The following is a 502,355-nucleotide window of genomic DNA, read 5'->3' as shown; positions in this document are numbered from 1 at the left end:
AGGATCTCTCCAAACTGGGAGAATGGGCATCTAAATGGCAAATGTGGTTCAGTGTAAGCAAGTGTAAAGTGAAGTGATGCACACTGGGGCAAAAAATCCCAACTTCAAGTATAGCCTGATTAGGGATGTGTGAACTCACCCCCATCCAGTTCTCTGGACACCCGCCCAGACCCTGCCCCCGCTAGCTAGTCCCTGGACTGTGTTTGAGCCCCTCCCATGCTTGGTGAGCAGCCCACACTCAAGCCAGTGGCCTCGACAAGCTCCACGGTTGCCATTTTATTGAAAAATAAAATGGCGATTGCAAAAATGCGCATGTTGTCATATGCACAAAATGCACATTTTGCAAAAGCACTTATTCATGTGTGTGAAATGTGCATTTTTTCAAAAATGAGCATTTTTGCGCATACTCAAATATGCACATTTGCGAAATGTGCATTTTCACATATGTGAATATGTGCATTCACGAAAATGTGCATTTTTGCATGTGTGCAAATATTTTTGTGATCACCATTTTATTTCTCAAAGAACAACGACTGTGAAGCTTGATGAGGCTGCCAGGGTGAGTGCAGGACATTTGCTGAGCACGGGCAGGGGGTGAGTAGGGGCAGGGGCTCAGCAAGTGGGGGTTGGGGGTGTGGGCAGGGTTGGTTCCACCCAGATTCCCGGACTGAATCGGGCACCCGCACCATCCCTAAGCCTGATGGAATCTGAGCTAGCGGTGACCAACCAGGAAAGAGATCTGGGGGATGTGGCAGAGAACTCGATGAAAATGTCAACCCAGTGTGCGGCCACTGTAAAAAAGGCAAACTCCATGTTAGGCATAATTAGAAAAAGAATTGAGAATAAAACTGCCAATATCATACTGCCCCTATACAAAAAAAACCTGGAATGTTAACATGCTAAAAATCCCTGGGAAAATAAAAAGGTCTTCACATGGCACTGGAAAGAGTACAATGTAGGCACCAGGTGAACCTCTAGGGATTTCATTCCACAACCAGGGTGCCACAGCAGAAAATGCCCTTTTTCTGAGAGCCACCTGCCTGAACTCTTTTGGCAAGGGCTCCTGGAGAAGGACTCCGGAAGATAATCTTAGGGTCTGGGCAAGTACATGGAACAACAAAGATGGAGTTAGCCTGGTCTCCCTTGACAAGGAGTTCCAGAACTATGGACATCAGTGCTCTCCTGGATGTGCCTGCTTTTTATGTCATCACCAACTGGTCAGTAGAGGTGTGCACCGACCACAAGATTTGACTCAGAGCCCAATTCATCACTTTGGAAAATGCCCAGTTCTGCTTCAACTGATTTGGAGGCTGTCTGCTTTTCCAGGTACTGAAAGTGGATGACCTTTGGAGGCATAGTAACCCCTTAGGAGGGGAATACACCTGCCAAATTTCACAAAAATAGGTGCAGAGATTTTTGTGCTGCACACTTTTATATTTTGATTTTTTAAAGGCAACTGTTGATAACTTTAAAAAAAATGTCTTGGCAGAGTTAGATTACATTTGCAGGGATAATTGCCCCTTCATCAGTTTCAGATGAATAGGTAGAGGGAGTTTTGTGCAAAAGCTGCCTTTACATTTTGAGGGTATCTCAAAAAGACACTCTTATCCCCCTATATTCCTTGTATACCATTCTTCTAAAAATGATGGAGAGCATAAAGGTGGTCCTATGTAAGAAAGCTGCAAAGTTTCATAACAATAGTTGGAGTGGTTTATGTGGAAGGGGAGTCCTCAAATTAAGGTGTGTGTGTGTGATTTGTTTCCCTTCTCCCTTGCAGTTTATTGAGCAGTTGGTATGAAAATGGCACACATCATAGTGGTGTTCCTAGGCAAAAAACCTAGCATTTCAGAAGAATTGTGCAGGGCTAGAGAGTTATGATGACTGAAAGCCATTTTAAGGCTTTTCTCATAGTAAAACCTGGTGGCCTTGGAAGAATGGGCATCTCATGATCCCATCCTTGCCCTCCCCCAAAACACAGTGATTGAAGAGCCCCTGGTAAAATGTGTCCTTTGGTTAGAAGGTGGCCCTTTCAGTCACTCAACCAAGTCCCTCCCTCCCTCCCTCCCTCCCTCGCCACACCCCCATCAGCATGTAGAAGGAAAACAAAATATGCTATTTTTGGAGACTCACAATCTGCCTTCCTGAAGCCAAATTGGGAATGAAGCCACAGGCAGAGTCCAGCTTCAGTTCTGGTCACTTTGGAGAGAAGCTTACCTCATCTTGGGAAGCACCAGAAATGGTCTGAAGGAACCTGAGTTGGTTCAGGCTTTGGCTTCCGATGCACATCCTTACTGAGAAGTCTTCAAACCTTTATTCTGTGAAAGTGAATTCAAACCAACTTTAATAAACTCTCATAAGACACTGAGGGTGCAGTCCTTTGCATGTTTAGACAGAAAAAGCCTTACAACACCCAGCATTTCCCAGCCAGCCATAGCTGGGAGTTGTAGTTGTTGTTCTTTCTGTCTAAACATGCTGGCTGGGGAATGCTGGGAATCATAGGACTTTTTTTCTGTCTAAACATGCATAGGATGGCGCCTTTAACTGCCTTTTTGTTAGAACCACTTAAAAAGTCAAAATCCTCCCCCCAAGAAGCCATCAGATGTTATATTTCTTGCTTTGAGTCTTTGAAGCACTGTGAAGTATATTAGATGTGTTCCTTTGTAAATAATAAAAAAAAGCTCTTCACTTTTAAATCACAGAAACGTGCATCAACAACCCCCTGGAGTCATGTCAGCAGTAAAGTGTGCCATGGAACATGGCCAAATGTTTTGCTGGGTTTTTGTTCAGTTACAAATTCAGTTCTCTGACCTTTAGCTTAATATGTTTCCTTGCCTCTGGCATCTGAGATGTGCAACATTCCAGAAGGGAGAAATAAAATATAAAATGCAATTAACAAGAAAAAGCCAACCTTCCTGAATCTGTTTTCTAAATGCCTGATTCAACAAGGTGTTGAGGCATAAATGAAGTCACCAAGCTGCTGTTAAAGAGCATTTGAGAAAGATCAGGAACTCAGTGAGGACAAAATAATACTTTTTGTGACAATGGCACAACTGCCCTGTGTTTCTAGAGGAAATGTAATCAATGGCACATGCAAATGGATAATTCACATAATTCCTATTGTATTAGGAACAACCCTGCTTGAAGATGGTCTGTTTTGAATCTAAGCTCAAAATTGTGCTCTTTGAGAAGAAATTCACCGGTCATGTGAGTGAAATGTTGCATGTCATTGCATTGCTCAGTCCATTTTAGGTAGGATTTGTGTGAGCGCTCACACAGCTGTGGTACTTGGCTGGAATGACACAGCTGTATTATGAGCACAAGGATGAAGTGACCAGCCCTTCCAATGCTTCAAACAGTGGAGGCTGGTGTCTCCGATTTCTGTGGGGCTGTGAATCCATTCTGGGTTTTAGTCAGAGTCATCCAAAACTCTAAAGGAGAAATCCAAGGTGCTGAACCCTATCCCCCAAATAGGTCCAGGACCTTGGATAGCTCCTGTAAAGTCCTGGCTAGTTCTGACTAAAATCCAGAGTGGAATTACTTAAAATTGGAGCCACCAGTCTCCACTGGCTTCAAATGCAGTGTGTACATTTTAAACGTGCTGATGGGGAAAGCATCACCTGTTGCTTGATCTTCTTCAGTTGCACATTGTATTGTAGATTGTGCATTGAGCAGGGGACTGGACAAGTTGACCTTCAAGATGTTGTCCAACTCTAAAATTCTGTGACTCTACACACTGCCTTGACTCCTATTGATTTAGTTACAAACTCTGTGAGACTCAATATCTTCCTTCAGTACACTTTTGCCAAGAAACATTCCCTGCACCAAAGTTATTGCTTCACTTGCACTAGACTACCAAGGCAATACCTTTTGGGGTGTGGGGGTGAGGGTGTGGGGGGGTGATATTTCTTGGCAAGGGTGCACTGAGGGAAGCTCTTGAGCCTCACAGAGCTCTTCTTCAGTTTTTGACTGAATCAGTCTGTTTACAACCATACTGTGTACAGTTCTCGTCACTGCCCTTCAAGGAAAAGGTGAAGAAAAGGGTAATTGAAATTATCAAGGGGCAGGAGCAACTGCCTAATGAGGAAAGGTTACAACAACACTTGGCATTCTTTACCTTAGAAAAAAAGCTGAATACAGGAACATGATAGAGGTGTAGTATAACATTATGTACAGGCTGGAGAAAGTTTCTGTCCTTCTATTATAATATTAGAATCCAGGGTCATCCAACGAAGCTGAGTGGTTTGCGATTCAGGACAGATAAAAGTACTTCTTCACAGAGTGCATAGTTAAACTATGGAATTCACTACCACAGGATGTAGTGAAGGCCACCAACTTGGACAGATTTAAAAGGGGATTAGACAAAATCATGGAGGGCAATGGTATCAATGGCTATTAGTCATGATGGCTATACTACCTCCAGTATCAGAGGCAGCATGCCTCTGGATACCAGCTTGCTAGAGAACACAAGTAGGAAGGTGCTATTGCATTCATGTCCTGGGGGCTGTTTTCCTGGGGGATTTCCTGCACATTGGGAGCAAGACGTCATTCACGGCACATGATGCCATGGTCAGTGCACTGCCAACCAACAGCTTCTGTCTTGAAAAGCTGCATTATCTGAAAGTCCTTTTACACTGTTTTAAAGTTAAAGCAGCTCCCACATGGTTCCACCGCAGTGTGCCACGTTCTTCTGCATTCAATCTTGGGCATGGCTTTGTGATGTGGCTGTGACCTGGCAGTGATGTGGTCAAAGGGTGGGTCAGCCCCTTCCCCCCTCTATTCGCTCATTTTCCCTACTGGCACTACTATTCCCCGGGAGAGTAATTAGAGTAACTACAGTAACTAGCCTGCCTCTCCGACTCACCAAAGCTATTGTGCTCTGTTGAGCCTTCAGAATCGCTCTCTACTTCCTTTTCACCAGTGGGAGTAACTAGCCTCCCTTTCCCCATTGAGAGCCATCATTATGTGCTTTTCTGATGTTTGCCTGATGTTGGGTTAATTCGCCTCTCCGATGTTGTGTTACTTTGTTTCTCTGGGTGCTTGTCTGATCCTTGTGTTACTCAGATGCTTCTCTGATGTTTTCTTTGATGTTTGCCTTACTTCGGGGCTTGTTTGTTCCTTGCACTTTTCTTCGCTTCCCTGCTTCTCTTTGCATTGCTTCGCTTCCTTGCTTCTCTTTGCATTGTTTCACTTCCTGATGCTTGCAGTAAAAACGGCTTGGAAACTACAACTCTGTGACAGTTTGCTGGAATGGGGTGAAATCAGGGGTAGGTGGGCTGCTCTCTGGGGGAGCCTTCAGATGCTGCACTGGATAATCTGGGATTTTGGCTTCTTCTTGGAAAAGTGAGGGAACAGTGAGCTTATACTCTTCCTTTGGCATTAAACAAATGCACATTAGGGCTTTATCCCAGTAGTGGGATCATGGGGGCGGAGAAGCCTTTCATTGCGAGGAGGGAGAAAGTGCCCAGAGAAGAAGAAAAGGAGTTTGGAAGCTATAACTCTGGGAGTGGGAAGTGGGAGTGGGAAGCTATAACCCACTCAAGAATTGGGGATTTTGGCATCTTTAGGCAAAAGTGCACACATTGGGGAAAAAGGGGGGAGCTCTAACTCTGTGACAGTTTGCTGGAATGGAATTGTGAATTCGTTACTCTCCATTCATAACAATGTCGTGGGGGGGGGGAGCCTGGACAGGGGCAAGAAACAAGCCTCTCTTATTGGTTGAGCAGCCCCTGCCAGTTTGATGACATTCAGTTCTACCCCCCCCTACCAAACACAGACGTATGTTCCTTTGAAGTGCTGCGTGACCCATGAAAACCAGATTTTAAAGGTACGGTACCCTCAGTTTATCTTGCTTCGTGTGTCCCTGATGGACCAAAGACAATTCCATGAAAATCCGGATAATACTCCAACGTGCTTCTCATTCCATTGTCAATTTCTGCCAGCTTGTGAGCTTCCCATATGCATCTGTTTGGCCATTGTGGGAACAGAAAGCTGGACTAGATAGATCTCTGGTCTAATCCAGTATGACTCTTCTTATCTTCTTAATTGGAGTCCAGGCAAGACATCAAGAGTATTCATGGAGAACCTTCTCTATGATAATGATAACAAACTACAAGAAATTCATGTCTACAATTTATCTGAAACATCAACTATTAGGTACCAGCAACGCCACGTCCAAGTATCATGCTGGGACATAGATGCATTTGATGCATAGCATAGAATGCCACTTACTGAATTATAATGCTATGGAATGAGCTCCATAATTTTGCTAAACCAATGGGAGATTCACTATCCTTTGTACATGCCTATTCAGGACCCTCATAGTTTACAATGGATTTATAAACCCTCCCACCACTTCTCACACATTCTAATAGTGTTATATCTACCAGTTTTTCCTCTTTCTTTCTTTCTTTCTTTCTTTCTTTCTTTCTTTCTTTCTTTATCTTATTATACCTTTACATTTGCTATGATTTAATCCAGGGCTGATAAGGTTGGCTTGAATTCACTTTTACAGAATAAATAAGGAAAGTAAAAAGGTGTTAGAATCAAAGCAACTGGGATCAAAGTCTAGAAATCCCCAGTCATTGCTTGACAGAGCTGATCTAGAGATAATAAATCCTTGCCAATTAAAGGAAGGAGAAAGGTATTAAGCGGGTATAGCAGGAGTCCTTTCTATCTTAGATTATCTGAATTGATTCATACACACACACACACACACACACACACACTTACTACATCATGTTTACCAGCTTTTTTCTATGGCTGAAAAGTCAAAGAAGGGTCCAGCTGGAGGATGCATCAAAGATTATAGCAATCTGACCCATGTACTTCTGACTCCATTCTGTGAAGCCAATTCACACGATCACTTTAGTATAGGGAGCGTATGGGTAATATGGATCTGTGCAGAGTTCAACACATGGGGCTGGATCCAGACTTAAGTCATGACTAACGTATAAGTTGTAGAATCATAGAATCATAGGGTTGGAAGGGGCCTACAAGGCCATCGAGTCCAACCCCCTGATCAATGCAGGAATCCAAGTCAGAGCATCCCTGACAGATGGCTGTCCAGCCTCATCTTGAATGCCTCCAGTGTGGGAGAGCCCACCACCTCCCTGGGTAATTGGTTCCATTGTCGTATTGCTGTAACAGTCAGGAAATTTCTCTTGATGTTCAGCCAGAATCTGGCTTCCTGTAACTTGAGCCCATTATTCTGTGTCCTGCACTCTGGGGTGATCGAGAAGAGATCCTGGCCTTCCTCTCTGTGACAACCTTTCAAGTACTTGAAGAGCGCTATCATATCTCTCCTCAGTCTTCTCTTCTCAAGGCTAAACATGCCCAGTTCTTTCAGTCTCTTGTCATAGGGCTTTGTTTCCAGTTCCCTGATCACCTTTGTTGCCCTCCTCTGAACCCCCTCCAGCTTGTCTGCATCCTTCTTAAAGTGTGGTGCCCAGTTAAAGCTTCTATTAATGAAGCCCAAAATAGCATTTGCCTTTTTTGCAGTCACATCATATTGTTGGCTCATATTCAGCTTGTGATCGACAACAATTCCAAGATCCTTCTCGCTTGTATTGTTGTTGAGCCACATATCCCCCATCTTGCAACCGTGCATTTGGTTTCTTTTTCCTAGGTGCAGAATTTGGCATTTATCCTATTAAATGTCATTCTGTTGTTTTCTGCCCAATGCTCCAGTCTATCAAGGTCACTTTAAATTTTGTTTCTGTCTTCCAAAGTATTAGCTATCCCACCCAATTTTGTGTCATCTGCAAATTTGATCAGCATTCCCTGCACCTCCTCCTCCAAGTCATTAATAAAAATGTTGAAGAGCGTTGGGCCCAGGACTGAGCCCTGAGGTACCCTGCTTGTTACTTCTCCCCATTTTGAGAAGATACCATTGATAAGCATTCTTTGAGTGTGATCCTATAGCCAACTGTGGGTCCACCTGATTGTTGTGTCCACCCACTTTGAGCTAGTTTGCTCATCAGGATATCATGGGGCACTTTGTTGAAAGCTTTGCTGAAGTCGAGGTATATTATGTCTGCAGCATTCCCACAGTCCACAAGGGAGGTTACTTGATCAAAAAATGAGATCAGATTCGTCTGGCAGGATTTGTTCTTGACAAATCCATGTTGGCTTCGAGTAATCACGGCATTGTTTTCAAGGTGCTTACAGATGGATTGCTTTATAATCTGCTCCAGAATTTTCCCAGGGATGATGTCAGACTGACTGGTTTGTAGTTCCCAGGTTCTTCCTTTTTACTCTTTTTGAAGATAGGGACCATATTAGCCCTCCTCCAGTCATCTGGCACTTCACCCGTCCTCCATGATTTCTCAAAGATAATAGACAGTGGTTCTGAGAGTTCTTCTGCCAGTTCCTTTATTACTCTAGGGTGCAGTTCATCTGGCCCTGGAGATTTGAACTCATTCAAAGTAATTAGGTGTTCCTTGACCATATGCCTATTGATCTCAAGCTGCAATCCTGCCCCTTCAGCCTGTACTTTGCCTTTGCCAGGGGGGTCATAGACCCTCTTTTGGGAGAAGACTGAGTGGAAGTAGGAATTGAGCACTTCTGCCTTTTCTTTGTCATCTGTTATCATTTTGCCATCCTTATTTAATATCTGAACCACCATTTCTTTCCTCTGTCTTTTACTATGCATGTAGCTGAAGAAAGCTTTTTTGTTGCTTTTAGCATCCCTCACTAACCTCAGCTCGTCCTCACCTTTAGCCTGCCTGATGCCACCCCTACAATTCTGTGTTACCTGCCCGTGCTCTTCCTTTGTTGCTTGGCCTTTTCTCCACTTCCTATATGTGTACTTTTTTGTTTTCAGGTCATCTCTAAGCTTTTTGTGAAGCGACATTGGCTTCTTCTGTTGTCTTCCACCTTTTTTTCTTGTTGGAATTGTTTGTAATTGTGCCTTGAGAATTTCCTTTTTTAAAAACTCCCACCCACCTTGGACTCCTTTTCTCATTAGAGTTGCTTGCCATGGGACCTTACTTATCATTGTTCTGAGTTCATTAAAATCAGCTTTTCTAAAATCCAGGGTACACGTTTGGCTACACTCAGCTTTTGCTTCCCTTAGAACCAAGAACTCAAGTATAACATGGTTGCTTTCCCGCAGAGTTCCTGTAACGGCTACTTTACCCACTAAATCATCTCTGTTGGTTAGAATCAAGTCAAGGATAGCCAATCCTCTAGTTCCTTCCTCTACTTTCTGTAGGAGGAAATTTTCCGCCACACAAGTCAGGAATTTCCTGGAAGGGCCATGTTTTGCGGAACAAGTCCTATTGATTTCAATGGGTCTGCTCTGAGTATGACTAAGTCTGGATCCAGCCTATGGTGTAATGATTGGTGATGATTTTACTCTGTGATCCACTTGCAACAATCTATATTTGGCTATGCCGCTTCTGGGTGAGATCCTCTGGAGCTGTACGCTAAGGAAAAGCAGTTCTGTGCTTCACTATCCAGCAATCTGGGAGTAGCAGTAGCAGTCTTAAGGTAGCATTTGGGAGCAGTAGTCGAATGAGTGAAAGTGAACAGACCAAAGGGGAATCCAGAGAAGAAGACAGAGATAATGTCAGTGTGGGTCCAAGTGTGCTCAGACAGTATCTTGTCTTGGATGATGCTGTGTTTCCAATTATGTTCAGTCTTAATGTCCAGGAGTCTTCTGGACCTGGACTTGCTCCTAGAAATGTGTGCTTTTACTATGTTTTTATGTTTTCCAGTGACTGTTTAACTGTATAAGAGCGCATGGGATATACATGTCTTAAATAATTAAGTACATCTACCAGATATGGGGAAATGTTGTACTTCCTTGTTATTATTATTTATTTTTACTTGCTTGCTCTTTGAAGTACCTCAGAAATCTGATTCTTCAGATATTTCCCTGAGCCAGGCCTTAATTAGGCATCGGCAACTGGATGCCCCGGGGTGATTTCTGGGCTTTCAAGGGGGTATCACTTGCCCCCTGAGTTATGCACATTTACTTGGAAATAAGTCTGACTGTTTCCAATGGGACCTACTCCTTAGTAAGTGTGGATAGGACTGCAACCCCAGAGGGGGAAAAGGGGCAGAAGGAATAGTGTCTGTGGCAACAGGACTTGACAGCTTGCCTTTTAGAAAGTGAAAATGGGAGACTAGGGCCATGGCCCTCAACCTCTAAGCCCGAAGAAGGGCAGACTCATCTGGCTGGGTAGCCATCAACCTGGACATACCACAAAATCTATTTTTATTTCATTTTTATTCTGAGTACCTCTTTTCATTATTTACAGTCAGGGCCAGAAATATTGGAACAAGGATAACTGTTTTGGCAATTGGCCTCTGTACACCACCACATTGAAGTTGAAAGGAAACACACCTGGATGGGAGCGAAGTCAGGACTTTCAGCTGTAATTCAGGGGGTTTGACAAAAGTGGGGCACTAACCATTCAGGAAGTACAGCCAGTGGCATACACACACACCCATCGTTGGTGGCTCATAAGTAATGGAACAAACCAACATCATTTCAAACTTAAGGATCTCCTTTAATACCTGGAGGAAAATCCTTTGCAGTCAATGACTGCTTGAAGTCTGGAACCAATGGACATGACCAAATGCTGAGTTTCCTCCCTCGAGATGCTTTGCCAGGCCTTTACTGCAGCTGGCCTCAGCTGCTGCTTGTTTGTGGGTCTTTCTGCTTTCAGTCTTGTCTTCAGTAAGTGAAAAGCATGCTCTTTTGTTGAGATCAGGTGACGGACTTGGCCATTGAAGGACATCCCACTTCTTTGCCTGGAGAAACTCTTGGGTAGCTTTTGCTGTATGTTTTGGGTCATGATCCATCTGCAATATGAAGCAGCGTCCTATCAGTTTGGCAGCATTTGGCTGAATCTGAACAGAAAGTATAGCCCTATACACTTCAGAATTCATCCTGCTGCTTTTATCAGCAGTCAGGCCATCAATAAACACCAGTGACCCGGTTCCATTGGCAGCCATACATGCCCATGCCATAACACTGCCTCCACCATGTTTGACAGATGATGTGGTATGCTTTGGATCATGAGCTGTTCCTTTCCTTCTCCATACTTTTCTCTTCCCATCATTCTGGTACAAGTTAATCTTGGTCTCATCAGTCCAAAGAATCTTATTCCAGAACTGGGCAGGCTTTATTTAGGTGTTTGCTGGCAAAGGCTAATCTGGCCTTTCGGTTCTTGAGCATTACCAGTGGTTTGCACCTTGTTGTGAAGCCTCTGTATTTACATTCATAAAGCCGTCTCTTGACTGTAGATGTTGACAATTACATGCCTACCTCCTCAAGAGCATTCTTGACCTGGCTAGATGTTGTGAAAGGGTTCTTCTTCACCATGAGCAGCATTCTGTGGTCATCCACTTTAGTTGTCTTCCGTGGTCTTCCAGGCCTTTTGCTGTTGCTGAGCTTGCTAGTTAATTCCTTCTTTTTCAGGATGTTCCAAACTTGTATTGACCACTCCCAATGTTTTTGCTATCTCTCTGATGGGTTTAGTTTGTTTCCTCAGCCTAATGATGGCCTCCTTCACTCGCATGGACACCTCTTTGGACCACATGTTGGGAGTTCCAGTGAACAGCTACCAAATGCAAATGTAACACTCAGAACCACCTCCAGGCCTTTTATCTGCTTGATTGGTCATGGGGTACCCAGGAAACAGGCCACACCTGGCCATGCAGCTGCTTGTCAGCCATTCGTTCCATTACTTATAAGCCACCAATGATAGGGGTTTGTGTATGCCACTGGCTGTCCTTCCTGAATGGTTAGTGCCCCACTTTTGTCAACCCCCCTGAATTACAGCTGAAAGTCCTGGCTTCGCTCCCATATGGATGTGTTTCCTTTCAACTTCAGTGTGGTGGTGTATAGAGGCCAACTGCCGAAACAGCTATCCTTGTTCCAATATTTCTGGCCCTGACTATATAGCACTATCAATGTACATGGTATTTTCCATCTTTTTGATAAAGAAGCTGTAGCTCAAAGCTTCCAGCATTTTAAATTGCCGTCTGGCTCAATAAAATGCATCATTTCATCAATTCCGTGCATCTCATATAAACTGAATTGGATCTAACAGGCTTACATATGCACAAGCAACTGAATTAAATCTTCCTCTTAGTGGTTTTAATCTTGCCTAATAAATCAACCCTCGTGCTCTGAATTTCCTGTAAAGCATACTGATACCTTGCATTGTTGTGTGCAGGATTCTCGGAAAGCCCTGAGCACCAGTGGCAAGCAAGTTCCCTGTTAGTTCAGAGAGAAAAACAACACCCACCCAGTCACCCACCCATGGCCTCCATCCCCCGCTGTCTTCCACTCCTTCCTACACTCAGCACTAGGAAGCAGACAAATGAGCAAACAGGAGTTCCCAGTTAGAACATGACAGGCCCTGTTTATCCTGTCAGCAGCTTATTCTTCTGGAACAGGAAAGTCTTAAATTGTGCCATGGATCAATTGACCTTCCGTTTCACTTAATCTTCCTGTGGACACGACTGACAACATTAGATGGAAAGGAGGAAAAGAGTGAGGAGTGTGTTGCTTTGGTAAATAGCAAGGCTTGGCTTTCACTGTTGAAAACAAAGTGAGTTGAGAGGTCACAGGGAATGTCACAGGGGATGCTCTCTGCTCTCTGAGTCCACAAGGTCTGGCTCATCAGGGAAGGGCCCAGCCAATCAGCATTTGCTTTTCCACTACCAGCCATCTGCCTCTGTCCTACAGCATTGGGCCCTTCTGTCCCATAGTTCATTGACTGTGCAGATTGCTTGCTTTCAGAATATGCTGGCCAAGTCGACTAAGAGCAAGTGTGGTGCTGTGGCTAGTGTTGGACTAGGACTGGGGAGACAGAGGTTCAAATTCCCACTCAGCCATGAAGCTCACTGGATGACACTTTCTCTTAGTTTAATCTACCTCACAGGGTTGTTGTGAAGATAAAATGGGGAGGGAGAAAACCATTTATGCTGACTTGGACTAAAGCAGACACAGAGTGGGGGCTGGTCAGGATCCTGGCAGAGAACAGGTTTTTTTTAACCCTTTGTACCCTGCTGTGGTCCTGGTCCAGATTGCTCCCCCACACACACACACATCTGCTATTTGCATTGGAGGAAAAGCTTCTATAGATGAGAATGGGTGTTTCTTCGCATGAAAGCAGTAAGTGTGCTCCTGATCTGGATCAAGACCACCATGGAAGGCAAAGGGTTAAAGACTCTTGCTTCACCTTGGGGGTCCCCATCCAGATCACCCCCCCCCCCCATGCTTGCTGTTTACTTTTTAAAAGTTATAGATCCATCTAAAGGTATTTCTGGGCCACACTGTTTCTGGGCCAAGTATTTCTGGGCCATGCAGTAATTGTATATTTAAAGGTGGAGCCCTTAAACATACAATTACTAATGGTGTTGATGGCATAGTGCCTAGTTTGGCCCTGAACCTCACCAACAAGGGCCTTGTGAAACCCCATCTATGAGCAGCCATTTGGGAATCCTTGCTCTTGATCAAAGAAGACAAAGCTGGTTTTGTAGGACTTGTGCAGACTTCTGATGTGATGATTAAAATGGGAAGTGCAAAATGTCTCAGTAGTTGTGCTTTGAGGCTATAAAATAAAAGTAGCCTGATAAGGCCATCCTACAGGTGCCTAAAAGTAAAATGAGTTCAATGGAGCTTACTCCCAGGTAAGTGTGTTCAGGATTGTAACTTGAGAAGCAGTGATCCTGTAGGGTGGTCATATGTCCTTTAATTTAATTTTTATTTTTTACAGAGGACAGTCCTCTGTTTGAAGGGCTGCCAGAGGACTGCCCCCTACTTTGAAGGTGTCCTCTGTTTGAAGGGCTGTCCAGTTCAACTCTGACTGAAAAAACCATCAGAAGGAAAAATTGGGCCTTGAGGGTGCCAATTGAAAACACCTGGACAGCAGACAGAGCAAGGCAAACAGATCACCTGGTCACAGTCTTCTGCACTATGCTGAGGTGTACCGCATTTCTATTTAAATGTAAACATTATTTCTACATTTGCATCTATACATATGTATTAGCATATGTAAAGGTTATGCAAATTGGTACCCTCTTTTGTCCTCTTTTTTGGTGAAGCATTTCATCTTTTTGGATGATTCATAAGTGACCACCCTACTTTTAGATTAACTTCCTGTTAAAATTAGATAAGCCCACCTATATCTCCTTCCCTCAGCAGCCAGTTGGCGAGAGAGAGGGAGGGGGAGGGGGAGGGGGAGGGGTGGTAGTCCACTTTTGGTTCAGGCCCTGCCCACCAACATGCAGGCCCTGAAAGAATGAAGCTTCCTCACACCTGAGATAGTTAGACAGAAAGCTAGATAATGGAAGGGGGCAGAGGGAAAACCACGCTTCCCAAAATGTGGGCAAGGGACCCAGAACTGCACACTTCATTCACCCCTCTTTCTTTTTTAAAATAGTATATAAAACTCAAGATTCCAGGCCTGAAGAGGGCCCAGCTGCCCAATCCATGCCTGGGAAATTGTAGTGGACTATGCCAATGTCCTGGTATGTTTAGAAAAGGGAAGGGTGGGTTTCAGGAAGGTAGCACGGTTCTCCCCATAGCTTGGGGGCGGCGGCGGGGTGGGTCGGTGGGTTGGTATACACTTTACATGACAGTACTACCTCGGCAATGGCTTCCAGTCATTGTCCCTCCACTAGCATTATTATGTCTCTTATTTAGACTGAAGCTCTGTGTAAGCTGCTTCCTATCCATGCCCTGGGTTTTGAGGAAGAGTCGTAGCTCAGTGACACAGCACATGCTTAATATCCAAAAGGTCCCAGGTTTGATCCCCAGTATCTCCAGATAGGGCAGGGAAAACAACGGCCTGAACAACCTGGAGAGCCACTTCTAGTCATTGTCAACAATACTAGGCTAGATGGACCAATCGTCTGACTCAGTATAAGGGAGCTTCCTATATTCCCATATATGTTCCTAAGGAGGAGAATAAATAAGTTCTGCTTTCAGCAAAAGAACCAGCTCTTCTATTGTTTTAAAGTTTAAATTAAAAACATAAAAATCAGATTATTTTAGGCATATTTGTTTCTATATATTTGTGTAACTCATACTAACTACAACAAAACAGCAAAGGACAAAGAGACAACTTTTGAAGCAAAGCAAATTGTGCCTCCATGATGCAGATACCATAGCAAAGAAGTTAGGCTTCTAACTGAGAACACTGTTTAGAAATCTGCAGTCAAAGAATTAGCTGGTTAGTTCCCCAGCATCTCCAGGTAGGGCTGGAAAAACTCCTGCCTGAAACACTGGAGAGCTGCTGCCAGTCAATGAAGACAATGGTACGGGATGTGTGACTTGAGTCAAGACTGGTTATTCTAAGCTGGGGACAAAAATCCAGGTGCCCACAAGGGCACACATTCATATAAATAATGGGTGAATTGCAGACATAAAGCTCAGCTAGTCCCCACCTACATAACAATGCAAAATTTAATTGACAGCAGAGGCCCCAGGTAGGCACATTCCCTCTTGCCTTGCTGTTTTAAATTGTCCATTAGGGGTCGCTAGGACCTAATCACAGAACACCCAGAGCTTTTCCTGGAAACAGATAATTTCTTTCTTTCTTTCTTTCTTTCTTTCTTTCTTTCTTTCTTTCTTTCTTATGAGATCTTATTTAGAAATGAAAACTTTTCCCCAAATGCTCAAACATGTATAGGGGTTATTCATAATTCTGACCCTGCTTTTAGGTATGGAAAAAGAAAAGCACAGAACACTTTTCAATAACATTCGCTCCTCGTGTTCTTGGAAATAAGGAAAGATGACAAGGCTTGAGTGCAGGTTTCTCTGGAGGAAATGCATGTATAGTTTGGGTTTTTAATTTTTTTTTACAATGATTGGTGTGAGCTCATTGGGCATTCTGGATCTAGCATGTATACACGCACATACATGCACATGCACACACAAGCTGTTAGGCGGATGAAAGCAATATCTTAAGTAGGCAAGTAATGTCCAATTAAAAAACCCTAATCAGCCCAGCACATTATGAATCTCAAATGTCAGGAAGCAAACAGTTTAACTGATCATCAGTCACGAATATAGAATTAAAATGAAAAAGCACATGGAAAGAGGCAGTTCCAGGACAATGGGAATGATGGGATGTAGACAGCGGAAGCTGGTGGCTCCGATTTCAGTGGGGCTGTGATTCCACATCTGGGTTTTAGTCAGAACCAGCCAGAACTCCAAAGGAGCTATCCAAGGTGCTGAACTCACACCCCAGAATAGGTTCAGCAGCTTGGATATCTCCTTTAGAGTTCTGGCTGGTTCTGATTGAAACCCAGAATTGAAATACAGCCCCAACGAAATCGGAGCCACCGGCCTTCACTGGATATGCAACTGGAGCCTGTTACTGCTACCCACAGATCTAGACATCCAAGCCACATTGTGATGCAGTCTTAAACTGACTTAGGGCGCAATCCTATGCAGATAGGTGGCCACCTCCGAACTTGGAGGCGACCGCCTATCCAGTGCAGGGCAGGAGAAGCATGGCGGGGATCGTTTCCTCCGTGCTCCTCCTGCCCAGCATTTTTGGCTAGACAGCCGATTGCGGCTGTGTAGCCGTGGGAGGGCAGAGCGGGGGAGGAAGCTGCCATATGACACATTGGATGTGTTGTACAGGCATTTCCACCCTCCCCGTCATGCCCCCCAGCACGCCCCATTTTGGCTGCTCTGTGCTGCTCTTGTGAGCACGGAGCATTGGGCTTTTCTGCACTGCCTGCAAGGCAGCGTGGAAGTGGGGGGAAGTCGGTACTCCAAGAACCAACCTCAGAGCGCGAGCTCTGAGGTCGGTTCCCAGAAAACCATATATCCTATGGCCATCTAGCCACTGACTAGCTGGCCATAGGATTGCTCCCTCCAGGTGCCTATGAACAGTTTACAATGTCTACATTGCATTCCTCCAAAGGTCCCATCCAGATTGCTCTAATTTGGGCAACTGGGGTGGTGGTGGTATATCAGTGGTTCCATCCAATCCCCCACAGTCCCAGTGTGTGGAGTGTTCCAACCTATGTTGACTAGCCATTGGCCATGCATGGGGCCAATACAGGTGGTGCAGTCTGCAAGGCTGGCTGGCTGCAATGTGTGTGTATGGGGGAGTTCAATGGACAAAGGTGCCTGCTTTCTGCAAGCTATGGGACCCATAGAAAGCTGCTGCCTAGATATGTCCCCTATAATATCTATGTTTGTTCTCACTATGTACAAAATGTTGCTGGAGTGTGCTGGATTTTTAGGAAGGCAACAGTAGAGTATACTCTCCAAATGAAATCAAGCCAAATCACCAGCTGAAGACACTGTTCTGTCTATCTATCTATCTATCTATCTATCTATCTATCTATCTATCTATCATCTATCTATCTATCTATCTATCTATCATCTGTCATCTATCTATCTATCTATCTATCTATCTATCTATCTATCTATCTATCTATCTATCTCAGGGTAGAACTGCTAGAAATCAATCAGTCAGCTAGCCAACCAATCAATTAATCATTAAATTCTGCCCCAAATGGTTGGATTGTACAGTTTGTGCTCGATTTGGGAGTTGTGTGCCCACATCATCCTCTGAAGCACTGCAAGCCAGACGGTAGTGTAACCCTTGGACTACACATTACTTTATTACTGCCCATAAAAATATTGGCACTTGATCTGACCTCTTAGGTTCCTTGTGCAGTTGGGCAAACCCTGACTAAAGTTATTTGGCCTGTAGAATACCAGCTTTCTTGCTTTAGACTCAGATCTAACAAGTTTACTGGGATTTGCATGTTTTTGTGAGCTGGCATTTTAGATCTAAATTTCTATGGCAATGAGAAGCATATTTATTTATTTATTTTTTTATAACATTCATATACCACCTTACCTGCTGAAAAGACATCAGTACAACTAAAACAATTAAATCTTGCAACACTAAAAACAAGAACATTAAAAACAGTAAAAACATTTTTAAAAACTACACATTTTAAAAGGTTAAATTGAAAAGATGTGTCTTTACACTCTTTCTAAAGGCCAAGACAATGGTGGCCAATTATTGTTCTTGAGGGAGCGCATTCCATAGTTTGGGGGGCAACACAGGAGAAAGTCTTTGTTCAATCAAAACTGTATATGTTTTCCAAAGGTGGTAGAGAAATGTAGTACCCATTTTAACAAATTCTGAATAAGCTGAATAAGTCCAATGTGATTTATTATTAGTTTTGCAAAATTAAGTTATGAGTCATAGTTGAGAATATGAGAAACATGGATTTACGCTTTATTACTTCTTGTGTTGTTATTTTGGTGGGACTAGGGGAAGGTTTGGTTTTTTCCTTTTCTTTCTTTTTTTTGGTTGGTTATATTTACAGGAAAGTTTCACTTCATGTAGAAGATATGTGGACTTGGTTTTGACTCTTTGTAAAGTTCTTTGTTCACATAAGATCACACTTCTATCTGCTTAAGGAAAATAAGTGAAAATTATGTTTTAAAAAGAAGGTTCCCAAATTCAATAAAATGGCATGCTTCAGCCACTGGATGCGATTTAGAGGGCCTCTATTTGTCTCTGTCTGGCATTTCTTCTGCAGAATACCTATGCTGTTACGTAGCTGCATGATTCATTTTGAATGTGATCACAGTCACAGATTCCTGCTATTCCATTTCAAGAGCTTCAACCTGATTTTTAAAAATTCCTTGCTTGCTCTGTATAGTGCTAAGGACTGAATCCTTTAAAAAAATATCTGGAAAGGCCTCTTGGGATCCATGTTAATAGGAGCATACCATGTGTTACTAAGCAGACATAGGGCAGAAAAGAGGTATAATTGCATGTACAGACCACAAACAAAAAATGACTAACTTGAATTCACAGTCTGCACATCTGTGTGACCTTTGCTCCCAATACAAACCCACAACAGCAAGAACAACAACGAATGATACTATGCTCCTTCCTCACAGTATATTCCTTCCTTGCTAGTTCCAGGGCTGGAGTTGCCCCCATGGCAACTGACATCCTTTCATTGCAAAGGGGAGCAACATATTGAGTTTCCACCTCCGCAGTACATCTCAACAGCCACCATCAGGAGGGCTGAAAGCACGGTTCACTTGGGAAACCTGAACTCTTGCTATATCTCCTGTGATAAAGGATGAGTTTTGCCAAGGGCATGTTTTCTTCACAATCTAGCAAGACATCTATTGTGAGAGAAGTCATTTGTGATAATACAATTTCAAGATATCCCCCCTGCCCCCGATGGTCAGAGTCAAACTAGACATGACAGGAACAGCCAGATTTGTCGTTCGTGTTGATGATTAAAGATGAGGTGGGGGTCTCATTTTTACAGCAAAAGGTGTGTGGGGTGAGGGAAGAGCAACCCTCAGCCTCTTCTCCTTCCTCTCAGCTTGTTGCTGCAGGCACTTTTTTCCCAGCCCAGCCCAGCTCCAATAGCAACACTAGAAGTAAGACAGACTGGGGAGAAAAGTGCATGAAGTGACGGAGCGTGATGAGATAAGACTGAGAGAGGAGAGTTCCTTTCCCTTCACATACGTTTTGTTGTAAAAAAAATAGACTTTGTTTATTCATGAGTTTGCCACATTCATATATAAACTCTGTCATACAGCGGATTCACCTTTTTGGTGAATTTTATATGGCTAGATTTTATCATTATTGGAATGTAAGCTGTCTTGAGTATTACTTTTAATAGAAAGGCCAGCTATGCCTTATTGACTGATTGATTGATTGATTGATTTTATTATATTTCTATACTGCCCCATAGCTGAAGCTTTCTGGGTGGTTTACAAAGGTTAAAAACATTAAAAATACAATATGCAAAATTTAAAAATGTAAAAAACATATACACAGACAGTATACACAGAGACAACATATATCTAAAAACAACTTTGAGTAATCAACTGAACCATAAAAAAAATCCAGGATCAATTTAGTATAAATAAGCATGTGGTTGTGATTTGGTTTCCTCCTACATCCTTTTCTACCTTTTTAAAAAACCCTCTATAAGAACTGCATGATTGCACACTCTAGAATCTAGCATATGTGCTCCTACAAGGAAACGTATTTCTTTTGCTGTTTCTTTATTAATTCCCATCCCTGAGACTGTTGAGAGATGCTGCTAACAAATGTGCAGAGGTGGACAACTGCACAAAGTACAAACGAAATAAAACAAGCGCAAGCACTCCCCCTGAAGGAGCAGATGCATAGTTTGGGGGTACTGCTGGACTCATCTTTGCTGTTTGAGGCTCAGGAGGCTTCAGTGGCTAGGAGTGCCATTTACCAGCTTTGGCTGGTACACCAACTATGGCTGTTCCTGGACTGTGATAACTTAGCCACAGTGGTACACAGGTAACCTCAAGATTGGACTATTGTAATGCGCACTATGAGGGGCTACCTTTGGGCTTGGTCCGGAAGCTGCGGCTGGTGCAGAATGCAGCGATGAGGCTGCTAACTGAGGCCTCTTTCCGACAGCAAGCTACACCCTTGCTAAAAGAACTGCCAATAAGCTACTGGGCCAGGTTCAAGGTGTTGTTGTTAACATATAAAGCCCTAAACAACTTGGGATCAGATTACCTTAGGGAGCGCCTCACCCCTTATGTCTCTGCCCAATCTCTGTGGTCACTTCTGAGGATGCCTATTTGCAGTAGAGCATTTAGTATTGTAGCACCCATTCTCTGGAACACTTTACCAATTAGCATTCGACATGCCCCCACAGTTCAGTTATTCAGTCATCTTCTTAAAACTCATCTCTGTATATAGGCTGTCTGTGAAATGTGACCCACCCAGCTATGGTTTGTAGCACACAGTAGTGTGTGGTTTTATTGCTGATAAATTGGTATCTTGTTGTTTTTATTGTTATATTTATTGTTGTTTTTATGCCATTGTATGTGGAAAGCTCTATATACACGTGAATAATAAATAAATAAATAAATAAATAAATAAAATAAGTTGTGAAACCAAGTTTTTGAATGGGGAAGAGTGCACCAAGAAGGTGGAGGCAGAGATATACAAACTGCCCTGATCCATACCGCTTGGACTAATGTGTTGATTGAAACGTAATTATCCATCAGTTTTTGCACTACCCAGATGTTCTGATGCATTTCTTGGATCAAACATATATCAAAATAAATTGAGGAATGTGTATGTTTGAAAGAAAATATATTTAAAATGCATATTTTAAAAATATGTATGTTTGAAAGAAAATATATTTAAAATGCATATTTTGAGAGAAAATGTGTTATAGATGTGTATTTATTTATTTAATAGATTTATATACTGCTAAACATATTTTAAAAAATCTCTGAGCAGTAAATATGTAAATATGTAGTTAAATGCAATTTTTGTATGGATTAAAAAAGTACAGATTAATGCAAAAGGGGAATGGGATGGACTTATGGGAAAGTGATATGTAGTGGAAATAGACTGATTCTTCCATCCCTAGTTGTATCTTCCTCAAATCATCAATGACCTACAATTAAAGGCGTAATAGAGTGTAAGAGTATCTTAAAAGTAGCTAATAGGAACTCTGTAATTGAACAATGAGTCCACATCATTCCATGCCTTAATGGGATGCATCTACAGTGAGAGCCACTGTGGTGTAGTGGCTAGAGTTTCAGACTATGAATTGTGAGATCCAGGTTCAAATTCTTTCTCAGATATTAAGCTTGCTAACATAAGAACATGAGAAAAGCTGTGCTGGATCAGATGGAATACTATCAAGTCCAGCATTCTGTTCTCACAGTGGCCAACCACATACCTCTGGGAAGCCCACAAGCAGGATATGAGCGCAATAGCACCTTCCTGTTCAGTCTTCCCAGTAACAGGTGCTTCGAAGTACACTGCCCCAACATTGGAGATGATATAATATAGCCTTATGATCACATGTAGCCATTGACAGGCTTATCCTCCATGGATTTGACAAAATCCTCTTTTAAAGCCATCCAAATTGGTGGCCATCACTGCATCCTGTGGAAGCGAATTCCATAGCTTAACTATGTGCGGTGTGAATAAATACTTCCTTTTATCTGTCCCAATCTCCCACCATTTAGCTTCATGGATGACCCTGGGTTCTAGCATCAGGAGGGAGAAGAATTAAGTCACCTTGGGCCAACTCAGTAGATGCCCTTGGGCCATCTACTCATATCTACTTCATGGGCTAGTTGTGAAGATTAAAATAAAGGGAGCAGAGACCATATGCCTGAGCTATTTGAAGCAATGATGGGAGACAAATGAATTGACAGCCATGGATCCAATTTGTGCAAATCTGTTTTAAGGGAAGATAATAATGAACACATCCTATAGTCAGACATCTGTCTTTCTGTCTCCCCGTCTCCATTGAAGTTAGTAAGATTCAATCATAAGCCCATTGCTTTTGATAGACAAAGGCACACCCATCCTTTGGGGCCAGAATTCAGGGACTCACTACTGTTAAATGTCCATGTGTGAAACTGAGTTCCCCAATCTGTTTTTAAAAAACAAAAACAAAAATGAAAAGCAGCTTTGGGAGAGGGGGATTTAAAGTAGAGAAGCTGCAGGCTGTGTGTACTTAATCTGTTCCTTGCCTGCCATTTCTCTGCCCTGCCTCTAGCAGCTTTCCCCCCTTGTGGGGTTCTAGAAGCATGCTCATGGCATGTTTAAAATGCATTCCTAAAAATGAAAAGTGTGAATACAACGAACATGGGCTTGCAAACACACTTACCATCTTGCTGTATGCTTGGCAGGGTGACAGGACTGACTGTCGAGGGTGTTTGCAGGCAAATGTGGATTTGGTGCCACATAATGTGTGAAATGGCCCACTTCCTGCAAACAGCGGGTGCATTCTGCTCCTCATCCCATGTCTTGCTCTGACTAGCACTCCACCTTTCTTATTTTACATGGTATTTTCTCATTAAATAGCAGCGTGGGCTTTCTCACATTCGCTTGGAGAAGCAGTTTGTAAAGTCCAATGGTTTGGCCTTTGCCCTGCCATTTCCCTTTGACTTTTGTCAAAGTCTTTTAAAGAACAGTCCTGTGTATTTCACTCATAAATAAGTCCTTCTGATTCCAATGGGACTTAGTATGCCTGCGATTGCAGCCTTAAAGTCCTCTAATTCTTAAAAAAAAATCCAACTGAGTGAAATTCTACTTATGCAACAGCAGATATCTCAAGGAATGTGTGTGGGGTTTTTTTTACCTTGAGTGTCAGCTGTTAAAGGTATATCAAACAGTGGTGCATTTAGATCATTTTTAGACTCTGGACTTAATGGTATCATAACCTTCCTTTAGATGGTAATGGGGCTGTTCACACAACATGCTAACCCACACTCAGTGGTTGATTGTGAGTTGTTGAACCGTGGGTTAGCATGTTGTCTAAACCCAGGACACTTTCCACAAGGTGGCTTGTTAACCACTCCGAACAACCCAATAACAAACCATGGGTTCTCAAGGTAGCTTGTTTGAGAAAAATAAGCCACACTGCATGGCTAACAAGCCACCCTGCAGAAAATGTCCTGGGTTCAGACAACATGCTAACCCACAGTTCAACAAACACCCCGCACTCAACCACTGAGTGTGGGTTGGCGTGTTGCGCAAAACCCATCAATGAGTATTACCTCACTTATTTCAACATGTGGTAAGCCAGCCCTGTATCAGGGTGGAGACTGAGCCGATAGAGCCCCAGAGCAGTTCTGATTCTGAGGAGGATCAGCAATCCGTGGGAGAGGAGCCAGCTCATCCCTCACAGACACAGCAGCTGGCAGAGATTCCTCCTGCCGGCATTCCTGAGATAGATAGTGATCCTAGCAGTGAGAAAGTATGGGAGGGGGGCTTGCTGGATGCTCGACACAGACGCAAAGAGCGACGAGTGATGGAGGGCGTGGAAAGGAGGCGTAGTGCCCGTTTGGCGCGCAAGCAACGGCCATGTCCCATGGACCCAAGGGAAAGAGGGAGGATCTCTCCCTAGCCCATAAGTTCAGGGTCTTCATGTGACTCTCCTTCAAATGGGGATCAACTGCCTACTCAGTGCATAGGCCACTCTGCTGTTCCTTGCTTAGTCGCTGGTGATTAGCATCTGAAAGAGTCATTAAGTTGTAAAAGGATTAAAGCCTTGAAAAGAATCCTTTTGTCTGTGTCTTGAGTTGGCTATTGGGGTCTACTGAAAGAGGCTGCTAGGGCGCTCCTGACACCCTGCTGCATTTGGGGGCCCTCCTGCTCATTCTGCTCAGTGAACTGTTGCCCCAAAGTTCTTCCCTGAGGGTGCCACAGATCTCAAGATGCCCATACCTTGTAAGACGTTTTTACCCTTCCCCACTGCAGTGCATACAGCACATATTGATTGATTTTAAAAATAAGCAGTTCTAACAGCCTACATCAAGCAAACAAACTACCTTGAAATATCTAGGGCAGGGGTGGGCAATATGTGGCCCATGGGGCCACATGTGGCCCACCAAGGCCATTTGTGCACCCCCAATTGCTACCACTACCATGCCATCAAAAAACACCACCACCAAAAATTGCTGCCACTGTGCCATACTGATTCTGTTGGGAAACAAGCAGCATGGGGAGGGTGAACCTCGTTTCCCAGTAGAATTGGGCTCCCCACAGCCAATGAAACAGCTGCTTGGTAGGCTGTCAGAAAGGTGATTCTGCTGGGAAACAACACATGGTCCCCACGTGCCTTGATTCCCAGCAGAATTGCTGGGATTCTGGCACTGCTGTCACTTCTGGTGGCGGCACAGCCGCCACCAGTGATCATAGGGTGGGGCATCCAGAGGGCTCGGGGGGGGGATCAATGAGGCCCTCCAATCCTCTGAAGTTGCTTACCCCGGATCCAAAACATAAAGCACTGAGAGGAACCATGTACACCACCCTGAGCTACTTGGAGGAAGGGTGGGATAAAAATGTAACCAATTAAATCAATAAAATTAAGATGAATACCTGTATTGGATTGTGGCCATAGGGCAAGAATGGGGAACATGTGGCCCTCCAGATGTTGCTGGACTGTAGTTCCCATCATCCCTTAGTAGAACATAGGAACTTCCTTTATACTGAGGTAGACCTTTGGTCCATCTAGCCCAGTAGTATACACTGACTGGCAGGGGCTCTCCAGGATTTCTGGCAGGAGTTTTTTCCTGCCCTACCTGGAGATGCTGGGCATTGAACTAGGGACCTTCTGCATGCAAGGCAGGTGCTCTACCACTGAGCTACAGCCCTTCACTGGCTATGCTGGCAAAGGTTGATGGGAGCTGCAGTACAACATCTGCATGTTGTTGTACTGCATGTTCCCCACCCTGGCCTTGGGGAAAGAGCCCATACTGCAATGATCTTGATGGCATTCCTGCCCAGTTTCCCGTTATCTGTATGCAATCAAAAACCAAGTCAAAGCAGTTGCAAAGATGGGGCATCATACTTCACCAGAACCAAAAGAACTTTGCGGCATCGTGGAAAAACCTGAAATAGTAAGCACTAAATATTTTTTTCTAAACAAACAAACAAACGCAAGAGGAAGAAACATCCTTTGGGATGTAGTGGGCAAAAGGGAGGTGTGAGCAAAATTAATCAAAGAGAAAACGTGGCTGGAGAGATCAGGTAGCATTTGCTAATGCAACAGAATAGTCCTCAAGGGGAATTATGGAAATCCATATAGCTTGAGTTCTGTAGAACTGGAGAATATAATTGGGGAAATGATACTGTAGCGACTGGAGGGTTGGGGTGGATGGGAGGATCAAAGTGGGCTTCTATATGTTTAACCATTCTATTATATTCATGATCTATAAAGAAAAGGTGGAATAGTTATTGGATGAGCAGGTGGCCATAGGTACTTTGATATCCAGGCCCTGGCCTCTGGCCTTATGGAGAATTATCTCCCAGACCTATTTTTTCCAATTAGGCTGTGGCAACAGCTTTGTGAGAGTTGTTTGAGAAGGCATGTAGGCTTCTGGAGTAATCCCCCTACTCTGCCTTTTCAAAACAATTTCACAACTAGTTTTTAACCCCAGCCCAGCTTACTGTGCAATCCCAAACTACTATAACTACCACTAGTTTGTTAGTTCTCCTGGATCAACGATCATGCAGAGAGCATCCATTTGTGATGCATAGAAATGGTCCCCTTTTAAGGGTCAGTGGTTTGTTTATGGATGGTTTTTCAGAAAGAAATCCCAATAGAACTGTATGAAGCTGGCATTTATCTTTGCCAGCTGCCAGCTCAGTCATTTGTATTCAATCTCCCTGTCTTTCTTTCTTTCTTTCTTTCTTTCTTTCTTTCTTTCTTTCTTTCTTTCTCTCTCTCTCTCTCTCTCTCTCTCTCACACACACACACATTTTCTGTCCACTTTCATTAGAATAGTTTCTTAGTGTTGATGAGGTATATGAAGGCAAAGATAAATCTCAGAAAATCACATACAAGTACAGCAGGAAGATGACAGAAACAGACACAGCCACACAGGCGCTTCTTTCAAAATGTAGTTATGTTTATTCAGTGACATAGATATATGTAATAAAACTCTCCCATGGAAAATGTATACAGATCACCAAATATGTTGAAGAAAAAGGTTATAGATTGGATTCAATTTCCAGAGGGGTAGCGATGGTAGTCTGCTGCAGGAAAAACAACACGGGGCTTGTGATTCAAGCCATCTTCAGGTGTTCTGAAAGTGGTAAAAGTTAATGCCTGAGGAGGAGAGGGAGCACCCAACCACCTCCTCGTGTATTTCTGTTGCCCTCTACTTGTGGAGATTGGCTTTCTAAAAGGTAGAGCCTCCTGTATCTGCAGAGGCTCTACATGCGATTGAGAACCCTGATTTTCCAGCATTCTCAGTCATGTGAAGAGCTTCCGTGGATATAGGAGCTCTCCTCTTCAGAAAGCCACCCTCCATGCGTGGAGGGCGACAGAAACACAGAAGGATGGGGTTGGGGCAAGAGCGCTCCTTCTCCTCAGGGCTTTAGTTTTTACCTCTTCTGTGGCACTATGGCCTGAATGGTGGAGCCTGGTGGCTCCAATGTCAATGGGGCAGTGAATCCATTCTGGGTTTCAGCCAGAACCAGTCAGAACTCTAAAGGAGCTATCCAAGGTGCGAAGTTCTGACTGAAACCCAGAGCGGATTCACTGCCCCACTGACATCAGAGCCACCAGCCTCCACTGGGCCTGAAACCAGAATGGGGCCATTGGCTGCCAGTTATCTAATGTAGGGCCTAGTTCTCCAGCTCAAATGACAAATGTCAATCACCAATACCTCAACCATTACCTTTTTACCTCAAGCAGATGCGTTTTTGATGGTGTCTTTTTGGCATCTCTTACCAGCATTGTTTAAATTACATAGGAAATAAAGAAGCTGGTGGTCAGTGTGTATTATTTCAGTCATGCGAAGTGGAGGTTCATATTGTATGTTAATAGGCAGAAAGTACCCCACTAGGAAATCATGACAGGCAGCCAACACCTACCCACTTCCTTTGATACACATACACACTCATACTTACCTTTAGCTCCTTCCTGCTTAACAGTCTTATCACTATAGCAACAGAAATCTTAGGTCATGAGTCTTTTTAAAAAATGCCATCACCGATTATAGCAGTGGCAATGGAATCTAATTTTCATCAGAGGCATTACAGTGGTTTTGCATAATTGTATATAAATACTCAACATGACAATATTTGGTTAAAATTCATGAGTTCTGCTGTTCTAAAATAAGGGATGGCCAGGGGCGTATTTCTTTCCCTTAAAAAAACAACATTGCAAGGCTTGAATTCACATTTGAGCAAGCTCCTTTTAATAGTCTCATTATTAATGAGAAGAGGATGCAAGTAACACACATGCAACAGTGTGAACTTTCTAATGCCACCAAAAAGGGCAAGTTTCATTCGATCTAAGCACTTGAGTAATGCACAAATGTCATAAGGAAGGAAGATGCACAGGAAATTTGAGATCTAATCCTGTGCAGATCATGGAGAGTCTGGCCTCAGTTCTTCATCCATCAACATTCTGTGCCCTCAGCTGAGCTCATACTGATTCCCTGCCCTTCTACAGGACAGAAGGGAACCATAGGAGGCCCGGTGTAGGCAGTGACATACACACAAATGATAGCCCTGGGGCATACCAGTGTGGAGTTCTCCTGTATCACATCAAACCTAGGGGTGCTTTTTTAATGTTGAGCAATGAGTGCTTTTAGCTAAAGGGAGAACTTTTTATTCTAAACTAATGAACGGACCTGGCTTTGCATGACTTGGAATAGCCCTTAAGAACATAAGAATATAAGAAGAGCACTACGGGATCAGACCAAGGGTCCATCCAGTCCAGCAATCCGTTCACACAGTGACCAACCAGCTGTTGACTAGGAATCCAGAAGCAGGACACATGTTCAACAACAGCAAATTGGTGACCATCACTACATCCTATGGTAGCCAATTCCATAGTTTAACTATGTGCTGTGTGAAAAAGTATTTCCTTTTATCTGTCCTGAATCGGGATGACCCCAAATTCTAGTATTTTGAGAAAGGGAGAAAAATGTCTCCCTATCCACATTCTCCACACCATGCATAATTTTGTAGACCTCCATCATGTCTCCCCTTACCCTCCTTTTTTCCTAGCTAAACAATCCCAGCTGTTGTAACCTAGGGCAGATGCTCCAGCCCCTTAATCATTTTAGTTGCCATTTTCTGTACTTTTTCCAGCTCCACAATATCTTTTTTTAGGTATGGTGGTGACTAGAACTGTACACAGTATTCTAAGTGTGGTCACAGCACAGACCTGTATAAAGGCAGTATGATATTGGCAGTTTATTCTCAATTCCTTTTCTAATTATGCCTCACATAGAGTTTGCCTCTTTTTTTTTTTTATAGCAGCTGCAAACTGGGTTGACATTTTCACTGAGCTGTCCACCACAGCCCCAAGATCTCTTTCTTGGTTGGTCACCGCTTGCTCAGATCCTATCAGGTTAGACTTGAAGTTGGGATTTTTTACCCCAATGTGCATCACTTTACATTTGCTTACATTGAACTGCATTTGCCATTTAGATGCCCATTCTCTCAGTTTGGAGAGATCCTTTTGGAGCTCTTCACAATCCCTTTTTGTTTTAACCACCCTAAATAATTTGGTGTTGTTAGCAAACTTGGCCATTTCACAGTTTGCTCCTAATTCCAGATCATTTATGAAAAGGTTGAAAAGCATTGGTCCTAATACAGATCCCTGTGGGACCCCACTATTTACTTCCCTCCATTGGGAGAATTTACCAGTTATTCCTACTCTCTACTTTCTGTTCTTTAACCAGTTACTGATCCATAAGAGGACTTGTCCTCTTATCCCGTGACTGCAAAGTTTGCTTAGGGGTCTTTGGTGAGGGACTTTGTCAAAAGCCTTTTGGAAGTCCAAGTAAACAGTGTCTACCTGATTACCCCTGTCTACATGTTTATTGACACTCTCAAAGAACTCTAAATGATTAGTGAGACAGGACTTACTTTGCGGAAGCCATGTTGATTCTTTTTCAGCAGGGCTTGTCATTCTATATGTTCACTAATTTTATCTTTAATCATGACTTCAACCAATTTACCCAGAACAGTGTTAAGCTAATCAGCCTGTAAATTCTGGGATCCCCCTTGATCTCTTTTTGAAAATTGGTGTTTCATTGGCCCTCTTCCAGTCCTCTGGTATAGAGGCTGATCTTAGGGACATGTTGCATATTTTGGTTAGAAGATCAGCAATGTCATATTTGGATATTTTGAGAACTCTAGGATGGATACCATCTGGGCCCACTGATTTATTTCCTTTCAGCAAGGTTGAGAACTTTGTCTTTTGTCACCACTATTTGCCTCAGTTCCTCAGACTCCCTTCCTGAAAACATCTGTTCAGGCACAGGTATCTGTCCTATGTCTTCTGCAGTGAAGACAGATGAAAATAATTAATTCAGCTTCTCTGCAATCTCCTTGTGCTTGTTCAGTATTCCTTTAACTCCATTGTCATCCAATGGTCCAACCGCCTCCCTAGCTGGTTTTCTGCTTCTGATATATTTAAAGAATTCTTTATTGTCAGCCTTGATGTTGCTAGCTATATGCTCTTCAAAATGCTTTTTTGCATTTATTATTTCCTGCTTGCTTTGCCTTTGTGCAAGCTTGTGCTCCCTTTTGTTTTCCTCACCTGGGCAAGGCTTCCATTTTCTGAAGGAAGCCCTCTTTTCTCTAACAGCTCCCTTAACGCTGCTCGTTAACCATGCCTGCGCCCTCTTGGACTTGGTGCTACCTTTCCTAACCTGTGGTATACATTTTAGCTGGGCTTCTATTACTGTGGTTTTGAATAATCTCCAAGCATTTTGAAGGGATTTAGTCCTCTTGACTCCCCCTTTTAACTTCCTTTTCACCAGTTCCCTCATTTTAGAGAAGTTTCCTCTTTTGAAGTCAAATGTGACTGTGTTGGACTTCCTGGGCAATACGGCAAAGCCTTATTGAAAACTTACACAGAGGTCAGAGTTGGACACATCCGGATGCCTGTCTTTGTGAAGCCAGGCCTGCTGGCACCCCTAGGCATGGCTCTTGTCATGGCATGCCCCTATAGCTCCTGAGGGAAGGGTCTAATCACCCAATTCATCAGAGGGGTGTCTGCTCCATGGTGTGGGTGAGGGGAGCAGGTATGTTTCCCGGCCTACTAATCTCCCCTGGCTTCAAACTGGATGGACTGCAAAGCTATGTCCTAGTTAGGGAAGTCTGCCCCTAACTCTGAAGATGTTACTGTAAGCTTCAATCACATGGACACATATAAATGAATTAAAATTAATTAATGTTATAAAAACCAAATTACCTCCAAATGTATACCCCTAGGGTCCCCTTAGTATGCATGTCTAGTTTCATGTGTCTAGGTCTTTATGGTCTTGAGGCTATGGTGCTAACAGATGGACAGAGACACATCCTCTTTTATTATTATAGATATCTGGGTTAGGCCTAAAATGTAACTAACTGCACTGGTCTAAGAAGATCTGCCTGTGCTGGTTGCCATTTTTGGTGAACGTTAACCTGATGTTATGAGTGTGTTCAAAAGGTGAATGGGGCATGTGTTAAGAGCCGGGCATGTTCACTTCTGAAAGGTTCAGAAAGAAGAGGAAATCTGAAACAGATGGTATTTAAGAACCACACACAGGTCAGGAGAGCCTGAAATAAATAATACAGAAATAAACAAATAAATGCATTTGAGAAGCACCTTGTTTCTGGGAGACGAAAGGATAGAAGATCTTGCTGGAGAGAGCTAAAGAAGTTAAAAATAAATCTCAGAGAACAGTAACTGATGAAGTAGGATGACTTACTGCTCCTGATGTACATCCTATTGCCTTTGTTTCCAAAAGTGTTGTGAATAGAAATCTGCTGACTTGACCCTTTACCTGTCAGGTGTGTCACTTGTTTCCAGCAGGAGGCTTCTTCAGGTATTGTAGCAGAAAATAGAGACAAGAGCTATTGCTCCTCCTCCTCCTGCATCTCATCTTTTTTGCTTTAGGGCATGTCTGATTAGTCTTCCCTGCCAGTGCAGTGGACCGTCATTACAAGCCCTGGAGTCCCTTAAGGGAGTGACAAGCAGGATGAGTTATAGCTCTGTTAGGAGGGAGAGAATGCTCCAAACAGACCCTGCCATGCAAATGGAGGCATTGAATCACTCAGAGATAAATCATAGCACTGAGAATTTGAGTGATTGGTTTCCTCATGTTCCCATTTAGGAAGGGCATTTAAGCTTGCTGGAGACTCATATGGGATCAGGGGGCTGTATCCTGCAGAGCAAGTTGCTGTGCCATTACGTCTGATGATATAACTGGACTTCGGTCATACATAGGGATGTGAAAATCTCTAAAAAAACTTGGGACTTGTCAAAGTTCTCTGATTTCCACCTCAGAGTCATTCTGACTCATAACCATATCGGATTTATTTTCCTCATGAATATTTGTGCATATTTTTGTGTGCATTTCCCCAATTGTGCACATTTTTGAAATGTATGCATTTTTCCTCATTAAAGCATGTTTGTGTACAGTTCCCAAATATATTCATTTTTTAAATGAACACATTTTTTTTGTGTGAATTGCATTGCAAACATGGAAATGTACAGACTTCAAATCACAGACTGTGTTTTGGTCCTGGGGCTAAATTATGGTAAAAAACAAACTGAAATGAATTTCTCACCCATCTCTAGTAAGACATAGCATTGAACCATATTCTGGGCCCTCAAATCATTGCCCACATATGTAAACCTTGAACATATGACTCCACCTGCATTGTGCTGATCACATAAGCCAGAGCAACCTTTGGCCTGCCACTCTTATCATCCCTCACTGTTGGCTATGCTGGTAAAGGCTGATGGGAGTTGTAGGCTAAAACATCTGGAGGACCACAAGTTGCCCACCTCTGATATAGGCTCACAGAACCAGTTATTCTTCCCCTCTCCTCATACTCAATGCCAGAAGAGAGAGACACCCCCCCAAAATAGCTCACCCTCTAGCTCACCAGTGCCTCTCCTGCTCAATCTTACACCCTGCCACACTAAATAAAGAATCGTCATTCTATCCTCTATTCTCGGAAGCCTACCAATATTTTAAATGTATTCCCCAATTCAAGCTGCTTCATATGTTATAAAGAAGAAACTTCCATGCAGGTTTTTCACTGTGAGTAAACATGTTATTTTGTAATGTGCAGAGCACTCCTTAACAGATGAGTGGGGCAAACTGGATTGGGCAGTGCTGCTGCAGAGGTGTTTCACCTTTAGTCCCATGCCATTTTCCCAACTGGATTCCACCTCCCCACCCCTTGAGGTTGCCATTAACAGGGCTGCCCAGAGAGGAGGGGGTACTGGGCAAGTTGCCCCAAGCCCCTGCAAAGCAAGGGACTTCCTACCCTAGCTGACCCTCCCAAATTGCTCAGCAGAGCCCCACACATGCATAGTTCCTTGTAAGAGGGAGGCAGCAGACTGCCCTGTCCCCAACATCACATCTGCCCCAAGCCCCATAAACCCTCTGGTGTCCCTGGCTATTAGCCCCATTGGGAAAAGAGATGGGGAAGAACATAATATGAGCCCTGCTGGATTAGACCAAAGTTCTGTCAAGTCTTTGTGCCTCTCACAGTGGCCAAACAGATATTTCTGGGAAGCCCCAAACCAGGGTCACCTGTTGTTCCACCGCTACCAGTATTCAGATTCAGAGGCATATGGCCTCTGAACATGGAGGCTGCATGTAGCCATCATGACTAGTAACCATTGATTAGTTTATTCTCTATGAATTTATTTAATCCCGGTTCAAAGATGTTAAACTGATGGCCCTCTGAGGCAGGTACCTACCTGTGTTGTAAATGTAGGTTGTGACATGTAGGCTAGGGTGTAACATACTAAGCTACAACATATGGATGGCTGTTAACACATCTTACTACCAACTGCTGTTGCTGAGGCCATCACAGGGAGAGGAAGCAGCAGCTAGACAGCCCTCCATCGTACCTAGATACAGCTTCAACTTAGACCCCCCCCTTTCCCTCCCGCTTCCAACTGCCACTTTTTACCCTACTGGGGAGGGGAAAAAAAGGAGAGGGGAATGCGCCATTGTCACCAGTGAAGGTTTTCTTCTTTTCTTTAGCCCCTCCTCCCATGTGTGGCATTTTGGGGAAAAGCAGTGGTGGGGGAAAGGTTTAATCCTCCTCTCCCAGTGCGCGTCAGTCCTGATGCAAATCGGGGCCATATGCACTTACTCTAGAGTAAAATAAAAGATTAGCCTCACCTATATGCTACACAATTAATTAAATGTGTGGTATGTAGGGATGGCGGAGAAATCCACCACCGATTCCAACAAGACTGGATTCTTTAGAATCCGACCCCCTGGAGTCCATGGTGGAATGGACTACTCCCCCCAGCCCCCCTGTGAAATTCTTCCTGGACGGACCCTACCTGCCACCGGCCAGTCCGGGTCCGTCCGCTGCTGTCCGCTGCCCCGGTCTGCAGACGCAAATGGCATCCGGCGTAGTGGACGCCATTTGCGTCCCTGCTTTAGCCGTGATAGGCTACGAAAATATTTATGTAGCCTACCATGGCAAAGAGCAGGGTCGCAAATGGCATCCCTGCTTTAGCCGTGATAGGTTACATAAATATTTATGTAGCCTAGCACGGCTAAAGCAGGGACGCAAATGGCGTAGCGGATGCCATTTGCGTCCCTGCTCTTTGCCGTGATAGGCTACGTAAATATTTACGTAACCTCACGGCTAAAGCAGGGACGCAAATGGCGTCCACTATGCCAGATGCCATTTGCATCCGCAGCCCGGCAGCAGACGGAAGTCCAACTGCGGACAGACCTGGCTTGTGGCTCTGCGGGCTTGCCACGGAGCGAAGCCAGCCAGGGAGGATTCCGGAGGGAGGAACGGATCGCCTCCCCCCCCCACGGATGCCCCGAACTGGAACAGTGAGTGGGGTTCGTACACCCCTAGTGGTGTGGCCCTAAGAATCAAATGCCTGAGTTTGCTTTTCCCTGTCCCCGCCCCTCTCATTCCCTTTTCCTTTTGTGTTGTGTCTTTAAGGGCACAATCCTATGCAGGTTTAGACATAGAAAAGCCTACAACTCCCAGCATTCCCCTGTTAGCATGGCTGGGGAATCAGAGTTCTCTGAGTCTGTGACTGGCCTAAAGTCACCCAGTGAGCTTCCATGGCTGAGCGGGGACTAGAACCCTGTCCTCCCGACTCTCAGTCCAACACTACACCACACTAGATATAAAATCTATCACACATGCACAAAAACATTATGATAACCCAGTTTCACAGACATTCCCATCTCCACTGCACTCATGCAAATGACTGCACAGGCTTGAAGTATGTCACAGCACGGAGGGAAATGAGGCTGAGATAACATAGGATAGGATGGAAGGGCTGGATGATAAAACAAGTTGTTTCCAGATATAATGCTATGCTGAACATCTATAGCCCAAATCAATAATTAATCAGTGGGGGAAGAGCTGAAGTTCAGTGGTAGAGCCTATGCTTTGCATGCAGAAGGTCCGCAGGTTCAATCCCTGGCATCTCCAGGTAGAGCTGGAAAAGTCTTCTGCCTGAAACCCCGGAGAACTGCTGCCAGTCAGTGTAGACAATACTGAGCTAGATGGACTAATCATCTAAGGGCACAATCCTATGCATGTTTAGACAGAGTCTGTCTAAACATGCATAGGATTGAGCCCTAAGAGTGTAAGCCTGCAGGCAAGGACTGTCTTATTTCTTATCTTTGTAAGCCACTCTGGGAGCAGGGTAAAAATACTTAAAATAACAAATTCATTGCTTCTATCTTTCAAAATTCTAAACATTAAGCAGCTCTCGTGGCAATAGTTATGGCCAGATTTTAGGACATCTTAGGTGCCAAACCCCTTAGGATTTCATCATTCTACAACACAATTGGCCTATGAAGTATTTATAATTTTGAGCTGTGAGTGGACTGTGGGTTGAGCATTTAACTGCTTATCTGTTGCCCAGCCAACATCTTTCTGAAGGGTTACTGACTGCCCAGATGTATAAGTAAGGGCACCCTAGAAAAGGTGGTCCAAGATCCTACTACAAACCCTGATCTGTGTTTGAAATAGAAACCTGGTGTTAGAGCGTGAAATTCTGAGCTAGAACAAGATGCAAGTAGGTGCCCCTGTTTATTGCTCTGGTGTGAAGAAAGGCAGCTTAAAGGCAAGTACATTTCTTAATATCTCCGCCAGCACCTGCGTTTATTTCCACATAATCATTACCCATTATTGCTGAGACTGATCGGCAAACACGCATTCATTCCCTCTCTCGCTGACTTGCACGTACAGAGGCTGATACATGTTGCAGCTGCACGTGCTTCGACACAGACCCTTTAATGCAGAAGGCTAGCCCTTTAAATACCAAGATGAGCATTATAAATGAAAGATCCTCGGAAGTCAGCAAAGCATAAAATTAGCATTAGTGTGAAAATGACACCGTTGCATCATCTTGAATGCAAAACATACAGAGAGCAAGAGACAGCAGCACCCAATCCCCCCCCTTTCTCTCCCAAATATGTGAGCTGTAATTATTTACAATGGCCAGCGAGGTACAGCAGGAACCTACAGTTACCCTGAAATAAGGACTGATTCCACTTTTCCTTCCATAGGTGTGTTTGGGAATTAACCCTGTGAAGGAATACATATGGACCTCATCACATCATAATAGAAAACTGATTTCCTGAAATGTTCAGGAAAGGTCTATTAGCAGGAACCAGTAGAAATTTAGCATCCTGCTCACAGATACTGTCCTGGTGTTGCCTGAAAAATGCAAAAGTATTTTCCATTCTGACATACCAATATTCACATGTAATCCTGTAATAAATATTCCAATAGCGCTTAACTTGTAAAAAGAAAGCTACCAGGGCTCAGGATTGGATGTATGGTGACTGACATGGGAGCTCTACCCTATGTTCTAAACATGTGGGGACTGGCTGTGATTATTGTGGTGAGAGTGGCATTTTCTGCATGCTCAGGAACACCCTCCTCTTCAACTAGCCTACAAGAACAGAGGAAAAAAGGTCCAACTAATACAGTTAACAATATAATATATAATATAATATATATGTTCTAGCGCTGAAAACAATTATACTCCCTTGGGCAAATTAAGCCCTACATTTCAGAGCACTGCTCTTACTAAAGGAAACTGGTGACTGTCATCTTCAATGGTGTTTGATGGCAGGATTTGAAAGAAATGGAGATAACACTGTACGTCTACTTCTATCTTATATTTCTTTGGCTTTTGCTGAAGCAGTTTGCCAACAGAATTAGCCTATTTCTTCCACATAGCAGATACACCATGCAGTTAGATCTAGTGCTGAATTCACCCAGCAGTTTTATAGCAAATGAATGGTGCACCAATTTGAGCTAAGCTGACAGAAGGCAATGAAAGTGTCCATGAGAACTCTTGAGATCGGCATGGCTGAGGGCATTTTTACATGAGGCTTTTATTGTGCACTTCTGATTGCTCACTCATGGTAGTTTGTGGGCCCTTTAGACGACGTCGTCAACCTCCAAAGCATCTCCTGCTCTTTGCAACCATTATTGCAGGGTGTTTTTTCATAACAAAGGAAGTCTGTAACAGGGCTTCTCCACACCAGGCTTTTTATCCCACAGCTTACCAGGGCTTCTGCTTCCAGATTCTTTGCAGGATTAAGATCGGCTCCTTACACAGGCTGACATGTGCTTTTTCCCCAGGACTTACTTTGTCTGCAAGTTCTATATGTTTCATTATATAGCCACTAGATGGTGCTGTGTTATAGTGGAACTGCATAATTTCACAGGCTATTAAAGCGGATTAACATTTATTACTGCATTATCCCCAATCTTTTAAAAACCAGGATAAAGGTCAGAAAACGCAGGAGATACTCTGGAGGTTGATGAAGTAGTGTAACAGACCCTCAAACTTCCATGAGCGACCAATCACGAGCATGCAATAAAAGCCTCATGTAGAAATGCCCTGACATTCCCTTCTGAAGCACCCATTTGGGGCAGCAATTATTTTAGGACACCACTGCAGTGGGGTGCAATCTGAGAGATAGGGCCCAGGACCCCTAGAAAGGGGGTGGATAAAAATGGATGATTTAAAAAAGATAACAAGTTTGTTTTTAAAAATCTAATTGGGAGTTTTAAAATGCATAGTGTCTTTTCAAACTAATGGTGCTTCCAGATTGACAGCTCCTAATGCTACCAATCAAAAGGCTTTGTGCAGTTATTCCCTCCTTAACTGATTTTTGTGATAAGAAAAAAGATGGAAGAAATGATCAGAAAAATGGGAGGGTAACAAATGGAAGACGTCATCATCTGACATCTGGACCATTCCTTACAGCTATCATGTCATTCAATGCAAAAAAGAAAAATAAATAAAACATAACCAGTCACATTTTGACCATGGGTCTTCTTCAGTGGTCTAAGGTGTGTGTGTGTGCGTGTGCATGTATACATATATACATACATACATATATATATATACACACACACACACACACATACAAAAACATATATATGCGCACACATCTATCCAAGCTTTTCGCACAAATCCACAAAAGTTGCTATTTATTCAAAAACATGCTCATGTTCCATTTGATTTTTTTGTAAGTTATATTAGGTACAAGGTATTTAAGTTTGAAGATTCAAATATCCCAGTTGATCAGTTGCTTCTTTATTCTTGGGTTGGGATACATTTCCTTCTTGATTTGGTTGTCATCTGGATCCCTTGTAAAATTCCATGTTTGAGGCAAGATGATTGCACAATAAAACAGACCGGGTAGTTAGAGGGCATAACACAGGTAGTACACAAAGGCATCGAAATGGGCTTAGTGGGTGATCCTAAATGACAGGAGCGAGCAACCTTTTGCCCCGAAGAGCCACATGTAGACGTGGACACACCATAAAACTTAGGCCTGGTTCGCACGTAATGAGAAGCCACTGTGGGTGAATTTCTCAGTGTGGCTTCTCATTGCAGTGGCAGCTGCCATTTTGAATATCTGGGGCATAGCGAGAGCATGGTGTAGCTTCTTGTTACCTGTGAACCTGTCAAGGATAGGTTGTTGGGAGTGGTAGACAAGCCAAATGCAAACCTAAAACAGTCTATGGTTTCTGGATGGCTTGCCAACAACCCAACAACCCACTCTCACCAGGTTCACAAGTATCAATGTGTAGATTCAGCCGTAGATCTTCCCCAATCTCATATAGGAGTGGGGCAGTGGTAAAAAGCCCAATTTAAACAGGAGGTGCTGGTAAGGAGTGCAAACCCCACCCCTTCCAGTTTCCTGCCTCCACTTTGTTCCCCATGTTGATTTCTCCCCAGCCCAACCCACTTCAGGTATTGGAGCCTGGCTCTCTCCACCCACACACACTCCTTTTGCTGTATAAAGTGGACTCCCACCCCCTCTTTCTACACCCTTGGGCTAGATCCAGATTGAAACACACAGGTCTGCCACCATCACATCTAGCTATGCCCTGTGTGGTTATTTATCTAGCATAGAGAAAAAAGTCATATGCACATGGATGTGTGAACCAGCCTAAGGCTCAAACCCCATGTATATACTGCATAGCAATCTGTCTAAAAGTCACTGGAGTGTACACTGTTTGATAAAATATGGTGGAGGAGGCATGCATTGACTGAAGTTTGGCTAAGCAGCTCGTACAAAGTATACTATGATACATCAGGAAGCAGTTTGCAAATTTGCGCAATATGAGATTTCCTGGAGGCCACCTTCATGCTAAGGAGTTGGTTCCAGGATCTGCCTTCTGTGAGAGGAAGGGAACTGCTCATGGAAGGTCCCTCCACCTTATTTTTGGTGATCACCCTCCAGTTTATCCCATTCAGCAGGGTCTCCTACAAGGGAGGGATGGGACACCCAGGCTCAGGAACCAAATTTGGCCCTCCTGGGGTCTCAATCCAGCCCTCTGAGATTTCCCAGAGGGCCACGTTCCTTTCCCCAACCACCAATTGTTTAGTTGTTTCCTGGCTTTTGTGCAGTTTCCTCCCCATTCTAAAAGGCTGAAACGCCAGCTGAGTTATTACCAGTAAGAGCTCTAAACTACAATATGCTGGTATGTTTTGTATTTTTGGCCTCACCCACCCCTGGAAGGCGAGCTCCAAGAGCTTCTCTGAAATGAAATTCAGCACTCAGGCTGAAAGAAAGTCCCCACCCCTGGTTTCCTGAGTCTCTGTATAGCATTTTCAGGGAGCTGGTGGGACTGCTGTGGGAAGGAGGGGGTGGAGAAGTCCACTTCTGCCAGCTCAGCTGATCCAGCTTAAATCTGAATCCAACCCAATGGCCAAGGTTCGGATGATCACAGGAGGAAAAGAAGCCACCGTGACTTCTTTTCCCCACACCATGTATGCTGCTCACACAACTGCCATTTCCCTAATTACCCTTGACCTGGCACAGGTTAGCATATCACCTGAACCTGGTGAGGTACACAGTGGAGGTGGCTTCTAAACCATCCCACAACTGCTACAACAACAAGCCATGTATTGTGGGGTGGTTTAGAAGCCATCCCTGCTGTGCGCATCACCAGGGCTGGATGACAAGTTACCCCATGCTGTGTCTTGGATAGTTAGGGAAATAGCGGTCGGGGAAAAGAAACCAAGGTGGCTTCTTTCCCCCCTGTGATAGTCTGAACCAGGTCAATCAATGTGTAAAAACTGTGAATGGATGGATGTGCAAGTTACTTTTAATTTTTCTGAACCAAACATCAACACTTGTCCATCCTCTGACTGCAGTGAATAGGTGGCCAATTATGAACAAACTTTTTATTGGAACTAATATACAAACCAGAGTAAAACACAAAAGCTTACCATCCTCGGCCTTGGTGGTCTTTACTTTGAAGTAAGTCCTCTGTGGTTTCTGCTCTTCATCTGTTTCACTCCTAAATTGGATGATCCCAGCAGACCTATAGGAAGTGAATCACTCTGAATAGGTTCCAGGAATTTACTCAGTGGTACACCTTCTCTGTCCTGCCCCCTCCTCCCTGGAAACAATAAACTACACATCAGCCCAATACAAGTTTCAGACAAAATACAAGTTTTTGGACGGAATAGGGGCCCTGAGCAACCCCAAATGAAATGCCATAAGAAGTTATACAAGCAATGTGCAAATGAGAATGCAAAGGATTAGGGCACAAGGATTATGATGGCGAGAGAACCGTTTCTTTACCCCGGTCTACCCAAATCACATATAAACTGGGAGCGAAGATCTGATATTTAGAGGCAAAGAGGTGTGTGTTGAGGGGGGGGGGGTGCCAAATCATACCTGTGTCTGCTGCCCTGTAGCCTCTTCCTGTTCTGCCCCAATTGGGCATTATGTTATTTGTTAGGTTGCCCCCTAGGCTTTGCATTTCCACCCTCCATGGGCCTATTAGCAACTGGTCAGGCCTTGATACCATGCACTGATTATGTGAATTTCTATGTGATTTGTACAGGCTTTTCCTCAGTTTGGAAGAAACCTCGTTCAGGCCTGCTTCTCTGGTGCTTCTCTGGATTGCAGCCTGAAGGCCTGGCCTTGCAGTTTTTTTTTTTCACCTTGCATTTCTTTGCATCTTGTCCATCCATTTCAGCTCATCTGTCTCATCCATCCATCTGATCTTATCCAGCCACTTTATCCATCCCTCATCCTTCTATTACTATTGATCCTGTATTTATTAGTTATTTACTGTCTATGTTATGTTAAATGGTGAAGATTTGAGTTGTACAGAAGTGGACTGGATATGAGTTTAACTGCGTGGATAGACATACAGCTCAACGTGTGTTGAGGCCAGAACATCTCCCTCCTTTCCCCACCCCACCCGCCAGGAATTTGCTTCTCAGTCAAGCTCCAATAAATGAGTTCAGCTAAGAGAAGAACACTTGAGAGAGAGCCTAAAGGGGAGGGAAGCAGGAAGCATGGGGAAGGTTCAGATCTCCTAATCTTATTTGTTCTGAAAATATGAACACCCATTCCCCTATTTTATACATGATCAGGGCAAAGCAATGGACAGTATCCAGTGCTGCTACTGCGCTAGGGGGAATGACTGCTCGAGTGATGGGAATCTAGTGCTAGCTAGCACGAACAGAAACTACCTAAAACTACTGCTTCTGTAATGGGACAAGTCCACGGTGCATGTGGAAGGGAGCTCCGCTCACCTGTCCTGTTCCAGAAGTGGTAGTTCCAGCTTGTTTCCTGGGTTGTACTACCAAGCGCTAGCTTTCTGTTGCGCCAGTGGTCATTCCTGGTGAATTGCCAGCATTGGGTACTGTCCATAGTTTTTAAACAAATAGACCTGACACCATTCAGTCTACTTTGGCCCTCACAGTGCAATCCTATGTATGTTTTCCCACTTTTTTCAGTGGGGCTTACTCCCAGATATGGAGGTATAGAATTGCAGCTGTAGAGTGCTTGAACTGGGCAGGACTTGTTCCTCAGTGTCTCTCTCTGCTATCCTGCTGAGAAAGTCCTGAGGTGGATCTCAGTAAGATTACAAGAAATGAGCCCATATTTGGTTGGGAGTAGCCTCCCCATCTTGTTGACCACCTTTTGGCTGGTAACTGTGTTCTGAAGCTACACATGGTGCTGAAAGTGACATTCTGCATATATTTTCCTTATGTACAGACCATAAAACAGGCAGAATCTCTCTTGGTTCAGAGAAATTGGGGGAATGACCTCAAGGCAGGCAGGTCAGCACGCAGATGCCACCCCCCACTTTCTGCTGATCTTTGGAGCACAAACGTGGCACATGCAGAGTATAATCTATGCTATATTAAACATTTAGTGTGAATAAAACCTAAAGTTTTCAGTTTGAAGATATAGACAGGAGCCTGTGCCTTTTCATGAGTGAGAAGTGAGAACTGAAGAGATCTGGCATTGCGAGGTGCTAAGTGTTTCTTGCCACAATGCACAAAATGTCCAATACTATTTGACCTAAATGGGACGTGAGGGCACATAGCACCTCAAAGCATTAGACAGAAAACAGTTTGAACATCCAGACTTCTAGTTTGTTTTGAGGCCCAATAAGCATTCCTGCCCCCACTTCCTATCTCTGAACCGGGCTGCTTGTCAAAATCCTGGCCCTGCTGAAGTCAGTAGCAGGCGACCTCTTGCCCAGAAAACATACTCCTAGTGCTTATCCCAAATATACCGGCATCCTGCTTAATATATCAGTTTGGTGTTTGGTATGTTTGCATCTGTATTATTCAATTCTAAACTTTCCACAGCTTGTTTATTTCCTTTGTCAGTTCTAGGGCTGTTAACTAGCCTAAAAAAAGTAGCATAGTTTTTCTTCTTTTCGCTTTTGTACCAATTCCCAGAAAAGTTTTTGTACTAGGCTCCACCTCCATCAAAAACTACTAGCCCCTGACCGCTGGCTCTACCCTGACCCAGAAGGCTTCACCTCGAAGCACCTCTAGAGATTAGTTCCTACCTTTGATAATCAGCTCAAAAAATAGGTCGCCCCTACTTCACTTGGCAGTGAAGCAGAGTAGTCATTTATTTGTACTAGCTACCCCACCACAGTGGAGTAACAGCAATAAGCTCTTGTATGAAGTGCAGGAGAAACAACACCACACCACAGAAATTCTTGTCAAAAGGCAATACTTTAATGTCCAAAATGTCCTACACAAAGTGCATTTGTCGCCTGTGTTTTGTTTTGTTTAACTCACATGACCAGGGAAGATGTTCCAATGAGACATTCTTTCCTCCCTGTGAAGCTTCTGAGATGGAAAAAATTCCCACATGAGCACAGAAACAAGAGGGCCTGTATCTTCCTGTGACTACCCACTAAAGGGACTGGACAAGATTGCCCCTGGGAAAGCAAAATCAACCAGGCATAAACAGATCCCTTCAACTATGGAGTAGAAACCTCACTCTAAGCTAATATGCACAAATAACCAACAACTCACTGTCTGGGAAGAATAGATGTTCCCTCCTCTTCTTCAAAGCCATTAGTAAATAATTAAAAGGGAGAGGCAAAATATTCTCTAAAGATAACCTAGTCCTCAGTTGTCATGGTAACCCTTTTCCTAGGCCAGAAGCCTTTTCACTTGTATAAAGAAATGGATCCATTTTTTTTTTTAAAGGAAGGATGGGATTTGGTTGACAACGTGCAGATGTCTGTGCTGTTATAAATTCAAGTTAAACATCAGAGCATTACATAACAGAAGCTGGCTGGGATCTCTATAGTTACGAATCAGCAGTAGCACCTTCAAAAAAGAGAGACTCCTCTTTATCTCCTGCAAGGAAGGCAAGCACAAAGATTGCAGATTCACAGCTGAGATAACAGATTAGCTTTTCCAACAGCACAGTTCTTGTCACCTCCTGTACCAGCTTTGCTGTATTGATCAGTTGCCAGGTAGCTGCACATTGAGGAGGCAATCCTGTGCACATTTACTTCAGAGTAAGGGAAATTTGGTTTTAGCTGTGAATTTTTCAGAAGGTGGGGCAGTCTTCACATTTGGGAAAGCATTTCCCCTAGGTCACAGGCAGGATCACTTTGCCAAAGGGAGGGGCTTGCATCAGAACTTCCAGATGCAGCCAAAATGCCTCCTTCTATGGTACTGTTCTGAAACACTTGCAAACGAAAACTGAGCTCTGGAAACTTAAGGGCTAACCAGATAAAAACCATTATCAAAAGTGAAATGTGGGAATGAGAAAAAGCACAAAGAGGACAGGTCAGAAAGCCGTTCTCAGGACTCACTCAAACTGACTAGTCTACAACCAGAAAACTAACTTCATGTGTATCTGGTATTACAATGTTTGTCACTGATGACTGCTGAAGCCTTATTGTTGTGTGATGCCACTAAGAAAGGATTTGCCCCATATTGTGGCTTGGAATGCTGGAAATGGCCACCACCTGCCTTTTCACAGTACTAGTGCTGACACCCTTGGTGAGAAGCGCAGGGAGTCTAACATTATGTGGAGTTTTTGCCTTCCTAGGATCAATATAGCTAAAATAACACTATGAATTGAACATCTGTCAAGCAGTATTATAGATCTTTTTCATAGAAATGTTGTGGGCCACCAAAATTATAGACACACCCCATGTAACCTAGCTCATCAGCCTCTATATGGTTAAGGGGGAATCTGTGTGGTTTAGGTTGTGACACTGGGCTCTGGATCAGAAGACCTAGTTAGTATGACAGTTGCCAAGGATGTTTCATGGACATTCTGAGTATGTCTGTAAATCATGACCTTCTGAATCATTGAGGGACTAACAGAGCCACTCCCATCTGTTTTTCCTAGAACATTTGGATGATTCTGGACATCAACAGAGGAAAGGCTTATAATAAGCCAGGTCCTGGCCAGTCTCATACTAACATGCATCTCAAGAAGCATTTTCTCCCTTATGATTTCCTCCCCTAATAGTTAAGATCAGCTAGTGAAACACTGCTCCAGGTACCATCTTTTTTGGATGCATGATTGTCATCAAGTAGGAGCAAAGCTTTCTTTTGGTAGCCCTGGAGTTGTTTATTCATTATTTTGCTGCATGCATGAAGTGTAATGTTCTTGCCCTCAATGAGATCTAGAAATAATAGAAGAGCCAATCTGAACACCTTCTGCCCCATCAAGTTGATGTTGATCCTGACTTCCAACTTGGACCATGTCCATTGAGTTTCTTGATTCTGAAGGAAAGCTCACTACCCCGCGAGGCTGGCATTTGTTATGACCAAGATATGAGCTGGGTTTCTGAGCAGTGTCCCTGAAGGCTAACCGAAGCACTAGTTTAATTTCTGATGTGAACATGACTAGAAGATGAAGTCGCTGGATGATCTGGTCTTGAAAAAGAGCTTCTGAGCAATCTTGTATTGAACCTTGCTCAAGAAATTATATCCTGATAGGATACCAGCACGTCCAGTTCATTGACTAATTTCATCAGGTCCACATGAATCTCTGGTAAGATTTGACTGATTCAATTACTGGATTTCCCCCATCTTTTCACTTATAGGTATATATGCCAGATGGGTGGCTAATCAATCAATCAGTCAATCAATCAAATACATAACTATAAATATTCTGCACATTTGTGTATTGATGATCACCCTCAGATGTTCCATCTTCTGATTCAGAGTGAGGATGCTCTTGTTTTAATTCACCACAAATCTATGGTTCTGGAGGCAATGGATAGTAGCCCGGAATGGATGAAGATGTCAACCAAATAAGGAAACACTACTACCCTTTACATGTACAAGGGAGCAACCTGAGCTACCAAGGCCTTTGTGAATAGTCTTGGCGCAGCTGAGATGCTGAATGGCAACTCCCAATGCTGGGATAGCTTTATCAGGATAGATGAAGTGCTGGAACTTCGTGTGAGCGGGATGTGTTGGAAATTCGAGGTATGTCTCCAAAAGGTCTATTGAGGCCAGGAAATCATTAGATCCAAACTTAACGAAAAATCTCAAGTAATATGAAAATTCTCTCAGCCCAGTCCTTGACCGGAAAAAAGGAAAGAAAGAGAGAAAGTACACTTAAAAAAAAACATGTGGATTGCTGAGCCATGAACCAAACATCTGCTGTGCTTGACAAGTCTGTGAGTTCCAGAGGAAGCCCCTGCATTTGGTATCTTTAAAGACAACCCTGTGACCATGAGATGGTGCCTTCTCAAACATGAAGACAGGACCCACCAGAGCACCACTGGAGAGGGAGACTTACTTCTGATTAAACATGCATAGGATTGGGCTCAAAACACTGCAGGTTTGAACCCTATCCTGCTCTTTGATTTTAGGTCTTTTTCAGGGCAGAACTACACATTACAATACAACTCCAGAATTCCCAACACAGTCACAAATGCAGGTCAAACTGGTGGGCCTGAGAAGGGTAAGCACCTCCTCTCTTCTCCTCAATTCCTCAAACTTCGTGGCCAGGTCCACACAGGTTCCCAGCTCCATTTCATCCCACCTTCTTACCATGTGAGGCTACATTTGAAGTAACTGGGAACAAAGTTACAAACTGTGCAAATGTTGTCTTTTCATGGGAATGGGCTTGTTTGTTTTTGGTCTCTCCACTTTTCAACCACAACTAAGTACAATTTCAATATTAAATGTTAGGTTCACACCATGACATTTTGATCCGGTGTGCACATATATGTGCAAATGTTATATATTGGCTTGAATTATCCATGGGCTTTCCCCAAGGATGTGCATAGGCAGGATCCAACAGGAATGTTAGGTCCCTACCTAGGGAATAGTCACACAGCTCTTTTGGCAGGCAATGTGTGGGCTATGGCATTTGTGTTGTTTTTTTTGCTTTGGAGCTGAATATGTCATCTGATTGCTTTGCCATAGAGTCCATGATGTACAGAATGAATTGGGCCCAGCTGCCAGCATGGCATAAATTTGGGATGGTGATGACAAAGTTGATTTGATCAATTTCCATCTTTCATTATAATGTTTTGATAAGGATTGCTTCCTTGTCCCTGTCAGATGAGAGCATGGGTTTTAGGGAGGCTGCCTTTTCTCTGCCTGCCACACTCTCTTGCTTCAGAGAAAATAGGCAGGAAGCATGCCACAAATTAGCACACAAAAAATAGACATTTAAAATTAAGACCGCTATTATTGCTTTATTAACGCAGACCAGTGACTTCTCTGAAGCAGTAGGGACTCCTGCTTTCATGCCTCCCAGAGTGCTAGAACCTGCTCAGTTCAGCTTTTGTACTCTTAAGAAACACATATTACTTTTCAAGGGATGAATGCAGCACAACTCCATCTCCTGTCCATTGGTATTTACTGCTTTGTTATATATAGGACAAAGCAGCTATTTTAACATACAAATCAGCACTGCCCTGTGTTTCTACATTCTCTGGGCTGCAGTCAGGGCTGTTAAAAAGGCCTTGACCTTGGGCCCAAATATGCAGAAGGTGTTCACAGAGGCAGGTGAGGCCCACTCCATCTAGCAGGGGAAAGGAGAGTTCAGTTGTACAGATAAGCACTCCTCCTTCTCCCTCCCTGCCTGCCCTGGGACGATGCCTCTCACCAAAGAGGAGCATGTTGTAAGGAAAGGGGTTTATTTTCTTCTGTCGATTATCCCCACCCCACCCCCAAAGCCCTTTGAGTTGATTGCCAACTTTTCAACCAGCCCCTGTAGATATGCCTTTAGCAATATTTTGATCTGCTGCAATGAGCAGGTGAACGTGTCCATCTCCATGCTGTGAAAAGCTTCACTTACTGATTTCTGTGGATTATGCTTCTGTCAAAGGCATATGAGCCTGCCAGGTTGCTTTGTTCTGATCAGTTGGCAACCCTTCCTTCAAGTTATATCTCTGAATGCCCTATCCCAGCCTTAAAACTAAAAATGATCATATAGACTTTCCAGAAACCAGTCTTCTGGGTAGAGGGCTTGGCTAGTGGTAGAAAAAGTAAGACTGGATAAACGGCACCCTGAAAGAGGGACTGTCACTAGGGATGTGTTACAACAGGGAGAGAGAAGCTGACTGTTCTGTTTTTGATCCCTATATATGACTCAGCAAATCTCATCTAACCAGTCATTAAATCCCCTGAGCCTCCCTGGTGATCAATGCGCCCTCCATTTGCAAAGTATTGAGAAGGTGAGCAGCAATCCTTCCAAATATTCACTAGTAAATAAATAACTCAGGTATTGCATATACACATACATGTACATACACACATTCACACATTCACTTAGGGCCAAACTACATGTAAAACTAAACATGTAATTTGGTGTCACTGCATGTATCTTTTAAAAATTGTAAATAGCAGCCATGGTGGGGCCCAATCATATTTGGTAGGGCAGCTCTTAGGGAGGCAGTTTGACTCTTTCCTCCTTCAGATGAAAACCACCCCTCAAAGATGCTATTTGGTATTGGAGGAAGGCTGCCATTGGGGCCTTCCTTCCTGTGTCTAAGAGCAGCTTCCAAGGGTGGGTGGGGGTGAGGAGGGGATTTTGTCAGGACTGTGGTGCAGGAGGAAAAGGTTAAACCCTCTCCCTATCTGCCATGGTCCAAATCCTGCTCCCCCGCCCCCAGCTATTTATAGTTTTAAAAAGATACATGCCATGCCAAACCATTTGTAGTTTGGCCCTCACTGTCAACTTCTGCTGTCAGGACCAAAAAAGTGCTAATTGCTTTGAATTCTTAGAATGTCTGGAGGAGTCTCATTAGACGTAATCCAAGAGCCACCACATGGACTTAAATTACAAGGCCATAAAAATCTTTAGGGTAGAACAAGGCTCACAGTCTTCTCTTAGGATTACTCAGAAATAAATTAGTGTATGTCAAAATATGAGCCCTGGCATGGACACAGAGAATTAGTTATGCTTTACTTTCCAGATTCACTCTGTTCCTCTTGCTCATTATTGTTTTATTTTTTTCCTTTCAATATATTTGTAAAAAATAGCATACCTTTCTATAGAGATGGTTTTTGCACCTCTGGGCTTCTAAAATAGGTCCTTCACAAGTACTGAATGGTAAGGAAAATAAACTATAAACCCCAAACCCTTAGCAATACAGAGTGGTTTCCCCCAAGCAGTTTTCTTTCTCTGCCAAAATAATGGGTGAAATCGGTGAGAATCAGACCACTCAGTAATTGCCATTTGGCTTCTTTTTCTTCTTCTTGTCACATTTCAGCTTTTTTTTTTTTTTTAACCAACCCTATATAGCTTTCAGTGCTCCATGACCCACCTAGTCTTTTCAGTTGGATGAGCACAATCCTCAAGAGTCAACAGTTACGGAATGAAATTTCACTGACCCTACCTGAAGAGCTCAACTACATGGAGACAACAAACCTCAGCTGCACATCTTGTGGTATCCCATCCAAGTATGGGATAACACATGGACCATCTCCATGGAGCATCTCCACGCATCTAGCTCCCCCGACCCTCCTATCTAGCCAATAGATTTTTTCTTAATTTTCCATACAGAAGCATGAATGATATGATTTTCCTTGACAGAAATACCCAAGCTCTAAAACTCAGCTTGGTTCTTCATTTCATTTTGAAATTCATTTTCCCCAAGACCCTGCCCTTTTCACACTCAGCACTTTCTGGAAGTCCTAAGCTCTCTGTAAAAAAAATAAATAAATCATTCTATATATCTGTACATATATATCTGTATACGTAGAGGAGTAAACGGCTGCGTCCAGCCAGGTATTTGGCTGGAGGTGCATCACCCTCTTAACCCAGCACTGTCATCGTTCGATTCCCTTGTCCCACTGTTGTCTTTGCAGAGGCGGTGGTCCCATGCATGGGTGGGGTGTTCTCGTATTGCTTTCACTCTCTCGTGTCTCTGAGGTATGGTACAAATGTCTTTGTTTTCCACACATACACGCACGCACACATACACACGCAAGCACACACAGGGACGTACATATTTATATTTTGCTTGGTTGCTTTTCCTTTTCCACAGTCCTCCCATTTGGAACTGCCATTAGGAAATGGTGGCCAAAGCACGCTTCCTTGTTCACATTTCACTCTTCCTCCCTGCCCCAGGGAGACTCATCTATTCCTCTTGCTGACACCACTGCCCAGCTGCAACTCAGAAGGAATTGGGGAGCTGTGGCCTGCAGTCCCAATTCTGCCCGAGCCCTCTCGTACACCACCCTCCCTTGGAGAAGTACTGTTTTTGCAGATGTCCGTCACCCAGGAGGGCATGGATAAAAAACCCCTTGGGTCAACCGAGTAGAACTGCTTGGCTTCAGTTGCTGCAGAGCCCTGCGAAGAAGGGTTGGCATGGAGGCTGCTGGTGCTGTTGCACTTCTTCACGAGCGCCAGACCTTGGGGTGGAGGGGGTGGCGAGAAGAGAGAAGTCAGAGAGAGGCTACTGAGGGTCTCCGACTGCTCACTGTTGTTGCCTCCACCCCTTAGGCTGCTTCCTGCACCCTCCTCATCAGAAGGGTCCATGGAGTCGTGGTAAGTGCAGCCTGGGCTAGTGCTCCCTCCGCTGCTGTGGCTCCGTTGGTGCCGCCTGATGTTCCGAAGAGTGAAGATCCCACGGCCACGCAAGCTCTGCCTCCGAGAGGCGGGGGAAGGTGATGCCACCAAAGCTCTTTGGGTGGCTGCTGCTGGCACTGGGCGCAGTGCTACCGGGAGGTCCAGCGCACACTGGGGTGAGTCACTGAGGTTTAAACTGTCCTCCAGCGTGGTCTGCAAGCTGCCTTCTGAGCTGTTGCTCCTGCTGTCATCTAGGGAGGTGTCACTCTCCGTGGTCTGCAGGGTGAAGAGGCAACAAGAGAAGCAAAGTAGCCGATGTAGTCTCAGCTGTTATCACACTGGGTGAGGGGAATGGAGTATCAGCTATAACCCAGTGGGAAGGCTCAAATTAAAGCACCCCCTGTAGCCTCCCCCAGCTTCCCACTTGCCACCTGACCATGTCATCCTGTACGGACACTCTCCCAATCCTTCATGGCCAATCAGCAGTGTCAGCTGAGAATAGCAGTGTGCACCACCATCACATGGGTCGGTGTTGGCCAAAACATTCCTTCACCATTTTAAAACATAAGGACTGCCTTGCTGGATCAAAACTAAATGCCATTAATTCTAGCACTCTGTCTCCACCCATGGATAGCCAAGTGATGGACATCCCCTCAGTTAGTCCCCAGGACCTAACAAAGGTACACTGCATCTGACCATGGAGGTTTCTTTCTTATCCCTCATGCCCGATAACTTCTCCCTTTAAAAAGGTATCAGAGATAGTGGCTATTATCACATCTTGTGGTAATTAATTACTTAAATTCATAATGAAGAAAGGTTTCATTTTGACTCTCCTTAATCTCGTGCCAATCGATGTCATTGGATGCCTTGCTGTTCTAGTTTATATATATATATATATATATATATATATGTATGTATATATATATATATATATATATATATGTATATGTATATATATATATATATATGTATATGTATATGTATATGTATATGTATATGTATATGTATATGTATATGTATATATATATATATATATGAGAGAGAGAGAGAGAAATGTCTTTCTATGCTTGAGCGTCTCCACATTGTTAACCTCTTTCAGGCCATCCCCTAAATGATGACGATTATTTTTTAAACCAGCCTGTCAGAGCTACATAATAGTGGATGAGGGGTACTCAAACATGCTCCAGGTGCATGTGTTCTGCATGCACATAAGGCAGGTGTGGGCAACCTGTGGCCCTCAGACAGGTAGAGATCAGTTCAGATCTCTACCTGTCCCTTCCCTGGAAGCCCACTGGAGGTGAAGGAAGAGGGAGAAAAGGGGGTGGCAGAGAAAGAAATAGGGTGACCCACCCACTTTTGGCTCTGGGCCTGCCTATCACTGGCTTTGGCCTCACCCACCGCCAACATGTGGTCCCCAACAGATTGCTCATGAAGGAATTCATCCCATGACAGAGAAAAGGATGCCCAACCCTGGCTTAAGATCAGAACTACACATCTGGCAACAGATTCCTGTCTTAAAATGTTTCATAGTTGTAAAATAGCAAGACCTGGGAAGGAGGAATGGTGGCAAGAAGCAGGTTGCTGAATCCTTTCGCTACGCAACTTTCTTCCTGCAACTACTAATTTCATAATGCATGAAGTGTCTCTTACATATACATTAATTTTCCATCAAATTAGAATAATAAATGGGCAATTAAGGGTTTGGTAGCAAATGCAGGGGAAACTCAGGCAATCTCAGGTAACGATTTATGTCACACAAGTACCCTGATAGGAGGAGCCCATGTGGAACATCAACAGGGTCTATCAACAGGGTCCATCAACAGATTACATCAATGTGCCCAGCCACTACAGATCAAGGGAGACCATTCCACACCTCAAAGGTAACCAGAAACCCACTGCTCTCCAGGCTTCTGGCACACAAGCAGTTCATGCTCGTTGTTCGAGTAGCCTGTCTCTGAAGGTCTGGAGAGGAATATGCTACTAGATAAATCTATGTGAGCTGTGGAAGATCCTCCCTTGATTGGTAATGAGCATGCATGTTGCTGTGCCCCCAATAGGAACCCAGGGTATTGGTCCACAGGGAAGAAGAGGAAGGACTCAGTGGAATCCCTATGAGGATCCCTTCCCATGCATGCATGTGGGAAGGCTTGGATTTTCACATAAACAAATAAAAAACAGGGAAGAGGGTAGATTGGGACATGAAAGGCCTACACTTGGGCTTCAAAGTAAGGGTGGAATTACACATTCTGCCTCAACCTTGTGTCTTTCAATCCAAAGCCAGAAGCACAATTTGCAATGGAAAAGCTTAGGGCCTTGAGAGCAGACTTGAGGACCTGTGCCAAGAATTGGATCATCCTTCCCCTTTGCAATCAACACCACAAAGAGACAAAGATTCAGGCTAATACGACTTTATTTTGTTTTGGAATTAGCCTTTCTACAAATGCAGATTCAAGGAAGCTCTCAGACACCCTCAGGCCCTAAACAACTTATCTGCAATCTCTAATCAGGGAAGATGAACCAGAGGGTAGTGAATTGGCTGGCAGTTTTCCTTGAACCGCATGGCCAAACTTGCTTCGCAGTGATGCCCCTCCCTTAGGGTGGCTCCTTCCTACATTTGCTTCTAAGTGTGGCTATCATGGCGGAGCATCTAAGCCCTGTCCCTAACTTTTCCCACTTAGCTTTGCGACTCACCCTACCATCTCTCAAATCCTGCCCCTCTTCCTCCTCCTTGAAAACATGAGTTCTCATGGTGGAGGGAGGGGGCAGTGACTCAGCCTGGGCCATCTGTTTGTCAAGGTCTTTGGAGGAATCTCTCCCAGCATCTTGCGGCTGTAGGGAAGGTCCCTCCCGCAGGCTCTGGACTAGCTGTTCCAACTCTGATTCAGAATCTGAGCTGTCAGACAACTCATCCCTGACAACCAGATTCTTGGTCAGAAGGCAAGGTATTCTTTAAGTAAATAAATAACCCTCATCCAATTGTTTTCCTCATAATTCCTCCCTACCAGACTTGTGTTTCCTTCACAACCCTTCAATCATGGGAGCCAAATCAAAGAAGTATGAAAAAAGCACCCTAAATGTCGTGTGGGCAAGAAAGAGAAATGCATTTATTATAGGTTTATCTAATATCCAACCCTTGGAGTGTAAATCTAGTTCCATGGATATTGCTGTTGCTTGAATACATCCAGTTATGGAGCTCCCTTCTGAGATGAGGCGAATTCTGATATAACCTGGTATACATATGGATTTTTTTTTTTACAGGAGAGAATGCAAAATGTGTGCATATTTCTCCTTCACACTTCAGCATTTTCCCATGTCCATTTTATTAATTAATTAATTTAAAACACTTGTATCCCACCCTATTAAGACCTCAAGGTGGCATACAGATAAAATCAATGTAAACAGTATAAAAAATAATTTAAAAACCTAAAAACATATTAAGCCATTATACAAGCGAATACCAATTAAAATCTAAAACAATAAACAGTTACTCAAATATCGAGGTACCAAGCCACTTAGGGCTTTAAATGTCATCACCAAAACCTTGAATTCCAACCGCAAGCGTATTGGCAGCTACTGCAATTCTTTTAAAACTGGTGTTATATTATTTTTATGAGATGTTCCGGTCAGCAGTCTAGCTGCTGCATTTTGCACTAGCTGCAACTTCTGAGTCATCTTCAAGGGCAGCCCCACATAAAGTGCATTGCAGTGGTCTAATTGGGAAGTTACCAGTAGTAGTACATTGCATGTACTACTGTGGCTAGGTTATCCCTGTCCAGGAAAGGCCATAGCTGACAGATCAGCCAAAGCTGTCCCCAAGTACTCCAGGCCACAGAGTCCACCTGGGGCTCCAGTGACAGGGTTGGATCTAGGAGTACTCCCTAGCTATGCACCTGTTCTTTCAGGGGGAGTGCAACCCCATCCAGGACAGGTCACTTACCCAATTCCCGGACTCGGGAACCACCAATCCACAGAGCTTCCATCTTGTCAGGATTTAGCTTCTGTGTTCCGTTTATTCGCCCTCATCCAGCCCATTATAGCTTCCAGGCACTGGTCCAGCACCTTAACCACCTCAGCTGACTCCAACGACAAGGATAAACAGGGCTGAGTATCATCAGCGTACTGGTGACCCCAAACTCCTAATGACCTCACCCAACGGCTACATATAGATGTTGAACAGCATGGGGGGGGGTAGAATAGAACCCTGTGGCACCCCACAGCTTAATAGCCATGGGGTAGAACAGGAACCCCCCAATACCACTCTTTGGAATCAGCCCCGCAGGTACAGCACAGTGCCCCCAACTCCCATCCTGCAGAGCTGATCCAGTAAGACACCATGACCAATGGTGTCAAAAGCTGCTGAGGGATCCAGGAAGATCAACAGGATAGCACTCCCCCTGTCTTTCACCCAGAGTAGGTTGTCAGTCAGAGCAACCAAGGCTGTTTCAGTGCCGTACCCTGGCCTGAAACCAGACTGAAATGGGTCCAGATAATCAGTTTCTTCCAAGAACATCTGAAGCTGCCCAGCCATCATATGCTCAAGCACCTTGCCCCAAAAGGGGATATTAGCAATGGGGCGATAGCTCTCACATACCTCTGGGTCCAGGGAGGTCCTCTTCAGGAGAGGGTGCACTACAGCTTAGGGGTGGACAAAAGTCCCTTACCTTTCACCGAAGCTTGTTCGCGGTGGGGGGGAGGCGCTTCGCTGCTCCCCCCGTGAAGTTCAGGCTGGGGGGGGAAGGCTTCCCGCCTCGCCCCGGCTGAAATTCAGGCCGGGGGGGAGGCTTCCTGCCTCGCCCCGGCCGAAATTCAGGCCGGGGAGGAGGCTTCCCGCCTCGCCCGGCCGCGAACTCGAAAGTTTAAAAACAAACAAACAAACGCCCCCGTGATAGGCTACGTGACGATTAACGTAGCCTATCACGGCTAGATCTGCAAAGTCAGCCGTGATAGGCTACGTTAATCGTCACGTAGCCTATCACGGGTGACTTAAAAAAAAAAAAAAGCGCGTACGCTAATGGCGGCCCCCATAGGGAGCCGCCATTCCCGTTCCTTATTTGGTCGCCGTAGTCTACGTAAAGATTTACGTAGACTACAGCGACCAAATAAGGAACGGGAATGGCAGCTCCCTATGGGGGCCGCCATTATCCGTACGCGCTTTTTTTTTTTTTTAAAGTCACCCGTGATTTTAAAAACACGAACGCCATTCGCGTTCCTTATTTGGTCGCTGTAGTCTACGTAAATAAAGTAGTCTGACTTTGCAAATCTAGCCGTGATAGGCTACGTTAATCGTCACGTAGCCTATCAGGGGGCGTTTTTTTTTTCTTTTCTTTTCTTGGAATGGCGGCGGCGGCAGCCGGTCGAAAGACCGGCTGCCGCTCCCGCCCCGCATGAACAGCCGCCGAACCGCCGGCCGGACCCACCGCCGGGAGGGACATTCTGTCCCGTCCCGGGGTAAGTCCCGTCCTGGGGGGGGGGTGCGGGGTGCGGGGGGGGGGTGCGGAGGATTTCTCCCCGAAACTTGTTCGGGGGGCAGAACACGTTGGCGCTCGGCCCCCCGAAGTTTCGGGGAGAAATTCTTCGCCATCCCTACTACAGCCTCTTTCAAGGCGGTAGGCACCCCCCCCCTGACAGAGTGAAGCATTTACCACCCCCTGGACCCACCCAATCAATCCACCCCTGTTAGATTGTATTAGCCAAGATGGGCAAGGGTCAAGCCTACATGTGGTGGGATGGACTGATTCAAACTTCTTGTCCACATCATCAGGCTGCAACAACTGAAACTGATCCCAGGAAACACAACCAGATGGAACACTGGACACCTCCCCAGACTCTGTGATAACTGTGGCATCAAGTTCTGAGCGAATATGAGGGACTTTCTCCATGAAGTGCCTAGCAAATTTATTACAGCAAATGACCAAGGGTTCCAATACCAATTTCTCTGAGCCTGAGCAAGATCCCAACAGGCTCTTCACCACTCAGAACCATTCTGCTAGGCAACATTTCGAGGATGAGATAATAGATATGCAATAAGATTTGTTTTGCCGTCCTCACTGCCGTATAATAGGCACAGTGAAGAGTCTTTGCTAATCTTCAATCGTACTCGCTCTGAGATCTGCGCCACCTGTTGTCTAGCATGTTTCATTGCCCGTAGATCTTCTGTAAACCAAGGTGAATTACGGGAAATTCCAGCACTGGAATGGGCGCTTGGGAGTGATTGTATTGATGGCCTTTCCCATCTCACCATTCCATAGTGAGACCAAGGCCTTGACCGAATTGCCAGCCTTGTCAGCCAGAAAATCCCACAGAACATTCAGAAATCCATTGGATTCCATAAGACTCTGGGGGCGGACCATCTTAATCGGTCCCCCACCCCTGCAGGGAGGATCTGCTACCGCCAAACCAAACTTCACAAGGAAATTATCTGACTATGACAAGGGAGTTGTTGGACCCCCCTCCCCCACACACAACCAGATCATCCCTCATCTGCCCAACAGCAAAAACCAGGTCCAAGGTATGTCCTGCCATATGTGTTGGGCCAGTGATGTACTGAGACAGCTCCATGTTTGTCATGGTTGCCATGAAGTCCCAAGCAGGCCCTGTCAGGATAGCCTCGGTGTGGCTGTTGAAGTCCCCCAGAACCATTACCCTAAGGTTCTACAGCACCACCTCCAAGACCATCTCAGCCAGCTCAGGCAGGGAGACTGCTGGGCAGTGGAGTGGGTGGTACACCAGCAGCATACCTATTCTGGCTCTTTGGCCCAACACAATGTCCATGCAAGGCTATATCCTCTGGCTATGGACAGATAAAAGCTTGGTAGGCATGGGAGCCCTTACCTGGTGGATAAGTGAGCAGTTTATACTTGGAGATTGCAGTGATGCCCAGGAAGGCTGCAAAGAGATTTTAGGGAGACTCTCTGGGCAGGAAGGTTTCTCCTGTTTTGGCTTATCAGCAGAAACAGCTGGAAGTAAAAACTCTCTTCGTACTGGCAACATAGGGTTGGATGTATCTGGAGAGAAGGGGGTGGGAGGGCCTGGCAGAGTCAGGGAGGAAGAAATCAACATAGAAACAGAAAGGGTCAAGATCCCACCATTCAAATCTTTTTCTACCAAGATCAGAAATCCACAGGGCCAATTCACATGTTACCCAAGAAATCAAGCTCCATTCTGCTTCTAATCATGCTTACTCCACCCCCCCATCCCCCACACATTCCCTTTCCCATCCCCAGATAGCCAATACAGGAAGCACTCATTCACGTCAGCTGGCACTTAGGGATGGACAAAGCTGTTTCATTTTCTATAATGTTCATATTTTCCATTCACAAGCGTATTCTGCCCCATTTCTGTATGAGTTTGTGAATTTTTTAAAAAATGGTGCATGAAAATTCATACACATTTTTGTGTGCATGGAAAATCATATGCATTTTCCCTAATATATGCAGTTTTTGCAGACAACTTCTCCTAATATCTGCATTTTTGTACACATTTTTTAAATCAGAGAACTGCATTGCAAAATTTAGAGAAGTGCAAATACCAAAGGAGAATTGCACTCCAGTTAGCATATTAGTTTGGGAATCAGGTTGGTTTGTATTAAAAGGTGAACCAAATGAATTTCTCCCAGATTTCTACAGGCAGTGGCTTGCTACTCCAGCTGTGTTTCTTCTCTGATGACTAATCTTCCCTCAGTAGTCTGGAGGAGGGAAAATTCATCCAGGGATGATCAACACCTGAGAAAGCACAGCTAGCAATTTGAACATGCACTTGAGTATCCACAAATCCAGCATCCACCAGTATGTCAGAATGGGGGACTGTGGCAAGAGTCCAGGGTTTATCTTCACTTAACATGGCATTACTTTGAAAACCTTTCAGTTTTAGAAGAGAGAGAAAGCCAAAGGTAATTCTATGATGACTGTAATCCCTGTTGTGACATGAGGCTCGCTGGCTGACCTTGTGCCAGTCACTATATTTCACACTAACCCATTCACAGGGTTGTTGTAAAGATGCAGAGGGAATAGAAACCACATATGCTACCCTAAGGACAGAGTGGGAGGAAGAGTGGGATATTGAAATGAAATAAGAAATGAAAGAATAAATAATATTGCATTGGCCAGGAGGCTGCATTCACACTGAGTTAACAGGAACTGCAGCCCACAGATTTACAAAGATTTGTGAAGCTAAGCTCGGCTCTCAGGGCCACTTCTTACAATACTCTTTGTCCTTGATTACAGATAAAGTACAAAACATGCACTGTATCTGTTTTGAATGGTGCACACATGCGTACACTTAGATTTCCCCCTTTGAAATAGATGGAAGAGGTGAGTGGGAAAGGGTTGGGAAAACCCAGTAAATGTTTACAAGTACGCCATTTCGAATTGAGGCAATGTGCACGGATAGGTAATCAGTTTTCTATACCTGAGTACAAACTGTATGATAAGAAATGGCCCTCCGATCTCTGCATTTCACCAGTCAAACCAGTACCCAGTTGAACAGTAGGGTGCTGCGTACCTTGGTTGCTCTCATTCTTAAGCCAAGACTGGACTGGACTGAAAGGGATTTTGTCCATTTCACATAGGTAGCTTTCTGGAGCTGGAGAAGCTTCTGAGTTTGTTAAAGGGAAGATACCTTCCTCCAGACCTTCCTCCATGGAGTTAGGGCTGTCCTCACCATCCTAGTTAGAATACAGATATTTGTCTTATGAAATTTCACATATATCAACAAAAATGAGAAGGAAAGGGAAGAAAACCCAGGCTCAATCCATTATCTGAATAATAGGCAATTTTGCAGGATTCAAGAGCTGTATTCAAATACATATAGGTTACACCTGTCAGAGGGCACATGATGTCACCATCTAGCTGAAGCTAAGCAGGTTTAGGTCTAGTCATTATTTGGATGGAAGACTGCCTGGGAAGCCCATATATTCCACTTTGAGTGTCGTGATGTAAGACAGACTGGATATGAATGTACTAAATAAAACAACAAAGCCCAGTTGCCAGATGCCTCTGCACAGTGACGCAGTATTTGCAACTGAGGATGGGACCAGAAGGTAGCAAAAGAGATGATAATAATTTCCTGCTCGTGTTTCCAACCAACATATTATCTTGCCACTTTACCTGCTCTTAGGGCTTTGCCTCCCCTTAACATCTCTAGTGCTGTGTCACTCACCCTACAATGACCAGTAATAACTGGTTAAAAAACAAATCACACCCAAAAACAAATCACAACCAATGAGGCATTCAGAGGCGTTCAGAGCACCGTCTGGTCCAGTTTTATTGGATGAGTTTCAGTTACTGAGGCCTGAGGATGTGGACAAGGTGCTTGGCCAAGTCAGATCGAGCACTTGTGTGCTTGACCCTTGCCCTTCATGGCTTATTAAATCAAACAAGGAGGGGTTGTCCGGCTGGGTCCAGGAGGTTGTAAATTCCTCCTTGAGAGAGGGAGTGGTGCCTGCTGCTTTAAAAGAGGCAGTAATTAGACCACTCCTGAAAAAGCCTAACCTGGACCCAGAGGATGTTAACAATTATAGGCCAGTGGCCAACATCCCCTTCCTGGGCAAGGTGCTTGAGCGGGTGGTTGTAGGACAGCTCCAGGCACTCTTGAATGAAACGGATTATCTAGATCCATTTCAATCGGGCTTCAGGCCTGGTTTTGGAACGGAAACTGCCTTGGTCGCCCTGTGGGATGACCTCTGCCGGGAGAGGGACAGGGGGAGTGCGACCCTGTTGATTCTCCTGGATCTCTGAGCGGCTTTCGATACCATCGACCATGGTATCCTTCTGGATAGGTTGTCTGGGTTGGGAGTTGGAGGCACTGCACTACAGTGGTTCCGCTCCTACTTGGATGGCCGATTCCAGAAGGTGGTGCTGGGGGATTATTGCTCTGTGCCATGGCAATTGTGCCATGGGGTTCCACAGGGCTCTATTCTATCCCCCATGCTGTTTAACATCTACATGAAACCGCTGGGGGAGGTTATCCAGAGGTGTGGGCTGAGGTGTCATCAATATGCGGATGACACCCAGCTCTACCTCTCTTTCTCATCAAAACCAGGTGAGGCAGTGGCTGTTCTGAACCAGTGCCTGGGCACGGTAATGGACTGGATGAGGGCTAATAAACTGAAACTCAATCCAGACAAGACGGAGGTACTGTTAGTGGGTGGTTCGTCTGCCCGGCTAGGTGGTATTCAACCTGTTCTGGAGGGGGTTGCACTCCCCCTAAAGGATCAGGTTCGTAGTTTGGGGGTGCTCTTGGATCCAGAACTGTCACTTGAGGCACAGGTGAACTCAGTGGCATGGAGCACTTTTTATCAGCTTAGGCTGGTATACCAACTACGCCCTTATCTGGACAGAGATAGCCTAGCTACAGTTATCCATGCTCTGATAACTTCTCGTCTGGATTACTGCAATGCGTTATATGTGGGGCTGCCTTTGAAAACGGTCCGGAAACTTCAGCTGGTCCAAAATAGGGCAGCAAGATTGTTAACAGGGACTGGCCTGTGAGCTCATATTACGCCAGTACTTTTCCAGCTGCACTGGCTGCCAGTCCATTTCCGGGCCCGATTCAAAGTGCTGGTGTTAACATTCAAAGCACTTAACGGCTTGGGGCCAGGTTACCTGAAGGATCGCCTCCTCCCATATGTGCCTGCCCGGACCTTAAGATCATCATCAGCGGCCCTTCTCCGTGAGCCCCTGCCAAAGGAAGTGAGGCGGGTGGCTACTAGGAGGAGGGCTTTTTCTGCTGTGGCACCCCGGCTCTGGAATGAGCTCCCTAGTGAGGTTCGCCTGGCGCCTACATTGTACTCCTTTCGGCGCCAGGTGAAGACCTTTTTATTTTCCCAGGCATTTTAGCTTTCTAAATTTTTATCTTTGCTGTTTTAAATCTGTATTTTAAACTCCTGTACTGCTGCTAGGTTTTATTGTGGTTGTATTGTTATATTGTGGTTTTAATGTTCTATATATTTTAAATTGTTTTATTGTGTGTTGTTTGGTTTTAGTTTTTGTGAACTGCCCAGAGAGCTTCGGCTATTGGGCGGTATAGAAATGAAATAAATAAACAAACAAATAAACAAACAAACAAATAAATAAATAAATCCCATGAGAAAATGCATCTTCTGCACCGATATACCAGCCTCAGTGCCCTACTGACCCCACTTTCTCTACCTACACATGTATCACTCACTTCTGTTGTTATGGGTGCTAATGCTGCATCCATCCACAGGAAGAGAGGGAGAGATAATGCTTTCTGTTTAAGGAAGATTTTGGATAGGTCCCTTTAGAACTTAGTGCATTGAGAAGGTGGTTGGGATGGAGACTTCCCATCACAGACTCTCTCAGCTCCCAGACTGCAATGCTAAGGCTCCAGATAACTGACGAAGTGCCTTTTAGGTGGAAGAGGTTCAATGGCTTCTGCTTTCCAGTAAGAGAAGGTGGGGAGAAGAATTTTTAGCCTAATGGGGTGCTATGATGGTGTCCATTAGTTGTTAGTAGAGGTGCACAGCGACCACAAGATCTCACTTGAACCCCAATTTGGAGCTTCAGAAAATGGTCTAGTTCTGCTTGGACCAATTTGGAGGCTGTCTGTTTTGACTCAGATACTAAACCCAAGGTGAGATTCAGAAATCTGAGGCTTCATGCCTCCCATTGACTATCATGGAAAATTTAAAAAATGGCTATAACTTTGTTCCTGTTTGTTAGAGGTGGAAGGCATTTGGAGACATAGTAGCCCCCTAGGATGGGATCATGCCTGTGAATTTTCAGGAAAATAGGTGCAGTGGTTTTTGTGCTATGGTCCTTTATATTTTGATTTTTAAAAAGGGAAATGCTGATAACTTTTTAATTTCTTGTCAAAATTGGATGAAATTTTCAGGGATAGTTGCCCCTTCTGAGGGCATCGAGACTAGTAAGTTTAAGATGAATTAGGGAGTTTCATGCAATAGGAGTCTTTACAATTTGAGGATATCCAAAAAAGGAAAGCTTATCTCCCTGTTTCTTGTGGACCATTCTTTTGAAAATGACAGGGAGAATAGAGGTAGCCGTACATAATAAAAACACAACGTTTCAAAAGGATCGGTGCAGTGGTTTATGTAAAAGGAGAATCCTCAAATTGTGTGTGTGTGATTTGCTCCCCCTCCCCATGGTTTTTTGGACAATTTGTATGAAAACAGCACACATCCAGGCAAGAAATCTGCAAGTTTTTGAAGAATACATGCAGGGCCCAGACAGTTATGATTTAAAACCAGTTTAAGGCTTTTTTCATAGTGAAGTCTGGTAGCATTGGAAGGAGGGCTGTCTCATGGCCCCATCCTTGCCCTCCCCCAAAGCACAATGATTAGAAAACACCTTGTAAAATGTGCCATATGATTAGAAGATGGACCTGTCAGTCACTCAACCTACTCCCTCCTTCCCTTCTTCATCAGCATTTAGAGAAACTAAAGCGAAAGTCATTATTTTTGGAGAAACACACCATCTGCCTTTCTGAAGCCAAATCACAAACAGAGCCTCAGTTCTCGTCATTCAGAGGGAAGCCCACTTCACCTTGGGAAGCACCAGAAATGGCCCAAAGGCGTCTGATTCAGTTCAAGATTCAGCCAAACGTGATGCATACCTAGTTGTTAGGTTTGTGGTTGAGAGTAAGGCAAAGTGGTAGCGCTATGTGTGCATCACAGCACCAGCAGAGCTCTGGTTCTGGGCAGTTTGTTTTGCGCGTTGCCATGTGCTTGTATTGGAATTCTTTCACTGGAGCAAGCGTGTCAGAAAGATAAAAGAAAACGTCATTCACGCAAGCATGGGCCTTGTGTTCCATGACGGAAGCTGTATCAGACAGCATGATAAAGGATGGGGATACTCAGCACACGCTCCCAACAAAGCAATCACAGCAAAAAACTGCACTCCCTCCCTGCCACCACCTACAGAATTTCCCTTCCAGGGGAAAAGTTTAATCTATCTCTGTTCCTGGGAAGGCTGTTGACTCTTGTGAATGTATTTGCACACAAGCCTCAGAATGCGTTACCTTAGTTTCCTTAGGGCTTGTCTGATCAACACTGTGGTTATCTCCATCATCCCCTAGCAGGATAGAAGACTTATCAGAGCTGAGTGATAAGGCTTCCATTTCAGCCAGCTGAACCTATAATAAGGGGGGAAAAATAAGTTGTCACACAACACAGCTTGCTCCCACCACTCAATCAGTCACACTGATTTAAGAAAGGGTTTGAAGACAAGGAGGAAGACCACACATGAGGTTTACAGAGTCCTAACCCAATTCTGCATACAATGAAATATTTTTTGAGGCAGGGGAGCAAGAACGAGACCCTAGCATTTCTCATGGACTGTTGCAGTTGAAGCATTCACTATCAACATCTTCTTTAGTAGGAAGGTAGAGAGAAGGTCTTTCATTCCCCCTAAAGATTTTGGCACCATGAATCTGGGTGTAACTGAGCTTGCACTGGCAGTAGAGAGACAGAGGAATTCTCCAAGCCGAGGATAATGAAGTCTTCCTTGGAGACCGGTGAGGAAAGGACACACTTGTCTGTGGATAGCAGAGCCTGTCCCGATCAAACAGCATGATGATGATGCCTTCATTCCAGCAGCAGTAACCATGCTTTATGCAATCCACATGAAAATCATGCAACTGAACACCTTTCACCTTGGACTTTTCTGTTTCCTTCTGGGCTCCCTGCTTCTTTTTTATTCTAATTGCAGCATACTACGACAGGAAAAAAAGATATCCTGAACTTCACTGTCATTCTGTGTCTCTTTCCTTCCCCCCCTTTTCTTCTTCTTCTTCTTCTTCTCTTCATTCCACTTAACAAGGTAATGCTGCTACATCTTTAGACCTTGTTTCCCTTCTCACCATAAATTTACACCCTGACACTCTACCTCCATCTTCTCCCACTTCATTCCTTGAATTAGTTTTTCCTCTTCATTCCTTGGATTAGTTTTTCCTCTTTTTTTTTTTTCTGAGATCCATCCTACCTATCCTCCCCTTCAAAAGGTACTACTTTCAAAGTGCTATTCTCTAGAAGAGTTCTATTAATCTATTCTGGCATTTGATCTTTTCTGGTTGTACTTTATCTGCATTATCTTGTCCTAGTTTGCAGGGCTCTGTGGGCAAGGTCTTTCCTTTCTTGTGTTTGTGCAGAACTGAGTATGCACGTGGTGCATGTAAAGAGTGATGGAAGATGACATGGAGAGCTGATGGCTTTGGACAGGAAGTATAACAGAATCAGTGGCAGTGCCATATGTTAGGACTCCTTCAGACCGATAGTTCATTTGGAATGAATGGAAGATATGCCTGAAGTATATTTCCAAAAGGGTAATCCACAGTCATGATGTAATCCAGCACAAGGACACAATAACTGCATTTTTCATAGCACTAACACCACAGTACTTCCATGGAAGCTATCTACTGAACTACTCTGGTTGGAGTATTGTGGGCACAATCCAGTGCATAGTTATGTGTTGCTTAAATCCCTTTGAGATCAGTGGGATTTATGCATGCTCACTGGTGTGCTGGACTGTGTCCAATGTTATATAAAATGTAGATTCAAGCCAAGTACAACCACCACCAATGATCTAAACATTTAAAAAAAAGAAAAGAAAGGAAAGGAAAACCACAGTTACACCACATCAGCACACAACACAACTATCAGTCACAATATCTACACACATAAAGAAAACACAATCTTTATATGAACCACTCATCTAATGAGTTTCATCAGCTATCACACTCATAACCGAAGTTCATATGAAAACACCCTTAACTCTGCACCTCTAGGAATGTAGATAGTATGGGTTGGATCCAGATTTAGTTGTATGCAACTGGGCTGGCAGAAGAAGACTTCCCTGCCCCCTTCTCGTTATGGCAGCTCCTCCAGCCCCCTGAAAATGCTTTATAGAGAGTCAGGGGACCCTGGTGAATGGGGTAAGTTGTGGTACGAGGGAGGGTTGCCCAAAACCTGGGCAGAGGCACCTTCTGCGAGTGGAGCCCTTCCATCAATGGAAGGCGGATCTTGGATCCAACCCTATATCTGCAAAAAAAAAGTAAGACAATGCTTCCTGGTCTGTAGCTTTTTAAAGTCCCCTGGGATTACAAATGCTAGAACAGTTAAGCTTTGTTTTACTGTTGCTTTGCATGAAGTGGCAACCTTTTCAATTGAAATCCAGCACAAAAGAAGCACCTAACACATTATAAGAGAAAAACATTGTGCTCCAAGCTCCACTATGCACTGACAGACCGTATGATGTCAATTAACCACTCCATGTGCCACCAATACAAATTGCTAGCATATATGCAAAACTCACGAAGACAGATAATGAAATTAGAGTAATGCCATGGAAAGAGCAAAGAGGTTAGTATGGTGAGAAAATGTATTCCATTTCAACACTCTAGCTTGCCTAGGCTATAGAATACTCAAATATTTTATGATTGAAGCATTCCAAATGTGTCCACCAGCCCAAAGGGTTGGGAAACTTTGAACTACACTTTGTAGCTGAGATAAAAAGATTACTTAAGAACTCTGCTGGGTCTGCAGCACTGCTTAACTAACTGCATGAGTGAATCATGGGTAGGAGAGAACTAATGACCAAGGACTATGGGCATCTCTACACCAGCCTAAAATCCTGCATTTAAAATGGGGCTTTCTGCTTCCGTTTTAAATGTAGGATCACAATGACTCCCTTTTTCACCAGCTTCCTTTCCCCGCTTCTCCGCTTCCCTGCTCCTTCTCCCCGTATCTGAGTCTTCCATATCTTTCATTGATCTTGCTCCTCTTCTTGCCACTTGGGAACTCAAGTGGAACACAACAGGGTAATTTGATAGCTCATTATCTGCAATCTATTTAAAAATGGAACAAAAGGCATTTAGTGCAGGAGACACCTTGAATGATCACGGTGTCATGTAAAGAGCCCACAAACTTCTGTGAGGGAGCCATCTCAATCGCAGGATAAAAGCTCCATGTGAAGAAAGCCTATGGCTTAGCATAGATAAGAGCACTTAATTATGCTTACTGAGATGCTTTATCAGAATGATGGGCAACGTTTACATGACTGATGTTAAATAAAGATTATGATACATTAGTTAATTCAGTACAGTATAATGAATTGGATGTCTTAGGAGGCTCACTGGTTCTTGGATGTTACATTGCTTTAAAAATACTGCCACCCCAAGCGACTGAGTGGGTTGTTGTACAACTCAGGCCAGCCCTCAGTTTCAAACATGTAGTTAATATTTGGGTGCAAACCAGATAATGTTAGGCATAAATAAGGGATCCTCCCTATGTTACATTTTTATTACATGGAGGTTATCTCTTCATTGGAAAAATGGATGTAAATCACATGATTTTTTTGGCCACAAGTATTATGAGCCCTCCTCAGTGCAACGCTAAAATTCATGTGCGTGAATGATTCCCCCTCCACACACATTTTTGCTACAGCATCACTGCATTGACCATCCAATACAGTGTGATTACTGTAGCTAAGATAATAAAATAATGTAATATGCCTATTAACAACCTCTAGCACACATACTAATGGCTTGTTGAATCTAGACTTATGGCAGTGAACTCTATGATTCTCTGTAAACTTAATTATTTACTTTAAAATATATATTATTACAACTTTTATAAATTTCCATTGTCCAAATTTATAAATTTCCATTTTCATTTTTTTAAATGAAAAACAAAATGTTTCAGCTGCCAGTTATCATGGGTACAAGTACAGTTATGAACTAAGAGAACTGTGGTTATAGATTCTATTATAGAATATAGTACCCTCACTCAGGAACATGGGGCAAATCTAGTCTTCTGCCTGGATAGACTTGTCAGCAATCTACCAATGAGGATCTTGACTTGTGAACATTATACTGGACTTCTCTGACTCTTTGAGGCCCATACAACTAAAACATTCAAATTAATTGTATAGAGATGACAATGAATGGTTGTGTTACCTGTGACATGCAAGAATGACATGAGATCGTGACATCTCCCTGGCCTGCAATTACGTACAACAGTCACTAACACCTGGGTTAGAACTCCAATTTCTCCCACTGCAGCCACTTCCTATGCCTTCCATTAGCAGTTTCCATCATACATAATACCTGAAGCAGTCATAGCTAGACAGACAGACAGAGTGAGATGGTACCCAACATCTTTAAAACTCAAGGTTAAAATTGATTTTAACTCAAATTAACTTATTTTAGAAACTTTGCTTCATAAAGACCAGCAAACACTTAAGCACATGCTGAACAAAATGCCTCAGTCCAATCAACTGTAATAGGAATTAAGAAGAAGAGCTGTGCTTAAAACTAAGCATGTGATTCCAGTGCCTTGCTAAACTAATAGTTGAACCTTGAAAACTGGGACAATACACTGTATTCCTCCCACAAACCTCTCTCCTCAGAGTGCAAAACAGAGCACTGCCTTCCCTTAAGCTAGCACTGTGTCTCCGTAACGATGATTCCCCCTTCCTCCACGTAACTCCATATTCGTTACTGCCATCCTTGTTGGTCCAGCTGTCTTTCCATTCAAACTTCTGGCCAGAACAAATATGCCTGTCCTACTGCCAAAGATATCACTTCAGGAATGCACTTTGGTAACAGAACTCAAGGCTTCTGTCTACGTCAGCCAGGAGACCATCCCAGGGAGATCTCAAGTGTCTAAGGCAGGTGTGCGGGTGTGTTCTCACACGTGTGGGGGGTCCCCCTCCCATATCCTCGCACGCAGGTTACCTCTTGCTTGTCATGGTTACACTTCTCGCACATGGCCGGCGAGGAGTAATGATGGAAGACGGAGCCCGATAGGTTATCGATGATCATTAACTCCCCGTCGAAGGAGTCCTTAATAATTAAAGACACACTGTCCAGCCATAAGTTCTCCTAGGGGACAAGAAAGGGGGGAGGATGGGAGAAATTATTTTGAGAACTCCATGTTTTTGTTTGTTTCAGCGTTCTTCTGTGTGAATTTAGGTTTCATCTTCTGCCACCTGCACTCATACAGTTCACTTTGCATATAGCAAAAAGCCACATTAAGATCCAGAAGGCTCTTAGAGGTGTATGGATTTAAAGAATGTGAGTAAAGGAGGCAGAATGTGGCCCTGCATGAGGATGTAAAATGGAAGGGCTAATATGACTAATTGACAATGTGCAGAAAGGCACCACAGAAGCTTCCTATCCAACTTTGCAAATGTTCCTCAACTTTGCCCTGCAGAACCCCCTGTGCTTTTCTAACATACCTCCACTAAGGCATCTTAACCCTGCCTCACAGCACCCCTTTTCATTCTACTCTTGAACTCCTCACAGAGCCCTGACCTCATGCCTGTAGAGCACCCCTTGCTGTTCCAAGTTCTGGTTCCATGGGACTCTGCCAATGTACCACAACATCCAGCCAGTGTAGAATGCAATCTAGTCCCATGGTATTAAAATAGGCAGTTTTCCATCATCAGGTCCTACAGTCACCTAAGCTGCCCTTGTTCTCCCTACGTCAATCTGCCAAAGTCTTGCTTGCGAGCAAAATAGCTCCACCTACCTGTGCAGGAGAGTAACATGCCATGCATAGATGTCCTTCAGGGTCCATTCTCCCACTTCCTCCATCTTGTCCAGGATTCAGTGCGTTGGAACTACGGGAGCACAGCCCATGTGCCATCTCAAGCTCAATCTCAGCATCCATTTCTGCATCCTCTTGTGCTTCCTTGTTGCTGTCATCTAGGTGTTTCATGAGTACAGCTACTACTACGTTAATGAGGACAAACTGGGCTGTGAGCACAAAGCTGACAAAGTAGAGTGGCGAGATGAACTGCAGGTTGCTGAGGCAGCTCCGGTCATCATGGGTGCAGTCACGTAGTGTGTCCTTGAGGAATAAGTTAGGCCAAAAAAAGGACACAAACAAAACAAAAGAAAACAGAATCCCAACCCCAACACACACACACAGAGAAAGAGGAAGATAGAAAAAGCTGAAGTAATGACCGCAAATATGGCTGCTCCCTCAGACAAAATACAGAGGTGTTAGGTAGGATTTAGACCTCTTAATGCATAACGTTTCTCAACACAGAACTCTCCTCCTTCCCTAATTCCAGTGTTTCCTGGAAGCACAGGAAGTCTTTCAAGTTGTTTGGGATTTTCCAGCGTACCATCAGTCTCAGTTAACCCTTAAAAGGACCACCTCTTTATTCCAGCATATGTGAATGGGAAGCATTGCTGATAAAATATTTTTTTTCTGTCCCAATACACTATTGAAGAATTCCCATTTCCTCTTTTGAGAAATATATTTCATAGGGCTGGGGATTTAGCTTGGAATCCTACCCATTTAACTGACTGGAGTCTATGACACTCTTTCCTGACCCAGGATTCCCAGTTGTTATTGTTGGACTATAATTCCTCTCAACCCAAACCAGCAGAGCCAATGCTCAGGGATGATGGGAGTTGTAGTCCACAAACATCTGGGGACACCAGGTTGGGAAAGGCTGGGCTATGCGAAGGTCAGGTCATGGATCAAAACTAGGACAGGCACTGGGTGGGGATCTTCAGTAGGGAAGACAATTATGTGAATGGCTGAACATCTGTGAAAAGAGCTAAAGTTCATGAGTGTTGTCCATACAAAGCTCCAAAGTTCCTTTCAAAGGGCCTGTTCCAATTTCATATTTGTACACTATTCTAAATCCACTTTCTTCCAAAGTGGTGCATTTTTTAAAGCTTTAATGTAGTCATGGAACAACCCCATTTCACTTGGGAAGAATTTGCATTGCCACAGATAATTTTTATGATCCTACAAAATGGCAATATGCTTAATGTAGTAAGAAGGATAATCACATTGGCCTGTGCCAAATTTTTCCCAACTCTCTTTCCTTTCTTCTTGCCAACTTCTGCTTCAGGAATTCAGATCCCCCACAAGATCTGATAATACTCTGAGATTTCACCACCAGTCCCAAGATGAACTATATGCATCAAGTCAAGAGCTGCTCAACTTCTGCCATCACCCGATAAAAGTACCAACACTTCTTGCCAAAACCACGTATTGATAACCACAGACTGGATGCCTGCAATGTTCCTCAACCCTACCCCTTTCTTCCATTTTTCTTCCACATAGGAAACAGTATTAAATGAACTATTGCAGGATTCCGCAGTATAAATATGGTCTTCTCTCATTGTCTCTCATGACTTGAAGCTCATGAGCTCTTCCTGACAATATTCCTTCCTCTCCCTCCCTCTCCCCACCCCCCACTGCCTCTCTCACACACAATTGTAAGATGCGTAGATCTATTTCCATTTCAGGATACTGTTTCTTGGGACACAGGACATGTTCCCATTAATGGCCCAAGTTACCTTCATAATTCCATTCCAGTTGTCACCAGTCGAGACCTGGAAAAGTGTCAGGAAAGCCATCCCAAAATTCTCAAAGGTGGCATGACGGCTCATACCTTCACAGGGGTTATCATCATTGCATACTGGAAAGAAGGGATTTATTGGTGAGAAAGTAAATGAGTGGCTGTATTCCAGCAAAGGGCAAAAGCTGAAAAGGCAGCACTTTGTAATACTAATTCTTGCTTTATATCTAAACCTACATAGACATAGCTTTTGCATACTGTTATTGGCCAACGAGCTGGAATGGCTGAAATGACCAATATCTGATTAGCTCCCCAAACCATCATATTCCTGCAATACTTAATATCAGCTACTTTCCAAACGTCTGTCTGCCATTATTTGGAAGGGCCAAACTATTTCTCAATTGCCTTTGGATCCTACACTTCAAAAATTTTGCATTAACCATTAAAATTAATGGACTATTAGCATGTACAGGCTACAGTCAGCAAATGCACTGGAGCCAGATGTTAGAGTCAGCAAGTGTGACAAAGTAAATGATTAAACTTCTAATCCATTTAAGAACAACAGATTCCCAGCTACAACTTCATATAATGCTTGTTTAAGTGGTACACTGAGGTGTACATAACACTGCCATGTTATTAAAATATGATGAACTCTATGCTTCAACCTAATAATTCCAAAATGGATGGTCATGACTATATTATTAAGCTGGCATCCATCCATCCATCCATCCATCCATCCATCCATCCATCCATATCTTCTTATAGGGATGTCAGAGAATTCTGCGACGGAACTCGGTGAGGCCGAATGCAAGTGCATTCGGCCCCCCGAAATCCATCATGGAACGAAGCCCCCACCTCCCCCAACCCACGAAAGTTGGGCGGGAAGAAGCCCCTGCCCCACCCCACCCCACGAAAATCACGCGAAACAGAGCACTTACCTGCTCCCATCGGCACTGACTTGTGAATGGCGGCCGCCCTGCGGCCGCCATTCACTTCTTCTTTCATGCCGTGATAGGCTACATAAATACATACGTAGCCTATCATGGCTAACGCAGGGATGCCTTTTGCATCCCTGCGGAGGCTGTGATAGGCTACATAAGTATTTACGTAGCCTATCACGGCAGGCTAAAAAAACAAACAAAACGCGTACGCAAATGGCGGTGGCTACGGCCGCCGCCATTTGTGTTCCTTATTTTTGGCCATCTTAGTCTACGTAAATATTTATGTAGACTATTATGGCGAAAATAAAGGGGAACGCAAATAGCATAGCGGGCGCTATTTGCGTTCCCCTTTATTTTCGCTGTTATAGTCCACGTAAATATTTAAGATGGTCAAAAATAAGGAACGCAAATGGCGGTGGCCATAGCTGCCGCCATTTGCGTACACAGTTTTTTGTTTTTTTTTTACCCTGAGCCCTCTGCGGCTGGAAATCCGGCTGCGGACAGCTCTGGCCTGGGCCTGGCCAGCTGCTCCATGGAGCCGTCGCGGAGCACAGCCGGCCGGTCAAGGATTCCGGGGGGGAGGAATGGAGCGCCTCCCCCGCGTCAAGGATTCCGGGGGGAGGGACAGAACGCCTCCCCCCCCACCATAAACATAATCCGCGGAAAGGTAAGTGACTTTTCGTACAGCCCTAATCTTCTATACTCCATCCATCCTTTCTGGAATCAGAAGTTGAGATTCTAAGATAAAACAATTTTCTGTACAAAAATCACCTGTAATTTTTAAAACATGTATAAAAGCTGTAACCAAGAATATACTGTGGTGCAGTGTGTGGGATACCCAGTTTCAAATCCTCCTTATTTATGAAGTTTACTGCATTGTTTTAGACATGTCAGTAATCTACTTCACTGGGCTTTTGTGTGACTTGAATGACCACTCTGAGTTCCTTGGGCAATGGATGAGATAGAAATTTAAATAAATAATAAATTTGCCTAAACACTCTTGGCCTTGAGAAGACCTTGTGGAATTAGGAGCTCTGAGGGAATGTCCTTCCTGGGAGTCAGAAGTTAATTAGAGCTGGGTTGAAACTTCAGTCTTAGATTTGCAGTCTCATTAGAGGGCTGCAAAGCCTGACCCTCTTTTGTTAATACTCTGAGTAGAAGCTTTGAAGATGGGTGAAGTTTGCCTATGGTGCTGAGGCAGGGAGAGGGAAGCATATCCACTTGCTGCTTAGGCAACAAGGGGACATTTCTCTCCATTCTCATGCTGTCATAGCACAGCACAAGAGGAGTTGCTCATTGTCAGCAATTGGGTGACTGTGCTCCATAATACGATATGGGAAGAGTCACCCAGTTGCCTAGGCAACCAGGCAACTGTCTTTCCTTTCTTGTGTTGTGCTGCAGTTGCTGTAGCACAGAGAGGGAAGAAACTGTTGCCCAATTGCCTAGACCACGGGGTGTCTTCACGGTCGATTTGCTGTGAGCTGGCTCTGTTTCGAGGTTGTTCGGGGCACATTACATCATTGCCATCCTGCAGCCACCCTGGAGCTTTTCGCGGAAAAATCGGATTTCCTGAGACTACTGTACATCTGATTCTTTTCCTTAAGTCGGGTTGTCCCCGGTATAGTTGTTGTGTGCCCCAACCCCCGCATTTACCTCAGGTATGCTAGCCCGGTCTAGGGGTGTGCCTTTCACTGTGACCCTGGTCAAGGGGTGTTTCTTGTCCCTGTGTTTCCTGTCCCTATGTTTCCCAGCACAAACCAACTAGTGTCTACTCAGAAGTAACTCCCATTGTGGTCAATGAGGCTTGTCCCCTCTGGGCAAAATGGTGGCTGTCAACACAGTTGCTGCTGTTGACATTTGCAGTGGCAGCAAAAAGAAAGAAAAAAAGGAGGCGGGGGAGGAAGCAGCTTAGGAAAAAATAGAAAGATCGCCAGCCACTGCTAATGATGAACCACACCCCAAAGAAACAGGTGGAGAATTTTGGTGAAATGGTACCCAATTTCTTTCTCCACAAATAGGATGGAGAATTTCATGAGGCCATTTGCACAGAGCTCTACTTCTTTCTGCAGTATTACCATTTAACAATTTGAAACTACTACAGACTACTCCAGAGTATGAAGGGGGGCATCAAAGTATTTTCATACTGAACCCCTTAATATACCAGTATAGCACATGACTGGCAAGAGTGTGGCAGACAGGAATAGGAGGCTACTAGGGGTCCCTCCTGATGCTGAAAAAATCCTGGCAAAATAAATTCTGCATTTTCTGCAATAGTAGAAATGGTTTGAATGCTGGGAAATACAGTACCTGTGCAATTGCTGTAGCAGGAAGAAGAAAGACATGTGGATTGCCTGCAGCAACTGAGAAATTATTGTCTACTCACTGCACAATACAATAGCACTAACTGTGGGCAATAAGACATGCAAGATAAATCCCGTGTCACGCTAGATTCTTGGCTAAGATGAAGATAATCAGAAATTCATTTCTGTTATTCAGTCAGTGTAAAATCTGATGCATTATAGGAATCCTCCACTCTTGCAATTCTATGACTCACCTCTGTGCTAGAAAACTTACCAAGTTTCCCAAAAAGCTCCACTCCTAGAGCGGCATAGATGAAAAAAAGGAGCATGAAGAGTAATCCAAGATTCCCCACCTAGAAGTAAATCAAATGTACAAGCTAAATTCAGGCTAAACTAAGGCACCTGAGACAAGAGTCACCTGAAACAAAAAGTACTAGACTCTTTAGAGACTTATGAATATACACAGCAGGCTAAATGAATGGCTCACCATTGACTGCAATTTTGTACAACCACCACTCAATCCATATTTGAGACGCACTGGAGAAAACTACAACATCCCTGCAGTTTGTGCTCCTTATATATGATTCAGACAAACTATTTACTATGATGAAATTGGGGGTGGCGGTGTATTGCCCCTGCAGTATGCCTCTTAATTTAGAGGTGCCAAGGTAGTGATAAGCCAGATCCAGGTTTGCTTACAAGGAGACTTTATTGAGTACTTACAGCACACAGGTGTACCCAATGGTTGGATCAGACAGCTTCTCTGAACACAGAGCCATGGGGTAAAATGGGTTTTATACCATACATGTTAGCAGTGAGGCAGCATGACAGCAGCAAGCTTAATTAGCGTTCATCTGCAACTTTCCCAGCCTAGGCTAACAGTGCTTGTTCAGAAGGAAAACAATCAGAACTTTCCCAGCACAGACCTGTAAACACAGCCTAAACAGAGCCTCACTTCTCAGGCACATCCTAGGCCCTGATAAGATAAACGGTAGCTTGTTAGCATGGAATGTGCTGAGGTGGCAATATTGACCTTTGACTGATCTCACAAGCTCAGAGGCCCACTAGCAAGGAAATTGCACTTATAATGAACCTAAAGAGAGCACTATGGATCTCTAGGCCCCTCTAAAACTACAGGTGACTTGGTTACAGGTCTGGAGCCATTACAGGTGGTAACAGCAGCAAGATCTTTAGTTAGTATTTGTACTGTTATCAAAGTGCAGTCATAACTGTTGGGGCACTTGATGCAAACTGTATACCAGTTTTGTAGCGTTATTTCTCTCATTTTATACTGTTAAATACCCTATGCGAGTTGTTGGTAATGTTTTGTTTTTACCGCTGTGTTAATGCAGCATTTGCTGTAATGTGTTTCTTGTTATCGCTCTTGTCACCTCTCCGGGGTGTGTTTCCACACTTCCTTGAATTCTGACAGCCAGCAGTAGTCCAGTGGGTGCATTTTGTTCTTTTGGCGGGTTCAGTTTGTTTGGGAGGTTCTCGTGTGCCCCATGACATTAAAATGCACACTAGGAATTTAGCACCATGATGTTGAGTTACTAACGTTACAAGAGCTGGTGTAGATTCAGCCGGAATGGTTGGGTGAATGAGCCCTGAGCCACTTACTAAAAAACTAAGGATGGAGGAGTCTGGATCCATACAATTTCAACTCACAGGCCTAATGTGCCAGCCTCACACTTCTGAATTTTCTTTAATGGTATCCTTCTGGATAGGTTGTCTGGGTTGGGAGTTGGAGGCACTGCACTACAGTGGTTCCGCTCATACTTGGATGGCCGATTCCAGAAGGTGGTGCTGGGGGATTATTGCTCTGTGCCATGGCAATTGTGCCATGGGGTTCCACAGGGCTCTATTTTATCCCCTATGCTGTTTAACTTCTACATGAAACTGCTGGGGGAGGTTATCCGGAGGTGTGGGCTGAGGTGTCATCAATATGCGGATGACACCCAGCTCTACCTCTCTTTCTCATCAAAACCAGGTGAGGCAGTGGCTGTTCTGAATCAGTGCCTGGGCACAGTAATGGGCTGGATGAGGGCCAATAAACTGAAACTCAATCCAGACAAGATGGAGGTACTGTTAGTAGGTGGGTCATCTGCCTGGCTAGGTGATATTCAACCTGTTCTGGAGGGGGTTGCACTCCCCCTAAAGGATCACATTCGTAGTTTGGGGGTGCTCTTGGATCCAGAACTGTCACTTGAGGTTCAGGTGAACAGAGCACTTTTTATCAGCTTTAGGGATGTACGAAAGTCACTTACCTTTTCAAAGGGTGACATTCGTGGTGGTGGGGAGGCGCTCCGTCCCTCCCCCCGAAATTCTGGCTGGGGGGGAGGCGCTCCATCCCTCCCCCCTGAAATTCTCGCCGGCCGGCTCCGCTCCGCAGGGATTCTGCGGAGCTGCCGGCCGGCTCCGCAAGCGGCCGGACATCTGGCCGCTGGCTAGGAGGGACGCAAATGGCGGCGGCCATAGCCGCCGCCGTTTGCGTCCCTGCAGTCAGCCATGATAGGCTACATAAATGTTTACGTAGCCTATCATGGCTGATTTTTTTAAAAAAACGTGTGTATGCAAATGGCCATTTGTGTTCCTTATTTTGGCATGTCTTAGTCTATGTAAACATTTACGTAGACTAAGATGGCGAAAATAAGGGGAACACAAATAGCATAGCGTCTACAAATTCCCCTTATTTTCACCGTCTTAGTCTACGTAAATGTTTACGTAGACTAAGACATACCAAAATAAGGAACGCAAATGGCGGCCCCCATGGGTGCCGCCATTTGCGTACGCACTTTTTTTTCTTTTTAATCAGCCGTGATAGGCTACGTAAACATTTACATAGCCTATCACGGTATTTTTTAAAAATCTAGCCGTGATAGGCTACGTAAATCTTTACGTAGCCTATCACATTTTTTTGTTTTTGTTTTTTTTTAACTGGAAATGGCGGCGGCCAGTTGGAAGACTGGCCGCCGCAGCCGCCGTGCCGCCGCCAGAGCCGCCGCCACCAGGAAGATCCGCCCAAGGTGAGTCCCGTCCCGGGGGGGTGGCATTCGGCCTCCCCGAGATTCGTGGCGAAATTCTCTGACATCCCTAATTCAGCTTAGGCTGGTATACATTACCTGGACAGAGATAGCCTAGCTACAGTTATCCATGCTCTGATAACTTCTCGTCTGGATTACTGCAATGCGTTATACATGGGGCTGCCTTTGAAAATGGTCTGGAAACTTCAGCTGGTCCAAAATAGTTAACAGGGACTGGTCTGCGAGCTCATATTATGCCAATACTTTTTCAGCTGCACTGGCTGCCAGTCCATTTCCAGGCCCGATTCAAAGTGCTGGTATTAACATTTAAAGCCCTTAACAGCTCGGGGCCAGGTTATCTAAGGGATTGCCTCCTCCCATATGTGCCTGCCTGGACCTTAAGATCATTGTCAGTGGCCCTTCTCCGTGAGCCCCTGCCAAAGGAAGTGAGGTGGGTGGCTACTAGGAGGAGGGCTTTTTCTGCTGTGGCACCCCGGCTGTGGAATCAGCTCCCTGGTGAGGTTCTCCTGGCACCTACATTGTATTCCTTTCGGCGCCAGGTGAAGACCTTTTTATTTTCCCAGGCATTTTAGCATTTTAGCTTTTTAAACTTTTAGCTTTGCTGTTTTAAATTTGTATTTTAAACTCCTGCACTGCTGCTAGGTTTTACTGTGGTTGTATTGTTATATTGTGGTTTTAATGTTCTATATATTTTAAATGGTTTTATTGTGTGCTGTTTGGTTTTAATTTTTGTGAGCCACCCAGAGAGCTTCGGCTATTGGGCGGTATAGAAATGAAATAAATAAATAAATAAATAAATAAATATTAATCCCAAAGGGTGGTAAATGGTGGGTAGGGGAAATTTCAGAGCTTTGAACACACCTAAACCTTTGCAACCTGCCCTAGTGAAAATAAGCCTTACTGAACAACTTTCAAAAACACGTTCTGAGAGATTAGAATGAATGAATTGAAGGATTTCATTAGTCATTGAAAGATTTCATTGGTTAACACACTGGGAGGAGTAGCATTGAGTCTGTGGGGAATGTCTTTGGCAGGGAGAGGAGAAATGGGAATGCTTGATTCATGTCTAGTGTTCCAGAAGAGTCTGCACTACTCAGTTTATTTTTCACATTGTTATCGGCCACTTTTTACATCAACTAACATAACAGAAGTTTTGCCTGAAATATTTTAAACTGTTCCTTTGGGACTTTTAAAGGTTTTGGAAATTTTAAATGTTCTTTTGGAACTGCACATTTCATGTCCGGTTGCACACAATCCTTACACATTTTTAAAAAATTGCTACCCAGAGCCTGAATAAGATATCCCACAATGAATGTAGGCTTGCAGAAAGAGCGCCCTGAAGCACCCCTTTGTTACACAGAGCTTGGATAAGAATTTCCAGTACATTCTCTTAATCTATGGTGTACAGCAACTGCACGTGTTTAGAATTCCTCTGCAATTCTGAACGACACCATCCGCTCCTGGGATCAGGCTCCATAAATCAACATAGCTGTGCTACAGTCAGAAGGCAGCAAATCAACCTCATGCAGAGCAGAAGCCTCAAGAGAAAGCGAGCCAAGCCACAGATTACAGGTCATCTCACACAAGATAAGTCATCTTAAATTAACTTATTTCCCCAAATTAATATACAGTAACCTAGATAATCCTTTCAGGTCTATCTCACCCATATCTCACCCTCAATTCTTTCAGGTCTATCTCACCCATATCTCACCCTCATTTCTTTCAGGTCTATCTCACCCATATCTCACCCTCAATTCTTTCAGGTCTATCTCACCCATATCTCACCCTCAATTCTTTCAGGTCTATCTCACCCATATCTCACACTCAATTCTTTCAGGTCTATCTCACCCATATCTCACCCTCAATTCTTTCAGGTCTATCTCACCCATATCTCACCCTCAATCCTTTCAGGTCTATCTCACCCATATCTCACCCTCAATCCTTTCAGGTCTATCTCACCCATATCTCACCCTCAATCCTTTCAGGTCTATCTCACCCATATCTCACCCTCAATTCTTTCAGGTCTATCTCACCCATATCTCACCCTCAATTCTTTCAGGTCTATCTCACCCATATCTCACCCTCAATTCTTTCAGGTCTATCTCACCCATATCTCACCCTCAATTCTTTCAGGTCTATCTCACCCATATCTCACCCTCAATTCTTTCAGGTCTATCTCACCCATATCTCACCCTCAATCCTTTCAGGTCTATCTCACCCATATCTCACCCTCAATCCTTTCAGGTCTATCTCACCCATATCTCACCCTCAATCCTTTCAGGTCTATCTCACCCATATCTCACCCTCAATCCTTTCAGGTCTATCTCACCCATATCTCACCCTCAATTCTTTCAGGTCTATCTCACCCATATCTCACCCTCAATTCTTTCAGGTCTATCTCACCCATATCTCACCCTCAATTCTTTCAGGTCTATCTCACCCATATCTCACCCTCAATTCTTTCAGGTCTATCTCACCCATATCTCACCCTCAATTCTTTCAGGTCTATCTCACCCATATCTCACCCTCAATCCTTTCAGGTCTATCTCACCCATATCTCACCCTCAATCCTTTCAGGTCTATCTCACCCATATCTCACCCTCAATCCTTTCAGGTCTATCTCACCCATATCTCACCCTCAATCCTTTCAGGTCTATCTCACCCATATCTCACCCTCAATCCTTTCAGGTCTATCTCACCCATATCTCACCCTCAATCCTTTCAGGTCTATCTCACCCATATCTCACCCTCAATTCTTTCAGGTCTATCTCACCCATATCTCACCCTCAATTCTTTCAGGTCTATCTCACCCATATCTCACCCTCAATTCTTTCAGGTCTATCTCACCCATATCTCACCCATATCTCACCCTCAATCCTTTCAGGTCTATCTCACCCATATCTCACCCTCAATCCTTTCAGGTCTATCTCACCCATATCTCACCCTCAATTCTTTCAGGTCTATCTCACCCATATCTCACCCTCAATTCTTTCAGGTCTATCTCACCCATATCTCACCCTCAATTCTTTCAGGTCTATCTCACCCATATCTCACCCTCAATTCTTTCAGGTCTATCTCACCCATATCTCACCCTCAATTCTTTCAGGTCTATCTCACCCATATCTCACCCTCAATCCTTTCAGGTCTATCTCACCCATATCTCACCCTCAATCCTTTCAGGTCTATCTCACCCATATCTCACCCTCAATTCTTCTCCTCAGCCATGCTTTTCTCTGTGGTGCCAGCTCCAAATGAGGGCAAAAAAAGTAATAATCTAAGGCCGTGCAAACATCTCCCCACATGTGCAGAAGAATCTAAAAAAAGTTTTTTAGATACAACTTCCATGAGAACAAAGGCCTAATCTCCATGGTTTTGCCCAGAATAATAGCCAAACAGGGAATGATCATGGACGTTCTCAGAACAGATGCTTTTGCACACTACAGAATTTGCCTGACCTAAATACTAGGGATGGCGGAGAATTTCTCCCTGAAACTTCGGGGGGCCGAGCACCAACGTGTTCGGCCCCCCGAAGAAGTTTCGGGGAGAAATTCTCCGCCCCCCCGGGACGGGACTTACCTTTCCCGAATGTCCCTCCCGGCGGCGGGTCCCGGCGGCGGTTCGTCGGGTCTTCGTCAGGGGCAGGAGCGGCAGCCGGTCTTTCGACCGGCTGCCACCGCCGCCATTCCAATAAAAGAAAAGAAAAAAAAAACGCCCCCTGATAGGCTACGTGACGATTAACGTAGCCTATCACGGCTAGATTTGCAAAGTCAGCCATGATAGGCTACGTAAATCGTCACGTAGCCTATCACGGGTGACTTTAAAAAAAAAAAGCACGTACGGATAATGGCGGCCCCCATAGGGAGCCGCCATTCACGTTCCTTATTTGGTCGCTGTAGTCTACGTAAAGATTATGTAGACTACGGCGAAAATAAGGGCAACGCTATTTGCTATTCGCGTTGCCCTTATTTTCGCCGTAGTCTACGTAAAGATTTACATAGACTACAGCGACCAAATAAGGAACGCGAATGGTGGCTCCCTATGGGGGCCGCCATTTGCGTACGCGCTTTTTTTTTTTAAAGTCACCCGTGATAGGCTACATGATGATTTATGTAGCCTATCACGGCTGACTTTGCAGATCTAGCCGTGATAGGCTACGTTAATCGTCACGTAGCCTGTCACGGGGGTGTTTTTTTAAAAAAACTTTTTATTTCGCGGCCGGGCGAGGTGAGGCGCCTCCTCCCGGGCCTGAATTTTGGCCGGGGCGAGGCGGGAAGCCTCCCCCCCGGCCTGAATTTCGGCCGGGCGAGGCGGGAAACCTCCCCCCCCTCCTGAACTTCGCGGGGAGAGCAGCGAAGCACCTCCCCCCCACTGCGAAAAGCTGCGAGACCAGGTAAGTGGCTTTTGTGCACTCCTACTAAATACTATCTGACAAATACATTTCATGGGGTCTGAAAGAATTTCATTCCATGAAGGTGTGGCGTCCCAGAGCACTGCAGACACTTCTCTTTTAAGAAGGCCCTCTAAGGCATTGTCCACCAATATAATAACCCTCCTAAGAAACCAATGCACTCCTGAAAACAAAATGGGTTTTAGATTCCTACTCCCTGCAGTTTGCATTTGCAGACCATTTGCAGATTGCAGATTTAAAGCCAACCTCAATCATTATCCTTGTAACAAACCTTGACACAGAAAACACATATGCACGCGCACACACACACACACACACACACACTGCTTTCAGATGAGGGTTTTATGGTGCCATCACCCTGCCCCGTTCATGGAACTTAATGGGGGGTCCAGGCGATGTTTTCTACTCAGAAATCTCCTGTTTTTCCTCTGCTTCTTCTGTCTTTTCTCTTACTACAGATTATCTGTTAAGTAAGAAAAAATGGAATAGCTGCACAATGCCTTTTCATTGCTAGCACTAGGAGCTCTCCATTTGGAAGCACCTTTTATTCTAGGTGTCCCAAACTCAGATGGCCCTGGAAAATCAGGAGCCGGAGCCAGTATGCCAAAATCTAATCGGTAAATGATGAAAAATTCTTTCTCTCTCTCTCTCTCTCTCTCATACACACCTTTCTTTCTTTCTTTCTTTCTGTCTGTCTGTCTGTCTGTCTGTCCATCCAGCTGGGGAGAATTCCGTACCCCAAATATAAGGCTTCTGCAAGGTCCTCTCTCTAAAGCAAGCAAGCAAGCAAGCAAGCAAGCAAGCACCTTCCCTTATTGTATTCCCAGTTCTTCCCATCTGGCAAAGGCTTGGGCTGGTTCTAGGGATGTTTGAGAATTTTGCTTGCACTCGCAATACAGTTGAGCATGCCCCATTCACAACCTTGAATGTGAGCATAAGCAGGAGAACGTGTTTGCCAAAAATGTTCACAAATTCTAAAACATGCCTCTGAAAATTGTGCACATTTCAGAAAAAAAGCAGTTTGAAATTGGGCAATTTTTTAAAAATGTGAAATTTCACGCTTTGGTCTATGGGGGAAAGCTGTGCCATTTTGAAAGATATTCAGATTTTTGCACAATTTTCCCATTTGATCATGTTCGATTTGCACAATTTTCCCATTCACATGAATTGAACAGCACTCCCAAGTGCATGCAGAAATCAAAGGAGAGATGAGCATCGAGTCGATGCTTGGAGAACCTGGGTGAATGCAAACATCGCTTGTTCAGCCATGCCTAGCTGGTTTGCACTTGCACACAAACAACTCCCTATCTCTCCAGAAACTTAGGAAGCTGGAAATATGAGTAAGGGGTTGGGGGAAGCAGTAAGTGCCTTCTGCCCAACTCTCTAGGGTGTCTCCACAAGCAACTTACTGTGAAGTTACTGCATACCAAGGTTGTTTGGGGCACATGATGTTGTGGCCATCCTGCAGCCACTGCAGAGTTTCGTGCTGAAAAACCACTTCTTCTGAGACTACTTTTAGTCCAATTGTTTTCCTTAATTCAGCTTGTCTGTGCTTCTGTTGTGGTGTGCACCAACCCTCCGCATTTACTATGGCATGATAGCCCTGCCCAGGGGTGTGTCTTTCACCTGGCTGTGACCTCACTGACCCAGTCAAGGGGTTTTTCCCCAGTGTTTTCCCCGCCTGTGTTTCCCTGAAGTTTCCACCATTTTGTGGCTGGCCACCAGAGTTCTGAGCTACCTCATGGCATTTACTTCACCTTGCCAACCACTAAACTCTAGTGGCCATCCCCGAAAAGTATAGGTGTGCTCTGGCCAGCCTCTATTTTTTTTTTTTAAATAAATGATTAAAGCAAAATAGCACTTTACTGGGCCAGATCGCAGTTCCAGAGGTAGTTACTGCAGAATCCGTAGCTGTGCATTTAAAAGCTATCCCTATTGTGCGGTAGCGAAATAGGGCATTTGTCCTATATCCCCTATCCCACTATAGCATTATCACACATTTGTCCAGCAGTACCTATACCTCCTATCCCCCCGTCTCCTCCTCCCAGAGCAGAGACTGAAAAAACCTTCTGGCCAGACCCCAGTGGTCGGGCCACTCTTGCAGTAGGATAAGCCACCTGTAGCCGGGCTATACATGGCCTTAGGCTATATATGGAATTAATCCTAAGCAAGTCATTCAGAAATGGAGGAATCTGTATGCACACACCCTTAACAAACATGCCTAACATGCAAACCTCAAACTGCTAAATTTTCCTTAGTTCAAGGGAATGCTGAAATAGCTTAACGTTTCAAAGAAGAAGAAGTAAACAAGCCTCAACAGCCTAGCTATGTGGTTTACAAGGATTAGATATATTGAGAGATCACATCTGAAAAACACCTGGTGCAGGCATGTCTGAGAAGGTGAAAGAAAGGGCATAAAGTAAAATATTTGGAGCAGAGAATGACAGGGAAAAAAGGATCTAATTTCAAAGTACTTTTTCTGCCAGAGTTAATAAATCGGTGAGAAGAATAGCGTCATGGATAATTTGGTGTTGTCCCCTGAAGAGTCAGTGTGCAAAATATGGAAACACGATGCAATCACTTAAGTACAGAACATTTTATTACTGCCTGGAGTGAAACTCACAATGAAGACTTAACTATGGCTTAATCTTTGCTGCTGCCGTAACGCAACTTTATTCAATTAAGTTGCCCTTTGCCTTCTAAAGAAACAAGAAGGCGCTGTGCTTTCTAGACCCCGAATCTCTCCGTTTCTAGAATTGCAAACAGATGAGATAGTAACAGTAGCTGAGAGCCAGACCAGACATGTCACAACAAAACCATGTCCAGAATTGCATTTTTGGGGTGGGGGGCATTTTGGGTCAGGACTGCAGTACTGGGGAATGTAAGCCTTTCCTCCATGTCCCCTTCCCCTATGCCATTTCCCCAGGGGAAATTGCACCTCCCCAAAACCATTATTGATCACTGACGGTAAAACATATAGGTACAATATGGGTAGTTAACCACGTGTCTTCTCTTGTCTTCTCCTCCATGACTAATAGCAGCTTTAGCAAGGGGGTAGTAAGTGATCTCTAACAGGAAAGAGCATGTAGGAAAGGGAGTAAACCCATCTTCCTGCGTTGTGTGCCCCCCCCCCCGGCTACTATTAGGAAAATAAAAAGATGTCAGGAGATCTGATCACAATTTCCCATATAACGTTTAGCTTAGCTCTCTGGCAATGCAATCCTATATGTGTCTACTCAGAAATAAGCTCCACTGAGGTAAAAGATTGCAGCCTGAATGCCCTTTATTTTGGCTTCTAGACATGTCTCTTAGACTTCTTCTAGTTATACAACCATTAGCAACACAACTACTTTTAAAGTTGGTTCTGCAACAGGAAGGGCTAGTTCAGCCTTCCCCAATCTGGTGTCATCAAACATGGGGCTGGGAATTATGGGGGTTGCAGTTCAATGCCCCTGGAGGGCATTAGGTTGGGGAAGGATGGGGTATATATATATATATATATAGAGAGAGAGAGAGAGAGAGAGAGAGAGAAAGAGATTTTAAAGATGGGAGATGAGCTTCTCTGGTATGTCACAGAATTAATCAAAACTGCACTGGAAACAAAGTTCTGTGATTCGCAGATACTATGATTGTAAGGTAGCCAACCACGAGTAACGTTCTTGACCTTAACCTATGCTATGACTATGGACTGTGACTGTGGACTGATTCACATGGTCATTTCGGATGCAGTGAGTCCTTATACACTGACTTTTACCATCTCAGTGTCAGGTGGAGGGTCATTTTTCTGAAATGGCCCCAAAGTGAAAAACCATGGAAGTTTCTGCATAAAGGAAAACCTGATTTTGAAAGGTTTCCTCTGATGTGGTAACTTTTGCAATTTTTACACGTGGCAAATTTCACATAAAAGGCAGTCCTCACATAACACTGAGGTAGTCACATGAGGATTTTACCATCTCAGGATTCACCTCATGTGAATCCTCCCTCTCTGAACATTCATAATTCAGGAGCAGGAGCCACTCTGCACAATAATTCCCTCATTTGTAAGCTGGGGATAAAAATAATGTATTGTGGTGCCTGTTTTCATTGTGGGAAGGGGTGGCCCCTTTATCTGTTTGTGTATACATACAGAGCAGCAACGCACAGGGTTCAGTCTACATTGTGAAGCAGAATGAGATCATGCAAGTCAGTGTGTAACTATTCAAGATAAAGTCTTGGCTTCATTCACACACAGAGATAAGTCGTCTAATCAGTCAACTGACAAATCCCTTTTCATTTTTAGACAAGAATAGATGGAAGATAAGCTGCCTCTTTGGAGCTTCCTTTAGGAATGATCTGATGATCTATGATCAATGGACCTCTTTGGTGCCATTATTCCACCCTTAACAATTCTCTCCAAAGAAGCAAAGGGCAGTGGGGAGGGAAAAATCCAGTTTCCCAGGATGCTCGTCCATCAGGGGGAAATCTGTCAGCCTGCTCTCAGCATGATACCCATGGGAGAGAGGGAGAACATCAACAGCTAATATTTCTCTTGAGCAGCTGCCTTTTGCAAGTCATGCAAATCCCCCTACCCAGCTGCTGGCTTAGTTTCAGGTGACATTTTGCTGCATGCAAAGCAAGGCCCAGACGGAGCAGGAGGCATTGCTTCTCACGGGGCAGAAGTCTTTATAACTGATGAGGCCTTAGACAGGGGAAACTGAGAATGGAAAAAGGAGGAAGATCTAGCAGCAGAGTCAGTCGGGCCTGTTCTTATTTTTTCTTTAAAAACAAAAACGTCTAAAACTGTAAGGTTGGAGCACCAAATAGTTACATAGAAATAAAGAAAAGGGAAATGAGGAAACCTACTCTAGTCTACACTAGGGATGCTTAAGGATTTCATTTGGTCTGCATTTTGAAGCAATCCAACCTGATTTGCAATCCAACCCAGGCTAATATGTGGATCAGAATGCAATTATCCTTTGGTTTTTGCACTTCTCTGAATTTTGAAATTCTGTTCTTGGCTCAAAAAACATACCAAACTACAAATAAATGCACACAAATAAGTATTTTAGGATAAAATGCATACAAAAACACATATTTTTGTGTTCAAAAATAATGCAAATTTTCGTGCTTTTCAAAATCTGCAAATTGATGCAGAAATCGGAATGAACAGCCTAATTAATGAATGTATACATTCATCCATATTCCACACTCCCCATGAAGAGCAGTAGAAGCTTGGTCTGCGGAATCCCTTTATGCACCGTCCCTGCTCACTTCATATATGAGCTAAAGCAAAAGAGACTGAAGAACTGAAGTACATCTGGGATAGAGATGTGAAGGTCTGGAAAAACCCCAGAAACATTTGGGAAAAAAACTCCCCCCCCCCGTTTTTTTCAAAGGACCATTTTTGTTCCCCCCCCCAAAAAACTGGAAAAATTGAACAGCTTTGGAAATATTTTCTTTTAGAATTTAAGATAAAGTATTTATATATTGCTACCCAGCTTTTACTCCCCCCAAAATGATTTCTAAAAACTATGTAATAAGAACACTTTTATAGAAAGACTAGAGATGTAAAATGTCTGGAAATAATGAAGCCATGAGGAAAAATGTTTAAATTATGGATCTAAAGTATATTTTACTGATAGACATATATGCTCAGTTTCCTGAGACGAGTACAGTCACCACTGTGCATTCTTGACAGTAAATGTGTATTCTTGACAGTCTGAGTTTTGTTCTATAGAGCCTTTTGTTTCTGTAGCAGTCATTCAGGGCACCATCCTATGGGGATAGTCATCTGCCTTGGAACTTGGAGGCGACTGTCTATCCAATGCAGGGCGAGAGGAGCACAGAGGGGTCTTTGCCTCTACGCTCCAGCTGCCCTGCATTTGCAGCTAGACAGCTGATTTCGGCTGTCTAGCTGCAGTGCTTCGGAGTGTGTGTGTGTGTGGGGGGGGGACGACAGCTGGATGATGCATAGGAAGCATCTTACCAGCCCTTCCAAGGTCCCCTCCCCTCCCAGCCCCGGGAATGCCCCCTTTCCTTACGCTTCATGCTGCTCTTACGAGTGCAGAGCCCAGGATGATCTGCACCTCCTATGAAGGGGCGGGGGTGGGGGCAGGGGCAGGGAGGTGGTTTTCTGGGAACTGAATAATCCCATGGCTGTCCAGCTGCTGTCTAGCGGCCATAGGATTGCCCCCTTAATGTAGTGCTAATCTATTTAACCAATAATTACAATTTTACTAACTGAGTTTGCTTTTAAAATATGATAATTTCATGAGCAAACTAAGTCATACATAAAATAACTTTAGGAATAGAAAGGCCGCTTTATGTTCCTAAAGCAGCCCCCCCCCCAACCTGGTGACCCCCAGATGTTTTGGAGTACAGTGCCCAGAATTCCTGGCCATGGGCCATGCTGCCTGAGGCTGATGGGAGCTGAAGTCCACAATATCTGGAGGGCACCAGGTAGGGCATGGCTGTCCTAAAGCAACAAAGTGACTTTACACCTGTAAAGATTGCATAAAGAAAAAAAAAAAAGCATTACTTATTTTTCAGTTTTTCCCCAAATTTCCCCCCCCCCCAAACACCCCCCGGAAAACCCCTGTTTTTTTCCTTCAAAATTTCCAGAAACTTTAAATCTCTAATCAGGGAAGGGGCCATAGTTCAGTGGTGGAGCACATGCTTGCACAAAGAAGGTCCTAGGTTCAATCCCTGGCATCTCTAGGTAGCACTATGAAAGAATCCTGCCTGAAGCTGCTGCTACCAGTCAGCGTCAACAACAATACTGGTCTAGATGGATCAAGGGTCTGACTCAATAGAAGGCAGCTTCCTATGTTCCTATCATTAGTAGTCAGTGAAATCTGAAATCCTTGCAGAACTTCAGCTGGCAGATGGCTAAAATAGATGTTATACACAGATGTGTATAAAATTACCCTGCCATATCCCTGCCATGGAACTGTGTAAAATCACCGTGACATGGGGGTAAATAACGCCACATTTTACAGGATGTGTACAATCACCCTGGCATGGGATTGGAGGAATGATCTGTGGGGATGCTGAACCCTTTCTTTACATACTTTTCCCCCACTCCAAATTGCCCCCCCCTCCCATAGTAGCTTTTCTTCCTGCAGGGATTTAGGGTATGTTTTTCTACATTTAAGTTGCAATCTTATGCATACTTACCTGGGAGTAAATCCCATTGAACTTAATAGGACTTACTTCTGAGGAGACATGCATAGGATTGCGCTGTTGAACTCCCATGGGATGGGGGGAACAGCTACTTAGGGGGCTCTCTGGGATGGAGAAACCATCTCTCTTCCTCTGCTGTTGTCCAATCCTGATTGCCCCCCTGGGAGTGGTGTTCATAGTTTCAAAGGGGGCATCAGGGTGATGCTACATAAAGGGTCTAGTTTGGCCCTGGGAATCTCATTTTTGAAAATAATATGCTTGCTAGCCCTCATCATTGAAGAGAAAAGGCAGACATGGTGGAGGCAGACATTACCAAAATCTCTGGGGGAAAAAAAGATGGCCTTGGACAGACTTTCCTTGTCCTCTGCCATGCCAGTCCCAGCCAAAATATGTCAGACTCTGAGAATCCTGAAACCAGAACATATGATGCAAAAGTAAGTACTATTCTGCATTGTTACATTATTTACTTTGAGCACCAAATGTATGCATTCTTAGAGCAGAGAACATCCATCTCAGTGAGATAAAGCAAAATAAGAAAAGTAGCAGTAGAATAATTTAACACTGTGTGAAAACAGTGTGTTAAATGAGGCTCAAATGGATCAAAGAAGCTAAGGGATAAAGAGCTAATTACCTGAATAGTGTTTCTCTTCCTGAACTGTGAAATGAAAGTGAGTGGAGCTAATGGACTTGAGTAACTGTAGTGTTTTTGCAAGTGGCAGGTGTGCTGAATCAGCATGACTGACTCTTGTAATCCACATAGGGTTGGAACCAATCATGGGTAATCCAGAGCTCCACTGTTGTTATGGGTTCACAGAATGGGACAGGGCCTTGAAGGTCATCTAAGCAATCCTCTGCTTGATGCGAGACACCAGAGTCAGAGCATCTCCAACACAGGAGTTACCATCACTGGGTTGGTTCCTTGACCCTTTGAAATCAATGAGACAAGTTAGCCATGATTAACTTAGGTCCCATTGATTTCAGTGGGCCTCCTGGAAGCATGACCTATGTCTGGATCCAACTCATTGTTTCTGCATCATGGTTGCCTTTGGTACTGATCCTGCTAGTATGTTTGGACTAGCAGGGACGAGCATGGTTAGTATGGGCTGCACAAGTGCCCATTATGTTGGCATGTCAATTTCCCTCAAAAGCACTATGATTGTTGGAGAACCTGAGTGGTGAAAATGCAGTATGAGGTCCCAAAACGAAAATATGATGACCTCAGACATGCTCTGCTAATGAATAGTTCTATGAGAGTTGCAAACTTGCCATTTCACATGTTTTATTTATTAGGGAACATGAATCTTAATTCTTAGTATTTTTAATTAGTAAACTAGAAATGTGCAAACTTGCATATTCATACACACCAACATAGCTGGCCCAGTAAAAGATGTTACTTTATCGGTTTTGTACTTTTAAATTCTCTTTGTAAAATAAGAATGGGACTTCATGTTTGCAGGGACCAGTTGGGTGGGGTGGGGAAAAATTGTGGTATGTATTTTTAAAAAGGTCAGAAGATCAAAGTTTGTCTTGTTTTTAATATTTTAGAATGTTTAACATGTGCAATGCAGTCCTATGTGTGTTTACTCAGAAACAATTCCTACTGTGTTCAATGGGGCCTACTCCCTAGTTAGTGTGCTTAGGACTGCAGCCATAGGCTACAATCCTGCATTCACATATTTGGGAGAAAGTCCTCTTGAACCCAGTTGGTCTTCCTTATGAATACATAAGCACAGGGTTAGGCTGTTAGGGCTGGAAGCAGTCCAGGCCTACTTTCCTTCCCCCTCAGGTAGAGATGGATGAATCAGTCTATTTCTGGACTATATCAGTTCTGCGTGTATTTTATCGTAAGTCTGCTCTGTTCAATTTCTGCATCAAACTGCAGTTAAAACACACAGACAGGAAAAATCTGCATTTATTTTTGTACACAACATTCCCTAATATACATATTTTGTATGCAATGTTTCCTAATATATGCATTCTTATAAGCAATTTTTGAGCCAAGAACTGCAGAGAAGTGCACAGTCCGGAGGATAACTGTGTTCCGAGCTGCATATTAGCCCGGAAAGGGCCAAATAGGTCTGTTCACTTAAAAATACAGACCAAACAAAATCCCATCCCCCCTATCCCTACCCTCAGGTATGGCAGCCTCAGCCCAACTCCTGATTAAACATTTTGCACTCTCGAACTAAAGGATTAGTGCAGAATTATACATAAAAAGAAATGGCCTTTCTTACCTGTGGAAGTGCTTGCACAACTGTGTCCAATAAAGCTCGCATCCCCGTTGCCATCTTCAGGAGTTTCAAAACTGTCATGAGAAAGAGAACCGAGGGGTGATTCAATGCTAGGGCAGTGCATGGTGCTTTGCTGTTCACATAGGAGCAGCATACCAAATAGTCATGCTGTTGCTAGTCTGTCTCCCAGCATCTCACCTTGTTCTCTCCACTATTCACTTCCTTTCAATTTGTACCCATCAACCCAGCTACTCTCTGTTTGACCCCCTTCTATTTCTCTCTGTGCTCTTGAGGGCTTTGCATCTCTTGTTTGACTTTCACTCCAGTTTGCCCTTTCTGTACATCTACAGTACCACACACTTTTTGCAAGCACAGTTTTGAGAAGTGTTAAGTCATGTCAGTTTTGGGTGATGAGGCATCAGCATTGCAAGCAAGGCTGGAAAGTACCAGGCAAACAAAAGCTGCATGGTAAGGACTTATGAATGGGTGACCTTTCCTGAGCTCAGTTTGGAACTGGCGTGTCTAAAATGAGCTCATTTGGGCTCGATTTGAACAAGGCTGAAATTGGCTCATTTACACTCCAGCCCATTCTGAGCTCCAGGCTTTGTTGCACTTGTAATATCTTTGGAAAGCTGATATCATTGGAAACATGGAGACCACCCTTTTCCCACACTGAGAAATGATACTTCTCAGCAGTCACGGTGTCCAGGATGCACATACACATGCTGTTGGGTACCTTTAGGAACTTTAGTTTCCCAGGTTTCCTGGATCTTTACTAAGGACTGAAATCATAGTACTACAGACCTTGACATCCACAATGCTGCTACAGGGCCTAATGAAAGTTGCAAGAACAGCCCTTCTTATTGCTGCTACCATCACTACGTAAGTGTTAGTGGGAAAGGATTCATTACTATAGGTGCCTAAATTTTGGAGGCTTGGCTTGGCTCTTAATTAGCCCACGAGTTCCTAACTGGGAAGGTTCATACTCTGAACATCCAAATTGTCAACGTTGGCTGCATTACTTGCAAAGTTACATGGGAATCCAGGCTAAGTATGTCAGGCAAAGCTCCAAACTGGCTATAGCACAAATTAGTTGGATGTGCCTCTCTATGGAGGCTGTTCAGTCATCATCACATAACAAAGGAAGAGTGCCCCAGTCTCACCTTTGGGGAAAATCTAGAACACAGAGAACCTGCATACAGTTAAAAATAGAATAACTACACATACTGGACAACCATGTTGGATAAACATGGTACAGGTGCCTGCACGACTGTGTATGTGCGCTTCTTGCATGCACACAGAAGATGACCAATGATATAAGCATCAGACACACGTGAGACCCCCAATTTGGTTTAGCATAGGGGCCCCATGATTCTTTATCTTCCCCTGCCTACACTCCTACTAATGCATTCTTCTCCATAACATAGCTATATGTCAGCCTGTGCTTTGTAGCCCCCTTTCTCACCTCGGGCAATGCGCAGCACTCTCATGATGCGGATGATAGTGGGGTTGATGGGAAGGGCAGCATTGATTTCAATCTCCTCAAGTGTGATGCCCATGACTGAGAGCAGAACAATGGCCAGGTCCAGTTGGTTCCACCTTTAAGAAATTGGGAAGAAAAAATAGAGCTTTCCCTGCTTCACTGAAAGATGGAAATCAATTTATTCCTACATTAAAAATAAAATAAAACAACAAACTAAGTACAGCTTATGATCAGGGTATTTGGAATTTTGTACTAATCAAGTGTTCAATTTTTTTAGTTGGAATAAACATGCAAATCTGTATTCATTTACTTCATTGGTGTCAGGGTGGACACTGAGCCCATAGAATCCCAGAGTAGTTCTGATTCTGAGGAAGAGCAGTCGCTCCTGGGAGAGGAGTGCGCTCCACTTTCCCAGGACCAACAGCTGATGGAGATTCCTCCCACCAGCATTCCTAGTTTAGGTAGCAGTCCAGGGAGTGACCAAGCACAGATAGCAGACTTGGTGGATGTGCGACGCAGAGAGCGGCGCCAGATGGAGGGCGCGGAAAGGAGGCGAAGTGCCAGGTTGGCGTGCAAACAACGGCTGCGCCCAGAGGCTCCAAGGGAAAAGGGGAGGGACTCTCCCTAGTCCTTAAGTTCAGGGGTCTGCCAGTAATTCCCTTTCAAACGGGGACCAACTGTTCCAACTTAGGGCATAGGTACTGTGCTGCTCAGATCTAGTTGCAACCGGTATAGTTGTTAAGTTGTAAAAGAAGAATAAAGCTTTGAAAGGAATTCCTTTGTCTGTGTCTGGACTTGGCTACTGGTTTAGACTGAGAGAGACCTCCAAGGAGCCCTCGACAATTGGCATCATTTATTCTGGCTGCTCAGTTTGTTTTGATGAGGTTTTATCTTTTGTCAAATTTGATTTTCTGGTTTTTTTAAAAAGTTACATGGAGATTCCTGAGCCAGACCAATGGTCCCTCTCACCCAGTATTGTCTACTTTGAGTGGCAGTAGCTCTCCCAGGCCTGCTATCTCAGATTCTTTAGCTGGAGATGCCAGGGATTGAACCCGGGACGTTGTGGTGTACCCTTGAGCTATGCTGATTGGTGAAGGAGCTAAGCGATGCATAACACACTGGGGGACAACCATTTTATAAAGGTGAAAAGATGAATAACATAATGGGAAATGATAGTGGCATCCTATTGAGTGAGGAAATATTTAACGTTGACAAAGAGTAACCCATCTATTCTTCCTTTATCTTCTAAACTTTATTTTTGTAAACACTTTGGTGATCATAGGTTTTCTGAGTTTTTCATAACAAAATCAAGAGTTGCAAACCTCTTTTTTCCCCCACATTCAGGATTCTACAATCAGACCAGTTTCCAACACATCGTACAATTTAGGATACACAGTGTACTTTGCTTTGTCATCTAATCACTCATTTTTGACAACACTGATCCACAGCTCTACATGGTCATTGGCAAAGGATATTAGGAATGAGTCCCTTAGGGCGCAATCTCATGGGGATAGGCGGCCATCTCCAAACTCGGAGGTGACCACCTATCCAATACAGGGCAGGAAGCACAGAGAATCATGGAGGGGATGTCTGATCTTCTGTGCCGCACAGAATATGACTCACATTCCTTCCTGCTCACCTGTCTTTGAAGAAACGTCTCAGCCCAAAGGCCACAAGCTTCAGAACCGCCTCCAGCACAAAGACCGTAGTGAACATGTAGTTGCAGTACTTAAGGGCAGTCTCCAGAGACTATGGAGAGAAGGAAGAGGGTACATTAATAATATCAAGCCCCTTGGCTGGCCTGTGATTGGTTAAGAATTGTTTAAGAATCAAGAGGGTGACGCTATGGAAGTCAGCTTACTCCTTTTTTTGAGCACACATACATACAATCTTCTTCCCTGGACTGAGTTCAGGAGAAACCCATTTTTTCCAGGTTACGCAGATGACAAATGTACATAGCTCTGATTGGCCCACCCTTGGGTTGGTCAGAATGCCCCCTCTCCCGCGTGCTGGAGCAGAGTTGTGCACAGTGCTGATTGGCTGCTCTTTGTGTCAATGATACCTCTCCCCATCTCGGAGCAGTTTTCCAAGGGTAATTTCTCTCACTTTGGAATACAAAACAAAATGCTGAAAAATGTTTCATCAGATAGATATGCAAGGCGCTTGAGAAACATGGCAATTCAGACCCATTAGCTGTACAAACAAACTGCTCCTGGTGGAGATGAAAACTGCTAGAACTGGCTTGTTGATACAGATCAACACAGCTGACTGTATTTTTTTGACTTTCCTTGGGGGCTGTCATGATGAGTGCCTGCACTTCAAAATTTACCATGACACCACTGTGTATCAGTTTGCAAAGAGTAGTGTGAATAGGTGCACATGTATATACTCAGATTATAATGATTTGTTATGCAATCCTGTATATGTCTACTCAGAAGTAAGTCCCACTGAGTTCAGTGGGGATTACTCCCAGTTAAGTGGGTAGAGGATTGCAGCTTTAATTAAATAAACTACTAAATACGAAAGAGGAGTGGGGCATGATTATGACTGATACCGAAGGAGATGTGAAATATTTGTCCAAATGGCAACTGGCAATCCAAATGGCAATCTAAGGGATATTGTGGTAAGAAGTGCATTTCTGGGGTATTTATTTTAGTGCAACGCAAAGTAAAACCCTGACATAGAGTGTAAACCAGAACTGGACATGGTATTAGATGCAGATGGCGTATGTTACTATAGCACATTATGCAAAATTTGATTGATGAAGATTCATCCTATCTAGATGGAAATGAGTCATATTTCATTCCATGCCATGAGGCTATCAGGTCATTCTTCTGCTCTGAACATTCATTGTTCATCTGACTGAGCGTGGGTGGTATGAAAAAGATCAAAACATCATGTCACAGCAACTCTTGTCATCAGAATTGTAGGGCAGTTTTTTACGATATTAACTGATGAGTAAATAAATCAGAATTTTCCAAGAGAACACTCTGTTGGGGGCAGCTCCCCACCTTTGTTGAAGAAGCTGAGAATTAACTTTTCCACAGCATTTAGTGGACTTTTTCAAAATCAGTGAACTTGTATGAGTTCCTGCAACTCACCAAAAGGATTATGTTTGCCATATCTGGTTGAAGATTTGTTGGGGATAACAAGGAGGGAGGTGGCTTAAGGAGCCTTGCAGCATAAACCAAAGAAGATTGGGATGCAGGAGTACAGCATGCTCAGGTTAGTTCCTCTGCTTCAATACAAGGTATAAACCATGGGGGTCCGGCAGGGCAAATTTGCTTTTCAAGTCCAACAGGAAGAGAAAGTGTGTTAATGGCTGCAGTCTCAGCCACTTGAGATTTTAGAACTTAAAGACTTTGTCTCAAATACCCCCTTCAACATGGCAGGTTCTGGAGGCAGGGGTTTCCTGACACAGAAATAAATGGGATATTCCTTGGCAGAGAAAGAAAACCCTTTCATTTCACATTATATACATTTACCCGCGGGGAGCCAAAAATTCAGTTTCTGAACTAAGCTTCTCCAATGCATTTATGTGTGTTTCGGTAACAGCATCCTTCTGGCTTAGGAGAATTAGATGAATTCTGTCTGTAAGATCTCTTGTGGCATTTCCCCCTAATGGGTGATGAACTCCCTTGAGCCTAAGCTAAATGGAGCACCAGGCGTAGCAAATATGTTGGATCATGCTATATAAATCTCATCCATCTTGTGGCAAGCTGCAAACTGTTCCAGCACTACATGCACTGTGCTAGCATTCCCTGTATTTCTAAAGAGGAGAAAATAGAGAGGGACTTTAAGAAGTGGGCTTGTCAACTAGTTTGTGCTGATCTGCTACAGCCATCCCGTTGGTCAGCTCAATTTAGGAAAAATATGGCACAGCATTATTCTTCATCTTTCAACAGACACAGTAAAAGGTAGTGTAGGTGGCTCTGAGAAACTATATAATGATCAGACTAAGGTTAGAGGAAGCTGTCCATTTTGGTTCCACTTAGTTTCTAATTTTTCCAACCTTAAGTTTGTTTCCTCCTGGTTTTGCATTAGCCTGCATTAAAAAAAAAGAAAAAGACTGGAGGATTTTCATGCCCATCTCTCCTAATATATGCATTTTTATTTGAACTTTTTCTTAATATACACATTTTCCATAATATAATGCATTTTTATGTTATTTTCACGAATATACACATTTTTGTGCACACTTTCCCTCAATATATGCATTTTGTATGCATTTTTAATTGGAGAACTGCATTGCAAAATTCAGGAAAGTGCAAATATTGAAGTATAGCTGCATTTTGGTTCATGTATTGGTTCAGGAAAGACCCATTAGGTTGCATGGCTGGCTGGGGCATGCTGGGAGTTGTAGGACTTTTTTCTGTCTAAACATGCATAGGATTGCACCCTTAGGGAAGTTTATAGTAAACATGACCACAATGAATTTCTTCCCCATCCCTAGTTCAGACCAGACATGTGTCCTAGTCAAGCAAGTTTATCTAGTAAATGTATTAAAGAGGAGAAAATAAGATGGTAGGTATGAAGGAATGGCAAAAGGAAAAGTTGTCTTTTACTTTGTGACTAGCTCTTCTCAGCAACTCATGCTGGATATGTTTTATGTTCCCAGCTCATTTTCTAATGGCTGCAAAGTTTTCCTTCTAAATGCTAGACACCTATTAATATATATATATCTATATCTATCTATATCTATCTATCTATCTATCTATCTATCTATCTATCTATCTATACATGCATATACACACACACACACACACATATATATATATATACACACACATACATACACACAGTATATGTATATATTTGGCAAGAAGGAGCTCTTTTAATGAAAAAGGTGGAAGGAGTGCAAGGGAGAGGAAAGAAGGCACAGAGGCAGGATTTAGTCCCTTGAATTCACTCACCATTGGTTGGTTGTAGTGCTCCAGGGACATGGTGACGACGTTGAGGCAAATGATGAAGGTGATGAAGATGTCCAAGTAGTGGCTAGTGCAGACCGAATGGATGAGGAGGCGGATAGAGCAGTAGGTGGCATAATACGGCAAGCGCTGTGCTTCTTCAGTAGCAGTGGGGTAACAGTCCAGGAAAGGATAGAGAAGAGAGGGGGAGCAGGTGGGGAAGGAGAGAGAGAGAGAGAAGAGAGGGAGAGATGGAGGGAGGGAGGGAAGAGGTGAAGAAACAATGGGAAAGAAGTGAAAGAAAAGAAATGGATCAAGACAATATGAAAAAGAAACAGAAAGGAAAACACAGACAACATGGAAGAAGATATAATAAAAAGAAGCAGAAGGGGGTGGGGAATGAGGTGAATGAGTACAGGGAAGGTGGGGAGAGGACAGGAGAGGGTGAGAGTGAGAGTGACAGAAAGAATCTGTTAGTCCTGTGTTTGTGGAAATGATACTGAACTAGCATTACATGCACCAAAAAATTAAGTTTACAAATGATAAAGGGAAAAAAGCAACCTTAGAAGAGGAAAAACTGAAGGAAGGAAAAGATAAGGAAGCTCCATGGTATTGGGAACAAGGCACATTCAAATAGGGTTTTAAGAAGAAGATGAGGGGAGAGAGCAGGGGAGGGAAAGGAGAATAATTACTGTCACTAGTGCATTTTTTGTGTTTCTTTCATCACGTTACAAAAAAGATAACACAGCACACCGGAACAGGGATTCTCTCCATTCCAAGGCTACCTTCAAATATGATGGCTGAAATAATTACAAGAGCTCCAAGGCTTGGTAGAAGACTCAAATATCCTCTTCTTCCTTTGGTGGACCTTCACTTAATCTGTCAGACAGTGGCTAATGCCACAGATCCCATTTACCCAAGGGGCTGCTGATGTTATAATTATTTAGAAAGGTTCTCTAAAGGTACAGAAAGGGAGTGGCATCCTTGTACAAAACATCCAGCACATGCCTAGGGCTTTGGGATGAAGAAGGGCCGAACTGAATGAAGCATTTGGCAGCACCTCAAAGACATTCCACCAAGAGGCAAGCATCTCTGAGAGTTTTAACACCCACATATGCCTTGTATCGGTCAGGTTTTAAAAAAAGAAGAAGAGGAAAAGAGTTTTCTGAGAAAACCTCAGTCTACGAACCAACAAAACACTTAAGTTGTCCCTTACTCCTGCGCTTCTTCTCTAGGCGCCTCAGGCGCTTCTCCTCCCGCCGCCGGGCCTCCTCTGCCTCTTGGTGTTGCCGGCATTTGTGGAAGTTCTCTACCACCACCCCTACAAACATGTTGAGCACGAAGAAGCTGACGATGAGCAAGAAAGAAATGAAGTAAAGGAGCATCCAAGGGTTGTTGTTGGTCACTGGCTGGATTTTTTTTAAAAAAGCAAAAAAAAAACAAAAACAAAAAGGGCTGTGGTTAGCATGTTGGTTATTATAAAAAGGGTTATGATGAGGGAAAGACCAAGATGATGGTTTTATTGGTGGAAATCAGAGATTTTGGAAAATAAGGAAGACAGCTAGAATCTGTGATTGTTATGACAAATAGAGACCAGTGAAATTTCACAGAAATATGGGGTAGGGCACATTCTTTCTCCTCTCAAGCACCAGAGAGTCATGTTAGACATTTGCTAGAGTCTTTAGAGGTGGTCCTTTCTTCACTACATTCTCTTCTGTCCAGCTGTTGGGGAAGCCATGGCTTATATGTGCAAACAAAAGTACTGTCAGCAGTAACGTGCATGTATGCCTTGTATCACAAACAGCTCTTTTGTTAATATGGGAGCAACTCAAGAGCTAGAGCAGTGTAATGATTAAGAATGACCACTGAGCTGGGCACTTTCTGGTTCACTGGGTAGCCTTAGGCAAGTCACTGTACTCATCCTCAGTCCTCCCCCGAATCTGTAATATAATAATAGTGGCATTCCCCACATGAATGTTATATGAATTGTGAAGCAGATCTCCCTGCTTACTGGGGAACTCGAATTTGTAGGGACGCATAGGGAGGAAGTGGGAAGGGCTGAAAGAAGCGGCTGTGGCACCAGAGCCTTCCAGAGTGGTTGAGAGGCCCGCTGAGCTAATTGCACTGCAGGGAGGACCAGAGGGAGAACTTTCTCCCTCTGGGCCGCCAAAAGCCTATATGTAAATGGGCCACCACTGCAGCTTCAGCATTACTGGCTCCAACTTCCCCAGCCACCCACACCTGGTAGCAATAGGTCTTGCAATGAACAGACATTAGTCGCTGGTTAATGGGGCTGGAAAGGAATTTTACCTGCATCTCAACTGGCAATACAGAGCAAGGTTTTTGCCTTCCCCATTGCAAGATTACATCATGTAAATAAGACCATGTTGTAAATAAGTGGACTTGTGCTATAGATAAACTCTTTGGGGACACTTCAGTTGATAATGTTTCATGTCACAACTATGTAGGCATGCAAGGCTGGATCTATTTGTGAGGAGGAGTGGGATTGGGCTTCCCACTCCCCTATAGTGGGGTCCCCATAAGGGATCTTGGGAATGTGGCACCAAGACCAGCCCAGAGTGAGGGCTGTAAGCTTGCCACATCCAGGGTGGTGGAAAGGGGTTCACATGAGCGGTATGTGCCATGGTGAACCCCTGCCTGCCCCCCCACTGCCGCTTTTGGTAAGTGGGCCAGGATGGGGGAATGGACTGCCTGATGACAGGATCTATGCCCCATGCCTCCACTAACCCCATTCAAGCAAGAACCAATAAAAGTTGTGGCCTATTTTTTTAACCCATCCAAGTCTGTGTGTCTACATTTTCTCTTCTCCTTTCACCACCTGGTCGCAGCTAGACACTGCCCCAGATAATAATTTATATGAAATGCTTAGGGAAAATCAAAATAATCAATCCATCTGTTTTTTTTTACTTCCCCTCATCCAATTAAAAAGGCTTTCAGAGTTATTGGATTCTTTCACATGATAATGTTGCAGAAACTTTAAAATGGCATGATTCCCCTGTCCCTCCACCCCTGCAAATCTGTGAACTCAACTTTTAAAAAACATAGGAATCCAATATCAGAGCTTACTAAACTCCTTAACATGTTGTCCCATTAGGGTGTGGAGCATGTGCCTGCGCGTGTGGGGGTATGTGGGGGTGGCATTAATATTTAGTTAGCTAGGAATACTAATTTTGGTAGGTGGAATACAGGCATCATAATTACAGTATCAGAGAAGTGAATGATAATTATAATAATTGTCGAAAGAACTCATTTAGCAATGTATACACAAAGAATTAATATTCAATCACCATTATCAAGCATAAGCACCATTAAATAACTGGAAGTTAGTACTGGCATAGCAGCATCTTAGCGACAAAGACCTTTGGGCTGTGTGTGTGTGTGGGGGTAAATTTTCCACCTGTGATGCCAAAGAGAGCTTCCATGTGGTAAATAAAGTGAGAGAGGTCTAAGGATCTTCTACATGATTTTTAAAAACAGCAACAATAAAAAACACTGCCCTAAAATGTTCTCTTTGTGATATATCCATAGCAGAATGGATTCCGCACCACTAGTATGGAATCCTGTTCCATGTACTGGAAAGGGGAGATGTCTTGCTGAAGAGTAGGGGAGAGAAGCTGTACTTCTCTCTGGAACTTTTAACTAGCATCAGGCGAGATGTGTATCCCAGCTGCAGAGGGAGAATGCAGGGCCCACAACTGAGTTGAAACAACAGTGACACAAAGAAAGCTAATGAAATTGTGGGGGGTTGCTGCAGAGTGACAGAGTAAAAGAACTACATGAGCATTTCTGTACTAAAATAGTTAGGGGAACTTGTCCCTAACGAAGTGAACTGTACTAAAATGCAACTTATTAAAAGCTCACAAAATGGCACAGGTGGTGGGGAAAAGGGCATCATGGGTAACTAATGATGTCAGAGGCACTATCCAATAAGTGTTCACGACATTCCTACAACCACAGTCCACATAGCAATTCCAGTTACAGATGACATGAGTATTCGGACAGAGGTGCTTGGGAAAGCTTGACCTTTTCAGGTTGAACTTTGGGATGCTCATGCATTCCTAGCAGGTGGATGTGTTGGGCAGGGATTGGGGATGGTGGAATTACATTTATCCCAGGTACAAAATACTGCAGATTGCTTGCTGGAGAAAAACAATAGAAGCAGTGCCCTGAGGAATGATGTCTAAACAGCCCCACCGCCACAAGAACTGCGTAAACAATTGCACATTTACTGCACAGCATAAAGCAGGATAGTCTGAAAGGTCCTCAGAATAGGAAGTCTTGAGTACACCCAGAAATCCCTCTTTAGCCAAATGACTAGTTTTCCAAATTCACTGTATGCCTTCATGTAGCCCATTGTCCATATATTCCTCCTATGTCAATAAAACATTGGTTTGTCATGTGTTTTGGATGTCATTAGAGTTGTTGTGAGGTTAGTCTAGGAATGTTTCTTCCCAAAGGACTGACGAGACCAGATGAAACCGTTCTGCTTTATTGAGGGAACAAGTAGAGATCACAGCGTGGGTGCAATATATCATCAACGCTGTTTGGTCCTGTGCGACTGCCATCTGCATTAGGGAAGTGATCTTGCATTATTAAAGTGAATAGGAACAGCAGCAGATTTTAGCTGCCAGAAACCCTGCTTATGGGGGAAATTGCAGTAAGTGATTATAAATCTGAAAAGCAAGTCATTGTGCCCCGAAGGACACACACTGTGACTGCAAAACCATTATGGGATAACTAAGAAGACAATGATCAGCACACCTTTTTGCAAAAGGAACAAGCACGGGAGTGCTACAGACATGTTGTCCCTGCAAGTTACCTGAAATGTATTCCACTTCTGCATTAAAAAAAGATGACAGTTGCACACACAGCAAATGAGAAAGTTGACAACAAAATACAGGGAGATGGGAAGGCCCACCATAAAAATATTTTTAACATTTGTAACTGCTGTTAAGTCACCAATTTTGTATATTCAGATTGCTTGCTACTTGTCAGTGAAGATGACCAGGTGTTTCCTCAGTGGAGCTTGATAGCTGGAAAATGTTTCTTCAAGTGGCTCCTATCAGCTTGAATCCACCCATCAGCCACAGTAGGTCTGAGGGTGAAATTACACGTGACACTAAATATGTCACTTGCAGCTGCTGGTATATTTGTTTTAAACACTAAATAGCAGCCATGTGTGTGTGAACTTGTATGTGTGTGAGGGATCAGGACTGTGGTGTGTCAGAGTTTATCCCTTTCCCCTCCACCACTCTCCCAATAAGAAGGGATTCCCACTAGTGCCAATCAAACCTTCCCTCCAGGCCTAATAAGAACATACACACATAAGAAGAGCCCTGCTGGATCAGACCTAGGGTCCATCTAGTCCAGCATTCCGTTCACAGAGTGGCCAACCAGCTGCCCACGGGAAACCCACAAGCAAGATATAAGTAGAACAGCACCCTCCCATGCATTTGGTGGTGGTATTGGAGTTCATCAGTGGCTGGGGGGAAAGATTAAACTCCCCTTCCCTCTCCCACTGTGGTCCTAATCTCAATCAAGCCCCCATGTGGCTGCTATTTAAAGTTTCAAAATCAATACACATAGCTATTTCTTTAGCATCACACTGGGGACTGTTCCCACCATGGGTTAACTGCTGGGTTGTTTAGACCCCAAACAACCCAGCAGTCTGGGTTGGCATGTCATGCTGCATGACCTATGAAGGAGCTGATAGTGGGTTGTGCTGTAAAGTGGAAGAGGACATTTTTAAATTGACGGGTTGTTGTTATGGGCAAATCAGGTTGTAGTTTGGTCAGTGCTCAGCAATGCTTGTGTGTATGGCAGAAGGAAAACAGTTTGCAGGGATGCAGTGTAAGGGGCGGTGGGGGGGAACGGTCTAAGTTATGCAGCTGGCTAAAAGAAGAAGTCTTAGGAGGCCCAAGTTGATTCTGCTTGCTTTGGGCTGGAACTGATCCTGCTGCTGCTGCTGCTGCTGCTGCTGCTGCTGCTGTTGTTGTTATTATTGATACTAATTATATATAATAATAATAATAATAAGAATAAGAATAAGAATAAGAATAAAACATCAGTTTACATGGTGCCTTATAGAGTAAAGTAGGCAACAGAGAGAAGTCTCTGCTCTGTTTTACTTTACAGTCTAAAACTGATGGTAGGGAAACAAGAGTGAGAGGGAAGGATAGGCAAAGGTAGGAGAGAAGAATGTGGACAAATGCCTTTACACCAAAATGGGCAACTTGTGGCCTTTGGGATGTTTTGAATTAGCTCTACCTCTCATTCAAATCTTCACCAAGGTTGGCCGTAGAATCCCTGTCCAAATGTCTGGAGATGGTGAGTGGCTGGATGGGGAGGAACAAGCTGAAGCTGAACCCTGACAAGACCGAGGTACTTTTGGTGGGAGACAAGAGGAGGTTGGGGGATGTTGACCTGGTGCTGAATGGGGTGCGGTTACCTTTGAAAGACCAGGTCTGCAGCTTGGGGGTCATCTTAGACTTCCAGTTGTCCATGGAGGCTCAGGTGTCAGCTGTGAGCCGGATAGCTCTGTACCAACTCCATCTGATACGGCGGCTGTGCCCCTACCTTCCAGACCATCTGCTCCTATCGGTAGTACATGTCCTGGTCTCCTCTCGTTTAGACTACTGTACCCCTTCATGGATCACTGCCTTGTTGTGGCGAAGGGGCTTGCGTAACTCAGTGAAGCCATAAGCTATGCCGTGCAGGGCCACCCAAGACGGACTGGTCATGGCAGAGAGTTCTGACAAAATGTGGTCCACTGGAGAAGGAAATGGCAACCCACTCCAGTATTCTTGCCAAGAAAACCCCATGGAACGTATCACAAGGCTAAAAGAGATGACGCCGGAAGATGAGCCCCTCAGGTCGGAAGGTGTCCAATATGCTACTGGGGAAGAGCAGAGGGTATTTCCAAGTAGCGCCAGAACGAGTGAAGCGGCTGGGCCAAACCCGAAAGGACACTCAGCTGTGGATGTGTCTGGTGGTGAAAAGAAAATCCGATGCTGTAAAGAACAATATTGTTTAGGAACCTGGAATGTCAGATCAATGAATCAAGGTAAGCTGGAGGTGGTCAAACATGAGATGGCAAGATTGAACATCGACATCTTGGGAATCAGCGAACTCAAATGGACAGGCATGGGCGAATTTAATTCAGGTGACCATCATATCTACTATTGTGGGCAAGAATCCCTGAGAAGAAATGGAGTAGCACTCATAGTCAACAAAAGGGTGGGAAAAGCAGTACGGGGGTACAATCTTAAAAATGATAGAATGATCTCAGTACGAATCCAAGGCAAACCATTCAACATCACAGTAATTCAAGTCTATGCCCCAACCACTGAGGCCGAAGAAGCTGAGGTTGATCGGTTCTATGAAGACCTACAACACCTTCTAGAACTAACACCAAAAAAAGATGTCCTCTTCATCATAGGGGATTGGAATGCTAAAGTAGGAAGTCAAGAAATCACTGGGATAACAGGCAGGCATGGCCTTGGTGTACAAAATGAAGCAGGACAAAAGCTAATAGAGTTTTGCCAAGAGAACACGCTGATCATAGCAAACACTCTTTTCCAACAGCACAAGAGGCGACTCTACACATGGACGTCACCAGATGGTCAATATCGAAATCAGATTGATTATGTCCTTTGCAGCCAAAGATGGAGAAGCTCCATACAGTCAGTAAAAACAAGACCTGGAGCTGACTGTGGCTCAGATCATGAGCTGCTTCTTGCAAAATTTCGGCTTAAATTGAAGAACGTCGGGAAAACCACTAAACCGTTCAGGTATGACCTAAATCATATCCCTGATGAATATACAGTGAAGGTGAGGAATAGATTTCAGGGATTAGACCTGATAGACAGAGTGCCTGAGGAACTATGGACGGAGGTCCGTAACATTGTTCAGGAGGCAGCAACTCAATCCATCCCAAAGAAAAAGAAATGCAAGAAAGCCAAGTGGCTGTCTGAGGAGGCTTTACAAGTAGCTGAGGAAAGAAGGGAAGCGAAAAGCAAGGGAGAAAGGGGAAGACATACCCAACTGAATGCAGAGTTCCAGAGAATAGCAAGGAGAGACAAGAAGGCCTTCTTAAATGAACAATGCAAAGAAATCGAGGAAAACAACAGAATGGGAAAGACTAGAGATCTCTTCAAGAAAATTGGAGATCTCAAGGGAACGTTTTGTGCAAAGACGGGCATGATAAAGGACAAAGAAGGCAGGGACCTAACAGAAGCAGATGAGATTAAGAAGAGGTGGCAAGAATACACAGAAGAACTATACAGGAAAGATCTGAATGTCCCTGATAGCCATGATAGTGCGGTCACTGAACTTGAGCCGGACATCCTCGACAGTGAAGTCAAGTGGGCCTTAGGAAGCATTAGTAACAACAAAGCTAGTGGAGATGACAGTATTCCAGCTGAGCTATTTAAAATCCTAAAAGATGATGCTGTTAAAGTGCTGCATTCAATATGCCAACAAATCTGGAACACTCAACAGTGGCCACAAGACTGGAAAAGGTCAGTTTACATTCCAATTCCAAAGAAGGGCAACGCCAAAGAGTGTTCAAACTACCGCACAATTGCACTCATTTCACATGCCAGCAAGGTGATGCTCAAAATCCTACAAGCTAGGCTTCAGCAGTATGCGAACCGAGAACTACCGGAAGTACAAGCTGGGTTTAGAAGAGGCAGAGGAACTAGAGATCAAATCGCCAACATTTGCTGGATCATGGAGAAAGCAAGAGAATTCCAGAAAAACGTCTATTTCTGCTTCATTGACTACGCTAAAGCCTTTGATTGTGTGGATCACAACAAATTGTGGCAAATTCTTAAAGTGATGGGAGTACCAGACCACCTTACCTGTCTCCTGAGAAACCTGTACGAGGGTCAAGAAGCAACAGTAAGAACCAGACATGGAACAACCGATTGGTTCAAAATTGGGAAAGGAGTACGACAAGGCTGCATATTGTCACCCTGCTTATTTAACTTATATGCAGAGTACATCATGAGAAATGCCGGGTTGGATGAATCAGAGGTCGGAATTAAGATTGCTGGGAGAATTATCAACAACCTCCGATATGCAGACGATACCACCCTAATGGCAGAAAGCGAAGAGGATCTCAAGAGCCTCTTGTTGAGGGTGAAAGAGGAGAGTGCAAAAGCTGGTTTGAAACTCAACATTAAAAAAACGAAGATCATGGCATCTGGCCCCATCACTTCCTGGCATATAGAAGGGGAAGAAATGGAAGCAGTGACAGATTTTACTTTCTTGGGCTCCAAGATCACCGCAGACGGTGACTGTAGCCATGAAATTAAAAGACGCTTGCTCCTTGGGAGGAAAGCTATGGCCAACCTAGACAGCATAGTAAGAAGCAGAGACATCACCTTGCCGACAAAGGTCTGTCTAATCAAAGCTATGGTTTTCCCAGTAGTAATGTATGGCTGTGAGAGCTGGACTATAAGGAAGGCTGAGCACTGAAGAATTGATGCTTTCGAACTGTGGTGCTGGAGAAGACTCTTACGAGTCCCCTGGACTGCAAGGAGGTCAAATCAGTCCATCCTAAAGGAAATCAACCCTGAGTGCTCATTGGAAGGACAGATAATGAAGCTGAAGCTCCAATATTTTGGCCACCTAATGCGAAGAGAAAACTCCCTGGAAAAGACCCTGATGCTGGGAAAGACTGAAGGCAAAAGGAGAAGGGGACGGCAGAGGATGAGATGGCTAGATAGCATCACGGATGCAATGAATATGAACTTGAGCACGCTCCGGGAGAGAGCGCAGGACAGGAAGGCCTGGCGTGCTATGGTCCATGGGGTCACGAAGAGTCGGACACGACTGAACGACTGAACAACAACAATGTGCTGTACGTGGGGTTACCCTTGAAGACGGTTCGGAAGCTGCAGCTGGTACAGAAAGCGGTGGCTCGCCTGATTAAAGGCAGCCGCCAGCAAGATCACATCACTCCAGTGCTGAAGGAGCTGCACTGGTTACCAGTTGTTTTCTGGGCCAAATTCAAGGTGTTGGTTTTGACCTTTAAAACCCTACATGGTTCTGGCCCAGCCTATCTCAAGGAGTGCCTCCAGCAACACCAGATAGGCCGCTCAACAAGATCAGCCTCGGATGGCCTTCTCTCTGTCCCATCAGCCAGGACAGCTAGGCTGGTGAGGACGAGGGAGAGGGCCTTTTCTGTGGTGGCCCCCACTCTGTGGAACTCCCTCCTAGGGAACTCCGCCATGCCCCCTCTTTAATGAGCTTCCACCACGCATTAAAAACATGGTTGTTCAGGCAGGCATTTGTGGTGGGCTAGGGTAATTTTAGAAATGTGATGTTTTTAATGTTGAATTTTATTGTATGAACTGTTTTTATTGTTGTACATCGCCCAGAGTGGCTGGGTGACCAGCCAGATGGGCGATCAATAAAATACATACATACATACATACATAAATAGAACTCCCATCAGCTGTAGCCAGTGTAGTCAATGATGAGGGCTGATGGGAGTTGTAGGCAAAAGCATCTGAGGGCCACACGTTGCCTACCCTCTTTTATATGTATTTAAAATTTGGTTGCACCTGGAAACCAGGATAAAGAGTATAAGACAAAGGCCATGGGAAAGGGCAGGTTTTGAGGAGGAATCTGAACGAAGGGAGAGATGTTGCGCTGGGTACGTGTTCAAGGAGGCAACTGAATTTGTACAGGCAGCAAGCGGGCAGATTAGCATTGTCTGTCTGGACACTTGTCTTCCCTCTGTCTGTCATAAATAAACAAAAATCAGAAAAAAATATTCTGCAGCACTGTGTCATCCAGAAGTAAACCAAACCATATAACACTTCTCCTGGAAGTTCTCACAACAAAACAATCGGGAGCTATAAAAGGTGGCTCACCCAGCCCTAGGGATGTCAGAGAATTTCGCCACGAATCTCGGGGAGGCCGAATGCCAGTGCATTCGGCCCCCCAAAATCGGTGGCAAAACGGTCTGTCCCCCTGCCCCCCCCCGGGACGGGACTTACCTTGGGCGAATCTTCCTGGCGGTGGCGGCTCCGGCGGCGGTTCGGCAGTGGCGGCAGCTGCGGCAGCCAGTCTTCTGACTGGCTGCCGCTGCCGCCATTTCCAGTAAAAAAAACCAAAAACCAAAAAAACGTGATAGGCTACGTAAAGATTTACGTAGCCTTTCACGGCTAGATTTTTAAAATATACCGTGATAGGCTACGTAAATGTTTACGTAGCCTATCACGGCTGAGTAAAACAACAACAACAACAACGCGCATATGGAAATGGCGGCGCCCATGGGCGCCGCCATTTGCGTTCCTTATTTTGGCACGTCTAGTCTACGTAAACATTTACGTAGACTACGGCGAAAATAAGGGGAACGCAAATAGCGTAGCGTCTACGTAGAATAGACGTAAATGTTTACGTAGACTAGACGTGCCAAAATAAGGAACGCAAATGGCGGAGCCCATGGGTGCTGCCTTTTGCGTACGCGTGTTTTTTTTTTACTCAGCCGTGATAGGCTACGTAAACATTTACGTAGCCTATCACGGCTGACTGCAGGGATGCAAATGGCGGCGGCTACGACTGACTGCAGGGACGCAAATGGCGACGGAGCGCCTCCCCCCGGCCAGAATTCCAGGGGGGAGGGACGGAGCGCCTCCCCCCCTGGCCAGAATTTCGGGGGGGAGGGACGGAGCACCTCCCCCCACCTCGAATCAAATTTCGTGAAAAGGTAAGTGACTTTCGTACATCCCTACCCAGCCCACCTGACAATCCAGATCAAAGCAACACAAACCATCAGTTTGTAAAGTAGTTTCTATACCTGTTGGTCAACAGCCACAGCATCCAGTCCATTGTACATAATGTTGACCCAGCCATCTTTGGAAGCCAACACAAAGAGCGACATCAAAGCCTGCAATATATGAAAGTGCTTCAGACCATTTTAGGTAGGTTTTTGACTGGTTCAAGGTTTAACATTTGAGGTGCACAAATGAATAACAAAAACAGAAAAGATATTTCCTTCCTCTTCCATCACCCTGCTCAAGCTGACCAGGAAGGGATGATGGGAGAAGGAAAATAATTTGCCTGTGACAGAGGGTATGAGAGAGAAATTCTGAGAAATTCTCTGCGAAATTCTTCCCTAGAGAAAACACCAGCTCAGCTCAGTCAGGCTGCTGACTTAGAAAGCAACCATTATGATACACATCATTCCTTGGTTTGTTAACTGTCACAAATCTATCAAATCCAAAGGAATGCACAAGAGGGAAACTGATGAAAAGCATCAGAAGGAACTGACACACCCCTGATTTTTTTTAAAAAAACTACTTCCCTTTATTACTGCCTCTGAACATTTCATTGCAACTCTTGCTCCCCCATGTCCCATTCAGTGCAAAAGTTGATCCTTTGAAGAGGATTCAAAGAGGCTTTAGAAGGCCCCCTCCATCCATCAACTGTGGGGAAAAGAATATGGGAGGAGTGTGTAGCATCTATTTAGAAAAGATACAAGAGTAGATGATGAATTTCAACTGGATTTACAGTGGATGCAAACAGGGAAATAAGTCAGAAAAATAAGAAATGGAAAGCGTCTCATGTAAACACTCACCTAGTTTGCTGTCTTAAACCCCCTCAGACACTGAGGCTCAGCGGTTTCCCTGGGCAACCATATTAATTTCCAAACAGTTCTTTCCATTAAAAGGTGTTTCCTAATGTCAGTCTAAAGATGCAGCCTTTGCTGCAGGAGTGGGCAACCTGTGGCCCTCCAGATGTTTTGACCTACAACTTCATTCAGCCCTAGCCAGCATTGCCAGTGGTGAGGGCTGATGGAAGGTGTAGGCCAACCCATCTGGAGGACTACAAGTTGCTTTACTGCAACCTCAACATGGTATTTCTGCTCCTCCTTTCTTTTTCCCTGGTAAACTGTTTCCCCCTTCTTTACATCTATAATGTGCCACCAGGGCTCTCAAGGTAGGGTGCAACATAAAATTATAAGAGCAGTAGTCCTGTTCATGCAACTAAACGGAGTAGAATAAACTTGTGGAGCAGCAAAGCAGGCTCATGGTCTCCGACTTCTATGCATTCACTAGTTCTTCTGCATAAAGCCTGTAGACTCTGGGCTGTAGCCAGATTCTGCTCTCCCATGCCACGTGTGCATTGTACTCTGTTTAGTTGCATGAAAAGCATTAGAAAACATTGGTGGGTGGTGGCGGTGGTCTGTTGAGCCAGGTTTGGGCAGGCAAGCAGGGGGGAGTCCGATGGCCTCCCAGACCCAGTCGGGTGCCTGCAACTTCCCTGTTCTAAAGATAAAGCCTGACCACAGTGGTACCATTACCACTGTGTGGATCTTGTGAATGCAACTATAGGTGTTTGAAGATGCAGCCCTTCCTTTTGGACTGAAGGTGTGCAGTGACAGAGGGGAGCCTAAGGTGAAAGATTTATATGATCTGAAGAGAACCCAGAGTATAGAGGAGTCTAAGGCAAGCCCAAGGTAACTTGGGTGTGTGCACATGTGTTTCCACATTTACCTGGCCAAGATTGTCGAAGTTGTATTTGTGATGTACCCACTTGTAATTGGCAGCCATGCAGTCAGACCTGTTGGTGATGTTTCGGATATCCACACCCAGGCAATGGTAGAACTTCCCCTTGAATAGCTGCAAGAAGAAGCAAATTTGTCAGGGACTTTGCCAGCATGAATGGATGTGAGGATGGTGATCCTGAGCTAGCTTATGGAACAAGGAGCCTTTTGCCTCTGAGTTACTGATTCCAGCCTGGCCTCAGGCGCATTGTGACTGAGAGTCACTTGCCACCAGGCATGCATTTAGAAGTAAGTAAATGGGTATGGGGACTACTGGGATCAGTTGTGCCCAGTTCTATTTCCCAGGGCAGTCTAGAGTTTTTGTGTTCCCAAATGGTTAGTGGGTTTACTGAAGGCAGGAATAACACTTCTAAGAGTTAAGCATCAGGAAAATATTTCCTACTGCTCAGATACTTTAAAACAAAATTTTCTCAGCAGGGATTTAAAAAATAAATAAATCTTCTGCCTCTGTTCCCTTTCCCACATGGCACGGGCTGGATGTGTGTTTGTAAAGGCTCAGGGTGACTTCACATGTTACAGGAAGCTCATCTGCTCAGCAGCACTTCCTGTACATTGTGAAGCTGCCATCTCTGAAACAAGCTATGTGCGGATCAAGTATAGCACATTCTTCACAATGATAGAAGCGCCACCCACTCCTGCAGCAGGAGCCTAAAATAGTGGATGTCACTTTTCTTCCTCTTCTTCAAACAGCCATGGGTGGATTTAGTGCTTGGAATGTGCTAAAAAAATAGGTACGGGATCTCTTGTTGCAGGCACCTCATTTCTGACCAGCAACCAGCTTGTAATGCCAATATTGAGACCTTATGATCCAGCCGAATGCTTTTGTAGTCCTGAACACTAACCTTGCAATCCCACCCCACTTCCTTGTAGCACTTGGCAACTGGATCTAGGAGTGCCTGTGAAGCAATGAAAGAGATTTTCCCATCTTTTTTCAAAGACCTTGGTTCTCTTTTGCTTTCTCTGTGCCTGTATCCTCAGGCAAGAGTCAGAGACCTGTCTCAGAATTAGGGTGCCCACTTATGAATTGCCCCCCCCCCGAAAATGCATCATCAAAAAAGATGACAACAGAGGACAGCGATTTGCATAAAATTTGCATATGCTAATTTATATGTGTGGATGCAAATTTAAAATAATTACTATAATTTAAATAGTAATACAGTGTATCCCATCATAGTGTGGAACACTGTGACAGGGTGACTTGTGTGTCATCCTGGTCCCCAGATTCTCACTGTCAATGGGCAACAGTTCTTATGGTTCTTTACTCTTAAACTGGAATTGGACTGGACCCTCCAAGTAGAGGATGCCTTCAAATAGAGGACGGTCCTTGGGCAGCCCTTGAGAGGACTGTCCTCTGGAAAAGAGGTCACATGGCCACCCTACGGATTAAGGCAGTGTCTACTGCCTGTTTGGTGACTGGTCTTGAATCTACACATTCTGGAAAGGGTTAGCTGGAAAAAATCAGAGGGATTGCCTCACTCTCAACCCACAAATAAAGGAGTCTGTTTTGCCTTCATTGGCCAGGAAACCACTGAAAGAATGTGTCCACTCAGGAGGTGAAATTCGTCTTCAATGTTATCAGTTACTGCAATTTGTTACTGAACGTGTTATATCTGCAAGAGACCCTGTCGCTGACTTCATAGAGTCGAAACAGAGACACACTGGGATTCCGTAGACTGACGAGCATAACAGACACAGTTGTTTTGAAATTTTGACTGACTGTTTATAATTGTTGTTTTGTAAAACCAATTGACATAATTGTACCACGCTATACATTTTGTAATTAACTGGTCTGGTGCAGTTGCATAGGTCTCTGACACCCAGAGTGTTTGTACTAAAACTATTATTAGGCCTTTCTGTTTTATATAATCCTAGGTCGACACCAAGGATAGCACTTCATCAGGGGTAACACTACTGCTGCAACAGCAGACAAAAAGCCTACTGCACCTAGGTTTATATTATCAATGGGAAAAGGGGGGCGGGGTTGGCTGTAAGCAAGGGGAGGTAGATTCCCACCTGTTTTTGTGCTGAGACTGAAAAGGGCAATGGGCCGATTCCAGCACGGGCTGTAAGAGCAACAATACCTGAACCCCAAGGATGCCGAAGATGATGAAGAAGGCGCAGCAAATGAGGACAATGTTTCCGATAGGCTTGAGGGATGAAATGAGTGTCTCAACCACCAGCTTCAGGCCTGGGGCACGGCTGATGACCCTGAAAAAGGATCACTGTGAGGGGCAACAGAGAGGGAGCCCTGACACTCTTCTGTCTGTACCAAGAACTGTTCTGACAAGTATCCTGAGACAACTGCTGCTCAAAGCCACTGCAACAGGGCACATTTCTTTCAACAACATCATTTCTGGGTGGAAAACTACATTTGTTCTGTCTTATGTTATCATATCTGATGAACACACATTCATCTATTTTGCCACATGCACATAGGAAGTGCTGGCTGCTGGCAGGTTTTCCAAACATGTACAGAGGGCAAAATATAAATCATGCATTTTATGTATTTAATGTATTTCTTAATCGCCCCTCCACTCAATGAGTGTTTGAGACCATTTATAAAAAATAAGCAAAACATTAAAAAACAACTGTTCCAAAAAAAAAAGAAAATGAAAACCACTGACAAAATACATGCATTGCAATAAAACAGGGCAACTTTCTAAAATCAAAAACGAATTAGTCACTAAAAGCTAGAGCTCTGCACAAATGGCCTCTCAAAATTTTCCAGCTTATTTATGGACAGATAAATTGGAGGGACAATTTCACTGAATTTCTCCCAGGGGAGGAGAAATTCTCCAACAGTTTCTCACAGATAGGGCTCACTATCGGCAGGGGTTGTAACACAGTTCTTTTTCTTTTTTCCTAAGGGTTTTGGCTTGCTGCACTGCTTCTATGGGTGGCAACAGCATCAACTGTGTTGAGGCTTCTACTTCTCTGAGGCAGAATTTTGAATTTCCTTTGGTGGTATATTTGAGCTTACCTAATCACTGCGAGGTGGCCAAGGGCACTGTGTGCATTTTCTCTCTCTATTATACATCTTTCCATTGCTCTGCAGACTCCCAGGTCACCTGCACTTCCTGAACTGAAAAAGTCCCATGAGAGGAATGGCCTCATGATGTCTTCCTCATGATGGCTTTAACTGAAGTGTGGGAAACTGAGGAGAGGCTACAGGCTGCCACAGAGATTATTGTACAATGACAGACAGGACACTCACATATACTCCTCAGCCACCTCATAAGTAAGGCAAGCACAAGAACCCCACACACAACCCATGAGAATTTCTCCGGAATTTCTCCTCCTTTGAATTTCTTTTTGAAAGCAAATTATTTTCTATCAAATTGAATGAGAATGGTCGGAAAAAGTGTGGGAGAAATTTTCAGCACAGCACAACTAAAAGTTCGGCAGAATAGCATCGTTTTCACCAGTTGTCTGAAGCAGGGGGATTGAATGTCTTTCAGCCGGAGGACCAGAATCCCTTTTGGAGAAGTTATTTGGGGCAATATTCCAGTGGCGGGTGGAACCCAAGGCAAAAGGGGTGGGGCCAAAAATTACCAGCATATTGTAGCTGAAAGCCCTTACTGCCAGGAACTAGGCCTTAGGAGAAGCACATTTACCTTTTAGAATGGTGAAAAAACACGGAGAAGCTGGGAAACCACCAAACAGTCGGCACTCGGGGTTTGGGTCTGGGGCCAGGGAAAGCGGGTGGGGTCATGTGCCAAACCTCACGAGGCTGGATTAGGCCTCCAGGTGGGCTAGATTTGGCCCACTGAGGTTCAGCACCCCAGGCTAAAGGCTAATAACAAAGAAGTCAAGCTAACCTTCTCAGGAAGGGAGTTCCACAGCCGAGGTGCTACTGTACAGAAGGCCTGGTACAGGAAGGTTACATGCCGGTTAAATTATCCATTTAGGCAATTTGTCATGTGGGAAGCAACCCTCACTGAGTCATAACAGCACGTTGTACTACCTTAGTTTATGTGGCTTGGGTTCAAGTCCCTAATGACAATACTTGGGCTTGTTACTATACCTCACTGCAAGATTAAGGCTAGATCTACACTAGTGCTTTTTATTGGCATTGAAGTGCACTGATAACTGTTGGGGCACCGTACACATTCCATATACTGCTTTTGTAGCATTATTTCCTGCTTTTTATTCTGTATTATCCAAAATGCCATAACAGATGTCATTGTGTGTGCTATGAGATATGAATGGGCAAGAGGGATATAATGTTACTATGATGGAATCGTATTGATATGATCCAAAGTGTAGATCTCGCCTTAGGTATGCTTATTGTTGGCAGAGAAGCAGCGTGGTTCAAACAAACCTCAGTTTGAGGAACCTTTTAGCAAAATCCACTGTTTACTGTTATCTAGAGCTGCCCTCTTGGCAATCTAGTACACTATTCAAGGAAATAGTGACATGTATGTCTGTGTGTGTGACAGGGACAGGTGAGAATTTTCCTCAGTTTATTTTTTTATAAGAACCTACCCAAATTCACAAATTTATTCATAAATAAGATGGAAGGAACTTGAGAGTTTATTAAAAAACATGGAATGTGGGAGAAACCAAAACTGACAGATTTGTCCATCCAGGCCCAGAGCTTTGAATGTTTAACTCTTAAAAAGTCTGGGTTTGAGTCCCTGTGTATACAACCATGTAGTTCTGAATTAGGGTTGTCACTTCTTTTTTTCTGACAGGTTCCTCATCTTTATATGCAGGTACTATATGGTCTTCTCCATGCTGGAAATTAGGGCTGTGCAGGTACCCCCTGACCCATTCCAGATGCTAATTTGGAGCTTCTGAATCAGCCCACCCCGCCTCAGGTCGATGAGGAGCCAGGCCAACCCACTTTGACCTCTGCATCCAAAGTGAGATCAGGACAGCTGAAGTGCCCCCCAGCTGTGCGAGCCCTGTGCGCACACACACCCGACCACCCATGCGAGCCCCATACCCCCTCTCAGCCAATTGCGCAACCCTCCTGTTCCTCCTTACTTGGACCCATGGGGAGCACCTGCAGCATTGCCATCTTGGAGGGAGTCACCATTTTCTTTTAAAATGGCGACTCTTCTTCTTCCAGTAAGTAAATGGTGTGTAGATTGCAGCCATAAAGGGGTCATCTATGCAACATTTACTCACTGGAAGAAGAGTCGCCATTTTAAAAGAAAATGGTGACTCCCTCCAAGACAGCAATAGCTGTGGGCTTTCCCCATGGGTGCAGGAAAGGAGCAGGGGGCTTGCGCAGTTGGGCAGGCGGCTGGCCGGATCAGGTCAAAGTGCCCCAAAGTGCTTCGGAATGGTCCAACCCACTTCAGGCCACTTTAGGCTGCTCCCAACCCACTCCGGAACCACCCCGATCTGCTTCGGGATTTGGGCCGAAGCGGTGCACAGCCCTACAGTGGAAATAGATATACCTATTGAATTTGGCCAGTGCAGATGGGTGAGGATTTTGTTTCAGTTCAGTTTTAGCAAGAATTGACCAAACTTCACACATTTCTTCAGAGACAGGATGGAAAGAACTAGAGATTTTAAAAATGTGCATGTGGGAGAGAACAAAACAGACAGATTAGTCCATTCCTAATGTGGGTATACCCAATCATTCTATACCACCTCCTGATTCTGTGTCTTTATTTCCCATTTTCCACTGGCAACTTTACAAAAACCCTGGCAAACCTGCTTCCTTTGCCAGCACCCCACATTGCTCACCACTTTGCCTACCTGTCTGTTAACCCTTCCCTTGGATTTTCTCCATCTTTCTTCCTCTTTTCTTGTTCTTTTCTAGTTCATTGGGCCCAGTCATGGAAGAATTCATGCCTACCCTGAGCTCATGTCGGTGAATGATCTTTTTATTGCCCTCACCAAAAATTTTATACGGGCAAAACATCTGAGAGTTTTTAAGCTATTTCAGAGAGTTGAGGAGTAGGTCTGCTTTGCAGAAGAAGAGGAGGAAGAGTTGCCTCTTGGATCTCACCTGAGGGGGCGTAATGTGCGCAGCAGTCGGAGGACTCGTAGCACCCCCAGAATTTTGGCTCCACCAGCAGAGGCTACTGAAACTACAATGTCAATGATGGATACAAACACCAAGAAGCCATCCAGGATATTCCAGCTACTGCGGAGATAGGCCTGGTCCCCAAAATATAGGCCAAGGGAAACTACCTAGAGGAGATGAGAGAATGTATGGACATGGAGAATAAGAGAGTCAAACAACAGAGCTAGGCTATATCCCTAGAGCTGCGTAATGAGATACTTCAGGACTGCTCTCAGCCACAGAATCCTTGATAGCACTGGGCAAGGAATAACTGGAAAATTGATAATTGACACTGTCTTCATGCCATTTGCCTCTTTTCACATCAGAAATTCTATGGAATAAAAGCTGAAAAGCTGGAGGCCCTGAATTCACCTCCTCTAACAAATAGAAAAACTAATAGCCACGAAGGCCCTAATGATCTTCCTGCTCCCTCTCATGCTATATATTCCTTCATCATCACGTAGATAATTATAAGTTCTGGATTACAGAGATTTGGAAATGAAAGGGTTTTTAATAGTACTCCTAATCATGCTAGCCTGTGGGAGGATATAGTAAAAAAAAAAAAAAAAAAAAACCCATCAAGAAGTAAGGCCATGCTGAATATTTCCCCATTTTTATTCTTGGAGTGTAATTACTGGTTTCTTTCTTTTTTTGCAGGGGAGGGAATAAATATTTCCTTGGGAAAAGCATCCCTTAAATGTGCACAGTTTCACCTCTCCCCCGCAAAATATTGTCATTATTTACCTTCTCTGCTGTTGCTTGGGTAGCATATCCCCTCTTGGATAGAGCTTCCTTTACCTTCCTAAAGTGATTATTCTAGCCATTTAAGGATCATGCACTGAACTTGATGATGTCACAGTGATACATAACCAATCCGATGATGCTGACATCATTGAGGGCAAACAAAGCCTATTCATAGCGAGGGCAATGCTTTCTGAATAGACTAAGACTTTATCCCTTTTCACAGCAATCTGAGAAAATTCACCAAAAGAGAGGTACCATTCAGTAAAAATGTTCGTGAAAATGGCATCCCTTTTCAGCTCAACTACACTAAGAAGGGACAAATGGTATATTTGCCCCCCATGCAATATGAAAGTATGGAAAGGACTAGTTGGGTAAGTGCAGTGGGGATGGTTTGATAGCTGTTAATGGATGACTTACCTTCAGTGTCATCTCAGCAACAAAGATTGCTGTGAAGATGTAATTGGATACCGTGAGGAAGATTCTCTCCTGGAACAATCAAAAGCAGCCTCAAAATATATCTGACAAGTGTTTTTCAATTTAAATTATTGCTACAAGCTTGGCAAATGCTATCTAATTTCTTGTTAAGAACTGGGTGGGACTGAAAAACTAGGCTACTTTAGGGACAGTTGCCCCAAATTTCACCCAATCTAACCTCTCAAGTAAGTTCTAATTTGCTATATTTCCTCCCAATCTAGTTTTGTGGCCCAGTCCATTTGTATTGGATGTAGATGAGGCAGACACATGAAAATGTATGCAAACCAGTAAGTGACTGAGGTTTTCTTCTCATGTTTACCCACAAATCTCCTTTTAAAAGATACAAACACAACTGGACTGGAAGCTAAGATAGCAAGCCATTAAATGAATGAGTAGATAATATAGAAACATCAGATACACAGAAGTCCCAATCAGTTCAAGGATGTGGCTGCTCCAAACTCAAGGTAAGTGTTTCATAGGAACGTATATGCCAGTAAGACATATAGATATCTACACTGACCAGCAGTAGGGTTTTGTGTATGTCATCTGGCTTCATACAAATAACTTGCTATGAGCAGGAAAGTGCTGCATGCTCATATTGAAAGCAATTGCTACATGCCCAAGGTTCACAAGCCTTGTCTCAGGAATGAGAAAACAACTCTTGGTTATGTTCCCCCAATTATACATTTAAAATCTTGTTCCAAGAGCACCATCAGCAAATTTTCATATCTAATTTCTTTGATATCTTTTCGTATCTAATTTCAGTGTACACTGTCATGGCTACAGATTATTTCCTACTTTCAGTTGCATGGATTCCCAATCCATGAGAAAGAGACATAACTTCCTTCATTTCCCCCCACTAAAATTGGCAGCTATTCTAGGAAGGTAAGTATGTACCACTTTGATGTTTTGAAAGGGAAGTGTTTTCTTCATATAGATTAGGTATGTTGTCAAGGATTATGTTTCTATGCATTGGAAGTATTTTACAAATACATGCTCTTTTATTTCATTCAAATTAATCTGAAATAAATGTTCTCACAATTACTAATAGAGATTGGAAGCAGCATCACTCTAACCATAGATGGAACATAGTTCTCAAGAGCCCTTCCTGAAAGCCGTTAATGTATTATATCCACCCCAGTCACAACTCAAGTATGGACAAAGGGTGGAATTCACTTAAGTGCTTCCATCAGAGGAACAGGGAGGAGGGCAATTCCTCCCTTCCCCCATAGCTCCCCACATGCCCTCACAATCCACTCAGGATGGTTGGGGTAGGGATGTACGGATTTTGTAAAATCTATTCTGCCTGAATTTTGTGCATTGTCAGGTGCCTTTCATTCCATCATCTGCTCATTGGAGGAATCTGATTTTTTCCAGTTTCCCAAAGTTGCACAAAGTTGCATTTGCACAAATTTGCACTTGCAAAAATGCACAAATTCCTCCTTGTGAAAATGTGCAAATCCCCCTGAAATGCAAAAATCCCCCCCAAATGCACATTTTCATGCTTTAGCCTATGGGGGAAATGCACCTTTTCAGATGGTGTTTTTAAATTGTACTTATTTTTCTATGACTAAATTTGTGTAAAATTCTGGAAAGTAAAAAAAAGTTTCACACATCTGTGGAATCCATGCAATTCGGGAAAAGTTGGTCTACTGTGGAATCCTTGCATCAGATTCATAGAACTCCAAACTTATTTGATTCTGTTGCAGATTTCTCCAACATTCCTAGGTTGGGGGACCCTCCAGAGAAGACTTTGGGAGGGTGTAAAGGCTGCAAGGGGGAGGACAGGAAGAAAAAGTCCTGCTGCATGAGTGGAAGTCCACTTGCACAATATTAGATTCTACCCAAAGGGATGGGTTCTTCCCCACTCTTTCAAATCCATGGAAGCATTCTCACTATCTTATGGTAATCTCTCAGTCACGAACATAAATAAGAATGCTCTTTAAATTCGGTTTGGAAGAATGGGAAGTCTACCATCTTCATCACCATGAGAAAAATCCGTTTGGAAGTGTCTGATCACAACAGCACACAGATAATGGGATTATTTTTCTGACAGACTCTTAGAAAGTCACCCATTTCTGTGCACGTCTCTATGCAGAGGCTGTTAGGAGTGCTTATGCAGCTGCCCCACAAAAGCTCCCCATGGATTTTATGTTTCATCAGAACTGGCCATGGTAGAAGTCTACTCACCATGCTTCTCTGTTCAATCTGAGGTCTCTCCAGGGCAATAGTGATGCAGTTCAGGAAAATGAAGGCCAGGACAATGTAATCAAAGAGCTTATGGGCAATGATAGTTTGGCAGAGGATGCGAAACCTGGAAGACAGTTTGTTTAAACTATAAATGTTTCTAATAACTATAGGGACATTGAGAAGGGCTGGAGGAAGTGGGAGATGAGAAAAATGACTGCCTGAAACTTTATCTGTTAAACTGCTCTATCTATAAGTGTCAAACTTATTTGTGTTCAATTTAAAGGCAATACAACTGATTGAATCACTACTAGTTCATGAAAAACAAATTGGAATCTCCCATTTTGACAGCTAGGATAAATTCCTTTCTTCTGTAAGCTTTGTATTATAATTAGGGCTGTGCACTCCTTCGGCCTGAAGCCCGAGTTCCAAGCAGAAGTGGGGCACTTCATTCTGCTTCATGCCACTTCTGAGGTGAGGCGGAGGGCCCCCGAAGCGGCACGAAGTGGGTTGGGTTGCTTTGAAGTGCTTTGGTGGCACTTTGGAATGATCCAGAAGCCCAGCCATGCTGCTGCCACTGCCCAGGCCCCAGCTCCTTACCTGAGCCCTCCGGACATGCGCTGGAACCATATTCCTGATCCAGGGAGTCACCATTTTAGAAATGGTGACTCACTGGAACAGGAAGACGGCTGTCAGCATGTGTCCCAAGGGCCTAGATAAAGAGCTGGGGGCTCATGTGGTGGGGGCAGTGTGGGGGGGGCTGAAGTGGGATTTGGCTATCCAAATCCCACATCAACTGCAGAGGCCAAAGCAGGTCAGGTCCCTCCTGAAGCAGCCTGAAGTGAATCAGGCCCGCCTCGGAAGCCCTGAAGCGGCCTCTGAGGCAGATCGGGAGGTCCCTGCACAGCCTAATTGTAATACTTTGGGACACATGGAAAACTAGTAGGGATCTGACCAAATTCCAAAATGAAATGGATTTCATTTTGGTCTCCGATTTGACCAAATCCCAAAATGAAATGGATTCAGAATCTGAGTCAGAAAAATTCAGATGTCCAAATCAAAGCCTCCTTGAATGCCATTTTCTTGGTAGGAAATTGGGGTACGGATCCAATCAATAAATAAAGCAGGGTCCCTCCAAAGCAGAACAAATCTGAATGCGAATCCTCTGAAAGCGTTGTTAGCAATTTTGAGATTTAAAAGGAGACAGAGACAGTGTGTCTGCAAAAATTGATAAGCCCCTGCAAAGCTCTCTATATAACAAAAATACCTGGGCAGGGAGAGTGGGGAGGGAAAGGAGGGGGTACAGTTTTATAACCAACAGTTCTAGTTTCTAATGACAGAGAATGGTTTTACCAGGGCTCTCCTATCACAATGTTTTGTGGAGGGCTGTTGAAGTCAGATATCATGGGTTGTTTCACCATTCAGTACTCTTTGCTAGTTCAATCTCCCAGGAGATGGGATGTCAAAAGAGGTTTGGTGGAATTTGTGGGACTGGGGAGGGTGTAGCATTGGGTGCTTGCTTGGAAAATGCTGGATGTTCATCTCCTTTTGCCTCTGCTACTACATGCTCCATAGCCATCATCCACCTCTGTCCTATTGCACTGTCTGTGATTTGGTGCCAATTGAGTGGGAAAAACAAAACAGCCTTAAACTGTTTTTCATTCCTTGTAACCCCCTAGCTCCTACACCTTCTGAAAGTTTGCAGATGTCTTGCCTATGGTCACCTCTATGATGTTTGTCATTTTCATACAAATTGCTCCCCCACAAAACCACAGAGGTAGAAAAGGGGAAGCAAATATCTCCCCCCAACACACATATTTGGAGATTCCCCTTCCACCCATTCCACCTATCCTTCTGAAAATTTTCAGATTTCTTAGTTAGGACCACCTTTATGCTATACTGTGTGTCATTTAACAATTGCCCCCCAAAACTTAGGGGGATCATTTTTTGGAACCCCCAAACTGTAAAGCTTTACACCTATTCATCTGAAACTTGGCATGACTGGTCCCCTCAGAAGGGGCAACTATGCCTGCAAATGACATCCACTTCTGCAAAGAAATTAAAAATATGATCAGCAATCCTATCATCCATCCATCCATCCATCCATCCATCCATTTATCAGAATTTAAAGACGGCTAGCACAAAACCCCTGGACTTATTTGCCTAAAATGTACTAGGCTTCATCCCCTTGTAAGGGGTTATGATGCCCCCATATTTCATCCAATTCTGTCAAACAGAACAAAAGTTATAGCCATTTGTTGATTTCCAATGATAGTCAATAGGAGGCATGAAGCTTCAGATTTCTGAATCGAGATATGGATCTGACCCCTAAGTTGAATCAGGCAGCCTCCAAATCAGTCCAAGGTGAAATTGAGGTCTCAACTGAATCTTGTGGTCTGTCTGCATCCTTAAAAGCTAGCTTCAAGGAGCAGGGAAGGAGGGAAAAACAAAAACAAAAAAGAGGAGAGAACAGGATAACACTTCTAAAAAATATCACCTTATTGCCTATTTGCTACTAATTTCATAGTGTCTCTCTCTGAAACTGTAATGGAGACGTCAGTCATCATGTACTCTGAAAGATGGGCATGTGTGATTGAAATGCACTGACATTTGAAGGCAGCACAATAACATCACATCCCAAGCCAAATGTAAATGAAACACACCTGTTTTGTGGCGAGAAGAGGTAGATGGACCAGTCTTCCCGCAACTCACACCAGTCTGGCTTATAGGCCTCTATCATCTTTTTGATACGGAAACATAGGCTCTGTGGAAATAGAAGCAGACCGTTAGAAGTCACCATCTTCTTGACCTCCCCACATGAGCACTACTTGCTTTCATTTCCTTTATGGCTACTAGCACACCAATAAATGGAGATCTCCCATTTACTGATTCCTCATCACTGTGGATCAATTGCTACCTACCACACCCGCTGCAGGGTAAGAAAATGACTTGAAATCACAGTTGCAAGGTGATGATGGTATGGACAGAGTATTCAGAAGTTCTGCTCTGCTCTGGCAAAGCATTGTTGGGCTGAGAAAGCACTCCAAGGTCTTCAAAGCCAACCCCATGTACCGTGGCAGGAGTAATGAGCTAATTTATCTGCTAGAAAGTAGAGAATCAGCATTGCCATTCTGATTTAGATTGAAAGGATTGCTGATAGTGCCACAGTTAGCATTATTAACAGGCGCTGACTACTGAAAAAGCTCACAGCATTGTCTATCACAGACAAATTTCCCAAGTGCCCCTTATTGATATAACGTGGTGCCCTCCAGATATTTTGGACTGTCAGTCCCAGCCAGCGTGAGCACTAGTCAGGAATAGGGATGGACGAAAGTCCCTTACCTGGTCCCGCAGCTTGCTTCGCGGTGGGGAGGAGGCGCTCCGTTTCTCCCCCCAAAATTCTTGGAGGGGGGGAGGCGCCCCGTCCCTCCCTGCCAAAATTCTGGCCGGGGGGGAGGTGCCCCATCCCACCCCGCCGAAATTCTGGCCGGAGGGGAGCTCCCCGTCTCCCCGGCCGCGAATCTCGTCTCCTGCCAGGAAACAAATGGCAGCAGCCGTAGCCACCGCCGTTTGCGTCCCTGCAGTCAGCCGTGATAGGCTACGTAAAAGTTTACGTAGCCTATCACGGCTGACTTTGGGGGGAAAAAAAAGTGTGTACGCAAATGGCGGCGCCCATGGGCGCCACCATTTGTGTACACACTTTTTTTTTTCAAAGTCAGCCATGATAGGCTACGTACTTTTACGTAGCCTATCACAGTGTTTTTTGAAAATCTAGCCGTGATAGGCTACGTAAATCTTTACGTAGCCTACCACGTTTGTTGGTTGTTTTTTTTTTTCACTTGGAAATGACGGCGGAAGACCGGCCACCGCCACCACCGAAACGCCGCCAGGAGCTGCCGCCGCGAGGGACGTTTGCCGAAGGTAAGTCCCATCCCGGGGGGGGGTGGCGGGGGGTGGCGGACCGTTTCTCCACCAATTTTGGGGGGCCGAATACGTTGGCATTCGGCCTCCTGGAGATTCGTGGAGAAATTCTCTGACATCCCTAGACTCAGGAATGAAGTGGGTTGTAGTCTAAAACATCTGGAGTTAATCACGTTAGGGAAGGTTGCTATAGGCATTGCACTGGATCACTCAAGGGCCAAGAGATTTGAGAGTTATGAGCAAACAGGACTATGTAAAGCTCTGAATGTCCCTTGAGTGAAAGGAGCAGGTACTCACGTAATCTATCTCCTCATCATCTTCTCCATGGTCCTTGCGGTTGTTCATTTCTGGGAAGATGTCCTTAGCGATATTGGGCATTTTACCATTGCAGTCCTGGTGCTCGCTAGGCCCCGTTGTCACACCAACTCTCCGTGATGGCCTGTGACTGGATGGGACTGCGGGTGCCACCTCCACCAGTTCAGAGGAGCCCTTGGTGTCCAAGGAGAGCGTCCGCCGATGGTGATGAACTCTCACTGGCCCCTCTCGTTCTCCCTCTGATGTCCTGTTTCTCTCCCCAGATAAGAGTGACTCGTGCTCAGCTGAAGGAGGCTTGTGTTTGAGACTGTGTCCCCGCGCAAGGCTGTTCCAGCTGGAGCGTCGGCTTCCCCAGCCCCCGCTCCGGCCCCAGGCTCCATAGTGAGAGCTGCGAGAGCTAGACTGCAAGACACCCAAGAAAGGATTCAGTGCCTCCAGCCAAATAGGGCTGTTGTATGAGTCAGTGTCTTCAGCCACAGACTCACATCTAATCTCCCCTAAAGTTCTCATCTCAGAAATCTGGAGGGAAAAATAGGTGCACTAAGAAGATAAGCAAACACGAGATCAGATTTTCAGCTGCTTTGCATCTTATTCGGTAACTGAAGCCACAACAAAGTATTGCTCAAGTGTGCCTGACTTTCAGAGACATCCCTGATCTGAGTCTATGTTTGAGCCCATGAGGTTAGAATAACCTTTCCCAACCTGGTGCCATCCAGAGGTGTTGGACTCCAACTCCCATAACTGGCAATGCTGGCTGAGAATGATGGGAGTCACAGTCCAACAGCTCTGGGGGCAGGGGCACCAGGTTGGGGAAGGCTGGATTGGATTAATCAACTAAAAATGTTTTGATTGAGCAAAAAGACACACCTGATTAAGCAGGCAGCAGATTTTTATTTAAAAAATAACTTTAATGCAAGTCGTTAAAAAAACTGCAGATGGCAAGTGCAATTGTAGAAGAGGCATCCCCCCTTTCTCACACACAGGAGGGAATGCCTCTTTTTTTAAGGGGATATCTGCTATGACTATGACACACACGTGCATCCTCAAAAAATGAGGAAAGGGGAGGGAGGTTTCTACTTCAGAACTACTGCTTTTAGTCATATGCAAATTTAATCGATTTATCACTCAGCTAAATTCACATGGTTAGTTGACTGAAATTTCTTTAACTGGGTGATTGCCCTTTTAAAGGTTGCCCCTACTCTTAAGAAGTGTCCCTGGATTTGCCTGTAGTTGTGCCTACTAGCAGCTACAGGCCACCATGGAGAACATCCAACTGTGAAGGGGTCTTTGCTCAGCTGGTTTTCCCACTTAGATCCATCACAAAACAAGAAAGGGAGAAACAGCACCATCAGCCTTTGAGGCAAGCCAAGCTGGAATTTGAGCTCAGTTCTTCCTCTCCAAATCCAGGGTTCTATCTACTACACTAGGGGTGGGCAACCTATGGAACTGCAGATATTGTTGGACTCTGGCTCCCATGAGCCCCAAACTGCAGGGCCAATGGTCAAGGATGATGGGAGTTGTAGTACAACAACATCTGCTGGGCCGCATTTGTCCACCCTTGCCTACTCCATACTGACTTTCACTACCTCAAAGTAGTTTATTTGTAAGTTAGAAAAGGGAAGGTATGGGTTTGATCATCTTGGTCTAATCCTTATCACTATTAAATCACAGCCTATACAGGCTACCTACCAACCACCAGGGACACTTCTTGCACCAACCCCAGCTATCTTACACAACTCCCATTCATTTCAATGGTGCTGGAAAGGAAATGGATGGTGACCCTTCGAACCGTGACAGCAACCACTTCTGGAAAGGACATGGGGGGGCGTGCAGAGCATCAATCAAGCATATTGAGACTGGGGTGCTCCAGGACTGCACTAAGACAGATGTTTTATAAGCAGTAGGAGGTATGTGGGTTTAGGAAGTTTGGAAGAAGTAGTCAGCTGTAAGCTTGGCAACCATAGCTCAGTAGCAGAGCACATGCCTTGAACACAGAAGACCTTGCTCCTTGGCACGACCAAGCAAAGCAGACTTTCCCTGCCTGGTGTCTGCCAGATGTTTTGGACTTCAAATCCTATCAGCCACAACCAGCATGACCAAGGGTCAGCAACTCTGTGAGTTGTAGTCCAAAACATCTGAAGGGCAGCAGGTTGGGGAAGACTGTGCTAAAAGATCTCATTCTTAGGTATTAGTAAATAATTCCCGTGCATTGGCTTTGGGAAAAATGTGTTACATGTGGGTTTAATGTCACTCACCAAAGACATCACACTGCTTTTTCTGGACTCAAGGGCCACGAGGACTTTGTCTGGCTGCAGAGTGTTGTGGCAAGGATTAGCAATTCCAGCCCCTGCCCCAGGCTGGTTGAGACAAGGAAGACTGGGGTCAAGATGTCCATTTGGGGTCATGGGAATTGCACAAAGCTTTGGATCATCTGAGCAGAAAAACACAAAAGGAAGAGAGAGAGAAAGCAAAAATACATTCCTTTCCCTTCTCCACTCAGAAGAGAGGTTATATAGAAAAAGGTTGTTGTGTACTTAAAGATACACAAAGGGCAGTGAGGTAACTGTTCACACACAAAACCCACATATGTAGATTCTCCTACAGACCTCTGTGTTATCTCCATAGCAATGCCTACTTGAGAAAACTGGGAGCAATATGGAAGGAAAGAGATTGCCTTCTCTCCCCATCACACAACAGCATCTGATTTAGCAGTGGTTTCTACTTCTCCCTTTGAAGCCTGGAGATTTTCCTTTGGAGAAGGAAAGCTGATCCTTTAATGGCCAGTTGCTTAATATTTACCAGCACAAAGAAGGTTCCTGCAGTAGGTGCTCCACTGTAGCAGAAGGAGAACCAATAGAGTAGCAATAGAATAGAACAACAGTGTAGTAATAGCTACCCTCAGTTTATCAGTTTAAATGGATAAAAGCAAATTTGCAATTACCAATTTTTCTTCTGCTTTCAAAAAGGTGGCAGCTGTAGCTTTGTTCTCTCTACAGGATCACATTAAAAAGGGAGGATACGGAACAATGAGAGAAACCAGAGAAGAAATTAACTACTTGGTGAAAGGGTGTTTCCAACCCTGGACTTGAGAGGTGCCTCCGTGTCCTCAGATCAGCACAATCAACCCCGCTTTAGTCTTTATCTGGGAATTAGAAACATTAACTCCAGACCTGCCGAAAAGCCCTAACAGCCCTGCTCCAACTTCTCTGGCAACAGAGCATATTCTGAGCCACAGACCATGAGAATCCATTTGATATTTTAGAAGCTTTGGGGCTCCGAAGTGCCAGAACAACCAAAACAGTTCACTCCAACCTGGTACAGTACAAAGCAACAGCTCATTAAAAAACTCAAGTCTAAGTAAAATAAAGACAGAAAGTTATTTAGAATGATAGAAGGCTGCATATGGCAGCCTTTGTCAACCCAGTGCCCTCCAAATGTGTTGGAATACAACTCCCATCATCCCCAACCAGCACAGATGATGGGGTTGTACTCCAACACAGCTGGAGGGCACCAGGTTGGGGAAGATTGGCATACAGTAAAAGTAAGGAAAAAGCATTGCTTAGGAAACAAATATGGAATGCAATTTCTAACTCAAAGGCAAGTTTGATCTATGCTTCACATTTTGTCTTTAAGTATCATTCCAGTGTACTACGAATTCTTCAGAGGATTACTTGACTGTTACAGAGGTTCCCCCGGCCCTTGCTCTGAATTCTGAACTCCCTGTGATAGCCTGTACACTGGAGTATCTCCTTCATTGTGTCTCATGGAAAACCTCAAATCAGAGATTCTTTTTGCAAGCCCACTTCATCTTGCCACCTGTAGAATGGGTCTCTCTCTCTCTCTCTCTCTGTGTGTGTGTGTGTGTTAGACGATGCAGGCTTGTAAGTGGCCCATACAGCTGTTTGTGCTAAGCTATGCTGTCATCCACATTCTGACTCTGCACAAACCTGAACTGGCAACAAAGGTGGGCATTTATTTATTTGATTTGTACTCTGCCTTTCTACCCAAAAATGGCACTCAAGGTGGCTTACAGAGACAATTAAAACTGGTTAAACCAATAAAACCATGGGGGCGACATGTATGGAGGCAACACTCTGGCCACCACCCAAACCCACCTATCACCCAAACCTGTCTATCTCATCCTGCCTTTGAGCCTATACTGATTTTACTGATGTTTGAATCCAAAATGTTGTTATGTTAAATCAGTAGCCATTGGATATGTTATACCGATTTTTCATTTCTCTCTGATTTGCTGATGCTATTTGAACACCAGGGGCTTGATTGAAACTCAGTGTGGGCCCTCAGATCCATCAGCAGTTTGAACACCTTTATCATCATTATCCTAGTTCCTATGAGGCTAAGTGGAAAAGCCACCCATCCCAATTTTGCTGGGCATGTCTAGAAAATCACTTTTGTATTCCAAACTGAGACCCATGCTTGCTTTTTGGAGAAAAGAAACAGGATCTGGGCCCTAGCATGGTCAAGATACCAAAATGTGGCAACATGCATTAGTTTTGCCTTTTACAACTAGAAACGCAAGTTCGTTAAAAGATTTTTTGTGTGGACCCAGAGCATACCTTGAAGAAAGAAAAGAAGGAAGGAGCTGCCCAAGATGATACATGATTTCATATAATTGGGACCCAAGAATATTTAGTTAGATGATTCTCTTACACATAATCAGGTACATGTATATTCAAAAGTAAGCTCCACTGAGATCAGCTGGGCTTACTCCCAGCCCAGGTGTGTAGGTATATGGAACATAGACATGTATGAACATAGGAAGCTGCCTTATACTGACTCAGACCATTGGTCCATCTGGCTCAGTATTGTTGACACTGACTGGCAGTGGCTCTCCAGGGTTTCAGGCAGGAATCTCTCCCTGCCCTATCTGGAGAACCCAGGAATTGATATGGTTGCAGCTTTATTCAAAGATGTGAGAGGGTTGTGTTAAAAAGCTAAAATTCTGTAGCCAAATTTAGGGGAACGGAATAAAATGTGCTTATTAGGCACCTCTTCATGAACACACTTAATTTGCTCCCTTATTGCAAACTCAATAAAGTGTTCCTTAGGGTTCTATTTGTCCCCCATGCTATTTAACATATATATGAAACCTCTGGGAGAGATTGTCTGGCGTACTGGGGTTTGGTGCCACCAGTATGCCGATGACACCCAACTCTGTCTCTCCTTTCCATCCAAATCTAAGGAAGCTGCTCTAGTTCTAAATCAGTGCCTGATGTTGGTAATGGACTGGAAGAGAGTGAACAAATTAAAGCTTAATTCAGACAAGGCAGAGGTGCTCCTGGTTAGTCAAAAGGCAGGCCAGGGAATAAGGCAGGCCAGGGAATAAGGCAGGCCAGGGAATAAGGGATTACACTCCCCTTGAAGATTCAGTTTTGCAGATTGGTCACATGCCTGGGTTCAGCACTGAACTGGGATGCCCAGGTTTAGGCCGTGGCCAGGAGTGTGTTTACACAGCTGAGGCTAGTGCACCGACTGCACCCATTCCTGGAGATGTCAGATGAGGCTACAGTGACACATGCTTTAATTACATGCCATTTGGACTACTGCAACTGGCTCTACCTGGGGCTGCTTTTGAAAAGTGCTCAGAAACTTCAGCTGGTCCAGAATGGTGTGGTCAGACTATTGACAGGGGCCAGTTACAGAAAGTGTGTGACTCCCTTGTTTACAACAGCTTCACAGGTTACCTGTCTGTTTCCAGGCACAACTCAAAGTGCTGGTTATAAACCCGCTATACAGCTCAGGACTGGTCTACTTGAAAGACCACCTTCTCCCAAATGAGCCTGCCTGGATATTAAAATCTTCTGGGGAGACCCTTCTCTCAGTCCCACCACCATCAGAGGCACATTTGGTGGGGTCACAGGAGAGGGCCTTCTTGGTGGCTGCTCCCAGGCTCTAGAACTCCCTGCCAAGGGAAGCTAAGCCGGCTCCCTCTCTGTGGTCCTTCTGCTGGCTGGCAAAGACATTTTTATTCAGGAAAGTCTTTGGTGTGTAAGTTGGTCTGCTGCTGAAAGGGTTTTTACTGGGTTGGGGTGCTGTTTATCTCTTTTATTGTCTTTTAATTGATTTGTTCTTATATTATGTTTAATTCAGTTTTTGTTTTAATCTCGATTTTATTACTGTTAGCAGGCTTGACCACCATTTTTTGGTGGAAAGGCAGGATATAAATTTAATGAATAAACAAAAATAAGTGAATAAAACTGATATTCTCCAGAATTTGAAGGGGCTACCAGACTCTATGTAACAGACAGCCAGACTCTGCAATTTTCAATGCAATTCATGGTTATGCAGGATTTCTGTACAGCTTGCTCTTACCTGAGCCATCCTGGAACTTGTCATACTCTTCCATGTTTGATGAACTCTGATCCTCATCTGAATATGATCGGTTAGCATCACCCTGTGTTGGGAAAATAAATGCAAAGACCTGGGAATTGTGAGCATCCTGAGAGCAAAGGAGACGTTTCCCTGTGATCCCAGCATTTTGCAGGGAATCTCCAAGGTGGGGCAAACTTCTTCATGAAATAATTGGATAATGCCACTGCATTACTCTCCTTTAGTGCTTAGGACAAGTCATGTCACATGGTGTTGAATTTGTAGACCTCATCTTCATATCTGTTTTAAAGTCTGTCTCTTATAAATGCATGACTTAGAGCAGATTTCTCCAACCTTGTGCTCTCCTGAGTTAGACTATGATCTCATCATCCCCAGCCAGTATGGCTAATGGGATGGGAGTCATAGTCCAACATCTTGAGGGTACCAGGTTGGGGAAGTCTGATTTACAGAATCACTGGACATCTGATTGCCTTGCCATCCTTTTCAGCCTTTCAGGCTCTCTTCCCTATCTGGTATGTAGATACAGACCTATGCCCTTCTTATGGCTGGACAGATATGCCAGTCTCTGTCTTGCTAAGATTGTTGGTATTCTGAGGTCAAGATCATTCTATCCCATCTCTGTATGAGGTTGTTGTTGTTGTTGTTGTTATTAAAAGCTGTATGGAAATCCATACACATTTTTTTGTAATGCACACATTAATGCACACATTTTTGTGCACATTTTTACATGTACATGCACCCATTTACTAAAGCATGTTTGTGCATATTTTGGAAATGTATGCTTTTTTTTTTGTTGCTCACTTTTCAAAGGCATGCATGTGAAACACATTGTGTTTTGTTTTGTAGAATGCATCAGAAGCTCAAAAATGCACAGATTTCCAACCGCAAATTGCGTGTGGGTCCACATTTGGGTCTGAGAGATGCAAACCTGAGAAATCCATACCCCCCCCCCCATGGAGCTAATTCCTCATTCATCTTTAGCCCTTCTTCCCTGAAAGGGGTTGCTATAGCAACTTACCTCGGCCTGGAATCCCTCCACCAGGATGGCCACCAGCAGATTGAAGAGAACATAGTTGCCAAATGTCATGAGAGCCACAAAGTAAAGGGATGCCCATGGTGAAGTGGAGGCCATGCCATTATACAGCACAACATTCCAGTCCTCCTGAGTCAAGATCTGAAACACAGAACCCAAACTTGTATAGTCAAATCAGGACCAAAGAGGATGCAGCCAGGGTGATCATGCATTAACCAAGTGGGAAAAGTCTCTAATTATTTCTCTCTTTTAGAGCCCATTCATATCCATGGACTTCTTGTTGTTGTCGTCGTCATCATTATCATCCTGAAATGCTTTCTATGAGGAGATGCATCCAGTCATCTTGTACTGTGCCAATGCCACAGGCACTCCCTGAAAACTAGTGGGCTGTCATTCACACATCACCAGAGGGCTGCAGATACAGCACAGCTCTGTTACAGCAGGCACAGCTGTGATTGTGGACATTCGCAGGTCGCAGCTGATGGAACAGTGAGTCTGTCTGCAACCCTGTCTTCTAGAAACATTGTTAAAGATAGCACTGTATCAAGCAGACTGATAGTTCAAATTCTACCCTTTCCTTACCATTCTGTGCTTTTGTGAAGGGCCTATCTCCTTCCCATCCCCTTCCTTCTCTAGCTCTACCTTGGACTCACCTGGAATACAGTGACAATGGCCCAAAGCAAGGAGTCAAAATTCTTCCGGTCAGGGACTGTGTCTCCTGTATCAGTCCTGAGGCTGAATTTGCAGCCAAAGATGTGCATTCCCAGGATGCTGTTGGGAAGAACAGGTGTTTTGTTTTTATTCCTCAGTACCTTTCTACAGTATTTATTATCATTTAAGTTCTTATTTTTCTATGTATTTGTCACATTTGTATCCTACCCTTCTTCCAAAGAGCTCAGTGCAATGTATATGGACTGCCTCATTGTATCTTCACAACACCCCTGTGAGGTAGGACTCCCAAGGTCACCTGAGGCGCAATCCTATGCATGTTTAGACAGAAATAAGTTCTACAATTCCCAGGAATGCTGGGAGTTAAAGGACTCCTTTCTGTCTAAACATATAAAAGGATTGTACCCTTAATGACCTTCATAGTTGATGCTGATGGGCATCTGGCTTCTGACAGCCTCCTTGCTTTCTAGTTTCTAGTCTGCATCCTCAAACACACAGTGCCCATTATAATTATTATCCAAAAGTCAGATCATTCAAATCAAGTTAAAGTTTAACGAAGTGTACTGATAATTTTGAAGCATACCACCACTCACATTGATTATGAAAGGAAGATTATTGTTACACCAAAAGATAACAGATGAGAAGTTACAGGCGGGAGGCATTAGACAAGGCCCAATTCTCTCAGGGGTGTTCTGTCCTCTGAGTGCCTTAATCCCACAGTGATGGAGGGTTGCTGGTAGCTAAGAGGAATTGTTAACTCCAGAAAGTCTGGGTCAGGGCAGGGGTCCTGATGTGCAGGTATATCCCAGAGTGGAGGTCTATGGTGCTGGTACTGAGAACCAGAGACAACTCTAGTTTCCTAAGATACGTTTCCCTTTCTTTTGCTTCACTCTAATTTTCTGAGAGGTGTTGGCAAGTTAATTCCTATCATGGGATCTTAGTTTTGCACCCAACACCAAGCCCTTAACTTCTGCCTATTCACATTTGTCTTTCCTCCCCCTCCTCTATTTTGTCTTATATTATTTGCTATATTCTTTCCCCTCCCACACCTTTCTCCTTCTTTCCAGAATACATTGCTGCTACAATGAGGAAGACAATACAGGCTACTCTCACTGTTGTCAAGTGGGATATCGATAGAACTGATCTGACAATTCTCCCCCAAGGAACGTGCGAAAACCTTCCCTACCATTTCCATTGATGTCACCTGCCTCACCAACACATGACACCACATGCTTTGGACACTTGTCTGTTAAAGCAGATAAGCATTTTTTTTTTTTTTTTGGTCATGCTAGTGAAATTAACTATGTTTGCATTTGGAGGGGAGCAGGGAGGAGACTGGAGTGTGGAATGTAAAGGTAAGTGAGATGGGGGAGCTGAATGGAGCATGAGATGACCATTGGGGTGGTGGTGACAGTTGGAAGAGGGAGCGGGAAAGAGAGGATGGTGGTTGTGTGGTTAGCTCAGTAGGAATTTTTTGAAGAGATTACTTCTTCGAATGGCCTTCATCCCAAACCTTGGTGTACTGTGTTTTGCAGTGGAGGCTGGTGGCTTTGACTTTGGTGGGGCTGTGAATCCATTATGGGTTTTCGTCAGAACCAGACAGAGCTCTAAAGGAGCTATCCAAGGTGCTGAACCTATTTGGGAACAGGGTTCAGCATGTTTGGTAGCTCCTTTAGAGTTTTGGCTGGCTCTGGCAAAAACCCAAAATGGATTTACAGCCCTAGTGAAATCGGAGCCACCAGCCTCCACTGGTGTTTTGCTTTCCAATGTGTTATTGTGTTTTTAAATCTTTAGCCGGCTGCTGGTTTTTACTCTGGCTTTTATTCTGTTATAAACTTTAAAGGTTTTACACTATGCTGTATTTTAGGGTTTTAAATTTTTGTGAACTGCCCAGAGAGCTTTGGCTATTGGGTGACATAGAAATGTAATAAACTAACAAACGGTGAATTTAAGAATGTAAGAAGAGCTGTGCTGGTTCAGACCACTGCCTTCTCTAATCCACAATCCTGTTCCCACAGGGGCCAACTTGATGCCTATGGGAAGCCCAGAAGCAGGTCATAAGCACAACAGCACCCTCCTGCTGGTGTCCCCACACTGCCTCTGATACTGGCGCTAATATATAGCTCTGTCATAAGTAGTAGCCACTGATTGTTCCCATTGTTCCTCCAATAAGCACACTGCTGTTACCCTGGCTAAGAGTCAGTGAAACCCACACTGAAAGGGTTTGAAACCTACCCTGAGATCTACATCTACGTAGCACTGTTAGCACAGTAAGACTGTGGCAGTAGGATTTCTTGAACTGTTTCTTTTGCATCTCTTTTGATTTCCTTAATTTCCATTTTAATTATTTGCTTGAATTGTTATTTTGCTCAGCTCCTAGCATCACTGCACATTGTACCCTGTCTAAAGGCAGAGAAACCCGAACAGAAGGCACAGAGTGTAGCTAGCTCTTGTTCATTCACACAGTCTAACCAGTGCTTAGCATAGTTCCCCATTCAGTTACTGATTGGCTTGCCAGTGCACTTGGTCCAGATTACTGCAGTGTAAAACAGTTTCTGATGGCTTATGCCAGCCTTCCCCAAACTGGCACCCTCCAGATGTCCAGCATATCTGGAGCAAGGGCACTAGGTTGGCGAAGACTGGCTTATGTCATGTTTACATGAGCATAGTTTACAACTTTGCCCCAGTTAATATTGTTTGTGGTCTAAACAAGCAAAATGGATCCAATGCAGATTAGTATTCTGGTTTATGTATTTTTTGTTTTCAGGCATCTTGTCAACCTGCACCAAGGAATCCCTGTTCTCACCTGAATATAAAGATAAATAGCATGAGGAGCATGCAGAAGGTAGCCACATTGTCCATGGTCTTCATTAGCACCACCAGCTGACGCCGCAAGGCAGGCATGAACCTCACCAACTTCAGCACCCTCAGCAGCCGGAATGTCCTCAGTACTGACAGACCCCCATCAGCCTGGCCTATGATCTCCCAGATGCTACAGACCAGGGGCAAATAGAACAAGACACACACAGAGAGAGAGAGAGAGAGAGAGAAGAGAGAGGCAGCAAGGGTCAGATTGAGACCTTGGGAAAGATAACAGGAAAACAATGGAAGCTGGTGGTTCTGATATCAGTGGGGCAGTGAATCCACTCTGGGTTCCACTCAGAATCGCTCAGAACTCTAAAGGAGCTATGTCCTGATAGTGGAGCCACCAGCCTCCACTGCTGAATTAATCCCAAAAGATGATGAAAACCAGTGAGAAGATTATAAATACAAAGAACATTTATTTGAGTGATCTTTAATTAGGGTCCAGGCAGACTGTGCGTCTGTGAGAGAGAGAGAGAAAGAGAGAGAGAGAATGAGAATGAATTTCTGCCTCAATTACACTGATGTCTATGAACCAATTGTCTTTGTGTGCAAGCAATATAAAGTCTGTCTGGATTAATCATATGTGAACAAAATATATTTGTAATAAATATTATTTTGAGTCAATCTTGCATATGTATACACATTATCTGGGAAAACGTGTGCGTGGGCATATATGGTAGTGTATGCATAAGGATACACTTGGTATGCAATGAATCTTTCAATTCCTGAATGTATCTTCTTGCCTTAGCCATTTCCTTTAGGTTTTCCCCTTGGTCAATTTCAATAGGCACCTTCCTTGCAAAGGCATCTCCTGGAAGCATGTCTTTGCCAGATCGCCTATGATGCTCCACAGAACAGAATGCTTGGTTCCTTGGTAGCTTAATGGGGCCTACAATGACCTCTAGCCTCAAAAATAAGAACAGGAACAAATGATGGTGAATTGGGCCATATGTTTCAGTAGCTTTCAGTGGAACCAGAATTTCAAGCTCTGAAACAGTTTGGGGGTTCTTTTTTTCTTTCTTTCTTTCTTTCTTTCTTTCTTTCTTTCTTTCTTTCGCAGTTTAAACATTCACGGCTCTGTAGAGCTCTGGATGCCACTACCATGTTTCCCTCTTCTTGGAGTGTAGCACACCTGGAATGACATTAGCATGGTCACACATTGACCCAGTTCACATGACCAAAAGAAGCCACCATGGCTTGAATAAGCTGGGCACCATTTCCCTAATTACTCGGCTGGCACAGCTTGTTGTGTTGCCCATACCTGGGCTATATGGCTTGTTTGAGGGGGAAACAACCCTCAAATAACCCATGGCCTGTTGCAGGCTTATTTAACACCCAGTGGCTTGTTTGACCGTGTGAACTGGCCCATCATGCCAGGTCAACTGCACTCTGCTAAGAAGGAAGCATGGAGGTGGTGGCCAGAGTGCTGCTGCTGCAGCCTCCAACAGAGTTAACAGTTTTTAAACTGCTAAGAAACAGAAATGGGGTGGAGGGAGCCACAACTGCCCATCCTCATCATAAGTGCATCATCTTCCCTGAACGGCTTGAACCATTCTCTCTGAATCTTGCCTCCATTTTGGGAATTTGCCTAAAATGCTCCCCCCCTCCCACCCAAATCTGGCAAACTCTGAAATGGGTTGAAGGGAGCCCAAACCTAATGAGAAGTGGGGACACTGCAGAAGCAGCAAACTGCAGGTTAAAAATTAGATTAAAATTAGGGATGGGCTTCAATCAGGGCTTCGTGTGGCACAGAGTGGTAGGCGGCAGTATTGCAACTGAAACTCCCCACGACCTGAGTTTGATCCCAGCGGAAGCTGGGTCCCAGGTAGCTGGCTCAGGTCGACTTAGCCTTCCATCCTTCTGAGGTCGGTAAAATGAGTACCCAGCTTGCTGGGGGAAAGGTAGTCACGACTGGGGAAAGTGATGGCAAACCACCCCGCTATAGTCTGCCATGAAAATGCCAGCGTAAGCGGGCGTCCCTCTAGGGGTCAGTAATGACCCGGTGCGTGCACAGGAGGAACCTTTCCTTTCCTTCAATCAGGGGCATTTGACAGGAACGCCTGTTTTGTAGGCAATAACAGTACCATGTAATGTGTTTTATGTACAGTAATGGATGCTTCCATTTCCCACCAATGTAGCAAAACAACTTTTGGCTCTGCTCCACTGGCAGGACTAGTGATGAACTGGGCACTAGTGCACCAGCAAGAGGTCTGTCCCTTAGTGCCATACTCATGCATGGTGATGTGGTATGGATATCTGAGAAATTCATTTCAGCTTCTTTTTGATCCAGATTTACCCACTTTGGACCTTCTGGACCAAACATGGACTCGGACACAATCTGCAGTCAAAGTCCATACTTTTCCGAGCTTGCAAGGTGATTTGCAGACACCCCCCCTCCAATATCTTCGATAGCATGTGTACATTTGGAAAATGTGCATGAAAAATGTGTACTTTTGAAAAATGCTCACAAATACACTTTAATCAATGGGAGATGAATTTGTAAAGTTAAAAAATGTGCACAATTGATGCATACGTTTGGGGGGGAAAGCACAAACATATGCATGGATTTCTATGTGAAAAGAAAAAAGAAGGTCGCAATTTGATACAGACTTGAGTCAGAACGTGCTTTGAGATGGAATTGGGAGAACTTTGGCGGGCTCTAGTTTTGCTCATTCACACATTGCTGTGATGTGGTGAAAAGAGAGAGGGCAGAGCAGGGGAAAGACCCCTTCTCGCTCATTTATGCTGCGCCCAGAGTCATTTTCACCCAACAAACAGTGGTAGAGCACATGCCTTGCATGCAGAAGGTCCCTGGTTCAAATCCCCCACATCACTAATTAAAAGGGCAAGATGGCAAGTGATGGGAAAGACCTATGCCCAAGACCCCAGAGAACCCCTGCCAGTCAGAGTAGGTACTTCTGGACTAGATGAATCAATGATCAGACTTGGCATAAGGCAGCTACCTCTGTTCCTGTAGAACAGGCATATTGGCCGGGTTCACACAACACACTAACCCACACCCAGTGGGTTGTTTGTTGAACTGTGGGTTAGCGGTTGTTCAAACCTAGGACATTTTTCATAGGGTGGCTTGTTAACCATGCAGTGTGGCTTATTTTTCTTGAACAAGCCACCTGGTATTTTGTTGCATCGTTCAGAGTGGTTAACAAGCCACACTGCATGGTTAACAAGCCACCAGCAGCAAATGTCCTGGGTTCGGACAACATGGCAAACCACGATTCAACAAACAACCCATGGTTCAACAACAACCCACATTCAACAACCCACACTCGACCACTGAGTGTGGGTTAGCATGTTGTGTGAACCCAGCCATGGAATGGGGCAGGGGTGATAGGCTTGGCAGATAGTAGCATGTAGCAGCACATCTAGGCATAGGGTTCTGCTATAGCTGTAGTTATTGCAGCACATACCATTCTTTGTGGTGACTCTGTCATGTGCAGCTATAAGACTGGAAAGATTTATATAGGCACAAGCATGGCATCCCTGATTTTACATGGGATGAAACAGCAGGCATGTACAGAGTTTATATACATTTTTATTTTATTTATTTATTAAATTTATTAATCGCCCATCTGGCTGGTCACCCAGCCACTCTATACATTCTTATACATTCTTACATTCTTCTGAATATACATTCAGAATATACATTCAGATATACATTCTTCTGAAGTGAAAGCTAAACTGGTAGCAAGGCTGGAAATACAATCCAGTTCTCTCAGTTCCTGGTCCATATGTACTTGAGTGGCTGTTCCTGAGTGGTTCTTCTCATATGTTGTTGTTAAAAAGGCTAGTACAAAATAGTCACCTAAGTTCATAATTCCTAGTGATGTCGCACCCACTGCCCACAATGGATTGGTTCAGAAATAAGCCAAATTATCTCCCACCGCCCTCGCAAGCAAAAACAAGAAATGGGTTGGCTTATTCCTGAGTCAATCCAAATTGAGTGGCCACAAGGTCAGCTCTCACCTATCTTTTTTATGTTACATCTCAGAGAGCGACTTGTGGCTTTGGCTGTCATTACCTGATGATGACAATGATGCTGTCAAAGATGTTGTAAGGGTTGCGAAGATAATCGAAGAGACCAAAGGCAGCAAGTTTCAAGATCATCTCCAGGGCAAACATGCTGGTAAACACGACATTGCAGATCTCCAAAATATTGGTCAGCTCCTCTGGCTGCAGGAGGAAGAAAGAAACCAAGGAATCAGAAGCAGTTCACATCAGAAGCATACTGTTCTGCTTGGTATGAAGGAAATGGGTCCACCTAGGTAGAGAAGGGGATTCACAGGGCCTTTCCAGTCTCTTCTTTTAAGACACAACTAATGAATGGACTCAGCTTCACACTGGTTGGAATAGCCCTTAGTTTGGTACAGCGAAGCCTTCAAGCAAAGTTATGCAGCTGTCAGAGTAAGACACATTGTGCCTGTCCTGTCAGAGTGAAGCCACGTCTGTTGGCACCGTTACGCGTGGCCCTGCATGGGGCGGCCCCACAGCAGGGGATAGAGGCAGCTGTATAACTCTGTTCCTTGGACTGCTCCCCCTAACTTCATACTGTATCAACTAAAAAGCCATATGCTGGTTATGGAAGTCTCCCACCTAGTGACTGAAGGTGATCCCGCAGGCTTCAAACACATGGATGCATGTAAATTAATTAAAATTAATGTATTTAAAAAACAAAATAACCCAGAGGTGCGCATCCCTAGGGTCCCCTTAGTATGCATACCATGACATGGATTCCTGCATTGAGCAAGGGGTTGGACTTGATGGTCTTATAGGCCCCTTCCAACCCTACTGTTCTATGATTCTATGTTTCAGGTGTCTAGGTTTCACAGTTTTGGAGTGATGAGTGCAGGCAGACACACATCCTCTATCATCATCATCAATAAATGTGTATCTGCAAAGCTACCACCTCCCAGTGATGCCCCAACATTTCATGACCTTTCACAATCACCCCCACCATCAGTTTTTACCTTAACTCATTTACATCCGGCATGGTCTCCCTCTCCAGTACTACAGTGCATATCTCCCTGGTTTAATTTTTTTTAAAAAAATAGTATCTGCTGTGGGGCACAATCCTGAGAGGCGGGGCAGAAGTGATCTTTTCCTCCATGCTCATTTGAGCTAGATGGGTTTATTCACCCATTTTTGTGACCTTGGAGAGGCAGCCAGCATGGTTCTCTCCATGCTGGCTGTGAGGGGAGGGGAGCTTAGACTCCTTGGTCCAAGGTCGGAGCATGGCCCAGGAATCCAGATCCAGAAATCCAGATCCAGGAATTTTAACTATCCTATGGCCCCACTGATGCTGTTTAGAGGCCATAGGATTGCAAAATGTTGTTTCTGCAATGAAGGAATGAAGCTGCAGAAAGTTGAAAGTAGCAATTTGGTGGTGCAAAGGATCTCATGAATGGTTGCAGATTACTATGATATTTCATGAAAATGGCCCAAATGGCCCAGAATTCTACATATGTATATTGTTTCATTCATTCATTCATTCATTCATTCATTCATTCATTCATTCAATTTGTATACCACCCAGCTGGCAAATGCTATTGGGGTGGTTTACCATCATGAAAGACCAAACAACAGCAGCAAAATAATCAAACTTTTTTTTTTGTAAAAACCACAATAAAAGTATCAAAGTAATACAATATTAAAAACATTGAAAATATTAAAAACATTAAGGAACCAGCAGTAAAATTAATAATCAGAGCAAAAGATGGAAATGGAAGGTCTTAATCTGGCATCTAACTATGTACAGTGAAGATGCCAGGCGGATCTCCCTGGGAAGGGCATTCCACAGACAGCGGGCCACTACAGAGAAGGCTCTTTCCCTGGTAGCTTGTTGCAGCATTATGGGTGGCAGCACCTGGTGAAGAGCTGCCAAAGATGTTCTTGGCAATTGGGCAGGAGCGTATGGGAGAAGATGCTCCTTCAGGTAGACTGGTCCTAGGCCATTTAGGGCTTTAAAGGTTTGCAGCAACATGTTGAATTAGTCCTGGAAACTGACTGGCAACCAGTGCAGTTGGCGCAGCACTGGAGTAATATGTTTGAAATGGCCAGTCTCAGTAAGCGCATAAGGATATGTGAGAAAGACTACTGATCAACATCTCTTTGGGGATTTGAAATAGTTTTGAAGATCGTCAGGACATTGCACTGAGACATATATATGCACGTGGAAGAACCTTGTTGATATGATTTGAAGCTCACCACTAGAAGAGAACTGAAAAATGTAGGGGCTATTTCTGCAAGTTTAATGTGAACATATATTTTGGACTTACATTGCTAGCTTGTTCCATTGCCTAGTATGGGGTTACAGTACCATGTCTTTGATGATGATCTTAGACTAGATTTAAAGCATATTCTCATCATTGTGTTGTGGCATTTCATTGTTTCTACAAATAATGCTGTTTTTCATCAAAATTTTAACCTTTTATGATCATGAGATTCTTTTCTCTCTCTTGTACACTGGAGGCTATTTAATACCTTCCATTTCTTTATGCTTTTTAAAATTATGAGGAATGCAGAGATGACTCGGGCAGTTGACACGATTGCGCCCAAGCGCCCTCTCCCTCTGAGCAGAGCCCAGCCAGCTCCTTGGTATACACCTGAGCTGAGGGCAATGAAGCAAGAGGGGAGACGGCTAGAACGCAGGTGGAGGAAAACTCGTGCTGAGTCTGACCGAACACAGGTAAGAGCCCACCACTATCAAGCCTACTCTGTGGCGGTGAGGGTGGCAAAGAGACAGTTCTTTTCCACCAGCATTGCATCTTCTCAGTGTCGTTCAGAGATTTTCTGAGTGGTTTGCGGCCTGTTACATTCTGGGCCAGGGAGAGAGATGGTGGAACCCTCGGTGGCATGCTGTGATAAGTTTGCAAGGCACTTTGAAGATAAAGTTGCTCAGATTTGTCATGAATTGGACACCACGATTAATGCAGTTCCATTGGTAGAGGTGCTCAGAGCACTGTCTGGTCCAGTTTTATTGGATGAGTTTCAGTTACTGAGGCCTGAGGATGCGGACAAGGTGCTTGGCCAAGTCCGATTGACCACTTGTGTGCTTGACCCTTGCCCTTCATGGCTTATTAAATCAAACAAGGAGGGGATGTCCGGCTGGGTCCAGGAGGTTGTAAATTCCTCCTTGTGAGAGGGAGTGGTGCCTGCCGCTTTAAAAGAGGCGGTAATTAGACTACTCCTGAAAAAGCCTAACCTGGACCCAGAGGATGTTAACAATTATAGGCCAGTGGCCAGCATCCCCTTCCTGGGCAAGGTACTGAGCAGGTGGTTGTAGGCCAGCTCCAAGCACTGTTGAATGAAACAGATTTCAATCGGGCTTCAGGCCTGGTTTTGGAACAGAAACTGCCTTGGTCGCCCTGTGGGATGACCTCTGCAGGGAGAGGGACAGGGGGAGTGCGACCCTGTTGATTCTCCTGGACCTCTCAGCGGCTTTCGATACCATCGACCATGGTATCCTTCTGGATAGGTTGTCTGGGTTGGGAGTTGGAGGCACTGCACTGGTTCTGCTTCTACTTGGATGGCCAATTCCAGAAGGTGGTGCTGGGGAATTATTGCTTTATGCTATGGCAATTGTGCCATGGGGTTCCACAGGTCTCTATTTTATCCCCCATGCTGTTTAACATCCACATGAAACCGCTGGGGGAGGTTATCCGGAGGTGTGGGCTGAGGTGCCATCAATATGCAGATGACACCCAGCTCTACCTCTCTTTCTCATCAAACCCAGGTGAGGCAGTGGCTGTTCTGAATCAGTGCCTGGGCATGGTAATGGACTGGATGAGGGCCAATAAACTGAAACTCAACCCAAACGAGACGGAGGTACTGTTAGTAGGGATGGCAGAGAATTCCACCACGGATCTCGGTGAGGCTGAATGCCAGTGCATTCACCCCCCCGAAATCTGTGGCGGAACGGCCTGCCCCCCGCCCCCCCACGGATCCCCCCCGGGACGAGACTTACCTGGGGTGGATCTTCCGGGCGGCGGTGGCTCTGGTGGCGGTGGCTGGTCTTCTGACCGGCTGGCGCCACCACTGCCATTTGCAGACTTGTGGGGTGTTTCCCCCCCCCCAAGACATGATAGGCTACGTAAAGATTTACGTAGCCTATCATGGCTGGGTAAAAAACCAAACCAAACTGCGTATGCAAATGGCAGGGGCTACGGCCGCCGCCATTTGTGTTCCTTATTTTTGGTGTCTTAGTCTACGTAAATATTTACGTAGACTATGAGGGCGAAAATAAGGGGAACGCAAATAGCGTAGCGGGTGCTATTTGCGTCCCTTTTTGATTCGCCATTTTAGCCTACGTAAATATTTACGTAGGCTAAAACGGTGAATCAAAAAGGGACGCAAATAGCGCCCGCTACGCTATTTGCGTTCCCCTTTATTTTCGCCGTCATAGTCTACGTAAATATTTACGTAGACTAAGACGGCCAAAAATAAGAAATGCAAATGGCGGCGGCCGTAGCCGCCGCCATTTGCGTATGCGTTTTTTTTTTTTTTACCCAGAGCCCTCCACGGCCGGAAATCCAGCTGCGGACGGCTCTGGCCTGGGCCTGGCTAGCTGCTCTGCAGAGCCGCCGTGGAACGCAGCCGGCCATCGAGGATTCCGGGGGGGAGGAATGGAGCGCGTCCCCCTCCGTCGAGGATTCCATTGCATGGGGACAGGATAGTGTGCTACTAACACCAGACTGGACCTTGTGATAGTATAGTAGGTTGTTTATTTAAAAGATGAAAATAGAAATGTTTTTAAAGGATTTTATTGTATTGTATTAAAGCCTTAAATTTCCCTTAATGCAAATAAATAAATAAATAAATAAATAAATATCGAATAATTTTAACATAAATATCAAATAATTTTAACGCAGAAGTGTGGAAAGACACACACAGCCCATTTAGGGACGTGCAAATTAGCAAAACTCAAGTTCACCGAAATTCTTCAAATTCCATCTCAAAGCTCATTCTTACTCTAGCAGGTATGAGATTGCGAGTTTTTTTTTTTTCCTTTTCACACGAAAATCCATGTGTATTTTTATGCATATTTTTCTAAATGTACACATCAATTGTGCACATCTTTTAAATTATGCATTCTTCTCCCATTGATTAAAGTATATTTGAGTGCATTCTTCAAAAGTACACATTTTTTTCATGCACATTTTTCAAATCTATGCATGCTGTCAAATGCATTTTTGGGGGTCCATGAATGATATTGCAAGCTCTGAAATGTACGGACTGCAAATTGTGTCTGAGTCTGGAAGGTGCAAACTGGATAAATCCTGATAAAAAAATTAACTGAAACAAACAACTGACCTGTTGGTATCTTTTTACCATTGTGATGATTTGATGTAACTAGCAAAGTATTGGCTGTCATGATCAGTGGTCATTATCATTTTTCCCACAGAGAAGTCATGGGAAGTGATGTGAATATGCAGAATGCATTCTATCGGACAGGAGCTAGTTATGTTCATGGGCTCAAGTGTGAACATAAGCACTTATGACATATAAATATGTGTGAACCCATATCACAATTCCATAAAGTGAGAAGCACACAGCCAACCAAGTCACTCCCCATTTTTGTGTAAGGTAAACAGAATAGGTGTATCAAAGACTGGTGATTCTTATTACTTCTGGGCAATGAACAGTACAGATGGCAGAGAATTCCGCCATGGATCTCGGTGAGGCTGAATGCCAGTGCATTCGGTCCCCCAAAATCTGTGGCGGAATGGCCTGCCACCCCCCCGCCCCCCTGTGGATCCCCCCCGGAACGAGACTTACCTGGGGCGGATCTTCCGGGCTCCGGCGGCTCTGGCAGCAGCTTTGGCTGCGGTGGCTGCGGCAGCTGGTCTTCCAACCAGCTGCCGCCGCCGCCATTTGCAGTCTTGTTAAAAAAAAAAAAAAAGACGTGATAGGCTACGTAAATATTTACGTAGCCTATCATGGCTAGGTTTTTTTTTAAAAAAACACGACGTGATAAGCTACGTAAATCTTTACGTAGCCTATCATAGCTGAGTGGGTTTAAAAAAAACCCCAAACCCGCGTACGCAAATGGCGGCGGCTACAGCCGCCGCCATTTGCGTTCCTTATTTTTGGCCATCTTAGTCTACGTAAATATTTACGTAGACTATGACGGCGAAAATAAAGGGGAACGCAAATAGTGTAGCGGGCGCTATTTGCGTCCCTTTTTGATTCCCTGTTCTAGCCTACGTAAATTTTTATGTAGGCTAAAACAGTGAATCAAAAAGGGACGCAAATAGCGCCCGCTACGCTATTTGCGTTCCCCTTTATTTTCGCCATCATAGTCTACGTAAATATTTATGTAGACTAAGACGGCCAAAAATAAGGAACGCAAATGGTGGCGGCCGTAGCCACCGCCATTTGCTTAAGCGGGTTTTTGGGTTTTTTTCCCCCAGAGACCTCCACAGCCGGAAATCCGGCTGCGGACAGCTCTGGGCTGGCTGGGCCTGGCCGGCTGCTCCACAGAGCTGCCGCGGAGCACAGCCGGCCATCGAGGATTCCGGGGGGAGGGATGGAACGCCTCCCCCCCACCATCAACATAATCCGCAAAAGGTAAGTCACTTTCGTACATCCCTAATGAACAGACACCTGAAACGAAGGTATCCTGCCAGGAATACATTATTAGCCTTGAACAAATTTCTTCCAATGAAGTCTGTGGTGATTTATGCACATTGGTGAGAAGGAGATGGAACAACTTTTCGTTTCGACCTCCTTCCTCATTTAAAGCTGGGAAAGATGCTTGAACCAAATGATTCAGCCTTGGGTAGTACATGTGAATGAACTTGAGCACACTCCGGGAGAGAGCGCAGGACAGGAAGGCCTGGCGTGCTATGGTCCATGGGGTCACGAAGGGTCGGACATGACTTAACGACTGAACAACAACAAAGTACATGTGAGATCAGGATTGAGTTCAGAGCCTTTACAGCAGCCTTTCCGAACCTGGTGCCCTGCAGATGTGTTGGATTACAGCCCCCATCATCATGCTAGCTGGGGATGTTAGGAGCAGTTCAACATATCTGCTGGGGACCAGGTTGGGCTAGGCTGCTTTACAATCTTCCTGTATGTTGCAAATAACATCTACTCGCTGGGGCCAAATTATACAGTTCTGTTTAGATTATTGTTTAAAAAAAAACTTAAGTCAGTAAATGAATGAACAGCCTGGCTTGCTCCCCAGCCACCTGACCTCCAATGCTATCTGCAGAGTTCCCATTCCCATTCCTGAGCACTTTGTCCCACACAATCATCTCTTCCCTTGTACCAAGTGGTTTTGACAGCTGCCGTCCCCCAAAAAGAAAAAAGAAAGTCTGTGTTCTGAAAAAGCAAAAGCCCTGACTTTTCACAGCCTCCTAATTTATTCCCACACTTCATTGTGATCACAGGCTTTGTGCTAATCTGAATACGGCAAAAAGTATGTGTGGTAACTGCACATCTTTCCCAGCCGGAGGATTTGATTAAAGCTGCCAGTTCCCCTAAATACAAAAGTAAAGACAGGGCAGGTGGTGGGATGGTGGTGGAGGAGGGGTGAGGTAGGGAGAGAAATATGCACTCAGTTTCTACCTGTAATTACATTTGACTAATAACACAAGACCTGAAAAGCAAGAAATGGAACATAAAAACAAAGAGTGCAATCCTATGCACGTTGATTGAGAAGTGAGTCCCATTATATTCATTGTGGCTTGCTCCCATTGAAATGTTCACAGGATTACAGCCTCAGAATGCACACATTGACTGGACTCAGCTGCAGTGTATCCAGTGGGGCTTACTTCTGAGTAAATGTGCATAAAATCAGATTGTAAAGGCCGTCCTGCATGCTGTTAAAAAAAAACAAAACCCCTCTGCCCTACAATGTGAAGAAAATAAAGACAAGGAGCCATTTCAGAGTCGAAATGTAAGCTGCCTCCTCACAGGAAAGGCCCCTCCCTTTATTTCTCTCTCCCTGACATCTCTTGGGCCAAAGCACCAAAACTATTTGGATCATTCCACGGCTGCATTTTTAGCCTCAGTGTGAAACACTTGCAAGCCAGCAGGGGGCAGTGGAAGGCGGGAGCAGCTTTGTGACTCTTAAGTCCTTTAAAAAAAACCCCAAACGGCTATACACCTGCTCTAGCTTTGTGCAGGGTAGGAAGTCATAGCGCTGAGGAAATTTAAACAAATACAAATAACGCTTGGTGTGTGAGAAGCTCCTGGCCTTCTTGGAAGTGGGTGCAGGGGTCAAAGCTGGGGTTTCATCATTAAACTTTGTGTTTTGTCATGGACATGAACACCCACTTTCATTCTGACCTCTCCGTCTCAGTCTCCACAGGGTATATACGGGTGGGGGGTTGAGCAGGGTTTTTGTGGCCAAAAACATTTTGTGTTGATGTTTTTGCAACTCCTATCAGCCCTCACATTTGGCTATGATGGCTAGGGCTGATGGGATCAGTAGGCCAAAAATATCTGAAGAGCCACAAGTCTCCCCCTCCCCCGTAAACACACATACCATGCCTTGCTGCGTTTTTTTAATTTTCAAATCAGTTATAACATGTGTGTTTCATGTTTTTTTTCCCTTGCCCCAATTGAAAGGGGGAGTATGGGTCATTTTGAATGTAACATTGAATGATGTCCTGAACATGTTCATCAGCTTTCATGCTGATATCTCAGTCTTCAAGAGAGATACCACATTGCGTTGTAGTAGTGGATTTGGTACTGGAAGATCGGGCAAGAAACCTTAGTGAACTCCTGTACAGTGTGCTGAACGCATAAAGATTTGTTACAGAGATCTGTGTAGTCTACACAGTAGATTTTAGCAAGCTTTAGCTAACAAAAGTAGGCCTCTTTCCCTAGATGGGCCTCTGACATAGTTTTAATGTATATCAAAGCAAGTGCAGCAACAACTGTACATATGCGTAGTTACATCATCTATTTGAGATAGGGAATCATGTCTTATCTCACCCATGAGTGGGGAGGCTCTAACTCCTAAGGCAATTAATTTCCTAGGCTGGTATGCTTTGAGAATCTTTGAGCATATGAGAGAGGGCTATATAAGCTTGAGAACAACACAACCAGTTTGGTCTCCCTCCAAGGCAGATAGATGTCAGGGTGGAAACTGAGCCCATAGAACCCCAGAGCAGTTCTGATTCTGAGGAGGAACAGCAATCCGTGGGAGAGGAGCCCACTCATCCCTCACAGACACAGCAGCTGATAGAGATTCCGCCTGCCAGCATCCCTGAGATAGATAGTGATCCTGGCAGTGAGAAAGTATGGGAGGGGGGCCTGCTAGATGCTCGACGCAGACGCAGGGAGTGACGAGCGATGGAGGGCGTGGAAAGGAGGCGTAGTGCCCGCTTGGCACACAAGCAACGGTCTCGTCCCATGGACCCAAGGGAAAGAGGGAGGAACTCTCCCTAGCCCATAAGTTCAGGGTCTGCAAGTGATTCTCCTTCAAACGGGGACCAACTGCCTACTCGGAGCATAGGCTACTCTGCTGTTCATTGCTTAGTCGCTGGTGATTAGCATCTGAAAGAGTCATTAAGTTGTAAAAGGATTAAAGCCTTAAAAAGAATCCTTTTGTCTGTGTCTTGAGTTGGCTATTGGAGTAGACTGAAAGAGGCCACTAGGGCGCTCCTGACAATAGTATTGCCGGCTGGGAGAACTTTGATCAGTCTTGGAGAATGTCTTGTATATTTTGGGGACCCAAATATATGACCAAGTTGTGATGTGCCAGCTTTGTCAACTGGACGGACGTGCGCTTTCTTTGTATATTCTTTCTACCTCTATATATCATCTTTGTGTACTTAATAAACTGATCCATTTGTGATTTTTCTCACTTCAGCACCCATGAATCTGGTTTGATTGGGACCTAAATCAATCAGGATCCCATAAATTCAGAACAGTTGTGCTTTGCCATTATCCTGGCCCTCTTGAAAATGGTGACAGGGATCATGCTAAAGACATTCCAATATGTCAGTATTCAAGGGAGTGACTGGCAATCACAATGGATGTTTTATGTGAGGAAGTTCTTGCAAGTACAAGCAAGCTTTGAAGTGATTGCAAGCAGACAACGCTCAAAAAATTCAGTAGCCACAACAGAAGGAATATTGAAGGAAGGTGTGTGGCTTGCATACAACAAATTAGCAACAAGTGCATATTTACCTCATGGAATCCTCGACGAAAGAGGATTGGCAGACAGGTTTCAAGGTGGATTTGTTTTTCTAGCTGACTGCTCATTTTCATCTCCATGAAGTTTCTCCACCAACCACCATAGAGACAGGCACACAACCCTAAGGGCACAATCTTATGCATGTTTAGACCTAAAAAAAAGTCCTATAACTCTCAGCATTCCCCATCCAGCATGGCTGGTTGGAGAATTCTGGGAATGGTAGGGTCTTTTTCCATCTAAATATGCACAGGATTTCACCCTAAATGTATAGTGTTCGTACCAGATCTCTAGTTATCTTAAGTGACCTACCTGGATGCGCATTTGTCTGTGTGATGACGAGCACCACAGAAATGAAAATAAGCCCAGAACTGCACATGCAAATATCTGCCCTAAGGGAACTTCAGCAGAAATGAGAAAAAAGCAAAGATACCAGTTCCAGTCCAAATCAAAAGACTGTGTCTGTGATAATGAGAAATGTAATATCGTGTCAGGATATAATGGTGGATTGTCCTCCTTGCTCCCGCTGACGCATCTGCTCTCGCTCTTTCTGTGCCAGAGAGAGAAACTGATGTTTTAAAAGTCATGCTTGTCTCTTGCTTACGGAAAAGGTCACCTGTTCCAGCTCACTCTCCTTTCCTCCCTGACATCTGTTTCTCTAGTTAAGTGCACACCTGTTAATCTTTTTCTAATGGGCCATCAATCACCCCAGGGAATGGTTCTACTCAGGGAGTTGGTTAAGAAGAGAAGAACATCAGAGAGGGAGACAGAAGAAGATGTGGGAGCAGTGGATGTGGGGAGAGAGAAGAACCATTTCATGTGGAAGGAAAAGCAAAACAGGAATTAGAGATAAAAACAGAGATCACAGGCTGAAAGAAAAAAAGGAGCAGAGAACATGATGGAAAGAGGATGCCAGACCCAAACTGAAAGGAAAATCCATCATGTAACAAATCTGAAATGTATTTTTAATGTTAGTATATGAACTGTTGCTTATTCAGATTGCTATATTATGCTGTGAAATGAATTTGTGTGTCAACAAGTGAATTGGTGACCATTATTGTAATGATAATGCTTTTGATATGTATTCCTTATTTCTGCTTTTGTGTGGTGAGTTGCTTTGGGTATATCAGTGCGGAAAAGTGGCATACAAGTTAAACTACTAGTAGGAGCAACAAACAACAACAACAAATTAGGAGGATAGGAAAATAACAAAGGAAAGATGAGGGAAAAAAGTGAATCTTGCTACACCCACCCAAGTAGCTTGAGACAATGCACCCTCCTGGGGCATAGAAAGACTTTGAATCACTGCCATTTCTTCAGAGATGCAAAATTAGACAGAGTGAAAATAGCTACTTGCTTTGTGCCTCAGGAGTTTGGAGACTCCCCCCACCGCCAGCTCATCTTCCAGGAGACTCATACGATCACTGTAGATTAGTAGTGTAAAAATGCCTGATTCAGCTTATGTCTAGGGTAGGAAAATGGAGGCTCTTAATTTTGGAAGAAATCATAATCACTGTTCCTTCCTGCCCAAAACTGCTGTATTGCTGGAAAAGGCCAAAGAAAAGTAAAATAAGAAACATTAAAAAATACAGATGATTTATTACAGAAAGCTGAAACACAAACATGATCAGCTCACATATTTGTGCTCAGTAACCTAATAGCACCAGGACATTGAAATTTGCCTATCAAAGTGGTGTAAGGGAAAAAATAAACAAACTCTTCATGGCATCGACAGTGGTAAAACTGTCCAGAGATATACAAATCTAAGCTTGGGACTATGGCGAAATCTAGTTAGGGTTACAATTGGTGGGATGATATTAATAGGGTCAAACTGCTCCTGCCCAGTACTAGATGTAATAGTACAAAATCACTTGGTTCTGTTATTTTACTACTAGTATTTAATCATTTGCAGGCTGGCCCAAATCTTTTTGTGACCCTTAGCAGCTACAGCACATCACCTGAGAATTCTGCCACCAGCATCCTCTGTGACATCTTGTAAGGGGGGCCTGGAATGGGGGCCCTGGAATGGACCTCTTTGATCATATTCTGCTTCATTGGCACCTCTAAAATTGTAGCTGCACCCAAATGCCACTTGAGTAGTCTGTACAGTTGGGCCAGCCCTGTTTATTCAGCATCACCAGTATGTAAAACCAATGTAAAAAATGATAAAATAATAAATACATTAAAAACATGACACAAACCATAAAACGGAGCAGTGCAATTATAGGTCAGGGAATGCTTGAATAAATAGATATATCTGCAAGTTAAAAATGGAAGAAAGATTCAGAGGCATATTTAGCTAGCATGCCTAATAGGTAGGGATGGACAGACTCACCCTGTCCAGCTTCGGCGGGCGCCCACTGAAGTGCTGATCCTGGTTGAGCCCCCCCAGACCCGTGCTCAAGCCCCCACAAGCTCACTGAGCTGCTTGCACTCACACTGGATCCTGTCCACGAGCGCCTGCCATTAAAAATGCTCATATTTAAATATGTGCAAATTCGGGCTGGGAAAGGTTGATATATGCAATATTAGAGACCCAAATGGATCATTTATGTCTCCAATATTGCATAGATCAGCCTTTCCCAGCCTGCATCTGCGCATATTTAAAGACCTTCTTTTTTCATAAAAACAAGCTTGGGAAAGTGGTGGACGCTTGCAGACGGGTCCGGGTGAGTGCGGGGAACGTCTGGGAGGGTGCAAGTTGGGGCAAGCAAGGCCAGAAGCTTGGCAGGCACAGTCTGGGGGAAGCCTGATGGACTTCTGGACCCAGTCGGGTGCCTGCACTATCCCTACTAATAGGCCTATTCTCCCATTAATCTGTCCAATGCTTTTCTAAAGCCATTTAAGACAGTGGCCACCACCAGACCCTGTGGCAGGGAATCCCATCCTTTAACAATGCAATTGTTTGAAGATGAGCACTCTTTTGTCTATCCTGACCGTCGACCTAAAAAGAGAGGTGCCAGTGTCAACACATTCCTGCCTAGGACCTGTAGGTTCTGGTCCTAGGTGTATGTGATCTGCTGTTGCTCCTTAGAGGTAAAGTAAAGGCATGCTGCTGTGCTAGCTTAGAGCCACTTGAGTCTTTATTATTACTTCACACTTTCCTGGGCTGAGCTCTGGCACTGATTAAAAACAAAATGGTTCTGAGGCCAAGCTGTGGTGAACCCTGGCTTAAATTAAATGCTTCCCAGAGGTCCTAACATGCACAGTTGTTCTGTTGTGATGGTTACTCTATCAATAACCATCTTCAAGAGCACATTCTCCCAGGCTTGCACAAATTTCAAATAAACAATTCTTTTATCTTATGCCTACATCTTCCTTCAGCAACATGGCTTCTGGCTAACCTCTTCCCTCATATAAGTTTTGTGTTTATAGCTTTTGAATACTGGTAGATGATTATCCTGATTGTCCTCTGCCCTGAGTCATGGCCAATCAAAGGGATACCTATTCAGCTCCTTTACACTTCCTTTTGTGTCAGATCTTTCCTTTTAAAACATGATTTATGTTTTCATAGCGCTCTCCTCTGAGCTGGACATCACGTGTATGTGTGTGTGTTTTAGAATGCTGAGAAGCCTACATTAGTGCTTATTATGTTAAGCAGAGGTTCTAATCAACCCAGGCCCTCTTGAAAGGCTAGGCCCACACTATCTGATTCATAGCAGATTCTGGGCTATGAATATTCCATAAACATACAACCAGTTTGTGGGCAGGTTAGTCAGCAAATGTGGGGATATCATTGTACATGCTGCGGAAATGTGGAGTGGTATTTTCCATGCTCAACTGCTATCTTACCAAGCATTTACAGCACAAACAACAACAATAGAATCTAGGGGACTGTAGCTGGTTGTGTGGATGTACACCAGGGCTGGGAAACTTGTGGCTTTCCAGATGTTTTGGCCTCCAACTCCGATCAGCCCTAGCCAGCATAGCTAATGGTGAGAGACCATAGGAGCTGTAGGCCAAAACAGCTGGAGGGCCACAAGTTGCTCATCCCTGCTTTAGTGCAACCTCAACACCCCCACTGCTCCACTGCAGCTCACTGTGTGCAGGATTCCCACAATAGCAGTCTTCAGTAATACTGCCAGTTCCTGCCTCTTATGACTACAACACCAGAAATTTGACTCCTGGCTTAATTACAGATTCCCAGTGGCTTGGTTGTGATGGGTTCTTTATAATATAGGATGTGATGGAGCTGAGACACACTACACTGTAGCTTATAATACAGGAGTGGAGAACCTCAGGCCAAACCCAGCCCTGCAGGGTCCCAATCTGGCCCCCTGGGATTCCCAAATGGCCATGCCCTTTCCCCATGTCCTGCCCCTTCCCCCCAGCTGCCAAAAATTCGATAGTGTCCTGGCTTTTATGCAGTTTCCCCCTACTCTAAAAGGCTGAGAAGCCTCTCTTAAGGCTTAGTTACTGGCAGTAGGAGCTTTAACTAAAATATGCCGACATTCTTGGAATTTTTGCCCCCTTTTGCCTTTAGCCCCACCTCACTTGCCTTTGACCTTGCCCACTACTGGTATGTGGGCCTGAAAGTTTCTTCACAGTGGATTTCAGCCTTTGGGTTAAACTAAGTTGAACAGCCCTGTTGTAACACACGGGGCAGAAAGGTAACTGCCACAACTGCCATGAGTGGGTTACGTTATTCCTACATGCCACACACTTGCCTCACAGTGCAAGCAGCATGTAGGAATAACTTAACCTACTCATGCCAGCAGGTGCCATGAAAGAGCAACACAATAGTGCCAGGAAGCTGAGGGGCGGGATCAGAGCTTGGGCAAGGACAACAAGGAGGAAGCATTTTGCAGTACTTGGGCTGCTAAACGCACTGTTTAACGTTCGACAGAGGAGATCAGGTAGGTCATCATATGTCCTAAGAGGTCAAAGGAGCATGGATATGTTTACCCCTCAGGTCACCAGACCTCAAAGAGCGTATTCTAGAGCTAAAAAAGGAACAGAAAGAGGCAACCAAAAGGGGCTGGAGCAACTCCCCTATGAGGAAAGTTTACAGCATGTGGTTTATTTTAGGTTAGGAAAAAGGCAAGTAAGAGGGGACATACTAGAGGTGTGTAAAATTATGCATGGTGTGGAGAAAGTAGATAGGAAGACATCCCATCCCCTCACCATAACACAAGAACACAAGATCTTCCCATTCAGCTGAACGGTGAGCGAATCAGGACAGATAAAAGGAAATATTTCTTCACACAGCACATAGTTAAATGATGGAATTCAGGCCCTCATAAGGTAGTCTATGGCCACCAACATGGATAGCTTTAAGGGGGGATTAAATTCATGGAGGATAAGTCTACCAATGGCTACTGGTCAATGGCTGATGGCTCTATATTATCTCCATTACTGGAGGCAGTATGCCTCCGTATATCAGTTTCTGGGGAACATGAGCAGGAGGGCGATATTGCACATACTTGTGAGCTTCCCACTGGCAGCTGGTTGGGCACTGTGGGAACAGAATGCTGTACTAGACAGGCCCTTGCTCCAATCCAGGATGGCTCTCATGGTTTTAAGAAGTGCCCTGAGCGCAGAGCAGATGTTTTGGGAAATACCCAGACCACAGTAGGTGAGGGAAGCTCTTGGCTAAGCAAAGGACTCACTGACCCTATCAGACTCTTCTCTATGTGCAATGTCCACTCTTGTTGTCACAATGATAAACTGCTCTGCTCTTTATGAACAAACCTTTTTGGTGGAAGATTCTTGATTGTATCAGTTACAGACCCCAAGACAGCAGCTGTTACTGCTTTTACTAACTTGTCAGGCAAAACAGCAGACACAGCCCAGGCTTCCAAGCCTTTGGGGATGCTTTTCTGTACTGCGCATCCTCTGATGCTCAACACCCCCAGGATTCTCAGATACGCGAGTTTCGGTGGTGCAGGGGCACACTCTAGCCAACTAATTAATGCCAGATGAGTGAAATGCACAGTCCAGTTACAGCAGAACTAAAAATACACCAATAATAAAGAAAGGCTGTGGGGCGGGTACGGTGCGGTGGGAGAGGGCAAGCATTAGACAAAACATGAGATGCAATGCCTGCTCTTCCTAAAAAGCACTTTAAGGTGGGGCAGGGCTGACCCCAGGTTTCTGAGGACCTTTGGACAAGACACCCTCAATGCCCCTCCCTCAGTGAATCTACTTTTGCACCACCACTGTCCCCAGCTGCTATTGCTCCTCAAGCTCCTCATTGCTACCACTTGCTTGCCTGACAGGCAGAGAGCCAGGGAGCCAGGAGCCGTGGCATCTCCTGCTCCTCCTACTCACCACCTCTGTTGTCTGGGCCAGAGTGAGGGGCAGGTGAACAAGCAGGATCCAGAGGCAAGTGCATCTGAGGAGTGAAGCCAGGTGGTGGAATGATGCTCACCCAGCAGCAGAAAAACAGCGCTGCTACTGACTCCTGCATGTAGGTTTGCTGGAATAGGAATACAACCTTCTGTAAGAAACAGTATTCTTGTAGGTGAAGTGTAGGTGGTTTTGATGGGGCTGGGGCCAGTGTTACCATGCCTAATAATTCCCCTAGTGACTGATCCAGGATCAGTTTCCACCAGGCCATTTCCCATCTTACATGCTGTCTGAGGGAATACATATAACGGATGCTCTGTACTAGCTATCTGAAAAACAAGAGAAGGATCACACCTCTAACTTCTTTTGATCACACATGGGAGGACAGCACTGATTTGTTCTATGCAGTCTTGTCTACTACAGGAAGGTCCATGGCTCAGTGGTAAAACACATGTCTTGTGTGCAAAAGATCCTAGGTTCAGTCCCTGGTATCTCCAGGTAGGGCAGGGAAAGACTCCTGCCTGAAACCCTGGGGAGTTGCTGCCAGTACCATAGATAATACCGAGGTATAAGGCTCAATGAAATGACTTGGTATAAGTAGGGATTGGCGAACGAATGCTGTTTTGAGATAGCTAGGATTCTCCGAGCATCATCCCGCCGCTTGACTTGTGTCCAATTCATGATCGCATTTGCGATCAGTGCTCACTCTGTGCAAATGGGAAAACTGCACAAATTGAGCAGTGATCGAACGTGAAATTTGCACAAATTTGTGCAAATTCCCCGCATAGATAAAAGTGGGGTTGATTCGGTCTACAGGGAAATTTGTGCAAATTAGGAAAGGTGCACAAAATCGAGCAGGGAAATTTGTGCAAATTGAATACGAGCACATGTCTGGCAATTTGTGAACATTTTCAGTGGACACATGCTCGTGCTCATATTTGGGGCTTCGTATGTTTTGCTAGCAAAAACAAAATTTGCATACATCCCTAGGTATAAGGTGGCTTCCTATGTTCCTTCCTATGTACTCCTTGCCATCTTTGCAGATAGGGTACCCACCCACCCAAATCAAAGAAAGGAAGGGGCTTCGTTGCCTTCCTAAAATGTATCTTAAGCAACCACCCATGTTCCAGAGAATGCATTAGGAATTCTGGGCAAGGATGTGCTCTGGTCATCTTGTGTTATCACATTACAGTGTGCTGACTACAAATCATGTGAACAGCTGCCAAAAAATATGGTTCAGCTAAGTTTGGTGATGAAGGACTGTTGTTGTTTTTTTTAATGCAGAAGTGGCTGCTTTGTGCAAAGGACACCATGGCTTTCTATGAGCCATTGCACCTGCTTAATGCAGATTCTTTGCATCATGAATCAGAATTGCAAACACAGAAATATAATTATTTCACACAAAGTCATGATGTATATGGTGCTGGAGAAGACTCTTACGAGTCCCCTGGACTGCAAGGAGGTCAAATCAGTCAATCCTAAAGGAAATCAACCCTGAGTGCTCATTGGAAGGACAGATACTGAAGCAATCGTCAAAATATCAAATATTTTGGCCACCTAATGAGAAGAGAAAACTCTCTGGAAAAGACCCTGATGCTGGGAAAGACTGAAGGCAAAAGGAGAAGGGGACGGCAGAGGATGAGATGGCTAGATAGCATCACTGATGCAATGAATATGGACTTGAGCACACTCCGGGAGAGAGTGCAGGACAGAAAGGCCTGGCGTGCTATGGTCCATGGGGTCACGAAGAGTCGGACACAAATTAACAACTGAACAACAACAACAACAACATGATGTATAATGTTAATTAAAATAGCCAGATTATTAACTTTCTACAATCAACCCTACATTATGGTGCAGCAACTTTGGGAATATATCATGTGGAGGAACACAGCCAATTTGCATGAATTAATTGCCTGTGATTAACATAAGTTGCAAATTATTTTCAATTAATTGTTGAACTTTTTTGAGGCCAAACTATGGATTTTCATGTGATGTGAAAAAGATGAATCAGCCCTTGATAGAAATGGAATAAAAATCCTATGAGATGAAAAGTGATAGATTAGGAAATCTTTTTACTGGCTTCACAGTTTAGATTGTAAACCTGTTTGTCAACATTTGTTCTTTTTAATTCAATTATTGTACTGTATCTAGTGCTGAAGCACTTTATAAATAACAATTACAATAATAATTCCTACACTTAGAATGAGTGCATTGCTATAAATTGTCAAAATAATCTTTTCATCAACAAGGCCTGTATATCCTCTTAAAAACAAAATGACTGCTGCAATCATCAAGAGACTTGACACACATTTCTGAGCCTCATATATGTGCCTTGAAAACTCCATGCACTCCACTGACAACACTACCACATGACAGTAGGACATATAGTCTTTGTGCTTTAAGTTATCAATACAAACATTTGAGGTCTGGCACAGGTGGCTTTTAGGTTACAAGCACACTCAATATTATGGGGCTGAAATGTGCAATTGTTATATGCTGCTTTGACAGTGAAGAGAGTCACATTTGTGTCTGTACAGACAGCTGTCTCCCCCGCCCCCTCTTATCTTGATTCATTCCTTAGAGACAGTAACAAATTAAAAGGTGGGTTCATGCCTTCTCTACCCCTTGAGAGGATGAAAGGCTTCCTTGAACTCTGTTCATATAGGACTCACCTGATTCTCTTAGACCTCTGTGCAGACAGGCTATGCCTGTGTGTCTCTTAATTAAGCTGGAAAGACTGGCAAGCTGATGGATTTTATTTGAGTTGTGGGTGAAGTGCCTGTGCTGTCCCCAGAGGGTGTATTAAACTAAACCAAATAGACTAAGGATTCAGTTAGCTAATGAAGGGAGAAATGAGACAGAAACAGGGGGAGGTGGTGGGAGGTGGGGGTGGCAAAGACGAGAAGAGACAGGGAGAGATCAGTTGAAATGGAGAAGGACAAGAGAAGGGTGAGAAATAGAAGGGAGAAAAGCTAGGGCAGGAACTGAAAGGAAAATATAGAACAAGAAAATGACTGTGTGTGGAAGCAAAAGGACATAGACATAGAATCAAAGGGTTGGAAGGGACCTACAAGACCATAGTGTACAACTCCCTGCTCAGTGCAGGAAGCCTGATTCCCAGGAGGTCTCCCATCAAGCACTAACCAGGGCTGACCCTGCTTAGCTTCCAAGATCAGACAAGATAGGAGATGGGGTCCACTCCAACTACTTCATTTCATTCCTGATTTGTTACTAAGTAACATTTGTTTAGCAGTCTAACAGCAGTTGTTGCCTGATGGGCATACAAGCCACTTCTGTCAAAAAACCACAGTAGAGTAATACCTAGGCTGACTATATTTCCTTGAGACAAAAACGAGATATTGGGATGACAAAAACGGGACGGGGTTACGTAATATTCCGTATTCATGAAAAAGTAAGATGATAACAAAAGTTTTATTACATAAACATATTGAGCTAAAAATTATTAGTGAAAAAATCTGTATGGCATACCACACTGAACACTCTAATGCAGGACTGCAGTGGCCAGACTGCAAAAAATCATAAACATACACCAAAAAGAAAAAAAAAAGGAATGAGCACCCCAACTGCTATCACAAGCCGGTATATGCTAATGTCCCACCAGAGAGTTCCGCTGTAATAAAAAAATAACTAACAGCCTGTTGAGCCGAAATATGAGTCTGAAAAGTCTGAATCAAACTGAATGTAGGGCAGAAAGAATCTCTATGGGTGGAATGATGGTAGAAATAACAGCAAGACTCACCCTCCTGGCTTAGCGACCGCCTCTTGAATTCCCCGCCACTGCAGACAAACAAGGGGGTGGCGTTTGATCGTCGCTAGCTCAAGAAGCCTGGCCCTGACTGGATAAAGTCAATGGAACTTCCTCTTTCGTCACACTAGTAGTTTTACTGCACGCACTGATTAGCATACAGCCTTATGATAAATGTGTTCAGTTTTTTACAAAAAAATAAAAATGGGACAAAATGGGCATTTATATTAAAACGACGGGACGGTCGGGAAATATGAAAAAACGGTACTGTCCTGTTTAAAACGGTATGTATGGTCAGCCTAGTAATACCTTTATTAGGACCAACCAAAACACCATAAAGTCATATCCTGAACTGATGCAGAACCTAGTAACTGCTAGATTTTTATTTATTTTGTTTTAAATGGGTGCAACGCCATGATGGCTTCCTTGTCACAGAAGCCTTTGGTGCAACCTGAAATCTGTATAGTACCTAGCAGTGACTAATCTAATTAAGTCTGTACAACTCTTCCTGAACCCCATCTTAGGACTGCTGCTAACTGAACACTTTGGGGCTTTAACATAGCGCCCTACTTTTTCTCCCCCAACCCCTGTGATTTTGTTTAATCTCCAGCATGAAATAGAGGGCTGGAGAACTCAAATGTTTGCTCATGACATTTGCTTGGTCCTAATAAAGTTCTGCCTTTTTTGGATTTTTTTTTTCTGATGGATCAACACAGCCACCTATGATTTTTATAGGCTACTTCTGTCTCACTCATCCTGGCGCGAGCCTCCTTCATGCCATTTTTGTTTAGACTCTGTCCTCTGTCCCCCAAGCATTGTGTCTACTGCAAAGCCTCCAATCGGGGACTTTACTTCCCATATAATCCTTGGAGATGGGATGTGAAATCTTTGAACAAGAAGTAATCACAGAAGAGGAGAATGATAGTTCTGAGGGGAAGTGACAGATACAGGAGCCTCTTTTCACCTCCATCTTTCAACTAAGATTTACCTGCTGCCCAGATGGAGCTGCATGATTGTGTATGCAGGTCTTTAGCCACATGACTTACCAGCCCTGGGGGGTGCCAAATTATCTAGAGAAAGGGCAAACCACTTCAGACATTGTTGTCGTCATGTCCACAGAAGGTGTCCCAACTGTCAAAATATGCTAATGTCCACCCATTTCAAGCTGCACAATATCACCTCAAGTTGCCAAGTTAATGTATTGGCCTCACCTGTAAACCAGTCTAGTTACCTGTTCATGATGCTCAATGCCCATGCTGATGGTGTTCACAAGGATGGCAATCATGATACCACGGTTGAAGTATTTGCTCTCCACGATTCCCCTCAGTTTTACCCTCACTTCTTGCCACACGTCACTGCAGAGTGTCAGCTGTCTGCCCTCTTCTCCATCCTCCTCTTCTTTCTCCAGGTCTTCAGCCCCCACACTTCCTTTCCTTCCATCTCCCTCCTCCTCGCCAGCTCCCCCTCCTTCTTCCTGATCTGAATCAGCACTGTCGAGCACGGAAAGTCTTCGGGCTGCTTTCTGATGGGCCTTGTGACATCTTGGACAGTGGCTGGGGTCAGAGGTCAATGTCATGGCAATAGGCTGGCCCAGGCCTTGCAGCACATAATCGGCAGAGTTGTGTTTCCGGCAACGTCCTGGGTAATAAATAATACACACAGGGATCAAATTTAAAGGCTACAGATTCATTTTTCAGAACAGTGTAAGAGTTCTGCATCTCAGTATTTAATTAAGCAAAGCAGCTCCTACAACTGGGTTGCTAGCCATTTAATGGCGAAGAAAATTAAGCACTGGAACCGCCTGCCAAGGGAAGTGTTAAGCTCATCATCACAGAGAGACTTTAAATGGAGATTGCTTGTCTCTCAGAGATACGCTCTACTTCAGCCACAATAGATTGGACTTGATTGTGTTCAGCTATGTAGCTGGGGTGGAATAATCCTCCAGACAGCAGGAATCATTAAATAAGAGACCATGGCCTGTATTATCCTGGAAGTCAAACAAGAAAAGAAAAAAAGGGTGATCAAATATTTGTCTGTCTTTAAAATCTATGAAGCCCTATTGATCACATAAAGCAGCCTTCCCCAACAACAACTTCCATCACAACATGTTGGGAGGGTGCCAGGTTGGGGAAGGCTGACACAATGAAATATTTCAAAAACACTGTTTTTTATTTGGGAAAGGTACTGTAGACATAATCCTTGTTGGTCTTCATCAGATTTATCCTACTTCATCAGCATATTGGTTCCTTTGATTTTACTGTCAATGTTGATATTTTTATTAGTGGTTATTCCTGATAATCTGTAGAACTGATAAGAATATGAAGAGAAAAGGTGGCAATCTAATGTGGCAAAATCCTACTGATTTCAGGTTAGGACCACAGCTTAGATGATCTTTCTGTTCCTCCCTCTACTAAACCTCCCAGGGATTGGTGAGAAGGTGTAAGCTTATGCTCCTTTTTGTTTTAGTTTTTTGCACTAAGGGCCACGTCACATGTTTTATTTTAGATGTAAACCTAAGGCAGTTTATACGTGAATATGCGAAGTGTGAATGTAACAAACACATTCATCACTCATCAGAGATCAAACACACTCACTGAGGAGCTGGGACTGACCACAGCTCCCTGTACAGTGTATAGGAAGTGGCAAACCCAAGTTTGCTGCTGCATAATATGCAAAATCACCCAAAGGAGTTTATCTTGGGAAATGGAGCAAAACTGGACAGGCTTGTCTGGCGTGGCAAGCGGATGATACTTCTTTAGCTGCCATGGCAGTTGTGCTGCTGCTAAAACTAAAGTGATTTAGGGTGCAATCCTATGCAGGTTTAGACAGAAAGAAGTCCTACAACTCCCAGCACGCCCCAGCCAGCCATGCTGGGAGTTTAAGGATGTTGGAGGAATCCATCCGGGTGGCGCAGGGATGGGGTGAAGTTCACCAAGCTTTCATCAGCTTGGCCCCCTGGACTTTGGCTCACTTACTCACAAATTTTTGGTGTTTCCCCCCTTTAAAGCAACATTTGCACGAAAAGCTGCTGTAATTTGTGTGATTTATGCACATTTCAGAAATAATTTGCACAAATTGCAGCTGTAATATGCTTAATTTGCACAAATTGCACCCACAATTTGCACAAATTGTGGGTACAATTTGTACAAATTAAGCATATTACAGCCACAACTTATGGAAATTAAGCGAATTACAGCTGAAATTTGCACAAATGTTGATTGAAGGGGACCCCCACCCCCCAAGAAGAGTTCCCAGATTTTGAGGGAAAGCCCGTGCCTTGGCTTGCAAATGCAAGCAGAGCCTGGTGCTCCAGGGAAATCCAGTGAGCCTATCAAGGGCTGGATTTCTCCATGATGGCCATCCCTATGGGAGTTGTAGGGCTTTTTCAGTCTAAACATGCATAGGATTGTGCCCTTAGTGGGATCTATCTAGGGAAGGGCGATAGCTTAGAGGCAGAGCACATACTTTACACACAAAAGGCCCCAGGTTGAATTAATCTCTGGCACCTCCAGACAGAGTAGGAAAAGCCTCCTGTCTGAAACCATGGACAGCTGCTGCCACTCAGCGTAGACAATACCGAACTAGATGGACCTGGACCAAACTAGACCCAGGGCCAAACTAGAGGGGATGCTAAATGCATCTTTGCATTTAACATGCACATTTAAAAGGAATGCAAATATCTGCTGCTGGGAGGCTGATAAGTACTGGGAGTGCAGCAGGCAGGGAGGGGGAATTTAACTCTTTTCTCCCCTGCTAATGCAAACAGCTCCTCTGAAGCTGATATTTGCATCGGGAGGAAAATATTCATCAGTGCCAATGGGGGATTTCCCTTCCAATGAAAACAGCAGTTTCAGAGGAGGGATTTTCCTCAACACGTTAAATTTCCCCTCCCCTCCTGCTACAGTCCCACTAATTATCAGCTGTCAAGTGGATGCTATTTGCACTATATATATTTAAAAAAGGCATGTTAATTGCAAAGATGTGTTTAGACTGCATCCTATACACACTTACCTGGGAGAAAGTACCACTGAGCTCCAGAGGACTTTCTTCTGAGAATACCTTCATAGGACTGTGCTGTTAACGTCACATCTAGCTGGTCCCTCAGTAAAAGGCAGCTCTCTATGTTCTTATGATGAGGCGAATTTAATTTAAAGGCAGAGATCCTCCAGATCATGGATTTATCAAACCCAAGAGTAATTTCAAGAGCGACACCTACAGGGGACTACAGACAGCTGTAATTATCTGAGGACGCAATTCTATGCTCGTTAGACAGAGAAAAATCACACAGTTTCCAGCATTCCCCAGCCAGCCATGCTGGCTGGGAAATGCTGGAAGTTATAGGACTTTTCTGTTTTAACATGCATAGAATTGTGTCCTAAGAAATTAAATTCCGAGTAGTGATGGGTGAGCTCCTTGCCCATTAATTTTGAATGGGCTGGGGGTAAAATGTCATCCACCCACCCCTACAAACAAATAAATCATTTCCCCACAAGTCCATTTCAAAGTTTGGGTCTCATTACACTGCTGCTGATGTCATCAGGAGAACAACAGGGCCTGGAGGCCCCAACCCATAAGCAGTTCTCCGCCCTCCTTGAACACCCTTGTCCAGAGCCAGAATCAAAGGTAGGCATGGTTGGGCACCTGCCAGGATCCCAAAAGCAAAAGCCTCCTGGAGTTGCTCCTCCTATTCACCACCACAACCTGTTTGTTCACCTGCCTCTCACTATGGCCCAGACAACTGTGGTAGTCAGAAGGAGGAGCAGTAGATGACTCTGCCTGCTTGCTCCCTGGCTCTTTCTGTCCAGCAAGCAAGCCATAGCAGTGGTGAGAAAGAGGATGAGGAGCAATAGCAGCTGTTGACAATGGCAGTGAGAAGGTGGACTCACTGAGGGAAGGGATCTATTGAGGGTGTCTTGCCCAAGGGCCCTCCAAAACCTGGAGCTGGCACTGCCCTTCTTCACTGTCTCCTTCCCTTTCCCTGGAATGTACTTGGGGGTGGTGATGAACAGGCCTCAAGGAGGAGCCTCTTCTTTGTTGCCTCAGCTACCGCCACATACGTTTGGGTGGGAAAGGGAAGGGAGTAGCTGCAGTAGTTTGTAGGGAGGGCCAGCACCAGGTGAGGCCATTTCAAGCCAAGCACAAACTTGGGTGGGGTGTGGGCTCAATTCATAAAGGGCTTAGGAGTATGTCAACCCACATTCCTATGAGTCTTGGCCCCATCATTATTCCTAGTATATCACAGTGAAAGTGAGCAAGTTTTCTTTTAGAATGAGGACAGAACATCAGGACAGGAGTGGTCATGCTGAAAGAAATCATCACCTACAGGTGATAAAATGCTCTTATTATTAGAGAGGCTGAGATTGCAGGCTTGAGAAGAAAAGCTATTTCTTTTTCTCCCCCACCCCTCCCCCTGCCTTTGCTGAATTCATCTTGATGGAAAGTGAAGTACTAAAAGGGAGTTTTGAATGTCACTATTCTCAAACTAAAACTGCATGCTCAAACATACAGTCTGAGTCTCCTGTAAGGATTACTTAATTGTATCTATCCCCATGTCCACAGAATGGGATACTGTTACTACAGTAACGGAGGCCTTCTTTTGCAGTGCTACTTTGGAGTACGTCCTTCAGGAAGGGTAGAGGGTTTGATGCTATAGTGAATCAAGAAAGGACTCAGAGACCTGGAAAGGGATCTTAGTAATGGCAGCAAGGTGGGGGTAGCATTCAAAGAACTTGGGGTCACAGGTGAGGCACAGATGGGTGTGAAGAATAAGTAGCCTAATTCAGGAGGACGGAAGGAGCTCAGGTCACTCGGGGATATGGAAAGTAGGAGGTGAGCCAGGAATTCCAGCAAAGGGTGGCATGTTAATAGGTATGATTCGGGGAGTTGGGCAAAATAAAGTCAGTCCTGCTGGGTCTAGACAAGGCTGTGACAGCTGGGATGACTAAGTCCAGGAACCTGGGTGAGTGGGCTCCATTTTAACATTTCACCCAGGGCCATGCCTACTAATAGACAGAGTGAGGCAGCTGCCTTAGACAGCTGATTTTGGATGTCATGAAAATGTTGAGTTATTTACTTTATTTTTTACTGTATCTTTACTGTCAGGGAGGTGAGGGTGGGTGCTTTGAAATTTTATGCCTCAGGTGCTGAAATAGCCTGGGTGGCCTTTGGTATTACCTTGACTCAGGAAGAGGGGAGATGCCATTTGCTGTTCCACCTCAGGCAGCAAAATGTCTTAGGCAGCTCTGCCTAGACCATCAAACTCCCCAAGGTCCACTCTGCTAAACCAATAAACCTACTTGTGTATAAAGAGTACACTGTTGCTTACTGCAATCTTTTGGATGCTCTCCAAAATAATTTTATATAATTGCGGTTTGTTTTCGGTGTCATAGATGATTTAAAATGTATTTTTCCCTTCAACTAATAAGTTGCTGTTCCTGCCTGGATTTTGCCAGTGTTCTCTGGGCCTGTTCTCCTCAGAAATGCTAAAATACTTGATTTAAATGGCTACTGAAGTCTCTTCCTCTTAACTGTAAAACCTGTTAGTTTCTGCAAATGTCTTTCCATTTGCCTGCTTCAAATTCTGTTGCATTCTGAACTGCAAAATGGCCTGTTTTTCTAAACCTGGGGATCTGAATCATCCTGGGCTGCTAAATCAAGGATATTACACATGTTGCCCAATGAACAAACAGGTGATACTCATAGCTTCTCCAGTGCATTGTTCTCTGCTCTGTGCTTACTAGAGAGTGTCTTCCATTAGCATAAGCTGCCTGAGAGAGCGCCTTCCCCCTTACCAACCTGCCCGGTCACTGAGGTCATCAGAGGGCATGCTCCTGGTGGTTCCACATGGACCTATGGCCTGACTGCAGTCCACCTGGGGAAGAGCCTGTAGTGTGGTGGCCCTCTTCCTACAGAACTCCCTGCCTTTGGAGGTCAGGCAGGCACCAACTTTGCGCTGTTTCTGGAGCCTCCTGAAAACATCTTTATTTCAGGAAGTCTTCCTTGGCTGCCCTGCTATGCTTTTATCAGAATTCTGTTTCTTTTTAAAAATAGTAATAATTTTAACATGGTGTTTTATTCTTTTATCCTATTTTGTATATTTTATTGTTCACTGGAATCTGTCTAGATGTGAAATGGTATATAAATGTTGTAAATAAATAAATACAAATAAATAAATATAAGTGTAGGTGATGTGCCTTGTGTAGGAATGGGGAAAAGCTTTGTTTGGTCCACATTTATAAGCAAACTGAACTAATTCTCACTTCCCAGACTAATATGTGTGTCGGAATGCAGTTATCCTTTGGACTGTACACGTCTCCGACTTTTGTGATGCAGTTCTCAGCAAAAAATGTATACAAAAATGCATATATTGGGGTGGGGGGATACATACAAAAATCTGTATTATAGGGAAAATTGCATACAGATGCATATTTTGGCAGAAATTGTGTACACAGTGAGACTTTGAAGAGGAAAATGTATACGATTTAAGAACATAAGAAGAGTCATGCTGGATCAGACCAAGTGTCCATCGAGTCCAGCATTCTGTTCACGCTGTGGCCTACCAGCTGTCACTTGGGAACCCACAAGAAGGGCACAATAGTAATTTAAATGCATATTTTCACACTTAAAAAAATATTATGGGATATGGGACAGGATAGGCTTATGATTGCACACATGTGAAATTTAAATGGACCACAAATAGACTGATCCCTTTCTCCCTAATTTTAAGTACCCTAATTCGCAGGGACGATCTTACCAGTCACTATATTTTTCATCCCTTACCACCCTCATTCCCGAGGCTTGGCCTCACAAATCTTACGGTATTGCCTCTGATCGTTCCCATTCATGCTCCGCTTGGCAGTGCTTGGCTCCGTTCGGCCCAGACGTCGATCTTGCAGGCTGTTGTAGAAGCCAAGGGTGCGGCGCTTGGCTTTGCGTACGATGTGGCAGACATACTGGAAGATCTCTTCATAGCAGTCTCCTGGCTCCATGTAACTGGCCACAGTGCTGGAGGACAGGTATCGTGCTCGCTGCTCCTGCATCAGTTGGTGCTCTCGCTGCTTGGTCTCTGAAAACTGTGTAGCAATGACCACGAGGCACAGGTTGATCATGAAGAAGGAGCCCACCTAGGAACCAGTGGAGAAGAGATGCATTAGATATAATTAAGTGTGTGTGTGTGTGTGAGAGAGAGAGAGAGAGAGAGAGAGGGCAGGGGTGTGGGAACATCAGAAGATGAAGGGAAAAAGTAGAAGCTATAGAGCTGAAATGCTGCTTCATAGAGTAATATATCTCTTATTTCTTATTTATTTATTTAGAATATCTGTATCTGGCCTTTCTGCTTCATAAGAGGCCGCTAAAGAAGTTAGCAGCAAGCAAAACCGAATACACAGTAATGACTTGGATGACAGGGAATGCCTATCAAATTTGAAGATGACACAAAATTGGGTGGGATAGCTAATACCCTGGAAGACAGAAACAAAATTCAAAGTGATCTTGATAGACTGGAGCACTGGGCAGAAAACAACAGAATGACATTTAATAGGGATAAATGCCAAGTTCTGCACCTAGGAAAAAGAAACCAAATGCACACTTACAAAATGGGGGATACTTGTCTCAACAATACTACAAGCGAGAAGGATCTTGGAATTGTTGTCGATCACAAGCTGAATATGAGCCAACAATGTGATATGGCTGCAAATAAGGCAATTCCTATTTTGGGCTGCATTAATAGAAATATAGCTTCCAAATCCCGGGAAGTACTAGTTCCCCTCTACTCAGCACTGGTTAGGCCTCATCTGAAGTACTGTGTCCAGTTTTGGGCACCACACTTTAAGAAGGATGCAGACAAACTGGAGAGGGTTCAGAGGAAGGCAACAAAGATGATCAGGGGACTGGAAACAAAGCCCTATGAAGAGAGACTGAAAGAACTGGGCCTGTTTAGCCTTGAGAAGAGAAGACTAAGGAGAGATATGATAGCGCTCTTCAAGTACTTGAAAGGTTGTCACAGAGAGGAAGGCCAGGATCTCTTCTCAATCATCCCAGAGTGCATACGGAAAAATGGGATGAGGTTACAGGAAGCCAGATTCCAGTTGAACATCAGGAAAAACGTCCTGACTGTTAGAGCAATATGATAATGGAACCAATTACCTGGGGAGGTGGTGGGCTTTCCCACACTGGAAGCATTCAAGATGAGGCTGGACAGCCATCTGTTGGGGATGGTCTGACTTGGATTCCTGCACTGAGCAGGGGGTTGGACTCGATGGTCTTATAGGACCTTTCCAACCCTACTGTTCTATGATTCTATGATTTATTTATTTTTAAAAGGCGGTAGGGACTCAATGGGGTGCATATGATGATGTAAAACATCCACACCCCAGGCCTCAGATGTTGGTGCTGCTGCTATGGCTGTAGGAACAAATGTATTTTGGGAACATGTCCCTTGAGGAGCATTTTCAACTGCATTTCATTGCGGAAAACACTGGATGTTTTATTTTTGATTCCATCCTTACACGAGCTCGGGCAAAGCATTTCAGGGTGATGAGGAGTGTTAGCAACAAGAAGTTTTCTTTGGTTTAATCCCCTTGTTTGCTCTTCACGTGCTCTTCAAGTCCATCCTGCTCTTTAAGAAGTGCCCAAGATGTACCTATTTCTCTATGTCTTTTCCAATTCACTGAAGTGTTTTAACTCAGTGTCTCTCTTCCTTCATTGTCTTCCCTTACTTCTTTTCCCTTTCCCCATGTGTCTCTTCATTTACATTGTAAGCCTGTGGGCAAGATTCAGTTGTTTTTATTCTGTTATTTTTATTTCTAATGTTTCTATACTGTGCAGTGCCTTGGCTTTTTAAAGTGTTTAGGAAATGATGATGATGATGTTTTTTCAGGAAGATAATATGGTGTTTTATTCCTTTTATATTTTTATGCTTTATTGATCACCCCTCCAGAATCTGTTTAGATGTGGAGTGATATATAAATGTAAATAAATACATTTATGTTAGTTTCAAATGTGAAACTGCACATGCTGGGAATATTTCTTCTTCTTTTTTAAAACAGGGCTTTAAAAAGTTTTTTGCATCAGGAATGTAGAAATAGTTGTAAAGCATGAAATGGTGTTATGTGTGGGAGAAAAGAAGTGTAAGTTGTGTGTTTCCCACATGGCTGTCTAAAGCCCCCCCCCCCGACCATTAAAGGTGCAACCCTACAGAAAAAGGCCCTACAACTCCCAGCATTCCCTTGTAGGACTTTTTTCTGTCTAAACATGCATATGATTGTGCCCTAAGTCCAGGAACTAAAATTACCTAGCTGTGCTGGTGCTTGCCATGTCCATATAGTAGGGAAGGCAAAACTGTGACTTTATTCCAATTAACAATCAAAGGCCCATTTACTGAATTTGCCCTCTGAACCTCCACTATTACATCCCATTGCCCCCTCCCATAGAATGCAAACATATACAAAAAGGATATTTACTGCCATTACATGCAACCTAACCTGAATATCAGTGACAAATAAAAAAGAAAGCATCTGTCCAAATGCACCCCAAAGCCTGTCTGCCCAAAGAGCGATTGCGTGAGGCCCACCAAACTGGAGAGAATGGACCAACAATAAAGCATAAGAAGCAGTCATCTCAATCCCCCCCATCTACTCAAGTCAAACAAGTTGTAAGTCTGGTAAAGACCTAGCAGTGTTCAAACGTAATTTCCCACAGTACTATAGATGTGATGCCTTTGCATTCCTGCTGCCCAGCACACTTAGACAAACTGACAAAGGTGCTCCATCAGCATATTCAATCCAGTCACTTTCAGTATTTCAGAAGGGGGCCTCACCCCCTGCTAGCGCCTTTGAACAGCTGAGCCATTCCTAGCCAAAATCAATATTACGACAATATGCTGCTTCAAAATAAAATAGGGGTGCGTGTTGTTGTTGTTTTTAATTGCTTCAAAGCTGTTTTACATCTGTTTTGCCTTTATCCATCTGGTCCTCCTCCACTTCAGCCGATCTGCTCTTTAGCATAGTTTTCCCCAACCTGGTTCCCTCCAGATGTGTTGAATCACAACTCCCATCATCCCAGCCAATATGGCCAATGGCAGGGGATGATGGTCTGTCCAACACATCTGGTGGGAATCAGGCTGAGGGAAGGTGCTGTAGAATCTTGGAAGTGGCCTTGAAGGAAAAGAGGGAAAGTGCTATATGGTTTCAATTAATTCCCATGGCCTGTGAGGATTTTGAGAAATGCATGCTTTCTTCTTTCCTTGTTGCCAAGGTTGTTTGAGTCCAGTCCTCTTCCAAATGTATGTCTGCACCTGTTCCTATTCTCACTATTGCTCTGTTGTCTACTGAAATTCTGATTGAACAGAAATGTTGGGTGCTCTTGGCTATGCCTCTTCCTGGGGTGTGCAGCAACCTTTTCTCCCCTGCCGGCAGGATAATGGATGAATGGAAAGAGAACGTGTAGATGCAGTCTACAAATTGGACAGGAATACAAGCATATAGCTCCAAGATAAGAACATGATCTTATCCTCAGAGAAGAAAAAAAAAGTCACTATTACCCTGGCATTTCACTTAGCTTGTGTATGATGGGAAAAAATAACTTATTAATACACATTTTTATTCTACAGGTTGGGGCAAGTAAGGGATTACCCTAAACGGTCTGGGCTCATCTGTTCAATTTGATTCTGCCTACCTCTCATGAGGAGAGGTATAAATGGCTCCTCCTTCCAACCCATCTAACATCAGTCCAAGGAAGAAAAATTAATAAGTCTAGGACAGGCTAGCCCAAAAAAGAGGGAATACAGGAAAGTGTGTGTTTGTGTGTAGGTATGAATAGTGGTGGGCAGAAGGTAGATCTCCAGATGTTTTTGACTTTGACTCCGAAAAGCCCCTGCCAGCATGGCCAATAGAATACTGGGAATTGAAGTCCCAAACATCTGGAGATCTACTTTCTGCCCACCTCTGTCCTACAGGAAGTCCAGCTCCCATAGAGGCATCCAGCACCTTTAGCCACAAAGAAAGGGGGAGCAACAGAATATGTTCTGGCATTGGCGGAAAGGTGGGACACTTGTCTTCAGGTTGTGTTGAGGAGGATTTTGGTCTGAAAGTGCTGCTCTGACTGCTGCTGTAGTCTTAGGGTGTTTGAGCATTTACTCTGAACTACAGATGAAGAGGTAAAAAGACACACCTAACAAGAACTCAGGTCCCTCAAAACAACTGTGCTCCCTGATGTTGTCACTACTGGGAATGGAAGAGCAGGATTTTGTTCCAGTGCCACCTCTATTCATAAGCAAGGTGGAAGAGGATACAGGGCTGGTCCTACGATTTAGGCAGATTCAGATTGAGAGAGCTGCCTCAGGTGGCAGATGCTGGGGGGGGGGGGACCAGTGAAAAGGTGTTGGAGGACAGAGCTGCTTGTGCTATGTGGCTTGCCCTGAGCCCTTTAAGTTCGCCTGCTGTGCTCCAGTGCAGTGGAGTATGCTGTCCGATTGGCAGCATTGGTGGAAGATTCAACTGCCAGTCTGTTTGCCTTTTCTACATGGAATGGGAGAGAGGGTGCCATCTTGTTCTTCATTTCAGGCAGCAAATGTCTTGGGCCAGCCCTGGGGGGATGCTTGTCAACTAGAGTTCCTGCCTCCTTCTTACCTAAACAGCCCACACGCTAGCAATTATAATGGCTCTGGGGACCTGTCACCTTAAGGTAACCAGCTAATCAGCTTCTCTAATAATGTGTCCAGGCACATGCCCAATGCTTGTTGATTCCAGGAAGTCCACATTGGCTGTGCTGCCTCCTGGAACCCAGACACAGACCATTTCAGAGGAAATGCCAAGATGGGGGAGAATGCTCTCTTTTAGGGATCTATTGGGTGAAATGTCAGGTAACCTGGACTTCTCCAGGAGCCACAGAGTAAAAGCCTAGGGCCCTGGGAGAGTAAACAGATAGAGGTATACAGATAGGTATAGGTATATATGAGGTATACAGATAGAGAACAAACAACATTATTTCAATCCCAAGAGGAAAAAAACAGCAGTTGAGCACAGGAAACAGACATTCTTTTCAGCTGTCACCCTTGATGAAGCTCTTCAATCCCACGGTGACTGGCCATGTTTAAAACACTCCTGACTTTCCTCTTTTCATTAGCCTTTATTGCTTCTTTTTAATCTCCTACTTAACTCAGGCATGTGGACAGTCGCTTGGAAACACGGGAAAGTCTAAGTGTCTACATCTCCCAGTGATGAATGTGACAGAATGAATAAAGCTGGAATGACTGCAATGCAGGTTCAGGTTGTCAGTGATGCATCAACATATTATTCGTTCATTTTATCTAAAATTAATTGAGCAAAAATAAGGTACCAAGAAAAATGTCACCAAAAGTATGTACCCTTTTTGGATATACAACCTCCTATTTCTGTTACTATTACTATTGCCTTTTTCTTCTGTCATCCACTGTGTTCTGTATGCAAAAGTCACTCCTTGGGCCTACATAGATTTAAGCCCTTTGGGTCATAGACTGCAATTCGTGGGTAGGTGGGATACGCTACTTAACAAACATCCTCAATAAAATTACCATTTAAGTAAGAACAGGGGGAGAAATTGTGGAGATGGGTTAATGGATCTGGAATGAAATCTAGTTTCCCACTGTAGAACTGCAAAGCTAGATTTGATTCATAAACTTACTAGAATGGCTTAGCTATTATGAGGAGAGGAAGAACCAGAACTAGAATTTTGTACCATCTAGAATTAACTACAATTAAAAAATCTACTCTAGAGGTACTTTTGGAAGAACATATGCCATCTTTCAGTCTTCCAGACTGATTAGGACATAGGATCTGGTCTACTCAAGTGAAAGGACAATTGTACTTACAATGATCAGCAAGATAAAGTAGATGAAGTTGTAGAATGAATGAGCATCCATCACATAGTACATGATCTCTACCCACCCTTCCAAAGTGATCACCTGTAAGAAGAGAAAAAGAGAATTTGGAAAATGTCAGTAATTAAAGAAATACAAGAAGTTTGAGTGACCAAGTTTATTCTGTGCATTACTTTGCCAGCAAGGGATGTCCCAAAACAATAACAGCAAACAAACCAACAACAAACCAACCTTGTAAGTCAGGGGTGGGGAGTGTTTTCAGCCAGAGGTTAATTGCAAAATGGGAAAAGTCTCAAGGGCCACATTTAATCTATGGCTGGAACCAACTGTGATATTACCATTTTAAGCATACTCAGAAGTAAGCAGGACAAGGCTTCTGCATGTCTACTCAGAAGTAAGCAGGACTGAATCACTCAGCAGCACTTTCAAATAGCATTGTCTACTTATAAGTAAATGGGTCTGCCTGCCTACAAAATGCACACTTCAGTTCTGTGCAACAGCTCAATTCTTTGCAGGGAATTTAAAGGTTAATTGCCTTTAGATACCCTTTTATCTCTGATCAGTGCCTGGAGATAACAGCAAAAAATGTGCAGGTGATGGGGAACCCCTGCAGGTGGGAGGCTCCCTGTCCCTGCTGTAAATCCTAACAGATCACTAAGTAATACTCCTCTGACCTGGGGCCTGTCTTCATGGGTGATTTGCTGCAGATTGGGTCCATTTGGAGGTCCTTTGTGCCACATGCCATCATAGCCTGTCTGCAGCCACCCCAGAGTTTACCTGTGGGGAAGCTGCATTTTTGCAGAGTACTTTTACTGTGTTGTTTGTCTTTAATTTGGCTCCTGTGCAGTTAAGCTGCTGTGTGCTCATCCCTCCGTTTTAAATTTGGTATGATCAGGCGTTCCTAGGGCTGTGTCTTTCACCTGGCCGTGACCTTGGTAACCTAGGGAACTAGAGTAACTAGCTTGCCTTTCCAACTCATCAAAGCACTAGAGCGCTCTTCCATGTCTTCAGAATCACCCTGCACTTCCTTTTTGCCAGCGGGAGTAACTAGCCTCCATTTCCCAGCCTGTCCCCATTGCGAGCTGTGATGATGTGCTTCTTTGGTGCTTGTGTTACTTCTCTGCTTCTCTGTATGGAGGGAAAGGGCTGGTTGGAGTTGCCTCCTGCTGGTGCTGGTGCCTCTGCCCACCCTCTCCTCCCTCTTCTGCATTCTTTCGTTTTCACTGTATCAATACATTGAAATACCAGGGCTGCAGTCTCCCACTTCTGGCTGCCTCTTCTCACTAGATAGCTAGTACTTGAAACAGTGCAGCTCTGATTTTCTCAGTGGGAAAAAGATGCTACAGATTCTGAATGGAGAGAAAGCAGGCAACAGAGGCTGCAGACTGAGAATGGGTGAAGCAGTTAGATCGCTGTATCTAACCCTGGAAAAGGAGAAAGTGGGTGGAGGTCTAACTCCCTGGCTGTTGGCTGGAATTGGGTGAAATTATGCTGCTGGAGTGCTCTCACAAGAACCTTCAGATGCTGTCGGGGATAATAATGCAGTAACTGGGGGGAGCCTGGACAGGGATGGGAAACAGGCCTCTCTCATTGGTTGAGCAGCATCTGCTGGGTTGGTGATGTTCAGTTCTACTCTCTCCCACTAAACTAAACCCGGAAATATGTTGCTTTCAAGTGCTGTGTGACTCGTGAAAAGTGGATTTTTAAGGTATGGTACACTTGGCTTCTCTTGCTTCGTGCATCCCTGACTGACCAAAGCTGATTCATAGAATCATAGAAGAGTAGGGTTGGAAGGGGCCTACAAGGCCATCGAGTCCAACCCCCTGCTCAATGCAGGAATCCAAGTCAGAGCATCCCCGACAGATGGCTGTCCAGCCTCAGATTCCATGAAAATCTGGATAATACTTCAACATGCTCCTCATTCTGTTGCTGTGAAGACCCCTTCCCCGGGGCTAGCAGGGCAGTATCTTTTCCCTATGGCATGAATGGAGGGATGGGTAGCTTTGCTGTTGTGGAAAACAGCTGGATTCTCTGGATTTGAATCTCAATTACATTTAGCTACATGATCCAACCAAAGTTAAGCATTTCTAAGTAAGTCCTACTGATTTAAAGGGGAGATATTTAAGCACGTCCTCAACTCCCCCAGTGAAATCAATGAGTGAATGCTGAATGTTAGTCCAGTCATGCTTTTAAATTCTAGATCACTTTAGATGTGAAACGAAGTACTTAAAAGATTTAGTGTGCATTCCCATGTCCACCTTACTAAGTACTCATAGCGAATGGCTTGTGTTTTAGGTGGAAATGTAAACCATATAGACAGTAAAACAAGTAAATATGTAAACAGTGGCAGTTCTCTCCAAAACATTTCAGATGCTTTAATAGCACAACAGTTAAGAGTTGCAGAAATTTAATCATCAAAAGAGTGGGGGAGTATCAGAAGTTATACACCAGGGGCAGGCAACCTTTTTTGGCTTGTGAGCAAATTTGGCAATTTGAGAAGCTGTCGTGGGCAAAATTGACTCCCAAAGGAGGTGTGGCTAGTCACAAAGGACATATAAACTGCCCAGATGGCTGTATACAGTGTAACAGCTGGGTTCTGACTCACAACAAACTAAACAACCCGTTTGAACCCACAGTTCAGTGCCTTTTTCTTTCCCCCCTTTTTTCTGGATGGCTGGGAGTGCTGCAGTTGACAGCCTCAGTTTGCAGCTACCTGCCATCTTCCTAAGAATGTCTCTGAGCCCCATCATGTAGCATTCATGGGAAAGGAAGATGACAGCAGCTGGAGGCCCTCACTTTGCTTTGAAGCAATCCCAGCTGCCAGTAAGAAAACGTGTTAATTAGCAAAAAAGTGAGAGGGGCAGGGCGCCTTGGTGAGCACCAAGACAGGTTTCTGGGGGTACAGTGGTGCTCACGGACACCACATTCCCTACCCCTGTTATTCACTAATATCCTCATAGTTGAAATCAATGGGTGAATTTACACATTCAGTTTAAGTGATAACTGTGGTGAATGGTATATATGGATGAAAACCATGGCTGAATTACAACTGACCGCTAAGGAAAATATTCAAGGTGATAAAATGTATTAGTCTACGATGACTGACAGACACATTTTCAAGTTACTGTACTTAAGTTCAGTTTCTAGTTCATCCTATTCCAAAGACTTCTGAGTAACAAGATGTTTAAAAAATTCAGCTTAAAGTTAGATTAAAACCCTTGCAATGAGAAAGATGCTAAAGCCCCACACCCCTCCCCGTGCAAGCCTTCCCCCAAAGTGGTATGTTGCTATAAGGTGTTTGGGGACTTCAACTAGGAACTCTGGCATCAGAGACTAGACAAATTATATCTCAATGAACTGAGGGCATTATCAGCCTAATCTCTGATATGCTGCAGGACCATGCATATGGCCAGAACTGGAACTGTAGCTCTTCAGTCCAACCAGGACCATGTGACTTGAGGAACCGATAGGGACATGGCTGGCTTTATATAATTTCTGCTCTAAGCTGTGTTTCTCAGTCTGAGCAACTCATCAGGTGGAGTAACAGCACAGATTGTCTCACCTTGCCTCAGTTGGTACCTAACCTCCAGCCTGTCTTTGACGACATTCCTGACTCTGGCACTTTGGTTCTTTTCTGCCCAAACCAGCACCCGAGACTACTAGCCCATCTTTTGACCACATATCTCTCTGCCACTGGCCCTTGGTCCTTGTTTGCCTGATCTGGTGTCTGACCTCCAGCCTGTCGTGACCACTTGACCCTCACTTACTTTTGCCAGCTGTAATTGTCACAAATTTTGCCTGCTGGCCTGACAGTTGTGCTGTCATCACATGAATAACACAACAAATGCACAAACACATCCAAATATTTCAATAAAGGACCAGCAAATCACTGCTGAGATGTTGTGCAGGCCTGATGTACAGAATTAGCATCAGGTCCTAGACATCCCAACTCCGTTTACCTGAAATATAACAATCCATGCATAGCCAATGTTGTCGAAGTTGATAGCCCCTTTGTGTGGATTGGCATTGCCTGTACGACACTCGTTGTAATACTGGTTCCAGTTGACGCACATGCCACTGACATTGAACTCCTGTCTGACAGAGGTGTAGTAGTAATAGTCATCCTTGTCCAAACAGCATTCATGGCCCCGCTCTTTCAATGGTGGGATCTCGTGACAGCCCATGATGCCATTATCTCCTGTCAGCGAACATATGAAGGGCATTTCATCGTCCTCCTCAGGTTGATAATAGGGAGGAAGGGTGACGTTACCTTGTCTGAGAGGACAGAAAGAACACACTAATGAAATTGTTATGGCAAACATTAGAGTTAATAATATCTGCGGAGACTGGGAGTACCACTTGATCATAATAGCTTTCCAACCATCTATTACAGCAGAAGAAGAGAAGGTTGCTTATTAACCCATTTGCAGGATCCTGTTCAAGTCACATTTTTACAGAAAACAAGCTGTAGGTTTGCATGTTCCTTCCTCCTCACATAATGTTCTGTTTAGGTACAAACACAGTTTGCTGTCATTGCTGACAATTTGCTGTTTAAAGCCCTAAACGGTTTAGGACCAGTCTGGTCTACTTAAAAGAGTCCCTTCTCCCATATGTTCCAGCCCAATTGGTAAGACCATCTTCAGAGGCTCTTCTCTGGGAGCTACTGTCCACAATGGTGTAATGGGTGGCTACCTGGGAAAGAGCCTTCTCTGTAGTGGCCCCCTGTCTGTGGAATGCCCTTCCCAGGGAGATCTGCTTGGCGTCCTTGCTATATACATTTAGATGCCAGTTTAAGACCTTCCTCTTCCAGCAGGCATTTAAGCTTTAATCTGTTGCTCCAATTATTAACTTTACTGCTTGCTGTTTAGTCTTTTAAACATTTTAATATTTTGAAAGTTTCATTGCTGTATTTATTGTTTCTGGTTGTTCTTTTATTGTTGTTTTGGGTGTTTTTAAATTGTAAATCGCCCAAAGAGCATCTGCTAGTTGAGTGGTATACCAATGTAAAAAAAATTAATAAAGAACATCTCCTGATAATGTGTTCAGCTGAATGACTGAAGAATGCGGGAAGTGCAGGGGATGGACCCAACATACATAAGGTTGCTGGGGGCAGGGCTAGCATGCACAAGGCTCCTCCCCCCCATGTGCTAATCTTGAACTCCTGAACAGGGTTTGGGTTTCTGACTGTGGTTTGGAAGGCAAATGCTAATCATGGTTTGCCTACTCGGGTGTCATGGCAAATGGTGGTTAGTGCCGAGCAGGCAATGGAGAGGGAAACAGCAAGAGACAGTGGGGGAAAGGGAGGGAGCAAGACAGTGGCTCATTCAAGATGACCCAAGCCATGGTTTGGAGGATCATCTGAATTGAGCTACAAGCCCCAAGCCAAATCCAATTGGGAAAAATATTTTGCGAAAGGCCACAGTAAGAGTGCAAATTTTAAATCAATTTTTCTCCCGCAAGCAATATACTTTTCACATAGTTAGAACTAAAATAGACAGCAGATGCATGCCTCATACAGCAAATGGGTAATCTGGTGCTATGCCAGTGTATGGAATCATTTAACAGTGTATGGAATCATATTTCCTAACATCTGACAGCAATGCTTCCCATAATATTGAATCCAAACTTAAAACTGTAGAAGTAAATCCACAGAAATCAAGACTGGTAAAAATTAAAATGGAATGAATAGACTTAAGACATGACAGCACTATTTTAAACAACAGGCTCACCCTCTGTAACTCTAATACAGTACTATGGGATGTTTCACCCATTATATTTTTCAGATGTATGCCAAGTGCACCACTGAAAATGTAATGTGAATGCAACAAATAAATATTTGTTAATTGCATATTAAGCTGCTTTGAGAGAGCTTTGTTCTGAAAGGCAGCATAGAAATACCAGAAATACATAAATATGTTTTGAAAACATGTATCATGTATACTCCCTAGGCAGGCAGGATGGGCTGCAGTTCTTGCTCTGTATTGTGTGAAATAGTCTTGAGGTTGAACTATAACTTTTTAACTGCACATCTCTACCATAAACGATACTCACATTGTCTGAAATTACAGAGCAGAAGGATTACAACTCTGTAGGGCCTTAGTAGTGGGGCTGGTGCCAATAGTCAGGTGATCTAGGCAGCCAACCAGAGGCCTTAACACTGCCCTCCTCTAGGTAGTTGTCAGCCCGGTTGGCATGACACCTGTTTGAACAGCAGGGGGCAATTTGGGGGAGCATGTAGGAGGTTGCTAAGCAACATCTGAAATGGAGGAGAGCATGGGTGGTTAATATGCATATAATGGGTAATTCCAATCAAATACCCAGTTTGGTAGTGATTATCATTCAAATTAAAAATGGCTGTTTCTGCAGTAACCATTTTGACAACAGTTTTTTTAAAAAAAATCCGTTGGAAGCGAAAACGTATGTTTATCATTGCTTAGAAAACGGCAGCAGTGCCCCTTTCAAATGTAAATATCCCAGGGGGAGGAGGGGAGATGTGTGTGCCCCTGGAAGGTCGCTCAATAGGTCCCTCCAAATCCTGGCTACATGTCAGTTGAGTGTGGAGTGGAGAAAGGAGTTAAAGGGGATCCAATATATGCCAATGTCATTAGAACATAGGCAGCTGCCTTATACTGACTCAGACCATTGGTCCATCTAGCCCAATATTGTCAACACTGACTGGCAGTGGCTCTCCAAGGTTTCAGGCAGGAGTTTTTCTTCCCCTACCTGGAAATGCCAGGGATTGAACATGGGAACTTCTGCATGCAAAGCAGGTGCTCAACCACAGAGCCACAGTGTCCAGCTAGTCCACCCCCTTCCTCTTTCCTTGATATGGCCTCTTCCGTTCACCCTTTCTGCAACACTGTATATGAGGCTGGCAGGACACTGGGTAAAGTTGGTTACTGGAAGCAGCAGCCACCTATGCCAATATGGGGCACCTTCACAGGATAAAATGCTGCCACATATTACAGCCATTTACCCTTTGGATATGGTTGAAGCAGGGCACATTGTTTTATGTTTTTCTTTAAGTCTGCAACAAAGAGGTCACATGAATGCAGCTTCACAGATATTTCAGAAGTAATGTGAATTGGCTCTAGATTACACACATGATAAATATAGAGCTAATCTGGGCCAAAGGATTGGGTAGAATTAATAATGGCTTGCTGAGGCTACTTGACTTTTCTTTTTCTTTTTTAAAACATTTTGATTTGACTATAATGAGGCTTTAAATTGCTGGTTTGTATCTTATAACTGTTAATTTGTTTTAATGTTGTTTCAGTGGGCTGAATCTTGGCATTATTTGTTAGCTGGTTTGAATATTTTTAAATAGAAAAGTGAAACAGAAATGCTTTGAAATAAAATAAAGAAATAAAGTGAGCTCTCAGAAATGATACTGTTTAGACCTCTTCTGGAGTTCCGGGAACTTCACTTTAAGGATATAGATAAACTGGAATGAGTTCAGAGGAGGGCATCAAAGATGGCCAGGGTATGGAAAACAAGTCTTCAGAGGAAAGATGGAAGGAACTGGGTTTTATCCTGGAGAAGAGATGTTTGAGGCGGGGACATGGCAGTAGTCTTCAAATCCCTGAAGGGCTATCACATAGAACTCAGAAGAGGGCAAATATGTATTCTGTGCTGCTCCAGAGTGCAGGACTAGGTCTAATGGGCTTACGTTTACTAGGTCCAATGGGCTTAAGTTTGTGGAGCCCTCTGCCACTTTGTCTAACATGGAAAGCCACCCTCTGGAAGTCTCTCCTTTCATAGGAGACAAATGGCCCCCCAAAATGGGTGGGGGGCATTTTTGGCCCAGCACTACTTAGGTTATAGGGGGATAGATTTTGGCTGAACACAGGAGAAATGTCTTACTGGTTAGAGCAGTTCAAAACTAGAATGGGTCATCTGGGGTGATGGGCTCTCCCTCACCTGGGGACTTTAAGCAGAGGCTGGACAGCCATTTATTGCTCTATCTCTGAATTTCCTGCATGAAACAGGGCATTGGACAAGAGGACCTACAACAGGGATGAGCTGTAGTTCAGTGGTAGACCACCTGCTTTGCATACAAAAGGTCCCAGGTTCAATCCTCAGCATCTCCATATAGGGCTGAGAAATTTTCTGCCTGAAAGTGAAACCCTGAACAGCCGTTGCCAGTCAGTGTCCTCAGTACTGGGCTAGATGAACCAAGGGTCGGACTCAGGATAAGGCAGCTTCCTATGTTCCTATGTAAGACCCCCTCTAACTCTGTGATGCTATGCTAGCTTTTGGGATGTCCACGTAGTACAACAGTGGCTCCAATACCCCCACATGTCCTTTTAAGAGGCAGATGGGACTTTCAGGAGTTGTACATAAGGAACTGAAAGTTTGAAAAAAACATAAACTGAAATGCTAGGGTTTTGGACTAGCTCAATAACAAAGGAAATAAAAAAGGGAGGAGAGAGACTTCACAAACAGAAAAGGGGATGATGGAGTCATCTTCCAATCACTCACATTGTCAAGTTCTCTTCCATGAAGCAGCGGTTTCTCAGTAGACCAGCCCACAGCTGCACTCCGATGATGCCAAAGATGAAGAAGACAAAGAAACAGAGAAGCAGAACATTCCCCAGCATGGGTAGGGTGTCCAAGAGCAAATTCACCAGGATTCGCATGCCTGCAAGAGGGACCAGGGCCAGGAAGGTAGAGAGGGACAGATCATGGCATAGGAGCAGGGATGGTGATGGAGAAAAGAAAAAGGGAAATGGGAGGAAAGACCAGAAGTAGTGGGGAAAGCAAGGAGAAGACATTATAGGAAGAAATCCTGGGTCAATAAAAAAGGGAGGCAGCTAGAAAACTCCATACAGTTTTGGAGCTTTGAATTAGGATGAACAATAGCACATTTAGGACATGATCCTATTGATTGTGCTCTCAATGTTTGTAAGCCCCCAAACTTACAGTCATCCTTTGTAGGGCAGGAGGAGCCGTGGAGGTGAACTTTGCCTCCCTCTCCTCCCACACTGCATTTTTTGCTAGATGGGCTTTTTTTTTTTTGCGTGTGAAGGAGGATGGTAGAGGCTCAGGACAGCTTGTATTCTGGCCTCTCCTGTCTCATCCCCTTCCTGGCCACTGAAACACCCCCTTCCCCCACTCCGGAGGTCAAGTTCCTGACCTTGGAGGGAGCAGCATGGTTCTTTCCACACCAGCTGTGAGGGGGAGCGTTGTCTCCTACCTCAGAGGGAGGACTCCAAATGATTCTATGCCCCTCAGATGCTGTCTAGGGGCCACAGGATTTCTGCTTTAGTCTAATGGTTAATCCAGGTCTGATTAACCAAGCTATGTGTATTCTTATTCTAATGTATTATTCTTATAATATCTAAGTTATATGAGGCACTTTCCAAAAGTCCACTTTCTGCAGATAGAGGCACTTTCTCCTCTGGGGCTGCCATTGTTGTATATTTTCTTAATTTTAACATTTCAAAATCCAAAGATAACCCCTACTTCACATCCCCAAAACCAAACCAAACCTATTTTGAGCTAAAATACATTCTTCATAAGGGAAATAGTTCAAAGAAAGCTTTTGTTCAGACAGCCATTCTGCAGGAACTAGGCAGTCCTATTCTAGAATGGCTTTCTTTGAAACAAATATCCCCTAACAAAGAGAGTATTTTAGCTCAAAATGCATCGAGTTTCATCATTAAACTCTATTTTTTCACCTGTCATTTATTTCCTTTGGACTGTGATCAATTTGATATCATCCTCTTCTTGTGCATGGATTCTTTAAAACCTTCAAGATACAATAGATGAAGAAATTTTGGGCTTGTGTCTCCCCTTCATCCTTTACTTTGACAAGCCAAACCCATTGGATGACCAATGGATATGACTGCACCCTTTGCTAAATTAGTCATGTTCCCTGTGTTCTCCATGGTTGCTGGCATTCTTTAAATCCCTCTAAGTATCGATAACATTTCTAATCCCTCCTCATCTCCCCCACCTGCTTTTCTCTCAACTGCTGAGACTTCCTACTGCATGGATCCAGGGAATTTCATGTTACAAGTTGCTGCATGTAGGCCAGCATATAATTGACTAATTAGCTATTTATATCAAGTTCATTACTTCAGATGGCTGGGGAAGGGGAAAGGAGATGGAAAGATAAGATTAGGATTCAGTGACAATCCCTTGAGATACCAGTTAATCCCCTTTTTATGCCCACTGTCAAGTAATTAGCCACATCAAGTTGTGCTTTACACTTTGTCTCATTTTCCTGTTCTGTTCCTGCACCTGGGAATAAAGGACTTCATGAGCTCAGAAAAATGCATGGAATTGGGTACAATGAAGGATTCGGGCATTCACAGGTGCAGGTGTATTTATACAGGTATGGATATTAATTCCCATGAAAACATCCTGAGGTTTTTGATGGACAATTTGTGCCCAGCAACCTCCTTTCTTTAAGATCTGTGAAATCCAAGCTGCAAGGGAAGAAATGAGATGTCTCAAACTGCTCACATAACAGGAGTGGCAAGAGAATAGCACTTATATACACAATCAGTTATAACAATTTAACTCCAGGGACTCTGGTTTGCATGAATAGTATAAAAGTGATTTATATTTCACCACTCTCTCATGGGGTTAAAAGTCTCCTGATTTCGACCTTTGCAAGCATATGCATGACTAATGATAAAATGCCACCAGTATTCCCCCCATCACTACTGATATTTGGTCAAAGACAGAAGCTGTATGGGAATCTAAGATGATTTCATGCGGATTCAATCCATAATTTGTCTGTAATAACTATATGACCAACTACCATATATGAGTGAGGAGGGAACTGTGGGTGTGAACCCTAATTGAAGGAGAGGCCCTTGGCAAGAGGAGGTAGGAAAATAATGAGAGTCTCTAGCGAATCTAGTTTCATTTGGGACAGATCTATGGGACAATTTACCATCAAGCACACACTTTCATTCCATTTCATTAATTTCATTTCTATACTGCCCAATAGCCAAAGCTTTCTGGGGCCTGGGCAATTTACCAAAATTAAAAACCTTAAAAGTACAATATTGTACATAATATATTAAAAACCATTTATACACAAATGTATAAAAAGACAACACACACACAATTTTAACAAACAACAATAAGAAACAATATTTGGGAATAAGTGCCATTGAACACACTGAGTCTCACTTTTGAGTAGAGATGGAAAAGAAAATAATTCAGTTTACATTTTAATGTAAATTTACCTAATTTTACACTTTTGAACCAATACATGAACAAAAAATTCAGTTATCCTCCAAAATTTACACTTCTCTGAATTTTGCAATGGAGTTCTCCTATTAAACAATTCATGCAAAAATGTGTATATTAGGAAGACAAGCATTCAAAACTGCATATATGAGTGAAAATAACATTAAAATGCATTGTGTTAGGAAAATGGCTTGCAAAAAGGTGTATGCTGGGCAAAATTGCATACAGAAGTGCATGTTTTAGAAGAAATGTACAAAAAATTGTATGAATTTTTAAGCAAACTTTAAAAAAAATCTCAGAGTATGGGACAAACTAAACCTAAGACTTGGAAAATGAGAAACCTCAGTCCCCTGACTATCAGGATGTAACATCAGGAACCAGTTGGTTTGCTCCTGGAGCATCAATTATTCGCCAGCAGACTGTCTACACATCTTGCCTGGGGAATATTGTACATACCATTACTCATTCACTCACTCCTAACTTTCTGATCCATGCTAATAAAAAGAACAACAGTTAAAAGTCCTGTGGAGAATCCTGCTAGTTTCTCAGACCTCCTCCTTCTCTTCTTGGACATGCGTAACCATGGCATGGCATGCGCCCCTGCCCCCCCCGGCCAACATTTGTCAAATGAAAATAGTTACACTTTTTGCATGATGTGAAAGATCAGCTTCTCACAGTAAGGTAGAGAGCAGGCAGCATGAATAAGCCAACTGCATGGGCTCTGAGAGTTGACACGCCCTGCTAAATAAGTGTAGCAAAACAATGTCATGATGTATATTCAACTCTCACCTAGACAACACACTTGGACACCATAAATCATTTTTTTTTCATTCTTTCATGAAAATCCTACTTCCATAATGTTCAGAATGTCATAATATACTCCGTGCACTTCATAGTATCTCCTTATGAAGTGCATGTGCTATGCACCTTTACAGTTTGATTTTTTCTAAAAAAGGAACTGCTGACATCCTTTTTATTTCTAAACAGAATTAGATTAAATTTGTAGGGATAGCTGCCCCTTTTATGGGGATCAAGCATGTCAAGTTTCAGATAGATAGTTCTGGGAAATTTGCATAAGAGCAGCCTTCCTAGTTTGGGGGGTTCCCAAAAGAGATGCCCTTATCGCATAACATTTTTTTGTGGGCATTGGTTGTGAAAATGGCATACAGCATAGAGGTGGCCCTAGATAAGAAACCTGCAACATTTCAGAATGATAGGTGCAGTGTTTTGTGTGGAAGAGAAGTATTCAGTTTTTTTGCAGAGGGAATGGGAGAAGTGATTTGCTTCCCGTTATCCCCCTGCCCCATGGATTTTTGGACAATTTGTATGAAAATGGCATATGATATGTCATAGAGGTGCCCCTTGACAAGGAATCTGCAAAATTTCAGAAGGATAGGTGCAGGGGCTAGAGATTTATGATGAATGAAAAATGAAAAGAAGTTCATGACTTCTTCTTTTTTGCTTTCTGCTCAACTGACACCAAACTTACCGAAAGTACAATAGGAGAGGGGTGGATGATAGACATGGAGCATACAGTGGTAGAGATAGGAGGACTGGAACACCCAGCATTTTGCAAGCAAGCACCTCTGAGGTACCACAGACTCCACCAAAACTCTTAACATTCTTGCTCCTGGGAGACAGAACTAGCAAAGACCACTGAATGGTGGGTTACTACTGTGTTATATTACTTCAGCGTCCCTCTCCCAAAGCACTGGGGTTGGGGAGCCCTGGTAAAACCACTCATTGTGATTAGAAGGTAGAGCTGTCAGTCAGAAAACTCCTCTCCCCATCCTGGTGTTTTCCTTGTATCAGTTTTTGCAGACACACTGTCCTTTTAAATCTCAGAATTGCTGATGAATCTTCAGGAGTGTTCAGATTTGTATTTGGTCTGCTTTGGAGGAGCCCTGCTTTGATCTGGGCATTCCCAACTCTGTCTGAAACAGCCCAATATGGTTCTGGATTTGATATTCTGATTAATCCAAAGCACACCCCTATTTAAAAGCATGAAAACATGGAACAGTCTGTCTTAAACATTCAGAAAGTAGACAGCTCACATTAGAGTCTCAGTCAATTTGGTAAAGTGGTACTACAGCCTTTCTTCATCCTAGCAGGCTGGGAAAGACTGCTGCTATAAGCAGTGTGTGAAGGGGAGAACCTAGTCACACTTCTGAGAATACTAGGAACAGTTTCTTGAAATGTTCATCTGCTTTTGGGTTGCATATATTTATAAGATAATATTCCCATGGCTAAGTCTTAAATGGAAGTGGAGATCATAATTGACTGGTGATTATCTCCCCAACTACCAAAGAACTATGCTCTCACTATTAACTCAACAGCTGGATTTGTCTGGAGATCCCCAAGACAAAGAGTAAAATGTGAGGGGGAGACATGAGTCCTGAAGCATGCACCAGGGAGCTTTGGATAGGCTGGGGCTGCCCACATGTCCCCCAAGTAATAAGAAATATGTGCCTCCTCTTCTTAGTTGTTATGGTTTACAGTGAGAATCACTGTTGGGACCTGGCTGCACATAGAATGTGAAGACACACACCAGGGAATTATTAGTGTCATAGCATAACAGGAAATGTGTGATGTGCTCACAACCTATGGCATGTTGGCCTCCACCACGTTCACACAAATTTCAAGCAAATTATGTGAGCTGTGTTTGAAGAAAACACACAACTTGGCCATGATGGTTTTCTTCATGATATTAATGTCCAGTGAAATTTCTAGTTAATTATACTTTTCCAATATGGTCCTGCGCAATTTGCCTGTCTGAGACTTGCAACAGTACTAGTCTAGAGGCCTAGTTCTGCTACAGCCTCCACCAGCATGCTAAGAGCTCCAAAGACTTTGAAAATGACTCCATTACATCTTTATCCCCTGGGCCCCATTCAGTAGAAAGAATCTGAGTGAGGCATCTAGACTGGTACTGTTGCTTCCAGTGCTGATGCAGAGTTTCTACCCTGACAGCAACCAAGCTTGAGAACCTTAATTTTAAAAGCTGCACATGGTCAGAAAGGTAACTTTTGGAAAGCTAGGTAAGAATGCCCTTAAAAAGGAAAGCTCCTCCTTCTTGCTCCTCTCCACTCGGCCAGGCCATAGTAAATCCATCCATCTGCCAACAGTAGCGACTATGGAACTATGTATTCAGTGGCTATAGCACAAAGACTCGAACACATGACACACCACCTCAGTAACAGTGCATAGTTGACCACAAGGAAGACTCAGATGTCTGATATCATTCCACTGGGAATTCAGGAGGCGATTTTGTTTAACACTCTTATGGTGTGGTACTGCGCACATGGTGGTGCCGTTCATATGAGACACAAAAAGACCTGACTCCTGATCAGCTGGAGCTCATTATAAGGAGCCAGTGGACCAATCCAAATATCACAGGTAGACCAAGGTCACAGCCAGATGGCAAGGTCGCATCATTAATGCTGCCTGCTGTACCTCCGAAAACTCTGCAATTTGTTTAGGTACTGTATGTCATTTTCTTCATTTCCTTTCTCGCTGAAGCCTATTGTTATGCCACAAGCAACACGTCGAATGCATTGCTTTCGCCAAAGGGAAAATGTGGCCCCAGTGTGTTAAATGTATGTACTCAGTTAATAAAAGTTGCAATATGCTTTGGGGCACATGTGGACAAAAGGCATTATACAAATGCAATGTCTGTCCATATCTTATCCTTTCGATTCTTATAGCTGGATGCTGCTGCTATCACTGGCAGTCTTAATCAGAATTGCTGAGATCAGAGCACTATTTGGAAAGGGTCATGGCTCAGTGGTAGAGCATAAGCTTTGCACGCTGATGGTCCCAGGATTGAACCCCTGGCAGTGGAGGCTGGTGGCTCCAATGTCAGTGGGGCAGTAAATCCGCTCTGGGTTTCAGTCAGAAGCACCTTGGATAGCTCCTTTAGTGTTCTGACTGGTTCTGACAGAAACCCAGAGTGGATTCACAGCCCTGATGACATCAGAGCCACCAGCCTCCACTGACCCCTAGCATATCCAGGTTGGGCTGGGAAAGTTCGCTGTCCAATACCCCAGGGAGCTCCCCGTGTTCCTCTTTGCAGTGGAAACATTTGGCCATGAGGAGGGTGCTTAGCTCTTCCTATGTCTGCTGGTTTCTCCCTGCATTTTTCCCCAGCCCAGGTTTCAGATCCATGCAAAGAAAACACAGCTCTGGAACTTGGGCTGGGCAAAAATCAGCTGGCAGGAGAGAGTTGCCACCAGGATTCCCAGATAAGTTATGATATATGAACTCCTCCCAGATCCCCATAGCCTAATGTGTATGTATGTGCTGATTTGTTTAGGAGGAAAGAGGGATCATAAATGTATGCTTTTGCAGTTCAGGTCCAGTAAAAACTGTGCCTCTCTCCCACTCTCATATGATTGACTGTGCTTAGGGTCAATGTGGCAGGCAAGACACCTTCAAGGGCCCCTCTCCCTCAGTGACTATACCTTCCCACCAGCTGCTACCGCTCTGCATCCTTTTTCTCATCATTGCTACCACTGGCTTGCTTGACAGACAGAGAGCCGGTGAGTAAGTAGGCGGTGGCATCTATTGCTTCCTTCTCACCATCACTTTTGTCTGGGCCAGAATGAGAGGCTGATGAACAAACAGGTTACAATGGTGAGGAGGGGGTGCTTGTCAGTGGGCCTCTGTTGGACTGCGGGCCCTTGGCAGGTGCCTAACAAGGCCTACCCTTGACGCTGGCCCTGGGTTATTTTTATGGGCTCCATGCTCTCCTGGATGCCTCAGTGCAGATTCACATGTTATCCTTGTGTTGAGTTCCAGAGGGGCAGCTGCGTTAGTTGCAGCAAAAGTAACGAAGCACATTACAGACTAACATATTTATTCTGGCATAAGCTTTTGTGGACACTGTCTCCTTCATCAGATACACAGAGCGTTAACCTCAAACTGATAGATTTATATCTATCAATCTAAGTCTCTATCAATCTGCCAATTTGAGGTTAACTCTTCATGCATCTGATGAAATGGACCGTGCCTGTGAAAGCTTATGCCAGAATATATTTGTTACCCTTTAAGGTGCCACAAGACTCATTGTTCATTATAATGAAGTAATTCTTACATTTTTCTCAAATGTATTATCCACTCTAGTCTGAAGAATGTGAGAAATTGTGCAAGATTCAGAAGGTGAACAAGTTAGTTGGGGAACCAACAGGTGCCTTTTCAATCACGGCTTCTCAAATGTCTTGCAAAACTGATTCTTTGCTGTCATCCTCTCCCGCTGCTTCTGTTCCGTTCATATTTTTTCCCTGTCAGCCTTTCTCCCCATTTGCTTTTTTATTCTTAACGTCCTTGCTGTGTGCCTATTTCTCTTGCTGTTCTGCTCTGACTCTCCCTCCATAGAAGCTGTTGTTTGGAAGTCTCCATCCTCCCCTCCTCCCCATTTGTCCTTTTCCATAACCAGAACAGAAGCCACACTGGCTCACAGTGAGGAGCAGCAAATATGAAAGGGACAGTGACCTTTTCTAAGGCAGTCTTTGAAAAACAAACAAACAAACAATACAAAACCACCCAGCCATTCCATGTGAAAAGAGGAGGACCCGGGTTGCCCAAAGAGAAGGGAGGAGAACATTGACAACGCCATATCTGGCAAATGAAGCAGCCTTCCAAGGTATCAAATATGAAAAGATTCACTCTTCACAGTAAAGAAAAGCACAAAGAATTAAATATGCATGAACACCAGGTGTTGGTTCTGGGGGGGAAAAGTTGCATCCTACTCACCACCCTTCTGGGCAGACTTATAGTGGTATGGCTGTGTCTGTCAAGGGCACCTAGTTGAGTTTCTACCTGGCAGATTTCCCCTGGAAAATGCAGGTTGGGAAATATATTTTTAAATGAAACACTTGGTTGCAGCTGAACACTGAAAGGCAGTGTGGGTATGGGGAGAGGCCTGCTGGCCCGATGAATCGGAGAGTCTGCCTGTGAATGTCAGCAGCAGCAAAGCTATGCCAGACCAAGACAAGAGTCAGTGCAAATGTCTCGGTCAAACATGGCACTTCTGACTGCAGCCATGCACTGGACATCACACCTCATGAGCAGAGGGCAGAAGGGATCAAAAGAAGCAACTCTTCAATAATACCACCAAACCCAAATGAGACAATGTATTTTTTTTTTTTTTAGTTGCAGGGTGTGGGGAAGAGCATCTGAACTCCATTTTGGAGCTGGGCAAGGTGAATCTCCTGCCTTGTTCTGAAGGTGCCTCAGGGCCCTTTCTGACAAGTTTCTGTCAACTTCAGAGAGTCCATGTCTCCCTCCAGACAGTTCCTGTCAACCCTTATTAGCTTAGCTGCCATAGCTGAAACCATCCTGAGTGAAGCAACCAGCATGTGCCAACCCCTGGGAAAGTGGAAGCAGTGCAAGCGATTTAGAAAGCGGAGAGCAGAGGGTGTGAGCAGCCTTTGGCATGCAGAGGCATGCCTTCCAATGATGTTCCTCCTGCTCTTAAACTCTTTTAATATGCTCCTTCTTCTCACCTTTTCTGAAAGCTGGTCATCTTCCCATGTCCGACACTTTTCATTGCACAGACTTGTCCCAAAGCCAAATGAATGGGTTATTGTGCTTTTGGGGAGTATTCTTTTCTGAAGCAACATGAATCATCATAGAATCCAAGTGCTTTCATGTAAAATATTAAGGAATGTGACAGTATAATTAAAAACATACCCAAGGGCTAGTTCATGCCGCTACTTTCTCCCTCTCCACATTGGCATGAATCCCAACTTGTAACTGGGGGCACAGAGGTGAAGACATTGAATTAGGAGCCAGGGAGTATATGGACACAGCTTTAGAGATTCCTGTGACTGTAGCCACTGGAAAAGATGTTGCAGTGAGCATGAAATCCATCACTTCCTGCTGAATCCGTGTCCAGCTTGGATCACACTTTGGTCTTCCCATGTGTGTGATTCTGAGCACACACAGCTGAGGAGGGCCCAAGTGAGCTGCTTGTCTATTGAGAAAACGTGAATCAAAATCTTCAACATTCATTGTTCCAACCAAGCTGGTGAGAAGAGAATGCATTGCACCCAGCTTAATTATAACTGAACTCTGGGCTGCAACTGGGCTGCAACTCATGCCCCCTTGCTGGGACAAAAGCAAAAGGGTTGTATGAGAACTTTGTTTCCATGTGCAAATCACTCAAAAATGCCCCATTTGCAACCCTGAATGTGAATGGGAGCACATATTCTCTAAAAATATTTGAAAATTCCTGAACTTGCAATCATGTTCAGAAAATGTGCACTTTAAAAAATGCACAAGTTTAAAATTGCGCAATTTTAAAAATGCACAACTTTCAAAATGCACAACTTTCAAAAAGCACAACTTTAAAGTGTGCATTTTTAAAAGTGATCATCTTTAAAAATGCACACTTAAAGTGCACACTTTAAACTGTGCATTTTTAAAGTTGGGCATTTTCACACTTTAGTCAATGGGGGAGAAAGCTCACACCTTTGAAAAATGTGCACTTTTCCTGTTCGAACAAACTAAAAAAACAGGGCAGAAATGAGAATGGGAGAGAGCCAAGCCAAGCTTTGCAGTGAAGTTCTGAGAATTTCAGCAAGCTTGACCATCCCTGGTTCTCTCATCCCTATATCTTTCCATCATCATTTGCAACTCCGATCTTTAAGAGAACAAAATCTCCTCCTTATTTGTTCCTACAGCTAGCACATTTTCAAGCATAGTGTCTCACACTGACTGAATTTCTCCCAAGCGATCCCCTTCCTCTTCCCATTATGTGCCTTGCCAGTGCATAATTGAGCTGGGTAGCCTTAAGTAGCCTTAGGTTGCCAAGATCAGGCCAAAATACAGAGGCAATATTATTTATTTATTTATTTATTAAATTTATTAATCGCCCATCTGACTGGTCACCCAGCCACTCTGGGCGATGTACAACTCACCATAAAACAATTTAAAATAATAAAATTTTATCATAATTTTTTTTTTTAAATACCCTAACCCACCCCAAATGCCTGCCTGAACAACCATGTTTTTAATGCACGACGGAAGCTCATTAAAGAGGGGGCATGATGGAGTTCCCTAGGGAGGGAGTTCCACAGAGTGGGGGCCACCACAGAGAAGGCTCTCTCCCTCGTCCCCACCAGTCTAGCTGTCCTGGCTGATGGGACAGAGAGAAGGCCATCTGAGGCTGATCTTGTTAAGCGGCCTGTCTGATGTTGCTGGAGGCGCTCCTTGAGATAGGCTGGGCCGGAACCATATAGGGTTTTAAAGGTCAAAACCAACACCTTGAATTTGGCCCGGAAAACAACTGGTAACCAGTGCAACTCCTTCAGCATTGGAGTGATGTGATCTCGCCGGCGGCTGCCTTTAATCAGGCGAGCCGCTGCGTTCTGTACCAGCTGCAGCTTCCGAACCGTCTTCAAGGGTAACCCCATGTAGAGCGCATTACAGTAGTCTAAACGAGAGGAGACCAGGGCATGTACTACCGATGGGAGCAGATGGTCGGGAAGGAAGGGGCGCAGCCGCCGTATCAGATGGAGTTGATACAGCGCTGTCCGGCTCACAGCTGACACCTGAGCCTCCATGGACAGCTGGGAGTCCAAAATGACCCCCAGGCTGCGGACCTGGTCTTTCAAGGGTAGCCGTACCCCATTCAACACCAGGTCAACATCCCCCAATATTATGCAGTCAGAGAAGATTATCGGCACCTTTTTCACTGTTTTCTGCCAGAAATACTCTCCATCACTTTTACGGAATGCCCAGGCAGGCGTCAGTCTCTCTCTCACTTCATGCCTTTTTGCAGAACTCCCTTCTTCCAGGGTGTATCACTGTTCCAATGGTTCTTCCCCCCATCCCATTTGAAAGCTGAAAGTATTTTAAAAGACTTGAATATATAACAATTAGATATGAGAAGATGCTACACCATTGGATTCCTGATTCTCTGTTGCCTTCTCTTGCCATAAGTTTAAATTAAACTGAAGTTCTGATCTTGCAAAGAGTCACAAATGCCAGGAACTTGATTTCAATGGTATTATTCCCACATGTAATGTGCAGCAAGATCCAAAGCTTAGCAAAAGACTATTGATGTCTTTCCAGTGATTTCAGGGTAATTTGGATCAAGCAAAGTGTTTGAAAGTGTTCCTGGGCCCAATCACCTGTAATTGAAAAGTACTGTTTTTACTAGCTCACTGAAAACAATTGACAGAGCATTTTGTCCCAAGTGCTGTGGAGAGTAATGGGAGAGAAACCTTTCACCCTCTCTCATAAATTGTGGTCACCTAGTAAAGTTTTTCTTTCTTTCCCTAAACAGACAAAAAACAAATACTTCACACAATGCATTATTAACTTCTGAAATTCACTACCATGGGATATGGTGAGAAAGACTTAGACAAAGAAATGGAAGGTGGGTCTGTTATCATGTTCAGTGGTGCAATTAGACAATTTTAGACTCTGGACTCAAGGGTTTTACAGACCCTTGGTGAACATATAAAGATGGGGAGTGGGGCCTCTGAGTGCAATCCCCCTCTGCACATTTAGTATGCCTGGTCAGGACTGGCCCAAGAAATTCTGCTGCCTGAGAAAAAAAAAGAACAAGATGCTCCCACCCCCCATTGCACATACAGAAGCCAATTTGACTGGTAGCTGAGTCTTATCTCAACACTGGCAATGGGACAGTGTCATAAGAATATAAGAGCCATGCTGGATCAGAGCAAAGGTCCATCTTGTCCAGCATTCTGTTCACACAATGGCCAACCAGCTGCCTGTGGGAAGCCCACAAGTAGGACATGAGTGTAACAGCACCCTCCTGCTCATGAGTGTAACAGCACTCCTCACGCTAGCTTAGGGTATGCAGGGCAGAGTACATGGCACACAAAGCTCTGTCCTCCAACACCTCAGTGCACACCCCCACCCCCAGAATCTGTTGCCTGAGGTGGTCACCTCACTCTGCCTAATGGTAGGGTATACAGATCCCTGTATACGATCAAGGGAATGTATGAAAACAGATTCTATTAAGATTATTTATTGTAATATCCGCAGGATAAAGATGGGCTACACTGTATTGTTTATGTGCTGTCCATACCTTCACCAAGAACTCCACAAATTGAGATACTTGAGAACAACAACAAAACTACAAAATATTGGTTTCTAAGCCTCATAACGTAAAAAAAGTATTTATGTATAGAAAAAGATAATTGTGAAGAACCTGAAAAATGTCTTTGAAGTCCCTTTTTCTTTTCACATTTCTGCCTCGCCTCAAGATCTCAAGCTACACCATTTCTCAAATTCCTTGAAAAGGATTGCTTCCCTACTCCTTCCCCATCAGGGATTTTTGGGAAAGTCTGCTCTAGCAGGGGATACAGAGGCCACAGAGAAGTCAGTTTGTGGGGGAAATTCTGCTGCTTTGATCACCATTCAAAAAGATGTCTGGCTTGGTTGCCCAGCCTTCTCCAACCTAGAATTCTTCAGATGTGTTGAACTACAACTCCCATCATCCCCAGCCAGCATGACCATTTCCCACAAGGTTGGGGAAGGCTGCCATAATACACTCTCCAAAACAATGAAGCCATCAACATCCATTAATACATGAGAAGAATTTATCCACTTCCTTCTGTGCTGGAAGATGAAATCAAGGGATTTATTTGGCACAAAGCAACATACTACTATGCAGGAGTGGAATACAGCCGAAAGATTGGCAGGTGAAACGCTGGAGGTCACCTTTGCCCCTGACCAAACTGAGGTCTAGCTGTTTCACAGCAATTTCATTGTATTACTTTGGTTTAGTGAGTCGAGGACAGGGCTGTGCACCAGGAGAAGGTGATTCTATTTCTGACTCTGTGACTCACTGAATCTCGGTTACCCGCACCTAGAACGCAAGGCTAATAATAGGAAAAACATACCTTTCTGGAGCTTGTGGAAATTTGCAGGTGAAACTAACATGCCCTACTGATCTTGTGTATGTACTGCAATAATAATAGTAATCAACAATAATACAGCATGATAACATTTGCAGTATTGGCTAGACTCTGCAATATTTCAGGATTCTGCAAGCCTATTCTTACATATATTTTTTATAAAGTCAGCTCAGAGGTGGCTGTATATTTGGGGTGAAAAGGATGGTGACCCTCTGCCTCTCCCCCACCCACTTGTGACAGAGAAATCCCCCTGCCTCAACCAGGTACCTTTGCTCCAATGCACAGCATGCAGTTGCCAAGTCTCACACAAGACCTTCCCCTGCTCTTCTCCAATCATCTCAGTAGAACATTGAGTTTCTCCCCTGCTCTCCGCCCCACCAGCCCCAATGAGCACCAGCTGCCACTGAGTCAACCTAGTCCACTTGCATTTTCTATATACACATTTTCCACCTACAGCTATGATCATATATCGATATCAATATATATGTATTATGTATGTATCCACGCATGCATGCAATGGGGCTTACTTACAGATATTTGCTACAGGCAGGGACACGGTGCAGATAATTCTGCACTGAATAACTTTTGCTCCCCTGGCCAATGGTATAGTGGTACGTTTTGAACTGTAGGTGCTTCTCATGACAGTCCCTACAGCCTCGCCCCCAAGAAGAGTCCAAAAATCCAGGCGGCTGTGCTGATCCACATCAACTAACCAGTTCTAGAAGTGTTCATCTCTACCATGAGCAGGTCTTTTGTAAAGCTAAGGGGTCTTAATTGCCCATTCAAGATCAAGCCACCGCAGCTGCTGTGAGAATTGCTGCTAAACTCAGAGGGAGCAGGGAATTCTGAGACAGGGTGGCAGATGACATCAGCCAATGGAGGCTGGTGGCTCTGATGTCAGTGGGGCAGTGCACCTGCTCCGGGTTTCAGTCAGAACCAGTCAGAACTCCAAAGGAGCTATCTAAGGCCAGGAAGCACCTTGGATAGCTCCTTTGGAGTTCTGACTGAAATCCGGAGCGGATTCACTGCCCCACTGGCTTCGGAGCCAGCAGCCTCCACTGGCAACAGCATCCCTGCTAATCAAAAGTGCTGGTGCTGCAACCCTGTGAACCCTGGCTCCACTACACCACTGCTCCTGGCCCAGGGGCCTGTGGCTGCCAACATGTATTACTCACTGGGGGACCATCACACAAGTCCCGCTCCAGGTTTCAGTCAGAACTCTAAAGGAGCTATGAAAGGTGCTTCCTCACCTTGGATAGCTCCTTTAGAGTTCTGACTGGTTCTGGCTGAAACCCGGAGTGGATTCACCTTGAGATTTTGAAAACTGGAAACACCTGCGAATATCCTGGGCTGGGCATATATCTGTTATTAAAATGAATGTGCTACAAGATTTCCTATTTTTGAAGATTCGATTACGGATTAATACATTGCTTATTACTAAATGGCAAAAATTAATACTAACTTTCTTGTGAGTAGGGAAAAAACTAAGGTAACTGCCAGGGTACTGTATCAACTGTATCATTTAAGCAATATAGCATTCCCCTATATTAGGTGGTATTATATAGCATCCATGTGGACCATATTCAAATCATGGTTCTGCAGTGGAAAGGATTCAGATATGAATAGAGAAAACCCCTGCACTAGGATTATGTTTAAAATATGCCAAATGTTTAAAAGTAAAAACAGCTAAACTGACTAATACGGTCTGAGTTAAGGAAGGGAGATTAATAGAGGATCAGTTTATAGAAAAATTGAGTCTTTTTATTATTTATTGGAATTAAAAAGCTCAAGAATCATTAAAACCCTTTACTTTTCTGGGGATGATTTAATGTCAGCATTGGTATAAAAACTGATTGTGTTTAAATTCTTAAGACCACTTTTATTTTTTGATTGTCTTTGATGTTAAAATTTGATCATGGTGAGCAATATTTGGTGTTATTACACATTGGGTATTAAATCACTATGTATTATGTAAATAATAAAATTACTATAATAACAACAATAAATAATAAAAGAGCATTGGGGACAATATGGTATCCTGTAGCATCCCACAGCATAGCTGCTAGGATGCCAAGGCACAGTTACCCAAAGCCACTTTCTGGAACCATCTCCATAAGCAGGAGAGGAGACCCCCAACTCCCAACCTGTAGAGATGATCCAGAAGAATACCATGGTCAATGATATCAAACGTTGCTGAGAGATCAAGCAGGATCAACAGGGTTGCATGCCCTCTGTCTTTCTCCTGCAAAAAGTCATCCATCAGGGCAACCAAAGCCATCCAGAAACCAGGCCTGAACCCAGACTGAAATGGATCAAGGCAATCTGTTTCCACCAAGAATATCTGCAATGACACAGGCACCACCCTCTCAATCACCTTGCCCAAAAAAGGGAGTATTAGTGTGACTGGGTGGTAGTTGGTATAAGTCTCTGGATCCAGGGAGGGCATTTTCAGGAGTGGCTGCACCACTGCTTTCTTCAAGGCAGTGGGCACCACTCCATTGCACAAAGACACTTTCACCACTTCCTGGATCCACCCATCACCCCTACCCCTACCTAGCAAGCTTGAATAAATCAGGATGGTTTATGCATGCCAAGTTTCAGGTGTCTAGGTTTCACAGTCTTGGTGCTATGGCACGCGGCGCGCACACCCCCTTCTGTTGTTGTTGTTGTTATCATTGACCAACAGAAAATACATCTCACCAATCGTGACAAAGACTGTGACCAGGTGACCTGTGTCCCTGTGCAGTCTACTGTTTTAGGTGCTCTCTCTTGATGGGCAACTTCAAAACCCCTGCTCTTCCTCCCTCCTTAATATCTGTCTGTCTGTCTGTCTGTCTATCATCTGACCAATAGGACACACTACAGCTTGCTGTGTGTTAATCCTTCAGGGCTATACCTCCCCTCCCTCTTTAAGGTACTTAAAATATCCTATCTCAAACCAACATACAATGTCTTTAACATTTTGTCCAATTTACCTTCCATTTACTGATTGATTTTAAAACATATATACTACTGTTCATGAATATATTGCGCAGCTTTACAGCAATAATACCGTACAATAATATGTGATGCATTTAAGTAGGTTGGCCTTTTTTTTTGGCTGTGGTCATGGTTCCTTTTCTCCGACCGTTTTCCCTTACTCTTTCCACATTCTTTAATATTGTTCTTTTCTCTTTGCTAATATCTGTGATTCTTTCCAATTTTAGCATCATCTGTGAATGTCATTAACAAGCTTGACTCCTCCATGAAGATTATTAATGAAGACATTAAATAAGGGTTGTGGGAAGGGCCCAAATGTTCTATCACTTAATCTGTGCCATGTCTAGCTAGACACCTGCTCCCAGCTTAGACCATTTCCAATTCTTCATTATTTTTCAAACACAATCCTCATGCCATTTCCCAGTTGACGTGACAATGATCTTACGCAAATGAAAGAAATAGAATTATTTCTCCAGCTGCACCCAGAAGTGCTTCTTTGATCAGAAATACTGAAGATATAGTCTCCAAAAGCTCAGTATTTGTGTAAGGACCGAAACATGAAGTAAAAATTGATCTGGAGACAGACTTAGTGCTGCATGTGGCTAAGAGAAGAAAGTGGTGAAAATGTTCAGGACTATGTTTTATTTTTTAGCCTGCTTTTTATTCCTGCTCTAGCAGGTCATATTTCAGTTTACCATTAGTGAATCACCTGGTAGATTTTAGGCTATTTAGAAAGAACAAGGGTGGCCCTGCAACTAAACGTTGTAGTGTATCCCTGTGTGATGGGTAGAGCACTTCCATAAAGAATGTGAGTGCTTAATTTGGCTCCTCTACCTCTGGTATAGTTCTTTCCACCAAGAAAAGCAGAATATAATTATGGTGCCAAGGTTATTATAACTATTTATTTGTTCATTTATCACATTTATATGCTTTGTTCTGTGATGAAACTCAAAGTGGTGTACACAATCTTCCCAGAAGCACTTGTCTTCAGACAAGGTTGCTGCATTATATGCCTTCAGAGCAGGCCTGCTGATGGTATGCGCCATCCTCAGCCAGCTGTCAGGGCCACACAGCACCCTGGCAGGGGTCACCACAGCCTGCCCTGCCTCCCCCTTAATTCCCCCCCCCCAATACTCCAATGAGTGCCAATTGACTGGGTCTGGGGATGCTGCCATGTCTGTTTGTTTGGTTATTTGCAGGATGTATATACGTCATTCTATATCTGACAAGATTTCTGAGTGGCGAACAATAAAAAGAAAGGAGAAAAAAGAATCAAATTACAGAATTAAAATATTTAAAATCAAATTATGTTATCCAAAACCACGGCTGGTCAGGGAGGCTTGTTCAAATAAAAATGTTTCCAGTAGGTGCTGAAAATGAAAGAACATTGGTGTCTGCCTGACATTAATATGCAGGGAGTTCTGTAAAGAATGAATAGCCAATACAGGGAAGGCTGTATTTCAAGTGGATGCCAAATGGACTGCCGGTCCATCTGGAACCACCAGGAGCACCTCAACTGATGACCTTGGTGACCGGGCAGCCCGATAAGGGAGAATACCTTTCTCTCAAACATCCTGGTCCCAAGTTTAGGGCCTTATACATCAATGACCAACCTCAAACCTGGCCCTGTGGGAATTAGGCAGCCAGTACAGTTCCTTCATCAAAGAAGTTAAAAGGGGTAGGTCACAACAACAGTAAAGCTGCTGCATTCTGCAGTAAGTGCAGCTCCTGGACCAACCTTAACGGCAATCCCACACAGAGCATGTTGCAGTAATCTAGCCTTGAGGTTGCTAATGCCTGTACCACTGTGGCCAAGCTATCCCTGTCCAGGAGAGGCCATAGCTGGCATGCCAGATGAAGCTGGCAGAAGGCAGTCCAAGCTGCTGTAGCTACTTGGGCCTCCAGCAACCGAGATGGATCCAGGAGTATTCCCAGACTGTTTCCTTCAAAGTCCTTGCCATAGCACCACCCTCAGGCATAGTGGAAAACTTAAATTGTTGCTTCCCCAGACCCAGAGGAGGATGCCTTCAAATGTATGTATGTATGTATGTATGTATGTATTTATATACCACTCCACACCAAAAATTTCAGAGTGGTGAACAGCAAGATAAAAGAATAAAAACCCATAATTAAAACAATTAAAACATTTTAAAAGAACAGATTCTGAACATAATAAACTGCAGCAGGTGACTCAGGGAAAGCCTCTTGAAATAACCACGTCAACAGGAAGTGCTGAAAGCAACACAACGTTGGTGCCTGCCTGACCTCCAAAGACAGGGAATTCCACAGGAAGGGGGCTACTACGCTGAAGGCTCTTCTCCTGGTGGACTCCAACTGGGCCATAGGTCCATGTGCAGCCACCAGGAGCAAGCCCTCCAATGACCTCAGTGACTAGGCAGGTTGGTAAGGGAGACGGAGGGATGTACGAAAGTCATTTACCTTTTCGCGGATTGATTCGCGGTGGGGGGGCAGGCGCTTTGTTCCCCTTTTTTTCGCTGTAATGGCCTACGTAAATATTTACGTAGACTAAAACGGCGAAAAATAGGGAACGCAAATGGCAGCTGCCGTAGCCACCGCCATTTGCATATGCCTTTTTTTTTTTTTTTGCTTGGCTTGCCGTGATAGGCTACGTAAATATTTACGTAGCCTATCACGGCAAAGACCAGGATGCAAATGGCGGCCGTGGCAGCCGGTCGAAAGACCAGCCGCTGCCGCTGGCAGCAGTGGCAGAGCTGCTGCTGGAGCCACTGCTGTCCGGAACATCTGCCCCAGGTAAGCCTCGTCTTGGGGGGAATCCATGGGGGGGGCAGGCCGTTCTGCCACAGATTTCAGGGGGCCGAATGCCAGTGCATTCGGCCTCACTGAAATCCATGGCGGAATTCTCCGCCATCCCTAGGGAGACGGTGCTCTCTCAGGTATCCTGGTCCCAAGTGGTTTAGCGCTTTGTACACTAGTACTAAAATCTTAAACTTGGCCCTGTAGTGGATAGGCAGCCAGTGCAGTTCCCTCAGCAAAGGAGTTACATGCTGGAAAAGGGCAGCTCCCAACAACAGCTGAGTTGCTGAGTTCTGCACTAGCTCCAGCTTCCAGAGCAGCCTTAAGGGCAGCCCCACATAGAGTGCATTGCAGTAATCCAGTCGTGAGGTTACTAGCACCTGTACCACTGCGGCCAAGCTATCCCTGTCCAGGAGAGGCTGTAGCAGGCAAACCAGCCAATGCTGGTAAAAGGCACTCTGAGCCACAGTGGCCACTCGGGCCTCCAGCAACAATGATGGATCTAGGAGTACCCCCAGACTATGAACCTGGTTTTTCAAAGGGAGTGCAACCCCATCCAGAACAGGCAACGAGCCTATCTCCCGGACCCAGGAACCATTCACCCACAGGGCTTCCATCTTGCCATGAATCAGCTTCAGTTTCTTGGCCCTCATCCAGCCCATTACTGAGTTTAGACACTGATCCAGGACTTCACAGCCTCTCCTGATTCAGATTTCACAGTGAGATAGAGCTGCATGTCATCAGCATACTGATGGCATTTAGCTCCAAATCCCCTAATGACTGTTCCCAGCAGCTTCACATAGATGTTAAACAACACTGGGGACAAGATGGTGCCCTGCGGCACCCCATAACTCAATTGCCAAGGGGCCAAGGAATAGTCACCCGATGTTACTCTCTGAAATCGGGCCCATAGGCAGGACTGGAACCACTGTAACACAGTGCCTCCGATACCCATCTCATGGAGTTGATCCAGGAGGAGAGCAAAAACAAGACTGGAATGGGTCTAGATAATCAGTATCCTCCAACAGTGCCTGCAGTTGCTCCACCACAGCCCTCTCAAGTACCTTCCCTAGGAAAGGGGTATTTGCGACTGGGCGGCAGTTGTCTACTACCATTGGATCCAGAGTGGGCTTCTTCAGGGGTGGCCACACTACTGCTTCCTTAAGGATAGCAGGGACCACCTCTTCCCACAGGGAAGCATTTATCATTCCCTGAACCCATCCAGTCATACCTCCTCAGCTAGCTTTTATCAGCCAAGAGGGGCATGTGGTTGGTCGCATTACTGTAAGCACCTTATCCACATCATCAGGCCATAGGAACTGGAACTGATCTCACAAAATTGGGCAGATGGTGGCATCAGGAACCTCAACTGGAACTGTGATAACCACAGTGTGAAGTTCACTGTGGAGACAAGTGATTTTTTCCTCAAAGTGTGATGCAGAAAGGTCAGAACGGGTCCTCGATGGGGCCAGGGCCCCATTTGCTGGGGAGGGTGTTAACCCCTGGACCACCCGGAAGAGTTCTGCTGGACGGCTACTCAAGGATGCAATGGAGGCAGCAAAATAAGCCTTCTTTGCTACCCACACCGCTACGCAAAAGGCAGATTATGTGCTCTAGAGCATGCTCAGTCATCTTCGCTTTGAGTCTTACGCCATTTGCGCTCTAGGCTCTAGCCAATGTTCAGCCTGTTTCATTGATCGCCACTCCCCAGTATACCAAGGAGCAGAGCAGGCTCTACAACGCCGGAGAGGGCACTCAGGTGCAATAAAGTCAATGGCCCTCTGTAGCTCACTGTTCCACAGTGAGACTAGGGCCTTGGCTGGATCACCAGCTCTCTCCACTGGAAATTCCCCAAGAGCATTCAGAAATCCATTGGATTCCATCAGTCTCCTGGGGCGGACCATCTGAATGGGTCCCCAACCCTTGCAGGAGGGAAGTAACACTGTAAGTTCAAACCTCACCAGGAAATGGTCTGATCATGACAATGGGGTTACATGGACCCCCTCCTCCTAGGGGTGGACGAAAGTCACTTACCTGTCCTCGAAGCTTGTTCACGGTGGGGGGGAGGCGCTTCGCTGCTCCCCCCGCGAAGTTCAGGCCAGGGGGGGGGAGGCTTCCCGCCTCGCCCGGCTGAAATTCAGGCCGGGGGGGAGGCTTCCCGCCTCGCCCGGCCGAAATTCAGGCTGGGGAGGAGGTGCCTCGCCTCGCCCGGCCGCGAACTAAAAAGTTAAAAAAAAAACACGCCCCCGTGATAGGCGTTGCCCTTATTTTCGCTGTAGTCTACGTAATCTTTACGTAGACTACAGCGACCAAATAAGGAACGGGAATGGCGGCTCCCTATGGGGGCCGCCATTATCCGTACGCGCTTTTTTTTTTTTTTTTAAAGTCACCCGTGATAGGCTACGTGATGATTTACGTAGCCTATCACAGCTGACTTTGCAAATCTAGCCGTGATAGGCTACGTTAATCGTCACATAGCCTATCACGGGGGCGTTGTTTTTTTTTCTTTGATTGGAATGGCGGCGGCGGCAGCCGGTCGAAAGACCGGCTGCCGCTCCCGCCCCGGACGAACACCCGCCGAACCGCCAGCTGGACCCGCCGCCAGGAGGGACATTCGCCAAAGGTAAGTCCCGTCCCGGGGGGGGGGGTGCGGGGGGCGGAGGGGTGCAGAGAATTTCTCCCCAAAACTTGTTCGGGGGGCCGAACACGTTGGCGCTCAGCCCCCCGAAGTTTCGGGGAGAAATTCTCCGCCATCCCTACCTCCTCCAATCTTCAGACCATCCAACTCACAACTTGGAGCAAAAAACAAATCAAGGTTATGCCCTGCTTCGTGTGTTGGGCCGATGATAAGCTGATAGAGTACCATGGTTGTCATGGAGGCCATGAAGTCCTGAGCTGGAACTCCAGAGAAAGCCTCAGCATGGAAGTTGAAGTCACCCAGAACCACCATCCTGGGTTCCTTCAACACCACACTTGAGACTGCCTCTGCCAGCTCAGCCAGGGAGGCTGCTGGGCAGCAGGGCGGGCGGTACACCAGCAGCATCCCCAATCTGTCTCAATGGCCCAACGCCAGGTGCAGCCCCTCAAGGCCTGGTCCAAGGGGGAGTGGTTTCCTGGTGATAGAGATGGAGGTTCTATGAACCACAGTGACTCCCCCGCCCCCCGGCCCAGCTCACCCACCCAAGTCTCAGTAATACACACCAGGTTGGCCTTCTCATCCATGATTAAATCATGAATGAGTGTGGTCTTACTGCAGACTGACCTGGCATTAAATAGAAGCATCACAGGACAGGAGGACTCAGTGGATGAGCTACCAGGCACATGAGAGTTAGAGGAAGGGGGTAGAAGGGGAACAGTGTGTAGACATCTGTGGCCCATTCTACTTTGATGTCCCAAGCCACTCCTCCTGCCATACCTCTTTCTGCCCCAAGTCACTGGAATAGTGGTACCCCCTCCCTGAGTCCCTGTGTCAAAGTTCCCCAAGCACATCCTTACCACACCAGAACTACCCACACACTCTCAGCACCGATTCACCATTCAAACATACTCTCAACCATTCAACACATACACTCCACTCATCCAGCAGTCACTCCCAACCAAACAACACAATCACAGTTTGTAGCTTGTTGTGGTTATAACCAGCCACTGGTCACAACTAAGGCATCAGGCTTGCCAACCAACCAAGCAATATAAAGAACAAGAAGGTGCTTATTTCCTAGCCATTCAACCTACTTCCATTAGTTCATGCTCATTCCAGCTCTCACCTGGAGTGTGGCAAACAATTCTCCCCCCTGGCTCTCACCCAGGTAGGCAGTCCTCTGGCAGCCCTTCAAACAGAGGACTATCCTCTGTCAAAGAGAACACATAGCTGCCCTAAGAGAAGGGGAGGGATAAAGGGAGTGCTTAACACTTTCCTGCTAACCACCTGTCATCTGGAACTCCTCCCTCCTGCTCCCCTATAGCTGCTTTTACTACTGCTGTTCCTGGTAAACATGGGTCTTGAATTCTGCTGGGGTAAGAAGAGTGGGGACAAGTTTCAGGATGAAAGAGGGCAAGGCTGCTGGGCTAGGCACTCACTTTCTCCTGCCCTGGTGCAAAACTAGGGTGGCCTAGTTTGAAGGGCTGTACCATCCAAGTCCAATTTAAAGATAAAGACCCACAAGCAGAGAGAGCCAGCAGGAGCCTTGAAGTTGCCCCATCCACCCAGTCTGAGCAGGCACACACCAGTCACTTGGCTGCAGCCTTCCCTACTATGGTGAGATGTATGGTGTTACATTTAAGTTAGAGTAATTATTTCTAAACGTGCATCTATACATATACATTAGCATATGCAGATTTTATGCAAATCTGCATCTCTTTTTTGGTGATGCATTTCCTCTTTTTCTGGTGATGTGTATGTGGCCACCCTATGCAAATCACCAAGGGCTAGGGATGTGCAAAAGTCACTTACCTTTTCAACGGGGGTGATTCGTGGTGCGGGGGAGGCGCTCTGTACCTCCCCCCGAAATCCTAACCCAGCTGGCTCCGTTCTGCGGCAACTCCGCAGAGCCGCTGGCTGGGTGCATTCGCAGGCATGCAGAGCCTGTGGATGCAAATGGCGGCGGCTACGGCAGCCACCATTTGCGTTCCTGTTTTTTTGCCATGATAGGCTATGTAAATATTTACATAGCCTATCACGGCAAAAAAATAGGGGCTCAAATGGCATAGTGGCCGCCATTTGCGCCCCTGTCTTTCACCGTGATAGGCTACGTAAATATTTACGTAGCCTATCACGGCAAAAAAAAACAGGGGCGCAAATGGCGGCGGCTACGGCGGCCGCCATTTGCGTTCCCTTTTTTTTGCCTTGATAGGCTACATAAATATTTACATAGCCTATCACGGCCTCTGCAGGGATGCAAGTGGTGTCCCTGCGTTAGCCATGATAGGCTATGTAAGTATTTACGTAGCCTATCACGGCAAAAATGGGGAAGCGAATGGCGGCTGCAGACACGGCCGCCATTCACAAAGCAGCGCGAATGGCACCAGATAAGTGCTCTGTTTCGCGTGCCTTTCACGGGGTGGGGGGGTGGGGGGCTTTGTTCCACCACAGATTTCGGGGGGCCAAATGCACTGGCATTCGGCCTCACTGAGATCCGTGGTGGAATTCTCTGACATCCCTACCAAGGGCACTTTGCAAAGGAGAAGGGGCTGTCTTGGGCTTTACTACCTGTGGCTGCCATGTAACGTGTAGTACTGGTTGTCCCTGTGGGGACTAAAACTTGCCCCTTGTCCCTAGTGCCAGTGGAGGCTGGGATGTCTGTGGGATGGCGAATCTGCTCTACGTTTCAGTCAGAACTCTAAAGGAGCTACCCAGGTGCTAAACCTTCAGCACTTTGGATAGCTCCTTTAGAGTTCTGACTCTTTCTGACCAAAGCCCAGAGCGGATTCACTGCCCCACTGACATCGGAGCCACCAGCCTCCACTGCCTAGTGCCCCCCCCCCCCCTTAGAGATGAGGATTGTGTTTGGATTCTTCTCAACTGCATTCCAGATTGCAGCCCACTGGCTTTGTCCCATCCTTCTAAATATAAAATATTTTAGCCCTGTTGTTTTAAATCTGTTATTGTATTTTCAATCTCTGCATTGTCACCAGGTTTTATTTTGGTTTGCACTTTTATATTGTAGTTTTAAGCTTTTACATGTTATATGTTATTTTATGATGCATTTCATCGTTTTGATTGTTGTGAACCATCCAGAGGGCTTTGGCTATTGGGTGGTATAGAAATGAAATAAATCAAATCAATACATACTAAGCGCTAAGAGTCAGACGCTCTCTGCCTAGCCCCACCCATTTGTCTACATATCCCTGCCCCTGGTCCCATTTTCCTTCTGTGGTGCTAAAATGTGACCATGTGTGGAATCGGCCTATTCAGATAAACAGAGAAATGCTGAATTACACCAAGAACTATTTGTGGTGTTTCTATGGTATGGCTGCATGTTTCAGAATCAGAGAAGCAATTTCTACATACAGGTTCGTGAGACATTTTCAGCCATTCATTACTTCCCTTTTTGACAACACCTTAAGATTTATAGTGAGGGTTGCTTCCTCAGGGCTGCCTTGCACGTTATTTTAAACACAGAGGGGCACTCTTGGGAGTCCGTGCCTAAAGACATGAGAAAATGTAATGTTGGAAAGGTAATAAATGTGTCTGTTTGGGGGGAAAGTTTTATACATGCTGGGCAAGTTTCCAGATGCAGTTCATGGAGCTCAAGCATCCTCATTCTGAAATAGGCAGTCAGGGTTTGACAAATCCTGGATGTCTGATCCCCTGGGTGCCTCATAATTTGATATTGGTGGCATCTACAAATCTGAAAGATTATTTTCAGCTCTGCACAATGCACCATTTCAGACTGTGAGTTCTGATGATGATCTGAGCGGTAGCTTGGCTTGCAGGGCTCTGTTAGGGATCAAGATCTTGAGCAGGGTTAGGTTGGTTCTCAGGAATCAAGGCAGAAAGAGATCAGCACTATGGAAAGCTCCAAGTGCTACTGGGTCTGAAAGCCATACAGGATTGTCTGCACCTTGCTCCAACAAAGACCAGAGCACAACTGAGGCTTAAATAAGAAGTTACTGGCCTCTAGGCTGGGTAGCTCCACTTCTACCTCTACTGAGGCTCTGCCCCTTAAAAGGGCCTAGCCTGTTTTAGAAGCCTCAGGCTGCAGTGATGTGGGAGTGGTTGTGGCATGCTTGTGTCTTCATGGCCCAAATTCTCAGAATTTGAGGATGGTATAAAGCCTCCTCTGGACACAGGGAAGGTCCCCCTGGGGTTCCTTTGGAGAACTGGGTCCTGGGGAGATAGAAACCTTGTGATGCTTTTCAATGGCTGAGTCTTCTCCTACTGACTCTGGAGGCTCTTGTGAGGATGAGAGGCTGGAGTCCTCTGAGGATGATTCTTCAGGGTGCTAGTCCATGACACACAAGGGTAGGCACTTAAATGTTGATGCTGGTTCCTAAGCAATCCCCCCGCACACACACACACATACACACAGCACCAGCACCCCTAGTCCAGGAGGTATGCATATTGCTTTTCTGAAATTACACGTTTGCATGATTTAAAATGTGGATGTGATTTCTAAGAGTGCACACATATTTCATATATGCAACATACACAGTAGGTTTCTTGGTGAAATTTGCAAAGAAAAAGCACAATTTGGATTAATATTTCATATTCAGTAAATCCAGATCATGCTCCAAAAATCCTGATGGTCATACTGAAATCCAGCATGCTTTCACAAACTTGCCATATGTTCACCTGGAACCAGGAAATCTTCATGATTGTCACATGTCAGCAAGCATTATGTGGTCTCACAGTATCTGTATTTTCATAATATTTTTGCCCTTGTGCACCAAATGTGATTTCATGAGAATAAGTCAATGTTTATGCACCTTTAAAATTACAAAATCCATGATGCAGTGTGACCATGAGTTAAAAGCACATATGTGACAATATCCAGGTCCTAGTTTACATCAAGCAGTTGAGAAATCTGTGGATTATAAGAGCACAAATTGAACCATATTCATTTCTATTAGGCATTAACCAATGGATAGTTGGCAATGCAATCCATCGTATGGCCGTCTTAAATAACTAATAGAAAGCATTGCTTGGTGTATTCCAAGAATTTCTCTTTCTTCTTCATCTTCTTCTTCTTCATTACTCCTCAGTTGTACCCCAGGAGTCTAAGGATTTTTTCAGCTCTCCTCAGCTTTTCAGGATTTACCTCCATACCCCTTTGGCAATCCCCTTGTTTGGCCCCAAATCTTATCCTCTGGCCACTCTAAGCCATCTTATCCATGGCTGAATATTACTGCTGCTGCCGTACCACCCTTTAAGGAGAAAATGTTGCTGCCACCTCTGCAGCCCTTGAGAGAAGGAAACAAAAGGGAGCATATGTCTCCTTCGGGAAATTGTCACTTAGGTTCTAGAGGCAAACAGACAACAGGAACACTCTGCCTCTTAATCTGAGTTTTTCTGCATTTCTTTTGTTTTCCATTAGCTATTTTCTCAGCCAAATCTATCATAACTACATTTTTCCATCATTTCTGTCTTGGGTGCCCAACACGTAAGTTTTATTTACTCTTGTAGTCTTTTCCAAGTTGGTAGAGTGGCCATGTGTCCTCTTTTACAGTCCTCTTTCTGAAGAAACTGCCACAGGGTGGTCCTCTGTTGTGAAGGTGACTGCTGTTTCAACGGCTGTCCAGTTCAAGTTCAGTTTCAAGAGAAAGAACCACAGAAGGAAGAGCTGGGCCTTGAAGCTGCCCATCAGTAGCACCTGGATAACAGACTGAGCGAGGCACACAGCCAGGTCTCCTGATCACAGTCTATGGTGAGAGGTACTATATTCCTATTTACATTATAATATTTATTTCTAAATTTGCATCTATACATATAAATTAGCATATGCTCATTTTATGCAAATTGGTATACTTTTTTGTCCTCTTTTTTGGTGATCTGTTTCCTCTTTTTGTGCGATTCATAGGTGGCCACCCTAGCTGATGGAGAGTAGTAATGTGTAAAATGTGTTGGGATTGTTTTGTTGCTTGTCATGGGAATAAATACTTTGGCAGCTTTTGTGAGTTTCTACTACATCCCCCCCTCCCCCGCTCCACCTAATGGTTAGCCCCAGACCTGTACACTATTTTTCATGGAAAGAGAAAAAAACAGTGGAGGCTGGTGGGTCCATTGTCAGTGAGGTGGTGAATCCGTTCCAGGTTTCAGTCAGAACCAGTCAGAACTCTAAAGGAGCTATCCAACACCTTGAATAGCTCCTTTAGAGTTCTGACTAAAACCCAGAGTGGACTGACTCCTCCACGGACAACAGAGACACCAGCCTCCATTGGGAAAACCCTCCAGCTTTTATATGTATCTAACTCTCCCTCTCTCTCTCTCTCTCTCTGTCTGTCTTTCTCCATCTCTTGAATTTTAACAAATAATTATAAACTTTATACTAATAACATAAGCTAACATAACAAAAGCTACATTTCACATTGGCTTGCTCCTGTTACTATAAATGTATCTAATCTTCAGTATGGCAGTGCAGGTAATTGCCCAGTACTGTTCTAATAAACATCACAACCATTTTCATCATGTGCAGGAATCATTTCACAAGGAAGAATGAGTAGCAAGCAGATGAAATCAGGGGGTGGAGGTAGGCTTTCTTGATAGATGAGAGAAATGGAAACTATGTGACTGAAAATAAATCCTGCTTTACTATTCCAGGTCTAGACAATCTGGTGCCTTCCAGATGTTTTGGACTACAAATCCCACAATCCCTGACCATTGGCCATGACAGCTGGGGCTGAAGGAAATTGTAGTCCAAATTATTTGGTGGGCACCAAGTTGCCTAACCCTGCTCTAATTTGTGTGCTGTGATGGTATGTATGTCAACCCTTCTGTGAGTGCTATCAGCCAAACTCTGACAAACAACACTCAGTTGATTAGCCTGTTGCTGATGCCCAATTTCTCACTATTTCTATTCTAGCCACTGCTGCCATGGGGGAAAAAAAAAAAAGATCCTTGTGAAGGATTCTGGGTTGTTGTTGTTGTTTGCAGGGAGAGGTTCTACAAAAATTTATAAAAGTGCTGATGAAAGTCCTAAGGTTCTGCTACATTGCTTCCAAAATAATGTTATAAACCAACTTTCAAAATGTTGTGACATGGGGGGGGACACATTCCCAGGGGAGCAGGTTTATCAAATCGTCACTCGGTCACGAAGCTCATTGGGTGACTTTGGGCCAATCACTGTCTCTCATCCTAACCTACCTCACAAAGTTGTTGTGATGATAAAATGGGGAGGAGATAAAACGGGGAGGGGATAAAGTGGTGGTGGTGGTGGTGGTGGTGGCAAACTATGAACTCTTTGGAGGAAGGGCAGGAAAGAAATGTCTAAAAGAATAAAAAAGAAATTTAACCTACTGAACAAATTGAGGAGACAAGGTTTCTTATTCAATGTGGGGTGCAAATCTGCATTTTACCCTTAAGGAGGCAAAGGTACCCTCTCTTTCTGTGTGACCCCGCACAGGAATAATTATTAATAATTACTCATTCATTACCAACTGCTGTGTGATGCAAAGTTGTGCAAACACTGCTGACATTATTTGATCGGAGTTAATAAGCACCGTGGAATACCAACAGTGCTGCAACTACAGTGCCGTATAACCCTGGATGTGCAAAGAAGAGAGGCAGTGTTTTAAAGCATCAAGGAGAACAGCTCCTATTTCTGTTACATTCTTTTCCCTTCCATAGTAACCATTTGAACATCAACAAAAACAATCTATTTTTCTGGCCTGTACCAGACACGCCGAGAAAACCATAAAGCGGTTTGTGTATAGACAAGGATTGCTTTATAGAGCGAGTGCCTTTATGTTCAGTTCACACTGAGTCCCAGCAGGTCCTGATGGTTCAATTCCCAGTGCAGCCTGACTCATGTGTATATATCATATACACAGAGCAGTAGAGGTGGAAGTGAGGACAAAAGAGGAAGCAGGATGTGCACAGGGGAAAAAGGTCATTATCTCAATCCACCACCACCACTACCCCCCATGTAGGATAGTTCTGGAGTATTTTAAGATTATTTGAAACTGAGAGGTCTTGCAGGAGACAGTAGATGTCATGCCCATCATTCCTTACTTATTCCTCTTCAAAATGGCAAAGGCCATTTCAGTGGCATAGTTTTAGGGTTGCAATTGCTTCCCTACATCAATGCCACTCCTATGTTGAGGGGAAAAATTGCACCCCCACATGGGGAAAATCACTCATGCATAGTACAAATATTTACTTAGAAAAACATGTATATTAATTTATATATCTCACCTTTCCTCCAAGGAACTCAAAACAGCATACACACTTCTCCACATCACAGTTATCCTCACAACAACCCTGTGAGGCCGGTTAGGCTGAGGGATAGCAAGAGGCCCAAGGTCACATCCTAGTGAGCTTTGTGGCTGAGTGAGGAACAGGGCTCACTACTACTTAGGGATGTACGAAAGTTACTTACCTTTCGCAGATTATGTTGATGGTGGGGGGGAGGCGTTCCGTCCCTCCCAACGGAATCCTGGCTGGGGGGGAGGCGCTCTATTCCTCCCCCCGGAATCCTCGAATGGCCAGCTGTGCTCCGCGGCAGCTCCACAGAGCAGCCGGCCAGGCCTGGCCCGGCCAGGCCAGAGCCATCCGCAGCCGGATTTCCAGCCGCGGAGGGCTCTGGGTAAAAAAAAAACCAAAACATGTACGCAAATGGCGGCGGCTACGGCCGCCGCCATTTGCGTTCCTTCTTTTTGGCCGTCTTAATCTACGTAAATAGTTACGTAGACTATGACGGCGAAAATCAAGGGGAACGCAAATAGCATAGCGGGCACTATTTGCGTCCCTTTTTGATTCCCTGTTTAGCCTACTTAAATCTGGCTGCCACCCGGAAGATCCGCCCCAGGTGAGTCTCGTGTCGTCCCGGGGGGGATCCGCGGGGTGGCAGGGTGGCAGCAGGCCATTCCGCCATGAAGTTCAGGGGGCCGAATACACTGGCATTCAGCCTCACTGAGATCCGTGGCGGAATTCTCTGACATCCCTACTACTACTACACTGCATTTCAGCCCACAAGGCGTCTACCTGGAGTGCAGCGCTACACAAGCTGAACACAGCCACCATGACCAGGTGACGGCCTGTGTGCCTGTTCAGTGTGCTGATCAGGTGCTCCCTGCTGGTCGGCAGTTTCAAGGCCCCTGCTGGCTCTCCCTGCTCCTTATGGTTCATGGTCTTTAAACTGGACCCGGACTGGACAGCCCTTCAAATGGAGGACGCCTTCAAAGAGCACTGTCCTCTGTGCAGTGAGACACATAGTCACCCTACAGTGCCTCTCTGGGACAGCAAAAACAGGAGGTCTGTCAAGAACATGGCAGGCAGTCACAGACTGTTTCATGTATCGGCATGTTTCCAGCTAGCTCTCAATGCGATCCATGCAGCGATACAGCAGCTTTCTCCAACCTGGTGCCCTCCAGACATGTTGGACTACAGCTCCCAGCAGCTCCCAGGATTTGTAGTCAAACACATCTGGATGGCATCAGGTTGGGAAGGCTGGCCCATAGTCAGGGGAGGCTGGTGGCTCCAATGTCAGTGGGGCAGTGAATCTGCTCCAGGTTTCAGTCAGAACCAGACAGAACTATAAAGCAGCTATCCAAGGTGAGGAAGCACCTTGTATAGCTCCTTTAGAGTTCTGACTGGTTCTGACTGAAACCCGGAGCGGATTAACCACCCCACTAACATCGGAGCCACCAGCCTCCACCACACATAGCTAGGATGTACAATACATTATGCTGGGCTCTTCAGAGGAATGACAGGATACAAATGTGATAAATAAACAGTCTCCTTGAATGCCATTTTTCTTGATAGAAAGGCAAAGTACCAATCAAGTAAATAAATACAATAAAATTGCCCCACTTTCTTGTACCTGAAAGAATTATAGCTGACATTCTTGATTCTGTTATCCCAACACATTGTTAAGGACTCAAAATTAGTCCTGGAAAATGATGATTCCCCGTGAAGTCCTTGGGAAGTGTTTCCCAATCCAGCAGGATGAGGACATAACGTACCTAACTCTGATTGACTCATGTATTCATCTGTGTTCTTATGCTTCAATGGGACAGGACAGGATACATCTAATTCTGACGGGATTAGATATACCAGCTAACATTCCAGGTCACTTCATACACATGATAAAGACACACGCTCCATTTTGATTTTACAGATGTGATAAGTAATTCTGCTGCAAGCTTTCTGAGAAGCATGCAGACTTTAATAGTTGTGCAAGTTTCTCTTAAGTTTGCAGCAGATGTTCTCACTGACTTAAAACATCTTCTTGTTACATACACCTGTTTTAAATACATTTTAAGCATTTTGTGATGCTATTTCTGAAGGACTGAGTTTCCCTCTTCCCCCTTGCATCAGATTAGTTGAGAAGAACTCAGTACCCCAAATCATTTCCCAAAAGCATTCCACAACTGGCCATTCTAATTAAAGGAATTGCCTGGAGATCTACCAGTTTCTTTCTGAGGGTCTTTCACATGGAATATAGGAAACTGTCTTATACCTAGTCAGACACCTGGTCCATCTAGTTCAATATTGTCTACACCAGAGGTGGGCCACACAGGGCTCATGGGGCGCATGCGGCTACCCAGCCTTTTGCATGGCCCTCACTGCCCCACTACTGTCACTGGAAATTGGCAGCACACTGGCGGTGGTGAAGAAAACAGTGGTTTGCCACTTAAACTCAGTGGTGCTGTGGTGGCAGCAAAAAGGGGGCTATTTTGCTTAAAAACGAGGTGTTCCCTACATACCTGGGAGTGTGATTTTGCTTGAAAACGAGGCATATTCTCTCCCCACACCTTGTTTTAAAGGAAGAATGGCTTTCTTTGCCACTGCCAATCCAAGGAAGGCCGTAACTGTGGCAGTGGCACTGATAGGAAGGGGTGTGATCCCCAGTTGGTTCAGGGGGGAATTGGCTCCCAGACCTACCAAAGTTGTCCACCCCTGTTCTACACCAACTGATGGCATCTCTCCAGGGTTTCATGCAGGGTTCTTTCCCAACTCTTCCTAGAGATGCCAAGGATTGAACCTGGGACCTTTTACATGCAAAGCATGTCCTCCTCCACTCCTTGACAGCCCTTTCTCTCTACATGGAATAACACTGATTTACTCGTGGAGAGCTGTGTTGAGTGATATCCCTGTCCCCTTTTGTAATGGGAGAGAGTGGGAGAGGGTTAGCGTTGCTGCTGGGAGGGTGTGTGTGGGTATTTATTTATTATTTTATTTATTGAATTTATTTCCCACTTTTCCACTGCAAGATAAAACAAAAAGCTAGAATCAAGACCAAAGCAAATCAGTTAAAAAAAAAATAATCCGTAAAATTAAACAGCATCCACTAGTTAAAATCTATTTCAGCAAGCTGACAAGCCAGCTCAAAGGCCAAAAGCCTGTTCTGAATAAGAGTGTCTTTGCATGCTGCTGGCAGAAAGACGTTAAAGATGGAGCCAGCCTGACCTCTCTTGACAGAGAATTCCAGAATCTGGAAGCATCCATGGAGAAGGTGCTCTCTCACGCCCCCAGAATGTGCCTCCAACGATGGTAGGACAGAGGGAAGGGCCCCTTCTGAGGATTGTAAAATCTGAGCAGGCTCATATGGGAGAATGCAGTCTTTCAAATAGCCCTGGTTCCAAGTTATTTAGGGCATATAGGTCATAACCAACACTTTGAACTTGCCCAGAAATGGAGTGGATGGAAGGGGGAAGTGCTGGGTAGAGACTGGCCATTTTTTAAAAAACACACACACAATAACTTGCTTTTCTGTGTGTGTCTCTGTTCATTTGTTTCTATGTAATTTTACCTTGTGGGGCTCAGCACAGCATTTTAATTTACTAAGCTCATTTTGAATACTGATCCCGATCCTATCTTATAAAATGTTGAGGGCCCAACTGACCTGTGAAACCCTACATGGTTCTTCTTAGCACACACACACACCCCATAAATTATCACTCTGAATTCAGTTTTTCATTCAATTGTGGCCTCAGCTTACTATGCAAGTCCCTCGTAGCCCGACATTTTCCATCATCATGATTCTAACTATGTCATGTCAAATGCTTTACTGGAGATGAGCTATATAATGTGAACAGTTTTCTCGCCGCCTGCTAATGCACTTACTTGATCAAAAGAGGAAACAAGGTTCCGCTGACATTTAAAAACACACACAAAATCATGTTGGATTATTAGCAATTACCCATTATGATCTTGGTCCTTACAAATTGACTCTTGTATGATTTATTCCTAGACATCGTCAAGTAATCAAGTCAGGCTGACTGGTTTGTACTTTCCTAGATCTTTCTCTATGATCTCAGTCTTCCTCTGCCACTTAAAGATGGGAACTATGTTTGCTTTGACTTTGTTAGCATCTTGATCTCTTGGAAAAATTATGTGGAGATTTCCTTTCTTTTCACAAGAATGCACTTTACTAGGCTTGCCTATAAGATTCTGGTTTTAATTGTAATTTATTTACTGCCTTTTTGTCCCAATCTTCCTCCAAGGAACTGAGGGTGGTATACATGGTTTCCCCCAATTTTATCCTCCCAGCATTTAAGGTAAGGCAAGCTGAGAGATAATGACTGGTCAAGGACATCTGCACAATGGGTGAACTGGGATGTGAACTCAGGTCTCCTTGGTTTAAGTCCAAAACTCTAGCTACTACAACATCACATTGATGATCATGGGTTCCCCACAAAGAATTGTGAGACTTGTAATCTTATCAAGAAGCTAGCCTAAGAATGTATTTTCTCAGTATCCTATCAAAGCTACAGTTTCTTGAAAAACAAGAAAGTTATCTGCTCTGCATTCCATTCCTCCTGTGGATGGAGGGAGAATTATATTGATTTCCTTTAAAAAAAGCCACTTTCTTATTGACCAGTGGAATCCCTTTTCTCTTAATTAGTGCATATGTGTACTATTATTCACAACTTATTTTTCATCTTTACGTTTCCATGTTTATTCTTACAAACTTGGCTATTTCTCCTAGTAGACGTCTCATGAAATGGGACTAACCATAGGGTAGTATCCAATATTAGTCCTATGTAGAGTAGGCCCATTGAAATGAATGGGATTTAAGTTAGTCATGACTAAGTTACATCTCGTTCATTCCAATGAGTTTACTCTACATAGGACTAGCATTGGATACTACCCATTGGAAGACTATTTATCTTATTTATCTTATCTTAATTATTTATTACATTTATATCTCACTTGTGGTCCTCTCGCAAGGAACCTGAGGCAGCTCATATAGTCTTCTCCATGTTATCCTCGCAACAACCTTGTGAAGTAGGTTAGGCTGAGACTCAGTAACTGGCCCAAAGTCAACCAGTGAGCTTCATGGCCGAGTGGGGACTAAAACTCAAATCTCTCAAGTCCCAGTCCAACACTCTAACTACTATACCCACTGGCTCTATTTGTCCATCTAGCTCAGTAGTGTTCACTTTGGCTCTCCAGGAGCTCAGACAAAGCATCTTTCCCATCACCTGCATCCTGTTGCTTTTAACTTGAGGTGACAGGGACTGAATGTGGGACCTTCTGCATGCAAAGCATGTCTGCTATCATTGAACTATGGTCCCTCTCCAAGGAGCAAAATGGCTGGGAAAGGAGCTGGGAGCCCATGGAAGAGACTGGTGAGCAGAACACTCTATCCAGGGAAAATGTTCATTAATTATGGGAGGGGCTGTGGCTCAGTTGCAGAGCACTTCCCTTGCATGCAGAAGGTCCCAACTTCAATCCCCGGCTTCTCCAGGCAGGGCGGGAAAAACTCCTGCCTGAAACCCTGGAGAGCCACTGCCAGTCAGTGTCGACAATACGGGGATAGAGGGACCCAGGGTCTGACTCAGTATAAGGCAGCTTCCTATGTTCCTAATGATCTACTGAGCAAGACCTCCTAAACCCATGCACCTTCTATAACAGAGAATTAAACCAAAACAATCAATATAACTTCTCCAAGTGCCACCAGCGGAGTCCAAGGAAAGAGGGCAATGGTTTGAAATTCTCAGTTCTTTGCTCAAGGCACTAATTTGCAGCTGCAAAACCATTTTCCATACGCATGCCAAATGCTTGTAAATTAGACTTCCAGGGAGAATGTTTACATCTGACATTTAATTCAACCGACTAGGCATAGGGCTTTGCCATAGGCTCCTCCATGGGGTTCTGATGTTATCCAAACTAATGGAAAGAATATAAATCATATTATTCTGCTCTTATAAAGCTATTTTATTTTTAAAGTGGAAGTTCTGAAAACAGCTTTATACAGAGAACAAGATTTCAAAGCATAACATGGGACATTAGTACCACTTTATGGAGTGGGGAATGCACAGGACCCTTCCAAGTTTTTAAAAAACTCTACACCTAACATTATAGTCCCAAGGCGAACAGTGAAAAATAGTCACACATTTCCAGCATGACCAATAAACATCCTTCACAGATGTCTGTGTAACATATTTATTAAAAACACAATAGCATAAGGGGGGGGGGGAATGAAAGAGAGTTCACCAAAAGGGCAACATTATGTTGCAATCCCAAGTTTGGTTCCAGGAATGGTCCCTATGATTGTGTGATGCTTATAAAAGATGCCATCTATGCTCTTCATTGCTTACCACCTATAGGAACATAGGAAGCTGCCTTAAGACTATTGGTCCATCTAAGCTCAGCACGGCCTACACTGTCTAGCAATGACTCTCCAGGTTTTCAGGCACATGTTTTTCCCAGTCCTACACGGAGATGCTAAGGACGGAACCTAGGACCTTCTGCATGCAAAACATGTGCTCTAGCATTGATCTATGGCCCCATTCAGATGTGCTGTAGGCTTTCCTACTCTCCCTCCCACATGGATGGGCTGTCGATGGGTCTGGAACTTAGCAACAGCAAATAGCTAAGCCCACAGCAAGTATTGTAATGGTGTGACAAAGACATGGGAGGGTAGTGGTAGCAGCAGCAGCAATAAAGGTAGCCTCCTAGCAGACTACTCTTTAGGCACAATCAACTTCCTTGTCACTTCTGCCTGTTCCTGTTGCATCCCACTGTGCCCCATCTCTTCTTAAAGGCATGCTCATCAATAGGGCCAACAGAAAGCCCCCTGTACTGAAATTACCAAGAAATATAGGACACATCATTCCATGGAGGATAAGTCTATCAATGGCTAATAGCCATGATGGTTATATATTATCTCCAGTATCGGAGGCAGTACGCCTCTCAATACCAGTTGCCAGAGAACATGAACAGGAAGGAGTTATTGGGCTCATGACCTGAATATGGTCTTCCTATAAGTATCTGGTTGATTACTGTGTGAACAGATTGCTGGACTACATAAGCCTTTGGTCTGATCCAGCATGGTGCTTCTTATATTATTAATGTTCTGGGCAAATTACAAGCAGTTACAAAGTAAAATCCCATGGAACGGTTAAAATGTATATATTACAATACAAATATTTTACAAGAATTAAATGCAATATAATGCAAAATGATAAACAGCTCAGGAATCAATAACCTAGAACTAGGTCTCTAAAGACTGAAGGCAAAAGGAGAAGGGGACGGCAGAAGATGAGATGGCTAGATAGCATCACCAATGCAATGCATATGGACTTGAGCACGCTCCGGGAGAGAGTGCAGAACAGGAAGGCCTGGCGTGCTATGGTCCATGGGGTCACGAAGAGTCGGACACGACTGAACGACTGAGACAAAGGTCTCTAAAATGCTGCCTTTGCTCCACTAGATGGATTTCCAAAGGCTCCAGTTTCATAAAACACAACAGCTTTAAAGCATCCTTAGTAAACAAACAAACAAACAAAACACAGCTTTACTATTGTCTCCCAAATTCTCCCTGCTGCTCATAGGACTATTCTGGGAAACCAAAAACTCTCTGAAATGATGACCAATATGAAAGATATTTTCAGTCCCTTTCCTAATTATCCCTTGCATGGAATTTGCATGTGTGCACGTATGTGCTTTACCACCACTGAGTAATGGGATGACGCTTTCATTGAGCCATTCACCACAACCTCTAGTTTTCATTCCTGGTTAGTCATTGCCTGACCCTTCAATGCATATTAGAAGCTATGATTTTAGATTTCTTGCCCAAAGTATATCACTTTATTTTGACATTGAAATTAATTTGCCATTTTGTTGCCTGTTTTGAGCCATCCTTTTGGAGCTCTTAACCATCTGCTTGGAGTTTCATCATCCTGAGTAACTTGGTGTCATTTATGAACCTGACCTCTTTATTCTTCACTTCTGATGAGTGATCAAGTACAAAAAAATGAAATAGCACAAGTCCCAATACAGATTCTTAATGAGACCTCACTTCTCACTTCCCATCATTATGAGAATTGTCTTATTCCTATTCTCTGCTTCCTGTTCTTTAACCAGTTACTGACCCTTAAGAGGGTGAGAGATTTTGTCCAAGGTATATAATGGGAAAACTATATAATGTCTGCCAGACCACCCTATCTGTGTATTTGGTGACAAACTCCAAAATGTTGGTGAAGAAGCACTTCTCTTTGGAGAGGGCCCTCCTGATTCTTCCTAGATGCTAGATGAGTAGGTGAATTCCCCACCCCACCCTGTGCAAACTTGCCCTACAAAAAACAGCATGAGAAAGGCATGCAAAGTGTGTGTGTTTGCAGGAAGGGGTTGCAAGAAAGAAGGAAGGCAGATAGACTTACTAGGCACCCGGTTAATGGCTTTGAGGGGTCTCAGGACTCGCACAGTGCGGATTGCAGACAAGTTAATATTTTGGAGGTCCAGAGAATATTCCACCATCCTGCAAAAGGAGACATGGGAGAGATACAGAAAAATGAGAGAGATGCTTGAAACTAGCAGGGGAAATGAGGGACACAGGAACTGAAGCAGTTGAACAGAGGCAGAATGCCACAAAATCCCTTCAGTGTGTCATTTCTTCCTCATCGGTCTGCCTTGAGACTTTGCTGGTAGGGAAGCATTAGAAAGAAAGAATCGCTCCATGCATGTTAATAATGTGAGAGGCTGCACCCCCAATCCCCTGCTGAAGCTGGAGAGACCAAGCAAACGACTGACATTCAGCACTACGCATCTCAGGCTGCATCTCTATGAAGGGATATTGGTGACAGCATCAGGCTGCTGATCAGAGCGTGGATCCCCTCTGGGGGCCCTTACAACCAAGCATGAGCATCCCGTGTGCTTTACCAAAACAGGCGCCCAAATCCCGAGGTGAAAGAAAAATATTTCTCACCCCCCTAATCCATGCCCTTTGGAATAGAGATGAGCTGAAAGAGAAGCTGTCAGGAACTAGCCAGGAGACTCTGCTGAACCTCCTTACTCTCCTGGCATTTACCTGTTTTGTTTTATCACAAGGGATAAGGGGCTTTGCTGGAACCAAATAGCAGGTGGTTATAGAAGAGCGCACTCCTCGCCCTTGGGAGAAAAAGAAATGCAGAGCAAGAGGGCCAACGGGTCTATACAATATTGCAAGTGAGCTTTTGAACTATGTAGTCTTGCCAGAGAAAGGTGAGCCTGCTACTGAGCCAAGTGGCATCAAATCTGCTCCCTGGCTCAGATGGCACCACTTGCGTTGTGTGTGCATTGCAATACATATTCCGTTCCTTTCCTCAGATGCAAGACAGCAAACATTGCAGGGAGCTGGTAGTCTAGAGGTAGGCAGCTAGTGGCCTGGGGACAAAATCTGGCCCTGAAGGGGTTCTCATCTAGCCAATCCCTAGGGACTCTCTTTTGCCCATATGCTGCAACTGCCTTTGAAAAGTGTCTGGAAACTTCAATTGGTCAAAAATGCAGGAGTTTTGTTTACTGTGAGACACTCAGGCTACATAACTCCAGCATTATTTCTGCTTCACTGGTTGGTCTTAACTCTGAAGACCCTAAGTCAACCTTCCACTACCTGGTGCCCTCCAGTTGTTTTGGACAACAACTCCCATAATCCCTGACCATTTGCCATGCAGGCTGGAGCTGATGGAAGTTGAACTCTAAAACAGATGGAGGGCATTAGGTTTGGGAAGGCTGCCCTAAATGGTCTGGGACCTGGACATCTCAAAAACGGCTTCATACAAATCTCTCTGTGATCCCCATCCAAGAGCCCTGCTGACTGTCCCACTACCATCCAAAGCATGATGGATAGGAATACTTCCTTGTTTTGACTATGGTGATGAGAGGCCTGCCTCTGCACTTTACTGCACTTGTTTTGATGAACAGCCAAAGCTTTACATTTAAATGGGGTTGCCTCACATGCCTCATTAGCAAGCTAGGGGACCATGGCCTAGGCTGGCACTTAACTAATATTGCACATATAGCTTTTAAAGATGCTTTGGCCACTTCAGCTGGTGCAGAACGCAGCTGCCTGAGTATTAGTGGGGACTAGGCCATTGGTTCATGTGACACGTATATCATGCCAGCTGCTCTGGCTGCCAGTGCATTTCTGGGCCCAACTTAAAGTGCTGGTTTCAGCCCTGAAAACCTTAAAATGGTACCAGTTTGTCCGCAGTTTTGTTCACTCGTACCAGTTTGTCCGCAGCCACAACCCTGAGAGCAGTCAAGTTGGCAGGTACAAGGGGGAGGGCCTTTTCTGCTGTGTCCCCATGTTTCTGGAATGCATTACCAACTGAAGTCCATTAAGCCCCATCACTACAGGCCCACACAGAAGCCCTATGGACTCATTCATTTTCTATGGATTTTTCTTGAGTTGTGTTTTTATAGAACTGTTAATGGTTTTCACTGCAAGGGTTTTTTTTTGTTTTAGTATTTTGGGGGTGGGATGTCTGTTTTATTATTCACATTGGCTTTTGTTATTCTGAATCTAGCCATAAAGGCCTCCCTTGAGGTCCAGACCTTTTGGTGCAAGTTGTCTGCTTGGAGCTATCGATCGTCCTGCAATTCCAGCCTGAAGCTGACTGACTGATCAACTGAGCCACCCTTGGGTATCTGTCATGCCCCATGGGCCAGCACGCCAGGTCCGGACAGGTCAGAAACTCAACTGTTTCCTTCTATTTGTGTTTGTCTTGACTCTTGCACAGGACTAAGTAGCTAGCAAACTCTGTTAGGGGAGAACTCTGATAGAGCATCTGCTGCTGTTCACTTGGGATGTCTGAAATAGCCCTTTGCCTGTGCCTTAGCTTTCACAGAGGTGGATCAGTGGGCACAGCCAATATTGCTGGCCCTTCAGCCCTTGCTCAAATGAAAGGGTGCCCCCTGTTCAAAATGAGTTGCTGGTCAGGGCTGTACATAGCCTGGATGACTGCAGTAGGAACTCGCATGAAGTTGGAGCCTGTGGTGAAAAGGTGTTAAGGGCAACATCCTCGCCCATTCCCTTCGCCTTCTGTGATGGCACTCTCCTGCTCACTTACCACATAGCTACACAACATGCAGTGACTTAGTTCTACCCCTGAATGGACTACAACTCCCATCAACCCCAGCCAACACGTCTGATTATCAGGAATTATGGGCATTGTAGCCCAAAACATCTGGAGGGCACTGGGTCACATACCCCTGAAGTAGAGGCTGCAGGAGTCTGATGGGCTCGTGCTCTTCTTCTCAATCAGGGACTGACAGCAGGGCAGGCTCAGAAAGCATGGTGTTTGAGCCTCCTGTACATTATTGATGTAAATGTCTGATCTTTGTTTATGGAGAAGACAAAATAGGAGAGCGGCTTTTGTAATGCAAATGTGCATTCTGACTGATGTAGTGTTGTGCTTGTTGTTTTTACAGTCACATCAAAAACTGAATGAGGAGGGTGTCCCCTGAAACTCTTGAAGTAAACATGCCCATGCAGCCCAATCCGATGGTACTTGGAAATAAGTCAGTGGGCTCAAGCCAGTGTGCACATAGGATTGCAGCCTGACAGTGACTTTGGATGTTATGAGGGAACCCCAAGAGAGGGCGAGTGAATGACTTCTGGATCTCCCTCATGGATATTTGACTCCAGGGCTGGGCTCCCTCTTTGGAAGTCAATAACAAAATCTCTGCTGGCTCTGATGAGGTCAAGGTCTCACTCCAGGTCCAATTGTTTGTCTATTGCAGGTTTGCCCTGTGGCACCCCAATTAAGGGAAATGCAGACAAATTGAAAGCCTGGGCTTTTACAAAACTGTGCAGCCTACGCAGCAGGCCTTTTCCCCTCATAACCTTTCTAACAGAGCAGCTCCAAGGAAGGCCAGGGCGTGCACTGCAGCGGAGGATGGGCTCTGGCCATGACAATGAGCGAGCATCGCTTTCTCACCCTTGGCAGTCTGAGAACTGTTAAAGGGAACCAATTGGTTTCTTCTCTTTTTTAAAAAGTTCATTAAGAGGTGAACATGAGTGACCCTTTTTACACTTCAGAACACTGTCAATCCAAAATGGGCACATTTTGTTGTACATTCTTTGGAATCAATGTCACTTAATGCCAAGCAAATGTATTTTAAGACTGGAGTAAAAACAAAACTCATTTTTCTGAAATGGGGTGAGGTGCAGGGGAAGTGAAATGCAATTAAAGTTAATAATTAAGTATTTTTAAAACATTAATGAAGCACCAGAGTATCTTGATCATCCCAGTCATTTTACACTCCTTGGCCTGAATCCTGGAAGGTGGGCACAAGGAGCAGGTTTGCTTCTTACTGGGCAGTTAGATAGAATATGTCTTCAACTTTTTCTTCATATCTCTGTAAGCAAGCCAACTACAAAACATATGTTCAGAGGCAGTACACTGCTGAAAGCCAGGTACTAAGGTCAGTGCCGGTTCCAGGTTTTTGAGGGCCCTGGGCAAGACACCCGCAATGGGCCCCCTTCCTTGGTGAGTCTTCCTTCTCACCACTACTGTCACCAGCTGTTATTTCCCCTCATCCTCCTTCCCATCATTGCTACCACTTCTTTGCTTCACAGGTAGAGAACTAGTGAGCAATGAGACAGTGGCATCACCTGTGTTGTCTGGCCCAGAGTGAGAGGCAGGTGAACATGCAGGTTGCAGTGGTGAAGAGGAGGATTGGCTCTTGGTGGCCCTTGTCAGTGGGCCCCTGCTGGAGTGTGGGTCCTTGGCAGGTGCCCGACCATGCCTGTCCTTGATGCCAACCCTGGATGAGAGGCAAAAGCAAGGACGGCCACTGCCTTCCATGCCCCGCTTATGAGCTGCTCAGATGCATCTGGTAGCTACTGTGGGAAGCAGGATGGCCCTGTGTTCTGATCCAGCAGGGCTCTTTGTATGTTCAAAAGTCCATCTTTATGGCAGGCATGTTGGCTACTGCTGGCCTCTCTTTAGAGAAGCAAGAAAAGAGCCAACATTGTCACAGAAAAAGCAAAACCCGAATTTAAGCCCTGCTCCTGAACACTAAAGGCAAAAGGGATTAGAGCTGATAGAATTAATTGGTATAATTAATCAATTAATTCATGAATCATATTAAAATTCAGAGCAGTCTCCTGTGGAAAAATATTCTGGGCTGATGGTACTGTCATAAACAATTTATGTCCCTCCCTTGAATCAGGCAATGTATTCAAGACTATCTTCCCAAACAATAAATGGTTTGTCTGTGAGAGTTAGACAACAGAACCTTTTCCCTTTGTTAAATTACATCAAAATGCCACATACACGGACCACTTAATGAACTGCCTCCTTTTAAAGATGATATTTGTTTTGCTCTTCCGTAGTGCACACCAGAGTCTGCTTACACAAAGTTGCTTTCTTCTCTTACCCTTGGCATACTATAAGAATTAATCCAAATGTTCCATTTGACTGATAGTCAGGGCATGCTCTTGCATTGTGTGCTTGGGACATTACTAACTAGTCCTGCTTTGTGGGGGTCCTCAAGGAGGTTTGCCCCTGCCCACAGCAACTGCTCTGTTTCTTTTTGCCCAAGGGGAGGTGAATTAGCATCCACAAAATATACCTCTCAACTACCTTCAAAGAAGAGCACACCTGGGCCATCTCCCAGGATGCGTAACCATCTACGTTAGGGGTAGGAAACCTGGTGCCCTTCAGATGATTTGGATTACAGCTCCCATAAGCTCCAGCCAGCATGGCCAATGATCAGGGATTATGGAGGGCACCGGCTAATCTACTCTTGATCTAGGAACAGCTCTGGTGATAGCCATCATATGACTGAGAACCAAGTGAGGAGCAGGCTGTAGTTAAGTGGTAGAGCTCATGCTTTGCATGCTGAACATTGGAGATTCAATCCCTAGCATCTCCAGGTAGGGCTGGGAAAAACACCTGACTGAGACCCTGGACTGCCAGTCAGTGTAGTTAGTGACCTAGATGGACTAATAATCTGTCTGACTTGGCATACATCAGCTTCTTACATTCATACATTGAAAGGGTTTTCTCCCAGTTTGTCTCTCACTCACTCAGGTTAAGTGATGGCTAAAATGATCATGTGAATAACGTAAGCAGTGAACTCACTTTAAGCATCTGCATTTCAAATGAGGGCTGCTGTGCTCTCTTGAGTGCTTGTCATGAATGCATGAGTCTGCTCAACTCGATGGATCCATTACCTTGCATCTTGGGAAGACTCAGGCCTGGGTCACACATGCATGTATGTCATTTCATTCCTCTACTGTTGGTGACAGGCTGCTGAAAATGTGACTGACACTGAAAAGCATTGGGCTTAACATGATAGGAGGACATATAACACCCCAGAAAGACAAACAGTCACATCTGGGATGGCCCAATCCAGTGGAGGCTCATGGCTCCGATGTTATGGGGCAGTGAGTCCACTCTGGGTTTCAGTCAAAACACTAAAGGAGCCATCCAAGGTGCTGAATGTTGAGGCCAAAATAGGTTCAGCACCTTGGATGGCTCCTTTAGAGTTCTGACTGGTTCTGACTGAAACCCAGAGCAGATTCACTGCCCCACTGACATTGGAGCCACCAGCCTCCATTGGCCCAATCACACATGGAAATCATCAGTTGAGGTTGCAGGTTGATCAAGCAGTGAACATGTATCTGTGAACCATCCCTGTGTGTCTGGGTATGCCTGCATGGTGTCTCCAGCCTCACTCCTCTCTAGTACCATCATGGGGGCAAAGAGCAGAATCATAGAATCATAGGGTTGGAAGGGGCCTACAAGACCATCGAGTCCAACCCCCTGCTCAGTGCAGGAAGCCTGATTCCCAGGCAAATTTTCCTTACTGTTGCTAGGTGTCCTCTTGAGGAGTCAAAGAACCCAACAGTCTCCTGAATACCCAAAGCAAAGCTAGGCACTGAACAAACAGTACTTCCTTTTTCTTAGTCTTTGGAGGACAACATGAAAGGAGATTTATTTACGCATGGTCCTATCTAAAATCAAAAGCATTGGGTGTGGGGTGGGGGAGTATATTTCAGCCTTCAGGCCTATTTATAGGCCTGAGGCCATTTTGAGGCAAGATCCAAGCAAAGAGATCCACCTGAAAAGAATCAAGGGAGCTTGTCTCACCATTGATGTATAGACAAGGGGGAAAAAAGCAACAGAATGGAGTTCACAATTAGGCTGACCATGTGTCCGACTTTACAGAGTCCAGTATCAGAGGCAGTATGCCAGGTGCTAGGGAACATGGGCTGGAGGATGCTGTTGCACTTGTGTCCTGCTTGTGGGTTCCCAGTCAACAGCTGGTTGGTCACTGTGTGAACAGAATGCTGGACTAGATGGAACCTTGGTCTGATCCAGCAGGGCTCTTATGTTCCTATGACAGTCCTCTATAGGGATGGACAAAACTTCCCGTGCCCACTCAGCACACTGCTTGCTGAAACCCTACTTACCCAACCCAGTGAGCAGTGTGGGGTGAGCTTCTGGGCCTTCCGGGGGGGGGGGGCTCTCTCTTTTTATTTTATGAGCCTCCATTTTTCTGCAAGATGGGGTTCTGTATTTTCATAGATCTACTGTTTGCACAGTAGATCTACACTACAGTGGTCGTAAAGGTTCATTTCAGCCATAGAAATGAACCTTTATGTACAAAAAATCAGAGTCCCATCTTGTTTAAAAATGGCTGCTCACATGGACGCTGAGCAGCAGTGGTGAGTCCCGTCCTCACATGCAGCGTGGAGGTTCACCAAGCTGAACCAAGCTGGGTTCAGGGGCACAGGCTGGGGGATTTGGCAGGTTCCCGGACTGAGCCAGGCATCTACACCATCCCTAGTCCTCTGTTTGAAGGTGTCCTCTACTTGAAGCACTGTCCAAAGCCTATTTAAAGACATAGAACCATAAAAAGGGAAGCAGTGTAGGGGCCTTGAAGTTGCCCACCCACTGTGAGCACCTGGGGGGTGTCTCCTTGACAACAGAAGAAGTGAATGGTGGCTTACCCAGATTTTTCAAGGAACTGGCTTTAGTCCGTGCAGGGTTCCACGAATGAGTGTACCACACCATTCTAAGTCGCTTCACAGGAACATACCTCCGGGTGGGGTGGGGGTTGGAGTGAACATAATCAGACTGGCAGGGGCCACTCAAGCAATAAGAGAGGCTCCTCCTTCTCATCCAAGCTATAACCCACTGTCTCCTTCCCCTGAAGCTCCCATAATGCCATGGAGTAAAGCTTCACATTAATTACTTCCTTACAGCAACAAAGCAAGCAGTAAAGAAATGCACCATCAATATTTAGGGAACAAGCCTCATTGACCACAATGGGAGTTACTTCTGCTTCCCCAGCCTATGCCCCATTCTGCTTATTTTTTAAAATTTCTTTCCCTTTAAAACCACATTAGCAAGCCCTACCCCTATCTCACTTCCACGCATTTGCCAGCAATTCCTATACCCCCTATCTCACTATTGTGTGATAGTGAGATAGTGAGATAGTGAGATAGCGAGTTAAGGGGTAGCTGGCAAATGTGAGATAGGACGTGTAGGTACTGTTGAGCAAAGCGCTATTTCACTTTAATTCTTTACTTTTTAAAAACAAAGTTAGAGGCTGCTCAGAGGACACCTACACTTTGCAGGGATGGCCTCCAGAGTTTAGTGATAGGCAAGGTGAAGTAAATGCCATGACGTAGCTCAGAACTCTGATGGACAGCCTGGAAATGGTGGAAACACTATTGTGTGATAGTGAGATAGTGAGATAGCGAGTTAAGGGGTTGCTGGCAAATGTGAGATAGGACGTGTAGGTACTGTTGAGCAAAGCGCTATTTCACTTTAATTCTTTACTTTTTAAAAACAAAGTTAGAGGCTGCTCAGAGGACACCTACACTTTGCAGGGATGGCCTCCAGAGTTTAGTGATAGGCAAGGTGAAGTAAATGCCATGACGTAGCTCAGAACTCTGATGGCCAGCCTGGAAATGGCGGAAACATCGAGGAAACACAGGCGGGGAAAGCATTGGGAAACACCTCTTGACTGGGTCACTGAGGTCATGGCCAGGTGAAAGACACACCCCTGGGCAGGGAAATCATGCCAGAGTAAATGTGGAGGGTGGTACACACCACAACAGAAGCGCAGACAAGCTGAATTAAGGAAAACAAGTGGACTAGAAATAGTCTCAGAAGGACCAGTTTTACAGCGCAAAGCTCCAAGGTGGTTGAAAATGGCCACGATGTCATGTGCCCCGAATGACCTCGGAACGCAGCAACCCCACAGTAAATCGCTCATGGAGACACCCCCCTGGACAGCGGAATGAATAGTCAGGTGCACTGGTCACCTGGTCAGTCTTCCCCACTATGGTCAGATGCATTGTAGTTGCATTTAAATTATGGTAATTATTTCTAAATGTGTATCTACACATATAAATTAGAATATGCATTCGTTATGCAAATCTGTATCTTCTTGTGTTCCCTTGTTTTGGCAATGCCTAAGTGGCCTCCTTATTCACAGTGCCTTAGAGGAATACAGTGGACAGTCAATGACCATCGGTAGTCAGCAAAAGAAGTGTGATTGAAACACCTTGGTGTTTCAAACAAAGGCTAAGGATAACAACTTCAAGGTAACAACTTCTGCATCTCGATTTTCATAATCAGGGCCCAGAATCATGATCTCTCCTGATGTACCGCTACTGAAGTGTGAAAACAATAGAGTCTTGTGGCACATTAAATATGAAAGAGGTATCCACCACCTGCAGCAATGGGTCACCTAGTGGAGGTAGAAACCTGGGGGCAAACACCTGCAACCCCCGATGCCAATTCTATCCCTATATTTGGTTGGGTCCATGATCTGCCTTCCACGAGAGGAAGGGCTCTGCTCACAGAAGCTTTTTCTACCCAATTTTGGGGGGGTCCACCTGCTCACACACCACAGCTTACCCCATTCTGCAAGGTCACCTGACTCTCTGTGTAGCATTTTCAGAGGGCTGGAGGAGCTGCCATGCAAAGGAGGGGGCAGAGAAGTCCAGTTCTGCCAGCCTAGTTGCTCACACTTAAAACTGATTCCAGTCTATTGACTTGGGAAACACTACCATGGGACAAAGGCAATGCTAGCCATACCCTCAATAGTTCATTCACCTACTGTATATATCTTCTAATCTAGCACAATATATGCATTCATCTGCCAACAATGCCCTTTTGCTGTTTACAAAGGCCAAATAATAAGGTTTTATGTTAGAGGACACATGGACACAAATCAGATATTAAAAATGGTAACGCCCAGAAACCTCTGTGTGTGTGTGTGTGTGTGTGTGTGTGTGTATCTCAGTCTCCCAGGACATTCTGCAGAAGAACTTAAAAGTTGTCATACTGCAACTAAAAAATTTCAGAGAGAGTTTCCAACATGAAGCTGCTAAATTGGAATTCCTTAGCAAATTTGACACTGTGGAATTCAGTCTCAACACATCCAGGAAATGGCTACCTCATTACAAAAAGAAATTGTCCCTGCTTACAATATTGATCTTTCTATGCCTATTCACTGGACTGGATTCTGCATTAATTTGTGTTCTGAATAGTACTGTGACCTACCTATAGCTATTTCTTGTATTGTTTTGATTTCTTGTTATATAATTTTTTTTTCTTTTCTTTATACACAAAAGGTGTATATACCACATCATGCATCTGGCAAAGTAGGTTCTGGCCCATGAAAGCTTATACCACAATAAATTTTCCAGATGACTCTTTGTTGGTTTTGTTGCAACTAACAGCTAATTCTCTGGTATTTGTTACTAACAGATGGGAATCTAAATGGGGCTATGGAATGTTTCCCTAGCTATATGCGTTTGGTCCTGAGTAATTCAGTTTCCAGCTCAGATAGCCATGCATTCGCTTGGACACACCACTTCTCTCTCAGCTTCAGTTCCACATCTGTAAAATGGGAGCAGCAGTGACCTTTTTCACAGGACTATGGTGAAGTTGAGTAAGACAAAGATGATATAACATTTTGCAGATCAGACATGCTACATAAACACTTAATTATAATGTGCCCCAACTCTTCTCTAAAAATAAGACATTTTGTAAGTTCAACAGTACATAATTACATACAGAAGGCTCCAAGTTTGAGAGCTGTCAGCACCTAATTCACTTCATGCATGATTAAATATCAAAGTTTGCTTGTGCTGCTGAATCAGCTCTTTCTACCCGGCCTGAGGCCCTAGCCTTGTCCTTCTGTGCATCTAACCAAAAGGCTGCTATGATCTGTCACTCAGTCCTGCGCCCGACCCAAATAATAGAAAGAACATGTGTCAAAACCTTTCACAAAACTACTTGTCAGAGGGACACATTTTCAAGCGCAGCGAGGTAAACCTGCCAAAGTGTTGTGATTATTTTCTCCCTCTTTCTCTCTGCTCTCCCCTCTTCTCCCCCCACTCCCATCTCTCCCTTTTCCCTGTTTGCTCACATTTGGCACAACTGAGTGAAATTATTTCCTGAAATGCAGTGGTGTTGATGTATCTAGCCTCCCCGCCCCCCGCTGCCCAGCAAAAGAGAGGCAGATGGGATTTTGCGCAGATAATAAAAATATTCAAGCTCCTGTTAAACAAAAATAACTCAGAGAGACATGGACAGCTCATAAAAACTGCAAACAGGGGGTAGAGGCTGGGTCTGTAAACAAGAATCCAGGAAAAATAGAGAGAGCTTCAGCTATTGGGTGATACAGAAATGGAATAAATAAATACAAACAAACAAATAAATAGTTGTCACACTCACACACTCCCCAACGTACATATATGGGAATGTCAATTTACATTTTGAAGCATAGATTAACGTGCAGAATGTAATAGGGAAGATAAATGACTGCCAAGTTAAGCAGCAGATTTTTAAAGATCAATTACACTCTTCAAATTAAGACAGGATGCCCTTTTAAAAAGATCTTTTAGCCAAGTTAACTAGTTATTGATGAGTTAATGAAGGAAGACAAACATGCAAATCTTTTTATGGAGAACTGGAGACCCTTTATTGAGTAGAAGAACAACTAAATCCATGCCTGTGTAAATACTGGCTGTATTTGAATACGCTTTTGAAATGCTTTAGCAGTACAATACAAAACACGCATAGCTTAAAGATGTGTTCAAATAAACAAATAAGGTAAGTTTGAGACACACACAAGCCCAAATGATATAGAAATAATCAGAAGGACAATATCTTGTTGGAAGGACATTCATTTCAGTATGTAACGCTTTTTTAATAGCCTCCTCCCCGCATTCCCACTTAGTACAGTTTGACTCATAGGACATATCTTCCCCCATGACACCTCCAGCACATTTTACTTGCACTGAACAAGGTCTGTAGAGAGTTAAGGACAGCCTGATTTGAGATGCGTCCAGAACAGTGCTAGCTCCAAGCTTTGGAAGGGGGGGGGGTCCACCTGCTTTGGAAGGGGGGGTCCACTTGGCGATAGCCCCAATAGCCGCCTTGAGTGCCATTTTTTTGGTAGAAAGGCAGGATACAAGTCAGATAAATAAACAATTAAATAAATGCCCCCGCTACCTCAGTGAGTCTGCTCCTGCCTCCTCCTCAAACCTTGTTTGCCAGGCAGAGAGCCAGCGAGCAAAGAGGCGGTGACTCTAGTGCTCCTTCTTCTCACCACAACTGCTATCTGGACCAGAGTGCAAGGCAGGTGGGGATGTTGAAGGCTGCAACATTGAAGAGGAGGAGCAATTCCAGGAGGCCCTTGCCAGTGGCTCCCCTGCTCGGGTGTGGGCCCTCAACAGGTGCCCAATCATGCCAACCCTTGACACCAGCCCTGATCCAAAGCCTATTACCAAGATACGAGTACCCTGTCACTCCATTGTCCTTGTCTGCATTAGGAGGCAACACTATCTCCCCTCAGGCAAATGGCAGCTGACTGGACGTTAATATACTGTTTGAGCAAGTAAATAAACGAAAGGGTTAGGGAACTAAACCACTAACAAGTGGAGGGAAAACGTGAGGGCGCTTCACCCTTAAAGGCACCCTAAAATAATTTTAAATGAATGAATGAATAAAACTATCCTCTGGGAATATTTGTGCATAGAGCCTGTAAGGTAATGTAATTCATGCAGCATTTATCATTTGCAGCTACTTTTCCTTTGGATCATGATACAAATTTTTGTATAAGAACCCTGCCTAACCCTGCCTCTTCCATGGAAATGAATGTTTGTTTTGACTTATCCTGAGAAACTTTAGTACAGAAAATAATCCCATAATTTCCTCCTGTACCAAAGAGCCATTGGTTTGCCATTCTCAAGTAGTTACATACTTGCATCAGAACAACCCATTAAAGCAGCAGACCTGGGTGCTTTGCAGTAGGCAGGACAAGGGCCTAGGATTGAATCTGCCACCAAAGATGTGGTTCCAGTCTTAGAACACAGGAATGATTTAGCTTGTGTCAATCAACTAGTTTGATTTGGAGTAAATTGTGTTATTTTCAGTAAAACCTAGAAGCATATGAAAGAGGAACTGTGCATTTTGCTGGCAGAAGCAGAAAGAATGGTGGAATCACTGCGGAAATAAGGAACGACTATAGGAAGTGAGAAGTGAAGGCAAGTGATGGCAATCCATGGTTCAAGATAGAAGTGCTGGAAACCCAGCCTGCCAGGAAGGCACACTCCTTGATCTGAAAGCTTTGCTCTCAAATCCCAGGTGTGTGGAGGTGAATGCTTTCTACTCAGGAGTGAAAACAAGAAAGAGTCCTTTAGCACTTCAAAGACTAACAAATTTATTAGGGCATAGACTTCCATGGACTAGGTCTACTTCATCATATGAAGTGGATACTAAGTCATGAAAGCCTATGACCTAATAAATGTGCCGGTCTTTAAGATGCTATGGGACTCCTTGTTGTTTTTGATGCAACAGGCTATCATGGGTACCTCTCTGGAAGGTTTTTGTTGTTGCTGTGGTTGTTTTTCCTCAGTTTCTTTAGGGTTCTGTCTGGTTCTGATTGAAACCCAGAGCAGATTCATGACCCCACTGACATTAGAGCCACCAGCCTCCACTGGCTAAATCTACATTAGTGCTTTTATCAGTATTAAAGTGCACTGTTAACTGTTGAGGCACATTACACATTCTACATACCACTTCCTAGCGTTATTTCCTGCTTTTTATTCCATATCATCCAAAATACCACAAGAGATGTCACTGAGTGAGTGCTCTATGAGGTATAAATGCGCAAGAGAGATATAGCGTCACCATGATGGGATCGAATCGATATGACACGAGGTGTAGATCTGGCTGTAGTGATCCACAGCTGTAAGGACAGTCCCTGTTGTAGGTGGAATAAGAATGAAAATGGGAAACCCTTAAGAAGACGTCTCTTTGCCCCCCAATTTCCCGCCTCATTTGCTGAGGTGAACTTTTAGCTTGCAGCCCACAGGACAATTGACACAACTTGTCAGGCATGCAGCATTAATTATCGGGGGCTTGAAGAATCCGTAGTGACATTTCTGAGGCAGGGCCAGCGGCTGTCGTCAAGGAAAGTTACTTCAATTTCGCCTGTGCTCTGAATGCACAAGAAGGGGCCAGTTAGCCATTTTGAGATGCAAATAGGGGCCGTGAAGGGTGAAAACTGAAAAAAGAAGAAGTGGGGGAACAGAGAGTGACAGGTTCCCCCCCCCCATCACCTACACATTATGACTGTCAAAATCAATAAGACATTTGCTCAACCAAATTCTGACACTAGCAGTCATCTCCAGTGTCTGATATTATCTTCTCTCCTCAGTGTTTTTTCCTCTTATTCGAGTCCTGCTTTATGCCTATCCCCCTTTTACCCTGGTTTTCTTTTCACATTTCCATCCCCTCTTCTCTTTGTTATTTCCCCTTCCCTGTCCACTTTCCCCAATGGAACCTTCATTCTATTTTTCCTGTGTTATCCTGCTTTCTTCTTATCTTCATTGACCTCAGACTTTTCCTTCCTACTCATTCTGCTTCAACAGCAATTGGTTTCTTGGATAGTCTTTTCAGTTCAATACAGTTCGAAGCCTTGAGCAAGCAGAAGGACAGTCCTGGTCATTTGCACCATGCGTTGACCCAGCTGTTAACAGTCTGACCTGGGCTAGCATTATCATCAAGACGACTTGGCCTGTGGCTCCAGTATCACACTGGAGCAGACAGCAAGCAGACTGGGGATAGGGGCATGCCAGCACCCAGGGCCGTCAACTCACACTAATGCAATGGACAAGTCTGACAGGTGGCAACTTTGATGGACTTTCAAAATGATAAATCCCTGGCACTTTTCTGGAAGCTTTGAGTTGAATCCAATGCTGTCATTTCTCTGACAGAAGCAATTACGTCAACGGAACTGGGAGGGGGGGTGATTCCTCCTCTCTCCTGCAGCCCCCTGGGCACCCTTGAAATCTGCTCTAGAGGGCTGGAAAACTCACCAGACCAGATTTTTGGTCAGGGCAGAAGGCTGCAGTGGTGAGGAGGAAGGGAGAAAGTCTAGTGGACTTCTGCTAGTGCTAGGGATGTGCGGATCATCAAAACTCAAGCTCATTCTCCAAATTCCATCTCTAAGCTTGTTCTGACTTGAATCCATATCAGACTCAGAGATTTGTTTTTTTTCTTTTTGCATGCAAATCTGTGTGTATTTTTGTGGATATTTTTCCAAATTTATGCATTGATTGTGGCCATCTTTGAAATGTATACTTTCTTCTCCCATTGATAAAAGCATATTTGTGTGCATTTTTCAAAAAGTATGCCTTTTTCATGTGCATTTTTCAAATGTACGCATGCGGTCGAACGCATTTTTTTGGACCACGAATGACACTGCACACTCAGAAATGTATGGACTTTGACTGCAAATTGTGTCCTAGTCTGTGTTAGATCTGGAAGGTGCAAACTGGGTAAATCCTTGGAGAATTTCTCCACGAATCTTCGGGAGGCTGAGTGCCGACACATTCGGCCCCCCGAAAGTGTTGGGGAAATTCTCCGCCGGCCCCCCGCCCCCCCGGAATCGGACTTACCGTGGCTGAATGTCCCTCTCGGTGGCCGGTCCCGGCAGCAGTTTGGTGGCATTTCGGCGGGGGCGGGGGCGGCAGCCGGTCTCCCGACCGTCTGCCGCCGCCACCATTGCAAAATAAAAAAGTAAAAAAAAAACAAAAAACACACACCCGTGATAGGCTACGTGACGATTTACGTAGCCTATCACGGCTAGATTTCCAAAGTCAGCCATGACAGGCTACGTAAATCGTCACGTAGCCTATCACGGGTGACTTTGGGAAAAAAAAAGCGCGTACGCAAATGGCGGCAGCCCATGGGCGCCACCATTTGCGTTCCTTATTTTGGCATGTCTAGTCTATGTAAAGATTTACGTAGACTATGGTGAAAATAAGGGCAACGCAAATAGCATTCCCTTATTTTCACCATAGTCTACGTAAATCTTTATGTAGACTAAACGTGCCAAAATAAGGAACGCAAATGGCGGTGCCCATGGGCCACCGCCATTTGCGTACACGCTTCCCCCCCCCCAAAGTCACCCGTGATAGGCTACGTGACGATTTACGTAGCCTATCACGGCTGACTTTGGAAATCTAGCCGTGATAGGCTACGTTAATCGTTACGTAGCCTATCACGGGTTTTTTTTTTCACTTTTTCTTTCGCAGCCGGGGAGACGGAGCGCTTCTCCCCGGCCTGAATTTCGGCCGGGCAAGGCGGGGTGCCTCCCCCCCGGCCTGAATTTCGGCCGGGCGAGGCGGGGCAGGGCGCCTCCCCCCCTCGCCTGAACTTTGGGGGGAGAAGCGAAGCACCTCCCCCCCACTGCGAAGCAAGCTGCGGGACAAGGTAAGTCCCTTTCGTCCATCCCTATCAAAAACAAACTAAAACGAATTTCTTATACATCTTCAACTAGCACTACATTGGATTTAACCCTTTATACATACACTAGGTGATTGGTATGGATCCAGGGGCAATAGTCAACACCCTGACTCCATGTCATGGAAAGGAGGCAGGGAGAAGGGGGTCATTTTGTGGCTCACTGCTTAAAAAAGAGAGAAGTGGTTATCACTACCTCACCATGAATACCTTGTTTCAGGGTGAGTGTTTAACCCCTTTACATGTGACTTCCATGGGAGACAGATCAGAATGAACCATTTAACAGATATAACACATGAGAGAGAATGGAAAATAAATAAATAATCAAGCTAAGTTTGTTGGTGGGTGCCATTTCTTATGGTATGAACTTCTGTTGTTGTTGTTGTTGTTGTTGTTGTTATTGTAAATCTTCTTCATACACAGAAAACAAGAGATCTCATCTCTTACGACTGTTCCTAACCCAAGAAACCCATCCACCCTCTAACCTGGTCCCAAGCTCACCTACTGCTTTCACTGACAAATCCCAGCTGTTCCTTCTACAACATTCCTCTCTCCTCCCTCTTACCTTAACAGTCTGTCCTCCAAACCAGGGGTGAGGAACCTCTTGCAGTCCAAAGGCTGAATTCCATTTTGGAGAAGCTTTTGTGGGATGCATTCCAGTGGTAGGTGAGGCCGAAGGCGGGGGCAAAATACCAAAGATACCAGCATATTTTAGTGTAAAGCTCTTACTGCCAATAACTAAGAAGAGGCATTTCGACCTTTGGAGTGGGAAGAAACTACACAAAAGCTGGCTGGAGGAAAGGGGCTGTGACCATCTTGGGATTGGGCCGGATTGGGCCCCCGAGAAAGCCAGTTTTCTGAGTTTCTGCACCCCTGCTCCAGGCCACACACCCCTCCCATCCAGTCACATTCCAGAATACAGGTCACTACACTGTGTGCTCCAGTGCTAGAGATGGGACTTTATAACTTTCAAAGAAATGCATCTTGTTAAAAGAACAGGTCCACAAAACTGTAGGACATTGCTGGTATGCGTATGTGTGGTAGCTTGCTCTTTTTCAGCATTTGGTTTTGGTTTTGGTTTGCAAAGAGGTAGCTGAGGATGCCCATGATGAAGTACTATTTTAGAGGGGCATTCTGCTTCTAAATCAGTTGTCAAAAATTAAAACTTCTTACAATATTCAGAGAATGGCAATGAACACTGGGCCTGAGGGAGTTATTTTATTTTGCTCATCTCCAGTGAGGTCCCAGGTTCTAGCCAACTGGTGTTTGTGACACTGAGGTTATAAATTTCCACACAGCACTCACAATAATAATGGATAAACTTTCACTGCAATCCTGTACCCACTTATCCGGGAGTAAGCCCCACTGAAATCAATGGGCTTTGCATCTGAGTAGACACATACTGGACTGCACTTTTAGTTGGCGGGGATGAGGAGAGGATCCCATTTTCTCAGGAAATTAATATTGCATTTTAAATACAAGGAGTATGCAAAGATTGGGAAAGTACATCTAGATTGCATGTACCATGTTAAAAAGAAAGGTGCTTTTCCTGTAAAAAAAGGAAAAGAAAACATACGTCTAGAAAAAGCACACAACTGCAAAGCCACCAGATTTGTTTGGCACAGCTCAATTATGGTAGAGCACATGCTTTGGATGTAGAAGGTCCTAGGTTCAATTCCTCACATCTCTACTTCAAAAAGATTTTAAGTAGCAGGAGTAGAAACCAAAACCTCTGCCTGAATCCTCGGGAAGCTGCTGCCAGTAGGGGTGTACGAAACCCACTTACTGTTCTGGTTGAGGGCGTCCGCGGTGGGGGGGAAGGCGATCTGTCCCTCCCCCTGGAATCCTGCCTGGCCAGCTCCGCTCCGCGGCAAGTCTGCAGAGCCACTGGCCAGGCCCGTCCGCAGCCAGACTTCTGTTCGCAGCCGGACTTCTGTCCGCTGCCAGGCTGTGGCTGCAAATGGTGTCCGGCGTAGCATATCACCGACAAGAGCAGGGACGCAAATGGTGTCCCCACACTGAATGCCATTTGCAGCTGCAGTTCAGGGCAGCGGATGGACGGCAGCAGCGGACGGACCCGGACTGGCCGGCAGCAGATAGGATCCGTCCGGGAAGGATTTCAGGGCGGGGGGAGTAGTCCATTCCGCCACGGACTCCGGGGGTCACACATTCTTTAGAATCCGGTCCCACTGGAGTCCATGGCGGATTTCTCCACCATCCCTGGCTGCCAGTCAGAGGAGACAGTACTGGGCTAGTTGGATTAATGGTCTGATTTAAGATTAGGGGTTCAGAGAAATCTGCAATGGAACCAAATGAGTTCGAATTCTTATGAATCCAACCCACAGATTCTGCAGAGGACTGGCTTTTTCCCTGTCAGGCAGATTCCGGGGACTAGTGAGCAGTTTTTCTAACTTTCCCAAATTTTGTGCAAATGTCATTGTAGAAAAAATATGCAAAATAAAAAAGCCAGCCCCAAATGCACATTTCTCCCATAGAGTATGAAAATGCACATGGGGGATTTGCGCATTTTTGCACATGCAGAATTGCACAAATGTGCAATTGCAAATTTGCACAAATTCATAAACAAAAAAATCCAATTCCATCAGTGGGCAGACAACGGAACAAAAGGTACCAGATAATCCACGAAACACAGACAGAATGGAATTTACACAATCGGTCCATCCCTACTTAAGATAATGCAGGTTAGTGTGCTTTATTCCTCACAAGCACAATCTATAGGGTTTTTTTCTGCCAGGGCAGCAAACCCCCTCAGTGTGGGTGCTCAGCGCTTGTGTGACTGTAAGCAGAGCAATGGTGTATTCTGGCCTTGAGTGCCATCATATTCTCTCCTCCTCTGCACCATGTCCATTTTGTTTTCTAGTCTATACTTTACCTGGAGCCTTCCAGATGTGTTGGAATGTGCCTCCCACCATCTCCAGTCATGCCAGCTCAGGATGATGGGAATTGCAGTCCAAGACTTCTGGAAGGCACTAGGTTGGGGAAGGCTGACCTACCCTCTAGAATTTTAAGAGCATTTTTTAAAAACAAACCGGAAAACAAAGAAACTCTGCATCTGAATTTTACCAAGCATTGTGTTTCCATTTGGGAAAACTTTTTACCTGGGAAAAGAAAACAATAATCCTAGGCTCAAGCCCTGCAAAGCTTCTGACAGCTGCTCCAATAAAAAAGGGGCAAGGGAAGTAGAGGTGGCTTAAAAACCTCCCAGCCTGCCAGCTCTTTAAGAGTCAATTACTGTCTGGTTAGTGTGCCCCATTAGCGCTAATGGCAATGACATGGTGGAGCAAGAGAAGGGCGGGCAAGAGAGCAAACAAGCAGCTAAATTGCTTAAGTGGGTGGTGAGTGTCATGCAAGACACCCGCCATCAGAGCTTGTTATGGAAAGTGTGCATCCTGGCTCATTGGCAAGGCTAACGTGACAAAGAGCCCTGGAAACAGCAGCAAGAGGCCAATCCAGTGACTCACAAACCAATTCTCAGCACCAGATTAGAAGCTGGCTGATGGGAACAGGCCCTGCTGAGCCCTATGACATCCACACAGAAGGCTGCCTTTTTACACTTGTCACCAGCGTTACAAGCACGGAGTGCAGGGCTGATCCACACTGCCTATGAGGCAGCACGGGAGGGGGTCGAGGTTGGTTCCCGGGAACCGACCTATCCTATAATCATCTAGCCTCTGACTAGCAGCCATAGGATTGTGCCGTTACTCAGTTTCCCCCCTTCTACCCAGTTTTCCAGGTTTTTTCCTCCTAACAGACAGACAGCATTCTGTATCCACTGAACATGCTCAGACTTCACTGGGCTGTTTTTTGGGGGTCCCTCCCCTTTAGGCTTTTCCCTCTCCACAAGAATCGGTTGTACTTCTACATATCTCAGGGTTCCCCCAAAGGCTAGTGATACTTCCCTCTTGTGTGGGATGGTGCTGCCATTTTGGCTACATAGGGACTGGCACTCGGAGAACTGAGATCACTATTGATATATTTTGAAATAAAGTTAACAGAATAAAGGCAACAAAAAGAAGAACATACTTAATAACAAATGAAGGTCACAAAAGAAATTCAATAATTATAATTCTTAGTCTATAACTGATATGCTTATGGAACATCTACAGTAAAACGGCTTAAGGAGGAGCTCCATACCTAATGACAGAGGAAAAATACAATTTATAAATCATACAAAAGAAGTGCGTGCAAGTGTGTATTATTTTGTGTGTATGTTTGTATTAGTCAGAAGAAAATATTGCCAACTGTACTTGGTTGGAATTCAATCAAAATTTTGAAGAGTTTCAACAAAGGAAATAAAATAAATGGAAACCATGGTGCTGTAATATTTTCCTTAAAGTTAGGGATTCTTTGCTTGCTGCACTTGCTGAATAAGTTTATACATAGTCCTAGTCTCCCAGATGTCATCAACCCACTGCTCTTTAGCTGGTTGCTTTGGAGACTTCCAATTACACACTGTACATGTCTTTGCAGCTGTATGCAACTGCTTACGATGGTCTTTATGCAGGAATTCAGGATCATTAGGTTCAAAAAGGCGAAGAAGCATAGCTCAAGGAGTTATCAGTGCTCTAATGTGAAGAGGTTCCTGACAGTAATCAGCAACCATGTTCCCAGACTTCTGCACTGTAGAACATAGCCACCAAATATGAAAGTATGAACCAATGTGACCACACCCCTTCCAACAATATTGACTATAATATATATGAATGATAATGACACCTCGTCCTCTACTAGCTTGTTCATGCGTATGTTGTCCCGCCCAGCTCTTTTCTCCTCCCAGTTCAGCCAATCCAGCTCCATTCTCATCTATTACTGTTCCATTCTGCAGCCAAGACGAGAGTTGCAGAAGTACTCTTAGTGGAGCACTCTAATCACAGGGTTTACAGCAGCTCTCATTAAGGTCCCCTCTACTCTCTTTCCCAAGCTCTTGATCTGAATATAGCTTTCTGAAGGCATCAGAGCAGTGAGACAGGATGTAATTTTGGCCCTTCCAGCTTTCTTTCTACCAATACGGGTTTTGTTTTAAAGAATTCTATTTCTTCCCCTAGCACTGAATAAGACATATCTTCTGGGAGTGAAAAATTAATTACTAATTACACAGTTACTTTAGTGTGCAGTTCTGGAGCTGAGAAGCTCAACACCCCCAAGTAGTGAATAACTTAATTGAGTAAGTAAATTTTGATTTAATCAGGGGGGCTATTTATTTCTCTTCAAGCACAGCCTTTCTGAATGCTGCCCAAGTCTATGACACCCGTCCCTTGATGCATACGACGTGATTATTTCACAGCCCTGTTATGTTCAGATTTCTTCCGAATCTAGGGAGAGAAAAACGTCAAACTCCATTACGAGTTGTAGGGATGCTTTGATGCAAATGTGCGGAGACATAAGCAGTCATGTCAAGTGGCGACTTAGTGTGGACTGCACAGCTCTCGGTGTGTGTGTGTGTGTGTGTGTGTGTGAGGATTTTGATCTGAGCCAGATTTTTTAAAGGCAAAAAGGGAAGTCAGGCTGCTAATGTATTTTGAAAGTTAAAAGAAGTCAGGTGTATAAATGTTGTTTCTGTCTTTGAAATCTATCTGCAGGAGCCTTCATCTTAAATATTTATTTTGACATATGGAAACCCCTGACTTTCAAAATAGTTGGGGCTGCAATCCTATGAATGCTTACTTGGGAGTAAGCCCCATTGAACTCAGCAGAACTTACTTCCTTTTAAATAGGCATGATAGGATTTGGCTGTGTCACTCATTTAATAGTTATATCTGATGGCAATGAAAGACGTAGACATACCTAGAGCAGACCCACTGAAATCAAGTCAGTCATGCCTAATATAAGTACCAATGATTTCAATGGATCTATTGTATGAGTGACTTAAGTCTGGATCCAACCCACTGGGTGGCTTGGAATTTTTGAAAATATAACTGCTTGGTAGTGCATTTGGTCACAAAATGAGAACTAGAGGTACAGAGAGAGATTGACTTTCTGTCTACGTCACATTTATGGATCTCCCTTCCTTTTGAAGTTTGGTACTATCCTAGCATATTTAAGAAGCAATGGAAGAAGATCCTTCCCAGGCAGAGCTACACACACACACACACACACACACTCCCTTCAGGTGCCTCCATATGCACTGCGGGAAGCCAAATTACCAATGGCACAACTTGTGCCCATCCCTATCAGCTCTCGTGACGTTCTGTGAAGCAGTGTGGATGAAGTCATCCAACTGCTCCATGAGGATCAGAAGAAGCATTGAAAACAGAGCTTCTGTTATCTGAAATCAGAACTGAACCCCTCCAAAAGTTACACTAGATGATTTGAGGTCTTTTATCTTTTAAGGGTACTGCTGCTCAGACCAGTTCCAGGTTTGAGTCAGGCCCTTGGCAAAGTGCCCTCTGGTGAGCCTGTTCCTACTTAGTGGCTGCAGCCGATGAGGGCTGGGTGGCTGGAAGCCACCATATGAATTCCCACAATGCCTTTGACATACTGTTGCTCCCAGATTCAGTTGCCTGGAAGTGATTGGAGTGCCAGGGAAAAAAGGGAAAGTGCATTCTGAAGCTGAAAGATAGAAGCTATGGAACAATAAAATAAAATTAAATAATATCCTGAAGACTGTTGTCCATTAACACATAACTCCTTCTTTCTCCTACTGCATTGATGATATGAAGTGGTGGAGAGAGCAATCCTATTGCCTCTAGATAGTGTCTGGGTGGGCCATAAGATATTTTAGATTCCTGGATCTGTGATTAGAGACAGCGCTCCAACCTCAGAGCCGGGAATCTGTGCTCCCTGCCTCCTTCCCCTGCCCCTCACAGCCAGCATGGAAAGAACCACACCGGCTGCCTCTCAGAGGTTGCAAAAGTGACCTCGGAGAGGGGTTAAACAGGGCATTCTAGTGGGCGGGCACGGGAGGGGACTGGGGAGGCTGGGTACACTGTATCCCCAGGCCTCCCCAGCCTTCTTCCCTCCTCCTCTGACATGCTCTAGCTAGATGGGCAAAAAAGCCTGTCTAGCTAAAATACAGAACAGGAGGAGTGCAGAGGTGAGGATCGCCTCTGCCGCTCCTCCCACTCTACATTGGATGGCTGTAAGCCTCTGAATTTGGAGGCATATGGCCATCCCGATAGGATTGTGCCCTGAATGTGTTAGCCTGCAGGCACTGGGCCAAGGAGAAGATGCAGTGGCACCTGGTCTACCGTCCTTACTATGCATCTGAACACTCTGTAGTGCTGGTATATAACTTTTCACCTATCATCTTGAAAACACACTTGGGCTGCAAACCTAAATGCATTTACCTGGGAGCAAGTCCCATTGAATTTATTTGAATGCATTTATTTAGTTAGTTTGAATAGGATTGCAGTGCTAATTGTTCTGTTCTGAAAAACGTGACATAATTTTATGTTATTTTAATAAATGTCAAGGTATTACATGACCTTTGGGGCCCATTTTGATGATCCCCTATTGCCCTTTCCTGGTTACAGTTTTGCCAGCCTCAGCTAGAAAGGATATTGTCAGTATAATCCAGCCTGCTGGTTCCCCATCTCACCCATGGAGGCTTGGCCACATGGAGGCTTGGGCTCCCTCTGTGGGCTTCTCCTGTTCCACTCCCCTTCCCCTGATAGGATTATTTAGTATTGCTGTCTCCTGGTAAAAAGGCAGTTAGCAGACAAAAACAAAACAAAGGCAGAACAGAACGAGCGTTTAGCAGCCCCACATGTACACAAAAGACTTTTTAATAAGGGAGGACGTATTTCTTTGGGTGAAGAAAAGGTAAAATGGCTTACTCACAGTTTCTTGCATATAGAAATGCAGGCAGAGCACACGGTTTCAAAAAGGAGTTTGTTCAGTCCATTTCTTTGTGTTCTATAACACAAGCAGGAGTGAGAGACAACAAGCATGTGTGCTCCCAGCAATGGAGGAAGAAAGGGAGAGAGTGGGAAGGGGAGGAGCAGGAAGGAAGAACCATCCTCCAGGCAATAGAGATCCTAAGGCTTGCTGTGCCCATGCATTAACTAACTAAATGCAACACTTCCCCCTTCCTGTCACTTGCCGATGAGGTTGCAATACTCCCAACAACCCCAAGTCCTGCCCCCAGGCTTGGAGGCCACTGTGGGTTTGGGGAGAAGGTGAGGGATGAGCAAAGTCAGTTCCCTGGCTGAAGCAGCAACCAGCCAATGTTTCGGCCAGGGACCTGATGATGTCATGGCTGTGGCCCTGCCTCCTCACATCATCTCTCCATTTGGGGGATCCGGGGGCAATCCAGGCACTGGAACTAATATAGTTTCCCACCCCCGGCCTACATGCAGAAATTCAGTGTGTGCAGGTCAAAATCACATGGTTGATCTCCAGGAAAGCAGCCATTCAATTTTGGCCTTTGGGTATTGGAACTTCTATAAGTAGGGCATATTTCGATGTGCTGTCCCCACATGTACAGCCAGAGACTGCAGACATGGGGCTGGCATGCCAGAGAGGCAGAGGGGGCGTGCTCATGCTCCCCTCCATGCAATGCATCAGATTTCTGGGCAAGTATAAGCTCATCCAGTCCCAAATGGAATGGAAAGCTCTGCAAGAACTTGCCCCCATTCCACAACGAAAGTTTAACAGTAGCTTGTAAATTTTAGACAGAATTTTTTGCTCATCAGAATCCCCCCTCCACCGCTGGAAGTGGTTAAAGCCCTCGAGTGATATTCTTGATGCAACAATTTCCTTACATGCAATCTGACTTGTCAACATTCAAACCAGGGTCCATTGCCCATTTAATATTTGACCAGACTTCAAGTCTCGTTGTTGGCAATGGGATAGGTTTAAGGATGTGGGTTTATAGGGCTTCATTTTGGCAAGATCATTCCTGATCCTGGGGCTGTTTTATTGTAGTTGTTCTCATCTTCATATTGTACCTGTAATTAACACATTGTAAAAGTTTTAAATAACACAGATCATGGATAAAAGCTTGCAACTGAAAAAGTAGACAAAGGGCAAAGGAACAAGACAGAAGGGGAGGCCTGATAGAGATGATGGTTAAAACACGTATGTGGTTGGATGCAATTACGCACAAACTTAAATAAATTATAGCCTATGATCACCCAAATTATAGTGTATGCAAGCAGAGAGCAAGGAGGGCTAGGGCAGACCAATGTCACAGGTGCCTGCTTACTGACAGGATGGGGTTCAGTAACATGCACTCTGATGACTCAAGGAAGTAGGTCACACCACATGCTATATGGGAATCACGATTAAAAACAGATTCCTTCCCAACCCCAAATATAGAGATTAAGAGGGAAAAGGTTATCAAAATTATCAGCTGTTGTTTAGCAGTTCCAACACGGCCTACATTTGGAAGGAGCTGGCATTCCAGTTGAAGTGAATTGCTATTTGCTTCTTGGTCACTGGTTTTGACTGATATGCTGAGCATAATGACATTGCATGTTTCTTTTACTAGATAACACTGGGAAGACATGAGTCAGTGGCAGCTACATATCCTCTGTAAAGTCGAGTCAGCCCCCCACCCCTGAGACTGGATTGCTCAGGATATGAAAAGAGACAGAGGATCTCAGCTTAGAAGGCCACCAATTCTCCCATTCTTTATGGGAGTCACCAGATCTGAAGGTGGATCTCCTTCCCATCTAGTTTGATTCTCCTGACTTTCTTTGTGTTTGTCAGTTTCCTAGGCAATGTTACTGTCAGTTAAAATAAGCTGCCCAGGAGCTGAGCTTGCTACATCAAAGTAAAGCAAAGCCTGGCTCAAGTTTCCCTGCAAGCTTTGCAGCTTGTTGGTGAGTTAAGATAACTTTACTATGGCTGAGCAGCTAGGTAACTCCGGTCTAAGGTCTTTCTTGAAAGCAGACAATGCAGTAATTTAGATTTTGGCTTAGTTCTCAAAAACAGATGAGATGGTAAACCTTTTTCTGGAACTTCATGTTGCAGGAGAGGCTCACATGATCAAATGTGCCTCCATTCCCCACAGATTCCTTGAACAAAGAAAACAGGCATGTAAGGGAGGAGGCTAGGCTAGAATCCTTCTCCTTGACATCAAGTTTTCCATGTGCAGGGATCTATCTATCTATCTATCTATCTATTATCTATCTATCATCATCTATCTGCATGAAGCATTCAATTATGTGACCTCTCTCCTGCAGCTTGAAGTAGTATCATCCAGAAGTTAATTTACCAGCTCATCTGTTGTTCATGAAAACTAGGCCCTAGCTACTGAGATTTAGCCATTTTTCTTAATTAACTCTTTTGCCAGCAAACAAGGCAGAAGTTTCCTGTGTTAGAACTGATGGAGTAGAACAATCTTTCAGTCTACAGTTTAGCTATACAACATGGTGATACAAAGCATCCTGAAAGCTCTTGCTTTTAGTATACACTTAGGAATATGACTAGAATGCATACAAATATTAACACATTTCTCCTTGTTTCCGATTGTAGCTGTGTGAAATAGTGGGAACAAGGACTAGATGGTAGGTCTTCAAGGTGAGGAAGAAGGGTTAGACTTTGTTAGACTTTCCAGTGTTGGCACATATGACGCAGACACCAGAGGAGGTAAAATATAATTATTCTATCTGATCTGGAAATTGTCTTCACAGCAGAGATTGTATTTTAGCCTAGCTAGTCAATGATGGCACCTCACCCCCTTGAAACAGGCAAGGTAAGCATCTTAACCTGACATGCAGGCGCCTCTCAGCTGAAATCAGGTTAGTCAAAACCGACAGTTCAGTTAGCTGGTGACTCCACGTGGGTAACACGAATCACCCACTCTGTATTAGCACTGATACATCAGTATCTCATACCAAATGCCAAGATGGGCATCACTAACCATGGTGCCATCAGGACAGGAATTGGGGACAGATGTCCAGGGCTCCGATTAGCAGAATAACCAGGAGGGCCCCTAAATGCAGTAGGGCTGGCTTTCCACATTTGAAGTAAGTGAAATAATGCACATGACATTTCCATCTAAAGAGGGGTGGGAGGAAGACCAGTCCAGAGTCTAACATTACCTAACTGCACCACTGACCATGAAGGAAGAACACAGTTTCTTTGTTTTCAAGTAACAAAACCAGGTGAAGCCAAGTGGAGGGAAAATAGTAACTGGTAATTTGGAGGTGCTCTCTTTATTTTGACCTGGATGTTGTCTCTCTCTTAGACTGGTGAGCAACTTAAAACACAGGGCCTACTTTTTCAAAGCCGGCAAGTGGTTTTGTATGCTTAGCTTTAGGTATCTTCAAGGACTGAGTTCTCACCAACTGTGTGAAAAAGAAGCTACTTTAAGGTGAAACGTGGCTAGGCAGGCAATATGTCCATCACAGGCCAGTCCTTGAAAAGAGAACCAGTAGTCACAGGAGAACATATCCCAAACAAATGGAAGGGAGAAAGAACAGCCTTGTGCTTTGACAGCAACTGCCAAACACTGGTCACATTAGACACCTGGGTACCTGCAGCTTAGTCATACGAAATGACTGGAGAGAGGCTACACATTTCAGAATCCAGTGGAAAAGTCTCATCACCTCTTTGTGCACTTGCATGCTTTATTTAGCCCAGCAAAAAACAAAACGATTTGTTTCGGGAGCTGTCTGATTTCTTAAGGGAAACAGCAAAGAAGGAAAATATTGATTTAGGGCCTTTTATTTTAAAATTCATTCTATAAGCCAGGGGAGAGGGGAGGATAAAATTCTAGTGATGTCAATTCTCATTGCCATGGCAACTGTACATTTTTAGTGGCAGCGGAGTCTTCCTCGAAGCTGCTAAATTGCATGGAAAGTGAGGGCAAGAAGGGCAGGGAGCAGACAGTGAAATTTACTTAGGTAAAACTGTAAATCTCAGAATCTGCTTGTGGGGCGGGGGAAGAGAAGGGAAGGAATATAAATGAGTAAACTAAATAAGTATACCTGCTGTTATGTAACCAGCAGTATTATTTTATTTAAGATTTATAGCCCACCATATCTTATGGGCTCAGGGCAAGTTACAGTTGTGTCTAGAGCAGTATTTGCAAATGAGTGGGCTTATGTTTTGCTTCATTTTTATACTGGATACTGTCACCACAAATATGGAAAGATGCAGCTTTTTGAACCACACTAGAATCTTTAGTATCATATTCTCTGCAACTCTGTTGTTGTTTAGCCTCTTCTTAAGAGAAAATATGCTTTCTCTCTTTTCAATTTCCCCTCAAAGTAAAACAGGTAATTCAAGGCATTTTTTTTCCAATTTGAAAGATACCTTTTGAAATTTCAGGCTTTCAATTTTTTCTTTCTTTCCACTCTTTTCTGAGGATACCATAGCTTTTTTTGTTGAGTCTGGGTGCTACCTTTCGTTGGGCTTATAGCATGAAACAATGTCAGGGTGCCAGTCATTTCTTTCACTCTGATATCTTCCCTTAGACCAGCCTCCCCAACCTGGTGCCCTCTAGATGCTTTGGACTACAATTCCCATTGTCCCTAGCCTGCATGGCTGGACAGTACTGGGCTGGGGAAGGCTGCCTTAGACATATTCTAGTAATAAGAAGGGCATGCACCTGTAACAATTCTGAGAAAGTTCTTGAAATATGCTTTGCTTGCAACCACTTCATATTTGGTATGTTCCACGCTCTTATATCAAATTTGGAACATGGAAAAGCAGCTTAAGATTTTGAAGTAAAAGATAAAAAGGCATGCCTGATCTCAAAGTCCTTTTAAAAATTCCATGAGCCTGTACCAGAAGTCAGAAATGACCCTGAATTCTTGGTGGCACTTTGTTCTGGGGAAATGGCATGGGAAACATTACTTGCTGATCCATGATCAAGCTAAATACAGACAGTCCATCTCATAAAATCCCTAGACAAGGACAGATCTGTCACAGGTGATCACACGGGCATTCCAGGAAGGGCCTGCCAGCTGAAATGCAATCTGTGAAGTCGGCAGGGCTTGCTAGGAGTGTGCGTGCACTCAGGGCTAGCCTAACACATTTTGCTGCCTGAGGCAAAGAAGAAGATGGCTCCCTCTCCCATTCCATGTACAAAAGCCAACGGGATTTTTTTTCAACACTGACAATGGAAAGAATCCTCCACTGTACCTGAACGCAGCAAGTTAGCTTAGAGGGCACAGGGAAGGCCACTTGGCACTCAGCTCTCTCCTCCAACACCTTGCTACTGTCTCCCAGTATCTGCCACCTGAGGCGACCACCTCACTCTGCCTAATAGTAGGGCCAGCCCTGTGCACACTGCATTTCAGGGAAGATGAGGTCAGGAGGGGAAGGATGCAGGCTGGGGTGGCTGGCTGCTGGGCAAGGAGGAGATGTGTGCATCTGCTGTAGTTTGTATATACAAAACAAGAACTTGGAATAATGGAGAATTTTCATCTGAGAATTAGGGATGGCGGAGAAATCCGCCACGGATTCCAGTGAGGCCGGATTCTTTAGAAACCGCCCCCCCGGAGTCCATGGCGGAATGGACTACCCCTCCACCCCCTGAAATCCCCCTCAGACGGACCCTACCTGCCACTGTCCGGTCCAGTCCATCCGCTGCTCCAGTCTGCGGCCGCAAATGGCGTCCAGTGTAGCAGATGCCATTTGCGTCCCTGCTTTAGCTGTGAGAATTTCTCCACGAATCTTGGGGAGGCCGAATGCCAGCGCATTCGGCCCCCCGAAATTGGCGGAGAAACGGTCTGCCCCCACGCCCCCCTCGGGACAGGACTTACCTTGGGCGAATCCTCCTGGCGGCGGCGGCTCCGGCGGTGGTGGTGCGGCAGCGGCGGCGGCCAGTCTTCTGACTGGCCGCCGCTGCTGCCATTTCCAAGTAAACAAACAAACAAACAAACAAACAAACGTGATAGGCTACGTAAATCTTTACGTAGCCTATCACGGCTAGATTTTAAAAAAACACCATGATAGGCTACGTAAATCTTTACGTAGCCTATCACGGCTGACTTTGAAAAAAAAAAAAGCGCATACGCAAATGGCGGCGCCCATGGGTGCCGCCATTTGTGTTCCTTATTTTGGCACGTGTAGTCTACGTAAATGTTTACGTAGACTACACGTGCCAAAATAAGGAACGCAAATGGCGGCGCCTATGGGCGCCGCCATTTGCGTATGCGCTTTTTTTTTTTTTTCAAAGTCAGCCATGATAGGCTACGTAAAGATTTACGTAGCCTATCACGGCTGCTGCAGGGACGCAAACGGCGGCGGCTACGGCTGCTGCCATTTGTGTCCTGGCAAGAGACGAGATTCACGGCTGGAGGGACGGGGCGCCTCCCCCACGGCCAGAATTTTGGCGGGGAGGGACGGGGCGCCTCCCCCCCTGCCAGAATTTCGGGGGGAGGGACGGAGTGCCTCCCCCCCACCGCGAAGCAAGCTTCGGGATCAGGTAAGTGACTTTTGTCCATCCCTAGCTGTGATAGGCTACGTAAATATTTAGGTAGCCTATCACAGCAAAGAGCAGGGACACAAATGGCAGGGATAGAAGTCTGGCTGTGGACGGGCCCTGCTGGTGGCTCCATGGACTTGCCGCGGAGTACAGCCAGCCAGGGAGGATTCCGGGAGAAGGGACGGATTGCCTCCCCCGCCCCACGGACACCCCCTGGAACCTGGAGGTAAGTATTTCGCACATCCCTACTGAGAATAGACAGAGGAATTTGGAACTTGGAGAGCAAATCAAGATTTTGGTTTGGGTAAGTTCACCCTTCACTAAAAATGAGTAGCAGCCATTGATGAGACTTATCCTCCATGAATGTGTGTAATTCCCTTTCAAAGTGATATTTAAAGGCCCCAGACATTGATGGTAAGGGGGTTGGACCCAGATTTTTGCTCCCTCTCAATGGGGAACATATGCACGCATGCACAAAGGACCGGGTTTGGATTTAGGGCTGGCACATCTGTCGAGGGGAAAAGCAATTTCTCATTTGCACATGTTAATTCATTGGACTGCGTGACATTTGAAATTGGCCAGTGCTAAACATTATGGCTGAATGCGATGACAAGGACAATAAAAGTGCTGAGATGCCATAAAGTATCTATGTTGATTTAAAAGAAGCCAAGTGGCACCTCTGTTCTGACTTGCTAGGCTGAATACAAGCGCAGACGTGCTGCCGCTATTCATGCTACAGAGCTGCTTTCTGCTCAGGCTTGAACCTGCTGCCAGTTAAGCCAGAGAGTTCCAGGTAAGAGTGACAGATGGTTATCGTCCAAGGTGAGAAAATAGTTTATGCATGCAGGGCAAGGGTGTGCATGTCTGTTACTGGAAGCAAGAATACTTTCCCCCCTCAAACAGCTCTTTTCAGAAAAGAAACCATTCTGCAGAACTGTGCCCACCAATGCAGGCACGGAAAGCTCACCAAACATTTGATTGGCAAGCCCTTGTGGGCACTTTGCTTGGCATGCAGTGAGACAAAACAAGTGGGAACTGGAGCTTTACTATAGCAACTTCACTGTTAAAAACACTCAAATGTCAACAGGTCCCTGAGGTGTGCTTAGGTGGGCCAATAGGATGCAAAGGCAGAATCACAATGCTTCCCCCTTTCTTTAACCAAGATGTTCTGAATGCCAAAGGTCTGTAAAAGGAAACAACAGCACTGACTTTATCAAGAAGATTCCTCACTGTTCCTGCCTGCCTTATCATTTTCTAGCAAGCAGCCATAATTACGCCCAGAGGGGACGCATTTATTACAGGGATCTCCAGAAGTGCAACGTGTTTCTATGTGTTCTATACATGCAGACACATTGCATACACACACACACACACACACTCCAAACACATATCCATCCTTGTCAGAGAGGCTGGACCACCCAGAGTCAGGGGCAGACAGGTGGGAAAGGGAGAGTATCTGCCAACCACTACTCCAAACATTAGGAACCACAGTATTGGGGGCAGGTTTTTCTCCCCTTGACTGTGTCTCAAAGTGCAACCCATTTACTTGTTGCATAGAATTCAAGGGGAGCAACTGAGAAGTGAGCCCACCCTTCACTGCATAGCTCTGTCCTAGGTTCCATTTGTTGATCACACATGATTGTGATAAAGGGGCAGAACCCAGAAACTGGCTTATATCTCTGTGATAAGACATAACACTTTTAATTTGCAGAGTGGTTAAGCAGAGTGATTTTGTATTTGCCCTCCCAGCAGCAATGTAAGGTAGGTTGTTAGGATTCCCATTTCACAAACAGGGAACTAAGGCTGAGAGATCTGTGACTTGCCCATGAGCGTCTAATGAACTCTTTAATTTTTATCATAGAGTTCTTTGCAATCCTGTTGACTATGCAACATATGGAGGCTACACAGAGAATTGTTGTCAATAATCTGAGTTACATTTTGTTCCATTTCTCTACTTAAATGGCATTCATTTTACACAACAGATCACAAATTGCAGTATATGAGAACCAAATCTGTCTTTGTGCTTTACCAGGCCATGTACTGTGTTCAAAGCATGCTTGGAGATAGCACCCACTTCCCATACTGACCCCGTGGCATGCTTATCAGAAGATGAAAAAGAAAGCAGAAACCTACCCAGCCATAACAATGAAGAAATCCAGGCGGTTCCAGGTGTCTCCAAGGTAACATTTCTTGCCAAAGATCCCCAAGGCCACCATCTTCAGCACCATCTCCATAGCAAAGAAGATGAAGATGAAATCATCAAACACCTGAAAGGTCCATAAGAAACACTGAGGTGAATTTTAACCAAGATTCACTGACATTCTTGTCTTACACTGCACAACACATTGAGAATGTATTAATTTCACTGCTCTAGAGAACAAAGAACTGACATGCACTGACATGATTCCTCTCTATTGCTTTCCTGATCCACCTTTTCCATGGGTGACAGCATCCCACTCTTTTACCAGCAATATATTTTAGTCTTGTCTAGAAGAGCACAAAAACAGATGTGTGAATAGACAGAGGGGCTGGCCCAGATGTTTCCTAGAATACTCACTTGCGATGGTCTTCATATGTTTTTGCCAATGACCTTAAGCGTGCTTTCATAGAAAAGATAAGCTAAACCAATGTGAATACTGGTCAAGACCTCAACCAGTGGCTCACCCAAGGAGGGAGCTACTTACCTGCAAAATCTGACATCTGTTGGAGAGGCAGTCCATATCATCACAGGGCTGGTACATCCCGAGTGTCACGCAATTCAGTAGGATCACCATCATGCTGACACACTCAAACCAAGTAGAAGGAAGAAATGAAGTCAAGGAAAAAAGTCAGCTACAAATGCTGCAAGCAAACCCAAGATCTGTCCAAAAAGAGTTTTTTTTTGTTTGTTTTTTTAAAACCCTCAGACTATGCCATCAGGTCATAGGAACTTAATTTGCACCAGCTGTAGACGAGGTGGTGAAACTGTTCCTGGACTGTACAACTTCAAACTTCAGGTAGGGGAATCCCATGATTGCATGTTCCTCTATAGAAAAACTTTGACCTCCACACAGAAAACCAGCTATCAGAAGAGTCCTAACCTAGTCTTCACCCAGATTTATAGGTAAAAGGAATAATTTTCATGAGGAGACATTCAATGATGGATACTCCATCTGCAGGCTAAAGTGAATGTTTTTACCATCTTATCTGCTGTTTGTGTGAATTACTTCATCTACTGTTCTAGAATAACCAAGACAAAGCTATCAAGGTGCGGGGAGTGGGGATGGAGCACAAGGAATGTAAAGCACAGCCATGTATAAATGCAAATTGGAAGAAAATGAAAACATCCATTTTGAGTTATCTGATCAATCCTTTCAAATCAGACATAATAAAGAGATTTTCCATGACATTCTGCATGCATAAGCTGCAGAGGACGCCAGCACAGTAGGGTTAAATGAGTAGGACTCACTTTTTCCATAACATTGTTTTATTGACTTTTCATCACAGAAAACAATAAATTTAAACCCCTCACTCCCCACAAACAAGATGTATTATAATTATACTTTACAATTACCCTCACCTTCTCCAGTTGTTCACACTTATTTTGGTTCAAAACACAAGGTAATGTGCTGGTTTGCATGACAAGGCCAACTCACCATGGGTTATTTTCCCATGATGAGCCACAACGCGTGCTGGCCAGGTGACATTTTGAATATGCAACCCCTACTCAGGGGTTGTCGTGTAATGCAAACCTGGCCACTGAGGGTTATTTGAGGGTAAAACAACCCTTGAATAACCCTTCAACAGACTGAGAGGTATGTGAAGGTTGTTTAACCCTCAAATAACCCTCAATGGCTGGGTTTGCATGACACGACAACCCCTGAGCAGGGGTTGCATATTCAAAATGTTATGCGCATGCACATGGTATGCGCTGCAGCCCATCATGGGTTAAACAACCTCTGATGGGCCTGCTGTATCATGTGAACCAGGTCATGATCTTCAGAAGCAATTAATGCAAACATATTTTGCATTTATTTGGCTTCTTTCAGTTTGCAGATTCAGTTTCCAAATATGTGAATATTGGCCACCAGTCTGCCACAAAACTATTGGATTTCTGTCTCCCCCTGTTGAATCTTTATTTGCTGTGTTAATTTATTCATTATGAATAAAGCCCAGTTTTTTTTTTAACCCAGCCTCCTTCTGTAGGTGCTTCTGCTTTTGTGCTGTCACTAAGGAGTTATTTAACATAAGAAGAAACCTGCTGGGTCAGGCCAAAGCATCATTTTCTCACAGTGGCCAGCCAGATGGCTACAGAATGGCCAAAGCAGAACATGAGCTGAAGAGCCCTCTCTCTATGGTTCCTCCCAGTGACTGGTATTCAGAGGTATACTGTCTCTGATACTGGAGGCAATATACAGCCATCCTGACTAGTAGCCATGCATAACTTTATCCTCCATGAATTTGTCTAATCCCCTTTTGAAGCCATCCAAGTTGGTGACCATCATGATTCATGATATCTTGTGGTAGCAAAATCCACAGTTCAACTTTACATTCTGTGGAGTCCTTCCTTTTGTCTGAATCTCCCACCATTCAGCTTCAATGGATCCCTCCAGGTCCCAGTATTATCCATTTTCACTATATATAATTTTATAATCCTCTATTATGTCTCCCTTCCTTGTCTTTTTTCCAAACTAGAAAGCCCCAAACATGGCTGCATTAAACTCCGGGTTGGACTAGATGACCTCATTTGTGCTGAGTGTTCTTTATGCATCTGTGTCCACACTGGAGCCAATGGATTGGGACAGTTAGATAGGAAAGATGTGATTTGTACTTCTGGAGAGTAATTTGTCTCTCCTGCAGTGAGTGCCAATGAAGATTGTATTGCCTTCAAATTATTCTCTCTCTCTCTCTCTCTCTCTCCTTCTCTCTCTCTCTCTCTGACACACACACACACATACGAAATTAGGGATACTAATTTCTTCCAAGAGCTGTATTGGAAGGAACAGATCACTGGTCCATCTAAACTGTTATTTTGCTCCCAACAGTGACCAATGCTGGATGTAACTTCCATGATGGGCTTAATTGTGCTACAGTTTAACTGGAGGGTATATTTGTTTCTTTCTCCCAGCTGGTGATCAGTAAATATCCCAGAGCATGAGGATTGATAGCCCTTGTAATTGTTTCCCTAGCTAGTGCATGGTGTCTCTGCAGATGCTTATTTGGAGAAATGGTAAATCCTTCATTTTTGGAGGCTCATACTAAGATAACTCCTAATAACCAATAGCCAGAGAGTCAGTTCATCTCTGTTTTCCTTTACAGCTTACAAAAATAAAAAAATAAAAACAATCCCTTGTATTTATTTTTAATGTGTTGCCTGATAATAATCACCATGTGCCACGTCACTTTGTGTATTATAAAGTGTTGCAAACACAAGGGGGCACAAGTGATTATTTATACCCCTTTTTGTTCTATGTAATTCTGCCATGATTGTTTTCAACTTTCCAAACTGAGCCATCCTAAATCCAGATGTACATTTATGTTAAGGGTTTTCTAAATTGCTGCTGCAGAGGCAAGCTGCCCTAAATGGGATGAAAGTGTTTTAATGCCCTTTGTTTTGCAGCTTATACATTTAAATTTAGTTTTAATGAGAATAAAGCCCCTATTATTGCTCCCTGTAAAGAGCCCATGAATATTACCATCAACATCTATGCAGATTAAAGGACATGTTCAGACTGGGTTTTATCAGAATGTGCAATGCTGAGGAAGATTTCAGATCCCCTCAGGTCTGTTGCTCATTGGGAATGAGATGCAAGGAGATCCAAATGAGAGGCAAGGAGAGGGGAGGAAATGAATACAACTCAACACTTAATTCCTGAACACGTATATACTTGTTTGCTTGCTTTTAGGGATATCTATTTGAAGCCTTTACACCCTAATCCTAAAGGCATACATTTTATGATGTAAAGGATGCAGGTTCCACTGAATTTGACAAGGGCAAATCCATATAATTGCCCTGGTTCAGATAGGGAACAAACATGGAAAAGCAAGCTTCCCCAGCATATCTTGGTGGACACTGATTATCTAGACCCATTCCAGTCTGGGTTTCGACCTGCTTATGTGATTGAATAAACCTTGTTCACCCTGATGGATGACCTTTATCAGGAGAGGGACAGGGGGAGTGCAACCCTGTTAATTCTGCTCAATCTCTCATCAGCTTTCGATACCATTGACCATGATATCCTTCTGGATCAACTCCATGGGCTGGGCACTGGAGGTACTGTGTTACAGTGGTCCCAGTCATACCTGCAGGGTCGATTTCAGAGAGTAACACTGGGTGACCATTCCTCGGACCCTTGGCAATTGAGCTATGGGGTTCCCATAGCTCAATTGCCCCCAGTGTTGTTCAATATCTATATGAAGCCGATGGGAACTTTCATTAGGGAATTTGGAGCTAAGTGCCATCAGTATGCTGATGACACACAGCTCTATCTCCCTGTGACATCTGAATCAGGTGAGGCTGTGCAAGTCCTGGATCAGTGCCTAGACCCATTCATGGGTTGGATGAGGGCCAATAAACTGAAGGTGAATCCTGGCAGGTGGAAGCCCTGTGGGTGAGTGGATCCTGAGTCCAGAAGATAGGCTCATTGCCTGTTCTGGATGAGGCTGCATCCCTTTGAAAGATCAGGTTCATAGTCTGGGGGGTACTCCTAGATCTGTCACTGTTGCTGGAGGCCCAAGTGGCCTCTGTGGCTTGGAGTGCTTTTTACCAACTTCAGCTGGTTCACCAGATATGGCTTCTCCTGGGCAGGGATAGCTTGGCCATGGTGTTACAGGTGCTAGTAACCTCAAAACTGGATTACTGCAATGCACTCTATGGGCCTTGCCTTAAGGCTGGAACAGAAGCTGGGGCTAGGGCAGAATGCAGCAGCTTAGCTCTTGTCAGGAGCTGCCCCTTTTCATCATGCAGCTCCTTTGCTGAGGGAACTGCACAGGCTGCCTATTCACTACTGGGCCAGGTTTAAGGTTTGGTACTAGTGTATGAAGCCCATAGCAACTCAAGGCCAGGAAACCTAAGAAAGCGCATTCTCCCCTATCAACCTGCCCAGTCACTGAGGTCATCAGAGGGCTTGCTCCTGGTGGTTCTGCATGGACCTATGGCCTGATTGGAGCCCACCCAGAGAAGACCCTTCAGTGTGGTCCACCAGGAGCCTTCAGAGCCACTGAAGAGCCTTCAGTGTGGTGGCCCCTTTCTATGGAACTCTCTGCCTCTGGAGGTCAGGCAGGCACTAAAATTGTGTTGTTTTTGGTGCCTCCTGAAAACAACTTATTTCAAGACGCCTTCCTTCTTTTTTATCTTTTATTGTTCACCACTCTGGAATCTGTCTAGATGTGGAGCAGTATATACATGCTGTAAATAATAAATATTTCTAGCTGAATGAGAAACTGCACTAATAATCTGTTTTGGAGAGTGGGGAAGGCTGAATCCAGACCTCTGCTCTCTTCCCAAATAGATTAACAATGTTATCACCAACAATCTGAATGGGATGCTACATATGGAACATAAGGCTAAATGGCTAGTAGTCATGATGTCTATATATTACCTCCAGTATCAGACGCAGTATGCCTCTGAATACCAGTTGCTAGGGAACACAAGGAGGAGAGTGCTATTGTGCTCATGTCCTGCTTGTGGGCTTCCTGTAGGCATTTGGTTGGCCACTGTGCGAACAGAATGCTGGGCTAGATAGGCCCTCAGTCTGATCTAGCACGGCTTATGTTATGTTATTTTGTTCTTACATGCGGCCCCAGCCGCTGGATAGAGCTTTTGAGCCTTGAAAGGTGCGCATGCAGCAGCCCACTGCTGTGTCTACATAGTGTCGGACTGAAACTCCCACCATAATGATGTCCACAGCACACATTAATAGTTTTGCCCATTTAAGTGATTGGCTGTTTTCATTGCTTTGAGAAAAGACCAAACTTGGGGCCAATGTCATGGAGTGACAAAATCCATCCAGCTGCCCTGGACATTGTGGGCGTGGGATGGAGGCAATATCATGGAGGGGTGCAAGATGCATCTGTGCACAGAACCTCACTGTCTCTCTCCAGTAGTCCTTGAAACATTGAGGCCCTTCTCTTTGCCCCATTTTCTGGTATGTATAAAGGGAATTGGGGACTGGTGGTGTTCATATGGAGTTCAAGGGAGTTGTAAATTCCTGACATAAGGACTATACATTATTATATGCACTGTTATGTTCTGGAATAAGAAACTTTAAAATAAGGAAGTCTTTTCAACCGTAACTGTCCCACCATCTTGAATTCCCATGAGGGTTGCAAAAACTGGAACACCCCCAATTTCCATCCTCCAAAAGCTTGGAACGAACTTACGTACATTCTCTCTGGAAAGAGAAGCTGGTAGCTGAACTTGGTTTGCTTTGTCTTCAGTTCTTCCCCAGGGACGTTTCAGCAGCCAAATTCAGTGGTTATCTGCCCTGCATTTTGCTAGGCAGAGGCAAGAGCAAAGTCTTGCTGCTGATTTATGGCAAGGCACTATTTACCAGTTCTCCTTTCAGTGTTAAATGGCGCAAAGATAACTTGGACGCTCTTTACAATTATTTTGCAATCTTCTCTGTTTCTCAGAATGGAGAATAGAGATCCCAATAGTGAAAGGCACTTATATGACTATATTAATATTATTATAACTTTAGGATATTATCTTAATATAATTTACATCCCTCTTACACATTTTACACAATCTTTTACGTGTGCTCAGAAGTAAGTCCCCTTGAGTCCAATGGGGCTTACTCCCAGGTAAGTGGGAACAGGATTGCAGGTGTAATCCTATGCCTACTTACCTGGGAGTAAGCCCCAATGAATTCAATGGAGCTTACTTCTGAGTAGACATGTATAGAAGTGTGCTGCCAACCTCCAAACCTCAGGACAGATACATAAATAGTACTACGTGAGTAATATAGGTTGGTCAGATCACCAGTATCTTTTTTAGCAGCTACCTATGTAGTTGACCCCCTTCATGGATCACTCCCTTGTTGAGGCTTTCATAACTCAGTGAAGCCATAAGCTATGCCATGCAGGGCCACCCAAGATGGACAGGTCAGGGTGGAGAGTTCTGACAAAATGTGGTCCACTGGAGAAGGAAATGGCAACCCACTCCAGTATTCTTGCCAAGAAAACCCCATGGAACCTATCACAAGGCTAAAAGATATGACGCCGGAAGATGAGCCCCTCAGGTCGGAAGGTGTCCAATATACTACTGGGGAAGAGCAGAGGGTATTTCCAAGTAGCGCCAGAAAGAGTGAAGCGGCTGGGCCAAACCCGAAAGGACACTCAGCTGTGGATGTGTCTGAAAATCCGATGCTGTAAAGAACAATATTGTTTAGGAACCTGGAATGTAAGATCAATGAATCAAGGTAAGCTGGAGGTGGTCAAACATGAGATGGCAAGATTGAACATCGACATCTTGGGAATCAGTGAACTAAAATGGACAAGCATGGGCGAATTTAATTCAGGTGACCATTATATCTACTACTGTGGGCAAGAAACCCTTAGAAGAAATGGAGTAGCACTCATAGTCAACAAAAGGGTGGGAAAAGCAGTACCGGGGTACAATCTCAAAAATGACAGAATGATCTCAGTACGAATCCAAGGCAAACCATTCAACATCACAGTAATTCAAGTCTATCCCCTAACCACTGAGGCTGAAGAAGCTGCGGTTGATCGGTTCTATGAAGACCTACAACACCTTCTAGAACTAACACCAAAAAAAGATGTCCTTTTCATCATAGGCGATTGGGATGCTAAAGTAGGAAGTCAAGAAATCACTGGGATAACAGGCAAGCATGGCCTTGGTGTACAAAATGAAGCAGGACAAAGGCTAATCGAGTTTTGCCAAGAGAACACGCTGATCATAGCAAACACTCTTTTCCAACAGCACAAGAGGCAACTCTACACATGGACATCACCAGATGGTCAATATCGAAATCAGATTGATTATGTCCTTTGCAGCCAAAGATGGAGAAGCTCTATACAGTCAGTAAAAACAAGACCTGGAGCTGACTGTGGCTCAGATCAGGAGCTTCTTGTTGCAAAACTTCAGCTTAAATTGAAGAATGTAGAGAAAACCACTAAACCATTCAGGTATGACCTAAATCATATCCCTTATGAATACACAGTGGAGGTGAGGAATAGATTTAAGGGATTAGACCTGATAGACAGAGTGCCTGAGGAACTATGGACAGAGGTCCGTAACATTGTTCAGGAGGCAGCAACTCAATCCATCCCAAAGAAAAAGAAATGCAAGAAAGCAAAGTGGCTGTCCGAGGAGGCTTTACAAGTAGTTGAAGAAAGAAGGGAAGTGAAAAGGAGAAAGGGGAAGATATAGCCAACTGAATGCAGAGTTCCAGAGAATAGCAAGGAGAAACAAGAAGGCCTTCTTAAATGAACAGTGCAAAGAAACCGAGGAAAACAATAGAATGGGAAAGACTAGAGATCTTTTCAAGAAAATCGGAGATCTCAAGGGAACGTTTTGTGCAAAGACAGGCATGATAAAGGACAAAGAAGGCAGGGACCTAACAGAAGCAGATGAGATTAAGAAGAGGTGGCAAGAATACACAGAAGAACTATGCAGGAAAGATCTTAACGTCCCTGATAGCCATGATAGTGCAGTCACTGAACTTGAGCTGGACATCCTACAGAGTGAAGTCAAGTGGGCCTTAGGAAGCATTACTAACAACAAAGCTAGCGGAGATGACAGTATTCCAGCTGAGCTATTTAAAATCCTAAATGATGCTGCTGTTAAAGTGCTGCACTCAATATGCCAACAAATGTGGAACACTCAACAGTGGCCACAAGACTGGAAAAGGTCAGTTTACATTCCAATTCCAAAGAAGGGCAATGCCAAAGAGTGTTCAAACTACCGCACAATTACGCTCATTTCACATGCCAGCAAGGTTATGCTCAAAATCCTACAAGCTAGGCTTCAGCAGTATGTGAACTGAGAACTACCGGAAATACAAGCTGGGTTCCGAAGAGGCAGAGGAACTCGAGATCAAAACGCCAACATTCACTGGATCATGGAGGAAGCAAGAGAATTCCAGAAAAACGTCTATTTCTGCTTCATTGACTACACTAAAGCCTTTGATTGTGTGGATCACAACAAACTGTGGCAAATTCTGAAAGAGATGGGAGTACCAGACCACCTGACCTGTCTCCTGAGAAACCTGTAGGAGGGTCAAGAAGCAACAGTAAGAACCAGACATGGAACAACCGATTGGTTCAAAATTGGGAAAGGAGTACGACAAAGCTGCATATTGTCGCCCTGCTTATTTAACTTATATGCAGAGTACATCATGAGAAACGCCGGGTTGGATGAATCACAGGTCAGAATTAAGATTGCTGGGAGAATTATCAACAACCTCAGATACGCAGACGATACCACCCTAATGGCAGAAAGCGAAGAGGATCTCAAGAGCCTCTTGTTGAGGGTGAAAGTGGAGAGTGCAAAAGCTGGTTTGAAACTCAATGTTAAAAAAACGAAGCTCATGGCATCTGGCCCCATCACTTCCTGGCATATGGAAGGGGAAGAAATGGAAGCAGTGACAGATTCTGTTTTCTTGGGCTCCAAAATCACTGCAGACGGTGACTGTAGCCATGAAATTAAAAGACGCTTGCTCCTTGGGAGGAAAGCTATGGCACACCTAGACAGCATAGTAAGAAGCAGAGACATCACCTTGCTGACAAAGGTCCGCATAATCAAAGCTATGGTTTTCCCAGTAGTAACGTATGGCTGTGACAGCTGGACTATACGGAAGGCTGAGTGCTGAAGAATTGATGCTTTCCAACTGTGGTGCTGGAGAATACTCTTACAAGTCCCCTGGACTGCAAGGAGGTCAAATCAGTCAATCCTAAAGGAAATCAACCCTGAGTGCTCATTGGAAGGACAGATACTGAAGCTGAAGCTCAAATATTTTGGCCACCTAATGCGAAGAGAAAACTCCCTGGAAAAGACCCTGATGCTGGGAAAGATTGAAGGCAAAAGGAGAAGGGGACGGCAGAGGATGAGATGGCTAGATAGCATCACCAATGCAATGAATATGGACTTGAGCACACTCCGGGAGAGAGTGGAGGACAGGAAGGCCTGGCGTGCTATGGTCCATGGGGTCACAAAGAGTCGGACACGACTTAATGACTGAACAACAACACGTAGTTGGCACCATCTAGCACTGGTGGTCATGTGGAAGTGTGAATCTTTCCTGAGAGTTTTAGCAAGGCATACTGAAACTCTTCTGGCTTCCTCTGAAATTCCTTAGATGTTTCACCTGAGGTGGAGAGAGCGGGAAAGGTCTTTTGCTGTCATGTCTTGCTTACGGGCTTCCCATTGGGGCATCTGGTTGGCAACTGGGGTGAACTGGATGCTGGACTAGATAGGCCTTTGGTTTGATCCAGCATAGCTCTCCTTCCAAACCTCTCCATCCTTCTAGACCTCAGAATTAGCTTCAACTTTCACTTTGGGTGATACCCAGGGCCAACCCTACAGATGTACAAAATTCCCGTGAGAAAATGGGCGAGTCTTGTCAAACTTCTTTTGGCTTTCTTCAAAGTTCCACAGATGGTTTGCTGGGCAGGAATCTCCCAAATGTTACTTCCAGTGAAATTTTGGGCAACTCCTATGTAGAATAAAGAGGATGAGCCAGTTCTAGTGAATCATGCTAGATATCGTTGTTAAGTATGTCAGCAATACTGTGGCCTTCCCAGGTTTTAAAAAGTCTTAGTGACATTTTAAATGAAATGCTGTATTTATGCAATTTTAAAAATGCCCCTTAAGAGCTCCTCCCTCTTCCAAATATAATTTGTTTTCTAATATAATTGGGGGGGGGGATTTGCATGACAGTTTGAGCCATGCAGCTGCAGTCATTTCCTAGTTTTGCTGTTGCCATTGGCTGAGTGGGTTGTGTGAAAGCTAAGCGCATGTGCCAAGATAAGCCAAACTTGGGCTAGTGCTCCGCATGCTATAGCAGCTCCTGCTTTTTGAGTGGTCATGAGCAATGCTATATTGAAAACTGATATGGGGCGGGCTCAGCTGAGTGTAGCAGGTGACTTTCACATGTCCCATACAGCCTGTGGCAGCTCAGGTAAAAGTTCGCATCACCTGTTGAACTGAAAACTATTAAGCAGCAATAGGCTTAAATGGTTGGATGAATGATTCCAGCATGACCAAAAGGAATGACCAGCGGTCTATAGATAAAAGAAGTCAGGTGAGAAAAATGGAACTTCTGCACCCCCACCCCTTCACTGGGAATTGGGAGAACACACAGAAGGGGTAAATTATACCACAGTCTCTAGTCACCATGGCAAAAAACTTGAACCAGGTTTATAATCCTGCCTACTGCTATATCTGCCCCTACACCCCTTTCTATCTGACCCCCTCCCACCAGTGTCTGAGCGTGTAATTAATTTCATCTGCTTACAAAGCCAGTATTCAAAATCCACATCATTCAGTCAGAAGTTTCATTCCTAATTAAGTTTCTCCAGTTCAAGTTTTCCAATTAGCAATGAACTTTCCTTTTCTCATCCCTACCATCCAAGCCTTCTACTCTCCCACTGCTAATCACTTCCTCTGTCCTTCGGACTCTCTCCTTTTCCTGTCTTGCTCTCATTGTCAGGCTGCATTCTGGATCCAATCAGGGGTAGAGAGAAGTCAGTGACATTTCAGGGCAGAGCTGGACTCCATAGGTGGGCATTATGGGGGGGAAATTCAAAACAAGAATGCAAGAATGTTTGTCACACCAGATCAGACCGGCTGTCTGTTTTGACCATCATCCTGTTTCTGGTAGTTCCTCACAACAGATGGTTCACAGGAAGGTGCAATAAAACCTGTTGTGAACAATTACGTAATAATTCACCTTGAGGAGAAGTTTCTTCCTAAAGGACTGTCAGTTGGTGAGGTAGTTCATGTCCTCAAACAAAAAAGGTTTATGTCTTATTTTATAATAACTTTTTGTCATCTTGACTGGAAGATGGACTACTTTAACTAAATCACAATTTACCATCTATTTCAATGTCTTCTAAGGTTCTTACTTCCCAGATGATAAAGCTGCCCCTCCCAGTGCTTTTCTCTTAGTGCTATACTCACCTGTCCTGCTCCTGTAGTGAAATATACTATTCCCATATAATGGAAATGAACAAATAAAATGATTGTCTGGAGACATCAATAATCCCACCCCCCAGTGAAAGCTCACTGCAGTTTGTTCCATCTGAAGAACATGTGTGAACCAGCTTTAGAATTCCTTTTCCATTTTAGTGGCAATTAATATTGCCAATTGTCTCTCCCCTTTGCTACTGATTGGCTAGGATCTAGCTGTGACTCTAATAAGGCCAGCATTTATTCTGAAATACTTGGTAGAGCTTGAGACTTCCAACTACAAAAAGGCATAGCTTCTGGGCCAGTTAAAGATACCTGTGTTCATGTCAGATGTATTACAGGCCATCATGGGCTGTGATCATAAAACCATGATAGTGAGTATCCACATTAGCACTAAGGCTTGAAACGTATGCCTAAGCTAATTGCTTTTAAACCTCTTGACAGGATTTCTGATTTCTAGCATCTTGGGTCATGGCTGTTGACATTACGTTGTGCTAACTGAACATTGTGCTAACACCTGGAAAAGCTGGGTTAAAATCCTTCCTTAGTTATGGATTCTAGGCCACTTCACTTTTTTTGTACTTGATTAGATTGATCCCTGACTACAAAATGCTTGCATTACAAGGTCTCACTGGAACTGTGTATGCATGTCTTTTTCTATCCATGTCTTTTTAAGATCCATGCCAGTGGCAATTGACCCTCAAGTATATCTATTTTAAAGAGACAAGCATCTATAAATACCAGTGGAGGCTGGTGGCTCTGATGTCAGTGGGCCTCTGAATCTGCTCTGGAGTTCATTCAGAACCGGTCAGAACTCCAAAGGAGCTATCCAAAGTGTGAAGCATAGCTAAGGACACTCCAGCTTCTCAGCCCAGTCTCTGGAATCACAAATAGGTGTGAAGCATCTTGGATAGCTTCTTTAGAGTACTGACTGAAACCTGGAGAGGATTCACCACCCCACTGACATCAGAACCTCCAGCCTCCACTGATAAACACACATATACACAGTTTAAACATCAAGGTTTATAGTACAAAAAATTAAATAATGCTAGAAGCAGGCCATCACACATAGCAGTTCTGCCATCTGCAATATAAGATGAATAATGACCTTCCTGCTTGGAGTAATGGATCGTTGATGAGCAGTGGATAGCCCATGGGTACCAAGTGGCTCACCAAGGTGTTTCTCATAGAAAAGTTTACATCTTTTCCTCACATATAAACCACTGCTGAAGTGCACTGCAGCTTGCCACAGCAGGTGCACACATAGCAAAACAGGTGCGGATGTCTTGGTCATGCACAATGGCTTTCCTACGTGGAACTGCATCCACACAGGAAAGTGTCATGCATAAAGTGGTCCTTAGGAGAGGATACAAAAGGGAAAGGTATCTTGGAAGCCATCATTCTGTGGCACCCAGATATGCACAACCCACTCAATCCACCTCTTCTTCCATCTCCTTCTGAATTGTTTCCATTCACAAAGGACCGTGACAGTTGCCACCCTGCCTTTCGGCATGGGCATCCTGCCAGTCAGGGAAGCCATTGTCTCACTCCTCCTCTCCCCGCGCTTCTCCTACCCCCCGCCTTCCCCCTCAAGTGGCTCTGTGCTGCTGGGTTCATGCCATGGTCTATTCATTTTAATCAAATTCATGATGACGGCAATTTCCTCTCCTCTCTTTTAAGCAGCTTTTATTCAATATAGTAGATGAGAGCTGCATTCCTTCTTCGGCTTGCTTACTGACCCTCTATTGTCTCTTCTCATGGAGCAACATAGGCAAAGCACAAAATGCTTATGGTTATGGCAGGACAGTTAATATTTCATTTAGAGGTGAAGGAATTACTTGTGTTGTGAATGTTAAATCACCCGACAGTGCCAAGTAATGAAATTCTCTGCCACCTCTTCTCCTGACTTCCCACCATTTTACTGATTTTCCACTCATCCTGTTGTCCTCCATTTTCCTATTCTCACTCACCTTCTCTTTCCCTGTCTCTCTCTGGCTTTCTTATCCTGACCGGCTTTCTACACAATACAGGTGACAGTGTGACAAATCCAGCAGCAGAAGCACAGTCTGAATCTGTCAGTCATAATGAATAGGGATGTCTAACTTATTTTACTTCTCAAATATCCCTTTCTTTCATAGAACAGCTTTGCCTATGTTTTTGAGGGGGGGGGAAAGGGCTCTTGGTAGACAACAGGTCTCTTCAGTCCTCTGGAAATGGGCTGGGAGTGAAGACAAAGAGACAACATTGCTCAACCCCTGTCAGAGTTAAGGTTATTGAACACACACTTATTCTATTGTTCCAGTGGAAAATGGGATGCTTCCTAGTAAACTTTTTTCTTTTTTAAGTCTGAGCAGAAAGAGTGTCAAAGTCACTAATCTATGTCTCAGGGTTAGAACTGAGATGGCTGGGGCTTGAAAACTGCAGCTCCCTCCCTCCCCCCTTCCCACCAAAATGGTTGCACGCCCTCCAACACTGCACAGAGGAAAACAAGCATATGGGTTGTATCCAGTGTTAGTTCTTCTTACAGTAGACCCAGTGAAGTGGATGGGACTTAAGGTAGACTAACATTGCATACAACCCATTGGATACAACCCTATTTGTAAAGTGAAGGCAATGAAATTCTCTGCCACCTCTTTTCCTGACTTCCCACCATTTTACCCACTTGCCACTCATCCTGTTGTCTGCCATTTTCCTATTCTCACTCATCTTCTCTCTATCTCTGTCTTCATAAAGAGAAGAAGATGTTAAAACTTCTTCAGTTCATTAAGTAACAGCAAAGTAATGAGATATGGGTCACAAGGTAGACAACAACTGGCAAGTTGGGGCAGTTTTTGAGCCTGAAACTGCCTTGTAGCACTGGGGTATGTCCTTTGCTGGGAGATGGACCAGGGGGAGTGTGTCCTGGTTTATTCTTCTGAAACTCAGTGGCTTGTGATTCTATCAATCAGGGCTGAAAGATGGCTTTGGACCACCTGGCAGGGTTGAGAATAGGTGGAGCAGATTTGCAGTGTTTCCATTTCTACCTGTTTGAACATTGGAAGGTGCCTTACATGAGGTCTGAGTCAGTGGAGGCTGGTGGCTCCAATGTCAGTGGGGTAGTGAATTTCTTTGGGTTTCAGTCAGAACTCTAAAGGAGCTATCCAAGATGTGAAGCATTATTGACAACATCAATCCAGATGGATGAGACCGATTATCTGGATCGATTTCAATCGGGGTTCAGGCCAGGTTTTGGCACAGAAGCAGCCTTTGTCGCCCTGTATGATGACCTATGTTGGGAGAAGGACAGGGGGAGTGTGACCCTGTTGATTCTCCTTGATCTCTTGGCAGCTTTCAATACCATTGACCATGGTATCCTTCTGGGATGGCTCTCTGAGCTGGGAGTGGGAAGCACTGCATTGCAGTGGTTTAGCTCCTACTTGGAGGGTCAGCTCCAAGGTGGTGCTTGGAGCACTGCTCAACCTCATGGATTCTCCAATATGGGGTTCCACAGGGGTCAGTTTTGTCCCCCATGATGTTCAACATCTACATGAAGCCGTTAAGTGCAGTCATCTGGAGTTTCTGAGTGCATTGTCATCAGTATGCTCTATTTCTCCTTTTCATCTTCTTCAGGTGAGGCTGAGGATGTGCTGAATCAGTGCCTGGCTGTGACAATGGACTGGATGAGGGCTAATGAAATGAGATGCTGTTTGTGGGTGGTTCTGCTGACTAGATGGAGGGTGTTCAACCTGTTTTGGATGGATTTGCACTCCCTCTGAAGGAGCAGGTCCATAGCTTGGGGGTCCTCCTGGAACCATCTTTGTCACTTGAGGCTCATGTGGCCTCAGTGGCATGGAGTACCTTCTACCAACTTCAGTTGGGGGCCCAACTACACCTCTGTCTGAACAGGGATAACCTGGCTTCAGTTGCTCTGGTAACCTCCAAGTTAGATTACTGCAATGCACTCTATGTGGGGCTGCCTTTGAAGATGGTTCAGAAGCTGCAGCTCATGCAAAATGCAGCTGCCAGATTGTTAACAGGGACCAGAAGTTTTGAACATATAAGACCGACTCTGGCCTGCTTGCACTGGCTGCCTATATGCTTTCAAGCTCAATTCAAGGTGCTGGTTTTAACCTATAAACCCCTACATGGCTTGGGACTGCAATACCTGACAGCACACTTCTCCCAAAAGGAACCTACCCATACACTACGTTCAGCATCTAAGGCCCTCCTCCAAGTGCCTCCTCGAAGGGAAGCTCGGAGGGCAGCAACGAGAGGGCCTTCTCAGTGGTGGCCCCGCATCTGTGGAACAAGCTCCCTGCTGAGGTCCACCTGGCACCAACATTATTATCTTTTCGGTGCCAGGTTAAGACCTATCTCTTTCCCCAGGTATTTGGCAGCACATGATGTGTTTTAATCGGTCCTGGATGTATCTTTAGTTATGTCTGATAGTTCAATGTTGTTTTTAATTATAGGTTGTTTGTGTATATTGTTTGTGTGCTTTTATGTGCTTTTTTGTAAATGGCTTTTAAACTCTTTATATTGTATTTAATTTTTTAACTTTTGTAAACCGTCCAGAGAGCTTCGGCTATGGGGCGGTATAGAAATGCAATAAATCATAATCATAATCCAGCATTAGTAATATCCAGAGATACCCTTTTTTTACTAAGAAAATGCTAACTCTTTGAAAGAAAATCACATTCCATTTGTTGTGGACTACCATCCTGCTGCCCCTAATTACCACAAGATAATTAAAGATAGTTACCCTATGATATCCTGTTGTGCTTGTTTAATGGAAGCCATTAATTCTCCACCATGCATGCATTCAGAAAACCACTCAATCTGCCTAAATTGTTAGTTAAAGCTGCACTTGAACAAGATATTTGCATTGCAGGATCATTCTATTGTAAATCGATGTGTTGCATTACTTGCAGTTATCACCAAGAAATCACTTCTTTCAGGAGTACAATTACTAACAAAACTTATTGCATTAGACAATTGTTAACATGCACTTCTACTTATGAGGTTTATTTAACTGAATGTAAAAAAATGGATGTCATATGCAATATGAAGGGGAAATTACAACAGATCTAAGAACTAGGGATGTACGAAAGTCACTTACCTTTTCGCAGATTCTGTTTGTGGGGGGGGGGAGGTGCTCCGTGCCTCCCCCCGGAATCCTCGACGGGGGGGGTGATCCGTTCCTCCCCGCCGGAATCCTCGACGGCCGGCTCTGCTCCGTGGCGGCTCCACGGAGCAGCCGGCCAGGGCCGTCCGCAGCCGGATTTCCGGCTGCGAACTGGCTGGTGCGGACGCAAATGGCGGCCGCCATAGCGGCCACCATTTGCGTCCAGCCAGGCAGCCGTGTTAGGCTACGCAAGTCTTTACGTAGCCTATCACGGCTGGGCAAAAAAACACATTTGTGTTCCTTATTTTTCGCCTTTTAGTCTACGTAAATATTTACGTAGACTATTACGGCAAAAAAAAGGGGAACGCAAATAGCGTAGTGGGAGCTATTTGCGTTCCTTTTTGATTCGCCATTTTAGCCTACGTAAATATTTACGTAGGTTAGAACGGCGAAAAATAAAGGAACGCAAAAAACGTCCACTACGCTATTTGCATTCCCCATTTTTTCGCCGTTTTATCTTACGTAAATATTTATGTAAGAGGAATCAGCGAAAAATAGGGAACACAAATGGCGGCCGCCATAGCCGCCATTTGCATATGCTGGATTTGGGGGGGGGGTTAGCCGTGATAGGCTATGTAAATTCTTACGTAGCCTATCATGGCTTCAAGGATGGCAATGGCGGTGGCAGCAGCCCGCCCGTGGCCGGCCAGGAGACCAGCCACCGGAGCCGCCGCCACCACCACCAAATCTGCTGCATCCGCCCCAGGTAAGTGCTGTCCCGGAGGGATTCCATGGGGGGGCGGGAGGCCGTTCCGCCACGGATTCCGGCCTCACTGGAATCCGTGGCGGAATTCTCTGCCATCCCTAATAAGAACAAGGTTCCGTAACCCCAAATCTGCTATTCTTACCAAAAAACGGGAGCAGCCTGTTGCAAGACATTTCAATTCTCCTGCACATAGTCTCTCAGATTTACAGTTGGTTCCAATAGAACAAACAAAAGACCCTGATATGCCTGACAAAAGGGGACATTTATGGATCTGTAGACTCAGAAATGTTAGTCCAAACGGCCTTAATCTGGAGGACAATTTGTAAGCAATATACCAATCATACCTCTGGATTTTTTTTTCTCCTAAAGAACTTTCATTTCCAGACATTCCAAACTGCACTCCTGATATCCATTTAACAGCAGAGCTACTGATGAGGGTGGAAGCCAAAACGTTCAGCTTAAAAAAATATATTTTGAACACCCTGGTGTTAGTCTTTCTATCTTTCTTGTACATTTTACCCTTAGACTGACTGCATCTACAGTGGATCCAGAGCCTCCTTGTTGCTTTGTGTTGTGTCACTTTACTCCACCACCACCACCCCTCTCTCTATATGTATATGTATATATTTTCTCTTAGGCCACTGGGGGTCTGTTCAGGAGCTGACACCATAGGCTTCCTGGCCTAGGCTTCTCCTCTCTTGCCTCCTGTTCAGGGGCAGAGACCTTCCATGCTCTTCCCTCTAGAGCAGAAGTTGGACTTGTGGGCAGGCAGATGGTAAAGACACCAGCCCACAAGAGCAACCCTTTTGTTCATCTGCAGGGTAAGGGTGGTCTGTGTGCAGAATGGGCCATTGCCTAGCCCTGGCCCTGCATCAAAACTAGGGAAGTCAGAGAATTCTGCCATGGACTCCAGTGAGGCCGGATTCTTTAGAATCCGCCCCCCCGGAATCTGTGGCGGAGCGGCCTCCCCCCCCCCGCCGCCCCGTGGAATCTCCCCAGGACAGTGCTTACCTGGTGGCGCCAGCGGCTCTGGCTGGTCTCCCAGCCAGCCGCTGCCGGGCTGCTGCGGCCACAAATGGCAGCCGTCGTAGCAGCTGCCATTTGCGTGCTTGCAGTCAACCGTGATAGGCTATGTAAGTATTTACGTAGCCTATTACAGCAAAGAGCAGGGACGCAAATGGCAGCCGCTATGCCATTTGCGCCCCTGCTCTTTGCCGTGATAGGCTACGTAAATACTTACATAGCCTATCACGGCTGACTGCACGCAAATGGCGGCCGCTACGACGGTTTTGATTAGGGATGTACGAAAGTCTTACCTGGCTCCGCACCGGGCAATCCGAGGTGGGGGGACGACCCCCCACCTCGGATTGCCCGGTGCGGAGCCAGGTAAGACTTTCGTACATCCCTAATCAAAACAGCTTTCTGATAAAATACCAAACATGCTGCTATAAGCCACAATAAGCCTGTTTGTTTTCTTTTTTTCTATATTTATTTATTTATTTATTTTATTTCATTTATTTCATTTCTATACCGCCCAATAGCCAAAGCTCTCTGGGCGTCCAGAACACCTGGTTCATAGGTGTTCTATGAACACCTTTGTCTGGAAAAGAACTTGGTTGCCAGATCCATACAATGAGAAGGAGCCTGTTTGAAATGCTGAGCTATAGGGCACAACCCTAAGGGGATAGCCAGCTGCTTCCAAACTCAGAGGCATCTGACTATCCAATGCAGAGCAGGCAGAGTGTGGAGGGGATCTTCTCCTCTGCACTCTGGCAACCCTGCATTTGTGGCGAGACAGATGATTTTGGCTGTCTAACTGGGGCACCTTGGAGCAAGGGAGGAAAGCTGGAGGGTGCATAGGAAATGTCATACCAGTGCTTCCGTGGTCTCCTCCCCTACCTGCCCCCAGGAACGCCCCCTTTTCAGCTGCTCCACACTGGCCGGGGACGAACTGCGCCTCCTACAAGTTGGCATGGGTGGGGCAGGGGGTCGGATTTCTGGGAAACGGAGCTTGGAGCACTGGCCCTGAGCTCGGTTCCCAGAAACCGAAAAGTCCTGTGGTCATCTAGACTCTGTCTAGCGAGCACAGGATTATGTCCTTAGTTGTTTTGCTTCCCTCCTTTGTGTGTTCAGCACAGCAGTAACAGCACTTTTAACTGAGGCCATCACTGAACCTGAGAAGCATAAGCCCTGAAACAGGTATTTCTGGACTAATTCTGTTTGGTGAGGGCCAAAAGCTAAGGAGACTCTTAGTCTTCCTGGTTGATATATCTTTATCCTTTTTGACTGCCTGCCTAGAGCCTAGCAGGCTACTTGTTTCTGATATAAAGATGATTATTTGTCCTAATATCAATAGCTACTTGTTCTGCAGATGTCTTTTTTTAAACTCTTTAAATCCCTTATACTGTTCAGCTGCCAAAGACAGTATCTTCCATTAGCCACACTTTGTAAATTCTTAGCATCTGAAGGATATTTCTTTTGGCCTGAATCAATTCAGGTACATGCCCACGAAACTGCTGAAGGGGATTTCCCTTGCCTTGCTTCTGACAGCTTCTTTAGTGGAGGTGCAACTCTGTGTTGACTGCAGCAAAGTTTGACAGAGATGTGCCTCTAATTAGGTCTGTTTGGCTGCCTCCTTGCTGACTCTGTGCATTTTTAAAGTTCCCAGCATTCCCCTTCAGGCCACTTCTGTTACTTACTTATCCCTCCAAAGTTTAGCATAATCATGGATGATACTAAGATGTTTTCTTCACCTGTTCTGGGTTCTTACATGGTTTGTGTCGTCCCCCCCCCCCCCGGTCATCCTTTCAAAAGTATAGATATGGGACTTACGATCCATTTTATTCCTCTGCTTCAGCCTTACCCAATCTGGCACCTTCCAGATGTATTGGACTGCAACTCCCATCATCCCCAGCCAAGATAGCTGATGGCCATGATGTAGTCCAACACATCTGGAGGGTGCCATGTTGGGAAAGGATGATCTACTTTATTTTTCAATGCTCTTCTCCCCCCACCTTCAGTTATTCCCAAGGAACATAAAAAGTTGTCTAATATTGAGTCAGATCAGTGGTCCATCTAGCTCAGTATTGTTTGCACTGATTGGCAGCAGCTCTCCAGGGTCTCAGGCAGGAGTCTTTTCAAGCCCTACCTGGGGATTGAACCTGGGACCTTTTGCGGGCAAAGCATGTGGTCTACCCAGTGGAGGTTGGTGGCTCTGATTTTGGTGGGGCTTTAAATCCATTCTGGGTTTCAGTCAGAACCAGCCAGAACTCCAAAGGAGCTACAGAAGGTGCTGCACCCTAGTCCCCAAATAGGTTCAGCCTGTTGGATAGCTCCTTTAGAGTTCTGACTGAAACCCAGAATGGATACAGCCCCACTGTAACTGGAGCCACCAGCCTCTGCTGGCTCTACTACTGGGCTTTGGGCTTTGGCCCTTTCCCAAGGAAAGGGCCTTGCACATCCTTCTTAACTACATTGCTGCTGCAAGGTGAGAGCCTCCTTCCTGGCTTTATTTACCACGGAGAGTTACCAACTTTTGTTCTTACTGGCTCTGGCTCTAGTGCCTTTAACTGCAGCATGATCTGCAGACATCCACAGGTAATGATGCCCACATGCAGTAAAAAGCATCACCTGAGCCTAGCTGCAGTTAAAGGCACAGAAGCAGACCAGCCCATTGTTTATGGTCATGTGGCAAATTTACTCTGTAATCTTGAAAAACACATGGAGGGACTCTGTTGTTATTATTGGCTTTAGCAGAGGAACCATTACAAACAATAGTGCTGTTAGGTAACTGTAGCCTCATGTCCTCCTTGTGAGTTTCCCACAGGCAGCAGGCTGGCCACAGTGTGAACAGAATGCTGGACTTGTTGGACCCTTGGTCTGCCAGCAAGCCTGGCTCTTCTTATGCTTTTAGAATTTGGACCAGCAGAAGGACCAGGAGGCTCCCCCACCGCCATCCCCTCCCTGCTTCTTTTGATGGTACTGTGTGTTACTCCAAAATGTGGTAAATCAGCCCTGTCCCTGCTCCATTGGGGAGCCTCTTGGTCATTTTGCTAAGGGGTCCTGGAAACTGGGGTCTCTTACCTGGTCCCGCAGCTTTTTTTTGGGGGGGAGGCGCTCTGTTTCTCCCCCTGAAATTCTTGGTGGGTGGGGAGGCGCCCTGGGAGGTGCCCCGTCCCTCCCCGCCGAAATTCTGGCCGGGGTGGAGTACCCCGCCTCTCCGGCCGCGAAAGAAAAAAGTAAAGTAAAAAAAAAAAGTGATAGGCTACGTAAAGATTTACGTAGCCTATCACGGCTAGATTTTCAAAAAACACTGTGATAGGCTGCGTAAATCTTTGCGTAGCCTATCACGGCTGACTTTGAAAAAAAAAAAAAGGGCGTACGCAAATGCTATTTGCATTGCCCTTATTTTCGCTGTAGTCTACGTAAATCTTTACGTAGACCACCCATGCCCAAATAAGGAACACAAATGGCGGCGCCCATGGGCACCGCCATTTGCGTACGCGCTTTTTTTTTTTTTCCAAAGTCAGCCGTGATAGGCTACGTAAAGATTTACGTAGCCTATCACGGTGTTTTTTTTTTAAATCTAGCCATGATAGGCTACGTAAATCTTTACGTAGCCTATCACGGTTTTTTTTATTTTCTTTTACTTTACTTGGAAATGGCAGCGGCGGCAGCCAGTCGGAAGACCGGCCGCCACCGCCGAAACGCCGCTGGGACCCACCACTGCGAGGGACATTCATACGAGGTAAGTCCCATCCTGGGGGGGTGGACCATTTCTCCACCAATTTCGGGGGGCCGAATGCGTTGGCATCCGGCCTCCCGGAGATTCGTGGAGAAATTCTCTGACATCCCTACCTAAAAGATGACTTTATACATGGACTTCACCAGGTGGTTGTCACAGAAATCAGATTGACTACATCCTTTGTAGCCAAAGGTGGCGGACATCTATACAGTCAGTAAAAACAAGACCTGGAGCTGACTGTAGTTCAGATCATGAACTTCTTATTGCACAATTTAGACTAAAGAGAATAGGGAAGACCCACAGATCAGTTAGATATGAGCTCACTAATATTCCTAATGAATATGCAGTGGAGGTGAAGAATAGATTTAAGGGACTAGATTTAGTAGACAGGGTCCCGGAAGAACTATGGACAGAAGTTCACAACATTGTTCAGGAGGCGGCAACAAAAAACGTCCCAAAGAAAAAGAAAACCAAGAAGGCAAGATGGCTGTCTGCTGAGACACTGGAGGTAGCCCAAGAAAGAAGGAAAGCAAAAGGCAACAGTGAAAGGGGGAGATATGGCCAATTTAATGCAAAATTCCAGAGTTTAGCCAGAAGAGATAAGGAATTATTTTTAAACAAGCAATGCGCAGAAGTGGAAGAAGATAATAGAATAGGAAGGACAAGAGACCTCTTCCAGAAAATTAGAAACATCGGAGGTAAATTCCAGGTAAAAATGGGTATGATCAAAAACAAAGATGGCAAGGACCTAACAGAAGCAGAAGAGATCAAGAAAAGGTGGCAAGAATATACGGAAGATCTGTATAGGAAGGATAATAATATCAGGGATAGATTTGACGGTGTGGTCAGTGAGTTAGAGCCAGATATCCTGAAGAGTGAGGTTGAATGAGCCTTAAGAAATATTGCTAATAATAAGGAAGCAGGAGACGACAGTATCCCAGCTGAACTGTTTAAAATCTTGCAAGAGGAGGATGCTGTCAAGGTGATGCATGCCATATGCCAGCAAATTTGGAAAACACAAGAATGGCCATCAGATTGGAAAAAAATCAACTTATATCCCCATACCAAAAACGGGAAACACTAAAGAATGTTCAAACTATTGAACAGTGGCACTTATTTCACATGCCAGTAAGGTAATGCTCAAGATCTTGCAAGGTAGACTCCAGCAATTCATGGAACGAGAAATGCCAGATGTACAAGCTGGGTTTCGAAAAGGCAGAGGAACTAGAGACCAAATTGCCAATATCTGCTGGATAATGGAGAAAGCCAGGGAGTTTCAGAAAAACGTCTATTTCTGTTCTATTGACTATTCTAAAGCTTTTGACTGTGTGGATCATAACAAACTGTGGCAAGTTCTTGGTGGTATGGGGATACCAAGTCATCTTGTCTGCCTCCTGAGGAATCTGTATAACGACCAAGTAGCAATGGTAAGAACAGACCACGAAACAATGAACTGATTTAAGATTGGGAAAGGAGTATGGCAGGGTTGTATACTCTCACCCTACCTATTCAACCTGTACACAGAACACATCATGCGACAAGCTGGGCTTGATGAATCCAAGGCTGGAGTTAAAATCGCTGGAAGAAACATTAACAATCTCAGATATGCAGATGATACCACTTTGATGGCTGAAAGTGAGGAGGAGCTGAGGAACCTTATAACAAAGGTGAAAGAAGAAAGTGCAAAAGCTGGGTTGCAGTTAAACCTCAAGAAAACCAAGATTATGGCAACCAGCTTGATGGATAACTGGCAAATAGAGGGAGAAAACGTGGAGGCAGTGACAGACTTTGTCTTTCTAGGCGCAAAGATTACTGCAGACGCGGGCTACAGCCAGGAAATCAGAAGACATTTACCTCTTGGGAGGAGAGCAATGACAAATCTTGATAAAATAGTTAAGAGCAGAGACATCACACTGATAACAAAGGTCCACATAGTTAAAGCAGTGGTATTCCCCATAGTAACCTATGGCTGCGAGAGCTGGACCATAAGGAAGGCTGAGCAAAGGAAGATAGATGCTTTTGAGCTGTGGTGTTGGAGGAAAATTCTGAGAGTGCCTTGGACTGCAAGAAGATCAAACCAGTCCATACTCCAGGAAATAAAGCCAGACTGCTCACTTGGGAATGATATTAAAGGCAAAACTGAAGTACTTTGGCCACATAATGAGAAGATACCCTGGAGAAGATGCTGATGCTAGGGAAAGTGGAAGGCAAAAGGAAGAGGGGCTGACCAAGGGCTAGATGGATGGATGATATTCTGGAGGTGACAGACATGACCTTGGGGGAGCTGCGGGTGGTGACGGCCAACAGGAAGCTCTGGCGTGGGCTGGAGCATGAAGTCATGAATAGTCGGAAGCGACTGAACAAATAAACAACAATAGGAAATAAGAGGAAAGCAGTCTGCCTGCCTATGAACAGGATGCCTCAGCTGATTGCTACATAATCCCATTTGGAATATGGCACGATTCTAAAAGCACACCTGCTTGTAGTGGTCCAGATAAAAGGATTTTCTACAGATGATGGTTTAACAAAATGGATTGTTTGGAGATGGGGGACAGCTCTCATGGACTGGGGAAACCAAGGCCTCACACTTAGGTATGTCCATTGTGGGAAAATCTGATCTTTTGGTGCACTTTTTGCAGGTTCCGCAATACTTTTAAAGTTCTGAGCAATTTGTGCAAATTATGGCCGAATGTGCACACATTCAGCTGCAATGTGCAATGTGCAAAATGCCCAGAAAAATCCATGAAATGGCCTGACTCACTGCAGATCGAGTTGGGTACCGCAGTAGGAACCAGAATGAAGTCCAGGGGGCTCCACCTAGGAAAACCTACTGAACTCCATCCTGAAATGGATGTCTCTGACATCCCTACTCACACTGTGTCCCCCTTACAATGCAAGTGATTTGGGGGGGAGGATGGGCCACCCCTGGGCTCCCACCCTAGCAGCATTCACACAGAAGCACCGCTTATCAGATCAGGCTTTTCCATGTGGCTGCTACAGTCCGTGCAATCACAGCAACTCGAACCAAGACTGCTGCAGTCACTCCAGTCATGCTGGACAAGCAGACAGCTATCCCACAGAGGAGATGGTTCTCGTAAACAATGCCTCTGCATAAGTTCTGCTGGGCTGCAAGTCCTGCAGCAGCCTCATCTGTTCTTGTGGTCTTTGTGTGGGGGCCACTTTGAGTTTGAACCAGGGCTATCAATTCCACTTGTCTGTATAATGGGAAAACAACAACAGGCCATAATGGTCTATCCACTGATGGTTAATGGAGCTGTTTGATCTCTTGGCAGCAGCCTGGGTCCAGCTGACCCAGATAAAAACTTGACACAGGGACTGTCAGAAGGGGAATCAAGTGGCTGTTCACCATGATTTGGCTTGCCATAGACACAGAAACAATCCAGCTCAGGCCAGGCCAGGAAATGAATCAAAATCCCTCTCTTCCCCCACAGTCAGGCTGCAGCTCAGGTTGGGAGGGGCCGTAGCTCAGTGGTAGATAGGGATGTTGGAGAAATCCACAACAGATTCACATGAGTTTGGATTTCCACAAATCTGACCTGCAGATTCTGCAGCACACTGCCTTTTTCCTAGTCAGGTGGATTTCACGGACTTGCAGAGTGGTTTTTCACTTTTGGCAGTGGATTTCCATTAAATCAGATTAGAGCAAGTGCACATTAGAGCTAATGTGCACTTGCGCAAATGCACACTCATGCACATTAGTTAATTCACATTAGTGATAATTGTGCTAATGTGAATTAGCACAGGTAGAACAACATTCTGCTAAAAAACACACACCCAACAACCCTGATTCAATCAATGAGTGGATAACGGAACAAAAGATGCCTGACAATCTGCAAAACACAGGTAGAATGGATCCAACAAAATCCATACATCCAAAGCGGTAGAACATATGTTTTGCATGGAAAGCCCCAAGATTAGATCCCTGATAGGAGAGGAGAAACTCCTGGCTGAAACCCTGAAGAATCTCTGCCAGTCAGTGTTGACAATACTGGGCTAGATGGACCAATGATCTGACTTAGTATAAGTAGCTTCCTATGTTCCTAACCCAGACTGGCTGGATATGGGAAAGCACCAGATCTTTTCCACCTATAATGTATTTCATAAGACCTAAATTGACCTTGAAAAATGTGCTATTGTTGTTGTCAATGGAAGCTGGTGGCTCCGATATCAGTGGGGTGATAAATCTGCTCCGGGTTTTAGTCAGAACTCTAAAGGGGCTATCCAAGGTGTTTCTGCACTTTGGATAGCTCCTCTAGAGTTCTGGCTGGTTTTGACTGAAACCTGGTGTGGTTTCAGTCAAACCACCCACTAACATTGGAGCCACCAACCTCTACTGGGAGTTGTTACTTTCTAGAGAATGAAAGTGTTACACAAAGAGATTTACAGCCTTTAATGGGCACTCAAGCAACTCATTTGGATAACTGAAGTCTCCCATTATTCATAATGCAAGTACATTAGGCTTGCAGACCCAGTTTATTGTATTCTCTTATTTTATTTTTCACATTCTGCATTCACCTCCCTGGTCCCAGACTTGAGAGCTGGACTAATTGGCTAACCTTATTTTATAAGCTTCTGGTCTGGGATTTGCATTCATAACAATACACATTTTTCTTTACATTCATTCTCAGGGGCAAGGAGCATCAAACCTATCAGTCAAATCAAGCCCCTTCCTTCTGGGTTTGTAGCTGCAACTGTGTTTTAGATTTTAGTCCTGACTAGGCTAGATGTTTTATTGCAGGTGTTCGTTGATTTTATTAATTTTTTCTGTTTTTTCATTCTATGGGTTTTTGCTACATTGGAACTCTATTGTGTAAGCTTATTTGGAGGGGTTCCTACCATTAAAGGCAGCCTATAAATATTTCAAATAAATACATTTTCACTTGGTCCCTTAAAACTCCACCATGGTCCCCATTATGCCCTTAGTCAAGCCTCTGCCGCATTTCTATGCACCAACTAAGTGTGACATTTTAAGGGATAGATGGAAAGCTTGATTAAAGAGTTTCCTAGAGAAGTGAAAACATCGTCCATCTCCTGGAACAGGTAAAACATTGACCTGGTTTGCACGTCACGACCAACTATAGATTAAACAACCCATACTTAGTCAGGGCTGCATGTGCTGCCTTCTGCCGACTCATCACTACTGCTATGCATCCAGTTTCCAAAACAACCCAGGAATGCACCATTCCTGGGTTCTTTATTGTGATATGTGAACCCAGAACTCAAGGTTGTTGAGCAGGAGACAACCCAGAGTTTTAAGCCAACAGCAAACCCCTTCAGCAACCCAGAGTTCTGGGTTTGCATGTCATGACAAACAATCCAGTAATGGGCAGCATGCTTGCTCGCTCTTGACACCTCATGGGTTGTCATTATGTGTGAACCAGGGCATTGAGATGTTCTGCCTACGCAGATCTCAACTAAGCTGATGGTGACGGGAAAGAAAAGTTGTACAGCAGGGGCTGGGGAAAGTGGGGCTGTCATGCATTAAGCAGATGTGTGTATGAAAAGCTCAGCATGTTGTGAATACAGACCATTGATCAATTTTAAAATTCTCAGAATGGTCCCCAGGCCAACAAGGATCTCTCTGGTTTTAGCCTAAATATTTTAACTGTAATCCTAATTACCCCCCTCCTCAATTCTTTCAATAGAAGCAGTAAATCACATACATGTTATCTAACCTGACCTTCATATGCATACACTTTGACCTTTATGATTTACAACCATTAATGAATGATGCTAATAATTTATACAATTTCTCTACGATGTTTCCAAGAATATGTATTTCATATCACTGCTGCGTAATAACCCACATCCACAAGTTCACTATTCTAAAACATTTTTTCCCCAGAGAAAACTGACATTCTTGAGTGGGTGAAAAAAGAGATAGTTCCTAAAAATATAGGTAGAATAGCAACCTGATATTAATGCTGAGCAGAAACACTTCCACAATAATTCAGTATAGTTAACTTTCTTTTAACAGAAAGCAGAATCAAAGCGTCAGGCTAACTCTTAATGTTAGGATCAAGTGAAGTTTGTATTTTCTAGGTTTTGTAGCATTTTAATTGCAAAGTCCTTCACCTTAACTCTGAAGACTTTTCTCATCAAAACTGCACAGTGTTTTCCTTTAACTAAAAGTGATCCAAGTTTAATGCCTTGAGAAAAGGACACATTTGCACACAGAAGCTCACTTGATCCAGCTACAGGACAGTTTTTTAGTCAGATTAATAATTTATTAATTAATGTGCAGTTTATTCATTTCACTATTACATTTATATCCCACCATTTTTCCTCTGGCAAGGAACCCAAGGTGGCTTACATGGTCCTCTTCCTTCTCTCCACTTGATCCTCACAACAACAACCCTGTGAGGTAGGTTAGGCTGAGCGTCAGTGACTGGCCCAAAGTCACCCAGTGAGCTCCATGTCTGGGTGGCGACTTGGATCTCCTGAGTCACAGTCCAGTGCTCTAACCATTACATCCCACTGGCAATCAGCTGTTAGTTATTAGCTATTGGGGTCTAGATATCATCTCTCAAGGTACTCCTTTGTGTATATGCTAGCTTTTCCCAACATGGCACCCTTCAGATGTGTTGGACTACAACATCTATCACTACCCACCCAGCATTTAAAAAGTTGAGAAGAAACCTATTGTGTGCTGTCGCAAAGAAGTACCTGTGTGGAGCACTGGCTAAATAAAATAAAAAAGCTGAAGAAACAACAAGGATATCCTCTTCCTCACCTTTCAGTTTTAGAAACCTTTACTTTAAATGATTTAAGATGTATCTGAACAAAGACCATCTTAATTGGGCACTCCCCTGTTGTGCAAACGTAGGCCTGCCTGAAGCACTCAACCATCCCACCTCCAAGAAAGCTGCAAGTAGCAAAAAGGCCAACTTACCATTCATTGCATGGGGAAAGGATATTGACCTACTGAGACTGGAGTGTGAATAGCATGAGTTTCTCACTGAGAGTTTTAAAAAATGTGGTAATGCCGCTAAGCTGATTTATGCATTAATTTTAGAAAGCGTCTGAGGGCAAATGAAATGTTGTGGTGTGGTATAGCCCTTCTACAAGACTGTACCTTTCATGCAGGGAATGGTTTGTTTAGGAATATCACTTTGTCAAGTGGCTGCACTTTCATATATGTACACTTCCAAAGAAGTGAAAGGAATGCTCAGATTACCAAGTGGTGGGCAGATGAAACCTAGACCTCTTCCCTTTTGTGACAGCCCCTTTACCTACTGTTCTAGAAGGCTTCTGGGGTCTCTGTGTGTCATGATTTGTCTATAATTGGAAGGAGACTGGGGGTAGGGTTTGTGGATTTAATTAAGGGCTCTTCTACTGTTCCCTATTTGAGCTCTGCTCCAGATAGAAACAGCTGTAGTGGGGCAATCCTATGAAAGGGATTATACCACCTGAAAATGAACCCTGATTGAGCCTCAAAGCTGCTTTGTTGGAATAGTGTTATTAGTTTTATTATACTTGGTATAAATGCCTCCAGTTTTATAGGAAATATTTCCATGTTAAGGCACTTCTGCATCAATGTGATTGAAAGGGCAGGATGCATTACTTCTGTGCACCTCATCCTACAATCAGTGCTGTAGTGGTAAGTTTTGAAGTGCAGGTGCTCATCATGACAGACCCCACAGCCACACCTGCAAGTGGAGTCCAAAAATACAGACAGCAGTGTTTGTCAGGAGTGCCCTAGCTGCCTCTTGCAGTCCCCTCCAATAGCCAACTCAGGACACAGACGACGAGGATTCTTTCCGAGGCTTTATTCCTTTGTTCCTTTATTACTTTATGACTCTTTCAGATACTAATCACTAGTGACTAAGCAAGGAACAGCACTGGGGAAAGATAGCAGAGTAGCCTAAGCTCCAGGTAAGGCAGTTGGTCCCCGTTTGAAGGGGAACCACGGGAAGACCCTGAACTTATGGGCTAGGGAGAGATCCTCCCTCTTTCCCTTGGGTCCTCAGGACGCGGCCATTGCTTGCGCGCCAAACGAGCGCTACACCTCCTTTCTGCGCCCTCCATCTGTCGTCGCCCCCTGTGTCTGGGCTGAGCGTCTAGCAAGCCCCCCTCCAGCGCTCTCTCACTGCCAGGGTCACTGTCTATCTCAGGAATGCTGGCAGGAGGAATCTCTGCCAGCTGCTGTGCTTGTGAGAGATGAGCAAGCTCCTCTCCCACGGATTGCTGTTCCTCCTCAGAATCAGAACTGCTCTGGGGCTCTATGGGCTCAGTTTCCACCCTGACAGTGTTGATCCACCTGTCCCTCTGTGTGTATTGTATGTGTCTGTTGTAGGTCTTTTGTAATGTTAATGGGTCTTAATTACCCTTTCAAGGCCAGACCACCCCAAAATACTTTGCACTGCAATAGGGATAACGCACAACAATACATTGTTGCTGGGAAAATCCATTTCCCTTCAGTTACTGTGAGGACTGCAGCTAACAGTCCAAGGAGGTGGCAGATGACACCACTGTTCCTGCTAACCAAAAGGTCCTGGTGCTTTGACCCTGTGAGCCCTGGATCCACTACACCATTGCCTACAGTACTTTGCCTGCAAATCCATTGTGATCCATTGTGGAGAATGTGGACAGGGAGACTTTTTTCTTCCTCTCACATAATACTAGAACCCGAGGTCATCCCACGAAGCTGATTATTGAGATATTTAGGACAGATAAAAGGAGATACTTCTTCACACAGCACATAGTGATTCGCTACCACAAGATGTAGTGGTGGCCACCAACTTGGATGGCTTCAAAAGGGAGTTAGACACATTCCTGGAGGAAAAAGGCTATCAATAGCTGTTAGGCTTGAGAGCTATGTGCTACCTCCAGTACCTGAGGTGATATGCCTATGTACACCAGTTGTTGGGGAACATGGGTGGGAGGGTGGTGTTGCACTCATGTTCTGCTTGTGGTTTCCTGGTCAACAGCTGGTTGGCCACTGTGTAAACAGAATGTTGGACTAGATGGAGCCTTGGTCTGATCCAGGAGGGCTCTTCCTATTTTCTTATGTTCTCCGGTCAAGCAGCCCTTAGAAACAGTGCGAGCTCTGCAAGTGGCAAGGCTGATAACTCACAGTGAGCATGAGGGATGCTGGGGTATAAGGTATATATCTGCCTTTTCTTGGGACACTTCCCACTGTCCTGTTTGTGTGCTTCACCCGACAACCAGAATCACAGGCAGCTGCTGTTTAGCCCTTCCTCTGCTCTTGTGAACCTTTATTGCAGGGCTGGAAACCTCTTTCAGCCCCAGGGCCAAATGAAAGTTCTTGGGACCTGCATTCTAGTGGTGGGCATGGTCACAGGTGAAAGGGGAGGGGCCAAATACCAAAATAGCCAGTATATTTTAGCTTACAGCTCTTACTGCTAGTAACCAAGCCTAAGGAGAGGCATTTCTATGCAAAAGCTGAAAAGGCAATGCAAAAGCTGAGAAACCACCAAGTGATCAGGGGAAAGAGGACATGGCACCACCTGTCCCCTTCCATTCCTTTTGCCACTAAGACTGCAACCCAGAGCACATTACTAAAGAATATGCCCCCTTGACTCACTGGGATTGACTTCTGAGTAAAAATGTTTAGAATCCCATCACATGCTGCTCGCTAGAATCAGCTAAGGGCTGTAGATGCTTGTGCCTTCTCCAAACTCCAAAGTATAAATGGACTTCAGTCAGAATCAGAACACCCAGCATGGTGGAACAAGAACCTCATACTCTCCTCCTTTATCCAACTTTGGTTGGCTTGCCTGCTGGGAAGAAATGACATTGCCAGTTATTCATGCCTCAGTAATATCCAAGCTTGATCGTGATCATGTGTTATATGGGGATGTGCCATTGAAAAGTTATTATAATAGTCAACTGGTATAAAATATGAGGGACAGGTTGCTATTATGCGTTAACTGGAATGAGCATCTTACACTGATATTAAGAAGTCTCATTGGCTCACGATCAACATTCATGGTTTTGACCTTTAAAGCACGGTGTCTGGGGCTGAGGTACCTGAAGGACCATCTTCTCCCATACAAGCCTGCTCAACAGCTCAGAACATCTTCAGAAAACCTCCTCCAGGTACCCCCACTTTTGGAGGTGAAATAACCACTAGGGAGAGGCCATTCTCAGTGGTTGCACCCCAGTTGCAAGTCAATCAACTTAGTGCCTGCTTTACTACCTTTTAGGAGTAAGGTGAAGCTTGTTCAGTTTACCCAAGTTTTTTTGTGGATGGGATTGTTTATTGATTTGTTTATATGAGGATTTCTATCCTGCCTTTCTAATGCATTACAGATCACACAATGTGGCTTGCAACAATTAAAAGCACAGTATTACCATAAAACAACATCAGCAAAAAAATTCAATATACCTGTGCAGAATTTACCTGTGTTTCAGGTATATTTTTTAATAGTGTTTTTTTTCTAGTATGGTTGTGGTTGGCTGTGGTTTGTGAACTGTTGGCTCTGCTTTGATTGACTTTTACTGTTGCTTTGAGATATGGATTCCTTTTATCCACTGCCATTACAGTTTTACGACTGTTGTATTTTTGTTTTAATGGTTTTATTTTCTTGCAAGCCACCTTCTTCCACTGTGTAGGCAGAAAGATGACATAAAAATATTTAAAAATAAAGAAATTAAATGGGAAGAAGAGCATTCTCCTTTTATATTTGTTAGTCACCAGGTATCAGAATGATTAAGAGACAGGATATAAATATTTTAATGGAAAAAGAATTAATAAAATATTTCTTATGAATGAGGGACTCCCCTATCTGATGTCCACATACTAGAAGGTGAATATTCCTTCTGAGTAGGGACTCCCCTTTCAAGAATGCTCAATAGTGTCTATCTAAACCCTCTTTGATGTCTTTCAATGCCTCCACACAGCCTCTATTGTTGTCCAGATGGCTCAGGAGATGAAACTGGCAATATTTCAAAATAGAATTGTATTTTTATTTTTAGGGGATATAACTGGAAGCTTGATTCCTAGTAATTTAACCATAATAGTTGCTAATAAATAGCAACGTCAATGTTTTAACAAAAAATTAAACATATCACTAAAAACAGCCTTTCTATTAGAGGACGAGAACACTACTTACTACAAAAAAAAGTCTGGGGGGGATCCAGGGGACTTCAGACCCCCAAAATAAATTGGGGAAAGCTCTCGTATGTGTCATAATGTGTCAGGCTTGTTTGGTTTAGAGGCATGTTTCTCATTTTGGGTGCAAGGCAGCGGAGGCTGGTGGCTCCGGTGCCAGTGGGGTGGTGAATCCGCTCCGGGTTTCAGTCAGAACCAGTCAGACCTTTAAAGGAGCTATCCAACCGACTGAAACCCAGAGTGGATTCACCTCCTCACTGACATCAGAGCCTCCAGCCTCCACTGGTGCAAAAGTACTTGGGTTTAAATCCCAGAGAAGCCATGCAAGTGAAGAGAGAAGGACTATACTTTTGGGGAGGGCCCGTAACTCAATGGCAGAGCACATGCTTTTAGGGGAAAAATGATGGTGGAATAAAAGAATAGTATCCTGTTGTACCTGTGTGCTCAGAGGAGCAACCATGTGCACAATGGGGCTTTCACGCTTCTAAAAAATAACCTGAAACCAGCAGAAATGCTAGTTCCTGGAATGGGGCAGGTCAGCAGAGCTTGCAGAAGAGCACTCCAAGAGTGTATCTCGTCATTTCTGGGGTTTTTTTCAAAAGCGTGAAAACCTCGTTCACAAGCATTTGCTCCCACAAGTGCAATGGAACCAGTGGAGGTAGAGCGGCCCTGTTGGATAGTGCCCATAGCTTACTAAACTATGGATGGATGTGGAGAGGTAAACTCCCCCTCCCCTCTCATAATACTAGAATGGGGGGTGTTTCCAGATGGAGACCTCCTAGCACTACCCATCAATTGTGCACCTATTTGGTCTTTTCCTCCATAACAGAATAATAGAATCATAGAATAGTAGGGTTGGAAGGGGCCTACAAGACCATCAAGTCCAAACCCCTGCTCAATGCAGGAATCCAAGTCAGAGCATCCCCGACAGATGGCTGTCCAGCCTCGTCTTCAATGCCTCCAGTGTGGGAGAGCCCACCACCTCCCTAGGTCATTGGTTCCATTGTCGTATTGCTCTAACAGTCAGGAAGTTTCTCCTGTTCTTCAGCTGGCTTCCTGTAACTTGAGCCCATTATTCCGTGTCCTGCATTCTGGGATGATCGAGAAGAGATCTTGGCCTTCCTGTCTGTGACAACCTTGTGTGTGCGGGGTAAGCAAAAAGATGGAAGAAGTGGTGGGAAAACACGGGAAGGTTACAAGTGGAAACAATGACATCTTGTCCACCTTTAAAGTTTTGTGAATGAGATGGCATGATAAAAGCCTCATCTGGAGCACCTTAGGAAATGACATTGATTCTAAGAATGCTCAGGACAGATAAAAGAAAGACCTTCTTTACATGATACATAATGAACTTGTGGAATTCACTACCATAATGATGATGGCAATAAAATCATCACCATCATTGCCATCCTCGTCAATTGCTTATTGAGCAACCAACACCCTAGGCACTTCACAATGTAGAATTAAAATGAGATATGATGGCCACTAGTTTAGATAGCTTTAAAAAAAGACTTAGGGACAAATTCATGGGGGGTAAGTCTATCAGCAGCTATTAACCATGATTAGAGTAGGGATGTTGTGGGCATCCAGCTGGGGCCTGCAGCCTGTTGAGAAATTGCTATCCCCCCCTCCCCCAGCCTGCAGTCTGGGGATCTCTGCACTTGCCCGACTCAGTGTGTGCTGAGTTGGGGCATGTGCGGGAATCCCTGATCCCTCGCTGAGCCAGAAATTGGCAGCTTGGCCTTTTTCGTAAAGGCCGATTTTACGCAAATGGCAGCCATAAAGTGACAACTTATGCAAGATTATAGGCATAAATGGTCATTATACCTGTAATATTGCATAAATGGCTGCTTTAAGGCCACCATTTGCATAAAATCGACCTTTACGAAAAAGGCCGAGCTGCTATTTTTATGTAAAATGGCAGCTCGGTGAAGGATCGAGTGGCCATGCGCTACTCGCTGGGTGCTTATGGACTGCCTGGTGACTTGCCACATGCTGTGAGCAGGGGTGGTCGGTTGGTGGGGGTCCGGTGCATGGCACGCAACCCAGACAAAGGTAGGTTCACCTGTCCTTAGATTAGAGATGTATGAGAAATTCATTTCTGTTTGTTTTTTTTTAAAATTAGGATTTACCCAGCTCGCAGCTTCCAGACTGAACACAGATGTGAACACAGTCTGCGGTCAAAGTCCGTATCTTTCTGAGCTTGCAATGTGATTTGCAGACCAAAAGAAAAAAAAAAGCATTCAACAGCATGAGTACATTTGAAAAATGTGCACAAACATGCTTTAATCAATGGGAGAAGAATGCATACATTTCAAAGATATGCATAATTGATGCATACATTTGGAAAAAATGTGCATGGATTTTCATGTGGAAATAAAAAAACAAAGCTCTCAATCTGATATTGACATGAGGCAGAATGAGCTTTTAAGGTGGAATTTGGAGAAGTTTGACAAGCTCCAATTATTTATTATTTATTTTGTTTTGTTTCTTACATTTATATACTGCCCAGCAGCCAAGGCTCTCTGGGCAGTTCACAACTATTAAAACCATAAAATGCAACCTGATAAAATATAATATAAAATTGTAAAAGTTTAAAAGTAGCATGGAAAACCAAGTAAAACCCAACAGCAATTACATCCCAGGGAAAACATGGGTGAAAAGGTGTGTTTTGAGGAGACACTTGAAAGATGCCACATTTTCTGTGTCCCCAACTGCACAGGGGATGATTTTCCAGCGGGTGGCTGCTGCTACAGAGAAGGCCTACCATTGGGGTTCTTCATGGCGACATTCCTTTTGTTTTGGAATGACCAGCAAGGCCATACATTTTGCTTATACACACATCCCTAGCCATGATAGCTAAATGGAACCTCCATGTTTAGGGGGAATCTCTCTCTCTGTCAACCAGTGGAGGTCACTGGCTCTGATGACAGTGGGGCAGTGATTCCACTTCAGGTTTCAGTCAGAACCAGAACTGTACTTTGGATAGCTCCTTTGGACTTCTGACTGGTTCTGACTGAAACCCTGAGCGGATTCACTGCCCCACTGACATTGGAGCCACCAGCCTCCGCTGCTCGGGACAGACAATAAGGCAGGCCTATTCCCTTCATGTACTGCTTGAGAGCTTCTCAGAGGTGCCTCGCCAGCCACTTTTAGAAACAGAATGCTGAGCTAGGTGGCTCTTTCGACTCATTTGGCAGGGCAGTTCTTGGCTACAATTCTCAACATGTTCTGCTGGCAAAACACAGATTCATTTTCATAGGGTTAGTGCCAGAGCAGTTTTGAGAACTGGGTCTCAGCTTCCAGGAACTCTGCAATGTATCCTTACATCACTGACATGAAAATGCACTATAACTACAAGAGAGACCCTACTTGGCTCTCCCTCACTAGAAGCATGGCATGCATTGTGGGATCTGGCACTCATATGTCCACTTTGGTGTCATCAACAAACCTGGCAAATTCATGGCTCATGTCTGGTTCCAATATTTATTTATTATTCATTTAGAGCTTTTTTACCTGGCACTTCAGCCAAAAAGAGTCCCAGAGTGGTGTTCATAAGATCAAGACAGTCCCCCCACACACACCAACCTGCAAACTTACAATCTAAAAGATATGACACAGAAGGAAAAATGGGATGGGACATTTTTAAAGTTACGAGATTCGTATCACGACCAGCTTGAGTGGAAATTGTTCAGGAAGAGGAGGACCCAAAGGTAGCTAGTCTGCTTCCTGTCTTTCCTTCTTATTTCAGGTGGAAAAAGAACTTAAGAGCTATGCTGGATCAGACCAAAGGCGTACCTAGTCCAGCTTTCTGTTCTCACAATGGCCAACCAGATGACCATGGGAAGCTCACAAGCAGGACATGAGCCCCCTCCCACCATTCCCCCGTTTCCTAGTAACTGTTAGTCAGAGGCATGTTTCCTCTGATATTGGAGGTAATATATAGCCATCAGGACTAGTAGCCATTGATAGCCTTACCCTCCATGAATGTGTCTAAGCCCCCTTTAAAGCTATCCAAGTTGGTGGCCATCACCACCACATCTTGTAGTAGGAATGGCTGCTGCTAGGTGATAATTCAGGGAGGAAGAAGCCCAACTATGATGAACCAAACCTTCCCCTGGCCAGACCATGGCCAGACTGTGATAAACATAGGAATGGGAGAACTAGGGATGCTCAAGCGTGTTGAAATTCCCTGAACTCCACTTCAAAGCTCATCTCATCTCACCTCCATCTCCATCAGCAACTGTTTTTGTTCGAACAGGAAAGTGCACCTTTCTATGTGCATATTTAAAAAGTGTGTGCTTTCCCGCCATGGACTAAATCATGAAAATGCATATCTTCTGAACAATTTTAAAGTGCGCATATGTTTTAACATACATATTTTTGTAAAATGATTGAAAGCTCAGGAATATGTGAGCACCTTCCAAAAATGTGCTCCAGTTCATGTTCACAGTCAGGGTTGCAAATGGGGCAAGCTTTGATTATGTTTGAACTGAAGTGAAATTCTTATACGTCCCTAGATAAACACCCAAATTTACATCTCTAGATATTCCAGGCTGACACTCCAACTTCATCTCCCCCTCTCTCAGAAGCTGAGTATGTAAAAGAACTCCAGTAGAAATCACCTGAAGGATGCACAGCCAGGTCCTCCCAGACTATTGATTGGTCAGTTTGAATTTCCCTCCCTAGGAGCTCCCCCACCCCACCCCCGAATATCTGCATTTGTAAAGGAAGCTCTGAAACAGGGGCCTGCTCTTCTCCATATATAAAAAGCCATACGCCTGTCTTCTCCTGTGGGTGGGATATTAAAGAGAGATGGGAGTGGTGGTGGTGCTACCTCTGAGGAATAGAGGCAAAAAGGTGCCTTGCAGCTTGTCCTACCTCACAGGGTGGAGGTGCAGACATACCAGTTTGTTACACCAATTGAGGTAGTTTCATGGAACCGCTAATACAGTGGCCCTGCTTTCCATCTCTGCAGGCTAATAGGTGAACTTCTTTATGAAATTCTTAGCCTTCAAATAGCCAGCAATCTCTGCTCTACAGGAAAGAATCATCATCTCTCCAAAGCCTTTTATGCACTGTAAATCCCACCATGTGTGCAGAGAGTGCTAATGACTAGCCTCAGTTAAATTTTATCTACCTGAACAGGATGGATGTATGGCCAAAACCCAGAATACCATCTGGCACTAGGATGAACAGGAGAGCTGAACCATACCAAGTCCTTCCTCTTCCACACTGCTGCTGAAGGAGCAAGGGAAATCACTTAAAGAGAAAGGGACAAGCTTATTTCTACATGGCTGGAAATCTAACATGGTAAACACATAATGAAGGCTGGAGTCTGCCAGTTAGTGGTCTAAGTTTCATTTTTAAAATAGGAGAGAAGACTGAGAAAATTACAAGGCAAAAAAGTGCAATGGATGAGGTGTATTCCTCAAGAGGCCCAAGAAAAGAGAAAGACTCAAGGGATGATGGGTTGGTATAGCATGAAGTCATTCAAGCTATCAGTAAAGTGTGACCATATATTCCACTAATATTTGTTGGCAATATGGAGGAGGGCTAACTAAGGAGAAAATTATGGTTCTTGTGCTTATGGCATATAGCAGTCTTCCCCAGGCTGGTGCCCTCCAGATGTGTTGGACTGCAATTTCAGTCATACCTAACCAATGGCAGTACTGGCTGGGAATGGTAGGAGTTGGAGTCCAACACATCTGGGGGGAATCAAGTTGGGGAAGGCTGACACAGAGAATGTTTTACCTAAATCAGTTGCAGCGACTGAATTTTTATGCACTCAGAATTCAGGACTATGAGGCATCTCTAGAGGTGGAAACTGAAATTCTCTCTCTCTCTCTCTCACTTTCGCGTGCGCACACACACACACTGATGACAAACTGGATCATGGGCCTTACAGAATGTATTTTTCCACAGCAGTTAAGTGTAGCCTAACTTCAACCTTTAAAGACCTTTAAGGGTGCAATCCTATGCATGTTTAGACAGAAAGAAGTCCTATAATTCCCAGCATTCCCCAGTCACGTTTCTACTTGTAGGACTTTTTCCTGTCTAAACATACATGGGTTTGCACCCTAAGGCTACAACACCAAACCCACTTACCTTGGAGTAAGTCCGATTTTACTCAGTGGGACTTCTGAGTAGACATGTAAAGGATGCATTGTAACTATGTTTTTTAATGGGCAGATGTAAAGAGAAAGCAAATGATAGGCAAAGGTACCACAGGTGCTAGGATAACCAAGACTAAGTTACAGTGTAGTAGGAGACACAACTAATACAACTCCTGCCATTAAGTAGTTAGATAAGGGGCACAAACATGGCTGGGAACTACTTCCCAGAAAGAACAGCCCATCCTCCAAGCCATCTCAGACTCCAAACCTTCCTGGCCATCATGGAACATGACAAATCACCAGTCAACAACCAGATGGCCAATGTTCTGTCTACCTCAGGAGCTGATAAATGTTGCTAAGGCAACAGCTGCCAGCTTGGTTGACAGCTGGAAGTCGGGCCAGTTGCTTAGTGCCCAGTGCTAGTGGTATATTCAACACTCAACACTCTGTGCAAGGCTGATAAGGCATTTCTCCTCCTCTACCCTCTATTTTTCCCACCTGTATGACATCAAATATTTCAGAATAGGTGGTGGTAGGGGGAGAGGGATCACAAACATTGGCCAATTTGCATGTGGAGTAGGATTTTATATATTTTTAAGAATTGTCAAAACCAAGTTCTGCTTCCTTTGTCTAATTAGTTCTGTTGACCTTTCAGACATACTTTCCAGCTTCAGTTTCTGTATGGCAATTATCATCTGGGTTGTCATTTACAAAGCTCCTGTCTCCTCCCTATGCTTTAAGACCATTTTCAATGAAGTCCCGTCCCCCCGCATTGTCAAGTATTCTTCTCCATTAGCAGTCATGCTTATCTAGAACATACCTCTCTCCTTTTTTTACCTCCTAGCTGCTGCCTTTCAGAGTTTTGTTTGAAGGTGCATAAAAAAGAAATGATGCACTGTACTGGTCTGAGAAGAGGCCGCTTCATGATTTGCAGCATAGGAGGTGTTTATGAACACAACTTTCAGATTAAATGTACATTGTTGAAAGGGGCGTGGTCAGACTGGTTCTTAGTTTCTTCTCTGGTGGGAATGTTCAACAGTGCAGAAGTTTTGGAACATGGTTACTGATTACTGTCAGGAATGTCTCTAGACCACTGGCAACTCCTAAAGCTATGCTTCTTCATCTTTTTGAACCTAATGACCCTCGATTCCTGCACAAAGATCCTCCTAACGAATTGTATACACCTGCAAAGTCATGCAGAGTGCATAACTGAAAGTCTCCAAAGCAACCCACTAAACAGCAGTGGGTTGATACTCAACAAGTACAGCAAGCAAGAAATCCTAATTTGAAGAAAGGTATTGCGGTACCATCGTTTCCATATATTTCCTATGCTGAAGCCCTTCAAACTTTTGATCAAATGCCAGCCAAGTACAGTTGCCTATATTTTTTCTGACTAATGCACAAATGCACACAAAAATAATACACACTTGCACACACTCTTTTTATATGCTGTATAACTTGTATTTTCATTCTTTCATTAGCTATTAAGCTTCTGCTTAGGCTGTTTTACTGCAGATGATCCACAAGCATATTGGTAATAGACTAAGAATTATAATTCATGATTTTCTTTATTTCTTTAGTGATCTTGTTATATCATTATGCATCTTCTTTGCCTTTATTTTTTAAACTTTATTTTGAAATAAAATATAACTTCATGGGATAAAGTTTAAAAAGAAGAAGAAAAGAAATGTACACACATGTGGCTTTTCCTATACCCAGAAATACCCATATCTAAACCAACACTCTAGCCATCTGCTGCATCACACTGGATCTCTTTAGTATAAATGCATCATAGATATCAAGGTCTCAAATCTCTGCTTCATGAATAGCTCACACATAAAGCCATCTTCAGAAGAGGGGACACACCTTTTGATCAAGGCTGGCCTTAGGGGTGGGCAAGCTGGGCGGTTGCCTGGGCACTGAGCTGAGGGGGTGCCAAGCTGAGCTGAAGGAGGTGCCAAGCTGAGCTCAATAGCTGTGGGGTTTTTTTAATGTACCGTCTGCAATGAGCTAGGGCAGCAAAAAGCAAGTGTCTGTTACCTTTCTTTTCAAGGTTCTACAGGTTGTTTGGGTACTAACTACAAAAATGATCTTCCTTCAATTGACTTTAAAGTATGTTTGTTTTTCAGTTTCCACTTTGATGTCATTTGCACTAGGTAAAAATCGGTGGAACACAGCTTTACTTTGAGGCAATGTTACTGAGCACTTAGCATTTCAAATACTGTAAACACTATACGCACTTTATAAATAATAATAAAATAAAGCTGTAAGCTGTAAGAGGTCAGCTGGATACCTTTTTTATTCATAACTTTTCTCTATTATTTTTAAAGATAAAAATAATGGATATTCTAAAACAAAGACTGCTTACGAAAAGATAGGAATGGCTACAAAACAAGAAATATGATAAGATGGTTCTGCTGTGTTGCATGCTGCACTGCCACTGCTCAGAATGTGGCTTTTTGAACTGTGGCTTGTGCAAACTGTGGCCCAGTGGCTGAGAGATCAAGGTCTTGAGCAATGTTATTCTCGATGGATATCACACCCATAAATCTTCTGGGTGGCCTTGCCAAACTGACTATGGGAGAAGGAAGCACCAAAGGCACTCTTCACCCAGGGTGCTATTTATCCTAGGGCTGGCCCTGCTTTTGATTTCATTGTAAAAAAAAAAAAAATCAATTTCACTGGAAAAATGCATGTAAAATTACTTCCCGTCCAAAGCATGCAGAAGGCACTCCTAAAGGGAGTGGTGGAAATCCCATTATATGAGCCTCTTGTGGCCTGTTTGTGTAGCTTCGTGTGTCCCTTGTAGCTGAAACTGGCCTGACATTCCTCTGTCCACCTTGTAATAGCAATACCTACCCATGGTTATAGAATGTATGCCACAGTATCATTAAGAAAAACAAAAAAACCCCTTGGCAATTGCTAACATTAATGCTGGATAAGCTTCTCTCTGTAGCGCTTTGTTGTTAACTGGTAGGAATTCCAAAAGGTGTATGAGAAACAAGTCAGTCTGGATAATTCCTTAGTCACCTCCAGTGCTGGCCAGCCATAAAAGTAAAGTGTAAGTACCCAGAAAGAGGTCAGTTTCTTCAGCAATGGCCAAAAGACAAATTGCTCTCCAAATCCATCCTTTTCCTCACTTTCCCCTAGTTTTGCATAACAAGAAGAGTTTCTTGCCTGCGCATAAGAGGCATCTGGTGAAATATCTGGGGATACCAATGGAGAGACAGCAATGCGGTCTAGAGAGGTGTCAGCTGAAACTGCCAGTGACGTATTCCTAGTACTTGGATCCTATAACACCCACACCCACACACCCACAATGGATTTGATATCCCCCTCCCCGATTCAGTTACATTCTTTTTCTGAAGACCTTTTGCTTTATATGGGTGCTTAGCAATGGCAAACTTCCATTCCTAGAATTCCTCTTTTACCAGAAAGAGGTTTCGGGATTTACTTGTTTTCTATCAAATTGGTCCTTTAAATATGATCCTGTTTGTGTTACAAAACACACTAAGTCTGACTGAAATGGAACACAATCTGTTTTCTGTTGCTCTTCAAAGAGGGAAAATTCAGAGACTGCTCCTTCTATGATGGGGTGGGGGAGAATCTGGTCTATTTGCAGAGCTGAGGCAGAAGCTGAGTATTTTCTGAAATATGAAGCATCCCTTGATTGTGCAAATGCTTCCTGATGGTGTCTTTGTGTTCCTGTCACTCCTGATTTATTGGGCCTTTTCCACTCAGAAAAAAGAATTTGCATTTCAATTTCCATAACTGGTCTCTCCCCCGCCCCCTGCAGTCTTCCACATCTGGAAAGGGCTCATGCTTTGCTTTCTTCCACAAATGTTTCTCTGCTTTTTGGAGTTCTTTAGCGGGTGACAGGAAATAGATTGATGGGGGCTGTAGCACCCCAAGGCTACGCTAGCTGCTGCAGGGGTCTTAAACACTGCCCTCCTCCTGGTTCCCTGTTTGGAGCTACTGGATTCTCCTTCTGTTGGCTTCAGAAATGGAGGGGGGCTAACAGCTGCCCATTTCCTCCTCGTGTTCCTCCTTCTGTCCCAGCAGTGAAGCAAAAACCTGCGTGGTCTCCTCAGTCTCTCACCTGCATCTGCCGTAGATAATGCTAAAACAAGCATAATCTCACAAGGCTTCCTGGGCTTTCTACAGGCTAAGTTGCATCCCTGCTACTATAGACATGAGGTTGGAGCTCACCCTGTCAATCACAGGTGGCTCAGGAGGATCGCACGACTCAGTGGAGGCTGGTGGCTCTGATGCCCGTGGGCCAGTGAATCCACTCTGAGTTTCAGTCAGAACCAGCTAGAACTCTAAAGAACAGCTGGGATGTATCCCTCAGCACTTTGGATAGCTAGTTGGATAGCTTCTGACTAAAACCTGGAGCAGATACACCACCTCGCTGACATCAGAGCCACCAGCCTCCATCAGTGGGTACACACTACAAACTGTGCCAAGTGAAAGAATTACACACACGTTCAGATACAGCCTTGGTACTTACATGCACAAGGGAGTTGGAGAGGGATGTTCCATGTGCTCATTCAGAGATATTCATACTGAGGCAGCTCCTCCCCCCACCCCCACACTGGCCAGGTTGATCGTAGTGCACCATCCTCTAAGAGCCGCATTCTTGCTTCATAGCATCCTCCCCGCCTGTTTTCAGAGACCGTGGTGCCATAGCAATCCAGCTCTCTAGGGCTGGAACAGCATTTCTTCCTGCAGAATATTGTATTGGTTCATCTAGATTTGTTTAAATGTCACTAGCAAAGGGACATCCACAGAGGCACCATTCCAGTAGTGGGGGAAGGGGAAGGTAAAGAGATTTCAGTACAGGAGACATGATGTGAGGAAAGGCTGAAAGGCCCACTCTTCATTCTACTCAAGATTAAATTGCAACAAGAAAAAGCACCAGCGTACCTTAAGGGCATTTGTTACGATTACTTTTAAAACCTTATGATAACTATAGTAATGCTCAACACAGATAAAACAGTCATGCATAGCCTTTAGAAGGCAAAGAGATTTTAATTTGTGTTTTTGTTTTACATAGCTACTACACGGACCCATTTCATTATTTATCAAAATAGCCATTCAATGTGTAGAATGAGTGAGTTGTCTGGGAACACAAGGGTAAGTGGTATGCAATGCCCCCACCCTCACCAACTGACTTTGGGCTGGAGAGCTCTACAAATAGAGGAAAGAGGATGGCCACCCTACTCTGGACATCCACTTGTATGTAATGTGCCTCTTCAGCTAATTGTTCACTATAATATTTACATGTTCCTATTTTTAATCTCAGATCATTCTCTCTCTCTCTCTCTCTCTCTCTCTAAACCCTGCATCCTCCTTATACTGTGTCAATTGTTCCTATACTTCCTTGGCACTTACAATTTGGATACTGATGTAGGCTCTTGCGTTATTATATCCCCTACATTTAGCTGATGATGTTAAGCCATGTTGCACCTAATTAGTGCTTTTACTCCTGAGTAGGGATGGGGGAGAATTTCTCCCCGAAACTTCGGGGGGCCGAGTGCCAACGCATTCGGTCCTCCGAAGGTTGTTCGGGGAGAAATTCTCTGCCCCCCCCCCCGGGATGGGACTTACCTTTCACGAATGTCCCTCCCGGCGGCGGTCCCAACGGCGGTTTGGCAGATCTTCGTCAGGGGCAAATAGCGTTGCCCTTATTTTCGCCGTAGTCTACGTAAATCTTTACGTAGACTACAGGGACCAAATAAGGAACGCGAATGGCGGCTCCCTATGGGGGCCGCCATTTGCGTACGCGCTTTTTTTTTTTTTCAAAGTCACCCGTGATAGGCTACGTGACGATTAACGTAGCCTGTCATGGCTGACTTTGCAGATCTAGCCATGATAGGCTATGTAAATCGTTACGTAGCCTATCACAGGGGCATGTGTTTTTTTTTCTTTTGAAGTTCGCGGCCGGGCGAGGCGGGAAGCCTCCCCCCTCCAGCCTGAACTTCGGAGGGAGCAGCGAAGCGCCTCCCCCCCACTGCAAAGCAAGCTGCGAGACCAGGTAAGTGACTTTCGTGCATCCCTACTCCTGAGCTGAGAGCAATGAAGCAAGCTCAAAGACAGCTAGAACACTGGTGGAGAAAAACTCACAATGAATCTGATCGAACACAAGTTAGAGCCCATGACTGAGCTTATTCTGAGGCAATGATGAAGGTGAAGCAGCACATTTTTTCCTTCACCATTGTAACTGTAGTGGAGAAACATTGCTTTTTCACCTCCATTACTGCCACAGAATATGTGCAATAATGCCAGGGTGTGGGATGCACCGCTTGGTGGTGGTTCTGCTCCTGCTTGGATAGCCAATACTAGAAGATGGTGCTGGGCGGCTATTGCTCAGCCCCTTGGGAGTTATGCTTCGGGACTTCCGGTCGGAGCCAATGTCACCCTTGCAGCATCCTGCAGAGTCTCCACGGGACACCATCTCAAACAGATTTTTAAAAGGTTGAAAAACGTTTTTATCTCTCCCCTGGAATGAAAAGGGGAGGTGGGAGGAGCTCTGGATGAAGTTTTGGAAGAACAGCTCTCTCTGCATGGTAGCAGGGGAGCTGGACTCCAGGGCTAAACTGCCAGAGCTTAATCATTGCTCAAAGTTGTTTGAACCTCCTAATTAATTAGTAGAAATTAGGGCTGACGTGCTCCATTGTAGTTTATGGATTAAGAAACGGCAACAACATTTGAGAAATGGATTAAGAAATATCAATAATATTTGAGGACCTGTAAGATCTGTTTGAAGAGAAGGATGACTACACCAAGGCGAAAAAAAGGATCTCCGCCTACCCCCCCACACACACACACACGCATCTCCCTTGGCAAAGGCTCCGAGAAGCGAAAATACAGAGGAGTTACTTGCTCTGATAAAAACTTTGTCCTTGCAATTTGTGGAACAGGCTAAGAGGCTGGATACCATCCAAAATTCCATCACTGCCCTGCAAGGGGCTGTGGATTTAATTAACACTTCTTGGCAAGAAATGGAGGCGAAGGTTACAAGCTGCAAGATCGGATGGCAGGGAATGAAACTACGTCACAAGCTTTTTCAACAATTTTTCTGTCAGAATTTCTCAGCTGGAGGCTTTAGTGCACAGAGCAAATATACGTATCATTGGTATTAAAGATTTACCTACTGATGTAAATCTGTCTACTTTTGTGATAAGTTCCTGCATGAGATACTCCCTGTGCCATCTGATTATTCATTTGATATTGAGCAGGCATTCCATGTGTCAAATGCCAAAGGGACTGGTTATACAATCATAGTCCAATTTGCAAGAATCTCCACAAAAAAATTATATCCTGCATTTGGCAAGAGAGGCTGGAAACCTTTTTTGGAAACAAGACAAAGTTATGCTATTTCTAGATTACATCAAAGAAGTTGCTGATAAAAGAAGGCAATTTACCAAAGCAAAAAATACGGCAAAACAAATGAACTTACAATATCACCTAAAGTATCCTGCTACATTTTGCATTTTTTCTGAAGGCCAGATGAAGAAGTTCCTAAATCATGAAATGGCGGAGGCATGGCTAAATGGAAAATCACGTGAGATTTCTGTTCCAGCACCATGAATCTACAAACATGTTTTGCTAACTGGCTATGCTTAGTCTGGAAGACTCAGGCTAGGCCAGAGATGTTTTTCTTTTCTCTTTTTTTTTTCTTCTTCTTCTCTTACTTTTTCTCTCTTTTTCTCTTTTCTTTAAATCCTTTCTTTTTAAAATGGATATGATATACTGTACTTAAATTTACTGTTTGAAGGTATATAGAAATGTGTACACTTATTTATATATCTAGTACAAAATATATTAGTGATTGTTGTGAGGTTGATTTTAAGCTTTATTATTATATAACATTATAATACTTATTAGTGATTTGTTATTATTATTATGTATCCTTTTAAATCTCCTTCCTTTTTATTATTATTATTATCGTTGTTGTTCAGTCATTAAGTCGTGTCTGACTCTTCGTGACTCCATGGACCATAGCACGCCAGGCCTTCCTGTCCTCCACTCTCTCCCAGAGTGTGCTCAATATTGCTATCATTACTGGTTAGTAAGATTTTTGGCTGGTTAAATTGTTAAGCTTTATTATTATATGTTAGCTGAAGGGCAATATATGGTTACTGATAATGAATTGTAGGCCAGCTTCCTTGCTATAAGACTGATGATATGATATTGAAGTGTTAGCTTGATTATTTATGCTGTATTGAATTGTAATATTGCCAGTGCTATAGGTATAATTTTTAAGTAGAATGGGATTTGAAGTTTCTGTGCAATGGAATTTAAATTTAATTCTTATAAATAATTTTTTTCATGTTTTTTCCCCATCCTTCTCCTTCTTCTGTTTTCTTTTTCTTTTCTGTTATCGCTGTGTCCTCCTAAGAATGCTGTATTGTTGGGAAATTGTAGTTATTGATTAGGTTGTTGGTACTGTTTATTTCATGTATAAAGTTAAAAAATAGAATAAAAAGTATTTGAAAAAAAGAAGAAGTTATGCTTCGGGTCCTGTAGGGTTCTGTTCTTTCCCCCACACAGTTTAACCTCTCACTTCCTGGCATATAGAAGGGGAAGAAATGGAAGCAGTGACAGATTTTACTTTCTTGGGCTCCACGATCACCGCAGACGGTGACTGTAGCCATGAAATTAAAAGACACTTGCTCCTTGGGAGGAAAGCTATGGCAAACCTAGATAGCATAGTAAGAAGCAGAGACATCACCTTGCCAACAAAGGTCCGTCTAACCAAAGCTATCGTTTTCCCATTAGTAATGTATGGCTGTGAGAGCTGGACTATAAGGAAGGCTGAGCGCCGAAGAATTGATGCTTTCGAACTGTGGTGCTGGAGAAGACTCTTACGAGTCCCCTGGACTGCAAGGAGGTCAAATCAGTCAATCCTAAAGGAAATCAACCCTGAGTGCTCATTGGAAGGACAGATACTGAAGCTGAAGCTGAAATATTTTGGCCACCTAATGCGAAGAGAAAATTCTCTGGGAAAGGACCATGATGCTGGGAAAGACTGAAGGCAAAAGGAGAAGGGGCCGGCAGAGGATGAGATGGCTAGATAGCATCACCGATGCAATGAATATGAACTTGAGCACACTCCGGGAGAGAGCGCAGGACAGGAAGGCCTGGCGTGCTATGGTCCATGGGGTCACGAAGAGTCAGACACGACTGAACGACTCAACAACAACAACAACAACAAAAGTCACTAAGGGTGCAATTCTATGCACGTTTCTTCTAATCCAGAGATTTGGTCTGAAGTGTCACCAGTAGTATGCTGCAGTGCAGAACATAAAATGTTAGAATTTACGTTGGCCAAACCTGGAGATTTAAGGTTTGTCTGATATAATTGCTCTAAACAGTCACCTGTGTTTCTGAAGGGTTTCTGAAGTATTGCCTGCGCTGTCTTATATGACTTTTGCTGTTTTATTGTTGCTGATTGATGGTGTATTGTTGGTTGGTTTTTGCTGCTGTTTATTTGGTGTTTTTATCATTGTGTATGTTGAAAATGTTTGAAATTCTGTGTAAGCTGCTTTGGGAATAAAGCTTTGTTATTGTTTTTTTCTAACTGAAAGATAGGATAGAAATGTTGTTATTTTAAATTATGTCCAAGTAACTTTGTAGGTAAGGTAGGGAAAATTCTAAAATATTTTAAAATTACTATGTAAAAGATATCTTTATCTACTCAATGGCTGCACTGACACCAGCCTAGGTGAACCTACTTATCTGAACCTAGACCAGCTTACAAACTATGGTTTGCACGGGGCTGCCAAACCAGAATGTCAAACCATGGTTTGAAGCTGATTTGCAAACCACAGTTTGTGCTACCTGTGGTTTACTATTACATCTGAATTTACAAATGCTGACAGACAGATCATTTAGGGCCATTATTCCACCTCAGGGGACTGCTGCACCAAGGGGACAGAAATGAATGTAGGAGGAAAAGCTGTAGTTCAATGACAGCACACTTGTTTTGCATGCAAAAAGTCCCAGGTTCCTGGCATCTCCAGGCAGGGCTGGAAAATACTTGTCTGAAACCCTGGAGAGCCTCTCCCAGTCCCCATAGTGCCATCCAGGTGTTTTGGACTCCAACTCCCATAATCCCTGGTCATTGGCCATGCTGCCTGGGGTTTGTGGGAGTTGGAGTCCAAAACATCTGGTGGAAACCCAGTTGGCTACTCCTGACATAGAGTCTATAGACTGTCTTGAGCTAGAAGGACCAATGGTTTGACTTAGCATAAGGCAGCTCCCTACGTTCTTAACTTCTGTAGCTGAGTGCTGAGCAGATGGAAAATGAAAGATGAACAGTATATAGCTTGTTTGCTGTCTGTCTGGAAGTTCAAACCATAGTGAGGTTTCTTAATTATGGTTAGCACAAACCATGGTTTGGCCTGATTTCTGAACTGAGCCTGTACCTTTCATTTTACGGAGGTTGCTAGTGCAACTAGATGGATCGTTAAATGTGATATGTAAAGACCAGACTGGATCTTGCTGTTCCCAACTTGAGAGGCTGCGTTTTCACATTTTTGTGCATGGGGAACAGAAGCATAGGAGCAAAAGGAGGAGCTCGGTCAGAAGCTATTCATTTGGTATGGTTTTGTGAGCACAGCATGTGTAGCACTCCGAAGTAAAACTCCCACAGGGTGCTCTGTAGACTTAGCGGACTGCAGGCATTGAAGCAGCTTGCGCCTTATTGTCATGGGCAGAACTGTATGCCAAAGAAGGAACAGAACAGATGTGAAACGCCAAAAACCAGTCCCCCATTTCTTTATTTTCTCTCTGCACAGAAACTGCCTGCAGCTCTTGTGGCTCTCAGCACTTCTTGGAGTTGCTAATTTCTTAACTTCCATTTCTTAAATTTAGCCCTTCAGCAGGAAGCAAGGCAAAAATAAGCTTTACTACCCTTCCCTGATTCTACTTAAGCAAGGTTTTATGAGAATATTAAACCCTGTGCTTTGTTAATTAAATGCGGATCAACACATGAAGAACCCAGCATACAATGGGAGAAATGCACGTTGGAGTAAGGAAACGAAAAAAAATCACAGGATGTTTCAGTGCAGTAAGCTTAGAAAGTTCCTCATCTTTGCAGAAGTTCTACCAACGATGGGAAAATTCTCAGTGTTCAAATGATGGAGGGTTTGGTCATCTCTTCACTTTTCTTTCAGGGATGAGATGAGGGGCAAGGGATGGTTAATGTAGGGAGGCCAGTGACACATCGCTGAAAAAGAGGAAATGCATCACCAAAAAAGAGGACAGCCATTTGCATAAAATTTGCATACACTACTTTATATGTATAGATGCAGATTTAGAAATAATAACTACAATTTAGATAGAAATGCAATACTTCTCACTAGTGGGGAAGAATGACCAGGCGACGTGTTGCGCCTGCTCAGTCTATTATCAAGGTGTCACTTCAAGGCCCCAGCTCGCCCTGCTTATGGTTCATTATCTTTAAAGCAGACTTGGAGTGGACAAAGCGAGGACACCTTCAAAGAGAGGACTGTCCTCTGTGAAGTAGGACACCTGGCCACCCTAGGCTAATCCAAGCAGAGTGAATTGTCCTGATGACAGACCTTTCAAGGCTGCAATGCACCATTACCTGGGATTAAGTACCATTGAACTCAGTGGAATTTAGTTCCAAGTCAGCTTGTGCAGGAGAGAGAAAAAAAAGGGAATTGCTAATATCCCTTAAAGGTTACAGTTGGAGTCCCTGGGATAAGTAGGCAAAGTTCAATCCACCAGGACATCGATTTTTTATAATAGGTTAAGACTGCATTTCTGATTATCATACTTTTATAACCAGTGTTTAATGTCTCCTGTTTCAAGTCCCTCTTGGATCCCCAAGGCATTCTTTAATCAATATATTCTTTTAATTTTACTGCAGTTGGCTTTAAATGGTGTGTATTTCCAAGGAGTAGGAATGTCAAGAGAATTCCGCCATGGACTCCAGTGAGGCCAGATTCTTTAGAAACTGCCCCCCCCGTCCGTGGCGGAACGGCCTCCCCCCCCCCGCCACCCCATGGAATCCCGCTGGGAAGGACCTACCTGGTGGTGGATGCAGGAGCAGCAGCTCCGGTGGCGGCGGCGGCTCCAGCCGCTGCCGGGCTGCTGCGGCTGCAAATGACGGCCGTCGTAGCAGCCGCCATTTGCGCCCTACGCTTGCCCGTGATAGGCTACATATATATTTACGTAGCCTATCATGGCTAAAGCAGGGACGCAAATGGCGTCCCCTACGCAGGATGCCATTTGCATCCGCAGCAGCCCAGCAGCGGGTAGAGGCCCCGCTGCGGACTGGCCATGGAGCAGAGCCGGCTGGGCAGGATTCCGGGAGGGAGGAATGGATCTCCTCCCCCCACCTGCGGACCCCAGCGGAGCCAGGTAAGTGGGGTTTCATACACCCCTACCAAGGAGTGTTGATCTGCGTGTGAACTGGTAAGCCCTGTCATTTGGGGAACAGCATGTCTTAGGGTTTCTGTGGGACTTTCACTTCAAAGATAATATCCAGAGCAAGTGGCTTTGGCTGGGTTGGTAAGTCATAGTTAGCTGTTTATCATTGGAACAGCCAAGAAGAACCTGGGCAGTAATTAGTTTTGCTAATGCTAGGCTACTTCACATGAGGCTAAAAAATGGCAGAACAACTCCCCCACCCCCCATACATAGAACTAAGCTGTTAGCAGGCCCAGTCACCATAGCAACTGCTCCCTCTTCCCCAACTTTATCTTTCACAACCTCTACACCACCACCATCACCCCACTGCTGCAGAGAGGAGGGGGAATGGCTGGCATACTATGGCTGATGCCCAGTAAGAAGATTCCAGAACGCTGTTGTCAAGCAAAGGCACCATGTCTCAACAATACCCTGAGGAAAAAGACTAGACAGGGGAAAAGAGAGGGCGAGAGGCATCTTGTTTCTTTTCCCTTTTGCCTTGCTAACTCAACTCAGTCAGCCACCACAACTTTATATCTTACAGCCTGATACATATTGGGTATCAGAGTCTTGTATCACCTTTAAGACTAACACTGATGGACTGGATAAGCATTTGCATCCAGTTCATCAGATGTATGAGGTGTTATCCTAAGTTGGCAGGAATACACATACACACAGAGACAATTGCATGTGTGTGTGTGTGGGGGGGGGGGGTTGTAAGCAATTAAGTTAGAGAGGAATGAAATCCAAAAAGTACAGACTGTGACTATTACATTAAAGCTTAAATTAATGCAAAATCATTCCAGTGACCAAAGCAACCCTACAGTGCACAAAGCAGTGCTGATGATAGGGATGTGCGGATTTTGTGAAATCCATTCTGTCTGTGTTTCACAGACCATCAGGCATCTTTCATTCCATCCTCCGCTCACTGACAGAACTGGATTTTTTAAAACAGAATTTCGTTCTACTTGCACTAATTCGCATTAGCACTAATGTGCACTTGCACAAATGCACTAATTGGATGGCAAAGGACAATAGGTTTTTTTTTTTTTTTTTTAAGAAAGTTGGAGGTGGTTTTGAAAGAGAGATCATTACTCCTGGGGTGTACATTCATCCCCAAAGCCTGCAAAACCTGTTTGGACACTGTTTGGACACCATCAGAAACAATGCCTCTTACAAACCACTTTCATTTCCCTTAAAAACTGCAGTCTGTCCTCAGCCTAAAATGTCACACTTACAATGCAGAATTCATGACATGGGCTGGCCCTCTGGCTACTACCTGGCTACAACCTACAATGTGAACAGGTAGAAAAACAGGTAAGGGAGGAGGCTGGAACAGCACAAGTTGAAATTACAGGGGATACAGGGCCTGCGGATACAGGGGATGAAGTGTGTTTGTTCAACAGGTATTCTAATTCTAGACAGCTGCACTAACACACCCTAACCATTTAACATTCTGACTTGGCAATAAGATAGGAACAGACAGTGACAAGCCAAAACTCTTACCCCTTTGTCCTTTCCAGCATTGTAGCTCCTTATTCTTAATTCCTATCACTACTCCATTACTTCCGGATTTCCCTTTCTTCCGCTTATTGCTCATTCAAGGACCTCAGCAGTACATGTAATGCAATGGATTTTGCCACATATACCTCAACAGGGGTCCTGACAGTGCCAGATAAATCAGCTGCGCCTGATACATAATTAAGAAGCTTGTGTCTATCATATAGAACAGAAGGACTTGTCTTTGATGTTGCAAAACACTAGGCCTACTGCAGGCTTAACAAGCCCCCCCATTGGGCTGACACATATACTGTATAGTTTCAGCAGCTCTTGCCTCCAGGAGCTTTTCAAACAGGATTACCATTCAATTCCTGGGAGTCCTATCAGGACAAATCTTGCAAAAGTCCTATCAGTTCCATTCCTGAGCATCCTGCCGCTTTGTTCCACCTGCACCATTGCAGCCTTCCTTTATTCTTCCCTAGAGATCAGTCCTTCTAGAATCTTCCAAAGGTCTCTCATTATTACTGCTGGATAACCTGGGATTCAAATTAATTACTCATTGGTTGAGCAGCTGATAGACTTCCCTTAGAGTATCAGCGTTGCTACTTTCCAATACGGATAGACAAATCTGTATATTTCAGTTTCTCTCAAGAAAAACTTCAATTTTTCTAATTCTTGGTTCATTCCATCCTATTTCCACATCAGTCTGCAACTTTTTTAAAAAGCCCACATGAACATTTGTGTGCATTTTCATGCAAATTTCTCCTAATATATACATCTTTGCCTACTATACACATTTTTTGCAAGCAGTTTTCCCTTATATAATGCTTTTTTGTACATCCACACACTAATATACACCTTTTTATGTGCAGTTTCCCCTCATATGTGCATTTTTGTGTGCATTTTTTGTTGCTGTTCAGAGAATTGAATTGCAAAATTCTGAGAGGTGCGAATACTGAAGGATAGCTGAGTTCCAGTTTGTATATTGATTCCAGAAATGCAAATATATTTATTATTATTTATTCATAGCATGTTTATCCTACCCTTTAGTCAAAAATGGCTCCCAAGGTGGCTTACAAAGATAAGAAATAAGACAATTCCTGTCCACAGGCTTACAATCTAAAAGACACGACACAAAAGGAAAGTGGGCTGGGAGGGAAGAATAATAAATTCAGGCACTAGATTCTTAGTTGCAAAATTTGGTAAGTTCATTTCAAAATGTGAGCTGAATGAAATTCTCCCCCATCAGTTTGCTACACATAGGGATGTACGAAAGTTACTTACTATTTCGCAGATCTGCTTCGCGGTGGAGGGGGAGGCGCTCCATCCCTCCCCCCGGAATCCTCGACAGGGGGGAGGCGCTCCGTCCCTCCCCCCAGAGTCCTGCCCGGCCGGCTCCACTCCGCGGGGATTCCGCGGAGCCACCGGCCAGCTCCACCAGCAGCCGGACATCTGGCCGCTGGGTAGCAGGGACGCAAATGGTGGCTGCCATAGCCGCCGCCGTTTGCATCCCTGTATTCAACCGTGATAGGCTACGTAAAGACTTACGTAGCCTATCACGTCTGGGTAAAAAAAAAAAACGCGTACGCAAATGGCGGCGGCTATGGCGGCCACCATTTGCGTTCCTTATTTTTCGCCGTCTTAGTCTACATAAATATTTATGTAGACTATGATGGTGAAAATAAAGGGGAACGCAAATAGCGTAGTGGGCCTTTTACTTAGGCTAAAACAGCGAATCAAAAAGGAATGCAAATAGCCACCCCTATTTGCATACTTTTTTTTTTTAACCCAGATGTGATAGGCTATGTAAGTCTACGTAAGTCAGCAGAAACTTACATATTTTTCTATGAATTTATATGTGCAAATTTTGGGAAAGTAAAAGAAACATCCATAAGTCCACAGACTCCGCACAGCCTGAGAGGGTCACTCCGCAGCAGATTCTTAGAAATTCGAGCTCATTTTAGTCTGTCTCAAATTTCTCCAGCATCCCCAGCTGGGAGTGCCCCAGCCTGAGAGTTGTCTCAGTGGTGCAGGACTCTGATGCCCGAGTCCTCAGGTCAGTCCCTTTGCATCTAACAGATTGGCATGGGAGTTGAGAAGCAAGCATGGAAAAGGCCCTTGCATGGAAGAGAGCCTTCTTGGCTTCACTCTGTATGTATGCATGTGTATTACACACATGCACGCATGCACAGAGGCTTCTATCCTGCTCTTACATGGGGCTCCTAGTTGTGTTGTGTCTCATCCAAAGGATGGATGAGATCCATACATGTGTAGCTTCATTAGTACTGCAATGTTGAGCACTCCCAAACCATTCACTAGATAGGGGCAGGCAAGCTTTTTGACACTGTGGGTGCATTTGTCATTTTTCTTTGGGCCCAAGGGTGCATTTGATCTGCAGTCATTTGGGCCTGCAGGCATTTATTTTCAGGATTGTCTCTTTTCTTGCCCCTGGTTTGTTGGATTATATCTTTTCTTATCCTCCTTTGTTGGATTTTATCCTGTTTCTACCCCACCACTAGATTTTCTCCTCCCCCTGCTGCTGGCGTGCTCACCTTCCTCATCCTCCCTCTGCCCGAAATTTCCTCCTCCTTTTGCTGCCGCCACCACCTCCACCTCACTGCCACACTCACTTTCCTCCTCCACCTCCTCCTCCCCTCCTTTGCTTGAGATTTCCTCCTCCTTCCCCCCTGCCACTGCACTTCCTCACTCACATTCTTTCTCCTTCCCTACTCAAGATTTACTCAATGTCTACTTCTCCTTTACTGCACTCACCTGCTTCTGCTTCCTCCTTCCTTTTTAGGATAGGAGGAAAGTGGCAGTGGTGGCAGGAGAAAATTGGTGGTAGTAGTGAGGGGGGGAGGAAATCAGCAGTGGTAGGGTAGAGGAAATCCCCAGGGGGTCTGGTGCACACACCAGGGGACAGGTTGCTGACCACTGCACTAGATCCACAGATGTCATACTTTGTCTTCAGAGCAGCAAGTTCTGCTAAGCTGATGTGAGGCTTCTCCAGATTCGAAAGGAGTCAGTTTCGATTCCTATGTGAATTTGTCACTTGAGCCTCTCATACACTGGAGTGCATACGTTATCTAGCTTCTGAAAGGGGGAATGCAGAATTGTGTAAAAACCATTCATTCCATGTGGACTGCGTTGTCTTTGAATGGAGATTTGCAGAAATAGCACACAAACGCTACAGTGTGATGTCAGCATGCTTTAAACTGAGCATCTAGATAAATTATTACATATTCAATCACATAGGAAAGGCAGCTATTTATTTCCTTGACACTATATTGTACATATGTCCAAGTCATCAGTGATAATTACTTTCTTGGGCTCCAAGATCACCGCAGACGGTGACTGTAGCCATGAAATTAAAAGACGCTTGCTCCTTGGGAGGAAAGCTATGGCAAACCTAGACAGCATAGAAAGAAGCAGAGACATCACCTTGCCGACAAAGGTCCGACTAATAAAGCTATGGTTTTCCCAGTAGCAACGTATGGCTGTGAGAGCTGGACTATACGGAAGGCTGAGCGCCGAAGAATTGATGCTTTCGAACTGTGGTACTGGAGAAGACTCATACGAGTCCCCTGGACTGCAAGGAGGTCAAATCAGTCCATCCTAAAGGAAATCAACCCTGAGTGCTCATTGGAAGGACAGATACTGAAGCTGAAGCTCAAATATTTTGGCCAATGGCCACCTAATGCGAAGAGAATACTCTCTGGAAAAGACCCTGATGCTGGGAAAGACTGAAGGCAAAAGGAGAAGGGGACGGCAGAGGATGAGATGGCTAGATAGCATCACGGATGCAATGAATATGAACTTGAGCACGCTCCGGGAGAGAGCGCAGGACAGGAAGGCCTGGCGTGCTATGGTCCATGGGGTCACGAAGAGTCGGACACGACTGAACGACTGAACAACAAATAATATTTCACTCAATATAAGCACATAAAATAACTGCCAAAAATTACGATCTGAAAGTGTTTCTGAGGGTTGTATTTTTTTCACTAACCTCACGCGTAACTGTTCCATAGGGCCAATACTTCAAACTAGCTACTCCATCCTCTGATTAAAGCAGATGTCTTACAACATATTAGGATCTCTAGTTCAAAACTACAGATGTTGAAAGATCTCCAATGTCACATTCCAACTGTGCTATTTTCTCTTCCAATTGGCTATAATGGACCATTTTGTAGTAACGCAAACCGGAAGGGGTAGTAAGATCATTACATCGGAGTTCTTGGATAATCTGTGCCATGCTTTTTAATCTAGGTATTTCCTTATCAAGGCCAATAAATTAACAGTGTTTCAACAGGGATGTTTTCATCTTTATATGCCATTAAGTTCTTTTTCTCCCCCTCTGCCTGTCACTCTATGAAAATACTTCACCATGTCATAGCACGAAGTTAAAGTTTCTGAACAGTGAACATGGGCCTAGATTTCTTTACAACTCCCAGTCCTGGAATCAAATATCCCAAATTCTGCAGTAGGGAAGCAGTATGCAAATTAGTCAAATGTAATTAAATGTACTTAATCTTCCTGTTTTAAAAAATAAAATGAAACCTGTTTTTTTATGAGAATCTGGATTTATTTGGAAAGAGCTGGGGTGGTTGTGGGAAAGACTACAATGGCCCACATCATAGGAGGCTAGTTAATGTTTTGTAAACCCACTGAAAGGCGTCTCTCTGGCTAGCTTGACATCCTGCCTTGAAATGCATGATCAGACTTCTCATTTCAGTGCCAAGTTTTGCCCATGTTATCCACAAGCTTTCACTCAAGGCTTTCCTCATAATTGCCAGAAATTTGCTCTCCCTCATATGGAAGGCGAGAATCTCCAATATTTGCATATTCATTTTAGACAGTTAGATTGCAGGCTACGCAGCATGATCGCGGCTATGCATATATCTAGATTCCCTGATGCTGAAGTAACAAAACAATCAGCGGCGACTGGTGGCTCGGAAGTCAGTGGGGTAGTGAATCCTTTCCAGGTTTCAGTCAGAAGCAGTAAGAACTCTAAAGGAGCTATCAAAGGTGTGTAGCCTTGCAAGGTTCACACCTTGGATAGCTCCTTTAGAGTTCTGACTGCTTCTGACTGAAACCCAGAGTGGATTTACCACCCCACTGACATTGGAGCCACCAGCTACCACTGAAAACAATAACATCAGGGCGCAATCCTATGCATGTATAGATAGGAAAAAAAGTCCTACAACTCCCAGCATCCCACAGCTAGTAAAGCTGGCCATGGGATGCTGGGACTTGTAGGAGTTTTTTCTGTCTAAACATGCATAGAACTGTGCCCTTGTTCATCTTTACTTTTCTCATCAAACTTGAACAACTGTCTGTATCCATTTCCTCCTTTGAGCAATCTTGTGACTGACAAAACTGACAACTGCTAACTAGGCCAGTTCCAAGCTGCCCGTGCCAACCCTTTAGCCGTCAAGAATGTATCCTTCCTTTGCTGGGACTGAGTTTCCCAGCCTTTACTCAGTTGTAACATTCAAGTATTGCCCCAATCCTGGCCACTCATCTCCATCACACACACCCTATAGAAGCATTCCTGAGTTCACTTGGTTATTACCTTTTATTAATGTATACCCCACCTTTCTACCAGGAAATGGCACTGAAGGCAGCAAACAACAACAGATGACATCTAAAAAAAAAATTTTAAACTGTAATTTAAACAAACATAGAACAAATATATTAAAAACACAATTAAATCACACACATTAAAAACTATTTTTATTTATTTGATTTATACCCTGCCTTTCTACAAAAAAATGGCATGCACAGCAGCACTCAATAAAAGAATAAAAACAGCACCCAATCCAATAGACCTATTTACATGCTAAAGACCTGCTTGAATAAAACCATCTTTGTCTGCTGGTGGAAGGACAGCAGAGAAGGAGCCAACCTAGCCTCCCTTGGCAGGGAGTTCCAGAGCCTGGGAGCAGCCACCAAGAAGGCCCTCTCTTGCATTGCCACCAAGCACACCTCTGATGTTGGATACACCAAGAGAAGGACCTCCTGTGATGATCTCGAAACCAGGCAGGCTCATTTGGGAGAAGGCACTTTCATTTCCAGTTCCCCTTGAGATATAATGCCTTGATGCTCACTAAATATCTATTCCAAATGGAGATCAGGTTGGGATCAAGGATTCAGTATATTTTCCAGCCAAACAAGGGCTCAGTTGGCTTCCAAACTGGAAAACCAATTTCCGCCCCTCCCTCCTCCATCCTGTCTTAACCCTCCTTACCCATTCTAGCAGAGCTGGACATTAAGCACGAAAAAATATCTCTGTAACTGAATAACTTTGATGGCTTTGCAGAAATTTAAATGTATACCTTAATTACAGAGAATCAATAAATTGCAAGAAATTTTCCTTCTCATTCTTCATGCAAGCATCAGTTGCCACCCCAACCGCTCCCAAACGCCTTTGAGCATAGACCTACATATTCTCATTTACTAGATTGACGCTCTGTCACTGCCATTTCTTTTCTAGAATTTGGCAAGAATGGTTTTCTGCTAGCCAAGGCAGAAGACTCTTTGAAGTGATGCAACCTCATGCCATCCCTTGGCTTGCTTTCAGCAGCTGTGCATCGTTTTGCAAAAAGCAGCACATATTTTAGTGCTCAGGAGAGGCCAGGATAGATAAGCCTGGATCACAGTTAACATCTTCTTGCCCATCTTTTTCTCCTAATTTTTAAACCCACGTTGCATGAAATTAACCTGAATTTCTCATATTCTTACAAAATGCATTCTTTTGCAGGCCTGCTGGCCCTTACCTTGTGGCTATATTATAATTATCATGCCCTAGAAAAACTAAAAGAGAGAAAAAGCAGATGTCAAGATGGATAAAGGAAGGAAAAGGGGTACATCTGTGCGTGTGTGGTGTATATATGGGGTGGGGAGTGGTGGGGGAGAAAAGAAAAGAAAAGAAAGAGAGGGTGGAGAATAAGTTCTTATCCACCAGTAGCATTGTCTGATTTTTGCTGCTCCTTCTGGCATTGCACTTGTTTCCTTTCTGATTCCTTAGATTAGCAGCTGTTTGGGGAGGGGGCAGAGATCATGCCTTTGTATATGTCTGGAATACACCCAGCATAATGTGGGCACAGCTGGAGCTAAATAATCAAATTAATGTGAAAGTGAACAAAGGAGAAAGGAAAACAAATTTAGGGGAAGGATTTATCTACACATGGGTATAATGGCTAATGAATTTCAATGTTATTATCATTTAACCAGCCAATATTAAGCCCCATATGCTCATTATCAATAAAAGTGCCTTCTTGCATACCTTCTTGGGACAAAGGTTAAAGCTAATGTGAAAAAGACACACTGAATTCCAAATAAGGTGCACACTTAATGCAGCATAATCAACCAGGGAAAATGCAAGTAGAACATTCCCCAAAAGAGGGAGGATAAGAAGAGGAAGAAGAGTCAAAGTAAAGGAGCAGAAGAGTAGATTAAAAGTACTATGGGGGGATAAGAGGGGCAAACAATCAAGGCTGCTTCACATGGCCACCCTTTTCCTTACTCACGGCAGGTGAGTTGGTTCCTTCTTTTTGCAACAAGTGAACATAAGAACATAAGAATGGCCATGCTGGATCAGACCAAGGTCCATCTAGTCCAGCATTCTGTTCAGACAGGGGACAACCAGCTGCCCATGAGAAACCCATAAGCAGGACACGAGTGCAACAGCACCATCCCACCCATGTTCCCCAGCAACTGGTGTATGTAGGCACACCGCCTCTGATACTGGAGGTAGCATAGAGCCTTTAGGACTAGTAGCCAATGATTTAATTCCTCCATGAATTTGTCCAATCCCCTTTTACACCCATCCAAAGTGGTGGCCATCACCACACCTTGTAGAAGTACAGTCTGCAATTCTGCTTACCATCAGGCCTAGCCCCAGTGTCGCTGTGGGCCCTCTGGCTTCTGAGCCAGAATCTGATTCAGACTTAGAGCTAGGGATGGGGGAGAAATCCTCCACGGACCCCAGTGAGGCCAGATTCAAAAGAATCCCCCCCCCCCGGAGTCCGTGGAGGATCAAAAGACTTACCTCCACCTCCTGGAGAAATCCTTGCCGGCCAGATCCTCCCTGCCGGCCAGCTCCGGAGTGTCAGCGATATGGCCGCCATTGCCACATTGCTGGCTGGGCGGATTAACTGCGGCCGCAAATGGCGTCCGGGATGCCATTTGCGGCCATAAAGGCCTTAGTTTAAGGTAAATGCAGCCGTAAATGGCTGCGTTTACCTTAAACTAAGGCCTTTATGGCCACAAATAGTGTCCCGGACGCCATTTGCAGCCATGCTTTTACTTAACGCGATAGGCTACACAAATATCTGTGTAGCCTATTGCGTAAAAGCAGGGATGCAGGGACGTTTATGGCTGCATTAACCTTAAACTAATGACTTTACGACCGCAAATGGCATCCCGGACACCATTTGCGGCCGCAGTCAATCCGGCCCACCAGCGATACAGCAATGGTGGCCATATCGCTGGCACTTCAGAGCCAGCCGGTGGCTCCGCGCATTCACCGCGGAGCAGAACCAGCCGGCAAGGATTCCGGGGGGGAGGGACAGATCGCCCCCCCCCCCCCGTGGAGCCCCGTGGAGCCCAGGTAAGGGAGTTTTGTACACCCGTACTTATAGCAGGATGACTGGGAACCCAGTTCAGTCATGGGAAACTCAGGGCTGGGGAGCTTAGCTCTGCCTAGCTTCCCAACTGACTGCAGGCTGAAGGAGGATGATATCCCCTATCAGCCACAGCAGGAAGATGCAGCCTGAAGGAGGCCTCTGATTTACAGCCCAGGAATGAGAGAACTGTGCAGGAGGAAGACTCCACAGGGGAGGGGGGCTCAGGGGTGTTATGCAGGTTATGACACCAACTGAAAGGGGTGGAACATAGATGCCCCCTCAGACATAGTGATCATTTGCAGGCCAGATGTCTGGGAGCTCATCAGAAGGGGAGCTTTAGCAACCCCTCCCCTGTATTTAAGACAGTGCTCTGGCTGAAGAGCCTTTCCTGAGAACAACGTCATCTTAATTGCTTGGGAATCTTTTTTTTTTTTGCCTGAACTTATAATGAACCTTGAACTCTTACCTGCCTTGAATCTTGTATTGTTAAGACTCTGACTTGCAATATATTGCTGGGTCTCTGACTCTGTATGAATTCTGGCCTTGGGACTGTCTCTTGAACAATGTGCCAATAGCCTCTGCCTGGGCTATTTGATTTCCTGGGGATTATAAACGCTGCAAACTCTGCCACAGACTCTACAAACCTGATCTGTGTAACCTAATCTACTGCAATAAAGAGCTTCATTGTACTTTGTGTTGATTTGCCTGAGTGCCAAAAGGCTGGGCCTGATGCACTGCCTTTCAATCCACATTGAGAATATTTGTGATGACATGCAAAATGGCAGATTCTGTTCATGATGCAAATGGATAAGGGTCTTAGATGTGTCCCTATGCTCATCTGTGATATGTTGGAGGCTATTGTTTACACATTATTGGGTGGATTAAAAATAGAATTTAAAAATATTTAGAAGATTGCTAGACCCCGCCTTTTGATTGAACAAGGCAGCTTACAATACATTGCAATACTACACACACACACACACACACACACCACTCATATAACCCAGCAGCTCTTAGTATCCTGGCCAATAGCAGAAGACAGAGGGTGCATCCTGTCACTTCTGCTCTCTGAGGGCAACTCACAGTCAAAGCTGAGCATTATTTTGGGCATTTAGTTTGCAGTCATCTTGCCTGCACTGACAGGTTACTGATATGCTAGAAAAACCAGGGAGAGATGGTCTCTGGAATAGGAATTCAACATGTTTGGGATGGGGTAGTACTCCCCTTGAGGAATCAGGTTCACAATTTGCCATTGCTTCTGGGCTCAGCTCTGCACCTGGATGCTCAGATGTAACCAGGAGTGCCTTTGCCCAGCTTAGGCTGGTGTGCCAACTGTTGAAGCCAACCTTGGCCACAGTGACACATATCTTCACTACATCTAGATTGGATTTTTGCAATGCACTCTACATGGGGCTACCTTTGAAGAGCCCAGAATGCAGCAGTGAGAATGCTGGTGGGTTCTCTCTTACAGGATCATATTACATCTGTCCTGCAAGGCTGCCCTGGTTCTCAGTTTGTTTATGGTCACGATTCAAAGTGTTGGTGATGACCTTTAAAGCCACAAATGGGTAAGGTCCAGGATACCTTAAGTACCACCTCCTCCCTTACCTGCCAGCCTGCATCCTAAGGTTTCACAGAAAAGCCCTTCTCAGTGTCCTGACTACAGTGGAGGTTCAGCTGATGGTGGTGAGAAAAACAGCTTTCTTTTTGGCCACCCTGAAATTATGGAATTATTTGACCCGCAGAGACTCAGTTGGACCCCTCTCTTATGGTGTTTTGCCATATGGCAAACCCTTCCTGATTAGGCAGGTGTTCGATTGGCTCAATAAGTTTTGACCCAATGTCCCCATTTTATCTCTGAACCTGTCCCTGTTTTTATTATATTGTATTTTTATTGTATTTTATTTGGAATTTTATTGTACTTTATCATTGATTTTAATTTGTTATCCACTTAAGTGATGAATAAGCACCAGAATGGTGGCGTGTGTGTGTGTGTGTGTGTGTGTGTGTATATATATATATATAATTCTGCAATCAGTTAGCAAAAGTACAAAATAAGCTTTTCCAGCATGTGACCTTAATGTTCATGTGTGCCTTTGGGTGCATGTGCATTACAGACACCTCCCACTGATAAGATTCCACTTCTAGAGACTCCGGGAAGTCTCAGCTGAACCTGGACAAATGACGTATGAAACTCATATGAACCAGTTTTAACAAGACAGTCACCAAAGTCTTGAGTTGGGACAGAAGAGGGACAGGTTCCAGAAAGTTGGGGACTGTCTTGTGCAAATAGGGACAGTCAGAGCTGATGAAGTCCATCATCTGGACCTGCTAACCATCCTGTTCACCATGGAGCAAAGACAGAGCTCCAGGGAATTAATCAGCACCAGTAACTACAGCAAGGCCAGCAGGCAGTCCAAACTGGGGATGCACAGATTGTGTAAAATCCATTCTGCCTGTGTTTCACACATTGTCAGGTGCCTTTCATTCCGCAGTCCGCCCATCAATGGAATCAGTTATTTTTTATTTCCCAAATTTGCACAAATGCACATTTGTGCAAATCAGACTTGCACAAATTGACATGTGTGAAAATGTGTAAATTCCCCCCAAATGTGCAGAATCCCCCCAAATGTGCATTTCACACATTAGCCTATGGGGAAATGCACATTTTTGGGAGGGGGTCTTTTTTTTGCATATTTTTTCATGACAAAATTTGCACAAAATCAGGAAAGTTAGAAAACTGGTCCACAGGTCAGCAGATTCCTCCCAACAGGGGGAAAGCTGGTCTGCTACAAAATCCACCACTCAGATTCATCAAAATCCAAACTCATTTGGTTCCACTGCATCCCTAGTCCAAACACAGAGAGTTCCAGTGGTTACCCAGCGAAATACAAGGCAGGCATCTGAGAACTGGGGCACAAACATTGTTCCACTCTCTGTGCCTAGAACTGAAAGCTTTTAAGACTTTTAAGCCTGAGCCTTCAGACCTCCCACCCAGAGCACAGCTGCAGGCTATCAGTGTCATGAATATATCTTTACTTGTGAGGAGCCCTTATTCTGCATCTGGCAGCCAGCCAACCGTTCGGCACCTGCATTCCCTAGGGCTAGGTGGCCATCTTTCCTGAAAGCCTGGGATCCCCCCAATCTGCTTCAAGGTCCCTCAACACAGGTAGTTGCGATGTTCGGCTTGGGGGAGGTGTATGTTCCAGGTCGTCCTCCAAGGAGGAGTCCTTTATAGGGGGGCATGACCCTAACTTCACCTTCCTTCTGGAGTCCTTCTCCAATGAGCTCCTAGCCACTTGCCTCTCAGCCCCACACCTCTGTGAGAGAAGCAAATGTCCAATGCATGCCACCACAGTCCAGTCCAGATGAGGGAAATATGAGGATTTCATTTCAGTTTGCAAATCACTCAAAAGTGCCTTTCGTAAGCCCGAACGCAAACATGAATGGGAGTGCCTTTTCTCAGAAAATGTTTGCAAAATCCTGATGCATTCACACTCGCAAAATGCGTACTTGAAAAATGCACAAATTTCTCGACGTGTGAACATTTCTCAAAATCCAAAAATTTCTCAAAGTGCACAACATGCTCAAAATACACAACTTTTAAATCACCCATGCTATAGTCTATGGGGGAAATTTGCGCAATTTTGGACATTTGTGCAAATTTGAGGGGTGGGTTGTGCAACTTTCATGTTTGATAGCTGTTCATTTTGCATAATTTCCCCATTCGCACAAAACAAACAGTGATCACAAATGCAAGTGCAAATCAAGGAGAGACAAGCAGCGAGCTGATCTTTGGAGAGCCTTGGAGAGTTGAAACATCGCTCATTCGCCCATCCCTAGTCTAGACCACAGTGCCCAGGCCCTCTCCCCACTGGTCCACTAATTCTTCACTAATCCTGGGCTCTCAAAGTAGGATTCCTTTGTCTCATACCAAACCAAATAAGAGGGGAGGAAGCAGCTGGAAGGGTATCATGGGCTGGTGAGCATACAGATCTCAGTCTCTTGACTCACCCCTTTGGTCTGTTGCAAGCCTCTGTTCAACTGTGATTAGCAACTATTTGATACAGTACTTATAATTGTGACTAGAACTTCATGTGCCTTAAAGAGAAAAGTTATGAGTGTGTTTACTCAACCCTTCTTCAGAGAAGGAACTCGCCGCTAGGTAATAACACTGAACCGGGACAATTGAATCTTTACCTGATCTTCTTTGCCATTCTTTGCAATCTCCGCTGTTGACAATATAATGGCATTTGTTTGATTTATGTAGTCTCAGCCCTCGCAGGGCATTAGAGACCTGACAGAACTAGTGATATTTTTATTTGTCTACTTCTCATTTGCTACATCATCTCTGGAGGGCTTAAAAAAGCCTGAGCCCCCAGCCACTTCTCTGGGCAGTATGCATCTATTTGCAACTTAATTATAGTAACTTCCTTGGAGAGGAGGAGGTCCAACTGCTAACTATCAGCTCAGGCATATTATTAGATCTGTTGTTATTTTATTCTCCCTTTCCTGAGTGGCTGGAAGTTCAGTCCTTGCTGGACTAGTTTCCATTGAAGGCATGGGCTGCAATCCTATACACCATGGGTGGGCAACTTGTGACCTTCCATGTGTTGGTGGACTGCAGCTCTCATCAATGCAAGCAATTACCCTACATAAAATAATTCCTCCACTCAGGGCTCCATCATTATTGTTATTCTTTTCCATTTACATATAATTTATGGTTCCCCCCAAAGGAATGTTGTTCAAATGAGAAGGGCTTTGCAACTTAAGGTTCCATTGTGCTATGCTGTTGCACATAACTTGTGCAGGAGAGAAGATTTGGGGAAAAGGGCAAGGAGATGGAATTGGAGGAGGCTAACACAGGCAGTGATAGAAGGCAGGTAGTTAAGAAAGGGAAAGCTATCAGGAAGGTTGACCAGAGGGACAGAAAGAAAGAATGTTCTATTATCATGGGACAGTAAAATAATGAGAGAGAAAAACAAGAGGGAGGGACTAGGATGCAAGATTTGGAGCAGGGCGGAAAAGTTGGTTGTGGAGACACAAAGGAGAGAGATGAGGACTTTGCACTACAGGAACCAAGGAGCCCTAGGAAGGCAGAGAGAGAGAAAGAAGGAAGGAGGGAGGACTGGTGTGGTGGCTAAGGAAGGTTTTCTGTTACCTTCTGCCATCCTGGTGCCATGCAATCCCCTTCTCCACCCGCAGTTGGTCAGCCCCATACTGCTACCTGTTTCAGGAGAGGTTAGACCCTTCTGGATGCCCCCGTAGTCTTGCAGGACGTGCTGAGACACACCATTCAGGGCAGCATGGCCCAGATTTGGAGCAAAGGAGAACAGGAGGGTCAAGACCCAGGGGGACGAGTACCGACAAAGCACAGCATCCCTCCAGAAACTGCACCTGCTTCTTTTAGGACCAGGATGAGACTGAAATATGGTGCATGCAAGAGCACGGAAGAGGGAAAGAGGGAGAGAGGCAGACAAGGTATTGGTTTGACTTATACACACCATTACTGCCTGCCTAGTGTCTCATTTGCTGCCTAGTGTGCTGTCTGCCAAGAGGAGAGGCTGAGGCACCCGCTTGCTTGCTTGCTCCTCCTCTTCCATCAGACCTCCCTTAGCCAGTTGCTGCTACTGCTTGAGCAATGTCAGTGGGCACTCTGCTCACCATCCCATCCCCTGGATGAAAAAAAAGCCTGGATGAAAAAAGAACATTTACTCACCTGGAGGCTGGCTGGGATTCAGGACACTGTGAAAAAGATTCATGGCATGAGCCTCCTCTGCCTATGGCTAGCAAGGCCCATGCCTGGGAGTAAGTCCCATTGAACTCAAAGAGCCTTTCTTCTAAGTAGACATGCACAAGGTTATTCTGTTACGCTGTCTTCCCATTGGACTACATTCCCTTCTATACCTCTCTCTCTCTCTCATGCATGCACACAGGCATGCACACACACACACTTTCTCAGTCCATTTCATGCTTCTGATGAGGTAGGCTACTGCTGTAAAATGGGAATGATAAATGACCTAGTTCACAGGCTGCGACAGAACTGCTGTGAGGATGAAGAAGAAAGTTTTCATTTTAAAGAAAAAGAGAAAAGTTAAGGTTAACTGCCCTGCATAGGCTGCTTTACATATTTTCTTGGGGCACAGAGAGGAACATATAGTACAGTCATTCCCTAATGCTTGGTTATGACTCATCAGTAAATTGCAGAACTCTCGTGGGTGGGCATTCAGGCTGCCAGAAGTAGCAGTTGGAGGACCAATTAACTCAACAGATTTAACATGGTGGTAGCATGCTGAAGCCACTACTAGATGACCAACCATTTAACCATTTTGGCATGGTGATGAAACTCCCACAAGCTATTTTTGGCATGAGGGGAATGCTTGGGAACACTCTAACACATCGCTAATATTGCCAGTTCACACAGCCCCATGGCACTTGGTGGTTCCAGGCCTGTCGTGGTGGGTGGGTGACTTTTCCCTAGCAACCATCCTGGGCAGAATGGTCATGTGAATTGGCCTCATGGTTCATCATTTGTTGGGAAAATGTCCAAATAGGGGGCTGCACAGTAATGTAGTGAGCCACAATACTGATGTATCTCCAAAGTGTACTGGAATACTTACAAGAGTGGTCAGTGTGCCAAAGGAATCAACTAGGTTCCAACAGGTTATACGAATTAAAGCCCAGAGATAGCACAGTATGTTTCACTTCCAGATCAGAGACTAAAACTAATGCTGGAGTATTCTAATCAAAGGGAAGCACCATGGGGCTAATCCCCTTAATAAAATGTTTGGAAAGGACCCAGATAATGGTGTGTGAAGACACATGGCACAGAATTCGTTTTGAGGCAAAGCAGGTTCTGGCCATGAAGCCGTATAAGCTTCCTAGATGAGAAGCCACTTGAGAACTGCATGTAAGCTGCTCTGAGCATCTCAGAAAAAGTGATGTGAAAAACTCCCTTACTGATAAGTAGGGGTGGATGTATGGATTTTGTAAACTCCATTCTGTCTCCATTTTGCAGACTGTCAGGTGCCTTTCATTCCATCGTCCACTCATCGATGGAATCAGATTTATTCCGATTTCCATATTTGCGCAGATTTGCATGTGTGCAAATTTGCGCTTGCAAAAGTGCAAATCCTCCCAAATGCAAAAATCCCCCCCTCATGGCTTTAGCCTATGGGGGAAATGTGCATTTTTGGGATGGTGTTTTTTTATGTATTTTTCTGTTACTAAATTTGTACAACATTCTGGAAAGTAAAAACAACAACAGCAGCAGCAACAACAACAGTCCACAAGTTCGCAGAATCTGTGTGACTTGGGAAAAGCTGGTCCATTGCAGAATCTGTGGGCCAGATTCATAGAAATCTGAACTCATTTGATTCCATTTTGGATTTTTCCAACATCCCTACTGATAAGACCCCTCATCTCAGCCATCCTTGGGAGAACTGAATATTTCCCAGCCTCAACCCTGGCCGAGAGAGTTAACTCCACACAGAATTCAACGCTTTTTCTTTCGAGCAACCAAAACGATCAAGGGGCAGGAACAACTTCACCATGAGGAAACATTACAATACTCGAGATTGTTTAGCTTAGAGGCAAGATAGAGGTATGACAGAGGCATACAGAGCCATGGAGTGGAGGAAGTGGTTAGGGAGACATTTTTCTCCCTCTCTCATAATACTAGAACCTGGGGTCATCCCATGAAGGGGATTGGTGGGAGATTCAGGACAGATACAAGGAAGGACTTCTTCACACAGTACATAGTTAAGCTATGGAATTCACTTCCACAAGATGTAACGATGGTCACTAATTTGGATGGCTTTAAAAGGACAAATGAACAAATTCCTGGAGAAGGCTATTAATGACTACTAGTCACATTGGCTGCATATTACCTCCAGATTCAGAGGCAGTATGCCTCTATGCACCAGTAGCTGGAGAACACAAGTGGAAGGGTGCTGTTGCACTCATGTCCTACTTGTAGGCTTCCCTAGGGTTGGTGGAGAATTTCTCCCCGAAACTTCGGGGGGCCGAGCACCAACGTGTTCAGCCCCCCGAACAAGTTTCAGGGAGAAATCCTCCGAACTCCCCCGCCCCCCGCACACACCCCCCGGGATGGGACTTACCTTCGCCGAATGTCCCTCCCAGCGGCGGGTCCAGCCGGCGGTTCGGCGGGTGTTCGAGCGGGGCGGGAGCGGCAGCCGGTCTTTCAACCGGCTGCCGCCACCACCGCCATTGCAGTAAAAGAAAAAAAAAAAAACGCCCCCTGATAGGCTACATAACGATTAACGCAGCCTATCACGGCTAGATTTGCAAAGTCAGCCGTGATAGGCTACGTCAATCGTCACATAGCCTATCACGGGTGACTTAAAAAAAAAAAGTGTGTACGGATAATGGCGGCCCCCAAAGGGAGCCGCCATTCCCGTTCCTTATTTGGTCGCTGTAGTCTACGTAAAGATTTACGTAGACTACGGCAAAAATAAGGGCAACGCTATTTGCGTTGCCCTTATTTTCGCCATAGTCTATGTAAACATTTATGTAGACTACAGCGACTAAATAAGGAACGCGAATGGCGGCTCCCTATGGGGGCCGCCATTAGCGTACGCGCTTTTTTTTTTTTTTAAGTCACCCGTGATAGGCGACGTGACGATTGACGTAGCCTATCACGGCTGACTTTGCAGATCTAGCCGTGATAGGCTACGTTAATAGTCATGTAGCCTATCAGGGGGTGTTTTTAAAAAAAAAAAAAACTTTCGCGTTCGCGGCCGGGCGAGGTGGGAAGCCTCCTCCCCGGCCGAAATTTCGGCTGGGGCGAGGCAGGAAGCCTCCCCCCCCAGCCTGAACTTCGTGGGGGGAGCAGCGAAGCGCCTCCCCCCCACCGCGAACGTCCTTCGAGGACAGGTAAGGGACTTTCGTCCACCCCTAGGCTTCCCACAGGCAGCTGGTGGGCTACTGTGGGAGCAGAATGCTGGACTAGATGGATCCTTGGTCTGATCCAGCAGGGCTCTTCTTGTGCTATGCTTCCTCTCAAGCTCAAAATCTAAATTGTAGCACTGTAACCTCCCACCAATCCCCAGGAAAACAAAGCTGGCTTTGGACCTCATCAGTCTATTTTTTTATTTATTTCATTTCTATACCACCCAATAGCCAAAGCTCTCTTCGGTCTCCACAACTTCAGCTTTCAGCTATCACCCTTTCCTCCCTCTCTCCTGTCTGTCTCTCCCGTGCTGTTTATACTGCAGCTTCTGTAGCTTGGACTCACCGCTCATCCCTGGAGTCTTCTCCACTAGGGATGGCGGAGAATTCCGCCAGGGATTTCAGTGAGGCTGAATGCACTGGCGTTCGGCCCCCCGAAATCTGTGGCGGAACAGCCTGCCCCCCCACCCCCGCGGATTCCCGCTGGGACGAGGCTTACCTGGGGCAGATGTTCCAGATGGTGGAACATCTTTCAACTGGCTGCCGCGGCCGCCATTTACATCCTGGTCTTTGCTGTGATAGGCTACATAAGTCTTCTACATAGCCTATCACAGCAAGCCAATAATAAAAAAAAAACAACGGCGTACGCAAATGGTGGCAGCTACAGCGGCCTCCATTTGTGTTCCTTATTTTTCGCCGTTTTAGTCTATGTAAATATTTACGTAGGCTATTACAATGAAAAAAAAGGGGGAACGTAAATAGCATAGTGGGCGCTATTTGCATTCCTTTTCCCCCCGCTGTTTTAGCCTACGTAAATATTTACGTAGGCTAAAACGGCGAATAAAAAAGGAACGCAAATAGTGCCCACTACGCTATTTGCATTCTCCTTTTTTTCGCCATAATAGCCTATGTAAATATTTATGTAGGCTAAAACGGCGAAAAATAGGGAACGCAAATGGCGGCCACTGTAGCCGCTGCCATTTGTGTACGCCATTTTGGGGGGGGTTGCCCAGCCATGATAGGCTACATAAAGACTTATGTAGCCTATCATGGCTGCCTGGCTGGATGCAAATGGCGGCTGCTACGGCGGCCACCATTTGCATCTGCATCAGCCAGTCCACAGCCGGAAATCCGGCTGCAGATGGCCCTGGCTGGCTGCTCCACGGAGCTGCCACGGGGCAGAGCCAGCCGGGCAGGATTCCGGGGGGGAGGACCGAATTGCCTCCCCCCCGTCGAGGATCCCGGGGGGAGGGACGGAGCGCCTCCCCCCCCACCGCAAACACAATCCACGAAAAGGTAAGTGACTTTCGTACATCCCTATTCTCCACTCATTTCTGAAATTGCGTACTCTTCTTCAGATGGAGCAACCGCGGATCCGGCCCAGCGGGGTCTTTGCCCCCATACAGACTCTCACACAAGAGTGGGATATAAATGTAATAAACACTTTATTTTAAAATGTTTGGAAAGCACATAACACATGTGTCTCCTCCAAGTTATTCTGTTTCTGAGATAGCAAGGCAAAGAGCAACTCTTTATTTTATATTGTAAATATGAACACATTCATCGGATAGAAAAAGGGGGCTGACCCCAAGAAAGCAGAAAAGGAAGAAAGAAGGAGAAGACTAAAAAAGATGTTAAAAACAATGAAATGGAAATAAATCCACTTGAGAAGCAAAGACAGAGAATTTTATTTCTGGAGTGAACATTTTTGAAGTGAGTAACCCAGCCCCTCCCCTCCCCACATCCAGCAGTGCTCTATTCTGGATTTTAATTATAGATTGTACATAGAAGAAGGAAAGAAGCAGTAACTTCCCCCATTGTGGAATGTATTTCTCTTCGTTCTTCTCCTCGTTCTCTGGTACACAGGTTAAAAAAGAGTAATTCCTTTGTTTCCTGTAAGAGCCCCCCCAAAAAGTGACCCCCTTTATTTCTCAGCCTTATTTCATTTGCTGCTCTACCTTCAAGTGCTGAAGCAGCCATGATCCTACCAATTAGGAGAGAAGGTACCTCAGGAACATATACTGAGGACAGGCAAAAGCAGCGGAGGGGTGGCCCTAATATCAGTGGGGTGGTGAATCAATTCCAGGTTTCAGTCAGAACCAGTCAGAACTCTAAAGGTGCTTTGCACCTTGAAAGGCTTCATGTCTTGGACAGCTCTTTTAGAGTTCTGACTAGTTCTGACTAGTTCTGACTGAAACCTGGATTCACTGCCCACCAACATTGGAGCCACCAGCCTCCACTGGGCAAGAGGATTAGTCACTTAGCAGATGAGGAGAGAGAGAGAGAGAGAAAGGGGGGAGAGAGAGAGAGAGAGAGAGAGAGAGAGAGAGAGAGTTATTTCCATCTCAAAAAAGAATCTTCAGACCAGCATAGAAAATGACACCAACAAAATCTAACCCCAATGGCACATAACCTCAATTCTATACCTTAATTTAGAGGGTTAAATGCATCTATTTAAGTTATTTATAAGCCACCTTCCCAGGCTTGAGGCAATTTAAATAAAATTGCAATACAAATATAAAACTGTACAGGAGTGTAGACTTAAGTCTCAAGAGCCCTCTGCCCCCCAGACAAGAGCAACTGATTTAAAAACATTCCTACCGACTGTCACAACCTGTTTTTCTAGGAGCCAAGCAGGGTTCAGAAGAACTGTGGGGCATTTTGTAAAACCAGAGGGTTGGCTTCTGATGCTACAGCTTCCCTAGCTTTTGGCTGCCCTACCACATTCTGCCTCAACCATTTTGTGGTTTCTAGTAGAGGGAAAGTGATTTTGTGACAATGGACAGTATCCAATGGTGTCATTCTAGAAACTCAAATAGCACCAGCGGAGTTCTGGCGAATCTTTCCACTATGGGTTGCACAAGTGCAATGCACAACAGGTTGTACAACCGGGCTTGTAAAAATGTAACTTTAGCTGGATTCTCTTCTTGTGCATAGTTCAGAACCTAGTTTCCAATAGCACAATGTCATTTATGCTAATGGAATGACACAGCTGGATACTACCCCAGGAACTATTGGTGGGATATGCAAAAGTGTGTGGTTCTCCGTCCTTCATACTGAATAAAATAATTTCCAAGACTGGAGGCGCACCTGATCTCCCCTTCCCTTTAACTTCACTGTGCTTTCATCATTTCCTTCCATCAAATGATAACAGCATTTTAACAAATAACTGATTCAGAGTGGCAACTTCTATCTGTGAATGGATACCTGGTGTCCAACAGCTTCACTCAATCCACTTGAACCCAAATTCCACAATGGTATTCCTGGGGATTCTGTGCCACTCGACATGACTGTCTCCATGTGTTATGTCAAAGGAATCCAGGAAAGAACTGCCAGAATGGGAGGCCAGGACAGCAGCAGCACAAAGGCACAGTAAGGCAAGAAGCCCAGAGTGTTGTAATGGAAATCATTCGAAGCTCCCTGCACAGCCATGATCTTGCTAGCAGTGCATCTTCTAAGACATTATTTTTCAAGCTTCCTTCTTAGTTTGTATGATCCAAGTCTAAATGAGAATGATTCAACTTGCAGGTTCATTGTAAATAAATAAATAAATAAATAAATAGGGAACTCTCTTGATGCTGTTTTATCCACTCTGTAGCATGTTACCATGTTTTGAAACAATCAATATGTATATAATTTCTATGGAGCTGTAATTCTCTGGCATAAGTGGCAGAGCCTAATCAGGGATGTCTACTTAAATTAATGACAATCTGCCAAGCTTTTTGTGAAAAGATAACTGGCCATATGAAGCTGCCTTATCATCAGACCCCTGATCCACCTAGCCCAATATTGTTTCTCATGAGTCTCTTAGGTAGATCATTTTAATTGGAGATGCAGGGGATTGAACCTGGGACCTTTGGCATGCAAAGCTTGTGCCCGTTGATACTAATGGGAACATTCCTTCCAATGGAAATAGCAGCTCCAGAGGAGAGATTTTCCTTAGGACTACAGCAGAGGAGGAAGGGGTTAAATTCTCTCTGTCCATCTGCCACAATTATCGGGGAGACACACACACACACACACACACACGGCACAGCTGCTATTTGCATTTTTCAAAATGTGCACATGAAATGCAAAGACACAGTTTTAATTTTTGTGGATTGCCCAGAGAGCTTCTGCTTTGGGGTGATATAGAAATATAATAAATGAATCAATGAATGAATGCCACTTCTAGTTTGGCCCTCATGAGCTATGGACTTCAGGTAGCAGAGCTGAGAGAGATGATTCCCTACTGGAGGACACATACTAGTCAGAGCAGAAGACAGTAAGGCCCTAAAAGGTAGCCTCATAGGTTCAACAGAAACATGGCCTTGAAGGAAGACATGAGGATTGCATGCAACAAATAAGCTACCCACTTATGCATCACCAAAGAAGAGGACAAACTTACAAAGATTTGTGTAAAATTTGCATGTGTTAATTTGCATGTGTGCCTGCTCAGTCTGCTGTCCAGGTGCTAAGGACTGATGGTAGGGATGTTGGAGGAATCCATTCTGGGGATGAAGTTTGATGAGCTTTCCTTGGTTTAGCCCCCCTGGACTTTGGTCCACTTTCCACTATGGAGCCTGACTTGATTGGCACTGAGTCAGGCCAGTTTGCCGATTTTCAATATTTTTTAAGTTGTGCAAATTACAGCGGGATTTTGTGCAACTTTGCATAATTTGTGCAAATTGCAGCCACAATCTGCACAAACGGCACAAATTGCATGTGCAATTTGCAAATCTCTATCTGTGCAAATTACAGCTTGCCACAAAAAAATTCGCAAAAAGTTCCTGGAGTTTGCAAAAAACCCACAGCTCAGCCTGCAAATACAAAGTGAGTTGGGCATGCTGTGGAACTCCATCAAGCAAAAAGAGAAACAGATTTACCAGCAATGGATATCCCTAGTTGATGGGCAACTTCAAGATCCCTGCTGGCTCTCCCTTCTGATAGCCCTTTATCTTTAAATCAGACTTGAATGGGAAAGCCCTTCAAACAGAGGATGCTTTCAAATAGAGGCTTGTCCTCTGTAAAATAGGGCACATGGCCAGCCAAGAAAGAAATGGGAAATGAATGCACATTTGCTGTGCAATAAACTGATCTCACAGAAAGGCCTGGTGGCTTAGGCGTCTTTTGCAGGAAGAAAATGCTTTTTATATGGGAGGACGAAGATGATAACAGGATTAGGAGAGATACATTTTGATAGCAGCATGCAACCTCGAGAGGACCCCAAAACAAAAGTAACCAAGGAGAAACATTTGTTTGTTTTATATATAGCATATGGGAGTGAAAAATCCAGCACATATATCCAGCTGACTTAAAGCTTAAGCTGATTTAAAGCTTTTAAATAGAAGATTCACTGTAAGTGGAAGCAAAATGCTCCAGCAAGTCACAAACTGCTATGGGAAGGTGATTTAACCTTTGCCTGAGCAATGAGTGGCTGTTTTCCCCACTTTGGAATGCAGATCTGGGCACTAAGTGACCTGACACTGACAGTGAATGCTCAGCATGAGGGTGTTTTCCTTTCTTTCAAAGTGGTGAGATCAGAAATGAAGGAAACCAGAGCAACAATCAAATCAGGAATAAGATCTCCATCTGACAAGCTTGAATAGAAACTTGGATCCAGCCCCCAGAGAAGCCAATGGATAAACACGCCTATTGGAAGCTGAATCAGTTATCAGGCAGAGTTGAGGACATAAGCCAAAAATAATCCCTATCTGGAGTTTAATCAGTTATGCCATAAATGCAAAGACAATAAGGAAATATTTCCAAACTGTGCTTTGTGCTTAAAGTGCACTCTCATCACTAAGAGAACAGCAATAATATGCAGATTCTTAGTGCATTAGTAGCACACACAGACACACTCCCAAATGTTGTTTTTGTCCCCAAAATGTCAAGCTACTTGAATTAGGCTTTATTTATTTTTATTTTTAAACTATGTTGTTATTATTCCATTTATATCCTGCCTTTCCTCCAAGGAGCGCAGGGAAGTGAACACAGTACATCCCTCTCCCTTTTATCTTCACAACAACCCTGTGAGTTAGGTTAGGCTGAGCAGTAGTGACTGATCCAGGGTCACCTAGTAAACTTCATGCCTGAGTAGAGATTTGAACCTGCATCTCCCCAATCCTAGTCCCACACATTAATGTAGGAGTAGGCAACCTGGTGCCTTCCAGAGATGCTGGACTGCAAGTCTCATAATTCTTGACTATTGGTCATCCTGGCTGGGGCTGATGGGAGTTGTAGTCCAAATCATCTGGATGGCACCAGGTTGCCTACCTCTGCTCTAACAGTCTAGTTGTTACACTAGCCTTCTCCAATCTGGTGGCCAGTGGTCAGGAATCCCAAGAGATATAGTCCAAAAATATCTGAAGGCCACCCGATTGGGGTAGGCTGCACTACACCATGCTGGTTCTCTACAAAATGTGAAATAAAATTTCTATCGGCTCCTCCTCCCATTTGTAGGAATGGGTCAAAAGTATGATCTGGAAGAATGATGATCTTGAGGTGTGTGTGTTTGCTGTTCTCATTGAAGATGATGATGATGAATCCATCATTCATGATGGAGCTGGATGGAATTTGGAGGTCACCATCACATCTAAAGTCCCCGCGGACTTTTAGATGAACATACACACCCTCAGTATCTTAGATACAGATAGAATAAGGCTACAGAACTAATAGACAATCCCTTCCAAGCGACAGGCTGAGCTGCAGTGGTGTCATGGAATAACTACCTGAGCAGAAGCTGTCAATGATCTAATGTAGTCAGTGCAGTTTCTGCCAGGAAAGTGAAGGAGGGTGAAAAAAATGTCTTAGTGGACCCAGTGACAGGGGTAGCTCATGTATTACTGGCAGGACAGGGAGACATTGGGCAGGGTGCCAAGGATGCAAAAATGTCAGTGTAGGGAGGAAGAGGGTCCAGGAAGCAGAACATTCAGGGAGCCACAGAGCCAAAATAGATGAAGGAAAACAAGAGTATGGTGTCCACATTTGCTCCATTACAAACACCTTCATCCCCTAGGGATGATTCAACCCACATTGGAAGCTTCCTAGTCCTATCAGCTTCCCTGCCCGGGTTCAGTTTAAAAGCTACCCAGCCACCATTTTGATGTTAAGCACAAACAGTCTACTTCCATTCTGGTACAAGTGGAGCCCATCCCTTCACCTCCTCCCTGCACGACTGTCTTGAGCATGCATCGAGACCCTTCAACTTCAATTGTCTAGCTGGTCTTGTGCATGGAACAGGTAGCATGTCAAAGAAAAGTACCTTGGAGGTCCTAACTTTCATTCTCATACCTAGCAACCTAAATTTGCCTTCCAAGGCCTCAGGACTACATTTCCCCATATCATTTGTGCAGAAGTGCTCCATGACCACTGATTCTCCCACCACCACCACTTCCCAAGCACTGTATCCTCCAAGCTATCTGGACAACACATGATATTTGCAACCTTTGCACCACACAGGTTACATAACTATCACAAACTCAGCTGTCTTTAGCCTTGTTCAGGCATTCGTCTGAACATGTGAGGGCCTACAGTGGGCAGAGGGTCGGGGCCGAGCATGCTGGCCCCACCCTCTACTTCTCCAGGATTGCTGGCCCTGAATCCTCAGTTCAGACCTTGCCATGTTGACTCAGCAAGTCTTGAAAGGGAGTTCTACTCACATTTGCTTGAATGTGAGTAGAACTCTGCGTGATCATGGACCCTGCCTTATCACGCACTACTTGTACATGATTAAGACTTTAATCCATTGTACATTTGCCTGGAAGTAAGCCCCACTGAACACAATGGGACTTACTTTTGAGTAGACGTACATAGGATTGTACTATCAGTGAGAAGTATTTCACTATCTGGTAGGGCTGTGCACCACTTTGATCTGAAGCCCAAATAACGAGGCAAAGCAGCCTGATTTGGAGGTGCCTCATCTTACTACAAAGCAAGTAACAGCACCAAGGCACCCCAAACCGAAGCAGGTCACCTACAAGGCACCTTGGTTTGCTTCGTATATTCAGAGCTCTTCTTATGCCTTCTGAGCAGCCCACACACGCTGTCTCCAAAATGTATCAACTTCTGAAAGATCACACAGGAAGGAGGAAGAGGAGGAGGGTGGGGGGAAGGGTAGAGGAGAGGAGGCAGAGGTGCCAAATGTATCAATTTGAGAGAGATCCAGCCACTGGGAGGGGCAGAAGACAAGGAAGGAGGGGGGAAGGGCAGAGGAGGCAGAGGTGCAATATGTACCAATTTGAGAGAGATCTGGCCACTGGCAGAGGCAGAAGATGGGGGGGAGGGCAGAAGAGGAGGAGGAAGAGGGAGGGCTTTGCTGTGAGTCAGCCTCTGTTTGCTCATTGTGAGAGATGTGGTGTTACTGGAGAGGAGAGGACTAGAAGCTAGAGCAGTGGTCTCCAAACTGGGGTGCATGCACCCCGGGGAGGGCGTAAGAGGATCCACTGGGGTGTGTGAGCCACCTGATAATTGAGCAGCTTCCCGCTGTCCTGATGAGCTGCTATTGTGTGCAGTGATGGTGGCAGCAGTGGCGGCAGCAGGATGGGATGGGATGGGAGCTGAGCGGGAAGCTCCATGGCATTTCTCTCTCCGCTCCAGTCCTATCCTGCTTCTGCTGCAGCCACCGGGAGCAACTGCTCCAGTCTCTGCCAAGCATGGCAAAGGAAGCCTTAACCTTTCCCACTCTCCTTTGGCAGAACAAAGCCGAGAAGACAGTGCATGCTATGACTGCTATGTTAGTGTCACCCCACCCTTTTGTAATAGGTTTCCTGATCATTCTTGCTGTTTATTCATTTAAAAATCCAGAAAATTTCACTGTAGTTGCATATCTACCCCCCTCACATACACACATTTTTTCAATTCTCTCAGCAATTTGTTTGCCCTTACTTTGATTCTGTCTAGATTTTTATTTATATATAAGTACTATATATAAGTACTATAAGTATATATAAGTACTATTTATATATAGTACTTTACTTTCCTTGTTCTTGGCTCCCCTCCACCTCTCCTTCTCAGTTCCTATATTCCTTCCCTTCCCATTTTTGATCTCTTGTCTTTCGAAAAAAAAAGAGCTCCTTTTTCTTCCCTAAGGATTATAGTCAGTTGCCCCCACCCTTTGCTTGTAGTTTAGTGCTTGCTTTTCTCTTGCTCGTGTGTGTGTGCGCATGTGCGCGTGTGCTTGTGCTGTGTGGACAAGCAACCAGTGTGTGTCAAAGGAGTACACACAGTCCACATTTCCCAAAACAGTGGGCAAAGGACTACACACTTTAACAGCTATTATTTATATAATCTAATACTGCACTGTGTGTTGCAAAGCAAGCCAGCCAGCCCAATATGAGGCATCTTCAGGGTCTTGGCAGGGGCAGAGTTGAGCGAGATGCTGCTGTGCCCGCCTGGCAGGGTTGATGTGGTGCTTCCTGCCTCTGCCAGTCCAGCAGACAACTGTTGTTGCTCTTCGTTAATGAGCCAACCTGGCAGGGTTGCTGTCTTTGTTTGCTTCCTGCCTACCAGCCAGTATTTTCCCAGACAAATCAACCAAAGAGACCCTGAGGTTACTGACTGTGAATAGGAAAATAGCACCAGGGGAAAGGGGTTATTTGCATTTCAAAGAAACCTACAGCAGAGTTTAGGGATAGTGAACTCCTCACCGCCTCAACATCAGACTTGATTATCCCTGTATGAACTTTGGTTTGAGTTTCTGGGAATAGCACATTTTACCTGTGCCTTGCACAAAAACTAATGGGCCAAACTGTCTGAGATTTGGCAGGTGAGATGCCCTCCAGGAGGGCTGTGTTTTCCCCAGTGTTCATGCACTAATGTTTAAGCAGTGAAAAGTTAGAGCTCTTTGCTTTGAGAGATTTCCTTGAAAAAAATCAAATTTCACCTGCACCTAGCACAAAAACTACTGAGCCAAATTGCCTGAAATTTGGCAGGTGGACACCCCTCCAGGGGGGGGCTGAGAGTCCCCCAAATTTCATGTATGCATCATGAAAAATGAAAAAGGTATGGTTGTTTGTGTTTTCCCATGCAAGTGAGTGGGAAAACACCAAAACCAAGTGATTTGGATATCTGAATCTCGCTTTGGTTTTGGATCCAAGTCAAAGTGGATGGGGTCCAAATTGGTCCGAAGTGAAGCGGAACCACTTGGAAGGTCCAAAGCAACATACAAAGTGAAGCGGGGGGTCCGTGCCCTACTATCTGACCAATTTCCATTAAGAGATCTTGTGGGGAGGGGCAGAGTAGCAGAGCAACCCATGTTCATGTAGGACAACCCTGAAGGGTATGAAAGGTACAGAGAAGCATACAGATACCCAGAAAGACATGAATGTCGTCTTCCCCTTCTGCTTCTGGGCAGGAAGAGGACTCAGCAGGGAATGAGAAAGGGAAAGAGAGGAGCACAAGATGTCTCCAAACAGCACAAGACTCAAGATTCTCCAGAAGCAGGGGGGAAACACACACACATTTTCTCTCAAAGTCAACGAACCTGTAACAATTTTTGGCTCCACAAAGAGCAGAGTCTTAATTACTCATTCAAGGCTAGGGATGAATGAACCTGTCAATTTTGATTTCTAACCGTTTCTCATTTTTCCAATCTCCCGTTCAATTATTCTCAGACTTGAGAGTTTCTCCATTCTTAAGTTCAGTTTGTCCCAAACTTTGAGCTTTCTTTTCTTTTTAAAGTTTGCATGAAAATTGATAAATGTTTTTAAGCACATTTCCCCTAACTATGCATTTTTGTATCCATTTTTGCCTAATATACACATTTTTGCAAGCAATTTTCCTAATATATCGTATTTTAATTAGGGCTGTGCACCACTTCGGCCCGAGGTCCAAAGCCCGAGTTGAAGCAGGCTGCTTTGGGTCACTTCAAGCCCCTTCCGAGGCAAAGCGGAGGGGGCACAACGTGACCTGAAGCAAGTTGGGAGCACTCTGAAGTGCCTCAGTGTGCTTCAGAGCTTCGGCACCCCCAGCCCAGCCACGCCAGCATCTCCAGGTCCTTACCTGAGCCGCCACCTCTCTCACCGCCACCTCTATGGCCATCACTGCTGTCGCCACTGCTGGATCCATCATCGCCACCACTGGCTCCATTGCCACCACTGTTGCCTCTACCGCCACTTTCGCCGCCACCATGATCACTACCGCCATGATCGCCACTGACAGCTCCTCAGGCCTGGATGTGTGTTGGCTCTTATTGAAGGGAGTTGCCATTTTTAAAATGGAAATTCCGGGAAGGTGCCATTTTAAAAATGGCGACTCCCCGCAATAAGAGCCGGAGTATGTCCAGGCCTCAGGAGCTGGCGGTGGCGATGATGATGGTGGAGAAGGAGGTGGCAGCAACAGAGGAGAAGGCGGTGGCAGAGGAGGACGAGGTGTCAGCAAGGTGAGGAGCTGGGGTTTTGCATGGAGGCATCACAGGGCCCCCGGAGCAGGATAAGGCCATCCGAATCCCACTTCAGGTTTGGGGGTGAGTCAGGTCAGGGCCCCCCCGCCGAATCAGCCTGAGCTGAATCGGGACTGCCTCCAAAGCCATGAAGCAGCATCTAAATCGGATCAGGGGGTCCGTGCACAGCCCTAATTTTAATGTTATTTCCCCTAATTCTGTACACATCGTTTGACTTGGAGAACGTCTTTGCACAATACAGAGAAGTGCAGATTTTGAAGGATAACAGAGTTATCCTGAACACATAGTGGTCTGAAGGTGGGAAATTAGGTAAGTACGTATTAAAATGAGAACTGAACCAATTTCTTCCCCATCCCTATTCAAGGCCAAGCCATCCTAAAATACTTGGCTTTACAACAGACATCACTCACAACAATATATTGTTGCTGGGAAAAGGCATCCTCCCCCAGCTACTGTGAAGTTTACAGCTGTGAGTTCAGAGAGAAGAGCGAAGTTTGAAGGCTGCCAGATGACATCACATCCCTGCTGTAAATAAGCCACACATTTTGACCACTGGAGAGCGTTCACCAAGAATGCCATCATTTGTTTCCAGAAAATGTATGTATTTATTTATGCATTTATAATATTTATATACCTCTCCACATCAAAGATTTTGGAGTGGTGAACAACAAGATAACAGAATAAAACACCAAATTAAAACAATTAAAACATTAAAAAAAACACATTCTGAACGTAATAAACTGTGGCTCATCACTCAAGGAAGGCATCTCAAAATAACACTTTCTTCAGGAGGCACTGAAAGCAACACAACGTTGGCACCTGTCTGAGCTACAAAGGCAGGGAGTTCCATAGGCTCTTTGCTTGGTGGACTCCAGCTGGGCCATGGGTCCATGTGGAACCACCAGGACCATGCCCCCTGATGACCTAGTGATAAGGTTGGTAAAGAAGAAGGTGCTCTCTCAGGTATCCTGATCCCAAGTTATTTAGGGGTTTGTACACTAGTACTAACACCTTAAATCTGGCCCGGTAGTGAATAGGCAGCCAGTGCAGTTCCTTCAGCAAAAGAGTTACATGCTGGAAAAGGGCAGCTCCCGACAACAGCCAAGCTGCTGTGTTCTGCACTAGCTCCAGCTTCTGGAACAGCCTCAAAGGCAGCCCCACATAGAGGGCATTGCAGTAATCCAATCTTGAGGTTACTAATGCCTGTACCATCGTGGCCAGGCTTTCTCTGTCCAGGAGAGACCATAGCTGGTGAACCAGCTGAAGCTGGTAAAAAGCGCTCTGAGCCGCAGTGGCCACTTGGGCCTCCAGTGACAATAATGGATCTAGGAGTCTCCCCAGACTACAAACCTGGTCTTTCAGAGGGAGTGCAACCCCATCCAGAACAGGCAATGAGCCTATCTCCTGGACCCAGGAACCTCTTACCCACAGAGCTTCCATCTTGCCAGGATTCAGCTTCAGTTTATTGGCCCTCATCCAGCCTATTACTGAGTCTATGCACTGATCCAGGACTTGCACAGCCTCTCCTGATTCAGATGTCACAGGGAGATAGAGCTGTGTGTCATCAGCACACTGATGGCATTTAGTCCCAGGTCCCCTAATGACCACTCCCAATGGCTTCATATAGATGTTAAACAACATTGGGGACAAGATGGTATCCTGCGGAACCCCATAACTCAATTGTCAAGGGGCTAAGGAATAGTCACCCAATGTTACACTCTAAAATTGGGCCCACAGGTAGGACTGGAACCACTGTAACACACTGCCTCCAGTACCCATCCCACAGAGTCAATCCAGGAGAACACCATGGTCAATGGTATCAAAAGCTGATGAGAGATCGAGCAGAATTAACAGGGCTGCACTCCTCTTGTCGTTTCTCAATAAAGGTCCATCAGGGTGACCAAGGCTGATTCAGTCCCATAACCAAACTGAAACCCAGACTGGAATGGATCTAGATAATCAGCATCCTCCAGGAGTGCCTGCAGTTGCTCCACCACAACCCTCTCAAGTACCTTCCTTAAGAAAGGGATATTCCCACGGGGAAGCATATATCACTCCCTGAACCCACCCAGTCATACATCTTCAGCTAGCTTTTATCAGCCAAGAGGGGCATGGATCGAGAGGGCACGTGGTTGGTCGCATTGCTGCAAGCACCTTGCCCATAGGGATGGCGGAGAATTTCTCCACGAATCTTCGGGATTTGCTATTTGTGTTGAACCTTATTTTCTCCGTAGTCTACGTAAATCTTTATGTAGACTAGACGTGTCAAAATAAGGAACGCAAATGGCGGTCCCCATGGGAGCCGCCATTTGCGTATGCGCTTTTTTTTTTTCAAACTCACCTGTGATAGCCTACGTGACGATTTACATAGCCTATCACAGCTGACTTTGGAAATCTAGCCGTGATAGCCTACGTAAATCGTTACGTAGCCTATATCACGGGGGTGTGTGTGTGTGTTGTTGTTTTTTACTTTTTTTTTCACGGCCGGAATTTCGCCGGCGAGGGATGGGGCGCCTCCCCCCCCTCGCCTGAACTTCGGGGGGAGAACCGAAGCGCCTCTCCCCCACCACGAAGCAAGCTTCGAGAACAGGTAAGGGACTTTCGTCCATCCCTACTTGCCCACATCATCAGGCCACAGCAACTGGAACTGATCCCACAAAATCCGGCAGGTGGTGGCATTAGACACCTCAACTGGAACTGTGATAACAACAGTGTGAAGTTCACTGCAGAGACAAGCAATTTTGTCCTCAAAGTGCAGTTAGGGATGTACGGAAGTCCCCTTACCTGGCTCCGCTGGGTTCCTCTGGGGGGGGGGCGCTCCGTCCCTCCCCCTGGAATCCTCGCTGGGAGGGGAGGCACTCCGCGCCTCCCCCCTGGAATCCTGGCTGGCCAGCTCTGCTCCATGGGGATTCCGCAGAGCCATCGGCCGGCTCTGCCAGCAGCTGGACATCCAGCCGCTGGCTAGCAGGGATGCAAATGGCGGAGGCCATAGTCGCCGCCGTTTATGTCCCTGTAGTCAGCCGTGATAGGCTACATAAAGACTTACATAGCCTATCACGTCTGGCTTAAAAAAAAAACAACAACAACGTGCGTACGCAAATGGCGGCGGCTACGGTCGCCGCCATTTGCATTCCTTATTTTTGGCCGCCTTAATCTACGTAAATATTTATGTAGACTAAGACGGGCGAAAATAAGGAACGCAAATGGTGGCAGCCGTAGCCGCCGCCATTTGCGTGCACGTGGTTTTTGTTTTTTTTTAAAGCCAGACGTGATAGGCTACGTAAGTCTTTACGTTGCCTATCACGTCTTGTTAAAAAAAAAAAAAAGCGACAAGACTGCAAATGGTGGCGGCGGCAGCCGGTCAGATGACCAGTCGCTGCCGGAGCCGCCGCCCGAGCCACCGCCGCCCGGAAGATCCGCCCCAGGTAAGTCTCGTCCCGAGGGGGATCTGCAGGGGGGAAGGGGGGGCAGGCCGTTCCGCCACAGATTTCGGGGAGCCGAATGCACTGGTATTTGGCCTCACTGAGATCCGTGGCAGAATTCTCTGCCATCCCTAAGTACAATGCAAAAAGGTCACAGTGGGTCCTCAACAGGGCCAGGGCCCAATTGCTGGGAAGGGTGTTAACAACCCCCAGACCACCTGGAAGAGTTCCACTGGATGGCTACTCGAGGACACAATGGAGGCAGCAAAATAAACCAGCTTTGCTAACTGCACCACCATGCAATAGGCATTAATGTCCAGCCTGTTTCATTGACTGCAGCTTCTCAGTATACCAGGGCGCAGAGCAGGATCTACAGTGCTGGAGAGGGCACTCAGATGCAATCAAGTCGATGGCCCTCCGCATCTCTCACTGTTCCACAGTGAGCCTAGGGCCTCCATTGGATCACCAGCTCTCTCCACTAGAAAATCTTCAAGAGCATTCATAAATTGATTGATTGATTGATTGATTGATTATCCCACCTTTCTTCCATCATGGAACTCAAGGTGGCTACATGTGGTTCCCAGGTGGTCCCCCTCCAAGCACAGACCAGACCCAGACCTGCTTAGCTTCAGCAGGGTAGCTGTCTCATGTGGCTTCAGACCATGCCATTGGATTCCATCAGTCTCCTGGGGCAGTCCATCTGAATGGGCCCCCTATCCCTGTAGAAAGGAAGTAGAAATGAAATAAAACACAGAAATGCAAAAAAAAGGGCAAGGGGTTTGTGTGTGTGTGTGTGTGTGTGTTTGTGTGTGTATGTTCACACACACACACACACAAACCCCTTGCCCTTTTTTCTGCATTTCTGTGTTTTATTGTGTGTATGTATAATTTCCCTCTTAATTCAAGAGGGAAATTATGACCTGATAGGTATAACTGAGACTTGGTGGGATGACTCTCATGACTGGAATATAGCAATTGAAGGATATAACTTGTTCAAAAAGAACAGGAGGAACAGAAAGGGAGGTGGGGTTGCACTGTATGTGAAAAATACATGTCTCTGCACAGAAATACAGGAGGAGGAGCTTGGTAGCCCCATCGAGAGCATCTGGGTTGAAATAAATGGAGCAAAGAATAAAAGGAACCTGGTGGTCGGAGTCTACTACCGGACACCCAATCAAGGAGAAGACAAGGATGAAACTTTTGAAAAGCAAATAGCCAATGTTTTAAGGAAGCATGATGTAGTAGTAATGGGGGACTGCAATTTCCCCGATATTTGTTGGGAGACAAATTCTGCAAAACATGGCCCCTCCAGGAAATTCCTGACTTGTGTGGTGGATAACTTCCTCCTACAGAAAGTAGAGGAAGGAACTAAAGGATCGGCTATCCTTGACTTGATCCTAACCAACAGAGATGACTTAGTGGATAAAGTAGCAGTTACAGGAACTCTGGGGGACAGCGACCATGTTGTACTTGAGTTCTTGGTTCTAAGGGAAGCAAAAGCCGAGTGTAGTCAAATGCGTACCCTGGATTTTAGGAAAGCTGATTTTCATAAACTCAGATCAATGATCAGTAAAGTCCCATGGCAAGCGATGCTAGCGAGAAAAGGAGTCCAAGATGGGTGGGAGCTTTTAAAAAAGGAAATTCTCAAGGCACAATCACAAGCAATTCCAACAAGAAGAAAAGGTGGAAGACAACAGAAGAAGCCAATGTGGCTTCACAAAAAGCTTAGAGATGACCTGAAAACAAAAAAGGACACATATAGGAAGTGGAAAGAAGGCCAAGTAACAAAGGAAGAGTACACGCAGATAGCACAGAATTGCAGGGATGGCGTCAGGAAGGCTAAAGCTGAGAATGAGCTGAGGTTAGCAAGGAATGTTAAAAACAACAAAAAGGCTTTCTTCAGCTATGTGCATAGTAAAAGGCAGAGGAAAGAAATGGTGGTTCAGCTATTAAATAAGCATGGCAAAACGATAACAGATGACAAAGAAAAGGCAGAGGTGCTCAATTCCTACTTTGGCTAAGTCTTCTCCCAAAAGAGGGTCTATGACCCCCCTGGCAAAGGCGAAGTACAGGCTGAAGGGGCAGGATTGCAGCTTGAGATCGACAGGCATATGGTCAAGGAACACCTCATTACTTTGAATGAGTTCAAATCTCCAGGGCCAGGTGAACTGCACCCTAGAGTCATAAAGGAACTGGCAGAAGAACTCTCAGAACCGCTGTCTATTCTCTTTGAGAAATCATGGAGAACGGGGGAAGTGCCAGATGACTGGAGGAGGGCTAACGTTGTCCCTATCTTCAAAAAGGGTAAAAAGGAGGAACCTGGGAACTACAGACCAGTCAGTCTGACATCAATCCCTGGGAAAATTCTGGAGCGGATCATAAAGCAATCCATCTGGAAGCACCTTGACAACAATGCAGTGATTACTCGAAGCCAAATGTTTTGACATGGATTTGTCAAAAACAAGTCCTGCCAGACAAATCTGATCTCATTTTTTGATCAAGTAACCTCCCTTGTAGACTGTGGGAATGCTGTAGACATCATATACCTCGACTTCAGCAAAGCTTTCGACAGAGCGCCCCATGATATCCTGATGAGCAAACTAGCTCAAAGTGGGCTAGATGAAACAACGGTCCGGTGGATCCACAGTTGGCTACAGAATCGGACTCAAAGAGTGCTTATCAATGGGACCTTCTCAAACTGGGGAGAGGTAACGAGTGGGGTACCGCAGGGCTCGGTCCTGGGCCCAGTGCTCTTCAACATTTTTATTAATGACTTGGAGGAGGAGGTGCAGGGAATGCTGATCAAATTTGCAGATGACACAAAATTGGGAGGGATAGCTAATACTTTGGAAGACAGAAACAAAATTCAAAGTGATCTGGATAGACTGGAGCGCTGGGCAGAAAACAACAGAATGACATTTAATAGGGATAAATGCCAAGATCTGCACCTAGGAAAAAGAAACCAAATGCACAGTTACAAGATGGGGGATACATGGCTCAACCACACTACAAGCGAGAAGGATCTTGGAATTGTTGTCGATCACAAGCTGAATATGAGCCAACAGTGTGATGTGGCTGCAAAAAAGGCAAATGCTATTTTGGGCTGCATTAATAGAAGCATCACTTCCAAATCCCGGGAAGTACTAGTTCCCCTCTACTCAGCACTGGTTAGGCCTCATCTGGAGTACTGTGTCCAGTTCTGGGCACCACACTTTAAGAAGGATGCAGACAAACTGGAGAGGGTTCAGAGGAGGGCAACAAAGATGATCAGGGGACTGGAAACAAAGCCCTATGAAGAGAGACTGAAAGAACTGGGCATGTTTAGCCTTGAGAAGAGAAGACTGAGGGGAGATATGATAGCACTCTTCAAGTACTTGAAAGGTTGTCACAGAGAAGAAGGCCAGGATCTCTTCTTGATCATCCCAGAGTGCAGGACACAGAATAATGGGCTCAAGTTGCAGGAAGCCAGATTCCGGCTGAACATCAGGAAAAACTTCCTGACTGTAAGAGCAATACGACAATGGAACCAATTGCCTGGGGAGGTGGTGGGCTCTCCCACACTGGAGGCATTCAAGACGAGGCTGGACAGCCATTTGTCAGGGATGCTCTGACTTGGATTCCTGCATTGAGCAGGGGGTTGGACTTGATGGCCTTGTAGGCCCCTTCCAACCCTACTATTCTATGAATCTATGAATCTATGTATGTGTGTGTTTTTAAAGCAGAGCCACAAATTACAGTTCTGTGGTTGTAAGTGAAAGGTCAAAGGAGAATGAATATGCTTTGATGCATAAAAGTAGCATAAAATCATTAATTATGAACATGATCTGGTGAAAACTGTGAAACAGATAAACTCTCAGAAGCAGCCTATTCCCTCTCCCACCCTGAATAACTATTTTAATCACTGTAGCTACTTTCGTCTCTGCTCTGGCTAAATGCTACGATTACTCCTTTCACCCATTCCTTGGGCAGTATTCGGTGTCAGTCCCACGTAGAGCAGGCCCATTGAAATAAAGGAGTCTTAAGTTAGTCACGGCTAACTCGAGTCTCATTCATGTTAATGGGTCTACTCTACATAGGACCAATGGAGGCGGGTGGCTCCGATGCCCATAGGGTGGTGAATCCACTCTGGATTTCAGTCAGAACTAGTCAGAACTCTAAAGGAGCTATCCAAGGACCTCCTTTAAAGTTCCAACTGGTTCTGACTGCATCCTGGAGCAGATTCACCACCCCACCGACATCAGAGCCACCAGCCTGCACTGTGTAGGACTAGCATTGGATACTACTCATTACTTCCCAGAGTTCATGGTGAGAATGGCTATCGTACATTCCTTTGCATGGAATAAAGGGAACACCGTGTTCGATGGAGACAGTCTCACCTCTTCTGGCTGTTTGCATCAAAAGAGGCTACTCTGGATCCCAGAACCATGCACACTCTCCTTTCAACATCGGCTCTTCCAATGTCAGCTAGTACTGCAACCAGGAGATCCACTGATGACTAAACTGGATTTAACAACAAAAAGACACTGGGACATCTACTTTCTTGCCTCCCCGTGGCATTCAGTCTTTCTATGTTTTTTCTTCTGCTCTTGTTCATAAGCCACAGAAGTGGGTGCACAATCTGACACTGAGAAAAGGAAATCCCTCTCGTGTGCTGCCCCCCTATTCAGTGGAAAGGTCATTTGATTAATCTCTCAAGCCTACCCACATAAGGGCAGGATCCATTTTAAATTTGCAATGGGAGCAACTGCAGAATACAGTGTCCAAAATCGTACACAACGTGTCTATGTGACAATATTTGGTCCAGTTTGGTCCATGAGTGGGCGGACAGACTTCAGGCTTGCAAGAGTATTATTTTTTACCTAGAATTCCAAGATTCACGCACTGGGGTCTGCTGCAAAACACACAGAATTAAAGAATTCTGAGTCCACGGATTTTTTTCTCTCTCTCTCCAGGACCAGAACTGAATGAAGCTCACAGTCCATTCACACAAATATCCACTCCTGGTCATGCCTAGCTTTCTTCATTTCATCACCCCTGCCTGTAAACTGTATTTCTACAATCTGAATCAGTCCTTATGATTCTTGGCAATTTACTCAGAAGTAAGCTCCACTGAGTTCAGTGAGACTTCTATTACTCTGTAGTAAATGTACTTCGGGTTGGGCAAGCTGTGGCCCTCCAGATGTTTTGGCCTACAACTCCCTTCAGCCCTAGCCAGCATAGCCAATGGTGAGGAAGGATGGGAGATGTAGGCCAAAACATCTGGAGAGCCACAAGTTGCCCACCCCTGCTATATTTTTTTATGCCCACTTACTAAGGGGTATGCTCCATTGAACACAGTGCAACATGCTCCTGAGTAAATATGTATAGGATATAGATTAATATTCATAGCACTTGATACACAACACTCAGCACTTTAACAGCTACATATAGAACCTGGCATGCCTTTTGCATATCAATCTGACCCATAATGTTATTATTATTCTCATAGGCACTTTTCAAAGTCTCTTTCAGAAAATTGCCTGCAATCTGTCATCCTGGTTAGATGCATCTTTAAGTGACAGGGCACATATAAAATCCATAACACATTTGACAATGAGCCCATCTATTCCCTTATGTAAATGAAAATGACTAAATGACTAGCCGTATTTATCAACATAACCGACCATATATATCAGTTAAACATGATAATCAATCAACTCCTAGTGTGCATTTACATGCACATAACTAGATAAGAATACCTGTATCACATTTTTAAACTTTCACCAACAGCAACAAAATCATATCTAGGCTTTAAGAAATATCTGTTTATGGAGTGATGGGTTTTCCTCTTTATTCTTCCAGAAGATGGAGTTAAGCTACATACACCATCCCTGCAAGCAAATGTATTAGACGCCCTCTTCCCACCCAACTCACTGAGCAGTGTTCTCACTATTCAAAGGTCCTGCCTTCTCCCCCAAATGCACAAAAGCCCCCATTTGATTTTTGTTTCTATCCCTCCCATATCCAGTTTCACATCCTCAATGCAAAGCTGGGTAAGATTATAGATTCCAGGAGAGTCCTCAGGATGAAAGATTGGGCAGATTGGCCTCTTTGGAGGGATGCCCAGGCCCCAATGCCATGCTTTGTGGAGTCCTTCCACAAAGTGAGGCACTGTGAGGTAGCCCTGGAGAATGTCTGTACAAGCACATTTATATCGACACAGTGGAGACTGGTGTCGCTGATGCCAGTGGGGCAGTGAATCCACCCCAAGTTTCAGTCAGAACCAATCAGAACTCCAAAGGAGCTATCCAAGGTGCGAAACCTTGCAAAGTGCAAAGCACCTTGAATAGCAGCTTTAGAGTTCTGACTGGTTCTGATGGAAACCTGGAGCAGGTTCACCACCCCACTGATATCAGAGCCACCAGCCTCCATTGGGTATCACTTGATAACTGCAACTAGGGATGAATGGGTGCCCCCCCGGTCCAGGTTCTCTGGGTGCCCACCCAGCCCCTGCCCCCACGTATGCACCCCCAGACCCACTCTCGAGCTTCTGCTGCTCCCCGAGCCACCCACGCTCAGCCGTGACTGGTCCATATACGCAAGATTACAGGCATAAGTGGCCCATTCACACCTGTGATCTTGCATATATGTGCCATTCGCGGTGTCATTTTGTGTACAACTAGATGTGTGCATATTTGTGATCACCATTTTTTTGCAAAATGGCAATCATGGTGCTTGTGGACAGGTCCCAGGTGAGTGCCAGCGGCTTGGTGAGAATGGTGGGGAGTGTCGAGCAGGGGCTCAGTGGGCACAGCTCAGGGGCATGGATGGGGGGTGTCCCCTGGACTTCTGGACCAAATCGGGTGCCCACGCCATCCCTAACTGCAAGGTCATTGATGAGCCATGTGAGTCATTTGAGGCAGATGTTTCATTTTACCTCACAGCCAAAGTAAGACATGGGTGAGGGTTGCTGCTCCTGAGTCCAACAGAGGCTGTTGCTTTCTGCCTCCTTTCACATGCACACGTACACAACAAATCGATTCAGATTGCCCATTTAATGCTTCCCCTCCTTGTGTCTGCTAGGGTGGTCGTGTGTCCTCTTTTAAAGAGGACAGTCCTCTATTTGAGGGGCTGCCAGATGACTGTTCTCTATTCTGAAGACGTCCTCTCTTTGAAGGGGTGTCTGGTCTAGATGTCAGGACTGATTCTGAGCCCAGGGAGATAGTTAGCAGCTCAGATTCAGAAGAGGAGCAGCCAGAACTGGGGGAGGGATTTTCACAGGCCAGTTCAGATATGGATAGGTGTGCTTCTTAGGTTACCGGCTCCCAGATGGCGGGGCATGAAGCTTCATCCCTACCCCCCTCTGTGAAAAGCACTGGGGAGGAGGAGGCGGGGTTGAGGTCTGTGACCTAAGAGACACCAGGCAGAGATGCAGAGCTAAGAGGGAAACATCAGGCGGAGCTTAGACATTCAAACCATTTAGCGATGCATGAGAGGCTATGCTGGGGAGCAGCAGGCAAGGGGCGGGACCTCCTTCCCTAAGTTAGCCTAGTCAGACAGCCGCCCTTTCAAACTGCAGGCAACTTTCATTTATTCCATTTGAATCCCCTGGAGGCATTCCTTTGTAGCCAGAGAGTCTTCGAGGATTTGCCTCTGTAATGAACCTGTGAATAATGAATTAAAGGCGTGAGACTTTTGTGTCTCTTTTTGTGTTGTTTGTGAGTGCTTGAGGAAGGAGGGAGCCAAGGGAACCCTGACACTAAGTCCAGTTTAAAGATGAAGAACCATCAGAAAGACACATAGAGTGGCCTCTGGTGAATTGATGAAAAAGAGGACACTGAGCCAGGAGGATCTTGAATTTGCCCATCAATAGACTGAGCGAGGCAAACAGATCACCTGGTCACTGTCTACCATACCATGGTCCTATTTCCATTGAAATTATAATGATTGTTTATAAATTTGCATCTATACATATAAATGAGCATATGCAAATGTTATGCAAATTGGTATCCTCTTTTGTCCTCTTTTTTGGTGATTCCCAAGTGGCCACCTTATGTGCTTCCCCCTGCCTCAGAGGCATTAGAATGCCTTTTCCACCTCTGCCGAGACTAGGGATGTCCATTGCTGGGAAATCTGGTTCTTTGGGGGCTCAACGGAGTTCCATGGCATGTAGGACTCAGTGAACATGCAGCTGGGCAGTTCCTCAAACTCCAGGAACATTGTTGTGCATTTTTGGGGTAAGGTTCTGCAATTTGCACACATTCCTGGGCAATTTGAGCAAAACATGGCTGAATTTGCGCAAAATATGCAAATTCAGCAGTAATTTGTGCAAAATTGGTCATAGTTTGTGCAAATTCAGCTGTAGCTTGTGCAAACTGCTCATAAAATTTGTGCAAATTTCAGAACCTTCAAAAATACATAAAATTCCTGGAAAATCTGCGAACTAGTCTGGCTCACTGCAGATTAGGAACCAAAACAAAGTCCAAGAGGCTGAGCCTAGGAAAACCTGTCGACCTCCACCCCGCCACAAATGGACTTTTCTGACATCTCAAGCCAAAACTCTTAGACAATATGCTACATCAGCAATCATGGCAGGATATGTGGTCATCTTTCCCAAGGCTTCCAGGCTTGGAATTCATCTAGCTGAGGCAATTCAGCCAGGCTGTTCCTGAACACAGAATTCAGTCTGGGACGTGACTGGAGCTATTCCTTTCTCCCTGGAGTGAAGCCTAGGGAAGCTGATGTTGTTAGTGGCTGTAATAGGCCAGGAGGACAAGCACACAGCGAGTGACTGGGAAAATCATGACAAATGGATCCATAGCAGCCAGTGCTTGGTGAAGCAATCATGCAATTGTGTGCCAAACGCTACAGTCTGAAATCCACTCCATCCACCTCCACACTACACCAATGTAATTGCATAAATCAGCCCCCTCCCCTTGAGTATTCCAACTGTATTAAGCAGCTGGAGCACTATAGCCAAGCTTTTCTTTTTTTTCCTTTTTCCTTTTAAATCTACCAGAAAATAGAAAATCCAATAATTTCAGCATGCATGGCTTAAAGAAAAGATGGCTCTCCTGTTACCTTTTAAAGACACAGCTGCTTCTCAAAGACAGATAAATTTATGTGTGCCTTTGGATAAGGAGGTGACTTGGGCCCGCATGTTTTCAATGTTGGGTTAGGACCAAGCTAGATGATATTTTAAACGCATGAATGCATTTACTGTGTCTGATTTTTGTTATTTAAATAGTAGTTATGGGGGGAGGGGTGTCCATGTGTGCATGTGTGTGTGAGAGAGAGAGAGAGACCAGGATCAAGACCATGACACGTAACTCTCCCCCTGTACCATAGTCCTGATGAAAATCCACCTGCAGTCCCCAAACTACCAATGGCAGCTTTCCTACCAGGGCAAATATCAACTTTGGGCAGGGGAGGGGGAATTACTTTAATCAGTACCATGGTGCAGGGTGACGGGGTTATAAACCCCCGCCCTGTTCCCACAGTCCTGATCCGGATTAACCCCCATGCACACACACAGCTGTTATTTAAATAATAGACCAGATAGGTTTAGTGCATTCACACATTTAGCATCTCATCTAGTCTGGCTATGAGAAGCAGCCCTGCCAATATAAACTGAGTAGGGGTGGCAACAATATACTAGGCCAGGGGTCCCCAACACAGTGCCTGTGGGTGCCATGGCACACATGACCTCCAATGATGCCCATGAAGCTCTTCACTCCCTCCCCCAGCTTAAAAAAAATATTTTTTAAAAAATAAAAACCTTGGAAAATGTTAGGGCAGTCTTCTTTCTTTCCCTGTCTAGCCTCTAGCATTCTCCCCTCTACCCCTTTGCCTTGCTGTTTCCCCCTCCCTCCCAACCTCTAGCCTCACTAGTACCCCCACCTCTTTCGCTCACTGTTTCTCTCCCTCCTGGCCTTGCTCTCGCTCTCTCTCTCTCTCTCTCTCCCTCCCACTTTTCCTTGCTATTTCCCCCTGCCCAGCCTCTACCCTCACTATTCCTCTCTCCCTGCCATACACACACTTCTTTAGCTGACTTTTGACTAGCCAGGCCCCCATGACAGCCGTTATGTGACTAGCCACGTCCTCCACAGGAACCAAGTAGTGGTGGTGCCCACAGCAGTTTCCCAAATGCCTAAATGGGCCCACGGGTCCAAAAAGGTGGGGGACTCCTCTACTAGGCTACCTTCAAGGAGTCCAGATCCAATACGGATCCAACTGGTGCTACCATGGCTTCAGTAGGCAACTATTCTCCCTAGGAATCCTTAAGATTCCCTGGTGCCATTAGGTTGGTGTGGCCTCCAACACTTGCAGAAGAAGTCTATTTAAATGAGCAAAGGGTCCATAGTATGATACTGATCAACTGGATGTGGCAGAGAGTAGTCAGTGGCATCAGAGCACATGGCTTGAAGTCAGAGGACAGTACTATAATTTCTTTGTTCTTCCACATAAGTGTATGGAGTTTGAGGACCCGGCAGCCCCTATAGAGGTGAATGAGCCTGCCAAAGTTCAAACAGTTATGTCCAGTGACTTTTGTGCTAGTCACAGGTAAAGTTTGCTATTTACAAGAAAATGCGTCAAAGCAAACAGCTATATATTTTTTTGTGCTTCCACATAAATTCATGGAATTTGGGAACCTAGCAGGCCCTATGGAGCTGACTGAACCTACCAAATTTCAGACAGTTAGGTCCAGTGGCTTTTACGCTAGCTGTGCATAAAGTTTCCTTTTCTCAAAGTCTAAAACAAAAAGTAAAAACTGTCAAGTCATCCATGGGATTAGAGATCTTAATCAGAAGGTGCTCAAGGTGACCATTAGGAGGTCACTATCCCTAATCTCTGGTGTAGGGTTTTTTTGAGGTGCAAAAAACCTCTCTCCCCTCTACTTTTCTTTTCTGCTCTTACATGCCCACTGTTGGGAACTTGCCTACAATGAAATTTTGAAGAGGGAGAAGGAAGGGAAGAAAGAGCTCCATGTGAAATACTGGTATTTCTCACAGCATCTTATTTTACTGCCCCAAACTGGAACCTTTAGCTTCTGCAGAAGTATAGTAGCTTCAGTACAGCAAAAGATACAGTCAGCTAGGGATGTCAGAGAAATCCGCTGCGGATTCAAATGACGCTGGATTCTTTGGAATCTGGCCTCAGGAATCCTCAGTGGATCGGGACCACTTACCTCTTCTCCAGGAGGACTGGAGGCAGAACAGCACTCGGCTGCTTCTTGCCAGCCAGAGCCATTCACCTCCTCCCTGTCTTTGCAGATTGCCATGTCTTCTCTTTAAAAAAAAAAAAGGCGACCAGCAGGATATGCCCATAGACTTAGATGCAAATATAGTCATGAATCTTGCATATAAGTCTATGTGTCCATAGGCATATACGCAAGATTCATGGCTCTATTTTGCATGTAAGCCTATGGTAAAATATTTTGCATGTAAGCCTATGGTTGCACATTCTGCCAATTACCATTTTTAACTTTTTGTTAAAGAAAAGACATGGCAATTGGCAGGGACAGGGAGGAGGCGAACGGCTCTGGCTGGCAGGAGGGAAGGTAAGTGGCCCCCAAGCTGGTTCCACCAGAATCCTCGCAGAGTGGAGCCGCTCCAGAGGATTCTGGGGGGGGGACACGGATCGCCTCCCCCTCCACGGATTCCCCACCGGAACAGATGGTGGGGAATCCGTACACCTCTACAATCAGCCTCCACAAACGTCTTTCTCCCCCTCCATTTAATTTCTCCTAAATAGCTGTAGGACTCAAATAACCCCAAAGGGAGAATTAGGACTATGTGGCGTCATTATTGAGAAACTGCTGGGGCTTTTAAATAGGTTCGACAGTTTTTAAAAAGCTAGAAAAGCCTCAGCCACCCCACCTCATAAAGCTCATTTAAGTACGTGCAATCCTTGCAAACCCTGCACAGCCTCCTAAATTCCTTTGAAGTACTACCTCTCTGAAAGGAGCCACTTGGCTTAGGGAATTCCCTCTACCCCCCACCCCCATGCACATTTCCAATCATCATTCTTCTTTTCTTCTTCCCTCCCATATCCTGGTCTTTCTTTCGCTTCTTTATTCCACCCAGAGCATATCTTGGGGAATTCTTAAAGATAATTCTCTTTGGTGGGCAAGAGAAGTTCTGGACTGTATTTGACTTTATACAAACTGACAAGAGGGTTGGTTTTTCTACTTCTCCTCACTCAAGTCTTTGAGAAGACTGAGCGGGTTCACATGGTTGCAGAGAAACAAATCTGGGGCTGTTTTGTTTGACAGTTGCCATTATCCAGCAATAGGAAGGGCTGTAGCTCAGTGGCAGAGCACATGCTTGGCATGCAGAAGGTCCCAGGTTCAGTCCCCAGGATCTCCAGGTAGGCCTAGGAAAGAATCTGGCCTGAAACCCTGGAAAGCCACTGCTGCCAGTCAGTGTCAGCAGTAATGCTCTAGATGGACCCAGGGTCTGACTCAGTATAAGGCAGCTTCCGATGTTCCTATGAACAGAAAGCATTAATTTAAAAAAATGGGAGTTTTTGGTTTGTTTTTTAAGTTGAGGGGAGATAAATATTGCTAATTTATGCAATCCTATGTATGCCTACTGAGAAGTTCCATTATGTTTAATGAGGCTTACCCTCAAGAAAGTGTTCATATGATTCCAGCACAAGTTACTTTTGCAGGGAGGTTTGCACCTTGATGTTCTGCATGTGAGTTGTGGGCATGGTACTGCAAGCTTAATACAGTGCCTACCCAATTCCGTGTAATGAATTGACTACCCTTTCAGCTCAGTCCTATGCATCTTTTGTCATTTGGGGGTTTGGGGGTTTTTTTGCATGAACTCTAGCTTCAGTGGTGAGGGAAAGGCACTTAGTACATGCTCAGAGTTTCTCCATAACTTAGCCCTAGTTTTGAAAACAGACTCATTGGCTGAATCCTGGTGAAGTCTTGCACAAATGAAGTTATAGGGAGGAAGATACAGTGAGAGCTTGGGCATAACAAGGAGGAGGTAGAGAGTAGTTGCACAAAACAAGACATCTGTTTTTATGAAGAGTTGCTGGAGGATGGTAGGATGAGGAGGGATGGTTGCATGGAGGGGAATAGAATTGGTAGGCGGAGAATGTAGAATAATAGAATAGTAGGGTTGGAGGGTTGGAGGGGGCCTATAAGACCACTGAGTCCAACCCCCTGCTCAATGCAGGAATCCAAGTCAGAGCATCCCTGACAGATGGCTGTCCAGCCTCATCTTGAATGCCTCCAGTGTGGGAGAGCCCACCACCTCCCTGGGTAATTGGTTCCATTGTTCAGTGGTGAAAGAAAAAAATTCTGCACATGCTCACTCTATATTTAAGAGCATAAGAAGAGCCATGCTGCATCAGACCAAGGTCCATCTAGTCCAGCATTCTGTTCACACAGCGGCCAACCAGATGCCCATAGGAAACCCACAAGCAGGACATGAGTGCAATAGCACCTTCCCACCCATGTTCCCCTGCTGCTAACATTGGTGAAATGTAAATAAATTCTAGTCATTCTAAATTTGCATGCTTGTATATCCTTCAGAAACTTTGCAGGTTTCTTGCCTGGGGGACACTTCTAATGACCTGTACATTTTCATACAAATTTACCCAGAAACTATTGGAGAAGGGGTGAATGGAAGGGAAAGCAAATCACTCCCTTCCCCAAATTGGAGAACTCCCCTTCCACGTGAACTGCTGCACCCATCCTTCTGAAACTTTGCTGGTTTCTTACTTAGGGGCAACTGTAGGCTTTTTGTAATTTTCAGAACAATGGTCCACAAGGAACATAGGGAGATAAGTATGTCCCCTTTTGGAGACCTCAAAATGTCAAGACCATCCTTGCACAAAAACCCTTCTGCCTAGCATTCTGAAATTTGGCAGGAATCATCTCCTCTGATAGGGCAATGAATTCTGAAATTTTTATCCAATTCTTCAAAGGAATTAAAATGTTATTGGCAGTTCCCTTTAAAAGAAAATCAAAATATAAACCCTGCACCTATTTTTCTGAGATTGGACAGGTGTAATCCCCTTCTAGAGGGCGACTATGCCTGAAATTATTATCCAGTTCTGACCAAGAGAAAAAAGTTACAGTTTTTTTCTAATTTCCCATGGTAGTCAACAGGAAGCATAAAGATTCATTTTTCCAAACCTTAACTCAGATTTGGTGCTGAGCTGGAGTGGTCTGACTACAAACTATCCTGAGCAGATGCGGGATGTTTTCCAAAATGCTGAATCGGAGTCTGAGTTGAAGTGGGGTGGGGGCTCAGTGCACACTTCTTATATATGTATGTAATCTATACACACACACAAGCACAGTGCATGGACACACCACACACACACACACACACATTAGATGTGCACTTAGACTCGTGTGTGTGTGTGCGTGTGTGTGTATATATATATATTTGCACAGATTTGTGTTATGGGCCTGTGCCCCAGATCTTTTAAGAACCTAGCAATGCCCCTGGCCACCCACCTCTCTTCCTTTGGCAGGGGCTCCCAGAGAAGGAGTGCTGAAGCTTATCTTAGGGTCCAGGTAGGTGTATATGAGAGGAGATGATCCTTCAGGTAGCCTGACCCCAAGCCATTTAGGGCTCTGAATGTTAGTACCAGCACTTTGAATTGGGCCTAGACATGGACTGGCAGTCAGTGCAGATGGAAAAGTACTGGCATATGATCACATTGGCCACTCCCTGTTAACAGTCTCACTGCCCTATTTTGGACCAGGTGAGTTTCTGGACAATTTTCAAAGGGTCTCCCCTGGCACCTAGATCCTAGCAAGGTCCAAGGATGGGATCTTTAGTTAACTCCAGACTCTTTGCCTCCTAGAGCTCCTCCTCTAATTAGAAGCATTCACAGTCCGCATTTTGCCCATGACATGGTCCTCTATGGGGACCGGCTGTGTTGCATCCCCTTCTCCCTATGATATTTGAATGATTAACTTCAAAGTATACATTTTCTCTGTAATCCTGAATTTGATTTCATTTACATGTTTTATATCAGTCCATTTTTACTGGCTCAGCACATCTCATTTGCAAAATGTTCAGCACTTTATCATTTCTCACACGCTAACAAGGCTGTGTGATTCAATTCTCAAAAGCAAGCAAGACCATGTTGTATCGGGCAAACTAGATACACAGCTGGCAGAAGCACCTCAGTATTAGGGACAAGCTCTGTACATACCCACAACTTGTACGCATCATGAGAAAATAGGTGTTTTTCCTTTGAAATAGATGCAGTTACAGGGTATGTTTTAGTTATGAGAGACTCGAGCTACCCATGACTGTGCTTCTTATTTATGAGAAAGGATTAATTTCATCCTCCTTAGCCTTCCACCAGGCTGCCCTGTGCCTCTTTGGGTAGACGAGATCTTAACTTGAAAAGTAAAAAGATGTTTAATTAATGATGGATGTAAAAGAGAAGCACAAAGTAACTAAAGAGACAGAAGAAGTAGCAGCAGCACAATGCAATGCAGATCTATCAAGATTTATGAGAATGATAAATTACTACAAGGAATGTATTCCAAATTTATCTATGGTTAATAATCCCTTAAGGAAACTGCAGGAAAATGACTTTGCCTTCATGCTGGTAAGTGAAACATCGAGAAGAACATGAGCAGTTCAAACATGCTGATCAACAGTCCATGATTTTAAAATCTAATTTTCCCTAAGCCAGTTGCACTGTGAGCAGATGCATCTTCAAAAGAAGTATAGAAAGAGCTTTTTTCTAACGCAAGAAAAGCAGCCAGATGCATTTGCAACAAGATCCTGCTACAAAGCCAGAAGAAGCAGCCTCCAGACTGAGGACAGGAAGATGGCAGGAAATGTTGGCATCCGTGTATTAGTTGTGTTGCTTTCCAACAGTGTGATCAGGGTAGTGAAAATAAAACCAGATTTATGGAGTACACACTACTTAAAAGATTGGGAAAAAACCAAATCTCTGCCTTCAGGTTTTTAAATATCTCACTTTCATTATAGATCAGCAATAAGCAGCCACTAAGTGTTTTCCCCAAAATAAAAATAAAATCACAACCAAATAGAAAAATGCCAGTTCATATGCAGCGGATTGCTTGCCTCCAATTGAGCTAAAAAACAATGATTAGCATTTTGGGCAATGCTAGGAGGAGTTGTGCTTCATTGGTTTTGCCTATAACAATTTACATTTGCACATTAGTCACCCTGCAAATCCAGGTTTCGCATCTACTTTGCAGACATGTAGTGGCTAATATCATTATAGTTGCAATCTCTCAGTAGGAAAAAAAATCCGTCGTGCTTATTTGCATACACGGGGCCATTTTAAAACATACATTCTTAATATTTTCCGTTGGATAATACTGAGGTTGAACTAAAAAAAATCTCCATGTTCAGATAACCCTGTACATCCATGGTGCAGAATTATTGGAGGATCAGGCAGAATATAAAGCAGAGATGCCTATTAAATCAATTCATCCCTGCACAGAAGGAAAAAAGTATGTGTATAGGCCAGACAACTATTCTATTCAGGGCTACTTTGGGTTGACGTCCTACACAGGCCTAATATTGCATCTGATTTTAGGAATAAATTCCAGTCTTAAAATTTGAACCAGCCTGAATCTGATGCTGGCTAAGCAATCACTGGTGGTAAAAGCAGCCTGACTGAGTGGCTCTGTCAATTACCTTGTTACAGAAATGTGTACAACCTTGAATAAATCAAACAGCTTGGGAACTAGTTATGAACTGCATGTTCCACAGAATCATAAGAACAATACATTTCATTTTTAATGTTTCTATCCCTCTGGATTGTGAAGAAAGCTTAAAAAGTAGAGAAGGTGTGAAGTGAACAACTATACACACACACACACACACACACCTCTAAGGGTTTTTTCTTCTTCTATTCAGCCCCATCTCTTGCTTTTCATTCTCTAACCCCCTGCAATTTCTGATGGGGTTTAGGGGAAATCAAGATTTGGTCAAAGTCTAATTTGCAAAGTGTGTATAATTTATCCTGACTGAAGAACTGGGGCTTTCTGATTGTAAAATATAGAGAGGGTTTTGAGAGGCAAAATCTTCTCCTTCCAGTGTTATCGTTTCCAGACCTCTGCAATCAAGGTGCAAAGGTGGTTATGTTATTCTCCTCCTGCCCCTTAAGAAGCATACATCATAATGTCACTTCTAGAGAGCAGAGAACCTGAAAAGCATAACCTCAGTACTTTGGCCCCCTTATGGAAAGCTGTCATTGGTACCTGCCTTTATGTTGGCTAGGCTCTGCTCTTTAGGAGGGAAACACATTCCTGCCAGCCTGCCTACAGCATTGTACCCACGGCAGACTTAACTGCCCTTGAGTGTTGTCACCCATAGGGCAGAAATTGTGGCCACTGAACATCTCCTGAGTGCACATGCCTTTTACTACAACGTCCAAATTAGCAGAACTCCATGTCACATCACAGTGGGAAATGACACAATTGTGCCCAAATTGCAGGTGTAAATAGAACAGAATTCCAATTTGCCCATAACAGCAATTTTCAAAGAGGGCATTTTGTTGAAAGAGGAGCTTTAACACAGATCCAGAGACTGAACAGCATGAGGTTTCTCACACTCAGACCTGGGGTGCTCCCAGATGGACAGTTCCTACCATTACCGATCAAAAGGTGCTGTGCACTTATTCCATCTTTCCCTTCTTAACATTTTTTTTCTTTTTGAGGCATGAAAAATGATGGAGGAAACAGGGAGAAAATATGGGAGGGTTACAAACAGGAGATGATGACATCTGGACAGCCTGGGAAATTTTGTGTTTGGGCACAGTGATTGTACAAAAAAAGCTTCATGTGGAAGCACCCCCAGTCCAGGGATTCAATACATCAGGACAGAAGTAAGGCTGCAATCCTATACCCACTGTGAGAGGCCATTTGTTGTTGTTGTTTATTCAGTCAGTCGCTTCTGACTCTTCATGACTTCATGGACCAGCCCACACCAGAGCTTCCTGTCGGCCGTCGCCACCCCCAGCTCCCCCAAGGTCGAGTCCGTCACCTCCAGAATATCATCCATCCATCTTGCCCTTGGTCGGCCCCTCTTCCTTTTGCCTTCCACTTTCCCTAGCATCAGCATCTTCTCCAGGGTATCCTGTCTTCTCATGATGCGGCCAAAGTACTTCAGTTTTGCCTTTAATATCATTCCCTCAAGTGAGCAGTCTGGCTTTATTTCCTGGAAAGTAATTGTGGTGCTCCTGAGGGAGGTGAGAGCCGGCTGTCATGTGCATCGAATGAGCTCAAGCCACAGAAGGAGAAATGTAAACAGACCAAAGATAGGCTGAAGGTGGGGGAGGGCAGAGGAGAAGACAAGGAGCAAGTGTGTGTGAAGCCATGCAACAGACAGGCAAGTTTTGTTTTGAAAGACTATTGGAGCGGATAAGAATTGGAGATGGACTAATTCACTCCAAAACTATGGCTAGATCTACACTACTGCTTAGATCTACACTACTGCTTTATAGTGCACTGATAGTTGTTGGGGCATATTACACATTCGCTATACTGCTTTTGTAGTGTTATTTCCCACTTTTTATTCAACATTATCTAAAATGCTGCAACAAATGTCATTGTGTGTCCTATGAGGTATAAATGCACAAGAGGGATATAGCATTACCATGATGGCATTGTAATGATATGACACAAGATGTAGATCTGGCTTTAAAAAGAGAAAAAAAAATCAGCTATCTCTTGTTTAAGGCCAAGCAAGCTGGAAAATATTTAGCGTTCTTGAAGAGTCTAGACAGGCTAAGTTAACGCTGAGAGGCATTTATCTTGAATAGCTTATCACACCCATTATCTACACCTTCTGAGTAGACACAATTAGGGTTGCACTGTAAGCTAACTCATTTTCATAATGGCACCTAACCATATATTTGAATCCAAGTATTAAGAATGGCTGGTTAACACATATAGTACCTGGGACTCAAATGCTTGATTTCTATTTTAGTTCAGTGTTTTTTCCCCAAAGTAATCACCCTTCATCCTAAATGGTATAACCCAAGTAGCATAGAACTAGGTGAGGTGAAGCTTATTTATGGTAGGCCAGAACATCTAAATTACCTAAGGCAAAATGAATAATTTCATGGGGAAATGGTTTATTCATGGAAAAGAGAAAGTAAAACAATATTAGGCATATATGAGAATTAGCACAAAACAGAATGCTAACTAATACACTGTTCTAGCTTAGATGCGGAACAGTCCAAAACAAGGAATACATCTTAAACAGCTATCGGATTAGCAGAAGTTATGAATCCATTTTACACAGGCCCTTGTTCTTTTAGGTGCAGCAAAAAACAACAACAAAAAAACCCTCTGTGTCTAAGAACTTAAGAAGAGCCATGCTGGATCAACCCAAGGGTCCATCTAGTCCAACGTTCTGTTCACGCAACAGCCATTGGTAGCCTTCTCCTCCAGGAATTTGTCTAACCCCTTTTAAAGCCATCCAAATTGGTGGCCATCGCTACATCCTGTGGTAGCAAATTCCATAGTTTGTCTATGCACCATGTGAAGAAGCCCTTCCTTTTATTGTTCCTGAGTCTCCCACCAATCAACTTCATGGGAAGACCCCGGGTTCTAGTATTATGACAGAGGGAAAAAAATGTCTTCCTATCCACATTCTCCACACCATGCATAATTTTGCACACCTCTATCATGTCTCCCCTTACTCGCCTTTTTTTCCAAGCTAAACAATCTCAGCTATTGTAGCCTTTCCTCATAGCGGAGTTGCTCTAGCCCTCTGATCAAACTGTACACACTATTCTAAGTGTGGTTGCACCATAAATTTGTATAGGGGCAGTATGATACTGGCAGTTTTATTCTCAATTCCTTTCCTACTTATGCCTAACATGGAGTTCACCTTTTTTTTTTTTTCACAGCAGTCACACACTGGTTCAACATTTTCACCAAGCTGTCCACCACAATGCCAAGATCTCTTTCTTGGGGGGTGGGGGGCATAGCTCAGTGGCAGAGCACCCACTTTGCATGCAGAAGGTCCCAGGTTTGATCCCCGGTATCTCCAGGTAGGGCAGGAAAAACTCCTACCTGAATTCCTGGGGAGCCCCTGCCAGTCAGTGTTGACAAAACTGGGCTAGATGGACTAATGGTCTAACTCAGTGTAAGGAAGAGTCCTATGCTCCTATGTTGGTTGGCTTTTGCTATGTTTGTTGGTCACCACTAGCTCAGATCCCATCAGGTTATTCTTGAAGTTGGGATTTTTGCCCCAACATGCAAAACATCACACATCACTAGATCCCAAAAGATAACACATATTACAGCTTTCTCAAGCAAAACCGTACTCTGTGTTGACAGATTAGGTCTCTGAGTTGAAGGCATCCAAATGATCTCATAGCCAGGATGGTTTTCAGAAACCAAACAAAATATTCCAGCTACATTAGTAATTAGACAAGATGACTTCAGTGATTAGAAAAAGTGACTTTAGAGAAGAGTCATCACAAAGAGGAAGAAAATCAGATTTATTATGATTATGATTATGGTTATTATACACTTGTATTCTACCTTTCCTCCATGATGCTCAGTGTAGCAATAGAGGCTTACCCCATTTTATCCTCACAAAATCCCTGAAAGGTAAGTTAGGCTGTGAGATTGTGACTGGCCCAAGTCCACTGAGAGAGCAATCGTATGGTCCCTGGGTAAGCTTCCTGGGAACCATAGGATGGCTCAGAAACCCTCTCTGAGGTCAGAGATAGAGCTTTGAACTTGAAAGAGGGAGTCAGAAATCCGACCCCAGATGCCTCCCCCTCGCAGCTGAGTGGAGAGAACTGCACTGGCTGCCTTTCCAAGGTCAGAAAAGCGACCATGAAGGAAAAGGGAAGGGGGTGTTCCGGTGGGCAGAGAGCAGAGGAAACCATAGAGGCCAGGATATGAGTTATCCTGAGCCTCCTCCAGCCTCCTTCCCCCTCTGAAGCTCCTCCCACCCTGCTGGCATAGGAAATTTGGAAGCCTCCAGGTTGGGGGCTTTCAAGCAGTAAGGGCACAACCAACAGGTTTGCACCCTCAGGGAGCTTGACGACCAAGCGGAGATTTGAAGCCAAATCTTCCCAGTCCAATTCTAACACTTTCCATTACACTGGCTCTCCAGTTAACACTGGAGGGGATACCTGGTCTAACGTCAGAAGACAATGGATGCGGACTCCATACAAACATATGCCAATAAGCAACAAGACAGCCCATTCTGACATTCACAGCTTCTAAACCTAACACAAAGGGAGACAGCAACACGGAATTTTACACTTTGGCCAATGCATTACAAATCAAACACATTTCCATATCTAATACAACATATTTTTATATGTACACCACAGAGAGAGATTTTTTTCCCAGGAATATCCAGGGGGCGGAAAATAGCTCACTAAAATACGTAGCAGTCATCAAGTTGCTAAGAAAGAGAGATAAAGAGCTGGAGATATTTTGTTCTTGCTGTGGAGGAAGCACTCTGATAACAGACACGATAGCTCACCGGAAAAAGTCTGATTGCTGATGAGGGAGTCCAATTCTCAGCTGTGGATTTTCAAGACCCAAGTAATGTGTGTATTTTATTCCATCACCAAGATATGCAAAGTTAGCAGGGGGTCTATAAAGAACTATCAGAACTGTGGGGAAAAAGCTCCCAAATGCTTTGCCTTCAGTACTGATCCATATCTACCCAATACTAGAGGAACAGAAGCAGAAGGATTAATTTCCCAAAGCACAGATGCTAACAAACAGGCAAACATAGACTTTTCTTCCCACAAGACACTAGTTATCAAAATGAAGTAAATACCAGGCTTACAAGTACAGCTGGAAGACAGACAAAATAAACTACATTTTTACCATGGCAGATACAAACCCATCATTCCAACTGACAGTCAGGCACCAAGATTGCCAGGGAAGAGACAATAACAGCTGCAAGCCAGAAAGCGTTCTTAGCCCCCAAACACAACTACAATCATGTAACGGGGAGGCAAGTGTTCAGAGGAATGAGTAAAATGATCAATACTCTTTTCTTTCTTGAATGCTTACAACATCTGAGGTACCTGTTTCTACAAAGGAATGAAGCAAAAGCTCAATTCCTAAGGGAACATGGAAGGGAATAAGACAAACCATCTCTGTATCAGCGAAGTCATTACACAAATTAGTACTGGCCAGATTGTGAGGACAGATAGAAATTACTTGCATGGAACCAATATATGTCAGGAGAGGCCAAATTGTGGCCTGGTTCACACATGCAGCACAGTGAGATGGAAATGAAATGGTACAGGCCCGAGGTGGTACAAAATAGACTGTACTACATGTGGGGTATCATGTTTTTGAATGCTCCCCTACATTAAAAAAAGACTTCCTGCAAGTAGAAATTTAGCATAGGAAGAAACAAGCTAGGGTAGAATCTCTCTTCTGGACATGCTAGTTTTGCTTTTCCTTCCAGGGAGCTTTTTATATAAGGGAGCATGCAAAAATGTCATCTCCCCTGCTTCCAGCCTGAAGTGGTACCATCTATTTTATCACCTCAGGATTCTTCCACCTCATTCTGCTGCATGTGTTGATATGGCCAGATCCTCATTTATTTATTCAATTTATTTATTCAATTTATTAATCGCCCATCTGGCTGGTCTGAAGACAATGGCCTGGAGACAAGCCCCCTCCCTCTTAAGAACATAAGAAGAGCCCTGCTGGATCAGTCCAGAAAACCATCAGGCCCAACACTCCATTTCCAACAATGTCCAGTCAGATGTTTCTGGGAAGATGTTTCTACTGAAGCAGCAAGGCTGTTGACTGGAGTGCTGTGCCATGTGCATATAACACCTGTGCTGAAAGAGCTGCACTGGCTGCCAGTTTGCTACCGAGCCAGGTTCAAGGTATTATTATTATTGACATACAGTATAAAGCCCTAAACACTTTAGGACCCAGTAACCTGAAACATCATCTCCCCTCATATAGGGTTGACAGACAGGGGAGGACTTGTTTTCTGTGCCATGTCATGCAGAGTCACATCTGGCAGCAGCATGGCAAGGGGCCTTCTCTGTGGTGGCACCCTCCCTCGAATGAACTCCTTTTTGTGATAAATCAGGCACTGACGATCGAATGCTTTTGACTATTATTAAAAGCTTGCTTGTTTATGCTGGCTGTTCCCAACCATTAATTTGTCTAAATGTTGTTGTGCTTTTATAATGATGCATTGTTTTATGATTCATTGTAAACTGATTCAGCGTTTTAAAAATGTCAAGTTGGTATATGAATATTTTAAAATAAAATAAATAAAATAAGGCAAATATTCAGAGCTTGTAGACAACTGACCTCTCCTGCTGTTTGTTCCCAGCGTTTGGTCTCCAGTGGTATATTGTCACATAGTGGCTATGTTTAGCTATCATATGTTTAGCCTTAGTGATAGATCTTTCCTCCCAAACCAAAGGCTTTGACCACAAAAAGTGGTGATAGCCATGAGCTTAGGTGGGTCTTACACCACTTCACAGAGGACACCTCTATTAAAAACAATTAACCACAACATCTAAATGTAATTTCCCATGTACTGCCAAGTACCAGGTTATGTGGCCATTTAAATGTCTATTTATAATCCCAAAAGCCTTGGTCATTCTTGAACATGTTGTTGTACATTTATATTTCATTTATTTTACCATGGATTTTATTCAGACTAAGTTAGTTGAGCTTTGTTTCCATTGAAATCAATGTTAAATTATGTTAAATTATGGTGACTGACTTGTCCCATTGCTTTCAATGGGCCCTAAGCTCAACTAACCTAGTCTGGATCCAACCCTATATCCATAATATATCTACATACACACACACACATATATACACCAGGGCTTATTCAACACAAAAAAGAAACTTTAATCCCCCATCCCTTCCACGGCAGTTTTTTAAAAATATATTTTTGACAGCAAAATCAATTTCTCTTGATTCTGGCATTATCGGAAAAGGGGGGGAAGTTCCACCACATGCTGAAGAGGCAATCCACTTTCCCACATGTGCCAAAGAGATAATTCCATTTAAATGTTAAAAAAATTAAATTAGAAAGCAGTGTGCCTCTTTCACTATGCATATAGCTGAAGCGTAAACTAAACTTCACAGAGACTCCTGGCTGTCTGTGGGCTTCTTCACACAGAGCTTTTATCCTGCTATTGAGATTGCTCACTCATGGAAGTTTGTGGGCCGTTTAGATGATGTCATGAACCTCCAGGGCATCTCCTGCACTAAATGACCTTCATTCCATTTTTAAATAGATCAGAGATAATGAGGTAGCAAATTACCCCACTTGTGTTCTGCTTGAGTTCCCTCCATGAAATAGGAAAAACTGAAAGGAGAAGGGCTAGATCAATGAAACAAATGGAAGGCTCAGAGAAGGGAGAGAAGGGGGGGGGAAAGAGGGGGGAAGGAAGCACATGTAAGGGGAGTCTGTTGTGGTCCTGCATTTAAAACAGAAACAGAAAGCCCCATTTTAAATGTGGGATTTTAGGCTGGTGTAGAGATTATCTGGGTGGGTCTCGCCCCTGCTTTGGTTAAATTATGGCACAGAGGATACCTTCAGCTTAAATTTGGAAGCCTTTCAAATTTGGTGGCTGTAAGCAAAGAAAGTGGGACAGCCCACAAAGAGCAAGCAAGGCAGAACAAAATTTAAACACTACAAAATTTAAGTATTATTGCATTAGATTATTTCAAACATAAGCAAATCACTACTTGGTAATCACAGCCCAGCCTGGACTGTGGGTGTCAGATGTTGTGATTCTGTGGCCTAGTTTGCACAGTCTCAGGGTACATGCCAGCCAGATTTGCATAATTACCCTTGCCGGTGCAGCTTCTCATGTCATCCAAACCAGGTGAGGGTGTCTTGTTGGGCTGGGTAACAAACCACCTCAGAAACCTACAACAGCCCATGGATTCTGGGTGGTTTGTTACTTGCCCCAACAAGCCACCCTCACTATGTTCGGATGACCTGAGAAGCTGCGTTGGCTTGTTAACCACCCTGCAATCATGGGAACTGGGCTGTGTCAGACACAAAACCGCAACAGTTCCTACAGGAAGACACCATCTGGAAGCAGCCCAAGAAGAAGCTATGAAATTATCACATATAATTTGTAACAACATCAGACCTGTCAGGTTTGCTTCTTTAGGCAGGAGACTATCACCATTAAGTTGCAAATGGCATTAAGATAAAGCTGTAACAGACACTGTAGGATAACTAATTTTCTGCTCTAAATAAAAGTAGAGGAAGAAGTTTCCAGGAAAATAAAAGCACATCACTAAAGATAAGAAACAAAATGTAGGTGCAATAGGATCCAGTGAATTTAGCCCTCTCAGTTGCAAGTGGAAATTGTGACATGTTCAACATTTTGAAGTTTTTCCAGTTTCCTTCACAGTTTTCTTTGGCACATCCAAGGACAGAAGGGAATGAACAAAAAAAAGGTGTCAAAGAAGATATTAAGCATTTAAACAGCCCTCCTCCCTTGCCTGGAAATGATGGCAAACACAATTCCGTACACCTCCCCACTCCCATTCTCCCCACTGAGAACCTTTCCCAGGGAATAAAACATCCAGATCTTTGGAACATGCATAATGCACTGTTTCTGGATAGGGGATATACATATGTTTGCAATCCAGCTTCTTTTCAAATGGCTTCAGTAACAGGCAACTTAAAACTACCTCTTGCAACTGGTTTAATCCCTGGCATCTCCAGATAGGACTGGGAAAGATCCCTGTCTGAAGCAAGGAGAGCAACTGCCAGTCATGTAGACAATACTGAGCTAGGTGAACCAATGGTCTGACTAGGAGTAAGGCAGCTTCCTATGTTCCTATCCCTCACAGCCCCACATTTGCTCAGCTTCAGGCTGGACAGATCTTGGGCCTGTCCCCAAAATGGAGAAACATGCCTAGTGTGGGTTGTACAGCCTGCTATACCAGCTTCCAGCTGGGGTTCCAGATGTGTCCTTGGAGGGAGGGATGAGAAGTACCTGCATTTTCCAAAGAAGCTTTCCACAGTTTGGATTGTGCTTCATACTTACAGGACCCAACTGAGCACATGGACAACAGCCAAGCAGGCACTCAACAAGCAAGTTCATGGTGCACATTTATAATCAAAGCTATGGTTTTCCCAGTAGCAATGTATGGCTGTGAGAGCTGGACTATACGGAAGGCTGAGTGCCGAAGAATCGATGCTTTCGAACTGTGGTACTGGAGAAGACTCATACGAGTCCCCTGGACTGCAAGGAGGTCAAATCAGTTCATCCCAAAGGAAATCAACCCTGACTGCTCATTGGAAGGACAGAGACTGAAGCTGAAGCTCAAATATTTTGGCCATCTAATGCAAAGAGAAAACTCCCTGGAAAAGACCCTGATGCTGGGAAAGATTGAAGGCAAAAGGAGAAGGGGACAGCAGAGGATGAGATGGCTAGATAGCATCACCGATGCAATGAATATGGACTTGAGCACACTCTGGGAGAGAGCGGAGGACAGGAAGGCCTGGTGTGCTATGGTCCAGGGGGTCACAAAGAGTTGGACACAACTGAACAACTGAACGACAACAAGTTGTATTTCATTTAGGCTTCCTGTGCCCCACAGCTTTTTGAGGCTCATTAATTAGGTGATACCTTGATGCAGAATTGTACTCTTGGACTGGAGCAACACACACAGGTGTATGCCATTTTGACATCACCCTACAGACAGAACACTGAAACAGTGGACATCAAGACCTCCTGCTGGCATTCCTGCTCCTATAGCTCAGTGGCAGAGCAGATGCTTTGCATGCAGAAGGTCCCAGGTTCAATCCCTGGGATCTCCAGTGAAAGGATCTCAGGTGGCAAGGCTGGGAAATGCTGAAATTAAGACTTGAGTTTTGATTGAAAGATTTAGGGGAGGGGCTACAGCTCAGTGCCAGAGCACCTGCTTTGCATGCAGAAGGTCCCTAGTTCAATCATTGAGATCTTCGGATAGGGCTGAAAAAAGCTCCTGTCTGAAATCATGGAAAGACTCTGCCGGTCAGCATGTAGACAGTACTGAAGTTCTTCCTGCTGATAAAAACAGAGATATCACTGATCTTGTGTGTGATTCATTACACATTCCAATATTTTTATTATGCCCAAACTAAATATTAGGAGAGTGAATGTTCACATTAAAAAAACATGCAAAACATTTTGAAATTTCATTTCAGCTTTACTGAAATGAAGCATAGGCAGATAAATGTCTCCTTGCCTTGGAGGAAACAAGAAATAACAGCCTCAAGGGGTGCTGTATCTTTATTTGTGTACCTTCTGCATCATTTCTACAAATTGTGTCACTTGCACAAAGCATTTTGCCAAAAAGGAAATAAAAATAACCCACCTACCCCACATTTTGTTGATATGAAGATAAGGCCAGCCCGAAGTAGATAGAAGCAAGTACATCTATACCATTTGTATTGCTACAACCTGTAACACAGTTTTCTCAAGGTACAGGCCCTGCAATGTATGCAACAAGCTGTTGGTCTAAAAATATTCCATTTAGTATGAAGCACTGATTAGACAAGATGGGTGTCCATAACAACAACAAAACAAATCTGTTCCTTCACACTGGAACATGAGCTAATCATCCCTCTAACAAACCCAATTCCCATCAAGAACTCAAGCATTTAAGAGAGCTATTTGCATCTGATCATTTGTTAATACCAGGTATCTCCAAAGCTCGCTTTATCTCATACTGCCATCAGTGCCATGATAGCCAATCAGCATATATCCTGTGGTTTGCCTCCTTGACAAAAGAGATTAGGGCCTTAGGAGGTCATAAGGAAAGTTTTTCTAAACTTCTTGGCCTTCGTTAATAAAAATAATTATCCTTTCCACAGAAAAGTAACTAGGGAATGTAGGCTACAGCCACACTTTCTGCCATTTCCACACTCCAAAGGGGAAGGAAAGACAAATGGAAAAGTGGACCTGCCTCCTAGAACTAAAAGGGGTGTGAGAACAGTGGTGTAGTGGCAAATTTGGAAGTGGAAGCATTAATCATGACAGTCCCTACAGTCATGCATTAAAGAAAAGTCCAAAAATTCAAACAGTTGTATTGATCCATATCAACAAACCACTTCTAGCAGCTTTCATCTCCACCAGGAACAGGGCCTTTGCAAAGCTAACAGGTCTTTATTGCCCATTTTAGACAATACTTTGCATTATGACAGGGAACAATATATTGTTACTGGGGAAATTCATCCCCCCCCCCCGCCCCGCCATCACTACTGTGAGAATTGCAACTAAGCTCAGAGGGAACAGGGAAGTCTGAGGGGGTGGCAGGTGAGGTCAGCATCCCCGCTAAACAAAAGGTGCTGGCGCTGTGTCCCTGCGAACCTTGCCTCCACTATACCACTGCGTGGCAAACGATAACCAGTTTATGAAATGCCAGGACTGGAAGTTGGGGAGCCTTGCTGGTGTCTGACATGGTGTGGCATTTTTTGTCCAAATCTAAAATGCTCCGTGAGCAAGCCCATTGGAGCAGTGCAGAGATGGGCAATGGTTTGGAAGCCTCCCGGGAGTGTAATTCTGATTGTAAACAAGGTATGTCTTACCTTCATGCTTTGTTTTCTTGAAAAATGGCTGCTTTTGGAGCCACCATTGCAGCAAATTCAGCAGCAATTTTGGCAGGGGAGGGGAACAGTCCCCAGTGGGGTGTGGGTGTGAGTGCAATGCAGCCCCCCAACCCCCAGACATGTCTATGCTTGGAGTAGCGTAACAGGTGGCGCTCTGCAAGAGCTCCATAATCCATAGAGCTAATGCACCAGTGCCCAGCATGAGCTCTTGGAGAGATGAAGAAGCAGGTGGCGTCTGAGGAGGGTGAACTGAACCATAGAAGTCTTCCATCTGGTTGCAGATCTTGCAGAGCGTTCACAAGGAGCTCTCCAAGGTACTGCAACATTTGGCCTGCCTTTCTGCCCTATGTGTTCCTGCTTCAGACCAGAACACAATAGGGGGACCACATTTTCCCTGTGAAAATTATTGTAGTTTAAAATATTTTGGCAAAATGTGATTTCCCTGCAATGGATGTACTCACTGGAGGAAAAATATTTCTGTCACATATAACTGAGCAACAATTGTGCACTCTTTCTGCAATAACTATTTAGATGTGCCACCACCAAAAAAAGGTGTGGAGAAAGTGGATATGGAGACATTTTTCTCCCTCTCTCATGATACTAGAACCCAGTGCCATCCAATGAAGCTGCATGATGGGAGATTCAGGGCAGATAAAAGGAAGGACTTCTTCATACACTGCATACAGTTCCACAACATGGAGTGATGGCCACCAACTTGTATGGCTCTAAAAGGGATTAGACAAATTCAAGCAAGATAAGATTATCAAATGGCTACTAGTCATGATGGCTATATATTACTTCAAGATGCCTTAGTATCAGTTGTTGGGGAACATGAGCAGGAGGGTGCTGTTCTACTGATGTCCTAACAACATTAGGACATAAGAAGAGCCCTGCTGGATCAGACCAAGGGTCCATGTAGTCTAGCATTCTGTTCACACAGTGGCAAACCAGCTGTCAACTGAGAACCCACAAGCAGGGCATGAGCACAACAGCACCCTCCCACCCATGTTCCCCAGCAACTGGTGTACATAGGCTCACAGCCTCTGGTACTGGAGGCAGCACATAGGCATCAGGACCTATGGATCAGTAGCCACTGATAGCCTTTTCCTCCAGGAATTTGTCCAACCCACTTTTAAAGCCACCCAAATTGGAGGCCATCACTATATCCTGTGGTAGCAAATTCCATAGTTTAACTATGTGCTGTGTGAAGAAGTACTTCCATTTATCTGTCCTGAATCTCCCACCAATCAGCTTCATAGGATGACCTTGGGTTCTAGTATTTTGAGAGAGGGAGAAAAATGTCTCCCTATCCACATTCTCCACACCATGCATAATTTTGTAGACCTCTATCATGTCTCCCCTTATCCTCCTTTTATTCAAGCTAAACAATCCCAGCTGTTGTAACTTTCCCTCATAAGGGAATTGCTCCAGCCCCTTCTATAACAGCAGTATGATATTGGCAGTTGTATTCTCAATTCCCTTCCTGATTGTGCCTAACATGGAGTTTGCCTTTTTTTACAGCGGCCACACACTGCGTTGGCATCTTCATTGAGCTGTTCACCACAACCCCAAGATCTATTTCCTGATCAGTCACCACTAGATCAGATCCCATAAGGCTATACTTGAAGTTGTGATTTTTTACCCCAACGTGCATCACTTTATACTTGCTTACATTGAACTGCATTTGCCATTTAGATGCCCATTCTCCCAGTTTGGAGAGATCCATTTGGAGCTCTTCACAATCCCTTTTTGTTTTAATCACCCTAAAGAATTTGGGGTCATCCACAAACTTGGCCACTTGACTGCTCACTCCTACTTCCAGATCATTTATGAACAGGCTGAAAGCACTGGTCCTAATACAAATCCCTGTGGGACCCCACTATTTACTTCTCTCCATTGGGAGAATTTACCAGCTATTCCTACTCTCTGCTTTCAGTTCTTTAACCAGTTACTGATTCATAAGAGGACCTGTCCTCTTATTCCATGATTGCTAAGTTTGCTCAGGGGTCTTTGGTGAGGGACTTTGTCAAAAGCCTTTTGGAAGTCCAAGTAAACAATGTCTACTGGATCACCCCTGTCTACATGTTTACTGACACTCTCAAAGAACTCTAAAAGGTTAATGAGACAGGACTTACCTTTGCGGAAGCTGTGTTGATTCTTTTTCAGCTGGGTTTGTCCTTCTATATGCTTACTAATTTAATCTTTAATAATGCCTTCAACCAATTTACCTGGAACAGACATTAAACTAACCAGCCGGTAATTTCCTGGATCCCCCCTGGATCTCTTTTTGAAAATTGGTGTTACATTGGCCATCTTCCAGTCCTCTTCTATACAGGCTGGTCATGGTATAGAGGACATGTTGCATATTTTAGTTAGAAGAGCAGAAATTTCATATATTTGAGTTCTTTGAGAAATCTAGGATGTTTCCCACCTCCTAGCTGAGCAGAGCAGAGCAGAGGAAGCTGCTCCAGCTGGTCTAGGGACTATAGAAGCAAGCAAGCTCCCAGAGAGTGAGCTATCAGAGCAAGCAAACAGGGAGAGCAAATAGGAGTTGGCCAGGGGAATTCAGCAGGGGAGGTCAAGGGGGAGGCGCTAACATTTTTTAAAAATTATTAATACATTTTTTAAAAAAAAAATTCTTGTAACACACATTTCCACACCAGTTTTTAACCTCCAGTGAGTAGAGAACCAAGCACAGACTACTCTAGTACAAGCAGAAAGCTAGAAAAAAAAGGAAAAAGAGACTATGGAAGGACAAGACACTCCAGTGGTGGTGATCTGCAAGGTGTGTGCCATGTTTGTTTTCTTGCCTGAGAGCAACATGGCCTACATGTCCAACAAGTGCAAGTTGATCACAATGCTGGAAGAAAAAGTAAGAGGACTGGAGTGGCGGCTGTCGACCCTCCAGGGAATAAGAGAACACAAAACGTTCTTGGACAGAATGGTGGAAATACAGCAGCAAAGTGAAGAACAGAAGTTTGAAGAGCAACAGCAAGCTGAGGCAGAAGAGGAAAATGCTGAGGTGAGGAAAAATGCAGTAGAGGATACTCCTTGGGAAAGGGTGACAGGAGCAGAAGAACTAGAAGCCACTCTGCACCAGTGGAAGCAGTGGAGCTATGGAACCATTTCCAGGTACTTGAGGATGAGACTGGAGGACAGCCTGCAGAGGAAGAATTACAGGGGAACCTGCATGAGAGTAAGAGGCTGAAGGTCAGTCAAGCAGAGGCAATGAAACCCAGGCCTACAACAACAAGAAGAGAAGAGTAGTAGTAGTGGGAGACTCCTTGCTGTGTGGGATTGAAACCCAAGTATGTCACAAAGACCCATGGACTTGCCAGGTATACTGTCTCCCGGGAGTAGGGATGTACGAAAGTCACTTACCTTTTCACGGAATTGATTCACGGTGTGGGGGGGAGGCGCTCCGTCCCTCCCCCTGGAATCCTCAACTGGGGATGAGGCGATCCGGTCCTCTCCCCCAGAATCCTGCCTAGCCGGCTCTGCTCTGCAGCAGCTCCGTGGAGCAGCCGGCCAGGCCCATCTGCAGCCGGAATTCCAGCCGCGGATGGGCTGCTGCAGATGCAAATGGCGGCCAGCATTTGCATCCAGCCAGGCTGCCATGATAGGCTACGTAAGTATTTACATAGCCTATCACGGCTGGGCAAAAAAAAAACCAAACAGCATACGCTAATGGCGGCAGCTATGGCAGCCGCCATTTGCGTTCCCTATTTTTCGCCGTTTTAGCTTATGTAAATATTTACGTAGACTATTATGGCAGGAAAAAAAGGAATGCAAATAGCGCCCACCACGCTATTTGTGTTCCCCTTTTTTTCACCGTAATAGCCTACATAAATACTTACGTAGACTAAAACGGCAAAAAATAGGGAACACAAATGGCGGCCACCGTAGCCACCGCCATTTGCATACGCCGTTTTGGGGGGGGGGGCTTGGCTTGGTTTGCTGTGATAGGCTACATAAATACTTACATAGCCTATCACAGCAAAGACCAGGATACAAATGGCGGCCGCGGCAGCCAGTCAAAAGACCAACCGCTGCCACTGCCGCCGTCTGGAACATCCACCCCAGGTAAACCTTATCCCGGGGGGAATCTGCGGGGGGGCAGGCTGTTCTGCCATGGATTTCGGGGGGGCGAATGCCAGTGCATTCGGCCTCACTGAAATCCATGGTGGAATTCTCCGCCATCCCTACCTGGGAGGACAGATTAGAGATATGACTGAAGGGTTGCCTGCCCTCATAAAGCCCACTGACAGGTATCCCTTTCTTCTCATCGATGTGGGAACAAATGATACCGCCAAGCAGAGCTACGAAGAAATCACGTCAGACTTTGAAGCTTTGGGAAGGAAACTCAAGAACTTTGGGGCCCAGATAGTTTTCTCATCCATCCTTCCAGTAGTTAGAAGAGGGATAGAAAGGGAAAGAAAAATACTTTGGGTGAATGACTGGCTATGAAGGTGGTGCCAACAAGAGAGATTTGGATTCTGGGACCACGGGCTATACTTCCTGGAAGATGGACTGTTGGCAAGGGATGGGTTGCACCTCACAAAGGCTGGGAAGAATGTGTTTGGCCACAGCATGAAGAACTTTAATAGTAGGGCTTTAAACTGAATCCTATGGGGAAGGGAGATGTAAAGTTGGCAGTAACAATGGAAGAAGGCTCATGCACCACGGGAAGAAAAGCTCTAATAGCGCCCAATAATAGTCTTCACAAACATGTAGGAAGAAAGCCAGACTATGAAGCACATGGTCTTCGATGTCTATATACTAATGCCCAGAGTATGGGAAACAAACAAAACAAACTTGAACTCTTAATACAGGAGGGAAATTATGATTTGATAGGTGTAACTGAGACTTGGTGGGATGACTCTCATGACTGGAATACAGCAATTGAAGGATATAACTTGTTCAAAAAGAACAGGAGGAACAGAAGGGGAGGTGGGGTTGCACTATATGTGACCAATACATATCTCTGCACAGAAATACAGGAGGATGAGCTTGGTAGCCCCATCGAGAGCATCTGGATCAAAATAAATGGCGCAAAGAATAGAAGGAACCTGGTGGTCGGAGTCTACTACCGGCCACCCAACCAAGGAGAAGACGAGGATGAAACTTTTGAAAAGCAAATTGCCAATGTTTCAAGGAAGCATGATGTAGTAGTAATGGGGGACTGCAATTTCCCCGATATTTGTTGGGAGACAAATTCTGCAAAATATGGCCCCTCCAGGAAATTCCTGACTTGTGTGGCACATAACTTCCTCCTACAGAAAGTAGAGGAAGGAACTAGAGGATTGGCTATTCTGGACATGATCCTAACCAACAGAGATGACTTATTGGATAAAGTAGCAGTTACAGGAACTCTGCGGGAAAGTAACCATGTTATACTTGAGTTCTTGGTTCTAAAGGAAGCAAAAGCCGAGTGTAGCCAAACGCGTACCCTGGATTTTAGGAAAGCCGATTTTAATAAACTCAGAACAATGATCAGTAAGGTCCCATGGCAAGCAATTCTAATAAGAAAAGGAGTCCAAGATGGGTGGGAGTTTTAAAAAAAGGAAATTCTCAAGGCACAATTACAAACAATTCCAACAAGAAGAAAAGGTGGAAGACAACAGAAGAAGCCAATGTGGCTTCACAAAAAGTTTAGAGATGACCTGAAAACAAAAAAGGACACATATAGGAAGTGGAGGGAAGGCCAAGCAACAAAGGAAGAGTACAGGCAGGTAGCACAGAATTGCAGGGATGGTGTCAGGAAGGCTAAAGCTGAGAACGAGCTGAGGTTAGCGAGGGATGCTAAAAGCAACAAAAAGGCTTTCTTCAGATACATGCATAGTAAAAGACCGAGGAAAGAAATCATGGTTCAACTATTAAATAAGGATGGAAAAATGATAACAGATGACAAAGAAAAGGCAGAAGTGCTCAGTTCATACTTTGGCTCAGTCTTCCCCACAAAAATGGTTTCTGACCCCCCTGGCAAAGGCGAAGTACAGGCTGAAGGGGCAGGATTGAAGCTTCAGACTGATAGGCATATGGTCAAGGAACACCTAATTACTTTGAATGAGTTCAAATCACCAGGGCCAGATGAACTGCATCCTAGAGTAATAAAGGAACTGTCAGAAGAGCTCTCTGAACCACTCTCTATTACCTTTGAGAAATCATGGAGGACGGGTGAAGTGCCAGATGACTGGAGGAGAGCTAATGTTGTCCCAACCTCCAAAAAGGGTAAAAAGGAGGACCCTCGGAACTACAGATCAGTCAGTCTGACATCGATCCCTGGGGAAATTCTGGAGCAGTTGATAAAGCAATCCATCTGTAAGCACCTTGAAAACAATGCAGGGATTACTCAAAGCCAACATGCATTTGTCAAGAACAAATCCTGTCAGACGAATTTGATCTCATTTTTTGATCAGGTAACCTCCCTTGGTGGACTGAGGGAATGCTGTGGACATAATATACCTCGACTTCAGCAAAGCTTTTGACAAAGTGCCCCATAGTCTCCAGATTAGCAAACTAGCTCAAAGTGGGCTAGATGAAACAACCATCAGGTGGATCCACAGTTGGCTACAAAATTGGACTCAAAGAGTGTTTATCAATGGGATCTTCTCAAACTGGAGAGAGGTAACGAGCGGAGTACCACAGGGCTCAGTCCTGGGCCCAGTGCTCTTCAACATTGTTATTAATGACTTGGAGGAGGAGGTGCAGGGAATGCTGATCAAATTTGCAGATGACACAAAATTGGGCGGGATACCTAATAACTTAGAAAACAGAAACAAAATTCAAAGTGATCTTGATAGGCTGGAGCACTGGGCAGAAAACAACAGAATTACGTTTAATAGGGATAAATGCCAAGTTCTGCACCTAGGAAAAAGAAACTAAATTGCACGGTTACAAGATGGGTGATATTTGGCTCAACAACACTACAAGCAAGAAGGATCTTGGAATTGTTGTCGATCACAAGCTGAATATGAGCCAACAATGTGATGTGGCTGCAAAAAAGGCCAATGCTATTTTGGGCTGCATTAATAGAAGCATAGCTTCCAAATCCCGGGAAGTACTAGTTCCCCTCTACTCAGTTCTGGTTAGGCCTCATCTGGAGTACTGTGTCCAGTTCTGGGCACCACACTTTAAGAAGGATGCAGACAAGCTGGAGAGGGTTCAGAGGACAGCAACGAAGATGATTAGGGCCTGGAAACAAAGCCCTATGAAGAGAGACTGAAAAAACTGGGCATGTTTAGCCTTGAGAAGAGAAGACTGAGGGGAGATATGATAGCGCTCTTCAAGTACTGGAAAGGTTGTCACAGAGAGGAAGGCCAGGATCTCTTCTCGATCATCCCAGAGTGCAGGACATGGAATAATGGGCTCAAATTACAGGAAGCCAGATTCTGGCTGAACATCAGGGAAAATCTCCTGACTGTAAGAGCAATATGGCAATGGAACCAATTACCTAGGGAGGTAGTGGGCTCTCCCACACTGGAGGCATTCAAGACGAGGCTGGACAGCCATCTTGACTTGGATTCCTGCATTGTACAGGAGGTTGGACTCACTGGTCTTATAGGCCCCTTCCAACCCTACTATCCTATGATTCTATTCTATGATAGGAGAGATACCATCCAGACCCAGTGATTTCTTTTTTTTCAGTTCATCAATAAGGTTGAGAACTTCATCTTTTTCACCACTATTTGCCTCAGTTTGCCTCAGTTCCTCAGAAACCCTTTTTGAAAACATCTGTTTTCAGGCACAGGTATCTGTCCTATATCTTCTGCAGTGAAGACAGATGAAAAGAATTCATTCAGATCCTCTGCATTCTCCTTGTCCTCCTTCAGTACTCCTTTAATTCCATTGTCATCCGATGGCCCAACTGCCTCCCTAGCTGGTTTTCTGCTTCTGATATATTTAAATAATTCTTTATTGTTGGCCTTGATGTTGTTCATGACATGCTCTTCAAAATGCTTTTTTGCATCCCTTATTGGCTGCTTGCATCATCTTTGTGCAAGCTTGTGCTCCCTTTCATTTTCCTCACTTGGGCAAGACTTCCATTTTCTGAAGGAAGCCCCCTTTTCTCTAATAGCTCCCTTAACACTGCTCCTTAACCATGCAACCTCTTGGACCTGGTGCTATCTTTCCTAACCAGTTGGGCTTCTATTCTTGTGTTTTTGAGTAATCTCCAAGCATTCTGAAGGTATTCAATCCTCTTGACTCCCCCTTTTAACTTCCTTTTAACCGCTTGCCTCATTTTAGAGAAGTTTCCTCTTTTGAAGTCAGATGTGACTTTTTTAGACTTCCTGGGCAATTTTCCACTTAAATATATATTAAATCTGATAGCACTGTGATCACTGTTTCCAACTGGTTCAACAACATTTACATCTTGTACTAGGTCCTGGGTGACACCACTTAGGATTAAATCCAAGGTCACCTCCCCTCTGGTTGGTTCCATGACCAGCTGTTCTAGGGCACAATTTTTTTTAGGGCGTCAAGAAATTTAACCTCTTTGTCATGGCTGGAACATGCATTTATCCAATCAATGTGGGGGTAATTGAAGTCACCTATTATTACAACACTTCCTTGTTTGGAGGCCTCTGTGATTTCATTTTCCATCTCAAGGTCACTTTGAGCAGTCTGGTCTGGAGGATGATAGCATGTTCCTAGTATTAAATTAAGGTGGCCATGGTGGCTTAGTGGTTAAGACGCTGAACTGCAGACCAGAAGGTCAGCAGGACAGCAGTTTAAGACCCGAGTGCCGCGTGATGGAGTGAGCTCCCGTCTTCAGTCCCAGCTTCTGCCAACCTAGCAGTTCGAAAGCAAGAAATTGCAAGTAGATAAATAGGTAGCGCTTTGGCGGGAAAGGTAACAGCGTTCCGTGCACCTTGGTGTTCAGTCATGCTGGCCACATGACCACAGAAGCGTCTTCGGACAGCGCTGGCTCTTCAGCTTAGAAATGGAGATGAGCACCACCCCCTAGAGTTGGACACGACTGGGTAGGGACACCTTTACCTTTTTTTTTACCTTAGTATTAAATTAGTTTTGGAGCCTAGTATTGCTACCCACAGTGCTTCTGTGGAAGAGCCTACCCCTTTTAGGTGTTCTAGTCCACTCGACACTATGCCCTCTTTGACGTACAGGGCAACACCTCCCCCAGTACACCCTTCCCTGTCCTTCCTATAGAGTTTATATCCAGAGATGACCATATCCCACTCCACCAGGTTTCTGTAATGCCCACCATATCCAGGTTTTCCTTTAAAATCAAGCACACCAACTCTCCCATTTTGACTCAGAGGTCTTGCTTATGGGCTTCCCATTGGGATATCTGGTTGGCCACTGTAGGAACAGAATGCTGGAGTAGATAGGCCTTCAGTCTGATCCAGAACCACTCTTCTTATGTTCTTAACTGTGTATCTCAAAACCCCAGGAAGCAGTGATTTTGGCTAACCAAACATCAATGCCACCACGCAAAGTAGTGATTGTGCTGGGCTGCAGTGTGAATTTTGGGACTCACTTGGGCTGTGTGCTACTGGACATAGTATAGATCACCCAAGGTGTGTACTGATATGTAGAAGATACTACAACAATATGAGCTATAGACTCAGTTGTTACTCTTCCCAAACAGTAAGCACCTCTTTCCTTGCTTTCCTGTTTCATATAATAATTTACCTTGAAGTGGTGAAAAGCAGACCAAATGTTTAGCAATCAAATCAGTAAAAACATAATTATTTTGATAATATTTAAAACACAGCCTTTATAGTTTTGATGACTTTTCAACTGCCTAAGAAAAACAATAGTCACTGTGAACATATTTATTGCGGTCTAATTATGAAAAACATGCAACACACAATTTTCAGACTCAGAGACACAACAATTCAGATCTCTCTAACAGTTGCTACCATTCATTTTTGTCAGTCTTTGTTATGCTCAGTCACTGATGGGAGGAGCAGGGGGAGTGGTGGAGAAAGATGCTACAAGATGCAAGTGTTCAGAGGGTGACAAACTTTTATTTCTACGGCATTTTTTCAAATGCTTCACATTTTGTTATCTCAGTAATCCCTACAACAAAACTAAGTAGCATTCTGCCCATATTAGAGATAGGTGGATGGAGGCAGAGATACCTAAAGCCAACTGAATGGCTTAAGGCATTTTGTGATGGTGCCCACAGCATGGTCTCAAATTCCCAAATGTGCCCACAGGTCCAAAAAGTTTGGGGACCCCTGGCTTAAGGCAAGTCCATTTAAACAAATGGACTTTCAGCTCACTGTGTGTCATCAGCTTGATGAACATGGAACAACCAGTCTATGGGTGAGTTGCCACACACAGAATCAGCACGGGCTGGATGGCAGCCTTATTTGTTTGATTTATTTATTGCATTTCTATACCGCTCGATAGCCGAAGCGCTCTCCTTAGGGTGTCCTGTTTTTCAGAGGATGGTCTTCTGTTTGAAGATGTCCTCAGTAGAAGGTCTGCCCAGGCCAAGTCCAGTTAAAAGATAAAGGGCCATAAGATGAGAGCACCTGCAGGGGCCTCGAAGCTGCCTGTCCGCAGTTAGCAGCTGGGTAGCAGACTGAGCAGGCACACAGGTGACCTGGTCACAGTCTCCTCAGCTACGGAGAGATGCATTGCATTACTATTACAGGATTTCTAAATGTGCATTTTTACAAGTCAATTAGCATATGGTGCATCTCCTCCTTTTTGGTGATGTGAAAGTGGCCACCCTTGCCTTGGTGGTCTATATATGACCCAAACATCTTATGTGGCCTGGCCAGGCCTTACCCTCTGGCAGTAGTCTTCACTATTTTCCAAGTGGGAGCCACTTTGGCGAAAAGAAAAGAAAAGAAAAGAAAAGAAAAGAAAAGAAAAGAGAGTGTGAGGGCTGCCCTTCCCCCTTCCCCACTGTGTCTGTCTCCCCCCTGCCCATCCTTTGTGTCTGTCTTCCCCTTCCTCACCCCCTACCTACCTACCACATATGTCTCCCTCCTCTCCACCGCACACCCACCCAGTCTGTCACTACACCCGGCACACCCGCCTAGTCTGTCTCCCTCCTCCCCCCTGCCCACCCAGTCTGTCTCTCTCCCCCCCCATCTCCCTCCTCCCTGCCCACCCAACCACTGCATCTCTCTCCCTCCTATGGTAAGGGCGTTTGGCCTCAGGAGCTGAATTCTGTTTCGGAGAAGCTCTTAGGAGCCCCATTCCAGTGGCAGGTGAGGCCGAAGGCAAAAGGGGTGGAGACAAAAATGCCAGCATATTTTAGCTTAAAGCCCTTACTGCCAGAAATTAAGCCTTAGGAGAGGCATTTCAACCTTTTAGAATGGGGAAAAAACTGCACAAAAGCTGAGAAACCACTAAACAATGAGCACTGGGGGACCTCAGGCAGACAGGATTTGGCCCCTAGTCCTGAGGCTCTGCAACCCTGTCCTATGGTACAGTCAGACCTAAGTGGATTATGCACTGAGCGATTTCCATATTTTGCAACAAGAGAAGCATTTTTTTTCCTAAGAAGGAAGGTAATGTACCATTAAGAAACTTTATCTTATCCTAGCTGCACAATTTACTTCATCTTGTCATGGAATCTGGATATTTTTATGTGCCTGGAGAAGTCTGCTGTAAGCCTGCTGTTATTGATGATGATGATGCTGGGTCTGTTTAATTCCTGAGCCACTCTCAGCTCTGTGAGATGGATGTAGCACTGGATATCGATTCCAAAAAGGCAGGGAAAGAACAAGAATCATACACCTTTGATATAGGGATGACATAGAACTATTTGCTCAATCCAACCAGACTTAACAACCTCATAGCCACCACAAACATTTCAGCAAAGATATAAAAGTGTCATTTAGTCTTAAAAATGAGAAACCCTTCACAAAATTAAATGGAAAATAAAGATCCTCCATAACAGGACCACCTGGTAAACACTAATATGGGGCATATAATATACTCCATCAGCTTTTCAACAACCTGGTGCCTTCCAGATGTTTTGCAGAGCACCAGGCTGGGGAAGCCTGCACTTGATAGTAATTCCCATGACTAGCTAAGGATCATTTGAAAGAACTAAATAGCTCATTCAAGTTTAAAACCCTCTTACTGGTATCTCTATAGACAGACACTCCTTAAAATACTGAAACTGACCTTATAACTAAGAATAAAATTAATGCAATTAAGACCTGGGCAGTTCCGGTTCTAACTGATTCCATGGTTATAATTAAGTGATGTGGACTTGAATGGTGACCCTTTCCTCAGGTTACACCTGCAGGACAAGATATAATTGCTTCTAAACCTCTTTACATATGGGGAGTTCAATGCTCAGGGCTGATATCTGCCTCCTGCAACGGTGTAACGTTGTGCAGTGTTGTCAAGTTGAAATGCTCTCACTGAAGTGACAATGGCCAGCCCCAACTGACTGCCCATCACCTCCCTGATCAAGTGCCTTCACACAGTGCATTGTTAAACTATAGAATTCACTTCCACAAGAAGTAGTGATGGCCACCAGTTTGGATGTCTTTAAAAGGGGATTGGATAAATTCCTGGAGGAGAATGCTATCAATGGCCACTAGTCCTGAAGGCTATGTGCTACCTCCAGTATCAGAGGCCATGTGCCTAAGTACTAGGGGTGGCCGCAAAATCCTCCACGGACTCAAATGAGGCCAAATTCCAGTGAATTCCCCCCCCCTCCAGAGTCCATGGCAGAACCAATGTACTTACCCCTGCCACCCCGGACGCAACAGGCCAAATCTCCCCTCCCGGCTGATTACATTCCACTGTCCTGAGCGGAATGAGGAAGTGATTGGACTCAAATGGCGTCTGCTACGCCATTTGCATCCCCGTTTCTTCTCGCAATAGGCTGTGCGTCTTTATTTATGTAGATACTTATGTAGCCTATCGCGAGAAGAAACGGGGACGCAAATGGCGTAGTGGACGCCATTTGCATCCGGATCACTTCCTCTTTCCACTCAGACAGTGATACGGACCACAGTGGCAGCCGTATTGCTTGCGGAACGGGGCCGGCTGGCAGCTCCGCGGACTGGCCGCAGAGCGGAGCCAGACAGTGAGGATTCCGGGGGGGAGGAACGGATTGCCTCCCCCCCCACAGACCCCTGGCAGACTGGAGGTAAGGGATTTCATACATCCCTACTAAGTACACCAGTTGTTGGAGAACATGGGCGGGAGGGTGCTGTTGTACTCATGTCCTGCTTGTGGGTTTCCCATGGGCAGCTGGTTGGCCACTGTGTGAACAGAATGCTGGATTTGATTGACCTTGGTCTGATCCAGTACAGCTGTTCTTATGTTCATCTTGATAGTGTTACAATAATGGGGAGATTTGCTATCCTCAGGAGTTTTGTGCCAGGACTGGAAAGCAAGTCATGAAGATAGGATTGCACTGAATGAAGACTCCACTATATAGGCTTGCAGGGCATTGTGTTACCGGGGAGTGACATGCACTAAAAGAGCTGTTTGGGGGGTGGGGGAAAACTAGCATATGCAGCAGCAGAGAACTGGAAGAAGTATACTGCCACCAGTGTGCCATAGTACAATTGTGTGGGAAGCATCTGACACATCTAACCAATGCTCTCTGTCACTCTTTTTCACAAATACCAAAGTAACAATAGTAGCTAGTTGGCTTAAGAGTCTCCCTCACAACTTCTGCTCACATTTTTGGAAGTCGAAGATTCTTTTTTTAAAATGACAGAAACGTAGGAAGGTCTATTTGTGAAAGTGCAATATGATTCACACTGCATGTGCGTCTCAGTAGGGTATTATCAACAATCCTTGGAAGGAGTTCACAGGAGGTGGACCAAAATGATTGAAAGGACAGGTGAGATGGATTCAGGGAGAGATTAAAAATTGGGTGGCACCTCAAGCCTGGCTACACTCTATCCAATGAGAGGGGGTGGCAGCTTTCTTGATGTTATACTTACCAAGGAAGGAATAGGTGGAGACAGAGTTGGTCCAAGAAGGGCAACAGGAAGATGGCTTAGCAGAAAACTTGATACCAGGAAAAACCCAAAGCACCTAAGTTACACTTTGTGACTTTGAAGTAGTCCACTGAGGGATGTAGTAGAAGCCTTATACATTCCATTTCATAATTATCTGCCAATTTTATTTGCCATCAGATAGCTAGTAGTGAGCACATCATCACAGCTAGTAGTGAGTATGTTGATAAACCTACCAAAAACTGTTGAGGGGTAACTGCTCTCCCCCCACACCATTCTCCTCAGAGAGCCCATATCTAGAGCATGCATGCTCCTCTTAGGCTACAGGGAGCTACTGTGGTACAGCATCAGACCTATGCTCAGCCATGAAGCTCACTGAGCAACCTTGGACCAGTCACTACCTCTAAACCTAGGATAAAATGCAAGGATAACATGGGAGAGGAGGAGGAACCATGTAGAATGCCCTATATACACCTTGGAAAGATGTGTTACTGTGTGTCCTCATCCACATGTTTGTCAATAGCAGTGTGTAATGTGCATGGTTTTTTCCCTGCTCAAAACATTCTCAACTTCTATTAGTAAAGGAATTAGTAGTTTCCTAAAGTGACAGAACAATCTGATTCAGTATATTGATTGGCAGGACAATAATGTACATAACGAAAGTAGGGGAAAGCACTTGTGTCTCAATAAGGGAGTGCATCACCCTCATGAAGAAAGGTCATTGACTGTGTGGCAGTTTTTCTCCTGAACTCCATTGCTTTGTTACCCTCCAAAAAGAACCTTTCCACATATTTTATCTGTTCAGGCACCTTCCCCTTCATTCTTATCTATATTTTATGCTGTCTGGATATCTCAGGCCATTAATCCTATCTCTTTTATCGCTGCAATCTTTCTCTTTTCTCTCATGAAGGATGTTTTCTGTTTTTATATCCCTCCCCCCGCCTCTCTCTTATTCCATGCCTCCTTCTCCTTTTGACCCTTTAGTGCCTCAGAGGTGCATGCAACAGGGACCAAAGTTTTAAGCAGCACCTTCTTCTTCCCCAGCAGAGGAGACTGCATGTCTGTGTGTGTGATGGTACAAGGAGATGTGATGTGGCTGTCGCTCTCTTAGTACATTTGCATGGGTAAGATGTGGAAGTAAGAGCAGTGTAAGACAGAGACCTGCAGTGACATCTTGCATTGTTCATACATGTCATGAGATACTGACAAGGCAAGTGCCTTATAATTTCAAAAGTGGAGGGTGTTGGATCTTGTGTCATGTATCATATGTAAAGTAGCCTCATATATGGAAGTTCTTGCCACTAGAGTGGCCACTTATGAATCTCCAAAGAAAAGAGGAAAATGCTTCACCAAAAAAGAGGGCAAAAGAGGATAGTGATTTGCATAAAATTTACATACGTGTACAGATGCAAATTTTAGAAGACATGACTATAATTTAAACAGAAATACAGTACATCTCATCACAGAGTGGAAGGCTGTGACCAGCTTGTTGGGAATATTGTGACTTTGTCTGCAAGTTACAGGAGGGGGGCAGTGTTGCATGGGAATTTGGGCACAGCTAGCCTTGGGACCTCTATAGCCTACCATGTATGTGTCTGGGGTCCCTTGTCCCTGCAGTCCCACTTGCAGCAGTGGAGTTGGGATCCCTGATGGATGTTTGTATTTGGGTTCCTGAAAGGATTCTTCCCTATTTGTTGTGAGCCCAGGCTGTTTGTGCAAAGTGTCCTTTCCCCAGTGTACCATCACCAAGTTCTGGCATCTGTACTTGAAGTTTTCTGGACTTGATGACTGACTGATATCAACTTGATATATTCTATCAGTGTTCCCTAGCTGGGTCTTGTACAACTCTGGTGGTGTGCCATGATCAGCTGCAGGGCTAGAATTCTACCTTCTGCTGCTGCTGCTGCAGGGGCAGAGAGGGAACATAAGAACATAAGAAGAGCCATGCTGGATCAAACTGTTTGGGGGGTGGGGGAAAACTAGCAGTTTACTTTTTAAAACCCATTCACATGACTGCTAATTGTGAATGGAGTCACATCTGGTTCAGCCCTTAGGTGAGAACATCTTTGGTGCTGTGAGAACACCTGTCAGTGGGGCTACGTTAACTTTGTTTCTAAACCTATTCTTGTACTGCTGTCTCTGCTGCTGGTTGTGCATAGGATTGTGACAAAATTGGCCAACTGCCAGCAAAATGGGACAGACACCACCATGCCTGTCTTATTGAAAGCAGTAAACCAGAGGTGTAGAACCTCAGGCCCATGAGCCAAATCCAACTTGCCTCGAGTTCAAATCCAGCCCTCTGGGGGTCATCAGATGGCCATGCCCCCTTCTCTTGGCCATGCCCCTTTCCACTGACCACGGGTTGTTGGTGGTTTCCCGGCTTTTGCGATTCCTTCTCCCCCACCCCCCATTCTAAAAAGCTGAAATGCCTCTCCTAAGGCTTAGTTAGTGGCACTAAGAGATTTAAGCTAAATATGCTGGTCTCTTTGGCCCCACTCCTTGTACAGGCAAGCCAACTCTACCCAGGGAGAGCAGCAGGTAACAACCCCCATCCCTTCCCTTACGACACACACAGTTGGTTCATATGGGAAGCCTCCCTGTATCACCTCCCCCGGTGCCCCACAACTCTGGTGAGTCAGGTTAACCCCAAAGGCAACTATATCCTGACCATGTGTCCCACAGATCTTAGCAGCAGGCTTTGGGCCTTGGCCATCACCTTAAAGGTGCCTTAGGGTGCTCACCAAAACTTGCTTACCTGCTAACTTCCTGTAGCTCCCTGCCAAGTGGCCAGATTAACCTATTTAATGAGCCTCCTCACCTAATTCCCACCTTACACACAGTGCAGAGTAGGCAAAAAACAAACAGCTCACCAAGCCAAACTGTGACCCCCCACAAAGGAAGCTACCAGCTAATCTGGCACTGAGTTTGGGGAGGGGGGTGGACATGGACAGGGAAAGAGGCCTGAGGAGGGGAGGAGCCAGCTTATATAAGCCTTGGCTCCACCCCTTTATGTTGTATGGTCCTCCTCTTCCTCCTCAGTCACAAACAGCATCCCCCACCCCCCAGCCATTCTGGCCATAGCGGGGGACGGGATCCTGCTCGTAGCTGATCATTGCAACTGCTATCTTACACTAACTCTCAGGTGGTGAGAGGTAGGTGTGTGTGTGGGGGGGGGGGGTTCCAGTTCCTTTGGTTTGGTGAGGGAGAGGTTTGCCAGCCACTGTTCCCTCTTCCACTACTCCGATGCCTATGGTCCTTATCAGTAATTTAAAACATACTGCTGTGTGTTGCGTGTATTTTAAACTGAAGTCACCCTATAGAAATGAACTCGGGGGCGGGGGAGTCTTCTTTCCCAAACCCACATGCAGACTCCTTGGGGGAAATCCTTATTCTATTACCAGTTATTTTTATCAACACATACTGGAAATGCGACCAGATTGGAGTCAAATGCCCTCGCCCGCACTGCAAGTTTGAGCTACTTCAAACCGCTTCAACACCAAGGGCCAAATGACATTCTAACATCCAGCTCTGGGCCCAGACTGCAGTAAGCCTGACTTCATTTTTTCCAGAAATGATGTAAGCTACTAATTTCCTATTATTATGTGTTTGTTATTACTGTACACATTGACAACAGCATAATTAATCTCTGTAGTTTGACAATGATTTGCACTTTGCTTCCTTGCTGTTACCATCTGCTCCCTTCCTGGCAGGGCAGAGAATAAGAATTGGAAGCTAGTGAGTGAATGTTGGCACAGTGTAAAGCAGCCTTCTCTGACCTGGTTTCCTCCCAAGGTGTTGGGACCGCAACTCCCATTATTCCCAGGCTGGGAATTATGGGAGTTGCGGTCCCAACACCTTGGGAGGACATCAGGTTGGGCAAGCCTGGTATAAAGTATGAAGTGGACTTATCCTGTGTCAGACCATCTAGCCCAGTACTGACTACTCCATCTATGGCAACAGCTCTGCAAGATCCCAGACCAAAATCCGCTCAGATGGGCCTCTAACAGACCAAATCCCTCTCAGACTAGCAGGCCAAATCCCTCTCAGACCAAATCTAGCAGACCAAATCCCTCTCAGGTGGGACTCATGAGCCTCCCACTATGTATAGAACCAACCGCTACAGATGAGGGAGAAAATAGTTCATTTTGCATTTTAATGCAAAGTTACGTAATTTTGCACTTTTTGAACCCATGTGCAAACCAAAATTCAGTCCTCCTTCAAAATTCGCTCTTCTCCAAACTTTGTGACCTAGTCCTCCCATCAAAAAATGCATACAAAAATGTTGTATGCACAAAAGGTGTGCACAAAAATGCATATATTAGTGAAAATCATGTTCAAACATGCATTATATTAGGGGAAATTGCTTGCAAAAATATTAGCAAAACTGCATGCAAAATGCATGCACTAGGAGAAACGTAGACAAAAATGCATGTGGATTTTCATGCATATCCTTTAAAAAAAAAATTCTCAAACTGATGTGAAAACAGACTGACCAGAACTTAAGACTGGAAAATTTAGAAATGGAAAGAAACGGAAATTGACAGAGTTGTCTATCCCTACCTGCTGCCAGTTAAAACAGTGATAAACCATGATTATATGGCAAGCTTCACTGAAGTCATCATTCACAACAAAATGAACAGGGGCAAATGACAGACTGATGCCACTGCATTGTTCAAGAGAACAAGAAATACAACAGCATAGTTCAGAGGAGATAAAGTGGCCGTCTTAGCACGCCACACTAAAATATGGTTAGTGTGAGCAGGAATGAGCTACAGCGAGCCTCAGACTTGTGCAACCCCACCTCCCATCCTCCTGTGTGGCCTAGATGAGGTCAGAAGCTTTTGCTTTCACATTTAGTTAACCACAGTTTGCCGGGAGCCAGAATTTCGGCTCACATTAGCCCTATTCAGGCATTCTAATTTCAAAATGCCCCACATGATGATGAGGGAGCGTGGAAGCAATGCTAGTTCTGCCCCCCCCCATTGTTGTCTCCACAGCCCTCTCCACATTGGGGGCTGAGAGTCTGCAGCAGGGAGCCCGCTCTACTCTTGTAAGCTCCCCACCTGATTAGGGGTCAAAACAGACATAACTTTAAATCTGTGTCTAGTGGCTATGTCATTTTTACTCAAGAGTAGGCAGAGGGCCCCTAATCCAGATTTTAAAAGCACCCTACCCCTAAACTGGGGTCCTGATTTGGATCAGGGGCCCTGCATCTGTTCTACAATAAAAATGAAAACTAACAAAGAAGTCATAGCTGCTAGACACAGATTTAAAGTAATGTCCATTTTGGCCCTTAGAAGCCTGATTTTTCCTGGGTTCTAAGTCACACAGGGTTCCTGCTGCAGACAGTCACCATCCAACTCATTCAGGGAGACAAGGATGGCAACAGAGGGAATAGAGCTAGCATGCTCATCCCCTCTCTCTCACACACAATCCTAATCACGTGAGGGAAATTAACAGCTGAATAGGGCTATCAATGATGGTTAGTTTCAACAAGTCATCTTAAGTTAAGAACACAAGAGTAGCTGTGCTGGATCAGACTGAAGGCCTATGTAGTCCAGTATTCTGTTCTTGCAGTGGTCAACCATATGGCTATGGGAAGCCCAGAAGGAGGATATGAGCACAATATCACCCTCTTGCTCTGATCCAGCTTGAGAAACCACAGTTTGAAATTAGCTTGTTTGAAACTAACCCTAGGTAGTGTTGACCAGAGTTTGTTGCTCCAGATGATACAACAAACCACAGTTAACCAAAAGTGAAAGCAAAAGCTTTGGAACTCCTACTACTACTTGCACAGGAAGAGAATGCAAACCCAAGGCTCAATGCAGCTTATTCTTGCTCGTGTGCATCATGCTAAACCATGGTTTGGTATGACATTTATTCCTGCACTGAGCAGGAGGTTGGACTCGATGGCCTTGTAGGCCCCTTCCAACCCTACTATTCTATGATTCTGTGATTTAAATACAGTCAGTGTGTTACGGAAATCAGATAGACTACCAGTGCAATCCTTTATGTGTCTACTCAGAAGTAAGTCCCATTGGACTCAGTGGACTTATTCCCAGGTAACTGTGTATAGGAATTGCAGCCTAAGGGCATTCCCAGATGATCAGTTTATAGTTCAACAAATTCATGTGGGGTAGCAGAACAAGAACTGATGCAAAAAATTAATTAAGTAAATCAAGGTCTCAACAGGCAATATGGATTCAGCTCTCATCATAAAATTCCATTCCCTCCTCACACATATAAAGCAAGGCTATATCCTTGAACTGGATATCATACAATTGCCTTTAAATGAGGGGCTGGCTACAATGCAATAGGGGCACACTTTCAATCTATCACGTCAATACGCTGTAAAGGGGGGAAATATCCAAATTATATTTCACAATATCAGAAGCAGAATGACTTCAAGTGCATTAATGCATTTGCTAGATTATCAAAGATCAGCAGGGATCATCGAGATAGATAAGAATATTGCAGACAAGCTAAATAGTTCTGTTACAGCAGCTTTCACTATGGGGAATAATAAAACTTTATCCATCCGTGGATAGTGCTTCATTTGCCAGGTTTTGAATTTGGAGGCTATAGTGGCTGTAACTGTTTCTTTTTTCTTTTCTTGTGCAGGAACAATGTAAGGTTACTGCCTGCACAAGAAAAGAAAAAAGAAACAGATACAGCCACTATAGCCTCCAAGTAAAAATCTGTATTACTGAATTCTCCTTCTTCCCAATGCACTGATGGAGTTTGCAGTTTGTTGTTGTTGCTTTTACACCATGCATGCTTCCAGTCGGAGGGCTTGTAGCACTACTACGCAAGAGTCACTGTGCAGCTTCTCCAACTTTTCTTCTTTAATGGGTTTTTTTGTGAAAAGAAAAAAAGATAGAAGAAGCAGTGGGAAACACCAGCAGGTATTAGTGGAAGACTAGATCCCTCCTGGACTTACCCGGTTCCAGACCCTGACCTATCTCCCCAGATGTATGAGCAGTTTTGAGACCCAGAACTAGCAGGCGGGGGGGGGGAATTGTACAAACCATTTCCTAATAAGATGTTCTTCCATGGGAAACTGCTTTAGCTTTCTATTCAGACATTTGTAAAATAGCTGCATAACAACTAGGGATGTACGAAAGTTCCGCCATGGATCTTGGGGAGGCCGAATGCCAGCGCATTCGGCCCCCCAAAATCGGTGATGGAACAGCCCACCCACCCCGCCCCCCCGGTACGGGACTTACCTTGGGCGGATCTTCCTGGCGGCGGCGGCTCCGGTGGCGGCTCTGGCGGCGGTTCGGCAGCGGATCGGCAGCGGCGGCTGCAGCAGCCGGTCTTCTGACCGGCTGCCACCGCTGCCATTTCCAGGTTAAAGAAAAACAAAAAACAAAAAAACGTGATAGGCTATGTAAAGATTTATGTAGCCTATCTGGCTAGATTTAAAAAAAACACCGTGATAGGCTACGTAAATGTTTACGTAGCCTATCATGGCTGACTTTAAAAAAAAAACAAAAATGCGCGTACGCAAAGTAGCGTCTACGCTATTTGCATTCCCCTTATTTTCACCGTCTTAGTCTATGTAAATGTTTACGTAGACTAAGACGTGCCAAAATAAAGAACGCAAATGGCGGCAGCCATGGCCGCCGCCATTTGCATACGCGCGTTTGTTTTTTGTTTTTTTAAATCAGCCGTGATAGGCTACGTAAACATTTACGTAGCCTATCACGGCTGACTGCAGGGACGCAAACGGTGGCAGCTATGGCAGCCGCCATTTGCGTCCCTGCTAGCCAGATGTCTGGCTGCTGGTGGAGCCGGCTGGCGGCTCCGCAGAATTGCTGCGGAGCACAGCAGGCCAGCCAGGATTCTGGGGGGGGGGAGGAACGGAGCGCCTCCCCCCCCGGCCAGGATTTCGGGGGGAGGGACGGAATGCCTCTCCCACACCATCAACATAATCCGCGGAAAGGTAAGTCACTTTCGTACATCCCTAATCACAAGGGTATCTCAGCAATGGCTCTTCTTACCTGTATCTAGGCGTGAGCTGGAGTCAAAGATCAAGTGCAAAAGGGTAGTGCTAGAGCTGGTGTCGCAAGGCAAAATAGTTCACTATTAGGAAGCTGGAAAACTACAGCCAAATTATAATGTAAGGAGGAAGAACCAAAACATGAGTAGATGGCCAGTCACCAGCGGTTTGGAAGACTAATCCAGTTCATGGGAGGGAAAGAGGGCAGAGCATGACAAGACCAGGAAGACAGTCCATGGGGCAAAGCAGAGTTTAAGCATAGGGGACATCTGGCAATCTCAGACAAGGAGCTCGGCAGCAGCAAAGAGCCTCTGTGTGCCATCCATGTGGACCCAGGGAAAATGTCAAAATGGGGAGGCTGCAGACCAAGAGAACATTGCTGGCCAAAGAAAGCTATCCCTTGTGCTTGGTTTAGTCGGATTATTCCTCAGACCTTCCTCCCCAGCCAGTAGTGCAAGCAAAGTGGAAAGAAGAAAACAAAAGATAAATTGTGTGTGTGTGTGCGTGTGTGTGTGCGTGTGAGAGAGAGAGAGAGAGAGTTGAGGATTACGGTCCTGTGTGTTTTTTAACCTTCCCATTAGATGTCAAAATATTGTTTCTCTTTTTTCTTTTCATCCTGCACCTTGCTGCTGCAAGCAGATAAATATTTCATGCAGCCTCTTGGCTTCTGCTGGCCCCCTTTCCACCCCTGCAGCTCTCCCTTTTTATCCACCAATGCCCTGGGCCTGTTCGCCCCTTCCTGGAAAAGCAACAACGACCCAGCTGCACTTCCCAGGCCTGATATACAGAAAGTGCTGCTCTTCCCCCGCCTCCCCCTGCCTCGTGGTATACATCAAGAATGCCCCCTGGAACTGTCAGCATATTTCTCGATTTCCACAGTTTGGGGAACAAAGATCATTTTGGTTTTTAATGGTGTTTGATGTGTGAAGGACACAAAAGTTTAGAGACTGGAGCAGGGCTGGAGCGTCTGGCCTGAAAAGCAACAACAACAGCAATGCCAGTTTCGAACCTCCTGTGCTCCGGTGTAGGGATTGCAGCGCTGCCTACTTTGCCAGCACAGATGACGGCCTCTGTGAATGACACCACTTAGAACCCTGAAAGGCTGCTGACAGCTTGAGCCACATGCTACGGTTTTGCTGACAAAAAGGTAGGGAAACCCTATACTGCTGTACTGGGCAGGAATCCATCTGGACTGGTTTCTCTGCAGTCTCTTTTGACTGAAAGACCTGCCTCCCTGCTCCCTTCCAGCCTACCTTTCCCTCCTTTATATTACTTATCATGGTATCTCTCATGCATAGTTTTCCAGTTTCCCCTGTTATTCTCCCCAACCTTTTCTTCAGGTCATTCTAGCCCTGTGCTAAGCAGAAAGGGGGAGATTTATCTCCTCCTTTCTCCTGTTGAATCCAGTGGAGGCTGGTGGCTCTGATTTCAGTGGAGCTGTAAATCCATTCTGGGTTTTAGTCAGAACTAGCCAGAACTCTAAAGGAGCTATCCAAGGTGCTGATCCCCCCATAGCTTCAGGTCTATTGCTCCCTTTTCCCATTCTTTCCCCGTGTTTCACCTGCTATGTCTGGAAGCTGTGACCCTTCTTCCTCTCTCATCTCCTCTAGTCTATCCTTCCCCACCTTCCATAAAACATTCATGTACCCAACCATCTTTCTTTTTCAAGGAAATATACTTTCATGTCAGGATTAATAGTCCTCACTTCTCTCACTTGCTGGAATGACATGTTTGCAAGGGAGAGGGAGAGGAAGAAAAGCAAGAGGTCATGGTTTACTTGGACAAGTTGTTCCAATGGCCTGGGTGGCAGGGTATGAGTGGGATGCTCTAGCAGAGTTATGCAGGATTGGTAAAAGGGGTCTTGAGTAGGGATGTACGAAAGTCACTTACCTTTTCGAAGGGTGACATTCGCGGTGGGGGAGAGGTGCTCCGTCCCTCCCCCTGAAATTCTCCCCGGCTGGCTCCGCTCTGCAGAAATCCCGCAGAGCCGCTGGCCAGGGCCACCCACAGCCAGACATCCGGCCACTGGGCAGCCTGCAGGGACGCAAATGGCGGCAGCCGTAGCCGCCGCCATTTGCATCCCTGTATTTTGCCATGATAGGCATCGTAAACATTTACGTAGCCTATCATGGCAAGCAAAAAAAACCCCAACAGACGCAAATGGCGGCAGCTATGGCAGCCGCCATTTGCGTTCCCTTTTTTTCGCCATTTTAGCCTACATAAATATTTACGTAGGCTAAAACGGCAAAAAAAAGGGAACGCAAATGGTGGCCGCCGTAGCCACCACCATTTGCGTCCGCTGTTTGGGTTTTTTTGCTTGCCGTGATAGGCTACGTAAATACTTACGTAGCCTATCACGGCCTCTGCAGGGACGCCTTCATGGGGTGGGGGGCAGGGGCTTCATTCTGCCATGGATTTTGGGGGGCCGAATGCACTGGCACTCAGCCTCACTGCGATCCATGGCGGAATTCTCTGACATCCCTAGTCTTGAGGCCAAGACTGAAAGACACTCTCAAAGTCAAAGGACAGGCCATGATCCACCAGTGGGAGACGATTCTCATAAAAGTCCCCAGCTGAAAAGCTACTGGATCCATTACATAACCACAGGTGAGTTAGAGGTTGTTCTATTTCCTTTCATTAATCCCCTATGCAAACCACTGGTGGTCTTTCCACTAAATACAATAGAAGCTGCACTGATGCTTGGATTAAGGCCTGGGGTGGCTTTTTTCTCTTTTTGAGAGAGAGAGAGAGAGAGAGAGAGATTCCTTAGAATACAGGTCAGAGCAGTGGAGTGTGTGGCGACAAAGTAGTTATAAACAGGTCTAGTATAAATTGCCTATGGAGAACTGATTTAAAAAAATGTCAGTAATTTCAAAATTAGGAATGTAAGGCAGGGAAAATGACAAAGGGGGGAAAGTAGTGTGTAGTTCTTCTTCATTATTTAAACAGTCCCATCAAAGTTCATGGCACTTTACAGAATAACATAAGCAAAAAGGGCAAGCCCTTGCATGGAAGGAGGGTTTACTGCCTATATGTTGATAGCAGGAGAGGCAGAAAGGTAACAGGAGAGGAAGCTGTGCAAATGCAGATAAATGTGCAATCCTATGCATGTCTGCTCAGAAGGAAATCCCATTGAGTTCAATGGGCCTCATTCCCAGGTTAAGTTTGTATAGGACTTATATAGGACTATATATTGTATAGGACTGCAACCTAAACATATTCAGGCTGTGTTTCAGTTGGGGGTAGTGAGGGCTGAAGAGTTCAAAGAAAAGTCAGTGTCTGACAAAAAGCCAAGCTACTGGTAACATGGAAAATTTGAGAAACATGACAAGTGAGATGATTTCCATCTCATATTTCTATACTTTCTGTGCTCCTTATGTGGCCCTGTACACATTTCCAATTTTGTTTTTAACCTCCCTCTTCTAGATAATGAATGGAAATATTAAATAATCCCAGGCTCCAACTACAGCACTGTTCTATGCCAAATTATAGCATTGGTTTTGTTCATTAATTTCTATGTGAGAAGGAACAGCCTAGTTATCTTCCTGGAAATAACTCTTCTCCTTTGCATCTTTGTCTTCTACTAAAGGTTTTGGTCAGTTGAGCTGCTGTGTGAAACTGTGTTATACAAATTCAGACCATTGGTGTCGTTGGGCTTAGCTTGACGCCCAGGGAGATAGCACATGCACTCAGGGAGAGGGGAGTTAAGTCTGGTAAACAGGGCCACATCTCCAGTTAAGCACAGTCACAGCAAGGTCAGGAACTATCAGGACCCTGGACAGTGTACTGCAGGGGATAATGGCTGGGTGGCCTGGGTGACCAGCCAGATGGGCGATTAATGAATGAATGAATGAATGAATGAATGATGGGCGGTACCCAACTGTGTCATTCCATTAGTTCAAATGATGTTGCACTAGTGGAAACTAGGTTCCGAACTATGCACAAGAGAAGGATCCAGTTAAAGTTACATTTGCGCAAGTATGGTTGCACAAGTGGTTGTGCATTATGCTTGTGCAACCCATTGTGCAATCCATTGTGCATAACTCTTGTGAAACCTGTTAAGCAACCTGTTGCGGAACCTGTTGCATGAGAGTTGTGCACAATGGGTTGCACAAGCATAATGCAAGCTGCTTGTGCAACCATGCTTGTGCAAACGTAACTTCAGTTGTTGCACAACTGGATGCACAAGCATAATGGGCAACCGCTTATACACTGGGAAGTGCTATTTGCGTTTGCAGAATGACATCGTCAGATCCTGCTCACTGACTGCAGTGTTTCCTCTCGGGAAAAGCTGTTGTCCCAGCAAGAGACTCCAGGCAACTGAGACCTCAAGAAAGCTGGCAGGGCCAGAACTTTCACAGGCTCCACCCCTGCTGGATGCGAGCTGTAATCCTTAAAGGGTCCACTGTTATTTCTGTGGCTTTATGCTCCTGCCTGGCCCAGAGACAGGGGAAGCAATGGGGGAGTTCAGGGGCATGCTATGCCTTCAGGACTGGAAGGTATATGAGATGGTGCAGAAGATTCCCCCTGAAGTGGGGCAACCAGTGGCTCATCAGACTCTGAGTCCTCCTTGGGGTACTGCTGAGCCTCTGAGACTGGGGACAGGACACATGTAGACCAGCATTGTCAGTAGCCTTCCAAGATCTCAGGCAGCCTGCTACTCAGCCTGCGACTGAAGTTCTTTTTTCAAATTAGAGATGCCAGGGATGGAATCTGGGACCTTCTGCATGCAAAGCCGCTGCTTCCCAGTACAGTTTCATGAACACCCACTTGGGAAATGAACACCCACACATTCGGGGAAGCAGACAAGAAAGACACTATGGCTGCCCAGTTTGTCAAGTTTGCTGGATTGAGTCACACGGAGAATTTGACCTCATTCAAGTGGGCCGGGCTGAGGGCACTGGCACAGTAGTGAGCAAGATGTGGTGGTAAATTGAGAAGTTTCATTCTATTTTTGTGTTTTAATCTTCCCTTCCCCTCCTGAGCAGGATTAGTGATGTGGCGGGGGAGCTTGCTGCCAGACACACTCCATGGCAACATACTGGATTTTAAAAGGCAAATCAACTCAGAGACACACTAATGCGCTGACTTCTCTTATTTCCAGTCCTCCTCTTCTCCCAGCATTGTCATTTTTCCCCACTCCCTCAAGCAAACCTGTCTAACACCTTGTGATTTTATTGTTGATAGGGTTTGTGTACATGCAGATTACATGTGTGCTAGGATCTGTCACCATTCACCTGCCATCTTCAGCAGCATGAGCATACAAGCAAACTGCCCTGCCCGCCCAAGCAAAGCATAATGTCCAGTACTCCTGCCACTATTATCTTCTATCTAACTAGTGTTTCTAGTGAGGTCCACCTGGCACCAAATTGTCATCTTTTCAGCGCTGGGTTAAGGCTTTCCTCCATTCCCAGGCATTTGACGGCATATGAGGTTTGTTTGTTTTTTAAATGTCAGTTGTTTTATCAGGTCCTGCTATCTCATTGTAACTTTTTAGCTGTTGTAAATTGTTTTAAAATTTTGTCTGTTAAAGACTTTATATTCTGTTTTTGTAATGCTGTATTTTTGCATAGTCATTTTTGTGAACTCCCCAGGGAGCTTTGGCTATTGGGTGGTATAGAAATGAAATCAATGCAAATGAAATGTTTCACACCAACCATCTGTGAAGAGCCATGGCCCTTCCACAGCCAGATGGCACAGTTGCAATATACAACTGCTATCACACCCCATGGTGGAAGCTGGGGGTGGTGGTGCAGTTATAAGGTAACGCAAGCTGAAAAGCAGTGGAGGCTGGTGGCTCCAATGTCAGTGGGGCAGTGAAACTCCTCTGGGCTCCAGTCAGAACACCTTGGACAGCTCCTTTAGAGTTCTGACTGCTTCTGACTGAAACCCGGGATGGAATAACTGGCCCACTGACCGCGGCGCCACCAGCCTCCACTGCTGAAAAGAATAAGCACCCCACCACAGGAAAAACTGGGGTTTGAGCAGAAAGTTGCCAGTTTGAGCCTGTTGCAGATGGGATCTAGAGCCTGACTACCACCATTATCCTTCTGCTGAAGCAAAGCATTGGAACCCACTGCCATGTCCCAGACTCCAGATGCCTTGGACAGTGACTCTGATGCAGAGGAGATGGAGATGGGGGTGGGTCAGCAGGACTCTATGCCAGGGTAGTATATGGTGTAGTCTGAAGAAGCGCATTCTGCAAACTCCCTAGAGACAGAGGATTTGATACCTGGGTATGCCTCTTCATAAATTCAAAGTACCCTGATCCATTTACTCAAGGCACTCAGCACCCTAGACAGTGCAGCTGGAAGCCACCCAGTGGCACCAGAATCCTGTCACTCTATATATCCTTGCTAATCTTACAGCTAAGGGTAGGACTTTGGTGATCAATAGGGGTAATTTAAATATTTAAGGATTCAGCTGATCTCAGACCTTTGTCAAAGCAAATTTCCATTGCTCCTCAGAGTTTTCACTGGGTGCTCTCCCACGTCCTGTTATCTGTGACTCAACTATAGATCCCTAGAAACCTGCTGGCACCTTCTGGGCTCGCACCACAGAATGGTCTCTTCTAGACCTTGTTCAACATCCATGGTGCAGGCGGGAAGTTTTGCCAGAATAGGACAACCACACCTGTCTATCAAAGTTCACATGCCTGTGCCCTTGGCAGATTAGTCTTTGAAGGACAAATCAATGCTCAATTGTAGTCTGGAGAGCATGCTTGGCATGTTAAAGGTCTTGGATTCCATATCTAGTATCTACACTTAATTAAACTCTTGGGTAGCAGGGTGAGAAATTATCTCTACCTGAGATCTTGAAGACTGATTCAGTATAAGTGTAGAACTACATATTGCACACTGCATGGCAAGGCCACTGAAAGCAGCATCCCCATATGAAGTCCTCCTTCTTTTATCCATAACACGTAGGATCACTTTACCCATATTGTGATATCACATACGTTTCCCCTTCCATACCATTGGCTGGTGCTGTGGGGGAGGGGGGGATGCAGAATGTGACAATGTCATGAGGACACAGAGTAAGTCTTCCAACACATTATGCATGAGAACCTGACACAGGGATGCTTTTTTTGGCAGCATCCCTGTGTTCTGTGTGATGCAGTTCTGCCCTAAGGCAGCTCTTTCTATTCATAAAGAAATCATATGAATCAACTATAAGCCCAGATAAAGGTGAGGGGATTGGTTTGGACTTGATGATGTGGATGATGATTTGGTGGTGGTCATAATTAATAGCAGAAAACACATAGGAGGTGAAGCTGTGGCAATTCAAAGAAGGACTGCTGAAGAGGTTTTCAGGGGGAAATGAATGGGGAAAGTGACAACGAACATGGACAGAGATGGCACTGGTGCTGTGATGGTGAACATGGACATCAGCATGGCAGAAGGTGGGATGATTAGAAGTAGGATCAGAAGTGGGAAGGGTGGGGAGAATGGCATGAAAACTAGTGAAGAGTGCAAGTAGGGAAATAATAAGAACCAGTTCAGAGATAACTCTTCATACAGTCCATACTGGACTGGAATCACCTTAGAAGGCAGTACTCACAGAGCCTTCAAGGCACTTTGATGCAATATAACAGTGATGTAGGCAAGTAGCAGAAACTGCTATAAATAAAATAAACATATTCGAGCTACTCTTTGGTCTGCAGATTTGCCCAGCTGTCCAAGTTGCTGCGTATTGTGACTTCAAAACTGCATCACGCATAAATGTGGCCCTCATAATACTAATTTTTCTGTGTCCTATATTTAGTTACATGTGTGTATTTCATCCTTGTTCTCTGTTATCTCAAAGCGCTGCAATTCATGAGGATAGCAATTGTATAATTCTTATCTAACTCTACAGTGATAGGGACTCTCTGCCATAGATTACGGTACAGACCTAAAGATATCTCAGTTCTGTGACACTAATCCGCTTAATCCCATTTGAGAGGCATCCAAATGGATTTTAAGTATCCAGGGGAAATCTGTAAGGAGCATCCCCAGCTCAATTAAAGACTACCACGCTGTATGTGACCTCAGGGGCTGCTATGAACCAGGCAGCTGGTTATACAGGGCTGACCTTCTTAGTCAAACACCTTTTCATGCTTAATAATAAATTGCCATTAAGTATTTGATTGTAGACTCTCTTATCAGTCCACTTTCTCTAGAATACCAATTTTGCAGGCCTGCACCAATTCCAAGGCAAACCTTTTTTCCCCTTACATTTTGAGCAGCAGCAATCTGAACCAATCAGCCACTGCTGCGGCACGGGGGGGGGGGGGATTGCCTACGAGGACACAGGAGTGTCAAACATCGCTCCTCAAAATGTAAAGTAAAAAAAGTTTTGTTTTGAAATGGAGTGGCACAGGCCCAGAGGCTTGTCTGGCCAACTGCCACTGAGCTTCCTTTCACCAGCAGGGCTGAATGGGCAAGGGGGAGGACTGGGAGGGGAGGGGAGGGGGAGGGGCAGGAGCTGCTATCACCGCTGCTGCAGCAGCATCCTGGCTCTGGCGGCAGTGGGGTCAGTGCTGGGCAGGGCTGGGCTCTCTTGAGCCTCCAGGCCCTCTGCAGCTGCCCCCCCCCATGCCAACCCCTGATACTGGACCTGTCGCTGTGGATTCACCTCCCCAACGAATGGCGTTGCTTTAACAGTGGCTATTGCTAAGTGAGCCCTTGGGCATATCTAGGTGTGCACTACGGTGCAGACCTTGAGTTAGTTACTGAGCAGGGGAAGTGTGATAGTATCATTCCTGTTTGTGTTCACAAACTGTGTTGGCACTTTTGGGGGGCGCATGGCAAGCTGGTGCAAATTTCTGGCGTTGCATTTTATTTATTATTATTATTATTATTATTATTACTACTACTAAACCTTTTTTCCTCTTGCAAGGAACTCAAGGCAGCTTACATTATCCTCCTCCTCTCCATTCTATCCTCACAACAACAACCCTGTGAGGTAGGCTGGGCTGAGAGTCTGTGACAGGCCCAAATTCACCCAGTGAGCTTCTGTGGCCGAGTGGGGACTAGAACCTGGATCTCCCGGCTCCCAGCCCAACGCTCCAGCCACTACACATCGCTGGCTCTCATGTACATTTCTGTACATGAAGGAAGAGTCTTTGAAGGCTTTGGGGGTAAATGATCCTACCCAGTGGCAGCTGGTAGCATGTGCAGTCCACACCCGATTACTTCCTTATCTTGTCCCAATTTTTGCAAGCCACTTCTGGATTTTTAGTCCTAAAATTAGTACCACATAAACATGCTGCAAGTGTCTCTTTTCCTTTGTGATGGTTGTTAAGACCATTGTTCAACTGATCCCAGCCATTTTCTCATCTCCACACCCCTTGCCCTTTTAATAATTGTTTTCTAAATGTATTAACTTGATCATATGCACATCCCCCTATTCACCAGTTGGCATACTTTTCTTGCAAATCCCCACCCCATAACATTACATACCCCAAGCTATTTGTATCCGACTGTGCACAAACACATACATATGCGCGTGCGCATACGCATGTACACACACACACACACACACTTTTTGTAGAGAAAAGCTGAGGATAAAAGCCCTGTCTCTTAAAAAAAAAAAACACCCCAGCATACCTGACACTTTAGCCTACCCTCCATGGCAGAATAGCTGTCTTGTCACATTTCAAGCATCTCCCAGATACATAGACTGAAGTTTTTCCTTTAATCATTAGAGTCTAGTGAGTCCTGTCTACTCGGAGTAGATAAAAAAAAATCTATCCCAGTTCACGCCTCTTATTTCTATCTTCCCAGGGTGGAAATGCATTAATAGCCCATCTCCCCAGGTGAAACTTGCCTGTGTGTTAGGTAGAGATGATGGAGAAATCTGCTGTGGACTCCAATGAGGCCAAATTCTCAAGAATCCGACCTCTGGAGTCCACAGTAGACTGGCCCTGCCTTACCTGCTTGGCTCGCAGATGCACATCGAGTCATACACATCTTGGAACTCCATCGAGCCAAGAAAGAACCTTATTTCCCAGTGATGGGCATCCCTAGGCACAGGCTACTTCCTCACAGGTAGAACTGTCAGTGCTTTATTCAGTGCCCTCCCAGCCAGAGAACATAGGCCTACCATCGTACTCTGGCTCAGAGAATGAGTCCCCAACAGGACCTTGGTCTCCCCAGGCTTACAGAAGTCTCAGGCTACAAAATCATGTGAGGGCCCTTTAACACTCCAGGCAGCTCCTCCAGAAGGGGTAGAGATGTCCATACTGCATGTCTTGTCAGCCCACATAAGACTTCAGTTGGATTTAGCTTCCTACTGAGACAACATCCTTCTACTCTTGTAGGACAGAGTTCCAGCCAGCAGGATTCACTTGGAGCTATCCAAGGTCATATTTCCTTGACTTGTTTTGACTGCCATTGGATGCTACCAGCTTCCCCTGTGAGCTTCAAGGGGCACAGAATAGGACACACTGAAGGCTGGCCTGCACTGCAGGGCATTTGAGAGTCTTCTTCACAACCTGTTTCAAAAGTTCAATGAACAGCCTGGTAACTGATACAAGAAAAAACACTTATGTATGAACAGCAAACAAGTTACAAGCTCAAAATGTTTGAGGGAAAATGCTCAGGGAAAGTAAGGAGCAAAACTTTAATAATTCCAAGAGAAGTTGGTTGGTACAGACTCAGCCATAGTGTCAATCAGACATACATTTTGTTCATCAAATTTGGATTTCAACTTCAACCTTTGACTTAGGAAGTCTTGTTAGGAAGTCTCTTGGTTCGATGGTGATTTCAGCAATTTAAGAAGACGTTTCCAGATTGATTAAAACTGGTTCCTTGACCTCCTCCTCACTCCTGCTTTGTCTTTCTAAAAGTGACCACAATCCTATTTATCAGAGACCTGTGTTTAGTGTTTATCAGTATCAGTTCTCTCCAGTTGCAGATGGCCATATTCCATGATGCCAACTGATTCCATTCTTTTTCCATCACAGTTGTATAGGAAATTGAAAGTGGTCTCTGACCATTTTAAAGCTAGCTTCCTTATATTTCTCCATGGTTGGCAAATCCAATCAGAAAGTGTCTTGGCACTTATATATCACGTACATTGGCCACACATTTGCTCCTCTTCATTTCTGAAGTGAGATTTGTGCCTTCCAATTTTCAGCTGCTAGTTTGTGATCACTGATTGCATTGGGTGTCAATCTGTCATCATTTAGAACACTGTGCTGTTGACAAGTGTCCTGCTAATGAAATAGCTCTGTGCATTAGTCTAACTTCCAATGTTCAAATATGCCCCTAAGTTTTGTTTCCCCTAGCACCCCCATGAAATACAGTGAAATACATGACAGCCGAAAGAGCAGATTATCTGTACAGAGCAGGCCAATAATCACAGCTTAATTAACAGCACTGCTGTCATTGTTGACTGGGTTGTGCATTTTTTTACAAACTCATAAACTTTGCACTATATCTAGTTCAAATAATGGCTAGTGGTCAAAAAAAGAATTGTTCTTAAGAAGAATAAGGTTCACCATCTAATTAAGGCAAAAAGTGAAATGTATGTTTCTTGGGGATGGTTTTCAATTGAGGGCTGCCACTAAGTGAGCTTTTGCCAAACAGAATGAACAGCTATTTTTTGTCACAGGAAACATGTATTGGTTTTAAATAAAAATATCAAATGGATACAAGTTTCTAGTATTGAATATTACTGATCAGACAGTATCTGTTATCAAGTGTAAAGTATCAATTATATTCTTCACACATCACTTAGTCCACTATGGAATTTGCTACCACAATGGGCACCAACATGGATGGCTTTAAAAAGGGAATTAGACAAATTCATGGAGGATAAGGCTATCAATGGCTACTAGTCATGATGGCTGTCTATTACCTCCAATATCAGAGGCACCATGCCTCTGAATAACAGTTGCTAGGGACCATGAGCGGGAGGGTGCTAATGTGCTTTTGTCCTGCTTGTGGGCTTCCCATGGTCATCTGGTTGGCCACTGTGGGAACAGAATGATAGGCCTGTGGTCTGATCCAGCACAGCTCTTCTCAAGAACATTAGAACATTCTTATGGTCCTATATTCTTAACAACAAGTTGTATTTTATATAAAGAATATCAAATGCTACTTAGAAAATATGCTGAAAAGTCAAATGGCTGCCCCTGGAGGCCAATCCTGCTGCAGAGCACTAGATATTGGATGTCTGACAAATCACAACCTCAGAATCTACAGAAAAAAACCTCTAGGGAATATGTCAGCCATAATTCTCCCTACTTTCAAAGCATATTTATGAAGAGCACAATTTGCCTCTGAGCCTGTACAGAATGAATTTCTCTTCCAACTGAGTAAAAACAGAATGTTCCCACCCACTTAGGATTTTAGCAGAGCTCCCAGTCAGGCCTTGCCCAGCTGGGACATGCTGGGAATTGTAGTCTAACACATCTGGATGGCACCAGGTTGGGGAAGGCTGGCTTAGATATTAAACATTGGAATCATGCAGAGGTGACATAAGGCAATTTGGTGCCTGAAGCAAAAGATCCAGATAGTCCTCCCAAGGGTGGCAAAAATATAATAATACAAAAATATAATAATAAAATAATACGCTAAACAATCAAGAGTGTGTTGCCCTTTAATGGTATCTCCAAATCTACCACCTGCAGAAGGGCCGGCCCCAGGAGCATTCTTGAAATCCTGCGTTGATCCGCACTTCCAGTTCAGATTAAGCAACTGGAACACTCCTACCAACAGAATTGCAGAACCACACATGGTTTAAAAAATGAATGAAAGAAATAAACCCTTTTACTAGGTTTTAACCTCAGCATACCATGAACAACAGAATATTTTAAGGGCACAATCCTATGCAGAAAAAAGTCCTACAGTTCCCAGCATGCCCCAGCCAGCCATGCCCTACCCAGACAGACAGAAAAAAGTCCTATGACTCCCAGCATTCCCCAGCCAGCATGGCTGGCTGGGACATGCTGGAAATCGTAGGACTTTTTTTCTAACATGCTTAGGATTGTGCCTTAAATCTGTTAAGGCTTAATTAATCCATTTTAAATCCTGCACTTCACGATGTCTCCAGTGCCAATGCAAACTTGTGAATCTTGAACACTTATGGTTTGCTTTTAATCACCATGTCATACCCAAAGAGTGGTAAACACAATCATTGCCTCACTTCCAGAAAATTACTCAGCTGGCTTTTAATTTATAGGGTAATAGGATGTCTGCACAGCAATGCAAAATCATTACCTGTCTTAACAAAGTTAGGTGGGGAAACTATTGTAGCAAAAGTATTGGATGGCAGGGGTGGGGGAAGACAATAAATCTATCAGTCATTCTAGCTAGACAGATAGGGTAATAATCTGTAAACCGCCCAGAGAGCTCTGGCTATGGGGCAGTATAGAAATGCAAGCAACGAATGAATGAATTAATGAATTCAACCATTTGAAGACCAATGTTGGGGATGACTAGCCTCCAAAGTACCCAGTCTAGCAGCATTTTACTAACCTTGCAAAGGACACATTGCTTCCCTACATACAGAAGATGACAGAACTAGCAGGTGAATTTTGCTTCTACACTGGCAACTGGACAGCATTCTTCACCATACCTGAGGGCAATAGGCTATCTTAGGGGTGCATAGCAGGTTGCATGGCATACACAACTCCGTCCTCCAGCACCTCGCCGCTCTTCCTGCACCCCCACCATCAGCCACCTGAGGCAGCTGCCTTACTCTGCCTACTGGCAGAACCAGCCCTGTGTGTCTAGGACAATGAGGCAGTTACTTTGGATTCAGGAGCTGACCATGAAAAGGGAAAATCTGTAGTAAATACTAAATTAGCCCTTTATGTTATTACTGTAGCCATTCTGTCAGTGAACCTAAAGTGAAAAGATTGTATCTTCTGAACTTAGCTATCCTTTGTCCTCAGGATGCATATGGGAACTCCTAGAATGCATTCACTGCCCTCCGTTTCAACTAGAATTGTGTCTTCCTGTTAAGGAGCTGTATATCAATATCCCTGGAGATGTTTCAATTAGAGGATCAACAGGTGATTTCTCGTCTTTCCCCGGTCTGCTTAAGCACACACTCAAAATATTGGTCCACATATTAATTAGTTCATTGTGAACTTTGAAAACTTCAAACAGATGCTGGTGATAGGCTCTGCTCCGCTTGGTGTCAAGACATCACCCCGGACCAGACCTGCACAACTTGTGAGCCACCAAGCCAAATGCAGCCTATAAAGGGCATCAGGAGCTTGATACACCTCCTGTTTTCATCACCTGCCTGGGATTGTAAAAACAGCCAAATACCTGGCAGGGCCCAATAGATAGCTCATAGGCTGTATCCAGCTTCATGGGTCATAGGCTGTGGAGACCTACCCTACATCAAACTCTTCTCTAGCTTAATTAGGAAGTACATTTTCCTAACAGGGTACAGTTCATCTGTCTGCTGAAGTGCTGTCTCCATGGACACATGCAGCATATGCCCAGCTGAGGAAGAAAGAATCTTTGTTTCCTCTGACTGCAATTTGAAACACAGGACATTCTCGGTGGAAATGCTCTGAGTATGCAGGTACAGGAACCATGTACAGGTGTTATGCAACCCTTGAAAACTGAGCCCTGATTTATTCAATATTGTTTTATGTTTCTTTTACGTGTTACATGTCTGCATTAATGTTCTGTTGTCCTAAATATATTTTATTTATTTATTTACACAGTTTCCTTATATGACCGTGACCTGGTAAATGATTTGAACATCCAGAAGCTTCATAACTACTCTAAGTGTTACTCCCAGTGTACTGCAGAGTACTGTTGAATGGTAAGTCAGAAAGCCATCTGAATTAGATAAACAAGTTGAGCACAGACTGTTGTGAGTGGTACACTTGACTCTTGAACATCCTGTGGAACCCCTGCTGCCATGGTTATACACAAAGGGATCAGGCTGTTGCAGTTACCTGAGTTAGGCATCTACAGGACAACAAACTAACACTTCTAAGTGTTAAGAATTGTCCAGGCCGGTACTTTAGTTCACCCAGAGCAGTCTCCATTCTCTCTCTCATGCTGCCAGTCTTATTTGGGTGCGGAGATAGAGTTTGCACTGTCTAAATTCAAGCTCACTGTGAGAAGAGAGCCTTCTGTGACTACACTGCACAGAAAAAACACAGCTACGCTTCCATATCTGCACACACTGCAGCACCATTTAAGGTGAGCTACACTAATTAGAAGATTTCTGAACCAGAAGCGGGAAATATAGACTATTTCCTCCATCACAAACATTCCTAAATGCCATCCTTTATCAGGCACTAAATCTTCTCACTGCTAGCAAGGTACCATCCCGCATCAGTGTTTCAGCACTCAAAAGAGCTCCCAACCAGTGCTGAAGCCACACCGAAGGTCGGTTGGGCTGCAATCCTATACCAACGTACATGGGAGCAAGCATCATTGAGCTCAATGGGACTGACTTCTGAGTAGGGATATACAAATCTGTCTCTTTTGCCTTTGATAACATTCACACGTTTTAAAGAACAGGCTCATTCTACTCGATTTCCATACAGTTTGCTGGGTTTAAACAAAAAGCAAAAAAACTCTGCGTGAACGTTTGTATGCATTTTTCGCAAACCAAAAATTGTACACATTTTTGTATGCAATTTTCCCTGGTGTATGCACTTCCATATGCAATTTTTGCTTGGAGAACTGTATCACAAAGATCGGAGAAGTGTGAAAACTGAAAGATAATTGTGTTCTGGTCATTGAGTTCCAGTAATTGTGTTCCAATTCCTGTGTTAGTTCAGGAACTATGAATTAGGTTGGTTCATATTAAAATGTGAACCAAATTAATTTTGCCCCTATTCCTACTTCTGAGTAGACATACATAGGTTTCTGCCCTTAGCTGCTAGTCTTTGTCCTGAGCTGCATCTCCCTTGTACTCTATGTTTCTTCTGATTATCGTCTACAGTTTTGAACTTCAGATTCTAACTCTTGAAGTACTGGCTCGAATTCTGCTTCTTAACTAAATCGTCATACACCATGGACTCAGGGCCAGCATCAAGGATCAGCATGTTTGGGTACTTCACAAGGGCCCGTAGTCCAGCGGGGCCCCACTGACCAGGGCCCCCTGAAGCTGCTCCTCCTCTTCACTCTTGCAACCTGCTTGTTCACCTGCCTCTCACTCTGGCCCAGACAACAGAGGTGGTAAGGAGGCGGAGGCGGAGATGCCACTGCCTGCTTGCTCACTGGCTCTCTGCTGTCAGGCAAGCAAGTGGTAGCAACAATGAGTAAGGGGATGAGGAGCAATAGCAGCAGGAAAGAAAGTAGGTTCACTGAGGGAGGGGCCCCATTGAGGGTGTCTTGCCCAAGGGCCCTCAAAAACCTGGGGCTGGCACTGCCTGGACTACAAAAAATCTCCAAGACCCTGCCAGCCACTGCACAGAATGCGCCTTGGCCTGCAGCAGAACTCAGTATATGTGGAGTGTCACTAGACTAAGAAGGCCGAGGTTCTTGCTTGCAAGCCATTCTTGTATTGCTCTTTACAATGTAGACTGTGAATCTACAAAACCTTGCAAAAAGCAGGAGCTTAATGAGACGACAGGAGGCTGAACAGAAAAGAAAGAAACACAAGTGAAAACAGGTGTTGGTGAAAAACACCACCCATATTATTCCAAACCCAGAGCTGTGTCTTAACACCAAATTCCAAAGCACCTGAGGATGCATACCGCATCCCTCCAAAAGCCACCAACAAAAAGGGAGAAGAACAGAAAAAGGAAATTTCACTGGAAGAAAATTATCCCCTTAATAGCATTAACAGCAATTGGCTGTGTAGACAACTGCAATCAATGTAATTGCCATGAGGTAAAATAACAGCCTTCATTATGAAATATTGGTAATATACTCGGCGTCAGGCAGTTTATGATATCACTATGACTCCTTCTATTTGCCAGCTATATGTTTGTACATTTTCGTATTCATTCCCAAAAAATTACAAAGGATGTTTATTAGAATGGCTTGCATAGCCTCTTCAGCTAAATCCTAGCAAAGAAACATGAATGAAAATTCAGTTAAGCTCTCAAAAGTCTCTGCAAGGCAATTGCATTTCTCTTGTACTCGTAAGCTATAGACTTGGTGATACAAGGGTACAAATTTCTCAACCATCACATAGCTTGGGGAACATTATACAGTCCATCCATGAAGGCTTACTTTTCCCAACCAAAAGGTACCCAGTGTTAAAGCATTGTTGTCAGCCAGTGACGGTAGCCTTAACTACAATTCTTGTTCACGCAAGCTCTTGCCTCTTCTCATATTGCAACGCAGTCTCTCTCTGTCCCCCCACCCTGCCTATCATTCGGCCTCACACACACAGGCCTCAAGCCCTATTGTGAGCAAATTCATTTTTCAAATTAGCAGTAAGTGAACAAAGACAATCACATTAAAAAGTGAGGAACATGCAGCACTAAATGTACTTTGTTCATTTAACATGTGCATTTCGGCTTTAATTATTGATGCCAGTGCTTCCTGCTAGCTTCATTATTCGTTGCGAAAGAAATGAAATCTGTCTCATATTAACCATCACTACAGCATTCAGGGACTTGATTCTTTCCAAAGATGGTGGGGAGAAGACAGCCGTATCTGCTATTTTGAGTTGTGTCGTCTTTCTTCCTTTGCCAAGTATGAGTTAGCTTACTTTTTTTTAAAGCGTACTTGTGAAAAATAAAGGGGATGAGAAGAGACTATTGCAGACCTCAGACCTGGTAGGGTACCTCAATATTTTAGATATGTTTTAAAGAAACTATTTCTTCCCACTTTGGCATACTGAACTCCCTTGCCTCTTCCAAACCTTGGAAGTGAGCAGCTGCTGTTTGCTATGAGCTGCCAGCCTGTTTAAATAGGAAGGTTAATATTTTACAATGTGTGCTCTGTTTATCTTTTCTTTCTGTGCTTTGCACAAGGGGACAAATTCATTCCAAACGACAATAGGCTTAGAGCAGTAACTTACTGTTTTCATGCCAACGATGTCTAGAAATGTCTTCTAGCTGGATGTTTTTGTAGCATAGCGTATTGTTTTACCCTTCTGTGTGCAACCAGGAAGAATATGGGGTAAGAAAATTCAGTTTTCCTAAAATGACTCTTGTTAGATTCAGGTTTTGGCTCAGGAGGATGTATATCAGCCTTCCCCAACCAGGTCTCTGCCAGATGTGTTGAACTACAACCCCCATCATCCAAATCCAATGTGGTTGGTGCTGGGTAGGGATGATGGGGGTTGTAGTCCAACACTTCTGGAGGTCACCATGCTGAGGGGCACCACTGTAGATTCTAGGCAAATCATCCTATCCTAAATGAATTCTACTAGGCATGGGTGGGCACCCCCTGTCTGGGTTCTCCAGGCACCCCCCCAGCACCTGCCCCCACTTGCATGCACCCAGACTCACACTCGAGCTCCCTACCACTCACTGAGCTGCCTGCACTCACCCAAGCAGCCTTGTTGAGGTCCGTGATTGCCATTTGAAAAATATTATTGTGAAAATGCGCATATTTGTGTATATGCAAAATGGGGCCGTGAATCGCCCATATACAGAAGTTTACAGGCATTTGCTTCCCTATAATCTTGTGTATATGGGCCATTCACAGCCCTATTTTGCATATACATGAATGTGCACATTTGTCAGGAATGAATCTGAGCACGTGGAGATAGTTAGCAGCTCAGACTCAGAATGGGAACAGCCAGAACCAGGGGAGGCTTCCTCCCTAGTGAGCTCAGATATGGCAAGGCTTTCTTCTCAAGACCTTGGCACACAGATGGTTCAAACTGAATGGCCCTCCCTCTCCTCCTCCATGAGAACCCAGGTCTTGGGGGAGGAGGGGAGTGAGGGGCGTGACTTGAGGGATGCTAGAGTCCATCGCAGAGCCAAGCGGGAAAACTTAGAGGCAGAGCTCAGAACTTCTCCAGGTTGGCTATGTGTGATAGCCTATGTAGGCTGGAGCCACTATAAGGGGGGGGGGCATCCCCCCCCAAGCTAGTCTGGCCAGAAAGTTCTTGTTCAAACTGCCAGCAACTTCTCTAACTTCCACTTCACCTCCTCTATTGGTATTCATAATTGTGTGGAGTAGCTGTTTCCTTTGTAGCCTGAGAGTTTCCTAGAATTTGCATTTGTAAGGAACCTGGTCTTTAACTAATAAAGTAGTGAGCCTAAAGCCTGGTACCTTGGAGTGTGTTGAATGTGAAGAGAGAGGACGTGTTTTCGCATGTGCATATTGGCGTACTAGCAAAATGAAGCCGTGAATGGCCCATATATGCAAGATTACAGGCAAGCAAATGCCTGTAATCTTGCCTATATGGGCTATTCACAGCCCCATTTTGCATATATGGCTCGGGGGGGGCACTGGGGGGGGGTTTCCACTGGATTCCCAGATGGAATCAGGCACCCTACATTCCACTAACTTCCTTGTAAACCTTGTTAAATTGTTAGTGGCTGTGACAACTTCATAGCATAAACCAAGGGAGGGCAATGTGTGGCCCTCCAGAGGTTTTGGCTTAAGACTCCCATCAACTCTAGCCAGCATAACCAATGGTGAGGGATCATGGGAGCTGTAGGCCAACACATCCGGAGGGCCATAATTTGCCCACCCTTAGCATAGATGAACTATCTTGTTGGCTGCTTCCCATCTGATGAATTCTCTGACTTGGCATTTTCTGGACATGTTTTTATTTTAGCATCTGGTGATATACTAATTGCATATTTGTGTCTGTATTTTAAATTTGCTTTCCTTTGGGAACTTTAAACTAATTGCTACCTGGCCTAGTAGAATGGGGCAGAAATGTAAACATAAATCAAGACCATATTTCTGTCTCACTTGGCCTTACTTATTTTTCCTCCACCATACTGCTTCCCATTCATTGCATGTCATGTGATCTGCCAGAGGATATTGGGCTCAGTTTCAAGGCCAAAAAGGCCCCTGTAGAGGTAATAAGGAAGAATAGAAGTCTTCAAACTTATTGGCCTGTATTTCTCTCAGTTCTGACTGATAACTCCCAGTATAAATAATGCAGGCTGCCTGTTCTAACTAGAAAGATCCCTAGTTGACCCTGGTGCTGGCTCTAGGCTTTTGAGAACCCTTGGGCAAGGCCCCCTCAATGGGTCCCCCTCCTTCAGTGAGTCTATCTTCTCACCACCATTGTTTCCAGCTGCTATTCCTCCTCCTCCTCTTCCTTTCTCATCATGGCTACTATTGTTTGCTTTACCAGCAGACAACCAGTGAGCAAGGAGGCCATGGCATCTACTGTTCCTCCTCCTCACCACCACTGTTGTCTGGGCCAGAGTAAGAGGAAGGTGAACAAGCAGGTTGCAGTGGTGAAGAGGAGCAACTCCATGGGGCTTTTGCCAGTGGGGCCCTGCTGGTATGTGGGCCGTTGGCACATCCCCGAAAGTGCTTATCCTTGATGCCAGACCTGCTTTCCCCTGCATCTTATGAGACCTTAATACCTTACCTTTAAAAATCCCTGCCCTTTTTAGACTACTGGAAGTTGGCCTTTCATTACCAGTGTGTTCTCGAATTTCCCTTTTTGCCTATAATCAGGGCCAGCCCAAGACATTTTGCTGCCTGAGGCAAAGAACAAGATGGTGCCCCCTCCCATTTCATGTGCAAAAGCTGACTGGACTGACCATTGCATCTTTCTTCAGTACTGACAATGGGACAATGTCCTCCACTGCACCTGAAGATAGCACAGGGGAGGCCATGTGGCATACTGCTCTCTGTTCCAATACCTTGCTGCTGTCTCCTGCCAGAAGCGTCTGCTGCCAGAGGCGACTGCTGCCTGAGGCAACTGCCTCACTCTGCCTAATGGTAGGGCTGGCCCTGCCTGCAATGCATTTTCAAGGCTAGGCCTTGGCTTCTATAAACTTTCTCACTATCTAAACAGATTCCACTTATAGATGCCATCTGAACTGCAAACATTCAAATGAGCTGCGATACTACCTGGGAGGGCAGGACCCTGTATCGCCACTATCCTAGAAGACATCTGGCAGCCTTCCCCAACCTGCTGCCCTCTAGATGTTTTGGACTTCAACTTTTCTCAGCCCCAGCCAGCATGCACAATGGTGGGGCACACTGGGAGTTTTAGCACAAAACATCTCTAGGGCACCAGGTGGGAGATGACTTCCATATGCCTTGTCTTCTCCATCCTCAGACTGCTAGTACTGCATTTATGCTTTCACATCTTAAAAAAAAAATTCTCTCTGTGTCTGCTAGTGAGCCATATCATTTGTTTAAATATTGGCTTAAAACCTTCCTTTACGTTTTTCGTCAGCTTATAATCAACACCTCTTGGCTTTAAAAGGAGTTGGACAAATTCATGGAGGATAAGGCTATCAGTTGGTACCAGTCATGATGGCTACATGCTACACAAGCACGAAGGCACTATTGCACTCATGTCCTGCTTGTGGGCTTCCCATTGGGGCATCCAGGTGGCCACTGTTACAGCAGAATGCTGGAGTAGATGGGCTTTTGGTCTGATCCAGTAGCACAGCTCTTATGTTCTTCATTATTTGATGGTAGTCCCAATGGTGGCTGGTGACTCCAGTTCCAAAGGGGCTCTGATTCCATTCAGGGTTTACTTACCACCAGCCAAAACTCTAATGGTGCTAACCAAGGTGCTGAACCCATTTTGTGGTCAGTGTCTAGCACCTTGGAGAGCACCCTTCAGCACCTTGGAGAGCACCGTTACAGCTTTGGCTGGTGGTAACTAAAACCCGAAGGGAATCACAACTCCTCCAGAACTAGAGTCACCAGCCACCATTGTGTAGTCCTGAAAAAATAGCCTAAAAGATAGGATGTCAACCTGTGAACTTGCTCCACTGGGTGCTTGTCACTGGGAATGACTTAAACAATAGAAGAGAAACAAATAAAGGAATAAAAAATGGAAAAGAATACGACAATGACATAGGGCTCCCCTACACGAGGCTTTTAGCATGCACTTATGATTGGTCACTCATGGAGGTTTGCAGGTCCTTTACATGACAGCATCAAACTCCAGGGCCTCTCCCATGCTTTATGACCTTTATCTCAGCATTTCTAAGATCAGGGAAAGTGCAGCATTTTCTCTAGAAGTGTGATGAAGTGCTTTAATGGCTGTGTGAATGTCCATAATTGTGTGATACCACTGTGCCATCTAGTGGCTGTGTAATGAAACATATAGAACTTACAGAGAAATACACAGACACTCAGACCTGAAAAACAACCCATGTCAGCCCACGTAAAGGAGCTAATCTTAATCCTGCAAAGAATCCAGAAGCGGAAGCCCCAGTAAAGCTGCAGGATAAAACCCTGGTATACAGAAGCCCATAGAAACAAAAGAGAGGAAAGGCAGTTGGGGGAAGTATGAAATGACTCCTGCCATAAAAAAAATCTTAAGCAGAAGTGGATGTGCATCAGTGAAGGTTTGGCTGAAGACAGTGTCATATGAGGGCCAATTCATACTACCAAGCTGGCATGATAAGCATGTGGACTCAGTGAAACCAAGCAGAGTTGAATGTATGCTAAAGTGGCCATTCTTGCACAACTCACAATTCAATCCACATTTACCATGCCATGAGGATCCATCTTCATGATCACTCTGTCACATGGTGGCCATGAAAAAATGTTCAGCCTGTGCCAAATTCCTGTAATGTTGGTTGGTGCCAGGGTGGCCTGTAGATGCCACTGCCATGTGCCGAGTGTATGAATAGAACCCGTTTTGGCACACCAAGCCAAAGGAAGCTGATCTTGTAGGCCAAATGTCAATGCAGGTGGAATTCAACACATGACAGTGGCATTCACACACCAGTTCCATGCAGGCAGGAACATCTTCCTGCAGCCACAGTGCACTGAAGTGGCAGTGAGAACCAACCCTCCCCAAACTGAATTCACTAAATCTGCACTGATGTGGTAAATGTGGGATGAGTTCCAGGCCGTGGGATTGCAGAAGCAATCTTGTGACTGCTTAAATTCATGGCCAAATCTACTTGGATCCACTCAATCCATCACACTGGACTGGATGTGTGAATTGGCTCCAGGAAACTACTAAAGTGAGGGAAGGAACCAGGAAGAAACTGGGAGAGAGAAAAATGGGGAGATAATAGACTGGAGGTATCATAATTTCACAGAAGAGGAAAAAATGTATTCCTTCCTTGAATGAACCGTCATATATAAATGCAAATAGCACGATTGTCGGTGAGGCTAGATGGCAGCCCAAATTATTGCAGGGTTTAAGGAGAAGAAACATTATTCACTTTATATACACCAACCTTTCCTGTATCTCAAAATGTGAGTACTTATGCTGGTAATATCAGTAAGTCACTGCGACAGTACAAAACATGACAGTATGATGATCTTGCATGAATATTGTAACCAATCTCTTATTTCTGAAAAACTATCCCCCCACTCCCTCTACCAAATTCCAAGATGGATACAGAATCCAAATTCTCTGCTGCATCAGCTATGAGGAAAAGATGTGGACCTGTACAGTGCAAGAACCCTTCACTTAAAACACCAGGATGAGAAAAGCGGTACAAGCGTGCAGAGTTTCGTTAAATTGTACGTGGAGTATAACCACAATGTCCCTGTCCAATCTTGCTTTGAAGCCACCTTGGGCCTCCTTTTGTCACTAGAAAGACCACTTGTTGTAAATGTAACAATCGTCTTGAAAAATAGCCCTGCTTCCTGATTACCTGCGGCAGAGGTGAGCTCTGTGGAATAACTGCATTTGGCACAAAACATGATTGCCTTTCCCCCCTCAATTTCTGGTTCCATTAGTCAATGATGGCACCATATACAGTCAAGGGTGCCTGCTGATCTTTCTAGATCTATTGGCTGCCTCTGATATCATCAATCAAAAGGATTTGTTGACATGGCTGGGGAATCTCAGCATGGATTTACAACCAGCTTTGTTCTTTTCATGGCCAGAAGGAAACTCTCTACAAAGACTTTCTTGATTACATGTAGCTTGAGGTATCCTCCTCAAATCTCATATCTAATCTCCCATCTTCCTTCTACGGGATTTATGTCCAACCTAGGATCTCATTAAACTCCTCCTTTCCCTCCTTTTTCATGCTTGATTCCGCCCCCCTGCCCCGCCCCCCGCCTTCTGCTATACTGCTCCATCCCCCAGCTCCCTCACCCCCCTCTGCTATTCATACTTATTCTCAGCAACCCATTGTAACTTCTAGCCCATATGGTGGATGACTCCAGTGAATTGCAGAATTGCTGTTGTGGGTGGGTCACCAACCCTTCAGCTGTGTGTGCTGGAGATGCTATATATGAAGCTGGACCTGCAAGTATCTCCAGAACACAGACATTTCATTCCCTAAAGAATGGTATGGAAACCACTATTCTAGGCATTGTAGTCCTTATGCTTATGAAGAATATTTGAGTACCAGTTAATGTACATAAAAGAGAGGAGGGTATCCAAGCCTTTGCCTCTTGAGAGAGTCAGCAAGGTACTTCCTGACTTTCAGTCTCAGGGGATTCCAACACAAAGCTCATTAGACACTAGATGCCAGCCTCCCCCAATCTGGCACCCTCCGGATGTGTTGGACTACAATTCCCATCACCTCCAGCCAACATAACCATTAGCCCTCCTGACTTAGCATGATGGGAGCTGTAGTCCAACACATCTGGAGGGCGGCAGGTTGGAGGAGGCTGCTCTGTTTCTCTGTCCCATCTTTCAGTAATCTTTTGGCTGCTACTGAAAGAGTTGGCTTTGACCTACAGAGTTACAGAAAAGTTAAATTTGTGGCAGTCATGACGTTCAGCTCCTGAACTAAACCATCATCAGGTCAAGTTTATTTGTATCAGCCATAGGCTGAAGGAAGGAGAATGGACTGAAAGTATCACCCCCTTACATTCCAAAGCCACAGCCCTGAAATCATCCATCCATCTGCTATTATCAGGGGTGGGCACCTTGTGGCTGTCCAGATGTTTTGGCCTACAATTCCCATCAGCCCTAGACAGCATAGCCAATGGTGAGGGCTGAAGGGAGTTGTAGGCCAAAACATCTGGAGGGCCACAAGTTCCCCACCCCTGCCTTATGCCATAAAAAGTAAAACAAAAAAACAAAAAAACCCTAAACTAAATGAATATACCTAAAAACAAACTCATAAAATCAGTTAATTTATAAAAACAAAACAAAATGAAAGATCTTAGGTCTCTAATATCCTACTCTAATTATTAAATTATTATATCAACAACAAAGATGCTCATGATGATTACAACAATAATATAGTGTCATCAGTGGGCATGGTGCTTTACAGAGTAAAAGAGGGCAGATCTCTGCCCTGAGGGGCATACAATATGTAACGTGACACAGGAGAGACAGCAGACAAACTGGAGGCAGAGGTAAATGGGGGGGGGGATATTCCATCCAGTTACACCTATTTAAGCTTAATTGGAGTAGGACATAGGGGGCATATAATATTCAAATCTATTTTCTATTATAAAGGATCAAATAAATATATCAGAATACATTTTTAGGTAATCAAGATAGTTTTAAGACAAACACAGGATGAACATCAGACATATCAGCTTAGATTACTCAAACAAGCATGCCATGCTTCACACTGAAGGAAAAGATGGAGAAAGCACGGGCCAGGGTGAGCAAACTGGCGCCCAATATCAGCCAACATGAGGTCAGGGATTATCAGAGCTGAAGACCAAAACATCTGGAGGGCACCAGGTTGGGGAAGGCAGCCTTATGCCCTCCCACCTGCAGCATCTGGCTCCTCCCACCTCCTGGGAACCTCAGACTGTCATGACTCTGGGGTCCGACTCCCCATGATCTGAAGACGAGGCAGAGGACTCTGAGAAGATTGCAGATTGGGGGAAAGAGGTCCCCTCACCATGCACCTCCGGAGATTCCACACATGCTCCCCATGCCAGGAAGCCTCCGGGAGCCCTGCCGCCGCCTCCACTGACAGAGGAGGTCACTCTTCCCTCGTCCTCAGGTTCCAAGAGCTCCGCTTCTTTGGGAGAGCCAAAGTCCTCCCTCTTCCCCACCCCACAGTGCCACTGAAGTCAACATCTGCAAAATCAGGCATGGATTCTTTGATGCACAGGAGTCTTCTCAAGTGGAGGAAGGCAGAGGCAGCCACTTCTAACTAGGCTGCAGACCAGCCTTCCCCAACCTGGTGCCCCCAGATGCTTTGGACCATCAGCGCCAGCCAACATGGCCAATGATCAGGAATGCTGGGAGTTGTAGTCCAAAGTATCTGGAGGGCAACAGGTCGGGGAAGGCTGCTGCAGACTATATGAATCCTCTACGAGCTCCAGACTGTTGCGGCAGCAACATCTGAAGCTGCTTTCTGCTCGGATGCTCCGATGCAGTCTGGAACCTTACAGGGCTCTGCATGGAGCTCTCCAAGGTCCTGCACTGTAGCTTGAATTCCTGCTCTGCTCTTCTGGCCCAGCCTACAGACTCTGCTTGGAACAGCGTATATGCACCCTGGAGCTGCAGTGCCATGTGCGGGGGCCTGGCCAAAACAGGGCTGGCCAAAACAGGCGCTTCTCTTCTGTGAGGAGCGGGAGAACCTCGCTTTCAAGTGAACAGCTTGTGGCGTTGCAGCGGTGGCATGCCAGCTGCGAACATGGTGGCACCCAGGAGAAGGGAGGTCAAACTGGAGGTTTATGGGAAGCCGCACCAACATTACACCCTGCCCTTGTTTGTTTGCTACATTGATATCCTGCCTTTAATATCCTTGTTTATTTGCTACATTGATATCCTGCCTTTCTTCCAAGGAGTCCAAGGCAGTCTGCATGATTCTCCTCCTCTCTATGTTATCCTCACAACAACCCTGTGAGGAGAAGTCTATTAAGGACTACTAATCCTGATGGTTATGTGCTACCTCCAGTACTACAGGCAGTATGCCCATGTACACCAGTTGCTGGGGAACATGGGCAGGAGGGTGCTGTTGCATGTCCTGCTTGTGGGTTTCCCATGGACAGCTGCTTGGCCACTGTGTGAACAGAATGCTGGACTAGATGGACCCTTGGCCTGCTCCAGCAGGACTCTTCTTAGGTTCTTACATTAGGCTGAGAGTTGGTGACTGGTCCAAAGTCACTCAATGAGCTTTATGGGAGAATGGAAACTAGAACCAGGGTCTCCCCAATCCTAGTCCAGTACTCTTACCAGTACCCCACACTAGCTCTCTGCTCAGGGGAGGTATAAGATTGCAGACTTAAGTTGCCAGCAAATCTGATCTAGTTCATGATTCCTTCTTGATCTCCAAATGCAGAAATCACAGCTCAGTTGTGCAAGCCAGATCCATGCATATTCATTCACACACGCACGCCCACACACACCAAGGTGTCTGCAGACCCCTTCCTTGCAGGGTGACATTTAAAAAATCAGAAATGTTAAAGGAATTATGCAGGAGTAGGGAGATAGAGAGAAGCTCTCAAGAAAGAAATAGACATAGAAATTGTTTCTTGCAAGGAAATAGTGTTTCAAAGAACAATGAGAATTATAGTGATGTGGCCTACAATGTTTATAGCACTTCATTTCTATGGAACCTATACATGGCATGCCAGGTTGCACCAGTGTAGAATAAGGGAAACCCAAGAAGTACACAAGAATGGGTTTATTTTTCTCTCTTATATCTAGTGATGTCTGTCCTAGTGTTGCACTCATCATAGTTCTCTGCTGGAGCTATAATCACTACAGGTGTTCACAGAAATAGCTCCTAATAATGCTGAGGGTCTCAGGAGGGGTGTCAGAATATTTCGAGTGAAATGCCAACAGAGCCCTCACTTTTGACAGGATTATCATACATCATTTTACCTACATTTAGAAAAACATGCCAGAAAAATATGGGCCATTTGGAATCCTTTAATAAACACTTTGCCAACACAATAGTCATGCTATCTAATTCACATTCTTCATCTTGTCATTGTGCCTTTCAATTGGGAAATCTAATCAGTTTGTTTTAGATCTTAAAAAATACTTTAATATATTTAAATTTCCTTAAGAGTTCTCTTCCCTCACCTAAACACACCTTGTCATCATACTGTAAAGAGGTAAAGAAAATAGGAAAGTGTGTATATATTTGTGTGTGTGTATCTGTTCTGCCTAATGCACAACAAGGGGGGTTCTTCTTCTCTTGAGGCAAAATTGTGTTCCAGTGAGTGCACACAACATGCTCCAGCTGGGTTTTTAGTGTTCATTTTGTTATAAGGAGTTGATCTTCTAATGGTTGGGGAAGGATGCTCCCTCCAAACTGTCACTCTCCTTCCAGGCAGACAGAAGAAAGCAGTACCATCTTCTCCTTATCCCTGGGGTTTTTTATTATCCCTTTTCTCTACCCATTCACAAAAATTCACCTTTAGACTTCCTCCCTGAACTGACATTACCACCGATTAGGGATGGCAGAGAAATCCGCTACGGACTCCAATTCTTTAGAATCCGGCCCCCAGAGTTCATGGCAGAATGGACTGCTCCCCCCCGCCACCCCATGAACTAAGGTCAGGATGGACCCTACCTGGCACCGGCCAGTCCGGGTCTGTCCTCTTCGTTCCTCAGCCGGGTGCTGCCGGGCTGCAGATGCAAATGGCATCCAGCATAGCAGATGCCATTTGCATCCCTCCCCTTTGCTGTGATTGGCTATGTAAATATTTATGTAGCCAATCACAGCAAAGGGCAGGGACGCAAATGGCATCCCCTACGCTGGACACCATTTGTGGCCGCAGCCTGGCAGCGGATGGAAGTCCGGCTGCAGACAGCCCCGGCTGGCGGCTCCGCGGACTTGCTGCAGAGCGGAACCGGCTGGGGAGGATTCCGGGGAGAGGGACAGATCGCCTCCCTCCCCCCACAGTGGACCCTGGAGCGGACTGGTAAGTGAGGTTTGTACACCCCTACCACCAATCCATCTACTGATTTATACTGTATGGTACATGACACAGAACAGACTAGATCTTATCATAGAATAGTCATAGAGTCATAGAATCAAAGAATAGGTGGAAGGGGCCTTTAAGACCACTGAGTCCAACCCCCCTCCCCTCATCTTTTCAGAGGGCCTAAAGCAGAAAGGTCGCACTCTGTGCTAGACTAAGGGCACAATCCTATGCATGCTTAGACAGAGAAAAGGCCTACCACTCCCAGAGTGCCCCAGCTAGCAATGGGGCATGCTGGGAGCAGCAGGCCTTTTCTTTGTCTAAACATGCACAGGATTATGGATTAAGTGTGCACAATGCTCTACTGAGTCCAACGAAACTGCTCCTTCACCATTGTTTTCCTCCCTGCTCCCACCAGTCATAGGCATCTCAAGACAACCAGGATTCGGATCGTTTGTGTTAGGGGTGCAAAACCTCAGGGTCAGGGTCCCAGTCCAATCCTCTAGGGAAGAACAACATGGCCAAGCCCTCTTCTCTTGACCCAACCCTCTTTTCTGAAATCACCAATCATTTGGAGTTTTCCCAGGTTTTATGCAGCCCCCCCACACACACACACACACACACTCCATTCTAAAAGGCTGAAATGCCTCTCCTAAGGCTCAGTCACTGGCAGTAGGAGCTATACACTGAAATATGCGGGTCATTTTGGTATTTTTGCACCTGCCCCTTTCGCCTTTGGCCCTGCCCACTGCTAACATGTGGATACGAAGAGCTTCTCTGAAATGGTATTTGGCCCTCAGGCTGAAAGAGGTTCAGGACTTCCTAACAGTTAGGAGAAAAAGGCTTTAACCCATACATTTGGAATGCCTGGGAAACTGGCAGCTTCCATCACTTACAGAGTTTAATCTATTCCGCTTCTCCAGCAGGCCACTCCTCTGCCTGGTATCCCACTGCCAGGCAGAAGAGGGGGGCCACAGTCGACATACTGTGGAGCTGGGTAGAGTCAGGCTGGATACAGGGCACCCAAGAACAGCAAGCTACGATGTTGTTCCGGCAATGATCTGGATATAGAATCATAGAATCATAGAATAGTAGGGTTGGAAGGGGCCTACAAGGCCATCGAGTACAACCCCCTGCTCAATGCAGGAATCCAAGTCAGAGCATCCCTGACAGATGCCTGTCCAGCCTCATCTTGAATGCTTCCAGTGTGGGAGAGCCCACCACCTCCCTAGGTAATTGGTTCCACTGTCACATTGCTCTAACAGTCAGGAAGTTTTTCCTGACGTTCAGCCGGAATCTGGCTTCCTGTAACTTGAGCCCATTATTCCGTGTCCTGCACTCTGGGATGATCGAGAAGAGATCCTGGCCTTTCTCTCTGTGACAACCTTTCAAGTACTTGAAGAGCGCTATCATATCTCCCCTCACTCTTCTCAAGGCTAAAAATGCCCAGTAGTTTCAGTCTCTCCTCATAGGGCTTTGTTTCCAGTCCCCTAATCATCTTTGTTGCCCACCTATGAACCCTCTCCAGCTTGTCTGCATCCTTCTTAAAGTGCAGTGCCCAGAACTGGACACAGTACTCCAGATGAGGCCTAACCAGTGCTGAGTAGAGGGGAACTAGTACTTCCTGGGATTTGGAAGCTATGCTTCTATTAATGCAGCCCCAAATAGCATTTGCTTTTTTTGCAGCCACATCATATTGTTGGCTCATATTCAGCTTGTGATGGACAACAATTCCAAGATCCATCTCACTTGTAGTGTTGTTGAGCCATGTATTCCCCATCTTGTAACTGTGCATTTGGTTTCTTTTTCTTAGGTGCAGAACTTGGCATTTATCCCTATTAAATGTAGGGATGGACGAAAGTCACTTACCTGGTCCCGCAGCTTGCTTCGCGGTGGAGGGGAGGCGCTCCGTCCCTCCTGCCGAAATTCTGGGTGGGGGGGGAGCGCTCCGCCTCTCCGGCCGTGAAAGTTCTTCTCCTGCCAGGACGCAAATGGGGGCGGCCGTAGCCGCCGCCGTTTGCGTCCCTGGCCTGCAGTCAGCCATGATAGGCTACGTAAATCTTTACATAGCCTATCACGGCTGACTTTGAAAAAAAAAAACGCGTACACAAATGTCTACGTAAATATTAGTCTATTTTGGCCCGGGTAGTCTACGTAAATATTATTTTGACTACCCGGGCCAAAATAAGGAATGCAAATGGCGGCGCCCATGGGCGCCGCCATTTGCATACGCGCTTTTTTTTTTTTTTTTTTTTTCAAAGTCAGCCGTGATAGGCTACGTAAAGATTTACGTAGCCTATCACGGTGTTTTTTGAAAATCTAGCTGTGATAGGCTACGTAAATCTTTACGTAGCCTATCACGTTTGTTGTTGTTGTTGTTTTTACTTGGAAATGGCGGCGGCAGCAGCCGGTCGGAAGACCGGCCACTGAGCCACCGCCGAACCGCCGCCAGGAGCCGCTGCTGCCAGGGACATTCGCTGAAGGTAAGTCCCATCCCGGGGGTGGCAGGGGGGTGGCAGACCATTTCTCCACCAATTTCGGGGGGCTGAATGCATTGGCATTCGGCCTCCTGGAGATTCGTGGAGAAATTCTCCGACATCCCTAATTAAATGTCATTCTGTTGTTTTCAGCCCAGCACTCCAGCCTATCAAGATCACTTTGAATTTTTGTTTCTGTCTTCCAAGGTATTAGCTATCCTGCCCAATTTTGTGTCATCTGCAAATTTGATCAGCATTCCCTGCACCTCCTCCTCCAAGTCCTTAATAAAAATGTTGAAGAGCACTGGGCCCAGGACTAAGCCCTGTGGTACCCTGCTCATTACCTCTCCCCAGTTTGAGAAGATCCCACTGATAAGCATTCTTTGAGTCCAATTCTGTAGCCAACTGTGGATCCACCTGATGGTTGTTTCATCTAGCCCACTTTGAGCTAGTTTGCTCATCAAGATATCATGGGGCACTTTGTCAAAACCTTTGCTGAAGTCAAGGTATATTATGTCCACAGCATTCCCACAGTCCACAAGGGAGGTTACTTGATCAAAAAATGAGATCAGATTCGTCTGGCAGGATTTGTTCCTGACAAATGCATGTTGGCTTTGAGTAATCCCTGCATTGTTTTCAAGGTGCTTACAGATGGATTGCATTATAATCTGCTCTAGAATTTTTCCAGGGATTGATGTCAGACTGACTGGTCTGTAGTTCCCAGATTTCTTCTTTTTACCCTTTTTGAAGGTTGGGACAACATTAGCCCTCCTCCAATCATCTGGCACTTCACCCGTCCTCCATGATTTCTCAAAGATAATAAGACACTTGTCCTGAGAGTTCTTCTGCCAGTTCCTTTATTACTCTAGGATGCAGTTCATCTGGCCCTGGAGATCTGAACTCATTCAAAGTAATTAGGTGTTCCTTGACCATATGCCTATCAGTCTGAAGCTGCAATCCTTCCCCTTCAGCCCGTACTTCGCCTTTGCCAGGGGGGTCATAGACCCTCTTTTGGGAGAAGACTGAGCCAAAGTAGGAATTGAGCACTTCTGCCTTTTCTTTGTCATCTGTTATCATTTTGCCATCCTTACTGAATAGCTGAACCACCATTTCTTTCCTCTGTCTTTTACTATGCACGTAGCTGAAGAAAGCTCTTTTGTTGCTTTTAGCATCCCTCGCTATCTCAGCTCGTTCTCAGCTTTAGCCTTCGTGATGCCATCCCTGCAATTCTGTGCTACCTGCCTGATCTCTTCCTTTGTTGCTTGTCCTTCCTTCTACTTCCTATATGTGTGCTTTTTTGTTTTCAGGTCATCTCTAGGCTTTTTGTGAAGCCGCATAGGCTTCTTCTGTTGTCTTCCACTTTTTTGTTGTTGTTGTTGGAATTGTTTGTAATTGTGCCTTGAGAATTTGCTTTTCAAAAAACTCCCACCCATCTTGGACACCTTTTCTCATTAGAGTTGCTTGCCATGGAACCTTACTTATCATTGTTCTGAGTTTATTAAAATCAGCTTTCCTAAAATCCAGGGTACACCTTTGGCTACACTCGGCTTTTGCTTCCTTTAGAACCAAGAACTCAAGTATGACATGGTCGCTTTCCCTCAGAGTTCCTGTAACTACTACTTTATCCACCAAGTCATCTCTGTTGGTTAGGATCAAGTCAAGGAAAGCCAATCCTCTAGGGCCTTCCTCTACTTTCTGTAGGAGGAAGTTATCTGCCACACAAGTCAAGAATTTCCTGGAGGGACCATGTTTTGCAGAATAGGGCACCCAAGAACACATTATGCCAATACTTTTCCAGCTGCACTGGCTGCAAGTCCATTTCTGCACCCAATTCAAGTGCTGGTATTAACATTCAGAGCCCTAAACAGCTTGGGGCCAGGTTATCTGAAGGATTGTCTCCTCCTGCATGTACACTAAGATCATTTTCAAGGGTCCTTCTCTGGGAGCCCCTGCCAAACAAAGTGAGGGGGGTGGATACCAGGAAGGGGGCCTTTCCTGCTCTGGCACCCTGGTTGTGGAATGAGCTCACTAGGGAGGTTCACCTAGCACCTATGTTGTACTCCTTTCAGCACCAGGTGAAGACCTTTTATTTTCCCAGCATTTTAGCACTCTAGTCCTTTAGCACTGCTGTTTTAAATCTGTATTTTAAATCTCTGCATTGCTGCTAGGTTTTATTCTGGCTATACTTTTACATTTATTTCATTTCATTTCTATACTGCCCAATAGCTGAAGCTCTCTTTTATATTGTCATTTTAACCTTTCATATCTTTTTTTTTTTTTTATACTGTACTTTGCGGTTTTAATTTTTGTAAACCACCCAGAGAGCTTTGGCTATTGGGAGGTATATAAATAAATAATTAAATAGCAACCTAGGATGTTGCTCCAGCAATGATCTGGAGCCAACTGGGAGTTAGCTAGTACTGCTGTCAAGTTGGTCTTCTAGTGCTGCTCATTCTGGGGAAATTGGGGCTTAAAGGGGCTGTGCCTTGTGCCTCAGGCACTGGATCTTGCAGAGTGGTGTGTGTGTGTGCGCGCGCACTCTTGCTGCCCTTGGAGGTGCTTTGACTAAATTTGGATCCAACCCAAGGTGTCCAAAAAGGCCATCTACTCTCATTGACATTGAGAGAAGCCCCATATGGCTTACATGTAACAGAAGTTGAAAACAGTCAGTTCTCCCTTGCATACTTTGCATGTTTCTGGTGCCGGTGAGGCAAATTACCAGAACATGAACACTAAAAGTGAAACGATCAACAGAACAAAAAGTATCATGACTAAAGAGGTGATGCTTCTGGAACCTCATAGGGGGATCTGTCCCTGCTCTAAATCAAGATAAAAGCAGCATCTATAAGCAGCTAATGTAACCTTCCTATTAGAAGAACACACCCATTGTCATCCATCAGAAGAACAGGTAAGTTGCAGTCACTAAAACCACTGCTGTGCCTGAAGAGCCTCCGATGGAAAATGGCACAGAAGTAAACAATTTGCTTCTTCCACTCCAGCTCCAACATCAAAGTCAAGCTTCCAGGCGGGTCCCTATTTACAATTTGTTTCCACAGCAACAATCTGCCATTTTAATATGATGCTCTTAGGGAGCTCAGAAAAAGAGGAAGCTGAAGTTTGGAAATAGAGATGGTGCAACGATCATGCATCACAGTCCTTTCCCCAGGACCACAGCAACACTAAGAATGTTTGCATCTTGCATAGACACATGCACGTTCTACTCTGCAGATAGCAACAAACAAACCTGATAATTCCCCACAATCCCTCGTGTCCTGCGGCAGGATTTCAGCTTGCCCTCTTACAGTTGCAAATGTTTTGTCAAAACCTCCTGCTGTAAACTGTCCCATAAATGAGCCCACAAAAATACAGTATTCATTTTCCTCTCTGGAGTCACGCAGAACACATTCAGTGGGCTCTGCAGGGTGTGTTTTCATGTCTCGCTTGTATCTATGCCTTTAGATGGAACAAAATGGCTGCAAAATCCACATTTTAGCCTATTCTGGAAAGCAGTAGCAAAGCTGTGCGCATCCTTATGACCAAAACACAATTTGCATGTTGTAAGAGTATCTGCTGTTGTTGACCATTAAAATACTTATTTCAAATGCAATGTTCTTTCCCATGTATATGGCTTTCTAATTAAGGCTGTGACCATTTTGTTTCCCTTATAAGGCACAGGAACAGTCTCCCAAATTAGTTCTGTATCTAAACTCTGCTATGGGGAGAAAAAGCTTTGTTGGCAAATAATTTACTACAACCACCTTTAGGTAAGGAATAAGTCTGTGACAGGAACTATACACAGAACATTCATTTATATCCCAAAGTGCAGATCATTTTTATGGAAATTCTGGTGGGAATCTCAAGCAGACAAAAACGAAAGTGAAATGTTACCAAGGTAAATCAGACTAACCCCCACTCTGGGGAGAAATATCACCATGAATTGTTAATGGTTACAAATTGGAGACACCCATCTGCTATATGCCATACTGGAATGCTTGTTCACTGCTGACACCAGGACATCACTCACTGTGTCCCAAATTGACCATATATCTACAGGTGATATAATCTATCAGACCAGGGCTTTATGTGCATACATTTCAATAACACTGAGCTGACTTTTCATTCAGTTATACCTAGGGATGGATGGATCAGTCTATATCTGATCTGTGTTTTAGTTTTTACATGTGTTCAATCCATTTTGTTTCCTGCTTTTTTTAATCTACACAAAACTGCATTTAAAAATTGTACACATTTTCTCTGAAAATATGCATTCTGTACACCCACAAAAATACAGCATTCATTTTCTTCATACATTTCCCCCTAAAATATGCATTTTTTAACTGAGCACTGCATCGCAAAATTCAGAGAGGTGCACAGTCCAAAGGATAACTACATCCCAATCTGCACAGTAGTCTGAGAAATGTGAATTAGGTCAGTTTGCTTAAAAATGCAAACAAAAACAAAAATCTCCAACCTCCCTCATTATGATGCAGAAGCTGCACTTCCAACAAGGTAGAACTATTTGTTGGAAACATAGGCCACATGTAGGAAAAATCAGCATTTGCAGGGGGTTGTTTTATGGAGGGCAGAGCCTTGCAGCTGTGGAGCCCCCAGGCAAGCTCCAAAGGGCTCCAGCTAGGGGCAATCTCATCACTCCATGCCCCCCCTTCCAGAACTAGCAAAAGGCATTTCAAGTGGTGTGCCAAAACCTGACCAAAGACAGAGCTGACATTCATCTTACACAAAGGGTGGGCATGGTTATAGCCTATCCTTGTATGTGTAACACATAACATCACATTTTGCCATACTGGATAATGAATGTTTAATTCAAGACCAATGAAGTCAGCTGGAAATTTATAAATGGCAGCACCTCCATAAGGATCAGCCCTTTTCTCTATAAGCAAAGGTGGATGTCTCCAGGTAGCAACAAAAGCAAAGCAACTGAGGCAGTGAACTGCATAATGTGCCTTGTTATTTCCCTGTTTCTCAAATCGATCTTCTTTAATGGCACGCTCATTCTTGCTTTCATGCTCTCATCTATAATATTGACTTCCCATGGCAGGGGGGAGGGATCCTGGGTTTATAGGCCTTTTGGAAGGAATTCCTTTTGCACAGAAACATGAATAGCAAAGTAAACCTATACATCCAAATTTTGGATCCACATTTGGATCCACACAGTGGTGTGAATGCTCATATGGTGTCCCACTGAGGTCAATGCAGATGCCATGTTACTGAATGAGTGCATTTACAAATACTTCCAGGCTCTGAACTGTGATCAGCAACTACTGTGGGTCAGCTGAGGTGCTTATGCAGTACTGTATGACCACACCTTCATGATATTTTACACACACAATACACCAGAACATATATGTGGTTCTTATCCCACTGTGGTTTTGCATTCATTGACCACACCTCCTATTACACCTCCTAACTGCTGATCAGCACTCGTGGCAGGGGAGATTAAAAGAGCATCTGAGAAACTCCCATAGATAGTTTGGGAATGGCAGTGGAGCTACCCATGGTTGAGTTGCTCATGGTTGAGTTGCTCATCATCGCCACAAAGTAAAGGCGACACATGAAATTTGCATGTGCAAAAAATGTACAAACCTACCCCAAATGTGCAAATCTCCCCCGAATGCACATTTTCATGCTTTAGCTTATGGGGGAAATGCACATTTTCAGCCAGGGTTTTTTGCATATTTTTCTACAATGAAATTTGCACAAAATTCCTGGAGGTTAGAAAAGTGGTCTGCAAGTCCACGGAAACTGCCAGACAGGCGAAAAGCTAGTCCACTGTAGAATCTACAGGTCGGATTCATGAAAGTCCTAACTCATTTGGCTCTGGTGCAGATTTCTCTGACATCCCTACTTTCTGATGAAATGTTCCATGCCCACACATATGTCCTAGAGCACTAAATGGCTTGGGGCCAAAGTATCTAAAGGAACAACTCCTTTAGGAACAAAGTATCTAAAGGAATAACTCTGAAGTATCTAAAGAAACAACCCCATATGTAATCACTTGAACCCTTTGGTCCTCTTCAGAGGCCCTCCTCTAGATGCCCCCATTGAAGGAAGTTAGCAGGGTGGCCAGATGTCCTATTTCACAATCATCTATTTGAAGGGCTGCCAGAGGGCAGTCCTCTATTTGAAGATGTCCTCTGTTTGAAAGGTTGGCCAGTCCAAGTCCGGTTTAAAGATGAAGAACATATAAGAAGGCTGAGCACAGGCCTTGAAATTGCCCATCAACCATTAGCACCTGGACAGCAGAGTCTTCCCCGCTATGATAAGATGTATTGTATTTCTATTTAGGAGGAAGCTTTTTCTGCTGTGGCACCCCGGCTGTGGAATGATCTCCCTAGTGAGGTTCGCCTGGCACCTACATTGTATTCCTTTCGGCGCCAGGTGAAGGACTTTTTATTTTCCCAGGCATTTTAGCTTTCTAGACTTTTAGCTTTGCTGTTTTAAATCTGTATTTTAAATTCCTGTGCTGCTGCTAGGTTTTATTGTGGTTGTATTGTTATATTGTGGTTCTAATATTCTATATATTTTAAATTGTTTTATTGTGTGCCATTTGGTTTTCATTTTTGTGAACTGCCCAGAGATCTTCAGCTAATGGGCAGTATAGAAATAAAATAACTGAAATAAATAAAATAATAAAATATTTAAATTGCCATTAATTCTAAAGTTGCATCTATGGATATAAATTAACATATGGAAATGTTATGCAAATTACTGCCCTCTTTTGTGCTTTTTTCAGTGATGTGCCATCTGGCATGTGGCTACAAGGGAGAGAGAGCCTGCTTATTTGTGGCACCATGCTTACAGATTGCTCCCCCCAAGGAGGCTTGCCTGGTGCTTGCACTGTTATCTTTTGGGCACCAAGCAAAGAACTTTCTTTTCTGCTAGGCCTTTTAGACTTTATATATCTGATGTTGTTTGTATTGTATTTTTTCCTTTTAGCTTTATGTAATCTGCCCAGAGAACCTTTGGTACTGGGTGGATTAAAAATAAATAAATGCAATAAGGTGTGTCACTAGAAAGCTTGTGGCACATTGCCTTAGATGAAGCAGTTTGGAATGCAAGAAGCTGGAGTATATCAGGTCATGCTATTTCTCCAGCTAGCCCGGTATTGTCTACCACTGACTGGCAGTGGCAGTATCCAGGGCCTCGGGTAAAAAGATGACACCACCTGATCCTTATAACTAGAACCTGGGGCATTCTGCATACGACACACGTGCTCTTTCCACTGAACTATGGCCTCTCCCATTAATTTAATATACGTTCCAAATGGACTTCAGAATTTGGACCACAAGACCGCCATAAGTGTCCACCCCACCCCCACAAACAGCTGCCTCTCTTGGGGCTGCATCTAGACTAATAAGCCCACTATGACATCAGAACAACCCTGCCAAAACAGACCCGCTGTGAGCTCACAGCAGATCAGCCAATGGTATCAAGTGGAGCAGATGAAGCAGCAAGATGATGAAGATTCTCAGAAGGGAAATTTGGTGACTTTCACAGCCTGCCAAGCTAAGGGCCCCTTTGTTAGAGAAACATATGGCTGCTATTTACTACCTCCGTTTTTAAAAAATCTCTCTAAGCTTTGATAAAACTGCTAAAGCTGTCTTGCATTTGCCTTTCTTTCCCTTAGTCCTGTTTCATTTCTGATCTAAATTTTGATCTTTCACAGATAAAATTTGGTCCAAATTTGTTTACAGATCCAGAATTGTTTTAAAATAGTCCAACCCCTCCCCCCCTCAGACATCTGCTAATAAATATTTGTGAAGTACCTGCTATTCAACTCTTTCCTTTTGTGTTGCTAAATATGAATCTAAAATTGAGAAAACAATAGTGGTGCTGTCTCAACTAGTTTCTTTGTATAATTCTAAGCAGTATACGTGACTTAAAAGCCAAAGGCAGCTCTTTCCCTCTTCCTAAACAGCAGGACAGGCTCTGAGGAAAGGTGTTGTTTATTTCTAAGAAATCCTGGGAGTAAATACAATATTGAAATTATCAATTAAAGCCACACTAACATATTTTGTTTATGCTTTATAAGTACATCACTCTCCTTAGTTGCAAATGTCAATGGAAGAGAACACATGCCTACCAGAACACACCCAAAGGACCAAAGGATACAAAAAATAATTGTGTTGGAATCACCGGTGTGGTGTAGGGGAAAGAGGGTAATATCCAATGTTAGTCTAACTTAAGCCCCATTCATTTCTATGAATCTAGTCTAAGTAGGACTAACATTAGATACATAGTGTTGGATGGGTCAGAAAAGCCATGATTCAAATTTCCACTCAGCCATGAACTCACTGGGGTAGCCCTAGTCTAACTTACTTCACAATGTTGTTGTGAGATAAAATGGAATTACCCCATCTACATCACACTGGAGGGAAAAAAGAGAGATACAAATAGAATAAATAAATCATTCTGCAGATGTCACTTGGTCCTCTTGAATTCCTGATTACGACTTTGGCTTTCTATGCTAGACTCCAGGTTGGCTCTAGTTATTCAGCCTCCTATATTTGGCTTTTGGTCTGTTCATGTTCCAGACTCTTTCATGGCCATTTTGATTTTCAGCTTCCTAATTCCAAAGCCCAGAGTGCCTCTAGTCATATTTTTCAATCTTATTAATTATGACCCTGTGGTAGAGGATCCATTCCATAGCTCAGTTCCAACCAGGCTTAAGAAGACAAGAGCATCAGTTTTTTAAAGCCATTTAAAATCAGAATTCCACCAATTTAAAAAGTCCACCTATATTTCTACATGCTGCAATTGTAGGCCAAACTCAATTGGATGAACACTTTCCATGACACAGGCCATGCTAGAAGCCTCCTACCCAACCACCAAGGCCAATCTACACATAAGGTTAGTCCACATGTAACACATCTAGCCTGCATGGAAGATGTCTGTTCTCATGACCGAGTAGCTTATGGATCTCAGCTGAATGTTCAACAATATAAAGAACACAGCCATTGCTTCAGTTAAATTTGGTTAAGGTACTGGATCATGGATATCACATTGCTCATGTGAACAGATGGTGCATTGCAACCCACTAGTGCAAAGAGGCCCAAGATAATATGTGAATTGGTACATCTATGCCAGGTTCGTATGAGAAACTCAGCACCAAATGGAGAGAGGACACAGGACAGAAAAGAAGCAGAAAGGCATGTGAGTATTTGAGAATCCATTGATTCTGAATTCCGTACAATTGTTATGTTCTCCCGTCTTAAGAAATGGAGGCTAGAACAAAAATCACAGTTGAGAAAGAGCAGTAGAACAGTTTGAAATGGCTCTTCTTCAGAGTTCACAAAATGAACACCATTAGACTGGACAATTCTGTAGAGAAGCCTAGTCTTCCCAATACTAGCAAAGTTACCTATCCTTTCTTACAGGCACAATCTAATTAATGGCTACCCTCTGAGACTGCAGTCGTCAACAACTACCAGACCAAGAGAGCTGCTGTTCTCCTCCTCCTTGTCTTGTCTCCACCCACAGGTTGTTATCTGTCTGTGACAATAATACATTTAATCACACAGCATTTTATTAGAGTGAGAATCAGATAGTAAAGATGTGCATAGTAACACAGACTCTCAAACTCATCCCAGAAATTCAAGATTCTTACACTCAAACCTACATGCAGAACACAGAATAAAGCCTTCCTGGATATCTTTCCAAAAGTGTTTCATCCAAAATCTGTCCTTCATGCCAGAATCAAAGCCAGAGCCTGAATCTTAATTGACTTCACATTCTCAAAACCTCTCTCTTTATCCCCCACCACTGAGATCTAGAAATCTATCCTTAATTTTTAGTTAACACCTAAACCAATCCTAGCAAATGTCCACAAAAGATAGTAATCCACTTTTTTTCCCTATGAACTATCGGTCATTTGTTTGTTGAACCCTATGATGATCCATCTATGTGTGGTTGCTGTGCCCACACAAGGATGGATCATGTCCTGGAGACTACAACCTTTAATTGGTAGATTAATCAACTTAAATGTTAACTGATTAATTGGTAGAAGCAAATTTTAATCAGTGAGGATAAATCTGAACTGGTAAGCCTGTGCGTTAATGGCATACTTGTTCATTTTTGTATCTTAAACTTCCTTCAGTATTTCAAGAAGTCACTTTTACGGTTGCTTTGGTAATACGTAAGTCTTTTAAAATTTGGTTTAAAGGCAGAAGATTAATCAACTAACAATTATTTAAATGGTTGAGAATGGCCCTAATGCAAACACATTCTAAGTAAGCCCAATGCCCCATCTTGTAATCAGCTTTCAGATTATCCCTTTCTACAAATGCTTTCGCTTCTCATAAGAAAAAGAAGTGGTGTCCTGTCTATCTAGTCAGCCATTGTAAGTGAGAGGCCTTGACTCTTAGAGCATTTTAAGCTCTCCAGAGTTTTCTGGCTGCTGCAAGAGCAACACCCACTAAGCACAGCTGGACAGAGGCCAGGAGGAACAAAGAAGCTTTGCCTACGTAAAGAGCCAAGGGAAAAGAGCTCCTGCCCTACAACATGGTCTTCTAAGGGGTTCATACAAGTTGACTGCAGACAGCTGTCACTGCTGCAGTCAGCTGATCATCTCTGCTCACTGCACCCCACCCCAAGTATCATATCCATAACTATGACATTCCACAGTTTTCACTGCTGACAGGACAGTTGTGAGACACATGACAAGTAGACCACATGGCCATGGAGCATTGTTTAGATTTACAGGTATGCGTGGGACAAACTTGTGCATCTCTGAAAGGTGGCATTGTTATAGCCATGAGCTGACTCTTAGCTCCTTCAGATCGAGCCTCTATGATGCAGTAGAAATTCATGATAAAGAGAGCCACTGACCATGAACACAAGATTTTGCCTCTGAGAAGTCCATTTTAAAGGGGGGGGGGTGCATGCACTCTACTCCCCATCTGAAGCCCTGCCTTCAGGATATGCTTAGCCCAGGATTCCCCCTGCCCCCGCCCAATGAAATGGATTCACCAGGGCAAGCATGTACTGTGTTTTGGTGGGGAACACACATTAGATCTTTCCAGAGCAATGAGCCAAGTGATTAATTCATCCCATACATATATGAAGGCAAGAATTGTTTGCTAGGTCAGACAGGCTCACCTTGCATCAGATCAAGTAACGTAAAAGTGCAATAGAATAATGTGGCCGTGCCAGTTACTCTCCACAAACCTCATTAGCCCTAAAGTTTTGTATTCCATCTCCAATAATGGTCAGCTTTTTCTTCTAGAGCCATCAATTTTCTCGTCATCTACACAGATTTCCAGCTGTCACTCAGTTATGGAGCTGAACGGCATCCCGTGGCAAAGGTGATGATGCTGGTCTATTCTAGAGGTTCATGGAATTTCAGATTCTACACCTACTGGATAACCTATACTATATAAACTATCTGGCAGGCAGATGCTCTGAAATTTTCTGTAATGCTATTACCAGTGGAGGCTGGTGGCTCTGATTTTGGTGGGGCTGTAAATCCACTCTGGGTTGCAGGCTGAACCCGTCAGAACACTAAATGAGATATCCAAGCCGCTGAACCCATTTTGGGTATAGGTTTCACCACCTTGGTTAGCTCATTTAGAGTTCTGGCTGGTTCTGACTGAAACCCGGAATGAATTCACAATCCCGCTGAAATTGGAGCCCCCCCCCCCCCAGCTATTCTGCAAAATACATGCATGCGACAATAAAACATTCACCTGGAACTGAATTAACACCACTACCACCTATGCTCTAAAGCTTTCAAAGGGTCATACCAGCAAGCCTTGGGCAGCACAGAAAAGCAAAGCGGGAGATGAAGGGAAAATACATTGTAAGATGCCTATCCCTCTCTTCTCCTGGCTCCTCATCTCTTTCTTTCTGATTCTAACCGACAGGAGCTCCCTTTTGCAGGCACCTCCTTTTGATCACATATGGCAGCAGCTGAGGCACTGTTTAAATGCAAGCAGGAAACAAAGTGATTCATTAACTATGTAAGGGATGCCATCTCTTACCTGTCAGGTGCTCTGCAAGGGCAGGAGGACAAAAGGGGGACAGAGAGGAAAGAGAAAGGCTAGAAAGTAGAATGCATGGCTTTGAAAGGATATGGATTGCACACCATCTTGATGCACCAGCTCCGAGGGCTGGTGGTCTGTTTTAAGCAGAAGAAAACCACAGGGGCCAAATCAGGATAGGGCACATCTGGGTCTGGTGGGGGCTCAAGGTCACCATCGTTGTCATCGTCGCCCAGGTCTGGAGATGATGGTGGTTGCTCCAGCGGGGTCAGTTGCTCACTAATTCCCAGATCCACATGTTCCAGTGGGCAAAGAGTGGGGTTGTGAGTGGACGGATTCCCCGAACGCCAGGCAGAGGAGGGGTGGGAGCCATGTTCTGCCATGCTGGCATGAAATGAGAACCCCTGAAGAGGAGGAAAAAAGACACAGCTGAAGAACAGTCCACCACCAAGTGCACAGCATGACTGTTTTTGCCTTGACAACACTGGTAAGCAATGTTGGATCAACAGAGCCATTTGCTAATGTCCTCCTTGTTCCAGGCTATATCAAGCCCTTTTCATAACTCCCCCTCAAGCTGGCTCCATAAAAACAGTTATGATTAAATGGCTAGGATATCAGACCCCGCTGGCAGCAGAAGCACCATCTGACTGCAGACCCGTCTCAACAACGGCCAGGAAAACCTCATGATATAGACCTCAACCTAAGGCTAATTATACCCAAACCAAATTGGCATATGGAGGGTGTGGGTTGGCTGGTTCAGAGCCCGAATTGATCAGCAACTCCACCTACATGTAACAGACCCCTGCAAAGTTGCCTATAATGCGCCATATTATGGAATTATGTACATGAATCGTGTGGCAAATTAGGCATGCAGTGATGGAAGCAGCCAACTCAACTCACCTTCTCACCGTGCAATTTCAGTTGTGTGACTGGGCACCCAAGTTTCTCAACTATGGGAGTCTCACTCCATATGTTCCAGCCTTCCCCAACCTGGTGCCCTACAGATGTTTTGGACTACAACTCCCAAGATTCCTGACCCATGCCCATGCTGGCTAAGGCTGATGGGAGTTGAAGTCCAAAACATCTGGAGAGCTTAGGGAAAGCTGATCTGTTCAAAGCCCATTCACACTCTTGTTGCTAAAGTCACCTGCTGCTTAATCAAACTATGTCAACCCTTCCCAATTCAATTTGTGAGCCACTTTACTGGCTCTCTAAATATACCATGAATACAGCACTGCATTTAAACTGCTTTCTGTCATTTCAAAGAGATTCTAGCTTAACCCTGAACCAAGGTTCTATGTATTGCCTTCAAACCCAGAAATCACATGTAGACAAGGGAAACTTGTATCTCCGATATCTCAAAAATGCTAAAATTTCTGGGACTTCAAAAATTCAGCTGGCAATGCAAAGAGATCAAGTTTCAAAGCAGGTTGTTGCACCAGCCAAATCAGTGCAGATGAGTTGGACAGATGAGCTCCAGGACTAGGTAGAAGTTCAGTGCACTCACAAAACTAATTTGCACACTGAAAAAAATAAATGAGGAGGCTATTAAATAGGTACCAATGGAGGGTGTGCTATTACACACTGTCCTTTTTTATTTCAAACCAGGCTGTGCTCTATAAAATGACTAACTACGGAATACTGCCTCCTTTTACCAAGATTAATCAAAAGGTGACAAAAGGTTACAGGAAAAAATAAGACATAAGGCTCCACCACAGTAGCCCCGAAGCACTGCTGGTTCTGGCCTAGCGCCCTAACAAACAGCTGTTTAAGTCATTCAGAAATACATAATGACTGGAGGCTGAATTGGAAGAAATGCCAACAATGGTTTATGCAGCTCAAGTAACAAAACACAGAAAAGGAGGGAAGGTCAAAATTTCCACTTGATTTTTACTTGAGGAGACCTGCCAGGCTGTCCAGGGAAAGGCAAGTACACCAGGGCCTAAGGGCTATGGGTGAGGGTTTGGGACCCATTAAGCTGCCCAATAGGCATTGCCTGTAAAGCCATTAGTGGTAAAGTGGCTATGAGTCCTAACTTACAAAGGACACTAAAACTCCTGTCATCCCCAGCCAGCATGGCCAAGAACCCTGCTGGCTGGGGTGATGGGAGTTGTAGTCCAACCCATCTGGAGGGTGCCAAGTCAGGAAGGCTGGGTTTTCAGATGAATAAGTGCAAATAGGTGTGTACTTCTGAATGAGACAGGAGCACAAGAGGTTCTGGGGTGAGGGCTGAAGGCAGCATGCATTGCCTCTGATAGGGCTAAGAAGAGAGGTGGGAAGGGAAGAGAGAAACAAAGGAAGAAGGATAAAGATCCCAGTAGCATCCTTCAAATGCTGACATTACCTCTCCAATACCGCTAGCCTAGCCATTTTCTCTGTGCCCAGACATCATCTGGTATTGGGGAATCCCACACTGTGTGGAATTCCTTCCCTCCAAACATCCATCTCCTACCTCTCTTTTCAAAAGCACCTTTTCTTTTTCAAAAGAAGTTTCTCCTTTCCATATGGTTTATAGAACAGAGGTAGGCAACATGGTGTCCTCCAGTTGTTTTAGACTGCAACTGCCATGATCCCTGAACATTGGCCATGCTGGCTGGGTCTTATGGGAGTTGTAGTCCAAAACATCTAGAAGGCTCTAGTTTGCCTATCCCTGCTTTGGAACATCCAGTGTTGGCTTCTGTTTGTTTGTTTGTTTGTTTGTTTCACTTCTAAACAACACACAATAAAACAATTTAAAATATATAGAACATTAAAACCACAATATAACAATACAACCACAATAAAACCTAGCAGCAGTGCAGGAGTTTAAAATACAGATTTAAAACAGCAAAGATAAAAATTTAGAAAGCTAAAATGCCTGGGAAAATAAAAAGGTCTTCACCTGGTGCCGAAAGGAATACAATGTAGGTGCCAGGCGAACCTCACCAGGGAGCTCATTCCACAGCCGGGGTGCCACAGCAGAAAAAGCCCTCCTCCTAGTAGCCACCCGCCTCACTTCCTTTGGCAGCGGCTCACGGAGAAGGGCCGCCAACGATGATCTTAAGGTCCAGGCAGGCACATATGGGAGGAGTGTTTAGTGTTTCCTTTTCATAATAGTTTGGAGATGGAAGTGTAGTTCTAATGGATTCACTTTTATGTAAAGTGTCTGAGCACCAGTTGTGTGTGGGAGGGGCAGCACTACATAAACATTTCTATTTATTCTTGTTTCTCCCCCCTCCCTTCATCTGAAGAGCCCTAGCAGAAAACGCCACATAAAACACACATGAAACCCTTAAAACATTTTAGATGCCAAAGTACAAGATGTGATGCTGTTCTCATCCTCTGTGTGATGGAATGGGTCACCTCTCATCCTGTGGACATTCTGGAACAGCATGTCACACTGAGGTGGCTTATGTAGCAATGCAAAAGCATTTTAAAATATCCATTTCTAGTAAAATCCCATTGTCAACAGTACAGGATTTATCAGTGACAAAGATTCAGAACACAGAGCTTATCTGCTTATAATCCCATGTCTTTACTCTAAAAGCTGAATGTTATCATCCCTGGGTTTCCCAGATCTTTCTGCCCATGACTTTGCCTTTCTTGTTTGATTGCTATACAGCCCATGTTCAATCAATTATGTTTAATCTAGAGGTGTAGCAGCTCCTGCTGTTTGTCTACAGAGAAACTTCCCCATACAGATCCGCTTCTGCCATTGGACCAGGGGAGAGGAACCTGTGCCCCTCCAAATGCTGTTGGGTGACAACTCCCATTCCCATCCCTGCATTAGACATTCCAGTCAAGTCTTGCTCATAACTGTGGCAACACCTCACACTCCCATCCACAGGCATCCCTTATACCCTACATTATAGGGTATCATCAGATATAATGGATCATTATATCTGATCTTTTTCTGATCAAGACTAGCTTATCACAATTCACCAGGCCAGGGGTCCCCAACATGGCACCCAGGGACACCCACAAAACGTTTTGTTATCCCCGCCCCCATTTTTTAATATACATAGATGGATTTGTATATTTCCATAGCAATGAATGCATATGAAATGCACACAACTTTCTAGCAATAATACATAGACTTCAACAAAAGTGGACCAAATATCCAAATAAGTATCCATTTGAAGGTGGCATCTATATGCCAGCCTCCTGTTCAAATCCTGAAAGCGTTTTAAGGTCCTCAACCCATTATAGGAGGCAAGTGTTTATCCTTCCAATGTTGTAATATCAGTCTTTTAGCTGTCAAAAGGGCATGGAAAATCTATTTACACTGACCATTTGTTAATTTCCATGAAGTAGGTAAATAATTTAAAAGAGCGTATACATCAGTGAATATTAAAGACTGTTCCAGTACAAAATCTATCTGTGTAATAACCTCCTCCCAAAAAGAAGCAACTACTGCACATTGCCAAAACACATGTTCAAAAGAAACATTAGCTGTATTAGCCAAATTAGAAAATACCTTACTAAAGAGATGCTGCAGCGTCCAATAGACATGAAACAAAAAATTTTGCTGAACAAGATGCAGCCTAACATCCATAGATGTGACAGGTAGACACCAAAGCGGTGATCCACTGATTAGGCATTTCATGGTGGTGCCCACAGCAGTTTCTCAAATTCCCAAATGTGTCCACGAGTCCAAAAAGCTTGGAGACCCCTGCACTAGGCCCTGTGGTTGTATGTACAGATGCTCAGTATATTGAGAACTGAACCAACAGCATGGGAAAAAATACATCCTATTGCATATGTGTACAACTCTTTTGACTTGTATTTTGCAAATGCAAATATTTTCTGCCCAGGAAAAGTGGGGAAAGCTTCATAATGAAAGAAAGATTTGCACTTCAGCAAAAGGTTGCATTGTTTTCTGTATTTTTCCAGGGTACCATGGCTTGGAGAATGGATTTTGAAAGTGTTGGATCTCGTAATCATGGCCAAATAGAGAAGTTATATTTGAGTTACGGGCAACAGAGAACAGATTATTTTAAAAGAAAATTTATTATACGTTATTCAAATCCATTTTCAATTCCCTCTATTTCCAGTGTTCAAGCTGTGAGTGCCATTGTTTATACAGCCAAAACAGAGCCACCATGCACAAGAGGGAGATATCTGCTTAGGGAGACCCAGAGGATTGCAGAAGTACAAAAACTTTAGGGGTGAAATTCTAAGAGGGAGATACCCCAAATCTGGCCAATGAGGAATGGGCACACTCAGGAGCCATGGAATGCTAACCCACTGGTGGGGTGAGGAGCCAAAACCCGGCTGGGGGAATGAAAATGGAGAGGATGGAATCACGAGCAGGGAGCATTCCACACTGCAAGATTTCATTGTGGGTCCCACAATGATATGCATATATTTTTTCCTTATAATAAAGTAAAACAATTGCTGGCATGGTTTATATGAATTACATTTGAAACAAAATATATTAATAAGTGTGTCAGGGCCCATCTTCAGCACTGCAGTGGGCCTTGTAGGTTATAGCCAGGATTTGATTAAAAGTAGCCTGGAAGGGCTTGGGCCTAATTCAGCCTCTGGAATGTCAAAGTCTGCATGAGCTTATCTCTGTTGGTGTTCCCAGAGCGGAGCCAGGGGGAGTCACCCATCTCCCTGTCCACCTGCTAGTCTGGCCTTGCCAGGCAGGGTGGCTGGAAGCTGTCCATGAGAACCTGACAGTTTGCAAAAGGGTCATCCAGGTTGAAGCATCAGTGCTGGAGGACTGAGTAGTGACGCCCTGTTTAGACAGGAGGGTTGCTGAAAGGCTAAAGGCCCTTGTCTGTCAAGGGATCCAGAGGGGGTGTTTTACAGTCTCGCCTTCCCCTTTTAAGCTGATGCAAAGGCAAAGAGGCTTTGCTAAGAACATAGCATCTTTATTGCCCAAAGCCTTCTCTGTTTGGATCCATCATCGTCTGGGCTTTTGGAGGCACTCTGCAACTGGACTCTACCTTAATTGAAACACTGGATTGCTAAAGTCTTGAACTCTCATTTGCTGTGGATTGTGGGTCTTTGTTTATTATCAGCTTAGTGTACCGGCAGGCTGGGTTTGATCTATGACCTTTGGACATTCCTCTGCCTGGACTCATGCAGTGTGGCATTACCAATGTGAAAGCGGTGGCACAGAACTCCTTGCATGTATGGGTTTACCCTTCCCTTGGTCTTGATAGGCCTCAACCATGTAGCCTGGAGTTATCAACAAAAGTTTCAAAGTTAGACTAGCCCCCTGTGGCTGTGGTTTTATTTAGGCCTTTCAAGAATTTACCCTTCGATTGCCTGAGGGATCATTCCAGGAATCATTCCCATTCCTTGTCTGGGGTTTGGAACTCCGTGTATGGATTGCCTGGTTTAGATACGCCAGGAATCCCAAGTCCCTTCCCTTGTGTTCAGAGCCATGGAGATGGCAATAGGGAAAGCACGTTCATGAGGATCTCAGTCCCGGTGATAGTGTTTAGCTTTGGGCTGTTCTGGAATCACACAGCAAATGAGGCACAGCTACTGACCATCAGCTATATGATTTCTGAAGAGTATAACCATTAAACTTTTGCTGAGGGATTTCCTACAATCAAGAAATCTCACTGATTTGGGTGTCCAGTGTCAAATTGCCTGAGCGTGGTGGCAGGACTGGGAAACCTGACAAAGTGTTAGTCTATGTTGCCAGAATTCCATAGCATTATATTGGTACCGTGGAGCTGCAGTGCTACACACACTTACCTGAAAGTAGATTCCACTGAACACAGTGAGACTTTGTTTAGAGTAAATGTGCACAGGATTGTGCTGTAAAGCTTCCAGTAGTTCTCGGTTCGTATACAGCTGAAGCCTAGCTTGTAGGATTTTGAGCATAACCTTGCTGGCATGTGAAATGAGCGCAATTGTATGGTAGTTTGAACACTCTTTGGCGTTGCCCTTCTTTGGAATTGGAATGTAAACTGACCTTTTCCAGTCTTGTGGCCACTATTGAGTGTTCCAAATGTGTTGGCATATTGAGTGCAACACTTTAACAGCATCAACTTTTAGGATTTTAAATAGCTCAGCTGGAATACTGTAATCTTCGCTAGCTTTGTTGTTAGTAATGCTTCCTAAGGCCCACTTGACTTCACTCTTGAGGATGTCCGGCTCAAGTTCAGTGACCGCACTATCATGGCTATCAGGGACATTCAGATCTTTCCTGTATAGTTCTTCTGTGTATTCTTTCCACCTCTTCTTAATCTCAGCTGCTTCTGTTAGGTCCCTGCCTTCTTTGTCCTTTATCATGCCCATCTTTGTACAAAACGTTCCCTTGAGATCTCCGATTTTCTTGAAGAGATCTCTAGTCTTTCCCATTCTGTTGTTTTCCTCGATTTCTTTGCATTGTTCATTTAAGAAGGCCTTCTTGTCTCTCCTTGCTATTCTCTGGAACTCTGCATTCAGTTGGATATATCTTCCCCTTTCTCCCTTGCTTTTCGCTTCCCTTCTTTCCTCAGCTACTTGTAAAGCCTCCTCAGACAGCCACTTTGCTTTCTTGCATTTCTTTTTCTTTGGGATGGATTGACTTGCTGCCTCCTGAACAATGTTATGGACCTCCGTCCATAGTTCCTCAGGCACTCTGTCTATCAGGTGTAATCCCTGAAATCTATTCCTCACCTCCAGTGTATATTCATAAGGGATAAGATTTAGGTCATACCTGAATGGTTTAGTGGTTTTCCCTACGTTCTTCAATTTCAGCTGAAATTTTGCAACAAGAAGCTCCTGATCTGAGCCACAGTCAGCTCCAGGTCTTGTTTTTACTGAATGTATAGAGCTTCTCCATCTTTTGCTGCAAAGGACATAATCAATCTGATTTTGATAGTGACCATCTGGTGATGTCCATGTGTAGAGTAACCTCTTGTGCTGTTGGAAAAGAGTGTTTGCTATGATCAGCATGTTCTCTTGGCAAAACTCTATTAGCCTTTGTCCTGCTTCATTTTGTACACAAAGGCCATGCTTGCCTGTTATCCCAGTGATTTCTTGACTTCCTACTTTGGCATTCCAATCCCCTATGATGAAGAGGACATCTTTTTTTGGTGTTAGTTCTAGAAGGTGTTGTAGGTCTTCATAGAACCGATCAACCTCAGCTTCTTTGGCATCAATGGTTGGGGCACAGACTTGAATTACTGTGATGTTGAATGGTTTGCCTTGGCTTCGTACTGAGATCATTCTATCGTTTTTGAGATTGTACCCCAGTACTGCTTTTCCCACCCTTTTGTTGACTATGAGTGCTACTCCATTTCTTCTAAGGGATTCTTGCCCACAGTAGTAGATATGATGGTCACCTGATTAAATTCACCCATGCTTGTCCATTTTAGTTCGCTGATTCCCAAGATGTCGATGTTCAATCTTGCCATCTCATGTTTGACCACCTCTAGCTTCCCTTGATTCATTGATCTGACATTCCAGGTTCCTAAACAATATTGTTCTTTACAGCATCGGATTTTCTTTTCACCACCAGACACATCCACAGCTGAGTGTCCTTTCGGTTTCGGCCCAGCTGCTTCAGTCTTTCTGGCGCTACTTGGAAATACCCTCTGCTCTTCCCCAGTAGTATATTGGACACCTTCCGACCTGAGGGGCTCATCTTCCGGCGTGATATCTTTTAGCCTTGTGATACGTTCCATGGGGTTTTCTTGGCAAGAATACTGGAGTGGGTTGCCATTTCCTTCTCCAGAGGACCACATTTTGTCAGAACTCTCCACCATGACCTGTCCATCTTGGGTGGCCCTGCATGGCATAGCTTATGGCTTCACTGAGTTATGCAAGCCCCTTCACCACGACAAGGCAGTGATCCATGAAGGGGAGGGTCTCAATAGCAGCATCAAAAATCTGAGGCAGACACATGGCCATAGTGACCCACATGTGAGAAATCCTGCCTGGGACTATTTCAAATTAATTCATTCCCATTTTCCAGCCATTGCAAAATCCATATGATAGCCATCTTCAACTGCTGGAAGCACTATCACACATGGAAGCACTATCACACAAAGAGAATTTGTTCTCTGTTATTCCAGAGGATAGGACCCAAACCAACAGGTTCAAATTTCAAGAAAGGGAATTTCACCTAAACCTTAGGGGGAACTTCCTGGCAGTATAACCTGTGGAACAGACTGTCTCAGAAAGTGGTGGACTCACCTTTGTTAGAGCAGCCTTCCCCCATCTGATGCCTCCCAAATGTTTTTGACTATAGCCACCCTCATCCCTGACCATTGGCCATGCTGGCTAGGACTGAAGGCAGTCATTATCCCAAACGTCTGGAGGGCACTGTGCTGGGAAAGGCTGCTTTAAAACTCTTTAAGTAGAGACTGAATGGCCACCTACTGTCATGCCTCCCTTGGAAGAATCCTCTTCAGAGGGTGATCTGGAGCCTCCTGAGTCAGACATCCTAGCGAACAAGTCACTTCACGTTATCCTGGGGCTGACTAGGAGGGTCTTGGGTGTGATGGAAAACAGAACTTCACCTCCGTCAGGAGACATTGGGAAGCAAGGGCCTTCAGAGGAGAGCAGCTTGGGTCTATCTCCACTGGAAAAGGGGAGTTCTGCTTCAGAGACAGAAGTGAGTGGCCACCCAATCCCAGAGGGTGTTGTTGCCTTAAGAGGCAGATCAGTAGAGCTCCTTTAAGAAGAAGTACCTGACTCCAAAGAAGGACTGCTCAGGAGCAAGGCTTGTAATGTATTGCAGCTGAGCCTCAGATAGGGCTCAGGAGGCTCTGGTAATATAAGCCTGCATTATTAGTCTAGCCTTTGCTGGAAACAATGCTGTTTCTTCAGCTCCAGTATCTTGTACCCTGACTTTGACTCATGTGTGGACCCCCATGTATTGATCTTTAGACTTCTGCCTGATGCTGTTTATTGGATTTTGATTCTACTTGACTGATAGCCTGTATGTTTGACCTCGGCTACTCCTTTGACTTCTCTCTGGAAAATCTGTGTTTGCTTGGTAAAACTGTGCTTGACTTTTGCTTGCTTGACTTCTCTGTTGTAATCCGCTCTGTGATTGCCTAGCAAAAATCTGAACCTAGTTGGAGCAGGACACCTACCAAGGAGTAGTGGATTTCTTGAATCGATGGTGGGTTAAGCTATATGACCTTTGAGGTCCCTCCCAACTCTATGATTTTATGAAATCTATTTCTAGTCAACCCAAGCACTAGGATGCTCTTGGAGCAAACCCCCCAAATCAGCTTTTTTTACCTATAACTCTTTCGGTTGTGCACCTTTGCTGATGATCTTATTCCAGATGACCAGTAACTCCTGAGGCACATTGCCCACACAAGAAGACCCACTCCTTTTCCCATTCAGAGCAGGATTTCCCTTACAGCCTATTAACATGCAGTGCTTGAGTCCAACTTTTATTCCATGATTCCTACATAGGAGAAAGGTTAATGAGAGGACAGCTGGGAGGAATAACTTGTTTATTATGATGTTCCAAACAATTGCAAACTATGCTTTACACAGCTTTGTAATTAACTATACAATGCAACAAAGGTATGGAAAGCAACCTCATTACCATTGCTCTCTTGTCTCTTGGAGTTTTACATTCAGGGTTATTTCTGTGGTCTTGCCGCTAGGCATCCGCCATAGCGAAAGCAGGGCCTCTCTCAGTGGCACTGAAGCACAGTACTGAAGGGGGCAAGAAGAACCAGCCTGGCAGTTCACCAGGAATTGAATAATTTCTTAAAAACCCAACAGCCAGGAGAATCACTGCATCAGACAGATTATCTCTTTGTGCAGCCTAAAACAACCCATTAGGCATTGCATGAATGCAAAGACAGATTAACCCGTTTGGACATGATGGAGCTAAGGGTGCTGCCTCTTGAGAGAGAATGGCCCCACTGCATCTAGGTCTGATAAAACCCTTCCATCAGCACACCTCCAATCCTACTAGGATCATGCTTAGTGGCTTCTTAGATAGGGTGGCCATGTGTCCTTTTTTAACAGAGGGCACACCTCTATTTAAAGGCATCCTCTGTTTGAAAGGCCACGCTGTCCTGGCACGCAGGTAGGGATGTACAAGAATTTTGTTTTCATTCATTTTTAACTAGAATTTGCACTGTTCACAACCCTAAATGCAAACAGGAGCACAGCTTTTGAAGAAAGCCAACACATTCCTGAGCTTGCATTTACAAAATGCACAGTTTAGAAAAATGCACACTCTAAAAATGCACATTTCCTCTCAAAGCCACATTGTCATGCTTTAGTCTATGGGGAAAATTTGGTGCACATTTTCAAAAAACATGTACTCAAATACACACTTTTTCTGTTCAAACAAAAAGAAAAACAGATTGCAATCAGGAATGGGAGCAATGTGATCAGAGTTTCAGGGTGGAATTTGAAGAATCAAACAAAAAAGGCCACATATAGGAAGTGGAAGTAAGGCCAACCTACAAAGGAAGAGTACAGGAGGTAGCACAGAATTGCAGGGATGGCGTCAGGAAGCCTAAAGCTGAAAACAAGCTGAGGTTAGTGAGAGATGCTAAAAGCAACAAAAAGGCTTTCTTCAGATATGTGCATAGTAAAAGACAGAGGAAAGAAATGGTGGTTCAGCTATTCAGTAAGGATGGCAAAATGATAACAAAGAAAAGGCAGAAGTGCTCAATTCCTACTTCCACTCAGTCTTCTCCCAAAAGAGGGTCTATGACCCCCTGGCAAAGGCAAAGTACAGGCTGAAGGGGCAGGATTGCAGCTTGAGATCGATAGGCATATGGTCAAGGAACACCTAATTAATTTGAATAAGTTCAAATCTCCAGGGCCAGATGAACTGCATCCTAGAGTAATAAAGGAACTGGCAGAAGAACCCTCTGAACCACTGTCTATTCTCTTTGAGAAATCATAGAGGATGGGTGAAGTGCCAGATGACTGGAGGAGGGCTAATGTTGTCCCTATATTCAAAAGGGTAAAAAGGAGGAACCTGGGAACTACAGACCAGTCAGTCTGACATCAATCCCTGGGATTATAATTCTGGGGCAGATTATACAGTAATCAGTCTGTAAGTACCTTGAAAATAATACAGGGATTACTAGAAGCCAACATGGATTTGTCAGGCCAAATCCTGCCAGACGGATCTGATCTCATTTTTTGATTAGGTAACCTCCCTTGTGGACTATGGGAATGCTGTGGACATAATATACCTCGATTTTAGCAAAGCTTTTGACAAAGTGCCCCATGATATCCTGATGAGCAAAGTAGCTCAAAGTGGGCTAGATGAAACAACCATCAGGTGGATCCACAGTTGGCTACAGAATCGGACTCAAAGAGTGCTTAATGGGATCTTCTCAAACTGGGAAGAGGTAATGAGCAGGGTACTGCAGGGCTCAGTCCTGGGCCCAGTGCTCTTCAACATTTTTATTAATGACTTGGAGGAGGAGGTGCAGGGAATGTTTATCAAATTTGCAGATGTTGTCCATCACAAGCTGAATATGAGCCAACAATGTGATGTGGCTGCAAAAAAAGCAAATGCTATTTTGGGCTGCATTAATAGAAGCATAGCTTCCAAATCCTGGGAAGTACTAGTTCCCCTCTACTCAGCACTGGTTAAGCCTCATCTGGAGTACTGTGTCCAGTTCTGGGCACAGCACTTTAAGAAGGATGCAGACAAGCTGGAGAGGGTTCAGAGGAGGGCAACGAAAATGATCAGGGGACTGGAAACAAAGCCCTATGAGGAGAGACTGAAACTACTGGGCATGTTTAGCCTTGAGAAGAGAAGACTGAGGGGAGATATGATAGCGCTCTTCCAGTACTTGAAAGGTTGTCACAGAGAGGAAGGCCAGGATCTCTTCTTGATCATCCCAGAGTGCAGGACATGGAATAATGGGCTCAAGTTACAGGAAGCCAGATTCCAGCTGAACACCAGGGAAAACTTCCTGACTGTTAGAGCAATATGACAATGGAACCAATCACCTAGGGAGGTAATGGGCTCTCCCACACTGGAGGCATTCAAGATGAGGCTGGACAGGCATCTGTCAGGGATGCTCTGACTTAGATTCCTGCATTGAGCAGGGGGTTGGACTCGATGGTCTTATAAGCCCCTTCCACCTTACTATTCTATGGTTCTATGAATCTCACCAAGCTCAAACATTGCTGATTCTCCCATCACTACACACAGGTTACCTGGTCACAGTATTCCTCAATGTGGTGTGATGTACTGTATATCTGTTATAATAATTATTTCAAAATTTGCAGCTTTACATATATGCTAGCACACACAAGTTTTATGCAGACGTGTGTCCTCTTTTGTCCCCTTTTTTGGTGATGCTTTTTCTGATGCAGTTTTGGCAATTCATACGTGTCCATCCTTTTGCAAGGGCAGCAGAGAGAAATGGAATTCAGGGGGTGTTTTGCAACTAGGATGGGAATGGAGAGTCAGAAGACTGGACTCTTTGCCCTTAAGGCTGATTCATATTATTTGCCCTCTATTTTGAAGACATCCTCTATTTGAGGGGCAGTCCAGTCCAAGTCCCCTTCATGGATCACTGCCTTGTTGTGGCAAAGGGGCTTGCGTAACTCAGCAAAGCCATAAGCTATGCCATGGCTTAGCATAGTAAATAGCAGAGACAGCATAGTAAGAAGCAGAGACATCACCTTGCCGACAAAGGTTCGTATAATCAAAGCTATGGTTTTCCCAGTAGCAACGTATGGCTGTGAGAACTGGATGCTAAGGAAGGCTGAGCACTGAAGAATTGATGCTTTCGAACTGTGGTGCTGGAGAAGACTCTTACAAGTCCCTTGGACTGCAAGGAGGTCAAATCAGTCAATCCTAAAGGAAATCAACCCTGACTGCTCATTGGAAGGACAGATACTGAAGCTGAAGCTCAAATGTTTTGGCCACCTAATGCGAAGAGAAAAGTCACTGGAAAAGACCCTGATGCTGGGAAAGATTGAAGGCAAAAGGAGAAGAGGACGGCAGAGGATGAGATGGCTAGATAGCATCCCTGATGCAATGAATATGGACTTGAGCACACTCCGGGAGAGAGCGGAGGACAGGAAGGCCTGGTGTGCTATGGTCCATGGGGTCACGAAGAGTTGGACACGACTGAACAACAACAACAACCAGTCCAAGTCCCATCAGAAGGAAGAGTTGAGCCTTGAAGTTGCCCATCAACAGCCCCTGGTCACCAGACTAAGCAAGGCACACAGGTCACCTGGTCACAATTTTCCACCCTATGAAGAGATGTACTCTATTTCTATTTAAATTATAATAATGATTTGTAAAAATGTGCATCAATATAAATTAACTTATGGAATTTTTTTCCATTTTTAGTGATGCATTTCCTCTTTTGGGGGATTCATCCGTGGACACCCTGTTACTCGCTCTGTTTGGAGGCCATTGCACAACAAAACATGAAAGAACCATAGCTGAGTGGTGGAACACGTCCTGTCTCTGACATCTTCAGTTAACAACATATCAGGGACCAGGTGATGGGAAAAGTCCCTGTCTGAGACCCTGGAGAGCCACTGCTGCTAGTCATAGTAGGCACAACGCTGGGCTAGATGAACAAGTAATCTGATTTGCTACAAGGCAGCTGCTTCCTATGGTCCTAATGTTTGTATTAGCTGGCTCATACACAGCCAGTGAGGCCCAGCCCTGGTGGCTTTCCCCAGAACTCAGGGAGGCTCCTGCAGTCTTTTCAGCAGCCTTGAGTGGATATTAACTGAGTTGGCTCACATGGTAAGCACAATACACAGTACAAACATGACATCACACTGTGTTGCACATCTTCATGCAGAACCATTTTATAGCAGTCTCCAGATGGGATGAGCAATGGAAGAACTAGCCCTCGGTCAGCGCGAATCAGGATTGAAAAGAAACTTCCACTGGATCAGACTAGAATCATAGAATAGTAGGGTTGGAAGGGGCCTATAAGACCATCGAGTCCAACTAGACAGAGACCCTCTAACTTTTTTGACTTGCTCCACAGGAAGCGGTTCAGGAAATGTCGACTGTAGGCACTTACAGAAAGTGTTGACTGTAGGCATGTGCAAGCCTCTGTCTTGTGAAATGGTGGTCTGGGTCACATCAACTGATCCATGGGGACAGGGTTGGTCCTGGTGTTAGGGCCAGGGCCTGCAGGAGAAGCCACCACCACCACCACCACCGGGGAAGAGGCGTGCTTGCCGCCGCTGGGCCTGCTGCTGCCGCCGCTGGGCCTGCTGCCGCCGCCGCTGCCACCACCACCAGGCCTTCCTTGTGGACTTCTGCCTGGCAGACCGCCAGTCCCTGCAGGACCAGGCCCCCAGGTACCGAGCCAGCTGTGCTGCTCCACCTGCCCCTCCCTGGAGGGGCTACATAAGCTGGCTGGCTGAGGTGGCCTGGGAGAGCCAGGGCCTGCAGGAGAAGCCACCACCACCACCACCACCGGGGAAGAGGCGTGCTTGCAGCCGCTGGGCCTGCTGCCGCCGTCACCGCTACCACCGCCACCAGGCCTTCCCTGTGGACTCCTGCCTGGCATTTTTAAGGGGATTTTAATTGTTTGTTTTATTTTGTTGGGGGGGATTTTGTTGTGTTTTTAGGGGTGGGTAGCCTGCCTGATAGGCGGGAGCGAGGGGGCATGTGTCCACCTGATGGAGGCAGTGGGGGGAGTGTTGGGGGCCAGAACATACCGAGGCTGGGCGGCAGGCGCTGGCGGAGCGCTAGGGGCAGGCCATGCCAGCTAAGGGGAACAAGGGAGAGATGTGTAGTATCTGTCCCCTGCTCCGGGCCTGTCCAGAGCCAAAGGATGGCTGGGGGAGGCGTGACCCCATCTTCTGGCCTTCGTTTGCTGCTCTGCAATGCCAGGTCTGTTACCCAGAAAACCTCCCTCATCCATGACATGATCCTGGATGAGGGTGCAGACCTGGCATGTATTACAGAGACCTGGCTGGCCGAGGCTGCTGCTCCAACCCTTGCGGCCATGTGTCCAGCTGGATTTTCGTATGCACAGCAGCCGAGGGCTGGGGATCGGGGAGGGGGAGTGGCTGTTATCTACCGAGAGTCCTTGGTCTTCACCAGACCCCCTCTCCGGGAGACCAAGGTTGTTGAGTGCATGTACTGGAGGTTGGGCCCGAAGGGCAGTCTGGGGATTCTGCTCGTGTACCGTCCACCCCGCTGCACGACTGACTCCCTGGCCGAGGTGCTTGAGGTGGTCTCTGATGTGCATGTACAGTCCCCTAACTTACTGGTGTTGGGGGACTTCAATGTACATTCGGAGGCCATCCTCACAGGAGCACCTCGGGACTTCATGGAGACCATGGCCTCCTGGGAGCTGCACCATATTCTAACTGGGCCCACCCATGTAGCCAGTCATGCACTAGACCTTGTGTTTGTTTCTGGAGAAGCGGGGAGTGATCTGGAAGTCAGGGGTATATCCACCACCCCCTTGTCATGGTCAGATCACTATCTGGTGATGTTGGACTTCTCGGTTCCACAACCCCTCCGCAGGGGTGGAGGACCCATTAAAATGGTCCGCCCCAGGCGTCTTATGGATCCAAATGGATTCCTGAACACGCTTGGGGATTCTCTGGGGCATGCCAACGGCCACTCGGTCGAGACCCTGGTGGGTGGCTGGAATGCCGCAATCACTGGGGCATTAGATCGGGTGGCTCCGAAACGCCCTCTCCCCCTGAACAGGGCTCGGACTGCACCATGGTTCAATCCGCGGTTACGAGCTCTGAAACAGGAGGTGAGACGGCTAGAGCGCCGGTGGCGGAAGTCTCGCTCCAAAGACGATCAGACACGGGCTAGAGCTATATCTTCAGCCTATCACGTGGCGGTGAAGGCAGCAAAAAAGGATGGAGGATGCTGCCTCCATCGCGTCTGCAGAGTGCTGCCCCAGGAGGCTGTTCCAAGTGGTCCGGAGCCTGGTCGGTCCTGTGGCTCCGGAACCACTGGAGCATTCTAAGGCCTCCTGTGAGGCTTTGGCAAGGCACTTTGCAGATAAAATTGATCAGATTAGGTGTGTTACTCTGCACACTGTGGATACAGTTAGTGAGCAAGAGGCGGCCTGTGGCAAACCGGTTTTGTGGGATCGGTTCCAGCTTCTTCCTCCTGATGAAGTGGACAAGGTGCTTTCATCTGTAAGGCCAACCACCTGCTTACTTGATCCTTGCCCATCTTGGCTCATTATGAGCTGCAGAGAGAGACTGGGTGAGGAGATCAAGGCGGTGGTGAACGCCTCCCTTGAGGAGGGAGTGATGCCATCAGCCCTCAAGGAGGCAGTGATAAGACCGCTCTTAAAGAAGCCCTCCTTGGATCCTCAAGTTCTGAACAACTTTCGCCCAGTCTCAAATCTGCCATTTTTGGGCAAGGTGATTGAGCGGGTGGTGGCGGTGCAGTTGAAGGCACACTTGGAAGAAACTGATTATCTAGACCCATTTCAGTCGGGCTTCAGGCCTGGGCATGGGACAGAAACGGCCTTGGTCGCCTTGGTGGATGATATGAGGAGGGCTCTGGATAGGGGTGAATGCTCCTTCCTTGTTCTCCTCGACCTCTCAGCGGCTTTTGATACCGTTGACCACGGTATCCTCCTGGACCGCCTGGAGGGGTTGGGCATTGGAAACACTGTATTGCGGTGGTTCCAGTCCTTCCTCTCTGGCAGGTACCAGAGGGTAGCACTGGGAGAGGAGGTTTCGGACCCGTGGCCACTTACTTGTGGGGTGCCACAGGGTTCCATCCTCTCCCCGATGCTATTTAACATCTATGTGAAGCCACTGGGGGCTATCATCAGGAGGTTTGGGGTGCAGTGTCATCAATATGCGGATGACACTCAGCTGTACCTCTCATTCAAATCTTCACCAAGGTTGGCCGTAGAATCCCTGTCCAAATGTCTGGAGACGGTGAGTGGCTGGATGGGGAGGAATAAGCTGAAGCTCAACCCTGACAAGACCGAGGTACTTTTGGTGGGAGACAAGAGGAGGCTGGGGGATGTTGACCTGGTGTTGAATGGGGTACAGCTACCCTTGAAAGACCAGGTCCACAGCCTGGGGGTCATTTTGGACTCCCAGCTGTCCATGGAGGCTCAGGTGTCAGCTGTGAGCCGGACAGCGCTGTATCAACTCCATCTGATACGGCGGCTGCGCCCCTACCTTCCCGACCATCTGCTCCCATCGGTAGTACATGCCCTGGTCTCCTCTCGTTTAGACTACTGTAATGCGCTCTACGTGGGGTTACCCTTGAAGACGGTTCGGAAACTGCAGCTGGTACAGAACGCGGCGGCTCGCCTGATTAAAGGCAGCCGCCGGCGAGATCACATCACTCCAGTGCTGAAGGAGTTGCACTGGTTACCAGTTGTTTTCCGGGCCAAATTCAAGGTGTTGGTTTTGACCTTTAAAACCCTATATGGTTCCGGCCCAGCCTATCTTAAGGAGCGCCTCCAGCAACACCAGACAGGCCGCTTAACAAGATCAGCCTCGGATGGCCTTCTCTCTGTCCCATCAGCCAGGACAGCTAGACTGGTGGGGACGAGGGAGAGGGCCTTCTCTGTGGTGGCCCCCACTCTGTGGAACTCCCTCCCTAGGGAACTCCGTCATGCCCCCTCTTTAATGAGCTTCCGTCGTGCATTAAAAACGTGGTTGTTCAGGCAGGCATTTGGGGTGGGTTAGGGTATTTTTTTTAAAAAAAATTATGATAAAATTTTATTGTTTTAAATTGTTTATGGTGGGTTGTACATCGCCCAGAGTGGCTGGGTGACCAGTCAGATGGGCGATTAATAAATTTAATTAATTAATAAATAAATAAATAAATAAATAGGGCAGGTGGCCAGATTTGATGGCCCTTTGCTCACTTACAGCTCTGTGATTCTGCTACATTTGAAACATGATGCTGAAATCCAGTAGCCCTTTTCTGGACAAAGATTTTGGATCAGATGTAAGACCACAGCATATCCCATAATTAGGTCTAGATCAGTCTATTTCTGGTCCATGTCTGTTTTGCATGTGTTCATTCCCGATTCTGCTTTTTAAAAAAAAAAAACTGCACAAAATGTGCATTATTTGTAAAGTATTTTCCACAAAACATGACTTTTTGAATGCATTCTATCTAAAATACACATTTTTGTATGCATTCCCTAAAATGTGCATTTCCTATACATTTTGCTGTGGGTTTTGAGCTGCGAACTGTATCACAAAATTCAGAGAAGTGCAAAAACCCAAAGGATAACTGTGTCCCAATCCATTTATTAGTCCAGGAAGTCTGAATCAGGTTGTTTCACTTAAAGATGCGGACTGAACAAAATTCTTGAGCATCCCTGCCCATAATCCCAAGGCTTCCTCCTTAATATTCATGTGACTTGTATTCTCCTGAACAGAGATGAGACACATACAATCAAAGGGCTCTTTAACTCTGTCTTTCCTCAGTGTGAAAACAGCAGAGGCTTGGGCAGAACCTCCGTATTACACATCTCAGCTCTTTGCCCCATGATGTAGAACAACAGACCCTTTCCCCCTCCACCCTGTGTGTGCATCAAAATAAGCTGCCATTCTCCCCAGATGAACCTCCACTTCTGGTTTCTATATGCGAGCTAAGAATCAGGCAGGTGTGCTTGAGCAGCTAAGGAACACAATAAGGTCAAGGTTGTGCTGAAGCGTCAGCTGCTGTTCTCAGGGTCTGTCTAGATAACATATTGGAGAAATGTTATTGGACCTTCTTTCTTTAAATTTTTGTAAAAAGCTGTTGCGGGACTAGGGAATTTGGACCAGGACTGTGGTGCTAGAGGAGGAGGAGAGGATTGCTCTTTTCCCCATTTCCTCCGGATGAAAATTCCTCCTCCAAGAAGCTTAGGGAAAATTTATGGGTGCATACAAATTTTGCTTAATGGGGCAAAAAGAAGCTGCTGGGTGACATGGGACCTGATTTTCTGCAGGAAAACCTCCTTGCGGGTGGAACAGGTTGCCCCCTTTACCCAACACCATGGTCCTGGGCTAAAGCCATCCAGCCCTCAAGACTGCTTTTTGCAAACACTTGAAAGAGGTGGGAGATCTCATCATGAGGATGGCCATGTCTCTTACTTTACAGAGGACAGTTGTCTATTTAGGCATCCTCTATTGGAAGGGCTCCCCAGCCCAAGTCCAGTTTAAAGCTAAAGAACCATAAGAAGGCAGAGCCAGCTGGGGCTTTGAAGTTGCCCATCCAGAGTGAGCACCTGGAGAGCAGGTTGAGCAGGCACACAGCTCACCTGGGCGCAGTTTTCCCACTTTGCTCAGATGTATGGTATTTCTATTTAAATGATAGTAATTATTTCCAAGAGTCGGACACGACTGAACAACAACAACAATTATTTCCAAATTTGCATATAAATTAGCATATACACTTTATGCACATATGGGTCTTCTTTGGTCCTCTTTTTTGGTGATGCAGAAGTGGCCACCCTAGCAAGCCCAGATCTCCAATGTGTCATCTCCTTTGGCCCTCAGTGAGGAGGCAGTAGCTAAGCAGATCCTTCTCCTGTTTCTCAGCCGACCAGGAGAGGGTTTGTGATCAGAGCCTATGCTGATGTTCCCTCAGCCCTCGCTCATATAAATCAAATAGAGTCTTATTAACCATTAGTCACAGACTAGCAACCTAGCTGTTGGGGTTCTTATTGAAATGTATGCAGAGAATGGAGTCTGTTGATTGCCTTGGTTTTAACTAATTAATTAGCAGGTGAACAAATATTACAATTGCGCAAGACAACTAATATTTGAGGATATAAGAGTTTCTCTTCTCCAAACATGTAGACCATTTAAGCTTTGAAAATCAGTGTGAATTCACCACCTGCACTAAGAGAGGTAGCTAGGGTGACCATCAGGGGCTTAAGAAAGATTGTGGGACTGGGTAAACCTGGCACTTTTATCTTCCAATTGCCCTGCTCTGCTAAGCAGCTTGGCCATCTCAGTCACACGGCATTAGCCTTTATGCACATGATCTTTTGTCGTTTATCCTGAAACTCCAGTCATTGGTTCCAGCTTTGATGAAATTACTTAATACTTTTGGTGAATTCTCTGGCTATTAAATTAATTGGTCAAAGTCAGAAATAATGCTGCTTGGAGATAGGGTATACTCTAGTGTATTAGCCAACTGTCAATTTTGACAGTGCCCAGAGTCTATTACTTATTTAGGAATAATTATCTCTAGAGATATATCTCAAATGATTAGGTTAAATTTAAAGAAGTTGATTAATGATAGTTCACAAAATATAGATAGATGGGCATCTTTAAAGTTGAGTTTATGGGATAAGGTTAATACGCTTAAGATGAATAATATACCTCAAGTTATTTATGTTATACGTGGGACCCCCATACTTTTACCTGGGAAATATTTCCCAAAGCTTAATGCTTTGTTTAAAAAAAAAATTATGGGGTTCCTTTCCACCAAGAATATCTTTGAAAAGGATGCAACTTCCAATTAATGAAGGTGAGTTCAGTTTTCTGGATCTTGCTATGTACCATCGGGCTTATTTGCTGACCTGTACTAAATGTTGGTCTTTTCCACTCAGATTTCATTTTCCACCTTGGTCAGTGTTGGAAACTTCTTGTCTGGAGCCTTTCTCTAAATGGATGGCATTAGGTTCTCAGCATATCAAAGCAGATAGAGCTCCTCCCACAATCTTGGTAGTTAGAGAAGTGCGGCATATAATGTCACGGCAATTACAGTTTGACCCATTTTCCCATGCTATATTAACTTTATGGGGAAATCCAGATTTAAGAATTGGAAAGAAAATGTTTTCGTGGTGGACCTGAACAGATAGAATTATCTTTATCCTGGATCAATTACTGGGTGCTGATGATGAGTTTTTGCTATTTTCAACTTTGCAAGGTACATTTGATTTGCCTGCTACAGCAGAATGGCAGTATTTGCAGTTGAAACACTGATTAGTGTCTAGATTCGGTCATGCTGCTTTTATTGCCTCAGAGTCTCCTTTGCTATTGGAAATACTTATTGAAGCTGGCCAGATATATCAACCTACGATACATGTTTACTAATACTTATTATCAATGAATAAATATGACACATGTGGTCTACAGCAGGAGTGGAATTGGAATGTCCTATTTTGCCTAATCAATGGTCCGCCATTTTGGCATCTGTATCGGATATCTCTATGGATATTCAGTTAGGCCTTATTCAGAAAAAAAAAATTGTTTCAGGTATATTGGGCGCCACAGCATCTCTTTAATACAGGTTTGTCAAACTCAGCTAATAGTTGGAGGTGTAATGAAGTTAATGTTTCTCTTATTCATATGTTTTGCAAATGCCCAATAGCTGCCTACTCTGGGGAGGAAGTTATTATACGGATAAATTTTGTGTTGGAAAGCTCTTTAATATTTACTGATACAAATGTTCTCTTAAATTACTTACCTGCTTTTTGGATTGTAACACACGGTCAGCATAAATGGATTTTTCATGCCCTTTTGGTTGCTAAAAGACTGATACTACGATAATGGAAGGATAAAAGCTCACCGCCTATAATGCAATGCATTGAAGACTTAATGCTAGCAACTTTTTAAAAAGTGGTATTTAGGCATAACTTGCAAATGGACTTATATTTGGATATTTGATCTGCTTGTACTGAAGTTTACATGTAACCTATTCTTCTCTCTCTTTTTTTTTCCTCCCTAGAATATTGTAATATATGAAACTGAGGATTTTAGAATATGTTGTTATATTTTTTTATTAAAAATGGTTTTGTTATGAGTTTTGTTTGTTTTTTGCTTGTCTGTTTTGTTTTGTTAGAACTCATAATAAAAAATGGATTTAAAAAAATCTCGGTCAAGTGGCTCTCTCCTTCGGGGAAATGCAGTATTGCGCTGCAGTATTCTTTCCCCTGTCCCTTTAAGATTTGGGGAGATGGTGAGCATGGCTGCCATATTCCTGAGCTCCTGTTTTCCCAGCTGGAATGAATGGCACAGTCATGCTTTCCCTGCTGTGTTTCCTAACCAGTACTGCAATGGTAAATTTGGAAGTGCAGGTACTCTTCATGACTGTCCCCAGAGCCACACTGCCAAGGAAAGTCCAAAAATGCAGGCAGCTGTGTCGATCCACATCAGTAAACCAGTCCTAGCAGTTTCCATCTCCACCAGGAGCAGGTATTTTGTAAAGCTAATGCAGTATTAATTGCCCATTCAAGACCAAGCCACCCAAAAATACTTTTCCTCACAACAGGGAACAATATATTGTTGCTGGTAAAATTCCTTCCTGTCCCCTCAACCCACCCCCATCCCACCCCATCCCCGCTACTGTGAGAATTGCAGCTAAGCTCAGCGGGAACAGGGACATTTGAGGGGGTTTGCAGATGGTCAGCAACCCTGCTAATCAGAAGTGCCAGTGCTGCATCCCTATGACCCTGGCTCTACGACACCACCGGTCCTGACTCCAAAAGGCTCAGAGAGGAAGCAGAAGTGGTACCAAAGCAGCAAGATGAGCAGCAAGCCCCGGAGCAGGGGGCTGCAGGCCAAGGGTAAAGGAATCTACCTCTTCCACTCTCTCAAATCCTCTCTTGACAACAATGCCATCCGCACTGAACGTATTTCATATGGTCCCACTGAAATCTAATGAAAGTGTCCACTATTTCAGCCAGTGATTAATGTACTAATCACACCAATGAAATATGCAATGGACTGCAGCCCTGATGCAAATATCTTAGAAAAAATAATCACTCAGTTTTTTAATACCTCTGTTACCCTGCAAAAATACAACTAAGTGTCACAAAACCAACTGAGCCAATCTGAGAAGCAAAGAGATGGAAAACTTAGTGATGAGCAGCGCTGGCACTGGGTATTTTTTGGCAACTGCATTAGATCATACACAAGTAGCCATGTTTCAGTGATTGAGAAGAGAAGTTATCCCTTGATAAGTGAAGATTGCCAAAAACGTTGAGAAGCTGAAGAACAACTCTGAGGGATGGGAAAGCTTTGTGAATATTAGAATTTGCCTCTATCCTGATTTGACAGGATGTTGTGCTAGAACAGAACGTTCTAAGTGGGAAAATCACAGAAACTGATTCTTTCTAGCAAAATGTTCTCAGCAGACGGGGTCAAAATTCTCCAAGTTCAAGAGCTGGTTGAGAAGTTCTGTTTTTTTATCCACAAATCCCATCCACCCTTAAGTGTGGACTTGGCCATATAAACATAATGTGGGCAGACATAGTTGTTCCTAGCAGCAACTTCCATTATCTCAGTGGCTGGAGAAAAGTTATTCCACAATCACAGGGGATGTAACTGGCCAAGATCTGTGATAAATCAGCATCACAGATGTTATGTTTTTAAACACAAGAGCACAAGGTTAACTGGGACAATTCAGATGGCAAGAAATGTAGCCTGAAATTCTATACCCAACTGCCTGGGAGAAAACCCCACTGAACTCAAGGGACTTACTTCCAAGAAGATAGATATACATATGATTGCCCTGGTAATGTCTGAACCAGCCTAAGACTATGGCCCGGTTCACACATAGCGCTGGTATATTCAATGCATGGTTTGTTGCCCTACCCAGGGTTTGTCTGGCAGGTGATCAAACAAACTATAATTTGTGTCCTCAACCCTTGGGTTGTTTGTTTCCCTCCTCCTTCACCCACTTCCTCCCTGTATCCCAAAAGCCTTTGCAGCACTGTAGTACTGGCATGCAGGGTGGCTGGGTTTTTTTACTACTCTCGCTTGCCACCTCTTTAGCCTGGTGAAACAACCCATGGTTCTGGGTTCACACTTAATGACAACCCATGGTTTAAATAATAGGGCTGTGCAGGGACCCCCAAATCTGACTTGGAAGCCACTTTACAGCTTCCGAGGTGGGCCCAATCTGCCTCAGGCAGATTGGGGGGGGGCTTACCTGCCTCGGCCCTGAACCTGAAGTGGGTTCCCCCCCACCCACCCCCAGCTCCTTACCTGGGCCTCTGCCTCCTATGCCACCGCCTCCTCCTCTGCCCCCTTCTCCACTGCGCCGCCTTCACTGCCACCCCCTGCTGCTGTCTTCGCTGCCGCCGCCTCCTTAGGCCTGGACATGCGGCAACTCTTCTTCCAGGGAGTCGCCATTTTTAAAATGGCGACTCCCTGCAAAAAGAGTAGCTGAGCGTCCAGGCCTCAGGAGATGGTGGTGAGTGGCGGCGGTAGGCAGCAGTGGTGGGCTGCTCCCGCTTTCACCACCGGTGCCGCCACCAGTGCCGCCATCTCCTTAGACCTAGACGTGCGGCGACTCTTCTTGCAGGGAGTCGCCATTTTTAAAATGGCAACTCCCTGGAAGAAGAGATCTGGGCCTCAGGAGGTGGCGCAGCGGCAGCAAGGAGAAGGCAGCTCAGGTAAGGACCTGGAGGTGCACAGGGGGCAGGTCCAGGGGCTGAAGTGCACCGAGCCCCTGACCCACTCTGGGCCACTTTGTGCCCCCTCTGATTTGCCTCGGAGGGAGCACAAAGTGGCCTGAAGCAGCCTGCTTTGACTCTGGGTTCGGGCCTTGGGCCAAAGTGGTGCACAGCCCTGTTAAATAACTCAGAGTTCACAACCCAACAATAAGCTATGGGTTCTCCTTCTGTTCGTGTTTAACAAACCATGGTTGTTAGCATGGCTGCATTCACACTCCATGACCACCCAAAATTCAACAAGCCATACCCTGGGTTAGCATTATGCACAAATCAGGACACTACATCCTGTTAATTTTTCTGCTTCTCATCCCCTAACACTTCCTTACCCATGTGGCCTCAGGACATATGGCCTCCGCCATCTTGCATGTGGGCATACACATACATCTTGCTGGAAAAGCTAAGTAACAGATGAGAGACTTTGCACCAATTGCATTAAAGATGATATTTCTGAGGAAAAAATTACTTCTATCTTGAATATCAGGACTTAATGAACACCTCAACAGGTCATTGTGGGTATCTACAATAATACCATGAGTCATGAAGACAATTTGCTGTCCCAGAACACAGTGATTATCGTTAAAAACAACCCAAATCAGTATTTTCCACCTCTGCTTCTCTTTCCTTATAAAATGGTGCAGGTAGATCAAGAGCTGGTAACAAAGAGAACTTTAATGTGTGCCTTAAGTAAAAAAGCCAATTTTAGACAAAATTTACATGGAGAGATTCAATGATTTCTGACCACATTCTTGCCCTTCATAGCAACCGTTAGAGCTAACTTGCACAAATAGAATACTAAATGGCTGTCATGTTGCTGTCAGTTAACTATGTACTTTGTAAATGTGAATTTTCAGTGGATTTGAACATGGAGCTTTCTCCCCACCATGATCACCACTTTGGCTGGTGTTTTATGTATGTTCAGTTGTCGCTTGGCACTAGATGCTGCTATAGTGCTGTTTGCATAGCTGATGGCACTATTAGTTAGTGACAAGATAAGTCCCACCTTCACAGAAGAAATAAGGAGAAGCCCCTTGAAAACAACCCATCCTTCATTACTGATCTTTGGTAGGGGGGGTCAACCTTCTCCATTTCCAAGAAACAAGAGAGCAATGTTTTCACATACAAGAGGAAGTCAGAACGGATTAATCATGTTCAAGAACTTAACTGAAAGAGGAATGATCCAAAACATGGTAGAGGTAATTTTCCATCACGTGGGTCTGAACAGCAACGATCAAAGAATCTGGATATAGATAAGGGAAGCCAATTCATGTAGATCTTTGTTCAAACTTACTCTTATTTGATAGGGGGATTACTTCATTCACAGGAGCAGAAATGCTAACAAACATGCCCTTTCTCAAGAAAGATTCGAAGATGCTTGGGAAAGAGTCTCCGAGCAAATCACAATCTTGCAAACCAGCCTTCCCCAACCTGGTGCCCCCTACGTGTGTTGGACTACAGCTCCAATCATCCCCAAGTAGAAGGGCACTGGGCCTGTTGGCTGGGGGTGATGGGAGTTGTTGTCCAATACATCTGGAAGGCAGCAGGTTGGGGGAGGCGGCTCCAAACCTTCTCTCATTCTCCTCTTCCTCCTCTCTCGCATCTACCCTATATCTTATGAGATCTGAGCTCTCAGAAACAGACAGCCTCTGCTTTTTACCCCTATTAACCAGTATACCTCTAGTTATTCTATGTCTGTTACTGGAAACTGCTCTCTGGTTTCATGAATCCTGCATCTTCCTTTCTCTTGTACACACACTAATACAAAGAAAGCTTGTTAATTTGGCAGCCACAGGTACCTGTTGACATTTGTCTTCCTCTTTCCCATTTCAAAAGTAGCTGATTTTTCTGTCAGATGCTTGCAGGGTGGATTTTGATTCCTCTGGAGAAACCTAGTCTCAAATGGCGATGGGAAGCTGCACTTCTTAATGAGGAGAAAAAGATAACCTGGTGATGAGGGGAAAGTGTTGAAGGCACAAGAAAGATTCTACAGAGGGTGGTTGGCAAAGGGGCGTCTATGTCAAAATAGTTTGCACCATCTTGAGTTATACCTGGTATTGCTGCCTCCAGTGAAACATTTTATCATCTAGCACTGAGTGACAACTGATAAAAAGGGTGGGGAGCGGAGATTGCAAGAAAGCAAGTGACAGCATCTCTCCACATTGACTGAAACACTATGAAACCAGAACTTTTATTTATCATTCTATACCACACGTCAAGTAGGTTCACACAATTCATTTCCATCCCAGAACTTGCATTTATGTGGACAAATGTCTTTGGTGATCATGGATATATGACCAGAAGCAATTCATGGGCTCCGAGTGGGACTTTTTCTAGCTAGCCAATATCATCCCAGGAACTGAACACAACGTTTGTCCTTGCAAATGTGGGCTTGAGAACTAGGGTAGCCACGTGTCCTCTTTTGCAGAGGACACTGCAATACGGACACTCTGTATGAAGGGCTGCCAGAAGATTTCCTTCTGGTTTGAAGGTGTCCTCTGTCCAGTCCAAGTCCAGCATAAAGATAAAGAACCACCAGGAGGAGGAGATGGGCCTTGAAGTTGCCCAGCAACAGTACCTGGACAGCAAGCACACAGGTCACCTGGTCTCGGTGTTCCATACTATGGTAAGAAGCACTGTATTTCTATTTACAGTATAATAATAATTTCTAAATTTGCACCTATACATTAGCGTATACAAAATTCATGCAAAAGGATGTCTTCTTCTGTCCTCTATTTTTTGGTGATGCATTTCCTCTGTTTTTGGCCAGTTCATAAGTGGCCAGCCTAGAACAATCAGACTGTTAATGTAAACAGAAAATGCATCATGGGAACTATCCATCAGAGACTGAAGTGACTCCACTAGTTATCTTTGTACCGGATTATTATGAGGAACTGACCCTAATGACTCCAGTGAAATTTAGGCCCAGGAAAGATCCAAGTTCAGTTCTTTGCTCTGCAACATGATGCTGTAGTTTCATTACTGGCTCCTTGGTCTTAATATTACTGGCTTGCTGATTCACACAAACCTTTTGGCATGAAGGGAAATAGGACAGAATGCACATGATGAGCACTGAATCCACTCTTGAACAGTTGCCTGTGTGCTTCACCCACAAACACAGATTGGGATTTGTGACTCACAATCACATTTAGAGACATTTCATAACCACAAAATTACACAGTAGATTTTGATAAGAGAAATTCACCACATGGTGTCTTTTCCCTGTTATTCTCTGTTACTAAAAAGACAGGTGCCGGAAAGGAGAATGCCGGGTCCTGCCGAATCTGCATTGCAGCTGGATCAGCAGTAGCACCTTCCCTTTCCTGCCTTCCCCATGGAAGAAGTCAGGATCTAAGCATCATCTTGGTAGGTCCCCAAGCAAATAGGAGCTCAGTCCCTCGTTTCTCTTTGTGGATGAAAATAGGATAGGCAGAGGCGAAAAAGGCCAGTCAAAGAAATTTCGCATTGGATGTGGAAAAACTGGCAATTCCCCATTTAGGACGGTGCACAATTTCCCACCACCACCACCGGATTCTCGTGTACAAGTTTCATGAGCTGTTCATTTCAATAGGCCAGGTCAAGGAAAAATTCCCAGATCATGCTTCATAAGGCAGATTGATCTGTCTCCCAATTGGCCACCCTTAACGGCAACCACACCTTGTCACCTATCCAAGGCTGGCCCTAGCAACAGATAGGGATGTCAGAGAATTTCTCCACGAATCTCGGGGAGGCCAAATGCCAGCGCATTCGGCCCCCTGAAATTGGTGGAGAAACGGTCTGCTGCCCCCCCCCCCCGGGACGGGACTTACCTTGGGCGAATCCTCCTGGTGGCGGCGGCTCCAGTGGCGGTTCGGTGGCTGCGGTGGCCGGTCTTCCAACCGGCTGCCGCCACCGCCGCCATTTCCAAGTAAAACAAAAACAAAAACAAACAAACGTGATAGGCTACGTAAAGATAGGCTACGTAGCCTATCACGGCTAGATTTTAAAAAAACACCATGACAGGCTACGTAAATGTTTACGTAGCCTATCACGGCTGACTTTGGAAAAAAAATGCGCGTACGCAAATGGCGGCACCTATGGGCACCGCCATTTGCATTCCTTATTATGGCACGTGTAGTCTACGTAAACATTTACGTAAACATTTAAGTAGACTACGGCAAAAATAAGGGGAACGCAAATAGCGTTCCCTTATTTTCGCTGTAGTCTACGTAAATGTTTATGTAGACTACACATGCCAAAATAAGGAATGCAAATGGCGGTGCCCATGGGCGCCACCATTTGTGTACGCGCTTTTTTTTTTTTTTTTAATTCAGCCGTGATAGGCTACATAAACATTTATGTAGCCTATCACGGATGACTGCAGGGACGCAAACGGCGGCGGCTACGGCTGCTGCCATTTGCATCCTGGCAGGAGAGGAGGTTTCGCGGCTGGAGGGACAGGGCGCCTCCTCCCCCGCCCAGAATTTCGGGGGGAGGGACGGAGCGCCTCCCCCCCACCGCGAAGCAAGCTTCAGGATCAGGTAAGGGACTTTCGTCCATCCCTAGCAACAGATACAGGGAGGCATCCACCTCATATGACATATGCTGGGGGTGGGGAGCAGCGGTGGGGAGTTGGAGAGCAGACTTGTGTGTGTCCTGCAGCCATCAGATACTGTAGAAGATGTTTTCTCATTGCCAGTCATGAAGATTCAACTCCCAGTCAGTGGGGCAGGTAGGTAATTTTAGACCCTCAACTTAGGGTGCAATCCTACCGGGAGGACCATCAGCCTCCAAGATCGGAGGCTGACATCATCCTATGAGGAGTGGGAGGAGCGCAGAGGCAATCTTCACCTCTGTGCTCCTCCCACTCTGCATTTTTTCTAGATGGGCTTTTTTGCCCATTTAGCTGGGGCTCTGTGGAGCAGGAGGGAAGGAGGCTGGAGGATTCTTCATAAGCCAGCCTCCCCAGTCCTGTCCCATCCCCACCCACAGAACCACCCCTGTTCCTCCTCTCTAAGGCCACTTTTGCGACCTCGGAGAGGGAGCTGGTGCAGTTCTCTCTGCACCAGCTGCAAGGGAGAAGGGGAGGGGGCGGGGAGCTCAGACTCCTGGGTCCAAGGTCAGAGCACTGTCTCCAATCTCAGATCCAGGAATTCAAACTATCCTATTGCTCCCTTAATGATCTGGGGGTGGGAGTAGACAGCTATGTGTATTACTTTAGCTACAAAGCACACAACTAAGGTTTCTCTTCTCCCTTCCACACCATTCCATGCTTCACAACAGTTGTTCTACATTCCTGATATGTTAAAGCAAAAAAGCAAAAGCAAAACAAAAATCTGTTTGCCAACCCAGATTTTTAAAAAAGGAAAAATGAACTCTGAGCAGGTGCAGTTATGGTTTTTAAACTCACTTAAATCATAGCAGTATGATGACTATAGGAATAATATGGAATTTGCTGCTGCTGCTCTGAACCTAAATGCACTTATTTGCAAATAAGCATTATTTTTTTGTAGAAAAGGATAAGATATTTTTAAAGTTAAAAAATCATACAGTGAGCATCTGTAATCATTTGCATATTCAGTGGACTGCTCCCTAACCCTACAGCGTTCAAACATAAGAAGAAAGGATGCTGAGGCAAGCTGGCCTGTACCGGCCCAGGTGATGACACATGGCCTGTTTACCACTGCCCCCATCACCTGCTGCTGTCTGGAGCAGTGGCAGCTGGTGCTCATCAGGGCTGGATGTCAGGGTGGACACTGAGCCCATAGAATCCCAGAGTAGATCTGATGCTGAGGAAGAGCAGTTGCTCCATCGGGAGAGGAGCGCGCTCCTTTTTTCCCAGGACCAACAGCTGACGGAGCTTCCTCCCACCCACATTCCTAGTTTAGAAAGCAGTCCAGGGAGTGACTCAGCACAGATAGCAGACTGGGGGAGATGCGCGGCGCAGACGCAGAGAGCGGCGCCAAATGGTTCGCGCTCAAAGAACAGTTGCGCCCAGAGGATCCAAGGGAAAAGGGGAGGGATTCTCCCTAGTCCTTATATTCAGGGGTCTGCCAGTAATTGCCCTTCAAACGGGGACCAACTGTTCTAACTTAGGGCATAGGGATGCTGCTGCTCAGATCTAGTTGCTACCTGTAGAGCTGTTAAGTTGTAAAAGAAGAATAAAGCTTTGAAAAGAATCCCTTTGTCTGTGTCTGGACTTGGCTACTGGATTAGACTGAGAGCCCTCCAAGGAGCCCTTGACACTGGTGGAGTGAAAGGTAGGGGAGATATTCAACATTCTACCGAGCTTGTTGGAGGAGGGCAAGAGAAAATGATGCATGGCAAGCGGCAACTGCATGCTGTGCACTGGAGCAAACGTACCTGGTTGTGGGGGAATTTCTCTGCCACAAATGGATGGGGTAGAGGCAGAGGGTCACCAACCTATTTGCCCCAGCCCTAGCTGCACCACTGCTCCCAGTCTAGTTAGTTTCTGTACATGGAATCAAGGTGGGGGGTGTCTTGCCCTTCTCCTCAAGCAGCAAAATGTCTTGGGCTTGTCCTGCACCCAACCTTATATCATGGTAGGGCAACCCCTGGAAGGGAAGTAGAATCACACCAGAGTTCCCAGCAGGTTCTTCGTGCTCTGACTCTTGTTTGCAAGATGAGGATGAAGCATGGCGCTTAGTCGTGGTAGCCAGAACTTTGTAGGCTGCAGCTGGAACAGACTTCACGTTCAGCTTCTCATGCATGAAACCTGTGAAGCTGCAAAGGCTCCTGTGATACTCTGGCTTCAAATAGGTTGGCTTGGCAAGCTGATGACCAAGGAAGGGACTGACCAGCATCACCATGTAAGCTTGCACTGTGGTGACCTGCGGTGCAGACAAGCCTTCAGTTTGTCCCCCTGTTGTGGTGTCTCCTAGGCCTCGCTCAGTAATTCATCTCCTTCCACAAGATTTATAGCCGCCACATATTTGTAGATTCCCATCATGTCCTTTCACTTTGCCAAGCTATACATATTTAATTCTTAATCCTTTGTTATAAATTAATCTTCCAAGCCCCTGGGTTATCTGCATTCTTCTTCGTTAAATCCCTCTATTTTACCAGTAACTTATAGAAAGTAAAGTGCCAACAATTAAAGGTTGTATTCAGAGAGAGGTCACAGGCAGAGAAATGAAAAGGGGACGTTCACTGAGGTGGCACCTCAAAGGGAAGGGCCATTTTGTTTAACTGCCTGTCAGTGGATGTGCAAATCAGGAGAACTCCGGCTTGTTGAGTTCTTCCAAATTCCACCTCAAAGCTTATTCCAACTTGTGTCACAGTATGTGATCTTTCTCTTTTTTTCTTCACATGAATATTTGTGCGAACTTTTCCAAATGTACACATCCATTGTGAGCATTTTTGGAATGTATACTTTCTTCTCCCATTGATTAAAGCGTTCTTCTTCAAATGTTTTAAAAATACGCTTATTTTAAAAATACATGCATGTTATCAAATGCATGGGGGTGGGCAATCACATTGCAAGTTCAGAAATGTATGGATTTCGACCACGGGTCCATGTTCAGGTCCCAGAATTGGGTAAATTCTGGTCAAAAATGAACAAAAACTAATTTCTCATACATCCCTAATCATACGCAAGTTTGCTGACTACTCTCATGCATCTTCCTTTTGTATTCCTGCCCTGATATTTTAGTCTTGTGATTACAAGTCTAAACACCACATGCTTAACATTATTTACAGTTACTTTGTTTCTCCTCCTCCCCCCATCCCAGAGAGGTGACCTTGCATTTTTATTTTATTTTATTTTTAAGCCAAATCTCTTGATATTATTTTTCTGTCCATGCTTCTAATATCTCTGGTTCTTGTTGTAGCATTTCTATATCCTCAGCGGTATTCGAAAGCCTTCTGATTTATTATCATCTGCAAATTTCATTAACATGCTATTTACTCCTTCCAGATTGTTAATGAAGGTGTTAAGTATGATGGGACCTGAGAAGGAAGAGGAGAGCCTGCTAGCTCTCAGGAGGGGAAGGACTGTTCTCAGTGCTATATGCCTCTAGCCACGATGTTTAGTGTTGGCAGGGGAGAGGAAACTGAATAATTAGTGCTTCACCTGTTCTCTAATATTCCTTATAACTACCTGTTCAATCTGGGGGGAGGTAGTTGTGTTTTCTAGACATTTGATTCATGTCAGAAGGTTTATCTGCATAGGGTTGAATTCAATATTAGTCCTACTTCGAGAAGACCCATTGAAATAAATGGACTTACGTTAAACTACCATTGGATACAGCTCATAACACTTAGTAACAAAAATATATATAATCCTCCTTTTCTTGCTTTTACAGTGCTTTTACAGTGCTGGCTCCAGGTGTTTGAGGACCCTTGGGCAAGCCAGCTGCAAGAGACGCCCTCCCTCAGTGAGTCTATCTTCTCACTACCACTGTCACCAGCTGCTCTTGCTCTTCATCCTCTTTCTCATCATTGCTGCCAACCGCTTATTGACAGGCAGAGAGTCAGTAAGCAAGTAGCCAGTGGTATCTGCTGGTGCTCTTCACCACTACGGTTGTCTGGGCCAGAGCAAGAGACAGATGAACAAGCAGGTTGCAATGGGGAAGGGGGGCATGGGGCTCCTGTCAATAGGCCCCAGTTGGGGTGTGGGCCCTCAGCAGGTGCCCAACCATGCCTTCCCTTGATGCCGACCCTAGTGCTTTGGCCTCCAACCGCATAGTGGTCAATGATAGTGACATCTTCCCTGCATTCTCTATAATGGCAAATACGCTTGTGCTAAGGCTTGGATGGTCTGTCTGAAATCAGAGGGTCAGAAGTGTCCATGACAGGGCTGAATTGGCCTACATGCTAAGTACTCTACTGAGAAGACTCGTGGCATAGAACAGTTATCTGAGAGTGAAAACTGAGCATATCTTGTTCTTTGAGCCAGGTTTCTATGGAATTCTTTAGCATTTTCCAGTGAAGGGGCTGATCTCTCATCACCAATTGGGGGAAACAGGGACCATGTTCCCAACTGGAGGACAGTTTGAAAGATGTATCTGCCTGCAGGGATGTTTAAGGATAGGTCAAGTGGGGAATGAGGGAGGCTGTGCTACTGGATAAGAAAGGTTACCTTCTAGGTAGAAAAAAAAAAAAAGGCCTAAAATATGATAGTATGTTTCAGTCTGGTCTAGATATCAGATTAACTCCATTTTACTGTTCACACCGTACCTTACATTTGACCTGCTTCTGTCTGGAGTGCAGCATCTAGATCGAAATCACTATGGTCAATTCACAAAGTAGAGTGTGTGCCATTGCAGGACCAGGATGGTGTATTGTTCCTTCACACCATATTATCCTTGCTCAAACAATGATTTGCTGTGCTTCTGTTTTATTTCCGGTAGGATGGCAGAGGTGCTGAACACTTGTGGTGAGCTACACACAGGACAGCATCTTATGTTGAATACCTATGCCTGTCTATGGATTCATTGTGACCCATTCAAATAATGAGCAGATTTGATACACACCTATGGGGGGTGGGGAGACATGGAAGATTCCCCTAAGTGTTATTCGCTAAGAGATAGAGTCACAACTCTCTGCATTAGAATTAATAGAAGTCAAGGGTGCATCTCATAAAAGCAACCCCATTCACACATTCTGATAACAATCTCATGCATACAGCCACATTTGTTCACTCAACTGTTAACCACTGAACTTCAAACACATAAGAACATCAAGACACAACACCTCAAATATCAGTACAAAATAATCTACAATATGTACAATTATTTACAATGGATATATTTACCGCAGACACGGCTTCAGACCACAGTAGGGATATACAGATTAAGTAAAATCCATTCTGTCTGTGTTTCAAGGATTGTCAGGCAACTTTTGTTCCATTGTCCACCCCTTGATAGAATTGGATTTTTTTGTTTCTGAATTTGTGTAAATTCTCATTTGTGCAAATACTCCCAAAATGCATGTTTTCATACTTTAGTCTATGGGAAAACGCACATTTTTGGCCAGGATTTTTTTTTTTTTTTTTGCATATTTTCCTATGATGAAATTTGCACAAAATTTGGGAAAGTTAGAAAACCAGTCCACAGAATCTGCCCAACGGGGGGGGGGGGGGGAGCCAGTCTGCTGTGCAATCCGTGGGTCAGATTCATGAAAATCCAGACTCATTTGGTTCCATCACAGATTTCTCCAACATCCCTAGTCCACAGAGCTTATGGTAGGGTGGGATGGGGAAAATATTGTCCAGTCTGAGCTATGGATCCATGGATTTTGTTAAATCCATTCTATCTGTGTTTTGCAGATCGTCAGGCATCTTTTGTTCTCTTGGATGGAATCAGATTTTATTCACCGGAATTGCATTCTACTTGTGCTAGTTTGCATCAGCGCTAACGTGAATTAGCACAAATCCCCCCAAAAGTGAGAAACCAGTCTGCACTTCCATGGTATCGGTGTGACTCTAAAAAAGCTGCAGGTCACAATCATAGAAATCTGAACTCGTTTGAATCCATTGCAGATTTCTCCGACACCCCTAGTCTGAGCACACACAGTCCAACCAAAGGTTACTACCACAAGACCACTTAGAAATCTAGCACAGAACACAGCACTCCTGAATTATTAAGTGATGCTCCATCTGGACCTGTTGCCTGTTTGTTCAGGCCAGAGGTACTGGTCTTTTTTCTTGGTGTTTTCTTGATAAAGAAAATCCTGAATGGTTGTTGGCCTTTCTAGCTGAAAGGTCACTTTTCTTCTAGAGACATGCTATCCTTACACTGATCGTAACTCTAAATCTTTAAATGAAGAGGACATTTACCAGAAGCAGTCCCAGTTTACGATTTGCCCTCTTTCATTGATTCTGTAAGAACCAGGAAGTGGACATATTACTTTTAGCCATCATACAGTGGTTTTCATGCACAGCGCACACAACAATTTGTATATCATTAGTCCTCAAAACAATTCTGAGGTAGGCCACTATTCCTACTTTACAGATGGAGAACTGAGGCTGAAGATGTGATGTTCCTAAGGTAGAGAAAGTATGCAAGAGTGCGCATTTTGAACCAAGCCCTCTTTAGACCATTCTCATTTAGACCACTGGTCTGCACTTCCTTTGCTAAACAACACTTGGCTCACTTCTTCCCCCTCGAGCTTATGTTGATAACTTCCAGCTAAGTCAGCCACTGCATTTGGAATCAGACTGTTTCTCTTAACCAGAATGATAAGTGTACCAGGACAGACCACCTGTGTGATCCCATGGATAACTTGTTGGACCTGAAAGAGCTGGGTTGGCATCCTAGTTCAGCAGTGAACTCACTGGCTAGCCGTGAGCAAGTCACTTGCTGTCAGCCACCACCGTGGGGGTTGAGCCAGGAGCCCTGTGCGCCCAGCACTGGCGCCCTCGACTACCAAGGCATTAAGAGCTGGGAACCACAGGCCAGACCTGCTGGGAGTTTGTCATAGCAGCCCATGATTCTCAGGGCCTGGGAAAGCAAGTGGCGCTACAGAGTCAGTCTGATGCTACTAAATGATATAAAGACCCAGGAGGGTGGCCAGGTGTCCTCTTTTACAGAGGACAGTCCTCTATTTGAAGGGTTGGTAGAGGGCTATCCTCTGCTTTGAAGGTGTCCTCTGTTTAAAGGGTTGTCCAGTCCACATCCAGGTTAAAGATAAAGAACCATGAGAACAAAGAACTGGGTCTAGAAGTTGCCCATCAACAGCACCTGGACAGCAGACAGAGCAAGGCACGTAGGTCACCTGGTCACAGGCTTCCACACTATGGTGAGTTGTACTGTATTTCTATTTAAATTATCATAATCGGTGTTAAATGTGCATAAATTAGCATATGCAATTTTTATGCAAATTGGGTCCCTCTTTTTTTGGTGATGCATTTTGGCAATTCATTAGTAGCTAATGAACACAGCACCTCCAGACTTCTAGCTGCCAACTGGCCTGCATCCAGCCGATCTATCCCTTCCCTCTTACCTGCAGCCTGCCTCTAGCGCCCACCTAGTCCTGACTGCCCAACCTTCATTTTTTTTTTCTCTCTCTCTGTCTCCATTCCCAAGGTTCATCATGGGAGTTACAACAAAGATTGCAAGGCATGCTGCATAAAATAGCCTCTTCTGAAAATGAACACCACCTGACACTTTCAAATGCAACTGAGCACGGTATGTCGCACTGTGGTTTGCTTTAACTGTACCATGCCATATAACAATTATGCACCAAAGTGTTAGATACATTCCATTTCATCCAGATACATTCCATTTCATCCAGAGACCTCAAAATTACATTGCCTATAGAAGCTAAGATTCATGAGAGTCATTTTTTAGACAAGGGAACTGCGGGCACATTTACACATCCACATTCATAATTCCACAAGTGCAACGTGAAAAGACAACTTGCATGTATGAAACAACCATTGGTTAAAGAGTTAAAATAAGTCAGAGCTTTCAGTTCTCTGCAAGCTCAATGCTTTTCATTGTAAGGAGATTCACATGTTTGGCTGAGAGACTTTAAGTGATAAATCACCAGATGACAAGATAGCAAGGAAGTCCATGATTGTGTTTATATCCGTCTTAGAGCAGGGAGAACCCCCCTAAAACACCACAGGACGACTCATGCCAAGGCACGTTGGCTCAGAGACATACATACCCTCCGAGTACGAAAGCTCAGAGGCAGGCCTTAGACTACTGGACCACTTTTTTTAGAAAGATCCAATTCTCAGCAAATCAGAGGCTGGTTATTTTAATGAATTCTGCTGCATTCACACAGTTATTAGTCCAATGGGATATGCTTTAAATTTCTTTAATTTTTTCTTTACTGCAACAAGAAATAAGCAGGAAAAAGAACCACCCAAATTTTTGCATTTCAAATATAAGCAGATACATAAATGACTTCTTTGCATTGTTCTGCCTAGTGACTGAAATTCCAGTCTCTCTCCCCCTGCCCCCACACCAGCTCCCCCAATCCACAAGTGATACTTCATCTTCTTTCTTACTAGCCTTGATATTTGCAATGCATTATGCTTTCTTATGGCTGGACAACCCCACCATCACCACTGGACTTTTAATAATGGCAAGAGCTGTAGGGCAAGAGTGAGTTGAACCACTCTTGTGAGCTGTGTGGAGTTTCTTAACCTGGATATACTGGGATATACTTACCCTGGATATACCATGCAGCAGCCAAGATTAAATGGGGCTGGAAGCAACAGGGAGACCAAGAATATCAGAGCAAGTGGAAACAAAGTCAGATATGGAGGTGCATGGCAGAGACAGAGGGAGGCAGGGAGGGACACAACAGGAGTTTGCCCAGCAACATACAAATGGATGCCATGTTTGTGGAAGGCCCATTCCTTGAGCCAGGCCAGGACTTCTGAATGACCTGGATTAAGCAGAGGTAACCCACCCCAGGATTTCTAATAGACTACCAAGGCAAGGGCCAGTCTGCCAGCAGCTGTAGGCAAGGAAGGAGCACTGAAATAAACTATTCATCTCCTAAGCTTTGAGTGAAAACAGATTCTTACTTCCAAGGGTCCCAGCCTCCTGGGCACAACAGTACTGACAAGACTGATACACAGTCTTATTAACTTCTTTCTCCCTTTTCACAGATCTCAAAAAAAACCCTCTTCCAGACCCCCTGTCCTACTTGATATATGAAGCGCCTAGCAATTTTGCAAACCACCAAAGCTACTTAGACCACTGGAGGCTGGTGGGTCCAATGCCAGTGGGGTGGTGAATCCACTCTGGGTTTCAGTCAGAACTCTAGAGGAGCTCCTTTAGAGTTCTGACTGAAACTTAGAAGGGATTCGCTACCTCACTGATATTGGAGCCACCAGCCTCCACTGGGGCCTCCATTACACAAGTGCTTTGGGGCTGGGAGCAGGCAGGGGCTTCCCACATCTCCAGCTGCACAATTTAGCACTAAACGGATGCTGGAAAGATGCACTGGAGAAAGAACACATGAGGGTTTGGGGTTGTTTTAAAAAAAAAACAAAAAACCTCTCCACAATCTTTTCTGTGGATTGTGTCACCTGTCCTAATTCTGTAAATCTTACTCCCCAGTGCACTATCTGAAATAAAGGTGAAGGGAGCAGCATGCAGGGTGGGCTCAGGCCTCTGTGGGCATCAGGTATACTGCACCAGTGTGCCTGACGCCTGAAAAAAATCCTCCATGTGGAAGCACCTTGTAGTGCTTCCATATGGGAAGCACGATGGCCTTGTAGGCCCCTTCCAACCCTACTATTCTATGATTCACCTTTAGCGTTTCTGTACACATCTTGCCCCTGCTATGCTGTCCCAAGAATATTTATCTCTCAGTAGTTCCATGCCTACATCTACACAAGCACAAGCTAGACTGGATTATTTCACCTGGCATTTAGACACTGAGGTCAAGCCAACAGAGAGTGGGGTTTGGGGCATTTGTTATGCATTTGTCTTGAGAGAGAGAGAGAGAGAGAGAGAGAGAGACCTGCTTCACACATATTTGTGTTTATAAATTATTGCACTCCTGAAGCCAAGGAGACTGGCTGTGAAAGAACTTTTAAGAAATGAAATACTTAGACATAATTCAGGAGTGGTGAGTAATCTCCTGCTAGGGGATAAACAACTTGCAGTGTAATGCAATTTCGTGATAGCCATTGTGAATTCAGAATGGTCCTGAACTGGCAGTGAGGAGGCTTGAGTTCAGATGCCCACTCAGCCACAAAACTGATGTGGTAGCTCTCCTGGCCTAATCTACCCACAAAATAGGATAATCCCATGTGCTCCATCCCAAATTCCTTTCGGCAAAGGGTGGATATAAATTTGACATGGTAACCATGGGGATAGGGTCCAGAATTTTGCCACCTTTCTACACAGGTGAGCCCTTTTGTTTTACATCTTGCCTAGGTGGAACAGGAAACATGGACGGTAGGCCCAGATGCAGGCTCCAGCCTCCCAGCAACACAGCTAGCATAATACGGGGACAGGCAGCGACTCCCCCAGGATAAATGCCACAAAACCATAACACAGCCTTCCCCAGCCTGATGCCTTCCAGACATGTTGGACTACAACTCCCAGCATTCCCCAGCCAGCCACTGCTGGCTGGGGATGCTGGGAGTTGTAGTCCAACGCAGCTGGACGGTGCCAGGTTGGGGAAGTCCGCCATAGCATACACGCGCGTCTCTAGTGCTCATACCACCTTTGCCACCAAGAGTGCTTGTACCACCTTTGCCACTTTGGAGTTGCAACCCAAGTAGAAAAGCTTGAAAAACATCACACAGAAAAACTGGGCCAGGACCACTCCTAAGCACTTTCGCAGATACCTGTGCTACTTGAGACCCCAGTAAGAGACACAAAAACATCTTCAGGCTAAAAATCCCACTGTCTCTTCCCACTGTTGCACATGGAGATTATGCCATCGAACATGAAAAGACAGGGGGGGCCTGTTTTCTCTCTGCACCGAGCTTGCAAGTGCTCAGGCACATGCTTTCTAGAGAGACATCTGGGAAATCTGCCTTTCCCATTCTTTCTGACAACAACACTACACACACAATGCCAGCAGTAGCTGGATAACTACTGCCCCCTTTCTAAAGCGGGGTAATGTGACATTTCTTTCCAAGTGAGTCAGGCGCACAAGGATGTGTGTACATGTGTCACTGGCACGAGGGCACACCTGCACCTCCCTACCCCCCACCCCCACAAAAGAAGATGACCTTCCAGTACGCTTGTCTAGACTGAAAGGAAAGACTTTTTGTTGTTTCATATTAAGCTACTAAAGAACGATATGCCACTAACGCCATGACATTTTGTAGCTCCATCTGCAAGGTCCAGCCTAGCTTGTTCGAAACTGTCCATCGCCTAAACCAGAGAGATCCATCAGAGATGCCACACAAGTCTGAAATGACCTAGGTTTTATTCTACCCTGCAATTGTTTATGATTTTAAAAGTTGCTTTGAGAGGATAAGAACATCACATCATGAAGCTAAAACAAAATCCCAACTAAGGAGATGAGAAAGGGGGGAATAAGAGTTGGGGGGAATAAGTGTTGGGGACACCCCTCCCCCCCCACACAACAACTGCTAATAAGAAAGCAAACCGTGAATTACCATTCCAAATTCTGGAGAGATCTGCAAGCTTGCTATAACACATGGGAAAGAACTAGTAACTGTCACCATAAGATGGTAGAAGCAAACCCAGAGCTGTGAACAGATCCAGACGGTCGGTACCTTACTCATCAATCTTGTTCTGCCTGGGAGAAAAATGCCATGCAAGCTGGGGTTTTCTTGTTGTTGTTTTTCATTTTCTAGGTAATGAGTCTTATTGAAATCATTTCTCCCCTAAAGCTACAGCTATTTCTCATCCGACTGTTGCTACCATGGAACAAACTGAATTCACTTTATTGTTACAAAATGATACAAACCTGGTGGGGGGAGGAAGAGATTTCTAAACATTTGCCAGTATACATAATATTCCTTCTCCCCTCCCCTCCCCCCCCCCCACTCCAGTAAGCTCTCCCGCTTGGAAGCAAGTCTTCCAAATGCTCCAAATAATGAGAAGAATTAATCATTTGTTACATTCTAAAGTGCATTCCGACTGCAATCCTCTCCGGAGTACTTTCAGCTACTGCACAGACAATTGCCAGGAAATAACAACCACGGTGTGATTTTACCCAAACAAAATGTTAAGAAGCCAATGCTTTAAGCATGGATTTGAATTAAGGTAAAAGAAAAGCAGCTGAGAAACATCTTGAACCTAACATTTTTTAAAATATATATATTAGTATTTCAGTGAGATGCATTAACTAAAAGTTAAATGTAAAGAGCCTCTTCCAATGAGGGGATTTCTTAACCCTCCCCCACACCCCCGCTTTCTACCCCCACAGAATAGAAAAGCACCAGTGTCAGATATCATATGTCTTCGCATTATTCATACCTGCTATACCATATTTATAGACATATGAACACACATAAAGAGTCCACTCACACAGATCTTTTCCTGTAACAGTTTTTGCAGATGTATCACTAGTTACACGCCCTGCACCGCCCCCCCCCCCCATCAATTATTGTTACTTATTGGATAAACAGAAGCAGCCCTACACAGAGAAAAATAACTTCCCCCCCCCTTTTTTTTTTTTTTTTACATTATCGGTACTACAGACATGCTTAGGCTAATCCTTTTATCCGTCCCCCCACCCCCTTCAAGAAGGAAACAGGTGCCAAAGTGAAATACTTGCGGGGAAAAGGGTTCTCAAGTTTCCTATTAAAGAAGAAAGGGAAAGATGCAGGACATTCGGTTTAGCCAGGTGTGCTCATTTCTCACCTACCTTGGCATGGAAGAGAAAGATCCAAGAGGTGGTGGTGACGGGGAAGTCCAGTTCAGAGAAGTTTTTAAAAGAAGGTGCTTTGGAAAATGCCCAGCCAGAAGCAGAAGGCGAAGACACCCCCACACATACACGCTGTGCTCCCCCAAAGAAGACGATGGGGATCAGCTGAGCGCCGGGGAGTGGAGAAGAACATGCAGGCAAGATGCAGGCAGTTGTGTTAGATCCATGGCTGTGAGCATCGGGTGCAGAGCGGGAGGCGATGGCTTAAAGGGAAGATACATGTTAGAGAACGTGCCCTGTTCAGGCTGGAGTCAAGAAGATTCGGCGCCCGAGCTCGAACTCTCCCGCTCTCCTCCTTGCAACACGGGGGGCTGCTGTTGTTCGGGGGGGGGGGGTAGAGGGGCCAAACAGAGCAGGCAAGCAAGCTCCCTTCCTTCCTTAGAGAAAAGCCGGGTGAGCAGCAGAAGCATGAAGGGAGGGCTACAGGATGGAATAGGAGAACTTTGGTAGGGAAGCTTGGAGAAGAGAGAGAGGTGTGTGTGCGTGTGTGTTGCTGCTGCTGTGCTTTCTCCCTCGCTGTTGTCTTATGGTATGTTCAGTGGAGGCTTAGAGAGTGGATGCACCGTGAAAGCAAAAGAATAACTGAACACACACACACACACACACACACACACACACAGAGAGAGAGAGGGAGAGGCTGTCCTTATAGTGACACCAAATGTCTTTAGGGGAAATCTACAATGACTGAGAGGAAGAAAGGAGTGGACCTCTTCCCCCACTCTCCAACGCAAAGGCTCCCCACTGCTGAAGTAAAGATGACTGGCTTCCCCACCACCATGCCTCTATTGTTAGCTGCCCCCAGCCTGGCACCGTCCAGGTGTGTTGGACTACAACTCCTGTCATCCCCCACCAACATGCTTCTTCATTCCCAGCACAATATTCCATCTGAAAACAACTTCACATTTCTCTTTATGTTGCTGTGTAGGGCTAGCAGATTATGAATTTACCCCTCATTCAGGGAGACTGAATATCTAGGACTCCCAAGGCATCACTTCCCGATAGGGACGGCCAAAGACATTTTGCTACCTGAGGCAAAGGACAAGATGGCAGCTCCTCCTATTTTCATGTACAAAAGTTGACTTGATTGGCAGCTGGATCATGCTCCAGTCAGACAACATCTGCCACTGCACCTCAGGGGAGAAGGCAACATGGCCCACACAGCCCTGTCCTTGAACACCAGGTGGCCACCCCCACCCCCCAGTATCTGCTATCTGAGGTAGCTACCAGGGGCATTGTTAGGTACTTAGAAGATCCAGCACAAAGGCCCATGACACAAATTCATATATATAGATACCTTTACAATTATTAGAATGTATTTAAATTTCACCAATGTCAGCAAAAATAACAGTGAAATAAAGAGTCCCTCTGAGCTTATGCAGAATGCCTGTCTCCCCATTGAGCACAAACTTATACTGATGGAATATATCCCACACGGATTAAAGCCTCAGCATTCCCTTTGTAGGTAATAAACCACGCCTTATCCATCATATGATTCCCCACACACACACACACACACACACATGAATCCCTTCCCATTTTACTATACTCTAGGAAGAAGTCTTCATGAGAGTGACGGACTGGGAGCCGGGAGATCCGGGTTCTAGTCCCCACTTGGCCATGGAAGCTCACTGGGTGACTTTGGGCCAGTCACAGACTCTCAGCCCAGCCTACCTCACAGGGTTGTTGTTGTGAGGATACAACGGTGAGGAGGAGGAGAATGTAAGCCGCCTTGAGTTCCTTGCAAGAGGGAGAAAGGCGGGGTATAAATGCAATAAATAAATAAATAAATAAATAAATAAGAGGAGTTTTGTTTTGTTTTTTGAAACTCTCCTCTACCTCCCCTTTGTTATGTGGAAGTTCTTATTATCTCCTCCTCCCCATAAATTGATTTGTGTCAAGACTTCACAAGGATTCAGCCAAGGAGTCTGTTTTAAATATTAAGGCTAAGGTATGGAGAAAGAACCTCTGAGCATGTACCAAGTGTGTTTCCTTCACCACTGAAGCTAGAGTCCCTGCAAATGTGGGGGGGGGGACCCACAAATGACAAACATGCATAGGATTGGGCTGATAGCATAGCCATGTCAATGGAGTGGAATGGGGTGGGCAGTTTATCAAGCCTGCGTTACCATGCTCAAAAGTCAGGCTGCAAACCTCCCCATAAAAGTACTTCAGGCTAGAATCCTATCTACATTTTCCTGGAATTAAGCCCCATTGAACATAATGGTACATCTGAGTAGACATCCATAGGATTGAATAAGTGAGCAGTATTTATCTCCCCACCCCGTCAAAAATTAATTTCTGTTTTATTAACACTTGTCATTCCATTGCTGGGTAATGGCAACTGACAAACCAAGTAGCCCCAGTTTTCTTCCTCTGCAGCCATGTGAACCCACCTGTCTCAAGGAGAGGAGGAGGAGAAAAACAAATCCTCCAGTTTGTTTGTACAAAGTCAAATACAGTTCAGATTGTCTCTTACCTTCCACCCTCCCCTCTTGAGAATTCCCCAAGACTCACTCTGGATGGAATACAGAAGAGAAAGAAAATTTGGGTGTGGGAGGTGTAAAGAAGGGTTGCACATACTTTAATTAACTTTATGAGGTGAAGTGGCTGAAGTTTTTTGTTAGTTTGTTTACTTTTTAAAAAATTTAAAACCTATTTAAAAGCCCCAAGCCTGCTGGCAGAGCCATGAGGCACTCTGCACACAGCCTCCCTAGAACTTCCTGGAACATGACGTCACATAGTCCTAACCCTCCTTTTGGTATAAGCTGCTGCCTGCAGCTATGTGGGAGAAGTTAAAGGTGGAGGGGGAAAGAGAAGTTTGTGGAGGCTTATTAAATCCTGTGATGTGCTGAAGCCAAAAGTTCCAGTTTGGGGCAGTAAAATCAGATGCTGTATGAAATACCAGTATTTCACGGGAAGCTTCCTGCCCATTCCCTTCCCTCTTCAAATTTTCATTGAAAGCAAGTTCCAGCAGTGGTTATGTAAGAGTAGAAAGTTAGGGAAAGAGAGAAAAAGAACTATTGGTCTGCTACTGGAGTGAGTCCTAAGGTCTCCTAGTCATTGCAAGCTACTGAGCTCAGAAGAAGAAGGCTTGTATTAAGGCAGATGATGTAATTGGGGCAGCTCTGAAGATCTGGGGCACAGCTCAGAAGATCCAGGGCACATGCCTAGGTGTGCTATCTGATAAAACTGTCTGTGGCAACCACCTCACTCTGCCTGATGATAGGGCCAGCCCCGCTTCCAGACAATTATCAGAATGGAAATGATTCACTGCAAATTCACTTTAATGTGATTTGAGGGCAGGCAGTATAATTGGTTCCATGGATTCTTTGGACCAGCTTCCTATATTAGGATTGTGGCTCTTAAGACAACAGGTCAACATTCCATTGGAATCTTCAAACCTGGTGGGGGTGGCCTATATCACCACATGGTGCAAAACAGTGCACCAGCCTTCTTAGCACTTATTTGAACTGCTTGAAAGTGCGCATAGTCTCACCTAAAACTATTATGGGAGCAAAGAATGCCACTGGCCTTCATACCAGGACTGCAGTCCTACACACATTTGACTGTTTATTTCAGAGTAAATTGTAATGCTTGCAGTCAGAGACTTTATTGGAGAAATATATAAAAACATAAGATGAGCCCTACTGTCTCAGATCAAAGGTCAGCAGAGGCCTTTGTACATTTTCAGCCATTTTTTAAATTTTTGTGTGTTTTTCTATGATAAAATTTGCACAAAATTTCAGTAGGTTAGGAAAATGGTCTGCAGGTCTATGGAATCCACCAGGCGGGGGAAAAGCTGGTCCGCTGCAGAATCCATGGGTCAGATTCATGAAAATCCAAACTCATTTAGTTCCATTGTGGATTTCTCTGACATCTCTATTTGGAAGGGCTTGGCCCTAAGAGGCAGCCTAAAATATTTTATTAAAGAAATACTTAAATGCCCCTTTTCTGGTTAATTACCATCATTTCAGTCCCCTTTGGTGTTTGTGTGAAGTTGGGATTTCCCCAACCCTCGCTTTACAGTTACTTATATTGAACCTTATTTGCCATTTTATTTCATAATTTACCCAGTTTGGTTGCATCCTTCTGAACCTCTGGAGTCATCTGCAAATTTCTCTCACACACACACACAGAGAGACAGAGAGAGACAGAGAGAGAGAGCTCAGTCCAGATTTGTTGCATCACCATTGACCTACTTCTGACAGATTTGCAGCATGGAACATAGGACACAACTCACTTTTCAGAGTCTTGCTATGCTTAGCAACCAATTTGGCATGTTGGAAATGTGGGTTGAATGGATCCGTGCAGAGCTTGGCACATTGCAAGGTGCTTGTGCTTCATTCTGCTCCCACTTTACAGCTCAGTCCACATTTATCACAGCATTGTTGACCTACTTTCAATAGATTTGTACTAACACTGTTCATGTGGGTTTAGTTGGGCATGTAAATGAAGCACATTCTCAGCATGCCCATTTGGGCATGCAAAGGGACTCTTATTCCTTGACCTGGAAGCAGCTGTGCCTTACATGCTCTGGTCCTCTGTTTATATCTGGATTACAGACTATTTTTCTATTGTGCTGACTGGACCAGACAACCTTCCATTTCCTTCCAGCACTGCAAAAATTCTAATGGGAATTCTAATGTACTTCCATCAAAGTCATTGGGCCAATAACTCTCTACTAGGATCAAATAATTACAACTCTATTCAAGTAAATTAAGCAGAACCACAACTAGTATCAATCATTTTTAACGCTAATGCACTCAACAGGTCCTTGAGAACTATAGGGTCAACTATCTTCCCCCCAAAGCAAACAACATTGCCCCCTGCTCAAACCAAAGGATGTTCAGAACATTAGTGGGGGGAGGGGGAATCAATGACCCACTTTGCATGTAAGGGCAGCAAATTGTGGGTTAATTAATTAAGCATAGGTTTAAAAAAAGAACTGTATAGTAGGATCTTCTTTTATGGCAATTAACCCATGATTTGCCAGGGTTGCCGCCACTTTGAAAATGCAACCTTCAATCAGTCCAATCAGAGGTTATTTTGTGACATGCATACCCAGACAGTATGGGTTAATTGTGAGTTGAATAATCCACAGTTAACCTATAATCAGTTCTTAGACCCTGTTTGCATGTAATGGTGGCAAATCCTGGGTTAATTAACCCAGGATTTGCCGGGGTCACATGCCACCCCCATTTTGAATATGCAACCTCCAATCTGCCCAAATCAGAGGTTGCTCCATGATGTGTGAACCAGGACACTATGGGATAAATATGGGTTAAACAACCCAAAGTTATCCTATAATTGGTTATTAACCCAGGATTTGCCGGCCACATACCACAGCAAATTGTGGGTTATCAACCCACACTTTGCCACTGCTATATGAGAACAGGGTCATTGTCTTTTATGTTTTCTTCTGCCATAAAAGACGTTCCTGCTATATAGAGTTATTTTCTTCTTTTAATGTTTTGGGGGATATTGGAGGCAGATAGATTAGGCACTGTGAAACACAGAATGGCATTAGCTACTTTTTTTAAGGCAGACACAAAATTGTGTCTGACTTTTGGCTTCTCCACTGTTGAGTGTCTTTTTAGTAACTAAGGACATGAGGCATCAATTAGATGCATGCAGATAAAGCTTATTTTGTCCTTCCCTCCCAGTTCTCTAGATCCCTGGGACTTTAGTATGTTGTAGACACGCAGACAACCAGTTGCAAGGTAACCTCAGCTCTCTGATTTCCCACAACAGTTTGCAATAGATTATGAGTCCTTAATATCTTCCTTGTGATCTGGTTTGTCCTTGCAACTGATTCTGCTTCCACCTCACATCTGGATCCCAGTGGTGTATCCTATGATGTTAATTAGGGACAGGTTGAGTGGTCACTGGAACACCTTTGAAACAGTGCTTTAAAATGGCAAACTATGAGAACATAGCATAACAAAAAAGGGCAAGTCAAGAAGTCAATTGATCTGAATGAATTGTAGAACTACACAGATAGCAACAATATGAAATTCACCAAGGAATAATGTAAAGGATTACACACAGGAAAGAAGAGCCAGATACTGTATAAGATGGAGAGGACTTAGTTAACTAATTAGTAGGATCAGTTGCAATATGATATTTGGTGGGTTACAATATATGAATCTGCCCTAAAAGGCAACATAACGGAAGGAACTGGGTATGTTTAGCTGGCAGTTTTGAAAGAGGTAGAATGTATGTCAGGAAGACGAGGATGAAAATTATTTGTAATATGCACTGCAGACAAGTCAAGGATAAGTAGCATAAGTTAAAACTACAAGGAGGCAGACTGAGCTTTGAACACTAAGGAAGTCCCTGCTCCGGCCCAGATTTCCTGAATGATCTTGATCCAAGACCCTGCTTCTCAGAAACATCTAAAGTGCGAATAATAATGCCCAGGCCTACTGACAGATCAATAGAGCTGAGCTAGGTCTGGAGCTTGCACATTTATGTATGTTAATTTTTAATTTCAAAAAAAGGTTCATCTCACCCTGTTGGCATTGCTTTCAGAGTAGTTTACACCACTGAAAAGCTCAGAACAGCCAAGCCAGTGGGGTGGCCCATTCTGAGAAGTGAGGAAGCCCAGGGTCCTGAGCAGTGAGGAAGCCCAGCCGGGGAGCTTGTGCCATCAGCTCCTGCCGTTGGTTCCCATCAGTTGGCCTGAGAGCACAATTTTCTGGGCCCCATCCACATGGGGACACTCCGCGATCCATTTCTGGTTTAATCCAGAGTTTCATCCATTTAGGTTTGCTTCTCCAGCAGCACATGGTAGCCAGTAAAGCGATGGCAAAGGGCACCTGAAGCCACATTAGTTTGTGGTCGGGTGGGTGAATAGAACAACGTTATGAATTGTGTCGGTGCAGGGCAACGAATGAGTGCAGGCTTGCTCTCCACCCCTGTTCTGCTTTCCTTGCTCAGTCAAGTGCAATGGATGTGCATGACTTACTTCTGAGTATGCACATTTAGCCAACACCTCCCCTCACATGCTCCCTCTCTCAGGGGAAGTTGAGGTGAATTAAAGTACTTGAATTAAATTGCTGTGGACGTGCGCACAGAGAGGCTCCCCCCCCCCCGCTGCATTCCCCTGCTTTGTTCAGTCAGTCAGAGGCACCGAGTCACTTCTGCCCCTGTTCTCCGTTCCGTTCTCAGTCCAGTGAGATAGATGGCGGCGGGGGTTGGGGACGATCCCGTATATGCGCACATTTGAACCATCCGCTCAAAATCAATAAAGCTCTGCAAACCTGTGCAACTCATATTTTAGCCCTCTGCTCTCCCCCACCCCCATACACACCACTTTGAATCAACAGCCTCCCGCTCCCGCTTACGTTCAGTGGAGGAGTTACTTCCGAGTAGACATGCAAACATCCTCCTTTCCACCCCTCTCTCTCCCTTCAGTGGTGGTGGCGGCAGCAGCCCTAAGTGCACAACAACGCTCCTCCGGGAAAGCAATATTGTCAATGACAGTATTTCTATTATTAGCAGCAATGCATAATAATAACAATAACAACAACAACAACAATAATAATAATGGTCCTGGTGGGATTAGGGGTCATTTGGGGGCCATCAGCTCTTAAAATCAATAAAAGCTCTGTGTACCTGAGAATCAGAAAGCAGGGAGCGGAAGGGCATTGCAGGAATGAGTGTAAAATGACTATGATGCATGGAGATTTATTTTTTTTTAAACCAAGGGAACCCAAAAGCAACCTGCTGACTTCCTCAGGAGTACGTCTCATTGAAAGGAATGTGATTTGTACTGGGTGGACATGGTTATCCATTCCACCTCGTTGTTCCTTAAGGCAAAGAAATTTAAAGGGATAAAAGAGAGAACCAGCCCCATTCATATTCAAAGCCGTGCAGATACAGAGATACTTATTTCCAACCCCAACCCCAATAGGGAGAAGCCGAAGGTTAACTCCTTCCATTCCTTCACTGTCCCGCTGTTTGAGGTTTGGTCTCCACCGTTCGTCCCCCTCATGGGTGATGAACTGCAAAAGAGGACAAGTTACTTCCAAGTAGGGATGCATAGTTTTAAAATGGCAGGCTTGAGGCTTGCTCTCCACCGCTGCCACTCCCCATTCCCACTTTCAATGAATATTAAAACAACAGGCAGAGGAATTCTCCCAACCCCTCTGATCCCGTACATAGCAAAGTACAATATGAAGTTGCTTCCAGGTAGACATGACTCTGCTCTCCCTGCACGCACCCCTGCCACTTTCTCTTCCGCCAGTCAGCACTGCTCCAACAGCCCGCAGCAAGGGCAGTTCAGCTCACACAGACCCTGAAAGCACCATGAAAGTGCCACAACGGGATAATCTGTCCAAAAAGCAGTTTCAGAAACACTGGATTTTAGAACTAGAAACAGTGTGCTGGCTACAGAGAAGGGCATGCATCATCTGTCTCTCAATTTTGGGGCGCGGTGGCAACTGTGTAAAAGCCTTGTGTAGATCTGGCCCTGGTGTTTGTTTCGGGGGTGGGGCTGGTAACATTTGTTTATTTCTGTATTTAAACATTGCAAAGCAACTTAAACAAAAGCATTAGACAGACAGACAGACAGACAGATGATAGATAGATGGATAGATGATAGATAGATAGATGATAGATAGATAGATAGATAGATAGGGATGATAGATAATTGTGGACTGAGAGTCCATCCAGAATGAACCTCAGAGTTCTCTGCAATGAAACATAGGATTCTAAGGTGTGTTGTGGAAGCAGTTCATGCCAGCATGGGCAGAAGCAGTATAATAAGTGCTTCTGACCTGGCCGGCTCCCAGAATGCATTGCAGCAGGGTGGTCATGTATCCTTTATTTGAAGGGCAGCCAAAGGCCTGTTCTCTATTTTGATGGCGTCCTCTGGTTGAAGGACTGTCCGGTCCAAGGCTGGTTTAAGATAAAGAACCATCAGGAGGAAGAGCTGAGCCTTAGAGTTGCCTGTCAGCAGCACCTGGACAGCACACTGAGCAAGGCACACAGGTCACCTGGTCACAATCTTCTCCACTGTGGTGAGATGTGCTGTATTTCTATTTAAATTATAATAATCATTTCTAAGTTTGCACCTACACATATAAATTAGCATATGAAAATGTTCTTCAAACTGGAATCCTCTTTTCTTCTCTTTTTTGTGATTCATACGTGGCCAGCCTAGCATCCAGTGTGTTCTATCCCACAGTGAGGTGATAAGCCTGTATCTGAACTGTATGGCTTCAGACTACACGTAAGGGCACACATGACAACTACATAAAGAAAATGAGATATCAAGGAGAAAGGTTTTGTTCCAGCCTTTTCCCTCACCTGCTAATTTTGGGAATATATAATTTTAATCTATTTTTTATGTTTTATTTATTTATTATTACATTTATATCCCACCTTTTTTCCTTTGCAAGGAAACCAAGGGGGCTCACATGGTCCTTATGATGTATCACCCTTCCCCCTCATGTGATTATTATATTATCCCCACTCATCCTCATAAATATTTACAACACCAAAGTACTGATTCTAGTGCCAGAATTTCAGTACCTCTATATTCTCCCAACCTCTTCCTTGAGGTAATACCTTAGAGCGAGTGTGTGCAGAAGGAATACATCAGTTATAACCTCAGCAACCACTTGGTACAAAGTACCCCAAAATTCTGCTGATCTAGGAAGATGTGGCCTGTATCTGGACAGGGAGTGGGGGGGGGTGCTCTTGGAGAAGGGCAGAAAAGCAGGTCCCATAGGATATTGAGGCCTTGCACAACCCAAGAGGAGATGAAGACTTCTTGCATAGACTTTCTGGCCAACCACTGTGCTCTGATTGCCTTAGTTCCTCTGTGTTAATGCTTGCAGATTTCAGATCTTGCCTCAGGACAACAACTACAGAAGCCCCCACCATGAAAGTATTTTATGCTGATTTCTAACCTTCCTGTTTAAACCAAATAGAAAGAAAAATAAAGAATTCAATGTCTTTTAAAGCTGTAAGGCCCTGAAAACCCAATATTGTATAAGCAAGAATGCCTATGTGACTTTTTTTGTCACCATTAAGACCATCACCAAAATCCCCCTGGCTATCTTGCTCCTCTGGACCTGTGAAAGCCAGAAATATGCATCTATCTACTCCCATATTTTCCTCACATTAAGAAAGAAAGAGAATCCCATTGTCTTCTTTCTTCCCTTAATGTCTGACACGTAAAGATTCATTTTCCAACATCCATGAATAATCTTGGAAGAAAGACTTGTTCTGTTTTATTCTGATAAATCCTGAGAAGGATAAAAACAGCAACCCAAATTCATAGAACATGCAGGGAGGGAGAGAAGGAAAGAGGATTCCTTCCACCCTGTCTGCTCAGAAGAGCAATCCCCCTGCATTTGCTCTAAAACTCTCTCGCAATCCCCCAAAACAGTCTGTTACTCCCCTATTCAAAAATCTGAAAGTTTCTTCTCCCCCCCCACCCACTTTCTCTCTCTTCATGATCAGCTATGCATACACATACACACAAATGCACACACACACGAGATATTCTATGCATCCCAGTGTACTTCACTATTGACTTTATATGCTTATCTTTAACCTTCTGAGTGTTAATGTATGATTCTAATTCCCCAAAAGTATGTATAGTTCTAATTCCCCCAATGAGTGATTTTAATGCATTTTACATTCTTTAACAGATCAAAGAATTACTTTCAAAGACATTGTTGTGGTCTCTCACTCTCTCAACTTTAGGGAGTATCAGGTTTTCCTAAGTACCCAGAGTTCAGTGCCAAAAGATCCCTCAGGTATGTGTTTGGTTTACATGTATGTGATATGCATGCCTAGGTAAATTAAAGCATACTTGGCACAGAGTGGTAGCCGGTTCAGGTCGACTCAGCCCTCCATCCTTCCAAGGTCGGTAAAATGAGTACCCAGCTTGCTGGGGGAAAGGTAGTCATGACTGGGGAAGGCAATGGCAAACCACCCCGCTATAGTCTGCCATGAAAACACCAGCGCAAGAGGCGTCCCTCTAGGGGTCAGTAATGACTCGGTGCTTGCACAGGAGGAACCTTTCCTCTCCTCGTAATACACTACTGTTGTGTCCCCCCCCCTTTTTTTTTTAAGCAAACCTTTTTATAAATCTTTATTAGGATGCTGCCACTACCCTCCTCCTCGTGAGGGGAGAACCTTCCATTTTTGTGTGCATGAGTGGGTGTAAATTCATAGGCTATGGCTTATTCTTTTCATAGTTTCATCTAACCCTTTTCCTGGTAACAAACGAGACCAAGAATGGCATGCAGAAGTTCATTGGAGGCCTGAGTATTTGTACTGGGCTTCACTACCTTCCATTTCCAAGAAAATAAATATACTATGAATATTGTGAGATATCTTAGACAGGCAGAGTACATATGCCTAGGCAGGCATACACTGGCAAACATCTCTGAATGGAGATGTCCCAGTTTTCAGGAACAACAATCTAATTGCTCTTGGTGTGATTCTAGATAGGTCCCTTCAGATACTCCTAAAGTTCCTGCTGAATTTTCAGTGCATTGTGAGGGAGACTACATTTTTATTGAAAATTGTTGGAATTAAATCTACAAAGAAATGCTTTGAATCCTCTGAAGGATAGACTACCAGCAATCTAGTTAGTGCACCAATTTAAGACATTTTCCTTTTAAAGGTGGTGTAAAAATGCTCTTTGGTCTTGTAAATTGCCTGGCATCTAGAGATTGAGGTGGGCTGTACAAATGATTGAATAAAGCATTTTATCCCAGTATGAAAACCAGGGAAAGTGAAGAGCTCAGTCTTTTGGATTCTCTCTCACGGTTTGTTTACCACTATCAGGAATCAGAGTCACCTCAGGATTGTTATATCCCTGTTGTTAGGTTGAGAAAGCAACTCCTGCCTACATGAACAAGAAATTCTGGTGAATTTCAGGATCAAACCAAACATGATGGTATCAGACATACCACAGGTAAGACCCTACCATAGGGTGGCTATGTGTCCTCTTTTACAGAGGACAGCCCTCTATTTGAGTCCTCTGTTTAAAGGTGTCCTCCATTTGAAGGGCTTTCCAGTCCAAGTTTGCAGTCCAAGGCCTTAAAGTTTCTCATCAAAAGTTGCAACTTGGCATCAGACAGAGCAAACACACAGATCATCCGGTAATTGTCTTTCCCATTCTGGTGAGAGGCATTATATATCTATTTAAATTATGGTGATTATTTCTAAAGTTGCTTCTATACATCTAAATTAGCATATGTAAATGTGTGTCCTCTTTTTTCATGATGCATTTCTTCTTTTTTAGTGATGAGTACGTGGGCACCTTACCCCCTGGGTGTGGGTGGGGTCTTACTTTAATGGTGAAAGGAGTATGTGGGAGAGGAGTGCTGAAAAGGAACACACAGGACAGAGGCTCTGAAATGTCCCTGCTCCTGCATCTTTCCTTCTCTCAATCCATTACACTCGTCACTTGCTGATACATAAGCCTATAACACAAACCCAACTGCAGCATATTACTTATTTTTTTTACTTGCTGCTGTTAAACAACTTGGAGTCAGAAAATGATGCTAATTTACTGCAAATCACTCGGCAATCCACCAGTAGATCCCAATCTATGCTGCCTCCTCTAGGGAAATTAGTACTTCACCCATCTTAGCAAACCAGAGACAACAGCAGTGGCATTGTGTACATGTTCACTTCATTTAGGATGAAAAAATATGGTGAGGTCATCATGTCTACTGGCTAAACTACATGACCATTCACACACTTACTAAGTGTGTGAATGGGTTTTTCAAAATTAAATTACAGGCACAGTGGGGGGGATCTAGATCAGGATCTTGGAGAAGAGGGTAGGGGGAGCTTTAAACCTTTGCCCCTCTGCATTCCTGATCTGTATCAGGGGCTCAGCACCTGCTGTTTGCATGGGGAATGGGGAGAGTTCCCATTCATTTGAAATACCTGAGAGAGCGCCTTCTCCCTGATCAACCAGCCCAGGCATTGAGGTAATCAGCGAGCATACTCCTGGTGGTTTCGCATGGACCTATGGCCCGACTGGAGTCCACCCGGGGAAGAGCCTTCAGTGTGGTGGCCCCTTTCTATGGAACTCCTTGCCTCTGGAAGTCAGGCAGGCACCAACACTATGTTGTTTCTGGTGCCTCCTGAAAACATCTTTATTTCAGGAAGCCTTCCTTGACTGACCAGCCATGGTTTATATCAGAATTCTGTTTTTAAAAGTAATAATTTTTAACATGGAATTTTATTCTTTTATCTTAGCTTTGTATCTTTTATTGTTCACCACTCCAGAATCTTTCTAGATGTGAAGCAGTATATCAATGTTGTAAATAAATAGATAAATAAATAATTTTCAAATCCCTTCAACCTCTAATTCATTCCTGGAACAGGTAAACATATTCACAGTGAAAGGTTAACTGAATGGGCTCCAGTCTTCTGCCTCAGAATTTTAAAAGGAGAGCAGAAGTCCCATGCTATGCCTCTGTCGCCAGAAGGGACTATTACAGCAGACTTATTACAGACTTATTACAGACTTATTACAGCAGGGAACTGAATATTTGAAAGTTCCCTCACATGAAATCCTCTTTACACACGCACACAAATATGTATGTGTTTGTTTGCAATAGTTCTTTACATACATACAAAAAGGATACAATCAGTGCAATACAAGAAAAATTATATTTTAATAATACAATAAATAGTATTTTTGTGCAAGCATATTAGAGACTGATTCAAAAGAGAGCTCTGGCTGGGGGAAAGCCAGCGTAAAAAAGATATGTTTTCCATAGCCACCTAAGACATGCCACTATTGAGGCCTGGCATATCTCAGAGAGGGTGAGTGCCCCCACAGAGAAGGTCCATCTCCATGCGGCTACCAAACGGAAATCAAATAGGCCGTGGCACAGACAACAGGGCCTCCCCTGAAGATCCTAATGGCCTGGGAGGATGTTATATTACAATAATACAACCTCAAGGTCACCAGTGCATGCATCACAGTGGCCAGGCTATCCCTGCACACAAGACAACTTAGAACCTTTACTCTGACACATGAGGTTGGGTATGTGGGAGTATTTTATGTGGGCCGCACTCAAACATTCAATCCCCTAACTGTACTATGGAACTATATGGCCCAGGAACAGACCCATCAGTTGGCCTGCTCACCTGTCTTAGCAATAAGTCTCTCCATGTGAAGGCGGTTGCTATTCGCTTTCCTGACAAAGGTTCTGCACCTATAACAAATGAATGATAGGCAGAAATTCAGCACATAGAGCTTCCTTGCCACTGCTCTAGGAAAAGCTGCACCTGACAAATTTCTGCCATGCAGTTATTAAACGTACAGCCTTTTTGTGAACTGCCCAGAGAGCTTCGGCTATGGGGCGGTATAGAAATATAATAAATGAAATGAAATATTGGCAACCCTATTTGGAACGTTGCACTTTGAATCCTTGCACACAAGTGTATGACCAACTTGATGGGAAAAACTCACTTGTATCATAGACACTGTACAAGTGGACAGCAAGCATCCATGAACCGCACAGTGAGAGTTCAGCAAGTACTTACTGCTCTGTAAATATATATACCACATAAAAAAGCATAGCAGACCCATCGAGAGCCCCCCCATATAACCTTCATCAGCAATCTTTCATCATATAAGCCTCACACTGTAACCAATGCCTAAGTAAACATTGCTAAAATGCACACCAAGAAATACACACATACACACACTCTTTCCCTTACAGATTCTGTATGTGCACAAGCAAGCAACTACACCTGACAGACACTCTAAAAACTGCCTAAGTCTCTACTGCCATGGGCTAAAGAGAGAGCCAAGCAGAAATCTGTCTCTTGTTTCTAAGCAGATATAATTCTGCAGTGCAAAAAGCGTGTGAGCTGCATGACTAAAAGGTTTTCCCTCGTGCTCCCAGATGGTCCAAAAGTTTTATTCAGTTGCAAACCAGTTATGTTTTAGATGTTATAGCAGCCAATTGGCAAGTATGCATGCTTTTTTTATATAAACATTCCAAAATGGGGAGCTTATTTTAAATCTTGGCAATTGAAATAAATTATATACATCACCTTGATTAAATCATTTTTTCTGCCCTGTGCTCCACTGCTGATGCCCAATTCAAACAGGCTAAAACTAAATGGTTGATGTGGGGCTGTATGCAAACTGACATTTCCCCTCAAGAAACCTGAGGCACTACAGTTGTGTCACATGAAAACCAAACCTTCTCATTATGCATATTTGAATTGGACCTCCATTTTCCTTATTATTGAATGGCACAACCCTCATTTCCCAGCTTACTAATACATTGTTGATATGGAGTACAGTCTTCATTTGGGCCTGCTTACAATTGGCTGTCTCCCTACATAAAACTTTCTCTTCCTCCAAGCACCCCAGTTTATTTATTTAATGTCCTTTTCTGCCATAAAATGGCACCCAAAACACTGTACAATAATAATATAAACAAAATATCAATTTAAAAAACCCTAACATTTCTATGTCATATAAAAAAACAGATTACTTCTCGACATGAAACTTGAGGTGGTACAGTGTTGCATGAGGTCTGCCCCATCTCATTATGCATATTTGACCTGGCTCTCCATGTTCCTCATCACTGAGTTTGCATGGCTCTCACCTTTTCCACTCTCACCAGTCAACTGACGACAGGGAGTGCAATCTTCATGTGGGACTGCATGCAAGTGGCCATTCTCCACATGCAACTTGAGGTGGTGCAGTCCCTGCACAAGGACTGTACCATCTAGTTGTATGTATTTGAAGTGGCCCCCTGTGTTCTTTCTTACCAAGCTGCAGGGCCCTTACCTTTCCCCTCTCTGACCAGAAGCATCACTGTCATTTCTTTATTTGATGGGACTGGTGGAGAGAGAAGCATTTCAGTTCTATTCCTCACATGATAAATCAGAGCATTATGATTTCAAATGTCTGCAATTCACCAACAAGCCCCTTCAGAGTGGAAAAGAAAAATGCAATTGAATTTATGCACACATGAATATCAATGAGAAAGAGTGGGAGGGAGGAGCAGAGAAAGAGGGCAGTGAAGACAGTGGGGTAGCAGGGATGGGGAGAAGAAAGAGGAAGAGATTGAAAAGGGATGGGTAGGCAAAATGAGTTAGCAGAGTGGAGGAAAATAAGAATTAAACACTAAAAGGAGAAGAGACAAGGAGGGACATAATGATCCAACTACATCTTCAAGACTGCCCAACAATCCAGGCTAGTTGTGGTTGACATGATTTTGAACTTGAGTTCACAAAAACTTCAGACTAATGTGGGCAGGGGAAATATATGAAGGCCAAGGAAGCATAGCCCAGCAAGGAAAAGAGAAATTGACCTGGTTTTCACATAATGACAACCCAGAGTATGGACTGAGTATGGGTTGTTGTTACATCATAGGTTGTCATTACATGCAAGCCCTGCACTATGGTTTAACTATGGGCTGGTAACCATGAACAGCCCAGAAAGAGAACCCATGGTGTGTTGTTGGGTTGTTAACAACCATAGTTAAACCATAGTGCAGGGTTTGCATGAAATGACAACCCACGATTCAATGACAACCCATATTCAACCCATACTCCAGGTTGTTGTTACTTGCAAACCAGTTTTTATTTATCTTTACACAGATGCTGGATTGTGATAAGAATTAAAACAAGCACAACCCCTCTGTTCATGCTCAGATGGCTAACCCACATGGATTTCAAAAAGAGAGAGAGATTCTAATGAAGGCTGTGCGCAAACCCACCCACCCCCACTTCGCTTCAGATGCCACTTCGGACCTTCTGAAGCAGCCTCACTTCGCTTCAGACCGATTTGGACCCCATCCACTTCGGATTCGGATCCAAAGCAAGATTCAAATATCCGAATCATTCTGATATGACTTTTCCCATTGGCTTGCATTGGAAAATAGGAACAGCCATATTTTTTTTCAGTTTTCATGATAAATACATAAAATTTGGAGATCTGTCAGCCTCCATAGAGGGTGTTCTACCACCTGCCAAAGTTCAGACAGTTTGGCCCAGTAGTTTTTGTGCTAGGTGGAGTTAAAATTTGATTTTTTCCACAAAAACTCTCAAAGCAAAGGGCTATAACTTTTCACTGTTTCCACAGTGCATGAAATCTAGGCACCTAGAAGCCCCCATGGAGATGACTGAACCTGCCAAATGTCAGACAGTTTGGTCCAGCAGTTTTCATGCTAGGCACAGATAAAATGTTCTGTTCTCAGAAACTCAAACCAAAAGTTATAAGTTAGTCAGAAAAAGTCAGAAAAGTTAGGTGTTTCAGTGGTGATTAGGAGGAGGTCACTATCCCTAATCTCTGCTCTAGGTTTCTTTGAAGTACAAAGAACCACTTTCCCCTAGTATTACTTTCCTATTCAGCTTCACAGAGGATAACTTCAGGCTCTCTTTGGCTGAATGGAATACACATTACCTGGACAGAAGGTCCATCAGTGGGCTCCCCTCTTCCACTACAGAAGGATATGCTGCTCCTTTGGCAAGAGTGCTACTGCTGCCGCCTGCGCTAGCCTCCTCAAACAGTGACCTCTGGGCACTGCGACTGGGCTCCACACTTTGCTGTCCTACATCAGGATGCACTATCTGGATTAGGGGTGACCCAGCTTGGCTACTGGTGCTGCTGATCCCACCAGCACCTCGCCCATCTCTGCCCCTGCCAAGGCCCCAAAGATGCCTCATGTTGGGCTTGCTTTGCCACACAGTATAGTATGAAATTTAAATAATATATGCTGTGTAGTGCTTTGCCACACACTGTTTGCTTGTCCACAACACAAGCATGCACGCAATGCGCGTGCGTGCAAAACATACAAGATCAAAAGAAAAACAAACACTGAACTACCTACAAGCAAAAGTAGTCCTATAATCCTAACAGAAGAGAAAATGGATTATTATTATTATTATTGTTATTATTATTATTATTGGAAAAGAGATAAAAAATGGGAAGGGAAGGAATACAGGAACTGAGAAAGGGGGTGGAGGGGAGCCAAGTACAAGGAAAGGAGAAAGAGAGAGAGAGAGAGAGAATGAAAAATCTAGACAGAAAGTAAGGGAAAACTAATCATACTAAATTTTGGTCTTTTCTACTCAGATTTGATTTTCCACCTTGGTTAGTGTTGGAATCTTCTTGTCTGGAGCCTCTGTCTAAATGGATGGCATTAGGTTCTTGGCATATTAAGGCAGATAGAGCGCCTCTCACAATCTTGGCAGTTAGAAATGGGTGTATAATGTCACACCAATTACAGTTTGACCTATTTTCCCATGCCAAATTGACTTTATAGGAAATCCAGATTTAATAATTGGAAAGAAAATGTTGTTGTGGTGGACCTGGACAGATAAAGTGATCTTTACCCTGGATCAAATGGGTGTTGATGATGAGTTTTAGCTATTTTCAACTTTGCGAGATAAATTTGATTTGCCTGCTACAGCGGAATGGTGGTATTTGCAATTGAAATATTTGTTGGTATCTAGGTTCGGTCCTGTTGCTTTTACTGCTTTGGAGTCTCCTTTGCTATTGGAAATGCTCATTGAAGCTGTCCAGATATATCGACCCAGGATTCATGTTTACAAATATTTATTATCAATGAATAAATATGACATGTGGTCTACAGCAGGAATGGAACAGGAAATTGGAAAGTCCTGTTTTGTCTAATCAATGGTATGCCGTTTTGGCATCTGTATCAGATATCTCTGTGGATCTTCAGTTATGCCTTATTCAGCAAAAACGTTTGTTTCAGGTCTATTGGACGGCACAACATCTCTTTAATACAGGTTTGTCAAACTCAGCTAATAGTTGGAGGTGTAATGAAGTTAATGTTTCTCTTATTCATATGTTTTGCAAATGCCCAATAGTTGCCTCCTTTGGGGAGGAAGTTATTATACGGATAAATTTTGGATTGAAAAGCTCTTTAATATTTACTGATATAAATGTTCTCTTAAGTTACCTACCTGCTTTTTGGAATGTAACACATCGACAGTGTAAATGGATCCTTTGTGCCCTTTTGGTTGCTAAAAGACTGATACTATGATATTGGAAAGATAGAAGCTCACCACTTATAATGCAATGGACTGAAGACTTAATAATGCTAGCAACATTTGAAAGAGTGGTATTTAGGCATAACTTGCAAATAGACTTATATTTGGATATCTAGTCTGCTTTTACTGAAGTTTACATGTAACCTCTTCTTTCTTTTTTTCTCCTTAGAATATTATAATATTTGCAATTGAGGATTTTAGAATATGTTGTTGTTGTTGTTTAAATGTTTTTGTTATGGGTTTTTTGTTTGTTTGTTTGTTTTATGCTTGTCTGTTTCATTTTGTTAGAATTCATAATAAAAAAATGATAAAAAAAAATCTCGGTCACATGGCTCTTTCCTTCAGGGAAATGTTGTATTGTGCTGCAGTATTCTTTCCCCTGTCCCTTAAAGATTTGGGGAGATGGCTGCCATATTACTAAGCTATTATTATTATTATTGTTGTTGTTGTTGTTGTTGTTGTTATTGTTATTATTGTTATTATTTTATGTTTTTGTTTGTTTGGTTGGTTTTGTTAAAACTCAAAATAAAAAATTGATTAAAGAAAAATCTGCAAAACATGGCCCCTCCAAGAAATTCTTGACTTGTGTTGCTGATAACTTCCTCCTACAGAAAGTAGATTGGCTTTCCTTGACTTGATCCTAACCAACAGAGATGAATTAGTGTATAAAGTAGCAGTTACGGGAACTCTGGGGGAAAGTGACCATGTTCTTGGTTCTAAAGGAAGCAAAAGCTGAGTGTAGCCAAATGCGTACCCTGAATTTTAGGAAAGCCAATTTTAATAAACTCAGAACAATGATAAGTAAGGTCCCATGGCAAGCAACTCTAATGAGAAAAGGAGTCCAAGATGGGTGGGAGTTTTTTAAAAAGGACATTCTAAAGGCACAACTACAAACAGTTCCAACAAGATAAAAGGGTGGAAGACAACAGAAGAAGCCAATGTGGCTTCACAAAAAGCTTGGAGATGACCTGAAAACAAAAAAGGACATATGATTCAGAAATCATGGAGAACAGGTGAACAGAGCGATGACTGGAGGAGGGCTAATGTTGTCCCTATCTTCAAAAAGGGCAAAAAGGAGGAATCTGGGAACTCAGACCAGTCAGTCTGACATCAATCCCTGGGAAAATTCTAGAGCAGATTATAAAGTAAACAATCTGTAAGCACCTTGAAAACAATGCAGGGATTACTCAAAGCCAACATGCATTTGTCAAGAACAAATCCTGCCAGACGAATCTGATCTCATTTTTTGGTCAGGTAACCTCCCTTGTAGACTGTGGGAATGCTGTGGACATAATATACCTCGACTTCAGCAAAGCTTTTGACAAAGTGCCCCATGGTATCCTGATGAGCAAACTAGCTCAAAGTAGGCTAGACGAAACAACCATCAGGTGGATTCACAGTTGGCTACAGAATCGGACTCAAAGAGTGCTTATCAATGGGACCTTCTCAAACTGGGGGGAGGTAACAAGCGGGGTACCACAGGGCTCAGTCCTGGGCCCAGTGTTCTTCAATATTTTTATTAAGGACTTGGAGGAGGAGGTGCAGGGAATGCTGATCAAATTTGCAGATGACACAAAATTGAGTGGGATAGCTAATACCCTGGAAGACAGAAACAAAATTCAAAGTGATCTTGATAGGCTGGAGTGCTGGGCTGAAAACAACAGAATGAAATTTAATAGGGATAAATGCCAAGTTGTGCACCTAGGAAAAAGAAACCAAATGCACACTTACAAAATGGGGAATACTTGGCTCAACAATACTACAAGCGAGAAGAATCTTGGGATTGTTGTAGATCACAAGCTGAATATGAGCCAACAATGTGATGTGGCTGCAAAAAAAGGCAAATGCTATTTTGGGCTGCATTAATAGAAGCATAGCTTCCAAATCCCAGGAAGTACTAGTTCCCCTCTACTCAGCACTGGTTAGGCCTCATCTGGAGTACTGCGTCCAGTTCTGGGCACAGCACTTTAAGAAGGATGCAGACAAGCTGGAAAGGGTTCAGAGGAGGGCAACGAGGATGATCAGGGCACTGGAAACAAAGCCCTATGAGGAGAGACTGAAAGAACTAGGCATTTTTAGCCTTGAGAAGATAAGACTGAGGGGAGATATGATAGCGCTCTTCAAGTACTTGAAAGGGTGTCACAGAGAGGAAGGCCAGGATCTCTTCTCGATCATCCCAGAGTGCAGGACACGGAATAATGGGCTCAAGTTACAAGAAGCCAGATTCCGGCTGAACATCAGGAAAAACTTCCTGACTGTTAGAGCAATATGACAATGGAACCAATTATCTAGGGAGGTGGTGGGCATTGAAGACAAGGCTGGAGAGCCATCTGTCGGGGATGCTTTGACTTGGATTCCTACACTGAGCAGGGGGTTGGACTCTATGGTCTTGTAGGCCCCTTCCAACCTTACTATTCTATGCTTCTATGAGTGTTTCCTAACTGTGGATTTTGGTATTTTGGGATATGGGACCTTTAATTCTGTTTGGAGCTCAGATCTACCAGATCTGATTCAAGATCAGTTTGGTGTAAACTGGTTGCTGTTGTTAAAAACAATATTTATATACCACCCTTCATCACCAAATTCCAGGGCAGTGTACAAAATGCATCAAAACAACAATTAAAATTGAAATAAAATTTTACAATAAAGCAGGAAGTCTAACTAAACTAAGCATTAAAAGCAGCAAATGTTTGTCTAAACAAATACTGTTTTTTAACAGGCACTGAAAAACCATCGGGGTTGGCGCCTGTCATACTGGGTACATAGGATGACAGGTTATATAGACATCTTTACTGGTTTTATAGACACACACACCCTAAGGCTTCCACATAGGTTGTTCCCTCCCTTCACTCTGGCTCTTATGGCTTTTGAGAGAAATAATGAAAGTGTCCTCCCTTTCATCACCTAAATCAATGGTGCTCAATGATAAAGAGAGGAGGCTGTGCAGTTCAGTTCTAAAGAGCCTTGGGCAGTGGAATCCTCCCTGGAAATAGACATCAATGACAGCTATTGATTTTATTAAGAGGGGGCAATTGTCATCCATTATGACTTGCCTGACTGCAAAGGGCTGAAGAGAAACCGGATGCCAGGGAGGGACAAGAAGGGAAGCAAGATTCAGTTTGGTGTCATTGCTTGTCCCTCAAGCAAGCAGGCACACTTCTTTTCTTCTGTACCTCTGTCCAGTGTGTCACACAATTTACAACAGCTTTCCCCAATCTGGTGTCCTCCAGATGTTTTGGACTTCAACTCTCATAAGCCCTAGCCAGCATGGCCAATGAGTTTGCTGTGCTTCACAGCCTATCTTCAGCTTCTTCCATTGTCACTGAGGAAGCAGGGGCACTTTACTAATACAAAACTGCAAGGACTGCAAGGCAGAAGTAATGCGTCACCTCTCAGATCCTTCCTGAAACACACCTCACCCCACAGATCCTGCCCCCAAGATTATGGCAGAAATTTGAGATCTTCTAGAATAAGGATTGTCCTTTCTTCTTTGAGGTATGTTTTTTCACACAATGCTAATACTAGGATGCCATTATTTTATATTTTGCCAGATGACAATGGTCAGGAATGCGGGGACTTGTAGTCAACATTATCTGGAGAGCACCAGGTTGATTTACAATATGACCAACCACATCCCAAGGGAGACGGCAAGCTTCATTTTGGGGTGCTTCCAGATGACACTTTATTGTGCAATGACCCAGCTTCATTCATGGAATTTAATGGGGCTGGAAAGGGGAGCAGACATCCCATATGTAAGCCTCCCATATTTCCCCACAACTTCTTATGCCTTGTTTCTTTCCACACGCACACAAAAATCAGTTTAGGATAAAAAGGCAGAATAGCTGCATAATACCTCTTTATTGTTAGCGCTAGGAGCCCTCCATCTTGGAAGCGCCCCCAGTGTTATCAGCTCACCACAATTCTCTGAAGGGGGAGAACTGTGGAGGTGCATGCATTTCACCCAGGCTTCCGTTTCCTTGGGATCAGGTCACTGAAGGCTTATGGTGTTTTTGTGATACATAGTTACTTATGCGTATATACAGGTTGAGCATAAGAGGACAGCGCACAGCATCAACACCTCAACAGATTGCTGCCCCATTAAGTTCTAAGGCAGGCTACCAGCACCAGAGGACTCTTGCAGAGAGCCACTGAGTTCTCTGGATGTATCTTCCAGCCCCACTGCAAAACTGCTCACCCCTTCTCAGATGCTCACTCAGAAGCATACGTTAGGAGAGGGAGAGAATTTGCAGGATGAGGCATCTTTTTAGATATTTGCCAGCCATTCTGAGCCATTGGCCTAACACAGTCTGAATGTGCCAGGCTAAACTTGCTCACCCAGTTTTGACTAGGGCTGTGCACTGCTTTGGCCCAAGGCCTGAAGCCCAAGTCAAAGTGGGCCACTTCGGGCTGCTTCAGGCCCCTTCCAAGGAGAAGTGGAGGGGGCATGAAGTGACCCGGAGTGGGTCGGGGGCTCTCCGAAGTGCTTTGGCGCACTTCGGAGCGTCAGCACCAAGGCCCAGCCACGCCGGACCCTCCAGCTCCTTACCTGAGCCACCCGTCATCGTGGCCACCTCTGCCACCGCCTCTGTCACCACTTGCTGCAGGGAGTCGCCATTTTTAAAATGGCTGTTGCTATTTCAAAAATGGCGACTGCCCCCAAGAAGCGCTGGCATGAGTCCAGGGTGCAGGAGCTGGCAGCAGCACCAGAGGCAGCAGCGGCAATGACAGCAGCAGCAGCAGAAGGGGAGGAGGAGAAGGCCCAGGTAAGGAGCTAGGGGTTCGCGCTGGGGCGTCGGGGGGCGAAGCGGGATTCGACCGAATCCTGCTTTGGGTTTGGGGCTGAGTCAGGTCAGCCCCCCCCAAATCAGCCCGAGCCTTCCCCAACCTGGTGCCCACAACTCCCATCCTCCCTCACCTTTTGCCATACTGGCTGGAGCTGATGGGAGTTGTGGTCCAAAACATCTAGAGGGGACCAGGTTGGGGAAGCCTCCTGGAAGGGTTTCCTGAAAGATCATTTAAACCAACTCCAGATGTCATTACAATAGTTTCTTTCCAGCTACTCCAGCATAGCAAATGTTGGGAGGTAACGGTACCGTTTTATACAAATTTGGCCTAAAGCTTGCATCACACCTCATATTTGCAGCCATGGCTGTATGGCAACCACTGATTGCAGAGGATTACTCCATTTGATGTTATGACATGCATCTGGAAATCTTGGACTTATTTTCTTCTACCCTATTGTGACCACTGGCAGGGAACCTGTAAAGCTTTCCCAAAAGGTATTTTTTGCCCAGTTCCTGCTTGAAAACTACTGCAGGCAGATATTGCATCATCACAGCTCTTATGGTCATCATCCATTAATTTGTAGAATTAACTGTGACAGTGACCTGGTTTGGATGACATGACAGCCCATCATGGATTAATGAATCCCTGGGGTGCCGCGGCACATGCCGTCCACCATTATGAATATGCAAGCCCCAGCTGGGGGGTTATTTATTTATTTATTTATTTATTTATTAAATTTATTAATCGCCCATCTGACTGGTCACCCAGCCACTCTGGGCGATGTACAACCCACCATAAACAATTTAAAACAATAAAATTTTACCATAAAATTTTTTTTTTTTAAATACCCTAACCCACCCCAAATGCCTGCCTGAACAACCACGTTTTTAATGCACGACGGAAGCTCATTAAAGAGGGGGCATGACGGAGTTCCCTAGGGAGGGAGTTCCACAGAGTGGGGGCCACCACAGAGAAGGCCCTGTGGTGGGTTATCAGGACTTGTTGTGTCATCTGAACCCGGGTGGTGCGGGTTATTTGGTCTGTTTTAGGGTCATGCAAGACCTTTGTTTAACCCTTAAATAACCCTGCTGCCTGGGTTCAGACAACATAACAAGCCATGGCAAACCCCAGCCAGGGCTTGCCTATTCATAATGGTGGCTGGCATGTGCTGCAGCTCCTTATGGGTAAATTAACCCATGGCGGGCTGTCATGTCATGCAAACTGGCCCACCATGTGGTGATGGCCATAGCTTAGACAGCTTTTAGGGCAGCGGAAGGGGGGGCAATTTGAGGCCTCCAGATGCTTTGGCCTACAACTCCCATTATCCCTCATGACTGGCTATGCTGGCCGGGGTTGGTGGGAGTTGAAGGCCAAAACATCTGGAGAGCCACAAGTTGCCTGTCCCTGGATTAGAGTCATAAATAATTCATAGAGGATACGTTTGTTTGTTTGTTTGTTTGTTTGTTTAGAATACTGATATCCCACATCACAGACTCAAAAGTGGCTTGCAAACAATTCTCAAAAATAAAACCACACTCCAGTCTAGTATAGGAGCGGAAATGACACAGTGTCCACATGGAACCAGAATTACTCAGGTGGCATTTCTATCCCTCGTCCTGGTTCTCCCTGAGCTTCATGCCAGGCAGCAGTTCCCACTGGGATGCGCCAAGGCCAGGGGAGTTGAGCAGAACAGCTGGATCTCTCTCAGCCTGTGATGGAAGCAGCCTTCCCTCGTTGTCAGTTGCCAGGCAACAGCTCCTGCTGAGGCCCTCCGCTTTTAGCCAGGACAGCTAAAGAGAACCTCCATGTTCAGAAGCAGTAAGATTCTGAATATCAGATGTTAAAGAAAAACAAGGGAGGAAGGGTGTTACCTTCATGCTCTGCTTGTCAGCTTCCCAGAGGGAGGTGGCTGGCCATGGCTGAAAATGAATGCAGGATCCAGTAAATCAAGTCTTCTCCAACAACACAGCTAGAGCTGCCTTCCCCATAGCTGGCTGGGGGAGTGCTGGGAATTGTAGTCCAACACATCTGGTGGGCACCAGGTCGGGGAAGGCTGCTCTAGAGAGGGTTGGGGACGGCTGAGGCATTTATTTAGTCTGATCTAGTAGAACTCTTCTGATGTTCTTATGGTCAGGGCATACTTTGCTTAAATGTCCTTTGTAATTATCTTATTGCCCTCATCTGGTAGACATGGTAAACAGCTGTTTACCCTCTTCTTTCTAAACACTTTGACATTTTTGAAAACTGATAGTGTTGTATCCCCACACAAACACACAACTTGTTCTCAGTTTTCTTATCACCCCCTACCAAACATTAATTAAGGGGTGAGGAAAAGGTTCACCAGAGGTTTCGCTTATACATTGTAAGAGACAGATACAATGTACATCTTAATGTCACGTGTTCGTCTGTGCATGTGCTCCATATCAATGAGGTATTTACTGTTAGCTGTTGCCTGACTATTCATGAGGAGGCCAGTTTGTGTGGCTAAACACACGGCTAGCCCTTGGATCTCCACCCGAAGAACAGAGCAGCTCCTGAAAATACAGAAGGTGACTGTGTTGGCTCTAGATTAGAACACACACCCTTCCACCAGCATTTATTTGGTCTTTTCCTTCAAAGAGCAGATCCAGGTACCAGTTTGCCATGCTCTTAGTTTGGCACAAGCTCTAAACCAGAAGGGCAGGAAGGAAGCACAAAGATGTCAGCGACATCTTTGGTGAGGTGGGATGCAGTGGGGTAGTGGAGGCAGGACTCGCGGGGG

General features: G+C 44.6%; 1 protein-coding gene across 2 annotated transcripts; it reads right to left on the bottom strand.

The window, feature by feature from the left end:
* Positions 1 to 48,999: 48,999 nt before the first annotated feature.
* CACNA1I (calcium voltage-gated channel subunit alpha1 I) lies at positions 49,000 to 433,552 on the bottom strand. 2 transcript variants are annotated; one of them, XM_084811754.1, is made up of 36 exons: positions 433,263 to 433,552; positions 253,860 to 253,971; positions 253,309 to 253,442; positions 220,443 to 220,540; positions 181,804 to 181,963; positions 177,282 to 177,597; positions 173,314 to 173,406; positions 167,284 to 167,590; positions 160,699 to 161,105; positions 139,283 to 139,434; positions 135,185 to 135,370; positions 132,363 to 132,480; positions 131,695 to 131,850; positions 130,659 to 130,767; positions 126,581 to 126,756; positions 124,308 to 124,727; positions 122,753 to 122,853; positions 120,093 to 120,216; positions 117,846 to 117,914; positions 116,628 to 116,812; positions 112,744 to 112,870; positions 110,592 to 110,717; positions 108,893 to 108,982; positions 98,276 to 98,468; positions 97,066 to 97,217; positions 93,792 to 93,901; positions 92,135 to 92,268; positions 90,673 to 90,743; positions 74,100 to 74,178; positions 70,583 to 70,704; positions 68,790 to 69,110; positions 67,994 to 68,140; positions 63,281 to 63,394; positions 58,784 to 58,946; positions 57,116 to 57,312; positions 49,000 to 50,560 (listed from the first exon to the last, which is right to left on the bottom strand). In XM_084811754.1, the coding sequence occupies exons 1-36, from the start codon at positions 433,550 to 433,552 to the stop codon at positions 49,850 to 49,852; spliced, it is 6,570 nt and encodes a 2,189-aa protein (XP_084667880.1). In that variant the 3' UTR covers positions 49,000 to 49,849. The 2 variants fall into 2 exon arrangements, with proteins under 2 accessions (XP_084667880.1, XP_084667881.1); XM_084811755.1 differs by lacking the exon at positions 433,263 to 433,552 and having other exon boundaries at positions 130,659 to 130,740; positions 253,860 to 253,952.
* Between the last annotated feature and the right edge of the window lie 68,803 nt (positions 433,553 to 502,355).

Source organism: Heloderma suspectum, chromosome 7 (genome assembly GCF_057233095.1).
Source record: "Heloderma suspectum isolate Gila_16-S chromosome 7, 16-S_ref, whole genome shotgun sequence".
NCBI classification, from domain to species: Eukaryota; Metazoa; Chordata; class Lepidosauria; order Squamata; family Helodermatidae; genus Heloderma; species Heloderma suspectum.
This window is presented reverse-complemented; position numbering and strand designations above follow the sequence as displayed.

Excerpts from the sequence above, each read along its gene's own strand:
- CACNA1I (XM_084811754.1), bottom strand. The coding sequence starts at position 433,552 with ATGGCAGAACATGGCTCCCACCCCTCCTCTGCCTGGCGTTCGGGGAAT. Across the intron at positions 167,591-173,313 it reads ACTTTATCTTGCTGATCATT|GTGGGCTCCTTCTTCATGAT; the intron begins GTAAGTACAATT and ends ACTGGTTCCTAG. Across the intron at positions 124,728-126,580 it reads AAAGCAGTGTGATGTCTTTG|TCTAGCTCTCGCAGCTCTCA; the intron begins GTGAGTGACATT and ends GGTGTCTTGCAG.